This window comes from Penicillium verhagenii (genome assembly GCF_028828195.1).
Source record: "Penicillium verhagenii strain IBT 33310 chromosome Unknown utg000004l_segment0_segment0, whole genome shotgun sequence".
Taxonomy (NCBI): domain Eukaryota; kingdom Fungi; phylum Ascomycota; class Eurotiomycetes; order Eurotiales; family Aspergillaceae; genus Penicillium; species Penicillium verhagenii.
The window spans coordinates 124,633-667,295 of NW_026643168.1; the positions used below are offsets into that span (position 1 = coordinate 124,633).

At 46.9% G+C, this 542,663-nt stretch overlaps 183 protein-coding genes across 183 annotated transcripts in view; 92 read left to right on the forward strand and 91 right to left on the reverse strand.

Annotated features, from left to right (window-relative positions):
• Positions 1–29,105: 29,105 nt before the first annotated feature.
• On the reverse strand, positions 29,106–29,347 carry N7466_002995 (uncharacterized protein; the record flags this gene model as incomplete). Its single annotated transcript, XM_057162392.1, has 2 exons — positions 29,106–29,244; positions 29,295–29,347. The coding sequence occupies 2 exons, from the start codon at positions 29,345–29,347 to the stop codon at positions 29,106–29,108; spliced, it is 192 nt and encodes a 63-aa protein (XP_057023507.1).
• A 5,457-nt stretch (positions 29,348–34,804) lies between these two features.
• N7466_002996 (uncharacterized protein) lies at positions 34,805–35,767 on the forward strand (the record flags this gene model as incomplete). The annotated part of the gene is made up of 3 exons (XM_057162393.1): positions 34,805–34,865; positions 34,974–35,458; positions 35,573–35,767. 3 exons carry the CDS (start codon positions 34,805–34,807, stop codon positions 35,765–35,767), a joined length of 741 nt encoding a protein of 246 aa, XP_057023508.1.
• Positions 35,768–36,095: 328 nt separating this feature from the next.
• Positions 36,096–37,469, forward strand: N7466_002997 (sensor histidine kinase; the record flags this gene model as incomplete). The annotated part of the gene is made up of 3 exons (XM_057162394.1): positions 36,096–36,482; positions 36,513–36,593; positions 36,633–37,469. The coding sequence occupies 3 exons, from the start codon at positions 36,096–36,098 to the stop codon at positions 37,467–37,469; spliced, it is 1,305 nt and encodes a 434-aa protein (XP_057023509.1).
• Positions 37,470–37,603: 134 nt separating this feature from the next.
• On the forward strand, positions 37,604–38,730 carry N7466_002998 (response regulator; the record flags this gene model as incomplete). The annotated part of the gene is made up of 2 exons (XM_057162395.1): positions 37,604–38,372; positions 38,435–38,730. The coding sequence occupies 2 exons, from the start codon at positions 37,604–37,606 to the stop codon at positions 38,728–38,730; spliced, it is 1,065 nt and encodes a 354-aa protein (XP_057023510.1).
• A 1,896-nt stretch (positions 38,731–40,626) lies between these two features.
• N7466_002999 (acyl-CoA thioesterase) lies at positions 40,627–41,647 on the forward strand (the record flags this gene model as incomplete). Its single annotated transcript, XM_057162396.1, has 2 exons — positions 40,627–40,755; positions 40,814–41,647. The coding sequence occupies 2 exons, from the start codon at positions 40,627–40,629 to the stop codon at positions 41,645–41,647; spliced, it is 963 nt and encodes a 320-aa protein (XP_057023511.1).
• A 1,363-nt stretch (positions 41,648–43,010) lies between these two features.
• N7466_003000 (uncharacterized protein) lies at positions 43,011–43,345 on the forward strand (the record flags this gene model as incomplete). The annotated part of the gene is made up of 2 exons (XM_057162397.1): positions 43,011–43,132; positions 43,162–43,345. The coding sequence occupies 2 exons, from the start codon at positions 43,011–43,013 to the stop codon at positions 43,343–43,345; spliced, it is 306 nt and encodes a 101-aa protein (XP_057023512.1).
• Positions 43,346–43,400: 55 nt separating this feature from the next.
• On the forward strand, positions 43,401–45,097 carry N7466_003001 (uncharacterized protein; the record flags this gene model as incomplete). The annotated part of the gene is made up of 5 exons (XM_057162398.1): positions 43,401–43,519; positions 43,574–43,849; positions 43,921–44,280; positions 44,345–44,712; positions 44,787–45,097. The coding sequence occupies 5 exons, from the start codon at positions 43,401–43,403 to the stop codon at positions 45,095–45,097; spliced, it is 1,434 nt and encodes a 477-aa protein (XP_057023513.1).
• A 1,383-nt stretch (positions 45,098–46,480) lies between these two features.
• N7466_003002 (OPT family oligopeptide transporter) lies at positions 46,481–49,057 on the forward strand (the record flags this gene model as incomplete). The annotated part of the gene is made up of 4 exons (XM_057162399.1): positions 46,481–46,739; positions 46,838–48,252; positions 48,323–48,556; positions 48,614–49,057. 4 exons carry the CDS (start codon positions 46,481–46,483, stop codon positions 49,055–49,057), a joined length of 2,352 nt encoding a protein of 783 aa, XP_057023514.1.
• A 799-nt stretch (positions 49,058–49,856) lies between these two features.
• Positions 49,857–53,150, reverse strand: N7466_003003 (putative serine/threonine protein kinase (Kin4); the record flags this gene model as incomplete). The annotated part of the gene is made up of 2 exons (XM_057162400.1): positions 49,857–51,752; positions 51,828–53,150. 2 exons carry the CDS (start codon positions 53,148–53,150, stop codon positions 49,857–49,859), a joined length of 3,219 nt encoding a protein of 1,072 aa, XP_057023515.1.
• A 2,975-nt stretch (positions 53,151–56,125) lies between these two features.
• Positions 56,126–57,699, reverse strand: N7466_003004 (senescence-associated domain-containing protein; the record flags this gene model as incomplete). The annotated part of the gene is made up of 2 exons (XM_057162401.1): positions 56,126–56,979; positions 57,045–57,699. The coding sequence occupies 2 exons, from the start codon at positions 57,697–57,699 to the stop codon at positions 56,126–56,128; spliced, it is 1,509 nt and encodes a 502-aa protein (XP_057023516.1).
• A 442-nt stretch (positions 57,700–58,141) lies between these two features.
• Positions 58,142–58,954, forward strand: N7466_003005 (Ser/Thr protein phosphatase superfamily; the record flags this gene model as incomplete). The annotated part of the gene is made up of 1 exon (XM_057162402.1): positions 58,142–58,954. The coding sequence occupies one exon, from the start codon at positions 58,142–58,144 to the stop codon at positions 58,952–58,954; it is 813 nt and encodes a 270-aa protein (XP_057023517.1).
• Positions 58,955–59,445: 491 nt separating this feature from the next.
• dus3 (tRNA dihydrouridine synthase DUS3) lies at positions 59,446–61,796 on the forward strand (the record flags this gene model as incomplete). Its single annotated transcript, XM_057162403.1, has 3 exons — positions 59,446–59,639; positions 59,698–61,635; positions 61,712–61,796. 3 exons carry the CDS (start codon positions 59,446–59,448, stop codon positions 61,794–61,796), a joined length of 2,217 nt encoding a protein of 738 aa, XP_057023518.1.
• A 965-nt stretch (positions 61,797–62,761) lies between these two features.
• N7466_003007 (Peptidase S10 serine carboxypeptidase) lies at positions 62,762–64,623 on the forward strand (the record flags this gene model as incomplete). Its single annotated transcript, XM_057162404.1, has 4 exons — positions 62,762–62,948; positions 63,053–63,268; positions 63,415–63,651; positions 63,737–64,623. The coding sequence occupies 4 exons, from the start codon at positions 62,762–62,764 to the stop codon at positions 64,621–64,623; spliced, it is 1,527 nt and encodes a 508-aa protein (XP_057023519.1).
• Positions 64,624–64,805: 182 nt separating this feature from the next.
• N7466_003008 (uncharacterized protein) lies at positions 64,806–66,387 on the reverse strand (the record flags this gene model as incomplete). The annotated part of the gene is made up of 3 exons (XM_057162405.1): positions 64,806–65,787; positions 65,847–65,906; positions 65,957–66,387. The coding sequence occupies 3 exons, from the start codon at positions 66,385–66,387 to the stop codon at positions 64,806–64,808; spliced, it is 1,473 nt and encodes a 490-aa protein (XP_057023520.1).
• Positions 66,388–67,213: 826 nt separating this feature from the next.
• Positions 67,214–69,872, forward strand: N7466_003009 (C2H2-type zinc finger protein; the record flags this gene model as incomplete). The annotated part of the gene is made up of 5 exons (XM_057162406.1): positions 67,214–68,170; positions 68,225–68,569; positions 68,626–68,676; positions 68,734–68,855; positions 68,924–69,872. 5 exons carry the CDS (start codon positions 67,214–67,216, stop codon positions 69,870–69,872), a joined length of 2,424 nt encoding a protein of 807 aa, XP_057023521.1.
• Positions 69,873–70,212: 340 nt separating this feature from the next.
• N7466_003010 (putative monooxygenase) lies at positions 70,213–72,461 on the reverse strand (the record flags this gene model as incomplete). The annotated part of the gene is made up of 6 exons (XM_057162407.1): positions 70,213–71,051; positions 71,153–71,295; positions 71,362–71,679; positions 71,735–72,021; positions 72,097–72,176; positions 72,236–72,461. The coding sequence occupies 6 exons, from the start codon at positions 72,459–72,461 to the stop codon at positions 70,213–70,215; spliced, it is 1,893 nt and encodes a 630-aa protein (XP_057023522.1).
• Positions 72,462–72,924: 463 nt separating this feature from the next.
• Positions 72,925–74,225, forward strand: N7466_003011 (VOC family protein; the record flags this gene model as incomplete). The annotated part of the gene is made up of 5 exons (XM_057162408.1): positions 72,925–72,927; positions 72,996–73,179; positions 73,251–73,398; positions 73,459–73,690; positions 73,746–74,225. 5 exons carry the CDS (start codon positions 72,925–72,927, stop codon positions 74,223–74,225), a joined length of 1,047 nt encoding a protein of 348 aa, XP_057023523.1.
• A 653-nt stretch (positions 74,226–74,878) lies between these two features.
• N7466_003012 (fumarylacetoacetate hydrolase family protein) lies at positions 74,879–75,881 on the reverse strand (the record flags this gene model as incomplete). The annotated part of the gene is made up of 3 exons (XM_057162409.1): positions 74,879–75,183; positions 75,242–75,611; positions 75,693–75,881. 3 exons carry the CDS (start codon positions 75,879–75,881, stop codon positions 74,879–74,881), a joined length of 864 nt encoding a protein of 287 aa, XP_057023524.1.
• A 566-nt stretch (positions 75,882–76,447) lies between these two features.
• On the reverse strand, positions 76,448–78,292 carry N7466_003013 (MFS transporter; the record flags this gene model as incomplete). Its single annotated transcript, XM_057162410.1, has 3 exons — positions 76,448–76,700; positions 76,751–77,157; positions 77,219–78,292. The coding sequence occupies 3 exons, from the start codon at positions 78,290–78,292 to the stop codon at positions 76,448–76,450; spliced, it is 1,734 nt and encodes a 577-aa protein (XP_057023525.1).
• A 587-nt stretch (positions 78,293–78,879) lies between these two features.
• N7466_003014 (carbon-nitrogen hydrolase family protein) lies at positions 78,880–79,907 on the forward strand (the record flags this gene model as incomplete). The annotated part of the gene is made up of 2 exons (XM_057162411.1): positions 78,880–78,924; positions 79,011–79,907. The coding sequence occupies 2 exons, from the start codon at positions 78,880–78,882 to the stop codon at positions 79,905–79,907; spliced, it is 942 nt and encodes a 313-aa protein (XP_057023526.1).
• Positions 79,908–80,245: 338 nt separating this feature from the next.
• On the reverse strand, positions 80,246–82,383 carry N7466_003015 (uncharacterized protein; the record flags this gene model as incomplete). The annotated part of the gene is made up of 3 exons (XM_057162412.1): positions 80,246–80,653; positions 80,734–81,141; positions 81,253–82,383. The coding sequence occupies 3 exons, from the start codon at positions 82,381–82,383 to the stop codon at positions 80,246–80,248; spliced, it is 1,947 nt and encodes a 648-aa protein (XP_057023527.1).
• A 513-nt stretch (positions 82,384–82,896) lies between these two features.
• On the reverse strand, positions 82,897–83,538 carry N7466_003016 (putative DNA repair protein Dds20/Mei5; the record flags this gene model as incomplete). The annotated part of the gene is made up of 1 exon (XM_057162413.1): positions 82,897–83,538. One exon carries the CDS (start codon positions 83,536–83,538, stop codon positions 82,897–82,899), a length of 642 nt encoding a protein of 213 aa, XP_057023528.1.
• A 140-nt stretch (positions 83,539–83,678) lies between these two features.
• On the reverse strand, positions 83,679–86,443 carry N7466_003017 (ubiquitin ligase complex subunit HRD3; the record flags this gene model as incomplete). Its single annotated transcript, XM_057162414.1, has 4 exons — positions 83,679–84,094; positions 84,169–86,100; positions 86,163–86,303; positions 86,407–86,443. The coding sequence occupies 4 exons, from the start codon at positions 86,441–86,443 to the stop codon at positions 83,679–83,681; spliced, it is 2,526 nt and encodes an 841-aa protein (XP_057023529.1).
• Positions 86,444–87,327: 884 nt separating this feature from the next.
• N7466_003018 (DNA-directed RNA polymerase II subunit RPB1) lies at positions 87,328–92,890 on the reverse strand (the record flags this gene model as incomplete). The annotated part of the gene is made up of 5 exons (XM_057162415.1): positions 87,328–87,343; positions 87,431–92,265; positions 92,335–92,405; positions 92,513–92,669; positions 92,762–92,890. 5 exons carry the CDS (start codon positions 92,888–92,890, stop codon positions 87,328–87,330), a joined length of 5,208 nt encoding a protein of 1,735 aa, XP_057023530.1.
• Positions 92,891–94,356: 1,466 nt separating this feature from the next.
• On the forward strand, positions 94,357–96,096 carry N7466_003019 (Set1-mediated histone H3-K4 methylation subunit Swd1; the record flags this gene model as incomplete). The annotated part of the gene is made up of 5 exons (XM_057162416.1): positions 94,357–94,426; positions 94,480–94,541; positions 94,648–94,736; positions 94,799–94,939; positions 95,019–96,096. The coding sequence occupies 5 exons, from the start codon at positions 94,357–94,359 to the stop codon at positions 96,094–96,096; spliced, it is 1,440 nt and encodes a 479-aa protein (XP_057023531.1).
• Positions 96,097–97,132: 1,036 nt separating this feature from the next.
• N7466_003020 (class I SAM-dependent methyltransferase) lies at positions 97,133–98,455 on the reverse strand (the record flags this gene model as incomplete). Its single annotated transcript, XM_057162417.1, has 1 exon — positions 97,133–98,455. The coding sequence occupies one exon, from the start codon at positions 98,453–98,455 to the stop codon at positions 97,133–97,135; it is 1,323 nt and encodes a 440-aa protein (XP_057023532.1).
• Positions 98,456–103,056: 4,601 nt separating this feature from the next.
• On the forward strand, positions 103,057–103,851 carry N7466_003021 (uncharacterized protein; the record flags this gene model as incomplete). The annotated part of the gene is made up of 1 exon (XM_057162418.1): positions 103,057–103,851. The coding sequence occupies one exon, from the start codon at positions 103,057–103,059 to the stop codon at positions 103,849–103,851; it is 795 nt and encodes a 264-aa protein (XP_057023533.1).
• Positions 103,852–104,008: 157 nt separating this feature from the next.
• On the reverse strand, positions 104,009–105,487 carry N7466_003022 (tRNA guanylyltransferase; the record flags this gene model as incomplete). Its single annotated transcript, XM_057162419.1, has 7 exons — positions 104,009–104,221; positions 104,282–104,386; positions 104,454–104,542; positions 104,599–104,774; positions 104,858–105,091; positions 105,185–105,274; positions 105,333–105,487. The coding sequence occupies 7 exons, from the start codon at positions 105,485–105,487 to the stop codon at positions 104,009–104,011; spliced, it is 1,062 nt and encodes a 353-aa protein (XP_057023534.1).
• Positions 105,488–105,713: 226 nt separating this feature from the next.
• Positions 105,714–109,197, reverse strand: N7466_003023 (Fibronectin type III domain protein; the record flags this gene model as incomplete). Its single annotated transcript, XM_057162420.1, has 3 exons — positions 105,714–108,730; positions 108,804–108,997; positions 109,082–109,197. The coding sequence occupies 3 exons, from the start codon at positions 109,195–109,197 to the stop codon at positions 105,714–105,716; spliced, it is 3,327 nt and encodes a 1,108-aa protein (XP_057023535.1).
• A 757-nt stretch (positions 109,198–109,954) lies between these two features.
• On the forward strand, positions 109,955–112,392 carry N7466_003024 (putative lipin Smp2; the record flags this gene model as incomplete). Its single annotated transcript, XM_057162421.1, has 3 exons — positions 109,955–110,063; positions 110,149–111,403; positions 111,474–112,392. The coding sequence occupies 3 exons, from the start codon at positions 109,955–109,957 to the stop codon at positions 112,390–112,392; spliced, it is 2,283 nt and encodes a 760-aa protein (XP_057023536.1).
• Positions 112,393–113,135: 743 nt separating this feature from the next.
• Positions 113,136–114,023, forward strand: N7466_003025 (putative transcription initiation factor TFIID, 31kD subunit; the record flags this gene model as incomplete). Its single annotated transcript, XM_057162422.1, has 1 exon — positions 113,136–114,023. One exon carries the CDS (start codon positions 113,136–113,138, stop codon positions 114,021–114,023), a length of 888 nt encoding a protein of 295 aa, XP_057023537.1.
• An 806-nt stretch (positions 114,024–114,829) lies between these two features.
• N7466_003026 (uncharacterized protein) lies at positions 114,830–115,391 on the reverse strand (the record flags this gene model as incomplete). The annotated part of the gene is made up of 2 exons (XM_057162423.1): positions 114,830–115,086; positions 115,235–115,391. Coding segments are annotated over 2 exons (414 nt in total), but the record flags the coding sequence as incomplete, so codon positions are not given.
• Positions 115,392–115,850: 459 nt separating this feature from the next.
• On the forward strand, positions 115,851–116,783 carry N7466_003027 (rRNA-processing protein UTP11; the record flags this gene model as incomplete). Its single annotated transcript, XM_057162424.1, has 2 exons — positions 115,851–115,946; positions 116,001–116,783. The coding sequence occupies 2 exons, from the start codon at positions 115,851–115,853 to the stop codon at positions 116,781–116,783; spliced, it is 879 nt and encodes a 292-aa protein (XP_057023539.1).
• An 830-nt stretch (positions 116,784–117,613) lies between these two features.
• On the forward strand, positions 117,614–118,670 carry N7466_003028 (uncharacterized protein; the record flags this gene model as incomplete). Its single annotated transcript, XM_057162425.1, has 2 exons — positions 117,614–118,283; positions 118,360–118,670. The coding sequence occupies 2 exons, from the start codon at positions 117,614–117,616 to the stop codon at positions 118,668–118,670; spliced, it is 981 nt and encodes a 326-aa protein (XP_057023540.1).
• A 576-nt stretch (positions 118,671–119,246) lies between these two features.
• On the reverse strand, positions 119,247–122,009 carry N7466_003029 (histidine biosynthesis protein HIS4; the record flags this gene model as incomplete). Its single annotated transcript, XM_057162426.1, has 3 exons — positions 119,247–119,449; positions 119,513–121,084; positions 121,160–122,009. 3 exons carry the CDS (start codon positions 122,007–122,009, stop codon positions 119,247–119,249), a joined length of 2,625 nt encoding a protein of 874 aa, XP_057023541.1.
• Positions 122,010–122,440: 431 nt separating this feature from the next.
• On the reverse strand, positions 122,441–123,693 carry N7466_003030 (zinc-binding alcohol dehydrogenase family protein; the record flags this gene model as incomplete). Its single annotated transcript, XM_057162427.1, has 5 exons — positions 122,441–122,623; positions 122,691–123,061; positions 123,110–123,313; positions 123,371–123,505; positions 123,564–123,693. 5 exons carry the CDS (start codon positions 123,691–123,693, stop codon positions 122,441–122,443), a joined length of 1,023 nt encoding a protein of 340 aa, XP_057023542.1.
• Positions 123,694–124,638: 945 nt separating this feature from the next.
• N7466_003031 (glycoside hydrolase family 47 protein) lies at positions 124,639–126,367 on the forward strand (the record flags this gene model as incomplete). The annotated part of the gene is made up of 4 exons (XM_057162428.1): positions 124,639–124,874; positions 124,948–125,995; positions 126,051–126,225; positions 126,282–126,367. 4 exons carry the CDS (start codon positions 124,639–124,641, stop codon positions 126,365–126,367), a joined length of 1,545 nt encoding a protein of 514 aa, XP_057023543.1.
• A 324-nt stretch (positions 126,368–126,691) lies between these two features.
• N7466_003032 (TPR domain protein) lies at positions 126,692–128,440 on the reverse strand (the record flags this gene model as incomplete). Its single annotated transcript, XM_057162429.1, has 1 exon — positions 126,692–128,440. The coding sequence occupies one exon, from the start codon at positions 128,438–128,440 to the stop codon at positions 126,692–126,694; it is 1,749 nt and encodes a 582-aa protein (XP_057023544.1).
• A 459-nt stretch (positions 128,441–128,899) lies between these two features.
• On the forward strand, positions 128,900–129,337 carry N7466_003033 (uncharacterized protein; the record flags this gene model as incomplete). The annotated part of the gene is made up of 2 exons (XM_057162430.1): positions 128,900–129,021; positions 129,076–129,337. The coding sequence occupies 2 exons, from the start codon at positions 128,900–128,902 to the stop codon at positions 129,335–129,337; spliced, it is 384 nt and encodes a 127-aa protein (XP_057023545.1).
• Positions 129,338–129,667: 330 nt separating this feature from the next.
• Positions 129,668–130,141, forward strand: N7466_003034 (uncharacterized protein; the record flags this gene model as incomplete). Its single annotated transcript, XM_057162431.1, has 1 exon — positions 129,668–130,141. The coding sequence occupies one exon, from the start codon at positions 129,668–129,670 to the stop codon at positions 130,139–130,141; it is 474 nt and encodes a 157-aa protein (XP_057023546.1).
• A 158-nt stretch (positions 130,142–130,299) lies between these two features.
• N7466_003035 (superoxide dismutase) lies at positions 130,300–130,956 on the reverse strand (the record flags this gene model as incomplete). The annotated part of the gene is made up of 2 exons (XM_057162432.1): positions 130,300–130,866; positions 130,921–130,956. 2 exons carry the CDS (start codon positions 130,954–130,956, stop codon positions 130,300–130,302), a joined length of 603 nt encoding a protein of 200 aa, XP_057023547.1.
• Positions 130,957–131,625: 669 nt separating this feature from the next.
• N7466_003036 (oxidoreductase, short-chain dehydrogenase/reductase family) lies at positions 131,626–132,531 on the forward strand (the record flags this gene model as incomplete). The annotated part of the gene is made up of 2 exons (XM_057162433.1): positions 131,626–131,741; positions 131,799–132,531. 2 exons carry the CDS (start codon positions 131,626–131,628, stop codon positions 132,529–132,531), a joined length of 849 nt encoding a protein of 282 aa, XP_057023548.1.
• Positions 132,532–132,887: 356 nt separating this feature from the next.
• N7466_003037 (putative general amidase) lies at positions 132,888–134,673 on the reverse strand (the record flags this gene model as incomplete). Its single annotated transcript, XM_057162434.1, has 2 exons — positions 132,888–134,330; positions 134,392–134,673. 2 exons carry the CDS (start codon positions 134,671–134,673, stop codon positions 132,888–132,890), a joined length of 1,725 nt encoding a protein of 574 aa, XP_057023549.1.
• A 1,363-nt stretch (positions 134,674–136,036) lies between these two features.
• N7466_003038 (uncharacterized protein) lies at positions 136,037–138,230 on the forward strand (the record flags this gene model as incomplete). Its single annotated transcript, XM_057162435.1, has 5 exons — positions 136,037–136,103; positions 136,161–136,274; positions 136,337–136,639; positions 136,708–137,600; positions 137,661–138,230. The coding sequence occupies 5 exons, from the start codon at positions 136,037–136,039 to the stop codon at positions 138,228–138,230; spliced, it is 1,947 nt and encodes a 648-aa protein (XP_057023550.1).
• A 450-nt stretch (positions 138,231–138,680) lies between these two features.
• N7466_003039 (ribokinase) lies at positions 138,681–139,703 on the forward strand (the record flags this gene model as incomplete). Its single annotated transcript, XM_057162436.1, has 1 exon — positions 138,681–139,703. One exon carries the CDS (start codon positions 138,681–138,683, stop codon positions 139,701–139,703), a length of 1,023 nt encoding a protein of 340 aa, XP_057023551.1.
• Positions 139,704–139,762: 59 nt separating this feature from the next.
• On the reverse strand, positions 139,763–141,520 carry N7466_003040 (uncharacterized protein; the record flags this gene model as incomplete). Its single annotated transcript, XM_057162437.1, has 3 exons — positions 139,763–140,502; positions 140,555–141,376; positions 141,442–141,520. The coding sequence occupies 3 exons, from the start codon at positions 141,518–141,520 to the stop codon at positions 139,763–139,765; spliced, it is 1,641 nt and encodes a 546-aa protein (XP_057023552.1).
• Positions 141,521–141,911: 391 nt separating this feature from the next.
• N7466_003041 (sugar porter family MFS transporter) lies at positions 141,912–143,669 on the reverse strand (the record flags this gene model as incomplete). Its single annotated transcript, XM_057162438.1, has 2 exons — positions 141,912–142,609; positions 142,685–143,669. 2 exons carry the CDS (start codon positions 143,667–143,669, stop codon positions 141,912–141,914), a joined length of 1,683 nt encoding a protein of 560 aa, XP_057023553.1.
• A 630-nt stretch (positions 143,670–144,299) lies between these two features.
• N7466_003042 (uncharacterized protein) lies at positions 144,300–145,623 on the forward strand (the record flags this gene model as incomplete). The annotated part of the gene is made up of 4 exons (XM_057162439.1): positions 144,300–144,480; positions 144,562–145,070; positions 145,123–145,369; positions 145,439–145,623. 4 exons carry the CDS (start codon positions 144,300–144,302, stop codon positions 145,621–145,623), a joined length of 1,122 nt encoding a protein of 373 aa, XP_057023554.1.
• Positions 145,624–145,880: 257 nt separating this feature from the next.
• Positions 145,881–147,251, reverse strand: N7466_003043 (putative C6 transcription factor; the record flags this gene model as incomplete). Its single annotated transcript, XM_057162440.1, has 1 exon — positions 145,881–147,251. The coding sequence occupies one exon, from the start codon at positions 147,249–147,251 to the stop codon at positions 145,881–145,883; it is 1,371 nt and encodes a 456-aa protein (XP_057023555.1).
• Positions 147,252–147,906: 655 nt separating this feature from the next.
• N7466_003044 (Zn(II)2Cys6 transcription factor) lies at positions 147,907–149,493 on the forward strand (the record flags this gene model as incomplete). The annotated part of the gene is made up of 1 exon (XM_057162441.1): positions 147,907–149,493. One exon carries the CDS (start codon positions 147,907–147,909, stop codon positions 149,491–149,493), a length of 1,587 nt encoding a protein of 528 aa, XP_057023556.1.
• Positions 149,494–149,858: 365 nt separating this feature from the next.
• On the forward strand, positions 149,859–150,435 carry N7466_003045 (MARVEL domain-containing protein; the record flags this gene model as incomplete). Its single annotated transcript, XM_057162442.1, has 2 exons — positions 149,859–149,955; positions 150,014–150,435. 2 exons carry the CDS (start codon positions 149,859–149,861, stop codon positions 150,433–150,435), a joined length of 519 nt encoding a protein of 172 aa, XP_057023557.1.
• Positions 150,436–151,478: 1,043 nt separating this feature from the next.
• N7466_003046 (uncharacterized protein) lies at positions 151,479–151,870 on the forward strand (the record flags this gene model as incomplete). Its single annotated transcript, XM_057162443.1, has 3 exons — positions 151,479–151,565; positions 151,631–151,732; positions 151,826–151,870. 3 exons carry the CDS (start codon positions 151,479–151,481, stop codon positions 151,868–151,870), a joined length of 234 nt encoding a protein of 77 aa, XP_057023558.1.
• Positions 151,871–153,056: 1,186 nt separating this feature from the next.
• Positions 153,057–153,440, reverse strand: N7466_003047 (uncharacterized protein; the record flags this gene model as incomplete). The annotated part of the gene is made up of 1 exon (XM_057162444.1): positions 153,057–153,440. One exon carries the CDS (start codon positions 153,438–153,440, stop codon positions 153,057–153,059), a length of 384 nt encoding a protein of 127 aa, XP_057023559.1.
• Positions 153,441–153,542: 102 nt separating this feature from the next.
• On the reverse strand, positions 153,543–154,421 carry N7466_003048 (uncharacterized protein; the record flags this gene model as incomplete). The annotated part of the gene is made up of 3 exons (XM_057162445.1): positions 153,543–154,112; positions 154,175–154,267; positions 154,395–154,421. 3 exons carry the CDS (start codon positions 154,419–154,421, stop codon positions 153,543–153,545), a joined length of 690 nt encoding a protein of 229 aa, XP_057023560.1.
• A 1,489-nt stretch (positions 154,422–155,910) lies between these two features.
• Positions 155,911–156,709, forward strand: N7466_003049 (uncharacterized protein; the record flags this gene model as incomplete). The annotated part of the gene is made up of 2 exons (XM_057162446.1): positions 155,911–155,984; positions 156,052–156,709. 2 exons carry the CDS (start codon positions 155,911–155,913, stop codon positions 156,707–156,709), a joined length of 732 nt encoding a protein of 243 aa, XP_057023561.1.
• Positions 156,710–156,787: 78 nt separating this feature from the next.
• N7466_003050 (uncharacterized protein) lies at positions 156,788–158,452 on the forward strand (the record flags this gene model as incomplete). Its single annotated transcript, XM_057162447.1, has 1 exon — positions 156,788–158,452. The coding sequence occupies one exon, from the start codon at positions 156,788–156,790 to the stop codon at positions 158,450–158,452; it is 1,665 nt and encodes a 554-aa protein (XP_057023562.1).
• A 2,850-nt stretch (positions 158,453–161,302) lies between these two features.
• On the reverse strand, positions 161,303–161,967 carry N7466_003051 (uncharacterized protein; the record flags this gene model as incomplete). The annotated part of the gene is made up of 3 exons (XM_057162448.1): positions 161,303–161,533; positions 161,609–161,689; positions 161,761–161,967. The coding sequence occupies 3 exons, from the start codon at positions 161,965–161,967 to the stop codon at positions 161,303–161,305; spliced, it is 519 nt and encodes a 172-aa protein (XP_057023563.1).
• Positions 161,968–163,011: 1,044 nt separating this feature from the next.
• Positions 163,012–164,787, reverse strand: btgE (putative cell wall glucanase (Scw11); the record flags this gene model as incomplete). The annotated part of the gene is made up of 1 exon (XM_057162449.1): positions 163,012–164,787. One exon carries the CDS (start codon positions 164,785–164,787, stop codon positions 163,012–163,014), a length of 1,776 nt encoding a protein of 591 aa, XP_057023564.1.
• Positions 164,788–167,123: 2,336 nt separating this feature from the next.
• N7466_003053 (uncharacterized protein) lies at positions 167,124–167,438 on the reverse strand (the record flags this gene model as incomplete). The annotated part of the gene is made up of 2 exons (XM_057162450.1): positions 167,124–167,258; positions 167,343–167,438. The coding sequence occupies 2 exons, from the start codon at positions 167,436–167,438 to the stop codon at positions 167,124–167,126; spliced, it is 231 nt and encodes a 76-aa protein (XP_057023565.1).
• Positions 167,439–168,262: 824 nt separating this feature from the next.
• Positions 168,263–169,996, reverse strand: coaT (acetyl-CoA hydrolase ACH1; the record flags this gene model as incomplete). The annotated part of the gene is made up of 3 exons (XM_057162451.1): positions 168,263–169,456; positions 169,548–169,788; positions 169,854–169,996. The coding sequence occupies 3 exons, from the start codon at positions 169,994–169,996 to the stop codon at positions 168,263–168,265; spliced, it is 1,578 nt and encodes a 525-aa protein (XP_057023566.1).
• A 1,734-nt stretch (positions 169,997–171,730) lies between these two features.
• N7466_003055 (transcriptional regulator SIN3) lies at positions 171,731–177,216 on the reverse strand (the record flags this gene model as incomplete). Its single annotated transcript, XM_057162452.1, has 6 exons — positions 171,731–172,441; positions 172,518–174,623; positions 174,719–175,943; positions 176,022–176,841; positions 176,985–177,049; positions 177,113–177,216. 6 exons carry the CDS (start codon positions 177,214–177,216, stop codon positions 171,731–171,733), a joined length of 5,031 nt encoding a protein of 1,676 aa, XP_057023567.1.
• Positions 177,217–178,528: 1,312 nt separating this feature from the next.
• Positions 178,529–180,391, reverse strand: N7466_003056 (protein phosphatase 2A regulatory subunit CDC55; the record flags this gene model as incomplete). The annotated part of the gene is made up of 5 exons (XM_057162453.1): positions 178,529–178,552; positions 178,615–179,174; positions 179,270–180,100; positions 180,173–180,213; positions 180,348–180,391. The coding sequence occupies 5 exons, from the start codon at positions 180,389–180,391 to the stop codon at positions 178,529–178,531; spliced, it is 1,500 nt and encodes a 499-aa protein (XP_057023568.1).
• A 1,758-nt stretch (positions 180,392–182,149) lies between these two features.
• Positions 182,150–183,403, forward strand: N7466_003057 (uncharacterized protein; the record flags this gene model as incomplete). Its single annotated transcript, XM_057162454.1, has 1 exon — positions 182,150–183,403. One exon carries the CDS (start codon positions 182,150–182,152, stop codon positions 183,401–183,403), a length of 1,254 nt encoding a protein of 417 aa, XP_057023569.1.
• Positions 183,404–183,988: 585 nt separating this feature from the next.
• osm1 (putative fumarate reductase Osm1) lies at positions 183,989–186,005 on the reverse strand (the record flags this gene model as incomplete). The annotated part of the gene is made up of 3 exons (XM_057162455.1): positions 183,989–185,772; positions 185,839–185,907; positions 185,969–186,005. 3 exons carry the CDS (start codon positions 186,003–186,005, stop codon positions 183,989–183,991), a joined length of 1,890 nt encoding a protein of 629 aa, XP_057023570.1.
• A 1,280-nt stretch (positions 186,006–187,285) lies between these two features.
• N7466_003059 (aldehyde dehydrogenase) lies at positions 187,286–189,012 on the reverse strand (the record flags this gene model as incomplete). Its single annotated transcript, XM_057162456.1, has 4 exons — positions 187,286–187,430; positions 187,513–187,967; positions 188,075–188,468; positions 188,564–189,012. The coding sequence occupies 4 exons, from the start codon at positions 189,010–189,012 to the stop codon at positions 187,286–187,288; spliced, it is 1,443 nt and encodes a 480-aa protein (XP_057023571.1).
• Positions 189,013–190,539: 1,527 nt separating this feature from the next.
• On the forward strand, positions 190,540–191,699 carry N7466_003060 (uncharacterized protein; the record flags this gene model as incomplete). Its single annotated transcript, XM_057162457.1, has 2 exons — positions 190,540–190,797; positions 190,896–191,699. 2 exons carry the CDS (start codon positions 190,540–190,542, stop codon positions 191,697–191,699), a joined length of 1,062 nt encoding a protein of 353 aa, XP_057023572.1.
• Positions 191,700–194,010: 2,311 nt separating this feature from the next.
• Positions 194,011–196,680, reverse strand: N7466_003061 (glycoside hydrolase family 78 protein; the record flags this gene model as incomplete). The annotated part of the gene is made up of 1 exon (XM_057162458.1): positions 194,011–196,680. The coding sequence occupies one exon, from the start codon at positions 196,678–196,680 to the stop codon at positions 194,011–194,013; it is 2,670 nt and encodes an 889-aa protein (XP_057023573.1).
• A 1,137-nt stretch (positions 196,681–197,817) lies between these two features.
• On the forward strand, positions 197,818–199,492 carry N7466_003062 (uncharacterized protein; the record flags this gene model as incomplete). The annotated part of the gene is made up of 2 exons (XM_057162459.1): positions 197,818–198,318; positions 198,407–199,492. 2 exons carry the CDS (start codon positions 197,818–197,820, stop codon positions 199,490–199,492), a joined length of 1,587 nt encoding a protein of 528 aa, XP_057023574.1.
• Positions 199,493–199,692: 200 nt separating this feature from the next.
• On the reverse strand, positions 199,693–201,009 carry N7466_003063 (PCI domain-containing protein; the record flags this gene model as incomplete). The annotated part of the gene is made up of 2 exons (XM_057162460.1): positions 199,693–199,722; positions 199,783–201,009. The coding sequence occupies 2 exons, from the start codon at positions 201,007–201,009 to the stop codon at positions 199,693–199,695; spliced, it is 1,257 nt and encodes a 418-aa protein (XP_057023575.1).
• Positions 201,010–201,783: 774 nt separating this feature from the next.
• N7466_003064 (transcription factor IIF subunit TFG2) lies at positions 201,784–203,054 on the forward strand (the record flags this gene model as incomplete). Its single annotated transcript, XM_057162461.1, has 4 exons — positions 201,784–202,041; positions 202,102–202,366; positions 202,432–202,628; positions 202,683–203,054. The coding sequence occupies 4 exons, from the start codon at positions 201,784–201,786 to the stop codon at positions 203,052–203,054; spliced, it is 1,092 nt and encodes a 363-aa protein (XP_057023576.1).
• Positions 203,055–203,858: 804 nt separating this feature from the next.
• N7466_003065 (uncharacterized protein) lies at positions 203,859–205,182 on the forward strand (the record flags this gene model as incomplete). Its single annotated transcript, XM_057162462.1, has 7 exons — positions 203,859–203,957; positions 204,017–204,268; positions 204,323–204,386; positions 204,452–204,537; positions 204,594–204,947; positions 205,015–205,063; positions 205,127–205,182. 7 exons carry the CDS (start codon positions 203,859–203,861, stop codon positions 205,180–205,182), a joined length of 960 nt encoding a protein of 319 aa, XP_057023577.1.
• Positions 205,183–205,765: 583 nt separating this feature from the next.
• N7466_003066 (CCCH zinc finger protein) lies at positions 205,766–207,330 on the forward strand (the record flags this gene model as incomplete). The annotated part of the gene is made up of 5 exons (XM_057162463.1): positions 205,766–205,811; positions 205,866–206,381; positions 206,441–206,552; positions 206,610–206,665; positions 206,759–207,330. The coding sequence occupies 5 exons, from the start codon at positions 205,766–205,768 to the stop codon at positions 207,328–207,330; spliced, it is 1,302 nt and encodes a 433-aa protein (XP_057023578.1).
• Positions 207,331–208,198: 868 nt separating this feature from the next.
• N7466_003067 (uncharacterized protein) lies at positions 208,199–208,981 on the forward strand (the record flags this gene model as incomplete). Its single annotated transcript, XM_057162464.1, has 1 exon — positions 208,199–208,981. One exon carries the CDS (start codon positions 208,199–208,201, stop codon positions 208,979–208,981), a length of 783 nt encoding a protein of 260 aa, XP_057023579.1.
• Positions 208,982–210,719: 1,738 nt separating this feature from the next.
• N7466_003068 (uncharacterized protein) lies at positions 210,720–210,908 on the forward strand (the record flags this gene model as incomplete). Its single annotated transcript, XM_057162465.1, has 1 exon — positions 210,720–210,908. One exon carries the CDS (start codon positions 210,720–210,722, stop codon positions 210,906–210,908), a length of 189 nt encoding a protein of 62 aa, XP_057023580.1.
• Positions 210,909–214,893: 3,985 nt separating this feature from the next.
• On the forward strand, positions 214,894–216,812 carry N7466_003069 (putative bZIP transcription factor; the record flags this gene model as incomplete). The annotated part of the gene is made up of 2 exons (XM_057162466.1): positions 214,894–215,636; positions 215,711–216,812. 2 exons carry the CDS (start codon positions 214,894–214,896, stop codon positions 216,810–216,812), a joined length of 1,845 nt encoding a protein of 614 aa, XP_057023581.1.
• A 1,565-nt stretch (positions 216,813–218,377) lies between these two features.
• N7466_003070 (uncharacterized protein) lies at positions 218,378–219,475 on the forward strand (the record flags this gene model as incomplete). Its single annotated transcript, XM_057162467.1, has 1 exon — positions 218,378–219,475. The coding sequence occupies one exon, from the start codon at positions 218,378–218,380 to the stop codon at positions 219,473–219,475; it is 1,098 nt and encodes a 365-aa protein (XP_057023582.1).
• A 2,628-nt stretch (positions 219,476–222,103) lies between these two features.
• N7466_003071 (uncharacterized protein) lies at positions 222,104–223,927 on the reverse strand (the record flags this gene model as incomplete). The annotated part of the gene is made up of 3 exons (XM_057162468.1): positions 222,104–223,317; positions 223,389–223,495; positions 223,554–223,927. The coding sequence occupies 3 exons, from the start codon at positions 223,925–223,927 to the stop codon at positions 222,104–222,106; spliced, it is 1,695 nt and encodes a 564-aa protein (XP_057023583.1).
• A 2,539-nt stretch (positions 223,928–226,466) lies between these two features.
• N7466_003072 (tetratricopeptide repeat protein) lies at positions 226,467–227,943 on the reverse strand (the record flags this gene model as incomplete). The annotated part of the gene is made up of 6 exons (XM_057162469.1): positions 226,467–226,497; positions 226,560–226,624; positions 226,677–226,983; positions 227,053–227,146; positions 227,208–227,247; positions 227,314–227,943. 6 exons carry the CDS (start codon positions 227,941–227,943, stop codon positions 226,467–226,469), a joined length of 1,167 nt encoding a protein of 388 aa, XP_057023584.1.
• An 871-nt stretch (positions 227,944–228,814) lies between these two features.
• atp4 (F1F0 ATP synthase subunit 4) lies at positions 228,815–229,749 on the reverse strand (the record flags this gene model as incomplete). The annotated part of the gene is made up of 4 exons (XM_057162470.1): positions 228,815–228,837; positions 228,902–229,124; positions 229,202–229,650; positions 229,719–229,749. 4 exons carry the CDS (start codon positions 229,747–229,749, stop codon positions 228,815–228,817), a joined length of 726 nt encoding a protein of 241 aa, XP_057023585.1.
• Positions 229,750–229,996: 247 nt separating this feature from the next.
• Positions 229,997–231,695, forward strand: noc4 (ribosome biosynthesis protein NOC4; the record flags this gene model as incomplete). Its single annotated transcript, XM_057162471.1, has 2 exons — positions 229,997–230,601; positions 230,663–231,695. 2 exons carry the CDS (start codon positions 229,997–229,999, stop codon positions 231,693–231,695), a joined length of 1,638 nt encoding a protein of 545 aa, XP_057023586.1.
• A 1,111-nt stretch (positions 231,696–232,806) lies between these two features.
• Positions 232,807–233,547, forward strand: N7466_003075 (GPI anchored serine-threonine rich family protein; the record flags this gene model as incomplete). The annotated part of the gene is made up of 2 exons (XM_057162472.1): positions 232,807–232,953; positions 233,023–233,547. The coding sequence occupies 2 exons, from the start codon at positions 232,807–232,809 to the stop codon at positions 233,545–233,547; spliced, it is 672 nt and encodes a 223-aa protein (XP_057023587.1).
• A 736-nt stretch (positions 233,548–234,283) lies between these two features.
• Positions 234,284–235,413, forward strand: N7466_003076 (uncharacterized protein; the record flags this gene model as incomplete). Its single annotated transcript, XM_057162473.1, has 2 exons — positions 234,284–234,500; positions 234,578–235,413. The coding sequence occupies 2 exons, from the start codon at positions 234,284–234,286 to the stop codon at positions 235,411–235,413; spliced, it is 1,053 nt and encodes a 350-aa protein (XP_057023588.1).
• Positions 235,414–236,318: 905 nt separating this feature from the next.
• On the forward strand, positions 236,319–239,605 carry N7466_003077 (uncharacterized protein; the record flags this gene model as incomplete). The annotated part of the gene is made up of 2 exons (XM_057162474.1): positions 236,319–236,609; positions 236,666–239,605. The coding sequence occupies 2 exons, from the start codon at positions 236,319–236,321 to the stop codon at positions 239,603–239,605; spliced, it is 3,231 nt and encodes a 1,076-aa protein (XP_057023589.1).
• A 666-nt stretch (positions 239,606–240,271) lies between these two features.
• Positions 240,272–244,557, reverse strand: N7466_003078 (P-loop containing nucleoside triphosphate hydrolase protein; the record flags this gene model as incomplete). The annotated part of the gene is made up of 7 exons (XM_057162475.1): positions 240,272–242,205; positions 242,263–242,425; positions 242,486–243,246; positions 243,319–243,541; positions 243,649–243,888; positions 243,944–244,173; positions 244,245–244,557. 7 exons carry the CDS (start codon positions 244,555–244,557, stop codon positions 240,272–240,274), a joined length of 3,864 nt encoding a protein of 1,287 aa, XP_057023590.1.
• Positions 244,558–246,025: 1,468 nt separating this feature from the next.
• On the reverse strand, positions 246,026–249,430 carry N7466_003079 (MET18/MMS19 family protein; the record flags this gene model as incomplete). The annotated part of the gene is made up of 5 exons (XM_057162476.1): positions 246,026–248,419; positions 248,473–248,661; positions 248,711–248,948; positions 249,004–249,277; positions 249,349–249,430. The coding sequence occupies 5 exons, from the start codon at positions 249,428–249,430 to the stop codon at positions 246,026–246,028; spliced, it is 3,177 nt and encodes a 1,058-aa protein (XP_057023591.1).
• Positions 249,431–249,631: 201 nt separating this feature from the next.
• On the forward strand, positions 249,632–250,365 carry N7466_003080 (uncharacterized protein; the record flags this gene model as incomplete). The annotated part of the gene is made up of 2 exons (XM_057162477.1): positions 249,632–250,207; positions 250,273–250,365. Coding segments are annotated over 2 exons (669 nt in total), but the record flags the coding sequence as incomplete, so codon positions are not given.
• Positions 250,366–250,595: 230 nt separating this feature from the next.
• Positions 250,596–251,630, reverse strand: N7466_003081 (ER membrane complex subunit EMC3; the record flags this gene model as incomplete). The annotated part of the gene is made up of 5 exons (XM_057162478.1): positions 250,596–250,786; positions 250,843–251,004; positions 251,060–251,426; positions 251,490–251,523; positions 251,581–251,630. The coding sequence occupies 5 exons, from the start codon at positions 251,628–251,630 to the stop codon at positions 250,596–250,598; spliced, it is 804 nt and encodes a 267-aa protein (XP_057023593.1).
• A 311-nt stretch (positions 251,631–251,941) lies between these two features.
• Positions 251,942–252,707, forward strand: N7466_003082 (signal peptidase complex subunit 2; the record flags this gene model as incomplete). Its single annotated transcript, XM_057162479.1, has 3 exons — positions 251,942–251,978; positions 252,092–252,390; positions 252,459–252,707. 3 exons carry the CDS (start codon positions 251,942–251,944, stop codon positions 252,705–252,707), a joined length of 585 nt encoding a protein of 194 aa, XP_057023594.1.
• Positions 252,708–253,101: 394 nt separating this feature from the next.
• Positions 253,102–254,452, reverse strand: N7466_003083 (methylenetetrahydrofolate dehydrogenase (NAD(+)); the record flags this gene model as incomplete). Its single annotated transcript, XM_057162480.1, has 4 exons — positions 253,102–253,191; positions 253,264–253,353; positions 253,426–254,059; positions 254,256–254,452. The coding sequence occupies 4 exons, from the start codon at positions 254,450–254,452 to the stop codon at positions 253,102–253,104; spliced, it is 1,011 nt and encodes a 336-aa protein (XP_057023595.1).
• Positions 254,453–255,298: 846 nt separating this feature from the next.
• Positions 255,299–257,644, reverse strand: N7466_003084 (F1F0 ATP synthase subunit alpha; the record flags this gene model as incomplete). The annotated part of the gene is made up of 5 exons (XM_057162481.1): positions 257,395–257,644; positions 257,045–257,214; positions 256,845–256,901; positions 256,654–256,774; positions 255,299–256,549 (listed from the first exon to the last, which is right to left on the reverse strand). The coding sequence occupies exons 1-5, from the start codon at positions 257,464–257,466 to the stop codon at positions 255,299–255,301; spliced, it is 1,671 nt and encodes a 556-aa protein (XP_057023596.1). The 5' UTR covers positions 257,467–257,644.
• A 696-nt stretch (positions 257,645–258,340) lies between these two features.
• On the reverse strand, positions 258,341–259,106 carry N7466_003085 (2-hydroxy-palmitic acid dioxygenase MPO1; the record flags this gene model as incomplete). The annotated part of the gene is made up of 4 exons (XM_057162482.1): positions 258,341–258,805; positions 258,873–258,932; positions 258,994–259,017; positions 259,074–259,106. The coding sequence occupies 4 exons, from the start codon at positions 259,104–259,106 to the stop codon at positions 258,341–258,343; spliced, it is 582 nt and encodes a 193-aa protein (XP_057023597.1).
• Positions 259,107–260,514: 1,408 nt separating this feature from the next.
• N7466_003086 (DNA-directed RNA polymerase II subunit RPB7) lies at positions 260,515–261,241 on the forward strand (the record flags this gene model as incomplete). The annotated part of the gene is made up of 4 exons (XM_057162483.1): positions 260,515–260,763; positions 260,859–260,939; positions 260,993–261,162; positions 261,232–261,241. 4 exons carry the CDS (start codon positions 260,515–260,517, stop codon positions 261,239–261,241), a joined length of 510 nt encoding a protein of 169 aa, XP_057023598.1.
• A 1,109-nt stretch (positions 261,242–262,350) lies between these two features.
• N7466_003087 (uncharacterized protein) lies at positions 262,351–264,448 on the forward strand (the record flags this gene model as incomplete). The annotated part of the gene is made up of 2 exons (XM_057162484.1): positions 262,351–262,662; positions 262,727–264,448. 2 exons carry the CDS (start codon positions 262,351–262,353, stop codon positions 264,446–264,448), a joined length of 2,034 nt encoding a protein of 677 aa, XP_057023599.1.
• A 4,785-nt stretch (positions 264,449–269,233) lies between these two features.
• N7466_003088 (uncharacterized protein) lies at positions 269,234–273,965 on the forward strand (the record flags this gene model as incomplete). Its single annotated transcript, XM_057162485.1, has 7 exons — positions 269,234–269,352; positions 269,429–269,840; positions 269,897–271,651; positions 271,731–271,926; positions 272,731–272,953; positions 272,995–273,348; positions 273,410–273,965. 7 exons carry the CDS (start codon positions 269,234–269,236, stop codon positions 273,963–273,965), a joined length of 3,615 nt encoding a protein of 1,204 aa, XP_057023600.1.
• An 859-nt stretch (positions 273,966–274,824) lies between these two features.
• N7466_003089 (tetratricopeptide repeat protein) lies at positions 274,825–276,881 on the forward strand (the record flags this gene model as incomplete). Its single annotated transcript, XM_057162486.1, has 2 exons — positions 274,825–274,992; positions 275,088–276,881. The coding sequence occupies 2 exons, from the start codon at positions 274,825–274,827 to the stop codon at positions 276,879–276,881; spliced, it is 1,962 nt and encodes a 653-aa protein (XP_057023601.1).
• A 466-nt stretch (positions 276,882–277,347) lies between these two features.
• Positions 277,348–279,447, reverse strand: N7466_003090 (uncharacterized protein; the record flags this gene model as incomplete). Its single annotated transcript, XM_057162487.1, has 6 exons — positions 277,348–277,520; positions 277,572–278,051; positions 278,141–278,418; positions 278,485–278,708; positions 278,802–278,914; positions 279,000–279,447. The coding sequence occupies 6 exons, from the start codon at positions 279,445–279,447 to the stop codon at positions 277,348–277,350; spliced, it is 1,716 nt and encodes a 571-aa protein (XP_057023602.1).
• A 314-nt stretch (positions 279,448–279,761) lies between these two features.
• On the reverse strand, positions 279,762–281,357 carry N7466_003091 (class I SAM-dependent methyltransferase; the record flags this gene model as incomplete). The annotated part of the gene is made up of 3 exons (XM_057162488.1): positions 279,762–279,971; positions 280,022–280,992; positions 281,057–281,357. The coding sequence occupies 3 exons, from the start codon at positions 281,355–281,357 to the stop codon at positions 279,762–279,764; spliced, it is 1,482 nt and encodes a 493-aa protein (XP_057023603.1).
• A 342-nt stretch (positions 281,358–281,699) lies between these two features.
• N7466_003092 (metal-dependent hydrolase family protein) lies at positions 281,700–283,037 on the reverse strand (the record flags this gene model as incomplete). Its single annotated transcript, XM_057162489.1, has 1 exon — positions 281,700–283,037. One exon carries the CDS (start codon positions 283,035–283,037, stop codon positions 281,700–281,702), a length of 1,338 nt encoding a protein of 445 aa, XP_057023604.1.
• A 283-nt stretch (positions 283,038–283,320) lies between these two features.
• On the reverse strand, positions 283,321–284,138 carry N7466_003093 (sugar O-acetyltransferase; the record flags this gene model as incomplete). The annotated part of the gene is made up of 3 exons (XM_057162490.1): positions 283,321–283,434; positions 283,499–283,898; positions 283,978–284,138. 3 exons carry the CDS (start codon positions 284,136–284,138, stop codon positions 283,321–283,323), a joined length of 675 nt encoding a protein of 224 aa, XP_057023605.1.
• Positions 284,139–286,396: 2,258 nt separating this feature from the next.
• N7466_003094 (uncharacterized protein) lies at positions 286,397–287,872 on the forward strand (the record flags this gene model as incomplete). Its single annotated transcript, XM_057162491.1, has 1 exon — positions 286,397–287,872. One exon carries the CDS (start codon positions 286,397–286,399, stop codon positions 287,870–287,872), a length of 1,476 nt encoding a protein of 491 aa, XP_057023606.1.
• A 3,769-nt stretch (positions 287,873–291,641) lies between these two features.
• Positions 291,642–293,108, forward strand: N7466_003095 (putative cysteine synthase; the record flags this gene model as incomplete). The annotated part of the gene is made up of 4 exons (XM_057162492.1): positions 291,642–291,899; positions 291,968–292,027; positions 292,081–292,199; positions 292,259–293,108. The coding sequence occupies 4 exons, from the start codon at positions 291,642–291,644 to the stop codon at positions 293,106–293,108; spliced, it is 1,287 nt and encodes a 428-aa protein (XP_057023607.1).
• Positions 293,109–293,214: 106 nt separating this feature from the next.
• On the reverse strand, positions 293,215–295,245 carry N7466_003096 (Myb-like DNA-binding domain protein; the record flags this gene model as incomplete). Its single annotated transcript, XM_057162493.1, has 1 exon — positions 293,215–295,245. The coding sequence occupies one exon, from the start codon at positions 295,243–295,245 to the stop codon at positions 293,215–293,217; it is 2,031 nt and encodes a 676-aa protein (XP_057023608.1).
• Positions 295,246–295,614: 369 nt separating this feature from the next.
• Positions 295,615–297,256, forward strand: N7466_003097 (beclin 1; the record flags this gene model as incomplete). The annotated part of the gene is made up of 2 exons (XM_057162494.1): positions 295,615–295,699; positions 295,761–297,256. The coding sequence occupies 2 exons, from the start codon at positions 295,615–295,617 to the stop codon at positions 297,254–297,256; spliced, it is 1,581 nt and encodes a 526-aa protein (XP_057023609.1).
• A 3,026-nt stretch (positions 297,257–300,282) lies between these two features.
• On the forward strand, positions 300,283–301,984 carry N7466_003098 (Clr5 domain-containing protein; the record flags this gene model as incomplete). The annotated part of the gene is made up of 5 exons (XM_057162495.1): positions 300,283–300,491; positions 300,632–300,870; positions 300,957–301,076; positions 301,239–301,726; positions 301,832–301,984. 5 exons carry the CDS (start codon positions 300,283–300,285, stop codon positions 301,982–301,984), a joined length of 1,209 nt encoding a protein of 402 aa, XP_057023610.1.
• A 9,367-nt stretch (positions 301,985–311,351) lies between these two features.
• On the reverse strand, positions 311,352–312,909 carry pex13 (peroxin PEX13; the record flags this gene model as incomplete). Its single annotated transcript, XM_057162496.1, has 3 exons — positions 311,352–312,142; positions 312,211–312,726; positions 312,858–312,909. The coding sequence occupies 3 exons, from the start codon at positions 312,907–312,909 to the stop codon at positions 311,352–311,354; spliced, it is 1,359 nt and encodes a 452-aa protein (XP_057023611.1).
• A 675-nt stretch (positions 312,910–313,584) lies between these two features.
• Positions 313,585–315,572, reverse strand: N7466_003100 (ER oxidoreductin; the record flags this gene model as incomplete). Its single annotated transcript, XM_057162497.1, has 3 exons — positions 313,585–313,723; positions 313,782–315,379; positions 315,471–315,572. The coding sequence occupies 3 exons, from the start codon at positions 315,570–315,572 to the stop codon at positions 313,585–313,587; spliced, it is 1,839 nt and encodes a 612-aa protein (XP_057023612.1).
• A 1,031-nt stretch (positions 315,573–316,603) lies between these two features.
• Positions 316,604–317,826, reverse strand: N7466_003101 (intradiol ring-cleavage dioxygenase; the record flags this gene model as incomplete). The annotated part of the gene is made up of 2 exons (XM_057162498.1): positions 316,604–317,233; positions 317,308–317,826. 2 exons carry the CDS (start codon positions 317,824–317,826, stop codon positions 316,604–316,606), a joined length of 1,149 nt encoding a protein of 382 aa, XP_057023613.1.
• Positions 317,827–321,286: 3,460 nt separating this feature from the next.
• Positions 321,287–322,021, forward strand: N7466_003102 (uncharacterized protein; the record flags this gene model as incomplete). Its single annotated transcript, XM_057162499.1, has 1 exon — positions 321,287–322,021. The coding sequence occupies one exon, from the start codon at positions 321,287–321,289 to the stop codon at positions 322,019–322,021; it is 735 nt and encodes a 244-aa protein (XP_057023614.1).
• A 425-nt stretch (positions 322,022–322,446) lies between these two features.
• N7466_003103 (uncharacterized protein) lies at positions 322,447–323,642 on the reverse strand (the record flags this gene model as incomplete). The annotated part of the gene is made up of 4 exons (XM_057162500.1): positions 322,447–322,479; positions 322,551–322,848; positions 322,904–323,005; positions 323,062–323,642. 4 exons carry the CDS (start codon positions 323,640–323,642, stop codon positions 322,447–322,449), a joined length of 1,014 nt encoding a protein of 337 aa, XP_057023615.1.
• A 1,363-nt stretch (positions 323,643–325,005) lies between these two features.
• On the forward strand, positions 325,006–326,128 carry N7466_003104 (uncharacterized protein; the record flags this gene model as incomplete). The annotated part of the gene is made up of 2 exons (XM_057162501.1): positions 325,006–325,072; positions 325,122–326,128. The coding sequence occupies 2 exons, from the start codon at positions 325,006–325,008 to the stop codon at positions 326,126–326,128; spliced, it is 1,074 nt and encodes a 357-aa protein (XP_057023616.1).
• A 4,019-nt stretch (positions 326,129–330,147) lies between these two features.
• On the reverse strand, positions 330,148–331,101 carry N7466_003105 (uncharacterized protein; the record flags this gene model as incomplete). Its single annotated transcript, XM_057162502.1, has 1 exon — positions 330,148–331,101. One exon carries the CDS (start codon positions 331,099–331,101, stop codon positions 330,148–330,150), a length of 954 nt encoding a protein of 317 aa, XP_057023617.1.
• Positions 331,102–331,366: 265 nt separating this feature from the next.
• On the reverse strand, positions 331,367–332,045 carry N7466_003106 (DUF3237 domain-containing protein; the record flags this gene model as incomplete). Its single annotated transcript, XM_057162503.1, has 3 exons — positions 331,367–331,420; positions 331,477–331,547; positions 331,610–332,045. 3 exons carry the CDS (start codon positions 332,043–332,045, stop codon positions 331,367–331,369), a joined length of 561 nt encoding a protein of 186 aa, XP_057023618.1.
• Positions 332,046–333,908: 1,863 nt separating this feature from the next.
• N7466_003107 (uncharacterized protein) lies at positions 333,909–334,774 on the reverse strand (the record flags this gene model as incomplete). The annotated part of the gene is made up of 2 exons (XM_057162504.1): positions 333,909–334,025; positions 334,094–334,774. Coding segments are annotated over 2 exons (798 nt in total), but the record flags the coding sequence as incomplete, so codon positions are not given.
• A 3,133-nt stretch (positions 334,775–337,907) lies between these two features.
• N7466_003108 (neutral amino acid permease) lies at positions 337,908–339,330 on the reverse strand (the record flags this gene model as incomplete). Its single annotated transcript, XM_057162505.1, has 2 exons — positions 337,908–338,135; positions 338,206–339,330. 2 exons carry the CDS (start codon positions 339,328–339,330, stop codon positions 337,908–337,910), a joined length of 1,353 nt encoding a protein of 450 aa, XP_057023620.1.
• Positions 339,331–341,405: 2,075 nt separating this feature from the next.
• On the reverse strand, positions 341,406–341,984 carry N7466_003109 (uncharacterized protein; the record flags this gene model as incomplete). The annotated part of the gene is made up of 1 exon (XM_057162506.1): positions 341,406–341,984. The coding sequence occupies one exon, from the start codon at positions 341,982–341,984 to the stop codon at positions 341,406–341,408; it is 579 nt and encodes a 192-aa protein (XP_057023621.1).
• Positions 341,985–344,952: 2,968 nt separating this feature from the next.
• N7466_003110 (protein kinase) lies at positions 344,953–346,467 on the reverse strand (the record flags this gene model as incomplete). Its single annotated transcript, XM_057162507.1, has 4 exons — positions 344,953–345,366; positions 345,431–345,730; positions 345,865–346,275; positions 346,381–346,467. 4 exons carry the CDS (start codon positions 346,465–346,467, stop codon positions 344,953–344,955), a joined length of 1,212 nt encoding a protein of 403 aa, XP_057023622.1.
• A 294-nt stretch (positions 346,468–346,761) lies between these two features.
• Positions 346,762–348,330, forward strand: N7466_003111 (FAD-dependent oxidoreductase; the record flags this gene model as incomplete). Its single annotated transcript, XM_057162508.1, has 3 exons — positions 346,762–347,239; positions 347,310–347,628; positions 347,709–348,330. 3 exons carry the CDS (start codon positions 346,762–346,764, stop codon positions 348,328–348,330), a joined length of 1,419 nt encoding a protein of 472 aa, XP_057023623.1.
• N7466_003112 (MAGE domain-containing protein) lies at positions 348,272–348,967 on the reverse strand (the record flags this gene model as incomplete). The annotated part of the gene is made up of 1 exon (XM_057162509.1): positions 348,272–348,967. One exon carries the CDS (start codon positions 348,965–348,967, stop codon positions 348,272–348,274), a length of 696 nt encoding a protein of 231 aa, XP_057023624.1.
• Positions 348,968–349,323: 356 nt separating this feature from the next.
• Positions 349,324–351,253, reverse strand: N7466_003113 (acetyltransferase SAS4-like domain-containing protein; the record flags this gene model as incomplete). Its single annotated transcript, XM_057162510.1, has 2 exons — positions 349,324–350,360; positions 350,419–351,253. The coding sequence occupies 2 exons, from the start codon at positions 351,251–351,253 to the stop codon at positions 349,324–349,326; spliced, it is 1,872 nt and encodes a 623-aa protein (XP_057023625.1).
• A 1,053-nt stretch (positions 351,254–352,306) lies between these two features.
• N7466_003114 (dihydrodipicolinate synthase family protein) lies at positions 352,307–353,251 on the forward strand (the record flags this gene model as incomplete). The annotated part of the gene is made up of 1 exon (XM_057162511.1): positions 352,307–353,251. The coding sequence occupies one exon, from the start codon at positions 352,307–352,309 to the stop codon at positions 353,249–353,251; it is 945 nt and encodes a 314-aa protein (XP_057023626.1).
• A 619-nt stretch (positions 353,252–353,870) lies between these two features.
• N7466_003115 (beta-N-acetylhexosaminidase) lies at positions 353,871–355,670 on the forward strand (the record flags this gene model as incomplete). The annotated part of the gene is made up of 1 exon (XM_057162512.1): positions 353,871–355,670. One exon carries the CDS (start codon positions 353,871–353,873, stop codon positions 355,668–355,670), a length of 1,800 nt encoding a protein of 599 aa, XP_057023627.1.
• Positions 355,671–368,803: 13,133 nt separating this feature from the next.
• On the forward strand, positions 368,804–370,828 carry zfpA (uncharacterized protein; the record flags this gene model as incomplete). The annotated part of the gene is made up of 2 exons (XM_057162513.1): positions 368,804–369,287; positions 369,342–370,828. The coding sequence occupies 2 exons, from the start codon at positions 368,804–368,806 to the stop codon at positions 370,826–370,828; spliced, it is 1,971 nt and encodes a 656-aa protein (XP_057023628.1).
• Positions 370,829–371,345: 517 nt separating this feature from the next.
• On the forward strand, positions 371,346–372,579 carry N7466_003117 (uncharacterized protein; the record flags this gene model as incomplete). Its single annotated transcript, XM_057162514.1, has 2 exons — positions 371,346–371,471; positions 371,560–372,579. The coding sequence occupies 2 exons, from the start codon at positions 371,346–371,348 to the stop codon at positions 372,577–372,579; spliced, it is 1,146 nt and encodes a 381-aa protein (XP_057023629.1).
• Positions 372,580–375,453: 2,874 nt separating this feature from the next.
• N7466_003118 (uncharacterized protein) lies at positions 375,454–376,933 on the reverse strand (the record flags this gene model as incomplete). Its single annotated transcript, XM_057162515.1, has 2 exons — positions 375,454–375,672; positions 375,770–376,933. The coding sequence occupies 2 exons, from the start codon at positions 376,931–376,933 to the stop codon at positions 375,454–375,456; spliced, it is 1,383 nt and encodes a 460-aa protein (XP_057023630.1).
• A 3,754-nt stretch (positions 376,934–380,687) lies between these two features.
• Positions 380,688–382,109, reverse strand: N7466_003119 (uncharacterized protein; the record flags this gene model as incomplete). Its single annotated transcript, XM_057162516.1, has 1 exon — positions 380,688–382,109. One exon carries the CDS (start codon positions 382,107–382,109, stop codon positions 380,688–380,690), a length of 1,422 nt encoding a protein of 473 aa, XP_057023631.1.
• A 646-nt stretch (positions 382,110–382,755) lies between these two features.
• N7466_003120 (uncharacterized protein) lies at positions 382,756–383,841 on the reverse strand (the record flags this gene model as incomplete). The annotated part of the gene is made up of 1 exon (XM_057162517.1): positions 382,756–383,841. One exon carries the CDS (start codon positions 383,839–383,841, stop codon positions 382,756–382,758), a length of 1,086 nt encoding a protein of 361 aa, XP_057023632.1.
• Positions 383,842–384,227: 386 nt separating this feature from the next.
• N7466_003121 (putative small nuclear ribonucleoprotein SmG) lies at positions 384,228–384,736 on the forward strand (the record flags this gene model as incomplete). The annotated part of the gene is made up of 3 exons (XM_057162518.1): positions 384,228–384,395; positions 384,548–384,622; positions 384,677–384,736. The coding sequence occupies 3 exons, from the start codon at positions 384,228–384,230 to the stop codon at positions 384,734–384,736; spliced, it is 303 nt and encodes a 100-aa protein (XP_057023633.1).
• A 498-nt stretch (positions 384,737–385,234) lies between these two features.
• On the reverse strand, positions 385,235–389,017 carry N7466_003122 (transcription initiation factor TFIID subunit TAF2; the record flags this gene model as incomplete). Its single annotated transcript, XM_057162519.1, has 1 exon — positions 385,235–389,017. The coding sequence occupies one exon, from the start codon at positions 389,015–389,017 to the stop codon at positions 385,235–385,237; it is 3,783 nt and encodes a 1,260-aa protein (XP_057023634.1).
• A 1,029-nt stretch (positions 389,018–390,046) lies between these two features.
• N7466_003123 (uncharacterized protein) lies at positions 390,047–391,619 on the forward strand (the record flags this gene model as incomplete). Its single annotated transcript, XM_057162520.1, has 6 exons — positions 390,047–390,074; positions 390,139–390,242; positions 390,301–390,426; positions 390,490–390,533; positions 390,588–390,665; positions 390,716–391,619. 6 exons carry the CDS (start codon positions 390,047–390,049, stop codon positions 391,617–391,619), a joined length of 1,284 nt encoding a protein of 427 aa, XP_057023635.1.
• A 308-nt stretch (positions 391,620–391,927) lies between these two features.
• N7466_003124 (metal-dependent hydrolase family protein) lies at positions 391,928–393,290 on the reverse strand (the record flags this gene model as incomplete). The annotated part of the gene is made up of 2 exons (XM_057162521.1): positions 391,928–392,587; positions 392,652–393,290. The coding sequence occupies 2 exons, from the start codon at positions 393,288–393,290 to the stop codon at positions 391,928–391,930; spliced, it is 1,299 nt and encodes a 432-aa protein (XP_057023636.1).
• A 634-nt stretch (positions 393,291–393,924) lies between these two features.
• Positions 393,925–395,577, forward strand: N7466_003125 (uncharacterized protein; the record flags this gene model as incomplete). Its single annotated transcript, XM_057162522.1, has 2 exons — positions 393,925–395,120; positions 395,187–395,577. The coding sequence occupies 2 exons, from the start codon at positions 393,925–393,927 to the stop codon at positions 395,575–395,577; spliced, it is 1,587 nt and encodes a 528-aa protein (XP_057023637.1).
• Positions 395,578–395,729: 152 nt separating this feature from the next.
• Positions 395,730–398,480, reverse strand: N7466_003126 (alpha-L-rhamnosidase; the record flags this gene model as incomplete). Its single annotated transcript, XM_057162523.1, has 1 exon — positions 395,730–398,480. One exon carries the CDS (start codon positions 398,478–398,480, stop codon positions 395,730–395,732), a length of 2,751 nt encoding a protein of 916 aa, XP_057023638.1.
• Positions 398,481–399,460: 980 nt separating this feature from the next.
• On the forward strand, positions 399,461–400,358 carry N7466_003127 (GNAT family N-acetyltransferase; the record flags this gene model as incomplete). Its single annotated transcript, XM_057162524.1, has 3 exons — positions 399,461–399,625; positions 399,833–400,177; positions 400,224–400,358. 3 exons carry the CDS (start codon positions 399,461–399,463, stop codon positions 400,356–400,358), a joined length of 645 nt encoding a protein of 214 aa, XP_057023639.1.
• A 724-nt stretch (positions 400,359–401,082) lies between these two features.
• Positions 401,083–401,991, reverse strand: N7466_003128 (uncharacterized protein; the record flags this gene model as incomplete). The annotated part of the gene is made up of 2 exons (XM_057162525.1): positions 401,083–401,683; positions 401,750–401,991. 2 exons carry the CDS (start codon positions 401,989–401,991, stop codon positions 401,083–401,085), a joined length of 843 nt encoding a protein of 280 aa, XP_057023640.1.
• A 1,713-nt stretch (positions 401,992–403,704) lies between these two features.
• Positions 403,705–404,019, forward strand: N7466_003129 (uncharacterized protein; the record flags this gene model as incomplete). The annotated part of the gene is made up of 1 exon (XM_057162526.1): positions 403,705–404,019. The coding sequence occupies one exon, from the start codon at positions 403,705–403,707 to the stop codon at positions 404,017–404,019; it is 315 nt and encodes a 104-aa protein (XP_057023641.1).
• Positions 404,020–405,544: 1,525 nt separating this feature from the next.
• Positions 405,545–405,809, reverse strand: N7466_003130 (uncharacterized protein; the record flags this gene model as incomplete). The annotated part of the gene is made up of 2 exons (XM_057162527.1): positions 405,545–405,698; positions 405,727–405,809. 2 exons carry the CDS (start codon positions 405,807–405,809, stop codon positions 405,545–405,547), a joined length of 237 nt encoding a protein of 78 aa, XP_057023642.1.
• A 655-nt stretch (positions 405,810–406,464) lies between these two features.
• Positions 406,465–407,633, forward strand: N7466_003131 (5'-methylthioadenosine/S-adenosylhomocysteine nucleosidase family protein; the record flags this gene model as incomplete). Its single annotated transcript, XM_057162528.1, has 2 exons — positions 406,465–407,533; positions 407,596–407,633. The coding sequence occupies 2 exons, from the start codon at positions 406,465–406,467 to the stop codon at positions 407,631–407,633; spliced, it is 1,107 nt and encodes a 368-aa protein (XP_057023643.1).
• A 950-nt stretch (positions 407,634–408,583) lies between these two features.
• On the forward strand, positions 408,584–409,219 carry N7466_003132 (ankyrin repeat-containing protein; the record flags this gene model as incomplete). Its single annotated transcript, XM_057162529.1, has 3 exons — positions 408,584–408,823; positions 408,847–408,903; positions 408,980–409,219. The coding sequence occupies 3 exons, from the start codon at positions 408,584–408,586 to the stop codon at positions 409,217–409,219; spliced, it is 537 nt and encodes a 178-aa protein (XP_057023644.1).
• Positions 409,220–409,527: 308 nt separating this feature from the next.
• Positions 409,528–411,084, forward strand: N7466_003133 (uncharacterized protein; the record flags this gene model as incomplete). Its single annotated transcript, XM_057162530.1, has 2 exons — positions 409,528–409,608; positions 410,194–411,084. 2 exons carry the CDS (start codon positions 409,528–409,530, stop codon positions 411,082–411,084), a joined length of 972 nt encoding a protein of 323 aa, XP_057023645.1.
• Positions 411,085–411,690: 606 nt separating this feature from the next.
• Positions 411,691–412,083, forward strand: N7466_003134 (uncharacterized protein; the record flags this gene model as incomplete). The annotated part of the gene is made up of 1 exon (XM_057162531.1): positions 411,691–412,083. The coding sequence occupies one exon, from the start codon at positions 411,691–411,693 to the stop codon at positions 412,081–412,083; it is 393 nt and encodes a 130-aa protein (XP_057023646.1).
• A 931-nt stretch (positions 412,084–413,014) lies between these two features.
• On the reverse strand, positions 413,015–414,916 carry N7466_003135 (MFS transporter; the record flags this gene model as incomplete). Its single annotated transcript, XM_057162532.1, has 7 exons — positions 413,015–413,581; positions 413,628–413,917; positions 413,977–414,357; positions 414,422–414,481; positions 414,594–414,651; positions 414,720–414,740; positions 414,827–414,916. The coding sequence occupies 7 exons, from the start codon at positions 414,914–414,916 to the stop codon at positions 413,015–413,017; spliced, it is 1,467 nt and encodes a 488-aa protein (XP_057023647.1).
• Positions 414,917–416,177: 1,261 nt separating this feature from the next.
• Positions 416,178–419,002, reverse strand: N7466_003136 (uncharacterized protein; the record flags this gene model as incomplete). The annotated part of the gene is made up of 4 exons (XM_057162533.1): positions 416,178–416,663; positions 416,724–416,805; positions 416,863–418,626; positions 418,689–419,002. 4 exons carry the CDS (start codon positions 419,000–419,002, stop codon positions 416,178–416,180), a joined length of 2,646 nt encoding a protein of 881 aa, XP_057023648.1.
• Positions 419,003–421,256: 2,254 nt separating this feature from the next.
• N7466_003137 (ankyrin repeat domain-containing protein) lies at positions 421,257–423,158 on the forward strand (the record flags this gene model as incomplete). Its single annotated transcript, XM_057162534.1, has 1 exon — positions 421,257–423,158. One exon carries the CDS (start codon positions 421,257–421,259, stop codon positions 423,156–423,158), a length of 1,902 nt encoding a protein of 633 aa, XP_057023649.1.
• Positions 423,159–427,363: 4,205 nt separating this feature from the next.
• Positions 427,364–428,101, reverse strand: N7466_003138 (YukJ family protein; the record flags this gene model as incomplete). The annotated part of the gene is made up of 1 exon (XM_057162535.1): positions 427,364–428,101. One exon carries the CDS (start codon positions 428,099–428,101, stop codon positions 427,364–427,366), a length of 738 nt encoding a protein of 245 aa, XP_057023650.1.
• Positions 428,102–429,465: 1,364 nt separating this feature from the next.
• Positions 429,466–430,537, reverse strand: N7466_003139 (uncharacterized protein; the record flags this gene model as incomplete). Its single annotated transcript, XM_057162536.1, has 6 exons — positions 429,466–429,683; positions 429,739–429,844; positions 429,904–429,983; positions 430,038–430,164; positions 430,236–430,304; positions 430,424–430,537. 6 exons carry the CDS (start codon positions 430,535–430,537, stop codon positions 429,466–429,468), a joined length of 714 nt encoding a protein of 237 aa, XP_057023651.1.
• A 1,596-nt stretch (positions 430,538–432,133) lies between these two features.
• Positions 432,134–434,438, forward strand: N7466_003140 (uncharacterized protein; the record flags this gene model as incomplete). The annotated part of the gene is made up of 13 exons (XM_057162537.1): positions 432,134–432,248; positions 432,312–432,392; positions 432,452–432,502; positions 432,561–432,737; positions 432,796–432,984; positions 433,034–433,221; positions 433,285–433,308; positions 433,368–433,395; positions 433,457–433,669; positions 433,719–433,776; positions 433,832–433,963; positions 434,015–434,199; positions 434,281–434,438. The coding sequence occupies 13 exons, from the start codon at positions 432,134–432,136 to the stop codon at positions 434,436–434,438; spliced, it is 1,599 nt and encodes a 532-aa protein (XP_057023652.1).
• Positions 434,439–438,498: 4,060 nt separating this feature from the next.
• N7466_003141 (uncharacterized protein) lies at positions 438,499–440,557 on the forward strand (the record flags this gene model as incomplete). Its single annotated transcript, XM_057162538.1, has 4 exons — positions 438,499–439,022; positions 439,081–439,975; positions 440,030–440,221; positions 440,297–440,557. 4 exons carry the CDS (start codon positions 438,499–438,501, stop codon positions 440,555–440,557), a joined length of 1,872 nt encoding a protein of 623 aa, XP_057023653.1.
• A 1,149-nt stretch (positions 440,558–441,706) lies between these two features.
• Positions 441,707–442,359, reverse strand: N7466_003142 (FAD-dependent oxidoreductase; the record flags this gene model as incomplete). The annotated part of the gene is made up of 2 exons (XM_057162539.1): positions 441,707–441,911; positions 442,067–442,359. 2 exons carry the CDS (start codon positions 442,357–442,359, stop codon positions 441,707–441,709), a joined length of 498 nt encoding a protein of 165 aa, XP_057023654.1.
• Positions 442,360–442,750: 391 nt separating this feature from the next.
• On the reverse strand, positions 442,751–443,612 carry N7466_003143 (uncharacterized protein; the record flags this gene model as incomplete). Its single annotated transcript, XM_057162540.1, has 2 exons — positions 442,751–443,033; positions 443,095–443,612. The coding sequence occupies 2 exons, from the start codon at positions 443,610–443,612 to the stop codon at positions 442,751–442,753; spliced, it is 801 nt and encodes a 266-aa protein (XP_057023655.1).
• Positions 443,613–444,988: 1,376 nt separating this feature from the next.
• Positions 444,989–447,031, forward strand: N7466_003144 (terpene cyclase/mutase family protein; the record flags this gene model as incomplete). The annotated part of the gene is made up of 1 exon (XM_057162541.1): positions 444,989–447,031. One exon carries the CDS (start codon positions 444,989–444,991, stop codon positions 447,029–447,031), a length of 2,043 nt encoding a protein of 680 aa, XP_057023656.1.
• Positions 447,032–448,689: 1,658 nt separating this feature from the next.
• N7466_003145 (uncharacterized protein) lies at positions 448,690–449,863 on the reverse strand (the record flags this gene model as incomplete). The annotated part of the gene is made up of 4 exons (XM_057162542.1): positions 448,690–448,940; positions 448,998–449,344; positions 449,396–449,628; positions 449,678–449,863. The coding sequence occupies 4 exons, from the start codon at positions 449,861–449,863 to the stop codon at positions 448,690–448,692; spliced, it is 1,017 nt and encodes a 338-aa protein (XP_057023657.1).
• Positions 449,864–451,864: 2,001 nt separating this feature from the next.
• Positions 451,865–452,321, forward strand: N7466_003146 (uncharacterized protein; the record flags this gene model as incomplete). Its single annotated transcript, XM_057162543.1, has 2 exons — positions 451,865–451,952; positions 452,014–452,321. 2 exons carry the CDS (start codon positions 451,865–451,867, stop codon positions 452,319–452,321), a joined length of 396 nt encoding a protein of 131 aa, XP_057023658.1.
• Positions 452,322–455,435: 3,114 nt separating this feature from the next.
• Positions 455,436–456,887, reverse strand: N7466_003147 (putative phosphatidylglycerol specific phospholipase C; the record flags this gene model as incomplete). Its single annotated transcript, XM_057162544.1, has 2 exons — positions 455,436–456,239; positions 456,306–456,887. 2 exons carry the CDS (start codon positions 456,885–456,887, stop codon positions 455,436–455,438), a joined length of 1,386 nt encoding a protein of 461 aa, XP_057023659.1.
• Positions 456,888–459,469: 2,582 nt separating this feature from the next.
• Positions 459,470–461,209, forward strand: ergS (the record flags this gene model as incomplete). Its single annotated transcript, XM_057162545.1, has 1 exon — positions 459,470–461,209. One exon carries the CDS (start codon positions 459,470–459,472, stop codon positions 461,207–461,209), a length of 1,740 nt encoding a protein of 579 aa, XP_057023660.1.
• Positions 461,210–461,805: 596 nt separating this feature from the next.
• Positions 461,806–462,754, reverse strand: N7466_003149 (PX domain-containing protein YPT35; the record flags this gene model as incomplete). Its single annotated transcript, XM_057162546.1, has 5 exons — positions 461,806–461,878; positions 461,956–462,013; positions 462,088–462,182; positions 462,258–462,283; positions 462,362–462,754. 5 exons carry the CDS (start codon positions 462,752–462,754, stop codon positions 461,806–461,808), a joined length of 645 nt encoding a protein of 214 aa, XP_057023661.1.
• Positions 462,755–464,371: 1,617 nt separating this feature from the next.
• Positions 464,372–465,112, forward strand: N7466_003150 (uncharacterized protein; the record flags this gene model as incomplete). The annotated part of the gene is made up of 3 exons (XM_057162547.1): positions 464,372–464,474; positions 464,545–464,636; positions 464,723–465,112. The coding sequence occupies 3 exons, from the start codon at positions 464,372–464,374 to the stop codon at positions 465,110–465,112; spliced, it is 585 nt and encodes a 194-aa protein (XP_057023662.1).
• Positions 465,113–465,353: 241 nt separating this feature from the next.
• Positions 465,354–466,516, reverse strand: N7466_003151 (uncharacterized protein; the record flags this gene model as incomplete). The annotated part of the gene is made up of 5 exons (XM_057162548.1): positions 465,354–465,596; positions 465,646–465,717; positions 465,785–465,882; positions 465,940–466,368; positions 466,423–466,516. The coding sequence occupies 5 exons, from the start codon at positions 466,514–466,516 to the stop codon at positions 465,354–465,356; spliced, it is 936 nt and encodes a 311-aa protein (XP_057023663.1).
• A 726-nt stretch (positions 466,517–467,242) lies between these two features.
• Positions 467,243–468,879, forward strand: N7466_003152 (COP9 signalosome complex subunit 1; the record flags this gene model as incomplete). The annotated part of the gene is made up of 4 exons (XM_057162549.1): positions 467,243–467,369; positions 467,443–467,487; positions 467,552–467,832; positions 467,887–468,879. 4 exons carry the CDS (start codon positions 467,243–467,245, stop codon positions 468,877–468,879), a joined length of 1,446 nt encoding a protein of 481 aa, XP_057023664.1.
• A 938-nt stretch (positions 468,880–469,817) lies between these two features.
• N7466_003153 (class I SAM-dependent methyltransferase) lies at positions 469,818–471,745 on the forward strand (the record flags this gene model as incomplete). The annotated part of the gene is made up of 2 exons (XM_057162550.1): positions 469,818–471,326; positions 471,491–471,745. 2 exons carry the CDS (start codon positions 469,818–469,820, stop codon positions 471,743–471,745), a joined length of 1,764 nt encoding a protein of 587 aa, XP_057023665.1.
• A 482-nt stretch (positions 471,746–472,227) lies between these two features.
• Positions 472,228–473,933, forward strand: N7466_003154 (cytochrome P450; the record flags this gene model as incomplete). The annotated part of the gene is made up of 4 exons (XM_057162551.1): positions 472,228–472,287; positions 472,486–473,348; positions 473,495–473,693; positions 473,760–473,933. 4 exons carry the CDS (start codon positions 472,228–472,230, stop codon positions 473,931–473,933), a joined length of 1,296 nt encoding a protein of 431 aa, XP_057023666.1.
• Positions 473,934–474,474: 541 nt separating this feature from the next.
• N7466_003155 (uncharacterized protein) lies at positions 474,475–474,750 on the reverse strand (the record flags this gene model as incomplete). The annotated part of the gene is made up of 1 exon (XM_057162552.1): positions 474,475–474,750. The coding sequence occupies one exon, from the start codon at positions 474,748–474,750 to the stop codon at positions 474,475–474,477; it is 276 nt and encodes a 91-aa protein (XP_057023667.1).
• Positions 474,751–476,089: 1,339 nt separating this feature from the next.
• N7466_003156 (uncharacterized protein) lies at positions 476,090–476,500 on the reverse strand (the record flags this gene model as incomplete). Its single annotated transcript, XM_057162553.1, has 1 exon — positions 476,090–476,500. The coding sequence occupies one exon, from the start codon at positions 476,498–476,500 to the stop codon at positions 476,090–476,092; it is 411 nt and encodes a 136-aa protein (XP_057023668.1).
• Positions 476,501–477,052: 552 nt separating this feature from the next.
• N7466_003157 (uncharacterized protein) lies at positions 477,053–477,505 on the reverse strand (the record flags this gene model as incomplete). The annotated part of the gene is made up of 1 exon (XM_057162554.1): positions 477,053–477,505. One exon carries the CDS (start codon positions 477,503–477,505, stop codon positions 477,053–477,055), a length of 453 nt encoding a protein of 150 aa, XP_057023669.1.
• A 723-nt stretch (positions 477,506–478,228) lies between these two features.
• Positions 478,229–479,429, reverse strand: N7466_003158 (uncharacterized protein; the record flags this gene model as incomplete). Its single annotated transcript, XM_057162555.1, has 3 exons — positions 478,229–478,533; positions 478,596–478,798; positions 478,882–479,429. The coding sequence occupies 3 exons, from the start codon at positions 479,427–479,429 to the stop codon at positions 478,229–478,231; spliced, it is 1,056 nt and encodes a 351-aa protein (XP_057023670.1).
• Positions 479,430–486,540: 7,111 nt separating this feature from the next.
• On the forward strand, positions 486,541–490,280 carry N7466_003159 (uncharacterized protein; the record flags this gene model as incomplete). The annotated part of the gene is made up of 3 exons (XM_057162556.1): positions 486,541–486,625; positions 486,688–488,071; positions 488,813–490,280. 3 exons carry the CDS (start codon positions 486,541–486,543, stop codon positions 490,278–490,280), a joined length of 2,937 nt encoding a protein of 978 aa, XP_057023671.1.
• Positions 490,281–491,195: 915 nt separating this feature from the next.
• Positions 491,196–492,137, reverse strand: N7466_003160 (putative GPI anchored glycoprotein; the record flags this gene model as incomplete). The annotated part of the gene is made up of 3 exons (XM_057162557.1): positions 491,196–491,655; positions 491,708–491,841; positions 492,018–492,137. The coding sequence occupies 3 exons, from the start codon at positions 492,135–492,137 to the stop codon at positions 491,196–491,198; spliced, it is 714 nt and encodes a 237-aa protein (XP_057023672.1).
• A 1,037-nt stretch (positions 492,138–493,174) lies between these two features.
• On the reverse strand, positions 493,175–494,895 carry N7466_003161 (putative MFS transporter; the record flags this gene model as incomplete). The annotated part of the gene is made up of 2 exons (XM_057162558.1): positions 493,175–494,581; positions 494,644–494,895. 2 exons carry the CDS (start codon positions 494,893–494,895, stop codon positions 493,175–493,177), a joined length of 1,659 nt encoding a protein of 552 aa, XP_057023673.1.
• Positions 494,896–496,546: 1,651 nt separating this feature from the next.
• On the forward strand, positions 496,547–499,140 carry hrdA (E3 ubiquitin-protein ligase HRD1; the record flags this gene model as incomplete). The annotated part of the gene is made up of 3 exons (XM_057162559.1): positions 496,547–496,570; positions 496,624–496,728; positions 496,843–499,140. 3 exons carry the CDS (start codon positions 496,547–496,549, stop codon positions 499,138–499,140), a joined length of 2,427 nt encoding a protein of 808 aa, XP_057023674.1.
• A 751-nt stretch (positions 499,141–499,891) lies between these two features.
• N7466_003163 (putative mitochondrial carrier protein (Rim2)) lies at positions 499,892–501,064 on the reverse strand (the record flags this gene model as incomplete). The annotated part of the gene is made up of 3 exons (XM_057162560.1): positions 499,892–500,101; positions 500,182–500,878; positions 500,949–501,064. The coding sequence occupies 3 exons, from the start codon at positions 501,062–501,064 to the stop codon at positions 499,892–499,894; spliced, it is 1,023 nt and encodes a 340-aa protein (XP_057023675.1).
• Positions 501,065–502,084: 1,020 nt separating this feature from the next.
• N7466_003164 (putative integral membrane protein Pth11-like) lies at positions 502,085–503,475 on the reverse strand (the record flags this gene model as incomplete). The annotated part of the gene is made up of 6 exons (XM_057162561.1): positions 502,085–502,407; positions 502,465–502,535; positions 502,591–502,964; positions 503,017–503,084; positions 503,143–503,179; positions 503,254–503,475. Coding segments are annotated over 6 exons (1,095 nt in total), but the record flags the coding sequence as incomplete, so codon positions are not given.
• Positions 503,476–505,982: 2,507 nt separating this feature from the next.
• N7466_003165 (uncharacterized protein) lies at positions 505,983–508,026 on the forward strand (the record flags this gene model as incomplete). The annotated part of the gene is made up of 2 exons (XM_057162562.1): positions 505,983–507,472; positions 507,531–508,026. 2 exons carry the CDS (start codon positions 505,983–505,985, stop codon positions 508,024–508,026), a joined length of 1,986 nt encoding a protein of 661 aa, XP_057023677.1.
• A 715-nt stretch (positions 508,027–508,741) lies between these two features.
• On the reverse strand, positions 508,742–508,948 carry N7466_003166 (uncharacterized protein; the record flags this gene model as incomplete). Its single annotated transcript, XM_057162563.1, has 1 exon — positions 508,742–508,948. One exon carries the CDS (start codon positions 508,946–508,948, stop codon positions 508,742–508,744), a length of 207 nt encoding a protein of 68 aa, XP_057023678.1.
• A 686-nt stretch (positions 508,949–509,634) lies between these two features.
• On the forward strand, positions 509,635–509,868 carry N7466_003167 (uncharacterized protein; the record flags this gene model as incomplete). Its single annotated transcript, XM_057162564.1, has 1 exon — positions 509,635–509,868. One exon carries the CDS (start codon positions 509,635–509,637, stop codon positions 509,866–509,868), a length of 234 nt encoding a protein of 77 aa, XP_057023679.1.
• Positions 509,869–511,839: 1,971 nt separating this feature from the next.
• N7466_003168 (uncharacterized protein) lies at positions 511,840–512,579 on the forward strand (the record flags this gene model as incomplete). The annotated part of the gene is made up of 2 exons (XM_057162565.1): positions 511,840–512,097; positions 512,166–512,579. The coding sequence occupies 2 exons, from the start codon at positions 511,840–511,842 to the stop codon at positions 512,577–512,579; spliced, it is 672 nt and encodes a 223-aa protein (XP_057023680.1).
• A 3,753-nt stretch (positions 512,580–516,332) lies between these two features.
• Positions 516,333–517,814, reverse strand: N7466_003169 (MFS transporter; the record flags this gene model as incomplete). The annotated part of the gene is made up of 1 exon (XM_057162566.1): positions 516,333–517,814. One exon carries the CDS (start codon positions 517,812–517,814, stop codon positions 516,333–516,335), a length of 1,482 nt encoding a protein of 493 aa, XP_057023681.1.
• A 646-nt stretch (positions 517,815–518,460) lies between these two features.
• On the forward strand, positions 518,461–522,122 carry N7466_003170 (Nonribosomal peptide synthetases (NRPS); the record flags this gene model as incomplete). Its single annotated transcript, XM_057162567.1, has 2 exons — positions 518,461–519,891; positions 519,948–522,122. 2 exons carry the CDS (start codon positions 518,461–518,463, stop codon positions 522,120–522,122), a joined length of 3,606 nt encoding a protein of 1,201 aa, XP_057023682.1.
• A 603-nt stretch (positions 522,123–522,725) lies between these two features.
• N7466_003171 (ribonuclease P subunit p30 family protein) lies at positions 522,726–523,711 on the reverse strand (the record flags this gene model as incomplete). The annotated part of the gene is made up of 2 exons (XM_057162568.1): positions 522,726–523,561; positions 523,636–523,711. 2 exons carry the CDS (start codon positions 523,709–523,711, stop codon positions 522,726–522,728), a joined length of 912 nt encoding a protein of 303 aa, XP_057023683.1.
• A 451-nt stretch (positions 523,712–524,162) lies between these two features.
• N7466_003172 (casein kinase II subunit alpha/alpha') lies at positions 524,163–525,386 on the forward strand (the record flags this gene model as incomplete). Its single annotated transcript, XM_057162569.1, has 4 exons — positions 524,163–524,277; positions 524,397–524,770; positions 524,826–525,245; positions 525,300–525,386. The coding sequence occupies 4 exons, from the start codon at positions 524,163–524,165 to the stop codon at positions 525,384–525,386; spliced, it is 996 nt and encodes a 331-aa protein (XP_057023684.1).
• A 1,250-nt stretch (positions 525,387–526,636) lies between these two features.
• On the forward strand, positions 526,637–530,018 carry N7466_003173 (valine--tRNA ligase; the record flags this gene model as incomplete). The annotated part of the gene is made up of 4 exons (XM_057162570.1): positions 526,637–526,664; positions 526,740–526,832; positions 526,940–528,949; positions 529,012–530,018. The coding sequence occupies 4 exons, from the start codon at positions 526,637–526,639 to the stop codon at positions 530,016–530,018; spliced, it is 3,138 nt and encodes a 1,045-aa protein (XP_057023685.1).
• A 271-nt stretch (positions 530,019–530,289) lies between these two features.
• N7466_003174 (rRNA-binding ribosome biosynthesis protein RPF2) lies at positions 530,290–531,350 on the forward strand (the record flags this gene model as incomplete). Its single annotated transcript, XM_057162571.1, has 2 exons — positions 530,290–530,303; positions 530,360–531,350. 2 exons carry the CDS (start codon positions 530,290–530,292, stop codon positions 531,348–531,350), a joined length of 1,005 nt encoding a protein of 334 aa, XP_057023686.1.
• A 485-nt stretch (positions 531,351–531,835) lies between these two features.
• N7466_003175 (uncharacterized protein) lies at positions 531,836–532,851 on the forward strand (the record flags this gene model as incomplete). The annotated part of the gene is made up of 5 exons (XM_057162572.1): positions 531,836–531,850; positions 531,908–532,135; positions 532,224–532,424; positions 532,497–532,712; positions 532,798–532,851. 5 exons carry the CDS (start codon positions 531,836–531,838, stop codon positions 532,849–532,851), a joined length of 714 nt encoding a protein of 237 aa, XP_057023687.1.
• An 879-nt stretch (positions 532,852–533,730) lies between these two features.
• Positions 533,731–536,848, reverse strand: N7466_003176 (mismatch repair ATPase MSH1; the record flags this gene model as incomplete). The annotated part of the gene is made up of 3 exons (XM_057162573.1): positions 533,731–535,448; positions 535,514–536,435; positions 536,489–536,848. The coding sequence occupies 3 exons, from the start codon at positions 536,846–536,848 to the stop codon at positions 533,731–533,733; spliced, it is 3,000 nt and encodes a 999-aa protein (XP_057023688.1).
• Positions 536,849–538,868: 2,020 nt separating this feature from the next.
• N7466_003177 (ATP-dependent RNA helicase BRR2) overlaps positions 538,869–542,663 on the forward strand; it is a gene marked incomplete at both ends in the record, with an annotated part of 6,681 nt that continues 2,886 nt past the window's right edge. The window contains one exon of the mRNA XM_057162574.1: positions 538,869–542,663. This exon is cut by the window's right edge and continues 2,886 nt beyond it. Within this exon, the coding sequence (XP_057023689.1) occupies positions 538,869–542,663 (3,795 nt within the window).

Genomic DNA, 542,663 nt, shown 5'->3' on the forward strand with positions numbered 1-542,663 from the left:
TACATAGTATATGGTTAACCTTTAAATAGTTTAAATTAGGAGCTATTTAATAATATATTATACTTATACTAAGAGGAGATAATATAGATTCTTTACTAATTATAATATATATTAAGTAGTTACTAGAGAGATTAATACCATAAATATATTTAATATTAAAGTATTTATAGTTTAGAGGTATAAATATATTATTAATTAGTAAGGAAATATATAGCTATATATTTAACAAGAAGATTAAGCTAATCCCTAAACTAATTCTTTATATAGATACTTTAGAATTTATAATAATACTTTAACTTTAATCCTAATTAATATAAGCTATATATTATAATAGTATTTCCTATAATATAAACTTTAGAAAGGTTATTAGCCTATAAAAGAAAATCAATTATATAGATAGGGTTATCCCCTAAGTTAGACAAAAAAGTATATAAGGAGTAACACACTACCTATTTAGTAACTTACCTTCTATCTATTTATTAATATATCCATACTTACTAATAATAGTCTACTTATTAATATATTAACACTATCACCATCCACAGACTAGTTTATCAATACTTATCAACTATTTATTAATACTTATTAACTATTTATTAAAGCTTTTTAATTATTTACTAAGGCTTATCAATACTTATTAACTATTTATTAAAGCTAGGTTAACTATTTACTAAGGCTTACCAACTATTTATTAATACTTATTAACTATTTATTAATACTTATCAACTATTTATTAAAGCTTTTTAACTATTTACTAAGGCTTATTAATACTTATTAACTATTTATTAAAGCTGGGTTAACTATTTATTAAGGCTTATTAACTATTTATTAAGGCTTATTAATACTTATTAACTATTTATTAAAGCTAGGTTAACTATTTATTAATATAGTATTACTACTTATTACTAATAATAGTCTAAATATTAATATAAGGTAGTATTATTAATAGGTATCTTAATTTACTAACCTATAAGAAATAGATATAAATAATATATTTACTTATAATGAGCTACCCCTATATAAAGGTCTTTATCTAGGCAGATAAGCCTGTAAGTGTATACTTATATCCTATAAAATTAGGTTTTGGAAATAATACTTCTATTTATAATAAAATTTATAGTAGTAAGACTTAGGGATTTATTTTTACTCTATAATATCTTAGAGTAGAAATAGGGCCTAAAATACACTCTTATAGTACTACTATTAGCTTTTACTCTAGCCCAGGCCTATATAATATATCTATTAATAGGTATATAGGTCTTAGCTTCTTTAATTATAAAGCAAGAATTAAATACTGATCCTTAGTACCATAAAGAGGTACCTACACTTTACTAGAGTTTCTTAGTTTCATAGCATCTCCCTGCAGAGTCCCTTGGTTTCATAGCTATCCCCTACAGAGTCCCTTAGTTTCATAGCTATCCCCTATAGAGTCCCTTAATATTGTAGCTATCCCCTGTGGAGTCCCTTAGTTTTATAGCTATCCCCTATAGAGTCCCTTAATATTGTAGCTGTCCCCTATAGAGTCCCTTGATATTATAGCTATCCCCTGTAGAGTCCCTTGATATTGTAGCTATCCCCTATGGAGAACTTAGTGATATAGTAGTCTCTTATAAAGAACTTGGTAATATAGCAGTCTCCTGTAGAGAACTTAGTAATATAGTAGTCTCCTATAGAGAACTTGGTTATATAGCAGTCTCCTGTAGAGAACTTATTAATATAGTAGTCTTCTATAAGGATTGTTAATAATATAGACCTATCCTATAAAGTATATTTAATAATGTAGAGCTTATACTATAGAGCTATGGCTATAGAGACCCTTAAGCCTGTAGATAAGAGATGGAGACTATAATATATAGGAGTATAAGGAGGAAAGTCCTAATTTTTTCTAGACTAGAAATATAGCACCATTTATATTAAGTTAGTTATATCTCTCTGTAGAGACTATCTATAAAGATTAATTAGGATAACCACCAGTTTTTAAGGGGTGTTAAAATATTTAGATAGGTGTTAAAAAAGTCTTATAAGAATTTATAGCTAGAAGACACACATCTAAATAATCTATAACCAACCTCATTTTACTAAGAGGGACTATCCCTTAGTTCTACAAAAGGTAACTATTTATTTCTACAGTAGGTTATATTAGTAACTATACCATAACTAGTAAATAAATATTAAATCTAAGAATTTAAATACTACAGTAATTAGATTATATAATATATTAAGTTAAGCCAGATAGGCTACTACAAAGCATTAAAAGAGGGCTTAATATATTAACTATAAATATATAATTATTATACCTATAGTGGTTAAACTAAAGTATATAATATATATATTAAGGAAGGTATACTAAACTTAATAGTATAGAAATACTACCTTATCTTAAGTAAAGTAACTTTTATTTAGATTAGTATTATTATAATATTAATAATTAGTTATTAACTATATAGGAAAACTCTATCTTAAGGGAGAATAAGGTAGGTAAAGGAGAAATTTTATATATACTAATTATAGACCTACTACTCTCTCCTACCTTTTACACTAACTCTATATTAAGGCTGATTATCTATAGTCCACCTTAGTAACTACATAAGCTAAAACTATCCAATTACTTTCTCTACCAAAAGATAAATAAGCCTTAATATAATATATACTATTCTTACTATCTGTTACGGACCCACTTGATCAAAACCTCAGAAAAGAGATGGGAACCAACCGTTCCCAGGAAGCATGAAACAAGCCACGGGACACGTGACCAGTCAAGGCTCACTGAGCCAGGACTGAGCAAGCAGTCGGCAGAACGAGTCAGGACGGGAAGTCCAGTACCTAGGTTGCTCTACGTGATGAACCTCCACTCCCTCCGACTACACCACATTCGGTCACCGCCCAAGCAAAATGAACCCGGTGCGCAGGGAGCCAGTTGGGGCCGCCTCGGCACATTAGCTATTACTCCACTATAACAACATGGCATATTCAACATGATCACATGAGGCGTAACCCTCAGTGATCAGGCACCAACCCACCCTAGCAATGGGATGGGATCTCATCCTAGCGGTAGGATGGGACCCAGGCAACAGATAGGAAGGACTTAGTATATAAAGACAGTCATTACCCACATATACTTAGTTCTTCACGATCAATCCATACATTGTTACTTAGAACCCAACAGTTCATTCACCTATCAGTTTCGTACAAGATAAACCCTACTAGAAAGAGGTATCCTTAGTCTCTAGTCTCTCAACTTAGAAACCAAGTATAGCTTAACTAGGCGACACCCTCTTAGACACAGCCCCCTTTGAGTCTATTCTATAGACCTAAGCCCATATAAGGCCTAACATCAGCTAGTAACAGTACAGTTACGAATCGGTGACTTAAGGATTAAGTGTCTACTTAGTAAGTAGAAGCCCTAACAAACAATACTTACTATAACCATAGAGTATTATATAACACATTAATCATCCTGTCTTTGCGGAATATATATAAAATTAGTAATCAGCATAGCACTAAACAAAGTAGCCAACAACCAAGGAGGATAGCAGACTACAGCATCTGTTACACCACCTACAACAGCAACACCTACCAATAAGCAACTTATAGCAATAGTAAGCTAGCTCCAGGAGCAGCTCATCACCCTAAATAACTACTTAGCACTAGTAGTTAAACCACCAAAGCCTACATTCTTTAAAGGAGCTCGAACTCAGCTTCAAAGCTTCCTAACTCAAATAGAAATACAACTTCACATCATTTACTACTCCGAGGAAGTAGATAAAGTTATTTATACATCCACCTACTTAAGGGGACAAGCATTCAACTAGTTCAAACCTTACATCTGGGAGTTTAACAAGAAACTAATAAAAAAATAGAGTGACACGATAAAGGATATCTTCGGGTCTTATAATAAATTTAAGCAGAAACTCAAACAGACCTTCAGAGACATCAACACAATACATATAGCAGAAAGAAAGCTTAATTAATTATAATAAACTAACTTGGCTAGTAGCTATATAGCAGAATTCTAATAAATTATCTTGTACCTGGATATAGATGATGATACCTATATTTGGCTATTTAAGCGCAGATTAAAGGAAGAAGTTAAAGATGAACTTATGTGAATTGATAGACCTGATAAACTAAGTAAACTTATTAAGGTAGCAATCAAATTCGATAACTAACTCTACAAGAGAGTATAGTAATAGTGAGAGAGTAAATAGTGGAAAAGTAATTCTAGCTAACTGTACCATCCACAGTCAAGAGCCTGCTAATAGTAGCCTAGAGAGTTGTATAGCGACCCCTACAGACCATAACCTATAGAGCTTAATGTAGTAAGACTACTTAATGAAGAATAGAAGTGTTGGAAGGAATAATGCCTATATTTCTTATATAGGAAACTAGGATATATATCATGGGATTGCTAAAGTAAGAGCAATTGCCCATAATAGATTAAAGCTACCCAAGACTGAGGAGCCTATAATATTATTAGCCTTAAAAACAGAGGGAAGGCTTAATAACTCTGTATGATGTAGGAAATAGTAGAAAGATATAATAGCAACAAATTTGCGGAAATTGAGTAGACTAATGATGTGTGTGGAAACACAGCCACAGAAGAACTATAACCCAAGACCTAAGGCTATATAGGATATATATCTATGGATATACAGGTGCTAGTAGCTATAAGTTAACAGACAGACTAACTAGGATCTATAGTAATAGATAGAGCTATAGTACCCTAAAATAATACTTTTAAAGCTTAGAAGGTTGTATAGATATCTATAGAATCTCCTAAGATTAATAATAATACTGTAATAAATAGTGAAGAGAGAGTTAGATAACTCTACTAGGAACTATAAGAGATCTTGAGCTAAGTAAAAGTTAAATAGGATGAGCTTGAGTGCTGGTTTTAGAAATAGCTAAGACTAGTTAATACAGAAGGATTATACCTATGTAGAGATGAGCTATGTGTTTATATAGGGTTTAAAAAATATCTATAATATTGATATATAATAACTAATTATTGCTATGAGAAGGATTGTAAAGAGTATAATTAGAAATGGGTAGTATTAGCCTATGCTAAGCTAGTACCGAAATGGAAGAAACTACCAAACTGGAAACTAGCTTTTTAGTAACTTGTAGTAACTAAGTAGGGAGCACACCTCAAAATCGAAGTAAATATTCTCTTATAACTAGCTAAAGTACTGATTGATTCAGGAGTATATGGAAACTTTATGGACCTATGCTATATATATTGACTATAAGTATAGCTATACCAGAAAATAAGAGTAATACTAATTATAGGGCTTAATGGAGAAAGCCTAGGACCAGGAATAACCTATGAATCTGGGCTATTACCTATGATCATTGGAAACCATCTAGAGTTGATAGAGTTTGATATTATAAATCTAGGAGGATATAATGTGGTACTAGGAATGCTGTGGCTTGAATGCTATAATCTAGTAATCTATTGGGGTACTTGATAGATCGATTTTGTCAACTGTGAATGTAAGATGGTGAACTGATAATGGAGCAATCGACCACTAACAAACTGAGGTACTGGATTGGGAGTGGGAGCCTATGGAAGACTATAGGATGAGAAGCCTGATGTGATCTTTTGACCTAAGGGTGGGGTCTATAAGACTAATGATGTGAGTATTATTAGGGAGTTAGAGTAATGACCTGATATGAGTGATGATGAACTTAAAGAATATGTTATGGTACACTATGAGAAATCCTTTTGTGTAATAGAGGAAGGAGTACTAGAACTGTCTTAGGAATACTAGGAGTTCTAGGATGTGTTTATGATACTACTAATTGGCCAGCTACTAGAATATGGGCTATATGATTATTAGATTCTAATTTAGAAGGGAAAAGAACTAAGATATATGCTAATTTATTAGTTATCTAAGAAGGAATCTTAGGTACTAAGGGAATATATTAACGAGAACCTAGTGAAGGGTTATATTCGATACTCTATATCACCAACAAGATATCTGATCCTGTTCATATTAAAGAAGGGTAATGAGCTGTGCCTTTGTGTGGATTATAGATAACTGAATGAGATTACTATTAAAGACTGATACCTGTTATTGTTGATCCAAGAGATTCAAGATAGAATTCATGGAGTAAAGTGGTTTACTAAATTTGATATTACTAATGTGTATAATTGCTTATATATCAAAGATGGAGATGAGTGGAAAATGGTATTCAGAATAAAGTTCGGATATTATAAATATATGGTTATGCTATTTGGATTGATTAATGCACTAGTATCCTTCTAATAATTTATCTTTAGTGTTTTGGAAGAATACCTTAATATGTTTGTTGTTGTATACTTGGATGATATCCTGGTCTTCTCTAAAATGGAAGAAGAATATATAGGATATGTATAAAAAGTACTAGAAAAGCTTAGAGAAGCTAAAGTGACTCTCAAGCTCAAGAAGTGTGAATTCCATATGTAAGAAACTGGGTTTCTTGGGTATATCATTAGTAATAACAGTTTTAGTATGGAGGAGGAAAAGATTAGGAGTATCTTGGAATAGCCTTAACTCAAAACTATTAAAGAAGTATAATAATTCTTAGGATTATACAACTATTACTAAAGAAGTATAGATGGCTTCGGTAAGATTACAACAGGACTTAACCGGTTAACAAAGAAAGATCAAGTTTAGGAATGGGATAAAGCAGCAGACAAATCATTTAAGGGACTAAAGGAATTATTCCAAGCAAGACCAATCATTCATACCTTCGATCCGGAATTACCTATTACAGTCGAAACAGATACATCAGACTACACAATTAGGGCACAACTCACACAAGAAATCATTACCAACAGGATTAGAGGATCTAAACCAATCACCTTTTGGTCATAAAAGATGATACCAGTAGAACTCAATTATAATGTTCATAATAAAGAACTACTAGCTATAGTGTTAGTATTCAAAGTATAGAGATTATATCTAGAAGGAGTAAAACACCAAGTGTTGGTCAAATCAGACCATATGAACCTAACATTCTTCACCACAACAAAAACGCTCACACAACAACAAGCACACTAGGCCAAGATACTTTTATAATATGATTACAGGATCAAACATTACAAAGGAAGAATAAACAGCCAAGCAAATACATTAAGTAGGAGACCTAACTACTAGATTAGAGTTAAGGACACAATACTAGTAATACTAAAGGTAGATGAAAAAGGAAATCTTGTCTACAATCATTAGATATTTATAGTGATGAGTGAGTTAGAAAATACTACATAGCTCAAACGAATCTAAGAGGTTACCAGAGATAACTAGTGTCTATAGGATATAATCAACAAAGGGAATAATAGAAAGGCAATCCTAGATAAAGGAATCCTACTCATCTATGGATTAGTATATATTCTATAGAGAATATAAGAAGAGATTATTTAGCAGCATCACAACATACTAAGCAGAGGATACCTAGGGGTAGAAAAAACAATCAAGCTAATCACAAGAAACTTTTATATACCTAATGTATACCGAAAAGTCAGGAACTACATTCAGCAATACAACACCTGTTAATGGGATAAGCCCTTACAATACTAACCCTACAAAGGAATACAAAACCTGGAAGTACCAACAAAACCATAGGAATAGATCACAATGGACTTCATCACTAAACTACCAATTTCAGACGGATATAATATGATCATAGTTATTATCAATAGGCTAACCAAATATGCCTACATAATTCCAACAACAGAAACTATTAATACGCAACAAATAGCGAACATCCTAATTAGGAATGTCTTTGTAAACCATAGATCACTAAGAAAGATCATATCCAACCGAGATAAGTTATTCACGTTAAACATATAGCATTCATTTATGGACTAGATTGGAATAGAGCATAGACTCTTAATTGCCTACTATCTATAAACTAATAGCTAAACCAAGCAAACAAACCAGATATTGGAATAATACCTAAGGTACTATATAAATTACCAGTAAGATGACTAGGCAGGATTATTGCTAATCACACAATTTGTGTATAACAATGTAATGTATATAATAACTAAGGAATTATTATTCTTCACAAATTATGGGTATAATCCTGTAATTATCGGAGAACCAATCAGTAATTATGTTGTGGTAGAATTATTATGAATTCTGGCTGTAAACATCAAGTAATTACATGGTTAGATGGTATAAGATATTAACTTCTTCAATCTACGGATGAAAAGTCACTACAACAAAAGCTATAAAGAAGGGCCTATGCTTAAAAAAGGGGAGAGAGTATACCTCCTACAAAGAAATATTAAAACTAAACGACCTAGTGAGAAACTCGACCACCGAAAATTGGGACCTTTCACAATCGAAGAAAGGACGGGACTAGTTAACTACCAAGTACAGTTGCCAGAAAGCATAAAACAAATGTACCCAGTTTTTCACATTTCGCTACTAGAAAAAGTATTAGAGAACATGTTAATCGCTACCAATGTTAAAATCGAAGACACCAGCAAACAGGAATATGAAGTGGAAGAAATCCTAGCAGACCAATAGAAAAACAGTTAGTAATAACTCCTAGTGAAATAGCAAGGGTACCCTACCGAAGAAAATATATAAGAACCAATCAAGAACTTGAGGGGCTACCACTAGCTGGTTTAATAATATTACTAAAAGGCAAAGAGGACCCCTAAGGAACAGCAGCAAAGAAAGAATCGAAATCGACGCCACTCCAGTCTATAGACGTAATCATCTGCGTCAGAGTAGGATCCTCTAATATAGCCGTAAGAAGCTAAACATCCTCAGCACAAGCAAGACCAGAATACTCTCCAATGGCCGGAGCAGTCTTAACTTTACGTTCATTTTCGGAACGATCGGTATTAACACACTCTTTCTTGAGCCAATCCAGTTCATCCTTTTTACGATGCTCGAGTTCTTCTAACTCAGCAATATCTTGATATTTACGCGCGATGAAATCACCTGTATATTCCTTTAATAACTTCTTTTGTTTACACAAACAAGCTAGCTTAGCTAGCATTTCCTACTAAGTAACTAGGATAGCTTCCTCCTTATCTTTAAGTAAAGACTAGGATTTAAGTAATCGTCGCCACTCAGCATCAGTAAAAGCCTCCTTGGGCATTTTGCACTTTACGGAACCACCAGCCTGGTTATAGGCTACACAGTAGTGGGAGCGATCGGATTGAATATAAGATTTGTTTTGAGCGACACAGCGAAGACAAGGAACGAGGGATTCGAAATCCTTATATTCGATTAATTGATGAAGTTTGCGACTAGAAACACCGGAGGGAGATATAATCAGAAAAATATGGGGAGAAGAAAAATCAGAAAAATATTTGAGTACTGTACTTACCTAAGAGGGGTAGCGGTTATTAAGGAATCTTTAAGGACAAAGACCAAGGAAGGAGGGGGTGATGTTACGGACCCACTTAATCAAAACCTCAGAAAAGAGATGGGAACCAACTGTTCCCAGGAAGTATGAAACAAGCCACAGGACACATGACCAGTCAAGGCTTACTGAGCCAGGACTGAGTAAGTAGTCGGCAGAACGAGTCAGGATGGGAAGTCTAGTACCTAGGTTGCTCTATATGATGAACCTCCACTCCCTCCGACTACACCATATTCGGTTACCGCCTAAGTAAAACGAACCCGGTGCGCAGGGAGCTAGTTGGGGCCGCCTTGGTACATTAGCTATTACTCCGCCATAACAATATGGTATATTCAACATGATCACGTAAGGCGTAACCCTCAGTGATCAGGCACCAACCCACCCTAGCAATGGGATGGGATCTTATCCTAGCGGTGGGATGGGACCCAGGCAACAGATAGGAAGGACTTAGTATATAAAGACAGTCATTACCCATATGTACTTAGTTCTTCACGATCAATCCATACATTGTTACTTGGAACCCAACAGTTCATTCACCTATCAGTTTCGTACAAGACAAACCCTACTAGAAAGAGGTATCCTTGGTCTCTAGTCTCTCGACTCAGAAACCAAGTATAGCTTGACTAGGCGACACCCTCTTGGACATAGCCCCCTTTGAGTCTATTCTATAGACCCGAGCCCGTATAAGGCCTAACGTCAGCTGGCAACGGTACGGTTGCGAATCGGCGACTCAAGGATTGAGTGTCTACTTGGTAAGTAGAAGCCCTAACGAACGATACTCACTGTGACCACAGAGTGTTGCGTAACACTATCCTACTTATTAATTCCTAAAGTCTCTCTAATCTAATAGAAGATATTATAAAGAACCTAACTTCTTATAAGCAGACTACTATATACTCCTAGATTAGGTAGCCTAATAAATAGTATTAAGGAAGATATATATAACTAACCTCAGGGCTAAGATTTAAAGAAAAGTAGTACTACTCTAAAAAGGTAATATATTAAGAACTATAATATAGTCCTTTTATAATCTACTATAGAGTAAATATCTAGAGTCTTAACTAAGAGCAAGGTTTAGCCTATATACTAATTCTATCAGACTAGATGATTGAATATATATATATCCTTAAATTACCTATACTATAAATACTATCTAGAATTATATTTTATTCTAGCTAAACTAGCTTATAGAATTAAAATTTATGATAACCTAGAGGGACTACTATAATTAATAATTATAGAGATAATAATAAGAGTAGAAATGGTTATAATAAAGATAGAAGGACTAGATAAGTACCTTAGTAATAATTCCTATTATAATCAGACTATTATAATAGATTTCACATCTCTACTAAATTCCTCTTATATATCTTAGTACTATACTCTATTACTAATAATATATAACCTTCTATAATTCTATAATATTATAGCTAAGGAAATAAGATACCAAACTAGTCTCTAGTATAGAATAGACCTATTCCTTAACCAGCTAGTTCCAACCAACACAATTCACATACCTATTAAGGTTTTAAGGTACTAGCCAATCCAATCATCCCATTTCCAATTCTTATAATAGATACTAATCTTACTTAGGTTAATAACCTTATCTTTAACATTACTAAAGCTCTTAATCAGGAGGGTAACAACTAATTCACTATAATAAGAATATCTTTTAGTATAATTCTTTTACCTTTACAATTAACACTTATAGCAAGATAAAACTAAGGATCTATAAGTACCCTTATAAGGCTTTAGTATTTAGGGCTAGCTCCACCAACCAAGTCAATTCTAACCCACTAAGTAGTAGGCCCTCCTTCTATTCCAATTTAGCAATCCTATAGACATATTTAGGCCCCTATCTTAAGTAATCTTAATTAGTTTAATACCTACTAAGGAATTAAGGGATCTTACCTAATATAAAGAAGCTATAAATATTATTATATATAACTTAAAGTACTAAGAGCTAGTTTCTATATTACCTAGCTAATCAGATACTAGTATAAGATTCCAGAATATATTAATTATTTTCTATATAATATAAGTGTTACGGACCCACTTGATCAAAACCTCAGAAAAGAGATGGGAACCAACCGTTCCCAGGAAGCATGAAACAAGCCACGGGACACGTGACCAGTCAAGGCTCACTGAGCCAGGACTGAGCAAGCAGTCGGCAGAACGAGTCAGGACGGGAAGTCCAGTACCTAGGTTGCTCTACGTGATGAACCTCCACTCCCTCCGACTACACCACATTCGGTCACCGCCCAAGCAAAACGAACCCGGTGCGCAGGGAGCCAGTTGGGGCCGCCTCGGCACATTAGCTATTACTCCGCCATAACAACATGGCATATTCAACATGATCACGTGAGGCGTAACCCTTAGTGATCAGGCACCAACCTACCCTAGCAGTGGGATGGGATCTTATCCTAGCGATGGGATGGGACCTAGGCAACAGATAGGAAGGACTTAGTATATAAAGACAGTCATTACCCACATGTACTTAGTTCTTCACGATCAATCTATATATTATTACTTGGAACCCAACAGTTCATTCACCTATTAGTTTTATATAAGACAAACCCTACTAGAAAGAGGTATCCTTGGTCTTTAGTCTCTCGACTTAGAAACCAAGTATAGCTTAACTAGGTGATACTTACTGTGACCACAGAGCGTTGCGTAATATATTAATCGTCCTGTCTTTGCGGAATATATATGAAATCAGTAATTAGTATGGTGCCGAACGAAGTAGCCAATAACTAAGGAGGATAGTGGACTATAGCGTCTGTTGTACCACCTGCAACAGCAACGCCTACTAATGAGTAACTTATAGTAATAGTGAGCCAGCTCCAGGAGCAGCTCGTCACCCTAAATAACCGCTTAGCACCAGTCAAACCACTAAAGCCTGTATTCTTTGAAGGAGCTCGAACTTAGCTTCGAAGCTTCCTAACTTAAATGGAAATGCAACTTCGCATCATTCGCTACTCCGAGGAAGCAGACAAAGTTATTTATGCATCCACCTACTTAAGGGGACAGGCATTCAACTAGTTCAAACCCTATATCCGGGAGTTCAACAAGAAACCAATAAAAAAATGGAGCGACACGACGAAGGACATCTTCGGGTCTTATAACAAATTCAAGCAGAAACTCGAACAGACCTTCGGAGATATCGACGCGGTACATATAGCAGAAAGAAAGCTTAATCGACTGTAATAAACCGGCTCGGCCAGTAGCTACGTAGCAGAATTCCAATAAATCATCTCGCACCTGGACATAGATAACAACACCTATATTTGGCTATTCAAGCGCGGATTAAAGGAAGAAGTCAAAAACGAACTTATACGAATTGACAGACCCGATGAACTAAGCAAACTCATCAAGGTAGCAATCAAATTCGATAACCGACTCTACGAGAGAGCACAGCAACAGCGAGAGAGCAAACAGTGGAAAAGCAATTCCAGCCGACCGTACCATTCACAGTCAGGAGCCCGCTGATAGCAGCCTAGAGAGTCATACAGCAACCCCTACAGACCACAACCTATAAAGCTCGACACAGCAAGACTACCCGACGAAGAACAGAAGCGTCGGAAGGAACAGCGCCTATATTTCTCATATAGGAAACCAGGACATATATCACGGGATTGCCGAAGCAAGAGCAATCACCCACAACAGATTAGAGCTACCCAAGACCGAGGAGCCTATAACATCACCGGCCTTAAAAACAAAGGGAAGGCTTAATAACTCCGCACAACGCAGGAAATAGTGGAAAGATACGATAGCGACGAATTCGTAGAAATCGAGTGGACTGATGATGTGTGTGGAAACACGGCCGCGGAAGAACCACAACCCGAGACCTAAGGCCGCGTAGGACATACATCTATAGATACACAGGCGCTGGCAGCCGCAAGTCAACAGACGGACCAACCAGGACCCACAGCAACAGACGGAGCTACAGTACCCCAAAGCAACACTTTCAAAGCTTAGAAGGCCGCACAGACGCCTACAGAATCTCCTAAGATCAACAACAATACCGCGACGAACAGCAAAGAGAGAGTTAGACAACTCTACTGGGAACTACGAGAGATCTTAAGCTAAGCAAAAGTCAAACAGGATAAGCTTGAGCGCCGGCTTCAGAAACAGCCGAGACTAGTTAACACAGAAGGATCATGCCCATACAGAGACGAGCTATGCACTTGTATAGGGTTTAAAAAACACCTATAACATCGATATGCAACAACCAACCATTGCTACAAGAAGGATTGCGAAGAGCATAATTGGAAACAGGCAGCATTAGCCTACACTAAGCCAGTACCGAAATGGAAGAAACTACCAAACTGGAAACTAGCTTTTCAGCAACTTACAGCAACCAAGTGGGGAGCACATCTCAAAATCAAAGCAAACATTCTCTTATAATTAGCTAAAGTGCTGATTGATTTAGGAGTATATAGAAACTTCATAGACCCACGCTACGCATATCGACTACAGGTGCAGCTACACCAGAAAACAAGAGCAACACCAATCATAGGGCTTAATGGAGAAAGCCTGGGACTAGGAATGACCCATGAATCTGGGCTATTACCTATAATCATCGGAAACCATCTAGAGTCGATAGAGTTCGACATCACCAATCTAGGAGGATACAATATAGTGCTAGGAATGCCGTGGCTTGAATGCCACAACCTAGCAATCCATTAGGGCACCCGACAGATCGATTTTATCAACTATGAATACAAGACGGCGAACCGACAATAGAGCGGTCAACCATTACCAAATCAAGGCACCGGATCGGGAGCAGGAGCCTATAAAAGACCACAGGACAAGAAGCCTAATATGATCTTTCGACCTAAGGGCAGGGTCCACAAGACCAATAACGCGAGCATCATCAGGGAGTTAGAGCAACGACCAGACATGAGCAATGATGAACTCAAAGAATATGTCATGGTACACCACGAGAAGTCCCTTTACACGACAAAGGAAGGAACACCGGAGCTGCCTCAAGAATACTAGGAGTTCCAAGACATATTCACAGCACCACCAATCGGCTAACTACCAAAGCATAGACCACACAACCATCAGATTCCGATTTAGAAGGGAAAGGAACCAAAACACATACCAATTTACCAGTTATCGGAGAAAGAGTCTCAGGTACTAAGGGAATATATCGATGAGAACCTCGCGAAAGGTTACATTCGGCACTCCACATCACCAGCAGGATACCCGATCCTGTTTGTACCAAAGAAGGGTAATGAACTACACCTTTACGTGGATTACAGGCAATTGAACGAGATTACTATCAAAGACCGACACCCGTTACCATTAATCCAAGAGATTCAAGATCGAATTTATAGAGCAAAGTGGTTTACTAAATTTGATATCACTAATGTGTATAATCGCTTGCGTATTAAAGATGGAGATGAGTGGAAAACGGCATTCAGAACAAAGTTCGGATATTACGAATACATGGTTATGCCATTCGGATTGACCAATGCACCAGCATCCTTCTAACGATTTATCTTCAGCGTTTTGGAAGAATACCTCGACACGTTTGTTGTTGTATACTTGGATGATATCTTGGTCTTCTCCAAAACGGAAGAAGAACATACAGGACATGTACGGAAAGTACTAGAAAAGCTCAGAGAAGCTAAAGTGACTCTTAAGCTCAAGAAGTGTGAATTCTATGTGTAAGAAACCGGGTTTCTTGGGTACATCATCAGCAATAACAGTTTCAGTATGGAGGAGGAAAAGATCAGGAGTATCTTGGAATGGCCTCAACTCAAAACTATTAAAGAAGTACAATAATTCTTGGGACTGTGTAACTATTACCGAAGAAGCATAGACGGCTTCGGTAAGATTGCAGCAGGACTTAACCGGTTAATAAAGAAAGATCAAGTTTGGGAATGGGACGAAGCAGCAGATAAATTATTTAAGGGACTAAAAGAATTGTTCTAAGCAAGACTAATCATTCATGCCTTCGATCCGGAATTATCTATTACAGTCGAAACAGATGCGTTAGACTACGTAATTGGGGCACGACTCATATAAGAAATCATTACTAACGGGATTAGAGGATCTAAACCAATCACCTTTTGGTCACGAAAGATGATACCAGCAGAACTCAATTATGATGTTTATAATAAAGAACTACTAACCATAGTGTCAGCATTCAAAGTATGGAGACCGTATCTAGAAGGAGCAAAATATTAGGTGTTGGTCAAATCGGACCACATGAACCTGACATTCTTCACCACAACAAAAACGCTCATATAACGATAAGTACGCTAGGCCGAGATACTTTCACAATACGATTACAGGATCGAATATTGTGAAGGAAGAACGAACAGCTAAGCGGATATATTGAGCAGGAGACCTGACTACTAGATTGGAGTCAAGGATATAGTACCAGCAATACTGAAGGCAGACAAAAAAGGAAATCTCGTCTACAATCATCAGATACTCGCAGCGATAAGTGAGTTAGAAAACACTATGTGGCTCGAACGAATCCGAGAGGCTACCGGAGATAACTAGCATCTATAGGATATAGTTAACAAAGGGAACAATAGAAAGGCAATCCTAGATGAAGGAATCCTACTCATCTATGGATTAGTATATGTTCCATAGAGAATATAAGAAGAGATTATTTAGTAGCATCACGACGCACCAAGCAGAGGATACCTAGGGGTGGAAAAAACAGTTGAGCTAATCACAAGGAACTTTTATGTACCTAATGTACACCGAAAAGTCAGGAACTACATTCAGCAATGCGACACCTGTCAACGGGATAAGCCCTCACGATACCAACCCTACAGAGGAATGCAAAACCTAGAAGTACCAACGAAACTATAGGAATAGATCACGATGGACTTCATCACCAAACTACCAATTTCAGACGGACACGATATGATTATGGTTATTGTCGACAGGCTAACCAAGTACGCCTATATAATCCCGACAACAGAAACCATTGATGCGCAACAAATGGCGAACATCCTAATTAGGAATGTCTTCGCAAACTATGGCTCGCCAAGAAAGATCACGTCCGATCGAGATAAGTTGTTCACGTCAAACATGTGGCGTTCATTTGCGGACCAGATCGGAATAGAGCACAGACTCTCAACCGCCTACCACCCGCAAACCAACGGCCAAACCGAGCGGACAAACCAGACACTGGAACAATACCTGAGACACTACGTAAATTACCAGCAAGATGACTAGGCAGGATTGTTGCCAATCGCACAATTCGCGTACAACAACGCAATGCACGCAACAACCAAGGAATCACCATTCTTCGCGAATTATGGGTATAATCCCGCAATTATCGGAGAACCAATCGGTGATCATGCTGTGGCGGAATCATCACGAATTCTGGCTACAAACATCAAGCAATTACACGGTCAGATGGCACGAGACCTCGACTTCTTCAATCTACGGATGAAAAGTCACTACGACAAAAACCACAAAGAAGGGCCTACGCTTGAAAAGGGGGAGAGAGTATACCTCCTACAAAGAAACATCAAAACCAAACGACCTAGCGAGAAACTCGACCACCGAAAATTGGGGCCTTTCACGATCGAAGAAAGGACGGGACCAGTTAACTACCGATTACGGTTGCCAGAAAGCATGAAACGAATGCACCCAGTTTTTCACATTTCGCTACTAGAAAAAGCACCAGAGAACACGCCAATCGCTACCAATGTTGAAATCGAGGACGCCAGCGAACAAGAATACGAAGTGGAAGAAATCCTGGCAGACCGATGGAAAAACAGTTAGTAACAACTCCTGGTGAAATGGCAAGGGTACCCTACCGAAGAAAACACATGGGAACCAATTAAGAATTTGAGGGGCTGCCACCGGCTGGTTCAACAATATTACCAGAAGGCGAAGAGGACCCCCGAGGGATGGTAGTAAAGAAAGAATCGAAATCGATGCTGCTCCAGTCCGCAGACGTAATTATCTGCGTCAGAGTAGGATCCTCTGATGTAGCCGCAAGAAGCTGAACATCCTTAGCACAAGCAAGACCAGAATGCTCTCCAACGGCCGGAGTAGTCTTAACTTTATGTTTATTTTCGGAACGATCGGCATCAACACGCTCTTTCTTGAGCCGATCTAGTTTATCCTTTTCACGACGCTCGAGTTCTTCTAACTTAGCGATATCTTGATATTCACGCGCGATGAAATCACCCACACGTTTCTTCAACAACTTCTTTTGTTTACGCAAATGAGCTAGCTTGGCTAGCATTTCCTGCTGAGCGACTAGGATAGCTTCCTCCTTATCTTTAAGTGAAGACTGGGATTTAAGCAATCATCGCCACTCAGCATCGGTAAAAGCCTCCTTAGGCATTTCGCACTTTACGGAACCACCAGCCCAGTTACAAGCTGCACAGCGGTGGGAGTGATCGGATCGAATACAAGATTTATCTTGAGCGACGCAGCAAAGACAAGGAATAAGGGATTCGAAACCCTCACATTCAATTAATTGATGAAGTTTGCGACTAGAAACACCGGAGGGAGATATGATCAGAAAAATATGGGGAGAAGAGAAATCAGAAAAATATTTGAGCACCGTACTTACCTGAGGGGGGTAGCGGTTATTAAGGAATCTTTGAGGACAAAGACTAAGAAAGGAGGGGGTGATGTTATGGACCTACTTGATCAAAACCTCAGAAAAGAGATGGGAACCAACCGTTCCCAGGAAGCATGAAACAAGCTACGGGACACATGATTAGTTAAGGCTCACTGAGCTAGGACTGAGTAAGTAGTCGGCAGAACGAGTCAGGATGGGAAGTCCAGTACCTAGGTTGCTCTATGTGATGAACCTCCACTCCCTCCGACTACACCACATTCGGTCACCGCCCAAGCAAAACGAACCCGGTGCGCAGGGAGCCAGTTGGGGCCGCCTCGGCACATTAGCTATTACTCCGCCATAACAACATGGTATATTCAACATGATCACGTGAGGCGTAACCCTCAGTGATCAGGCACCAACCCACCCTAGCAGTGGGATGGGATCTCATCCTAGCGATGGGATGGGACCCAGGCAACAGATAGGAAGGACTTAGTATATAAAGACAGTCATTACCCACATGTACTTAGTTCTTCACGATCAATCCATACATTGTTACTTGGAACCCAACAGTTCATTCACCTATCAGTTTCGTACAAGACAAACCCTACTAGAAAGAGGTATCCTTGGTCTCTAGTCTCTCGACTCAGAAACCAAGTATAGCTTGACTAGGCGACACTCACTGTGACCACAGAGCGTTGCGTAACAATAAGACCTACCATAAATATAATACCCCCTAGACCATAAGCTATAGTAACTCCTTTTTTATAAGTGATCTATTCTAGGCTAAGATAGATAAAGAGCCTTAACCAGACTTATAAGTTAGCTCTTAAACTTCATCTTTAGGTATATATATTAATACTAATAGCTAACTTAATAATATATACTTATTCTAATATATCCTTTAAGTTCTTTATTAGATTAGATACTAGATAGCTAAGAATAAATTATATATATAACAAAGAACATTCTTCCAGTTCCTAATAGGCCCTAGTTAGTATTACCTAATAGCTTCTATCTTATAGTTATTTATCACAAAAGCTTTTAGCAGAGATATTACTTATACCATAGTTAATTAGCTTAAGCAAATAGAATCTTTAATAATCATAAACTACCAAATTATTTAACTTTTACCCCTACTTAAGTCAACAGAGCATTTTCATCACTATCCTATATACTTAGTCCAAAGTAAGAGAACCAAGAGATTAGATTAACTCAGTATTAGAAGTATTTACAGCATATAAGAGAATAGAATAACCTCTTTAATCTTACTAATCTACTATAGCCTTAGACCACAAGAATAAATACTTAAAGCTTAGCTATAGAGTATAATCTCTTTAGCAGAGTAGCTACTATATAATTAATATACTACTCTATATAATAACTATTAATAAAGCTATTTAACTATAAGTATTATATAAAGAAAATAAAGACTATTATACTCTAATAAGAGATTAATAACCTTATGATCCCTTACTTATATAGTAAATATTAAGGGTATATATCTTCTATATATCTTATTAATATCTATAATATACCTATAGAGGTACTTTTAGGGTATATTATACTTTAAGGATTATTACCTATCCTAAACTATTATAGGGCTATAATAGGATAAAGCTAGTAGTATAAAGATAGTAAGGTTAGATAAATTATATATAAAAATATAGATAAGATATATTATTAATTAATAAATATAAAGATCTAGATATAACTCTATATATATTTATAAGACTATAAATTAGACTAGTAAAAAATAGTATATAGATTTATATAATATTTAACTAACTATACTATTATAGAAATATATTATATTAGTAACTACTAGCTATAAACTTTGCTTCTAAGTATTAGTTATAGTATAGTATATATAATATCCTACTAATACTATTTAGTAAGAATAATTATAATATTTATAGGTAGCTAAGACTATAATATATCTTAGTGCTAGAAGATAAGTTAATATACTTATTAATAGGACTAGGTAAATTTATATTATACAGTAAATATAAAAATAGTACTAGTACTAGTTAGGTATTTTATTATCCTTAACTACCCTCTACTTATATCTAAATAAGTATAGTAGACTCCTTATCTACTAAAATAGTCTTAACCCCTTTTTATAACTATTTCATTAACCTTAGTATATACTTATACTACTTTAATAAGCCATCCACATTACTAGGCTACTTTATAGGGACTAGAATAAACTTATTATATTATAACTAAAAGCTAAGTATATCTAGGATATATTATCAGGTAATTACTAAGAGCCTAACTATAAAATCTAATATATTACTTAATAATAATAAAGATAACCATAATCTATTAATATAAGTACAAATATACTAAGTATATATCCAAAATCAGGATATAATAATAATATATTAAGTATATTAACACAGAAAGGATAGATACTAAAAAGAAGGATAGTAGTAGGATAATCATTAAACCCTATACTAACACATAGTAAGGTAAAAAGTTTTTATATAGATCAGAACTAGATTAGTAATAATTAAAGATATATAAGTAACAATTTAAAAATTTCTAATAGAGAGACAATATAAAAGTTATAGTTCTATATTATACCTAAGTTACCTCTTCCCTAAAAGAGCTAAAATAAGGCTATTCTTATAGAAGATACCCCCTTTCCCTTATAGTACCCTTAAAACTAATCAGGCTTTAGTTAGGCTAGCAATAATATAACTATTTACTACCAATATACCCACCACTTTTCTTTCACTTCCTTAGCATCAATCTATATTTTATATTAATCACAGTTATTAACTATAGTAGCCTTAAGACCTTAGGATAATAATAAGGGCTACATAAACTAACCTTTTTCATTTAGTCAACTAATAGTCTTACTTCTATACCTATTTAATCACCCTACTATATTTATTAGACTTACTAGACTTATAGATAGTATAGGTTTATAACATAAATAGTAAAAAAAGTACTTACTAGATACTTATAGATCAAGTTTATTTATTCTACCTAGAATAAGATAATCCTATTAACTTTAGTCTTTTAATAAAAGTAAACTAAACCTTCTTATTATATCTACCCTCTAGTTTTATAGCTAGAGAATATATATAATTATACTCTAATCAAGTGATTTCTAGCTTCTAATAAGGAATTTTCAAAGGTACTAAGGAGCTTACTAGTTCTAGGGAGCAGGTTTCACTCTCCGAACCATTAATCCACTTTTTATAATTACTTATAGTTTTATTAAAATAATCACTAGAATTCTTCTTATTATACTATATTATTATTAATATAGGAATTTTAGTAGAATTAAATATAATAGCTATTAAAAAGAGGATTATCTAAAAAAGAAAGAGGAGAAAGTACTATCTATTTCTTTTAAACTTATTAGTATATAAAGTCTTAGTAATAGTAGTAAAAATCATAATCTACTATATACTCAACTATAGTACTCCTTATTACTTAGCCCTATTATTGGTTATAATTAATTTTAATAGGCTAGTAAAGTAGAGTAAGCCAGAGTCAATCTATAAATATACTATAGACCTAGTTATTTAGAATACTCTACTATAAGTTTTGATTACCTGGGAAATATCCTTTATAATTTTTAGATTAGTAAAAAGTCTAAAAGATATAATAAATATCTATCTTTTAAATCTATTATATTTATTAGATTATGCTTAGAATATACTAGTAATTTCTTATTCTTACTATAAGAAGGAGGTAGGTAGGGCTTTTAAAAAGGCTAAGTAAGAAAAAATAACTTATATAGTTATTTACCTTATTACTAATTAAACTAGTATTTATAGACCTAAGGTACTTGCTATCTGTTACTCTTATTAGTAGTTTTTGCTTATTAAAGAAAATTTATTATAATAGGGTTACTAAAGTATAAATAGGTATAGCTAAGATAAATTAAGCTTTGAGATTATAATAATAAAAGTATAATTAAAGATATAAAGTATAAAGAATAGGGTCTATTATTCATAGGTCTGATGAATTATAAATTAAGATTATATAGAAGAGGTAACAGAAAAGGGTTATAGGTCTATAAGAATAAAAGATTATTAAGTTAAGAAGTTTTAGAATAATCTAGGCTAATCATATTAAGTCTTTAGCCTATTATGATTCTATAAAACCAGAAAATTTCTACTACTCTGATATGTTTGCTCTATGATCTATATACTATATCTAAGACTGTAGTAATAAAAAATATTAAAGCCTTTATAAATATAATTCTAGCCTATAGAGTTATAGATACTAATAGGATATTATATTATAGCTTTAGTATAGTAAAATATAATTATTAAGCTATTAAGAGGCTTTTTAAGATTTTAAATAGGTATAAGTATCTCTTTGTAGTAGAATATTACTTAGTTAAATTTATGTTAACTCTAGTAAAAAATAATTATAAGGAAACCTCCTTAGTTTTTCTACTTATGAGACTGGATTGTATGATTAAATGATAGATTAAACTAATACTAAAAAGGAGTCTGAGTAGCTATTAAGAGTAGATATATAATTACTTTCTATAAAAGATAATCTAAAATATCTGATCTTCTATGATTAATCTTATATAAGAGGTAGAATTATAAGATTACCTAAAGTAACTTATGTATTTTAAGTCTATTTATTGATAAGATTATTATTATACTATTTAAAAGTTTTATTACTATAAATTTGGGGAATCTATGCTAGATTATATTATTATTCTTGATTGAAAACTTATTAGTGATATAGAAGTCTTGAAATGAAGTCTGCTATATATAAATTTGTGAAACTAAGGGTCTATGTCCTATAGGTGAACCCTATATATGTATATAGCCTCTTAAATAAGGAATGTGTGTTACCTAGGGTAAGTAATTATTTACCTACTTACTATATTAATAAGACCTCTTATATAAGAATATTTTGAGAAGAGGAGGAAATAGATTTTATCTTTAATATTACTATTAGTATAGCTAACTAGGCTCTACTTACTAGCTATCTAGTTATCCTGGGCATATTTACCTCTTTTTAAAGCTCTAATTAGGTAGAATGTACTTTATAAGCTAATAAAGCTAATTAAATAGTATTATATATAATCTAGAATCCTCTATTACTCTCTATTACTTATTATCTTCTTATTAGAGGTCTTATAGCTTTTATATAGCTTTTATATTTTATAAAGCTTAGAAGTAATTATATATAGTTAATTAATAGGCTTTTCACATAAGTTACTATATTACTTATATAATAATTAGGGTATTTAAAATTAATTTATTAATAAGCCAATTTCACTAAATACTACTACTAGGCTATTAATTATAATTATTAATATATATATATCTTAAGGGGGAGATTAGTCTATAATAACTATTATTACTATTATTACTACTAGAACTACTCTTACTGTTTCCCTAGTACTATTATATTTCTATAAGTTTTACCTTCTAAAGAAGATCAAATAAGATAATATAGTCTTTACTTTTATTTTACCTTCTTTAAGACTAAAAAAATAAGTTAAGGGGCTAGTATTAACCTAAGTATAGCTAATAAAGAAGATTAAAAGGAATAAGTAGGGATATTCTCTAAATACTTTTTATATTATTATTTAAAGATCAGAGTAATAAACTACTAAGTAGGAAGATATAGTAGACTATATAGATATAAAGAATTTAGTATAAGATATAATATAATATTCTTACTATACTTTTTATTATAAATACTTATTTTATATTACTCCTTAATACTAGATCTAATTATTTAAAGGGTTACCTAAATAATTAAAGGTATTAGCTAGTTTCTTATCTTATTATAAGCCTTATCTTAGAAATAATATAGATATAGTACTAATAAAGTTATAAATAATATAAGTTAGCCCTTTATAAGCCTTTAAAAAGTAAATAGTAAAAAGAAAATATCTTATACTAAAGCTAGCTAGCCTAATAAGGACTACTTACTAAATCTAAAAAATAACTAAATATTCTTTAACCTTAATTTAAGACTATAGGTAAGGTCTAAAAATTATAGCTTCTATAAGAATTAGGATCTGGTACTAAAAGACTATTAATCCTAGAGAACTAAAAACTATAGTTAGGATATTATATAGTCTCCTATATTTATTAAATATTCTAATACTTTATAAAGGTTAGAAAAATCTTTAACTAAGGAATTACTTAAGACCTTTTCAGTCTAGAAGCTAACTAAATAACTAGAGATATAAAAAGACTAGAGATATAAAAAGTAAGTCCTATTCTAAAACTTAATAAGACCTAACCACCTACTCTTGATTAATTAAGTCTAGCTACTTATAGAATATATATCTAGGATATAGTATTTAATTTTACCTATTAGCTTATATATATTTCTAAGCTTCTCTACTGATTTAGATATATCTGATAAATTCTAGAGCTATACTATAATTATCTGGTCTATAGTTAAGTCTAAGTTAGTATCCTATAAAATACCCTAATATTCTGATTAAGTTAATTTCTAAATTATCTATTATTAGAATATTTTAATATAGTAATAATATAATTAATAGGGCTTCTATTATATATACTAAGAATAATATTACTATACCTAAAAATTCTGATGTTAATATAGAGCTATATTAGAATACTACTACTCTGTCTTTACTATTAATTATTCCTATATTTAACCTACTAACTCTATATATACCTACTATTACTACTATATCCTATACTAAAATATTAGCTATCCCTATAGCTATATATATCATACCTAGTATAATAATAAAAGGATTAGCTAATAAAGTATTCTTTAAAACCTTATAATCTTAGAGACTCTACTTAATTTTTCTTCTTATTAATTATATCTTTCTCTAAGGTTAATAAGAGCTTTTTTTCTGGTATAAGCTATATAGTAGTTTGAATAGACCTAAGTATGCTTAAATAGTAAGAAGTCTGAATAATATAGTGGTAGATATAGAGAATAATAAGAAGATTATAAAGTAAAAGGCCTAGTATTAATAATATCTTAATAAAATGTGGAGTCCTTAGAAAGATAAGGCTTTTTATACTTGATTATTAGTTAGGTATATATTTTATTAATAAATAGAAGATTATAGGGAAGTATATTAATTTTAGAGAAATAGAGATATACTATAAATTATAAGACTTAAGATAATATAAGGCTAGATTTAATCAGGAATAGATTATAAGATTAAGATATACCCTAAGCTATTACCAAAGTAATCTATAAATATTTAATTCCTAACAAACTAAGAGAAAGAGACTAAAGATTAAAATATAGTATAAACTAGTTTAATATATCTAATAGAGAAATTAATACTTATAAGATCTAACTTTATATATTAGTTTTACTCACTTATAAGCCTTATAACTAATAATTTACTTTTAGTTCTAATATATCATAAGCCTCTTATATCTTATTATCTTCCTATAAGTACTATAGAATAAGATATTTAATAACTAATTAGCTATTCTGGATAACTACTTATTATATGATTATTTTAATTAGAATTTTCCTATCCTATTATAAGATATCTACTAGATTAGTGATGTGATTAAGAGTTTATTATAATATAATTAAGAGTCTATTATAATGTACTTACCTAAATACTAAATTCTTTATTAGCTTATAAGAAACTATTAAAAAGATATAAAGTATCTAATAAATTATATAAGGTATATAATAATCTTTCTATATCTAAAATAATAAAATCTTAGTTATTACTTATCTCTAAGGGTACTATAAAGGATTTTTCGGAAGGGACTAAATAGATATCTATATCCTCTGATTCCTAAATTAAAAGCCTATTCTTAGGGTTGGTTATAATAGCTAATAAGATAGTAATCTAGAATAGAAGTACTAGGTTATTAATGCTAAAGGGATAAATAAAATTAATAGATCTTTCTAAAGCTTTATATAACCTAAAATCTATACTAAAAACTTTTAAGAGACCTAGATTTTATAGATTAGAATTATAAGTATAGATTCTAGATTATTTCTATTATTATAATATAATATTATAGTCTCTTATAATATCAAATTTTAAGTAATTATTAAAAGTAAACACCTATTCTTACTATCCTTACCATCCTTACCATCCTTACCATCTTTACCATCCTTACTATCCTCACCATTACTCTTCTTTAAGAAGAATAATATAATTATCTTAGAGATAGGAGGGGATCCTAGTAGAAGTATAAGCTTTATACTTAGATTAGTGAAATTAGTGAAATTATTTCAGCATATTATTATAGCTGACTATCTTATAAAATAGAGAAGCTTATTATCCTATATACACATAAATAGATAATATTTATTATACTTGAATATCATCAGTGCTAGGAATATATATACCATCCTAATATTAGGTTATAATATAAAACTTACTTTTAGAGGAATTTGATTTCTCAGGTATAGTTAACTATATAGGGTAGGTACTCTAGTCATAGAAATAGGCCCTAAGGGTCGAACTTCTTTCCTCTGCTAAAGATTTTATCTTTCCTAACCCTATTATAATAAACAACTACAAATTTAAGCTATTAACCTCTAAACCATAAGATTTGGAACACTTTTAGAAATAATAAAAACTAAAATAACATTATTTAAATAGTAGAAAAAGGTATAAATAGGGTAGTTCTATATATTATAGGATTATATTCTAATACTATAACTCTATCTTATTATATATATATATTAGCTATAATAACTATTCTACCAGTATTATAGGCTAAAAAGGATGCTATAGTAGAAAAAAAAATATAGCTAGAGTTCTACCAGAATTATGATAAAATAAAGGTTCTACTAGTATTAAACCAAAACCATAATAAGGAGCAAGTAGTATTAGTAAAAAAATATAGCCTATAACACAAAACAAGCTATTACCATAAATATATCTAGTTTCTTATACTTAATCATCTTCTATTCCTTAGAGCTTACCATCTTATTTAGATAGTATCTACTATATTAACTTATCTAAGGCATAAATCCTACTAGGATAGGTATTCTTATATTCTTAGGTATTTTAGTTTAGGTAAGGGGTAAGTGATATAATTCCCTATACTATCTTATATTACTAGAGTATTAGAGATCTATCTATATTACTATATATTTTATATGGTAAGAAGTAACTTACCGGAAAAATCAAGTTATAATAAATAATAATAGTACTATACTTATTAAGACCACTTTTAATACTAGAAGGTATAATAGGCTTAATAAATCATATCTATATAGACCCTAGGTATTTTATTAGATCTTCTAATAAGCCATCTTTAATTAGCTATTTTTAATACTAGGTTATATAGGAGATTAGAATATTAATATATAATAACAAACTACCTATATTATATAGGTTGGTTATCACTAGTTCAAAAATACCTAAAAATATTAATATCTATTTATTTATAGCTTATAATCTAATCCCTAGAAAAACTTTACTAAGTATAAGCCTAAGAGATAAGGTATAGATAGGTATATTAGTAGTATTAATAATACTCTAATATTATAGCTTACCTACTTAATAAACTAGGTTAAGATACTTATAGCTTAATAAAGTATAGGGGAGATATCTAGGTATAATATATATTTTTACTTAGTAAGACTATATCTAGTAAAGGAACTTAGATTACTTTATAGGATATATAAGAATAATCTTTATAGACTAGTTATTATACCTTATACTAATAAAATATCCTATACTCAGAGTTAATATAAAAAATAGAAGCTATATTAAAAATCTATAGTAGAATTAAGCTTATAATCTAATAATAGTAATACTATAATAAATCTCTAAGCAAAAAATATCTATATATATAGTTATTCATATTCCTTTATATACTATAGCTATATAATAAAGTAGTTTATTTTTTAGTAAACCTATTCATTAGATAGAAGCTACACACCATAGAGATCCTATTATAGTTAAATATAAATTATTAGTGTATTATTAAAAATATATAACTTCTATAAACTTTTTATCATAAATATTATATATAATTATCTTACTTAATAAAATCTTTTTAAGATACTTTATTTTAATATATTTAGTAATATCCCTATAGGAGGAAAACCTTTAAATATACTTTATAAGGTCTAGGTCTTACTAACCTAAGTAAATAAAATAAAATAATAATCAATAATCCTTTATAGCAAATCAGAGAGTAAGTTTAAGTAGAGTTTCTAGTATATAGACACTATCTATCACTTCACTTCCTTATTAATAACTATTAAGGATCTTAACATTTTCCCCAGATCCTTTTAATCTTTTATTCTATAGTAAATAGTAGCTATCACCCTCTTAGAATTTACAATAAGTAGCTACTAAATCAATAGCTTTAGTTCTCTAAGTTATCTCCTCCTCTATTATTAGGTATAGTAGAGTCAAAAGACTCTTAATTAATCATTACTATAGTATAGGGATATCCATAGAGTACTTTAGCTATTCACTAGAAGACTTAGCTAGCTTAATATCAGATAATTATTACTTAATCTCTAACATAGGCTATTCTTAATTATATTTATTTTAAATCTATAAAAGAAGTATATTCTACATACACTACCTTACTCCTACCAACTCCTAGTTTAGTTTTCTATATATATTATATACAGGTATACCTCTATATTTTAATAGGGGATACTCTAGAGATCAACTAATTTTATTATATCAGTATATTAAGTCAAGAATTTCCTACTATTAATTCACAGAGTAAGATTACTTAGTTATAAGCTCCTACAGGCAGTACAGATTAATTATTTAGCTTATTTAACAAGCAGTATATATAATATCTTCTTCTAGATTAAGGCTATAAATTATAATAGGCAGGTTCTTAGAGATCTTTCTACTAAGATAGAATTTAAGAAATATCTATATATCAGCATAATACATTATAAGGTTACAAAAGGAATTACTAACAGAACCTAGAGCTAGATTAGTCTATAGATCCTATAGGGTTAAACAGTCCAATATACCACTATTATCCAAAACAGTGCCTACCCTATAGTATAAGCTATAAGGGTATATAACTTACCTAATACCTATAATCATACCAATTTTCTTAACCCACAGCTCCAAAATTAAGTAGGGGAGAGGCCTATTAGATAATATACCAATTCTATAAAAAGTCTACTCTAATATCCAAAATACTAGTACATCATCTATCACTAAATTAAGCTATAATCTTAGTTTATTACACTCATCATAAATTTAAAGCTAAGGAAGCTAGCTTATAGAAACCAGAATTTCCTCACCCTTAACATAGTTAAATACACAATCTACAAAGAGTAGACCTAACAAGAAGATATATAGACTAAGCACTAATAAAGGATTAAAGATGATTTTAGGTAGAATATAAGTATTACTAAAAAAGATATTAGAGGAGGATTACAACACAAAACAGAGTAGACTAACACTTCTTTAGCACCCAGCCATTCCTTAGTAAACTTAAAGATAAACTTAATCATAATCTAATATAAACCACCCTACAAATCATAAAAAAGACTAATTTAGATATAATAATATTATAGATTAAGGATAGCTTAGGAATAATTTATCATAAGACTTATAAGCTATAAGAAAAATCCAAGCTTAATACAATAGCAGCTATATCCAAACTTTTTTTTTATTATATTAATAGTAATCTCTACTACTTTTACTAAGTCCTTTATATCTATAGGAGGCTTATCTTATCTTTTAAAAGATAACTTATACTTTTTAGTTAGTTACTAAATAACCTAAGTTTAAAAGTATATTAGTCTTTAAAGAGGGGTAAGATTAAGTAAATAAAGGTAGGAATAAGTATTTATACTTAATATATCTAATAGTTTATCTAATTTCTGATCTTTTTTAATATAGATCTTTTAAAGATTAATTAAAAAACTTTCTAAAAGGTATCTAAAAAGCTTTTATACTTGATTCCCAGAAGCCTTCTTCTATTTTTTCCTTATTATAGATTAAGAGCCTACTCTAGAAAGCTATATAGAATTATAATTAATAAGTATTAATATTCCTTATTAAGATCTTTCTTAATAAAAATATAGAATCTTAGTAATACTTTTATAAGTCTATAATACTCTACTAATTAGGGGAAAATGAAAGATAAAACTTACTATAACCATTTTTCTTTAATATAATTAAGGAGAGTGGTAGTACCCTTATTTTAGTCTTCCTATATATATATTATCTTATTAAAGTTTTAAAGTTGCTAGATATAGGATTCTGCTATCTACTTATTATTTATAAAGAGTAAGCTTATATTACCAGCATTATATACTTAATCTACTTTATCCTTAAGCTTTATTAAATCTATATTAGATCTAGTATCTTCTATACCTTCTCTATTAGAATAGTTACTATTACTAAATAACTTATAGTTTATTTTATAAGATTAGTAGGTTATAATTAGAGAAACTAAGGGTTATAGTAGTAAAAGTAGTAAAAGTAATAGAAGATATGAATATATAGTCTAGGTATTAGTAAAAAAGAAGGTTATTAAAGTAAGAGATTAATTAAATCTTAGTACTATAATCCTAAGATTAACTAAGAAGAAAAAAGAAGTAGATAGGGGAGGAAAATCACTACTATTTTAAATACTATAATTATCAAAAACCTGATTTTCGGTACCTTTAAGGGCTCAGAACTCTATAATATAGGGGTAGTAAGGGGAAGGGGAAGTATAGAGTGGATCATAGGTGTACGCCAAGATACCACTAAGGTTCTAGAAGAAAGTACATGGGTATAAATCCCATCATAAGTGGCAGAACGGTTAGCAGATAGGCGGCTGAAAGCAGCCTCAGAAACGGCCATTTCTAGCCGTCCATTTACCATCATCTAGTTTTAAGAAGTTCTTTATAATTAATTATATATTATTACTTAGAACCTAATAGTTTATTTATTTATTAGTTTTATATAAGATAAACCCCTAACTAGAAGAGGTATCCTTAGTCTCTAGTCTCTTAACTTAGAACCTAAGTATAGCTTAACTAGGTAATACCCTCTTAAATATAGAACCCCTTTAAGTCTATTCTATAGACCTGAGTCTATATAAGGCCTAATATTAACTGGTAATGGTATAGTTGTGAATTGATGACTTAAGGATTGAGTGTCTACTTAGTAAGTAGGAGCCCTAATAAATAATACTTACTATGATCTTAGAGTGTTATATAATAATTATATCCTATATCTATAAGCTACTATTTGTTATATATATTAAGAGGAATTATAAACTTATACTCTTTTTTATACTTATTATATTGTTGATTATATGTTTTAGTTAACTCTATAGTATTATTATAATTAATAAATACTATACTAATAAAGTTAGGAACTGCTGAATTATATATATTAGTTATTACTATAGTAGTAGTTATAGAAGTAGAAGAAGATATAGTATTTAGTGTATTTAAAGCTATATTTAAAGGTGTATTTGATATAGTATTTGGTATATTTAATATATTATAATAAGTAGGGCTAAGATTAATTCTTTTTTTATAAATCTAGATATAATTCTATATCTTTTAATCTTCTAGATAAAGATTAGGATATAGGGCCTAGTATTTATTAGTATTATAATTATTATAGTTATACTTATAATAAGTATATTTATTATTATTATTATACCCTTTCTTATACTGCTTTATATAATAAGTATTATTTAAAATACTTTTTAGTGGTTTATTCTTTTCTTCCCTTAGCTACTTATTTAAGTCTTTAAAAGATATTAAAGTTAAAGTTATATTATATATAGGAATAGAGGAAGAAGATTAACTACTACCCTCTCTTATAGAGACTTAATCCTTTAAATCTATTATATATTTATAAAAGTTATTATATATAAATATCTTAGTAATAAGCTTCTTCTCTTTTATTATATATAGAATAAGATCTTATATATTATCTTATTAGACTTAAAATAAGAGAATTATTATTATATAATATAGTTTAACTCCTATCTTATACTCTTTAAGCCTTATATTTTATATATAATACTTATTAATAAATATAGTTATTATAGGGAAGTCTTCTCTTCTAAGACTTGTATAAGTATTATATTAAATTATCTCTTAGTATATACTAAAGCTATATATTTCTTCTTATATTCCCTTCTAAATCTTATCTATAAAGATAAGAGATTTAGTAGAATAGGCTTAAACTTTATTATAAATCTCTATACTTATATTAATAGTAAGCTACTTACTAATAGTCTTTAATACTTTAAACTAAGTAGATATAATAGTGGTATTCTTATATAATCTTAGAAGATTACTATTAATTAGGCTATCTATCTTATAGTATTTAAGATTAGAAAGTATAATTTACTTCTAGGAGTTATAATCTTTTACTTTTTATAAAGGATTCTTTAAAGGATTAATTATGAGTTTGGTGATTATAAGGCCTATTCCTTGATTGGTTTGAGTCTTGACTGTAATATTCTTCTAGTTATTATCAGTAGTGCTACTGAATGGTTTGTTAATAAGACTCTTAATATCATAATTGACTGAAAAGGCCGTTATAATAAAGACTGGGGGGGGATTTTTAGTACTAAAAGGCTGTGTTGTATTAGGATTGACTCGAGTTTGAGTCTAATGAAGTTGACTTAAGTTTAAGTCTGGGGTTGAGGAGCCTAAATCTGCTAAAAAGCATCAAAACAGGGTTCTGGAAAAGAGAATCTCGCTTAAATTTGCTTAATCTTATCGATTTACAGCGTCAATAAGTAAGAAAAGGAGGGCTCATAACCTCATAGAACACTACAAGGAAGAACAAGAAAGAATGGATATGATTTGATTGTTCGAGGAAGGAGAGAAGGAAGAAGCGAGATGCAGCCTGCAAACTGGAACTACAAAGGGAAGCACTGACAAACATGGTCACGTGGTTCTAACATATGTTCCATTTTCTTACCAAGCCTAAGAAATCTCGAGTAGTCGAACATAGCCTTTCGAAGGCCACACCTCCTGAAGTAAGCTCGGAGATATAGGTATTGTAGTGGGGAAGAGCGAGTAGCGCCTCGTTGTTATTGATTCTTCATCCATAAAAACTCTCAAGTGCTTTATTTGGTCACCTTTAGAATGCTTTGACAATTCAAGCTAGAAGTATGACCCGAATCGGGCCGACTTGTCACCTGTGAGGTTAGCCTTCGCCGTAGCATTTCCCTCCCAAGTCAGACCGTCGGTATTGAATTAATATTTCTCTTCCAGATCCCAGTATTTGTTGAATCCCACTCCGTAGCAGACCTGGTCATAGCTCGGAATCGGTTCCGATTTGTCAAGTGTTAAGCTCTTCTTTAGGGATTCAAGAGCCTCTCGAGTGCTCTTGAGGTGAGCTGCGACTAACGTTCAAGAGTAGGCAACAGTACACATGCCATTCTCACCAAGTTCCCGGGCAGAAATATTCTCAGTAAGGCTATCCAGTCAAATTCTGGTGACTAAACTCAACGTCTCTCTTTTAAATGTTACTGGTGGTACCTCAATTTGAAGTATCAGAATATCAAGGGTAGAGGAATACTATAAGATTTTAAATCCTTCAATGTTTATCTTGCCAATATTATTATTTCTTTTAACACTATTGATTCAAATGTTGTTTAATTTCGAAGGCCTAAATTTTCAGGCGTGGCTAAGAGGCTGGCCTGGCCTCGACACCATATATGACCCTTTATAGCCTTGTATTTCGATGATTAGAAGGCCAGTCTCCTGTTTAGGGTCTAAATTCTTGTAGACCATTGCATCTCGAAGATAAATTGAAGATATAGCACTCCTAAATTCTCGAGCTGGAAAGGTGACGATTTATTAAGAAAATGGTGGTTAGCCTCTTCAATACTAAGTTTGGGGGGAATAGAGGGTTCTTGTGCTAGGGGAATCTTTGCGGTCTGGATGTGACAGGTCGCTGGAGGACGAGGGTAAATGTTGTTTGTTGATTTTGGGGTGAGAAAGCGATGGGCGGTATCGTTTGATGGTGCTGGGGACAGACAGCTGTTGGAGTTGGTTGCGGTTCTTGGTCGGTCGTGGTGGTCGCTTAGGCGCGGGAGTTAGGGTTGGCGCTCAAAAATCCCTATACTGCAGTGGGTGCCGTTGGCGTTGGCTGGGAGTTTTTGTCTGGGTGCTAGCGTTTGTGGTTATTTTCTTGGGTAGTTCGCTGTTTAAGGAAGTATGGGGTTGATTGTCTAAGCGCCGGGGGTGCGTTGATTGTGACTGTAGGCGTGTCGGCGATTTCGGGATGTTATTTCAAGTCCTTGTGGATGACCTGCCGTAGGCAGTTCCTGGATTCTGTAGCTGTGTCTCCTGGACATATACATATTGGAAGCTTTCTAGGCGTTTGAAGGATTAACAAACAAAGCAGCAGGCCAGACCACCGAAACTTGGGTGTGGTTCGTAGTGATAGCCACTTTGGGCCAGCGGAAGCGGGTGACGCCATTGAGCACTTGTCCCTAGAATGACGGGGCTCTGGCCGTGCTGGAAGAGTACTAGGTGGTGGAGATGAGGACTTCCCCGTGGATAGGATGTTGTGGGGTGGGTCGATCGGGTGGGGTGGAGGGGAGGCTTGCGGTTTCGGAGGTGCAAGAGCGGCGGTGCGGGCGGTGAGGCTTTCTGCCTGCTCTGTCCTGCTTCCTTGATTTTTTGTTACTATGTATGTGTATGCGGAAACTACACCCTAGGTCCAATCAATCGCCTCTTACAGACGTGCTTGAAACGCATTTCACGTTTTACTCTCCACAATTCCTTCACTTTGAAACAGGTTATCCCAGGAATAAAATCACATAACAAGGGTAGGGCCAAATACTTTACCGAGAATAGAATGCTATAGCCCGAAGGTAACCTAATCCTTATCGCGTTCCTCTTGTCTTCGCTATACATCACTCGTCCAAGAAATACACTGGGTCTTCCGCATGATATCGCGTCCGGTATCACTGTAGGAGGCCAGGGGAAGCCATGTCAGCTTTGGTTCAACCAGGGAACGTGAATTCTATAAGTAAAGCAGCCCCCGCTACAAGTATATCATCCGCCGATCTAGTTGATTGAGATAAGAGTCGCTTTTGTAGGTACTTGCCACCGTCGATACACCATTTGCTACATTTTAATCACAATACCTCCTCCATAGAGCTGAAGCCCTATTCTTCTCCTGACTCGTCTCTTTCCGCCTTTGCTCAGTTGGGCGCATTGCGACTCGAAGTGCAACGATCCACAATCTCGCTTTTTGGTCGTTATGAGGAGCATATCCTAACCAAAGCAACCAGAACCCTTAGTTTGCGGGATGATAGCGACCACAACATTCAAGATAAGCTTTGGGTGGGGACTTATATAATATCCTATGAACGCAGCCTCTGCGCAGCGATTGTGAGCATCACATCGTCATCCACGAATACCCTCCCCTATTCAGTTATTATAATCCCCGACCTGATACAAAGTGAGCTTTATGAAAATCACCCAGATATCACCGGCTACCCCAATTTTCGCTTTATTGCTTCCGCTCCGATCGTCAGCCCAAAGGGAATCGTGATTGGTGCCTACATCATCCTCGACGATAAACCTCGACACTCCATTGGTCACGATTATCAGAAGTTCCTGATAAATATGGCAGCGACTGTAATGGACTATCTAGTTACAACTCGGTCAAAGACCTAACATCTAAGAAGTGAGCGTATGATTGTTGGACTGGGAAGCTTTTTGGAGGGGAAAGGCAGCTTGTGTAGCTTATAGGTGGGTGCTGAAAACGATGGACGGGATATCGCGCCAGTGGATGGCGTCGAAGGATATATCAACACCCAACAACAGGACAAGCAGCATTCCGAAGAGATGGCCTCAGTAAAAACACAAAGGGATCGTTATAGCAATCTACCTTTTCGCCTAGATCAATCCCATGCCTCGCCGGGACTAAGAGCGAATGATTCTTAAGAGCGACCGAAATCTCTACCGAGATCAACGACCGGAACACCGCGGCTCACGAAGAACTATTTAAGGTCTTATACTCTATCTGGGTCTATACCCTCTGAAAAACATGAAACGAAAAAGCCTAAAATGAATAAAGAGGTAGCTAGAAGTCAAATAGAAGAAACTTTATCGCGTGTGGCCAATATTGTTTGCGAAAGTCTAGAGGTTGAGGGAGCCATCTTTTTTAACGCCAATTTTAGTACTCAAGCGGCACTTGTAACGACCACCACCTCTGATTACGAAAGCAGTCTAGAAGGTTCCTCGAGTGAGGGTGAGTGAATTGAAAACGAAGATGGGGACCACAAGGGCTGAAACTCTTAACTTAATAGCCAAAGAAACTGGCAGAGCAACAGTGAATCTGTGTAAAATCCTAGGATTCGCCACCTCGGACACCTCCAGCGTCAACAATGAAGCTACTAGGGATAGGAATATCACCTTGTCCGAATCCTTTCTTGCTGGCCTACTGCGCCGTTATCCAGGGGGCAAAATCTTTAATTTTGACGCCAACGGATCTATCTCATCCAACGAGACTAGTGACTCTATGTTCAAAAGCTTCAATTCTTGTAAGAAGTATAAAAGAACTCAGAAGTCAGTATTACAACAAGATACTTCAACACTTCTCCAAATAGCTCCTAATACTCGAAGTATTATCTTTTCGCCGGTCTGGGATTCTTATAAGGTAAAATGGTTCGTAGGGTCATTTATATAGACTAGAACTCCTCAACGAGTCTTTACTTTTGACGACGAAATAACATTTTTCACCACATTCGGCAGTAGCCTCATCACAGAAGTATACTGTATTAGTACCCTATTTACAGAGTAAGCCAAGTCCAACCTTCTAGCTGGCCTAAGCCATAAGCTCCGATCTCCTCTTCACGGCATATTTAGCACGGTAGAGCTTTTAAGCGATACAGTAATAGATTCCTTACAACGGGGATTCGTGCATACTATAACATCCTATACAAATACCTTACTCAGATCTATAAACCAGCTTCTCGAATTCTCTAGTATCAATGATTTTAATCAGAAACGTGATATAGCATCATTGCCCTCTCTGGGTCGTCAGAATTTATCAACCAGCCAGTCTGATCCCGAATCTAGCATTCAAGTAGATATCACTGTGGAAGACACTATTAAGGCTATTTTTACAGGGTTCTGCTTCTTCCAAACTTTATATCTTCCCCTACAGAGCGGTTCTGGTACTAATACAATATTACCTCGGTGTATCAATCTCATTCTTAACATCGATAAGGCATCAAGTTGGAACTTTATTACACATCCCAGTGCACTGCATATTATATTAACAAACATCATGGGTAATGCCTTGAAGTATACCCATAAGGGTTATATATCCGTCCAGGTCAAGGCAAACCCCATCATTTCCGACAACAATAGTGTACCTGTGCGCTCTGGAATCACAATTTCTGTTCAAGACACAGGATGCGGCATAGATCCAGAGTTTCTCCGGAACAGTTACTTCACTCCCTTTTCACAGGAAAATAACATACTACCTAGAAATAGTCTCGGTGCTAGCATCACACAAAAGACGATTCAATCTATCCATAGAGATGTTGAAGTTCACTCTCAGAAAGGAATCGCACCCATATTCGAATTTCCCTCACACTCAATCATACGCCTAAGAAGACACCTTTCGAAGGAATTCTAGCACACGCTAGTGATCTTACTCCTACAATAGAGCTAGTGCGTCAGAAATCTATTAGAATACTAGGTTTCGGGACTTCCGACATACATACCTCAACATCTTTTTCTTTGGAAAGAATATATCGCGAGTGGTTTTAGATGGATGTTGTCCTTGTCACCCCGTCGGATTCAAATTTCCCTTACTGTGATTTCTACATCGCGCTTCATGATTACTTGGATATTGGCAATATGGAAATCAAAGCCATCGCACCTGCTCCAGAAGCACGATTCTCCTCTCCTGTCATTATTATATGCTCGTCTCCGAGGTCTGCCCACTCGCTATTTCTAGCAGCTCAACAACGAGGAGATGCAGAGGTGCTAGAGTTTATTTCTCAGCTTTGTGGGCCCAGAAAGCTAGCAAATTCCCTCGAAGTCTGCCTAAAACGCCAGAACCGCCGCATCTCTGGACTCAAGGTCCCAGGAAGCCCGATGGCTTCATCCCTTGATAAACTCAAGAGGCAGATTTCTCCCACTCTCAATACAGGACCTAAAACCTCTTCGGGTCTTTGGAGTACGAGTGCATCAAAGTCAATCAACCAAAGCCAGGGCCAGGGCCACACGGAACCACCTAAGCAAGTCATGTCTCCACTAGCAGATGAAGATTATTTTTCACTTGTATCCCCTGGCATCCCCCCCTCACCGGAAGTAGGCGGTTCACCTGCACATGACAGCAACGCTCAGGTCACACATACGCTGCAGCCACAGGTCCTTTTCACAGTCCTCCTTGTCGATGACAATCACATCAATATATCGTTACTGGTTGCCTTCATGAAAAAGTTAGGGCTTGAATACATCATTGCGCAAAACGGCCAAGAGGCACTCGACAGGTTCAAGGAATCATATTCTAATATTCGCATCATATTGATGGGTAAATCTTGCCCATATTAGACGGAGGACATGATTTAGCAGGTATTGACTGACATACTATAGATATCTCCATGCCGGTCATGGACGGTCTCGAATCCTCACGGCAAATTCGCGCATTTGAAAGGTCTTTGAAATTGCCTGCTCGTGTGCCCATTATTGCCTTGACTGGTGTTGCCCAGGCTGAGCTCCAACGTGACGCAATAGGCTCGGGCATGAACTTGTTCCTAACGAAACCTGTACGATTGGATAAAATTGCGAGTGTTATAGAGGGTCAAACGGGAATCAACATGGCCTCCTTGAAGGCTGGAAGAAAAATGTCGAAGGGCGGTCAATCAAACGGCGACACCAAAGACTCATAATAAGGGAATGGGATGAATTGTACGCAGAAGTTTTTAATTCATTAGCCCATGATTCCGAATCAGCAACAAGTTTCCGGCAAATCAGAGGCCTAATTCGGATATACGACCCGTGACAACGTCCATAGATTTAATCCTTACCTTGCTAGGTAGAGATTTGCTAGCAAGGACTGAATGTTGAGCTGACAGGTCTCGGTAAAAAAACCACTTGAGACCCCATGCGATAAACAGAGTGGAAATAGCGCCTACGCTATAACTAACACATCTTTTCTTCTAAGATGGCCTGTTCATATCGAAAGTATTTGGATTTTATTTCCGAAATTCGAAACTATTCATTAACATGAATGTATTATTGGAGTGCGATCTGAAAAGAAAATCACAAAAAGATGTAGAGCAGCAGCAATTCAAACGCTAGACTACTATTATATAGAATTCATAATACATACCACCCAAAAAAACGTTTGGAAGGGATTATAAGAAGAAATAGAGTAGCAGCAAATCAAACACCAGACTTTATGATGCAAATTTTGAAACGTATCCCCCCCCCTAAAAAAAAAAAAAAAAAAAAAAAAGTAAAAATTACAAAAGGATATGGAGCAGGGGTGAATTGAACGCCGGACCTTTCCTGTGCAAAATTTGAAATATATACTGCCTAAAAAAAGAATTTATAAAAAGATATGGAGCAGCGGCGATTTGAACGTCGGACCTTATCGATGCAAAATTGAAAATATATACTACCTAAAAAAAAGAAAAATTATAAAAAGATATGGAGCAGCGGCGAATTGAACGCCGGACCTTTCCTATGCAACTAAGGGGTCAAAGTTAGTGGGTTGATCAATGTATTTTGAGTAAGGGCAGAGAGACATACAAGGAATGTGATAACCCCTACACTACAGCCCCGTATGGATGAATGATTACCCCAAGATAGAGTTATAATAGTGTCTGACACACAACAGGAATGGACTGGAAATCCTTTTCACCTAGATCACAACCCCATTTTGTTGAATATCTATTCCAGAATAAGTTTATAGCAGGCGAGTTTGGGACTCTAAGCCGAACTTCTCCAAATCGCGCAATTGGAAACACTACCATGACCAAACAGTTTTCAAAAAAGAATTCTGGGCGGGGTCCTCTAAAGACACTAAACATTGACATCAAACATATCCCCTAGCCAATCTCATAGGTTTGCATTTTACTGCCACTTACATGTTCATGCATATAGCAAACTGAGCAGGTGGCGAATAGCCGCGCAGTTGCTCCCGAGGTCTGGGGCGCAAATCTATTGATTGGCAAGCAACATTTCAATGTTTGAACGGCGATCTAGGGGTGGTGCACGGGTAGTGTAACCATACTTCTGATTCAATGTCGATACCTACCTTTCTTGAATATGACTTCTTTTTGAATCTGGCGTTCAGTCTCGACTCGATACAGTGCATGCCAAAATTGAAATGTACCCGTCCCGATACAGCACTGTATAAAATCAATACATACCCGATGCAGTGTATTCTACAGAAAATGCACCACCACAACGGACGACTGTTCAATCGCACACGTGTATTTCTCAAAGGGGAATCTGTGAAAATTTGATTGTCGAGTTTGGACTCCTGGTTGATAATTCCAGTGTTTATGGGGTAGCACCACAGACAGCCACTGAGTCTACCAGTCCTCCCAACGCGGAATGCAAGTCTATAGCCTTGGAATCATGACATAGTTCAATAATTATGCCTGGCTCATATGTATGATGCCAAATTCTTTTTCAAAGTTTTCACACATGTTGTCCAGCTCTAGGGCGTCGTGCCATTCTATTTATACGAGGGATGAGGCCCAGATGAACTTCACTTTTTACGAGCCACGACCAAGGGGAAAAAAATCTTAAGTTCCGACATCCTATTCTTGACAATGAAAATCATTAGCTCTGTTGAGAAACTATTTACTCAGGCACTGGAATCAATTCTCCAATTTGTCAAGACTCTACTTGACATTCTTCTTTTTGTCTTGAGTTTAAAGGTCTTTCCGCTGGCCTGGCATGTAAGTAAAAACCCCCAATCTAACAAATTATCAAGTTGCTTTACTAAATCAAGTCCAGGCGAGAAGTTTCTACTCATATGTCTTTCGAAGCAAATTGAACAACAAGCCTATTCCTCTCACTACACTTAACGTCCCGACTATCTTTCAGCCGACTATATGGACATCAAGTACACCACTTGGCGAGATAGATATCATGGGCCACAAGACCAATTCCACCTACGCTACGGACTTTGATGTGGCCCGAAACTACCACATGTGCTCCCTTTTCCGGGTTGGCTTAAAGAAGTGGGGCGACTTATCTTTCGTCAATACCCAAACACGCGATGCTGGAATTGGGTTATTTTATCCGGCCCTTGCTGGGGTAAACTTTACATTCCACAGGGGCATTCGTCCTCGACAGAAGTATGAAATATGCACTCGTATACTGTCATGGGATGACAAATGGTTGCATCTGATTTCGCACTTTGTGGACAGAGGAAATTGCAAGCCTATCTATATGAGTGACCACAGAAATTCACAGTGTGATCCCGAAATGGATTTGGGAGATTTGGCAGAATCACAATGCGTCAATCAGGGTGAGAACTCCAGATCTGTCGTCTTTGCTACTGCTATGGCGAAGATGGTCTTTAAAAAGGGTCGAAAGACCGTTCCTCCTGCCCAGTTCCTAGTTGATTGTGGCCTTCTTCCTCGCCAGGAACTTGCAGCTAATCGCGAACTCTCACAAATGTCCAAGGAGGACGAGAAGCTTCATGACGATTGTATGACCAAGATTGGAGAGAGCATTGAAAGAACAAGATCAGCGGGCTATCACGTCGCCGAGCGCCTTAATGCCCTGGATGAAGGGTGCTCTTTTTTTCATATGAGCGAGAAAGTCTTCTTTTCTAAGCGTTGAGGAGCGATGACTCTATGTTGTACTCTTTTACCACAGAACTTGAGTGCATAACGCTTTACGATTAGGATTATTTTATTTAGATTGATGGATAACTTCAAACAATTGATTTAATGTGTCTGTGAGAAATGTTTCAGCAATAGGAATTTAGTTAGCATAAATATAAAAGAACCTTGGAAAGGTACTTTGACTCTGCACATGTGTATCACGGTTCCGGCGTAGGAACATCAATTTGAAGCCAGCAACATTTGAAAATATTTGAATTCGACACATTCAGGTTCAAACTTTGAAATTCATTGGAGAGGGGCGTTCTGTAAAACACTTTGCTATGTATCATGAACTCCAAAACATATACATATACTGCATGTGGGAGCTACGAAGCCGGTCGTGATATCTTCTTCCATCTACAACGACCGCTTTTCTTTCCTTGTAAATTGATCCACTGTCGAGGATTATCTTTAATCTTTCGTTTATCGCCCCATGACAAGCTAAGAACGGTAAGTAAGTATACTTAATGTTACTTTATCTATTTACGGAAGAATATATCGATTTCTAGTTCGGTGTGGCAAACGCTGGTGGCCAAAATATTATGCAAGGAGGTACATTTACTCATATGGACCTGAGTCATGAATTCTCGATTTAAAGCGCGGTTTAGTCAACATTGAATGAACATTTTGAAAGATCTTGTTCACTAGTTACACTAAAGCCTCACCAGTGGGTCCTAATAAATGAAACCATTGGAACCGGTCGTTGACTTGTTGGAGAGGAAAAATATTCGCCAATTGCCTAGGTGGCAATAATTATATAGCAAGTACTAAGGATTTAGTTGTGTGCTTGGACATTTTGTTGTCTTGACTCGCCCCTTTAAAGCATGCATGTGTAAGTTTTACCAAGATCGGAATGACAATGGTCTCCATGGATCATGACTCTCGTCCACCTGGACAAAAATTATAGATCGAGAAACTCATGCATCCTGCTACTGTTCATACGATCGTATACTGCAGTGATGTACGATTCACGAATATCCACACTGAAATGCCGGCATATCAAACTGTGGTTACACAACTTCAGAAAGGCGATCATATATCAGGGATTATTCATCAAAATTACTTCAAGATAGCCCAAATTTTCCTAAAACAGTGCCTTGCATGAGATTTTTAGAGATCAAGCTTGTGGCACAGTAACACTGTGTAGGATAATGGTGTTTTTGCGTCACCGTTTTCGAGGCCTCCGATCGAGGCATCCATGCACATCTGTGGTGATGAATTATAATTGAAACTACTTATAAGTAGGTGCAATTTTCAATCTCCAATTTCCAGCAGAACGGATATCTGTTTTGTCAGAAAAAAAACCATCACTTCTCACAATGGACCATGAAAAGTCTGAGATACAGGATGGGGACATTACAGACACAATTTCCTCCGATATCTCTATAGATAATGAGAGCGATCATATCAAAGGATGGCGACTGTATCTCACCATGACCGGGTATGTATAGAATTTTTGCTCCTTCCAAGCTTGAAAGGCTCTGCTGCTCTAAATCTACTAACCAAGTCTAGCCTGCTTACTGGACTATATTTGGTCAATCTTGAGGTGACAATTGTCAGCACAGCACTCATAAGCATTACAAACGATCTCAACGGATTTCAGCAAACTGGTTGGATTGTAACCGCGTTCCTGACGACTTATACCGGTAATTAAAATAAAAAGGCACAACAGAATATCATTCCAGCTGATGAATTTATCGATAGCATTCATGTCTCAATGGACAAAATTGAGCAATATAGCTGGCCGCAAGAGAACTATAATTGCTGCAAATATCATATTTTTGGCCTTCTCGCTTGGGTGTGGTTTGGCTCGAAATATGAATCAGTTGTGAGTTAGAAACGGTACCTAACTTGTCAGCGACCCATTCTGACGCCCTGAAAGGATTATATGTCGATCTCTGCAAGGTGTTGGAGGAGCAGGGGTATACTCAATGGTAATTTTATGCATTTATGGTGAGCAAAAATGGCAAGCTTTTATCAAGTTCATCTCAAGGACAAGCTTACTGAGATTTGTCTTTAAAGAGGTTAGCCCAAAGACAGAGAGACCATTGTACGGTGCCATGGTTGCCACTGTGATTGCACTTGCATCTCTGACTGGGCCCATCTTTGGTGGATTACTGGCTCAGAATTTGGCTTGGAGATGGACCTTTTATATCCAGTAAGTGTTAAATATACCAACCAAATTATATGACCCAAAGACAATGAGTTAACAGTTATGGCATGCTATAGTATTCCACCTGGAGCTTTGGCAGTATTGATGTTGTTGGTTGGACTCCCATCTTCGTTTGGAACTGTCACACCGCAGCCATTGTCTTGTTTACTACCAAGCCTTACATTATTCAAGAAGCTTGATGCTCTAGGCGGCTTTTTGCTTGTCGGTGCTTCTCTTCTATTGGTCACTGTGCTGAACGAGACAACCATAGAGTTTGATTGGTCTTCAAGGACGGCCATTGGGCTTCTCGCTCTTTCGGGTACCCTGTGGATCGCATTTTTTTTATGGGAATGGTATATACCACAATATATGCCGGAGATTGAGCCAATGTTCCCGAGGCGTTTTCTTTATAATAAAGCATGGATGGGAATGTTATTGTGAGACCCTTGAAGCACTTGAGTTTCCCCATTTTGACAATTTTTGACATTATGCATTTCACAGGACCAACTTTCTCTGCGGCTGTCCTTGGAATGTAGTTATTGTCTATCTTGCTCAAAGATTTCAAGTTGTCTCCAACCTTTCGCCACTCGAAGCCGGTGTTCATATCATACCATACTCCGCTGTGGCAACGGTCGCAACGATGCTTGCTTGTCTTGCGAGCCGCAAATTCCGGATACCAGTGGTGTACTTTGCCCTTCTTGGATCAATTCTCCACACTGTTGGAATGGCACTTCTATCAACACTCCCTGAGACAACTACATACCCCAGAGAGGGGTACGGATATGAGGCCATTGCTGGTGCCGGTGTGGGAATCACAATTGGAATTCTGACCTTGGCTGTACCTTTCGTTGTTGAAACAAGAGATCTAGGTAATTGAAAATGTTTCTTCCTTTGAAAATCTCTCCAGACTTCAACTGGACTGACCTTGAATTCAATAAAATAGCAACGGCAACTGGTGCCCTTAACCAGGCTAGATTTTTGGGAGGAGCTCTAGGACTGGCTATTGCGTCCAACATCCTCTATGGAAGACTCGAAAGCCACTTGTCGGATAAATTAACTCCTGAACAGGTGAATGAAGTGCTTCAAAGAGCCGGTGATATGGGGAGTCTACCGGAGAATGTGCAAAAGGCAGCGATTAGTGTCTTTACGGGAAGTTACACACTTCAATTCCAGGCGATGATCGCCTTTTCCTCCGCACAGATCCCCGCATCGTTGCTGCTTTTTAGGCGCGGGGGCCAATATGTTGCTTCTTAGTTGTGCACTGAAGGCTACAAAATTTTCTTGATATCTTTGTTTTACATATAACATTGCATATAGTTGCTTGAAATCAGATTGTGATGGACTTTGCTGTTGAGAAAGGTATTATCGAGATGTCAAAGCGCCTATTCGGCGATTGGTCGGAATTCTAGTAATGCTCTGAGTCGGGGCAATAGAATGCCACATGTGCATGAGGGAAGCCCCCCTGAAACCCTTGGAAGCATGAGATCGAAAGGGGCTGACATATCCCACATCCATTCGATCTTAATACGAACTACTCCGCTCGTACTCCGTATATTATCCCTAATTAAACCAAAATTAAAGCGTTTTTTTTAAGCGGGTCTGGAATTGTTGATGGCTCTCAACGGAGTAAAGAGGCAAATGTTGTTTACTAGTAGATGACATTTTGGCGTAGTCAACTGGTCCCGATCAACATTTGAATGGTACTTACAATCTACGAGGTACATTCCGAGATTAATTTCTAATAAAGTAAAAGATTTTCATTTCAAGGTTACATGCATTCTCACATTCAATGTTCACCTACAAGATCCTGATCACTTGGAACATCACCGGATTTCTGTGGGGGAAGTGGCCAACACCTTCCTGACATGGACATTTTTTTTTTCAGCTTATTTGCCCACAGACCTCCCAACCTCGCGTAAAAGTAAAACATAACTAGGACCAACATGGCAAGTGATTGGGGAATTAAATCAGAAATTGCCGACCATTGAAATTCCAGTGCAAAAAAAACAGTCTGTAACACTGATTGAAAAAGTGGTCATGTGCCCCCCCCCCCTCAGAGGGCCATCTTGGCCATCTTGGCCTTAGTGGGCGGCGCTAACCTCCCTAAACCGGACTAGTCTCGGAGACGCGTCGGCCATCCGTGTTCCAAATGACCCCAATCAGGATAAGATTAGGAATTAGATACTCTCTTGTCATCTCATTGGATCATCTTATCCAGTCAGCAAGAAGGCTTATTGGCGGACATCTCATGCATAGTCCCCGGGGCCATACGAAAAGACAAGCTTTAGTGGATCAGCCAAGACAATGCAATTCGTGCCATCTTAGGGATGGAGGACATTATCCGGAGTACCCCGTGGTCTCCGGCTTTATCTCAGGGATTCCAGGAGATTTCATGACAACTGCGCATTTGCCATTCGTCCGCCCGATAAGGACTTTCGCCCATTCCTTTCTCAATCGCATGGAATATGATCCATAGTGGCGTTGGGACCTTTCCTTCCGGGGTCCTAGCCTGTTTTCTTTGGTTTCTTTTCCTTTTTCTAGCGCCGTTGTGACAACTACTAATAAGTCCATTGCTCCCTTGAACGGCGAACTGGTTCAATTCAAGGCCAAATCCCTATTTGGCTTCACACTCTTGTCATGACAGATTTGAAGGTTAATCGTCTACAAGATGAGCTCTCGTCTCAAGATGACAGCCCGGCCGCTCCTGCGGTAGAAGAGAAAAAGATCCCCGTGGATATTACCGCCGACTCTTCAGTGGATGTGGACAATGGGGAAGAGGAGGAGGATGATGAGAAGATCCATCATCCAGCCAACCAGGATGATATTTTAACACACACCCTTCACGTTAAAGATGATCCAACGTTGAACTGTTTCACATTCCGTACCTGGTTTTTGGGTAAGTCACTCAAGTCACCTCCGATCTTCCCCCTCTTCCCCGCCTACAAACCTCCTTGATTTACTCAGAGCTCTAACTGATTGATGTTTGACTTGAAGGTATCGGTCTCGCGGTTTTTGGTGGCACCATTTCTTCTATTTACTATTTCAAACCCCAAACCGTTGTGGTGTCGACCGTCTTCGTTGCCGTCCTTGCATATCTCCTCGGTGAAGGTTTGTCGATAATTATTCCAAGAAAAGGATTGATTGGGAAGTGGTTCAATCCTCATCCGTTCAACGTCAAGGAGCATCTGGCGATTATCGTCATGGCCAACTCGGCCAGTACCGCCGCCCTCGGTATCGAACTTTTGGCCGTGGAGCGACTTTATTACGATTCCAAACTCAACGGGGCAATGTCGATTTTCCTATTATTCTCCTCCCAGATGCTGGGTTACGGATTTGGTGGATTGATGCGCAAGACATTGGTCTACCCCAAGAGCATGATGTGGCCCCAGAACCTCCCCGTGAATAACATGCTCGAAACTTTGTATCGCCCTCGCTCCGTGACTCGGGGACCTCTCAAGGTCTTCGGCATTGCATTTACCCTCATCTTTCTCTGGGAGATTGTTCCCGAGTGGATCATGCCAATTCTTACGGGAGTGAGCATCTTTTGTCTGGCCAACCAGAAAAGTGCTGTCTTTACTAACGTGTTTGGTGGTGCGAGTGGAAACGAAGGAATGGGACTGTTTTCTCTCTGCCTTGATTGGGATTACATTTCCGGAGGTTACTCTCCACTTTTCTATCCCGTTGACAGTCTAATTAGCCAAGGAGTTGGCGTGATTCTGTGCATCGCAGTGTTTTCTGGTGTTTACTACGGTAACATATGGGATGCACAGAATTTCCCCTTCTTATCCCAAGTTCTTTTCAGTGAAAACTCCACAATGGCAAACCAGCTTCAATGGAACCAAACTTTGGTCATTGGCTCCGACAATCGCATCAACCAAGACGCCTTGGCTACGGTGGGGCTGCCATGGTTTGCGGCCACCTACGTTATCAACATCTTGACCTCCAATATGTGCATATCCGCAGGTATTGTTCATATGTTCCTCTGGAACTGGACCGAAATGAAAACTGTTCTGATGATCTTCCATTGGAAGAATCTCTCACAAAGACTCAACCCTAAGAATTGGAATCTAACCTTCTGGCGAGAAGAAGCGAAGCCTGACCCCGTGGAAGAGCATTATGACCCGCACTACAAGCTGATGCTGAGCTATAAGCCGGTTCCAGACTGGTGGTATATTTGTGTTCTGATACTCTCCGTGGTTGTAGCTCTCATCTGTCTCTACAAAGGAGATTCCACTCTACCATGGTGGGGTTTCTTGGTCTCATGCTTGGTAGCATGGTTGTTTTTGCTGGTTTTTGGCTCCATGCAAGCGACAACTGGCATTGCATTCATCATTCAACCCATCGTCCAATTGATTGGAGGATATATTCAACCTGGAAATCCAGTGGCGAACATGTACTTCACGCTTTTTGTAAGTATTGCGCCAAGGAGTGTTCCATGTGCCTCTAAGCTAATCATCGACTTCTTCCTCTTGTTTCTAGGGCTATAACTCTGTAACACAAGGCTCTCTACTGTGTCAAGATCTCAAGCTCGCTCAATACGGCCATCTAGCACCTCGAGTCACCTTCACTATGCAAATGATTGGTACCTTCATTGGCGCCATTTTCAACTATATCATGATGAACAGCATTGTTACAAATCAACGGGAGATTCTCCTCTCAGTGGAGGGCACCAACATCTGGTCTGGTCAACAGCCACAGCAGTACAACACTTTGGTATGTCGGAAAGTCAGTACAGTACCGAGATTTTTTGGCTAATCGGCGTTCCTATAGTCCGTTGCATGGGGAGGTCTAGCCCACGAGCTGTTCTCAATTGGCTCCCGCTACCAGTGGTGCAGCATCATCATTATCGTTGGCTTCTTTGTGCCACTGCCTTTCTACTTCCTCCACAAGCGGTTCCCATCCCTTGGGCTGAATAACGTGAACACGTCTGTCATGATCTACTATTGCTCGTACCTTTGTGTGGGTATCAACTCGTCCATCATGTCGTTCTTTATCATCGGCTTTGGATCTCAGTGGTACTTGAGACGCTACCACCCCAACATTTTCATCAAGTACAACTACCTGGTATCGGCCGCGTTGGATGGTGGTACCTCGATCATCGTTTTCATCATGTCATTTGCATTGTTCGGGGCGGCTGGAAACTCGGTCTCCTTCCCTACCTATTGGGGTAATAATTCCAACGGGAACTATGACCTGTGCCTCTATACTGATTAAGGGAAATCGGATTGTGTCCCATAGCTATTGGGAATCGAATTGAATCTATCAATGCATTGACCATGTCACTCCATCCTGCCTACTGACCCCAGCCTCGTTGAAGATATTACTACCATATACCTACCACTTTATAAACGAGAGTAAGACCTTAGAGCATCGAACAGCTTCCTACCCGAGAACAATGCTACTAGTATGTATGATTCTGTCAAATACTAGGATAGTACGTAGTGACCTTGGCTAAGCAAAGGTTCAAGGGGGAAGAAGTAGAAAAAAAAAATTAAACTATTATCACAGTTCAATTACCATCTAAGATGACCCTCCGTGGAAAACAGAAGATTAGAATAGAAGAAAAGGCAGACACAAAACAGTATCTGACCAGATCAGGGATGCGATGGAAGCTAAGAAAACCAAAAAGAGATAATGCTCTGAACACAAAAATATTGGTAAGGTCCCACTTTACAGCCAGAGATAATAATGACAGGAGAAGGAAAGGTGAATCACACGAAGAGAAGTAAGAAAAAGAAAAGAAATCGAGAAAACAAAAGACATTAAGGGAAAAACATGGGGGAAAATAAATGTATTCTGACAAAGGAAAAGAAACATGCTAGACAACCAATCAAAAACACCCGGTGGATGAAGAAGACTTTCGCTTCATGCACATACAATAAAGGGGAACAAAAGCAGGGTATCACATGGTTTCCCAAACAACCTCACTGCTCTTTTTTGGAGAGAAAGGGAAAGAAGAAAAAAAAAACAATCAAAATCAAAATCAAAAGTTAAACGGATACAAGAACCATGATTATTGACCTTCACCAGCACGAGACTTGGCTCGACGGCGGAAGAAGTCCATGACCTTCCGAGCTGCACCAGAGCTACCAGAATGATGGGAAAGATCCCGTTCATACTCATAGGCATCGGCAAATTTGCGGTTGTTTTTCTGGAGAACACCCGGGCCTCGTGCAGACCTACCAACCTGCATTGACTGCCGTGGCAAGCTGTCATAGGTGTTGTTGGTGTTGCTGCTGTACTCATCATAGTAGTTGGGTTTGGAGGACCCATATGTGTAGTTGTTCCCAGAGTAATGGTCATCGGAATTTTCGTAGACGTGCTCCGAAGAGACATTGCCAAAAGAGTCCTGAGTTTGATCGAATCGATTGCCGAGCTCAGCGAACTGCTGGTCAATCTGAGCCTCGTAACTCAGAGGATCTGACTCGTTTGGCTTTGACTCGTTGTGAACTTCATCACTAGGTCCCTCACTCACTATACCCATCGCCTCTTGCGTTCCGTAGCTGGTTGCGCGTGGGCGGCTGAGCGTGGGTCCGGTGGTTGGACGTTGCTGTTGTTGACCGCGATTGTCCACTGGGTATGAGGTCTGAGCTGTATCGTCGGGGCTCTGGGCTCGAGCAGATGAGAAGGTTCGGAAGGAGAAGGAAGCTGGGAGGAGAGAAAAGCGACGAGGACGACCCTCTCCCGCTTCGCTCGCCTTGCGAGTATGTGAGTTTTGCATGGATCGGCGAGAATCCATCGACCCACGAGAATCATCACGAGGAAGCGGCTCTTTCATGCTGGTAGGAGGGTACCGTTTGTTGGGTCGCGTCCGAGAAGCAGTGGTTTGAGAGTTACGGTTACCGCCCATAAGAGATGCTGAGCGTCCAAACAACTTCTCGCCGATGCTTGAAACGGTATTAGACCGCTTGTGACCTTTGGCCGGTGGGTCCTGTCTTGGAGTGGGATTGAATGCAGATGGTAATTGTTGGGTGCTGGGACGGCCAATCGATGTGCTCGAGGACTGCGCCGGGTTCTGGGGGAATGCGAACTGCCTGCTCTTTGGCTGCGCCAGACGGCCTTCCGTGTTGGTTGCAGTGACCATGGGGGCCACCGGTTGCCCACGAGAAGGCAGTCGGCCTGTGTTGAACGACGCCATTGAGCCACCAGTTTGAGGCCTGGTAGACGATGGGATCGCAGCCGGAGCCGGTGGCGGTGCAGAGATGTGCGCTCCAGTAGCCACAGGGTAATCGGAGGCGGATCGAGGGAAGTGAGTAGGTAGGGGCTTATCATAGTTGATTGGCGGCTTCCCGACGGGCTTAGTAGGCGCAGGCTTAACTGAGCTCTCCGCAGATACAATTTCGGACTGAACAGGCTCTCGGCTGTGTGACCCGGAAGCCTCGGCTTGGTATTCACCCCCTCTAGTAGTTTGGGACTGGGGAGCCACATATTCAACCTGCACTGTCCTTCGCTTTGCATCTCGAGAGGTCTTGGATTTTTCACTTGGGGAATCCTGGGAGACATCACCTGCGTGGTGGTTTAGACCTCCAACGGCCGGAACATTGCCCTGGCTTGTCTTGGGAGGCTCACGAACAGAGGCACTGCGGGCAAGAGGTGGGGGTTCGTTTTGTGATTCAGTCGGGACGGTTGTATTGGCGATGTCTGCCACATTGGTAGTGCTGCTAGTGATATGTGAGACAATGTGGGCGTACTCACTAAGCCAGCTGTGACGAGCAACTTCAAACAGATCCGCACGCTTGCGAGGGTCAGGGACCAAAATCCGCCGTAAGAGATCACGAGCGTGTGGGGTCACATATTCAGGAAAGGTGAGAGGAGTAGTGACAATGTATTTGTAAAGGAGGTTGATGTTATCACCATCGGGATTTGCTGGGTCGTCATCGAATGGAAGGTAACCGGCCAACATGGCATACTATAAACAGCACACGGGAAGGGTCAGTTCAATTCAAACAAAATCAAGGGATCGCATGAGGGAAGGAAAACATACCAAAATCACACCACAACTCCACACATCGACTTTCCGTCCGGTGTACAGTGAATCACTTACCACCAATTCCGGGGCGGCATAACAAGGACTTCCACAGCTGGTCTGCATAAGATCTCCACGACGCAGCCCATCAGGCCCCAATTTGTCGAGACGCTTTCGCTTGACATACTCCTTGTTGGTCAGATTATATTCAATCTCTTCCTCCAATTGGTCAATCGGATTGAATGTATTGGCAAAACCAAAATCCGTGATGATAATGTTGCGATTCCGATCCAACAGCAGGTTCTCCAGTTTGAGATCACGGTGCACAATGCCCTTCTTGTGTAGATAACCGACACCCGACACTAACTGTGCAAATAACCGACGGGCCGAGTTGTCTTTGAGGTAACGGTGGTTGAGAATATAATCGAACAATTCTCCGCCTGATGCGTACTCCATGATGATTCCAATGTGTCGATCTGTCTCCACCATCTCGTGGAGGCGAACAATGTTGGGATGAGCTAGTTCACGCAAAATCGAGATTTCCCGGTAAATCTTTGGCAGACGAGTAGGGTTACCGCCCAAGGTGTCCCTACGAATGAGCTTAATTGCAACTTGAATGCTGCCATCCCTCTTCCAGCCCAACTTGACCTTGCCAAATTCTCCCTCGCCGAGGGTTTGGCCCAGGATGTAAGAGCCAAAAGTGGTTTCCTTCCGCTTGATGGTATTGCCGTTATCGTAGTCATGGCGACTCCGAGGTCCACGGCCTCCGTCCTCGGTGCTATCGTGTCCGATAGGCAAGGTCATCTCCGCGGAGGCCCCCGGTGATGCGCCCGCTTGTCGCACCTGTTCTCGTTCGTGATCCACGGCGGGGTCGCTCACCAGGACGGCGTTGATGACGGCACTGGGCTCTTTCACCAGACTTGATCCCTCGTCAATGCTCAATTCCGCGGGAGATGCGACTGGAGTTCCTCTGGACCGCCCGGTCTCTCGTGTCGGCTCGGTGGGATCACGTCGAGATCGACTTTTTCCGTTGCGGTCACGGTCACGGTTTTCCTTGCGATCGGATCGGCTTTTCCCCCGCGAGCTATCCTTCTCTCTTGATCCGTTGGGGCTGTGACGGTTGGAGGAGGTCCTCGGCGGAGGAACAGGAGGGTTGCCTAACATGTCGGGATACGGGCGCGCATTCTTTTGAACGGGAGAAGGTGTGTGGGTTGCAGATGGCACATGGGCAGAGATTGGCAGGGCCGGCTGGTGGGAAGTGCTCATAGCCGATAGACGTTGATTCGGACCAGCCTGAATAATGGCTTTGAAGCGCTGATTAGCAAATTTCTGTCTCCCCATCGAGGCATCCGACGTACCTTCTAGTCAGAAAGCGCAAACCAAGAAAAAAGAAAAGAAAAGAAAACGTCGCAACTTTCGGCTTTATGAGCAGATGAAGGCAATGGAGTAGAAATGGTTGCGCTCAAAGCACCACACCCTCCCGAGGGTGATTGGTGTGAAGATGTTGGGGAGTGATTGGGGGCGATCGGTCGCACTCGCTGAGTGTCGACCTTCAGCCTTACAAGCTGTGACTGTTAAGGACATGCGCGTCAGTAACTGGAAATATCCCCACAAGCAATTCCGATCGGCAATCAAGAAGAATGTACAACTTTATTCGGAATAGGGACCTTCGACAGAAGATTCGATGAGAAGAATGGGGGGGTGGGAAAGGGAGGCGGGGGGAAGGAAGGAATGTCAGGCTTGAATCGCGCGCGCCCGAGGGAACAAGAAGCAGTAGTAGCGATAGCACCAAACACCAGATACAAGGCTGCATATGCGATGCGATAGAGTTCAGGTGAAAGAAGACGCGTAAAAATGCACAGAAAATACGAAAGAGAAGGGTATTACCTGCGCAGCAGTCTCAAAAGTCCCCTCTTTTCCGATTCCACGGGGGAAACAGGTCGCACGTTGTTCCAAAAGAAAAAGGCCCGGGGGGGTAGAAACAAAGGAAGTCAATGTCTCAGGCGCGATTGAATTTGACAAGACCTCAAGACCAAAGTTGGATGCTGAACATGATCGAATCCAGGGTAGACAGGGGGCGCGAGGGGAGATTGTAGCGGGAAACACCGGTTCACCCTGAGAGTCGAGGGGGAGGAAAAGGGGGATGGAGAATAACGAAGCTTGGAAGAGAAACAGGGTAGACAGGAACGAATTCAACCCCCGAAAAGAAGAGCGAACAAAAGAAACAGGAAAGGAAAAAGACTACAACGGAGGAGGTTAAAGGAGGGAAGTGAGATTTGGTTTCCAAAGCAGAAAAAGCGGGTCATGAAGAGCGACACGTCTTTTTGGATGACGATGGGATTAAATGTTCAACTTTGCCTAACAAAGAAGTTGCTTATAACAATGAAGAAATTCACAACGGTTGAAAGCTTTGAATAGCTTTTCTACCTTGACGTTTGGATCAATTATCATACTGAGACTGGCATTTCCTACAATAATTCCAAGGTTCTACCGTGAGGCACAAAAAAAAAACATGATCAGTCATGATCAACTGGTCCCCACAATTGATATAAATGCAGATTGTATGTACGGGGAGGATAGATAAAAAAAGAAGGAATACATGCCCCCTTACTTATTCATCTATTTCTTGAAGACTGTTTACTTCGTGCTGATTAACCTATGATTAGAACAAAGGAGAGAGAGCTGGGGCCGGAGCTACTCCGGCAATCAAAACAACCCACGAAGAACGGGAAAAGCCCCATAATGAGAGTAAAAAGAAATAGAAAAAAAAACATATAAAAAAAAAAAACAGAAAAACCCTGGAATCAGAAAGCTGAGAGAGGGTCAAAGCTTTGGCAAAATTCCCGTTTCAAGGGGCCATATAACCGGTTGTTTCGAATGGTAGAAAAGTGGATTCGCTCACTAGCTCACGACGATCGTCATTACACCCCCAGAACCCAGCTCCGATCCATTCAATGTTTGGATCTTTACAACACCAGATCATGATCGACATTTGTATACTTGGGTATGTACGGAGTAGCTGTTGACGATTCAATTGCACAGGGTTGAATCATGTTCGACGGTCCAATATTCCACATGTCCACTCTATCTTGGGTATATCTAGACTTCGGCAGCTTCTAAGCTTACTTTCAAATGTTACGGTAGTCTGATGGAAGGTACCGACTATACGCTCAAGTACTGCTAGACCTGTAGCTTATTGTATATCCCTTGAGGCGAAACTTCCATGAAAGGGGCAACATTGAATATTCAAATGAAAATCGATTTAACCAATTCCGGGAATTCTTTATCTCAAAGAATATAGTCTTACTCAACCATGGTTCATTGCTTAACATTGAAGGTTCCAATGTTTGAGGCTTTTTGGGTAGCGGATCGAGTCCGAACCAAACGCTACATAATTCAAATCTTGTTGTAATTGATTCATTCCAAGTAGTTCTAGCTCAGGTATTACTAGTATTGAATAATACTCTCCCGATTACAATTGACTTGTACCTGAATTTCGGGAGGTCCGCGCGCTAGTTCGATATTGCCTAACTCCACTGCATCCACACGGTAGCGTATTATACCCGTCAAGAGGGGAAGTATTGCGGGTAACGTGGGAAGAGAAACAGATCCAAAGTAGCCGAGGGAAAGTATCAAAGAAGTACTGGACCAATATCTGCATATCACTTTGATGTGGAGTCGTCAATCCCAAACTCGCTAGCCCATAATATCCCTCATTGGCTCTGCGGGGCCAACGGTCAAGCCAACTGTCAAGTGGTGCGTTGGCAATTGGGCTGCTCCGCGCCTCTCATCCAATCGAGCCCCTCCCTTTTCCAGGAAGCGTTAAAAAAAAATTGCGGCCAAGCGGCGGTCTAAAAGAGCGATCATCGACTTCACGGGTTAATATGCATGATTGATTGCCGGAAATTTTTTAATTTTTTTTTCAAACATAAGACATTGGGAAATACTATCGCCCACCATTCATGGATGTCGAAACCTTGTCCAATCATGTCGTGGAAAGACCTATGTACACTAGTATACTATGTATATGGATACTACGGACTGAGTCTTTCAAAAGGAAAAATCGTAATTCCAGCGCTATCACAATATTTACATCGTCGGGGAATTCACCCATCTATCGTGAAAAGATGAGAGATGAAACCATAAACATAGGATACTAGAAAGATTCCAAAATATGCCCCCAGACCACCACAAGGAAGAAAGAAGGAGAAGAAAAAAAGAAAAAAAAAAAAAAAAAAAACGGGAAAATAGCGCTAACTCACAATAAGAAACAAGTGAAAATGAAACCACTACAGAAGTCATGGAACGAATCATTTTTACCGCTTACCCCCGGACATACTCATAGGCGTGCCGCTGAGCGACGTGGTCCCTGAGGCGCCATATGCGGGCGGTGGCGTTGGATTAGTCGATGAGCCAGTCTCGGCAACACGGGCGGGAGGAAGCTCGCCGCCATCACCACCACCCACCATCACCTGCTTCCCGTCGCGCATCCGTCCCACAACCATGCCCTTGGCAACTGATTTCAGGAGCGCCCGCCGACTCACCCCGGTGGCATCAATGTAAACCAAGCCCACATTCTTCACGCCACCGGTCAGGTTGTTTGCTACGTCGCCAGCTTCCGCACCGTACTTGTGACCAATCATCGCACCGGTTGCTGAGGTGCCGGTAAGAAGGATACTCCGCGCACCTTCTTGAATTCCATCGGCCAGCGTGGAGAAGGCGATCATGGACTTGTTAAGCACACCGGGCTTGTAGTCTGGCGGCGGACGACTCTTGTCAAAGCTCTTGGGGTTGGTTTCTTTGCGCGACAGCGATGCGCCGACATTCTGAGCCACCCGCTCGACTTGTCCGACGGTGCGAGCGGAAAGCCCGGCGGCTCCGCTGGATAAGCTACCAATCTTGCGAATACGCGCATGTGTGGCATCCGAGAAAGTCAAGGGCTTTTGATTGGGCTTGGTTTTCTTGGTAAAACTTTCGGCACCACTGGTGATAGCGTTGGCAATGGAAGTGGAGGTCGCAACAATCAGACGAGATGCGGTAGCTGACGTTTGCACAATGGTCGAGTCCTTGTACGCAGGATGTCGAGACATGGCCAAGTACTCTTCTGAGACATTGCTAATACTGACTCGGTTGCCTTCACCCTCACTAGGAAGCTCAATGTTGACCGGTCCTGTTAAAGAATTGACATTAGTTTGAATCAGGAAAACGGGGGGCAGGGGCTTGGTTTCTACTCACTCTTGGATCCTGGTTTCACATCAGGATCTTCAACCACATCATAAGCGTCGCCCAGCTCCCCGACCACACTACCATCCTCCTCGTCTATGAGGACAATTCTCCCATGCGAGGTTCCATTACCAGCACCTTCGGAAGAGATATACCCCTCACCAGGCGCATAGTCAGCGGGATTGTACGCAGCAGTATGACCGAGGGATTTCCCACTCGATTTCTGGGGAGGAGCAGCAGCCCGCTCTAGAAATGCGGTACATTGTGCAAGGATGGTTTCGAAGGTGTCAATGTCGTCCTGGGTCACTTTGTCTGGACCGGACCCGATCCCCGGGAACTGGATTCGTATGAAGGCACCCGGGGCCAAATCCCAACGTGGGATCAAGTAACTATCGGGCAGTTGATGATAAATTTGAGTGGTAGCCGGTAAGGTGAGGTCCAATTCTGGAGGAAGACAAAGGTGAAGATAAAAATCCTCCTCGGGAGTTTCGGTGCCCGCACCGGTTGCGAAGGGTGGCATGGATGGTGAAGATGAGGTGGGGACCATAAGGAGTGAGAGGGTTTGCGGACCGGATGGTGTCAACTCCTGTTCCTCTCCATCTTGGAGGTGAAAGGCACGGATATTCGTGATGCTGTATAGTAATCGAGGATCGTGAATGCCAGCCATGATGACTGAAGTTTCGTTTCGACTCCCAAGTAAATTGTAGGAATGCTTCTTGGAAGTTGGGGGTGAGTCCCACAATTTCAAGGCGCGATAACGCGGATAAGGAGAATGACGTCGTAACTTGTCACTGAATAGACTGCGGGTTGAAGTAAAAGACCAAGATGCAGGGGAGTTTGGAAAATTTGATATAGACCTGATCGATTTAAATGAGGAAAGTTCCAGGTTGAGTAGGCGCCAGCCAAGCCCAGGGAGGGGTCCTTCTTATGAATCCTCCTGGGCGCTTAGATAACAGGTGGATGAGGGTCATTGCACCGCCACACACTCACTACTTGTATGACGGGCACCACCGCGCCACATCCCCACAGAGGTACATCAACTGGACCTTGGCACCAAATTGTTTGGTTCTCCTTTCAAGGTTCTCATTTCAAAACTTCTTTCTTTCCTAATGGCCAGCATGCAGATCGTATCAGATCTCCACCTGGAGAAACCTGCTGCCTATGATATCTTCCAGATTCCACCCCAGGCTCCCTTCTTGGCACTTCTTGGTGACATAGGTGCCGTGACCGACGAGGGCTTCTTCCTTTTTGTTGAACAACAGCTTCGGAATTTCAAAATTGTGTTTCTACTGTTGGGAAATCATGAACCATATCATTCAACTTGGAAGCAAACAAAAGCAAAGATTTGGGAATTCTCGGCCTCTCTGAACCAGCGCCATTCCCAAGATAATTCATCCGGCACCTTTGTCTTTTTAGACCAAACTCGATATGACCTTGCAGCTAACGTGACGATACTGGGATGCACGCTCTTCTCAAAAGTCTCTGAACAACACCGCGACGGTGTGAGCATGGGCCTGAACGACTTTTACTATATCAATGACTGGACTGTCGAGGATCACACCGCTGCTCATGAGGCCGACCTCAAGTGGCTGAATGACCAGGTTGCACTGATCGCAGACCGAGAACCCCATCGAAAGATCATTATTTTCACCCACCATAGTCCTCTGGGTGGTGATTTACGCGCTGCTGACCCACGACATATCCACAGTCCACTGTCGTCGGGATTTGCCACGGATTTGTCCTTGGAGGAGTGCTGGAAGAATGCTCGAGTGTCCTTGTGGGCATACGGTCATACACATTACAATATTGATTTTACCGACAAGGCGACTCAAAAATTGGTCTTGAGTAATCAGCGTGGGTACTATTTTTCTCAATCACAGAGATTCGACGTGGAGAAAGTCGTTCATATAGACAATATATAACGTGCCCATTTCCCCCCAGTGTCGTACATATATCACAACTCCACACCCGCACCTGCATCCATGGATCCTCTGTGTAAAAATTACAACTAAACTTGCGTTCCTTATGTTTCAAACTTATATGTAGCCACTGCAAGCCTGAGCTTGAATATACTGCCTGCACTAACATTTGAACTTACCTAGTCTTCAAGTCTTGTTGTTGGTCAACAGTGCTGGTCGAGCGATATTGCGACCTCAGATTTCAGGCAGCAAATGGTCTATTCAAATGTTTACATAATCGTAAGAACAACCAGTTGACGTTGGCCAATCAACATTTGAACCAGATCGAGTTGCTTTTTGGCAAACAGTGCAAACCTTACCCGCCACTCCGCGGCTCGCGAATTTTTGATTGTAGATCGGAGTACTCCGCAGAACTTTTTTTTTTTTGCAAACTCCAATATTCTGGCTGGACCCACGCAAAAAAATACCAGCCTGAACGTTGCTGGCTCTTAATAATGTCTGGCGTGGATTTGACGGCCCCGACGGCCCCGGAGGCTAACAATGCTGCTCCAGAGGCACATGTTCCTCCGCGTGACCTTGACATCGGTTCCAGCGCTGATGAGCCACCCGCAAAGAAGGCTCGTCTTGAAGGTTCTAATAAGAACAATGGCGATGCACGCGATAGAGGAATTGCGCCTATCAAGGCAGAGTATGTATCTCACTTCCAAAAAGCCAAATGACCGCAAGCCTGATGATATTATGCGAAGATACCGAATTCAATCTCAACCCAAACCCCGGCCCACCGAACCCGAGATTAGCCCCGACGATGCTGCAGAAGCAGCCCCCCACGCCGAACGCGAAGATGACGGCAGAGATAACAAGAAGAACAAAAAGAAGAAGAAGAACACTGGCCAAAATACCAACCGGACCTTCGGCAGCTCAAAGGACGCCAAAGGCCTTTGCGGTTCGAGAATGTTCAGTGCGGAGTTCTCCCCGGAGGAGTGCCAATTTAATGAGAAATGTCGCTTCGAGCACGACTTGCGGGTGTATCTGAAAGAACACAAGCGCGAAGATCTTACGACTTTCAATGGAATCTGCCCGGTATATGAGGCCCTGGGCAAATGCTACTCCGGATGGAAGTGTCGTCTGGTTGGATCGCACTCGCAGGAGAGAGAAACGACGGATGGCCGGAAGGAGCTTATTTTGCTAGAAGACGCGGAACGCATGGCAAAAGCCAAGCCACGTGTGCCATTCTCGACGGACGATGGACTTGTCAATATCATTGCCAACGAGGATAAAATAGCTCTAGCGCGGAAAAAGGAAGTGACCATTCGTGCAAATGCCGTCAATGACTGGCTTCACAAGTCGGGCGAGGAGTTGGAGAAGTATCTACACAGTGGAAAGAAGAAGGCGGGCGAAGAAGATGAAAATGCCGAGGGCGGAGCTGAAGTGACCGACGCGGAAAAGGCCAAAGAGGAGAAAGAGGAACAACGGGCGCAGTTTACAGACCCTCCTTTCTTGCCTTCTGAGAAACGTCGCATCTATTTTGGACCGGAAACCCCCACCCTGGCACCTCTGACGACACAAGGAAACATGCCTTTCCGACGACTTTGCACAGATCTAGGCGCCCAATTCACTTATTCCGAAATGGCCATGAGTATGCCGCTCATCCAAGGCGCAAAGTCCGAGTGGACCTTGATGAAGGCCCACGAATCGGAAATGCTCCCACCAACCATCACGAACGGTAGCAGTGTGGTCCAGGGATACGACAATTCGAAGGATTTCAAATTCGGCGCACAGATTGCTGCGAACAAGCCCTGGCAAGCCGTGAAGGCTACCGAGGTTCTTTCGAAGTTCACCCCCCACTTGCGTGTGATTGACTTGAACTGTGGCTGCCCGATTGACCTTCTATTCCGTGATGGAGCTGGTTCTGCTCTGTTGGAGCACCACTCCAAGTTGGAGAAAATTCTTCGCGGCATGAACATGGTTTCCCAGGAGATCCCTATCACTGTCAAGATTCGTATGGGAGTCAAAGATAATTACCCTACTGCGTTGAAGCTCACCGAGCGTCTTATCATGGGTGGCTACGAATCTAGAATCCTTAACGCGGGTCCTCCAGGTGTTGCGGCCATCACTCTTCATGGACGTAGCAGACAGCAGCGCTATACTAAGGAAGCAGACTGGAGCTACATCGCTGATTGTGCAGCCCTGATCAAGCGCATGAATGAAAAGACCGACATTGTCACCGACACCATCCGTGAACCCGATGCTCGTTTCCAGCCAAACGCCGGAAAGACTTACTTCCTTGGCAACGGTGACTGCTATTCACACACAGACTATGAAAACCACATAAAAAATTCTGGCGTGGATTCAGTCATGGTGGGCCGTGGTGCTCTGATCAAGCCATGGCTGTTCGAAGAAATCCAGACAGGTCAATACCTTGACAAATCTGCATCAGAGCGTCTTTCCTACATTGAAAAGTTTGCAAAGTACGGTCTGGAGGCTTGGGGATCTGATGAGTATGGTATTGGTACTACTCGACGATTCATGTTGGAATGGTTGAGCTTTGCCCATCGCTATGTTCCCATCGGGCTGTTGGAGTACCTCCCCGCTCGCATTAACGACAGACCCCCTGCTTGGCGTGGCCGAAATGAAATGGAGACTCTGATGGGCAGTGACAACTACAAAGACTGGATTAAGATCACGTAAGTCTGTTCTCTATCTTTTGTTTCTCTTTTTCTTTCTCTTTGGATGAATTTTAACTAACTGATTACGTTGCAGCGAGATGTTCCTCGGTCCTGCGCACCCGGACTTCAAGTTTGAGCCTAAGCATAAGTCTAATTCTTATGATCAAGCAGAGGGGTGAGGAAAACCAAGATTTGCCATTAAGTGATGTCTATATACATAGTAGCATACATACATACAGCCTCGATAGAGGGTCATCTAAGACCGAGATCAACGTTCCACAACTACCAGTCCGACCTTGAGAGCAAATTATTGTTCTAACATGGAAATGTAATGTTCAAATGTTCAAAGTGCATAACGTTCAGTAATGGAGGCGAGGTACCAAATAACCTTGGAATCTTCGGACCACTCTCGGCACTGAGTGCTGTTGTTTACATATAAGTTGATTATCAATCTGATCTGATCTGTGGGCCCCGATGGCGCAATTAGGGGGCTAATTTTCGCTGTACAACTTGCACTCCCACCGCGTGCGGGATTGGTCGTTTTCACGTATTATATTCAAAACACACGATAGCTCGGATGGATCTCAATATACGGCATCAAAGTTCATGCTTATGTTTAAACTGCGATCTCGATCAGATTAGAAAAATCAAATTTTCTGCATTAACTTATGCAGGGGGAAATTCAATAATGTGTGTAGCGGAGATTCTAGCGGGAAATGTCTCGGATACAAAGTGGATCGTCAGCTCAGCCACAAGATAGGTGTGCGAAAAGAGAAGAAGAAAAGAAACAAAATCCCCAGCAAAATTGACGCTAAGAACAAAAAGAGCAGAGAATAAAGTATCTTGTCTTTCGGACTCTTTCAGACATCTGGAATTGGATTTGATATGAGGTTGGCTGGTTTGTTGGAACATTTGAAAGGTGGCAGCTCATCGGGGGGGATTTACCGATGGATCGCACTTGAAGATCAGGACTAGTATACATACTAGTACGGTACTATCCGACCTCGGGACTTGAGAGTTGAAATTTGAAGCGATGGAATCCACCAAGTAGTCAATAGGAATCATGCCAAGATCGAATACAAATACCGAGTAGAGTCCCACAAATTTCACTTCACTGGGAAAGAGAAAGGGTAAGCCGGTCCAGATGATTGCACAATACTTCATACAATGGGTGAAGCAAATCCTGCTGATCACATTGTTGGTCAGTTACGGGGAAGCAAATCAATTGAATCGAGGTATTCACCGCCGCTCTCCTAATTACACCCGCAACAATTCATCGTCGGGGCATCTTCACACATCGGACTATCGATTTCTGACCAACAAGACTAAACGTATGTGATGCGCTTGACCACTTCCCTCTTTTCTTTTATTCCCTCCACCTGCGCACGACATCAAACTATTCAAATCTGGGCTAAAATTATTGTCGATCATACAGCTCATCTGGTAGAGAGCCTTCCCAATGTTCATTTTGACCTGGGGGAGATGTATTCGGGCTTCATTCCCATCCGTGACAACTCTTCTCTGTTTTACGTCTTCCAGCCAAAGATCGGAGAGCCAACCGATGATCTCACCATCTGGCTAAGTGGTGGGCCTGGATGCAGTTCAATGCAGGGATTTCTGCAGGAAAATGGACGCTTTACCTGGCTGCCTGGTACCTATGAGCCGGTTGTGAACCAGTATTCATGGGTAAATTTGACGAACATGTTATGGCAAGTCGTTTAATAGAGACATAAGTGCTCTTTTACCCTACCTGAATATAGGTGCTCTTTGAGATTTGAATCACAAACTAACCGTGAGGGCTGAGCAGGGTTGATCAACCTGTGGGGACTGGGTTCTCGACTGGAACACCTACAGCGACCACCGAAGAAGATATTGCCAACTCATTCGTGTATTTCCTCAAAGGCTTCCAGGAGCTGTATGGGATCAAAAACTTCCGAATCTTCATGAGTGGCGAGAGTTATGCGGGCCGTTATGTGCCATATATATCAGCTGCCATGCTTGATCAGAATGATACAGAACACTTTGACATCAGCGGTAAGCCATCAACCCCCCCCCCTGATTTACATCTTCATGCAGGCCTGATATTTGGTCACACGCTAATGACTACTGATATGACTAGGGGCACTCATGTATGATGCATGTATCGGTCAATGGGATTATATCCAAGCCGAGCTTCCAGCATACCCCTTTGTGCAGCAGCATGCTGAGCTGTTCAACTTCAACCAATCCTTCATGAACGACCTAGAAAGCACCTATGAACAATGTGGTTACAAGGACTACTTTGACACATACCTTACCTACCCAGCCTCTGGAATACAACCCCCCAAGTCCATGAACTATTCTGTCTGCGACATATACAACATGATCTACGATGAAGCATATAACCCGAATCCTTGCTGGAGCCCCTACAGGGTAGGACAAATGTGCCCACTACTATGGGATGTCCTGGGCTTTCCCACAGATCTTGCTTATGAACCATCGCAAACAACTTATTTCAATCGCAAGGATGTCAAACGGGCTCTGCATGTCCCCGAGAGTATTGAGTGGGAGCTCTGCAGCACTGAAAGTGTGTTCGTGGGCACTGACCCAGGTCCCGAGCAGCAATACGACGAGTCTCCAAATCCAACCGAGCTTGTGCTGCCTCGTCTGATTGAGGCAACTAGCCGGGTTCTGATCGCCAACGGGGACTGGGACTATTTAATCATCACGAACGGAACCCTATTGGCAATTCAGAATATGACCTGGCATGGAGAACTGGGCTTTAAGAGTCGCCCAACCACGCCAGTTCACATTGAAATGCCCGATCTGCAATGGTCAGCGATATTTGATGCTCAAGAAGGATATGGCGGCTTCGATGGTCCACAAGGGTTGATGGGAGTTCAGCATTATGAACGTGGCTTGATGTTTGCGGAAACTTTCCAAGCGGGTCACCGGCAATCCCAAGATCAAGGTCGAGTATCCTATCGTCACGTTCAGTGGCTGCTAGGAAATGACCACCACCTTTGATTGTGAACTTATTTCACCCAGATGTGCAATATATTCATTCTGAAATAATAATGTTGAAGGTAATATTCATGTATTCATGGGAAACGTTTGATATTCAAGTTCAATGTTGATAAAATTTGCCGTTGTAGAGAACCAAAAAGATCCAGGGAAACAAAAAAGCTCCATGGAAATAATTCAGAGAATCAATCGGCATATGAATGTATGACTGAATGCCTTGTCTGCCTACGGAGGTACTTTCCAAAGAAATAAATTGGCACACCCAGGGCCATCGGTCCAACCGTGAGCCCAAACTGGACCATTGCAGGCGCCAAAAAGCCTCGTCGAGCAGCCATTGGCATAACCCAATAACTCATAGCGAACCCACACGAGTTCTTCACGACTGTGGCAACGACCATAATCTCCCCCGAAATGGGCTTGTAGCAGTCAATAGCATAGGCAATTGCAATAGTAGGAACACCAGTCACGCAGATACCGCTGAATCCATACCCCACAATCAAAATCACAGGCCAGTTCCAGAGCCGATCGTAGCCCACGCCCCCGATCACAATCCCGATTACTGTGAAAATGAAATAAGGTATCAGGGCCGGCAAACGCATTTCGGCTTCGCGGATGCCATTATTGCGCTCTGTAGCCCGCACGGCAATCCAATCCGACAACGGTCCCGCAGTACCAAGACCAATCAGACCTCCGACGACGAAGGCGAAGTTTGCGTATCCCACACTAGATGGCGGGAAATTATATGGAGGTGCACTTAGGACAGGAGATTCGGTAAGGTTCCAGAATAGAAGGATATTTGCCGGGCCAGCCACATTCAACGCTGCCCACAGGATAATCGGAATGAGAAACAGGCGGAATGGTAGAATGATATCTCTTAGAAGAAAACTTTTCCATTCGGCCTCTGGGGCTTGCCAGAGACGGAATTGAGATTTTGAGGGTCGACCTGTGCCAGTAATGTTGGCGCGTTCGATGTATTCAAGTTGCTCGGACTCAACCTCTTGGCTGCTTTCCTTGATATTTTGAACAGAGCATACGTTTGTGCTAAGCTCCAGTTGTCGAGATGCTGGATCTCTGCGAAAACGGGTTTCGGGGAAGCAGAACAGAATAGTGACGAAGTTGAAGCATGTAAGTGCTAAAGAGAGCCAGAAAAAGCTACGCCAGCCATATCTTTGTTATTTACGTTAGCCTGACACTTCAGACGGGCAAAGTGGCGATGAAGATCATACCTTTGCGCAATATTCCCGGAGATAATTGGCCCAATGAATGTACCCAGGGCATATCCCATACTAACAGGACGTTAGAATAATTTCATAACGACGGTAGGTCAAATACTTGCAAGTAAACACCTGTCCAGAGGCCCTTTTCGTGAAGAAAAAGCATGTCACCAATGACCTGCATTAGCAGCGTCTCACTTGTTGCTGTGGCAATCCCATTAACCACACGCGCAGCAAGAATGCTGTTGTATGAGGAACCCAAAGCTTGCCAAATACAAGACGCCATCCCCAGCAAGCAGAACACAAGACTTGTCAAGCGTCGACCGAATATATTCGAGCAGGGAACAATGAGGAAGTTCGAAAAGCCCAAAGCCATGACACATGCGCCAGTCAGCAGACTCAGTTCCGTATCATCGAGGTGAAATTCGGCAGCAAATAAGGGGAACATGGGTCCCATTGAGAGGGCTGATTCCACAGAAACGAACAAGAAGAGGAATTGAACAGTGATGACTAAATCTGAGTTGTTTAGAGAATTCGTGGTTAGCTTTTTCATGGCTGTTTTTTTTTTTTTTTTTCTGGAAATTGGACTCACATTTATGACTTGCACCAGTTCAAGGGGTCTTTTGAATCGTCTGAAGGGCGAGGGATGAGTCTGTCGCGATAAGTATCCATGTACCAACTTGAGATATATCTTATTAAGCTGACTTACTGAATCTCATGATTCAACGTATTTGACAGAGGATGGCCTTTCCCCTCATTCATTCTATCCGTTCCAGGGACAGAATCCATGTTTACTAAGAACCCCAACGGCATATGGTTATGCTCAACAGGAGAGCCTTCGACGTCGGTGGCCATTTCGCGGATAAATAACAGGTCGGTTGGAAAAGAGTAATGTGCGATCAAGTTGAATCAGCATTAGGCGGCCCCAAGACTATTGAGACAGAGTCTGAATTCCCCAAGTAGCGGATTAGTTTGAATACATATAGGTACCCCGGATATCAAATGGGTACCCCGACTTACCCCAGAGTCCCCCCAGAGTCCCCAGACTTCCAAACCCTGAAGATCTAATGGTCCCACCGACATGTTCCAGCAAATCACCGAAAGGAAATCCAGAGCATTTGATTGACGATGTTGATGATTTGACGGGGTTTGGCCCCACGAAATTGCGGGACCTTGTTAATATTTGCGGGACTTGGCGGATACGAGGTTTGGGGAACTCGGAGACTCGGAGAGTCAAAAATCAAACGCCACCGATAGGCAAGAACTTTTTCTAGGGAAGTGTGTCTTTGTCGTGGGACTATCCGAAACAAAAATAGTAATACGCAGCAGGATTTCACCTGCAGCACGGGAAATCCTCAAGTTCCCCGCCACATTGAATCATGACTGAAGGCCGAAGACGACGCCAGCGAATATGTTCTTGGTGTTCCAAGAGTTTTACAAAGGATGAACACCTGGCACGGCATATTAGGACTCACACCAGGGAGAAGCCATTTGTCTGTGCAATCTGTAGGAAAGCATTCAGTCGTCAGTATGTTATCGTTGCAGATACCCATATGAGAAGTTTTGTTACTGATCAATTCTCCAGTGATTCTCTCCTGCGGCATTCAAGATGTCACCAGCCATCGGGTCTCCTTCACACTGGAACCATGTGTCAATCACTCAATGATAATGAGCGAGTCCATGTGTCTACTAACTCAAACGAAAACCATTCAATGGACGTGCATGAGCCCCCCACACCCCCACACCAACTACCTTCTATTGGGCCAAATTACCCCGGGGTTGTTTCTGATTCGCGATCGGCATCATATTCGTTCTCGACCTCAACACACAATCCACCTTCACTCAGTTTGAATGCCGAGGGTCTGGCTCAGACACATCCACAGGGAGGAATTGTTGGATTCCCAACACCGGGCTCCCAGTCTAATCAAACAGGGCCAGATCCATCATTGGACATTTCCAGCCGAGATGGATCGTGGGATTTTGGCAACTTGAATACCGAGATACCAGCATGGTTTGCAGATGATAATTTTGATCTCACTGCTCTCAATTCAGAGATACTGATGTCGACTGCTCAGTGGCTTCCTCCAGGAACCACTAGTCAGTGGAATCATGAGCCCCTACGCAGCGCTTCTCAACCCTTGGAAGAGATTCTCTCATGTAGTGAAGATCTAGTCCAAAAGAGTTGGTTCACCTTCATGGGCACATTGCGAACAGGACATGTCACACCAGAAACGGGTATAGAGCCGATCCAATTGGATGAAGCCTACCGTGAGAGCTTAGCCGTGAAGCTCCAACCCCATGTGCCATTTCTCCCGCTTCCATCGACAGACTTCTTGGTATGTGGAAGTTTACTCTTGATCAACTTTATTCACAGCTAAAAAAGATTTTAGAACCTTTGTGTTCAAATGTATTTCACCAAGTTCCACCGCGTTTTCCCTATTGTCCATGCTCCAACCTTCCGGCCCTCTTCTAAGAGCTCCCTTCTCTTGCTATCCATTTGCTCTATAGGAAGTCTGTTTGTGGGATCCTCACATGCCGCATCTCAAGGGCTCAAAATCTTTGAAACCCTCAACAAGGCAATATTATCATCAGTCGGTCACACTTGTCAATCTTTGTTGATTATTCAGAGGATTAACCTTTTGCAGTGGGAACGGCACTTCTCGAGGCAAGGGCCCGAGACCATTGCGATGATTCAGGCAGCCCTCATAGGACAGACATTTGGACTACTATCGGGGGTGAGAAATTTTGTGAAAAAGCATTCTTTTTATGAACAGAAAGCTGACAGGTGCAGAGACAGAAAGATCTGCTGATTGCAGAGACGTTTCATGGAACATTGGTTGTGGTAGGTTTTATAGATATTTCACCATTGAAACATACTAATTCAATCTATCCTATTCAGTGGGCTAGGAGAGCAACTGCATTGAAATTAAAAAAAGCATCAGACTGTATAAGCTTAAGTGAGTTATTCGACAGTCCAGAGAAAACCTGGAAGAAGTGGATTCAGGCAGAAGAAAAGAATCGGTAAGTAAAATAGCCAGTAGAATAACTAGTAGGGTCCAACTGCTGAAACCCAACTTCACGGTTACTAGACTACTTGCGGGAATTCAGGTTCATGATGTCGAGATCTCGGAATTGTTTCTCACAGATCCATACCTGCGACATTCGCCAGGAAAGCTACCACCGCTATCCGAGGACAACATTTGGGATGCAAAAACAGTGGAAGATTGGAGCCAACAAATCATGAGTGATTTCCCCGTCTCCAACACTCGTACCCATCAAAGTCTTCAGCAGCCCTTAGGAAGATCATCCGCACATGCCAATCTATCTGCTCCAATTCCAATGAAACATGGGTTTCATACATATCTAGAGCTCGAAGGCCTTGCCGCATCAGCCATCGAAACCAAAGATATGCATGATCAAATGCAACGGGCTTCCTTCGAGAATGTCCTAATAGATTTTCACAAATTGCATATCGGCCTTGACAGAGAACAAACGCCAGATTCGTACTGTCTCTCTGTGCTATGGCATTCAATCTTCTTCTCTTTATATGCCAACATAAATCGACTGGAACTTGTGATTGGCAAAGATGGCTTTGCCGAGGCGCAATGCCACGTGGAATACGTCCGTTCATGGGCCACATCCCCAGATGGACAGTGTTGCGCTCTTCACGCCGCGCTTATACTTCGTGAATTAGAGAAAGGGAATATCGGAACAGAGCCCCCAATGCACATCCCCCGAATCATATTCCGGGCAGCGTTAATCTGGTTTTGCTATACTCGTTTTGGAGAAGGAATTGAAGAGTCACGGCAAACCTTTCAATTTCCTGCATTTCAGAAGATAGGCATCAATTGTCAAAAACTTTTATTCGAGGCCAATGGCTTCAAAGTCCAGCGACCGTTAGCTTCCGAGTCAAGCACACTCTCTGGCTTAGTGGATATATTGTCCAGGGCTGGTCATTGGGGGATTTCGCAGTTGATGTCGTCGATTTTGAATTTTCTACTTCCCGATGTTAAAGATGACGAGAGATATGTACGATGATGATCGTGGGAAGCAATTTCCCGTTACTAGCATGGATGTCCTATGATCATGAATGACCTACCTTGGAACCCTGGAAAATTCCCGTGCAAGTTGAAAATAAGTTCACATGCATAAGTCTTGTTTGAAAGTCAAAGAAAATGGAGATGAATCAATATAATTTTGAAACCTTGGAACATTGAGGAGAGAAAAGACAAGGAGGCAAATAATCAATCAATATACATCAATACTACTAGTATGCTACATATCAAGAATTGGGCTTGCAAGGTTGTCAACCTTGCGCGTCCAGGCTTTGAGAAAAAAAGATCAATTTCAACAAACATTTCAACCCCTGGGTGACAGTTTATCCACGCATATATGCGACAGCTTGGTAAACAATTGTATCGAGCTGGGTAATTTCGTCACAGGCGGCGTAGATAAACCGATCAGGTCGAACCAGAACATATTTGTTCGCTTTGAGCGCCCGTCTCAGGCAGAGCGAATCGTAATACTCTGGCTCAGGTCTCCCCAAACACAATGAAGATTCGGCAAATTCTCTGGCAGTAGCCAGGCGATAAATTGAAGAAGCCCCATTGGCAGTTGTAGCCTTTGTGTCGATTCCAACAGTCTCAATGATATAAGTCACCTCAGAGGCATTGATTTCCTCCTTTGAGAACCCCTGGATGGAAGAAATCGCTTTGGAAGCCATGGCAAGTTCGTCTGTACTCTGCAAATAAACAAGTAATTGCAACATACCTTTCTTTCCTTTTCCAAAGATAATATCATCCGAAAAGAATACTTCACTCGATGCGCAAACCGGCGTTAGGTAGATCTGCGGGAGGCAAATACCCCCATTATGGTCAGGGTTGAAAGGTAACCCAGGTGAGTATTGATACTGAACCAGACCCTCTTTTCTGCGACCAAGTCTGAGGTCACGTCTCCAACTGGGAACAAAGTGCATGAAAAAGAGAGACCAATCGCGAATGAATATTTTGATAGGATTACTCTCCGTCACGAACTCGCCATTGCCGATCGTCGAGGCAAGAGAACGTTCGAGTTCTTGTTTCCTCTCAATGTACCACCCCGACAGGACATCCTCGTGATTGCTCGGCTTGTTCGTGTTTTTTTGTCGACAGAGAAGGACAAGACGCCAGGCTAAGGAGACGGCATCACGGAAACCTGATGCGATTCCCTGACCCCCAACTATAATATATTGTGAGTTTTTGTCTACTAAAAAAGACTTTGAGAATGGAGACAGAACATTGTGTGAAGAAACACTGGGAAAAGCAAAGAGAGAAACTGACACGGTGGAAAGACATGTGCTGCATCGCCACACAGAACAACACGACCGTGTGACCATTTATTGCAACTCCGTGCGGAAAAGCGGAAGGGTCTTGATCGAAGAACGTGGATACATTCTTCAGGGAACTGCACGTCCTGTGTTAATCTGTAAGCTGTTAGTATCTGTGCTCTCTGTCCTCTCCTCTTTCTGGTAATAGGGTTTGTAGCTTACCCATATCGACTGCCACTGTGAGTGATATATGGAAAAACGACTTTCTGGATGTTCTCTTTTTTGGACATTTGGTCTCCATCTTCTCCAGCACGAACCACAAACTCAAAGCGCCAAAGCCTGTCGGACGGCAATCCAAACCGACCACATACAGCCGGTCTGTCTGGATTGCAGATAAAACGGAAGTTTTCTGGGAAGAAGAGGTCGTAGACCTGTTGAGGGGTGTACCCCAGTTTCCATAGCGGGAACTCAGGGTGAGTTTTTTCTGTTGGTAGCGAAATTTCCCAATTTAATGCTACCCAAGTCTCATCATAAAAAGATCTTTGAATTGGTCAATATCCACACACTAGGGATCTTAAAATGTTGCATGACTTACTGATGTGCTTGTTCCATGTGAACACCCAAAGGTTCGAGGAAGTTCTTCCTGGTAAAGCCAGTCTTCCCATCGGCACCAACTAGGAAGCGAGACTTCAGATTGCGTGTGTTTCCTTCTGCATCGAGGTAGCGGGAATATACATATTCTCCTTCCTCGCGGATATCTACAATGGTGGAGCTAGTCTTGAGCTGACAGAAGCCTGATGAAGTCATTGCAAACCTAATATGTTTCTCAAGGATTGGTTGTTTGTGGCAGATGAACCCTATGTGGCCAGTGCCGCCTTCAGTCTGTATTAAAAGAAAAACATAAGAATGTGAGCAGTGAAAAGAAAAAAAATGAAAGAAGCTCAATGATATACGAACCGTTCCGTAATCCATCTCCAGAAAGGCTTTCTTGTCAAGGACTTTGTCCGTTCCCCCAAGAAACTTGAATTTACGCATGCCTGATATCTCATTTAGTAATAGGACACAGTACGCAATTCTTCATGGGCAAAATTCTCACATGTCCCAATTTCCGAATAAATCTTATCATATATGCCAATTCCCTGCAACATCCGAATCCCATCCTCATCTAACGCGATACCTCGAGGATCTGTGGTGATTTCAGGCTCTTTTTCAATCACCACGTGTGAGAGCGACATTTGGCCAAGATAGGCAGACAGCATGGCCCCAGTTGGGCCACAGCCAACAATAACGACATCGGTAGTCTCGTACTTGATGTCAGTCATGACACCGTTGGGGAGATTTGAATCTTATGATTGAACAAAGAGAGTTGAAAAATAGCACCAACATAAATTCTGACGGGTGGGTGTCGCATTAAAAGAGTTGATCTAGGGCACTTGGTCCCCCTGTATTAGTCATGGTTTCAGTTTCCTTATGTCGGTGGGAATTTCCGTCTGTCTCCTCATGCCGAATCATGCAACCTTTAATCCGTATCTCCGCATCATCCGCCTCTCCATGGTCTTCCGAAGACTGGGGTAGGTCCCGCTGTGGTGAAGTTGGGGGGGTTGTGGGGAAGAAATATGGGGCTGAGTGAGCGGGACCTTCAATTTTGGTGGGGACGAATGCTTAACACTGCTGCGGGCCTCAGAGTGTAACTCATATCGACGCGTAGGAAAATATAAGGGAATAACATAAATCAATCTGGATTTGACTCTTAACACTGGCTAAATCACAGCAGAACGAACCAACATGGTATGTTTAGCTATACTTGTTTTCTCTTTCTTTTCTTGTCAACTGCATCGTTGACTCTTTTGATTCAGACAATCCAAGCAAACCAAGGCGCCTCTATCGAGGATATCATCGCAATCGGACCCGAGTCGGAAAGTGTACAGAAATGGCGTCAGAGATGCGGCATAGAATCCAGTCTGCAGATTCGCCTAGTCAAATTGGCACACATGCGTTACCAGCACCCCGATCTGAACGAAATCACCATTTTCCTTGAAGGTAAAGCTATTTATGTTTTAGTTCTGCAAGCCAAGTTGATTCATTTCCACTTACATGCTCGATTTCTGTAGATTTTGGTATGACCATTGCAAAGAGAACCGATGATGAAATCTGGTACCGAGGATATGGAGTAGACCCTTACGTCTACTATGCGAAGAAGGGACCTAAGAAGTTCCTCGGTGGGGCCTTTCTGGTAGAATCATACCAGGATCTGGAGAAGTAGGTTACGTGATTAAGATAGTTGAGTGAGAAAAGTCCGCCGCTGATCATTCTCTCTAGGGCCACACAGCTACCAACGGCGGGCGAGATTGAAGAGTTGACGAATGCCCCTGGTGGAGGTCACATGGTGACCTTGACTGATCCTGAAGGATTTGCAATGAATCTGTTCTATGGACAAGCATCTGCCGTTCCCGGTATATATCCTGAAAAGCTCGAAATCAACTTTGAGACCGACAAACCAAGAGTCCGCAGATTTCAGCGATTCAAACCTGGTCCTGCAGCCGTTCATAAGGTGAGCTGATATTCCATCTCTGGATTTGAGAGTTGAAAATAACTGATTATTCCAGCTCGGTCACTACGGCGTCTGTACCACTCAATTTGAAGCCTTGGTTAAATTCTACACCAAAAACTTCAACATCGTTCCAACCGACTTCCTCTATATCGAGGTGGATGGGAAGAAAAAGAATGTCGCCCTATTTGCCCACATCGATCGAGGTAACGAGAATGTTGACCACCATTCATTCTTCATGAGTTCAAATCCTACAACCCATGTGCACCATTGTTCATTTGAGGTTCACGACTTTGACACCCAGAAGCTGGGCCATCAGTGGCTTGCAAAGAAAGATTATAAATCTGTTTGGGGCGTGGGTCGCCATATTCTGGGTAGCCAGATTTTTGACTATTGGTGGGACACTACAGGAAACATGATTGAGCATTACGCCGATGGAGACTTGGTGAATGATCAGACACCGATAGGCTATGGTCCTGCGGGTGATGAGTCTTTGGCTGTTTGGGGGCCCGAGGTGCCATCTTGGTTCTTGAAGTGATCAACTGTGTATTTAGAAGGCTTTTGTCGATACTCATCAGACCTAACAAGAGTTATTGATTCGAATCCGTGGATGTCACTTTCATATTCACACATTCATAAATTTGCATTTTCCTCTTTTATTTTCTGAATTTGAGATTTCGTTCCCAATATTTGCATCTTTTTTTGCTTGCCTAGGTGCTCCTAAAATTGTGGCTACAAACCATTAGACATCAAAGGCTCCTAGCCTACGCGATAGACCATTTGTACGTGACATCTGGAGGTATCAATTTAAATTTACTAATGTTCCACCATTTGAGGGTTCATCCATGTATTCGACCTGTGCACCTACTTAGTGACCCTTGGAAGGCTTTGAAGAAGGTTGGAAAGGGTTGAAGATTTCGTTCCAAGGTGTTATCACAAGTAAAGAATTCTCAACTCATCACGAGGTCCCGACATCGGAGATCAAGTCCAGAAAAGGCCCAGCGAGATCTACATGTATACATTGGGTATATTCCTATGAATGCCCTCGGGGCTCAATTTATGGAGCGATGGGTTTGAAAGTAGGAGGAACAGCCCCGGCGAGAGACCAACAAGTTTGATGAGAAGGTTTCTTTATTCATGTCAACCTGTATAAACTATGCAAAGACTCGAATAAAGAGTACTGTCTAAAGTCTAACAAGTATCATAGCGAACTTTGTTAATGAGAGTGCCAATCTGATCAATTTTCACGGAGATCTCATCGCCATCATTCAGGACCACTCTTGGCTCGCGGAAATATCCAATTCCAGCCGGAGTTCCGGTCAAGAACAGGGTGCCGGCTTCAAGTGTGGTTCCACTAGAGAGATATGAGATTTGCTTCTTGATGTTGAAGATCATGTCCTTGGTATGCCCGTCCTGGACAATGGTGCCATTGTGGATGGCCTGAATTGACAAGGCCTGAGGGTCTTTGATCGCTGATGGGGCTACGAGAACGGGTCCTGTTGATGCGATCCATGTCAGTAACTGGAACCATGAAAGGAGCCATGCAGTGCTTACCAATGGGACAGCTTCCATCCAGACCTTTGGAGAAAGACCATTGTGGAGTTGTCATCTGCAGAACGCGGGCGGACACATCATTGGATGCAGTATAGCCCAACACGTAATCCAAGGCTTCCTCTTCCGGAATGTCTCTGCCAGTCTTGCCAATGATCAAACACAGCTCGGCTTCGTAGTCACTGCTGCCATCCTGGGCACACTTTGGGATATTGATGGCGGCAGGGTAGGGGCCTGCGAGGGCAGTACGGGGTTTGGTGAAGAGAATCGGTGCTTTGGGGATGGGAAGATTGGCTTCTTGTGCGTGGTCCATGTAGTTAAGACCCAGGCACCGGATGTAGCTACATTGCTCAGCCGTCACGGGCGCAAGGAGCTGAAATTGTTCCGTTGTCAGCCAGAAGATCAATGGTTGGACTTCCATTCAACATAACATCAATGGATATCCAGCACATACTTGTTTCACATGCAAGATCTCCTCCGTAACCCGACCATCAAAGATAGTACCTTGGATGAGCTTAACGGCAATCTTCACGCCATCCACACTATCGCGTCCAACATCACGGGTCGTATTGACCAATTGGCCGAGATGAATCTGGTTGTCCTCGACAGCAACGAAACGAACGAGATGAGTCCAGGCAGGCATTTTGAATAATATGAAAGGCTGATTGAATAAGATCGTCAAGGAAGGGGAAAATCGAAGGGGATCGGAGCTTCAAATAGCCCCGATACTTGTGGACACCCGATTGCGGACATGAATCGGAACTCTTGGGGTATGGGAGGAGAGGGGCGTGGCATCGGGAGTCGGGAGTTGTGTGGGGCGTGGCCGCGTGGGGATTGCGGGATTGCGGGACTGTGACATGTTCAAATGTTAGTTTGGAGATGCGGGACGTTATTGGTATTCCTCAAGGCGGACCTCATGAATCAATACTGGGGAACCTTCAAGGAGGGTCAAAGAGAGAAGGGACAAGGAAAATTCAATGTTTCCAAACATCAAGGGTGAGGAAGAAGCAGGAGTCAATGAAAGGCACTGGCATTACTCCGCACGTGCGTACAGTAGATCTCACATGCATTATTACCATAAATCCGACATGCGAACCAGGCTTCCGTAGGTCCCACTTGTAAGTTGTAAACATCAATTTCTGATTCAGATATTTCTAGCGTTTTACTTCAAATTTTGTCTACTTGCATCCATGTATTTTTGATCCAGGTTTAAACACTTGTCTCTTTCTCGATCGGCGCCTGCGGTGGCTGAGCGGTTGGTGCAAACTTGGACTTCTTCCTCAAGGTTGGTCCAAACTTCATGAATGCCAAAGGTATAGGAACCATGATAAGTGCAAGACATCCAAGAAGCGTGCCAGCCCATTGTACACCCAGGTTCTTGAACATCTGCTTCGCAAACAGCGGGAATGTGGCTCCAACGGCGGATCGCATGATAGTGTTAGCAGCGAATACCGAGGCAGCACTGGTAAACACATTAGATCAAAACATGGAATGATAGCCAGGGGAACATACAAAGTGAGGTAAGAATCAATCAGATAGTTGAAGCACTGGAGGAAGATCACAAAGATACCAAACCCAGTAACGACTCCACTGGCCGTCGGGGCCATCCAATGAATGGATTTCGTCCACCCTGTCCAGCCAAACCAGAACAACCCGACGGTAAAGCAGATTCCGCCAAGAATAGAGGGGGGAAGTCTCCATTCAGGAATCGGAACGTCATTATTGTCTTCCAATTTCTTGGCGTACGCCCTCTGGTCATAAAGAATGTATGTGCCGGCCAGGAACTCGCCGATGATCAAGCCTATAAATGGAAGACTGCCAACTCCAAGGCTCATGCCATGGATCTCCTGGAAGACCACTGGGTATGCACCGAGTAGTGCATACATCAAACCGTATACAAAACTCATCCACAATGAGATCTGCAAAGAAAAAAAACGTCAGTCCAGTCGATTTGGAAGAAACAGACGAAGGGACTCTTACAAGAAACACGATTGGCTCAGTAAACAACATGCGGAACGGCCGACTGAAGTTATTCGTAATGAGCTCTCCCCAATCCAATTCAACCTGTTCCTGTCTAGCTCGAATGCCCCAGTTATGAGTCTGTCTGCGCAAAGTGATAGCCTTCTCCACAAGCACAGCAGGCGCATACGTCTCCTTCAAGAAAACGAGGCAAAGGCCCACTGCAAAGAATCCCATGAAACTCGAAATGTACATAGTCCATCTCCAACCAAGATAAGACGAAGTAATAAATCCTCCAACAAAGGGCGAAGCGAACGGACCCACAAACACAGCCATTGCAAATATAGCAATACCCACGCCACGAGTCTTGTTATTCCAAATGTCCGCGTAAACAGCAGGCACAATAGCAATGGGACTCGCAGAAAAAAACCCAGCAAAGAAACGCGTCAGCATAAGGGTCTGCACATCCTTACTTGTGGCCGTTGCTATTGTGAAAATCGAGTACCCAAACATTCCCACGATGATGGGCCATTTTCTTCCGATCAGCTCCGAGGCTGGAGCCCATACTGTTGGACCGCTGGCGAAGCCTAGGACGTAAAGGGTGACGCCTAGAATGGCGACTTCGGTACTGATGTGGAAGTTTTTGGAGACCGCGGTCGCAGCCGAGGAGTAAATAGCACTGGCAAACGATGAGGTAAAGGTTGTATAGGCCAAGATGACAGAGATGGTGATTTTCCTTCCAAGTGACCAGTTTTGCGGGTGCAATGAATCGTTTGAGTCGGTGAACTCAACGACGAATTGTTCTGGGTCGGGAAGCTTAGGTGGGTAGTCTTTTCCTGCACCCATTGGTATCCACTTCTCGCGTGGTGTGATGCCCACGCCGGAGCCTACCGTTGATCGGTGCTGAAGTCGGTACGTGTTAATTCGTTCGAGTTCGACATTGTTGAGATTGGTGGGTCGGCGACTAAGTGTGTCTGGAAGAATAGGCTGGAGCTGTGATGATCGGCGATCCGTACCCGTTGGAACTGTAGCCAAGTTATTGCTACCCTCAGAAGCAGAGCTGTCGAGGGGACTTGGGGAGGTTGAATGCTCCATAATGTTGAGTAATCTACCTGAGGCGTGATGGGAAGGTTATGTCCCATCAGGAAGACGTTTAGTTTTGTTTATAATGTTTTTGCTTGAATGCTTATGATTTTCCCTTTGGGTTTTTCCCTACAGCGTCATGAATCATTACTCACTTTATGTAGCCGCTTGTTCCGAGGAAGCGCGGAACCAAGGAGCGTGTTTCCTCTTAAGGGAACTTGACTTTAAATACTAACAAGTGGTATCGGAGAGTCTTTCTGTTTGAGGATAATTTGAGAATTTAATAGATTTAATATTAAGCGCTTTGATAAATACTACGAATGTTTCATCAGGCAAAGTGTTGCCTTTGTCACATTCAATGTTACTATTATGTACTAGTAGACTTTTATACAACTAGTAGATCCTATTAAGGGACTTTTGTCACTGGCACATGTTGCTGGAAATAAATCCGGGCTCTAGAAATTCACCAATAACAAATCATCAAATCATACTAGTAGGCTCTCTCCGCTATGACCTATTTCACCCCTCCATTTCACGACTTCGAGTTGATTTCTACTAGTATCCATTTTATCCCGGTATTGTGACTTATATCTATCACTATGCCGCCATTTTACAAGATTGCCGTTATACAACTCTATGTCAAAGTAAGATCATATCCTTGCTCTCAAAGATTCGAAACACACGAAACCGCCATATCATCATCGCATGGATCTCATCAACATGTTTTTAGCCCCTCAAGCCCGAGGACAACTTTGTCCGCGCCGTGAACTTCATTCGTGAGGCTGCGGCGCAAGGCTGTCAGTTGGCTGTCCTGCCTGAATTCCATTTGACAAATTGGATTCCGACCGACCCACGTTTTGCTTCCATATGTGAGGGCTGGGAGGTCTATCTGCATCGATATCAGACTGTTGCTAGAGAATGTAACATCTGCATCGTTCCTGGGTCTATCGTTCGACCTATTTCACCATCTTCAGCCGATACCACGGTGTTCAACAAGTTCGACCAGAAGCCCCCGACACCCGTGTTAGAAAACGCAACTTTTTTCATTTCCAACACGGGGGAGATCCTAGGTTCTTATGTAAAAAAGAATCTATGGGGTCCAACCGAACGAGCCTATCTTCGATCTTCTGGCAATAGCCCCCATTGTGTCATACAAACCCCCCTAGGTCCCGTAGGTCTGCTTGTCTGCTGGGACTTAGCTTTCCCTGAGGCATGGCGGGAGCTGACGTCTAACGGTGCCAAAATCATCATCATACCCACTATGTGGACACCAAATGGTGCTTCGGAGGCTGGCCGTCGTCAAAATCCTTCCGCCCCGTCCCTCTTCTTGGATAGTATTCTGACAGCACGCGCCTTCGAAAATACTTGTGCGGTGGTGTTTGCCAATGCTGGCGGACCGCCTGGAAGAAACTATTGCGGCCTATCCCAAATCACCATTCCGTATGCTGGTCCCCTGGTCCGTCTCGGGACTTCAACCGAAGGAATGGCAGTAGCCACCCTGGATATGGGAGTCCTGGAGGAGGCCGAAGAGAATTACGGAATCCGGGCAGATATGGCTGACACTGCTTGGTCGTATAAGCATACACAAAGGGCTGCAGCAAAATATCTTGTTGAAGGAAAGTTGTAGATAATGTGATTGTTGATTGTCCATATATGAATCATGATCAAATTATAGAACATGGCCATTCCTACACCCAGCCTCGAGCTGTGCTTCCAACCAATTTATGAAGAGTCATCTTCATCATAATAATTATGGTACATAAGTTTCGAGTTTAATTTCCAGTTGTCTACGGTAATCTTAACCGTATATAAGTTATTGATGGCTATGTTTCATTTCATTTGAATTAACCAACCACATGTGCAGGACTAGTACTATAGCTACATATCTCGTTATCTTGTCATAAATATTTTATGTACATTATTGACATCCAGAATTCAACCCAGAATTTTGCAAGGAAAAATACCTCACGATACTCCCGTCATAAAGTCGTCTGAAATAGTTTCATAACGTACTGCTCCTCCGTACATCATATCTTCGATCATACCTAAGATGGCCTTGTGTAAATAGCTTTCCTTTAAGCTCTCGAGATGAGCCTCAGTCTCCTCCAGAGTCAAGATTTCCACACGTGGGGCAACCGGGGCAACCGTATCAGAGCTCCATATTATCCTCTGCTGCAAGAATTCAAATACCTTTAAATATGGCAAAGCATCACTCCATTGATCGGTAAAGCAAGTTAAGCTTTTTGTGCAAGCCTCAATTGCCTCGGGGGAATTGTAAGTTCGGCTTTGTTGTAGGTACGAACTGTCCGCTATCGGTCTCGTCGCCCAAATCAGATATAGAAGCATGATACCAGCCCTAAATTGGTACACGAGCTACATATTTGAAGATTAGAAAGATTGAACCCGGCAACGGAAAACAAGAAAAGACATTTGGAAGAACTTGAGATACTCACAGCAGACCAGGTAAAGCACAACACGTGTCCTTCTTCCTGTAAATATCGGTACTTGATACACACTTCCACGACGGCGGCAAAGATCTCTTCTGTTCCTTCATGATCCAAGAAGTTATGCTTGTCCTCCAACAAAATTAAGATGCTGTAGTCATACAGCTTTGCCATCCAACTTGGATGATAGTAGCCACATGAAACATTTGCTGTTCCATATCGAGGAATATCTTGCCTCCATATATCAAGTGCAGACTTGAGGGAATGGCTGAGAGCATCTTTTTGGTCGGAGAATTGCCACCGGGATCTTTCAAGTGATCTTCTAATATTTGCTTGGATTTTTCGCAATCGGAACAGATGACTTAGTGCAGGGTTTGTATTGACAGGGGGTTGAATTATATCTCCCAGGGTACGCATCTAATAAGATCAAGTGTCAGTGGGTCGGTTTTTGGAAATCGATAAGGGAGGGGTGGGTGAAACATGTAAAAGAATTAGATACCAAAATGATTAGAGAAAACAAACACTCACATCATCTTCGACCGCCTTGTATGCATCAGATACTGGTCTATCCCATCCGGATGCAATTATCACATTTAACATGTAGCAAGCAATGAACATGTTCTCTGTCAAAACCTCCCCCGAAGTGGCAGTAACCTCTCCATCGGGACTGGCTCGTGCGTATTTACGAATCTCCGTCATTGCTGCCGTACAGAATGGTACAATTGAAGCCACACTGGTAGCAATCTCATTCGATGATGACGAATGCAACGCGTAAACGACCAGAAGGAGTGAGGCTTGGACTTGTAAGACCATTGATGGATGACCCACAACATGTGGATAATAATTCATCGCAGATGCGTAAAGTTCCTTGGATCGTACAGAATGTGCCGGGTCTCGACGCATGATGCTACACAGTGATGCACCAATAGCATAGACCATGCGCAGGAAAAAGGTCCGCCATTCTTCTCGCCCATCCGTATGATCATCCTTTTGCCATATCTTCCAGGTGTTCTCGTTGAGAAAGGGCCATTCACGGTGGGATATTGAAAAATAGATGTTCGTATAAAGCTCGGTTAGCCACGGAGAATCGTCACCGATCAGTGGGTACACAGGGCTATTATCGAGGCGTAGGAAATTCAGGGTTTCTTCATTCAAGGAGAATGTGTCTGTAAATGAAAGCTGTGAAATAGAAGGAGGCCTGGATATCCGGTCCTGATACTGTGTTGGAGCAAATAATACAAGCGTACTGTCATCCGACATCAAGTCCGGTTTCCAATCCAGTGATTTCTCTTGATCGTTCCATGGCGTGCATAGGTTGACAGGTATATCATCATCCACTGTAACCGAGTCTGTCTGGACACCTACGTCCCGCATTTCGACTTTTGTATCCTTTCCACGAGATCGACTCTCCAGTTCAGCCACTGTCCTCTCCAACTCTTTCAAGTAGGTTAGTGGGACTGTAATATTGTCCCCGGATCGACGAGATCGGGCCGGTAAACACTCTGCGCCTTTACGGCGACATTCGCCACAGGTAGGTTTTGCATGGTCGCATTTCCGTTTCAAACGAAAACAACGAGCGCAAGCGGTGTCTCTTTGTTTCAATGGACGCGACATGCGGGAGTTGGAGAAGGAGAGTGGGGGGGAAGAAGCGGAGAACATTAAAAAGGTCTGATATGTATTGATAAGAAGGTTTCCCGGCTCCACTTGGATTGCATCTCCAGTTACTTATGATAGGCTCGCATCAATAAATTGCAAATTTGGTTTATCTTTCTTTTTAGTCAGGGATGATAAGTTGATTGGAATAGTCTCGTATGAAATGTTGTTGATATCAATGGTGAAGATTCTAATCAAAATAAAAATAAAAGCTATATAATAATCGTAGAGGGGGTATCACAAGGAACTTTGGTGAGCACTCAGAAAGAGTACTAGTAGTTCGTAATTATGCAGAATTTTGGTGAAATGTCAGGCTGTTGTAGAGGGGGAATGGGAGGAAATAGAAATGGTTCTTGGTGTTCGGGTGTTTTCATGCCTATAAGTCCCGAGTCCATTTTCCCGTCATGCAATCATATCCGATCGTTTTGGGCTCGATGTGAAGTGTCTTGAGCATGAATCTCATTGTAAACTCCTGCTGGTGTCTAGTCAGCTCATGTCCATAGATCAACAGTGATTATTTCAACCAAAGCTAACCTCGTCGCGTGTCTCTTCATCTTCTGCACTCGGCTCACTCCTCTGGTCTGGCTCATGTTGAACCTGTGAATCATCCTCATCCCATCGAACGGCATCACGTTTGCTGCGCTCCATCCAAGCTGCCATTCCGCCCATTCGAACCACGCGTTCTTGAGAATTAGCAAATACTTCCTCCGCTGCGTCCTGACCGGCACGACGCCATTTGATTATCAATGCTTCCAGCTCGGTATCTTTATCAGAAGCTTCAATTCGAAGTGCTTGCCGTATCGTGTCGTGGTCAGCCTTGAGGGTGATAATCCGGGATTGAAGCGAGAGTTGCTGCCTTTGTAAGTCTAAAAGCGCTGGGTCGGCTGGAGATCGTATGGGTGTAGTCAGACCAGACCCCGGTATGTTTTTACGGCGAGCCACCGATGATAACCTCGGCGTAGGTGTAGCTTGGTCCAACAGTTGACTGGAGTTGTCTGGGGAGGCTGGTTGAGTTTCATGCTGAGTGGCTGGGTGTGACGTCAAAGGTGTCAAATTGGATGATTCCGTGGGAGGTCTGCGAAGTGGTGATTTGAATGGCTTTGAAAGTGTGGCAGTCGCGTCAAGGCGACGACGCTTACGGGGATTGTGATCATCTGTCATAGTTTGAAAGCTTGAAAAAGTTGTGGATAATTTACGAGAGCAAAAAAAAAATTAACGAAAGAGAAAGAAAAACAAAGAGAGATAAAGTTGCTTATCGATAAGAAGTTGAATTATCGCTAGTAAATGCGGAGTATACACAATCAATGGCCCACACCACCAACTACCCACTGCCTAAATTCAGGGTCTTCAGGCCGCGGGAATAGACCTCGGTCATTTCCTGCATTGCCATTGACATTTGCATTCACATTGCCATTGCCATTCGCTTGGTTCGCAGCATTCTGGTTCTGCCTATTCCGTTGTTGCTGCTGTCGAATATAAACTAGGACAAGCAAAGTTGCCGCTAACCCAACGATGAGGAGACCCTCAAGTATGCTTTCATCAATGTCAAACTCAAGGTCATCATAATAACCGTCATCATGGTCGGATTCTAAACCACGAGTTCCCATGAAGTCTTCATCTTCGGCGTGAGCCTCGTAGAGCTCTTGATAATAGGCAGCTTCATCGTTTTCAATGAACGCGGAGAGCCATTCTTTAAAGGTGCGACGGGGTTTGGCTTCTAATAATGAGGTTAGTGGAAATCACAAATAAAAAAGTAGGGAAAGGGGAAGGCTTGTGCTCTCTCTCTCTCACCTTCATCATCGCGAATGGGATTGATGTCTCCGTTGGTAATGCGGTTCCAATAACCGCGAGCTCGCAGCTTCAGCAGACTAAGTTTTACAGGCAGGTAGGCTTCCTTGTTGGTCTCCAAGGCCAGATCATAGTACCGCTTGGCCATGTGGAAATCTTGCGCCACGGCCACTCCGTTTTCATGCATCCATCCCAGATTCCAATACGCCTGTGCACTGTGGTGAGCATCTGCCGCATTGTGATAGCAAGTAGATGCTTTTTCGGCATCCGAGATAGCACCAGTGCCAGCAAGGTAGTAATCTCCCATTTTGATTAAAGAATCGATATTTGCTTGCTTGGCAGATCGGGTCCAGTAGATTAATGCGAGTGCAGTATTTCGTAGTAAAGAGGACGGAGTTTGGCGAATCCAAGGTAGGATGGTATCCAGAGGAAGCAAGGACCGATGTTCATCAAGGAGATAAGCCACATTAGCTTGAGCATTCTCATATCCCTGCTCGGCGGCCATCATTGTTGAAACCAAAGCAGTCTCCTTGTCACCAGACTCGTAGGCCGCGTTGGATTCTGCAATAGCAGAGTGCATGATTTCTGCCTTTTCAGCAACCATCTTGTAGTATGCAGAAGCCACGCCGCAGTGTCTCTGTCTTCCAATGCCAAAGTTGGCCATCTCGGCGAGGTAGTAATAGGCCTCCATCCAGCCATGTCGGGCTGCGATGTCAAAGTAGCGTGCCGCAGTATTCACGTCGCCTTGGTCTAGAAACAACGCACCCAGTTGCGTTTCGGCAGCCGGGTAGTCCTGCTCCGCTGCCGCTTTGAAGTATTCAGAAGCCTTCCAGGCATCTTGGGGGACACCATAACCGTGAAGATACATCAATCCCAGTTGATACTCGCAGAGATCATCGCCATTCACCAAGCCTCGTTTAAACCAGGCCAGTGCATGGGTAAAATCTTGCTTGACACCTTCTCCACGAAGGTACATCAGACCAATATGCCCTGCCGCTTTAGCGGCCACCTTGTCGAGTCCAGCCGGAGGGTTCTGCACAATAGACCAATCCTTTTTCCAGTATTTTGCGGTGATGACTCTGAAATATCTCATGGCTTTGGTGAAATTGCGAGGCAGGCCACGAGCACCCTCGTAATACATCTTTCCAAGGGAGAAGGTCGCCGACAGTTGGCCCTTACGGGACATGAGATCTAAGAACTCGATAACATCATCCACACTAGACTCTTGAGTGGCTTTGTTGTGGTCCTTGGCGTTGAGGCCGGAACTTGACACACTAGCTCCCTCTCCATATACGCCTCCCTCCTCATCTGCCCAACGATAAGACTCTCTGATCATGGCGTGGCCGCCCGGTGGACCGGACTTCTTGTAGGCCATCGCCTTATCAGCGACTCGCTTGTAATAAGCAACAGCGTGCTCGCAATCTTTGGGGGTTCCAATGCCGGTGTGGTATCGATACGCCAGCGTCATCTCCGACCGTGTATTTCCTCCCTCCGCGGCGAACTCATGGTACATCAACGCCTTTGCTTGATCGCGCTCAACGGCATTACCAATCCCTGTCGCATACATGAATCCAAGCATGGACTGGGCCGTGCTGTTGCCTTCGAGCCATGCCAAGTCACTGTACCACAGGAAAGCTTCGCTGAAGTTGCGCGGATGAGTGAAGTTGCCATAAAAATTCATCTCCGCAAGAAGAAAGATGGCATCTGGGTCCTCATCCTCATCGGCTGCTCCTTTCAGTTCCTCCACAGCTCGTGCAACGGTCGGGTTTATCTTCCGATCGGCCTTTCCAGTGACAGATGGACCATTCATAAACAGTATCCGAAAGGCTTCGCGGCCGTAGTGTAAGGTGTAGCCGAGTAAACCATTAGGCTTATCGGTCTGAGAAACAGCGGGTTCGATCTTTCGAAGAGTATCCCAGGCATCCTGAACTCTTGCTGTGAGAAGAAATGAGGTTTACATTAGCATATGGGGTGAGCTTCATCTACAACCACCTCACGCGACAATAATCCGGGGTGCTGCTCACGGCTGATGGCTCGAGGCTCTGTCTCTGCGGACGCAAATAGAAATTCCGGGTGTTCGGAATCACTGGTAATGGTGCTCGATGAAACATCCGCTAAAGGCGCTTGAGTTGACCCTGCTGCGCATGCGTGTAATAGCACTATTAGGCCGATAGAAAGAGAGAGGTCAGCAATGTAAAAAGGGAACCTTTTAGGAGGAGAAAAAAAAGAGAGGGAACTTACGCAGGGTCGGCAGTAAACCAGGAAAAGGCGACCTCATTATTGCAAGGAAATGTAGAATATGAAGAAGAGTCGCATTGCGACTCTTTAAATTGGGGGGAGGGGAGAGAGCGGTGATGTAGTTCCAACGGGCCACTTGGCTTTGACGGAGCTTGGTTTGACCGATTGCGAATCAGCGCTTATCTGCAACCAACTGTACAATTTAGTACCTTCAAGTTAGTAAAGTGCCATCTGCTACTAGTATGTGTATACCCTGCTAGATTCTACTACTCATCACATTATAACGAATTTAAATGAATTTGAAAAACAACCTTAGAACTCATTAAATTCTTTTTTTATTCAACTCCCCGGGGTCTGTGTACAGCAGGGGCAAGAAAAATTTCAAATCAGATACACAAGTCCGAGTGCGCTCTTCATGCAAGTAAGAGAAATAGAGAGAGAAAAAAGCATTCATCTGACCCTGAGCAAACCAGACGAAAGCCTTGAGAACCCAGCTAAGTAGAGTACCCTTGATAGGGATGCTCAAAGCAAGCAGTCTGAGCATTTCCTCCAGAAGCCATCCAGGGTCACTCCGTCAGAGAACTGAAGTGGAGCAGAAGTCATTCACAATTTCGACGAAAACGCACTGAAGCTTGGAACTAGATCATCTTGAGAAGGGGGTAAAAGGGGGAAGAGGGGGAAAAAATGTAAAAAATAAAATGATGTAAAAGCCAAACGGCTTCGAACGTTGCTAAGAAAACAGATACAGGTTAAAAGGGGGTAAAAAAAAGCCACTGAAGATCGTGAAAAATTGGAAAAACAAAATGACTATCTTTCCCCATGATGTCATATGCGAGATGTTTCTTTTTGTGATTTATTTGAATTGTTTGTTGATACAATGGCACACCACGAGGCCTGGTTGGGCGAACCGTGTCTGTCCAAACTTCACTGGCGCGGAGACCTGATGTTGTGACATGTTAGCCAAGAACAAGAAAATTTCCTTGAATTTGAGGGGAGGTGGGTGGGTAAGGGGGTTGAAATAACGTACGTAGGGCTGTAAGCTGGGGAAGTAGGGCTATAGCCGGGAGAAGTAGGCGACGTCGGCGATCCACCAAAGTTAGGAGACGTAGGTGAATATGACTGAGGACTCGTGGGAGACCAGCCAGGAGATGTGGGAGTGTACTTGGGAGATGTAGGAGATGTGGGTGATAGGTGCCGACCACCACCAAGCGCAGGGCTGGTAGGGCTGTAGCTAGGAGAGGTCGGGCTAAAGGCTGGCGAGGCCGGACTGAAACTCGGAGACGTAGGGCTATAATTTGGAGACGTGGGTGAAAATCCAGGCGAAGTTGGCGAGTATGAAGGCGACGTAGGAGAGGCCTGGCCATAAGCCGGTGACGTCGGAGAGTAAGCAGGAGAAGTCGGGGCGAAAGACGGACTCGTGGCGGGTGAGAATCCAGGAGAAGTCATCGACATACTCATGGCAGGCGACGTGGGAGAATAGCTCGATGTCGGGGAGTATCCGGGGGATGTGGGACTGGTATTGAAGGGACTAGTGGGAGAGTAGGCACCGGGGCTGCGTGCACCAGGGCTGAAACCACCAATTCCATAATCGTTGGGCTTGTATTGGCTGAAGCCACCGGGGGTCTCGGCACCAGGTTGACGAATAGGCGAGAAGCTCGCATCTGGATCGCCATCTGCTAAGTAAGGAGAGCTGGCCATGGGTGATCCAGTGTCGTACTGAGTGGCAGCTCCATCGGGGATGATGGCATCCTTGGCACCGACACCGCCCATAAGTCCAAAGCGAGCATTGTTGGATACAACCGTATTCAGAAGGTTCTGATCCAGGTAAACATCAAACTCACCCGTTCCAGCGGGAGCCATCTGTCCAAGAATCAGGTTCTCTGAAACACCGCGGCAGTCATCAAGCTCTCCGAAGGCAGCGGCCTCCAGAAGAATCTCGACAGTCTCTTCGAAGGAACAGCGCATCAGTGCACCGTTATCGGCACGGTTAATACCGTGACGAGTAACGGGGGTCAGATAACCACGGACAGTCATAACATCAACTAAGAGGGCCAAGTGACGATGATTGACATAGGAACCGTCAAAAGCCAACACCTGAGTCAATTCGCGAAGGAGAGCAGTACGAGCGGCCTCGATACCGAAGACTTCGAAAATCTCAATGAACTGGTTAGAGTAGGTACGCGTAGCATCAACACCGGGGATCGCAAGAACAGGTGCAAGAGCGGAGCCACTGGTCTCAAGAACCCACTCCTTGCAGAGGGGATCTGACTTGCTTGTGAACAAAGTACCATCCTCGAGGACTCGAACAATGGTCTTCTCATTGATGAACGCACGTTCTACGCCGGGAACACCACGCAAGGTCAAAGTATCGAGAAGGTGCTGCTCAAGCTTCTTCAAGGTCACATCGTACTCAACATCGTCATCTTCATCATCCTTGTGATCCTGGATTTGACGGATACGAATGACTTGCTCATCAGCGTTGTTATCACTGAAGATAACAGCAATATCCCGAGGGTACGCCTGCTTGATCTTGGAGGCAACTTCTTGCACAGTAAGACCTTTATCGAGAAGCTTAGGCCGACTGAGAATGATACGCAGAAGCCACTTGGACTGGTGAGCAGGATCCTCGCCGACATCCTCAGGGATGATGAAGTATGACTCGACCATGTCTCGATCGTTCTCAATGACAGTAGATTGGATTTCCGGATCATAGTAAATCTCGGTTGCCTCCGTGACAGATCGCAAGCTGGTGTGCTCGACAACGCTTCGCAGCTGCTTAGCTCCTTCCTTGTTCAAAGTCTGGTGAGATTCCTGGTACACCGTCATGGAAGGAGTCTTGATGTTGGTAGCCACGTTCAGAATTTCCTTGAGACGAGGCACACCGAGAGTGACGTTCTTGGATGAAACACCAGCAAAGTGGAAGGTGTTCAATGTCATCTGAGTGGCAGGCTCACCAATAGACTGAGCTGCAAGAACACCGACCATTTCACCAGGGTTAGCTCCGGCACGAGCGAAACGCATCTCAATGGCACCGATAACGTGCTGGAAGGCCAGCTTGTTGAGAGAGTAGTCGGTAACAAGTCGTCGGAAAGCCAGACGACTGCGCAACTGAGCCTTAAAGAGCAATGTCGCATTATCTTGAGCCTCGCGCGAGATGGGATCATCTCCACGGACAATCAACAGTCGATCCAAAAGGGCCTGGACTTGAGGAATAACCTCAGCAGGGTGCAGATCGCTGATAGTCCCCTCGCGGATGCGGAAGGTAGTTCTCGCCATTTCAAGAATTCTCTGGATGTTTATAGGAAGCTGCATCATTTCTTCGTCTTCCTTCGCAACGGTGCGAAGGAAAGCGCGATCCTTGAGGATTGCCTCCCATTCTTCATCAAAGTACTTCTGAACCTCCATATCACCCGCGATTTCGTTAGCTTGCTCCAAAACGTCAGGGCCAAGAGTACGCTCAGGGTCCATGACATCGACGCGGAAGCGATCACGAAGTTTTTCGTCTGAGCATCGGATGATGTCAACCCTTTGGTTTTCAATGTGCGCGCCATCGAGACCATCTTCTCCGTAGATAAATTGGATGATATCACCCAGGGAATTACGGACGGTGCCGTCATACTTGACCATAACCTCTTCCAAGGCCTTGACTAGCTTACGTTGAATGTAACCGGTCTCGGCAGTCTTGACTGCAGTATCAATCAAACCTTCACGACCAGCCATGGCGTGGAAGAAGAACTCAGTTGGTGTCAAACCACGCAGGTAAGAGTTCTCGACGAAACCACGGGATTCGGGAGAGTAATCATCCTTGGTAAAGTGAGGCAAGGTACGGTACTTGAAACCAAAGGGAATACGTTTGCCTTCCACAGATTGTTGTCCCACAACAGCAGTCATCTGGGAAATGTTGATGGTGGAACCCTTGGAACCTGAACGAGCCATCTGAACAGCATTGTTCAAGTCCTTCAAACTCTGCTCAGTAGCAGCACCAGCTTCATCACGGGCGTTGTTAAGAGCACGAGAAACCTTACTCTCGAACGTCTCACGAACGTTCATACCAGGCAAGGCCTCCAGAGTGTTCTCTGTGGCACTGGCAGTAATCTGCTCGACCTCATTCTTGCGCTCGCGGACAGCCTCCTCAATCTTGTCAATGGTACGGCGATCGGGGATCGTATCACCGATACCGATACTGAAACCGTGATGAAGGAGCCAGTAATTGACAATTCTCTGAGCACCGTTGAAGAAGTGCACGGCCTGGTCACATCCGTACTCATTGAAAATGGTATGGATGACACCACCACCACTGGCTCCAACAGTCTTCTTCGAAAGCATGCCGTACAGCAACTGTCCGCCATGGATCAGCAGACCACCATCATTAAGAGGACTAAATTTCTCGGAGAGTGGCGAGCTATCCTTGTCGATACGGAGAAGGTTGAGACCAGAAGGGAAAGCCATACTGATCATCTGCTTTCCGGTCCAGCGAGGACGAGGCTTGAGGATTGCAGGTGGAGGAATAACACCATCCCATTCAGGAACCCAGAGCATGACGTTCATAACTTGATCCTTGGAAAGGAAGATGTCACGACGACAAAGCTTGTAGATACCACAAAGACTGTCCTGGACAATACCCATAAGAGGTCCATTGCGCTGGGGGGACACAATGTTCTTTGGGACGAGGGCCAGCTCAGAAAGCTCAGCGCGTGCCTCCTCGCTTTGGGGAACGTGCAAGTTCATCTCGTCACCATCGAAATCGGCGTTGTAAGGAGATGTGACGGACAAATTCATTCGGAAAGTTGAGAAGGGCATGACACGAACACGGTGACCCATCATAGATTCCTTGTGAAGGGAGGGTTGACGGTTGAACAAGATAACATCACCGTTGTCCAAGTGGCGTTCGACCTTCCAGCCGTAAAGCAGTTGTTGGGCACCAGCACGCTTGGCATGGCGAAGATCGATACGCTCACCATTGTCTCGAACAATATAACGCGCACCGGGGTGAATATTAGGTCCATTGGAAACCAACGCCTGCAACTTCTCAATGTTGTAAGGAGTTACCACCTCCGGGTAGGTTAAAATCTTAGCTGTCGAAATTGGAACACCAACTTCTTCGAGGGACAAGTTCGGATCACCAGTAATGACGGTACGGGCCGAGAAGTCGACACGCTTTCCCATCAAATTCTGACGCAAACGACCTTCCTTACCCTTGAGACGACTGCGCAGGGCCTTGACAGGTCGGTTTCCTTTCTGCATGGCCTTGGGCTGACCAGCAATGTCGTTGTCCATATATGTAGCGATGTGGTATTGCAGTAGGGACTCGAATTCACGAATGACGTGTTCTGGCGCCCCTTCCTGTTCACAGCGCTGGACATTCTGGTTCGCACGTACGATTTCAGCCAGCTTATAAGTCAAATCGTCCTCGCCACGAGAGCCACTGGTAGCTCCCATCATAACACTGGGACGAACAGTGGGAGGTGGGACGGGAAGAACGGTAAGAATCATCCACTCTGGACGTGCGTAGTCATTACTGAGACCCATAATGCGCACCTCTTCGTGGGAGATGTTTCGGAAGATGTTCAAAGCCATGCCTGGAGTGATAACCTTCTTCTCCGGCTGTGCCATCTCGTCCTCCATCATACTCTTGCTAGGTTTCCATGTACCAACAAGGGTAATTCCTTCTTTCCGAACAGTAGGCTGGGCGTTACCGCATCCACCGTGGAGGCTTTTCTTCTGGCCCTCCTTTTGGTATTCTTCATCATCTGGTGATGGATCAGCCTCACAAATTAACACATCCTTTGAAAGGCGCCAGATGGTGTCGAAACGTCGTTTGGGGTCTCGCATGCGAAGAGCTTCTAAGAATTTGGAATCGGACTGGTCTCAGATGTCAGTAAAAACGATGGCCATATTAAGATTTGCCATCCCAAAAAAGGGATGACTAACCTGATTAGCTTTGATTTTTCCACAGTTGTGGCAGACTGTTTCCAAAAGCTTCTTAATTTTTGTCAAGAAACCTGCGAGGGAAAGAGAAAGAGAACTTGTCAGCAAAGAAAGAAAGAAGAGGAAGACGAAAAAACACGTGTTTTTTCGTTTGTAAAGACGAAAGAGTTGCATGACCTACCGATATGAAAGACAGGTGATGCGAGCTCGATGTGACCGAAATGTCCAGGACACTCTTTCGGGCCTTCCTCGCAAGTCTCGCAGTTGTACTGGCGATCAATCGTACCCAGGCGTGGGTCATTAACACCTTTAGTCCGAGGGCGCTGCCGTTGCTCATCCTATTGGGAAATTCAACAGTTAGAACCTTGGTTTTTTAAATCAAAATAAAACTTTTGTAGTCATGTTTTGATGAGAGATGTGGGCCCATTACCATTGTCTCTGGGTATTCGACGTGAACGACACTCATCCGCTTGATATCCTCAGGCGAAAAGAGACCAAACTGAATCTCCTTCACCGTGCGCAAAGGCGCCTTGGAGAATGGGAAAAAGACGTTAGACATGATGGCGATGGCGAAATGTGTTTTAATGAATAACGATTATCGGAATCGATGGAATCGAATGCGGAGGTGAAGGAAACGAGAGAGAGATCTGCGGGTCGTCAACGCGCAAGAAAAGGTTGAAGAGACCGACTGGACGGATGCTCGAACGTGAAATCCACAGTAAATGAGGATTAAATGAAGGTGGGAGATTGGGGGGGGGAAGGGAGTTTGCAGAGAGAAAAAAAAGCTGGCCGGCTGAGGCCTTTGGCAGCCCTTGCCACGAGGGCGCCGGCGACCTAGAGTCCCCGGAGTCACGAAGCCCGAGAAAGGAGGGAAAGGAGAGGGACGGCGCTGGTGGTCGCGTATCTAGAAGTCGCCTGAAGATATATCGCGATGGACAGCGCGATATTCTTGGATGGGGAGGTGATGACGGGCGTGTCGGGGGAGGTTGAAAGGGAGATGGGTGAAGGTTGCCTCACCCGCTGATGGGGCTCGAGTTTTCCCTGGACTCAACTAGCGCGACCGGTGCTTGGTCTTATGGAGAGTGAAAAGGGAAGGCGGTGGGGCAGAACGGAACGGGGCAGAATCATATGGAGGTTTCATGCTCAGGCAACTTCACTTTGTCGCATCCCTCAAGTCACTTTTAATTTTCCTGTACTTTACTTCAATCTTCTTGGATTGAATTCATAGTCCAGGCTTTTTCATTGAGTAAATATCTCTTGGAAATACTGTTGAGTATTACGTTAGATTTGCAATGTTCGTTGTTGAGCTTGTTTTAACCTTGTATTAAGCATTTGTACTATCTACTACATACTACAGTGGGCCCCATGGGTGAGCCTGGCCCTGTCCAGAGACTTCACATGCACTTTATATACTTGCAGTACATTCTAAAAATTCATTGTCACCAAGAACAAATTCTACTGTATACTAGTAGTAAAGATCGTATCTGGTATTCCATAGATACGAGAATTTGACCAAATTGAATACCCTGGCTTGTTTAGAGATACATACTACCTTTCAAACACAGAACTGTCATATATATGTTTAAATGTTCCAAGCCTGTTAGACATACATCAATCCATACATATGTGCATGTACTTAGATATGTACATCCACACTGCATACTGATCATTTTATAGTGGGGGAGACTAGCCTATGTCTTCCGAAAAGACCACATGCATTCCTACTTAGCCCCAGGCCTGGAATAACATTTTTAATGAATTTCCAAGGTCAACTTAAATTACGTTGTTGTACTTCCAGATGTCAAGATGCGCCCCTGACACCGCCCTTAAAAACTCGGCAGAATAAACATTTGAATATACCAATCGAGCTTATCGCATCCATGTACATATCGTTGTCATACCTCAGTGCTCAGTCTATGCTGAATGTTGAATGCTCGTTCAAAAAGTCTGTACGCTGTTTTCAGGGTTCCTAGGCTGGGAAATAACTCAGTGCTCTGAGAAAACAGCATCGCTGTTTCCGTCGCGATGAATCTTTCGCTCATTGATCCATTTGTCCTGGCCCAGGAATACCCAGATACCCTGACAGAGAAACTCAGTGCGCGATTGCCAGATTACCCCCTTATATACCTTGGTACTGACCTCAAACAGGCAGCGGTCATGCAACCTGTCTTCGTTTCAACCACACCGGCGACTACCTGGCATCAGGTCGAGTTCGTACACCTCACACCTTACACCTTACACCTCACACTTCACACCTCATACCTTACATGAAAATCGGCCTCAGTACTCGATTACTAATGGGAATACATCGAATAGGTGGATGGCTCTGTGGTGATCTTCGATATTGAAACAAACGGTGTTGCTCGCAAGCTCCAAGGCCACACCCGCCAGATCCAATCTCTCAGGTACTTTACCATACCCCGCAAACAATACCTATTCATGCGCAGCTTGCTAATAGTTTGTCTAGCTGGTCGCGATGTGGTCGCTACCTCCTCACCTCATCTCAGGACTGGAAGTGCATCTTGTGGGACTTGGAAGATGGTTCAAGAATAAGGACCGTGCGATTCGAGGCTCCAGTCTACATTGCCGAGCTACACCCGTTCAACCAGTACAAATTCCATCTTTCCATTTTGACTGTTTTCCATGTATTTGCAGATTGCTAACTTTTAATTCTCACCACCACACAGTCTTCTATTTGTGGCTTCGCTTTTTGAAGACCAACCCGTTCTTGTCGATATTTCCCAAAGGACCCCAATCAAGCGCATTCTCCCCTCCGCCCCTCTCCGTCCCAAACCCACTGATAGCGAAGATGTCGACTCGGCAGCGGCAGCAAAGCAAGCTGCGCAAGATTCGAAACACTCCACCTGCGTTACTATATTCTCGGCATTCGGAAACCACATCATATCCGGTACCTCGAAGGGATGGATCAACATCATCACAACCGAAACCTGCAGAACAATCCACTCCTCACGGCTTTGCAACGGAGTTGTGATCCTCCTCCGTCTTGCACGTAATGGACGAGACCTGCTAGTGAACAGCTCGGACCGCGTCATTCGCACCATCATAATGCCAGACCTTTCCCAACTCGGTATCGACCTCGAAGAATCCAACATCAAGCTGAACGTTGAACACAAATTCCAGGATGTGGTTAATCGCCTAAGCTGGAACCATGTGACCTTTTCATCGACAGGCGAATTCGTGACCGCGACAACCTACATGGGCGCAGATATATACGTTTGGGAACGCCGTTACGGATCCATCGTGAAGATTCTCGAGGGTCCCCGAGAGGAACTCGGCGTGGTAGAATGGCACCCCACACGGCCAATGGTGGTAGCCTGTGGTCTGGAGAGCGGGTGCATCTACACATGGTCGATCATCAGTCCTCAGAAATGGTCTGCTTTAGCGCCGGATTTCGGTGAAGTGGAAGAGAACGTGGAATACATGGAGCGTGAAGATGAATTCGACATCCACCCGGCTGAGCAGGTGCATCAGCGCCGACTGGATCTGGAAGATGAAGAGCCCGATGCCGTTACTGCTGACCCGACCAAGGCCATGACGGATGCAGATCATGCGGGAGCTTTCGGTGTCCCTGTTCTTCTGGACGTGTCGGACAGCGAAAGTGGAGAAGATATCGTCGCCGTCGGTCCTGGTATTTTACGCCGACGGACACCCGGTGCAAGCCGCGAAGCAACGGAGGCCGACGTGGAAAAAGAGCCTCGTGCTAATGGTACCTCCCGGAAGACAGGCCGAAACCGCCGGCGCTGATAGGGTATCTTATTATTAAAAATTCATCTGCATGGGAGACGGCGTTTTGAAACATTGAAGGTTAGGGCTGGCATGGCGCTCAGAGTTGAAATTTTCTATTAATACAATAAGTATCTCCAAGGACTAGGTAGCGGCATGGCAGATGTTCGTTGATATCTTGATAGCCATATAGTGTATTTTTTACATGAATTCTTATGATCACCAATACCCATTGAATAACAAAATCCACATCGTACATGGATGCCCAGATGTAGGAAAATTGATACCCAAGTGCCTAGATTACCACAACCCAGCGATTCGAAGCTGATACTAGAAGAAAGTCCATGGAGATTGAAATTCATAGGATTCATATGTCGTGCACTGGAAATAAGAGCTACACGAAGGTATCAAAACAAAGGCCCAAATAAAGGTTCCAAAGAAGATCATGGAGTCGTCTGGTGAGCAAAATCACACCCGGGTATATATTATCACAAGCCGAAGCAAAAGAAAATTCAGCCCCAAACGCCACGGAAGATGCTAAAGGCAGCGTAGAAAGCAAAGTCATCCGCGCCAAAACTCCCACTCCATCAAGGTAGGTGGATCGGGAGCAGGGATATGAAGTCTCTGGTCATAATCCCTCCCACTTGATGGCCAAAATTGTTGCTGATTTTGATTTGATTGGAAGATCTCATCAGGTCAAAAAAGAAGAAGAGAGAAAAAAGGAGTTGGTCATATTCGCCATCAGTCGGCCCTTGGGGGTTTGGGCATAGACAGACGAGGGCGTATCAAAAGGGGAAATTTAATCGTTAAAAAAAAAAAATTGAAGCGGAGGGTCGGGGCAGAGGTACATTGGTATCAGTAAGGCTTTTCTTTAGGCCTCAACAGACTGACCAATATTGCTTCCGTAAATGAGAGGATACTTGCTCCTGGACGATTTTAATCCCGAGATGAAAAAAAAAAAGTGTCCATCCGACCTCATTCAGCGATAAGGGGAAAAGAAGAAAGAAGAAACACGCGAGAACGCTTCAAGGTACCTCCTGGGTACCAGATCATAAAGCTAATTGGCAAGAGGTTTGCGCGCTTGATAAATATGCAAGATGTTGTAACAGTGGATATCCTTGTTGAACGCTTCTGATTTGACATCGGTGGCCATGCGTTTAATCTTCTCAACTGGCCAGCCGTATGCTCGGCTAAAGGTAGCCAAGCTGAGGGCCTCAATGCTCTCAGACATGGCAAGATTGTACCACCGAGCGACCTTGCGCTCATGTTCGTCATTGTGCCAGGGGTTCAGCGGTAGACCGACCATTTGGTGATCAATTTCTGTGAAGCCGGCTTCTTGCAAGTGACGAACGGCTTCGCGGGAGCTATGCGCGATCGGTCGATTCCGGGATTCGCTAGCATGTTTGAGGGCCGAGTACCAATGTCGCAAGGCCAATCCGTTCATTGATCGATCGTCACAGCGAGGCTCAAAGTCAATTTCTACTTGTTCAAACCAGGCACCTGGACGAAGGTGGGCAAAGATCCGCTGGTATAGGTTCGCCCAGCTTTGAACACTTCCGGATCCCATTTGCAGGTGGATCAGATCCCACGAATCCTCTCCCATTGCCCAGGGACCCTCAAAGTCGAATGGCGCGTGAAAATCGCAGTTTTTGGGCCGATTGGTAGGTTGAATAGGTGCTAAATCGGTTCCAACCACGAACGAATTTGGATATTTGTTGGCAACCTCAATACACCAGATACCCGTGCCGCAACCCAAATCCAAGATGCGCGAGTTCGCAGGATGAGGCGCATATATTAAACCATCCGATGCTCGAGCGACAGTCAGGACTTTGTGAAAGATATCAAGGCGATCTTGTTCTTCTTCGTCACAGGGGAGAAAGTACATCCCCTTGTGATAACCATGGTACATGCGGTCGTTCTCGGAGACTGGAGGGTATTTCTCAGGGATTCTGGATGCATGGTTAATGATTGGATTCAATTCTCCACTGCCCAACCTCCCCTCTTCCATGGAAACATACTTGCGATTGTTGATGATCACCGGCGGTGAGGGGCGCGAATCGTGTGATAAGAGCGAGGCATGGGATGCGACCGAGCCATTACTGGTGAAACGACCGACGCGACGGTCCTTGTCCCGATCCCGATTCCGGTCCCGGTCTCTCTCGGACGGATCTCGATCGGTAATAACGTAGATATCCATGGCGGTGGAGGTTTGTCGCGAGCTGGCCCGGTCGCTGGTGGAGACGGACTGAGAATGATAGTACCTGTGGCGACCGGCATCACTGGCCGGGGTGGATTCGGAAGACTTGTAGCGCTTGGCTGGGGGTGGTGAGGCAGCCATTGGAGGCAAATGGCGATACCGTTGTTCGTCTTCTTGAGGCATTTTGGGAGGGATGGTAGGATTTCCAGAGAAGCACGGTCGGGGAAATTAGGAGGGTCGCACAAGTGAACTTCTGTCGGGTAGAATGACGATTGAACAGCAATGAAGACAAGATGAGGATGGACCCAGCCACCAGAAGCATCCAAAGCACTAACTGGGGATTTGATGTGTGTGATGCAGAAGGTCTTGAATGGACTGCACACCAGTATAATCCACACCACAGACACAATCCACACAACACGCAATGAGCAAGGATGGGGATTGTTCCAACCTGAACTCGAAACGAAGGATTGAAAAAGGGAAGTCGACCCCTCTAACAGCTAATGACTAAATGTCATATCACAAGAGTTGAAAAAGGGAAAAAGGGAATCAAACCCAGAGTTGGCTAAGGTTTGGAAGCTCTTCCGTTTGGGTCCCACGGATCCCAAGGTGGGGAAAGAAGGTGATGCGGGATAAAGCACCCGAACCAGGGGATTTTGGGGGGGGGGGGGGTTTTTTAAAGAAAAGAAAAGAGAAAGAGGGTATAAGCCCAAGAAAACAGAAATATCCTCTAAGAATCTTTAATAAGATAAAAGTCCTCCAAAAGAAAGATCAGGGGGCAGAAAAGCAAAGTTTAACCAAAATGACCAAGTAGTAAAGAGTAACTGGTATGATACATAATCAAAATAACGAGAGTTTTACTAAAACGCGATCATTCGCAAATTGATCCTTGTTCATCCAGTTTGTCGGGTTTTTCTGCATTTCAGCTTAATCGGTACGGTAATTGGGATTTTCCATTTTCCATTTGCAATTTGCAATTTTTTTTTTTCAGGATAAATGATTGTCTCCAGTACATATCTCTCATTGTCCTGATTTTTTATTTTATTTTTGTCATTTTTGTTTTCTCTTCTGATTTTTTCCATTTCCCATGATCGACTGTGACTAAAGGAAAAAAGACCCACTGTTGGCGGGCGGGAACGCGGACCGTCTGGAGCCTAACAATCCCCCTTCTGGATCCTAGAGAAGAGGAGGTAAGAAAAAAAAAATGAAATGAGAAGGAAAAACAAGGGAAAAGAAGAGCCAAGTGACAGAGTACCAGAGTATGTATAGCGTCGTAGTAGGCTGTACGGTGTGTACGGTGTGTATGGGGTATGGAGTGTATAGGGAAAATCCCAAGGGAATGGATGAAGCTAAAATCACCATCACGCCTGGGCTCTTATTTGTAAAGCGAAGGCCCTAAGGGTATCTAAATTTCCCCTAAAATGTTCCCCAAAAATACCACCTTCAATTTCCATACTTAATAGTCCCGCGCAATGCCTGTAAATGCCTGTAAATGCCTGTAAATCCCTGCAATCCTACTTAGAACCCCTCACTCCACGTCCAAAGCACCGGGTCCGTGGTTGCCCTTTTTTTCCCATGAGAAAAAAAAGAGGCAAATAGCCTTGGCCTTTGTTCATTAGTGACAAATACTTCAAGGCCCACAGATCGCTAATCTGACTCGAGTTGGTCCCAGCGCAAGCCTCTTACCCCATCCTGAATGACTTCGCTCAACGCTAACCACATCCAACACTTTGCCCCATCCCGTCAACCTGGTTCCCAGATCATCCCCAAATAACCGGAAATGGGTTACGTACTTCTACACAAAGAGAAACATTCCACTGTGCTTTTTGAAAAATAAAAAATAAAATAAAAAAACATTAAAAAAAATTCCCCAATCCTTATAGTAGTAAGTATTTGAAATTGAATAATCCAGATGAAGAAAATGCTGTCCTAACCATGCCACCTCTCTACATATTCCAGGGTTTCCTTTACTCAAATGCGGTGTGTGTACTCCGTACAAAAATACGAGTAGTGGTTCCCCACTTTCCTTTGGGTTTTCGTGTCGATCGTTACCAATTGAAATCATCTCCACGCCCTCAAACACTGTTTTGCTCACTATTATGTAGCTTTGTACTCTGTAGCATCTTCCCTTTTTGGTACCACCCTCTCCTACCAAGTACAAATTCATCTTAATCTTTAAGCATAAAATTCGCAAACTCTAGCAGGAACCCCCCAGAGCTTCTCCATGTACGTCCTTCATGCATATAAAGAGACAGTGCAGAACTCCGGGACTATGGAGAATCATTCACAAGAACATTGAATACATACAAGGTCTGGTAACTAGGTGCTATTGCCCAGGTCAGAGCCCTTATATGTACAGACATGACGGTCGAGGGCCTTAATCAATACTAAAGCGCTCAAGCTTGTATGTACTGGTAGGTACTATTCACATACATACATTTCAATGTTAGATTACTTTGGGGTCAACTATAACTGAACAACTTTCAAATGTTGAAGCTGCCATCTAATTCCCGATATATATGCATCAGAATCAACCTTCAGAAACCTTGAAATGACTGAAGAATACCAGAATACTAGTTCTTTCCTCAAGTGCTCTGGAGTTAAGATCATTCATTTGAATTTCCAGGACGGCCTAGTCGCTCTGTGTTTCACCACCTGCACAGACTTTCACTTAGCCGCTCTTCCAAGATTCAATGTTGCTGATCTAAAGATCAACTTGGGGGCCAAAACAACCTTGGAAGGCACATCTGGGTCCACTCCCCCAATCAACAACCCTGAAAATGGCAGCACTTGTTCACGATTAGCTCTTGAGGCTACAGTATGTGTAGAGGACGGTGGATCGCGTTGCCAAGGTTCGGCAAACTCCTCCTGGACTTTTTCTGTTTCACATTGGACGCAATCCCTGGTCTTCAGCTCCCTTGCAGGGTTTACGGTCAAGCACGCGAACGCGAACGCGAATCACTCGGAATCACTCACCTCTCCACTTTTCGCTTCGCTGCACAAGGTTTGGTTGGATGACCCCGTCGGGATTTGCTCTGTCGATCGCGCTTTTTGCACCCAAGTGGCCAAGCCACTCGTCATTTAAGATCCCTTGAAGAAGGGTGCCAGGGATTGGTTAATCTACGTATCATAAATCTACACATACGGTATGCGGCGTATGCCTGACATTTCATTACTTCTCCCCCCCCCCCCCCCCCCCCAGTTTTAACTATTTATAGTTAGTTCATAATAGTCACCGCTTATGTCAGAATTGATCTATCCCAAAATTCTGCCTTGTCCTGTCCTTTCTTGTTCAAGATCAGCACTGCCATTGACGTATCAGCCTACTTGTCACTCAGCAGGAAATTGATCAACTTGTTCATCACATCTAGCAGGAAGATCTGTCACCTCTCTCTGGAATACTGCGCAGAGAGCTCAGGCCTAAAGTATTTAATATTCTGGTCTCACTTGAGCAAGGAGTTGTCTACAGGCCCTACATGCAAGATTCATTCATTGAACGAGAAAAATTGAACCTTGGAAGTTGCCTCGTCACTTTGAGCGGACAACATTCTATACCTGCTAATATGTACATAACTCCGAGGTTTCACGATGTCTGTATATATCCCAGGTGCCGGTATGGCCCGTCCAGATCATCCCTTTAAAAAAGTTATAAAATTGTAATCACACTACCATCTTCTCCACAAGCAAATTTCCCGACCGATCGACGAGATTGATGTCGCTGTATATGTTCAAAATTGCGATGCCATTGATGGGTACTCTGAGCCAGCGGGGATCTTCAGTGGTAATAAACCAGGAGAAATGCGTATGATAAACCCGTTCCTTCTCATGAATCCCTTGTCGTGAGTTCTGCAAATCCCCCCATTCGTGAGCTTTGTTCCAAGCCCCTGGAGATTTATGTGCACCCCAGGTTGTTGTCGGCTCCGGGGTTGACAACACCCCAGTACATAGACTATACAGGTATATATTCAGGGATCAGCTCGGCGGCCATCGGAGAATTTCTGCACGTTAATGCAAGGATACCAGTGGGTCGTACTTAGGATATAGACGTAGGTAAACACGGTCTGGCCTGGCGGTTGTTTGCTGGTTACTACCTGCTGTGTAGCATTGGGAGCTAGTTTCCTTCCGATGGTAGGTAAGCACGAGGCCATGCCAACAAGGATTTTTTTACTCTCACTTGGCGACGAACCGTCAGCTCTGCTCTTCTACATAGGTTTCAGTAGGCGTTGGTGCTATATTCCCTCTGGAGGTGGGCCCGATTGAGAAACCTCTTCCTAGTGTTTGTTGATGAGCGCTAACCGAAGCCAGCCTCGATCATCTCATGTGCAGACTGGTGATGAAGTCAAATTTCATTCTCACCTTTGAGACATGTGTGGCTTTCAATCACCCAAAATATTCAGTCCGGATGTCGCAACTACGGTTACATTCCCCAATCGACTTCTTCTCATGTTGTACAATGTCCACTCGAGAATGAGACTTTCCCGACTCTGAGTTATGCTATGGTTGCTAATACTTGCTATCGTAAGCATGTCATGTGACTCCTTATCTTCTGAGGCCTTATCGCCCAGGAACCAATTTTTTTATCGGTCTTATCCACCGACTTTTTCCTTCTTACCAAGGGATCCAAATACCCTCGAAGAATTTTTCCCTGACAGTCTATCACAAGGGAAGGAAAGCATCTACGTCTTCTGAATAGATCTGTCTCTATACTTTCGGCCTCTGAGACCGTCTTATCCCGAGCCCACCATATCCACCATATCCACCTCGAAAGAACTCCTCGCTTCATAATGGACGCTGAGGCCTACCTCAAGCGCCACGGCTGGTCCGGTCCCGGCAACCCACTGAACAAGAACGCTCGCCCAGGTCCACACGGTGGTCTGGGCCTTACACGCCCTATTCTCGTCGCGCGAAAGCAGAACAACCACGGTGTTGGAAAGAAAGTGACCAAGGACTCTGCGACGAACCAATGGTGGCTGCGTGGATTCGAAGATGCGCTGAAGAGCGTAGGCGAAGAGAAAACCGAGACATCTGCCTCAACTTCGAACGCGCTCACAAGTGAACTATACCGCTTTTTCGTTCGCGGAGAAGGTCTCGCTGGCACACTTCATGACGACAAATCCTCCAAGTCAAAGTCCTCCAAGTCCAAGCGCAAGCGCGATGACGAAGATGAGGGCGATCGCAAGGCAGCCAAGAAGCAGGAGAAGGCTGCCCGGAAAGAGGAGAAGCTCAAACGACGGAAATTGAAGGAGGAGTCTGAGACTGTCTCTGCCTCGAGTGATTCCGGGGAAGAGAAGCGCAAGGAGAAGGAGAGTAAGGAGGAGCGCCGGGCAAGACGGAAGGAAAAGAAAGAGAAGAAGTTGAAGAAGTCTGCCGAGGAAGACTATCCCACACCGGTGTCGATGGAAGAAGAATCGGATCTGAATGCCACTGAATCTTCAACCCGAACAAAGGATAAGAAGAACAAGGAGAAGAAGGAGCAGAAGAGCAAGACAAGCAAAAATACCAAGGAAAGCGATGAAGACACAGACTCAAAGAAGTCTAAAAAGGAAAAGAAGGAAAAAAAAAGGTCCAGAAGCACCTGATCTTAATACGCATTGGACATAGTATATAGCATAGACTTTACATACGCGTTCACTCGCGATCAAGATACCCATTTTATTTGGCGAAGATGACACAAAGAATAGAAGAAACCCAGATTCTTTCTCCCCCTGCGTCTTCACGATTGACTTTCCATCAATATCAGTTCTGTGGCAACTTGCCTGGTGTCCCGGACAAAATCCACGGCCTTCTCGCCCAGAAATCGTCCTTAATGATGTCAACATGATCGACTACCACCTGTGCCTTGCGACGCAGTTTCTTCAATTTATCCTGCTGTGACCTTGACTGAGTAGCCTCTGGAACTGAAGCCTCATTGTCCGTCGAGGGAGTAGCCTTGGGCTCCACAAGCTCATACTGAATGAAATCTGTTAGAGATTGAACCTTCCATTGGAGCAAACATGATCTTGATCTTACCTGACGGTAGAGCACACTGCCTTTCTTGTACATCTCCCCTTCATTATTGTAGTTGATCCCAAACCGCTTGAAAAGGATCTCGTTTTTGTCCCCAGATACAGTGCCCTGGTATCAAGTCAACAAAAGAATATCTCGCAATGGTGTCAATTCATCGACAAGAACAAAATCGTACCTTGAGCTCTTGTTCCGCATCGGTGTTGCTCATACCACCTTGCAGAACCATAGTCCAGAATGTAGTATTGTAGAGGTTGTTGATATGACCTAAACGTTATATATCAGCAACCTTAATTCACAAAGCTGAACAGAAAGAAACTTACAATCAACCTGCCTCCAACTCATGTAATCCCGTAGAATACGTGAGTTTGGGTAAACGACCGCTCGTCCATCAAAGGATGGGAGGTATGGCGGCGCTAGTGGGGTAGAAGGGAAATATGTGGGCCACAGATAGATATAGTATGCTGTGAAGGTCGAGACGATGGTTGTAACCAATTTCCTGGAACAACGAAATCGATTTATCTATAGTCAACGCAGTGTTCTTAAAGATTAGAAGAGAGGGCATAAATGGCCATTACTTACGCGTTTCGTCGCTCAAAGAGCTGACAACTTGGAGAGAAGACAAAACTGGGATCGTATCGGTCAGAATCGAACATGAACATGAGCAAGAATGGTGGAAAATACCTAAACTCGTCACTGACGCCATAGGCAATACATAGATCGGGAAGATCTTTCATGACCTCGACAGCGGCGGCATTCATGAGATCAAGCGCACGCCGATCATTAGGTTTTTGGAAAGCATAGTGATCCGAGAGCCTACAACGGTTAGATCAAAAGAAAGAATGAGCCATCAGGCAGAGGCCAACTTTAGAAAATTTACAGCTCTCGAGGAACTTTGGGGGAACCTACTTGTGAAAGCCTCTTCCGTCAATGCGAACCACAATCCACGTGCTGGGCAGCAATGGATCGGACTGCTCAAAGTCCTTGACGTACTCGAATCTGTGTTGATTAGCGCAAATAAGGAAGAAAAATACTTTAAAATGATTGGATCTTATACTTGGAGTTTGCCATATCTGGGGGTGAAATATGCAGTGGTGTCGGGGGAGTAGATTTCTCATCGTCATTTTGTGCGCACGATAAGAGCCACCAGTTGACGGGGGGCCGCTTACCCCACCAAACCAAGTTCACATATTGGGTTGCCCTTGCCAACATTGTGGCATCCTCTCGAAGTGTTATCAGTGGTCCCAAGGGGTTTAAGTTACAATAAGAACATCTGGAGGGAAAATTTCGAGAAGAATATTGACTAATAGATTGTGTAAGAAGCGGTCGCTATTGACATGTGTCTCGGTTCAACCGATGCCCGTTGAGGTGTATGTAAAAATGCAGTATCTAAGAAAAAACTAAAACAACAGTGAAGAGACGAAGACTAACCAAGAGATCAGGATGAAGGAATCTCTGGGATTTCTGGGATTTCTTCATCACCGGCCTCACTAGCTAGCTCGCTTGTCTCACTCGCCTTGTCGGATTTTCGCGACTTGCGAGAGAAAAACCCAAGACTACTGCGAGTAGATCGGTCCGCAGATGGCGCGCTAGAGATTGTGCTATCAATACTCTTCGCTAGCTGAGCCTCACTGGCTGCATCTTCATCGATATCTGTTTGTGAAGACTCCCCCTTCTTCGAAAATAATCCAGACCGGTCTTTCCAAGAGCTAAACTTGCTCGAACTACCCTTCCGGGTGATCTTGCGAATAAATGACTCCTTGGATGCGTTGTCCGCGGATGTACCAGATGGCATTCGTTCCAAGGACTCGTATGATTCGCCCGTGAAATGAGAGAATGATCGAGAGGTACGAGGCTCAGAAGGAGACCCGTCGTCGACATGAAGGTCAAAGGGTACATCAGATTCATCTTTATCCTTCTCTCTCTCCCTATCAGATCTTCTGCTTGCAAACATCCCTCTGAATGATGGTGCAGCTGGATTGAGCTTCGGTGTGATAGGTCGATGGGAAGAGGATGGGCGGGTACCAATTGGCGCTTGCAATGGCCGATGATGTCGATCATACGTATCCTCGACAAAATCAGGCTCACCAGTCAATCCCAAAGGAAGATGACCAGAGGACCCATATTGGAATGAGGGTCGGCGAGAAGGTGCCCGTGACCATGTTGAGGGCGACGTCCAATCCAGCCCAAGAGGACTGTTGCGATGGCCCATTTGATCCGTAGACGGCCACCCAAAATGACGGTTATCAGTAGATGGGTGGGGAAGCTGATTCGGATTGTCGAAGGAAAACGTGGATGACGGCCGCGGGGATAGAGAGCCGCGTCGAACGCCACCACCACCACCACCGCTACCACCACCACCACCACTGCCACTGCCACCACCGAGAAGAGAGGACGGGTCAATGGGGTCATGACGTGGGCTGAATTGGTTATATCCAGTGCTCAAGTCGGAATTTCCTCCACGACTGCCAGCACCACCAAACCCAAACTTGCTAGAGGAGAAGATATTTGAAAAGGCAGCTCTCCGCGAAGGCGCATGATCAGACGAGCTGTCCGTAGTGACGCCAGTGGTGTTGCTTCGAGGGAAAAGTGACATTGCATTTGCCCAGTTACCAGTATAGCTCAGTCTTCGACGTCGGGATCCGATTGGATCTAGTTCATCAACATTCCGTGGGAAAGATTGACTTTGTCCAGGTTTCAAAGTACCCAACATAGGTGGTCCATCGGCCAGCGTCTTTCCACGTGGTCGGTGGAATCCAAAGATCCCAGAAAGTCGTCGAGAAGCGCTTTTCGGCGCCTCTTCGGCAGCAGCAGATGACTGTCCTGGTTGGGAACCAGAGTCCTGTCGATGACGGGTCTCCAATGGGCTTGCAAATAAACTGCCAGGCCTACTCCCAGAAGAAACAGGAGAGACAGGACCATGCCCAAACCCATCCAAAGGCATCATGTTAGACAAATCCATATTGGAAAATCGCGTGTGGTGAGAAGGGCGTGGGTATTCGGGTGATGATTCCTCGTCTCCAAGCAGGTCTGATGGCAGCAAGGCATCGGCTCGGGGGCTCATCTGCGGATTACTGAACGTGGCTTCTGCATCAGAGCGCATGATCTCCGGTGGATCAGAGAGACTCGGAAGAGTCATACCATTGTTAATGTTGAAGAAGGTAGATGTTGGAGGGAATGTGGGAGAGTTGGAAGAAGGTGGGAGGGAGTTGTTATTGTTGTTGTTGATCCCGGGGAACGTCGAGTCGATACCTGGGTAATTCAAAGAGGAGGAGAAATTGCTCACTAAAGAGCTGCGATGACGACGGGGCCGAATTGTCGCTGAATTGGACATGTCCAGGTCCAAAGGCGGCAAAGAAAATGGACCAGAGCTGCCAGGACGTTGCGTAGTAAGCCATTTCAACCGCTCCTGGGCTTCTTGATATTGCTGTTGGGCCTGTGCATGGAGATTGACGAGCGTAGCGTATCGAGCGTGGAGCTCGCCTAGCTTCATTTCCCATTGTCGAGCCCGCTCATTATCAATTCGGTCCAGTTCCTTCCCATCCTCGTTATCACCACCCTGAAGACCTTGTCGTTCATCCTCTAATTTCTTGATCCGGCCTCCCTTATCTTGAATTTCTTCATCGATCAATTTCATCTCCGCCTGCTCCTTCGCAATCTTCTTGCGAACTTCTTCGCCTCGAGTCTCACCATCTTCCTCTAATCGGGTCTTGTCTTCTTTGGCCTGTGCAGCATCCGAAGCCATCCGGGCAATCCGTTCTTGCCATCGGACGATATCGTTCTTGCGTTTCTTGCGCTCGGCTTCTTTCTGCTGAAGAAGTCTCATGCGTTTGGATTTCTCGCCCTGCACAGAGCGATTGACACTCTCTAGTTTCGAGACGTGCTTTTTGAGATCTCCACTGACTTCATCCTTCTCCTTGACCCGTTTCTTCAACTCGTCACGATGCTTTTCTAGCTCTCTAAGCATGACAATATGCTCGTCTTCCTCCTCAGTCACTTGTTTTTCCGTGTTTTCATTTTCTTGTTGTAACGCTTTTAATCGATCGGCGAGTTGTTCCAGACTTCCATCGCGATCATTCTTAAACACGCCTTTATGCAATTCATCGTGCCCGTGTGCAAAATCTGCCGATCCAGTGGTTGCGGGGGAAAGTTTGCGCCCGGCGGATGGTCGCTTCCCTGGTAATTGTCCGGCGCTATGTTCGCGGGCCATCACCGGGGCAGATGGAGTTGGTAGGCCGGCCGTGGATCGTGGAATTGATGCTCGAATCGTTGGACCGCCGGTGGGAGCATCTTGTTGGGATCGGGACAAGGGAAGAGATTTCGTTCGGACGTGGAGGATCGCACTTGGGGTCTGAAAATTTGCTGCGCTGACGGATAGAACACAAATGTGATAAATGCTCCCAGGAATGAGATTTAATATTTCCACCGCGGTCTCTGCGCGTTTCGACTCGCCCACTTTGAGTTACATTAGTTTTTGTCTTGTTTCCGCGGAGGCGGGGGGTTTGAGAGTGGAAAATCAAATATTCACCTTTGACATTATTCACTTGAATGATATGTTTATGTATGGAATTGTGAAAATCGGGTTGTTTCCAGGCTAGGCGGATCTCACGAGCTGTGATCTCTTCGAGGGTGACTTCTGGCGGCGGCGGAATATCGAGACCCAATTTCTCCACGAGAAGCTCATTGGGCGTTTGGCATACTTGCCATGCACGATATAAAAGCCTGTATATGTATCAGCAAAACTGTGGCTTGCCAGGGAGAAAAAAAAATCCACCCAAAAAGGACGGAATTGACTTTCTAACTCACCAAATCAGGGCCCATAAAATGGAGACCGCTAGGAAGAGAGCCATCACGCCTCGCACCCTAACTCGGGGAATGACGGTCGGGTAGGCGTCAAAGGCGTTGTACAGTGGCTCATACATCCCAGCGTCAACTACCCATGGACGCGGGGTGAGCCGGAGGAGGAGGGGGGGAGAAGAAGGAGGAGGAAGAGGAATAGAGAAGTTGGAGAATCAGAGGAGGCCTTGATTCTTGATCGACCTTCCCTCCAAAGAGGGAGTGGGACAAGGATTGCACGTGACATGGAGTGTTTAGTCAGGGTCTGCCTAATTAGGGCTAGCGGGATCAGAAGTAGAACGATCGGCCACTAGTCCGGATGAGGATTAGCGTAGATACCTGTGAAAAATGACCAGATTCCATTCGCGCGGTTTGCAGCCTCGGCAACTTTTCCTTTGCCTTGTTGGCCGCTTACTTAAGAATCGGTTGGGCGTTGAATGTTGATGAGCCAACAGGTCTCCGGGGATGACCGGTTAAATCGATTTATTGGGGGAACCTAATAATATCGACTTGGCTTTGATTTCCTTTTTCCTTTCAATACTATTTCTGTTCTGATCTATCATTTTTTGGGGAAAGACGTTGTTGATTTCCCACTCATCAGTGGCGGCGGGTTTCAGATATTCCTTGCATTGTCAGCTGAGTGTCACATGGATGAGCGGGATTCCTCCAATTTCTTGATTCTTACTACTCCTCATCATCCTCCCCTCCGACTGATCTGAAAACCCTCCTCCTCCACTTTAGTTCAGCCATTTCCTTTCATTTTTCACAAAATCATTAGAAAACCTGCTCCTCACTTGTTCATAATAAGGTGTTGGCCGAGGGTGCTTGACCCAACTCGGCAAGATGCAGTACGTCAGAAGCCTTAGCGGTTCGGTGTCGAAGACATGGAATTCGATCAACCCCGCCACCTTGAGCGGAGCTATTGATGTGATTGTCATAGAGCAAGAAGATGGTGAGTTCTTCAAAAAGAAGTCTTGTTGGAAATTGTGTCTTGTCCATGCGGAAGATCTAATGTTGTCTTCTTCTGTTACAAAAAGGAACCCTTGCCTGCTCGCCCTTTCATGTTCGTTTTGGAAAATTCTCGCTTTTGCGCCCATTTGAGAAGAAAGTGGAATTCAAGGTCAATGGAATCAAACAACAATATGCAATGAAGTTAGGAGAAGCAGGTGAAGCTTTTTTTGTATTCGAAACCACCGACGAGATCCCCGCATCACTGCAAACTTCCCCGCTGGTATCACCCGCTACCAGTCCAAAAGTTCCCACCGAAGAGGGCTTTGGGTCATCGCTTCAGGAACCAGAATTTTTGGACCTGGAAAAAAATGATGACGTGGTGTCCGAGGGGGCGAAAACCCCACCCAGCATTCCCATATCACGACAGTCGCGAGCTGCAACCGATCTAGGCACAATGACACCATTGTCGCGGTCTCCAGACGACTCAGATCTAAGCCATGATCCATTCAATACCCATCACCGAAACAAACCTTCTCTCGACCATTCGGTATCCGAGGGTTTATTGTCGACTAGCCTCCCCCGGGCTACAACCGAACAGTTATCTTCTTCTCCAACAGGCTCTTCCGTCGTGCCCCTGGATGAAGATGCCGAACGAGCTCGTTCTCGTAGTCCACCTCCGCTATCTGTAGAAGAAGCGATGTCTCGCGCCATTTCATTGTCGAAGAAACTGACTGGATCTAACATCCAATCGCATGTCACGGAAACAGGCGACCTTATGTTGGATATGACCGGCTACAAAAGCAACGAAGAAGATGCTCTTCGAGCAGAGGTTCTCGCCCGCAAGATTCTTGCAGAGGAATTGGAAGGGAGCTATGATATTGGTGCACTTATTGGAGCCGACGAACATGGAAACCTCTGGATCTATAGTAGTGAAGAGGCAAAAGGAGCCGCCGATCGGAGGGCTGCCATCAATTCCATGCGACCCAACACAGTCCTGAATGATGATGCAATTTCGGACCCAGGATACCACAGTGAGGGTGAGCATCATGTTACATCGGAGCTACCTATTGGCGTTCGCCATCATCGAACCAAGTCAGATGTCCAGCCTGGCTTCCCAACACCCCCTCAAACACCAATGCATGATTCGTTTGCTATTGAAACTACTCGCAACTACGCCAAGACATTGCGGTTGACTAGTGATCAACTTAAGGCCCTTCAATTGAAGCCAGGCGCCAATATCATGTCTTTCAGTGTGAACAAGGCGACATGTACTGCATCAATGTATCTGTGGAACGGAAACACCCCACTTGTGATTTCCGATATCGATGGAACAATTACAAAGTAAGTCACTATGAAAAGAAAACTTGCTGAGAGTCGAGAAACAAAAAAGCTGACCCAAAAACCCTTTCAGGTCCGATGCATTGGGTCATGTTTTGAATATGATTGGACGTGACTGGACTCATACTGGAGTCGCCAAATTGTACACTGAAATCGTGAATAATGGCTATAATATAATGTACCTGACCAGTCGATCCGTTGGTCAGGCTGATAACACACGAGCATACCTTTATGGTGTCAACCAGGACGGATATCGACTTCCCCGAGGCCCTGTTATCTGCAGCCCAGATCGGACAATGGCAGCATTGAGGCGAGAAATTTATCTCCGAAAGCCAGAAGTGTTCAAAATGGCATGCCTTCGAGATATTCTCAATCTATTTTCTGGGAAGGAAAATCCATTCTACGCTGGGTTTGGCAATCGATTGACCGATGCCTTGAGTTATCGAACCGTCAATATTCCGTCCACGCGAATCTTCACCATCAACTCTAATGCCGAGGTTTCCCTGGATCTGCTCAGTCTCAACAAGTACAAGAGCAGCTATGTCACCATGCAAGAGTTGCTTGATCATTTCTTTCCTGCCACTAGCCTTCTCGTTCATTCGGGTGGTGAAGAATACACAGATTTCACCTACTGGCGAGATACACCCCAGAATCTGGATGATTTCTCAACCACTGATAGTGAGGATGAAGATGAGGATGAGGATGAGGAAGCAGGCGATGATGATGATGATGATGAAGATGCAGATGAGGCAGATTATGAGGACGACGAAAGCGATGGCGAGGAATATGAGGAAGGCACTGATCTTGGTGCTAGCTACCTCTCTCAAGGCTCTGTCTTGTCTAACCCCGCCGGATCAATCTTGGAATCCGTGGAAGGGGATCCAAACCCTCTGGACCTTGAAACTGATGCCGAGGAAGATGAGGGTCTGCCTGAAATGATCAAACCTACGGATATCAAAACTCTACCAATTCGTCCCAAGTCTTCATTCTAACAAAAGAGATGACTGTGGATCCATTCATAACCATGACGTTCAACATGTCTCGACACACCCCGACTTACATTTTTTGCGAGTTCTTAATTCAACTAGAACGTGGTGAGAGGATTTTTTTTTCTTAACTTCTTTCTTTCTTTTTTGTTTTGACAAAGAGATACCCTGTTCAACCTTTTTGTTTTGCATGCAGATACTCGGTGTTAGACCTTACATTATCATATACAACTTGTCGCCCGCATTTGCGTTCATGGCGTTTTTGAAACATCTGTTTATAATAACCATGTATAGCACCATAGTTTTCGCATGGGAAAATTGATCTAGCTGAACAGTATTCAATACACATGATCCTATAGAACAGAAAACACAAAGCATTAGATAGATGAAGTAGTAAAAAAAAAAAAAAAGAACAAGAAATGTATCGATGAAGATGAAGTTCGAAGTTTCCTAAACCGGTTAGCGTTCTATCGGAGCTCCAGCGCTCTTTTCGACTTCACCAAGTTCCGACCCGTCACGTCTCTTTTCACTTTCACCTTAAGCCTCCACTTCGTTTAAACCCCCTTCGCGTCTATCTGAACAAAATTACTTTTACTAGTGATGTTATAGATTGTTCATAGGTCATTTACCTAGCCGGCCGCCTGAACCTGTCCTTACTTCAGCTTTGCGACTGGGCTATCTCTTCTTAATCTTCACCCGCGCACGACTCCTCCCCTCTGACCTCATTTGAAACTACAATCTTCACCAATATGGCTTCTCCCAGTCAGGCCCAGGGCTCTGGGCTGACGACTCAGCCTCCTACACCACCTCCCGAATCAGGAGTCAACGGCGCCTCTGCTCCAGCTGCCCCAGCACCCACTTCGCAACCATCCACTGTCCCCGCGACAGCACCGAGCACATCAACAGGAAACCCACCACAAATCCCCGGAACCTCCTTACAAGACAGCGGTAAAACGCGCCGTCCACGTGATGTGCGCTTGGTCCACATGCTTCTCGCATCACTTGGCGTAACAGCATACCAAGATCGCGTACCCCTCCAACTCCTGGACTTTGCCTACCGCTACACTTCAAACGTACTCCAAGATGCTGTGCATCTCGCTACGGAAGGATATGCAGGTGCAGTGGGTGATGCTGCTGGGAACACGGGCAAGAACGCTACCTCCGCGGAGGTAAACGGTGTTTCGCTCCCAGCACTGCGACTGAGCATTGCATCGCGACTACACTACCAATTCCAGACTGGGTTACCGAAGGAATTCCTGATGGATGTTGCGTCGGAAAGGAATCGTATTGCGCTCCCTGGTGTTTCGAGAGGATTTGATGCTGCCACGCCCGGTGGGCCTAATGGAGCACCGGCAGCTGCGGCGAACCAAAGCGTCATGATGGCTGGTATGCGATTGCCACCTGAGCGATTCTGTCTTACAGGAATGGGCTGGAATATGAAAGACGAGTGGGATAGTGAGGGTGAAGAAGAGGAAGAGGAAGAAATTCCAGATGCCCCACCGCAAGGTGCTGGCGAGGAAGGGGAGGACGGAGAGGATGAGGATGAAAATGATGGCAAGATGGAAGATATTTTCGGTGAAGACACTACCATGGGCGAAGCGGGTGATGACGAGGACCAGAAGATGAATGATGTTTAGGTCTCGTTTTACAATTTTTTGTTTTTCTTCTTCTTCTCGTCTGCTTTAGCTATGGTTGGATGGCGTTTCCTGGTGTCTGGAGTCCGTACCATAATTATTTGTGAAACCATTTAGACTAGGAAAATGTCCGGTGGTTTTAAATCAAAAAATATTCTTAAGTAAACACATCACTTTTCTACACCGGCGGTCATAAGATGGAAGGAAAGTAAAGAAGAGATGGATTTCCGGTTAATGAAGACCGCCAAATGCATGTGTATACTGTACATGAAATCAAATGCCATCCAGGTCACCCCATATTCGGGATGACCATGCAAAAAAAAAAAAAAAACGAAGAAGAACAGATGCCCAGCAAAAGTTTTAACGCCTAATTAGAATCCCATTGCGCCACAAGGAGGAGAGAAGACATACAAACTCCACCATCCTAGGTCGGATGTTTTCGGTATTCGGCATCAGGGAGGAAAAAAGTAATCGACAGGATGAAACCTATCGACCCATGGCCAAAGGAAAATCTTCAATCGAACCTTGGAATGATGCATTCGAACCATCAAATCAAGATGATGGGGAAGATCAACGATTCGTTCGCAAAACCTGCTCAAAAGAACGCGCTCATCCAGGACAAGCTTGGTAGATCAATCCAATGCCCCCCAAACGCCAAAACCAATGTACAAACAATATACAACTCACCACGAAAATGTGGTGGTGATGGAAAGAAGAAGAAATGAAACGAGCCCGAGAGAATCTCAAAGGATATAACATACGCTTGTTCGTGTCAGTAAATGATGAAATGGCAATCCAGCCAATCACCTTCCTTGAGCTTTCTCTCGGTTTCGAGCCTCATCTTCACGCATCATGCGAATTACCTCTGCACGTCGTTTCTCCACACGCACAAGTTCTTCTTCCTTTTGACGACGTCGCTCTTCATGTGTTGCGAACCAATCCTCACGTGCGCGATCTTCTTCTTCTGGATTCGCATGAGCAACCATACACGAATTCATAGCCAGGCGCTGTGTGCGGCAAACCCATGTTGCAGTGACAGTTCGGTTGACTGCGCATTCAGCGAAGGCTATTGGTTGATGTTAGTTCTGTCTTGAGTTGAATTATATGCGGTTCTCTCGGAGACGAGCTTGGTGATATATGATCAAACTTTCGCAGAGGACCCAGGAAATATGTTTGATCATAAAGTCGAGGGGGCGGAGGGGAAGGTTACATACCCTTAATCTCGGGGGCACAGTGGCTACGCACGCGCTTGTAGTAGAATGACTTGACTTCTTGTTCTTGAGAGGCAGAGAGGGGAAGAGGGTTGCGGAGGTTATATTTGCGGGGTGCGGTAGCTGCCGCTGGTGTGTCGGAAGTGGATGGTGTAGCCATTGGGATGGAGTAGCTCAATCACGGAGATTGAGGATAATTGGATGTCGATCAGCGTAGAGATGTTGCGTGGTCGGAGTGGATGGAAATATTGAGTAACGGACTCAATGGGTTGATAATTAGCTGCTGGGCAACTAGATTATGATTCCCAAAAGTAATAGAATGGACCGTGTCAAAGGAGACAATAGAGAATTCAAGAGAGGCAAAGATATCTGATCAAGATGAGGTGCAGGGTGTGTTGATGCGGAGCGTGAGAAGCCGAGTCGGGCGGAGAGGGCAGAAAAAAAAAACTTCCGTACAACTTTGAATCCGCATCTTTGCGACCATTACTAGCTTGACTTGTCAGCTATTTGGTTTTTTGACTTTTTGCTTGGACTTTCCAACTTTACATTTTACTCCCCTTTTCAACGCGAACTTGTTTGAGGTTGACTCTATCTCATCCACCCCTCACATCCGCCCAGCATGTCCTCCATGCGCAATGCCGTTCAGCGGCGAAACCACAAGGAGCGTGCCCAGCTTCAGGGCCGCGAGAAGTGGGGTATTCTTGAAAAGCACAAGGCTGGTTATTACTGGAATTAATTCTTATGATTTAATGCTAACTAGGCGGAACAGGATTACTCGCTCCGTGCCAAAGACTACAATGCCAAGCAGGCAAAGCTCAAGCGTCTCGAAGAGAAGGCGCGCGACCGCAACCCCGATGAATTCCACTTTGGTATGATGGGTGATAAAAACCAGACACAAGGCAAACACGGCAGAGGTGGCGTGGGGCGAGCCTCCGCTGCAGGAATGAGCCACGAGGCAATCAAGTTGCTCAAGACTCAGGATCAGGGATATCTCCGAACCGCTGGAGAACGGTTACGTCGACAGATCGAGACTTTGCAGTGTGAAATGCAGCTACAGAAGGGCATGAACGAGGCTTTGGGCATCAAGACCAGAGAGAAGAAAAGGAAAGAGTCAGAGGATGAAGACGACGATGATGATGAATTTGACGGATTTGATGACATGGATGACCTCGTTCTTGATGAACCCGTCAAGCAAAAGTCACGCAAGGTTGTCTTCGCTGATGATCGGGATCAACAAAGAATTCTGAAGGAGGGAAATGAAAAGGTCGAGACTCCGGAGGAAAGCGACGACGAAACGCCTGGCCAGACCAAACTTAACCCCAAGGAGATTGCTGCGAAGCGAAAAGCACTCCTTGAGACTCGCCGGGCCCGCAAACTTCGCAAGCGTGCCGTCGAGGGTCGAGAGACCAGAATCCTAGCGCTGCAGAAGCAGTACCAAGGAATCCAAGAAGCTGAGCGGGAGGTTGAATGGCAGCGGGGCAAGATGAGCAACTCCGTCGGTGGAACCAACAAGAACGGAATCAAGTGGAAGATCCGAGAGCGCAAGCGCTAGTTGACTTTTTTTCCCTGTCAATTTGGCATTTTCATTTATGAGTTGATGACCCGCGGCCACTGTCCTCAAAATTTGGGTTGTTGTTTCATGGGTTTACTATTTTTGCTCTATCTGTATCGATACCAGCATAGAAGGGGAGTTTCAGGCGTATGTATCTATTTTCATGTATAAAGAGATTAAACAGCCAAGCTGGGTCATTCTTCCAATCATTTGCAGTCCATATATGCTCTGCTGGGGTTTATTTTTTCTGTGGCAGTACGTTCTATGAACCATTCATGATCGCAGAATTGATAATCGCTGTTCAAGTGTTGCTTTCTATTTCGCATTTGTCATACAGTGGCTTCTCATAAGTTTCCATCTCTCGGTTTCCACCACCATTTTATCACCGCCTACTAGTAGTATGTACTCTAGTAGCTACTGTACACGAGTAGCTACCGCCTGCTCGCTATGATAGGTAGAATGGAACAATTGGATTTTGCAACGGCAGGCCGCAGAATACTAGGTCTTGGTGCGGCAGAAATAAAGACGTGGAAAATGGAGGGATAGAAACTTATGAGAAGCCACTGTATCCTGCGTGCTTGCTTACCCATTTTGGGCAGCATATCCCTCGATTCGTTCTAATTTTTAGTCTAATTTGATCCACATTCAAGTAATCCTCAATCGCTGATTGGATAACAAGAGAAGTCCCTCGGGAGATATGAAAGGCTGACTAATCGTTATCGCCACCCCTCACTCAGATGGGTTGTACTTTTTCTTCATATAATTTCCCTTCTCCTTCACTACGATTCCCCCCTCCCCCGCCACTCCCCACAACGCTGAAATATCTCACAATGGCTCCTTCATTCGTATCCATTGATACGAACGACTCAGATGTCTTTATGACTCCTGCATCATCGTCAAAGTCGGTCGACGCACCTCGAACCCTCCTCCTTGCTCCCCCCTCCATCGCCACTCAAGAGGATAAATTACGAGCCGTTTTCTCCTCCCACCCCCGCACAACCACAGATCTACAAATGCTCGATCGCCTTTCCGCTGGTGTCGTCACACTACCATCAAACACATACGATCTCGTCCTTATTCTTACCGATTCCGATGGCTCACGCCGCGCCGAGTCTCTCCAGCTACTTACCCGTGATGTATACACCGCACTTGTGCCGTCTATGAAGTCTGGCGGAAAGCTCCAGACAGAAGATAAAGCTCTTGATGCCTCCGAGGCAATGGAGGCGGTTCTGGCCGGTCTCGTGCAGAATGCGACTGGCTTCGAGAAGCCTAATTATGAACAAGCATCCGCTGTGCCATTGAAATTTGGTCTCAGAAAGAAGAAGGCTACACCTGCAGCTGCAGCTCCCGTTCAAGCTCCACCTATTGGATTACAGTTTGGAAATGGATTTGGATTCGATGGCATGGATGGAACCAATAATGACGGGAACGATAATGATGAGTTGATTAATGAGGACTCTCTTCTCAATGAAGAGGATTTAACGAGACCCATTATGCCGCGTATGTTCAGCGCTTCTCTCCATATCTCATCCAATTTCTCTCTCCCAACTATATACTAACATCTTATCTTCTTCAGCCCCAGAGTGCCAGCCTAAGACCGGTCGGAGGAGGAAGGCCTGCAAGGATTGTACTTGCGGTTTGGCCGACCGACTCGAGGCCGAGGATAAGGAGCGTCGCGAGAATGCCGATAAGAGTTTGAATGTCATGAAGTTGAATACAGATGATCTGGCTGAGCTCGACTTTACTGTGGAGGGCAAGCAGACTGGATCCTGCGGAAGCTGTGCTCTTGGTGATGCATTCCGTTGCGCAGGTTGCCCATACTTGGGTCTACCCGCATTCAAGCCCGGACAGGAAGTGCAGATCCTGAATGACGTCGCTCAACTGTGAAATTAACTTATGTTTTTCTTTTTTTGTTCTCATGTGGGCGTGTGGGTTCATGGCCTCCGATGTCGGGGCTCTCTCTTTTTTTTCCTTCCCCTTTTGCGCTTGGTGCCCAAACATAGGCACAATTGATTTTTGCATTGGGTTTATGCCCTACATATGATACCGTGCTAGTTTTTGCTAGCAATAATCAATATAAAAGGTGTTATGATGGTTTCTACAATCTTTACGGAGTACATTCTCATAATTGCCCCTCTTCATCAATGAACTAATGTGGATCCTGACATCATTGCTCGTCCCGCCGCTAGTCTCTACTAGTCTCGCTGAATCGTCCTCTCACCGTCTCTACAATATGAATGACAATGTGAATGGTGAGGTTTGAAATTTGCGAATTAGAGTATGGGAGAGGACTCATAAAATTTGAAAGGCTTTCATAATCATTAATTTGGAAAAAAAAATCCCTCCACAACTAACAGGGGCCTTTTTGGGTTTCGCTATTTTGAAATCATCGCGCATTCCTCATGAAACTGGTAAAAAAGTGAACTATCTTTTGGTAGGCAAAGGAAAATTACAACTGAACCACTATGAGCTCTTCTTCTTCATCATCTGCGCAACGCGAATGCTGACAGCACGCTTGTGGGCATCTAATCCCTCAACAGCCGCGAGAGTTTCGACAGTCTTGGCCAGCGATAGAAGACCCTCAGCAGTCAGGTTGGAGCTGGTGATGTGCTTAAGGAAGGATCCGAGGTTGACACCGGAGTATTGCTTGGCATAGCCGTAGGTAGCTATAGATCGATAGTGTTAGTATTAACTGGGGGTCTTGCAACAGGGAGAAACATTAAACTTACGAAGAGAGTGGTTGACACCGGCGGAGTAGTCACCGACACTTTCGGGAGTCCAAGGCCCAATGAAGACACTACCGGCATTTGAGACCTGCTCAACAAGTTCCTCGGCACCATCAACCTGCAGGATCAAGTGCTCAGGGGCGTAATCGTTGCTCAAGGCCATGGCCTCGTCGATATCCTTGACCACGAAGGTAACGGAGTGCTCCAAGGAGCCACGGACAATGTCCATACGGGGAAGAGCACGAGCCTGGGCATCGACTTCGTTCTCAATAGCAAGCAACTCCTTCTCGTTCAAGTCAACCGCAATGAGAATGACCTGGGAGTCGACACCATGCTCAGCCTGGCTAAGCAAGTCAGATGCCACAAAGGCTGGGTTGGCAGTCTTGTCAGCAATGACAAGGACCTCACTGGGACCAGCGGGCATATCAATGCTGACACCGGCAGAAGTATCATTGGACACAAGCATCTTAGCAGCGGTCACGAATTGGTTACCGGGGCCCAGAATCTTGTCAACCTTGGTGATGCTCTCAGTGCCGTAGGCCATGGCGGCCACAGCCTGAGCACCACCAGCCAAGACAATGCTCTCAGCACCAACCTTGTGAGCAACGTAGACAATCTCCGGGGAGATGCTACCATCGGCACGGGGAGGTGAGGCCAAGACGATTTTTTGGCAACCAGCAACCATAGCGGGAACACCCAGCATCATAGCGGTCGAGGGAAGAACAGCGGTACCACCGGGAATGTAAAGACCAACGCGCTCAATAGGGCGAGAGAAACGAGAGCAGACAACACCGGGCATGGTCTCCATGGTGAGGGCATCATTGCTGCCCTTTTGTGCAGAGTGGAAACGTTCAATGTTGCCAATGGAAATGTCAAGGGCCTCTTGGACATCGGGAGTGAGCTTCATCAGCTCAGGTGCGAATGGGGCGCGAATGACAGGAGATGTCAAAGAGGTGGCCTTCTCGAACTTGTGAGTGTACTTGAGCACACCAGCGTCACCGTTCTCACGAACATCCTGCACGATGGGCTTTACTAGGCCAACAATGGCGTCATTGGACTTCTGGGAAGGACGGTTGAGGAACTCCTTTACCTCGGCAGCGGAGACCTCGGCAGTGATGACACGCTTCATTTCGATGCGAGAGCGGTCCTCAGCGGGGGGAGCTGCAGCAACAGGAGCAGGGGCAGGAGCAGGAGCAGCCTTGGCCTGGGGAGCAACCAAACCAGCCTTCTCAGCCCAAGGTCCCTTGGCATCACCTTTTCTCCGCTTGACCTTTAAGCTCTTGAGATCCAAGTTGCGCTCAATATCTTCAAGGGTCACACCGGCGGCAGTACACTTGGTCAAGGCAAAGTACAGCAGATCGGCAGCCTCAAAGGCAATCTCCTCCTTGGTTTCAGCGCGGCACAATTCCTCCGCTTCCTCCATGATCTTAGCTTCGGCGAGCTTGGGCTCATTGAACAGACGAGCGGTGTAGGAGCCAACAGGGGCATCGGCCTTGCGCTCCAAAAGGGTCTTCTGAAGGCGAGACAGACCAGTGGAAGCGCCAAAGCAAGTCTCAGTACCGAGGTGGCAGAAGCCTGGGAAAAAATGAGTCACCATAAATTTAGCAATCGATATCTTTTTTTTGGCACACCAAGGCGCTGGGTTCTTACCTCGTCCAATCTGCTTCACAACAAAGACTAAGCAGTCAGCATCGCAGTCGTAGCCCATGCGAATCAATTCTTGCACGTCGCCACTCGATTGGCCCTTGTACCACAACCCACGCTTGCGACTCTGGTAGACACCGGTACCGGTGCGCAGAGCCTCCGCGATACTCTCATCACTACTCCAGACAAATCCAAGGCAAGCACCTCTCTCATCAGTAACGGATGTAGCATACAAACCATTTGACTGGTCTGTGACTGCGCGCGAAGCCAGAAGCTTAGCGGCAGAAAGCTGACCCGCCGCATCCCGCTCGACGGTCAACGCCTGGGAGGGAATAATGGCAATGGCACCCTGCTGAGTGACCTGTGTAACCGACTCCTCAGTGAACTTCTCTTGATCCTTGTAAGAAATGTAAAGACGGGGGGAATCGGAGCTGATGTTCAATTTGGTGGCGGCGGTGGTGGCGGCGGCAGACTCGGTACAGACGCTGGCATCGTTACGCTCGGAGGCATTGGCAGAGATCCACTGTTGGAAAGTGTCTAACTGATCGTTGGAGAGGGCATAGACCACCAGTCGTGATGATGGAACAGATTGTTCCTGGGAGAGTGCGGTCAATTGGTCGAGGGTGATGAAGATCTTGGCGGCACCGGCGTTAAGAATATCGACAAGATCACCGGCGGAGGAGATGGCAGTGGCGTCCACGTAGATGTCGAGGTGACGGAAGTTTTCACGCAAGAACTTCTCTGCTTCGGCCAGACCTGAGACCTTCACCAGCACCCGCCCGAAGTAGGCGATCTGCTTGAGTGAAAGTCCCGAGGTGGGGGTAGAGGGGTAGGAGATAAGGAATGGCGTAGCCATTATGGAGGATGTGTGAGATGTAAGAGAGAGAGAGAGAGAGATCAAGGGGGAGAAAAGGAGAAAAAAAGGGAATTTCCAAAGTGAAATCCCCTATGGAGAAGTTGGGAACTTGAAGGTATGACTCTTTTCGTGTGACTCTCTCTGTACTAGTTTTGACTGGTTAAAACAAATTTCCCTCCCCCGCGGGCATCCACCGCCTCCGCTGCCCGCACTCCGATAATTGGCAATTGCAGTATGTAATTGTCAGATATTAGTTTTTTTTTCTCTCTTCTTTTTTTTTTTTCCTTTTCTTCCTCTCAACGAAGTCGATTGATCTAATTTACTTTTCCTTGTTTGTTGGAATTATGCATCCTCCCGAGTCTGAAAGCAATCAACCATGCCTGCAGCCTACAGGGGTGATTCGTGGCTTTCCCATTGGTCCTTGTGACTGCTTATATTTCATAGACAATCTTATAGGCGGAGATAATACCATCACGATACTCTTGGAAACCTTGAGAAACAGATTCCAAGCCATTAAGCACCTTTGTTTGATTGGGCTTGACTGCGCCTTGCTCCAGCCATAAAGGCAATTTGTCAAATAGTTCACTGGCAAGAGTATGGTCTTCTTTTGACGCCTAGAAACGTTTAGCCGGCCCCGTCCAAGAATCGAATCTGCAACGAATAGGTAAAAATCCAACTAACCGGCCAATGGAAATGAGCATAACGGTGATCTTTCAGAAATGCCGTCCACACTAGAACATCCGTGACATGAGTATTCGGGGTGACCTTTTCAGTATTTGCTTTGCCGGGGCGAACAGTGCATAGATTGCCATTACGCTGACCAAATACTTGGGAGGCAAGAGCTGAGGATGTCTCATCTCCGATAGTATCAAAGATATACTGCAGATCTGGAGCGACACTGATAATCTTTTTGATAACCTCGGAGTCACGATAGTCAAAGACATGTTTGGCTCCGCATGACCGGACGAGATCGGCGTTTCGAGGGCTGCAGGTTGTAATAACGTCGAGGCCACAGATAGATGCCAACTGAATGGTATATAGACCCACGCTTGCTGTGGATGGTCAGTAGTCAGATAATGCGAAGGGAGATAGAAACCTACAGCTACCACCCCACACTAGCACACTGGTCTGTTCAGAGCGATCGATGTTTAGGCAACCCTTGGAAAATAATGCCAACCATGCAGTTGTAGCAGCTAGTGGAACAGTGCTAGCTTGATCACTTGGGGTATTGGAGGGCACGCGAAAGCTGATATTCTGGTCGGCGACGGTATATTCACTGTAGCCACCCAATCCAGAAATTTCGCCTGCAATTAATTCTATGTGAGCTGCGTCACTCAACCTGCGTTATTGGAAGGACTCACCTCCCCAGATTAGACCGGCAATCCTATCACCTTTGGCGAGTCGAGTCACTCCGCTACCTAACTCTGTGACTTTTCCAACAAAATCACACCCCAGAACAGCCTCATCTCCAAAGGCATTCCGATCGAAGCTTTGAACTGAAGGTTTATAATTTATAAGGAAAGTCTCAACTAATTTGGGCAGAAGGAAATATACCATCAGTAGGATTCTGAGCCACGTGCGATACCTTGATTTGGACTTGGCCAGGCTGAGGCGTAGGACGGGGAATCTGTTCCAAGGAGTGGTTTCCACCACGAACAAACAGAGTGTTTGATTTGGACTCCATGATCTTTGGATTCAGACTGGGAAATTATAACATAATCCTACTTGAAGCTAGGAAATCCGAGCCTTTTCAAGTTGACCTCCATGGACGAAGCTGACAAATGCATATGTGCCAATGCATATCTTTCCTGATGTAGCCATGCAGCGGGGTTAACGATCGGAAACCCGCCTAAGGACGAGAATTCGTATGTGAATTAGGGAAATCTTGAGCAAATGTGAATTTTAAAGGACATATTGTTCCGTCCTAGAGGTTTCCAGTCTACATTAGACCGAATACTGTAAGCTAAATGCGCCGAGTAGAATGTCATGTTGCACTCGGGTCTTGCCATATGCCAAGAATCAGATATGCAAAGATGCGGGGACTTTTGGATCATTTTGCCAGGTTTCTTTGGTTTGCGAGATCTCCCCGCGCTGTGAAAAACATGGAAATGGGCAAAGGCAAAGTTTACAAGTTCCACCATGGCAAAATAGACGAGGATTGGAATTTGTAAATGCATCGGAATTGTGATCGTGATCGTCCTAGTCTCGGATGCACAGCATTCCTCCGAGACCACAAAGGGGCACAGATTGGAGCCCTTGCTGAAATCCCATCACAAGTGGAACCTTTCCAAAGATCCAGGAATCCAGGAACGGTATAAGTATGATATCAGGGGATTTTGTTAAGGAACCAAAGTCAAATAAAATAATCGAAAAGGAAAAGGGGAAAAGGGGAAAAAGAGTACTAGTAGGCGTGTGACTTCCCCGAAAATCAATTATCACACTTTCCCCACTCCTCATACCTCAACGAATCCACATTACTTTAACTCGCCTTTATCCCATCGCTGGAGGTCCCTCGTTGGCGAAACTTGCACTTGTCTTTTATTCTTAAACCGAAAAAACCCCCCTTTCACTCACCATATATAACCTACTATACACTCTCTTTTGGGTAAACAAACGGGCGTCAACAACCATGCGCCCCATATCGTCATTATCTTTAGTGGCTCTAGGCTTAGTGGGGTCCACCACTGCTTATCCACAGCCATATCAAGATGCCGAGGCTGTCTTGGGCGTTTCCTCTGCCTCCTCAAACCAGGACAAGGCCGATGCTGTCAAGGAGGCCTTTCAACATGCATGGGACGGATACAAAAAATATGCCTTCCCACACGATGAGTTGCATCCGGTGAGTAATGGGTACGGGGACTCCAGGTAAGCATTATGCCATCAGGGGTTTTGTTCAAATTAGAAATCACCGAAAATGAACCGTAATTTTCTTGTTTAGGAACGGATGGGGTGCCTCCGCAGTCGATGCCCTTTCAACTGCCATTGTCATGGGTAACCAGGATGCAGTCACCACGATCTTGGAACATATCGCCGGAATTGATTACAGCAAGACCTCGGACCAGGTCAGCTTATTTGAAACAACCATTCGATACCTAGCTGGCATGCTATCCGGTTATGATTTGTTGACCGGTCCAGCTGCAAATATGGCCACCGATCCAAGTCACGTTGATGCTTTACTCACACAGTCGAAGAATCTGGCCGATATTCTTAAATTCGCTTTTGATACCCCCTCCGGTGTCCCCTACAACGGTATCAACATCACTTCTCAGGGGAATGACGGAGCCACGACCAATGGCCTTGCGGTGACCGGTACCCTTGTGCTGGAATGGACTCGTCTGTCCGACCTGACAGGTGACGACGAATATGCCAAACTCAGCCAGAAGGCCGAGTCCTACCTGTTGAACCCTCAGCCAGCCAGCACAGAACCATTCCCCGGCCTTGTGGGCAGTCACATCAGCATCGCCAATGGTCAATTCACCGATGGCTCAGTTACCTGGAATGGAGGTGACGATTCGTTCTACGAGTACCTGATTAAAATGTACGTGTACGACCCTAAGCGGTTCGAGACGTACAAGGACCGCTGGGTCCTGGCCGCCGAGTCGACCATTAAGCACTTGGCGTCACACCCGGAAGCCCGCCCGGAATTGACGTTCCTGTCTTCGTACAACAACGGCAACTATGATCTCAACTCACAACATTTGAGTTGTTTCGACGGCGGAAGCTTCCTTTTGGGTGGAAGCGTACTGGGCCGTCAGGACTTTATTGACTTTGGTCTTGAGCTGGTTCATGGATGCGAGGCTACTTACAATTCTACTTTAACCCACATTGGTCCGGATTCATGGGGCTGGGACCCTAAACGGGTACCAAGTGACCAGAAGGCATTTTACGAAAAGGCGGGTTTCTACATCAACAGTGGTTACTACGTCCTGCGACCGGAGGTGATTGAAAGTTTCTACTATGCGTACCGTGTGACTGGGAACAGTATAGTAAGTATTTTTTCTGCCCAATCGACACCTGACCACCATTCTGACCTGAATTTAGTATCGCGATTGGGTGTGGAATGCATTTGTGGGAATCAATGCTACTTGCCGCACTGACTCGGGTTTTGCGGCCGTCACCAATGTGAACGCTCCGAATGGTGGTTCCAAGGACAACAACCAGGAAAGCTTCCTGTTTGCCGAAGTCCTGAAGTACTCGTACCTGACTCACGCAGAGGGTAAGTTTACTCGTTTTCCAAGGGGGAAAAGGGCTTTTATGCTGACTTTCAATTAGATGCCGAGTGGCAGACTAAGAAGGGTGATAACAATGCTTTCGTGTTTAACACCGAGGCCCACCCCATGCGTGTGAACCGTACCTAATTCCTGTTATTGTTCCTAGTAAATAGGCATTAAGTATGAGTCTCAATTAGTATATCCACTATGTTGTCTCACTTCTTACACAAGAGAAAATATTCAACTATTTGGTTGTTATAACAGATTGCCGTAATGATAGATCAACCTTGGTCGCGAAAATTAATACAGCCGACAACGAAGTAAAGGGCTTGCAAGGTAAGTGGTGGCAACATGAGTTTACCGAAGAAACCTTCGAACGACCTATTCACTTGGGAATATGTGGAACATGAAAAATGAGAGTGCTCGCGTCAAGACGGCGTCGGATCGGTCGCGAAAACCCCCAGTATGACTCTATGTTATTCTTTCAATGTTTCTAATGCGGCGACTATTGCTACTCACATGCAATCGACAAAAGCATGAAGCTCGAATAGGCACATCAGCCATTGCCAAAGCAAGCCGTAGCTGTGGCTCCAAAATGCGTGCCTCTGCCAATCTATCCAGCTTATTCAAACACTCGTGATACCCGTGAAGAGCCCAGACATTATTCGGATGTCTCAATGCACGAGGCAGCGACTGATCAATTCCAAGATCGGCGGCATAAATATTAGCCGCTTCTTCGACTCGACCTTGTTCGAGAAGTAAAGCTCCCAGAGCATGTCTAGTTGGCTGCATCCAGCCCCAGGGCTCGTCATAAGGAAGATTGTCATCCCTTTCAATAGCAGTCCGGAGACTAGCAAATGCAGCATCGTATTCCCCACAGCGATATAAAATCTCTCCCTCCAGCATGGGAGCAGCAACACCAAGAATATCCACACCGGTATTGTTAAATATAGTCCGAGAAGCAGGGACCAGCTTGACGGCAGATAGAAAGCGCTCCTGCTCCTTTCTCGCCTCGTCAATCCGGTTCGTAGCTGCAAGAGCTACTCCTTTTGCGTAGTGTGTCATGGCGGTGGTCACGCAGTAAAGTGCTTGATTCACGGGAAGCGCCAAGGCAATGATATCATCCCAACGACCGAATCGAACCAGAGGATGTACTCGCATGGCCACGAATCCTTCAAGCCAATCAGCAAGAGGGGGTGATCGTACCTGCAGGAGATCCTCAGTCAGAGAATCGGCTAATTCAGTGGCAGTGGTTAGAGCGATCTTAGACTGGCCGCCCAGCATGGCCGCATACATGCGAAAATGGTAGTCATGCGCACGATAAAGATGGTAAAAATGACCCAGACTCTGGTTAGCCAAGAACTTCTCATCCGCCCGAATCGCAGATGTATTTGATGCGATCGCTCGTCGATAGTCACCGCAGAGAATGTCCAAGTGAGTCGGCATATGTTCCAAGTGACCAGCATCGGGAACGAGGCCTCGCAGGTTATCTGCTACCGGGAGCGCACACTCTGGTGTTGAGGACATCTCCATCAGGTGAATATATAAATGCAAGAGACCAGGATGTTGCAGAGCATCCTCGCGTGCCAATGCACAATCTAGAGCTTGCTTCACTTCAAGTGTCCGGGCACCAGGTGTAGGCTCGCCAGTTTTCAAATCCCATAAGCCCCATGGGGTTAGATTCATTAATGCATCGCAATATAGGGCAATGACATCCAAGTCGTCCGGAAAAATCTGGTAAACAGCTGCCATGGCCTTGGCATATTGGCTGTTCCATTCTGTAAAGTCTTCAACGGGTTCTGTTTGAGGGTATCGCTGCTGTAAAGCCTTGATCAGCGCTTTCTCCACAGGAGATACGGCGTGCTTTGCCGCCTCAATAACCGCGGAATGCGCCCGTGTTGTGGTGGTTGAAAGATCCTCTCCATCAAAGAGCTGCCATGGTTTATTGTAATTTGGACCTAGCGAGAACGCCAAGCCCCAGTATCCCATCGCACAAGTCGGATCTGCTAATATGGATTGTTCAAAACAATGAGCTGACTCCTGGTGGTTGAAGGCAAAGGCCCAGATGAAGCCACGGTTGAACCACGCCTGGGCATCTTGGCTGGTGGTTGTAATGGGCCGGTGGAAGGCACCCAGATCGTAGTATTTTGTAGCAGATGATTTCTTGGTCGGTATTTTTGTTTGATGCCAGACCGTGGCAGCAGAAGCAGATTCGGTCATTGTGGTCGAAGTTGTCAAAAAGATCGTGATGGATGTGCTGCTGCATTGTGGCCCGGCTCCTAGCGGGGCCCCGTAGGTGTGGGGTGAGAACCAATCAGAATGGACACTAGAAGTATACAAGCGTACAGGTTGAACAGAACTCACAGAAGTAGAGAGATCCAAATGAACATTTGGTTTATTAAGGGCTCAGTGTGTAATGGTATACATACTACTAGTACTAGTATGTATATTTTGACAATCGCTCCTTCCTCATGTTCGCTGTTTCTGTTACTGGCTTCAAAACACCCCAAACAGAACAACTTCGAAACACCCAACGTTTTCTTCCATCTACAACTCCTCACCTGAACTTCCACCTATCCTTACCGTGAAACCTACGAACTCATCATTTCCTCCATTCTGTACAACATCCAAAGAACATCACATTATCAAGTTCTATTCTTCGCTCACCGCCGTTTCAACATGTCGTCGAGTCCCCCAATCAACCTTCCCGCCTGGCAAGTGACCATCGGCATCTTTTTGTCGGTCACATTCCTCATTCTGATTGAAAAACTGTTTGGCATTCATGTCAACATCCGATTCAAGTAAGTTCCACTGAATCATCTTTCTTCTTTTCATCGACTGACATTCTATTTTAGTAAAGGCACTGCGATGGCCACCTTCCCTGGCTGGGCGCAAATCCTTGGACCGGGTGAAACCCAAGTCGCTCTCCTTCATCGTTGGATCGACGCACACCGAAACCCAGCTGCCATTCAACAAACTCCATCAGCTCCGACATGCCAGTCCACCCTGACACCCCACACAACTCAGACTGCAGCTCAAAACTCGACGCAAAACACCGCCCAGCACATCGGGTACACCGGTACTTTCAAGTCGAAGCAGCTGATGGTGGATGCATGATTGTTGCGGATTGGTTTTTTTTTTTCTTCCTTCATTTTGTGGTTTGTCTGATTTTCATTTGACGGAAAACGGATGGTACAAGCGAACCAAATTTGCGGAGCAGCGGACGTTGATCCTTGGGCCTCGATCCACTTGACCCACAGCTCAAATGCGCTCATTCCCTCTCATGGAACCTTGTGGGTGTGTTGGTTATAAAAGTACTGCTTTCTCTCGTTAAACTGTTACTCAAAGAATTGAACTTTTTTTTCCCTTGCGCAACTTGCTTCCATATATCTTGTACAGAACTCTTCGGTTTTTCTTTTTTAATCCATCATCCATACAACTGCTACCATGTGCAACGGCGAAAGCAACCGACCTACCTTTGGCGGAACCATTGCGGTCATGTCCTCAGATCGCCTGGAATCCTCACGATCGTCTTCACCAGATTCCATTGCCTCATCCTCTTCCTCCACGCTTTCCATGTCCTCATATTCGCTTTTCTTCCGCAACTCCGATGAACACAACCGCCATACCAAGGCAATCTTTCAAATTGACGATGCACAAACATATCATGCCTTGCGGAGCAGCCGTGAAGTCTACATGCGAGTGGAAAAATACGGGGACCTCTCCAACCGTGAAGCCGTCCCTCTGCATCGGTTTGCCATGGACTTTTCAAAACTTCCACATCGGTTTCAGCCAAATTTCGAGTTCGAGCTGCCCGAGACCCTGGAGCTGGGTGTGTCAGAGAAAGGAGTGATAGGACGACAGCTTTCGATGATGGATGAATGTGGCTGTCTAGCCCTTGGGATTATTGGGTACAATTAAATTGTCGCGGATCAATGTATATGTATGGCGTATGGAGTTTACAAATATTCATAGCGTTGAATTTCCAATAATATTTTCAATTGCATTCATGGCTGGCCTTGACTAAAGATCTCATTTGAGAAACAATCAAAAAATCATCATCCCCGAACTCCGCCTATTCACAGCTTGGTCCGAGCAGTGTAACGGTTCTCCGCCTCCTGCCAGTTAATGATCTCCCAAATAGCCTTCAAGTAGCCTGCCTTGTTATTCAAATATTGAAGGTAAAAAGCGTGCTCCCACATGTCAACTCCGACCAGAGGAACATCACCACCAGCCACCGGGTCCTGATCCTTGGTCGTGACAATCTCCAAAAGCTGACCCCTCGCAATCAGCCAACCCCACCCACTTCCCTGGATTCCGAGCAAGGCAGCCTCAAAGGCATCGGTGAAGGCCTTCTCCGAGCCCCAGCGGGAAAGAATAGCCTCTCGCAGAACGGGTGCCGCGGTCACAATATTGTTAGCCGGAGTGCCGGGGGGAGTGAGGTTTTTCCAAAAGAGAGAGTGGTTGATGTGACCGCCACCGTTGAAGCGGATCTTCTGCTGAAGAGAGATCAAGGCCGAGACATCGTTTGTCTGAGTTGCAGCTGCATGATCCTTCAAAGCGGCGTTGAGGTTTGTGACGTAGGTTGCATGATGTTTATCATGGTGTAAAGTCATGATTTGCTTTGAACTCACAGGCTCCAGAGCCTATGGAGGTTTGTATTAGCTCTGCTTAATAGGTCGGGATTCGGAAGTACTTACATCGTAGTCGTAAGGAAGTGGAGGAAGGACGTGCATCGTGAGAGAACTGCAATGAGACGAAGTATGGATGGAAGATGTAGAGCAAAGGAATATGAGTTGGATTCCAAAGGTCGTGAGAAAGAGAAAGAGAAAGAGCCTGGAGAGGAAGGTGGTTTGTGCTAGTGGCAGACTACCAAGGTAGGTCACGGTGGATTGAGCATATTATTAGCTCCACCTGAACTCGCGTCATTTATCCAAGGTAATATGCACTGTCTTTTTATTTTTCACGAAAGTGCTTACAATCATCATTTCAAGAGTACAGATAGTATTGGATAAGACGCACAAATATATTGAATTCAACCCAGTCTTTATTCAAGAGTGTTGGAAGTAAAGCCCTGGCACGATAAAAAACTATTTGGCAGGAAAAGGTATTTGGAAGCATTTTCTTTTTCATTTAAAGCACGACGGTCTCCGCAACGGTCTTTCATTATTCTCAGTATTTGAACAGTATATAGCACGTTACAGCATTTAAATATGACTGTATATTCTGTAGCTTATGTAGGTTGCAGTGAAATGCTTATTAATCAATTGTTTGCGGGGTCTCCCGAGGCCCTCGGTCAGGGTCCAAGCATTATTACATATAAAACCAGAAACCTCTCCAAAGTTGAACATTCGATCCCTTCGCATATCTCATCTCTTTAAGCTTGTTCTATCCACATCTCAATCATGTCAGCCACCGACCAGGTCCAGTTGGCCGATTTTGGTAACATTTTCTCTCTTCACGGCAAAGTGGCTGTGGTAACGGGAGGATCAAGGGGCCTTGGACTGCACGCCGCCTCTGGGTGAGACCCCCCTTTCCATTCCAGCCTTCAGTTCAATGTTGACTAAACTATTTACAGCCTTTTGCAAGCTGGGTGTTCAAAAGTGTACATCACCAGCAGGAAGAAGCAGGCCTGTGAGGAAGCCGTTGCAGCCCTAAATGCCCTCCCCAATAAGCGTCCCGGCGCCCAGGCAATCAGTATACCTGCCGATAGCGCCTCAATGGCAGAGCTCGACAGATTGGTCACTGAGATCAAGAAGACAACAGACCATGTTGATATCCTGTTCGCAAACGCCGGGGCCACATGGGGAGAGGCCTTTGATACACACAATGAAAAGTCCTTCGAAAAGGTCATGAACTTGAACGTCAAATCTGTGTTCTATACAATTCAAAAGCTCACGCCACTCCTTACGGCAAAGGCAACCATTCAGGATCCATCCAGAGTTGTCGTAACGGCCTCGGTGGCCGGTATCGGTATTGGATCTGTCGGAGGACCAAACGCAACACCCTCATATTCAATCAGTAAAGCAGCGGCAATCCATTTGGCTAAGAACCTAGCAGTTGAGCTTGGCCCCCGGCATATCCTTACCAATGCTATTGCGCCTGGCTTTTATCCAACAAAAATGGCAAATGGGCTTATCGAGTTGAAGGGTGGCACCGAGGAGCTGGAAGCGTATTCACCGAATGGCCGACTTGGAAAGCCTGAGGATATCGCAGGATTGGTCGTCTTTCTGTCATCTCCGGCAGCCAGCCATATAAATGGCGCTGTTATAACAACTGATGGAGGAAGTGTGCTGAAGGGACGGTTGTAACTTGGTAGAGCTATGGTTTGCGCGAGGGCAACGAGGGCATCATTATTACCACTATGTCAAGTAAGAAATTTTATTCATGTACTATTTGCGCCACTGGAGAAAGCAAAAAATGAGACATACTACTATATCCGAATAGATGCGTGTCATTCCAATCTAGATGCTCTAAGTTACTTCATTATCCCTGTGCAGGGACACGTAGCGATTTTGAACCGTCATAAAATCTGCCAGAAGACACAATTGTCCAGTCCTGGCTTGTGCCAATCTGATTGTATTAACAGAAAAAAAGGGTGCTCCTTTTTTTATATAGAACTAGGTACCATGCATGTGATCCACCCTTGTAACCTTTCAAACACTGGCTACAGCCTGGAGTTGACAGTAGTAGGTCGCTTCTGCACTGCATCGTCGACAAGCTCCATCGCCTGGAATAGATCATAGTCTCTCTGCTTCGGGGTAAACACCTGGACACTGAGCGGCGAATCCAAATACACTCGGCGATCAGTCTCATTCCATAATTTGCGATTCGCCTTGTCCCAGCTGCCCAGCTCTGGTGAAGAGAGCTCCACCTCCAAATCTTCCTCAACAAGCTTTCGCGCTGGAATTGTTCCAGCCGGATAATCCAACAACACCATCATTGAGGTGTATCCTACTGCATTATATCGATCTATCTCAGGGACCGGGTGCGGTGCCACTGGACAAATTATTGCATCCACACGTCTTTCGCGGGATGAACTTCCACCTTGAAGCGTCCACATCTCCATCATCTCTTTCTCCAACTGAGAGCGTTGCGCGTGTAGGTCTGCTAGCTGGTTGATAGTCAATGCCTTGCCACGTCCATACCGACCCTGCAACCAGGGGATAAGTGGTTCCCCAGTACTTTCAATGAGATCCATCATTGTTGAATTATCGTCGACACCCATGAGTCTACCAGCTACTGCTTGGCACTTTCTCATCGTAGGAGGTGTCGGTATATCAACAACCTCGACACCAGGCGTCTGACGTAAGACCTGGGCGACTTCATCGATGACACGAGCCACAGGTGGCAAGGGAGTTACCAGTCCGTCCGATTTGAGGATACCAATCGTAAATTTTCGCCGAGTAGTAGGTGCGACCGGTGATAGAGCTTGCTTGTTCCATTGACCTGGAATACAGTCTTCGTCGAAAAGTTCGGCACGAGGCACGATCTCAGCCATGACAGCCCCCAAATCAGCAACTGTTCTGGCAATCGGACCAGCAACTGGCTGAATACTCATCCTCCCCTTACCAGGGATTTGCCCACTTTCCATGCCACCGTATGGAACCCGCCCCTCACTCGGTTTGAATCCAAAAATTCCATTACTCATTGCTGGCACTCGAATACTTCCTCCGATATCGGTCCCGAATCCCACCATGGAACCTCTCATGGCAACGAGTACACCCTCGCCGCCAGAGCTTCCACCTGCAGTCCATTGATAGTTTAGAGGGTTAAGAGTCCGCCCAAATAGGTGGTTACAACTGTCCAGAGTGGCGAGTGTCTGAGGGACGTTTGTCTTGGCCACCACAATTGCACCAAGACTCTCGAGGAGATCGACGAGCGAAGCGTTTGCCGAAGCGGGCTTGAACGCCAATGCAGAGAGACCGATGCTCGAATCTACGCCCTTGATGTTGAATGTATCCTTGACCGAGACCGGAAGGCCATGCAATGGGCCAACGGGGTGACCGGTGCGATCGAGGTAGTCATCGAGATCACGCGCCCGCTTTAATGCAGCATCAAAGAGGGGCTGAGTAAGACATCGTGTAACTTGATGGGCAATTGCAGCTCTCTGAGATATTCTAGTTTAGCGTATTTGATATAAAAAAAAAGATGAGAGAGATCAAATTGACCTTGCAGAATGCCTGAATGACCGCCTCAGTTTTGAATTTGCCTTCTTTCATCGCCAGTACAAGTCCTCGTATATCATAGTTTTCGGTGATATCCAGCTCCTTGGTTGTGAGAAGTCCACAAGTACGAGGAATATCCATTACATTGGTTTTTTCGTAACGTTTCGGTTCAGCGATGGATTCCGCAGGCGTAAGCAGTGGGATTGTAGCTGGGAGCTTCCATGCTGTTGGTATCGCAGCATTCAATTCAGCTTGTTTTTGCTTGGCGATTGCCAGGTAGCTCATGATGATAGTCGAGACAGGTCAGTAGAACCTTAGAAGCTGAAGGAAAGTGTTGTCAATGGAGGAGATGGTGGAAAAGGCGGGGAAGTTGGAACATTCCTAAGGTTTAAACCTCGGTACAATGTACATACTCGATTTGGTCGGTAATCAACAAAAAATCAAAATCAAAAAGATGCCGATGCTTCTTTGAATTACATCACAGGCATCAAGAACATTAGTTGCTTCTTGGTAGGATCGGTGATGCGAGGTTCCCCTCCTTGGGGGTTGGAGCCGACGAGATCCGCCTGAAGCTGGGTTTTGAGGTCAACCCTTTTCACAGGGGCGGGAGTGCGGCGGCCGATAGAGGCCACCCAAGGGTACTTTCCGACCAGCAGAAAGTAAATTACGAGTAGTTCCAAATTCATATTAGTTTTTGAACTCCATTATGTTCAGGCAGGTCAACGCTGCATTATTGTACATTAAATCCTTGAACTCTATGTATCATATATTAGTATTGCTATATTATATTCAATGTTAACTACTTCTCGTTCTGTAGGTAAATTATCACAAGAACTGGCAAGAAAGAGAGGCTGAGATCCTACATAAGTCATATAACATTTGAATCCACTCTCAAGTCTATTCTCAAGTCTATTCTCAAGCCTATTCTCAAGTCTATTCTAAAAGTGACCCGTATTTAGATCAAATCCCTTAAGATATTCCTATATATGATAAATACAATACGGGAAACAGGGCGGTGAAGTTAGAAACTGAAATTGGGATATGACCTAGGGGTGGCCTCTATCGGCCGCCGCAATCGAATCAGGCGAAGCTCTCAGTGTCGATGTTGACCGATCGGTACACCATGGACGCCAGGAGCGCCGTTGAAACAACCATGATCGCCGCGCCAATAGCCGCAAGAGGCTTGCTGTAACATATAAGCCATTCAGAACGTGAAAGACAATCTCATCAAAACCAAACTTTGGTGGGGTCAGGGACTCAGGAGCCGCTCTCAGGGACCAGGGTCCAGACTCCAGGGGAACATGAGCGAGCTCGGCTTCTCAGCCGAATCATAGAAAAAATAAAGCCCGACACCGATGCGCTTTAGCGTAATTGAACTTAATATTCTGACCTATACATAGTAGCTAAATTATGAATCCATGATTCATAAATACTTTAAATTGATCGCAGACTCGACTGGCGCCTAGCAGTTACAATTTTAGCGCGTTGTTGCCTGATTCAATTTGGCTGCTTTATGCCTCAGGCCAACATTACGTGTTACCTTTAAAGAGCTGCTTTGATTCCTTCCGAGGTTTTGAACCTTGTCCATTTTCTCTAATTCATTTGCTCCTATTCATTTTCTTTTCTGCTCGCACTACACACATTACAGATGGCGCCTCGGTCATTCACAACGCTTGTGATCGCCGTCAGTGGAACAATTCCAGGCTTTAAGCAAGGTAAATACTAGCGGCCCCGGCCCCATGGCTGAAATGGATTCTGACACTCAATCTTAGCCGAAATCAAAACACTGGTCGAAGGAAATAGTGCAACATTCGCTAACTCCGTGGACAATACGTGCACTCACTTGATTGCAACTGAGAAAGAGGTCGCGAAAAAGAGTGCCAAATGTGAGTCTCGTAGTACCTTGATCATTCAATTCTCATTGCTGTGTCCTGACACGCCAGCACAGACCAAGCAGCATGCAAGGTAGAAGGATGTCAGGTAGTGTCCGTGGACTGGTTGGTTGAATCTAGCGAAAGAGGAAAAGTTCTCCCTGAGCTGGTTTATCTCCTCGACCAAGAGGAGAAAATACCACCGACCGAAAATGCTGGGGACAAAGGAAAGAAGCGTGCCATGAAGCAAGAAGATGATGCCGAGGCACCAGAATCGAATAAAAAGCAAAAGGAATCTCAGTGTACCAGCTCCAGGACCTTGAACGTTCCTATCGATTATGCTTTTCTTCCCAGTTGTCCTTTCTTGAGGAACCGGCAAGGTAATTCTTAGTCTTGCAAACCCCCCTACTCCAAAATTATTGCTAGACTCACCATACTCCTCCCCCAGGTTCCAAGGTCCACATTGAAGACTCTCTCATATGGGACGCCACACTCAACCAGGCCCACGCAGGCAACAATAATAACAAGTTTTACCGCATCCAGCTGATAGCATCCGAAGACTCGAAAGAGTTCGTTACGTGGTGCAGATGGGGGCGTATTGGGGAGCAAGGCCAGTTTGCTACCCTGGGACACGGGGGTCTGCAGGGGGCCAAGGCCTGCTTCGAGAAGAAATTCAAAGACAAGTCGGGATTAAAATGGGAGAATCGTTTTGATGATCCGAAGAAAGGAAAATATACTTTCATCGAAAGGAGCTATGAAGATGACGAGGAACCCAACAAAACGGTGGACAAAACCGACGCCGATATAAAGGTCAAGGTTGAAAGCACTCTAACCAAGCCGGTACAAAACCTCATGTCATTCATATTCAATCAACAGCACTTTGACTCTGCGATGGCCTCGATGTCTTATGATGCCGCCAAGCTACCACTCGGAAAATTGAGTGACAGAACTCTACGGACGGGCTTTACGACATTGAAGCAACTGGCGAGACTGGCAACCAATCCTGTGCATGATACGGCCTGGCAGACAAGTGTGGATGACTTGAGCAATGTCTACTTCACCACAATACCCCACGTCTTTGGTCGCAATCGCCCGCCCATCCTGAACTCTATCGCACTCATTAAGCGAGAAGTTGAGCTTTTAGACGCGTTAAGCGAGATGGATGTGGGCAATGAGATCATGAAGGATGCTAAGAAGCTTTCGGACATGAATGAATTGGATAGTCAGTTCAGTTCATTAGGGCTCAAAGAAATGACGCCATTGGAACCTGGCCAAGAGTTCACCGAACTTGCTGCATATTTGAACAACTCTCGTGGGCAGACTCATAATTTGAAATACGAAGTGAGTCTCGTCCCTAAGAAAAAAAAGTCTTTCTTTCCATCCAATACTAATCCATTTCAGGTGATCGATATCTTCCGAGTTGAAAGGGATGGTGAAAATGATCGCTTTACGAGCTCCGAGTTCTCAAAGCTGCAAAACAGCGATCGTCGTCTCCTTTGGCATGGAAGTCGTTCCACAAATTTCGGAGGCATTTTATCCCAAGGACTTCGAATCGCCCCGCCAGAAGCCCCCGTGAGCGGCTATATGTTTGGAAAGGGAATATACCTGGCAGACATCAGCAGCAAGTCGGCCAACTACTGCTGTCATCATAGCAGTGGGAATATGGCACTACTTTTGTTGTGCGATGCAGAGTTGGGATCCCCGATGTTGGAGCTGTATCAAAGCGACTATATGGCTGGCGAGATTGCCAAAAAGGAAGGCAAGATCGCCACACTAGGCCAAGGGCGGGCAAAGCCTGGTGGCTGGAAGAAAGCTTCTTGCCTTAATGAGAATTTGGCCAATGTTCTCATGCCCGATACTGTGGCGCCTCAGATTCAAGATCAAACGGCTGGGCTCCAATACAACGAATACATTTGTTATGACGTGGCACAGATCCGGCTGAGATATCTTTTCTACGTCAAGATGGGATAAGCTGGTTTACATTATTATATCCTTGCTTTGGGAGGATAACATTCATGTGTGGATGAATCTTTTAAAAGGGGAAAGTGGCTTTGATTGAAGATATATGTATTTTATAGCTGAATAGCACCCATTAAGACAATATGAGAGGAAATGGAAAGGATTATAATGTTCCAAGTTCCAACTTTGAAGTTCGCCCTCGACGGGAAATTAAGCGCGCTTTTAGGAAAGTGGAGGTTGGCTTCCGTTTGAGGTTAGTGCAATGCGTAGACTATCCCTTTTCAGAAGGATCCGATTCGATCTAACCTATTCGGTCCGCGCATAGGCTATTCATTACAATCTAGTACAATCTACTCTGTACAGATATAAGAAATAGCAACCATTTATATGAACCACAGGGCTCTCATCTGAAATTTATTATTCGTCTTCAATTCATTCTTCTCCTCAAATCAAACCACAAAAATGACCATCAAAACCCCACACATCGCCATCATCGGCTCGCTAAACATCGACTTCGCTACAACAACCACTCAATTCCCCAGCCCCGGAGAAACAGTCACCGCAACATCCTTGACAATAAATGCCGGAGGCAAGGGTGGAAATCAAGCTCTGGCAGCAGGGCGCTCATCCTTCACCACAAAGCAAACCCAAAATGGCCTTGTTCGCCTCATTGGCGCTGTGGGAGCCTCGTGTATGTACTGGCCAGAACTAATGGAGCCAGTCTTCCAAAGTTCCGCCGTAGTGACAAAAGACGTCACTCTGTGCCCCGGGGTCCAGACCGGTGCGGCAAACATCATTGTGGAGGAAAGCGGGGAGAATCGCATTCTCGTTGTTCCGGGCGCAAATCATGCGGATGTGATGAACGTGGAGTGGATTTTGTCGCGTGTGATGCAGACGGAGGTCCCGCAGGTTGTTGTATTGCAGGGAGAGATTCCACGGTCGACTACGTTGGGCCTTTTGGAATATTTCAATGAGCGCGCACAATCCCCGCGGCCGTTTGTGGTTTTCAATCCTGCACCGGTCTTTCCTGACGGCATTCCGCTGGAATTTCTTATGGGGACTGCTGTGCTTATTATGAATGAGACGGAGGCCGTGCAGATGGCTAGTTGTATCGGTAAACAGCCTGTTTCTTCCTTGCACCCGGAGCAGTTTGCGCAGATGTTCCATGAGCTTGCGCGTGTTCAGATCGTTGTTATTACGCTTGGAGCAAAGGGCGTCTATTTCTCTACAAAGAGCGGGAGGGTTGGATTTGTCGACGGGGTGAAAGTTGATGCAGTTAGAGACACTACCGCCGCAGGAGACACCTTCGTTGGCTTCTTTGGCATGTCATTCACGCGATTTGTTGCTAGTCAAGAAGGAGCAGCTTTGGAGGCATTCGATGACAAGATTGAAGAGGTCGTAAAGGTCTGTAATGCCGCAGCAGCAACGTGTGTGCAACGTGAAGGTGCTATGAAAAGCATACCCTTTGCATATGAGCTGGATTAAAAGGGTTGATGTTTGGTATATACTTGAAATGTATCTTTAGAATCAATAAGCATGATTTATCAGTCTTCCACTTCATCATATCTTGCGGTTCTCCATGATGCTTGTAGCGAGTCTATCTCACGCTCCAGATTCATGCCCGTCCTAGCGGTTATTATTCTTAATCGTTCCTGCAATACAGCTTGTTGAGTCTCGTGGGACATATTTTTTCCAATTAATAATAAACTCGCGACAAATACCGGATCCCACTGCTCCGGTGAGTCATTGCAAGCAGCTATCCCTGCAATCGCTTGTGCATGCCAAATATGGGATGTTAAGTTGCGAGGGCCGGGGAGCGATTTTAAAAGCCGTGGTTTATGCGTGAGGAGCAGGAAAGAGATGGTATGGTAAACAACATTGGCGACCAGCGCCATTGGTGTCGTAAAGATCAAGATGATTGGGAAAGCTGAGTTGTGATCCATATCGGCTTCGTCGCCGCGAATATCCACGATTTGTTGCGCCTCAACTGGGCGCTCGTTGTAAAACTTTTGACAATCTGTCCAAAGTGAACTCCACTGCGAGAGGAAGTGAGATTGCCGTAGAGATGGAAAAGCCCGTAATCCTGGAGAGCTTGCTTGCAGGGAGACGGGTTCTTCGTAGATCAGAGCGAGGCAGTGCCCTAAAAGACATAAAGCTTGTTGATAAACTCTGGTGATATTGGACTGGATGATATGTTGGGATGCATGGATCGAAAATCCGTCTTGCACGAATGTCTGGAATGGAATAATGGGAGCTTTATACGAAGCGATTGAAGCTGCTAGATCTAAGACATTGTTAAAAAATGGATTCGTGATATCTGAGTGCATGTGACATACCTAGTTTAAAATAGACCCAGAACAGTGAGTTTCCTAGCTCCTGAACCAAATCCAGTGGCGAGATGAATCCATGTGGATGGTTGGTATGTGGTAAAATTATGTCTCTCCATTGCTGAAGTCCAGATGGAAGGATTTCTTGCAGAAGGAGCAGTGCTGAAGCTGTATGTCTCTCCAATTCCAAGTTATAGTTCAAAGCTTGCTCCTCCCTTCGGAATCGCAGCATATTCACAATATCGTCGCTGTGGGCCGAAGAAAGAAGAGATCTGTGGCCCGCCGATAATGCAAGAATGGCGCACTGCAGGGGTCTGCTTGACCGGGAAAGAAGAAGAACTTGGACTCCAAGGGCACAGTTCGAATCACCAGTGTCCATCCATGGACCGACATGATAACGAAAATGTCGTAACAAATCTGTCTCGTAGCTTGTATTTTCTTTCGTGGGACATTGCACTAGTCGTTGATAACGCAGAGCAAAACCCGAGTGTCCCTCAAAGGTCGGTTCTGTATGGTGGATTGGGCCATGAGGACTAAGGATACCACGTAGTTCAAGGTTTGGCATATCCTGATCTTGGCTCTGGATGTCATCTCCACTGGCATGGTCCAGACTCTCTTGTGGGTTGCTCTGACTTGGCGTAGATTGCTGTATTGGTATTCCTTTGTCGATCGGAGCAGGCGATTCATCGACAAACGTGATCGATGTGTAGCCTGCCCCTGTTTCACTAGCCACCTGCCCAGACCGCGGCGTCATGAAGGCCAAGTCAGATCCATATTTGCAAGTGAATCCTTTGACCTCACAGTTGGCACATCTTGGATTCTGTTCGTCACCTTACAATTGACAATATCAGTAGCAGCTTACATGCAGTCCCAGGGGCCAGTTGATGGTCACTTACATTTTCTACGCCTCTTTCGGCAAGTGAGACAGCCCGTCCTGACTCTCTGTTTATCGGAGGGTGTTGGCTTCCGAGCCATGATTCCCTAATTCACGTATAATCTCATTCTATACTACTAGTAGTCTGTAGGCTACTTCGACTGAAGAAGGGGAAGGGACTCAGTGGCGCTAGTCCCGATGGGGTATATGCCCTCGCTTAAGCTCCGTCCCCCGTGACCCAAACAATCGGCATCTTTACTAAGACTTTACGTTATGCGGGGGAGGAGAGTTTTTCGGACGCCACCCGAACCTACGGAGACATCGGGTTCCAACGAAATCTTCAAGTATTTTTAATCTCAGAATACGTAAAAGAAATAATTAAAAACATAATCAAAAACCATTCAAACTATCATACGTTGCGCTAACATTGAAGGTCGTGACAATCTCTTGTCCGAACATTTGAATAGGAAAATCAACCCGATAGCCAGCAGTTTACAGGCTCTCAATATATTGAGAATCACTCTTTTCCAGGTCGCGTCCAGTGGCACCGCCCATCCGTTCGAGGAAATCAGTCAAACCAACATCCCGGCGTGCCTCACGCATTAGCTCGGCGTCCTGTTCACCCGCGTTACTCCCGAAAACACGATCCATCTCTTCCAGGGAAGTTCCCTTGGTCTCGGGCAAGTAAAACCAAACCCATACGATACCAATTCCCAAAAAGACCGCGAAGAAAATATAAGTGCCCCACTCCCAGCTCGCAAGCATAGGAGGCACGAAGAATGCGATGGCAAAGTTGTTGATCCAGTTACTTGAGGCACCGATAGAGGCTCCTTTGGCGCGGATGGAGAGCGGGAAGATCTCTGACACAAGGGTCCAAGAAACAGGTCCCCAGGTCGCACCAAAGCCTGCGATATAGAGCCAGATAAGAGCCACGGCTGTCCAGCCGGCTGCCTTATGTGCGGGCCAGTCATGCTGGTATTGGGACACGATCACACCGACAATGATCATGCTGCAGAACATCACGATAGAACCACCGAGAAGCATGGGCTTGCGACCGATTTTATCAATGACGAGCATACCAGGGACGGTACTGATGATGAAAACAACACCAGTCACACCAGTTGCTAGAAGAGCAATCGTGCCTCCAGTCAAGCCGAGGCTCTTGAAGATATTGGATGCGTAATAGATGACTGAGGCGATTGGTTAGACTCCGAAAAAAAAAACAGACGGTACACATTAAATGTAAAAAGAAGAAGAGGACTCACTTGCGTCGATACCCGACCACTGCTGGAAGAACATAATAGCCCATCCAAAACCGACACGTTTAACATTGTCCATGCTCCGGAAACAATTGGCATACTGGGCAAGTTCATTCAAGAAGACACTTTTGGTTTCTCGCTCTGCCAGCTTAGGAAAAGCCAATGCGAAGGCACGCTCTTCGAAGCATGCCTCCGACTTGATCTCGAGGTATTCGACTTGGACAAGCTCATGCTCAACCGGCAATTTCCTCATCCAAGCCAGTGTACGCTGGGCTTCCTCGTCTCGACCTTTTTTCACGAGCCATCTAGGCGAAAATGGCATAAACCAGATTCCGCATGCGAGACATACGGCTGGGATTCCCTGAATAATCGATGGCAGTCTCCAGGCGAGGTCGGATTGCGTTGCGCCAGTGCCTCCGATGTTGTTGCTTCCGTATCCAACCCAGAAAGAAATCATGATGCCCAAGATGGTGGCAAATTGATAGAAAGACACGAGCAGGCCACGCATCTCTGGAGCCGCAAGTTCAGCATTATACAGTGGTCCAACTCCACTAAACAGGCCGACTCCTAAACCAGTGAAGAATCGACCAGCGTATAGCAAGGATGGTTTTCCAGCCGTAGCGCCGACGTACAAAAAGGATCCAAAAACAACCCAGAAGCAGGCCAAGAACATGGTATACTTCCTGGAGAAGACCTCACCCAGAATACCGGCTGAGAGTGATCCAAGAATGCCTCCAAGCTGAAGGATCGAGGTGAGCCAGCCGGTAGCTGTAGAAGACTGAACAACGCTTGGGAAATTCTCCACGAATTTCGACATGACTAGGCTTTGACCAAGGACACCTTGTTGATAGCCATATTCAAATCCACCGAGTGATGCGAAGAATGCGATGAAGAGAACTTTAGGATTGGCGGCGATGCTTTGCCACATTGATTTTTTGACGATCTGGACTTGTGGCGTAGTGTCCACATCTTTCATTTGATTTCCCGTCATGTTGGAATTTGAGAACTTGGGTAGAAAAAACAAAAGAAGTCTGGGGAAAAGATGACTTCAAGCCGGGACGACAGCCCTCATATATACAAATTTCTATCAAATCGCGCACCCGAAAAAAGAAAAAGCTAAAATAGTTTTCCCCAGTTTCCAAAAAAAAAAAAAAAAAAAAACATGGAGAACATGGCCGTGGAGTGCTTGGACTGTGGAATGCGGAGAGGCGCTAAGTCTTTTCAAGCAGAATTATAGGCTATGTGCTCCGTTTCGGGAAAGGTGGATCCTTACAGTCAAGTGGCACTTTGGGGTTTTCGGGCCACAGATACCTCTTTGGGATGAAGAGCCTACTATCTCTTTTGCGGTAGATTATCAATCGATCGAAATCCTGGGGCTATGGGGTTGCATATGGGGTTTTAATTATGATCGTCAATTGTGTAGTTCAAGCTCGGAGGATAATCGGTGGCCGTTTGGACCTTGGAAGCTTGTTTTTAAACTTGATATAAATGTTTTTTTGTCAGAACGCAACAGACTGACATCTCCCAGTTATTCCTTCGGTTTTTTTTTTTTTTTTTTTCATCTTGAAAGGCATCCAGTGAGCTATTCAATAAATTAGCTGAACATACTATATTGATCATCATGCATCATCTATCGTTGCCATTGCTCTCCACCTTGCTATTGCTACCTTTTTTGACGAAATCCTCGCGAGCGGAAACAAATAAGCACTATGCAATCATGGATAACGATTGGTCAACAACTGGCTTCGTGCCGTATCTCATCGCCCTAGATGGAGATATTGAGATTCTTGCCCTGGCCTCAGGTAAGTTCCAGCTTCCCAGTATGAGGATAGAAATCCTCTTTTAATTTAGTTTACGCTAACCTTGGAACAAACTTGGGTCAGATACTGCAAACAACTGGCAACCTCAAGGTGCCCTCCATGCTGTCGCAACTCTAGAAGCTGGAAATCTATCTTGCATCCCGGTCTATCCTGGCGCGACGTTCCCGCTTATAAACAACCCACAGCGCTTGAATGCCTGGCAAGAAATCCATGGCAAGCTGCCCTGGCAGGGTGCTTTCGCTCCGGAGAACACAACTGCCGAAGCAGAGGGGAATGATCCTACATCTGGGAACCCGAACCGCATCGTCAAAGCTGCCTTCAAGGAAGGATTTCCAAAGGGAACACCTCAAAACACTACCTCTGCTGCAAACTTCATGGTAGAGATGGTGCATAAGTATCCTGGTCAAGTTAGTATCTATTCGGCTGGAGCCCTGACGAACGTTGCGCTCGCGGTTCGTATGGATGAACGATTTGCAGAACTGGCAAAGGAGTTGGTGATCATGGGTGGATATGTCGACTTGAATCTTTTGATGGCGACAGGCAGTATACTACTAGCTGATCTTCAGTCCGATGTAAGTGCTCAGTCTTCTCAAGATCAAAGTTCTTTTTTGACTTTTTTCACAGATCAATCTCATGATCGACCCTGAAGCGGCAAAGATTGCGTTAACTGCGAATTTTCCAAATATCACTATTGCTGGCAATGTCGCCAATCAGGTCTTCCCTAGCCAAGAGTTTGCGGATGAAGTCTACTCGGTTCCCAACCCTTACAGCAAGCTTTTCTATGATTATTATGATCTTTCTTTCCCGTTTTGGGATGAGACTGCTGCCGCCCTGATGGTAGATCCTGGCATTGCTATTAACAGGACCGAAGGTTAGTGATATTCATTCTATAATGACATTGTGGTGAAGGATAGCGACTGACAAGGATTTTTCTTTTTAGTTTATCTGGATGTTGATATCTCTTACGGAAGTCCGAATTATGGAAACATACACGTCTACCAGAAGGATTTAGCGCCAAGTGGGATTAGGGCCGTGAATTATGTCTTCCAGGTCGATGCAACGAGATTGAAGCAGCGCATCAAGCATGCGCTTCAATATCCGAAGTCTTGTGCCGATCTTGGATAAACGGTGTTCAAGCAACGTGTCAATATGTGTGTTTCAAACGTTGTGAACTTTGAGTCAAGAAATATTTTGGAGAATTGCTTGTTATAGATACAGGTAATGGTGCTTATAAGTGTGAAGTTGTAACATGTCCAGGGAACCCGAGGACCTGCATGTGACTGGAGGATGGGATTCAAATTGCGCAAGTACCTAAGTAGTACAGGCGAGAGAATTAGACATTTGAATCTCAGTTCCATTTTAATAGCTCCGGTCGATCAATATCAGATCGCTGATAATAGCTCGCCGGCTTCATAACCCCAAGCGCGTTCCAAATCCTTTAATCTCCAAAGTGCCCCCCAGCCTGTAGTCTCCTCGACGGTCTTGAACAGCCTTGCCACCTCAACATGCTCACTGTGGTGACTGAGCAGCTTGCCTGCAATATATAACGGCTGAATAGCGTTGATCAAGCTGCCACTGTGAGGATTCGTAAGAGAGATTCCACAAACTCTCCGCGAATGGTAAATAGAAGAGTAAATCGGACTTGACGGTGGAACGACATGCTGCACTGGCCTCATATCGAGCATAATTATACAAGCAGTATGGTACAGCTGGTTAGCTGAGATAGCTGCCCAGTGTGGGAAGAGGATTTCGGGGAAAGTGGAATGATTTTGGCCTATCGTCTTAAGAGGTAACATAGATCGCGGTCTTTTTTCGCGCCAATATTGCAATTCATTCCACAGAGAGGTCCATCGATCTAGGAAAGAACGAGGATCATCGACCACTTCACCCAGCTCAACGTATCGTGTATTTCGACAAGAAAGGTGACATGTTTTGGCACAGAGATAAACTGACCAATTTGCGTGCATATCTGGAGAGACAATGCCTTTCTCACAGAACAGATCCCGAATTATAATATCGCATTCCATGGGGGTAGCTGCTTCAGGCACGGCTGGTACCCATTTCTCCAAGGGTAGGACTGTACTTTCTGTGCCGTTGGAAATCATAGCTCCACATAGCTCCATGCGTGCATAGCACCAGAATACGGCTTGGAGGTGACCACCTGATAGTCCGTTCACATTGAAAGAGTCAAAAAGCGCAGCGCAGCCTTCGACGTGACGCCTCCAATCTCTCGGGGAGACCGACATCAGCTCCATAACGGCCAAAACGACCCCGGTAGCCAAAGCATTTGGGTCTTTGGCCTGGAGAGATGGGCCAAGGAGGCGGATAGACACTTGATAGAGCTCTAGACTCTCATATGCCTTTTCGAGGGAAGCTTTGCGTTCCATTTGACGAGCAGAGAAAGCAAGAATAGCGTATAAGAGGGCAGGGTGTTTATTCGCCAAAACTGGAAGATACACACCAAAAGTTCTTGTCTCATCAAATTTATCGAGGTAAGGCGCGCATTCTGTAATCCAATTTTCAAGATATTGAACAAGATGGATTTTGGGGATGGAGACACGGGTAAAATCTAGGTGAATTGTTCTCGCTGTTTCTGTCGCCCCCAGTGGCTCTGATGGGGGGGATGTGTAGCTGCTTGGGTCGAGACTGTTGAAAAGAACGCTTCTGAGTTCTTCTTGCAGTTCAAGAAACCGCGGATTAACAGCATATTCATCAGCACTAGAGAATGTTCCGGGCGAAAGAAATTCCTCCATGGCAAGATTGGAAAGTTACAACCGAAGTGAGTCGTGACAACTTTGTGTTAACTGGGGGCCTGAGGCAAAACTTCATTAGTCAGTCCGACTCGGGCCTGACGCCGCCTGAGGCGGCTAACGTCCCAAAGAAGTAGGTCCAAGAATCCAAAAGTTTGAAATCTCCCATGGATTGTTAGCACACATATTTGACATAAAAAAAGTGTCAAATCATCAATTTGACACTTGGTTAACGACCCAGACTTTTTTTCGATGTGAGTTATGTACTAGTAGTCATCAATTTTTCTCAATTTTGTTAGTTAACTAACATCTGGGCTTGAGCTTACTAATCAAATGGGGCAAAGGCCTGCGGCCTGCCATCTCTAGCCTCTACTAGTAAGCTTTAGATACTCAACAAATCACAATCAACTTAAACACTTACTAGATCAGCAGCTAGGCTTCATGCACTAGTGCCTTATTCGGACTTGCTATTTTTGATGCTGAAGATGTTGACAAAACCTGCTGCCTAATCTCAGCTAGGATCTTGCTGACTCTTACATCGTACAGCTTCTTTCATTCGTTCTTCTCCCATTCTTTGCTTAAAACACCTTGTCGTCGAGTACCTGATCAGCTCTTTGAGTCTTGAACGACACGCTTGCCTTTTTATGTATCATTCATCATGACCACTGGGCTGGATCTTACGCCGAGGAGATCCCGAGAAAGCACTTCAAAGGTTCGAACTGGATGCAGCACTTGCAAAGCTCGTCGAGTGAAATGCGATGAATTCAAACCTACATGTCGACGCTGCGCTATTGGAGATCGAAAATGCGTGTATAACACCGCACGTCCAGCAGCGCCTCGAATGGTCTTCACGCTATATGTACCTTCTACTCAAATCCAACCGCTCTTCTTCGTAAATGATCGTGGCCTTGACTTCTTCCATCGAAGTCTTGCTCCAAAGTTGGACGGACAATTTGATTCGCAGTTCTGGAGCAAGCTGGTATTGCAAATATCACACTCCGAACCATCAATTCGGCATGCCGTATCAGCCATCAGCATCATTTATCGAGACGTTGAATCGTCTCATCCGGCAAGCTATGTCGCTGCCAATCCGGAAGCTCAAAAAGAATGGAGGACAGCCTTGAGAAGCTTATCAGCTCGAATACAAGCGCACCCCAACTCGACCTTGGTACCTCTTGTCTGCTGCCTTCTGTTCACGTGTATCGAGTTTCTCCGGGGCGCTGATGAATCTTATTTGATTCACGTTCAGAGTGGATTGAACATTCTAGCAGCTATGCGCTATGGCAGCGACGCAGCTCCCGGTCCAAGGGGGTCTAATGTCTCGTCCGATCTTAATATTATCGAAGATCACATTGTTCCGATGTTCTCGCGTCTGAATGTACTCTGTTCTCTCGCTGGCAGACTGAATCCGCCAGTATACACTCCTACAGCTAAAGCAGACTCTCCCCACAAGGACTTTAGTGATTCTCGACAACGGCTCTTTGAAGTCTCGGATAAATGCATCCGATTCATACACGACGCAGTCCCCAAAGCAGCTTTGTTCCAAATCGACGTCCAGGATCTCGTTAAACAGGTCAAACTTCAAACAAGGCTAGACGCATGGCGTGGCCAGTTAGACGAACTATTTGAACGAATGCAGGCTGCCGGTAACCCCGCGAAAGAGGACGCCCTCAACATACTCATGGTACATTATAAAGTCGTATACATATGGCTGCGGGTCTGCATTACAGCCGGGGAATTGGCCACAGATTCTTACCATGCCGACTTCGAAGATCTTGTGCATTACGCGGAACAAATCGCCAAGCCAAGCGTCGGAATGACAACGCCGCAACCGCTTTCTTTTGACATGCAAACCCTGGGGCCTTTGTACTTCACTGCGCTAAAATGTCGCGATCCTATAATACGAAGACGCGCGTTAGAAATGCTGCAATTGGCGCCTCGGCGAGAAGGACTTTGGAATGCACATTACGCATACGTAACTGCGAAACGTGTTATTGAACTGGAAGAAAGGGACCTCAACGGACAAGAATTGCCACATGAGACTTTGAGAGTACATGGTCTTCCCTTGCCTGATGATGATTCTCGGGTCTCTGCCTTGGGGGATATGCCTTTTGACTTTGGGAAGTTTGACCACAGTGTCGTATCTGGCGCAGCTTGTCCTGGCATCCTTAAAGCTGTGTTTCAGACAAAGCCTTGGGGGCTATGGGGAGAGTGGCAGACGATTACGGAGTATATCGAACTATGATTAGACAGCTCTAATTATAGCCAGCGTGTCCATCTTCAATCTCGAAAGGCATGATTTGCCAACTCAGAGACTCAAAGCGCTATAACCTACTATTTCCTGTTCAGCGTTGTGGGAAAATCGACGACAATGGGGTATTCTGATTGGTGAGTTGAACGAGCTCGTATCGGACTAACCAAAAGAGGAAACACTACTAGAGCCACTACAAGAACCAGGTAAGAAACAACTTTATAAAGAACTACCTGGGCCAGATCCTAGATCTTTACAAATTTTCTTCTTCATTCTTCCAGACTTCGTCGTGTGCCTCGATTCTTCCCTTTTTTCTTCATTTTTACTAAACAACATTGGTCAAGAGACCGCTGCACGCCATGGCCATGAATATTGCGACGAATAGAATGTTTCATTTTGCCCTACGAGCGCTACAGCTCACCTTTGCCATCATCATCATGGGAGCAGACGGCTACGGTACGAAGAACTATTATGTCCCCATCCGTCGACCTGTTGAGTCTGACTTTAGTACTAGCCATTCATATATTCAAGGGCCACACTGTCTACGAACACTTTGAGTTTGGCAACTTCTACGATTATATGGGCGTCCCAGATGCGTGGGGCTTCCTAATGTTCTGTGCTGGGTGGACAATTCTGGACGTCATCTTTGTGTGTATTGCTGGAATCGGTCATACATTGATTGGCTACATTAGCATTGCTGCTGAAGTGGTGTCGGTCCTCTCGTGGCTCGCTGGATGGATAGCTATGGCTGTCAACATAGGCAGCAATCAATGTCCAGAGGAAGAGCACGGCTGTGGAGCGCTCGAGGTGGCTACGACCTTTGGAGCTTTGGAATTCTTATTATTCGTGATTACCACGGCCCTTACTGTTCAGCTCATCTTCAAGAACACTCGTCGGCAAGAGTCTTCTACGATCAGCTCCACTCTGTCTAAATAATCAGCGTCTTAGTGCTCTAGTTGGAACCAAAACTTACTATGTGGCGCGTCGTTTGGTGCACATGTGTGGATTTAGGCTCTTGGCATCATTCTTCCCTCGATGGGTTTGCCTGTTTTATTAGAGAATTGATGACTACACTTTACAAAGCGATAAGTCGGATTGGATTCGAACCTTGAAACACCTCGAGAGACTCTTAGATCTTTGCAATGGTTCAACTCTGATGCAGATGAGATTATTCGCCATGTTACTGGTCAATGTATCCCAGATTCCCAGAAGTTAAGTACCTATAGAAATCAAACCAACCCAAGTTCGAATCCGACTTCCAGCAAACGAATTGAAAAAGAATAAGCCATCACCTCATTTACATCGTTCTGAAGGATGCTGCTAGCTAGTCTTGCGCTAGTCACTCGGCTAAATCAGATGCTCCATAATTCGACTCCGCAATGTGAAATAATCAGAATATCGACATACACCAGCCGCTGTCTTATTGGCCGAACCACTCGTAGTATCAGCACCAGCATTGCTCAGTTCCGACCATGATAAAAGTCAACTAATAAATGATCACGATAACCATAAACATGAACCATGAATTCATTCCCGTGTCACGGAGATCAAAAGCATGATATCATCCAGCCCAGAACTGCCCAGCCTCTAATCAAAAACCAACCCACTGATCGACAATACCCCTGTTGATCCTGTCTCACCAACCATGACAGCCACATAAGGATTTTGAAGAATGCGATCATATAAGACTTCGTAGTCCCGGCATTCTTTACTCTGCGCAACTCGAATCAACCAATTTTTCCAAGGTAAGTTCGTATTTAGTAACTTGTGCCTTTCATGTGCGCGTGATAAATCTTGATTCTCTCAACAAACACAATCCGAAATATCAAACCCGCCTATCCCTTGCTCTACTAGTATCCTATTTCACTCGCCACCTCCCTTTTGATAAACCCCTACAATTACAACTGCGCACCGATATCGATAGAGCTATACTAATACCCTCACCTAGAACCACTCCAAATAGAATAAATCCACACATCATGCAACTCTCCCTCTTTATCTTCGGCCTTCTCGCCAACGTCATCTCAGCGGTTCCCACCCCCGAAACACAATCGACATGCTTGAACGTACGAAAAATGCAACCCCAACCCCAAATCTACCACACCCGCAACTAACATCGAATCCTCGATAGGAATTCCAAACCTGCAAAGTTAGCGCACCAATCGGTGACCCCCAAGCCTGCTGCATTTCCAACATGATTTGCCAGGGCAAGCAGCAGAACAGTACCATGGGTGTAAGTGCAAGCCATTCTGCCTCGGCTAGGGATTGACTCCACTGTGGATTAAATCGAGTTAGTTGGACTGTTGTACTGATGAAATGCTCTTAGGTCTGTGTGAAGGAGGACGACACGGCTAAGCTGCTACAGCTGTAGATTATGCATCTGCTCGCGGGTTCAGGAGATGTCTCGGCAAAACATAGACAGGGATGGATGATTCATTCCCTGATTCGAATTCGATCAACGGATTCGAAATGTAATTAGGTTTGATGGGATTTACAACATTTGTGACACATGCTATCCTCATTGTGTCAATATTCAAGTACATTCAAAAAGAATCAATTTAAATCAATTTAGATTGGGGTGAAGACTTGGAAATAGTATAGAATTAAAGGGCCAGGCACATATTACCAATGCATGCATACGTCTACTATTATCTGATCGATTAACACTAAGCACAGATGCCCATCTGGGCACATGGGTAATGAACACTTTGGCACAGCGAAAAAGACCGTGCGATGTGGATCAATGATACACCGCCAGAACATCTTGCATATACCCCTCGCTTCTAGATGCAGGTACTAGGCGCATGGGAGTTTATGCGGTAGGTAGCTCTTATCTGCGTACGTAGCATTCTGCTGGGTGTTTCTGATTGTTTGGCTTCGGAGGAAGAAGAAAAGCTACCTTCGATTCCCACTATTCTATGCCATACAAGAGCCCCCCCCCCCCCCCCCCCCCCCCCCCCCCCCCTTCTTCCACCGGAGAGCCTCGAGTGGAGAGAATCCACCACGATGAGTCTCTGTAAGAGTTCGCTTGCCGGCTCTGCTGAAGCAGTATGGTTGCGCCTAAGTTGGGCCTGTTTCAATTCGGATCAATTGATTGTGGTTTCCTGGATAATTTGTTCGATTTTTAGAGGAATTGGCAGTAGATGGAGCTCTACATTCAATGCCGTTACGGACATCCTCTTGAATGCGCCGGCGATCGTGATGAATATGCTAGCGATTCGGTTGTGTTTGACAGCAGAGTCAGTGGGGAACCAAGCCGTCACACTGTAGAGCATCTGGGGAATGATTAAGGGTGAGTAAAATTTGAAATGTGAATTGAAATTTGAAATTCTTTTGTGATGTCTATTTATTCAAAGTTCAATGGAACTATATACATGATTGTACAAAGCAAAAACACAACAAGTATGAACACCAGATCGCTTTATTCCTATGCTTCATGGGGTTTCCCAGAGTGGTAGATGCGAATGCTGGTTGATGTTGTCTGGGCTGAGCTCGGAGTTGTATGCCAGCGAGGCTAGGCTTGGAGGTGGCCAGCACCGGGCTGGGCTTGCAGGTGGCTAGCGAGGCTGGGCTTGGAGGTGGCCAGCACTGGGCTGGGCTTGATCGAGGCTGGGCTTGGAGGTGGCTAGCACCGGGCTGAAGTCGACTGGTGATGGTCTGTGGAAGACCTCGGAGTTGTATGCCAGCAAGGCTGGGCTTGGATGAAACAGCATGCCCGCGGACAACTGGCTGGCATTGTCGGTCCGGGGGACCTTGAGGCTGCATGCCGACAGGCAAGGTCGGCCTTGGATGAAACAGCATGCCCGCGGAGAACTGGCTGGCATTGTCGGTCCAGGGGACCTTGAGGCTGCATGCCGACAGGCAAGGTCGGCCTTGGATGAAACAGCATGCCCGCGGAGAACTGGCTGGCATTGTCGGTCCAGGGGACCTTGAGGCTGCATGCCGACAGGCGAGGTCGGCCTTAAGAATGATGAAATAATAGAATAATACATACTAATACCATATTATATTTTGATAATAATATAATATGATATCAATATCATTTATTCAATAATCTCATCATCGCCCTCCGGGAGCGGCAAAAGCGGCGGAAAAGAAAAGACGGCGGGAACAGGGCCATCAAGAAGGCCAGGAGCAGCCGGGTAGGCAGCGGTGGGGGGGGCAGGCGCAACAGGGGCAGCGGCGGGAGCGGCAGGCCCAGCGGGGGCGGCAGCAGGGGCGGCAGCAGCGGGAGGAGCGGGAGGGGGAGCGAGGGGGGCAGCGGGAGCAGCAGCAGCGGCAGGGGCAGCGGGGGCGGAGGCGGAGGCGGGGGGAGCAAGGGCAGCGGCACGGGCAGCACGGGCAGCCCGTCGTTCTCTCTGGCCGGGTCGCGGGCGACCACGGCCACGGCCACGAGACGCACCAACACCAACACCACGGGGACCCGAGGGGACGGGCAGCGCAGGGGGACGGGGACCACCACGACCACCACCACGACCACGCACACCACGACCACGCACACCACGACCACGCACACCACGACCACGCACACCACGACCACGCACACCACGACCACGCACACCACGACCACGCACACCACGCAGGCCTCCGCGCCATTGGCTGCGGGAGGCCTGCTATAAGATATATTAGCCTTCATATTCATCAAAATAGGGATAAAGGAATCAGTAGATCTTACCACGTGCGCGTCAAGCACACTACACAAAGTGTTGAGCGCTTGATTGGCCGGGCAGCGTTCAACGGTGTGGCCTCCACCGGGGTGGAGAGGACACTGCATAGAGAGAATTGTTAGTACATATTTTCAATCGAAACGTGGCTTTCATCTGATTTTCATCTGAACTCATCTGATTTCATCTGATTTTCATTAGATTTCATCAAATTTCATCAATTCTACTTACTTCAACGAAGTGGGGAGCGCGAGGCATCTTGACGATGAGCATGGGGAGAAAGAGAAAGGGAAAAAAAAAAAGTGGAAAAGTTTATACATATATGAAAAGTTTGTGGGAAATCCATCAACCTGAGGCTACAAGATCTTTAATAGGAATGATACCCAAAGGGGAAAGAGCACATTTATATACAAAGTAATAGATACTAGGGTTTGTAATATTATAGTGATACCCAAAGGGGAAAGAGCGTTAATATTTCTTAGGGCTACAGAATGTAGGGCAACCTTGGAAGTCTACCAAACCTCATCCAGAGGCATGATTGATAGAATCTATATATGTTACGATCGAAGGCTAAGAACCGATGATATTTCAACTGATATTTTTCTTACTGACTGTAATGACTGAAAGTGGCTGATATAGAGCGGCATATCCATAGGTCAAATTGAGCTTGGCTCCTATAAGGCTTCTCCCTTACTTTTTCTTTCCCTCTTCCCTCTTCCTTCTTTTAAATGTTCTTCCTATTTAATATACTACCCTTTCTTTCGGAATAATTTTTGATATTAACTGCCGTGTCGGGTTTTGAGCCCCCCTTTGTCTTCATCAGAGTCAGACTGACTTTTGCTTATAGCTTTTACTTCCAGGGATTAAGTATACCCTTACCTTATAGGGGAAGACGACAATAGGCCGCAAACACGATCAGTCTACGATTTGGAGAACCCATACGCAGATACGCGTACACAATGAACCTAGGGCGCCCTCTCTGTCTCTCCACACACACAACGGGATGCAACTTACGTGTTGACGCGATTGAGAGAGGCTCTGCTTGGACCACCCAACTTTCCAAATGGTGGGGGACAACGGTGACACTCTTGATGATTCTCTTCCTCTTCTCCTCTCCTTGCAGCACCCCAAAATATCATACTACATATCCTATTGACTGGTTTCCTGTGCTTCCGTCTATTTCTTCGGATTCAAGGCTTTCTTTGGTGGAAAATGATCTCAAGAAGCTCCGCGAGTTTGGAATTACAGGGAATCGACGAATGATCGTCGCATTCTCTCCGGAACTGCCTGTGCTTGGTTCAGAATGTTCCACAAAGAACTCAATTAACTTGACCCTTTCTGAATCCAAGTTCACTTGGAATTCGAAGGTTGGCATCTCTCACTTCGAGCTCTCAGTTCGAGATCACTTTGAGCTTTCAGTTCAAGATCACTTTCAACCCTTTTTCTAATCACAAGTTTTAGACTTGGAACACTTCTCTCACTGAACTCTCACTTTTGATCAAGTTGAGACTTCTCTTACTTCAACGCTCACTTCACTTGCTCAATTTACTTGAGCCTTCTTCAATCGAATCCAAGTTCACTTGAAATTCGAAGGTTGACTTCTCTCACTTCAAGCTCTTAGTTCGTGATCACTCTGAGTTTTCAATTTTAAATCACACTCAACCCCCTTTTCAATCACAAGTTTTAGACTTGTAACACTTTTATATATTATATAAAAATAATAACCACTTCCCCCCTCCCTCCTCTCATGCCTCCTCCCCCATCCCCTCCCCTCTCCCCTGGTGCCTGCAAAGGCACCTTATTCATCCACCAAGCCCCGGCGTCGAGATAAGAAGCAGAGTTCCCATTTAATCTCTTCTTACTTTAATCCGGAATTTGACATTAATAGGACCACTTCCGATGATAGACCTCAACTCAAGAGGGCTCGCCTTAATAAGGCTCATCGTCAAGACCAAAACGACGCCATTGACAGCGCAGTCGAAGGTCAAGAGAAGATGGAACGAGTCAGACAGCCCCTGGGAGTTATTGATGGAAACATCTTTAACCCAGCTGGAAGCAACAACAAGGGCTATGGTGGTATCATACCTGCATCTGAGTCAAAATCATATGATGATGAGGAGAATGAAGGATCTCTTCGTGCCCGACCCTCTAATGATAACGGGATGAACTCAGACGATGATCGACATCAATCCAAGAGGGTTCGCCTTAACAAGGCTCGTCATCGGGACAGGAATGATAAATCATCTGGTGATGTGGAGGACGAAGGATCTCTTCGTGCCGGACCTGATGATAAGGAGGACGAAGGATCTCTTCGTGCCGGACCCTCTGGTGATAACGGGATGAGCTCAGACGATGATATGTCTGAAGTGGAATATTCAGAGGCTGAAGACTCGGAGGATCTCCAGTCTGAAGCCGACGATATCGCCCATCTCCCCGCTGTCAATGATGATCCAAAACAAGAGGATATCAGGGTTTTGGACGAGCGTCGGAGATTGGCCGATATTGCGGAAGCCCACAGGGCTAAGCCTTCACTTGCCGAAACATAAGTAGGCAAGGCCCTCCGAGTTTCAATCAGAATCCTGAAGCAAGCCGCACAGGAGTTTGGCCCCGATCAACATCAAGTCATGACGGGAGCTTTTCGCAGGCATTTGAACCGATATCATGAAGATGAGTTCTATGATGCATTAATCACAGGCTTCACAAAGAATGAAGTGGACTTCTTTGAGTTACCAAATTGGACTCCGGAAGACTTCAATCAACTCCGTCGGGCCGGCAATGTCTCGCAGCAAGGGATTTATGTCGACGCTCAAGCTGATGGAGAGAACAATTGGCAGGGAGGATACTGCGGCTCCTCCAAGAATATACGGAATCGAGACAAAGCACATAGAAATCTGGCGCGGAAAGAAGACTCCAAAGGGTTTTATTACAAAAACCTCCGCAAGTTTGGAACCACAGGGAATCGACGAATGATCGCCGCATTCTCTCCGGAATTGCCAACCCGCTTCAATTATGTTTTGGAAGGCATTATCAGTGCTTGGTTCGGAATGTTCCAGGAGCCATCATCTGGCGACCAATATCACTCACCATCTGCCATGGAATTGATCAAGAGAATCCGCGCGAGTGTGGATCTTGCTCCTGCACCCAAGTGGGTAGGACTGAACAAAGCATGGCAGTTACTCCAAGGCTCGGTTTTCAACCCTCCTTTTACAGGTGCTGTCCCTTGTTCCATGTGTACAAGATTAGCCGAGCCTGGTGAAAGAATTCGCTGGAAGCTGGAGTGGGGTGAGCAGTTCACAAAGAAGAACTGGTTATGCAGGACTTGCTACAGGCGGGAAAAGCTCAAGTTCGAAAAGAACAATACCAGTCATGAGCCAGTTGTTGAGGCTCCTCCTAATTGTTCTTGCTGCAAAATTTTGATAAATACTGGGAACCACCGATGTCGCTGGAACATAAAATGGGGTGACCAGTTTACCAAAGATGACTGGTTATGCAAGCCTTGCTACAGGCGGGAAAAGCGCAAGTTCGAAAAGAGCAAAACCAGTCCTAAGCCAGTCCAGGATACTTATTGTGTTTTCTGCTCAATTTTGGCGAAGCCTGGGGATCGATGTCGCTGGAAGGCAGAATGGGGCAATAAGTTTACCAAAGATGACTGGTTATGTATCAAATGCTGGCAACGAGAACTCATTAAGTTCAAAAAGAGCAAAACCAGTCATAAGCCAGTCCAGGAAGTCCAGGAAGTCCAGGAAGTCCAGGAAGTCCAGGAAGTCCAGGAAGTCCAGGAAGGCCAGGAAGTCCAGGATACTTATGGTGTATGCTGCAAAAATTTGGCGAAGTCTGGAAACCGAGGTCTCTGGAAGGCCGACTGGGGTGACCAGTTCACAGAGGATGACTGGTTATGCAAAGGTTGCTGGCATCGGGAATGGCGCAAGTTCCAAAAGAACAATACCAGTCATGAGATCCAGGATACTTATTGTGTATGCTGCAAAAATTTGGCGAAGTCTGGGAACCGAGGTCTCTGGAAGGCCGACTGGGGTGACCAGTTCACAGAGGATGACTGGTTATGCAACAAATGCTGGCAAAAGGAAAAGCGCAAGTTCGAAAAGAGCAAAACCAGTCATAATCCAGTCCAGGATATTAATTGTGTTTGCTGCAAAAAACTGATAAATACTGGGAACCACCGAGGTCTCTGGAAGGCAAAGTGGGGCAATCAGTATACAGAGGATGACTGGTTATGCCATAGCTGCTGGCAACGGGAACAGCGCAAGTTCCAAAGGAACAATACCAGCTAGAAGAGAGAAGAGAGTGCTCAGGATTGCGACATACAGAGCCTGTTGGTCATTACGCGAAGGTCATAAGCCGAGGTGGTGGGTGGGAAGACTTTCAGCCACGGTCTGGTTGGAGTTGGTCCAGTGGAGTCCAATACACAGAGCCTGTTGGTCATTGCCGAAGGTTATAGCCGAGGTGGTGGGTGGGAAGGCTTTCAGCCACGGTCTGGTCGGAGTTCAGTCCATCAGGCCCGTTGGTCATTACGCGAAGGTTATAGCCGAGGTGGTAGGTGGGAAGACTTTCAGCCACGGTCTGGTTGGAGTTGGTCCAGTGGAGTCCAATACACAGAGCCTGTTGGTCATTGCGCGAAGGTTATAGCCGAGGTGGTGGGTGGGAAGGCTTTCAGCCACGGTCTGGTCGGAGTTCAGTCCATCAGGCCTGTTGGTCATTGCGCGAAGGTTATAGCTGAGGTGGTGGGTGGGAAGGCTTTTAGCCACAGTCTGGTTGGAATTCAGTCCATCAGGATTACGACACAGAGCATATTAGTGATCGCCTGGAGATTTCAGGCTAGGGGAGAGGGGGGAAAGGGGGGCGGTAGCAGTTAGGAGGGAGGGATTTGAAGGTAACCCTACCGTTTTGATTCGATCTGCTTTTTCTATACTAACTCTTTTTATACAGAAAAGACGGTAGAGACAGGAGTTGGAAATGTGTTAGAGAGATTAGGAGGTGTTGGGGTCGCGGAGAATAAACGATGCTGTGTTCAACTTCAGGTAAATGTGAACGTGTTTGAAAGAACTTGGAATATCCAATATTGACCGTGGAAATTCCAAGAGATCTTTGGCAAGTCATCCAGCCCAGATCAGAGGCCACATCTCCGAATCTCTGTCTGCATATAAGAGACAGCGTCGAGTTGTTCCAATCGTGAACCCTGAGCGACCGGATAGGCCAAAAGAAAGAAAGAAAGAAAAAGAAAAAGAAAAAAGAAAAAAAAAAAAAAAAAAAAAAAAAAAAAAAAAAAAAAAAAAAGAAAAAAAGGAAGGAGAAAGGAGAGGGGAGAGGGGAGAAGGAGATGGAGATGGAGGGAACAGCAATTTCCGAGTGACTTTTCAACACACAGGCCACAAACTGGCAAATGGTCATCGACAAATCCTAGAGCCCGGATCAGAGGCCAAATCTCCAGGTCTCTGTCTACAAATAGCAGACATCATCGTGTTGTTCCAATCGTGAACCCCGAGTGACCGGATAGGCCAAAAGAAAGAAAGAAAGAAAAAGAAAAAAAAAAAAAGAAAAAAAAAGCAAAGAAAGAAAGAAAGATGGAGATGAGAGGCAGGAGGCAGGAGGCAGGAGACAGAGACAGAAGATAGGGAGACAAAAGAGAGACAAAAGGACAACTAGGGAGCAGGGATGACGAGCAGGAAATGCTAGAGATGTGGAAGGATGGGAGTGTTGGAGGGCAGGGGAGAGGGAGAAAAAAAAAGAGAGAGTGAGAAGAACAGCCAGGGAGCAGGGAGGACAGGCAGGAGGTGCTGGAGACGTGGGATGAGTTTTTGTGAGATGTGCAGGACAGAGGCGATATCCTCAACTTCATTGAAGGTCAGCCAGGCTTGGCCGCTTGATATCCACAAAGTGAAGTTGGATTGACTAACATATCACAGGGATTCAGAATCAACCATTGAGGTACTAGAAGCCATTTTCCGAGTCAGGTTCCCCGCCAAAAGCAAAGTTTGCACTCGCTTTGCGACCGAGTTCGTTCTTCGCCGAAGTCCACAGAACGTTCTTTGCCGAAGTCCACAGAATGTTCTTCGCCGAAGTCCACAGAATGTTCTTCGCCGAAGTCCACAGAAGAGAATCAGGGTATTCATTGATCCCGGTATCTCTAGTACAGACAAGCTGGAGCACTCTCTTTGTCGAGCTGTTGATATCAATCCACTGCCTAAGGATTGCAAAGCTGCTAAAAAGGTATGTGCATGCATGGTGCTAAGTAATTTTACTGTCGATTGATCAATTACTTGCTCCTTCAATACACAGGCGAGAAATGGAACCTGGCTAACATGGATGTCTCTAGGTTGTCCAAGGAGTGTATGTCAACATCTTTGATTTGATTGACTGGGCTCGGGAGGGACAGGGCGATAGGCCGGTTCGCCGGTTCAAGAATCTTGGGGAGCTGATTGCCTATTCTAGGCGTACGGATAAGATCTATCCCAATCCCAGAAAAGAAGAGAGAAGGGGGCAGCAGAAGCTCCGGGACTTTAAATCTGAGCATTTTTCCTCTAGCAGGGACTTCCCCACGCTGATCGACTAGGCCTCTCCAATGCCAGTTAAGCCACCTCCGACTTCAGCGATGATGTGCTGAAAGTCGAGATTTCAGGTCCGGATCAGGCCCCAGAAGAAGTCAGACCGGATACAACTCAAACCAGTTCCACTTCAGAATATATATTCAGGCGGGCAGTTTCCTCTAGCAGGGATCTTCCCACGCTGATCGACCTCGCGAAGGAAGATATAGGCCTCTCTGATGCCAGTTCAGCTACCACCGACTTGAGTGATGATGTGCTGAAAGTCGAGATTTCAGGTCCGGATTAGGCCCCAGAAGAAGTCAGACCGGATACCACTTGACCCAGTTCCACTTCGGAATAAACTATCAGGGTGGTAAAAACTCTTCTACCTCAAACAAAGATTCGCTACAACGGCAGCATCGCTCATGCCTCCTTCGAACGAAGAAACACTGCTGTTTAAACAGTCTTAGTTCGGTTTGAGGGGAAGTGCACACGATCCTTCAGCTCGGTAGTACTCGTGGAATCAGCAGAGAAAGCCCAAGGGAGTGGACTGGAACTCATGCTCACTAGTTGTGGGATGCATATACAAGAAATCAAGAGTCAGCTGAGTAGATATGGGGTGGGGGCGGGGGCGGCAGCTGCGGCAGGAGCGGCAAGGGCAAGGGCAAGGGCGGCAGCAGCTCGGGCTTCACAGGCAGAAATACCACCACGAGAACCACAGGGACCGGAGGGGAAAGGAGGCAGCGCAGGTTGTCCTCCATGGGGGGGGACCGCCACGGCTACGACCACGGCCACGACCAGGCAAACCACGTACCCCCCCCGCGCTATTGGCTGCGGGAGGCTTGCTATAAGATATTAGCCTTTCATATTCATCGAAATAGGGATAAAGGAATTAGTAGATCTTACCATGTTTGTGTGAAGTACAATACTTAAAGTATTGTATAGGTTGCCTAACAAAGAGTAGCCAGCACCAGGGTATATAGGGCACTAAGAGAGAATTGTTAGTATTTTCATCTGATTTTCATCTGATTTCATCAAATTTCATCAATTCTACTTACTTCAGCGAAGTTGGGAGTGCGAGACATCTTGACTGATGGGTAGCTTCCCTTGTGGAACACGAGATACTCTGATGCGGATTCCCATCCGTAGATTTGGGGTTGGGGTTGCATTTTTCGTACGTTCAAGCATATCGATTGTGTTTCGGGGGTGGGAACCGCTGAGATGACGTTGGCGAGAAGGCCGAAGACAAAGAGGGAGAGTTGCATGATGTGTGGATTTGTTCTGTTCGGGGTGGTTCTAGGTGAGGGTATTAGTATAGCTCTATCGATATCGGTGCCCAGTTGTAATTGTAGGGGTTTATCAAAAGGGAGGTGGCGAGTGAAATAGGATACTAGTAGAGCAAGGGATAGGCGGGTTTGATATTTCGGATTGTGTTTGTTGAGCGAATCAAGATTTATCACGCGCACATGAAAGGCACAAGTTAATATGAACTTACCTTGGAAAAATTGGTTGATTCGAGTTGCGCAGATTAAAGAATGCAGGGACTACGAAGTCTTAGTATATGATCGCATTCTTCTACGGAGGCCGATAACCGCCACTCTACTGCCATAACCCAATTTCAATTTCTAACTTCACCGCCCTGTTTCCCGCCTGTCTTGTATTTATCATTTATAGGAATATCTTAAGGGATTTGATCTAAATACAGGTCACTTTTAGGATAGACTTGGGAATAGATTTGAGAATGGATTGATTATAGAGTTTAAGGATTTAATTTATAATGGAGTTCAAATACAAATATGAATTTGGAATTACTGGTAATTTACTTTCTGCCGGTCGGAAAGTTGAGATTGAGTTATGGCACAGGGGTGGCCTCTATCGGCCGCCGCACCTGGTTCTTGTAGCCAGTGGCTCTAAAAAAAACAGGACCTCACTACAATTCTAAAATAAATCCAACTGAAGGAATCAAAATAATACAATTACGATAGACAGTTCGTAAAGGCATGGAATAAATGACATATACACAACGCAAAAAAGCATCGAAGATGAAAGCAAAAGAGATCAAGGTGGATCGACCAGGGTCAGTAGTAGAGGACATCGAATAAAAAAAGAATTCTACCACGAAACACGTCCAGGATAATAGACACAAATAGAAGTAGAAGAAAAGAAAAAGATCAAATCAGATTTTGCCATATGCAGAATCTAACAGAATCAAGAATGTAAAAAAGGATAAACCTCTCCTGTACAAAACGTTTTGACATCACGGATGATGAACCGTCCGAAAAAAAGGTCTCAGGCATCACGATCAGAGATTATTCGAAGACACTAGCGCAACCCCAGTGATTCTCCACATCAAATTCACCAGGCGCCTTCCAGGCGTCGTCAGCGTAAGAGAAGAAGATGGACTTGGAGCCAATGGCGCTGGCAATTCCCTTGACGGCAGTCTCCTGCTCAGAGACACCGGGAACGGCGGCACCGTTGGCGTCACCAGCGTTGGGCCAGCCAGTCTCGAGGTTGACAACATCCTTACCACAGATGCCCTCAAGGATCTTGTACTCGCTCAGAGCGAAAGCACCGGCCTGGGCGGCAGTGGTCTGGGCGTTGAAGAAGGGGTGGATGTTGGCACCGACAATGTCAACGGGGGAGCAGAGGGTGGAAGAACCATACTCTTGCCAGATGTCAATGGGTTCGGTGGTGGTGACCTGGCCAGTGTAACCGGCAGACTCGAAGCTAGACTTGGAGGAAGTAATGAAGCTGGCAAGCTGAGCGGCAGTGACGTATCCATCGGAGACAGCCTCGTTACCAACAACAATCAACTCAACCATGCTCCACTGAGCCCACTTGGCAATGGCCTCAACCTGCTCCTGGGCACCGGAGGTACCAGTGCTTTCAATGTAGACACCGAGGATGAGGTTCATGCCGAACTCCTTGGCGGCGTTACCGATGAACTCAAGACCGCTGCAGTCAGTAGAGTAGATACGGATGAGATCAAAGCCCTTCTCGGAGATGACCTTGACGTTCTTGGTGACCTCCTCCTGGGTCATGCAGTCACCGCTGTCGGTGTAAGGAGAGAAAGTCATACCGTACTTGCCGGCACCGGTGAGAGTAGAGGTGCTGCTGGCAGTGGCGGCGGCGGTAGTGCTAGAGGTGGCAGCGGCAGCGACGGTGGTGGTAGCGGCGACAGCGGGGGCAGCAGTGGTGGTGGGGACGGCGGCGGCGGTAGCAGAAGCAAGGCCAGTGCTAGTAGCGAAGGGGCAGTAGTAGGTGGTATCGGTCTCAGTGACAGTGATGGTGGTCTCGGGCTGAGTGTAGGTACCGGGGGTGATGGTAGAGGCAGTGGGGTAGACAACGGTGGTGTCGGTGGGAACCACGGTGGTGGTACCGGGGACAACGGTGTAGGTACCAGCAACGGGGCAAGTGTAGGTGGTGTACTCAATGACGCTGGTCACGGTGGTACCGGTGGTCTTGACAGTGGCGTAGGGGCAAGTCACGGTGGTGCCAGTGGAGACAACAGTGGTGACAGCTCCAACGGTGTTGGTACCGCTGGTAAGGGCGGTAGTGGTAGCACCACAGACAGTGGTAGTGTCGGTGACAACAATGGTGGTGGCGGGGATGGTGTAAGTACCAGTGGAGGAGTAGCTGGTGACACCATTGGTGGGCAAGCTCACGTAGACGGTGGAAGTGGCCGGGGTAGGAGTGGCGGAGGTAGTCGGGGCCACAGAGGTGGTAGGAGCCACGGAAGTAGTAGCAGCCACGGAGGGAGTCACGGTCACGGTGCTGGTGAGGGTGCTGGTGGAGTGAATAGTGCTGGTGAGAGTGCTGGTGGATTCCTCAATGGTGGAGGAAGAAGTCTGGGGAATGGGCACCAAGGTGGGCGAGCCGTAGTAAGTGATGACCTTGGTCACGCAGCCACAAGTCTCCTCGGCGGGGTTCAGGGGAGCAACGGTCGAGGCCGAGGGGGAAGCGGAGGCAGGGCCAGGAACGGCGACAGCACGCTTCTGGTGGAGAGCGTCATGACGACGGTGGAGGTTACCGTCAGCCAGGGCAGAGCCCACGATGGCAGCGGCGGCGAAAATAGAGCTCTTCATTTTTTACTGAAAAGAAAAAATGAACGGAGTCTGGCGTGCCAAAGAATGAATGCCCGCTGAACGAGTGAAGCGGTGGTCAGTGATTGATCAAGGAACGTGGAGAGGAAGGAGAAAAAGAGTGGGAAGGCAAGGCCTTTTCTTTTGTTCGGGCTTGTGTGGATGTTAGGGGGGGGGCGAGAGAATAGGGGTTCGTTGGTACGGGGGGTATAGTAAAGTGGGGGATTCAGGCACACTTTGCTGGTGATTGGCCAGGATTTCCACATGAACCCGCAGGGGAAATCAGTTTACAACTTACGGAGTAATGATTGATTTTAAATATTACAGTAGGTATTGTCTCATCTATTTTTTTATTTTTCAATAATACATATTCAGAGCACAAGCCGTTGTCTACAAATAGCTGGAGTTTCTTTCCAATTTTTTTTATGTCTCACTTTGGGGGCCGAGCTTCGATGTCTTAGCGTTTTCCTTATGCCCCGCAGTAAGGGGTCGTAGGGGACCCTGTTTGAGAGCTATTTATTCATGGAGAGATGTGATTCCGAGTAAAGATCTGTAGTCTCATGGAAAAGAAGACTCCCAATTGTTCACAAAGTAGCTCCCATCCATGGATTCCCTCACAAGTTTACAATTGAAAACCGACTGATTAAAAACAGGAAATTCTCTGGGGCCATAATGCATTTTTTCGATCTAATCTTAATCTGGTCAAGTGAAATCAGAGTGGAGTTTCTTATATTGGACCCTGAGCTCTGATTGGCTGATTCCCACTATCTCATTTCCCGCCCTGTCGATCTGCTCGTATTTGGGTTCTCGTATTCCTTGGTACGCTGTACCATGTACCGAGTCTTGTTTTTGTTTACTCCATGCGAAATAATGCAAACAGGAGTCCATGACTCTTGATATACTCCAGACTCCATACTCCAGGAATCAACGCCCAACTGGATCTTTATTTTATCCTTTCAAAGATGCTCCCCAAAGATGCTCCCTCGTACTCGGCATAGATTAGATTTTCGCTTAAAATGGGGGTCCTCTTTCCCTTTCCGCGAACTTCCTAGCTCCATTTCGGCTCCAACTGGATTCTTCTCCATGAACTCGTCAGCTCTTGTGATTGCCGATCATCCGAGGTGCACACAAGCCTGATATTCCAAAATCTCATCCCTCTTTACGGAGAAATCTACACTGGTTACTCTGGTCAGCGTACGCAATGCACGGTCCCGTATCGATGATCATGGCGGGAAGACATGTTGATCCCAATGCTTCGCAAAGGTCTAGATTATAGGTTGTAGTACAACTTATTTAAACAGGGAGAGATTCGGATTAGAATTCAAATTTCCACCCAAAAGTCTGTCTCCTCTCTGCCATCGGCAAATTCGAATCCGGAGGCTGCAAGATTTCGTTATTTTTTCGGGAGGAATCTTTTTCCCTTTTTCAAATGTTCCCCATAATTGTCTCTTCGACTATGGAGTAGGTAGCCGTATATGAGGTAAATTATTTAAACCTTGAAATGAAATTAAATACCAACGAACATTGAAAAAAAAAAAAACACCAATCTCCCGATCGGTGTGTATTTAATTCTCGTTTCTCCACGCTTCGGTCTAGAGTCTCGACCGCTACATCTCCATCGGGCACGCTATACAACGCCAAGCAGTATAGTCGATCTGGGCAACCGGCTGTCGTACGCACAAAATAATGGAGTCGGGCTTTACTAGTCTGGAGGCTTGGCAAGACCCTGTTCTGAGGTTATTCAGGAGATTGCCAAGCTTGGTTTAGTCCAGGGGCTGATAGGTTCAGGGGGGGATTTGGATCTTTCAAATGTTTTGTTTTCTAATTTCATGTGCCGTGAAGCCCTTGCTCAACATGTGGGGAAGATGGACGCGCTTGTCTCGGTGGCATTTCCTTTGTCAGTGTAGGCAGATCCATGTCTTGGCTATTCTAAGATTGCAAAATTAGAATTCTTCTCAAATTTCCCATTCTCAAACCCGCCAAGATGGGAATCTCCTTGGTATTCGTTTTCTACGGGGGCTGAGTTCCATCGATGCTGACTAACATTGAATCGGGTTTACCCGAGGTTATTCTGGATTTGAGGCCTCGAATCTCAGGCTTTCAATTATTGGTTAATCAATAATATGTACTAGAAAACATTGCAATAAATACACTCGTCAAATCAATCATGCACAGCCCTGGTCTACATGTATTGGAATCAATCAGTTGGCGCATGATATGATCCACCAAGAAACCTGTAGTCACATGTGCAAGTCAGCCAAGTCCACTTGTAACCCAAATATATGTATATAAATGCCCCTCCAACATTTGAACGAACACCAAACGAGAACTTGGGAATCTCACCGGCTTAAGAATGATCCAAAGAATCCAGTTTGTTGTGAATTCCCAGACTTTCGTGCAGCCCACCCACTGTCGACATTATATTGCTTAACGTCTTGCAAGCCAGCGAAGAGGCCGCGTCCAGCAGTAGAATGCTATACGGAGAAAGAATTCACGTTAGTCTCATCCAAAACATGCCGTTTGCCAAGACAAAAGAAACACGGCAGTTTAGAACCTACACGATGTTCCTGCTTATTGCGAACCCAGTAATCCGCTCCAAAATCGTTCTGTAAGCGAGCGTGCTCGGAGTCGGTTTTTTGAGGTGAATTGGCCATTCTGTTATTGACCAGAATACCCGGAGTTGAGTTATCAAAGTAGAGTAGAGAGTATTTGGATAGAGTAGAGTAGTGGACTCAGATAGTAGAGAGGAGATGATGTCTGGTAAACAAGAAGTATTACTCGAGGCATCACCAACCACATTATATACCTCCTCCAGCACTCTGGCACCATCATAGTAGCAACTTGTGCATAAGTCCGAAAGAGCCGCACCATCATCAATGGCCTGACACAACGGCCGAACCCGAACCAAAAATTCCAACCCAGTACCAAACTACACAGTTCAACCAGAGCCGTATCAACTGGTCCCTGCAACCACTCACAACTCAGCGATTTGAATTCTCCCGCATGGTTAAAATATCAACCCATTGCACGCGACTATGTGGTGTGATGTGGCGGAAGGAACCGTTCGGAAGCGAAATTCCCGCGATTGGGCTGATACATGATGCGCTTTTTTATCTTTGGTTGGTCAAGTGATTTCGGGTTTGTCAAATGGAATCGTTGGAATAATATGGGATGGTGTTTTGTGGCTGAAGGATTTTTCGTGGCCTGGTGGGCGTTTTGTGTGGCATGATCGGTACTTTCAATAGCTGGGCACAATTTGAACGTCAAGCATTATCCGCGTAAGAAACAACAGTCAAATCAATTAACACCAGTTGACTTCAATATTGATTAACACAATATTTATTGCACAAGCTTGAGTATATTGAATAAAGATTTTTTCAAGTCAAATAATATTTATATTGATATGGTTCAAAACAAAACGCTAATAGGTAAAATTCAAACCCGTCCTAGTCCCAAGCCCAGGTGCCTCGAGAAAAATCTACTCCCAAGAGTCAATCTTCATAGTACCGTTCTCCTGGAGGTTCTGATGCATCTTAAAGGCCTTGAAAAGCATGTGCGGCTCATGACCCATACCCTTGCGCAAGCACTCAAACTCCGCCCGATCCAGATAATCAGTAAGGATGGGGTAGTAATCCGGGTGCGAGCACTTCTTAATAATAACACGAGCACGCTCACGCGGCGAAAGACCACGGACATCAGCAAGACCCTGCTCCGTGACAATGACATCAAGATCATGCTCAGTCTGATCGATATGTGTGGCGAATGGCACGATACAGCTCACACCGGTCGGATCAGTCTTGCTGGGCCGGGTAGACGGGGTATGCATAATGGAGTACTTGGAATTACGCAAGAAATCAGCCGAACCACCGAGTCCGTTCAGCATGCGCGAGCCCATGACACAGGTGGAGTTTGCGTGGGCGTAGATGTCCACTTCGACGGGGGTGTTCATGCCGATACAGCCCAGTCGACGAATGATTTCGGGATTGTTGGAGACTTGCTGCGAGCGGAGGAGGAGCTTGCCAGCGTAGCGATCCCAGTTATCATAGAAACGCTTGAATCCGTCAGGTGAGAAACGGATGGAAGTAGCAGTGGCAAAGTCGAGGTTACCGCTGTCGAAGAGGTCAAGGAAGGAATCTTGCAGGACTTCTGTCCAAACTTTGAGGTTCTTAAAGTCTGCGCCACCCTTTGACAAACCACCAACTACCGCATTGGCAATGTTTCCAATGCCTGATTGAATTGGAAGAAGATTGGGAGGCAAGCGGCCTTTGGAAACTTCATACTTCAAAAACTCAATGAGGTTGGTTGCGATCGCCTGAGAATCCGCATCTTCGGGGGCATTCGGCTGAGTTTGATCAGGATAGTTACTTTCCACAACCGCAACGACCTTCTCAGGGTCAATGGGGATGAATGGAGTTCCAATGCGGTCCTCGGGGGCCATGATCAGATATGGCTTACGGCCAGGAGGCAGATCAGATCCGACGATATCATGCAAACCCTCGAATGAAGGCATGGCGGTGTTAACCTCGATGATGACTTTATCAGCCATCTGAATCAACTCAGGCGAAGCACCAACAGAGGCACCAGGAATAATACCACCACATTCTGTGATGGCTGAGGCTTCAATGACTGCTACATCGATTGAGTTTCTCGGTCTATCTTTTGTATAGAAGCCCTAAAAGAAATTATTAGTAATCGGGAAGCTTATCTCATCCGCGGCGGGATCTCCCTATCCGCGGGATTCGGGAAATCCAAAACAAACGTACATATACCAAGTCACTCGGAAAGCTGGATAAGTGCTTGTCAAAGAATTGGATCTCGCCAGCATTGATACGCTTAGCAATCGGCTTGCCAACTTGATGAGGAGCTCGCCTTGAAACCATATTCAATTCTGCCCAACGATTCTCTGTCTCTGCTCCAGAGGATGCTCCAACAAATAGGCTGTACTTCGTTTGGCCTTGGAGCTTATTCTTCTCGACGTGATCGGCAAGTGCAGTGGGGACCATCCTGTCTTTGGTTAGAGTCAATTCAATCAATTTGGTTGGCTGCATAACTAGTAGTATAGTACGTACTTGGGATACCCAACACCTGTAAAGCCCGACCATCCGATATACGATTCATTGGGGAAGTGATGGATCAAGTCCTCTGCCTTAGCAAGCTTCTTCAGGTAGGACGGCCGCCGAATACGGCTCTTCAAAAGTGCTGAAGCTGACATTATGACGATTGTCAATTGGGAGAGGAGAGTAGCACAACTTTGGAGAAAAGATGGAGGGAGAAAAAAGAAGGAGAAAAGAATGGAAACGAAAAAGGGATCTTAGGACTATTTGAATCCCCACCTGTACGCGGGCAAATGGTTGGAACCAGCGGAGACAAAAGGTCTAGAGTACGTAGGAAGTATATTCACCCGGGATGGATGCTCTCCCCCATATTTCCACCTGGGCATCCCCCGCAGTGCATTGTGGATATCAGCACATTTACCGTAGGATCTAATGAAGGCAAAGCTCCTAGAAAGCTCTACGTTAATTCTATCTGCATGTAGAATCCAATCAAATGCCTCTTTTCCATCTTGATCTTTTCACTTTTTCTCTTCGAAATTCCCCGAATCCGGCTAGAGTCAGTCAGAATGACATCATTAGCCTCCCGGTCAAGATTCGGGAATTATTCGGTGATCTCGGCCCGAAAACTCGCACCTGATGCGTTTGGCCACCCCTGGGCATCCGCTTGACCGAGTAGATCAGTCACCGGTGGATCTTGTTGACTAGTGGGTAAACCGTAGGTCACATGCTCTATATACCAAGGCGTTGAGGCGTCTCTACGAAAAAAAAAAAAAAAAATTCTGACGCTACGCCTGGTCTGCCAATGATTTCTTTCTTCCAATGCCTCATGTCTGATGAAGTCCCGACTCCCACCACTATTTCGTGCCGTGACAACCCCTAAGATTGGAAATTGCAACACTATTCATCTGAAAATACCGCGTAAATATAGATTTTTCACTACGCTGGCAAGAATGCGCTCCTTCTAGCTAACATTCAATTATTTGTGCGATATCTTCCGAAGTTTATTCATATACAATGTTCTCACCCTGGGACGAGGTCCACAGATACTAGGTACATACTGAAGTACATACACTGCTAGTTTAAGGACCAGCTGACCAAGACATCCGTCGTACAAATCCATAAATCCCAGCGCGTACTTCTAGCCATGGAGCTAGATGTAGTCCGTGGTTTAGGTTCCTGGCAGACAGCTAGCTGTATTATGAAGAATTTTGTACGTCGTCACTATTTCGGCCTCTCCAGGCACGTCTATTTCTTTCTCATCCTTGTTCCACTCAAGTTCTATTAAAGCCCAACAAATTTGGCATCACCACAACCAGAACCGTAGTTTTGTCCACACTGCTACTACCGTGTCTTACTCTCCTCAATGTGGCAACTATAGTCTATTTGTGTTACCTTTATGAGTGCATTGCAGATTCTCGGATCTGAATGGATGATCTAATGGGCTTTCTCTGAATACGAGAAGATTCGAAATGATATATGACATTATTCAAATAACATTTCCAAGCTAGAGATCATATCATCGGCGATTCTACTTATTTTTGGAGACTATCTCAGCTGAAACCGAGTCGGAATATCTGCTTCAATTGAACATTGAAAGATTTGATGTCCTGGAACAATTTTTTGGAAACATGAAAGTACGTACTCCATGTCCTTTCGGCTACAAGTAAGAAAAAAGAGAAATCTTGGTGGGAAAACACCACTGTCGTTTTGGTCATTGGGGAAACGATAAAAACAGACCGGTAGAGTAGAAAAGTAGAAAAAGTAGGGTAAAAAGTAAATTTCCTCGTGCGCCGTTTCCTTCTCGCAAGCAGCAAATGCAGCATTACATCTTCCTCCCCATCCACTTCCAAGTCAGCTAATAAAAAAATAAAAACAAATAAACCGATTAACAATTACACCACAGGTTCAGCATCGGCCATCTCAACATCTGCGTTTTCGGTCTTTTCGGCGTTGCTAGGTTCGTCGGCCTCGGTCTTTTCCGTCGGAATTTCGGCCTCGGTGTGCTCCTTCTCCGAGGGAGCCGCAGCACTGGCCTCCTCGGCGGGAGCCGGCGAAACCTTGGCAGTAGGTTCTCCGTCTTCCAGTGTCCCGTTAATCCAGGAGCGGAAGCGCTGATTCGACTCATCGACCTTGTCCTTGCTCAGACCACGTGCCCAGTTGGGGTTGTTGACGAACTTCTCGACGAAGCGATCATGGCGTTTCTCTTTGAGAGTACTCTTCTCCCTGGCCTGGTCTTCTTCGAAGGCCTTTGCGGCCTCGAGATCCTTCATTGATGGTGCGGTAGGGCGCCAGAACCAGTCATGGCTAGGGGGTTGATAAAGAATGGTATAATTGTTGGCGCAGATGCGGATGATCAGGCCGTCATGGTGCTGAAGGCGGCGGTAGAAACGTTCATATTCTTCGTCATCGTCTAGTTTGCCGCGTAGGTTACGCTTCATGAATGGAATACGCATCTCCGAGAAGTGAACGCCTTCGGTTGGGTCACGCATCGAGTAGGCTGTCACATAGTAGGACCAGCGGGCTTCAGAGGACAAGTCGTCATGTTCGAAAGTGGCATCTTCTGTGGTCATCACTTGCACGGTAATGCGGCGATTGGAGGGGAACTGAAACAAAATCATTAGAAGTGTCCTTTGGAAATGCTTACTGGACTGATTTGTGGGGGGGGGGGAGGTAACTCACGTAAGTGACACGGTAGATATCGCCTTCCTTCACCAGCCTCTCAACCTGCTTACGATATTGAATCTCCTGGTGATGGGTAGTCTCCTCCTTTTCGCGCTCCTTGAAGAACAGGTTCGCAATATCCGAGCTGCGGTCGCGGGAATCACCAGTAAAGATGGACGCAACAAACTTGGTAATGGAAGAGAAGATTCTCTCCAGATTGTACAAAAGGTATCCACCTTGCATGTAGAAGCGACGGAGAGTCTCTTCGAGGTGAATCTGATCAATATCACCCCGAATCACCTCTTCGCACATGCGGACAATTTGCTTGTAAAGGTTGGCCTTTGGCTCAACATCGTAGAAGAAATCACTGGGGAATCGATCAATGAGACAAAGCTCATGAGCAGGCTTGGGCAAAAGACCTCGGCGAACTTGTTCGTGGGCACTCTCTTCTTGTTGCTTGATGCGCAACAGACGCGCATAAAGGATCTCATATGTGCGCAAGAAGCAAAGAATGTTCAAGTTGCAGTACATGTGATGCTCGGTCTTCTTGTACTTATCATTTAGAGTGTACTCATGCTCGACATTGAAGTTTCCGTGACCAGGATGCTCCATCCACCTCAGCTCGGCCACGTCAAAGGTATCCTCGGCCTCGGACACAGCTGCAGAAAGAGCGCGTCCAATTTCGGGAGTCGGCTGCTGCTGTTGCTGCTGTTCAGTGCCGGCAACTCCATTCGATTTCTCCTGATTGCTCTTCTCCACACGACGCTCCAAAACCTCACGCAGGAGATCCAGCTTCTGCGTGTTGGGTGCCTTGTGGCTTGCAGCCGACTCCTCTTCTGCGGCAAAATTGTCTTCCAACTCCTCAGGGGGGGTAGCGGCGGTCATGAGTTCATCCATGTAATCATGGAAAGTTTCACGGTCCAGTCCAAAGAAGATGGGAATGAAGTCTTTGACGAAATTGATCAAACGCTGGGGTTCAGCGCCAAAGCCAGAGGTGCTTCGATCAATGTACATGCAGAGCAAGTGTGTGGTGTCTAAGAGGACATCCATATCATCCATCTTCATCTCAGCTTGATAGTTGAGGACCTTGAAGCCAGCCTTACGGCGGTTTTGAGCGTCTTCAAATTTGCCTTGGAGGTCTTGCTGGATGTTCTTCGCAATGAAGAGCTTCTTATCGGTCTGCCGAGTGGCAATGGCCTGGTGGTCAAGACTGCGCCAGTATGCTCGCTGCATCTGCTCACGCCAGACTTTGTCCCACTCACGCTGGCAGGCCTTCCACTCCTCGAGCTTTTGCTTCAAGCGATATAGAACAATAGGAAGTACTTGGCAAGGTCGCTCAAACATGTCATTGATGATCTTCTCACCACGTTGACGGTCGTACACCTTCTTAATGACACGCTGGTAGATAGCCTCACTTTGACCACCAAGACCAGGTGGCAACTTGAAGTTGGCACGTTCACTTTCAGACATGTGCAAGAACTGTTGGCAGATGGGCTCAATGAGTTGAATAGTGCGGGTACAAGCCTCGATGTGGTGATCATAATCGTGACGATCTTCCTCGATGCGGTGAAGAGCATCTTCATAGGTGTTCTTTCGGTGTGCAACAAACCCAGAATCTTCGGACGCCCATGTTGGGTGTGAGGCCCACTCATCGTTCAACACTTCGAAGCAAAGCTGATCACGACCACTGCATGCCTTCTGGCGCTCTCGCTTGGGCAATAGACGGTAGCTGGGACCCAAGGATCGACAGTGAGCAAGATTCACGGTACCAGGCTCTGCCTGTGGCTTGGGGTCGATTGTCTTATCTTCAGGTTCTTCGACATTCATGAAGCGTTTGAACCAACTCATCAGCTCTGCGTTGGAGCCAATGAAGCCTTCCGCACGCTTGACGAGAACGAAACGATCAATGAGATCGTTTGTGTAAAGATTACACAGCTTCAAGAAATCACTGAAGATTTGCTTGTTCGCAATGAACTTCTTGACCCGATCGAAGAAAGCAATCTCTTCTTGACTCGGTGTTGTCAACACAGACGGCGGGAGGGGTTCTGGCAATGCGGGGATCAGGGTGGGAGAAACGTTAGGCATGTCAGCGCCAGAAGGTTTTCCGTGGATGTACTTGGGTCTCTGTAGGATTGTTAATAGGTGAAGCAAACAAAAAAAAGCGCTGAAAAAATATAGGTAAAAAGTAACCAAGATTTAAAAAAAGGGCTAAAACGAACCTTGCTTGCATTGCCAAACTGTGCAGGCTGGCCACGCATCTGAGATTCAGGCAATCTGGCATCAATACCAGAAGGCCCTGATACAGAAGACCCAGCAACACCTGGACCTGCCCCTCTGCGCTTCTTGTTCTCCTTGCCAGAATCCTTGACATTAAAGTTGCCCAGTGGTGGCATATTCTTCATATCACGGTTCGAGGACTGAGAAGGAATGCCCATAGATTCACCGCCACGCATGTTACTGATAGGAATGGACTCCTCGGCAAGACGAGCTGCGGCCTGTTGCTTGGCATGGGCTGCAGACTCTGGCAAAAATTGCTTAAAGTCCTCCAGCAGATCTGGAGCAGTATTGAACAACTGAGTAACCTGTGCGTACACATCTTGAATGGGTTTTGACTCCCGCTGATATGTCTGCAGTATTTCCAAGAACTGTTTATAAATCTCTGGCGCTTGTGAAAAGCGGTTCTTGATCTTGTTCACATAGCTTATGGCATGATTGAATTCCACGGGTCCACGCTTGTTCAAATCAGCATGGCCGCCTTGAAGCATACCGCCAACCCCAGCCAAGTTGCTCATTGGCTGAGTAAGGCTGGCATTTGGACCAGCGCCTGAAACTTGCATCAAACCAGGTCTACCCATACCTGAAGCAGCTGAGGCAGCACCTTGAAGCTGTGCAACTCCACGGTGATCTTGTTGATGCGATAGAGCCGCGGCGGCACCTTGAGCCTCTTGGCTTTGGTAACCATAGTGATGATCGTGGGGAGGACCTTGGCCATCTGGGTACATACTTGGACCACCCAGCATTCGGGATCCGGGAGAGTAAGATCCAGGGACGCCTTGCTGCTGAGCCTGCTGTTGAGTCTGCTGTTGCTGCTGCTGTTGAGCCTGCTGCTGTTGTTGTTGATGCTGCTGGGCCTGCTGCTGCTGCTGCTGCTGTTGAGTTTGTTGCCAACCTGGACGGGACTGATCGTAGTAATCAGGCCGACCGGGCGGGCCAAGGCTACTTGAAGAGACCTGATCATTGATATTCTCCAAAGGACGTCCTGCACGGGGCATACTCAAAGTGTTGGTTCCCGATGGAGTTGTCACTCGAATCGCATCAGGGTTGTCTTCAGTACCACATTCAATACGATATCCGGGAGGGAGGAAGGTATTGAAACCCTGGATCAGTGCAGGATGACCATTGAAAAGGGTGGAGACCCGTTGGATAACTCCGGGAGTGTCAATTCTAAATCAAAACACAAACAATAAGTCAGGCAAAGAACAATCAGACCAAAAAAAAAAGTTATGACGACGGGGAACTCACGCTTGACTCTTGAAGTCTTTCATTATATCCAGAAATCGGTTGTAGACATCGGGCTGGTCCACAAATCGAACTTTGACTTGATCCAGGTAGCTAAGGGCATCCTGCGCGGCGGTAATGGATGTTAGGATCATGTAATTGAGGGGAGGGTTTGTTCCTAGATGTTCCAGTGGAAGACTTGCATTCAAAATAGGTTGCTGGCCTTGTGCGAGAGCAGCAACATTTCCGGGGATCTGTTGAGCTGCTCCATTGTATCCTCCCATCATCGGGGGTCCACCGGGGTGCTGCATGTATGAACGAGGAGTACCTTCGTGCGGCATTTGCGGACCGAAGAGACTGGCGGGACCACCGGAAGCTTGTACACTACCTTGAGGGCCATTGTTCGGGTTTGCGCCTAGATTTGAGAGGAGACCATTGGGACCGTGAATGGAATTCTGGACCTTCGAAGCCACGGGTTGGTGAAGGGGGATGGAACCTGGGTGGCTTTGGACGGGATGATGTTCGCGTTGACGTTCCATCTGCTGACGTTCCATTTGTTCGCGTTCGCGCTGCTCGCGCTCTCGGTGGACCATCTCTTCCTGACGCTGGCGCTCAATGAGATCCCTCTCTCTGGAGTCCCGCTCGCGTTCGCGGTTCAGAGATTGTGGGGACGCATGCTGCATCGCTTGCCCAATTCCAGGCAAAGAGTGACCAGATCCATGGGAAGGACCAGGGCCATGTTGTCCATATGCGGAAGATTGGTGTGGAGCGCCATGGGTTTGGCTTAATTCTGCTAGGCCTGGGAGAGAATGACCGCCAGATTGACCAGCGGGGTGATAAGGTCCTGTATTATGGCGGCGCACAATGGTCAGTCTTATAAGGCTCGCAGCAGGACTCTTTTGAGGGTACGGGGTTTGTTGTCAGGTCTGTAGGGGGGAAGGCGTGTATGAGTGAGCGACGGGGGAGAAGAGAGAAAAAAAAGCTAACCGGCAGGAGGAGGGAGGACAGGTCCGGAGGACTGCGAAGCTGGGCCTTGTTGGGGAGGATTTTGGCTACCAGGTGATAACAAGATATTAGCTTTGTACAATGTTCAACATGCGCCGATTTATACGTACCCAAAAGACCCCAAGGGTCGAGGCTGTTGATTCATCTGATCCATGCCAGGGTGCGACGGAGGCCCACCACCAGAGGAGTGCCAGCTATCGTTCCCAGAGTTCATGATCAGACCATGAACTCCAACACAATAAGTTGAAAAGGTGTCTTGAAAGACTAAACAAAGAATGAGGTTGCGAAGAGGGTAAGGACTTTGGGGGGTGGGTGGAGAGGGCGGTCCCGAGGTGAGCTCCAACTCTGAGAGAGATTGCGTTTCTCCGGTTGTGATTTCGGTAGGGAGAAGAAATCCACGACACTCAGATCGTGGGCATGTCAAAGCATGACCGGCCTGAGAAAGTAAAGCAGTTGAAGATATGAAAGACTTTGTAACAGATGACGAGGTGCCAGGTGGATAAGGGACAGGATTGTGATTGCGCGCGACCGATCGCGGGCTCTCTCCAGTGGAGGGTTTCCTGACCGACTCCCGCTAACCCAATTGCAGTTTAGCTGATGCTGTCACGGGCCGTAGTTCTTCCGGGTAGTCAAAACAGTATTTTATGGGTTATCTGGGGCAATCACCGCTATTGACCGACCTAAATTTATTTCTTTACAGTAATAATACCGTAACTTTCCTCGGAATCTTTCAGGCCGCCTTCGTCATCGCCTGCAATGACCGGCAGAAAAATCCGGAGCAAAACTGTAGCATAAATTGCGTATGCAATGTGTGTGCAGTCATAAAAGGGGTAGGGTGAAACAGGAGCAAAGTCGAACAAGAGTAAACATGGGTTGCATCGAGGATAGATATTTAATAGAGGGTTAAGAATTCGCAAATAATAGAAGCTTCTGGGCTCAGCATACAGCAGGAAACTTCCAGCACTTGAGGGCTCTTATCCTACGGCAACGTTGTGATGTAGGGCATTATTCAAAACTCATCCCGAACATTTGAAATCTTCATCTTGTCCGCTGTAGGCTTGCCTGTACAGTTGATATATTGCAAGACTCGGAACTAAGGCTTACCTATTTACACTCCTACATCATGGATTTATTGATTGCCCTAAAAAGGCTTAACATTCTCTATCTTGAAGCTCCTCCAAACAACACCTCAAGGTACCTAATAAGAAACTGCATACAACCCAGATGAGGGCGAAAAAAAAGGCTCGACGGAAACAGAAAACAGAGAACCAAGGGCGTTGTAGAGTCGGGTATGTTGATTCCAGTAAAAGGTGTGAACGGATTCGAGATTATGGAACCTGTGGCTTGCTGCTATGGGCCATGATTTTGTTCATTTTGTTGTGTCCTCCCTTTTTTTTTCTTTCTTTCGTCCCCCTTCCCTTTGTCAGTTCATCAAGATTTCTACCCCAGCTAACCCAACCCCTTTCCTCAAGATGCGCTCCTGTTCTGCGGAAGAGAAATGTTTATGATCCTGGTGCTGAAAGCAGTTACAGTGCGGAAAAGACGAAAAGCTAGAGGAAGTTAACAAAAAAAATTCTCCGAAACTGCCATAGGTGGAAGTGTGTGAACTCACATTGTTTGTGGCGGCAATCGCAATACTATCCTCGAAGGGGTGCCAGCTCATGTGCAGGATCTTCTTGTTAAAGTCGATCTGGTCGGCATCGGTTTCCTTCTTCATACGGCTACCAGGACCAGCAGGGCTTCCTGATCGCGATCCAGCCTTCTTTCCACCCTTGTTCATTGGTGTGGGGACGCCAACCTTCTTCGCCTTGAAGGCTGACTTGTCTGCCTGGAGGACAATCTCCGTATCCTTCTGCTCCTCTGTAGGATATATCATGAAGTTATTGTTATAACTGCCGGTCATCACATTCTCTGCGTCGCCCGAAAATACCACCTCGAACTTGTCGAAGATGCTATCGTTTTCGTAGGTATCGCAGAGACGTGGTCGCAGGTGCTCGTGAATAGGGATGGTCTTGACAGGTTGACGTTCCATGTTGACATCCCAAATCTTCACAGTCAAGTAGTCCCTCGACACGATGTACCGGCCGTCATGTGAAAAGCGAACGTCGGAAATAGAAGATATGATCTCGGAGAAGAAAGAACGCGAAGAAGCATCCTCTTCTTGTTCGAACACTATCAAGAAAAAAAGATAAGCCGAGTCAGTAAAATCCGAACAAAAAAAGCCTTTTCTCTAGAAAAAGACAGGAGTATAGGGTAAAACAACATACGCTTAGAATGTTCATCACAAAGGGCCCGCTGCCGCATATCGGCAAGCTTAATGGTACCCTTCGAACTAGCATACATGAACCAGTTACAGCTCACAGGGTGGAATTCGGCCGCTGTAATGACTTCGGTCAATTCTTCCATGTTTGCTGGTTTGATATCAACAATGTTGAAGCTTTGATCCTGGATGTTCAAGTTCCACAAATTAACCCGAAGGTCGTCACTGCTGATAAAAGTTTCGCCATCACTGTTCACGGAGATGCTATTAATATGGTATGCATGAGCATTAGCATATGTTCTCCGAGGAACCGCTGCCACAACGGTATCATGGTGTGTCAAGCGGGGTAGCTTCAATGCAGAGGCATGCTTGAAAGTACCCCGGGGAGCTCGAGGCAAACCACCCGTTGGGGCAGGGGGAGTCATCTCATTGGATAGATTGTTCTCAGCGACCACTTTCAACGACTTGTCAAACACCTTCCATAGCTTTATGGTCTTGTCGTTGGTCGAAAGAAGGAAGTGTGAAGCATTCTGACGCCGACACCATTTAATCTTGTTGATTTTCTCTTCAATCTCTAACGATTTGAGGTAATCAAATTCTGGCTCGTGCGATTGGAACTCGGTGTGGAACTTATACTCGCAGGTTTTTTTCTGTTCAGAAAGGAATTTTTTTTTAGCATGAGAAATAGGCCCGCCCGAGGGGGTGGAAAACAGGGATTCGCGCGCAAAGCCGGAACTCACCGTTTCGTTTCGTTCGAACAGAACTACTCGTCCTCCCTTGTCTCCTGTAGCCAAATAGTTTCCAGTATGATCAAATTCGACGGTCGAGATAATGTCGGCTGTTTGAGGGGGAAATGGAAGATATCAGTCAGCCAATGAGCTCCGGTGACTCAACGCAGGCGCAACGGTACCTTCTGTGATATCCTCTACATCACCTTTATCACCAAAGCATCTATTAACGATATGTCAGCCATTGTACCCGAGTCCTGAAGGGGGAAGAGTGATGAGATAAAGTCTCCGCCGGGTGACAGGCCCGGTGAATATATTTCTCTTCATTGGAGAAAGCGGGGAGGGGAGGAGACTCACTGTGTGAACTTCCAGGTTGGTGTTCCTGGATCTCTGTCTACCATCTTTTCGTTCTAGGATGTCCCTTGATGGTTGATCTGGACAAGGGTTCGGGATGCAGGCACGGGTTGGGCGAAGAGAAAAAGCAAGCCAAACGGTTAGGCTTCCGATAGCTTCTATTGTGAATGCAAATGGATCGGTGGATTCGGAATGATCTCGCCGACAAGGCGGAACCGGTCGGACAAATTAGTATCGCAAGTATCGAGGGACAGCGAGCGAAGAGAGTGGCGAAGCTCCACGCTTAACGTGCGGGCGAGGGGCCGATGACGAAGTGTGCGGAAAGAGGGGGAATGTGAATCTGATCGGGAATACGGTCAAAGGCGGGAAAGACCGTGTATCACCTCGCCAAGTTTTTGGGGGGGGATTAAGACAGGCGTGGAGGTTGCGGGATGTGTAGGAGGAAGAGAGTTGAATGGTTTTGGAGGGGGAACGATCCGCTTGTGTTATGGACCCGCAGAGCTTGAGAGGGGATCATTGAAGATCTGAACAAGCCTTAATGTTCGAGAATTGGGGATAAAAATCCAGTATATCATAGAATAAAGTGGTCCATTCAAAACCTTTTGCTTCCTTCTTTCCTTCTTTCCTTTGATTATTTTTTATTATTTTTCTAGATTAAATGAAAGGAGAATAAAACACGGAGGAGAGAGAAGAAAAAAAAGAGGGGAGCGGTGGTGGCAGCTCTTCTCCCACCGCTACAACCGGATTTTGTCTGGGGAATTTTATATGGCTTAAAAGATTGGCTCTACGTCTAACGCGCATTTCAATTTTGTCTCAATATCTGCAAGAATCGACCAGTTCACTCGAAACTGAAGGAGAGAGAGAAAAAAGAGAGAGAAGTGCTCATTTTCTCTCTTGCTTGAGTATCCGATACCAAATGCTGACATCAACACTATTCAGTGACTGTAACATTGCCCGAAGCAGGCACGGATCACTGGGCAAAGAAATCGGGCGCAAATTTTGACAATACCAATCAATTGCTCCGGTGGTCAGATCTGGCTGCAAATCTATAGGGCTTACATTTGAAAATGCTTTCCTGGAAGCTGCAGAGTGTCCCTGTCCCGCCTCTGTCGTCATTCTCAAGTGCTGTCGGGCCAGAGTATGGAAAGCTCGTATATAATACGCCTACAATCTGGGTACTGCCTAGAAACGTAGTTCTGTATTTAAGTATTACTAGTATATAGTAGCTATCTATCCCAAGAAGCAAGACCACGGGTACATTGTTTGATATATCATTACATATCCGGATCAACTGGAGACTTCCAACGGACCAGTTGACATCTGGAGCCTGATATATATAACCGTGCATCGACATACATACACAAACATCAAATACCAACATTGAGCACCAGAAACATCAACATTGAACATTTGAATGATTTTCAGCCAGACATCTTGTCTGCTTACACATAATTGAAAATACGTAGGTAGCAGGAATAAAAAATTGGCATCTTGAAATATTTGAAATCCATCTACCCAAACCACCGGGCAGGTGGGCATCAAAAGCCGCTATTTCACATGCCCAGGTGCTTCCCTTCCTACTTTGTCCGCCCGAGGGCTGCGATTCCCCGAGTTGGAACCTGGCAATTCCGTTCATCCACATCCAGTAATTCACCTTAAAATGTCCCAAACCCCATTGAATTTGAATACACTCTTTTGGAATATTGAACATACCTACTACCTACTACATGGTAACTAATCTGGCAAAACCCACCATTCCCCCCGATTGACCTGACCCCTCCTCCTCAAACACCCCCTCAGCCACCATGTCCGACGCGGGCGTACCCCGCATGTTCTCCGAAACGACTAACAACACCAACACAAATACCACACAACCAAACACAGGCACAGACCCAAATTCCACAGCCAAACCCCCACAAACAAATACCCAGCCCTCCCTAGCGCGCCGTATCCAAACCTCCGCCAAAGACGCCGCTCGCACCTTCGTCCCCCAAGGCCCATCCAGCAACGCCGCCCAAACCCTCTCCAACGCAACAAATGCAAAAACCGGTCCATCCTCATCCCACGCAAGCGCAGGGTCCTCAGCGCAGGAAATACTGGGATCTACAAGTAGACCGGGGCCCAGCGAACGCGCTCGCGGCGAAGCATTTCGCGCAAGCGGAGTCGGACCAGATACAAATACCAGCTTACGGGCACAGGGCGGCTTCGAGCTTCCCGCCCTAAGCGCAGAGGAGTTCGAACGCGGAGCTGGCTCTGAACACGAACACGAACACGGATATGGACACGGACAAGAGCCCGGGATCGAGAACTCGTTCTCCTCAGCTGGACCCGGTTCTCGCGATAGTCGCGAGGATCTGCAGTCCTCGACGGGCAACTGGAAGGGCAAGCGGCGGGCTTGGGATCCGGTGCAGGTGGAGTATACGAGCGCGTGGGAGCGCGCTCAAGCGGATACAAACGCACATTCGACCACGCATGCAAATATGAATATGAATGCAGCGGACGGCGCAGCGGTGGTATCGCTTCTATCCGACACGTCCTTTGACGCGAACTTCGGGGGTGCATATGGAGACGAGGACGCGTATGGCGCGGGTGTAGATCTAGATCCGCATGCCGCGCCTCCGCCTCTAACGGCTGGTGAGATCCAGATGCTGGAATCTTTTCGACGGGAGATCGCGCGGGAAGAGGGGGGCGTCGAGGGTGTAGCGAAATCGGCACAGCTTTCGTCTTTCAGTCTGGTGCCTGATATCGATGCATTTCTTCAGGAGAATGATCCGGCGGCGTATGCACGGACAGCTGCTGTACCGAGCACCGAGCATACAAGGTCGAAGGGATACGCGTCGACGCCTTTGCGGGACGCTGTGCTCTCGAAGCTTCCGGGTGCGGAAGACTGGGTTGGTGTGCATGAGCGGTATCATGATGAGGTTTGGGGGTATCTGAGGCCTGCGTTGGAGGCTGCTAAAGTGGAGATTGAGGAGAAGGAGACGGCGGGGGATAATGGTGATCGGGATGGACCTGCTGTTCAGCGACTTAAGATGATTTTGAGGCATATGAAGGCTTGAGAATTATGGTAGATTTGTCATAGTAAGAGAGTGTTTATGTAGATTATCTAGAGCTCACTGCGCAGGGCTAAAGTTTGTATCTTGAATATATAGACGTACGAGTCAAATACAACCAGTTGACTTGAAGAACAATTCAATTGTAGTCGTGTAGCGCGCGTTGGTCTAGGCCATTTGACGGGTCCTGTTAATTTTCCGGTAGGTATCGAAATGAGTGGGTGAGGTGTTAGGTATACTACTGGTAGATTCAAATAATACAAGTAATGCATTACTTACCTTCTCCAGGGCTTTTTATGCATATTACTCATACTCTTCTACAAACAAAACAGAACCAAACTGATATAAACCAATCTAATAAGTAGATTCCAATATAAAATGGTATGTTACACGAAGACCATTGAAGACTCAGCAACATCAGAGTCCAGACCTAGTAAAGTGGACCAGATGGACCGATCATGAAGGCATGACATGGAATAAAAAGCAAGGACGCAAGCAAAAAGAACCAACAAGATAAAGAACAAGGGTATGTGAGTCGTGGCAGTCGGAAAAGGAAGAGGGTAGTAAGTTTTCCATCAAGGCAAAAAAAATCTACAGCTCCAGGCTAGGCTTTTGGCCCTTGATACGACCGATAACAGTCTGGGCGGCGTACTTGGGGATGACCTCATCGTCGTGAAGCATAGCAAACTCCTCAGTAGCGTCACGACCCATGAAGTTGTACAAAGCATTGGCACCACCGGGGTGCTCATCAAGCCAGTTAGTCACATCAAGGACGATGCCCTTGACAGCGATCCACAGATCGTCTTTCTTGTTGTGCTTTGCGACTTCCTCCATGGTGTACTCCTTCTCTGGGATCTGGAAGTTGGCAGGGTCGGGCTTGGCGGCCTTGGCTTCCTCGGCGGGAGCAGCAGCGGTGGAAGCAGCAGCAGCAGCAGGGGCAGCAGCCAGGGTGGGAAGGTTGCCACCGGCGGCGGCAGCGCCCCACTCGACGGAGATCTTGCCGGGAGTGGAGGGATCGATGTGAAGGGAGATCTGGCCAAGACGCTGGCTGGCAGAGGAAGAGCCACCGTTGCTGATGAGCTGCTTGAAGAGGTGCTGGCTGGCAGAGTCACCGGCAACACGACCGTAGACGACACAGCCCAGCAGGGAGGAACCACCGAGACGGTTGGCACCGTGGACACCACCGGCCAACTCACCACAAGCGTAGAGACCCTCGAAAGGCTTCTGCTCGGAGTTGAGGACCTGGGCGTGTTCGTTGATCTCGATACCACCCATGGTGAAGTGGAGAACGGGCTCCATCAAAGCGACGTGGAATTCGTCGTCGACGTTGAAGGGCATGTTGTGGAAGAACTTCTTGTTCCAGGGGTCCTTCTTCTTGCCATCGGCGATGAGGTTGTACTCGTCAAAAGTCTTTTGGAGGCCAGCCTCACCACAGCCAATCTCCTTGGCCAACTCCTTGCCGGTCATCTTCTTCATCAAGCCACGGCCAGAGTAGTGACGAGTGTGGAAGTCAAGGACCTTGGAAGCCTTACTGTTGAGCACCAGACGAATGGGCCACTTGCCCTTCTCCTTCTCGATCCACATTTGACCGGAGACGTAATCACGGTGACCCAACTCGTCAGAGAAGCGTTGACCATCGGAGTTGAGCAAAAGACCACCCTCACCACGGAGGGCCTCGGCGGCCAAGAACTTGAACTTGGCACCGGGATCCTTGGGATCCACGAGACCAGTGGGGTGGACCTGGACCTTGTCCATATCAATACCGTTGGCACCAATGGCCATCAACATCTTCTGACCATCACCAGTAGCGTGAGTGCCGTTGGTAGAGGAGAGACCATAAGTATCGGGACGGTGCTTCTGGAGCAGGGAAGTCTCGCTGAAATCAGCAGCGTAACCACCGGTGGCCAAGATGACGATACCATCGACGGATTTTTCCTCACCACCGGTAGTGTAGGTGACACCGGTAACGTGGTTACCAGACTTGTTAACCTTGGTGACGTGGGCCTTCTTCACGATCTGAACACGACCGGGCTCGGCCTCGGCAAGCTCCTCAAGACGCTGCATGAGGGCGTATGTGATGGCCATACCGGGGAACTTGGCATCGTGACCACGGTGAGTACGGGGGTGTGTGTGACCGCCCAATCGAGAAACAAGAGTGAGGTCAAGGTTGAAGACATCCTGCAACCACTCGACGGCAGCGGCGGACTTGTAGGTAAGGACCTTGATGAGGTCGGGGCGGGCCTTGTCACGGGCGGACTTGAGGGTGTCTTCGTAGAATTGCTTGACACTGTCTTGAATACCGAGGTCGGTCTGGGTGCGGGTAAGCGCACCGTTAATGCCGGAAGTAGCCTTGGTAGAGTTGCCACCGAAGAAGGCTGGAAAACGTGGCAATGGTCAGCGTGAGATCGCTTTCAACTCGGAAAAGGACTAATCGATCGTACCTTGCTTATCCAAAACGAGGACGTTGCCACCGTTTAAGTAGACTGTGTGAGCAGCACTGAGGCCAGACACTGGAATGAGGTCAGCGAAAAAGGGATCTCCGCGAAAAGTGTGGGGAAGGGACCAACTTACGACCACCGCCGACCACAATGACTGAAGGGGCTGCCATGTTGGAAGTGATGTGTGGAGAAAGGGGGAGAGGAAAATAAAAAAAAGCGAAGATGAGGGGAAAGAAAAAAGAGAGCGAAAGAGGAATGATAAAATGGTTTTAAAGGGAGCAGAGGGAGCAAATGCCGACAAGAGAGCTATTCCTATCGGCCGAGGTAAAAGCGTGGGGAAAAAGAATGGGGACTTTTTGGATGGGGTCGTGTGGATACCGGGCACTGAGTAATTCAAGTACGCTGAGTTGTTAATATTTCTCTGGGGAACCCGTAGAAAAGTTATGTCTACGACAGTAAAATCCGGGGGAAAGCTGGAAAGAAAATATTTGTCACATGCATATGATTGTCATTCTTGTTTCTAGAGTTGTAGCTTGGGCATTTTCACATGTTCGTGTTCGTCATTGGTTTCGCATGTCTTATGATCAAAGATCAAGAGGGAACATCTAGACTAAACTTCTCTACGGAACACGGTGGATACTGATCTAATTCATGGAGATAGGAGAATAGCTTCATACTCTTTTCCCTATAGTTTCCTCATTCGCTCCATCGCATCGGAAATCTTGAAAGCTCTCATTGTTCCGAGGCTGAGCCTCGGAACAAAGGGACGTGAGCAAAGAGGCCGAGTATGTGGTCCGAGGAGATCGCATGACGATCAGACCATCCGACGCAGCTTAGTGCTTAGATCAAACCATATAAATCAAAAACAAAGGAAGAAAATACAGTAAAGAACGTTGAAATGTAGAATATAAAAAAATACATCTACAGATTGTTCTAAATTTGATACCATAACTCTTACCCCGAACCCAAGAACAGGATAGCGGAATGCGGTAATAGCAATCGCCGCTGAAGTATGACCCGACGGTGATTGGTGGAAGTTCCGCTAAATCCGGGGTTGAAATCACCTGAGAATTACTATTTGTGGGTCGCCATGACATCACCTCTTGATCGGGACTGAAAGTTCAATTGCCGACGGAATTCAATTGTCGACGCTAAACCGGCCCTGAAGTATCTAAAAAAAATGCATAAATGGAGCCCATCGCCAGTCCTTGCGCGTCTAGATGGCAAAATTTTACGAGCGATCCATACGGTGTACCGCTCGGGGGCTGTTGGACCGAGTCTTCTCGGGCTAATGCTCGCCCGAGAACGACCCGATCATTAAGCAGTCGTGTAAATCGGCGAGAGTCCCGAGATCGGGATATTGATGCGCGAATACAGGGTGGACACTAGATCTGAAGAAATTGAATAGGGCAAGGCTTGGTTCCTGGAATTAAAATAGATCCATATGTTTTTAGTCCATCCAAGTGACGCTCTTCGTCACCAAAAACTCATTCAACCCTTCCTCAGCGTTGAATCGACCCCATCCGCTATTCTTAACTCCACCATGCGGTAAAACAGGCTCATCGTGAATCGTCATGCTGTTAATATGCACAGCTCTGGAGAGTGGAAACCAAAATCAGTCAAATCCGCAACATGCAAGGCACATTGGGGTAGTCAAAATAAGAAATCCAAACTTACCCGGATTGGATCCGCTTAGCCATCGCCAATCCCTTGCGTAGATCCTCTGTAAACACCGATGCCGACAGTCCGTACCCGCTCCCATTAGCCAGTCGGATGGCCTCGTTCTCATCTTCAAAAACCATGCACGCTGCCACCGACGCAAACGACTCTTCTTGCCACAGCGACATATCTTCTTTCACTCCACCCAGGATTGAGGGGGCCATGCGAACACCAGAGTCCGAGGGAATATGTGTCTCAGCAGATCCAGAAATAAAGTGCGCACCAGCTGTTACTGCACTGGAAATCAAAGCCTCGACGCGAGCCTTGGATGCCGTATTCACAAGCGTCGGCGGAAGAGAGTCCGCATCTGCGCCCGCACCAGTAGCCAAAGCCGTTTTTAACGCGTCGATAAAAGCAGCTGCAATCGAGGCGTGAATCAATATCCGATCAGTGGCCATACAAATCTGACCCGACTACACCAGAAAAAGAGAGAAGACCAGTTAGATTCCAAAGCCGCAAACTTCCCAGCAAACACCCAAAGGGGAGGGAAAGGGGAGGAACAAAGAACAAGAAAACTCACATTGAGAAAAGCGCCAGCAAGCACACCACCCACAGCAATGCTGATATCAGCATCAGCACAGACAATTGAGCTATTCTTTCCACCCAGCTCCATTAAGCAAGGCTTCAGATTCTGCCCACAGGCGCGTGCAATCCTCCTCCCCACAGCCGTACTCCCAGTGAAATTGACCTTGCGCACAGCCGGATGCTCAATCATGGTGTTGACCACCTCAGCCGCATCCTGCGGGGGACAAGAGATTATATTCAAACATCCAGCGGGGAGACCTGCATCCTCAAAGGCGCGGCCAATGGCCCAGTAACAGCGCGGTGTGAGTTCGGAGGACTTGAGGACCGTGGTATTTCCAGCTGCTAGCGCGCATGCAGCGGAGCGAATACCGAAGACGTAAGGGGCGTTCCTGATGAATCTTAGCATTGTCTCTTGACCCGCATATAGCTCGCAGCAAGTTGTTCAGCCCGACTAGAAAGTAGGGCTGCACCCGTGTATACTCACCACGGCACAATCCCCAGAATAACACCCATTGCTTCCTTGAACACGATCGCACTTTGTCCCTCCGTCTCCACCACAGGCACACTCCCACAGATGGAGGTGATGCGACCGGCCACCTCGCGTAGCATCCGAATGGCGAGTGGGATCACGAACCCCTCTGAAGTGCCAACGTCGGCTCCCATTTCCGTGCGCATGTATTCGGCATTGATTTTGATGCGCTGCTCTAGCAGATCGGCCGTCTTGAGTAGGATATCACGTCTTGCGGTGGGTTTTGTTGTTGACCATTTTGGGAAGGCGGCGTCTGCAGCTTCGACGGCGCGGGTGGCATCTTGCGGGGTAGCAGCTGCGGCGGTCCAGCAGGGTTTGTTGGTGTAGGGGCTGATTACTTCGAAGGTTGTTGGAGAGAATGAAGCTTTGCCGTTTATTAGGAGGGGGACTGAGAATTCGTTCATTTTGTGTTGTGTTTGGGTTGTTTTTTTTTGTTCTGGGGAAGGAGTTGTTGGTGGAAGAGGGATCCAAGCTTAGCTACGGAGTACGATTTACTGATTATTCTGGTCAAGACTGAGACTTGGCCCCACTCTTACATGTGAACTGTAATGGGAGGTTGTGTTGGAGATGGAATTGGAATTGGAGTAGTTGATCGTTTCCTGGAATTGCAAAAGAGAAATCCTGATTGTCCGATTCCACTAACTAGTCGCTACTTAACCGAAAATGGACTGGACCGGACCCATACGAAGCTTTATTGTACGACATTCCAACTGCGATGAGCCCCCTTCTCCTACTAGTACTATAGAGAGGCTGTGATATCTTCAAGGGAATGTCAAAGCCGACATGACATACTACGCAATCCAGTCAATTGACTCTGGTGGCGTTTTAATAATAGATTCAACCAGGGATCGATTCGGGTGAAGAGTTTTTGACAAGCCCCACTATCGGGATCCATACTCACTGCACCTCATTTATTCGAAGCAGACTCCACTAGAATTCTGTACGAGTCACAAAAATTAGATTGTTGGAATCAGTCATCTATTGCTTATATACGGAGCACATTGGCTGTTATGGAGAAAAAGGCAACTGAAATGTAGGTGACGTGCATGGTTTGGTATTCCAACAAGCTTCCATGCATTGGATCGTGCATATTGTGCATATCGCGCCAAGCTCGATAGTTTTGACTTGAACACGGGTTGAGATGGACTATTGATGATCTGCGTGGCAGATCAGTTCAACCGATGCGAAGGAGCTGGAGATGTATAGTGACCAATGCCACTTACATAGACTGAGAACATACAGTAACGCAAGATTTCGGCACCTTATCCACATGGCAACAACCACATATCAATCGGAAAATATCAAAATCTGACTTTGCTTTTCACCCGTTTTATCCCTTTGACAAACATCCGTACCTCCCGAGGTTCTCTTCGCAAATCCATTGGAATTATCATGATTATATCAGATGGCGATCGTAGCGCATTCCTTCCCGATCTGAAGGACCCACACGCCACATTATGGATCCCCTGAACGGGGTCTACACAAGATTCAAGAAAACAGAAGAAAACATGTGTCACTCCAACTCCAGACCGCTGCAGCCTTCCCTTTGTGGTTATGATAGACAGCGCTAACTCGGCGAACCAGAGAATCTTTCTCGCATACACACGCCAGAGCTTAATCATTTTACAATGGAATTCGCGCACTGCTTTTTGCGTCTATTTGTACTGTACGCACAATCTGCCTATGATCGCCCAGGGGCCATGGGGTCAATCTAATTCGCCCGTTTTCCAGGGTTTCTCAATTGGCTTGATCTTGTGTGACCTTATATTTGTGGAGGGGTGTCAGACGTTGTTTTCTTCCCCAGGAGACAGACATTCTTTTTTTTTTTTTTCGATCTCCCCTCCACCCAGCTCTTTCTTTCAATCTTTGGTGTTTTTTGTTGTTTTTTTCTTATTTTTCCTCTATATTTTGAGAGTTAGCTCTTCTTCATCATGGGTGCTAGTGCGAGAGGTCTACAGATGATCGAGATCGTTTCGGTCTTGGTAGCTCTATGTTTTGTTTGTGTGGTATTGCGCGTGGTGGCGCGGTTACGTCGCAGAGTTGGCTTCGGTGTCGATGATTATCTTAGCATCGTGTCCATGGTGCTGATGCTGGCCATGCTAGTGGAGTTGATTTTATGGTGTACAATAGGTGGGAACGGTGCACATGTCAAAACACTAGACGAGGAGACAATCGAAAACTACTACAAGGTATGCTTTTTCTATACATTAGTATCCATATCCCTCAACATTGGAATATTGGAACCTTGGAAAAGGCCTGAATAAAGTGTCTAACATAACCTGCACAGATCTTCCTCGCCAACCAATTCACATACTTCGTCCTCTGCCCCTCAATCAAAATCTCCATCATCTGCTTCTATCGCCGCGTCTTCACAACACCCAGATTCCAACAATATACCTTTGCCCTCAACTGCCTCATCGCCGCCTGGGGCACCGGAATCTTCCTCGCCTGTGCCGGCCAATGCCAACCCTTGAACGCGTATTGGAACAAATCCATAGCCGGCCACTGCTTCAACGCCAACCTCTTCTTCATCGTCAACCAAGCCTTCAACGTCCTAATGGACTTTGTCATCCTCGTCCTCCCCGTGCCAATGATCTGGAACCTCCACCGGGCATGGCAAGATAAGCTCGCCTTGAACGGTGTCTTTGCCATCGGCGCATTCGTCTGCTTCGCAAGCATATACCGGATTGTCGTCCTATTCTGGATCAGCCCCGTGGACCCGACTTACACGGTCTACCAGGCTACCCTGTGGACACACATTGAGCCCTCTGTCGGGTTGATCTGCTCCTGTCTCCCCATCGTGCGAGGACTGTTCCCTGCATTCAAGTTGAAGAACCGATCCAATCGCAGCACAGCGCCTTACTATATTAATACGGATATTACCAATTCGCATGCTTTGTCCAAGGCCAGTCCTCTCTCTCCTGACCCGGAGTACTTGAAGATGCAGTCGGCTATTTATGCTGGGGGCCAGGAAACGAATATGAAGAGAAATTGGCTAGGGGATGAACTTGGGATCCAAGTCCAGACCGATATTGCTATTACCCCTGATAATGATTCGACTACTGCTTTGAACTTGCCATCGCATAGCTGATCTGAGCTGCTTTTGTTATGCTGATATGACTTGATGACCTTTCAATCCTTTCTATGATAGTGGTTATGAAAGCCTGGTTGGCTTTGACCGTTTCCATGGCATTTGGTGCCTGTGTACTGGTGTTCTCTTGGAAATCCTGCTCGCAGTCCAAGCAATGGAAGGATTCAAACGTTTCCTCCCATTAACCATATCATGCTGTCATTCCAAAATTTCTTTATGTTTCTGTGGCTTTGCCGCTGATTCCACCATTCTTGTATACTGGCACAACCTATACTTCCTTTTCTTATATATCGAGCTTGCAACACAAAGATTGATGATACCCTGCCGTTTGCATGATATTTTCCATGGAGGCCGTGACTCCTCAATTCCATGTGCACTTGTATTGAAGCTCAAACCGGTCCTCGCAACGCCCTCTCTTTTAAATAGCAACTTGAATTGATTTATACGCCTTTAGATGGAAGAATTATGAGCATCGAAACAAACCGTATATCTTTTCTGCTCCGGGCCTCCTGATCATCACAGAGAACATCTGGCTTCCCACTCCACCAAGTTCTGTGTAATTCAGTTCCACTTCTTCAACCATCACCCACCCCCTGAGTTCGAGACAGACCTTGGAGGAGTGAAAGTATTTGTGCAAGCCGAATAGGACGTGCCGGACAAGGGAGAGACCTAGAAGAGAAAAAAACGAGTACCTCCGTCAGCAAATTGCTGGTGAGTTCTTCCACTCATCATGACGATATAAAGGGGGCAAGTGAGTAAGGGGACGTTGACCCTAACTAAAAATATAAAAAAAAAACGCGTGCGGGTCAAGAGGTCCCGAACCTGAAGGGCAAGCAGCCTGGACTTTACCGTCCAGCTGAAGCGGCAACACCAACGATCCAGTGGAGGGTTTTGGGCAATCGCTAGAGTTCTCACCTGAAGATTGTGAAGAGAAGAACAAAAGTCGTAAAAGTAGGCAGATCACCTAGGATCCAACCTGGTTAAGCAGCATTGGGGCCTTGTTCCATTGTCAGATATGCCTGGAAAACAATTCGTGTATCTTGATTCTAAGAGAGATCAGGTAAATTACCCTGGCCCTGTGATTCTGGGATCGTTGTGCAACCATAAAGTTAGTTAGCCCTTGTTGTTTTCTGATGTTGATAAGTTCCAGACTTACCAATGTGTTCCTACATAGGAAGGCAGCTGTCCATCTCCCACTTCGGATCCATCTAGCCCCGCAAGTAACATAAGGTAAAAAGGACATGCCTTATAAGAGAGACCTAGAAAGAAAAAAAACGAGTACCTCCGTCAGCAAATTGCTGCTGAGTTCTTCCACTCATCCTGACGATATAAAGGGGGTAGATGAGTATGGGAGCGTTGACCCTAACTAAAAAATATAAAAAGGAAGCGCGTGCGGGTCAAGAGGCCCCGGATCGAAGGGCAAGCAACCTGGACTTTACCGTCCAGCTGAAGCGGCAACACCAACGATCCAGTGGAGGGTTTTGGGGAAATCGCTAGAGTTCTCACCTGAAGAAGAGACAAGCATAATCAGAGATACCATAGGAGTAGGAGATGTCGAATAAGAGAGACCTATAAAGAAACATGTACCTCCGTCAGCAAATTGCTGGTGAGTTCTTCCACTCATCCTGACGATGTAAAGGGGGGAGGTGAGTACGGAGGCGTTGACCCTAACTAAGAATAAGGACGAACGCGTGCGGGTCAAGATGCCTCGGACCTGAAGGGCAAGCAGCCTGGACTTTACCGTCCAGCTGAAGCGGCAACACCAACGATCCTGTGGAGGATTTTGGGGAAATCGCTAGAGTTCTCACCTTAAGATTTTCAAAGAGATAGACAAAAGTCGCGTGGCATGAGAGGCAGAGGCATCCTGGAATCAATAGGATGGAAGGAGGAAAATAAAAAAAGAAGAAAGAAGGAAGGGGGACGAAGGGAAGGAAGGATGGAGGAGGATGGAAGAGAAGAAGAAGAAGAAAAAATAATGATAAGAAGTTGAAGTTGAAGTTGAAGAGTAAGACTGAATTGTGGGGAAGAGGAGAAAAAAGAAGAGGAAGATTGGGAAGGGAAGAGCAAAGTATTTATACCAAAAATCTGGGAGAGCGCGAGGTACTACTTTCCCTAATTGGGAAAAGGGAGACATGTCAATCGACGAAGTCATTGTTTCCATTGACGGAGGTAACTTTCTCCTGTTTCATACTGGCACCCCTCTCCTCCGACACCCAAACCGAATACAAAGGCAAACACTCTTGATTCCCAATCTATACTAGTAGCATTAAATCCAAAAACAGGAAAAATCCCCAAAGTTACTAGTACGAGCTTAGACAAAGGAGTCCTCCGGATGAAACATGGGAGGAACCAGCGCCTTTGGCGGCCATCCAACTCGGGTATCAAACGGCGTCGAAAAGGAGTATTGTCCAGATCCAACCGAAATCTCCTCTTTCGGCTCACCAGGGAGCACGATTCTCGCTTTCGAATTCGGCGGCACGATAACCTCCAACTTAAAACACTGATCCACAATCACCCACCTGCACTCCAACCGGCCATAAGCAGTTTCATAAGCAGCTTCGGCAGAGGCGACTGTACCCCCCGGAATAGGCTTAACAAGGACCTCTTTCCAACCGGGCTCCAGTGGACTAATACCTGCCAAAGTGCTATGTAACCAATTAACAATAGACCCAAGTGCATAGTGATTGAAGCTCGTCATTTCTCCAGGATTGATACTCCCATCAGCACGCATACTATCCCAACGCTCCCAGATTGTTGTGGCACCCATCGTAATAGGATACATCCAAGATGGGCAAGACTTTTCTTGGAGCATCCTATACGCCAGCTGCGGATATCCGGCCTTCGTGAGCGCATGAGTGATGATAGGAGTACCAGCAAAACCAGTCGAGACTTGGAAGCTGGATTTCCGCACTGATCGGGCGAGACGGGATCCTGCAGTAGTGATCTGAGTAGGATCATCAAGAAGGTCGAATACAATAACGAGTGCGAGGGCTGTCTGGGTATCACCGACTAGTAGACCATTGGGAGAGACGTATTTATCCTGGAAACGGGATTTAAGTGTATGGTAGTCTGCCTCGTAGCGTGCTGCGTCGGACTTTTCATCGATGGTCTCACTAATATATGCAAGAGTGCGTGTCACATGAACAAGATATGCGTCTGCGACGAGCGTCCCGTCTGTGCGTGAGTTACCTGGGTTTTCGGGCGGTGCGGTGGGATCGAGCCAATCTCCGAGCTGGAACAGGGTTTCTTCCCACAGACTATCCGGGCCGCGAAGGACACCTTTGTCGAGCCATGCCTTCATGCTAGGGTATTGACGGCGGAGAATTTCGGTATCTCCATAGCTTTTGTAGAGAGTCCATGGAAGGAGGACAGTGACGTCGTCCCAGATGGCTTGTGGGAATGTCGGCCACAAGGCTTCGGGGATGACATTCGGGATGACGAAAGGCGGAATGCCGTGGTCGTGAGCCAATTGTTCTGCTGAAAGATCTTTGAGCCAGTCGCCGAGCATACCGCCCGTGTTATATAGGAAGCTGGCAGAAGGTGCAAAGACTTGAATGTCACCTGTCCAGCCAAGGCGCTCATCTCGTTGCGGGCAGTCAGTGGGGAGGCTCAGAAAATTTCCGCGCATCGACCAGGTGGCGTTTTCATGAAGTTTATTGATCATATCATGTGAGCAATTAAACCATCCAGTCCGGTGAAGATCGGTGTGCATGACCTCGGCAACGAGGTTGTCAAGAGTAGGGGTCCAGCCATCGATTTGGACGTATCGAAAACCGTGGAAGGTGAATCGGGGTGCCCAGTCGTGGATTTCGCGACCAGCAGAGATGATGGTATCCTTACACTTGGCAATGCGAAGCGGACGTATACCCAGTTCTTGGTTCTCAAGAACCTCGGCGTGGACAAGTGTTACGGCTTGGTCAGTTGGAACGAGAGAAGGAATTCGTACTCGACCAACAAGGTTCTGACCGAAATCGACGATTGTCTTTCCAGATGGTGTTTTGATAATCTCTACGGGCTTCAGAGTTTCTGTAACCCTTACCGGGGGCGCATTGGGCGCGACAAGTTCTGTCTTTGGGAAGTCGGTCTCGCGCACATGATCCCAGGAAGTCTCGTGGTTGAACGGCAAGTCATTCCATCCTTCTTGTTCTTCACGAGCATCATACATTTCTCCATCGTAAATCTCGCTGGTGATGAGGGCCGATGCGTGACATTTCCACGACGCATCGGAGATGATGGACATCTTTTCCTGTTCATAATTGATCTCCAGTTGGGCAATTAAAGCCATTTCGTCGCCGTAGATAAAGCGTTGGCCACCAAGAAATCCCAAGCGAGTGGCATACCATCCTTCGGCAAGTTCGACTGCAATGACATTCTCTTCATTGACTTGCAGCAATGGTGCTACGTCGAAACACTCGTAGTTAAGCCGATGATGGTAACTAGTCCATCCCGGTGCCATGAAATGATCCCCAACTGAGACACCGTTTATATAAGCCTGAAACACACCCAGAACGGTTATATAAAGACGGGCGTCTTGCAACACGGATGACGAGAGCTTAAATGTCTTCCGGAATCGGAGTGGCCTTAAAGGCCCCTCGGGCTGCTTAGTAGGACTGGTAATTGCGTGTGCAATCCAATCTTGAGGCGCTAGCAGACCACACTCAACCGTTGTCCAGTTCGACCATTCTGTTGGCTCGTTGCTAGGACCACCATGCGATCGTACCCGAACCTGGACTGATTCGCGAGACAGGAGAGGTTGGCTGGGCCAGGGCACGAGTACAGAGTGTGATGCTTCGACGCGATAAGACTCGGGACTTGAATTGTGGCGCTTGATGTCGATTTCGTATGCTTTCTGTTCCCAGTTAGGAATTGTAGTTTTGGAGGCTCCAAACTTCCACGAGATGCGGGGGCTGGGGATCCCGATGCCTAGTCCTGTGGCATGTTGTTCAAAGGACACTGATGTGATTGTTGGATGCGTGGACATATTGACGACGATATGAATGAGCAACCTTGGGAGGAAGTAAGTTTCAGTTCTTTCATGGTCATTGTTCAGGTATAATGTTCGGGATAAAAGATGCCGAAGCACTTGCCCCGCATCCGAAATGCGAAGTTTACCCGAATCAGACACAGAAAATAATCAAGGGGTTTCAAGTCACTCTGTTTGAATACGGGCGACTCTGACTGAGATTCTTATTATGGAAAATAAGGTCTCAAAATCAGCCACAGTAGCCGACAGGCTATAAAGAGAGTATAGAGTCTACTAGTAGACAGTGGATGTTTGCGTAATAATAGGCGAATAGCAAATACAGCAATCCCAGACACTGTAGACTCCAGTATTGATACTGTATCTTCTTTCGAAGTATTCATGTATGCGACAGTCTAGCACAAATAGTTATCAGATCCTATACTATCTGAAATCTACTACTCCGTACAATTGTGCTTGAAGTCTAGAATTATTTCTTTTTCGGTGACATCACTGCATTTGATAGATGCCACCAGAAGATGAACGGTGGTTAAAATTTCCTTGACTACGGGAGAACTTCGGATAATAATCAAGGCAATAACCCTTGACCATCCGCTTTACCGGATTAACCCCCATCTACCCCCATCCCCGGATTACCCCAGATTTGGCTGTGCAGCACTTGTGGGGATGATTGTCGCAATGGAGGTGTTGATCTATATCATCTTTGTAAGTAGACATCCATGAATGGAGTACTTGATTTTCGAATACTTGTTTTCATAACGGAAATCCTCGGGATGTTTCTAACAGGGGGTATACGTAGTCAGGGGGAAGGTTTTCAGCTTAAAAAAAACTTTTTTTTGCTTTGTATCTTCCTTCCCCTCAAATCTTCAAATCCCGATCCTGTTTGCCCACCTCCGCATTTTTCGGGTTCTTCTAGCCGCTGGACTAGCCTCTTGCAAGAATGCACACATGGTGCCACGCAAATCTCTTGGTTCATCTGTTTATGCCGATGGCGAACCCTGAAAATCAAAGATAAATAAACGCCTCCATACCCCTCGAGGAATTGAACATCCCTGCAGTTAGCGAGCCCAGCTTATCCCATCCCATTTTATCTCAGCAGGGTCATTCTTTCTATACAGACCCACAAGATCGTCCACGATGGAGAAACCTACTACCGAATTCATCGAGCATACGGATACCCAGCAACTCAGTCACATAGCCAACCAGGAGGAGCACGAACTGAGCAAATGGCAAAGCGTCAAGAAATACCCATGGCCTTTTCTATGGTGTATATATGCGGTCTGGTGTATTTTACTCGTCTCGTTCGAGAACCAGGCCTCTTCCAACGTTACCAGCATCCCGGCGTTTCGCAAGGATTTTGGCACCTACTATGAAGGAAGTTATGTGCTAGAAGCAAAATGGCAATCGGCCTTTAGTGGTGCCCCCGTTGCATCTGCTGTCATTGGAGCCCTTTGCTCGGGCCAGATTGCTGATACTATCGGCCGAAGAATCACAATCGGAATTGCGCTTTTGATCTCTGTTGCGGGTATCACGATGGAGTTTGTCGCAACCACCAACGAGATGTTCTTTGGTGGCAAGTTTTTGAACGGATTTGCACTAGGCGCATTGGCGTCTGTTCCAGTAACTTATGTTGGCGAAGTGAGTTTACCTTTCAGGCTCACATGCTCACATCCCCCCCCCCTCTCTCTTCTATTCTCGTTTTGGTCCTAAACACCGCCTTATTTAGATCGCCCCTCTCGCTCTCCGTGGTACGCTCACCTGTCTCACGGCCCTAGCATACGTTATTGGCCCCCTCGTCGTAGCCCTGATTACCAACACAACGGGCAACTACAGCAGCCGCTGGGCCTACCGTGCAGTCTTTGCAGCCCAATATGGCTTCGCGGCAATCGCCATCGCCTTGATTGCCTTCATGCCCGAGTCCCCCTGGTGGCTTGTTTCACAAAACCACGAAGAAAAGGCAGAACACTCGCTCCGTAGACTGGGCTTCAGCGAATCGGAGCGCCGAAAGAGAATCGCAACGATTAAAACGACACTGGAAGAAGTCCGCGCCGAAACAGAGGGCGCTACATACCTCGAATGCTTCCGACGCTCGAATCTTCGTCGAACAATCATCTCCATCGCGCCGCTGAGTATCCAGGCTTTCTCGGGCGTCGTGTTTGCTGCTGGATACTCAACATATTATATGGAGTTGGCTGGCTACAGTACTCAGATGAGCTTCAGACTTCAGATCGCGCAGCAGATACTCTCTCTTACCGGCAATATAATGTCGTACTTTGTTATTGATCGGCTCGGGCGTCGGAACCTCATGTTCTACGGCCTTGCCGTGTTGACTGTCATCCTCATGTTGACTGGCGGTCTTGCGGTCGTCGCGTCACAGACCGACAACCCTAATGCCCCGGGTGCGGTGAAAGGGACAGTCGCAATGATTCTCATTTATTGCTGGTGGTATAACATGACCATCGGAGCGGCAGGATATACGATCCTGACAGAAGTTTCGACGTCACGCCTGCGGATTAAGACGATTGCTATTGGTCTTGCATTGCAGAATGCGCTGTACACCATGTGGTCGTTTGTGCTGCCGTACCTTTTCAATCCCAATGAGGCCAACCTGGGTGCAAAGGTGACCTTTATTTTTGGTGGCTTGAGTGTGATTTGCTTGGTCTATCTGTGGGTTTTCCAACCTGAGACTGCTGGTCGGACTTACGGGGAGTTGGATGAGATGTTCACGAAGAAGGTGCCTACTAGGGCATTCAAAAATTATAAGACTGATGCTGAGATTACTGCTCACAATGATACCAAGAGTGATGTTTAATGGACCCTGGATAAGCGGTATTTTCGAAGGACTGTATAGCAGATATATCATATAGCATTGCAATGTTTAAATCTACTGAACTTAAAGGATTTTGAAGGAAGCTATCGCGGGGTATTCTAAGCCCGGCTAGAATAAAATAAAGCAAAGACATGTAGTAGACATCAATTCGTAGAAAAATTCATCAGATAGCCAGAGAACTATCAGTGTGCCATTTGACCGGCAGCAAACTCCTAGTACATGGTTAGCAAAAGGAACACGAGACAAGTTTCAATGCAAAATTAACAACATACCGGGAATTGTTCAGAAATACGACTTGCAACCTTTTCCACATCTGCGGCAAGCTTTTCCACCCCGGCATCCCATTGGCGAATACTCTTGCGAAAAGCAGGATCATGACTGTCCCCCGTTTCAAACGAAATAATACCATCTATCTGATCAATGCGACCACGTAGACGCCCTTGCTCAACCATGCGGGCAGCATACATCTCTGCCTTCTCACCGGCCGAGAATTCACCAGAGCCTTGAAGCCCCAAGATAGACGCCAGAGCATCAGCCGTGATATTTTCATAGAGCTTACTTGCCGCAACAAGATTATGTTCGATAACCGCCTTATCAAGAACGGTGGTCCCATCCGCAGTGACAGCAAGTTGATGAGGCGCCAGTTTTTTCGCAAAAGCAACAACCTCCTCCGGGGTGAGGAGACGATCGAGGAACATTTTCTCCAAAATCGAAAACTCCTCCACGGAAGAAGCTCGATCATCCTTGTACAGCCGAGAAAGCGTAGTCCAGCGTTGTGGACCCGCTGGTGCTAAAACTGCACACCGGATAGCAGCCGATAGCGCTGTGAGTCGGTCTTCCTCATCCACACCCTCAACTAAGCTGACATTAAAGTATTCCTGCGAGGCATCCAAAAAGCGACGACGCGCATCAAGAATACGGGCCTGTGAAAGTTGGAAATACAGCTTGGCATCATGGTCCTGGATCTTGCTGGGCAAATTCTTGATACGGTTCAAGAATGTTTCTGCACTGGTTGTATCTTCATCTTCGAGGTAGTAGCGCACGATCCTGATCCAGAGCTTTGCCTTGTCTTCATCGGAGACCAAACGCTGCGAGCTATCGATAGTGATTCCTTGCAGTGCTCGTGCTGCGGATGTGTATTCCTCTTGCGACTCATAAGCTTTGGCTAAAATTTCGCGAATTTGTGAGTCCTGCTCTTCAACGGATGTGGCGCGGGATTGGAGGAGCGTGACAGCGTGCTGCCCGACTTTGATTTTGATTTCGGGATCGAACTTGTGGAGGACAGTAATAAAGGAATCGAGGAGGGGGCGGGCAGCAACTATGCTTATGGCTTCGCTGAGAATTGAATCGAGGTAGTAGACCAAGTCTTGCGCGAGCTCGTCACCAGATGAGCTGGTTACGATATCATCGAGTAGGGTGTTGTATTCTTGGAGCTTTGTGGATTGGTGGGGTGTTGATTCGATCGCGGCCAGCGCGGTTGTGACCCTTTGCGATGCCATTTCGACAGAAAAGAAGTCAATCAGGGGAAGCTGAAATAAAGGATTTCTCAGTGACTTCCAAGTACAAGCGTGATGTTGTAGAAGTTGTGGACATGAAGGTTGGGGATCGAGACGCAAGCAAGCTTATCGATAACAAAGGCGGAGAAGGTAGAAGTTTAGACCGAAGATCCGCAGCTTAGACGTTTCCATGGAGAGGTGGTCCAGTGGATAAATCAAACAATGAAGTCACTTTTCCACTGTCATTAATCTAAACGAAATCGTACCAGAACCCTTGATGTGTCTTCCCTTAATCATAGTAGTGTATACTATCCGACAGCTAAATTTGGCACGGCAGGGTTGAAAGCTCTACGTTAAGAGTTGAGACCTTTTGTGACTCGTGAGTCATGACTAGTATGGAATGACTAAATTAAAGTTGACAAGAAACAATTCAAAATATTCTGTTGCCTGCGATCTATTCAATAAAAGAAAACACCAGCTTCTTGGACGCATGCCTATTGTGAGGGTTTAGTTTTGCTTACATGCTGGTAGGTTCTCGAGTCTCGGAGCTACTCCATAGGCCGCGGTGAAGTCATCCACTGCTTTCACCGCCTTGGCCAGTTGGTCTTAGCAGCTACGCTGAGTGGCGCCTCACTCGATCTTTGCTCTCCAAATTTCATCAAGACAGTATCACGACCACCCCCTCCTGTTCTTCCCTCCCTTGAGCAAAGTCGCGTACTCTTAGTCTACACCCATCCTCGATTTCGATCTCTCCTCTTCCAAACCCCGCACTTCATCATGGCGCAGGTCAAACAAGACCCGGATGCCATGTACATCAAACCTGACCCCGATAACAAGGATCTGGTCCTCGGCGATATTGACGATGAAGACCTCTACGAAGATGCAGGTGATCTGGACTTTGTAGCAGCTAACCAGCATGTGTGGTTATCCCGACTTCCTCGGCAGCTTTGGGAAAACTGGGCGCAAATCGATGATGACGAAGAAATTGAGATTGGCACAATGAGGATAGAGGGGGACCCATCAGACCTGAAGCGGGTATGTGCGACAAATCAGTGGTTTTCATGTGTCTGTTTGCTAACAATGTTTTCGTTGCAGGTCAGCTTGCGACTCCATGAACGACCAGATAATAAACACATCCCCAAAGACTACACCCTCCAACGCCAAACCGTCACAACCACAAACGCCTCGCACATGACACAAAATACCTACGTCTTTACAGAGAAGGATGTACCCGGTGCTGAAAATCGCATGGCTTCGTTCGGAGAGACCCGATCTGCCTTGTACGAGGCGATGAAGCGCGAAGCTAAGAGGAGGGAGGCAGGCAAGAAATGGGAGCCTTATGTGCGGAAGACAATCCCAAGTATGCATTGCATTGAAACTGTTGGAGGTATCCCTACTTACAATTTGGGGGTTTCCCCCCTTTAGAACAAACTGCGCTTATCGGACGAGTCAGTGAGGAATTTAACTGTCTACCCGTGGAAAACGAAGAATTCCGCAAGATTTCAGAGACCCGGGCTCTGGAGGCTTTGAAGCCAAAGACGGGAGTAAAGTTTGTGGAGAAGATTCCGGCACATCTCCTCCAGGCGCGCCATGCTCTGCCTGTGGACAAAGGCACTTTTGTGGTATGTACTCATCCGCTCCCGCTACCTTATCACAACATACTTACACCATTGCAGCAAGCCACGAAGCCTATCAAGTCCAAGTCACAGGAGAACAAGACTACGCGTATCGCACAAAACGAGCTGTTGGACAAGATCTTCCAATGCTTCCGCCAATACCAATACTGGCCGTTTAGATCTCTCAAGCATCAGCTGCAACAGCCTGAAGCTTATCTCAAGCAAACTTTGGAACTGGTGGCACATCTGATCAAGTCCGGAGATCATTCTATGACATGGCAATTGAAACCGGAGGCACAAGAAGCCAACTACGCTCAACAAGCATTGTCATTCGACGACGCCAAGGCTGAATTGGCTCCCGAGCCTGAAAATTATGATGATGGCTCGGAAGAAGACCAAACTGCTTCTGGCGTTGATGAAATGCAATTCTAACACATTGAACTAACTTAGAGATGTCCACCTCCACAACATTTCATTTTGCATATATTGCAACCTTGACTTTGGGAGTGAACTAGCAATAATACACATCCATGGATGATCATTCCAACTTCCAAGGTTCCAATTTTTTAAATTTTGATTTTGCCTAAGCACCATATACTTTTTTCAGTCCATGGCTCTTCTCCTTTCCAGTGTTAATTTAACTTCAGACTTTTAAAGACGTGGATAGGATAGGCCTCCTCCTGTGGAGTACATGCCTGTCCAGTATGAGTAGATAGTATACCTACTGAGGGTCAAGTTCAATCGATAAGATGGTTCAAGTTTGTCAACATGATCGGTGAAGGAGAACATGTCCTCAAGGCTCGAGGGATACGAATGAGGTGATTATGCTTCGCCGAGCGGATTTGCTCAGTTTCCAAGCCTCCAAGCCGTCTGGGTTCTTCATACTGTGATTACATCAATAGAGCAAGCCACCTTAAGCAGTCGCCAGCTGACAGCCGAGGGGCGAGATACATTCTACTGTGGAGACATGACACGTGCATTGAGTTAGAACTTAGCAGCTTCGCTTCACAGCCATTTTAACCTCGCTAATTATTTCCAATGCATACAAACTGGTAGGTCTTATAACTACAATTCAATGTTCATACGCGTACTCCGTGCGGATTTTACACTATCTACTATATATAGGTATTGCCTAGTGGGTTCTAGCAGAGAAAAATGAAATAAATTAGTATCCCCCACGCATCATTTCTTCTTCTATCCTTCCCCCCACATCAAAACCTACTTTTTCTTATCTAGATGTCAGCTGGCATCATGTATGACGATGAAATCTCTACTTACGAGGCTGACATGCAGAGCGTGACGAGCTATACCTCTGAGTTTGGGCAAACCGCACAAGTTGAGAAACTCCATCAATTTCACGTTCAGAGTACCCCAGACGTCAGCTCTAACCTTAGAAGAAGACTCAGAAACCGCTCAACTTCCCATTCCTTTCAAAAGAGGAGAATGAGAAACTTACGCTCGAAATTGCCAAGCTTCTGTCCTCCGATCACGGTAAACCCATCATGCGGGCCGTGGCTCAAAGGATTAACAAGGATATCAAGACTATCAGCCAGATGTTCCTCACGATGTTGAGGCGCCTGAAGAATTTGGACGATAAACGCTACAGCAGCGTAAGGTTTCACGAAAGATTTGAGGGTGTACACAAGGTAAGAATGCTTTGAATGTCGAAACGCATGAATAAAACCAACCATTTCGAGCAGGACTTCAACACCACAATTGACAATAGTCGAATAATTGCCCAGAATATTGGTACCTATGCAGAGGGTAAATCTAACAGCTGACTACTCTTACACCAAGACCTATGCTAATCCGACTACCTTGCCGTGCAGACTTTGAGGACCTGATTCGGCCACTTTATGAAGATACCAGCATTTCTGTAGACCAGAAGAAAGAGCTGATCCAGGCCTATATTAATGTAAGAACAAACTTGACGCGACGGTCAACCCTGAGTACTAACTTTCGACTGTGCAGCGAGCAGAGCAACAAGCGGAGAAATCTAAGAAGGAGAAAGATGAGTTTGAGAAGCTTCTGGCCAGGTTCAACATTCTGGTTGACGACTTCAACAACTTTACTAAAGATGACCAGATCATCCTCGAGGTCGAGATAGCTCACCGAAAGGACATGGGAGCAAAGAAGGCAGAGATCAACGGCTATAACGACAGGCTAGCCGATATGAAAAAAGCTCGAGAGGAATTGATCAAGATGGGCGAAGACAACTTCTTGCTGATGCAAAAGAGCCTCTACTCCATAATCATGATCTGGGATTCTGCGAAGAGTGACGCCACCGAGATTGTGGATATGCTCAGTAAGGCAATAAAAATAGCCGTAAGTTGACATAGCTTCCCTGGAATTCTCTTATGTGACACATGGCTTACCCATAACCCGTTGATAGAATGTCCCATTGGGATTGAGAATTTTGCTCAAAAACCCCGTCAGTACTTGTAGGTTTCCACCTCTGCCCCTTTATCAACAACCCGGACTCTACTAGTATCTAACGGACTTAGTCAAATTGGTTGCACTCTACTTTCGCGGATACGCCACTGGCAGCACCAGGGAGTAAGAAGACATGTAATCATTGCTAGGTTGTAGAATAACATCGGCTTGGTTCCAACTTGAATTTTTTTTATTTCATCCGTTGGGTACTCTAATAAAGTGAGCTGTTGTAAAGATATGGAAGGTACGAGTAGGTTGCCATCGCTAAGTTACCTTGAACCAGTTACCTTGAACCCTCCGGAGCGAGTAGGTGTAACAAAAAAACAAAAAAAGGGGGTAGGGACGAGGCGGGATCGAACCACCGACTTCTTGATTTGCAATCAAACAATCTACCGCTGATTTATCGCCCCTGTATTGGAAATGTTGAACAAATAGATAACATGATAAATCAAGTGTTGAAGCATTGACCAAGGCGATTTCTATTGTGGTTCAAGTTGTTGGTACGTGCCGCCAAGGAGTCACATGACCCCACCGCGCCACCGGCGTTAAGGTTTGGATCGCGACTCGTCATTCGCATCTCCCCAAGAGCTAACTTCTCTCACTTGCAAATTAGTCTCAGGCTATCTTCTGTAACCCGGAGAAACCTGATTTCTCTTTCTTCCAACTAACCACTCTCACATAACATATCACAGCTTTTTAACCAGCCTATCATGACAGAAAATGAGGATCTGTTGAATAAGATTGGTCGGCTTGCAGGTAAGGAAAGCGCTCAAGATACTACCAGAGAAGCAGTCATCTCATATGTTTTAGGTCAAATCAATCGACACAAAAACCAAGCGACCCAGCCCCAGTCCGCTCATCAGTCACAACATGTCAGTCGCCACGTGCCTTCTCATCAAGGATGGGCGCCGTATTCTCGAGGAAGAGGCCGACCTGCAGCTCCGCACCGACACCGCACACTGGTTTTGAATAATGGAGGGGCTGGATCAACCGCCAGTTCCAACTCTTCTCCTGGCCCCTCAAGCGATCACGATGGCGAGACGCGCGCTTCGACCACCTCGAATGGATGGGTTTCCAAGAATGACCGTCATATGCAGCTTATCAACTCCGCCGTCTACGACAAGGAGAAACAGGCCAGAGCCAAGGCTATGGAGGAAACCCGGAAATTCAAAGAACAGCGACGCGCCGACCGTGAACAATCCAAGGTTTTGCGGTATGCTCAAGGTCCTGCAGGTGCATCTGTCTCCACTGCTTCGCAGCAGATTCTTGTCAACGATGTTCCTTTCAAGGTTGTGCGCGGAGGTAGCAAGTTGATTCGTGTTTCGAGTATGTACTCTTTTTTCCGGCCCTTTTGTTGCTGTCAGGAACTGGCTCACCTTTTTTAGACGATCCGAATACCGCCAATACCACACCGAAGCGTGTCACCGTCGCTGGTGTGACTTTTGTCCGAAGCAAGAACGGCAACCTGCACCGCCTTGGTGCTGTTGCCTCGAAGAAGTCTGTCTAATCTCTAGTATCTGTTAATCCCTTTCCATGCTGACATACCATCTACAGACAACCAGGCGCCGCTAAAAAGCGGGACGAACTCTGCAAAAGATTCACAACGACCGGTATTTTGTTTTCCGGCGGATCACTTAGCCACCGCTACTTCGTCTTATTATCTGATTTTTAGGAAACTAACACACTCACTTTTCAAACCCTAGGCACATGCTATAAAGGCCCCGCTTGTCTTTTCACCCACGATCCAAGCAAAGTTGCCATCTGCAAAGACTTCCTCCAGACAGGCAAGTGTAGTGCAGGTACTAGTTGTGATCTTTCTCATGAGCCTTCACCCCATCGCTCCCCTACATGTGTTCACTTTATGAAGGGACGATGCTCCAATGATGAGTGTCGCTATACTCACGTCCGCACAACACCCGGTGCTCCCGTCTGTCGCGAATTTGCGACTCTAGGTTACTGCGAGAAAGGTGCCCAATGCGAAGAACGTCATGTGCACGAGTGCCCTGACTACGCAAACTCTGGCGTCTGCCACAAGAAGCGGTGCCAGTTGCCACATGTTGACCGTGCTGGTCAAATCCGGAAGGCTGCCGCCGCTGCAGCTAGTAAAGCCGAGGCTGGAGAAGATGAGTCTGATCAGTCTAGTGAAGAGGAGGATTACGATGCGATTGATTCGGATGACGTGGACTCGGATGAGTTTGACGACACGTCTGAACAATTGATCGCAGGTGAGGACACTGGTGAGATAATCCAGCAGCAAGATTATGTTCGCTTCTGAAAGCAGACTTGAACATTGTTCATAGGAGATAGCTATTTTCGGCGGAAACCCGTAACAATTGAGCGTATTTGACTTGGTTGTTTCTTGTTTCTTGTTTGTTTATATTCATGTGGTTCTGTCTACATCAGATTGATACCCTTGAATAGGTTGAGAGTTACAGCATTGCTGAGAAAGAATTGAGTACTATGATGCACATGTGAAATCTTTTTGGATACTACTTGAGTAATATAGACTGAATATCCATCCCTACTGCATCTTTCTATTGATCCGGTCCAGGAGAACTTAGCGGGGGCAATTGGACGGTCGTGCGTCTTTCCTGGTACTCCGGGGAGGCCGCTACGGCTGGGGGCGTAAAACACCCCTCAACTTGTTAAACACTCTTCGCCACTCCGGGGGGGTTGGGCCGGCCGGGTGGTCATGCTTGCATGGTCGCTTGGACGTCCCAGTAAGCTTATTATCTGGTTGATTCTGCCAGTAGTCATATGCTTGTCTCAAAGATTAAGCCATGCATGTCTAAGTATAAGCAACTTGTACTGTGAAACTGCGAATGGCTCATTGAATCAGTTATCGTTTATTTGATAGTCAAGCCCTTATGAACCCTCTTTCGGTCCCGGAGCATCTTATACTATTCTACCTGTACTTGGTCACGGTTGAATCACGCTTGGATCGCGGTAGAGCCAGATTAGAGCCACGGTAAGATCATAGTGGTCACTTTAAACCTTCTATAGTTTGGCTCCTTGTACTTTAAATTCTTACCCCTTTCCCCTCCGCTATCATAAACTTCCTTCTCTCTACTTCCCTCCATCCCTCAAGCATTCTCTTCCACTGTCCATAGGAATCACTACCTTTATTTACGTTGACAATCAAAATGTTTCCCTCAACCCCAGATCTCTCGTCCCAAGCTTCCTCACAGCTGCTCAGTCCTCCTCCGTCTCCAAGAACACGCCGCCGCATCCTTAAAAACTCCGGAGATGTAGACGGCAAAATCAGTCTGGAACGTTACAACCTTGCAAGCGATCCGTATCGCAGCACCAGTCTGCGGGACCCTCCTCCATACCCACTCTGCATCACTCCTTCTGATGAGTTAGCCGATACCATACGGCCATTCGCCCCCGAGATCTACCAGATACTTCGGGACCATAACTTCCCATCCTCAACATCTGTTGAGTATTCCACCTTCTCAAAGCCTGGTCATCCAGGATGGGAGCTGGAAAAATTCATCCTCCGAGTGGTGGTGGAAGAAAATCACCACAGTCAAGTTCAATTTGGGCCTACGAAAGATGAGGTCATGAAACTGCTGGAAGACAAGGGACTAACGGAGATTCAAGTCGAAATCATCAATCCGGACCTCCACTATACTCCCTCCTGGTTTTACGTGGGCAAGGATGCCCCTCTTGTGCGCGCATTTGAGCGTGCAAGAGGTGATATCATCATACTGTTACAACATGAAATCCCACAACGATGGCGGGTAGTCTCCCCTTTTAACGTCGGTAACGTTCAAAGCAAATCAGAGTCTGCTATTGTCGTGCTGGTCGACCCACTTACTGAGGCAAACTGGTCTCGTATTCGCAAGGGCATCAAGTCCCTGGTTGATGGTGTGGACACCGATTTTGATGTTGAATTTCTACCCGGGGAGCTCCGCTTTCTCTAACCAGTCTTTACGTCCGGTGAAGAATCCTTTCGCCATTAGCATGGATGATGTGGCTGAGTCTATGAAGCTGTAGCTCGGATCCTCGGTCTCTTTGTCCCTCCCGCAGTAGTTTCGTGGCTTTGACATGATGGTTATTTTGCTTTTAGTATTTAGTGTTAGCTCTACATCCTTGACTCGGAACCCGAATGATACTTAATATGTCAATTGCTCATACATGTACCCGTCCCTTTCCTTTATTTAGCAATTTCCTTTGAAAGATGGTATATAAATTTCTTGATCATATGTCTGGATGGTTATAGTACCCGGACTGGCACTTTTTAGCAGTTCGAAGTGGGTCTTTTGGCAGATCTAAACTCCTGCTCACTTAAAATGACGGATGTTACAAATTTATATCTCGATGGTCATTTTGCCCTCCGTATATGGCGGCCGACATCTGGATAGAGCACCAGTGCGGCGGCCGATAGAGGCCACCCAAGGGTCACATTCCAATTTCAACTTTCCGACCAGCAGAAAGTAAATTACGAGTACTAATTCCAACATGAGCGCTATAACCAAAGCGACTTAAGTGACGGAGGTTCTTCCCATTACTCGAGGCACAGTGGGCATTCCCGGTCACGGGGACATTCACACCGAACCCGGTCGAAGGATCGCTTCAGGGATAGGGATATCGGTTACTTCGATTCGAACGACGACAAACCCTTCATGGAGATCCAGGACAAGGCACGTGTCTATCGCAATGTCGACTCGTTTATCAATTCTGTCAATCTAATCCCAAGAGGGCCCTTGGATATATCGAAAAACCTCTACCTAGAGATGTATAATTTACAGACCTCTGACAAATGTTTTCCTGGCTGTTTCAAATGAGTTACTTGAGACATCAGTTACTACTAGTAGTTAGCCTCTAACATTGAAGGCTGGCGCTCCTAGTATATAGTGAAGTTAGCAATAATGCGTATCAAACAGATAATGGCTGTAAGCTTTATCTTGAGAAAATGATAGGCCAGCCTGTATCAAATCTTAGCACCCCGGTCCCCCGGACCCCGGGCGTCGAGCGCTTCCAAGATCCTTATTGGCCAAAAGTCCGAAATGCTCTTTGGTCTAAACTTGTCTTAGGAGATAACGTCAAGATTGTAGTGACATTTTCAGAGGTCGTATTAAAAAGATTGTAGATGAGAGCGAACTTTGTGAATGAGCATCTATGACTACTGACAAATTTCTCCATCCTTTCCAGCAAGTTTATTCAATGTTCCCTAAACTTCTGTCTTGCGCCTTCGAAACTCCATCTGAGTATGTAGGAACTTGGACCATGACCCTTCATTCGTTGAAATTGGCCCTGACAGACAAATTTCCAAACCAGAACTCAAGCAGTAAGCATTTGTATTCCCGCCGGGCACAAGGCTTCGCCAACAAGAATTCCACGTTTGGGAAGTAGGATGCTCTGTCGTCACTCAGACAACGCTTGCCCTGAAGGAGTTGGCGTGGAAGTGCAATATCTCCAGTTCCGCCGCCCCAGATTGATCTCTCATCATCTTGGTTATTCGATATGTTTTCTCGTGGGCAAGGTGAGGGTCTCGACGACGATTTAGCGTCCAGTAGATGGACCTTGGCACTTCCGATACTAGATAGAGGAGTGGGCTTTCTTCCTTTTGTTAGTTCCCCATTGAATAGTGCATCATTCATCGGGTCAGCTCGACGGTCCGTCGGAGGGGGTTGCTATTTGTTGGGGCAAACCATCGTGATGTCCTTAACGGGGCCAGCCATGCGCACTGACCAGAGAATACTGGCCATCCTCGTAATTGTGTTGGATGTTGGTGTTGTGGGCGCGAGTGATTCGATCTGCGGCAACGCCAACGGTTGTTTGTTGAATGGAATCATCAAGGAGAAGGAGAGAGGACAACGTAGTCTCAAAAAATTCTGTGAGAATTGAATGAAATCAAATAGCGCTTTGTGTCAAGAAAAAACTACACATCGCCGCTTTTGGCTTCACGGTAGATTTTTGATTCGTCTAGATGTCTATGGCCATTGCGGTTTCTTCGAGAAGAGGGCTCCCTGGTGTTAGTAGAAGAAAGAATGGAATGATAAAAGGTACGAATTCAGAGGTAAAAGAGATAGAGAGCAGGAGAAACCACCATTGAAGAAAGACGGTGTGTCTCTATGCGTTGGCACCAGTAGGCAGTGCTAGTAGTTGGTACTACCAGGCACCACTTCCCCTCCAGGAAGTAACGATAATGCACTTGCCTGAGATTACTCTACCGTGATATAATTAGTAATGTCTCTTTAGGGGACTCTCGCAATAGAGTTACAGTTTCTAACGCCAAAAGCTCAGCTTTCGTGACCCAAGACCTGCCCATCCTATACGAAAATCACGAGCTACGGATGCAGATGTGTCTGTTTTGCCGGTTTATACTGGGAAACCTTGAGCTTCGGCCTTCTTGTTACTTGCTCGGCTCCAATAGGCCTTCCTCCCTGAATCTCCTCTTCTCATCTCTTCTCCTCGCAAGTGAGGCTGGCTTTGGAGTACACCGCTTGAAGAAGTTGAAGCACATGATACATGCGATTGGCGATTGGTGTAAGCGAACGCAAGGCTGAATAATAGGGGAAATCGATGTGATTTCCGGGGAGGTTCTCGGGGATATTTCATTTACATGGCCAGGGTTACCCAAGTAGAAATGACGAATAGACTGTTAGGTAGAAATCTAAGGATGCAATCTAGGCAGAGATGGTATAGTGAGGATGATTATACCCACAGCGAGCTCGGGTCCGCTTCCAAGGTTTATCGTGCACATGTGAGGCTTAGAGCCCAGACCGATTTTGAAGTTTCTCGTGGGGTTGCATGACTTAGTCTCGAGTAGCATATGACCATTTGAAATAATTCATAAAATTTTCATAGGAAGAAGGGCATTCCCATGTGGACAAATCAAAGCAGAAAGATAGAGGAAAGCCCGAGTGTGATAATGCGTATAGACCTAAGGCTTTGGGTATACTACACGGTGGAAACAGGTGTATTTGGCTCAAATATTGGCAGATGTTTTATAGTCATCGTATTGATAAAAGCACTGCTCAATGAGGCTGTGTATGGACTTTGACTTATTCCCTTATGTGGATTTATGCTCTGAACAGATAAACGTTTTAACTTTGAAGAAAGAACATTAGACTCGAATGATAGAGACAGTAAAAGGCCATCTTGGAATATCCGGTCAGATCCTACATGGCAAAGCACTATGTCTATCTGAATCGATCAACATCTCTGACCGTATACATGGATGGCCTCAGGAAACAAGCCTCTTGACCTGAAATCTTCAAGAAATGACTCATTCACCTAGAACTCGGAGATTATCAATCCTTACTAGTAGTATCAAGTAATCGATCAACTAGACAAAGAATGAACGGTGTAGCACATATCGCTACATCATCTCTCATGCAAACATGATATTCTACGATTACTTGATCATAACTTCAAGACCGTGACTAGTGGTCGAAGTGGAAACATTCCCTCGAATAGGAACACACCCGTCAGCTCCTACCAATCCAACTACCAATCCTCCGCCCCCAGGCTCTAGGCTCCATCTCATGTGCCCAATGCTCAGAATGCAGAACGAAGATCAGGCAGGGAGAGCACACCGACCAAAGTGAGGCTACTGTCAAACCGGGCTTGGCTGGATAGCGTTTCAGGGATGTTGGGCAACGACGATACTCACCGCGTGGCTGGCTCCACGGTTTCTCCTCTTAATAGTGGGCTGGCTATTTGACGGGTTTTTGTGGATCTATGGAACCTATCGATCTACCAAGCGTGCAGGCATTTCCTGGTAGATCATGATATGAGTCATTCCAGGCGGATTCTCGAATTCAAGGTGTACTACTAGTAGATTGTTAGTAGTTAAGCAGATACAGTACGTCCTATAGTAACTCTACTGTGCAAAACACCATGAACTACATTATGAACAAGGACATTGATAGAAAGAATCAAAATCTCACTTACAGTCTCCTCATCATGAACCAAAACCACTCAGAAGGCGCTGAAATGTCCAAGCACCATCACGAGAAATCGAGGTCATGACTTTTGTGTCCAGGCTCCATTTTCATTTCTCTTATTTCTCTTATTTCCCTTATTTCCCCCACTCTCTGATAATTTAGGTGTCATACCCTTACTAAGGCGGGAACCAAGTGGTCATCTCGATCTACGATTGGATAGACATGACTTTCACACCGCCAGATTCAAATCGACCGGGTCCCTCTTCGCACGGGGTCGCCGTTTCCGAGGACCTATCACGGAACCCTGGTCTGATGCCGCGTCCTATAGCCAGACAGGCTCAGGGGTTCCCGATGCAGCCCAGTGGGCTCGACCTTCCAGTAGGATACTATCAGAAGACAGGCACCGGGGGAATTCTGCGCTCGGGGCGGGTAGAGTTAACGTATTCCGTACGCCGCATAAAACATCAACACCGGGGAGATGGGGGGCCATTGTTCCACATCGAGAAGATCAAAGAGTAATGGGGGGAAAAAATCAAGCGGGCAAAAGACGGCAAAAAAAACAAAAAAAGTTACCATAAAAGAAGAAAAAAACGAGGAAAATCCAAACGATCACTGGTTCGCATTAATTGCCATGCTGAAACGGAAAGAATTTAGCCATGGCAGCCATGAGCAAATAGTAAAACGAGTTGCTTGTTTTGAAGACCATTTTTGGGTTGTCTTGAGTCCATCACGATGGCATCATCGTGTGGTTATCTCTTGTTTTCTTCTTCTTTCTGTTCTTGTACACTTTCTCCCCTCCTTCCTCAGGCAAGTGTGGATGGTGACCCCGAACACCAAAAGGGTTACAGGGATTTTGGTTTGGGCGTTATGGCCAGAAGGTGCCGTCAGATTGGCCTGGGGAGCTGAAGGGCGTCATCTGGAGGGGACGAGTGATCAGTGCAGAACATCCGTGCATCGTGCATCCGCCCTGCTTTCCCGAGGTGTGCACGGGATAAAATGAACCATGGAACATGGAACATGGGAATGGAGTTGGTGGATCCTTTTTTTTCTACGGGCCGGACCCGTTGAACCAGTGATTCAGTGAAATGTATACCCACCAGAGATTTTTCTATCAACTGTGTACTACACAGTACATCTTTTGGAACGAGATCACAGTCACACTAAGAAAGAAATGATTGGAGAGGAGAGAATGTTGAATCTCGGGCAGCACAGACTTGTCTCAGCGGGCCGACAAGGGTGATCGATAGGCTATCGTCTATCGATAAGCAACGTTCCCCGCTAAAACGTGACAGTGACTCTAGAGTCTACAATGTAAAGGACTAAAGGTTCAACATTTACTTGACTTGAACTTGACAAAATCTTAATGCCCGATCAGGTCGAAGAATCTAAAAAGGGAAAAAATACAATAAACAGAATGGGTTGGAAAAAAAAAAAGTAAAGGGGAAAAATAAATAAATATGTAAATAGTATATGCGCTGCACGTCTGCCCAAGATGATGCGAAGCAGCCAATGACGGAAGAAGAGGCACGATTCTTAGTCTCCGCGCAGACCGCTCATCGTACTGTCTACTTTGACTCATTATCGTTCTTCTATACAGAACTTAAGTATCAGTGACTCGTGAAGGCCATTCGAGGTCAACCGCCCATATACTTTGCTCCGTCTTTCCCAATTCTCCATTTGCATATACTTCAAGATCATCTCGACCTTATTCTGCATTTTCCCGATTCCCACGAGTTTTATCTGTTCCCATTTTTCATCCCTCTATAACCTCCTTTTATTCGTGGTTTCTTTTTTTTCCTCCTTGAGAAATCATTTTTTTAAAAACCAGAACAGAAAAAAACACTCTTATTGCCCCGCCCCGCCCCTCTTTTTCCTTCCCTTATCGCTCACAACCACTCACACACACTATATCCACACCCTTACACACCGCCTCTTCCGCGATGGCACGGTATTCTCAGTTCGACTTCTACCAACAAAATCCATCACCATTAGATGTCACTCAGTCAGAAGAGGAGGAGATGAACGTGTTAGACGACAAGATTCTCGACTCAACCTCACCCGGTCTCTCTGATCCCCGGCGTGCCTCATACGACACCGAGGCCGCCTACTCACATCGGAATTCCGTCTGGTCCAACTACTCAGCTGGCTCCGATCAGTCTCGTCCAAACTCGCATCTGGCTCAGGCCGTTTTGGATTCGGGCGTTCCCTTTATCTCCGTCGAAGGGGCCCACTATGCGCAACCATGGTCTCTCTCCAGGAACGCTTCCGGTTCATGTACGCCAACCGCCTACGACCAGTATCCTTCAGAGGCCGAGAGCACTTCTGCGCCCTTCCAGGGAGGCGCGGTAGGTCCGGTCGGATCCATCCCCATGGGTGCGGTTTCATATCGTGGTGCCATGGGTTTCCAGCCGACGGGTGGGGTCGCCATGTCCCCGCAGTCTAGCCAAGGTTGGATGCCGGCGCCTATGGATTTGTCCGATGCTCTTCCATCCAAAAGCTTATATCGCAACGGATCACCGTTGACTATCAGACGAGATGGAATCCGCAAGAAGAACGCTCGCTTTGAGATCCCTGCCGAACGGACTTTGAGTAATATCGACCATCTGATCAATCAGTCAACAAATGACGATGAGATCAAAGAGCTCAAGCAGCAGAAGCGGTTACTCCGGAATCGTCAAGCAGCGTAAGTTGGGTTCGAAATATGGAGAACACTGGTTTGTTCTGTCGTTGCTGACTTTACTTTTCTTTGCCAAATAGATTGGACTCACGCCAACGCAAGAAACTCCATACTGAGAAGTTGGAGGAAGAAAAGAAGCAATATTCTCATGCGATGACCCAAATGGAGGAGGCTGTCGCCAGGCTTCAAAAGCGAGAGGCGGAACTGATGCGCGAACAGGCCGACTGGATGGCCCAACAGCAACAGATCACCCAATACCTCGAAAGCTTGCACATTGAGAAGGATGAGATGATCCGTGTCCACACTTTGGAGACTGCCGAGCTTCGAAAGAAGAACAACATTTTGATGGAGACGGTTGAGAAGTTTGAGCGTGGCGTCAAACCCGGCATGGAACCCCATGCTGGCGAGTTCGGATTTGAGACCATGTCGATGGATGATCATCCATGGGACGAATTCTCAATGGCAAACGGACTCTCTATGCAAGACCAAATGCCTGCTTCTGCTCCACCCCCATCGCATGCCCTCACCCAGGTCAACGAGAGAGCAGAGAAGCCCTCGAACACGGATCATCCATTCAGCTGGAATGCATTCTACATGTGTCTGCTCTTCGGTGCATACATCGCTTCAAACAACACCGTGCTACCCGGCCGGAGCCTTCCGCAGCTGTCGGAGGAGTACCGCGCCGAGTCGGCCAATGTACTTAAAGCAGTGCTAGCCTCCTCCCCGTCGGATGTTGCCCACCCCACCAACGCAGTAGCTGCAGCTGCTAGCGCATTGCCCAGCGCAGCCACCATGACCGACATTGACATGACCCAAATGGGACCTGCCATGGGTGGGCCTTCTGCTTTAGACGAACTGCACGATACGCTGGTCATCCCAACTGAGGATCAAGAGCGCGCACAGGTCTTCGCTATGAATGTTGATCAGTATAATTCACTGACAACCTTTGACGAGAACAATGGCTTCAAACCTCAGCCACCGTCGAACCTTCAACAAGCACTGGCGGCGATGCGCCACAACGCGGCTCAGCATTCTCGGATGCATGATGCCACTTCCAATGTATACACTAGGTCACTGATGTGGGAGCAAGTTCCACAGAAGGTGATTCACGATTTCCGTCGTATGGTTCAGGAGTTTGGGGCCGCCCCGGTCAAGCAGGAGATGGGCTTCCAGTCCGTTTGACTAGGGGGTTCCACTCTGACCAAGACCTCTAGCTGAAGCTAGGTCATTACGACGGAAATCACAATGCCGGCAACGGTTTCTCCACTGCGCGCCTTGATAGACCACGCAATTTCCCTGTAATGATTCCTTGTTTCTATTCTTTCCTTTCTTCCACCACCATTTTTACCTTTCTACCTTCCTTCTTCTTTCTGTCATATTTTTGGTTCTATTTGTTTATTGCCGTGATGATCTGTTAGCGAATTTTTTTCTGGAGCGAATTTTGTGTTCTTTTTATGGGAGGAGGGAGGATTCTATTATTATCAAATCATACGGGGAATGATGTACATGGGATGTGGGATTTTGATTACTGGATGCGACACGAGCTATGAAGATCCACTGAAGGTTGTTTGCTTTGATTTTTTTTTCCAGCGTTGGTATAAGCGGAGACAGCATTCGGGATGGGTTGTTTCCTTTTTTTTATGTTTGAATTACGGATTATGGATTATCTTCTTTGTCAATGTTTCCCTCTACGGAGTATCTCCGGGAGGTTTGATGCCTTTTGTTTTCTCCCAAGGTTGACTTGGCTTTTTTTTCCCCTGTTCGAGCGTTTAACTAAACCCTGGATTGGCGGCGACGCCCTGGATGACTTGTTACGACTGATACGATGCAATCGGAAACGATTTCCGACCTTTATGATGACATGGATTTTTAATTGGGTCGCATGGCGCGGTTATGCCCGATCTCTTTACGGCTGGGGCTTCTGATCTGGTTTCCACCACTGAACTACTGCCTATTGTTTCTATATCAAATGCCATTCTTTCAGTGATTATTACTTACCATTTTCTCTTCTGCCATTTTTTTATTTTTAAGGAAAACTTAATTGCTATACTTACTATACTCTCTAGGCTTTTTCTTTCGGTCATGATCACGAAAAAGAATCGTCATCCTGTTGTTCTGTCCACTTTATCGTTAGCCGAAGGACCTTGGGAGCAAGTCACCTCGTGGCAACGCCCAATCACTCCCCCTGGAATTTTCCGATTTCTGGTCCACTGCGAGGCACTGGAGTCACACTCGGACCTGATTCCATGGGCTTTCCAAGATTCCAAGACGTTTGGTGGGTTCGATATCTCTTTATTCTGGGTCTAGGTCGTGTTGCGGGTGCATGGTTATACTGCGTCACAACGGAACACCCCCCATATTGTCCACCACAACCCTTTCAGGATCAATTTTTAACACATATCAGATAATTTATTACACTTTTCAAATCTTACTAGATCCATAGTGCCGACCTAACTCAACCAACCCATCTTGGTGGAGGGGGCCAAAACTCGCGGCCAGGGTTCTCGCAACTCCCAAGGTACTCAAGAACAGCGGAGACGCCGATTTTGAGAGATTTTCACATTTTTCGCATTTATAAAATGGCAGGGAAGATCCTACCTTTTCTAGACCAGCACAAATCTCCCTTCATTCTTTTCATCTCTTTTTGAGTTCTTCTCAGCCCTTCCAGATTGATTCGACATCAATTGTCGAATTCATATCAATCGCACTGGAAGTAGTAGCCGGTTTCTATAGCCCGCAACGCCAAAATGGTCTTCGACCCTCACAATGTCGACCTCACAACCGCCGACCCAACAGAAGTAGTCTGCTACCTCGATCTCACAACAAATGATTACAACGGCCAGCTCGGCGCGCGTATCTCCGCCATCTTCGTCATCGGCATCGTCTCCTCAATCGCAACATTCTTCCCCGTCGTTGCTCAACGGGCTCCCCGCCTCCGCATTCCGCTCTATGTCTACCTCTTCGCCAAGTACTTCGGTGCAGGCGTCATCATCGCAACAGCTTTCATCCATCTTCTCGATCCCGCATACTCGGAGATCGGCTCCGACAGCTGCGTGGGCATGACAGGCCACTGGGCAGACTACTCCTGGTGCCCGGCAATTGTCCTAACCAGTCTCATGCTCATTTTCCTGATGGACTTCGGCGCAGAGCGCTACGTCGAGAAGAAATACGGGCTCTGCCGCGATGACCCGGAACCTATCATGACCTCTGGCGTGCAGATTCAAAATGAAACAGAGCTTTCGCACTCGCACTCGCACCCACATCGCCACTCTATCGAGCGTCCAGGTTCGCAGGATAAGCAGATGAAAGAGCTCGAGTCGCAATCCACTGATTCAGAGACCGGTGCCATCGAGCGCTCCTTCAGACAGCAGATCGCCGCCTTCCTGATCCTGGAATTCGGTGTCATCTTCCACTCCGTTATCATTGGCTTGAACCTTGGCGTCACAGGCTCGGAGTTCGCAACCCTATACCCCGTCCTCGTCTTCCACCAGTCCTTTGAAGGTCTAGGTATTGGTGCCAGAATGTCTTCCATTCCCTTCAAAAAGGGTAGTTGGTTGCCCTGGGCCCTGTGCTCAGCTTACGGTCTCACAACGCCCATCTCCATCGCGATTGGTCTGGGCGTACGGACAACCTACAACTCTGGCTCGTTCACTGCGAACGTCGTCTCTGGTGTTCTCGATTCTGTCTCGGCCGGTATTCTCATCTACACTGGTCTTGTTGAGTTGCTTGCTCGGGACTTTTTGTTTGATCCTCACCGTACCCAGGATGATAAGCGCCTTGCTTTCATGGTTTGCTCTTTGTTCCTTGGTGCAGGTATTATGGCTTTGCTCGGAAAGTGGGCATAAGTCAGCTGCTTTTCCTAGTTTTGATTTGTTTGTCTTTGCTTGTTCGGAGAGTGACAGAGGTGATATACCCCGGTGTGTTCGATGTCATACCATTTCTTGTTGGATAGATGGATAGATTGGTAGATCTGATTGGATCTTGATGGATTTGAATATGGTGAAAATAATCAGAGAATGATATTGAGTTTGAGTTTTATTCTTGTGCAACGGTTGTAATTAGGGCTCGAGATAACATACGTATTATCCGAAATTAAGCTAGGGCCATTATTCTTACCCTGATGGCCTTGGCTTTATAATTGGCCCATATAATAACACTATAAAATAAGATCGTCGCCTAAAAATTGCTGCCTATGTATAATAACCAGATATTTACTCTTTATCAAGGTGTTACATACGCTGTGGGAAACAGTGGCTGCATGGTCTACTAAGAATCCTACATACTAGTTTGCAGTCGCCCCCCCCCCCCCCGCCTGCATCACAGGTGGCCTATGCACCTTTCTGATCATTACACCCCCAATAATCTTTTTTTTCGTTGACATGATAGATTTGAGCTCCAAATACCTTGAAGGTAGATTCATGCAAATTTCAGGAGTTTAAAATTATTTTTGGTATGGTGGTCAAGCAATTTCTTCAAAATGGTGCAAAAGGGATGAACAAAAACGATTATCGCTTTTTTTTTGCGCCTTGCTCAATATAACAGTTGATAGGCAAAATCTTCATACTTCAATAACACCAGCACCTTTGACTATTTTTGATTTACAAAATTAACACATGGTAGAAATACTCTAATCTTGAATTCCTGGAAGTTTCAGTTAATTTAAATCAATATTGGTGGTGGAAACAGGAGTTGAAAATACAGTTCATTTTTTACTAGCAAAACATTTCCCCCTACAAATGCTGTTGAAAACCTTCATCATGAGTTTACTCCACCAATACTTGATATTTTTCTTTAAAATCAAGTATCTTATTTTCTAATAACCTAGGGAGTATACTGTATGAATTTGAGCTATTCAGATATCTTTATGAAGTTGTGGTGAAGTAATTCATGAAAAATGGTAAAAAATGGGGTGACCAAAAAGATTATCGCTTTTTTTCGCGCCTTACTCTATATAACAGTTGATAGGTAAAATCTCTATACTTTGATCACACTACCACCTTTGGTTATTTTTGATTAATAAAATTAATATGTGGTAGGAATTCTCTAATCTTGAGTTCCTGAAAGTTTCAGTCAATTGAAGTTAGTATTGGTGGTGGGAAAAGGGATTGAAAAGATAGTTCATTTTTAACTAGTAAAACATTACCCCCTACAAATGCTGCTGAAAACCTTTATCATGACTTTACTCCACCAATACTTGATATTTCTTTTCAAAATCATGTATGCTATTTTCTAATAGGCTAGAGAGTATGCTGTGTAAATTTGAGCTATTTAGATATCTTTGTGAAGTTGTTGTGAAGAAATTAATGAAAAATGGTGTAAAATGGTATGACCAAAAAGAATTATCGCTTTTTGCTGCGCCTTGCTCTATATAACACTTGGTAGTCAAAATCCCTATACTTCGATAAAGCCACCAACTTTGACTATTCTCATCTTATATAATTAATATGTGGTAGAAATCATCTACTCTTGACTCCCCGAAAGTATCAGTTCATTTGAATCAGGAATGGTGGAGGATAAATGAATTTAAAAAGACTGTCTAGTTATAGCTGGCAAAACATTCTCTACTAATACATACCATCCAGCACAAGAACACCCTTCAGTAATACCACTATTATAGAGTATTTCTATCATCCAGGCCTAAAAGCTTTATATCCTTCACAGTCTTATTACATATCTGTGAGAGCAGTAGCTAGCTAAAATCGTAAATGGTGATGTATATGAATACATACTATACATTTCCCCTACATACTTCACAGCGAGCCACTCTTTCAAGTTTACCTAAGGATCATCTTTTCTGAATGGCTTGAATCTTGGTATATTGTCTATATAGTAGAGTAGTTGATTCAAAATTTAACGTTTATACTTCACTAAAGTCTATATTTACCTAGTGAGTAGTAAAATTGGTGTTACCCCCGGCAACTCACCGCTTGATTATTTACCTGCTAAAAATAACGCATGCTCCCTTATATCTAATCCCAAACCCTGATTTTGGTCGTCGTTCGAGAGACTAATACTGTAATACCTATGATAATATAGAAAGTAGATAAACTTGCTATTGCCTTACTAACTGATTGCTTTATTGTTTACCTGCCTGAAATAATATGTGCTCCCTTACTACTAGTAAGTAGTAAAACTTATTGTTGCCGCGGCAACCGATGACCGCTTGACTGTTTACCTATATAAAATAACGCGCGCTCCCTTATATCCAATATCAAACCTGTGTTTTGGTCGTCGTTCAAGAGACCCACGATATCCACAATACTATGCGTAAGAAGCCTAATTGCACTTGAGGCATTAAAAACATGAACACGCACCCGGGCATGAACTTGGCAATGTATATGCTTGGAAGGAGACTGATAAGAAAAAGTAATATTTATTTATTAAATCCTAGTAAAAGGCTATTTAGTTGTCGTACCAAAGACAAAGAATTACCCAGTCACCCGAGGTCTATCCCATCAATCTTGGAATCTCATCTAGTAGACAGGCAGCTTGTACGCATTGAGATCGTATGTGAAAGCATTCACCGAGTCCTGATCATAGACACACTGGAAAGTCTTAGCATTGTTAGTCCACAAAGGACGCAATGGCCAGCGGCACATAGTAGCCTCAATCTCAGCGGAACCAGCCAAGGTAGCCGGAGGGGTTCCCTTCTCAACCCACTCGATAACCGTCTGGAGAGTGGTCTGGGGCCAAGGAGCGTTGGGCTCGTATTCATTAGTGGAGCAGTGTCCGACACCGGGGATGAGGAAGAGACGGTAGAAGTCATCGACGGCGGCAGCACCCTCGCGGTATCCCTTCTCGGGGAACATGATCGAGCGCACAGAGTCCCAGTAGCGGACCGATGAGGCGGTGGGGATGGAGTAATCCTGTTCACCGTGGACGTGGAGGACCTTGCCGCCGGCGGCTTGGAAATCGGTGAGATCGGGGTACGTGGTTTGGAGGATATCGCCGTATTTGGCCTGCGACAGGATCATCCACTCCTTCAATGTGTCGTAGGTAACGCCCTCCAGGCTATCGATGTTCTCGGCATCCTTGATGAAATCGATGAACTGCGCGATCCAGATACCGCCCAGACCGCTGATATCGAGCTCGTAGCTATCAGTCTCGGAGTTGTACTCGGTCTGCAAATCGGTGAAGGTAGAACCGGGCTGGTAGCTGAAGTAGACGCGCTTGCCGTCAGAGTCATACAGGCCCTTCCAGTAGGTCTTGACAAGTTCGATGGCCTTGGCAGAGACGGTGCCCGATGAAGCGGGGGTGCTAGAGCCGTAGCCGGAGGAAGCGGCGCAGGTGTAGGATGCTCCCTCGATCTTGTCCCAGTTCAGGTGAGCAAGGCAAAGATCGGACCGAGCGACGACTCCGTCGGTCTTGCCGTCGAGGGGATCACAGCTTTCAATGGTCATGTTCATGATCTTCTCGAGCTCGCAGTTGGAGGGGAAGTAGTTCAGGTTCTTCTGCATGACGTTGCCGCTCAGGTGGTTGGTTTGCTGCTGGGCCCAGCGGAAAGCAGGAGCACCGGCGACGACACCGTCGAACTGGTCTGGGAATCGCTGAACCTGACTCCATCCTTCACGACCTCCCTCAGAGCATCCCTGGTAGTAGGAGTAGATCTTGTCTTTAGAAGCCACGTCGTAGATGTTGCGGGTCAGCTCCTTGCCGAAGGTGGCGAGTTCGTTGTGTGCTTGGTAGCCTATCGCAAATCCAATTGTTAGCCTGGTTCAGAAGAGAGAGATGTGTATGTGAAGCATTTGCCGATCTTACCCCACATGTAAGTCGCCTGCCAGTTGATAGTTCCATTAGCCAGCAGAGCAGCCGAGCTGAATTGAGTATCAAAGCTTCCAAATCCTCCATCAGTCAGGCCACCGACACTGTTAATCCTATTAGCAAGAGCTCGAGAACACATAGCAAATCATGTAGACGACGTACCCTCCAGCAATCAAAGCGGTAGGAATGGAAGAGCTTCCAGAGTTGATAGCCCAACCACCACCACCAGTGGAGACATAACGGTTCTCGAACTTGGCCGGCTCAGGCAGCCAGTACTGCACATGAACTACATCTCCATCAATGCCATCGTGAGAGTAGGCAAAAGTCAAATTGCAGTAGTTGAAGGTATCAGTAGGGTAGAAAATAGAGGTGGCGGTGAAATTGGTCACAACGCTGGTCGAAACGGAAGACGAGTCAATTGTGATTCCATCAATGGCACCGATGGGCAATGCTGCCTTCGCATAGGCATCAGTACAGATTGAGTCCAGAGTCTTCGCAGAAACTGCAGTTGCCAGGGCAATGGCCGAATAACGCATATTGGATTGTTAGTGTAGTTTGCTGCTGAGGAATTGAGGCAAGAGACCTGCCTTTCATAGTATTTATACTAAACATTTTTTTTTTCATTCTTATCTAAATCATCTGTAGCTAACCCCTGGGATGAATCCGGGGTAAACCCCGGAGTTTGCGTTGAGGGTTAAATATTGTACCGGTCCCCACACTAAACTGGTCTGGAGTGTGGGGAGAACCGGGTCAAGGGGACTTTGATCCTCTGTTTTGAACAACTTTGACTGGATTTCCTCCTATTTTGGTTACCCTAAGCTTCTTTGCTAGGTTTAGCGTCGAATATAGTGTAAAATGGAAGGCTTGTTGCTTTGATTCTGCTGTGCTGCTGCGTCATCTTTCCCCCGCAAATGTCCACGGATGTCCACTTTGTCCACTTTGCCCTCTCCCATTTCCCTTGGATATAGACTCCGTACCAACTCGCAGTACCAAAAAGACCTACTAAAGGTCTGGTGTAGCGAGATGACCCCCGCAGACTTGGGATCGTTGAGTGGATCTTCCGAATGTCCCGGCGTCGCTATGTATGCTCTCCATTGAATTGTTGGGATTATCACGGGAGGTCACTAGCCCCAATGTAGGACGAAGATCTTCATTTTATCATGCATATTGCATTTGTTACACACATCGAATAAAAAACCCACTGCAAGTCCAGTTGCCCCGTGTTTTTCCCTTCCAGCTTTTTAGTGTTTGAATATCGCATATGCCAAAATTGTGTGGGATTCGGCATTCTGGGGTACCCCAGATTACATGGTGTGGACTGTGGAGGGTATAGAAACCCCCACAACATTCCAACGGGGGGAAATTACGAATACGAATGCTAAATCTCCATTTCCCCAGCTCAACGTCTGAAATTGCCACAAAATAAATAAGCCGAAGTTCATCTTACATGGATAATTCCCCGAACAAGGTTTTCCCCCGGTCTTCCTGCAGAGCTTGTCTCCACAGCATAATATCCCGCCCTGATCATCGGGCCCGATTACTCCATTCAGACGTGATATGACCGCTCAGACGTGCGGGGATCACCAACCCCGTTTTCTCATGAGCTCGCTAGGTTGAGCATATACCCGCAAGCTTTACACCAGCTTCGGTTTTCTCGAGCTACAGCAAGTAGTTTTTCGTGAATCCATTTGTGATGCTTACATGGGATTAGATTGGTCACAAGAAGTAACTCATTCCAAGGTTCGCGAATATATTATGTACTTAGGTCAATGCAAGGTCAAGAATAGCCGTGGGTGGCTTCTCGCGCTTCAGATTTGGAGGCATGAAGTCAATTCGAGTCCCCAATGACAAAATCTGGAAGCTTTTGAGCTTTCTCTGGGGCTGGTATACTGGTGTTCTCCTTTGCGACTTAAGAGACGGCATTTGACGCAACTTTAAAGTGACATATTTGTCTACCACTTCGCCGGGTTACGCCTCTGCAAGGCTATATGAAATGAGTTACATCTCAGACATCAGTATCAGCTGGACAAGCACTTATTTATACCTGGTCCGCTTGTTTCAATGTTGTCTTGGGTTCCTGCATCATGTGGTGAAAGCCAAACTACTGCTTATGCAGCTAAGAATAATCAAGATGAATACACCTTCTCTTCAATGCTTTTCAAGTATCACCAATGATTAAGTGCTTGCACAAGCGTTCAAATAGAAGTTGACAGCTATGTCGATCAGAGATCAACATTCAATGATCCACTGGGTGTCCGGCTGTTAGATCGTCTATCCCCTTCCAAAGCCTATTTCAACCTGTGGCTGTTTTGGAGCCTTCCAAGTCCTCCGTAGTCACGCCCTCTGGCAGAAACTCGTAATGATAGCTGAGCAATGGCATTGAGCAGTTGTTTAACGGAAGAAAGGGACATCAAGAATGGAAGAGGACAATCCTTTGAAGCACTGCTGACATGCACGGTGGGCAAGAATGTGTACCCCAGGGAATGACGACATCAATTGCAGTGCTGAAGCAAGGGTCAATGCTAACCCTCCTCCCTGCCAAACAAGCCAGCTCTCACTAGCCTATTGATCCTTTGCACTCGAACCTTTGAATCTTGATCGTCTTGGACACCTCACATGTGCAGCATACTTGCTTTATTTCAACTGTTCGGTATACTGTAGTTCTCTTAGTCGGGCCTTAGAGCTGGCTGGTCTTTAGTTGTTCTGTTGGGTTTGAGTTTGACCCCTGTCTCGTCAGCTCCTTAATCAAGCATAGCGCACCTGTCATACATTCCCTACGGAGATTCGGGCCGAATCGAGGTTTTGCCTCGGTATGCTTACTCTCCCCTAATCGACTGCATAGAGTAATGCCCGTGTTTGCCGCGAGAGATACACAGCATCTTGTCACCTTCCCAGGTTCACGCGAGTAGAATCATTTTCGAATTCTTGTATTGACAGATATGTACATGCCACGTTAATATCATCCATAGAATCGTTATACATAAGATAAATGCGATAGATCAAGAAACTCATCAGTCATGCAGGTAGTAAGTGGTAGCACATGGCGAAATTAAGATCAAAATCGCAGTAATCCCTTTATTTCGGGTTGTATTTCTCTTTCCAGATCCTGTCAAGTACGTTAGCACATCCATATGTAGATAGTCCACGTTTATCAATCTCATCGCATACCATGAGTTACCCACAGTGGGACAACCACTCTCCTCGGCCAGTCGGTAATACTTGGCCGCCTTGAACTGTAATCACACATTAGTATGAAGCCAACAAATCAAAAGACAGATGACATACCTTCTCCTTCTTCCCACCAAATCCCTCAAGATAACACCAAGCAACCTCATTCATAGCATCGGTATCACCAAGGTTCGCTGCAGTTTCATAGTATTGCCTTGCAGCAGCGGGATCTTTCGCTACACCCCAGCCGTTGCGGAAGCAGTTTGCCAGCTCAAAAATAGCAAGCACGAGCTCTCCTTTGGCGGCTCCACCTTTTTTAATACCGGCACGTAGAGCCTCGGCTTCGATGGCTGCTGAGTTTGATGCTGCGGCGGAGAGGTAGGTTACGGCTTGCGCTTCGTCTTTGGTGCAACCCCAGCCGTGTCTAGAATGTAATATATATAGATGAGCGAGGGTCGTGTAAGGGGTTTATCGGGATGGCGAGTATACGTACCGAAGCGCAAGTCCGTATAGAACTTGACTGAGAGGATTATTTGCACCATTGGGATTCGCAAGTTGACCAAACATCTGGGTGGATCGTTCTAGGTCTATGGTGAATGTTCGTTAGCTAACATCCATAAAAGAGACGTGGAATAGCCATAAACTCACCACCTGATTCATGTAGTCGGATCGCTTCCTGGATATTGGTCTAAAGAAACACAGAACAGGTTAGCAGCACATTCCAAACTCCCAGCCAAAAGAAATATATACATACATCATCCTGCAACTCTCCAGCCCGACTCCGGCTGGAACTCCTAGATCGCCCACCCCACTGCCCCGAGAGATCCATTTCAGACTGCAACGGCGACCCAAGTCCCCCAAATTGCGGATGATGCTGCGCAAGCACAGTAGCCCTCTTCTCCCACGCCGCCTCCCGCTCCTGCTTATCCCCGCCCACATCATCTGCAATCTGCGGCAAATCTTGTGGAATATTCACCGACGAGTCGCGCGAATCGCTGCGACTGCGCCGGGAATCGCGGTGCAGCAGATTTGATAGTCGGCGCTCAGGGTGGGGTGGAGAGGGACTCGAGAGCGACTCTGAGCGGGAGGCCCGGTTGCGGGTGAAGAGTTGGAAACTGCGGCGGGATGTGCTGGTAGAGGCGCGGGGGGAGTCGAGGGAGTCTGTGTGGGATCTGATGCTGGTTGGCGAGAATGGAGGGTCGTCTGCGTGGGTCGGCGGCGATATGACTTCTTCGCCAAAAGTGTCTGAGCGGAGGAAGGTGAATTCGGGAGGTGACGGGGAAGCGGGGATGGTTCTTATGGGTGGTGGCGGAGGTGCTCGAGGGGAGGATGTGTTAGTTGTGAGGTCCTCGCGTTTGTGGAGGATATTGCGGATGGAAGGCATGGTGGTTGTATGCTGGAAGCTCTATGGTGTGTTGATCTGCGATATGCGATGCAATGCGGAGTTTGCGGGGAGGAGGGGCTGGGGGAGAGTCTCAAGTAGTAGAATGGAACTTGAAGACAGAGGCAAATAGTGTTGAGATACGGAAAATAATCTTCAATTTTCAACATTTGAAGTCTGCTTCAAAAGACAGAACAACTCCAGCGCGTAAGAATAGAAATAGAAACATAGTGGCTGTGTCCCTGCAAACGGCCCAGGGCGTTCCTTGGGTCTGGTCGGCGGCTAACCCACACAAAGGACAATATATACGAGACGCTCGCGAGTTGCCCGAATGTCCACATGTATTTGAATCTTGAGATTTTTTTAAAGAGAGCTTAGTATGATTTATGCAGAAGTTAGAAATAAGACTACTAGTAGATTTATCTGATAGAGATCAGTTCCACATGTGGCTGTCGTCCCTGCATTTTAGCGGGTCTGATGTCAACCCGCGTTAGGAGCCAAGTACATGAACAATGCCACATCACGGTTCTGGTTATGACGTGGTCAACATCAGTTGATGCATGAAAGACGAGAGAAAAATTCAAAGGGATATTTTCCACCATAAAGACAGGAATATAAGCCCATTCGACCTTGACTATTCCCGTGGTCATCGGACTTTGATTCCGAGCTGCAACATACAACATTCAAATACGAGATATACGAGGGAGACTCAACTAAATGAATCGTAAATACAAGGAGCAGAATTTAGCCCCCGTTCATAAACTCCAGATTGAGTGACAGAAAAAATGGTATTGCAATTCTAACTCAGCAGATGCAAATAGCCGCTATAGTTTTGTACACATGGCAACTGCAGGCGGACCTATCGTTGTCCAATTTAAGCCTTGGTAGTCATGATGCCTGGATGAATATTAGTAACTTTTGGGGGTAAACAATTGAAGAGAAAAGGGCAAAGAAAACTCACGCTCAACATCAGCAACGCTCTGCTGAAGGATCTGCTGCAGAACCTTGGGGTTCTCAAGCTCCTTCTGGATCTTGCCGATGATAGAGTCGGCAAGCTCACGCTGCTGGCGCTGCTTAACCTGGTTCTCGTAGCGAACCCAAGAGTCCAAGACCTGCTTGGCCTCAGCGGCCAGAGCAGTGCGCTGCTCGAGCTCGTAAGCCTGGGCCTCAAGCTGAGCGGTCTCCTACACAAAAAAGTCAATATCCAATCCCATATTTTGTTTTTATAATAACATCGCCCTTGAAGTAGGGAAACACCCACCTTGGAAACAGCGAACAGAGCCTTGGTGACATCAACAACACCGGACATCTCCTGGACGTTGTCAATGCGGGTCTGGACAGCGCTGGTGTGGTCGGCACGGGCAGCGTTGAGGATGTCCTTGTGCTTCTGGACCTGACCCTCAGCCCACTCGCGGTAAGCGGGACCACCGTACTTGGCAACGGCAGTGAAGACGGAAAGCAGACAGAAGGCGGCAACGGTCTCCTCGTTCATCACGTAAAGCTCGTTGCTAATGGCGGCAATGGACAGACCGGCGGCGGCGGACAGAACGGCAGTCTTGGAGACGAGAGAGTTTCCGGGAACAGCGTTCAGGATCGACTGAGCCTTCTTGGAGGGGTCCTCAACGGGGACGTTGGAGGCCGCGCGGATCGCAGTGATGACAGGGACGACAGGAGCGCGGATGGAAACGGTCGGCCGCAGCCGGGCGGCGCCTGGTGAACGGTGCGAGTCAGTACCTAAAAGAATCGAATTGGACGAGGAAGAGTCAGTTGACACGTACCAATGGCGCTCTTAGCGAGACGGGCAGCCATTGTTGCAGATGATTTAAAGATCCTTAACAGGGTGGGTGAACGGAGAGGAGGTTTGAGGTCGGGACGGGTAGGACGGGCTTGCAAACGCTAATCCCTTTTCGGAGTTAGACGGTGCGCGCGGAAAAACCCGCTTCCGAGATCCCAAAATTCCATACATTTTTTTGCTCCGCGATCACGCCAGTGATAAAATAGAAAGAGAAGACGTCAAGTGGATCTTTCGACTACGGCCGAATTAAAACATAACACCATGCCCGCCGCAGTCGACGCTTCCAAGAAGCGCAAAAGCAGCAAAAATGCTGGCGCCCCCTCCAAGCGCCGTGCTGTCGCAGAGGACGACTTCGCCGAGACCCTGTCTACAATCGAGAAGCTCGAAAACGAGATTGCGGAATCACGAAAGCACTACAACAACATTGCCACTTTGATTTCTATGCTCAATGTTGAAAAATCAGCCAAGAACCCTGACCTTGCCGTCGCCGTGTCTCTATGCCGAGTATTCAGTCGATTGATGGCAGCTGGAACTTTTGCCGAGTCGAGCCATGCGGCCGAGAACGAGAAGATCGTTGCGGCCTGGTTGAAGGAGAGATCCCTGGAATACCAGCGAGCGCTAGTGGCAATCATGCGCGAAGCTGATTCCACATCCCAAATCACAGCTCTGACACTGAGCATGCGCCTCATTAAAGAGCGCATTACACACATCCCCGGAGCCGAGAATATCGTCTGGTCTACAAATTTCAGAGATATCTTGGAGGCTGTGGTTGGAGGCCGGGACAACCAAGATTTGCAGACAGAGTTGATCACCAAGTTCCTGAAGGAATTTGAAGACGTGAGATATTACGCCTTCTGGCAAATTTCGTATGTACCTGTCATTTCCCTCTCACATCGAGTGGTCTTGCTAATCGTGAGTGTTATATAGTGAATACGCCGCTACCCGACGAAGCTCCGAAGTCCTCGATTCCCTTGTTACCATGCTTGTTGCCTGTGACGACGTGCCCAACCAAGATCACAAATTCAAGAAGTTCTTCACACCCCCCGGGAAGAACAAGAAGCTCATCTCGGCGACCTCCCACAAAAAGCGCGCACAGGAGGCATGGTTGGCTATTCTTCGTAACAACCTGTCAGAAGCGCAGCGAAAGAATCTCCTCCGCAATATGGTGCACCACATCGAGCCCTGGTTCAACCGACCTGAGCTGCTCATGGACTTCCTGACAGACTCCTACAATGCCGGTGGTGCAACCTCGCTCCTCGCCCTCTCTGGTCTTTTCTACCTCATCCAAGAGAAGAATCTGGACTACCCACAATTCTACACCAAACTCTATTCCCTCCTCGATGCGGATCTGCTGCACTCCAAGCATCGATCACGATTCTTCCGACTCCTAAACACTTTCCTCGCCTCGACCCATCTTCCCGCTGCCTTGATGGCTAGTTTCATCAAGAAGCTGGCTCGCCTGGCCCTTAATGCCCCTCCTTCGGCCATTGTGGTCATCGTTCCTTTCATGTACAATATTTTCAAGAGCCACCCCACATGTAGCTACATGATGCACCGCGTGGTGAACGACCAGAATATTGCAGCCGAAATTGAGGCAAAGGGCCTGGACGATCCATTTGATCCCACTGAGAGTGATCCGATTCGCACTGGTGCCATCGACAGCAGTCTTTGGGAGATTGAGACCCTCCAGTCTCACTACCACCCCAACGTTGCGTCCATCGCGAACATCATCTCCGAGCAGTTCACCAAGCAGCACTATAACCTGGAGGATTTCCTGGACCACACCTACCAAGGTATGGTGACACAAGAGTTGGGAACCGGAGAGAGACCATTGAAGAAGACCCCCGTGGTGGAATACCAAATTCCCAAGCGTATCTTTACCGATCGTCTTCTCGAGGAGGATGGTGGTGTCGACTCTGGCGCTGGAGCCTTCATGCGTGGCCTGTGGGAGTTTTCCTGAATGTAACCTTTTTAGCATATAACCATTGGCCGGCGTTGGGAGGGACAAAATTTGCGGGTTCCCATGCAAGATTTCAGTCTTGCTAAAAAAAAAGATAAATGTTTTATATCTCAATGTTCATAGAGTCACGCGACCAATATACAAACCGAGTTTAATATGAAAAAAAAAAAAAAAAAAAAAAGGAAACCCCGCCAGCTCTTTCTTAGGAATTCTATGTGTTGGAGACAATTAACGCATTTGTATACTCTGCACCCTCAGGTTTGACGGCTGCCCTTGCAGATTAAAAGATCGACGGGGCTGCCATCTCCAGATTTGGACACTAACCTTGGAAGATCAACCGTCTATACGAGAAGCTTATTCGCCCCCTTGGTATGGGATTGAAGCTTGAGGTTTCAAAGAGAAATGTTTCCAAAGCCTTGGAATACTTTGCTCGACGCTATGAATTACGGCAACGGGTGATCGGAAGCCCTACGCCTTGGTTGTCAACAAATAATTCTTCGGGAAGGGATAACATTCTTGAATCGTCCGGACACCAACCATGGTCTGTGCATTGTTTATTCTGGATCTAAACAGTCAAGGATCGCTTGAGAGGTATGGCCAAAACAGTTCAACTCATGGTGTGTTGTAGCAGGTAGTTCATTCGTATCTGGTACCTATCACTGATCTTTTGGACAGGACGGTTGTAGTAAAGCTTCATCATCCGTGGATCCAACAAGCACTGATGGGAAGTTAGACTGACGATCACTTCTTTCCATCACGTTAAAACTACTTGTGGGGAATTCCATGCGTCTACTGGAGGAATACTCCAGCCAACCAGATCGACATGCTTGTCTAACAAGATCATGATGGTCTTTAAACCACCCCAGGAATGCGACATTCTCCTAGGGCGCGGGTATCAACAATCGAATACCAGCACACTGGACTCAAGCCTGCTTCGTGAGGGCTGGGACTTTCTCCAGTAGAATAAGAACCTTTGAGCGCCACCGGCGTTCAGGCTTTTCATTCGAATATTCAACCTTCTTCGTCGACAATCATTATACGACATTAATTCGTCAACACTTTCCTTAAAATATATTTATTTTTCTAATCGACCTTCGCTATAATCGCTGTAATGCATTTCACCACTATCCTGGCTGTGTCAGCTTCAATCTTTACCCTTGGTCTTGCCGTCGATCCCCTTTCCTTCACCAGCTGGCCAGCAGACATCGCAGCAGGCAAGCCCGTCACTCTGACATGGACCGGTGCCGCTACTAACGAGGTAGGATGATCATTGTTTCTCTGTCTTTGTGAAGCTCCCTTGTGCTCAGTATCTGACTTATTGTTTCAGCCTGTTGTTCTCACCCTCCGAAAGGGTACCTCCGGAAACCTGCAGGACGTGGAGGTTATTACCGACCAGGGCAAGGATGGCACTTTCACCTGGACCCCTGGTGCCAACATCAAGGAGGGCGAGACCTATGCTTTCCAGGTTACCCAAGATGATCAGAGAAACTACTCTGCTTTGTTGACGGCCGCCGCCCCTGCCAACCCAATGCCCGCCGATGCGGCTCAGACCGGTCCTACCTCGGGAATCACTGCCGCCCCTACCACTGGAGCCACAAGCCAGGCTACCGATGCCTCGGGGACCAGCAGCAAGGCCTTGATCAGCTCATCCTTCTCCGGCACTCCTTCTAGCACCCCCTCCGCCAAGCCTTCTACTTCCATCTCCGCTGAGGCCCCCTTCGCCACTGATGATAATGTTTTGAATGGAAAGGATGCATCCGAGACCGGTAGTGTTCAAAGCTCTGCATCTGTCTCCCGATACTCTGTCGGGGTAGCAGCCAGTGCTTTGGCTATGTTCTTCTATATGTTCTAAATTGATACTCTTTTCTTTTTTTGATTTTGGGTTATGATCCTGTCTGGGTTTGTCGATGCAATGTCACTCGTTTCATATCTCCAAGTTTGGACTGGGGCTACCTTCCTGTATATACATCCCAATACCCCCCTTGGTATCAACTCAAAATGTTGATAGGCGGCTTGTTTGGTCATTGTGGAGGTAATTGAATTCATTTAGTTTCTGGTCTCCCTACTATTTCTTCTTTTTATGCAACATATCAATGTAACATGCTCTATGATCTCATTGTGTTGACATGTACCTTCCGGCGGTCAGAGCTTGACAGGTGATTCGCTCCGGGTTCAGCACTCACTTTCTCTTCTATTTCCCCATTGTCTGATTGGAGTATTGACTTTGTCTTGTTTCCTCTTTTTTTTGCTTTATTTTCTTTGTTTCTCCCCTGTCCTGATCCTTTGGCACTATTGATTTCGGAATCTCCACTTCGCGCGCGAACGACCCACTTTAGAATGTGCCGTTCCAGACTCGATGATCAGACGACATAAAAACACCACCCATCTCGCAAATCTCACATCTAATAATACTGGTATGTCTGACACCCTATACACCATATTTTTAACATTTCAATTGCAATTGCCATTTCTGTTTTTGGAGGGGAAGAGCGGCCCCCCCCCTCGCATTGTGCATGAAATCGGATCTGTAATGCAGACACGCACATTTCACGTCTCCCGATCCTCCGCGCCCCCAAACGTCATCCAGTATGGCTCACCTGGGGCGCGTTTTGCGACGGCTTGAGTCCTTTCGAAAGCTCGATAACATCCATACTGACGACTCCTCCACCACGACAGAAGCGCCACAGGTCAATCTCCCACATGTGGACACACAGCTAAACATGCACCAATGCAACGGCTTTTTTGAAGACGAGTCTGGCGATGGGCTGATGGGGGGTGACAATGCTATTGACAATGGTCTAACAGGTTTGTTTTGGTCCCGTACAACCAACCGAGCACGAGCCGGAAGCTTCACATTCTGACGTTCCTCGGCCTTCGAACAGCAGACTTGAACAATTTCTCATCGCAGACCTCCAACGCCCCCGAAAGCCCAAATCTCAACCTCGCCGAAGCCCCCACAGAATGGTCCGCCGTCGGCCATGCCGCAACCGGCAAATCCGGACGCGTTATCCACAACCTCCAAGAAGAGATCGCGCGCCTCACCCGCGAATGCAGCTTATACCGCTCTCGCTCGGAGGAAACACAACGCTCCAACGAAGCGCTCAAAATCCAAGCCCAGAACATGAACGAGAGGTTACGAAACTTAGAACAAGTCAACGAGACAAACTTAAATTCCATTGCCCGGAAGGATCGGAAAATCGAAGAACTTCGCGCCGAGCATGCTGGCGAAAGGAGTAAGCGCCAGGACGCCGAAGAAGACGCCAGCAGAACAAATGATACCATGCGCGAAGAGCGGGAAAATCATCATCGAGAGCAGGCGCGTATGCAGGAGATAGCCAAGTACCATGAGACACAGTATGATGTTTTATCCAGCATGACAAAGCGCGAGAAAATCGAGCTCAACCGTCGGGTAAAGGCGCTATGGGGTGAGTTGCAGTTGATGGCAGAGGCTCAGAAATCACAAGCAGAGTGTGCGGAGCGATTGGACGTCATTGCCGACCAAAAGAATCGGGAGGTGGAGGCATTGAAGGAGGTACATGAGAAATTATTGGAGAACCATACGGACTACAAGAAGACGAAGGATGAAGAGCTGCGTGGGACAATTGAGCGAGCCCATGCCAATAATGCCATGATTGATGCCGCTATTTTGAAATTGAAGGAGACCGAAGCCGAGATGAAGTGGGCTATTCAGTTGAACAAGAATCAAGTTCAAGATTAATGTAGGACTGCTCCCTCGATCCTCGATTATCCTTGACTTTGCTGATGACGATATAGCAAGACCCAGAAGCTCTTTCTCACCTCCCACTCTGCCATTTCAGATTCCTCGCTTATCGCACCTCCTTCACATCGGGTTATTTACAGCCCATTCTGCATCGTCCATCCTTATTTTGACTATGGTGCATGGCGCATGGCGTTTCCGGGTAGCACAGATACCCAATGGCAGCTTTCTGTTAACCTAGATATTGTTAGATCTCATGTATGATGACCGCTATGACGACGGGGACTTTTACACTTCTTATTACATTTTCTAACGTCTTCCAAGGCATGTTACACCTTTTTTTTGGCGTTTTGTTATTTATGTTCGATGCAATCAAGGAGAAATATTACGTCAAAACTTGACAATACGGACCTTTTCAAGCTCCTTGCTCACATGAGGAATCGAAGAAGAGCCATCTGCGAGATTCACGTCACTTTGTAAACGTTTGTTCAATCACTCGTTCGGCTTAAAAGCTTCGATTCACCTTCATTATTAATCTATCAATCTTGGCATCATCAACATTCAAACTCCTGCTAGCATTGCCTCTATCAGACTTCTCTTATTTTCGCATGCCGTGAGTTTTGAATTTCCTCCCTCTTCTTCGTCGCCACTCACATGAAATGAGAGTTCATGCTTGCATTGAGTATTACTGATGCGCGACTTCACCAGATCATCTTCAACCAGGTGCCTTAATCCCAGTATTGAGAGTACAACCACGCTATCAAAATCGTCTGTCAATAAGTTTTTTATATCGGGAATGTCTAATTTCCTCAACTTTCTCAAGCTAACTTAATACTGTACTAGTAGATTCGCCTTCTAACTCACTCCCCCGCCTTCCTGCCGACGAAACCCCAGGCCTTGCCAGGATGTCAACCATAGCTTATCCTACGCCCCGTCACCATGCGACTGGCGAGAACAGAAATAGCATGGAGAAGAGAGACATTCGACCTACTGTTCGGCAATGGGCTCCCAAGGGGGGGCTCATGGGATATTTCACACATGATCGTTTTGGGCTTCTCCCTTTTGTGCCCCGTGGCACGGATACAGAGGTCCGTATCGAGAAAAAAGATGGTATGGCTCATATCCTGCTAGAAAGTGCCACCGAATCAAACATTTCGGAGGCTATCAAAAAGCTTGATCGAGTCGCTTTCATCATGGTAAGCCCGACTCTAACCCTATTCATGTGACGGTCTGCTTTTAGCTAACTTGATAGAACTTTACCGATGCACCATATTCTGAAACCGTGGTTCTCGCTCCTGGTACTAGGTCATTGGCATACAAGATCCAGGAATTCTCAACCCTTAACGCGCTCGCCAGCCAAAGAGTTCTTTTTGATAAAAACATCTCGGTTGAAGACTTCTTGCGGATGCAGGCACCAGCTGCATATCACTATTCTGAAACCACCAGGACATGGTGCTTGCTTGAACGACTGATCAATCCACCATGTTTGAGGTCAGCCAAGGACGAACATGAAACCACTCGTGATTGGGAAGACTTTTACTTCCCAGAGAGAGGAACTCACATTCTTGATGCTGCCTCTTCACATGCTCAGTCGACTCCCACGGGTGATGTTAGTCCAATTGAGTATCCTTGCTCGCCTGGCGAAAAGGCGAGCGATGTGACTCAATTGAGACAGGAGTCAAAGATCCCACCACCTGAAGAGGCATGTGCACCTTTTGCACCTAAAGGTTCCTCATCAGCCAGCTTCGACAAAACTTTGGAAAAGGTAGCGTCGTCGATCGCACGACTCGGCAAGAAGCCTACCGGAGTTAAGAGACGGGTACCATTTTCATCTGCTAGAGATGAGCACCGAAAGGTTTCCAGTCCAGAGCCCCAGTTGTCTGTATCTGCTCTTGAAGCTCGGTCACCTTCAACTGCCTGCCCTGGGCAGTCGGGGTCTAGTCCAATCCAACTTCCCTCTCTGAGTTGGCGTGCTGCCAAGATCCTCGGTATTGGAGATGTCAAATATAACCCCTTGTCTCAAGTTGAACGCCCCAAGATGCCGACGAAAACGGCTTCAGAAAAGCAAAGTCTCAAGTATAGTCCGTTGCTCAAGTTGCCCCTTAGCCCGACAGCGGTGGTGTTTACTAGTAAGACTTTTGAAGACCACGTTGAATCTCCTGTGCAGGAACCGAAATCGCCTCTTCGGCCGACAGCTCTAACGTTCACTCCAAGCCCCAAATCTGAAAACCGGTCTGCTCGCTCGGTCACCTCGGTAGTTGTGAAAAATTCGGATATGCAGATTGTCTCTCTTGCTGACTTGCTGAAGGCGGAAAAGCCAACCCTATCGAAAGTCCCTTGCTCTCCAGTAAAGACGGCCTCTCCCACCCCGGTAAAGACGCCCTCTCCCGCCTCGGGCAAGAAGTCTTCTCACACCCCAGTAAAGACGGTCACTCCGCGACCAGTTGAACAACCTTTGATTGATTTTTCAGATTTCCCACCGATTTTGCCTGCCTCGCCTCTGCAGAAGGGGGAACCTCTCAAAGAAGTCGATTTGAACACCCTTGGGCCTCAGGTCCACATTCTAAAGTTGAGTAACGGCAAATCAATTGCAGGTCACCTTGAAGAAGGCCAAGCTAAGTCTCCTACCTTCAATTCTGCTCCCCTATGTGAGGAACTGGGTATGTCAAAGGAACGCGTTGCGGAAATTCCTCGGACCCCTGTTCTCCATTTCACGATGAGACAACAGGCCTCGAGAAATCCCATCAAACATGAATATACCGAGTCTCGGGCTGCGGTCAAAGCCAGGCGCGATGCTGCTATCATGAAGGCGTGGGGCGAGGGACCAAGCTTGAAAGCTCCGGATTTTCTTGTTGAAAGCTCTAAGCCAGGCCCCTCCGCCCAATCGCAGGCCATTTCCAAAACGGCCCAAAAGAAGCAGCAACTAGTTGTCGAGCACAAAGAGAAAATAGGGTATCTGTTCCATGCCGTCGAGCCATTTCTAGATGCTGCCACTTGGTTCCCTGGTGCGCTTAGTCTGGAAATTTCCTTTGGATTTTTCCTAATTTATCATAACCCCCATGCCGCAGAACTGAATCGCATGACTGCCGAGGATTTGAAGGTCTACTTTGATCCACATGCCGGACTTTCACCCCCAACTTGCCAGTTTTTCGATAAGGTATCAACGTCACCTGCAGATGTGGATTATATCATCAACCTCAAGGACGGTGACCGTAATCTTTTCGCGAGAATTGCCAAGGAGAAAGCCTTCCAGTACGAGTTCCACTGCAGTATAGGCCAGGAGGAGTTTCTGGTTGTCATTGACCAAAACGGGTCTCTTATCACCACGCCTGGAGACCCAGTGCCTCTCGGCTCAGTCCACCTCAACATCCCTGGCCACATATACGATGCATCTCTCACCCTCTACGGCACCCCTACACAAACGAAAAAAGAAAGTGAACAGGCCAGACAAGCCGCGGAAGCTATTGCCCAGAGCCTCTTCGTTGAACCCGACCTCACCCATATACATATGATGCTGAAGAAGCCAAAGGATGTCAAAATAAGAAAGATATTCATGCGACGCTCGTCGTATCACCGGGTACTCGGACAGGAAATCGAAATCAAATCCGGCAACGACGGCCCAGATCTTTTCCTGCATATCAAGGAGACTCAGGACCTCATCTTCTCTATGAATGATAACGATGATGTCGTCACAGCTCATTGCGGCCCTTTGGCGGAGATGGTCAAGGAACACAGGCAGTGGTGGTGTATCTCCATCGCGTCTCCCATCATAAATGCGGTGCTCGCCCGAAACGCGAAAGTTGAGCCGGGAGATCAGATGGCATATTGGAAGCCAACGACTCTCTTTGGCTCTGATTCTGAGCACCTAAAGCCGAATGCGTTCCCTGATGATGTGCCCGATCTCATGACATTCCCCACCGAATCCGAGATTGCCGACGAAGCCTTGATCTCTTTGATCGGGGGTGCGGGACTAGGCGCTCTTGTCGGTCTAGCAGAGGTTATAGTCAAAAAAATCGATGCTGTCGGTGCAAATAATAATGGCCCAGCTGGGGACATTCGTCATCATGCCAATCCAGACGGCGGTCCATCCAATAAAAATAAAAACTCAAGTTCTGCTGGAGATGAAGCTACCTCAGATACCAGGATGGCTCTTGTGGTTGCCGGGAGAGCCCCTGGTACAGTGAAGTGGTAAGCTGGTGGAAAGGAGCATGCTCTCTGGAACTTGGTGCCACTCTCGGCTTTCTCGATAATTTCCCAGTTCCCATTGTTCTTTGCTCAGTTCCCTTTCAGGATAGTTCCTCCCGCTGCGATTTCAAGGTGTTTCTATGACTGAGAACAAAAAAAAAAAAAAAAAAAAAAAGGAACTGCTTTTCCCTGAATTTGCTTGGTATCTTTCGATCTGGCATCTTTGGTGCGCACACAGCCTTGAATTTCCAGTCCTGCATTTGCCTCAAGTGGTAGGAGAGGAGATTAATCCCAGGATATCCTTGTGCTCTTGGTTTGCGGCTTCTATTCATTCATGATGCCTGTCAGCTTAAGCTTACTACTAGTATGCTTAAAATATCTTAGTATCAGCTTTACTTTCGACCAATGTTTGCCATCGCTTTACGATTTCTGCAATCGGCCGATATTTGTCACAGAGATATCAGTTTTGATTCATTTACCCATGTATTCTTAGCCCAAAAGAAAAGAAAAAAAAAGCACCAAGTTTTGACTAGGTGCCTTCAAACCCTTGTTTTTCCGTTCTTGTCCACAGTAAAATAGCTTTGACCTCGTACTGTAGCTCATACTATGAACGAGGGTGAAAAGTGTCCAAGCGATGTGTACTAGTATAATTGATTGAAAGTAAATCCATGGATCAGTCGACGATGTGCCCTTGATCCATCATAACAACAGTGTCTGTATCCGGAACGCCTTCCTGCCGATGTACTATCATGATCACAGTATATCCCTGAAATTCTTGGCGGATAACCTCTTGTATAAGCAAATGCGTCTTCGTATCAACATTACTGGTTGCCTCATCAAGCAAAACAACCTTTCCACGCGAAGATCGCAGCAACAGAGCACGCGCAAGTGAAAGGAGCTGCAATTGGCCGTGAGACAAAGGCCATTCTTTCATTGACACATCAAGACAGAGACTTGGTGTGAGCCCGATGTTGGAAGCTTTGGAATCGAGCTCGAATCGCAAATGGACCTTCTCCAGGGCAGTACATATCTCGTCGCTAGAGGCTATTCCTAGTGGATCGAGATTGTCCCGGATAGAGTCGTTCGGGAGAATAAATGGATCTTGCGGAATGGTGATCAGACGGGAACGAAGAATTTCTCGTGATATACGCGTTGTATCGATATTGTCAATCGTAATCGAGCCCTCGGAGAGATCGAGCAGACGTAAAATACTGAGGAGTAGCGAGGATTTGCCACTGCCTGTTCGTCCGCAGATGCGAATCGTACGACCTGGCATTATATCCAGAGAGACATGATCGAGAGCATTTGTCATAGTAGAGGGGTCCTCCTGGGTGTCATACCGGGCAACAATGTTCTTCATGTGGACTACCCCTTCTGATGGCCATGATGCGGGTAGTAAGTGCTCCTCCGTCGATGTTGGCTCGGACTCAGGAATGACGGACGCCGTAAAGCTCTGGATTCGCGATACCACCCCGAGAGAAGCATCGAAGTTTGCCCATGACTTGACTGTTATCAGGAGAACACCGTTGACTGCCAGTAGCACGTTCATGATAATGCCGACCTCTCCAGGCGTGACATCTGTGCGGATGACGATGAGGACTGCATTGATGAGAGCCATAGTAGCTACGATCAAATCCAGCACCAGGGTGAGCCACTGTTCAACTGCGAGAAGTGTGTAGGATGGCTTTTGTGCGGTATCTAGGGCGTTCATATTATCCAGTGCATAGGCTTCGCTCCAGCCAAAAGCACGAATTGTGGTTATTCCATGGACGGTCTCCAGGAAGTTATTGCTGGGCAAAGAATTCGCTCCCATGGCCAGCCACTGAAGCTGACGACTGGTGTATAAGTAAATCTTCTGGATGACGTAGACGGAGAGAAGCAGAACTGGAAGTGTGAGCAACATGAATGTTTGGGCCATGTAGAGCAGAATGATCTGAGCTAGCAATTTGAACGCCTGGCTGCCTAGCGCGGCAACTTGGCTAGGGAGACGACGATCAATCTGCTTCATGTCTTGGCTGAATCTTGAAAGTGTGGTACCGATGTCGGTGGTTGTAATGAAGGACAGTGGGGCACCCATGACAGTTTTCAGCAATTGACTATGTAGAGAGCGACCGGATGTGGGAACAATCAGTAATGAAACTGTACTGATTCCGGTCAGAGATAACCAGTGACCGATAGCGAAAACGAGATATAGCGAGAGGTAGAACCATGTTCGTTGCGCTGCGTTCTCATCGGCTGTCCACCAACGAAGCCAATTCTGGATGATCATGGCAAAGGTTGCGGAAGATATCATGATGAAGAAAACAACCATTAATCTAAACTTTCCAATCGCTTGGGCATAGTGCTGGTAGACAGCACTATCTCCAACTTTTCGAACCTCATCCATTGATCTCTGAGGTGATGAAGTGCCAGAGACCGGAGCAGCACCTTCTGCGTTTCTACTCGTCTCGAATTGCTCGTCAATGATGCAGATATCTTCAGGAGTCTGTGCACTCATGAGCGCTCTTGTTGAGAATTCGTACTGCTCTGTTGAGAACTGGTACTGTTCGGAAATGGAGCCATCGACACCCAAGGTGATAATCCGATCGAATAGTTTCAAAAACTGGGCTAGAAGAGACATAGATGTCAGAAAGGTTATACATCCAACGTGGATTGACCACTCACTTTGATGTGTGATAAGAATAACTGTCTTATTTCTTTGGCGGAGGAGTCCAATTGGGCCAAATAGTCTTTGTATGATGCGTTCCGTTGTCCGTGAATCAAGAGCACTCAGCACGTCATCCAAAATCAAGACATCGAGCCGGGAATAAATGGCCCTCGCCAGCGCCTTGAATTTTTATCAGTCAATGATGCGAAAGATGAGACTGTATTTGGAGTCGGAACATACCACGCGTTGCTTCTGACCTCCCGAAATGGAACTTCCTCCATTTCCAACTAGAGTCTTGTCACCATTTGGCAGTTTTGCAAGATCATATTCGAGATCACAGGCATATAGAACCCGTCGGTACCAATCTTCATCAGTAACAGTGGATCCAGGAGGGCCAGCAATAATATCTCGGACGGTGCCATTCCGTAACCAAGGGGTTTGAGCACAAAAGGCTATGTTCCTTGACGAAGTTGAAACACTTCCGCTGTTAAGCGGTAGTTCACCGAGAATAGCTCTTGCAAGAGTCGTTTTTCCTGACCCTACCACGCCGACAACCGCAACTAGCGACCCGGTCTCGATTTTCAAGTCAATCTGGTTCAAGACTGATCGGCCTTCATCGTGATATCGGAGTGTCGCGCTCTCAAGTACGATCGCATGATCGTCATTAGAGCCCACAGATCTCACGCTGATGTTTTGGCTGTCCTTTTGGACACTACTCGACGGCGATGGGAGTATATCTTGGTTCTCAACGTAGGATGAAAGGCGCTTATCTTCATGCTCTGGTTCGAGTAAATACTTCTGTATCCGGTCAAGCCCAGCAATGGCTGCGATGAAATCCGGGAGACCGAACAAGATTGAGTTTGCTGGTAGCGTTACCATCTGAATCAAAGCGAACGAAGTAAACACGCGATCTGTGTCGAGGGGGGCACCACCGGTCCATTTGGCGGATATGGTGTAGATTCCGAGGGTAATTGCGGGACCAACAACATTCAAGAAGCTGGCTGTTTCATTATCATGGCCGTTAGTCCCTCAATCAAGCATACCCAAATGAGATTCTTAGATTATTATCTTACCACATCCAGCCAGAAGAACGTCGAGCCAGTACGTTGCAAGGCCCGCTGATAGTTCATTGTCTCGCGCTTCCTCGGCCTTAGCTTCCATCTCTCGGATAAATCCCATCATCTTTATGCTTTTAATGTTTTCTAGGATTGTCTTGATCAGGCCAATTCTTGTCTGGGTTGCATCACTCCAGGTTCTTTGCGTGCCCACAAAATTTTTGGAAACGTATTTTCCGCACTGCGAAGTGACTGCACATACATCAGTTGGTATGAAGTCATGGATGACTTTCAAGCGAGATGGTACGATGACTTACAAGATAATAGGATCACTGGAACTATGCTAACCCAGCCGAGCTTAGAGGTAAGTAGATACAGCCCCAAGGCAAATGCTAGTATGGAAGACCAAAGCGTATGTAACCATCCCATGGCCATTGGAACATCTTCGGCGTCATTTCCCATGAGTGTGATAGCAGAATGGTCATCATTCTTGGACCTCAGGGCTTTTTCATGGATAATAGAGATCAATGATCCCTTTGCTGCGACAACAACTCTGCGCTTTGCAGAATCTCTCCTGCCATTCAAAATCTATCTTTGAAGTTAGAAAAATAAATATTGAGAGATTATCAAGAAATGCACTGACTGCCAAGCCAAAGTAAACTGTGACAACTGCAAGAACCAACTTGAGTGCCTGGATCTGGCGATGATCATCAGCCGGAGGATTGGTGACGAAGCGAATCAATTGGGAAATCAAAACTGGTTGCGCATAACGAAGAGCAATGGCAGATATCATGTATGGAATGACTCGTAAATTGTCCCAGATGGTACATTGCATTAACGACCATGCAAGAGAGTATCGCTTCTCAGGTTTGGCTTCAAGTAGAACGTTAGGAAAGTCTTGGTTTGCGAAGATAAAATGTCCTGATAAATCCTGGTCTACTTACATCGACCCTCCCAGCACGTCTTCATTCTCTCCCGCAACACGTCCGAAGAGATACCAGTTGGAATGGAAGGAATGGTATCAAGCGTGAGAAGCTCAGAGTATCCCTTTCTTAGTAAAGGATTGACCCACCAGTAGAATGATTGACTGAAAACACTTTCTGTTTCCTCGAGCGATAAGTGTTGCCATGGTTCACGAAGAATCGAGCGCTTGCTTTGTAGCTCCAAGATCAGAATCGATGTTTTCGCAATGATCAAAGATACGTTCACAGTAGATATTTGGCACTGAGAGGCATTTGACAGGTGCAGGAGGACCATTTGTATCAAATCGAAGCAGACTGAAGTAGCCAAGACTATATTGAGCGAGTCAAAAGGAGCAACCGATCGGCCATGGCTCAAAATGGATAGATATGGGATGATCAACGAGCCTACAAAGGCAATAATGGCTGAGGCAAGGTATCCTGGATGAGATCGAGCTTTAAGTTCGACTATCAGATTAGCTAATTGCAAAAATAGCAAAATCGATGCTAGTGTCTGTCGCTAAAGTTAAAAATCCGGGTCTTCCATAGTAACTTCAATGTTTCTCTGGACAAAACTGACAAGTTTTCCCAATCCTCTATACCCCTGAGTGGCCTTGATAGCTTCCCTCCGCAAACGAAGGTATGTCCATGGTGCAAGAAGAATGAATATACTGATTGGTCCAATAGCGAAAAGAAGCTGCCATAGAGTATCGCCGCCATTTCCCAGTTTGTACTCTGAGCTCCGCTGCCAAGGAGAGCAGAGCCTCTCTTCCCCCAAATGGGAATGTGAGGCTGAGAGCGACGACATGGCAGTTCTGGCCGTAAGGAAGAAAACCCGTGAGGCTTAAATCTAGGAAGCAGGGATGTGTGGGTATTTAAAAATCAATGATGTTGATTAACATTGAAACCCAGGAGCTTGTTATCTTTCAACATTTGAAGTCTAGCGGCGAATTTTGACAAGCTAGCAGGGGTCCGCGTGTGCATCCGGAGATTCAACCTATGCTCGCTACTACATCAAGGGATTTCGAAACATCCAGAATTTCGTTTTGGATGAGCCTGGCCTTTGGGGTGGTCAAGTTGGGTGGTTTCTATGGCCAGTCCGGCGAAGCAGAGGCCATGCCGGGTTTTACTCCCTCCATGAGATAGGTCACAGAGCTACGGAATAGCTTCTGTCGAGTTAGACAATCCAGGCGACAAGCCACCGATAAGCACTAGGCTTAGCTAACAGCTAGCTGGAACCTGCTCGACAAGCACAACCAATATTCTTGCTAGAAATTGTCTCCTGTGGCGATGTTATGTGGGGGTTTGGCCGTAGCGCTTCTTTTTGATCAGGGGGGTTCAGTTGAACACGCAATCAACAATCAATCAGCGAGCCGGGATGAACACCCTTGGATTAAGAGTCGAAACTTATCCCTGCATTTCCGGAGTCCCCGGAGCTCCGATGCGCCCCCGCTTTGGGAGGCAATTGGAATTTGGGGGCTACTCCGGACCTGATAACAAGCACTGGATTTCAAAATGTTACAATTTACCAAGACCATAGCAGGGACTGGATTAATACCTCTCTTGAATACTAACTTTATAAACTTAGTACTTGAGATTGTTATACATTCAGTACTCGAGATGAGAACGGCAACAATAACCTTGGAAACAGTCAAAATGAACAGCACACAAGCTTTTGTATTCTAGTTTAAATGCAACCCAAGAACAATATGTACTAAGACTAAACACCTGTACTTCTAATAGACATCATCACGTCAATCATACCTTCAATCATCCTCTTCCGGTGCATCGTCCACACCCCGGAACCAAGCGCTGCTTGCATCAACAGCCGCCTTCCGCACATCACGCTTGGGGTCATCCAAGACAGCCCGCAAAGAGCGCAAGACCTGTGCCTTTTCAGGAAGCAGCGGGGAGATGGCAGCCGGGATCCGAGAATTGGGAGCCGACTCGGCAGACGTCTGCCTTGTGGCAAGTAGGTAAAGGCACTTCAGCGCATCAGCCCGGAGACGGGGAGGGTTCACGACACCAGGACCTGGTCTGGCTACTGTTGTCTTGAGGAGTCTCTGGACGAGACTGTGAACGTGGCCGCACTTATCAATGGTGGCAACACCGTTATCGCGGATGATAACTGCGAGAGTGTCAAGAGTTGCGGCGCGGACAGCGACAGAATCGGAGGTTTGGAGGTCGAGAGATTGGAGGAGAAGTGGGAGTAAGGTGGGAAGTTCTGGCATAACGAGGTCTGTGGAGATCGTGGAGAGGATACCAGCCAGGGCGGTTAAATGGGCTGGTTTGATGTGGTCTAATGATTTGGTGGTAGAGGAATCGTCATTACCAGCGATGTTGGCATCGCGGATACGCGACGAGATCAACGGGATGACGGTAGTAAAGACACGTTGCTTGGAAAGCAGGCGAATTGTAGCACCGTTGGTTGCGGAAAGGACATCGTCATCGCCTAGGAGAATAGAAAACCCGCGAGCAGTAGAATGGCTAGTTTGCTGGTCGGGGGAGGAAAGGAGACCCATCAGTGAGGTCAAGATATGGGTAGTGGATGGGCTGAGGCGAAGAACGAGAGCCTTGGATAACCAAAAGACGGTGCGGATGGTAGCAGAACTGAAGAACTGGCCCTCTGGTGAGACAAGAGAATCAAAAAGCTTTTCAGCGATTTTCAAGTCCTGTTTAGAGAGGAACTTGTTGACAAGCAGTGCCAGGTGATGCAAGAATGCAAGGTGAGTGGCAGGTTCTGTGTTTTCGGATACAGATCGCTTGACTAAATCTGAAAGCAGGCCTGACATATCAGGAGTTGTATTAGGAATGAGGCTCACACAGTCCTTTGATAGGCCTGCAAGGAGATATGTTGAAATAATAATGGTACGTTCTTGATCAGCATTTGCGCCATCGGAGAAAGGTACCGGTACAAACCCTCCAGTTGTAAAGAGACTGTACACATTTTGAGCGGCCTGCTCTTGCTTTTGAACCGAGACGGCTCGGACAAGTAGATTGCAAAGTCGACCAAGGATATCAAGGATTGTAGGATCATTGAGAAGGCGGTTCTTGCCCTGTCCTGAAGCTGACTCTGCAACACTCTGACAAAGACCCACGACAATCTTGTCAAAGTACAAGTCCACGTTTGGATCAGCATCCATCTGTCTCTGCTGCATGACGTAAAGCAGAGTCACAAGAATAGCTCTAGGGTAAGCTGCTGATCCGGGCTGTTCTCTTTGGAGTAGAATGGTAAGCTTGCTGAAGAGACGTCGGAACAGGGTTTCGAAGATGTCTCTCTCTATGCTGATTTGGGCGAGGGTATCCAAGGTCGACAAGTAAGTTACGTTCGAGCCATCATCCTCATCGGGAAGCGTTGCCACAAATGCAGGGAAAGTGATATCCATGATCAGTCGAGGCTTGTGCTTGGAGATCTCAGCCAGTGCTGCAATGGCTTCTTTTTTGAGGTCATCTCGGGCAGCGGATTCCTCAGTCAAGAGGATTTCATCCAGGTATTGCACGAATAATCCAATTTCGTTATCCTGGAAGAAATCACGCAAGGTCGAGAGCCGCAAAAATCCCTTCAATGCAGTAACGCGGAAAGACACCTCATCCTTGGCAGAGCCCATAAGTGCCTGTCCCAAGACATCTGAGAATTGATCCTTGAACTCAACCAAGGGGTTCTCCTGTGTAATCTCGCCTCCACGGGTTGTCCATTGTCCAAAGACCTGGATCGCAGACTGAAACAAGATAGCCAGTGTCTCAAGGAGAGCCCGCTGCTTGACAATTCCATCTGCCTCTTGGTAGATAGTGAATAAGGGAGCAACGACTGTCCGAATAATTATCGTGAAGGCTAGGACAGATGACGTCGATAGCGAGCCGAGAATCTGTTGCGCAGGCTTTGCCTGCTTCTGTTGAGGCTCTTGCAGTTGATCCTTGCACTCCTGAATGATAGGGCGGAGATATTGCACAAGGGGTAGATCTGGTGTAACCTTGGTGACACCTTCAGAGAGTCGCTTTGCGATTCCGGAAAGGGCCTCCAGAGATGACTCTGATAAAAATTCCTCTTGAGCATTAAGAATCTCAAACTTGAGAACTTCCCAGATGGTGATGGAGTATCGAGATACGGTGTCTGGGTCGTATGAATGAATACACGCAATCAAAGCGTTCAAAGCATCCTTCTATATGGATATCAGCAATTGCATCCAGGGCGTCATAAAGATAGTATGCATACCTTAACGTTCGGCGATGTGGAGTCAAGTTTCTCCAGCAAAGAAGGAATAGCATGCGGAGCAAAGTGTCTCGAGGCCGAGATACAATCCTGTAGACGGCCTTTCAAGTCTTGTGCGGTAATTCCATATGGATCATTCGGTGGAGGTCGGAAGGTGATCGGGAAGTAGTTGTATACCGAGTCAAACAGGAGCTAGCAGAGTCAGTTAGTGCATTACGATGACGGCCTACAACATCCTTACCTCAGCATGATTCGTAATATCCCATTCCACCATGACGACCTTCAGAATAGAGAAGACCATCATCAGGTTACGCGGGTCCTTCTCTCCAGTCATGAGATCCACAATTCCCATGAGAGAATCATCACCCATTTCACGCAACGCCGCCCGGTGTCCCGACATCAATTCGTTCAGCAACTGATACACCTGAAACCGTTGTGTTTGGGAGCGAGACTGGAGGTCCTGGAAATTGGCGAACAGGCTATGATAGCATTAGTATAACCATCGAACACAAAGTTGAGCATAATTCTACTCACGCCTGGGCAGTCTCAACCGCCAATTCCTTGTTAAACCGCTCCAATCCTTGCAATCTATCCAGACCCGCGACGGCACCACCATCTTCAATTCGATCACCAAAGAACGTTGTCAGGACTTGGATCTGTTGTCTCGTTAGGAAGCGGGGAGGCAATGCCTTGATCACCGCGGTGAGGAAGGAAATTGCCTTTCCACGCAAGATTGGGTCTTCGTCGTTGATATATTCGCCAAGCTGTCGGACAATATCAATCAAAGTAGTCTTCTTGTTCTCGACATCTACATTTCCCGCTCAGTTAGATTTAGATCACTAATGCGAGTGCGGGGTGGGATGATTGGACAAGATTTACCTTGGGCCACGGATTCGGCGATGCTCTTAGCTTCATCTTTGTCGTTGTCGACGACCAGCATGAAGGTCTGCAAAGCCGACATGATGTTAAATGGAGCGGCCACACCACAAATCAGTCAAATATACGAACAATAGCAGGGGCGCACCTTCCCCCTCCGGTGACGGCGACTGCCATTTTCTGTCTTATCGATAACAATCACGTGATATACTTTGCCTTATCTATCACGTGCGCCCTTGCGTCATGGGCTGAAATGGTATTGCATCTTGTACATCCCACTTCCAGGTCAGCCAAGATGAGACACTCCACTCAAATTACATCTCTTTTGCTGCTTTGGACTGCTCTTAGCACTTCAGCTGTTGTTTTAGGACTTTCCATACCCAACACTCTCCGAAAATCCCCACTGGGCCTATCACAAAATCAGCATCCTATAATGGATAAATACATCCCAGAAATCATCAAACCGCAGCCTGCTGGTCCTGGCGGTGATGCAGATTCACCTGTGATATCTGATGTTCTCCCCAAAACTAAGGGAATCAACATCTTTGCTCAGCTTACCCGTGACTTTGATCCTATCTCCTCCCGTTTGAATGATGCCTCAAAGAATATCACCGTGCTAGCACCTCGGAATAGTGCTGTCCAAGCCTTGCCACGGAAGCCGTGGGAGGATCCAGAAGACTATGCGAAATTTGGTGATGTGAATGCTTATGAGGGGCAGGATGGCCAAGACCGGGCGAGGAGCAATCTGGAGCGATTTGTCAAAGCCCATCTTATTCCTGTTAGCCCATGGAACGAAGGAGAGGAAGTAGAAAGTTTAGGGGGAGAGAAGCTGAAGTGGACCAAGGAAGGAGATAAGATATTCGTGAGTTTCTAGTCTTCTCTGGTATTATATCGTGGATGCTTTGATTGCTGACTATCATACACCAGATTCAACCCGGGAATGTCGAGGTGGACAGCATCGCGGAGAGAGTCGCCAATGGCGAAGTCTGGGTGCTGAACAATGTGATCAACTACCGTTGATTTCCACAATATAATGAGATTATGAGACAGTTGGTACAATTTTAATGATAACGGAACTACCAAGAGCATGCCAGCTTAGGCTCCATCAAGATACCTACAACACATCGTTCGTAAAATTTCCCTTGGTAGATCTTTTTAAAGCGTGCAAACATGATTTATTCAGAGCCAACTGCCCTTTTGTGTATATACCGTACATGTACACCAACCGTAGATATTCCATCTAAATCAATTTAATTCACCTCGGGGGCAAAGTTCCGCAGAACTCGCTCCTCCACTCCAGTCAAAATGGAGAAGTGCTCCATCACCTCCAGGTTCTCGGCCTCGTTCAAGAACAACTTGTCGGAGTCCTGACCAGGCTGCATCGGGTTCATCATAGCAGCAGGGTTGGCCATACCCATCTGTTGGGCCATCTGGTTGGCAGCTAGAATAAATCATTAGTATTGATCTCAATTTCAGGAGGAATTCGGCGTCACTTACAGTTATCACTGCCCAAGATGAATCCAAAGACAGATTGAAGACCCATCAGGTTGAGGAAGTACCATGACAGACTGGACACCCATTGCACATCCAGGTCACGAGTCATCACACCAGACTGGAGCATCGACTTGAAGCGAATAGTCAAGGGGAAAGGCAATTTCACTGTCCAATATCATCAGTAATGCCTAAGTTTCCAGATCCTCATGTCAACACCTACAGATCACAAATCCAGAAAAGAACGCATTGATCCAGCTCATAATCAGCGTCTGGGGAATCATCATCATCATATTTCCCTTCAGCATTCCCATCATCTGTTCCATGCCTGCCGGATCGGTCATCGGGTTGGCAGGAGGCTGGCCCCGGTTGTTGGGGTCCTTCAGGAACGAGCCGTTGCGGAAGCCGTTGATCAGGTAGCTCTTGCGCATCTCGAAGGATTCACGGTCCAGCACGGAGCAAGCGTTGTTGCGGAGGTTGACACCACGGATGAGGGCATGACGCTCGCGCGCTGCAGCGAGGGTGGCAGGAGGTTTCGGGGGCGTATTCATCAGGACGGTAGCGTAGTGGCGGAGAATTCCGGTAAGGATCTATTCATTTCAATAGATTAGAATAAGAAGTGATAATTCGGCTGGTTGACGGTTTCAAATTACCATGACCACTGAAATCGGGAACAAAATCCAATAACTATTCAGATAACAGGTTAGCTTGGGTGTCTCCATGTCCATTGGAATGACTTCTCACAAAAGCGCCGGGTCCCGAAGGATAGTCTGCTCAGCTCCTTGAATGGCCATGACGAACGGAGTCAAAAGACCAGAGCAATCAGGTTGGAAATGGTGTAAAAAATGACTGCCAGCGAGGTGGCGGGTGGATTTGCTGGTGTGGGGGAGATGAAGGGGATGTTGGACCGAAGTGGTTGAGGTTCGCGGCGGCGGCTACTATTGGCCCGCGCGAGCTCCAGCTCTCTCCAACCCGCAACTGTGTCCTTGTGATAAACATTGTTCGTCAGCAACCACAAAACAACTTGATAGCAGTGTATTTGTGATCTAAACATTGAGCAGCTACGATTGCCCTATCCGCGACCCTCTCTCTCTGGACCACAGCCATGGCGACTACCAAGGTGCCTATTTACTCGACCAACGGTTCGTCTCCCCAGATCTACCTACCCCAACTTAAGTGCTACTGGGTCCTCTTTGGCTTCAGATATGACCTATCCGCCCTTATTTTTCCTGAGCTAAAACATATCTATGTCTAGATCTCAAAGCTGCTATCGATGAGGCCGTAGTCCCCTACTTGACCAACCTCCCGGCGCCCTACACCTTCACCCAAGACCACAGCAAGACCAACACACGCTTCGCACTAGGGTACAGTGCCGTCGCGATCGCGGCGTTCACATTCTATGTTGACCGCAAGCTAGGCTGGGAGGCCGCTAAATCGACATGGGTCTTGGCCGCCGTTATTGGGTACTTCATACTCAACTCAGCCCTCACATACTGGATTCTCTACGTTGAGAGTGGGGAGGTATTTCGCGGAAAGCGAAAGACTGGGGAGACGGTAAGTTAAAGCGCACATGAGCATTATTTGCCCTTTTACTATCTGCTTGGAACTAACGCATTCAATAGATATCTTTCTCCTCTTCAGTGGTTAAACACTCCGTCTCTTACAAATTGCACATCCAATACAAGTCTCCTACTGGCAAGGTCCTACAGGACAAGCACCTCGAAGCTCCATTTACCTCATGGTTTTCGGCAGATGGCGTGTTCCACCCGGAGGCGTACCGACGCTGGTTGGCAAGTGAGGTTGATGTACTCAGACTTGCAGCGAAGGCAAAGGAGAATGAGAAGAAGAACTCCGGTGATTCCGGACGCTAAAGCTTGCGCAAATTCCACTTTCAAAAACTTACTAAGAGCAATGCTTCATGTCTGGCTTACAATGTTCACGGCTTGTCCTCGGGGTTCCTGCCATGGGATTTGTTGAGCATGGTCTACTATGCTTGATATGTCCAAGATGGTGTCAGACGTTATGATCAGTATTTGATACCTGAATCCCTTGGTTTGTTGAATTTGGCATCTGTTTTTTATCAAATTTCGGGATATCGCAAACACTACATCAAAAAGAAATGCCTAATCTCCAAAATGCAGTCCAACAGGAACATCCATATATTCATACGGCTAAAGCTAAAATAAAACACAAATCTATATCAACCATTTTCAACATATATCCAATAATCATCCATCAATTTTGGGGTCAATTCAATTGCCATTGCTATGAAGTAGACTCAGCCTCGAGAGTGCCAGGGCGCTCTGTGGCAGCGGCAGGCTTGACGTCGTCCGCCCGCTTGTTCTGGATAAGTCTCTGTGGCAAAGATTAATAACCATTTTCTGCAAATTTCCACGAGCCTCAATAGATTGAGAAGTTAAAACTTACCAGCAAATTGCGCATTAGGACAACAATGGTCACCTTGCCAATGGAGGGGACGTAGAGGGAGGCCTTCTCCTTGACTTCAGGGCCGAAGTTCTATAGAAAATCACATTAGTCAAATCGGAACTTCTGTTGCGAATAACATTTAAGACAGAAAGGGTAACTAACCTTCTCGCTGGAGAAGTTGACACAAACAGCACCTTCGCGGAGCAAGCTGGTGTCAAACTTATACTTGTCACTCGGCACACCGGTGATAACAACATCACACAGAGGCACGACATCCTTCAAGGTAGCACCCTCAAGGTCCACAACCTCGTGTCTGTGCTTCTGCAATCCCTCGCCACGAGTGAACTTTTGCACACCAGTGATATCAACACTGTAAACACAAGCTCCGTCATTGGCCAACAGGGCGGCAAGTGGACGTCCCACAACTTCAGATCGGTTCACAACGCAGATAGTGTGGCCGAAAAGTCTGTTTCCATAAGGAAGAATGGTGTTGTAGATGTTCAAGTACTCGAGGATCTTAATGTTGGCCAAGGGAGTGCAAGGAAGAATGCACTTCTGGCGCTTGGTCTCTGGGTCCAAGAAGCGGATGTTCTGGTACATGTTGAAGATGTAGCGGTGGCTAAGACCCTCAACATCTTTGGAGATATCCACAATCTGCTGCAGGTATTGGTCCTGACGGTTGTTGAAGATGGGGTAGTAGACGATGATACCGTCGACGTTGTCGTCGGTGTTGGCAGCGAGGATGTGTTCTTCGATGTCGTCACGGGTGACTTCGCGCATGGAGTACTTGAATCCACTGTATTGAGTTCAGTATTGATCTGATCTTCATTTTCGTACTTGGCGTTGTTTTTTTTTTTTTGGGAAGTAGTATGATTCGACTCATCTCTCTGCGCGACGAGGGGCAAGTATGAATCATACCCGTGAACCCCACCAACAAATCGAAGCCACGAAAAACGCCACAGAAAAGAAAGGCACCATGGAATTGAACTCACTTCTCCTCGCAGGTCTTCTGAGTCATTTGCGCATACATCAGCGCAGCGGGGTCATTGTTGGCTAGGAATCCGACCAGGTGCGGCGGCTTCTCCAGAGTCTTGACACCTTCCTGGACCTCGGTGATCAAGCGATTGGCCACATGCTTGGAAAGCATAACCTTGCACGAGGCAGGCGCAGAGGTGGTAGGGGCAGACATGATGAAAATCAATGCTCTAGATAACAGAAATTAGGATATATAGAACTTTACGCGGGGGGGAACTTTGAAGGAAAAAGATTGTTCGCTTATCGATAAGAAATCGGCTCCCGTTTTCGGTCGTACTTGCCGAGATCGCTCGCGCCGGGAGTTGGATTTTAGCCTAAGAGGCTTAGTAGATGATTATGAAGAATGTGTATGGCCAATGGATCGAGCGTGAGAGTGGGGATCACATTGGTGGGATTGCATTAATTTCCTTGAGAAGGAATAGTTGGCACAAGTGGACTCTGCTATACTAGGGTGCGTTGCCCAGGTGAACAGGTGCCACAGATCTGCTACCCGGATTCGGTCTGTTATAAAAGATGAGGTTTACTACAGCTTACAGTGGAAGAAAGTAGACATTACAAGTTTAAACCACAAAGTAAGGAAACAAAAGAAAATGAATTGCGGTCCAACATGGAAGAGACACATGGAGACCAGACGGAAGTTAATTTGGTATCCTCCCATCACGCGCCCCCCAATGCGCGAAAAAATCTAAACGTACAGGATATAATCACATTTTGGAAGGTCAATGATCAGACTGTTCCAGTCAGTCCGAGCATCTCACTAAAAACGAAACGTGATTCCTACCCCAGAACAGTAGAGCCAGTAGAGACAGATTGAAACGGTCTTACATCGCTACATCCAGGGCTTGAAACCGAAATTCGCCCGTGGGACTTCAAGGACCGAGAGGAACAGAACGAAATTATGGCCTCAAAATTGTACAAGCTATCTTGTCTATACACATAGAAAGAGTCAGGAAAACAGAACGATCACCATGGACCCCTCAAAGTTGTTTTCTTAGCTCACCTATGCGTTGAAAGACTTGTTGAAGGCACCAATGACCTCCTTGAGCTTAGCCTCAAGCTCCTTGGAGACCTGGCCCTCCTTCTCAATAGCCTGCTGGATCTCGGGGTAGTTGCTCTTAAGGTGGGCAAGGATGTCCTTCTCCCAAGGAAGAATCTTGGCAACGGGGATGGAGTCAAGGAAACCGTTGACACCGGCGAAGATAAGGGGAACCATATCAGCGACGGCCATGGGGGAGTACTGCTTCTGCTTGAGCAACTCAGTGAGACGCTCACCACGGGCAAGGGTCTGCTTGGTGGAGGCATCCAGATCGGAACCGAACTGGGCGAAGGCAGCGACCTCACGGTACTGAGCCAAGAAAAGCTTCAGGGAACCGGCGACCTGCTTCATGGCCTTGACCTGGGCAGCGGAACCGACACGAGAGACGGAAAGACCGACGTTAATGGCGGGACGGATACCCTTGTAGAACAGCTCAGCCTCCAAGAAGATCTGGCCGTCAGTGATGGAAATGACGTTGGTGGGAATGTAAGCGGAGACATCACCACCCTGGGTCTCAATGATGGGAAGGGCAGTCAAGGAACCAGCACCGTGGGTCTTGTTCATCTTGGCGGCACGCTCGAGGAGACGAGAGTGCAAGTAGAAAACGTCACCGGGGTAGGCCTCACGTCCTGGGGGACGACGCAGAAGCAGGGACATCTGACGGTAGGCAACGGCCTGCTTGGACAGATCGTCGTAGATGATGACAGCGTGGCGGCCGTTGTCACGGAACCACTCACCCATAGCACAACCAGTGAAGGGGGCAATGTACTGCAGGGGGGCGGCCTCGGAAGCGGTGGCAGCAACAACAACGGAGTACTTCATGGCGTCGTTCTCCTCAAGGGTCTTGACGAGCTGAGCGACGGTGGAACGCTTCTGACCGACGGCAACGTAGATACAGTAGAGCTTCTCAGACTCGGAACCGGTAGCGTTCCAACGCTTCTGGTTGAGCATAGTGTCGAGAGCGACGGCAGTCTTACCGGTCTGACGATCACCAATGATCAACTCACGCTGACCACGGCCAATGGGGACCATGGAGTCGACACACTTCATACCAGTCTGAACGGGCTCGTTGACGGACTGGCGGGGAAGAATACCGGGGGCCTTAAGCTGAGCACGGCGCTTCTCAGTGGCGTTGATGGGACCCTTGCCGTCAATGGGGTTACCAAGAGCATCGACGACACGGCCGAGCAGCTCAGGACCAGCGGGAACTTCGACCTGGGAAGGTGATGATGTTAGGGGGGAAATTTTGATGATTTGAAACAGGCCTGGATGTCCAATATCAAGGTTGGATAGCCCCAGGGAAGGGGAAGATAACTTACAATCTCACCGGTACGCTTGACAGTCTCACCCTCCTTGACGAGACGGTCGGAACCGAAAAGCACGACACCGACCTGGCCGGCCTCGAGGTTCATGCACATACCCTTAACACCGGAGGCGAACCTAGATTACCCGTTAATTTTCCAAACTTGATAATGCCAAGACTTTTTCGGATAACAGGGGGTTCACATACTCAACCAGCTCCTCAGCCTGGACGTTGGTCATACCGTGAACACGGGCGATACCATCACTATTTAATATTTAGTCAGTTTCTGAATCGATTCGAGTTGTTTTGGTGGTAGGCGTGGGCGCGTTTGGCGAAGTTGTATCCGTTGACCGAATTTTTTTTTCTCCCTCACGACCCTTTACCCGCCCCGGGCGGAATTGACGTACCCGACCGACAGAACGCGACCAGTCTCAGCGAGACCAGCCTCCTCCTGAACACCACGGATGCGCTGCTCGAGGATGGAAGAAACCTCGGTGGGGGAAGCCTTAGCCTCAGAGGCGTAAGAGCGGACCTGCTTGGAAGCACCGGCAATGGGACCGGGGACAGCCGCGCGAACCTATAACATGGCGAAAACTTTGTTAATGACGAGCTCGGGGGATGCTAAAGTGATCGATGTGTCTTCAATGGATGGGCGCAGGGGAGGATATGGATCCGAGGCTCCATCGAGCTCGAATTCGAGATGGAAAAGGTCGGACAAGGCGATGGACGAGGATGGCCAGTGACGGGGTGGACTCACCGAGGCGATGCGGCCAGTGGCCTGAACGGCCGCAACCGAGCGGCTGGACTGCCGCAGAGCGTTCCTGAACATTATGAAAAGGGTTCAGAGGGTATGAGGATAAATTCTCTGAGAGGGAGGATGTAATTGGGGAGAGGAGTTCGGAGAGGAGAGAAGAGGTTGTGGACGGGTGGGAAGGGAGAGCTTTCTCGGGAGGATTGGATTCTCAGGTCTCGCGCTAAACCGTTTTAAGGGGCCAAGTCCCTCCGATGTGGCCCTAGTGTACCTCCACGCTGTTCTTTCCGCTGAAACGATGTCTTTATTGTGAACTATAGCTTCCCATTTTTTTACTTTTAATTCCAAAAGATTCAATATTTCCTCCCCTTTCATACGACTCTAAATTTTCCCATGAAAAATCGTCCATTAGTGGTACTGTGGGAGTGCTCCGAGAACGGGCCAGCCGCTTTCCGTTTTTTTCTCTTCGGGTCGCCGGAATCCTTGGTCAGGTGTGTGGCTTAGGTAATGGGTTTCGTCACGGCAACCGGTTAGTAAATAGTATGGAGTGCTATAGTAAACAGAATATATACTATACACAGTTCATCTCCATTGTTACTGGAAATGTACATATGCACTCAGACTATCCTTTTCATAGTCCCATCGAATTATATCTACCAGCGAGGTGGGGGGGAATCCTAGTAACATCCCCTCTTCCATTCGAGGCAATGTCATCAAGCCCCTTCCAGAGGTTCCGAATGACATCAATCTTCCCCAACATTCCATTTACAAGCAAGCACATAACATATCTCCAGCTACACATATCATCGGACTTTGTGCAATCTGTAGTCTACGATGACATCTCCTTCCAAAGTTATTTGCATGCTTTCCCAATCAATAACCGTCCCGAAGCCAACCAACCATTCATACCCGACTCCTTCTCGAGCAAGCCATAGATATATTGATTGATATCTCACTTGGCATCCTTGCCTTTCTTCTGCTCTTTCTCCTTGCGGAACTTTTCAATCTCCGTTTCCACACTCTTGTCCATCCGCTGCTTCAGCTCTCGCCGGTATCCGAAGAAAAACAGAATCTCCATCCAGACAAACAGTGGCGCCAGCAACAGTGCCTGGACCAAGTTGTCCAACAACGCAGGAGCCCGTCCCTCGAACTTACCGTGTCCCACAAACTGTGCCACCCATGATACGACGTGAATTCCGACCGCGTAATAGTTCACAATCACCCCGTAGGTTCCGAGAAGATAGTTGCCGCATGCCGCGGAGCCGATCACCAGCGGTGCAATCAAGCCACCTGCGACCGGTTCGAGAAGGACATAAAATATCGAGTAAATGAATGCGGCGATAGTACCGAGATTCGGAGGGAGGTATTCGACGCTCAGGACATCGGGGACACTGAATAGCGGTGGACTGTTGCAGCCCTATTGAGATCAAGGGTATTGTGTTAGTTCGTATTCATCGCGTTGAATAATGGAAGGGAAGGCGTACCAGAGCAATTCCAGTGAACAGCAGAATCGGCACGCAGGTAATGTGAATGGCCACATTCACCTAGAGATAAATATTAAGTCCACCACATCCATTTTGTGTCAGAAAGTAAGGAAACCCATACCGGGTTGCTGTGGTAAGCTCCATACTAAGAAAGTCGGTCAGTACTATGGTAAATGAGAATTCGAACCCATATGGACTCACAAAGAGCAACTGCTTCTCCAAGTTCAGCGCCATTCTGGTGTGGTCGCCAGGTTGCTCGAGGGTGGGGGTGCTGGGAACAAAATGTTGGGGAAGCTCTATCATCAATTAAACGTAGACTCTGAGTGGTGCCATGTGCTTGAGCCGAGGATGCCCAGGGGGTGCCCCCAACCTGAACATCCTTGTTGTTTCTGTACGGTATGGTTCAGGTAAATTGCCGGCAGGAGTGGTAACTTTACGTATTATTCTGAAAACATTATCGTTCAATGCTTAATACTACTCAATGAATAGTTTTTAAACGAAGCTTGGCCTTACATTGGACGTTCCAGAATGATCAAGATCTCTCCAGTGTGATTGACAGTTTAATACTCTCAATTGAGTGGGTATTGCGGTTGTCACCTTCCAGTGTTCTACAGTAGTACTCTCGATACCAAAATCAATAGATATCAGCAGTTTCAAAAGTTTGTATTTAAATAGTGCAACTGAGCTCTTTCTGTATTGAAAACCTCCGTTGACATCATTGCTATCTGCTGTAGACGTTTCCAGAGGTCCAAATGTGGTTTTCACTTCATAGGTCTGTTCCGGGGCCTGGTCAACGGCTCCCGGGTAACAGTCCTACCCTTAATGCTTCACAAAGGCCTCGCATAAACCCTTTCACAAGACCTTGTCGTTGAATCCTTCAAATACTTTGCTTGTCAAGCCGCACTCAAATGTTGAAGAGTTTCATCTGCTATCAAGCTTTAAAAACTGACTTTTTCAACCCTTGTCGCCTGTTTTCTGGCTACCAGCTGCATTCAAATGCTTAAATATATACTAAGTTATACGAGGTCAGTTTTGAGGTTTCCGAGGGCAAGATTGCACATGTGAATTCTCCAGCCTAGACTGATCCTTTCTTAGAAAAATGATACGACTCCAAGATAACTGAAAAAACCGAATTCTTTTTCAATATTACAAAATCAAAAAACCAGAATATGAATGAGTGGTGTGTTGGATTTGCAGTGAACTACAAAATGCAACAGGTCACGTGGACGAACTCCGGCTTGGACCTGGACCTGGACCTGCCCGCAGTGAATCCGGAGTCAATCGTCAGCAGCCTCAGCGTGCCTGCAGTATTGCGATCTGCCTTTTTATCCCGGGCGGACTCAGTACCTGCTCCATTAATATCGGCACTCACATATCTCCGGTGTGATATTCGACCCCACTTCCGCCCTCAGGTCGTGATAGCAGCAGACTCGGTGACTTGCAGCCTGAATTGAAAGCATCGCATTGCGTCGCGTCCCGTCACAACGCTCTTTCACCTCGCCCCAAGGATCCATCGGAGACGTTTAATTCGACCCACCGATCAGCTTGCCATAAGCAGACTCTTACATCAGCAACCTCGGAGCCTCGAGCTATTCGCCCACTGTGACCACGGATTGAGATCGCTTCATCGTCCTTCGCAATCATGTTCTTTCTCAAAGAAGAGGCCAAGGTCATCACCTTGCATCCATCTTATTTTGGTCCTAACATGCGCGAGTATCTGATCACTCGACTCAACGAGGAGGAGGAAGGTCGGTGTACGGGAGACCACTTTGTGATCTGTGTGATGGATATGGTCGATATTGGCGAAGGACGGGTCATGCCGTCCAGCGGTCATGCTGAATACACAATCAAGTATCGCGCAATTATCTGGAAGCCATTCCGTGGAGAAACTGTACGTGCGCAAAGTTGAGACCTAGCACCGTGGAGATTCGAGTCTATCTCTGGATTTACGATTTCAAACCTTCTTGCTGACATGACGACCATTAGGTCGACGCAATTGTCACCTCCGTTAAGCCCACCGGCATTTTCACACTAGCTGGTCCTTTGTCTGTCTTCATTGCGCGAAAAGTATGGACCTTGTACCACGTCTGGAAAACGACCACCACTGACTTGCATCTCAGAATATTCCTTCCGATATTAAGTGGGAGCCAAACACCGTTCCACCACAATACACCGACCACGCAGATCAAGTAATTGAAAAGGGTACCAGTTTGCGACTGAAGATTCTCGGTGTGAAGCCAGATGTGGCAGCGATCAATGCCATTGGCACCATCAAGGAGGATTATCTTGGGTAAGTGGATGATTGGCTTGACTTTTTTGCTTGGATGATTCGAAATGCTTATACCTCTCTCTTTGACAGACCCCTGTAATGAGTTAAACGAGCCGCACCACATACCCACTACCTACCCACGTTCCCATTTAACATCATCCTTATCCTTAAGATGGTTTTTTTTTCGTCCTTCACACAGCGAGGCAGTTGAATTGCACAAGCCCACAACCCCGAAACCAACAAAGAGAGACCAGGCAGTGACGTGCTTTAGAATGTTCACATACATTTTTGCAACTATGCCCATTTCCTGCATGTCTTTGCATGTCTTTACATGTAGCCTGGGATTCGATCTGGAGAGTGAAAGGCCCCATTTTTAAACCCCCCCAAAAAACAACTTTAAAAAGACCGCGTGCTTTTGCAGTGTGGCATCTGCAGGCACCAGCTGAAGTAAGATTATCCCTCTCTCCACTTGTCTTCAGCTGAGCCGATGAACGGATTTGTCCACAGGCCCGAAGGAAGCTTTTAGAAACTACTACATTTGTGACAATTGGCAAAAAGAAATGCCAAGATATGTACAATATTGAAGAATTTGAAGAGACCAAATGCACTTCATTCCCATACTTGAATACCGTTGAACTCTATCTGAGTTGCCGGAGAGACGCGCTTCCTCTTAAACCGTGGCTCCAACTGGCTCCAAATGGGTCCTTCCCGGGGCCAAAGATGAAACACTGGCGTGTTCAACCGTGCGCGTTTGTTTTATTTACCTTTGAACTACACAAGAACTGGTGGAACTAAACTGCATTGGAGAACTTTCTCCAAATCTAGATTCAGGTACCAGGTACCAGTCCCCAGTATAGCACTTTCTATAGTTCCTCTTGGTACTCTGTACACTATACTTGTCCTGGTAACTTCAAAAGTTGGTACCCGCATCTTCTAGCCGGACGCGTACCAAGTCTTGTAGATGGAAAACAATCTCTATTTTGGCCTGGTGGATCTGTGTCCCTTGCAGAGTTAATTCTTCCTTCAATTCTCAGATGTTAGTCTCGGCCTTTCACGAAACAACGTAATTTCCCCTCGGCTGGTCTCAATTTCCCCCCCCTTATACCTTCCCCATCATTCTTTAGGTACACTCTCCTTTAAAACAAACTGCCTTTCCCTTGCTTCGCAAAAAAAAAGAAAACCCATCTGGGGTAAAAGCATCGGTTGACCATGAGTTATTTTCACACTGAGTATCGCAAGTTCCTGGCGAACCCTAGGTCCGCCAAGGTCGCTGCCAATCTCACGTTGATCTATGTCCCTTCAACTACTAGATTCGACGGCAGTGATGCGGTACTGACCCATCTGACGAAACAAACCGCCATTGTCAAGAAGAACGCTGAGAACATCATCAATGCCATTGAAGCTTCGGACTCGTTGGTGTTGGATGTCGAGACAACACTGGAATTCCTGGAGGGTGGCGGGGCCTATCTCCCCTCGTTGAGCGATAATTTCCTGGCCGACCGCGTCGTGACCATCCCCACGGTAGGCTATCCCCCCGATATATGTATCCATCGGCTTGCAGCATTGCTAATGCAGCTTCCTGCAGCTCCACATCGTCCGGTGGAACGCCGAAAACGAGATCCAGCAGGTGCGCATCTACTGGGATCAGGGCTCGCTCTTGAAGGAGGTAGAAATTATCGGCGCGCGTAGTCGTGCCTGGCCCATTCGCTCTGGCCAGGAGCAGACCCGTTTGCTGAGATCCGCTGCGAATGCGCAATCCGCTCCCCCACCCACCGCTCAATTCCAGAATTCCCAAAAGGAGCTTCCTGCGCGACCGGGTTCCCCTGGAAAACGCCACATTAGAGACCCTTACGGCGCTGGCTCCCTCACCGACCTCCTCTCGCCCAATAAGACCGCAGCAGAGCATGAACAGAGAGAATATGTTCCCCGACCGGCCTCCCCTGGCAAGAAACACGCTAAGGATCCGTACGCGACCGGGTCCTTAACCGAACTATTGTCGCCTAGCAAAGCCGCCCCCGCTCCGATCAACCCCTATGCACCTTCAGCTTCGAGACCTCCCCCCCGCGACCTTTCCGATATTTTCATCGACGAAGAAGCTCCCAGTACACCTTCAAAGCCCGAGAGAATCATTGCCCCCAAGGGTGCTGCCAGATACCACGAGAACGACATGGAATACAACTTGGATCAAGACCGGGCTGCATACAAGTCTAACCCCAAGCGCTTCAATCACTTTGAGCTTGGTGCCGATGATGCCGATTTGGAGGTGAACGCGAGAAAGACTGCAGCCAAGAGCGGCGCTGGTGAAACCGAGGACAGCAGCAATCTATACAACTTGGACCAAAGCCGAGCTGCATACAAGTCTAATCCCAAGCGGTTTAACCACTTCGAGATTGGTGACGACAGTGCTGATGCGGAGGTGGCCCAGAAAGTACCTGCAGCCAAGAGCGGTGCTGGTCAAACCCAGCAGGACAGCAATCAATACAACTTGGACCAAAGCCGTGCTGCATACAAGTCTAATCCCAAGCGGTTTAACCACTTCGAGATTGGTGACGACAGTGCTGATGCGGAGGTGGCCCAGAAAGTACCTGCAGCCAAGACCGGTGCTGGTCAAACCCAGCAGGACAGCAATCAATACAACTTGGACCAAAGCCGTGCTGCATACAAGTCTAATCCCAAGCGGTTTAACCACTTCGAGATTGGTGACGACAGTGCTGATGCGGAGGTGGCCCAGAAAGTGCCTGCAGCCAAGACCGGTGCTGGTCAATCCCAGGAGAACCGAACTACTCAAGAAAACATTGATCCTTCCCGTGCCCCATGCCAAGTCCACAAGGGGCGATTCGATCACTTCGAGATCGGTGATCAAGCCACCCCTCAGAAGCCCGGTGCTAAGAAGCCCCCTGTTGAACATGTGAACAAGCCTCGTCGTGACGCGGATGTGCACTTCGACATCAATGAGCACAGCGAAGAGGAAGGAGGTCGTATCATCAGCTCCTTCGGAGGCCGAGGCCAGGGTCTGTACAAGAACACCCTATTCAGCGGCCAAGACGAGGAGAGCTCGGCGCCCTTGTCGCAGTTGGCCAACAACACCAACCGACAGAAGAACTCCGACGTCCACTGGACAATGAGCGGACTCTCCCCTGCTCCCAAGTCCGACGTTGAACATGCTCCCGAGAACCACGACAAGGCTGTGAAGATGATGGAGTCTTCATGGGATAACTATGACGAATCTCCTGAACCTGTTCGCACTGCGACAGCATTGAAGAACCCTACCCGTCACAACCAGCCGTCGTGGACCTTTGGCCAGTAATCAATTACCCACGCGCCGATGACGATCCGGGGCTATTGGCTTAACGAACTCTGGTCTGCTGCAGACTGCACGAGGCCAACGTCCATGTCTCCTTTCAATGCAGTTGTATGACCAAATACGGCCGATTATTTCAATCACGAACTATGTGTACCGATACCCACCAAAACAAGCAAAAAAAAAGAACCGAGGCCAAGAGGACCGCATGCTCGCTAGCGTCTCCTGCCCTTCTGGAAGTAGGAGTAGCAGCTACATGTGTTTTGTTGGATATGGAGATTCACATCCTGGCCTTGACACCCACCTTGTCTTTTATCTCTTCCTTTCTTCTCCTCTTATTTCTCTCCCCCAGGTTTCACCTCGGGCGTGTTCATCTTCCGGTTTCTCTTACTTTCTGTATATCTTGCTTTTTGTTTCATTTTTCTATTGTACAAGATTACCACTATGCGCGGGAGGTTTCGCTAATATTCCAATTGCCAAATTGACCATGATTACTTGGCTGTATTTGTTAGCTAAAGAAACAGCTGTTCTAGGTCAAGCTTCAATCACGGGTATGATCTGGCCAGCCGTCTTCTTCCAATCCAATGGCTTTTTTTTCTTCAAAAAATCATCCAACCAGTAATAACGATCTTGCCTGGCTGTTGAGCAGCGGAGATCACCACGTCTGTACTCGTTTCGCAATCCCAGCGCCAAAGTCCTTATTGTTACTATAGTTCATATTATTTGTACCAAACGAATCAAGAGACTGCCGAGCCTCATTATGCTTGGTATGTTGCTCCGCTTCCTGCCCTTCTGCCCCCTCCACTGACCCGACAGACAGCGAGCTAACCGAACCCGCATCATGCATCGATTGTTCGCCAAGGCCCATCTCTGTTGATGGGTCTTGTCCTTTATTCTGAAGTCAAAGTTAGACAACAGCTTCATCGTAGACCTCAATCTGCACTTCTGTCTCAAGACAAGATGGAATGATTCTTACCAGCAAAGCTCGAATCCGTTGAGATATACTCTCGGGAACAAAGTTTTCCACCTCCCTAAGTAAGTCTTCACATTCCTGTAATCTATGCGATAGACTGCTGATTTGTCTAAGTGAGAGTTCAGTCGTCGCCCATACTGTTGCGGAGGGCCAAGCCAAGACCAGGAGACCAGGAGACCAGGAGACCAGGAGACCAGGAGACCAGGAGCCAATCTATACTAGTACCCAGCAAACGAGACTCTGCAAGGCTTACCGTTTCGTTCTCTCTCGAAAGGGCAGAGGATATACGCAATTGACATGCAATTCATGACATTGCTTGCAGACAGGACCGTCTCCACTGCATTTTGTCTTCCGTATGCGACATGATTCACAAGCGCGAGAAACTCGGCCGGGGGTCCTAGCCGCAACGGAGGCCCGATGTCGAGGGATTGCGACTTTGGGCTTCTCGGTGGGTCTGAGCTGCTTTAATGGGATCGTCGGCTTGGAGGGTCTCGGAACCAGGTGGCAAGCTTCTTTCAATTGGTGTGGTATGTTAGAGCCCTTGGAAGACATTGAGGATTGATGTCTTTCGAAAGCTTCACGATTGAAGATATCTCGGTAATTGTATGATTTGTCGAGTTCACTGGGTATACTAGTATGGATAGGTAATCAAATTTTTAGACGAGTTGATATTATTGCAGCCGGGGTATAATGTTAAGAACAGAGGTGATTGAGTCTGTACAGCTAGAGATGCTGATTCGAGAAATGCCAAGGAAGCAGGAAACGGGGAATGTAGCGCTTCGTCACACGTGCATTGGCAAACAAAGGAAGTGTATCAGGTTTCCATGACTTAATCTGCTTAATGCTTAGAGTTCATGTAATTAATGTAAGTTTACCAGATTTGGTAAAGAAGGTTGACTTCATAGGTGGTTGGGTTGGACTCCGGAGATAACAGGTTTTGCGCATAATGGGCTGTGTAATCAGGGAAACGTCATGAACAAAAATACTAGTTGTTTCTCGGAGGAGGGGAAAAAAAAGCTTTATGTAAAATTCCAGTCTGGTTCAATTAATTCATGGATTCTTTTAATTTGTGAAATGTTTGGGGGGCTGGCTCAGGAACAAATATCAATGGCTGCTTTAAGTGGTGGAAGAATCAAGATTGGCGCTAAGTGACGACTCGTATAGTCGAGTGGAGATTGATAAGATGTTATCGATTTCTCCAGGCTAAGTTATCGAAAGTAGTCATTCATGAAGTCAAGAGTAAAGTGACTCTAGGGCTTTATCTCAGCACAGGCTAGGATCATCTCAATCTTCAAATATGATTGGGAACTGTCGATTACACCGTCAGACCCAAAGTTTGGGCTCCAGTACTGTTAACAGCTGCATGGGCAAAATTTCTACCCAGTACTATGCAAGCCTGCTGCCATGTGTGCAAGCTTTCTACTTTGTTAGTCTGCGACAGAAATTTTGTCCATCCATTGGCTCACGCGATTTTTCCAGGTGGTGTTGCTGACGTCGGCCAGTGGCGAACCTGTACTTGGGTCAGGATCGGTGACCCCTTCCACCTCCGCATTTGACCCGGCAGTATCGTCGCATCCTGGTATTCAAGTATCATCATATAAGGACTCGCAGGATGGCCATTCTTCGTGGTTTGCCAATACCCATCGAAAAACGATGCATTCTGTGTTGGAGAGACAGGAATAGCCACCCTAGAGAAGCACGAATTGCCCGGCAAAACGGCAGATGCTAGCCCTGATTCCAGTAGTAGTTTTTCGAGAACAGGATGCAGTAAAGGTACACTTAAAAGCTTGTAGGCAATGCCAGACGGACTAAGGTGCCAAGAACACATCATCGTTCCTTTCAGTGGGAACCGCCTTCTATCCCTCCCTGGCTTGGAATTGATATAGCCATCCACCATCAAGTAGGGTTGAACCTCTTGACCTCGTCTACACCCACGGAATCGAACATCAGAGGAGTTGCCGATGAGCTATTCAAAAAAGTTTGGCTTCTTCCAGATGTCTTCCAGTTCTTGTATCAACGAACGAGCGGACGGAAAAATTTGCAAGATCAAACAAGCGAGAGGATATAAATGTAGGTCGAGGAATTTTGGTTGGCTGTTTCTGTCGTTCACCATCGATGCAAGGCGTCCCCAGAAACTTGACAGAATTCTGTGTATCCAACTAGGGACATTTTCGAGGATGCCTAATAGAAAGGAATTTCGTGGTGGATTCAAAGGAAGAGACGATAGTAATGACCAGGTGTTGAGTGTGAATAGAAGGAGCCCTGAAAGCAGATCCAGCATCCAGAGGATTTGTTTCTCATAAACTCTGGCTTCGGAATTCGTAGCAACATCTTCAGTAATCTTGAAAGCTGGTACCAATAGCTCCAAGCTTGGGCTGTCGCCATGTTCAACTGCAAATGAGTAGGCCGAATCTGCCCATAATCTAAGAGGACATTTGAGGCATTTGAGAATGCATACTGGGAAGCATGACGTAAGGTAATGTAGAAAGGTCCCGTGGACGTGATTCAGTAGTACTTATGCAAGCGCCCCCAAGCCTCAAGGTATACTAGAAGAACGGGTAAATATTCGACCGATGGCATGACCGCGCTAAACTAAAAGCTGATCACACAGGTGGATTCGGGACATATAGCTCATCTTGTATGCGAGTTTGAACAGCAAGATCGGTCCCATTATCATATGGTGTTAATAGTGCCTAGGTCATAAAAAATCGCTTTGCTCTCCCATTGGTCCTTTAAAGGCGCAGGCAATATGCGTTATGCAAGCTTCAGATGCTTTGCGATACTCAACGTCATATAGTATTTCGAATGTAGCTCCAGATTCCAGAGTCTAGACTGGGATTCTGAGATGACTCACAGAGAGCAAGTGGAATGGGCCAATCATAATGCAGGAAAGGCGGCCAGGATCCTCGAAACGTCGATTGATAGGCGGTGGTAGGAGGGGCTGCATACGAGGATTGGAAGAGAAAGGACCCGACAACAGATATGTGAAACTATTTGAAGTTAGCTTGGAAAAAAAAATTAATTTAGACAAAAGAATAAATAAAAAAGAAAGAAGAAAAGCAGAAAAGCAGAAGGGAGAAAGCTTGTATATCAACACGTGAAGGGAAAACTTAGGCATCCATTCCTCTGAGATCATCATGGCGATAAGACCCCAGAAACGGAGATAACTCTGCGACCGATTAATCATCTTTTCTTTGGGACTTGCTAAACTCTCTACTTCTCTATTTCTCTGTTTTCTCCTTTTCACAGGATATTCCTCAAGGGAATATAATTTTTCTTGCGCTATCCCAATCAACCCGATATCGCTTTTCTCTCAGCCTTGTTGGCCCCCCGCCCCTCAGATCCTGCCCGAGCCAGATTCTCGTCACTACACACCTCTCTCCATAATACCTGGAGCTTTAGACGCCCCCATTTAACCCAGCCGATTCAAAATTCAGTATCCTTGCGATAAAAAAACACGGACCGGTCTTTTGCGCCTCCATTTGATTAGCTTCGGCCGCCTTTGCGCGCATTTCCAGCCCACCAACAGGTTCACCCCATCAGTGGCGCGACACCGCGCAGTCGCAAAAGTCAGGGGTCAGAAAGGGTGCTTTAAATTGCCCCACCAAGCTTATCGACCTCATAAGGATTGCGCACAGCTTTGAAAAATCCATCCGAACCAAACCTACGACGAGGGCTGCACAGTCTATACCTTCAGAGGGAAGACCATCGCAGCAGCTGTCATTGGCGTCCACCAGCAAAAGACCATCTCGCGAGATAACGACCTGAAATCTTGAATATACCCCACCACCCGAATCATACAAATCCAAAAGCGCAACATGTCACCCACGCCGCCCTCCACAACCCCATCGAGCGGAAGCGCTCATTCACCCGACTTTAGAATCATCCGCAAACGTAATCGAGTCCCGCTCTCATGTGCTCCTTGCCGCCACAGGAAGTATGTAGCCATGGATAACTTATATTGACCCTTTCATCCAAACAAAACATCCGGCTAATCGATCTTTTACTTCTAGGTTAAAATGCAATCGATCCAACCCGTGCGAAAATTGTGTTAAACGGGGGGATGCGCATTCCTGTTCATACGCCCAAGTGAGCGCCCGGAAGAAGAATGTACAGCAGCAGACGGCACCGACTTCGCCAGATGATATGCAAAATCGCATTGATCGGCTTGAGGGCCTCGTTTTGTCGTTGATGACGAATGGTGCACAATCTGCCGGGCCCACGGCTGCTATGGCCACGATCTCTGGAGATAGTAGTGCGGGGTCCGCGGGGCTCTCCCATGAGCTAGACCTTGATGAGGATCTTCCCGAAGGTGCAGAGGAGAGCGATACGGAGCAAGTGACGAAATCCTTTGGTGTGATGAAAATGGACAATAACAAGTCCTACTACATCAGTGATGCACACTGGGCTTCTGTATTAAACGATGTAAGTCTTACTCGGGCCTTTGATATCATTTTCTTTTCTAAATTTCTTTTTCATAGATCACCGAGGTACGGAATTTCTTCGCGACACATAAAAAACAATTTGAAGAGCAGGCAGAAAAGATCAAGGTAGCTCGTCCAGAGACTGGTGTCCCTGAGTCAACGCTACTGTTCGGGTCTATGAAGCCTCTTACTCGGCCAGAGATTATGGCTTCTTTGCCCTCAAAATACATGACCGATCTTCTTGTTGCTCGTTACTTCAACAGCTATGATCCTGCTACACATATCCTTCATGGACCAACATTCCAAGCACAATACAACAAACATTGGGAGGACCCATCTCGAACTGAAATGGTATGGATTGGTATGCTATTTGCCATGATGAGACTGGCTATGCTTTCATATCACCGAGAAGGCGATGAGGCTCCTGAGTTTAGAGGCAAGGCCTTGGATATGGCCAACTCCTTCCGTAACTCGGTTGCAGAATGTCTGACTTTGGCTGACTACACAAAACCGCACCGATATTTGATTGAGTGCCTAGTTTTCCATTTGCATGGTGACTTCTCGCAAACCCGAGAAGCAGATGTGTCCGTGTGGGTTTTGACGGGCGTGATTGCACGTCTGGCGATGCGAATGGGATTCCACCGAGACTCGAAACCATTCCCCAACATAACACCGTTCCAAGGCGAGATGCGACGCCGGGTTTGGTCCTTTGTTCGCGTAGCAGATGTATTGTTTTCGTTCCAAGTTGGCATGCCAAGCATGCTCCGGGCTGCCGACAGCGACACAGCTCTTCCGCTGAACCTGTATGATGATGACTTTGACGAAGACTGCAAAGAGCTACCACAACCTCGCCAGCTGAGCGAGCCAACATCCATTTCGTATCTGATAACCAAAGCTCGTCTTGTTTACGCTTTTGGTCGCGTCAACGAGCATGCTTCGTCTATTTCCAATGCCTCTTACGATAAAACCATGGAGCTTGATGCCGATCTTCGGCACGCCAGAGATTTGATTCCTGACCACCTGCGTATCCGTCCGATAGAAGACTGCCAACTGGATCCGGTGCAACTGATCATGTCTCGCTACTCAATGAATATGGTATATCACAAGGCGCAAACTGTGCTGCATAGACCATACCTCGTGCGGGCGCGGGAAAACCCCCGTTTCACCTATTCTCGACGAACATGTATTGACTCAGCCATGGAAATGCTCGGAGTTCAGTCTATCCTTCACACAGAAACGCGGAGTGGACGTTTACGCGGCCGCTCAAACCTAGTAACATCGCTCAGCTCCGCAGACTTCCTCTTAGCTGCGTCAATTGTCAGTCTTGATCTACATCAAGGTTATACACTCCAAGCGGCAGGCCGACCATCTGGCGACACATATACTTGGGGCCATGAGCGACGGGACGAGATGACCGCAGCAATCCAACGTTCGAAAGAGATATGGGACGAGGTGCGTGATGAGAGCATGGAAGCCTTCAAAGCCAGTAGCATACTTGGCGTGATGCTTGGAAAGCTGCACAGCAATATCCCGGGGGTTGAGAACAGTACCGGAAGTAGCATGTTCGAGCCACAAGATGAGAAGCAGAACGCTGCCATGACACTAGGCCTGCTGAGTAGCGGGATGAGCCCAATGAACACGGGCATGTCTCCATTTTCAGATCCAGCCATGAGAATGACTGACTCTCCAATGCCTACAGGCGTGGGCATGGGCGCGGGCGCGGGCGCCTCAGCTGAAATACTGGGTGGACCCCTTTCACCTTTCAGCAGCATGTTCGGCCAGATGCCGGACATGCAGGCCAACCTTGATTGGGTAAGTTCCTTGAGATCTCGGGACCTACTGATGTTTCGCACGTATTATTCGTATTCCAGTTGCTAACGTCTTGCTGCAGGAGGCTTGGGATACATACATCCAAAACCCCAACTTTGGGGCATCAAATCAATTTTGGCCCATGATGGACCCCTCAGGCCAGACAGTGCAACCCGCTGGACTGACACAGCCTCAGATACCCAGTTCACTTGGAACATCACGAGCACAAAACGGAATGCCGACTACGCAGAACGAGATGGGTGCCGGGCGAGTACCGAGTATGTTCTCACCGCCGAATAGCGAGAGCAACGGCTCATCTGCAACGGTATTCACACCTATGTCCCAGCCAAATAGTTCTGGCCGCAGCCAAGGATCGATTTGATTGATTCGATGAGACCGTTTACGTCCAAATTCACCTTGAATTTATTTTGATCTCCTCTCTTGCTACTTACCTTGTTGATACCATTTTTTGATTATTCGGTGTCTGAGAACGGGATGGGACTACAGGCTGGCTCTTTTCTTGTTTTACTCTTGATACCGTGGGAATGTCCTTGAATAGGAGGAATAGTTATGAAAAGTATTTTGTAAGTACTATAATCTCTCGCTGGCCATACTGAGAATGTTACGAGGCAGGTCTTTGATTCCTCTCTACTATTTGGATACTGTAAAATTGGTATTTTATTACTTGTACACACTTTACTATTCTCATACCAATCGATGTCATCTTATGTAGTGTAGTAATAGTGTAATTCTATGCTTTGCTTCGTCTGGGGTCTGGAGCGTATTGTAATTTCCATCCACCAGTTAGCTTGGTTTGCGATTCTTATCAGCACGTGATTATTTCGCTCCCCGATTCCCGAAACTTTTCCATGCGATCACTCCGCGCGGATCTCCGACTCCAGAAACCAAACTTGATCTGACTGGCTGTCTTCGTCCTCGAGATTTCGGACACTGAACTGAAAATTTCAAAATGTACGACTCACCTACACCTTAGGCACCTTGCCTCTCTACCCCAAGGCCTGCATAATACGCGTCGACTTCGAAATCGACCTCAAGACAATAACTAACATGATAAATACCAGGCATTCACTGCGTCGAGCCTCGTCACGGCTTTGTTCTCCCTCAGTGTCATCATCTCGACCAAGATGCGAAATCTCCCTCCGATCTCACCCTGATGTCTTCGCATCTCACCACTTATATCTTTCCGCTCATGTGCGCTGGAACTCTACAAATGAAAACCAGCAACCATCCGACCTGCCAGAAAAAGATGCACCAAGACCTCGAAGGGGAGGAGGGCTTCTCAAAGTCTCCCAGAGATATCGTTCAGAACTTCAGTCTGTACCCAGTTACAAATACATACCCAAATCCAAGACCCAGACGAACGAAGAAGAAGCCTCAGCAGAGAATGCCATCGACTACGACGATTTGTATGCGAGGTCAAAAGCCGCGGATCAGGAAGTTCAACAAGGCGAAGGGAAAAGGGTATCGCGCTACAAGGGCCTCGATGATTGGGCCGAAAAATCACTGGCCAAGACCCCATACCAACGGCTCAAGTCTGAGTTCAACCCCCCGAGCGAGATGGTCTACGTCGGAAATCTGTTCTTCGATCTTACGGCAGAAGATTTGAGAGCGCATTTTGAGCAGGCTGGTACCGTGCTGAGTGCGACTGTTGTATTCGACCAACGGGGAGTAAGCAAAGGGTAAGCAATTGCTGCAGTATACAAAAGTTGTTCCCGGCACCTAACACAAAAACTTCCCCAGATTCGGCTATGTCCAATTCGAGAACCTTGAAGATTCACACAAAGCCATCAACAACGATGAACTGAGCCTTCTTGGTGGCCGTCTCCTCGTTCGACACTACGCCCGCGGCAACCCACCAGTGAAGGAATCCGAAAACCCGCCCACCAACACACTCTTCGTCGGTGGTCTTCCCTACGAACTCACAGACCGTGATCTGCAAGACTTATTTGAAGACGTGCATGAGGTTCTCGATATCCGGATTCCAGTGGACCGGCGCTCGGGTGTCCCGCGTGGCTTTGCGCACGTGGAGTTTGAGAATATTCAAACTGCCATGTGGGGCAAGGAAGTGCTGGCACGCAAGGCTCCGTATGGTCGGAAGTTGAAGGTCGAGTTTACAAACCGTTTGAGGGTGGGGATGATGCACGCGGAACGATTGCCTGCTTTGTGGGCTGAGAGAGGCGTCGGAAATTACAGGGCCGAACGCGAGAAGGAGGATTCTTTGGCAAGTGTAGCTCATGAAATGAAGCTTGAAAGGCAGCGGAGTGCCCGGAATGACCGGACCAACACTGAGCACTAGTGTGATGGTCGGATTTGTACTATAGTCAACTGTATATAATACCCTTCTTTGTATATTGGATTATCCTTGACCCCTTTACATCTGCTCTGCCTTAGCTGGCGAATTCCTCTCCCATTATGTAGCTGCACATTTGTGTATCCATGAATTATGGACAGGGCATGGCCAACACTCGAGAGGATCGTGTTTGAGTGCCTCTTTCGGTTTCGGATTACAAAGCCTTGTATCTCGGATCTTTAAATTGAACCGGTAAGCCAGCCGAGATCCGACACAACGCCCGAGCGCCTACATGTAGCTACTAGTATTTGCACAGTACTTATTATTTGGATTATCAAGTCGGCAGAGATGATTGGACTTGAGATTTGATGTTAAGATCGTAAGTTTTGAATTCAATATAATCTTGGTGTAAATGTTCATGTTTAACTCCATCGCCGAGGCTGGAAGGAGTGCGGCAGATTTGTATACTTGTTCTCATTTGTTGAGGTTTGATCTATGTCAAAGAATGTAGCACACATTGAAATAGTAGTCTGATTATTCAAGCCCAATATCCGTCTGCATCTGCAACAAAATAGTACCTCATTTATTAACTCTCGTCTTGCATAGATGCATAGATGCATAGTTCAAATGAAAATACTCCACGTGACCCACGGGGAACCTCGGCTGACGGAAAGGGTCTTAGCGTCTTTGGATGGCTGAGCGATCAACCCCACGCCATTATCCGGGGCATTGCTTCTCCTCCATTCTCCCTGTTCTCGAGTACTTGGTGTGCACAGCTTATAGCACCGGAAGTTTACTTTACTTTCTTTTTATATAATTTCTACCTTTGCATTGTCTCTAAAATCCTCCCACACACCTCAACATCATGTCGTTCCTCGGTGGCGCGGAATGCTCTACGGCGGGAAACCCTCTCTCACAGTTCACCAAGCATGTTCAAGATGACAAGTCTCTACAGCGTGACCGGTTGGTAGGCCGGGGACCAGGCATGCAAGAAAGCATGCGATCCCACGGTATGATGGGCGGACAAGACCAGGTGCGTGTGTAAAACAACCGCCGTTTCCCCGAAATTCCCATATCCTCCGATAACCAGTCAAACTAACTTACTTCTCCTCCCGGGGAACTCAACAGATGAATGAATTCATGCAACAACCCGGACAACAATTAAATGGACCCTCGCCCCAACCATTCGCCATGGAGCAGATGCGCCGTGAGCTGGAGAACTTTCAGACTGCCTCACCCCGCACGGGGTCCCCCGGTTGGGCGGCCGAGTTCGATCCCGGCGAGCAGGCCCGTATGGAGTCAGCTTTTCCTAGTGCCCAGAACAATGCGCCTGGTTTTGCGCCGGCGGAGTTTGCCCGGTTCCAACAACAGAATCGGATGGGCATGCCGCAGAATTCTAGCCCCGCTACCACGGCGACCCCGCCCATGATGTCGGGATACCAGCGGCCGATGGGGGGTATGAGCAGCATGTATGGTGGTATGGGTGGTATGGGGATGATGCGACCTATGGGTGGTATGGGTGGACCAATGATGCAGCAACAGCCTATGGAAGGTACCGCTCAAGATAAGGGCAAGGGACGGATGGTCGAGCTAGACGACCAGAACTGGGAGGCCCAGTTTGCCGAGATGGAGACTGCGGGTAACGTGGAGCAGACGGACGAGGAAGCCAATGCAGCCATGGAGGCAGAGTTGAATGAGCTGGACAGGTCAGTCCCCACCAATGATGCCTTTGAGTCCGTGTGGGAGCGAGTTCAGGCTGAGACGGCGACAAACAGAAAACTGGCCGAAGAAAACGATTTCGAGGTCACTGATAGTGTGCATGTTGGTGATTTGGGCGACTGGGAGGGCTTTGATAGTCTGAACACACGTTTCCGCGACCCTCAGCTCGGTGATTACATGTTCGAGCAAGACAATGTGTACCAGTCGGTGAATAACCCATTCGAGGAAGGTGTGAAGATTATGCAAGAGGGTGGCAACCTGTCTTTGGCAGCACTCGCTTTCGAGGCTGCGGTCCAGAAGGACCCCCAGCACGTGCAAGCCTGGACAATGCTGGGTTCGGCACAAGCTCAAAATGAGAAGGAGCTACCCGCGATCCGGGCTCTGGAACAGGCACTCAAGATTGACCCCGCTAACTTGGATGCCCTGATGGGCCTGGCTGTCTCGTACACTAACGAGGGCTACGACTCTACCGCATACCGTACACTTGAGCGCTGGTTGTCCAACAAATACCCGTCGATCATCAACCCGAATGAGGTCTCCGGCGACTCAGACCTCGGCTTCACAGACCGTCAACTCTTGCACGAGCGTGTTACCGAGCTTTTCATTCAAGCAGCCCAACTCTCCCCCTCCGGTGCACAGATGGACCCAGACGTCCAAGTCGGTCTGGGTGTGCTATTCTACTGTGCCGAGGAATACGAAAAAGCCGTCGACTGCTTCTCTGCCGCCCTAGCTTCAACCGAATCCGGAAGCACCAACCAGCGCGAGCAACTTCACCTACTCTGGAACCGTCTCGGCGCTACACTAGCCAACTCCGGCCGCTCTGAAGAAGCCATCGAGGCTTATGAGCAAGCACTTAACATCAACCCCAACTTCGTGCGCGCCCGCTACAACCTTGGTGTCTCCTGCATTAATATCGGCTGTTACCCGGAAGCCGCACAGCACCTCCTGGGCGCCCTTTCCATGCACCGCGTGGTTGAACAAGAGGGCCGCGAGCGTGCCCGCGAAATTATCGGTGGCGGCGGTGCTCCGGATGGTCTGGATGATGAACGACTTGAGCGCATGCTGCACATTAGCCAGAACCAGAGCACCAATCTGTACGACACATTGCGTCGTGTCTTCAGTCAGATGGGTCGTCGGGATCTGGCTGACCAGGTTGTCGCCGGTATGGATGTGAATGTTTTCCGCAAAGAGTTTGAATTCTAGTTTTATTCCCCCCTTCAGATGGATCATGTGAATGACTTGACTATCTATGGGCTGTTTTTTTTCTTCTTGCTTATTCTTGGAAATGCAATCGCCGGCAGGGCCTGGCTACATTTTTTTTTGTATTTGATGGTTATACTATATGATGTACATGATGAGGAGATCGAATCTCTTGAATAGATAATGTCATGGCCAATATTTGCGGAGGCCGATAGCCCTCACCCCAACGACACTTCCCAATTTCAACTTTCAGACCGGCAGGAAGTAAAGTACGAGTAATTCCAAATTCGTATTTGTTTTACTTATATTACTTCTATCAAGTAAATCGTTATACCAACTGACAAGAAAAAGAGGCAGAGATCCAGATTCCAGATTCCAGCTTCCAGCTTCCAGAGATAGGCGCATGCAGAGCATGCGCCCCGGATAGCTTGTATGGTGTATACTATACTAGTAGTATGCACTTTAGAAATCAATGATAGGGATGGAATGGAGTCGGATTCATCAAGCCATCCACCACCTTCGCTGCAGCAATTGCCTTCTCTTCACCAAACCTCCCACCAACAATCTGCAGACAGATAGGCATCCCATGCACAAGCTCAATATCATCTACCGAAGCCAGATTAGCAAATCCCAAATCCGCACCTGAACGCAATGATCATCAATCATAAACGAAAAGGAAAGAGAAACACTCACACTGCTCATAATTGAACTGATCATGAAGATTCAGATTCCTGCCTTGGATATAATCCTCCCACTCCAAATTTCTCCCTCCACCCACAGAATCAAGCTCCCGATCCGCCTTTCCAACCGGCACCGTAACAGAAGCATAGTTGAATAGATTCCACACGCCCGTATACCCAACCCACTGCCTACTTTTCACCCACGTTTTAGGCCTATACCCAACCCACGGAATAACAGGCATGAGAAGCGCATCGACACCGGCACCAAGCCACTGTTTCAGCATGGCAGTGGAAAGAGCGTATTTCTCTCGTTCCAATTGCTCGCGCTCTTCAATATCTAACGTTTCATTCTCCTTGCCGACAAGCATGCCCTCGATCAAGGGTTCGTCAATCAGTTTGCATAGCTCGCGGCAGTGGGCGCCGCCTTCGCCGCGGATGGCCTTGTACCACAATTGAGTTGCGGGTTCGTGGAGAGATGTATCCCATTCAATTACTAGCCACTTTGTATTAGCGATGGATTGTTCGAAATGTTGGGCTCACGCTTTGAGGAACCGCTGCGGTTTATATGGATATATGGCATACCTTCGTGTCCGGCGGCGCGTAATGTCTGTATCGTCTCATTCATTGCGCGAGTAACAGGTGGCTGAGGTTTAACGACTCCATCATCTACAACGAAGCCGATCCTCAGTTTCCGGTTCGTGGGCGGAGTGGCGAGCTCCGTTCGCCATGGAATGGGGATTGCAGATGGATCGAGATCCCACGGATTCGAGGCCAAGAGGCTCTGCATGAAGTACTCCGTCGTGGCTAGGGAAGAAGCCATTGGGCCTGCGACGGGCGGAACGAGATAATGCTGGTGCAGGCTGTGAAGCATGAGTTAACAACGTGGTTCGTTCCCTTATATGTTATGCGTTCATGATGGAACTCACAATGAGCAATCCCATGGTACCCGTCCTGTTGTCGGGAAAATAGAATAGAGCCCCTGCAGTGCAGAAGGAACTCTGATCGAGCCCCCGATGTCCGTGCCAATACCTAGGATACTACCTCCGCAACCGATCAGCGCGCCTTCGCCGCCGGAACTACCGCCGGAGATCAGGTTGTGATTGAATGCGTTGGTGGATTGTCCGAATACGTTATTGTAGGAATCGGCCATCTATCAAGAATGGTGATCAGAGTAAAAATGCGATTGAAAACTTGACCATCGCTGATGAAAAACGTATAAAGAAAGAAGTGGACATATACTTACCATCAGCGACTGGGGGATATTAGTCTTGACATACATAATAGCGCCCATCGACTCGAGCAGCCGTACAATGTCGCACGAGGACTTTGCAGGTTTATTGACAAGACCGATCCAACCTGCAGAAAGTAAACAGAGCAAAGTTAGCCGAATGATACAAGCATCAAATAACCCCTGGACTGAACAATAATTCCAACTCCATACCAACGGTTGTATCAAGTCCCTCAATCTCAAACCGATCCTTAATCGACACCGGAATCCCATGCAACGGCCCAACAACCTCACCAGTATTCAAAAGATACTCATCCAACTCCCGGGCCCGTGCCAGCGCTCTTTCAAAGCAAATTTCTGTCAGACATTTCGTCAGTTGCTGCGCTATGGCGGCGCGTTTACAGAACGCAGTCGTAAGCTGAAGACTAGTCACACGACGCGACGCAATAGCAGAGACCAGGTCCTGGATATCGGTGGTGTCTGTCCATGCTAGCTCTTCTGGTGAGAGTATACCACATGATCGGATAGCATCGAGGGTCGATAGAGGTGGATCGGATTGGATCGAAGCTGGGAGTTGCCATTCTGTTGGGATTAGCGCTTTTTGGGCGGCGCGTTTCTTGAGGACTATTGGTTTCCAGTGGGGAGTTTGGGAGTCGGACATGATTTGAATGAATTGTCTAGGAGTTGATAGAGCCTCAGAGTGGTAGTACCGTAGTAGATTGGTTAGAGAAGTATTGAAATGAATGTCCCACCGGCTAATTATCAATGCTTTGCTTCTGATGCGGGGAAGTGATTTGACCATACGCTATCTAAAGCTCTTTACTGGCCCCTCAATGGTACCCAATGATAACTCTGATGTTTTCTGCAAATCTATCATCCTATAAGGACGACCAAGTTTCTTTTAATGAATAGATCCATATTATTGATATCTGGACGTTTCTCCAATGTAAATAGTGTACAATAAGTCCTGTGTGTCTACACAGTCATCAGCATGCTAGCATTCTTGTACCAGCTCAGAAGCGGGTTCTCGCCATTCCGAGTCTCCGTGTCCTCAATGTAAGCCCAGCGTTCCATGAAGTCTTCATGGCTCATCACCTGGGTCAACTTGCCGGTCACGGCACGGTACATATCTTCGACAACGTTAAAGTCAGTAGGGAAGAAGATATCAAAGTATCCTTGGTGAACCTATATTTCTCATTAGCCAATATCCAAAGCAGGATATTGATTGGACTTACAAAAGGCGTCGTCACCGGTACTGTCTGCCGCTGATATCTCGTCTGAACAACTGGGGCGTTCAATCCAGGCACAGCATCCGGCAAGGAACTGAAATCACTCGCCACGAGACGGTGAGCAGGGAAGTACTGGTTAAGCACATCAAAGAACTGCATGAGACGAGTCGGGATGTACTCGGGGAGAGAATGGCTTTTGCGGAAGGGCGCCGTAGACCGGAGACCACGGAGGACGCGAGGGCCAAGGGGACTGGGGAAAGGGCGTCGGGCAGCAGCCTGGCGCACGCGAAGGAAGCGTGCTGCAACTGGATCTAATTGAGTGTTGTAAAACTCGTGGAACTCGCCGTTGCCATCGATAAGCACGCCGCCTTGTTGGGGCATCTCGGTAGCGCAATCATAACGGATGGTGTCATGACCGAAATTGTCGAAAACTTCAAGACCAAGGAAGAAACATGGCGAGTGTACGTATGTGTCCCAATCGAAGATTGACTTGTTGATAATCTCGACGCGGTCTCGGTGTCCTCGGGAATCGAGAGCATCTGTCAAATTCTTGAATTGGAGATCGGCTAGTGCGGGCGAAATTTCGATAATCTTGAACTTGGTGCGCTGGTACACTTCATAATCGGTATCACGAATGAAATCCAGGATGTTCATCATCATTGTACCGTTACCGGCACCCATCTCGTAGATGATCAGGTCGTGGTAAGGGTATAGGGTGAGCTTGTAGTTCGAAACAAGGTATCTGGCAATTGTCTCGCCATAATACGGCTTGAAAAGTTCTGTCGGAGTATGCCAAAGCTGACGCGCAATGTCAGGCTTGATTTCATCGAGCCGGTTCTCGAATTCCGTGTACCGCTCACCCACAAGTCCATGGAAAGCTGGTCCATCATCGATATTGTTGAAGTCGAATGGCTCGCCCGGTGTGAAAATAGTCGCATGCTTCGAGAAATATCCATAGTACGGGTTATAAAGACTGTCTACAGGTATCTCGTCAGCATTTGGGTCATCTCCATTAAACTTGCCGGGAGCTCTGAAACTTACCGTCAATGAACTCGCGTGTCAACATTTTCACCTGCCGCGGCCGCTCTCGCCGGTTGCGCAGCTCCTTGGCGGTGACTGTTGGATATGTCTTGTATTCTTCATCGATGTTCTTGTTTATGTCTGCTCGTTTTAGCCAAAGCATGCTAGCATCTTGCGGCTTGCGTTTGACATTGGGATTGCGCCGGGTGAGGAACGAGCGAGTTTGTCCTCTCGATAATGCGATGGGTGACTGTCGCAGGGATTGACATGCTGGATGCCTGAATAGCTGGCGAAGCAGCTGGTTGAGGACGGGGGTGTCCATGATGCGTGACGGGCTGGAGGTCCGTTTTGCGGAGAAAGCAGCACAAGTCGGATTTGGTGATGCTGGATTATGGCCTCAGGCACCAAGGCACGTGCCCAAATAGGAAATTTTAAAAAAGTATACTACTAACTTCGCAAGAGAAAGAAATGCTGAAATGAACTTTTTTTTTTTTTTTTTTTTCGCCTAATGACCTAAAACGCCGCAAAGTTTATAGAAGTTGTCTGAAATCCCCACAATATCAAAGCAGTTATTGCCTCAAGTGCTTGATTTGATCATCAATATGCGCCCGTGCCCAGATTGATACATGTAATCATTTGCATAGTATATATCTTGCATGTGCATTTAAAGAGATTGAACATGGCAAGGGTCATACAGAGGATCAACAGACAGCCAACTTGACTTCTTGGAAACAATGCGCCCATCCTTGAGTATCGCCACCAAGTTATCCTGAATGTGATCCAAAACCGTAATATCCTCGAGGGGATTGGACTCCAGAATGATCATATCCGCAATGCTCCCTTTCTTGATGCATCCAAGCTGACCCTCCATCCCCAGATACTTAGCAGCGTTAACAGTGGCAGACTGCAGAATCTCCTTCGCACTCAAGATCTTCGACCGAATTGAGAATTCCTGATTTTGGAGAACATGCAGACCAGCCAACAAGTCAGAGCCGTAGCAAATCGTAGCCCCAGCCTTGCTCAAAATCGACAACGCGTCCAGTCCACTTGCCAACACCTGTCGGTTTTTAATCTGACCAGCATCATCAAGAAACTTATCAAATGGGGGCTGCGACATGCCGTGATACGTGACCAAAGTTGGGGTAAACACAACGCCCAATCCGACACAATAAGCCGCAGTCTCTGCATCAATGAAATTGCCATGCTCAATACCCCTCACCCCATTGTCAACAGCATGGCGAATAGCCTCTACACTATACGCATGCGCGGTGACATAAGTTTTCGACTGCTTAGCAGTAGTCGTAATGGCACGAATTTCCTCTGCCGTGAACTGGACCATGTCAAGGGCATCTGAAGGCGACGCAACACCACCGCCCGACATGATCTTGATAAAGTCGGCGCCCTGCCGAAGCTCATCACGAGCGGCATTAAGGCACTCTGGAACGCCATTGCACACGCGCGACAGGTTGACCGAGTGTCCACCGCAACATTTGATCTCGTCGCCTTCGTAATTTGCGCGCTTGTCGCCGTGGCCTCCGGTTTGCGAGAGTGCTTTGCCGGCTATGAAGAGTCTGGGACCCATGACGAGTCCTTCTGTGATGGCTTCGCGAAGAGCAAAGTCGGCACCACCGGTATCACGGGCAGTGGTGAATCCTCGGAGGAGCATCTCGCGTGCGACGAATGCTGTGCGATAGGCGATAGTGTTGGGGCTTGCGGAGAACATATCCTTGAGCGAAGGCGAGCCAGGTGTTGCCGTGAGATGGACATGGCAGTCAATCAGGCCGGGACAGATGTATTGACCCCCCAGGTCCACGGTGTTTGCTTCAGGATTTGGTGTGGTTATATCGCCGGTTGTTACGCTAACAATGCGGCCATTCTTGATATGTACGGTAGAATTTGGGATGATCTCGCCAGCTTCAGCATCAACAACGTTTGCGTTATAGAATATGATTTCTGGGGCTGCTGTTCGAGGCAGCCATGGTTTGCTAGCGCGGTTACTCATGTTGTTGAGATGTAACGTTTTGTTATGAAATGCGTAGGGGTGAGAATTGCGACAATTAGTCGGAGATTCGAAATCAGCTTTGATAAATTGAAGAATCACAACTTTGGCCGAGCGGGGAAGTTTTCCAAGAGATAGCGCCGTGAGGGGTTCGGCCCATCACAATTTACTGATATGCCAAATGATATCGGCTGCTCTTGGGGCATCGACAGAAAAATTGCTTAAGCACTACAAAATAATAGATAATCTCGCCTATAATATTCAAACTCAAACTGATTCTGTTGCTCTACTTTCCTCCATCAACGCCCGAATTTCCTTTGAATTCTGGATCCATTTCAGACTCAATCTTTCGAATTATTCTGGCAGGATTCCCGGCAACGAAGTGGAAGGGAGGAACATCCTGATTGAAGTGTAAGCAAAGTACCTATTCGGGTGGATATTTACCCAGTAGAAAAACGACTCACCTTTGTCACAACAGAAGATGCGCCCACTGTGCTTCCCCGTCCAACCGTAACTCCACCCAAGATAGTAGCCCCAGCTCCAATCCAGACATCGTCCTCAATATGAATTTCCTTTCCTGCCTCTGGGCCCTTGAGTCCGCGACGCTTGGCAGGATCCATGGGGTGAAGAGCGCCGTATAACCCGACATTTGGGCCAAAGAGAACATTTTCACCAACAGTGATGAGGCACGTGTCGAGGACCAAGAGGTTGAAATTCAAGAAGGATTGCTTTCCGACTTTGAAGTTGAGCCCGTGATCAATGGAGATAGGGCCATCGACGTAAGGGTCTGTCTCGTCAAACAGAGCCTCGTCCGCCTTTGCATCCTGAAGCTCCTCGGGGAGTGGCCGAGTATCTTCGATGATGCTGATAGAAAGCGTTAGCTCAGGGTAGACTGATCCCCAGCTCGGAACATTGAAATGAGCTAGCCGACACGGTCACTCACTTCCGCCAAAGTTGAACCTTTTGGCGACGGGAGCCATATGTCGCCGCATTGAACGCCTCGCAGGCTTTCCTACAGCGGATTCTGTTTTCTTGGAGAATATCACATCCTGCATGGTACCACTCTCCGCGGAGCATTTTATCCCATTCTGGTGACGATGTCATTTTCTTGATCTCGTAACTTTCAGCGATTTAAATAATCCAGAAGGCTTTATATGTTATTATGAGAGTGGAAGTTAAATAGCAAAGGAAACATCTACTTATCTTGATTAGAAAATCAAGTAGCGGTGTGATTCAAGTGCGAATAATACAATTTGGGACGTGGGTTGGCCAGGTGAACAGAAAAAGATCATACGTGTAGTGCTCTGGGAGTCTGGGATATCTTCGGAGAATCTGAAGTACAAAGTTTCTTCTCACAGGACTGTTTACAGCATTGGGTCTTGGATAATTAAGTACATTTACGAATGAAAGTATCCACTAGACTAGGTAAAGCTCAATGCCAAATCTCTCAAGATCCATTTGAGGACTCTTCTCAACCCCGCATCGTGAAACGTCTGAAAATGGCAGGTGGGGCACAATGTAGAGGCGTTGATTGAGTGGAATCTGTGGGGTATGCCGTACTCAGATCCGGCTTTCAATGTTCATGTTGTACATGGCGTACGGAGTGGTTCGGGACTGTTTATCTTCTGATTTAAAAAGGACCGAGTAACTCCCAAGGTCCCTCACCGTCAAGTTTCTTCAATTAGCAAAGACGCTCGGCTCTCTGTAGACTATAGTCTATGACCAAAAACACATGTGCATGAAATCTTTCGTCAATCGTATGTACAAGCGACTCGCCCACTTCGGGTTATACCTCCACGTCAGGATCTGAGTCTAATTGCACTGCACCAAAGTAGTGAAAAGAGGGAGTCGTATATCAAATATACCCAACAAGCTTTAAGAGCGGCAAGTCTGCGAGCGATGCAGGTGGCTGGGGTAACGTCAAAGGAATCACCGAGAAAGTCCCATATATAAGAGATCTAGGAGTGGATGTTGCATAACTGAGCCCAAGTAGTTAAAGCTAAGCTGTCTGACAAAAATTACTGATTTTATAATTTAGTCTACAAATTCCCGCAAGTAAACATAGGCTATGACATCGCTGATTACAATTCCATCGATTCATACACGGGATTCACAAAAATGTTCTCTCCAAATACAATACGATGGCTATGGGCGAGATGCCATCTATGTATCCCCGACATCGATGAAATCATCAAAACCATCGAATCTACATCCAATGAGCTGACCATGATACTCATCTTCGATCACGTGGAACTTGACTATATAAAAACGAAAGGAGACTCGAAATAGCCTGCGCCCATAGAAACTGACAGAACTGAAAAATCTCGTCTCAGGGTGGCAGACGAAAATGAAAGCGCGTTGTCTCGTAGGATCCGAGCAATTGGAAGAAGCGCGAGCAATATTACAGAAGAAAGGGAGGGATAATGCCCGTACGCCGATGCAGTGGAGCGATGAGCCGAATGCCGGATTCACTGTTCCGGGTGCGGTGGCCGATAGCCCTCCAACGACACATTCCAAATTCAATTTCTAACCTCACCGCCCTGTTTCCCGTATTGTATTTATCACAAACAGGAATATGATCATTTAGAATAGACTTGAGAACAGACTTGAGAATAGACTTGAGAATAGACTTGAGAAGGGACTAGACTTGAGAAGGGACTTAAGAAGGGACTTGTACTGTTCCGGGTGTAAAGAGCTTTTCCAGGGCTCAATGTGACAAATCAACATTTGAACGACCCACAGTACCCACAGGGGCACAACTAACAACGTTCAGCCCTGAGCCGACACCCGGTAAATAATTCAATAATACTAGATCAAAGCAGGCTAGTTCGCCGCTACCAGTTTTACGCGAACCAGACTGTCTCAGAATGGGGTCCTGAGCCCAAGTCTTTAGTGAACAATCCCGAACGAAATCTCCTGGTCAATCGTTCAAAGACTTCAAGTGCTATAGGTGATTGATGTCTTAGTACGTACATTTGACGGAGATATACTACTACTAGTATGTACTGCATCCCGAGTCGGTTGCCCATAACGACTAGCGCCACCTCGGGTAGGGCCGCTAGAGTCCATGGGGCTCTACCCCCGCAACTCGATGTCCAGGGTTCAAGCACTTTTGGACGGACACTAGCAAAGTCGTATTGACTAGTATCGAATGACCACAACCCATTGAGTCCCCTTTTAATTTTAGACTGACATGACCTAGAAATTTTTCCAGATCCTACTTTTTCCCATGTCCCTTTCACGGATACGGATACGGGCCTTGTCATAAGCTCCCTCATCTTTCCTTGATTTCTGTCACGAATCTCATAATTTCCATTCAAAGCCTTTTCGATTCTTGCGGACTCTCAACACGCGCGCTCGTCATGGTTTTCAAGCCATTATTATTGGGCGCCTGTATAGCGTGGACTGGGGCGAGGGCATTGTCACTCCACCAGCGCGATGTACCTGCTGTTGTCAAACTCCCGATTCAACGCGGAAGCGACAAACCAAATCGATTGGCAAAAAGGGCAGATGTTGTCTCCAACTCCTTCGGAGTAGCGGTATGTCTTTTTTTCTTTACTCATATTTCCGACGATCAGGGACTGAGAGTTTTGCAGGATCCCGGACTCCTTCCCATGTACTATTTTGACCTCGACATTGGTACTCCACCCCAAACGATTCAAGTTGGGCTGGATACAAGTAGTGGCTATCTCGCAGTTACGGCCACTAATTCATCATGGTGCAAAACCTCAAACTGTTCGAGTTCTATTTTCGATGTCGGTGCCTCTTCAACGTACCAGTTTGTAAACGATGATTTCAACCACACATATGCCGGGGGTGGATTGTACGGTAATGAAGTTTTCATTGGAGACTTTGGGAGCGATGATGTGGTCATAGATGATATCTCACTATCAGCCATGGACCTAGCAGTGAATTATGCCGACTCCACCGGCCATGTTCTTGGCCTGGGGTATATTCCGGGAAAGGAATCGGATGCGCCTGCAACGATTCTTCAGGCGTTGATCGACGGTGGTCATATCAAGTCAGCTGCATATAGTCTATGGGTGGATGATTCGACGGATGAGGGGACAGAAGGAACTATCCTTTTTGGTGGTGTGAATACGGCCAAGTATACCGGTGAACTGCATACTATGTCTATCCCGGCATTGGATGGGGTACACTACCTCCCGGTGGTGCTGGTGACGGAGGTTACTCTTCAAAATGGGACCTCGAGGAGTCAAACATCTGATCTACCTGCTTATATGGCGTTGGATTCACTGAGCACGAAGACATTCCTCCCGAATAAGATCGTTGAGGGAATATATCAAGACTTGGACGTTTTATGGGATGACACAGTAGTGCCAACAATCGACTGCGCCATGAGTCAGAGCAATTACAATATAACGTTCACTTTCATCGACTTCAGCATCAGCAGCCCGCTCAGTGATTTCATCGGCAAGGGAGATGGTGATACATGTGAGTTCGATATTATCCCAAGTTTCGGCGAGACGTTAGTGCTAGCAGACAACTTCCTGCGCAATGCCTATGTGGTCTACGATCTATCGAACAACGAAATATCTATGGCTCCGAGGAATCTCGAAGAAAGCGAGGATCAAATCCTGGAGATTGGCAGTGGAACCACGTCCATCTCCGGCGTCTTTGAATCAACAACTGCAGTGGCGACAGTTCCGACTGCTGTTGTAAGCCCATCGCAGGTTCTGAATTTCCCTGCTAAATCCACCACGAGCGCTTCGACTGCTACTTCAACTAGCAGCAAGGGATTGGCAGCTGCTCCCACCGCCAACCCCAACAACATTATGGCTGGAATTGTCGGGGCGGGGCTTTTGATGGTTCTATAGAACATTGAATTGTTCAAATGTTAGCTTCGATCAATTATAATTTAGAATCTGTACGTAATAGAACCCTTGATACAAATTTCATGGAAATTTTGTAAACTGGTAGTCAATGTTTAAGGTTTATCGTTATTCTCATAGATTATCAAAACGATTTTCTAGACCACCACGACTGCCGCAGGTCAAAAAGGTTGTCACTGGTCACATTCTGAGTGTCGAGCGTTAGCGGCTGATCCGCCAAGAGGGCGACAGTGAATCTATTCGCATGTTAGACCGCATTGATCACGGCGTGGAAGTGAACTGCGCGAAAGTTCTTGTGCAGTGAGAAAATCGGCTTGCCTGTCTTTAGCGAATTTGGCGATCACGTCTTGGGTGACAGGACAAGCGCTAGAGAAGAGGTAATGAAGTTGGTGACTTGTATCAAGACTCAAGAGTCAAGACTCAAGACCCATTACACCGGCAAGACGAGCTGCGATTCCATCGAGATCCTTCATTGACTCAGCCGTGAAGTTGTAGCCTGTGATAGCCTTCAAGTGGGTTCCGGCGAGTACTCTTTTCGGCACCATATGGTGCCTGCTTGGCTGCCATTGGAACTGCTGGTGAAGGGTTGTTCTTGGGACTCCGAGAGCACTAGATGTTCAGGTGAGGTTATGGCGGCCGATAACCGCCACCCTACTGCCATAACCTAATTTCAACTTTCCGACCAGCAGAAACATTGAAGTAAATTACAAGTAATTCCAAATTCATATTTGTTTTCGAACTCCATTATATACAGCGCTGCATTATATACGGAATCCTCAAACTCCATTATACATTAAATCCTTAAACTCTATAATCAATCCATTCTCTAGTCCCTTCTCAAGTCTATTCTCAAGTCTATTCTCAAGTCTATTCTAAAAGTGACCTGTATTTAGATCAAATCCCTTACTAAGATATTCCTATATATGTATAAATAATAAATACAAGATAGGTAGGAAACAGGGCAGTGAAGTTAGAAATTGCATGTGAAATTAGGTTATGGCAGTAGAGTGATTTTAAAGAATGCGATCATATAAGACTTCATAGTCCCGGCATTCTTTACTCTACGCAACTCGAATCAACCAATTTTTCCAAGGTAAGTTCGTATTAACTTGTGCCTTTCATGTGCGCGTGATAAATCTTGATTCTCTCAACAAACACAATCTGAAATATCAAATCCGCCTATCCCCTACTCTATCCTATTTCACTCGCCACCTCCCTTTTGATAAACCCCTACAATTACAACTAGGCAGAGCTATACTAATACCCTTACCTAGAACCACTCCGAACAGAACAAATCCACACATCATGCAACTTTCCCTCTTTATCTTTGGCCTTCTCGCCAACGTCATCTCAGCGGTACCCCCGAAACACAATCGACATGCTTGAACATACGAAAAATGCAACCCCAACCCCAAATCTACGGATGGGAATCCGCATCAGAGTATCTCGTGTTCCACAAGGGAAGCTACCCATCAGTCAAGATGTCCCGCTTCCACAACTTCGCTGAAGTAAGTAGAATTGATGAAATTTGATGAAATCTAATGAAAATCAGATGAAATCAGATGAAATCAGATGAGTTCAGATGAAAATCAGATGAAAGCCACGTTTCGATTGAAAATATGTACTAACAATTCTCTCTATGCAGTGTCCCCTCCATCCCGGAGCAGGCCATTCTGTGGAACAATGCCCGATGAGCAGGATGCTCAACATCCTTGAGATACACACAGTAAGATCTACTGATTCCTTTATCCCTATTTTGATGAATATAAAAGGCTAATATATCTTATAGCAGGCCTCCTGCAGCCAATGGCGCAGAGGCCTGTGTGGTGTCCCTGGCCATGGTCGTAGTGGTCGTGGCGGTGGTCCCCGTCCCCCTACACTACCCATCCCCTCAGGTCCCCGTGGTGTTAGTGCCTCTTGTGGTCGTGGGCCTCGTGGCCGTCCCCGGCCAGGTCAGATGCAGAGGAGGGCTACCCATACTACCCATACCACTACCCTTACTCCCCCCGCCTCCGCCTCCGCCCCCACTACCCCTACCGCCACTACTACTACCTCCCTGCTCCTCCCGCTCCTCCCACTCCTCCTACTACACCTATCACTACTACCACACCTATCACTACCTCTACTCCTACTACCACTACTGCTACCTCCGCTCCTACCTCTACTACTACTACTCCTACTACCCCCCCTACCCCTCTTATCCCCCCTATCTTCTCTTTCTTACCACTTTTACCCCTACCAAAAGAAGGGGATAAGATAATAGATTAAACAATATTAATATTATATCATCATTAAAATATAATATAATATTATTATTATTCTTAAGGCCAACCTCACCTATCAGCATACAGCCTCAAGGTCCCCTAGACCAACAATACCAGTCAGTTCTCCACAGGCATACTATTTCATCCAAGCCCAGCCTTACTACCATACAACTCCGAGGTCTTCCACAGACCATCACCAATCAACTTCAGCCCAGTACTAGCCACCTCCAAGCCCAGCCTTACTAGCCACCTTCAAGCCCAGCCTCACTAGCCACCTCCAAGCCCAACCTCACTCAAGCCCAGCCCAGTACTAACCACCTCCAAGCCCAGCCTTACTAACATACAACTCCAAGGTCTTCCACAGACCATCACCAATTAACTTCAGCCCAGCCACCTCCAAGCCTAGCCTAGTGCTAGCCACCTCCAAGCCCAGCCTTACTAACATATAACTCTAAGATCTTCCACAGACCATCACCAGTCAACTTCAGCCTAATACTAGCCACCTTCAAGCCCAGCCTCACTAGCCACCTCCAAGCCTAGCCTCACTAGCCACCTCCAAGCCCAGCCTAGTACTAGCCACCTCTAAGCCCAGCCTCACTAGCCACCTACAAGCCCAGCCCGGTGCTGGCCACCTCCAAGCCCAGCCTCACTAATATACAACTCCGAGCTCAGCCTAGACAACATCAACCAGCATTCGCATCTACCACTCTAGGAAACCCCATAAAGCATAGGAATAAAGCGATCTGGTGTTCATACTTATTGTGTTTTTGCTTTGTACAATCATGTATATAGTTCCATTGAACTTTGAATAAATAGACATCACAAAAGAATTTCAAATTTCAATTCACATTTCAAATTTTACTCACCCTTAATCATTCCCCAGATGCTCTACAGTGTGTGACGGCTTGGTTCCCCACTGACTCTGCTGTCAAACACATCAACAATCGCCTGCTACAGTATTGGCTCGAGAAGGCGAGCCAGGTCATGGTGATTGACCCTGACATCAATCCCTTTTCTTTTGAAATCCTTAAATACTTCGAAACTTCCCGATCTCTCATATACACAGTCCAAAGTCTAAGCGTGGCGCACGAGAATTTCTATTGCAGAGATCGCAAATCTTAGTTCTGTGCTGATGTCTATGTATCTGTCTTTGTATCTCCATTCTATGCCCATCTGGGCATGTGAGGGCAATCGAGTCACTTCTGTCATGTAAAATTGCTATTTTTTTCAGAGTGTACTTCAATGTCTTCAAGATGTCATCTTGAATAAGACACCAGTTGACTGCTCCACACATGGCAGAACAGCCAGGCGGTATGACCAAGGGTGACTGCTGATAGGCGGACAGACCGTACCACAGAACGCTGATTGGCGTCCAGACTCAACTGACCGAGATGGTCCGAGCGTCCTATCACGGCATCTCCAAATTCATAAAATCACCAACCTCAAACTAAAGATATCTTAAGAGAACCAACAACCAAAAAAGAGCAACAATGCCAGAGCGCTCTGCTGTGTATATCGGCACAGCATTCGTCGCTGGTGTCTGCCTGACCATCGTATGCAAAGACATACTTGATTCTCGTCGGCGCGAGAAACCAGAAACTGCAACAGCACGATCAGATGAGCTTGTTGCTCGTCCAGGACCTCCCGCCATAGTAGAAGGTATCGAAGGATGTATTGGGAACACACCTCTTTTCCGGATCAAATCCCTGTCGGATGCGACGGGATGTGAAATCTTGGCTAAGGCGGAAGTATGCAAGCCCGCGGCGAATTTGATATAACAATTAACGATACTCATTCTGACTATGGTATTCTACAGTTCTTGAATGGTGCTGGGCAAAGCTCAAAAGACCGGGTTGCATTAAGTATGATTGAATTGGTATGAATCTTTAACATTCAACTACTTAACGTACCTATACTGATTCCAGACAGGCAGAAGAACAGGGTATCTTAACACCTTATTCCGGCGACACAATCTATGAAGGAACATCAGGGTCAACCGGTATCTCATTAGCATCTCTAGCCCGAGCCAAGGGATACCTAGCGCACATGTAAAGCCACCAGAGCCTCCAACCAAAAGTTTCCAAAAAAAAGCTAACAGAAAAACCAGCTGCATGCCCTCAGACCAGGCAATCGAAAAGTCAAATCTGCTATTGAAGCTAGGCGCAATCGTCGACCGCGTGCCCCCAGCACCGATCGTCGAAAAAGAAAACTTCGTCAACCGCGCCAGAGCACTAGCAACAGCCCACACGGCCTCAGCCACCGTGCCCATCTCCGACACAGAGGGCGAGCAGGTCGAACCATCAGAACGCATGGCGCGCGGGCGCGGCTTCTTCGCAGACCAGTTCGAGAACGAAGCGAACTGGCGCGCCCACTACGGCGGCAGTGGACCCGAGATCTACGCGCAGTGCAACGGGCGGATCGACGCCTTTGTAGCGGGCGCCGGAACAGGCGGGACTATCTCTGGCGTGGCGCGGTACCTGAAGCCGCTTTTGCCGAATATCACGGTTGTGTTGGCCGATCCGCAGGGGAGCGGGCTGTACAATCGGGTGCGGTATGGGGTGATGTTTGACGTGAAGGAGCGGGAGGGGACCCGTCGACGACGTCAGGTGGATACGATTGTTGAGGGTATTGGGATTAATCGGGTTACTGCCAACTTTGAGGTTGGCAAGGAGCTTGTTGATGATGCGGTTCGGGTGACGGATGCGCAGGCGCTGGCGATGGCTAGGTGGCTTGTTGAGAAAGATGGGATTTTTATCGGGAGCAGCAGTGCTGTTAATTGCTTTGCGGCTGTGAAGACGGCGCAGAAGATGGGGCCTGGTCATCGCATTGTCACTATGCTGTCGGATTCGGGGTCACGGCATCTATCTCGATTCTGGGCTAAGGCTGGTGATGTTGGTGGAGCTGTTGATACGACACTGGCTGATGTTTTGAATGCACGGGATGAAGATTTTCAATAAATTTATTGATACAATATAGTACAAGGTATGATTGACATGAATAGTAGTCAATTACTTGGAACATTATGTAATGACTTTCTTGACCGAGTCCACAGGTCATTATGAATCAGGGCAGCCTTTTGAAATCCAAACGCTTGATGGGGGACGCTCTGTTCGGCGTTCTTGATCCTTGTCTGCTGGCTGCTGGACTATCAAAGTAGATGGCAGACAGCTTGGAAGGCGATGATACATGACTCATGCTGCCCATATTGTCATCTTCGTCATCATCGTCAAGGAGGTCCTCGAATACAATTGGACCTTTGCTTTCGACAGTAGGGTCAGTATCAAAGGCTCTGCGGGAAAATATCCCAGCTCCTGGATTGCTCTCAATAGAGGAGACAGATAGCTTGGAGGGCGATGGTGATTTTCTGATGTTGTCGGTTGTGTCGTCATCGTCATCTAGTAGGTCAAATACCATTGGACCTTTGTTTGCGAGAATAGTGTCGGCCTCAGAAGCCTCCCTGGAAAATGTCTCAAAAGACGCGGGGGTATAGCGCTCAATGGAAGCAACAATCTGCTCTCGATAATCTACTGCCTGCGCATCCTTATTGGCCTCTTGTCTCTGTTCAGATTCCTGGTCATGCGCTCGGCCCACATGGCCATGCCATACCTCATCTCCAACCCAGAGCCGGAGCAACTCAAACTCAATTTCCGTTTTGGTGCGAGTTGGCATTTTACTCGTAATATCCAGCCATGTGAGACCGGGCTCCTCTTTGAGACATTCCAAAGTTTCAAGCTCGGATTGGGTCCAAGAAGCAGAGAGTGGAGGGGGATTTGCGCGGCGTTCTGTCCAATGAAATAGATTCCATTGATAAATCTGAGGCTGTGTTCGATGTGGTAAACAGGCGTGAATCTGATTCCATTTTCTTTTTTGGACGTGCCTCATGCGAACGATTAGCTTGGCATCGTCAGGCGTCAGACCTCGATTTGATTTGTTGACAGGTGTCTCCGATGGCGTGGTAGAGAAAACGTGGGAATGAGAATGTGCATTTGAATCGTATGGTAAATCAGAGGCGTCAAATGCCACATGGTTTTCCAAATCTTGTTTCGCGTGGCCTCGAAGTTTATTATTCTGCTCAGCTGCAGTAGCCGATTGGTCCGACTGGGATTGGCGAGGCGGGAGTTGTGCATCGGGAGCACGTAGGCGAGCTGTACGAGACGATGGCTGCTGCAGGTGTTTCCCGCGAATATTCTTCGCCACATGTTTCGAGATGGAAGGCGAAGGTTGGAATTCCTGAAGCGGGTCGTCTGATTCATCTCCATCTGGCGTGGCTGCAAATGACCAGTCGTGCGCCACAGGGCTGGAATGATACTTTCGTTTCGCCCGGAGCCGGCTTTCGCTCGGCGTTGATTTGGGTTTAACTTCTGTACGTGGGCGCCCTCGTCTAGGCACACTCCATAATGATCCAGAACCTGGTGGAGATGCTTCCCTTTCGAGATGTGGAAGTTTCGGGACCCCTTTCCGCCTTGTTTCGGCCGTGGGCGTGGAGAAGAGAGTGGGCAACTCGGGCGCTTGCCAAACAGGGTCTGCTGGCCGGTCATTATCGAATGGGTCTGGAGCCTGTGAAGATTGAACAACAGAATTGTTGACTATGTCATCGCCAGACTGATGATGATGACGCTGATGATGCGTTGTTGCAGTCCATGAAGGTTTGGCGGGCTCCGGATCGGCTCCGCTAGTGCCTAATGGTTCACCTTGGGAATAACTTCCCCTAGGCGATTCTTGGCCCTCGTCTATCTCATCCCCGTCTGTATCCCCCTCCTGTGACAAATCATTCTCGTAGAGCCACGTCTGCGCGCCTTCGTCTCCATTGTCGCCCCCTTCGTGCATGCTCGATAGGTGGCCATTATCGACCACAATCTTCCCAGTTTCTAGATCAATCTCATCGCCTATTTCCGTAAAGTCCTTGCCGTATTTGGAAAATATTCCCTCAAAGATTGATTTCAGTCGCATGTCATTTTGGGCGCGCGCTGCCTGTAGGTCCCACTCTTCTGTCACTTCCTCTTCCTCTGGTATGTCCGGTGGCAAAGAGAGTCGTTGGCGTTTCGCGGGTCGCTCCATGATGTCGGTCGCCAATGGAGGCTTATTATCGTACATCGGACTTAAAGTCGTTGCGGCGCAGAGGAACGCGAGCGAGTGCGCGTAAGTCGACGCGGTCGGATCTCATACACGGGATCAACCTTCAAGGGACATGGCTTTTGTTTTGTTTTTTTTCCGTATGAGATTGGATTCGTGGATGTGGTCGTGGTCTTCGTTATCAGACAGTAGAAAGGAAGGATTATATTGAGAGTAAAGAAAGAAAAAATACTATTGAGCGAGCAGCTGCACTGCGGAGTCGCGAAAGTTCAAAAAAAACAAACGGACAAAACGAGAACATGACGTTCCAAGGTTCCCGCTGCCGCTCCCAACTTGAACCTCTCCCCACATTCAATCTCCCCAAGAATGAACTAATCCCCACCACACACTATGTATTGCCAGAAGTGCCGAACGGCATTAAAGCTGGATGGCTCACTTGAGGCGCTCAACCCAGCTGCCTTTGAGCTACTTGCCAGTAAGCTTTACCTATGTTTCCAGGCGAAGCTATGCGTTGATCCTAACCAAGCTCCGAACAGACTCCACAGGCCGAACACTATCGGACCATGGCGCTGCGTCATCCGCAAATCGAACCTCCTACCCTTCAGAACGACGGGAACTTTACGATCGTACCTCAAAGCATGCTACGCCACCGGTTTACAGAAGGTCCATTCCTGGGCCACGGTCGGGAAGCCAGAGTAATCCTCCGGCGTTGCCTCGCGGTGATAGCGGCAACATGTCATTCGTGATGCTTACGGAATCACAATTTGTACCGCCGGCTGTTGAGACCCTACCAAGTCGCCCCAAGGGCAAAAGTACCGGAAAAAGCCAAGATCATACTCTAGAGGAAGGGGGGTCCTTTTCCAGCCAAGTGGAACGAGCCACTCGTCTCTTTGAGATTGTGTCAGCACGCTCGGATATTGATCATCCGATATGTGTGGAGTGTACGGATATGCTGGTGGAGGGGCTACAGAAACGTCTAGCTGGGGCTACAAAGGAGCGCGACGCCTATATTTCGTTCCTTCGCAGCTTGAATGCCTCAGTCCCGAGCGCGGACGAATTAGCGTCCGCCGAGGCATCCTTGAAAGAAAGTCTCGAAGCGGAGAAAGCGGCCTTTGTGGAACTGGAGGAGCTGGAACGAGAAAAGTCTCAGCTGGACAAAGAGATTGCAGGACTCGAGGAAGAATCCCAGCAACTAGATGCTGACGAAGAAAGATTTTGGCGAGCCCGCAACGGCTTTGCCTTGACACTGGCGGAGTTTCAAACCGAACGGGATGCTTTGAATATGCGCTACGACCATGACTCGCAGCAGCTAGAGAGATTACAACGGACAAATGTCTACAATGACGCATTTTGCATCGGGCATGATGGGTATTTTGGGACCATCAATGGCCTGCGTCTAGGCCGTCTAGCCAACCCCTCGGTTGAGTGGCCCGAGATCAACGCCGCCTGGGGCCAGACCTGTCTACTTCTGTCGACAATTGCAGAGCGGCTTGGGTTTCAATTTCAAGGTTATCGGTTGAAGCCGCTGGGGTCCACCTCTCAGATCGACAAGATTGAGTATCCCGTGCATCCAACCGGGCCAAATGCCACTGATCGAGTTGCGCCCAAAACTACCCAACTGGACCTTTTTTCGTCTGGAGATCTTCCTCTTAATCTCCCTTGGCTGCATCGACGCTTTGACGCAGGTATGGTGGCGTTCCTCGAGTGTTTGCGCCAGTTGGGGCAGTTCGTCGAATCGACTCCCGCCCCAGTAACATCGCCTCGTCGCGGGCAGACTAGCGCCACCGCCCCCGGGCTTCGACTACCCTATGAGATTCAAAAAGATCGTATTGGGGATGCCAGCATTAAGCTTGGATTTAATCAGAATGACGAAACTTGGACTCGCGCCTGTAAATACACTTTGACGTGCTGCAAGTTCCTGCTAGCGCATGCGAGCAACGTTGCCAGCGCAGGATCGAACAACTCCGCTGTCGCGGCTGCAGCCGTGGCAGCTGCTGAGACTCGACTAAACCCCGCCAAGAGTCGACCCTGAACGAGGCTGGAACTTTAGATTACAGGGATCATGCTGTGAGAAATTTCACGCAGCCTCACTTTGGTTTTTTTTGGGGGGGAAGGGGGGGGGGGGATTATTTTTCCTTTTTCCCCTTTTTTCCCCTTCCTCTCTTTCCCCCCTTTCTTTCATAGGCGACTTGTCATGGGGATGCACGATCCCCCTCCGATGCCACAAATCCCGAATCCCGACTTGCGCCCCCTGTGAAGTGGTACTTTTGATAAGCGTGGGTGCGTGCCCTCGTACCGCATGTACATTCATCAACCGTTGAAGTTTTATTGGTTCCTCCGATCGATCAACAAGGCTGGAATCATCAGTGGCCTGTCATCCGCCGGTTGGACACAGCCGCCCCCCCTCCTAGGCCACAAGGGGTAACTCGTGGACCGGAAAAATCCTTCCATTCCCATCTGGCCTGGACTCGACGTACTTGACTGGGGAAGGGGGAATAAGACCAACTCTTCCGATACGCTCTAAGGTTCCTATGGTCTGGCCCTTTTGCAAGTGAATCACTTTTTTATTACTCGGTCTGCGCGCTACATCCTAGTACCTGCAGGCGATCCGAGCCGGTGAACGGTGGTCCGTGGGGCCTATGGCGATGAGCACGGTACAAATCTCCGTCCATTTCGGCGCGCAATGTGGACCCCTGCTCCACGCGGGAAATGCTCCTTATGCCGTTTTCTGCCATTTCAGCAGGCCTAGTGTTTCACGCAAAGCCGTCATCGTAAGCTTGAGAGCGAAAAAGGAAAAAGAATCAAGAAAGATCCCCTCTCTGCTTAAAATAAAGAACCCCCCCCCTCAAAAGACCCAAGAAGAAAAACAACAACACACCCATATCCACATACACGACTGCGGCCCCGCGGCCCCGCATTTTAGCACCAAACCCATCGATCCATACCCATTCGAGCCCTAGTCCCCGGAGCATGCACGGTGTAGGGACGGTGCCCGATTATGTCTTTTCCTTCCCCCCCCCTCTCCTCATACTTTGGTACTTCCGGCTCATTCTTGCCACCAAAAGTGGAAGGAGTCGAAAGTACGAGAAGAGGATGTCCCGTACCTTTTTCTTTGTGGCTCGGGAACTAGGAGCATCCTTCCCGAGCACTGAGCGCGTCGATCACTGCAGCGATGCCTTGCCACCTAAGCCCATCCGTGCGTTCTAGGCGTTGGGATTTGGGCTAGTGCAGGATTGCTCGAGGTACTTTGACCCTCTATCGTGAATCCACCCGGAGGATCATCTTATGTACCTTGTACACGCGAGCGTTACAGAATATACCTCAACCTAGCTTAGCACATTAGCTTGGAAATGTTTAGCAGGGGGAGCTTCCGGGAATTTTTGATTGCCCAGGTGGATTTTTTTTTAGGATTTTTGTTTTTTTTTGGGGGAAGACAATTTGCTTTTCTTTTTAGACTAGGATAAGATTAGATTTTCTTTGACATTTGACATTTCACATTTCCAGAAATTTGGGGATTTTTTAATTCTCTTTTTCTCTTTTTCTCTTTTTCTCTTTTTTCTCTTTTTTCTCTTTATGAATTTTCTTTGAATTGTTGCAGCTGAAGGACCGAATCCCCGACCCACGAGTTTCGGCCGGAAAAGATAGGGACCAAAGCGCAGAATGTATTCGGTACTGAATACTTCGGGGAGCATATACGGGGAACATAGGGGAGATTTTTGACATATATTCTTTTTTCTTTTTTTTTTTTTTTTATATTACTGCTTTTCCCTTTTTTTATTTATGGCGATCTACCTGTCGCATGTCCCCTTGATTGATTTGACATTCTGGGGATGACACTTGTCTCAACGGCCATACGTAGGCATGTTCTAACGGCTACGCCCCCACCCTTGCGTCCGGGACACGAGGGATGTAGTGAACAACTGCCGAGTGAATTATGGATATACAGAATAAAACATTGTAGGAAATACTTCAATGAAACCTAAACTAGCTGAATATTTGCATTTGAAAAAAGTGGCTTGTCACAGAACCATGACGGTGGAAATCTTAGTGTTATGAGCTGAAAAGACAAAGCTGTCAAAGGGAGTGTTTCGGGCCGCTCCCGGGACCATTGATACGTATGGATACACCCATGGTCTGAGATCGAGATATACTAGGATATACTAGTAGAGATGGTATTTTTGATTTTATGAGTAAAATCATCGAAAGTCGTTCAAAGCAATGTACAAAATTAAATAATCTTTACATGATTATATGATCATCGAGATTCAATTTGACGTAAACTTCGTAGCAGCCAATAGGAAGTGGCAATAGTAAGCCGCAACTCTCAATAAAAAAGGCAGCGGAAAATGCATCTAATTTGCGGCCAGTGCACTGCATGTAATAGTTCGGTTAGGCTGTACAGTAGTCCCGAGTCAAAGGTACGCGATTTGCCCAGCTCCACAATAGACAATTCTTTGTTACCCATTTTCTGATTACTCCATGTCTTTTTCTTCTGGCTTGTTTTTTTTCTTTTTTCTTTGGGCTGGATCGCTTACAGCTTACCTACTATATACACTATTTGATTTCATTTGGAACACGGAGATCATCTCCCAATAGGATGATTGGGTGTAGCTATTGGCCGTTGACGATCAGTGTCAGCCAGGATGGATCCCCATAGCTTGCAGTGGTCAACCTGATTTGGCCGGGGAAGCAGGGGGTCGTGCGTCCGCTGCGGCGCGCCGCAAAGAGAAAGAGATTCCTTGGCCCTGATCTGAGAAGTTGCCTGGTGATCGCATTCTTCTATATTCATTTTTTTTTTTTTTTCCCCTTCACTTTTCTTTTTGAATCTTTAATTCTTTTAATTCTTTTTTTTTTTTTTTTTTTAAAAAAAAAAGAAACTAAAAATTTCCCCTTTTCTCTCTTCTCCATACCAAAAACTACATTATATTGGCTCCTTCTTCTCTCCTACCTTTTTTACTTACTTTCTTTTTCCCCCTCTCTTTTCTCTTTTCTCTCTTAACATAAAACAAACAAATTTATCATTGTCATATACCGGCATGAGAGCACGGAACACTCACTATGGACCGTTTCCCTCCCCCGTCAATGATGATGTCCCCTCAATCCCCCAGTACAACGCCAACCGGACCACCTAACGGTCCTTTCCGGCCCCGCCGATCCGAAGACTGGCACGTTTACCGCGAAACCATCGAACAACTGTACCGCAGTGACCAGCTTAAATTGCGAGATGTCAAACGCATCATGGAAAGGGAACATAACTTTGCTGCCTCGTATCACACCACTTTTCTTCTATTCTGACTTTCTTTTGAATTGCCTCTCCATGTATTTTTCTTTTTTCTCTTACCTTCAAGTTTATTAAACCAAACCTCGTTCTGCCATAACACCCTCCTAACCATCTACACCTATTCAGAGAAAAACAATACAAAGATCGACTCGCTGCCTGGAATATCCGAAAGAATATTAAAGCCGCAGAGGTGCAGGTCATGATTCGCAAAAAGCAAAAGCGTGCCGCCCGGGGCAAGCAAACCGCCTTTCGACGAGCAGGTCAAGATGTTGACCCTAAACGACTTACTCGATTCGTCCGTCGCTATGGGACCCAGTGGGAAAAGAATCCAGATAAAGACGCCGACCTACAGAGTCCTGAACCGAGTATGTTTTTTTCCTCTTGCTAATTTTGGCCCTCTCTTGCCGAAGAAGGTAATCAGTAACAGCCATACTTATGCTACTAGCAACAGAAACTCCGTCCGATATGTCTTGCTACACACCCGAGCCAGAAGAGGGAGCAGCCACTCCCATCTCACCACCGGATGTACAATCTCCCACGAGGGAGACTCCACCTTATCCCATGAACTACGGTACAGCCCCCATCCTGACATCTGATATCAGAAACCAGATACCAAGTATCAGGAATCACCCCAAATATCAGATATACAATATCATATCAGAAAGCAAAGAAACAAGGCTTTTTGAAAAAGAAAAATTTACCCCAAATCAAAGACATCACTAACCTCTTCCAGACCCCACAAACTTGGCAACCATGCCCGACCTCGTCATAGCCAGCGACGACGAACCATACGCAATGAACATGCACCATCAACACCAACATCAACACCAACAACGCCACTCCCACTCACATCCCAACCCCCCTCGCCGTGTATATCACCCCTCAGAACTCACCCACCCCCAACCCCACCCCTCCCACCACCCATCCGTGCACTCAATGCTCCACTCCCCAATCACCCACGACCCGCACGCCCACCACCACCACTCCCAATCCCAGGCCCACCACCAACACCAACACCAACACCACCAACACCACAATCACCACGGCCACATCCTCAACCCAATCCACCCCGTCCACCCACCCGTAACCGCCATCCCCTCAATAGCCATCCCAGCACCCATCTCATCACTCCCGCCCTCCATCTCCTCCCCCGCGCCAACCCCAACCCCCATCTCCATCCCCGTCTCACTCTCCACCCCAGTCACCGCCATGCCCGTCTCCGTGCCCTCAATGCCAGTCTCCGTGCCTGTCTCTGCGCCACATCAGCAGCAACAGCAACAGCCGCAGACGATGGGGCATAGAGACGATCTCGATGCTCCGGGCGAGATCGTGCCGGGCTACGACGGGTGGAGATTGGATGTGTTCCAGAACCGTCTGGAGGGCTTGCAGTATGAGTTGGACCGGTCGATGTCCAAGTGGGCGCGCGAGCAGGATCCTAACCAGGAGATTCCGGGGCACCACGAGGGTCTTGGGCAGTGAATTACATTCGATATGGTAACTGGTTTCCGTGTCTTTGTCTTGTCACTGGTTATTTTGGGCGGGTGGGTGGTTGGTTGGATTGGGTTCGGGGTTGTTTGGTTCGGAGCCGAGGATGTTCTTTCTTTTCTTTTCTTTTCCGATCTTGATTTTGATTTGATTCTTTGGCGATCCCTTACATGTACATGATTCATCCCCTACATCTGGAGCGTACTACGATTCGTTCTTGATTTTTTTCTTCATCGTCTGTTTCTATGGTTTTATGCTCTTTCTTCCCATTTCCCCTTTCATCCCCTCTTCTCAACAGTATGCAGCATCAGACAGGATCAAGGAAAAATTTCATAGCAGGGGCGTTTAGGGGGTTGGTTCTTTCTTCTTTACTTGACTTGACTTCCATTTGATGACTTAGATCTGGATGAATGTGGGCTGAGTGTGGGTGTGGGTGTACGTTTTCTGTTCCATCTCATTCTCCGCTGTATCTGCTATCTTTGTCTATATTGATACCTACTATCCGCTCTTAATTCATCATATTGTTAGGTAGGGCCTGATTATAGATGGGGCTTGATATGGACTTTTGTCAACTTGTTCAATATTGGGCTCTGGCTGATGTTAGAACTTTTGACGTTCGAGTTAGTATCGACCGGGCAGATCGTATTGATCTCACTCGAGTCGTATGGATACAGTAATAGTCATACGTTTCGCAACCGCACGGGTGTCACCTCAGGCTACGGATACTCCGTATTACTGTTTAATCGTCCGGCTTCCGAGGCCTGCTCATTGGTACGAACGCCAGACTACATTGGGAAATTTCCCGGTTCTGTCAGAGGTCTGTATTCTCTTTGAAATCAAGACCTACAGTGGTGTTTGTAGGAATATGAAGCCTGTTTTCTGCGGAAACAAACCGGTACTCTGTTTCGAGAAAAATTGTTTCTTTAGATGTGCATATCTTGAAATCCTCAAAGTAGCCATACCAAGACAGGTGTTAATGTGTCAATTCTTCCGGGGTTTCAAAGCACGCGCTCATCTACTGTATGCTGCCACAGAGCTACACAAGGCACCGCCCTGGACTTCAATTAGAAATGTCAAATCTGTTTTCAAGCTAGCATAAATCCTGCTTGAATCCCGCTTCAAATCTTTTGAGTCAAAATATATGGTAGTCTACTCTGCACCATGGCTTTGTTGCACTTACTGGCATTCTAAGAGCACCGCAATAGACTCTTGAATTATGCAGCTTTGCGAAAGGAGAATTTGCGCGGTTGAACTTGTCGACAATTTAAATACAAAACAATGAAACAACATGAAAAGAGACCGCACGAAGGCTTAAACACGTGCATGTGTGCTCGGAATCAATGACTCGAGGCCTATCGATTGATGTATCTTCCAATAGCAGAAGAGGATGACACGCCTGCGATGACCGCCAAGTCTGGAAAACTCGATGGGAGGTCTTCGTGGAGCTGATTGAGGTTTGAATCTCCTCTTCAGGATCCGTGGCCGATGAAATGAGATGAACAATGAGGGGAACAATGAGCCAAGGGCAATTATCATCCATTTATCGAAACAATATCCGGAATTGATAGTAGTCGGATGGCCAGGACCTAGTCTTTGCTCTCGACGCCGGACACATTCTGCCATCAATGACAAAGCAGCTTTGTGTTGACCGGATGACCAAAATGTGTGAGCCAGGTTGTCCATAATGATCAGCGTATGAGGATGATCGACGCCGAACTTTATCTCGCAACTCTCTAACAACTGTCTCTCAAGCTGCTCTGCCTCTTCTAGCCGGCCTTGGTCGTAATAAACTGCTGCCAGACTTGCTATAGTGTGTAGCATGTTGGGATGGTCGGTATCCAGCTTCCTCTTATAAGCCTCTGCCACCTGTATTAAAAGCTGCTCTGCCTCTTTTGGCCGGCCTTGAGCTCTATATGTTGATGCTAGATTGCTCATGCCAATCAGCGTATCAGGATGATCGATACCGAGCTTCGTCTTATAAGCCTCTGTCATCTGTATCAAAAGCTGCTCTGCCTCTTTTGGCCGGCCTTGAGCTTTATATGTTGATGCTAGATTGCTCATGCCAATCAGCGTATCAGGATGATCGATATCGAGCTTTGTCTTATGGGCCTCTGCCACCTGTATAAAAAGCTGCTCTGCCTCTTCTAGCCGGCCTTGATCTTTATATATTGATGCTAGATTGCCCATACCAATCAGCGTATTAGGATGATCAACGCCGAGCTTCGTCTTATGAGCCTCTACCACCTGTCTCTGAAGCTGCTCTGCCTCTTCTAGCCAATCCTGCTCCCGATATATCGAAGCCAGATTACCCATTCTCACCGGAATGTCAGAATGATCGACAGTGAGCTTTGTATTGTAAGCCTCCATCACCTGTATCATAAGCTCCTCTGCCTCTTCTTGCCGGCCTTGGTATCGATATATCATAGCTAGATGAAACATACTATCCAGCGTTTCAGGATGGTTAGCACTAAGCTTCATCTTGCGAGTTTCAACCACCTGTATCAAAAGTTGTTCTGCCTTATCTAGGCGGCCGAGGTCTGAATATATGGCTGCTAAGAGTGAGGAACTATTCATCGTATGTGCATCTTCTGCGCCAAGAATACTTATTCGATATTTTCTTGATAAAATCGCCATTTCTTCCGAATCGAAGAAATTGCCAGATTCCCGAGCATAGCATGCCCCTCTGTGTAATAATGCAGCCAAGTCCAGTAGACGGTTTTTGGACTTTGGTTGATATGATATCGCGGACTTGACGTGCGGAAAAAGTGGCCGACATATCTCCCAATCCTCGTAATATCCAGTTGGAAATGCATGGTTTAAATTGGAAATGAAAAGTTCCTTCCACTTCTCGTCTTGACCAACACTTTTCAGCCACGTGCGAACTGTGAGCTGCACAAGTCGATGCATCGCGAACACCATGTTATCTTTGGTACCGATGGCTGTAATGAGGGAGTAGTCTCGGAGAGTTGCAATATCACTTTCAAAACTGTCCTCAAGGTCATATTCAGATTCAGAGTCTGTAGTATCCTCTTCACTGGAGCTTGTATAAATCTCCTCTCTCTCTTCTTCACTCGGGCGTATTGTGGCATCCTTAGAAGAAGTAAAGCTATTTTCGGAAGAGCCTGAGTCTTCTTCTATGACCTGCTCTCGTAAAAGGCTTTCTGGAATTGCCTGCCAATTGAAGAAGCTCATCAAAGAAAGCAAATCCGCAGCAGACTGTTGTGTAGCCCGGATATGGTCGAACGAAATTTGCCAGGTCAGGGAAATGGAGTTCTTGGCTTCCCGGTCTCGCTGGGCGTGGAGGCCTTCGTGGTCCAAAAGCTTTTTGGCGTGTCGATCACTTTGTCGGAGTTTCCCTAGATATGTTGCTACAGAGCAACGGATCGAATGGTGAACAATGTAGCTAGCCGCTTGAACGATCGCGAGTGGCATGTATTCAAGTTCTTCCACCAATTGAGCCACCTTTTTTGTGTCGTGTGCAGTTTCTGAATCCAGTTTGTTTTGCAGGAGATCGACTGCCTCAGCGGCGATCATCGGTTGAACATCAATCAAATTCTCTTGGCCAGCGATCTCTAGCGCAACTTTTTTATTGCGGCTTGTAACAATGATTGAACCATTAAAAACCTCGAGAAGGCAGCCTAGCGGGGTCTGTGTTGAAGCATAGCGTGCGCTTGGGTGGGTAGCCGGTGGTTTGCGAAGCAGTTCGTCATCATCAACATTGTCTAGAACAAGAATCCATTCACCGATGTTGTCATCCTGTAGCCAGTTCCTGAAGAGCTGGAAGATATCGGCATCATGGTTCTGACGCCCAGGGATCCTGGCGCGGTTAGCAAGATCCCGAAGACTCTCCTCGCAGCGTGCTGCAGTACTACAGTGAACCCAGAAGATCCAAGTATGAGCCGACAGCTTCCGGACCCGGTGGCAGTATTCTATAACAAGTCCAGTCTTGCTGTTGTCAGGTCAGCGTTAGACGCATCTCTCGTTGTGAATTTTGGGTTGCTTACCCCACACCACCGAGACCCACGAGAACTATCCGAGATCCCGGAACCGAGGATTTATCCCGAATACGATCGAGGAGTGCATCGCGTCCGACGAAGTTTGGATCAGGAGGAAATGGAACCGTTGAAAACGGTTGGGGGCGGGGTTCCGACTGTTCTAGGAGGGGAAGTCGCTGTTAGTTCGAACTTCGACTTTGACCTCTTGCAGGATTTGGGAAACACACGCGCAGTAAAATAGTTGTGCATAGGCGCATGGTTGCTCCCCATCTGGAGGCCTGAATTTTGACCGGAAATTGAAATGGAAGCCATGGTAACAGGAGATACCGACGTAGCTGGGGAAATGGACAGGGAAAAAATTCTGCGTCCTAGTGAAAGATTATTCTCCTCGTTGTCGCCCATCAGGTGATGAGAGCGCTAATCTTGCATGAGTTTAGGCTGTTCAGCCCCAGCGGTAGTCCTGTCTGCGTTTCATATCTCTCCCGTCATCAGGCTCTTAGCCACTGGTTCCTTTTCGACATTATCTACTTGACTATATTCAGGTCTCTTGGAGATTGTCTAATACTCTCAGTTTTTCAGTGAATTTATGAGGCGGTATCAAATAGGCTGCATTGTAATCGAATTGTCTCTGTTTTAGCCCCCAAAACTTGCACATGTGAATGCTCCACACTATCAATCTCCGGTTAGCTCTGAAATATCAGTCACTCCACTATGTAGTATTTTCGTGGGTTTTATGAAACGTAGAGCCGTGTAATAATTCAAATGTTTATAGATGCAGATGCAAAGGTCCTCTTCGAAGGTTTCCATTTGCTTTGTACCTCCAATATCTCTTCAAGATACGTTTCTTGCTATCAAGTTACCTAAATTGTCTACTTACAGTACATACTAGTCACGGATACACGGATAAATATATATCTAGGGTGAAATTTGAAAGTGTTTCCCCAATTCTTTTTTCCCTGCGAAAAATAGCAAAACTCGCCCTCTTTAAACCCACATGTGCAATATTTTAACAACTTTATGTGTGAAAGATAATTTTTAAATGCCTTCAGCTCTAAGATTAGAAGAAGTGGTCGGAGACTGATCTTTATAGTAAGCAATTTGATTAGATGCTTCCGTTCCGAAAGTATCAGCCCTGGAAAATGGACATGATATTTTTCGGGATTTTAACTATGCATGTGGGGATGCGGCTCGTTTGCTAACAAATTCGAACAATTTTTCTCATCCTCAACTTTCAAGTCGTGCCAGCTGGCAACTCTACCAGCAAAAATCATACCAGAATTTCTGATTGTAGGAAGGAATTATTTATTAATTATTTATATGTGTGGCATAATCAGAAAAAAGAGTTGATGTAAAAATGTATGGAGATATTGAATATCAAAGTTGCTGAGTTTTTACCTTTTTTTGCGGGGAAAAAAAGTGGGGAAACACTTTTGTCACCCCACGTACATTACTAGTATTCGTCGATATCTGGCCGTGCCTCTGAATGTTTGAATGTCGAAGACATTAGATCAGATTCCCGGATACTATGATTTGAAAAACCTGCGCAGGCATTTACCCCAAACCTTGAATTATACCTACTGCCTAGCTAAATAAACCCTTGGAACTATGGATGTGTTGATGAATGTGTAATCAATACGAGATGGACTTGAAAGCATCATTATTGCATGTATACCAAGTAAGAGAAATGTACATCTTCGTTGCAAACTATGTCTAATAGGTGGCAGGCATAATTGGGGATTGAATTAGGGGGAGTAGCTTCACTCGCCTGAGCTGATGCTGGGAGACCTCAAAGCAGGGTGATCCTGAACCTTCAATGTGACAGGTAGTAGATCATGGTAGTGCTACATGGTAGAGGAGCTCTGTGATCCTACGCGCCCCTAATTAAGCGAAGTAAGCGCGTCTGATCTTGATCCTGGGGGCTGATTGGTCGATCAGGTTAGTATGGGAGACTCTGATCCTGCGAGCGTATAGGTCCTTAAGCGAGATCAAGCGAGCGTGATCTGGATCCACGCGTCGTGATCTTGATCCTCGCGTGCCATTGGCCTGATCAAATATAACCTTGGGATCGTTTTGATTCTGACGCGCGATTGGTCGATCCTAAGCGAGGTGGTTGATCTGGGGGACGCGTCCAGGGCCAGACCTGAGGTATAAATACCCCGGTTTTTCCCCCTCCTCTCCCTCTTTTCTTTTTTTCCCCTTCTCCAAGTCTCATCACTCTCAAGTCTCTTCTTTATACTTTCATTCATCTTCATCATACTTCATCATCCTTCATCATCCTTCATCTCATATTACATCTTCTATCTTCCTCCAAACAATCTTTGATGACAATCATGTCCATGCCTCATCCACTTTACATTTTTCCACAAGTTCTTCATCCATTCCCTTCTTCTATTCGTTGATGCTAACTGCCTTCAAGGTTTTTGAATGTTCATTATCATTGACACCTTGCTCACCTTGAACATCTCACATCTACTCGTCATCGTTCGACATGACCTTCATTTGCATGTTTGCATTCTACTTGCTCTCATTTCTCGTCACTGACTCTATCTCAAGATAGCTACATGCTTATTATCACTCATGCCTTGGCCCATTTGACCAACATCTTAACAAGTCTGAAGACTTTGATCAACAAACACTCTGGTCATCAAATCGTCTCGGCCAGGTTGCCTTCCGACATTCTCTCGACAGCTTCAAGCTCGAGAAAGCAAACACTTGACACTCGAAGAAGAATCAAATGACAACAAGACATTGAAAAACAAAAGTTGTCTCGAAACACAAGACCTCACTCAAGGAAGCGCCGGTTCAAGCTGCACGTCTTTATTCACGTCTTCAGAATGGTGTGCCCACATCTTGTTTCCCTTTCTCTCCTTGACTGCTCATGCTCATATGCCTTTCGCAGTTCTCTGGATACAAAACACCATTCGCATGTTGACGAAGACAGACCAACCAACAAACATCACTCTGGTCTCTCGTCTCCAAAGCAAAAAGCAAAAAGCAAAAAGAAACAACAACAACAACGAACAACGACAACAGACACATGGCATCAAACGACTGAGGAGGATGAAACTTGGGGAACAGACAGATCTTGCTGGGTTGATTTTGGAGACTGCTGTGGGCTTGCTCATGCTACGGCATGAAGGACGTGGTTGATTTCTTGTCAGATTTTTGTTTACTTTCCTTCTACATTTTGTTGTTCGTGACTCCTATACTCTTCACCTTTGTTGACTGTGTTTTGTGTCAGTGGTTCTGCTTGCTCTCATTCCTTGGAACATCATGACAGGCAATTTCCTTTGTGCGACCACCAGGTCTCATGGACACTGGATAGGAACTGCATCGGATTTGGTTGTCACCGGCAGCTGATCCATCTTTGGCATGAGTGCTGGACCTCTTCCGAGAGTAAGGCTTCCAGGTCAAAGATTGGAGTGACACCCTATCCTTCTCGGCATGAGTGCCGGACCTCTTCCGAGAGTATGGTTTCCAGGTCGATGTTGGATTAACTTCGTGCACCGCTCAACCCTTGACTTGATCTTCCATGAGCGCCGTGGACCACGGAGTTGCGTTGACGGATTATCAATTGTCGGGCTCTGAGTACAATGTGTTTCGTTGTTTTTGGGGGCCATTATATGATGGGAAGAGTGTGGGTTCAAGTGGTTCTGTTGGCTCGATTCATCGGTTCGCGAACAATCTCTCATTTCTCATTGTTCGTACTGCAGTCTACTCTCGTTCAAGTCATTTTACAGAGAATCAAAGACCGCATTGAAAACACCAAACCACATCTCAAGTTTCCACAGTAGATTCTAACAAGGTCGGTTGCCGATGCCATTCCTTCAACTCCTCCAGAGTTGGAACGTAGCCTGATATGCCATGGATGCAGCGCCGGTTGAACTTGTCTTTTCTTCTAACCCATCCTAAACCTTGGAAAGCGCAACTGTGTCGTGAAGTCCCAATTCCCAAGGTCGAAAACTTGAAGCACACACGTTCACGCAAGACACTACCTAGTACTTCATTTCCCCCAATCCACCCAAGGACAAATTCCACCAAACTCACCCACTCACACGAATTCCCCCAAACCCGCGAAACCCACTCCCCGAACCCTCCTGCATATTGACCATTGACAACACGAGAAGCCTCCCAGGCACGGCACTACACTACACTACACTACACTACACTACACTACACTACACTACACTACACTCACACAACCAGCTCCACCTCAGTTCCAACCCATCCACCCCGATCCCAATCCGCATCCAAACCATTCGTACTACAGCTAACAATCCCTCGAACACAGCCTCGAACCCGAACCCACCGCAGGGCCCACAACCGCCGCACGTTGAAACGAAAGACCCGCCTCAGGCTCACTTCACAGTGGACCCAACCCCACGATAAACGATAGATGGTGCATGATGTACGTCGTATGATGTATGTATCTCATGCCGGAGGCGAACGTGCGCTGCAAGCCGCAGTCGCAGCAGCAGCAGCAGAATGACGCATCGGCTGCCTTGCAGCGCAGATGGACGCATGCAACTTTTTCAGGAAGGATGTGCATGGATTGGTGCGTTGGTATGGCATGTACTTGCTATTTTGCGTTGCGTTGCGTTGCGTTGCGTCATATGCAGCGGGTTTAGTGGGTGGGTAACGGGTTGGGGGCCGAGCTCTTAAGAGGAAGCGGATTTACTACTGTGGTAGGTTGCTGGAATGCGGAGGTTTCTTTTGCTGGCTTACTGTTCATGATTTTCTTGGTTATCGTAAGAAGTGGAGGGGATGAATCTGATTGTTTTTAAAATCTACTGAGCTAGGACGATTCTTCCAGGGTTCGTAATAAGTTGGAGTGATACCGGTGAATTTACGTTTGCGGGGATTCTCTTCCGCAGTGACTTACAGTTTGAGTTTACAGAGGGGCTTATGACTTCATTCGAAGCACGATTCAATGTTTGTTCAGATAGCATCAAGTAAATTGGAAAATGGAAGAGCTCCATTAATGCATTTCGCCAGTAAGATACAGAGAATCCCAGGAAGTACCGTCGCTAAACCAGGCCTATTCCAGAACAAAAAAAGAAAGAAACCAAGGTAAGAAGAAAAAGCGGAAAGACCAAAGCGACCCGACCTCAATAAAAACAGGAGGTGAAGAAAAATTGAATATTTACGGTGCGTAGATGAGGTGCCACTGTCTGCTCATATAGAGCCAGGTTGATGCTCATTCGGGTTGTGGGGAATATATGTGAATCATAGATGAAGGGGCGGTTGGATGCTTTTGACGCTGGCCCGTAAACACAGAAACAGAAGCGAAGCAGAAAATAAGATAGCCGCTGTCGTCACAAAAGAAGCTCTAGTACGCCCGGAACTCCAGGCAAAGTCTATATTTCTCAAGGTAAGAGATTGGTGCCCGTCTGGAAGTTCTTAACCGGGATATCGCCCATCTTGGTATTTAGCTGGGGTGGCTGGTCGAAAGCGGGCTTGGAGATGGCCGAGAGGCTTTGTGTTCGACCGGCGGTGGCGCTATCTGTGTTTGAGAGGGTGGCAATCTCAGCGCCAGAAGTAATGGCTGCTTGAGAGGGTCGTCGCTGGATGGTTTCCAGGTATGGGCCGGGGAGGTAACCGACACGTCCGTCACGAGCACGGCAGCGCCACCATTCGGAGGCATTGCCTGTTGGGTCTGACTTGCTGAGGACAGCAACAATGTCGCCCTTTGCTACGGCGAGATCGATGCCGTTGCTCTCTTGTGTCTCGGGGGTGTAGTCGTAAAGGACGCGGCAGAAGTCCAACTTGGTTGGGTCGAGCGAGGCGGACTGCTCGCCATTGGGGCCAAGTAGCTGCGCCCGGCGCTTCGCCTCTGCCTCCTGGGAGCGGGCGAGAGCCTTGATTAGCTTGCTCATGAGGTAGGGAAGACCGAAGACGGCAACGAGGAACATGAAGAAAGGCTTCTTGGAAGGCTTGGCAGGGGCCGGTGAGCCGTCGGGAAGAGTAGCGGGTGCGGATCGCCCGCCCATGAACGCGGCAAAGGCTGCGGGAGTTAGAGAAGTGGCATCTGCTGGAGGAGGTCGGCCGGTGATTTTGGCGATCAATGTGCGGAACCAGCGAATAAGTGTGAAGATCCCCAGTGCTGAGCCGAGGGTGTTTCGCAATGTTCCAAACTGCTCTGCGACAGAGACCATTGCTGTGGGAACAAAGTTAGAATATTGTCATCCCATTTGAGTCCACAAAAGATTGAAAATGATGTCTTACCGAAAAAGGAACTGTGTGTGGCCATGTAAGTGCTTTCCAACATCTGGGCAAAGCCCCCGAATGCTCCAACGATGCTTTCAATCATCTGGAACGTGGCCTGTGTGCTCTGACTAAAGGAGTTTGTCAAGCTGTTGGGGTCATTCGGGTCCTGCCCGGGCATGCCTCCATACATGCCCCCCATCCCACCCATGCCGCCGCCGTACATGCCTCCCATACCACCGTAGCCGCCATAGCCTCCACCGTACATGGAGCCCATGGAGCCGAAGCGCGAGTATGGTGATGAGTAGGCACCCATGCCACCAAGCCCGCCATAGGGGCTGGCACCTAAGCGGGACGCGCCATAGGGCGAGTAGGCATTCGCGTTATTATTCACAACGGAGTTGAGTGCGCTGGGGCGGGAGGGTAGGTCGGGGGCGGTGGAGGTGGTTGCGGGGTTGCCCGCAGAGGGGGTGGTAGTAGCCATGGCGGTTGAAGCAACAGGACTACCGGCGGTGGGCACAGAAGATAAAGCGTTACCTGTACATTATTAATACGGGTTACTCGAGAAGTTACGATGGGAACGCGATCGAGATTGCCTCCACAAAGCCTCGGTTCACCGCTTTGGAGGCCGTTGGTCCCGAGTTCTGGGGAAAGGGAGAGAAACTCACCAGTAGCAGCACCGGCTCTTTCCCACGGTTTTGGTGGCGACACCGACGCCATAATAGTTGACAATCTAGCGCATCGGGTCAAGAAGATGGGGGGAATGAAACTGGGGGTGGAGCGCGATGATGGGGAAAGGGAGTGGGAGAAAGGCAAAGTTCCAGGTCGCATGTGGCCGGGAGTGGAGAAGCCGAGGATGTCGGCGATTGCCGAATGTGTCTTCGATCAACAGTATAAGTAATCAAGTCGCCACAATTTTCTGAGAGAAATGTGAGACTAAAACCAGGTCCAATACCTTGTACCTTTGTTCAATCTCCTGTCAATTTAATTGATCGATTTTCTTTCCAAAACATGGTACAAAAGCTTTGCGGGGTGAAAATCTCTGTGGTGGCAAATTCATCGCAAGTACCGGTGACTCTTATCACAGTACCCGAAATGGGTATGCAGTTCCGAGGCAAAACTACAGTCAAAACATCAAAATTTATCGAGTCAAGAAAAAAGTTCATAGAAATTTATACTTCTGTCATTTATCACAAACAGAGTTCCGATAGCTGCCAGACATCATTTGCAAGAACTCTAGTATAGCCGAAAAAGCCAATATAAATGCAGTGAAGAACACTGATGCAAGTATCCATTCCCAAAAAAATCACAAATAAGACCAGTCTTTTCTCAAACGCCAGATACAATGGTCGCTATATACAACAAATGAGTATGCTAACAAAAAAAAGATGTCGATCAGAGTTCCTCATGTTTCACAGAGCGACGCATGGGGTCGTCTGAACCAGGGGCCTTGATCTTCCATTGACGAGGAGGAACAGGCAGACCCAGCCAGAAAGCCCATAGTCGGTTGGCCTCTGAGCTTAAAATTCCATAACTGTTGATATAGGTTAGTAATCTTGTCATGACTTTATATTGAAAAGAGGAGCACTTACCAAGTCCAAGGGATTCCGATCCAACTCTTCAAGACATACATGGTCGTGTCGCGAAGAATTGTCCACTCGGAGACGAGGTCATCGTAGGCGGTGGGCTTCTCAGGGCGAGGTGGATACTCCCAAGGCTTGCGTCCCTCAATCTTCTGACCTCCTTGGTACCATTCACTGTCATCATCATCCTCATAGTACAAATTACCAGCACCATCGTGGAACACACGTCTGGGCTGCTTCTCATCCGGCTTGACCTCGGCTTGCTTAGGAGCGAGAGGGGCGTAATGGTGCAGGGGAAACGCGTGCTCCTGGCCTGCTTCATAGGCTTCGTGGAAGCTGCGCGCGGCAGCAAGACTGTGAGAAATACGGCCGAGGGTGTTGATCAAGGAGACCAGCTCGGTGCGGCGCAGAGGCGGGTTCTCACCGTTCTTGGTCTCGTCATACTCGAAGAGAACCTTTAATGCGGTTCCGTATCCGTTGACTTGGAGCTTACCCCAAAGACGGCACTTGTCGCAGCCCACGCAGTCCATCAGGCGGCTGACGTTGCGGAAGCGGTTTCGGAAATCGTCTTTCAGGCCGTGGGCAATGGGATCTTGGAACATGAGCTCCTCGTCAAAGATACGAGGTGGGCGCGCAAGAATCTCCGCAAGCTGGTTGACTCGCTGCTTGGTATCGAAATCCTGGACGGGATCGCTGGTACAGAAAGTGTAGCTCTGCAGGTGCTTGCGGAGCTTGGCCACGGCGCGGGATACCAGGGCGTAATTGAAGTACATGTTGGAAACACGTTCGGGGTGGTCATGCAAGCGCTCCTTGTAGCACTGCATATTGGGTTGCCACTGTCCAGTCGTCTGGTTCAAGTAATCCCAGCAAAGATGAGTCGAGATCGAAGCGTGCATACCACTGATAAGACGGTGGAAGACACGCTTCTCCAGACATTCGTTATCTAACGGCAAACCTTCCAAGCGCTGCGACTCCTGCAATAACACGCTGCGGAAATCAGATGCGGCTTGAAGTCCGCCCATTGGCACGCTGACGGCCTGCTCCTCCAGCTCCTCTTCGGTAGACTTCACGAAACAATTCTCGCGGTAGATGGCGTCCCATACTTGGTGTGCACCAGGTCCGGAGTATCCCGTGAATCGTTCAGGGTTGTCCACAAGACTCACGTAGTCGCCCTTACCCGCTGAGCCCTCGTCCTCGGGGACACAGTAGTCTCGGTCGTCACATTCATCATCATATTCGACCACACAACTTTCCCCAACACCCTCGCCGAGCATTCCCTGGAGGGGTCGTTCCGGACGTTCCGCTTGTACCTTTCGAGGTGGGTGATGGGCTTTGGGTCCCTCCAGCTTGCTCAGCTCCTCCGAGCGCCAGGTGAGGGGAATGTCCTCCTCGGAATCAATAGTATTCACAGCGCACGCAATATTTCCACACATGCTATCGGCATCGGACCAGAACGGGCATTCTTTGTTAAACAAGTTCAATCGGTAATATGAGAAGAAATCGGTTTCGGTAGTAATGCTTTGAAGGAGGGTGTAAACTTCGTCGTTCAATTTGTTGATGGTGCCATATGAGACACACGCGTCTGTAACCATAGCAGAAGGGTCGAACTAGTGATCACGAGAGAGTCAGCAATTGAAGTCCAACAACGGGGGGTTTTTTCTGTATGTCTCGCCTGCCGGGCTTCCGAGAATGACTTACAGCGCATTTCGCGGTATCAAGATCTTGCGAGGCATGACTAGTATCTGCCAGACTCGCCAAGGCGAAGACCGCGGTGTAAAACAGCTTCGCGGCGGAAGGCATGTTGGCGACCATGAGTTGGGGAAATTAGAGAGAGTTGTATGAAGAAAACAGAACGCGGAGTGGAGTCCGGCGACGCTGTATACGCAATGTGGCGCAAAACGAAAATCTCCCCAACGGTATGCGAAATCGAGTCACAGGTGTGTCGCGCAGGTCGGATAGTAATCACAGACTTCGATTCATGTCCCGGAAGGAATGTTGGCTTATAAAGAAACAAAGTTCAAAAAGGAAGTGGACAATCTGGCCCTTCGCCGCAGTGGCGGATTCCTTTATCACCGGCCCGATCGCCGCCAAGACGTGGTCTGATGCACGCTGATTGGCTGGAGCCTTGTAAACCCCAACTTATCAATTGATATAAATAGTTTGGTTGATCAATCAATGGCTTCATGTCGTATGACTGGGGAAACGGTTGAGTATGAGATGTTGGGGAGATCACTTCTACCTACGTTTATGCTGCACATGTGTTGTTGCACCGAATACATGTATGTTTTGGAATAGGACAGTCGTACAACCCACGGTCAAATCATGTTAGATTTGTGGCTGATTGTGGCTGCCAGGAATATATCCATGGATGTAGCGATACTTAAATCTTATTTTCGAGCAACCAAGATCAGCCTACTAAACGGAAGAGGAAATGTTTAAAAGAAGAGAAAATACCAAATATTAAAAAAAGCAGAAAACAGAAGAGGTATCGCCTGAATAAGCTTCGGCAAGACTCAAAGAAGAGTAAAAGAAGGTTCAAACCGAAAAGTGAAAGATAAGAGGTTTCTGACTTGCCCGAAGGAGGAAAGTAAAAGTGGCCGAAAGGAAGCCTGTAAAAGTCTTTCATATACGCAGCATCACTGAGTCTGACATCCATATACAGTCAGATAACTTTAAATACATGCAAGAAACAAAAAAGGAGCCAAGTTTGCAGTCAGGCATAAGTCGCTGGGTCAATATTTATCACAAAAGAATGGACAACAAAAGGCTGGGATATCCAAAAGAAGGTTGACTAGATAAGATCACAGAAGCAGACAAATTCAACCAAGCTTCTAGTGACCTCCTGCCCCCCCGGCTCCGCCAGCGTTGCCTGAACCACCAGAGCCAGAGCCAGAGCCCGAACCAGAGCCGGAGCCGGAGCTGGAGCCGGAACCAGAGCCAGAACTCGAAGAGCTACTCACAGCTTCACCACCAGAAGAGGTATACTCAAAGCTGTAGGTCGGAGTATACTCTGCCGTCGTGTCGACCGCAATAGTGACCCAACCAAAGATGCCATCAGACACGTCATCACCAATATAAACATACTCGAACACAGGGTCCGAGGTGCTATCCTCCGTCTCGACGAGAAACACCCGATCCTCGGCATTTGTAGTTATTTCAATTGTATTGGTGCTGTAAGGGGAAGTAGCCTCGACAATGGAAATCAAGCTCTGGTCCCAGAACAGCTGGCCAATATGGGGGACTGTACCACCGGTCAGGGTACCGTTGGAGAGGATTGTGGCATTCAGATGCAGAACCACGTGGTGGTGGGTAGCACGGCCGGAATAGTGGCCGGGGAAAATGGACTCGAACGTCGCGACTCCATCCGAGTCGGTCGCCTGGACACCGCGGAGGAAGGTCTTGTTTAGGTTGCCAGTGTCTGCGGTGTTGCCGTTGCCGGAGGAAACAACACCGGAGTATACCTAAGATGAGGAGTAGTCAGTGAGTTTGACATGCAAGTAATTAGATGGAAGGTTGCGGTGTTGACAAAACATACTCCAGTCGAGTTGCAGTTCCAGATGTCCCAGTAGGCCCCCTCGATAGGATCACAGGTGCTGACGTCCAGGAACTGAGCTTCAATAACGATCGGAATTCCCTCTTCGTCATCGCGCACATCCTCTCGGATCAATTCGCCCAGCACATAGAAGGGACCGACTTCACCCTCGGGGTTGAGCACGCATGTCCCACTATCAGAGAAGACCGTGCTATCATCACTGTCAACTGTGATGTCCGATCCTGTGTACAAGTGAGACGTATCAAGGATGGTGGTGGTGTCCCGCCTGGACTTCAGCTGACGGCGGTACTTGTCCACAGTGGCTCTGCGGCGAGCTTCGGCACGGGAATTGAGACCAGAGAGCTCGCGCTTTTCTGCGCAACTGGCCAAGTCCCGGCGAACTCGCTGCTTGAATTGCTGAACGCCCAGGTCACGATGTTCCAGCTCGTTGTGGCCAGGGTGGGCGAGAGTGACCGTGGCTAGGCCAACAGTCGCGAGGAAAACCGCAGATTTCAACTTCATCGTGGAGGAAAATAGCAATAGTTGTTATAAAGAGGAGACCTGTTTGTTTGAAAGATGAGAGTCAATATTGCTGTCGTGATGAAGGTAATTGCAGCGTCCGAATCGGCCCTTTTATAACTTTCCTTCTCACCATACAACACTTTCTCCAGAAATGTTTTCTTTCTCATTCGTGGCTTTTCAAATATGAATCCCCCCGCGTTGAAACAGGTCTGTCGACAGAATCGTAGACATTGTGCCACGGGATCAACAAACAACACTGCCAAAAATTACAAAGTGGTGCTCTCAAACTGCCCTGGAAAAAGTGAGTTGCGTATGTCTTCTCTTGGCTACTCTATATTACGTGCCATTCTAGCTGCTTTCGAACTTCTTACAGGGGACGGAGATGAATTTTGGAAAAGGAGCAATAGACTTCACCACGGTAGATCCAAGCCACCAGTATGTGCACGGAACAAGCTCCGAATTTACAGTGGCAACTATTCAGCGAATGTGATGAATATTCCACCCGTCATAGAAGAATTCTTTTTTTTTGAGTGATATAAGGCTAACTGAAGAAATTAGTTCCAGCCACTGACTCCCTGCCACCATTATGCACTTCCTATAGCCTTAAATGGTTATACATAAGTCTGTTGTGACCTAGAGCGTAGTATAGTATAGAAAGCCCCGCTTGCCAAGGTTTCAAAGTCTAGTGCTGGTCAAGTTTGTCCAGGAGCAATCGGTTGGTTTTGGATACTCATTATGCACAAGGTGCACATGCATAAATGAATATGTCGAGAGTGGATGAACATCGATTGATAAATTTGTACAGTTGAAAGCACTTGTGGGAACATGCCTTAGACACCATACACACACCAATCATCCGACAAAGCTACCAGCGATGGTGAAGTTGAGAAGTGCTCAATATCAGCACCAATATTGACTCGGCGCTAAGAAACACGCGTTCATTCATGTCAGTTTCTCAATGTGATAGAAAGCGCCAAGAAATGGAGTAATTAAGCGGAATTATACTATCTTGGCTTGGCCGATCATCCCCCACATTATAGACCAATCCCGTTGGCAAGGTTCGTAACGTTCGTGTGTCAGATGGTCGGCACATGTGCAGGAATGCCACGCAAAAAGTTTGGCTTAAGACCACAAAAAAAATCTCGCGTGCGGACCTCGGGGCGAAAAACCCTCCAAAAACCGCGCGCAGCCTTACAACCGTTTCGACCGCGTGCCACCATTCTCCACTCCCGCTGTGGTAATATCAGAGCGCGGTGTGGTAAGAAGTAGCAACATTCGCTTTTTTGCCCTTTCCTCTTCTTTGCTCGAATTATACTTCCACGATTCATGGGGACGCGTCAGCCTCCCCCGGTCCAAATGCGCCAAGAGCCTGAAGAAACGCCATTGACGGATTCGTACTCCGTGCCAAGGATATCGGCAAATCATCTCATGTTGATTTCCAAGTGCGAAGGCCGGAGAGGTTTGTTTTTTGGTCCCGCCCCTTCCCCTCCTCCGGCTCCCATTCTTGGCGCGGAGACTTCGAAACGACTACTAGTATATGTGAATTCTGGTGTATCGAAATCTGACAAATAGTGTATTATTGAAGAGAAATTCATGCGCAACGGAGCCTATACATCATGCTGTGCAAATAGCGTCAATTTGAAGCAAAATCATATATGACTAGTAATCTAAAGAGCTCGTCATCAGTAAGCGGTTGACTTTCAAATATAAAAAAGCATTAATAATAGATAATTTAAGCAAGATTAAGTATAATAACCTGAATGTATTAAGCACCTCCACGGAGATAGAGGTGAAAAAAATTCAGGTACTTAGGGGGTACTTAGAGAATATGTCCAAATCGGGTTAGAGGGAGTATATGAGTAATTTGGGGAGTACGTGTAGCAATTACCGATTTCTCGTAGCTGTGTAAAAGATAATTAATCTGTAGTAGTGTCACAGTGTGAATGAATGCACTATTTTAATTGGTTGTTAGTGGTAAATAACGGGACGGTCCGAGGGGGTTACGCTATTGGGACTAGCGTGGAGAATAAATGGATAAAAAGGTCAATTTGGATTAATCAAGGACGTCGTGGTGCAGCGGTTAGCACATCCACTTCCTACTCTGTTTGCAATGCACTGCTAGACAGTCTTTTATTATTACTACATATGCGCAAGACTAGGAAGTGGAAGAGGTCGGTTCGACTCCCACCGACGTCGTTTTTTTTTTCTTTTCTCTTTATCTTTCTGCCTCCATCCTTCTCCTTCCCTCCCCCTCTTCTCTGTATAGATTCCCTTTCCATCCAGACTCGAAGATCGATTAAGACCCAAGAATTGCCCACCATGTCCACAGGTCTTCCTATAGGATACTGTTCCATGATTCCGTATATTGCTGCCAATTCTAGGTGTTCATCCGAGATGGACGAATTTGAATTTGGTTCTATTCTTTTTTCTGAGCACCTAGTGTCAGTGTACCAATTCTTGACCTTGTAGCAGCTAGGTGTAAGATAATTATAGATATCTTGAGGACTCCTGAAGTATGCCTCAATCGGAAGCGTCTAGAAGGAGAAAATTTGAGTGTTTTGGAACATTGAAGCAGTAGATTATCTACAAGATGTTCAACCTGCAAGCTTAGAACTACATAGTGCCCTGTGGTTCTCTCGCTGTGCACGCTGCCACATGTGCCGTCAGCGAATCTGGACGTGCATAAATATTGAAGCTTTTGCTCAAACATCAATTTCATCAAGCATCTCATACGACCGATCCTTAGTCTCCGGGAACTCGAAGCACATACACGACAACAAGACTGATCAAGTTGGTAGCCAAGAATATCCAGCCCATCTTCAAATGGTTCGGCCATATGACCTGCACTTTCACTCCATCTTTGTGTAGACAACTCGTTCTCTCTGTCTCTTCTTGCTCTTCCTTCCTTGCAGCACCCAATACCACAGCATTGCGTTCTCGCCCTCGTTCCTTGTTCGTAGACTCGTTCTTCGTTCTTTCAGGTTATGAGCGCTCGTGCCAGTCAATTCAATCTAACCCGTTGATTGACTCTCCCGTTCCTTCGTTTACGCAGTTTCACCAGCGTTTCCTGTAACGCACCCGGCTTTTCAGCGTTCCTGCATCGCTCACCCCTTGTTCGCTGGTCTCTCAGATTGCACCTCTTCGTTCGCTGGTCTTTCAGATTGCACCTCTTCGTTCGCTGGTCTCTTAGATCGCACCCCACATCGGAAGAATCAGTTTCTTTCATCGAAGCTCAGCAACAGCTTCCACCAGCGACATATCCTACAGGTCATCACGGTACATCACTGTCGCCTCGTGAACAATCGCACTCGCCGGAAGCCGGAACCTTCACAAACCGCGCATTGAAATAACGGTTCTTTCTCGGGCAACCGCGATCCATCATCCTCACCCCACGACAAGTCACTGTCACCAAAGCCTCCACAGTCGGAGCATCCCTTCTCATCCTTTCTAGCCATCCACCATGTCTAGCTTCGTTCCTGCTGGACGTATTGACGCTTTGTCGCTTGCGAACAACGTTAAGAAGCTTAAGACCGAAGCTGATTGGCGCAAATGGAAGGAAGATTTTGAGATTTTATTGGGAACTTACGACCTGAAGTGCTGGCGGATCTTCAAAGGTCTTATGAAAAAGCCAGATGGACCCAGTAGGGAGCGAATCTACAACATTCCCGTCATGAATGCGTTTCTTGTTTCGTTCTACAATAATAATGTGACGGACGTTCCTGATGACGCCCTTGGCAAATTACAGAAGTGCCTATCTGAATGGTACCAGATCAATCTCACGGGATGCATGCTTCTTAATGCGACAATCTCGCCTGAGGCTGCCACCATGATCTCAAACGTTCATGACCTCCGTGAGGCGTACCTCATCCTTGAGAAGGCTTATTATCACACGTCCTATCCAAGTACAGTGCTTATATGGGAAAAGGCCGTCCATCTTCGCTACAAGAAGAAAGACACGGCACAGGGTCATTTACAACGATTCCAGACTGCGATACAGGATCTACTTGCTGTTTACCCCAACATTGTTAACAACATTACTGTGTTCCATATGTTCATCTCGAGCATACGGTTGCATCCTGGTATGGAGCGGTTTACCGCAAACCTCACTGTTGACACAAAGAACATCACAGACGCCGTACTCGCCGACGTCTACTCACGTTTCCTGTTGAATGATAAGATGTTATCACCAGGTTAAGGATTACTCGATTCTCAGAGAGTAGAAACAGATCGGGGTTCTATTAACTCCGTGGCGCTAGGGATTCCATGGGCTGATGGTGCATGTGGAAATAAGTGAGCGATTCTGAGATCATTCAAGGCTTCGAAAGTTGAGAAAAATATCCATCCATTGAGCAAAACTAGATTAAATTGCATTGAAAACTGTTTCATAACACTAACAGTACATTAAAAACAACACGCTGTATACTTGGCTTTCCTCTTGTCTGTCAGTTCTCTCATCTTGCCATTTCATGGTATGAGGAAGCTCCAAGTATTTGGAATTCGTGTACAGTAGCGACTACAGCGCAAGCAAGCATCCAAGAGAGAAGTTCCCAACCAACCGATCTCTACAATTGACTCCACCGGCTTTCCGCGACCCGTTCGCAGCCCCCACATGTAAAGACACTAGACTCGTGAGAGTCCAGCTACCTGATCGTACTAAAAAGACGAGAAAGACATGTCGTTAGCTCGAGATTTCTAACCAATGGAAGGACCGGGACAAAACTTACACCTTCAACCCAGAATCCATGCGGGCCCAAGTATTTCTTGGAGAAGGCATTATATTCATGCCAATTGAAAGGCCGCGGCTCACAGAGCTTGACACCATGAGACCAGTATGTGACAAGGCCCTTAGATGTGCCGCCACACTGCAGCCTTCCCGCTCTGTACTCGACAAGAACGGCGTAGATATTGGCAAGCTGATTGTTTACGTCGCTCTCCCATATCCAGTCACGCAGTTCCTTCAGTTGATTGACGCGTTGAATGACGTCCCAACTCAACAGAGGAGATTCTCCAGCGCGTGCGATCCTATTTAGACATTAGCATCGGTAATATCCTAGTTTCTTGGCAAAGTTGTACTCACTTGCGCTTGGATTCCAACTCGTGCATTCGTTCTTCGAACAACCCGGGCATAATGTTATCAGCGATGCGCTCCAGACACCTGTCGATGTGGCTATCAATGTCACTACAAGTGTTGTTAGTTATTGATAATCGACCAAACAGTACCTTAGCTAGACTTACTCGTCTTTCAGATCGGGTTCCAAAGAGCTCCAATCTGCTGGCAGCTTCTTCCAGTCCGTCAAAGGACTCGAGCCATTGTGTTTCCACCTCGGGTTTCTTGGCCCCACTTCCTCCGTGGTTTCTTCGTCAACATCAACCACGTATGACCTATCGAGGTCCAGTTCTTCAACTTTGATGAGGAGATGTGGAAGCAAAGGGCGGCGTTTCACTGTTTTGGTTGGAGGGAGTGTCTTGACTGTTTCCTTGACGGTCATCTCTTCGGTCGCAATTTCTTCGACCTCCTCATTCACCTCCTCTTTGGCATTGTTCTTCTTCTTGTTGGATGTCTTCTTCTTGGTGTCTTTCTTAGTATTCGACTTTTCCTTGGACTTTGAAGCCGCTTTTTCCTTGGTAGTCGATTTCTTTTTCTTCGAGGGAATTTCATTAGAGGCTTCCAACTTGCGCTTCTTGTCAGCTGTCCCGCGGTCTGCAGTTTTCCGCTGCTTCGAATTTTCAGCGGGAGATTCAGTGGAAATCATTCTGGTTCGACGGGATGCCCGGCCTGACGCCTCGTCGGGGCTCTCCACTGGGACGAGCGGCATCGTGGTTGGATGAGAGAAAAAGGTGAGGTAATGTGAAAATGAAGGTCCTTGTGGAGAAATTGAAAAGGTCTGAGTTTGGGCATCAACTCCAACTTATTAAAGCCCAGGGACCGTCTTGGTGCAGGAAAGAAAAAATTCGGAAATTTCCAAGGCTGGGAAAAGATGTCCCAGCAACCATACCAACATTGAACAGGAACAGGAACAAAGAAGGAGTGCTTACTCTGGCTCTCTTCAATTCTTTGTTTGAGCTGCTCTTTCCCTTCCCAATCGCATCGACTTTTCTTTGATGATTCTCTCGTCTGCTACCTCTACGCACTTTAGCGAAATCGACACTGATGAAAGAAAATTTCAAAGAAATAGATTTTGGCGCTTGGAACAAAAAAGAATCATTTAATTTTTTCAATTTATTATGGAGAACCAGACGAGCCAAAATTAGAATATCGAGATTCGATATTTATTGATATTTGTTGATACTTACACTGGGTTTTGGCATAACGGAAGATTCATGCGAGTGCAAAGATGTTCTATCCAGGCTAAAAATAGATCCAGTTGAGCTTTTATTGTTGTGTTCCTCGCCATGACTGTGTTATTAACTGCCAAATTTCTCCAGGGAGTTGGAAAACCAAGACATTCATGAATCTGGACAGAGACCATCAAGTTATCTATGGGCTTCTCGTTTAAATAGATTATTCCAACTAGAGAACAATATAAATCATGTAGATGAGGAGTGCTATTGATCTAGGGATGTTAACCTTGAAAGTCACCTGTTCAACGTCCTTCTAACCTTTATTAGTATATTCAATACCATCAATTGATCGATTATCTATGAGATCAGCTTCAATAACTAGCTAGTAAATGAGCATCCCCAAGCCCCTGTGGTGATCAGCTTGTAAGTCGCATTTGAAGGGTTAATCACCAGCTAGTAAGACGTGTTGATCATCTCCAGTCTTGACTCTTCATTACTATTCATACTGGAAGCAACCGCACTCATCCGTTATACTTAATTCTGCATCAATCGAGAATGCGACAAAAAACCCTCCACTTGGGAGAACCGTCGCTCGACCAAGCATATTTCTTCCTTCCCAATCTCTCCAGATGATACAGTACGTCCCGTAATTTGTAAATGGTGCAACTGCCTACACTATTTAAGTGATTATTTAGCCCCACTGCCAAGAGACACTAGTCTATATTTGGAGTTTTCCCGAAAATTCCATGGGTATTTCTGCGTACATGAGTTACATGGTAGTTTCAAGCAGGTATTAGCTTGTAAACTCAATACATGTGACACCTCGATGCCCCTCGTCTCAATCGGCTTTCCTCCCAAGGCACACTTGACAATTGATCACAAGCGGTCCAACCAAAGATGGATACAGATTATGACTTGGAATATCTCGCGGCCTCAAGGCACAATTCTAGGGCCTCTCTTTTAGGTTGATCATTTGCAGATTCGTGCTAGAGACAACAGCTGACAAGCTCTAGAAGATTCAAAGCCGAGAGACACCCATTCCGGTTTTCTTGCCTTACCATATGAGCTTCGAAACAAGATAATCAAATACATCATCGGCTCTACGTACTCTACTCACGAGCTCGAGGCATGGCAAAAGCTTCAATACACTGGTTATCGCACAGGTTGGGAGGTCAAGCCGGAGGACTTCACTATCAGTTCTACCGGTCTCAAATGCCATTCGATAACATCCTTCAATATTGCTCTTGTGAATAAACAACTTCGACAAGAGGCGCTCAGGATCATCTTTCGGAATGCGACTGTCTGTATTCATGTCCACATCCCCAGATACGGACCATTCAGCACGATCCCAAGCGACATATCCAAGACCTATCGTACTCTCCGCGAGTATTCAATGCTACTGGAACTGGCACGCAATATTACCTTGATCGTTGATCCACAGCCTGTGTATAGCCAGACGCTATCACATAAAGTAGGCTCAGCCTTGAACACAATATTTGGGTACGATAGAAGTGTACTTTGGGGTCTGCTGTCAATGTTATGTATTGCTATCCCAATGGCCGGTATCGCTCAACTCGCTGCACGGGTTTCCGCTATTGCGCCTTTTCAAGGAAAACGACACACTGATCTTCAAGGCCTTGTTGATCTTCTCGTGCAGGTGCCCGGAAGCAGCACACATATGAAGACCATTGTCTATCTGGAGCACTTGCATCCACAAGATCTTGAAATTGTCCTCGGTTTATTGAACTTGCGACGTGGTCCCAAGACGCTGGAGGAAGTTTGGGCTTCCTGGTCTGGGTATGATATGGGTCTACAGTCTATAAAAGAGGAATATGAAAAACACTATAGGGGTTTAGTGATGTTTGCTGTGGAGCAGGCTGGGTGCACGGAGGTTCTCAGTATGCCTGCAGAATTTGAGGTTGATGAGACCGACGAGGGGGATGTTCGTGGCACTCAGTACATAGGGAGGAGCCGAAGAACCTGGACAGAGAACAACAATCTTGAGATAATTCTAGAGTGACAACTAAAATAGAACTAATCTAGTTCTAGGACCTCTTTAACACTTATAATTACGACTGTCCGTCTTCTCACGACTGGGGATCGTGCTAGGCTTCCCCTTACCAAAAGCCGAACAAATTGCCGGATTCATTTATTTGTTTCGGTGATACATTACTGTACTCGAATACTAGCAATTCAGCGGTGTCAACGAGGCAGCCGTGAAACCATATTCCATTTAAATGAGCGTAAGCGGCTAGGAACATCGAGTATGTACTACGACTACGACATTCGTATGCGCTGTTGGAGACTTTTCAGGTCGTAGATTACGGAAGATGTATTAGCGATATTAGTGGTTTTTAGATTGCTCTCGACCATATCACAAATCAAAAACCGCTTCGATGGGGATAAGTTAGGAGCCATTACTTGCAGGTCGGGTGCCGAGTAAGCCCACCAGACCGACTTGGAAATAGGAGCAGGTAAGTGACAGATCGCCAGATTCTAGAGGGAACTCCCAAGATACAGTTACGAGACGAGGCACCGTATTTTAATGAAAATAAATCACGGTATCGAGACTGGTACAGGAATATTGATATTCCGGGACTCTTCCTAATATAGTCTAGTGTGCATTAGTAGTGGGGCTAAATAATCACTTAAAGAGTGTAGGCGGTTGCACCAGTTTCGGGACGTTCATCTTCCCGGCTGGACACTTGCCAGTGGGAATACCATTCTGCGAGTATTTGGAATTCTCAACTATCAACATCTGTTCTCCCCCCGCCATATTTTATCCTGCTTCATCGCTTTAGCTAGGCACTTTGGCAAGCGTGATTCAACTGTTGATTCCATCAAGACTTGAACTCGACTTCCATATCCTTTCGTTGATCCTACATGGATCCTCACTCCTTCCTCTCCCAACGTGAGGTGAATTTCAATGTTCCGTGAATGAATTCGTATACCCTCTCTTTGCCATTCTCCCGTGGGATGTTATTACTGGAGCCTGCTACCACGGAGTTTTCGACTAGCAACATCTTTATAGCGTCCGCTGCTTGTCTTCCGTCCATATCTCTCCTCGCTGCCCGAGATTGAATGCATTATCACCAGAACCTTCCACGAGTGATTTCTGGACTATAAAAGAATTTCTTGCCTCTTCCACATTTCTTCCTTCTTCATCTCCCTTCTCCAGCCAGCATCGAATTGTTCATTTCTGGGGCCTACCACCATCGATTGTTCAACTATTAACACCTTTCTTCCGTCCATATCTCTCTTCCCCGGACGACACCATCATTGTGTGAGATTGAATACATCGACAATGGAACCTTCCTCAGGTGAATTTTCGACTGAAACAAGCTTCTTCTAGCGTTTTTCTTCTTCGTCACCTTCAATCCCCACCTTGGGCGACATTGAATTATTTGTTGCTGGAACCTTCTGCAAGCAAATCCTCGACCATAAAAGCACTTTTTACTCCCTCCATCTTTCTTCCGTCTTCATCTACCCTTCCCTCTCTGGATACAATTCAATGCTCGTGGCTGGAACCTCCTATGGGCGAATCTTTGACTATAAAAGCCCATTTTGCCTCCCTGGACTTCTTCCTTTCTTCATCTTCCCCCCGGTCCATAAACCCGATCCAGGTCCCTATAACCCCTTGAGTCAGACTGAAGGAACCCCCCGCAGAGAAACTCTTGACCTCGACTATGAAAGCCTATTTCACATCGCTCGATTTTCTTCATCACACTCTCTCGTTACGCGAGATCACTGGAACATTCTGTGAGCAGAACTTCGACTATAAAACCCAATTTCGTCCTGTTCAACTTTCTTCCTCCTTCATCTACCCTTTTATGTTTCGGTAAGATTGAATTTTTCTTGCTCGAACTTTCCGCGAGCGGATCATTGAGAGGTATAAAATCCGGTTTGTCGTCTTTAGCGATCTTCCTTCCTCATCACTCCTCTACACACTGGCCAAAATCACTAGGACATTCTGCGGGTAAATCTTCGACTAAAATTCCGATTTTTCGTCTTCCACATTCTTCCTTCCTCATCGCCTCTGCACGATAGGTGATATTACTGGAACGTTCCGCAGGCAAATTCTTGGCTTTAAATACGATTTGTCGTCTTCAACGATCTTCCTTTCTCATCACCCCTCTGCACGACAGTTGATATTACTGGAACGTTCCGCGAGCAAATCGTCGGCTATAAATCCGATTTTGTCGCCTCAAACTTTCTTCCTTCTTCATCACCCCTCTGCACGACAATTGATATTACTGGAACGTTCCGCAGGCAAATTCTTGACTTCAAATCCGATTTGTCGTCTTCAATGATCTTCCTTTCTCATCACCCCTCTGCACAATAGGTGATTTTACTGGAAGGTTCCGCGAGCAAATTGTCGGCTATAAATCCGATTTTGTCGCCTTCAACTTTCTTCCTTCTTCATCACCCCTCTGTACGACAGTTGATGCTACTGGAACGCTCCGCGGGCAAATCCTTGACCATGAATTCCGATTTGTCGCCTTTAACTTTCTTCCTTCTTCATCTCCCCTCTTCTGCATGCGTGAGATTGAAGAAATCTTCTGCAGGAAATTCTTCGAGTTCGAGCATAAAATCCCATTTTGACGACTCCGCCTTGCTTCGATTTTCATCTCACATCGCCTCCCCGGATGAGATGGGACTTTTCCGAAAGCAAATCCTGAATTCAAAAGTTTGTCCCTCCTCTGACAAAATTTCCTCAACTCGATCAAATACACAATGCGACAAGACATGGGTCGCCGCTTTCACCCGAAACAGTCTACTCATAATTTGTGAGCTCTGGCACTAAAAAAAGAGCCAAAAATGGGTAAAAGGCACACCTGCGCTCAACATATACCAGCGGGTAATACATCCTAAAAAGATGGCCAAAAAAATGGAAAACAAAAATTGAAAGAAAAATCAAAAAAAATGAGGAAAAACGAGAGAAAACGAGAACAATGAGAAAAACGAGAAAAACGAGAAAAACGTGAAAAACGTGAAAAACGAGAAAAACGAGAAAAACGTGAAAAACGTGAAAAACGTGAAAAACGTGAAAAACGTGAAAAGCGAGAAACTCCGCATTTAGCTGTTGAGGAGCTTCTGTGCATACGAACCGTGCAGCAGATCCTCTGTGATGCTGGGAGGGGGGCGGGGGGGTCGCAATGTGATGAAAATCTAAGCCTCTGTTGCTGCTGCGGTGGAAGAGCATCCAAAGTCAGGTGCTCTTCCACTCGGAGGGCAAGAGATGGGGTATACAATTCTAAGCCTCCGTTGCTGCTGGGGGAGTGCTATGTGACGAGAATCTAAGCCTCCGCTGGTGGTGGTGCAGCGATATGGTATGAGACTATACGCCTCTGTTGGTGGTTGAGAAGTGATACGGTATGAGACTCTACGCCGTTCGAGAGTCAATGCTGCAAGAGATTGCGGTGCTCTTCCACTCAGCGGGCAAGAGTCTTGCAAGGTTCGCAATTCTAAGCCTTGGTTACTGACGGGTGGTGGAAGAGCTCAGAGAGTCTCTGCTGCTTGAAATCCACCTTAGTCAAGCTTTACGATACCCGCTACGCTTGACATCGAGTCTGGGCACCCGTGGGCGAATGCTTGGGGTTAAGCATCGAGGTCCGCATGCATGCTTTGGGTTGGGATGCTATTGATGCATTTCTCGATCAACTTCTACTGAAAAAGCCGTCCCGCTATTCCTCTTAGAATACGACACCGAAGGGGAAAGCAATTTAAGGGGGGATCATCAAACCGAAGCATGAGCTTTTGTCCGTTTAAAATGCTAGACTGGTGTGACGAGTCTTGAACTCCCATATGAAATTCGGAGCGCCATGATAGTGACGACGAAAATGAACTGGTGTCGATGGGGTACTACAAGTTCAACCCGTGCAACACCATGGCCGACTATCCGTGGAGCAATTCATGACCAACATTCAATGTTTTCTCCCAAATACATACATTTTAAATCTAAACTCCTCTAATCCTAAACATTCAAAGCCCCTTCCTAAACAAGTAGAACTACTACTATAAACCATACCCCCAAACCTTCTAAAACAACCTCTCCCCATTCACCAAATCCCTCCCCCGAACCATCTCCTTAAGCCTCTCCTCCTTCCCATGCACCAAATCAGTCCCCGCCTGCTCCAACACATCCGCATCCACAATATCCTCTAACCCAAGACACCTCGCCGCAAAAGTAAAAATCTTCCGCTCAACCAACGCCGCATTCCCCGTAAGCCCATGATCGTCCCCAGGAAACAGCCTAATACGCCTATCGCCCTTCTCCCCATACTGATGAAACAGCGTCTCCGAGCACGACGGCGAAAGCACACTATCTGCCTCCCCATGCAGCAGCAGGAGCGGCCGCGGACTCAGCGCCCTGACGGCCTCCGTCCCGGCGATCTGGGACGCGATGGCAACGACGCCGAGCACGCGCTCGGGCTCTTGCGCCGCGACGCTGAAGCACGGGCTCCCGCCGAAGGACCAGCCGACTACCAGGAACTTTTGGGCGCCGTACTGCGCGTGCAGGTGGTCGAGGGCTGCGCGGATGTCGGCGGTGCAGGTGGTTGTTTCGGAGGGCGTGCGGTAGTCCAGGCGGATGCAGGGGATTGAGAGGAGGAGGGCGATCTTGTCGGCGAGGGAGGGGTAGATTCCTGCGTGCGGTTGGCTGTTAGTGGGTCTGTGTAGGTTGGTTTCGAAGGAGGTTGGGGGTAGGGTAGGGTTGGAGGGTTGGTGTATGTTACCTGCTGGTCCGGAGACACCTCCGCCGGCGCCGGAGACGAGGACGACGGCGCTGGTCCGTTTGTCGGATTTGTTGTAGCTTTGAACTTCGTAGATGATTGGGGGCTCGTGGATGATTGACGGGGCGAAGGAGTCTTGTGGGTCGCAGACTTTGATGTTTACTTTGTTGGCTATGCAGAGCTTTGGCGTTGAGGGGTCGATTTGGGGGGCGTGCATGGGTCCGATGTTTGAGAGGGTGTGAGGGGGATGTTGTTGGGACATTTTGGATATAGATTAAATGTAGATTGTATGATATTTTGATTGGCAACAATGATTTGTTTTAATTGAAATGCTTAAGGGTAGTAGTAGCTTGGTCTGTATGTAAATTGATGATAGAAGGGCTATATCTCAGGATGAGATCAACTTGACGACAGAGGCAAACCCATGGCTTCGGTAACCTTCGCATGGCACCGATGAAGCGGGTTATATTTGATCATCTTTGGGTATACCAGAACTATGTGCGCTCTTGCCATTATTCCCACATCGATCACGGATATGTAGTCCCATTAACAAACGTGGTGGAGTTCCACTCATTCGCCATCTAACATTCCCATCAGCAATCAGACCTTCAACGAAGAACACATCCAATCCACTTACATGCCAAGCATCGATACGCAAAGTCGAAACGCCCTCCGCAGTGTCGCCGACATTTTGCAAAATTCCAAAAGCTATAAGAGTCACCGTGTCAGATCACAGATTATAGACACCCAAATCCCAAAAAAAAACATACCAACAACATTATTCAACCAATAGTACTCCTTACTCCCTGTCGCAATATTGATCCTCAAATGCAGATTGCCATCGGGCTGCTCAGCTCCCGAGGTTTGCAGGTATAGATAAGCCCCATCATGGGTCTGCAGATTATATCTGGTGTTCGCGGAGAAAATGCCCGTCTGCGGATCGGCGGTTCCCCAGTCCGCGCCGAGATCGAGGATCTTTCCTTTCAAGCGGGGTCCGGTGAAGTTGCCGCCAATGATAGGGATTGCAGCTTGGATTCCGGCGGGAGTTTGGAATTCATAGACTGAAGGGGCGCAAATGACGTAGGCTGTATAGAGAAAAGAGAGTTCTGGAGTTGAGGGGAGCGAAGGCGATGATTCTTTTGCGAGGACGGTGCTGGTGAAGGGGAGGATGGCTAGGAGGGTTTTGAGGGGTTTGGTGAAATGCATGGTGAGTTATTCTGAGGCTTAAGGATACTAGTAGTTATAATGGATTCTTGGTTGATTTGATGTTGATTTGAACTGTAGATGCGAATTGGAAGCACTTGATATTCCAATACCTGCACCACAAAGCTGACCTATTTATCCTCCAGATGTCGACTTGTATATGCCGAAACTCACACCCGGGTCCAGCCCTGATCGACATCTGGCGAAACTAGATGCAAAAGGCACCTATAAGAACCCCGCATTCTGGCACTGGGGAAGTTTACCCGAGTTGAAGAAAGTCCCGTTGTAGATTAGTGTATCACGTCGCCGAGGTTCAGCCGTACCCCACATTCCCCCGCGTTAACATCTGAAATCTTCTTTCTCCGGTGGGCGAGGACTCGTGGAATGGTAAATATTGTATAGGGCTGAAGATGAAATTCCAGTGCCAAAATAAACAAGTAGTTGGATGATGACTTCGAATTGTGCAACCGGATATTAATATTCAAATGTTCAGAATGTTGGCAAAATATCAATGAGTAGAAATATTCTGCATAAATAGGAATCTGATCCATCAATCAATACGCTACGTATACCACACATGCAGCTTCAATTGCAGAGTGGTATATGTAACTAATACATTCTCTAGAGTCTATTAGTAGGCTCAGATAGTTTGAATGGCCGACACTGCTTTTCATACTTCTCATGCTTTAGTGCTTTAATGCTTTAATGCTTTAATGCTTTAATGCTTTAATGCTTTAATGCTTTAATGCTTTAATGCTTTAATGCTTTAATGCTTTAATGCTTTAATGCTTTAATGCTTTTCACGCTTTCATTAATCCAAAGTTTAACCTCGCTCTTTGCCACGCAATTTGCCGGTAATGACACCGCCTTTTTACATGATTAAAGAGGCAGCGCGCGCTCCCGAACGCCAAGACCGCTCACGATTGGCCAATTGCCCCTCTCCCTAACGAAATTTGCGTGCACCTAGTAATTTACTAGTGCCCACCATAATCCTGATTCCGAAGTATCAAGATCTTAGTAACTACTGATGTCTCCCACCATCACTTTTCACACCATCACACGTCCCATTTACTCTAAAATAATTGATTTGAGCTTTTCATAGCCATATCTGGCCCTCCACAAAGTTCTGGCTAATTTCAGTGGCTTGTGGTTGTGTGGTTATTAATTCAAAATAGTCAATTATACGCATAACTGCGCCTTCTTAATTATGCTTAGCCCTTATGAGTTTCCAGATCTCTGACCGACGAGATCAAAAACGGCGAAGCACCACCAGCATTTGGAGTTTCATTCTACAGAACACATGTGATACTCTCCTTGGCTTGATGATGAATCTGTGGGTGTACCAGCGTTTCGATTTGATTGTGATGCCGGAGAAAGTTATTTCAATTTTGATGTGTTGCCAGGAGCTGCGACCGAGAGATATTATTTATTGCAAGGCTATAATGGACATCTACGGTGTCTACTAGATGTGCGAGAGCATCAACCCCACCACTATTTCTTTTAATAGTTACCAAGATCAAGTTACGTGAAAGCTCAATTTTGAGAACAAAATCCCATTGAATGTGCCTGTGTCCCGTATATAGGGTCATAATACAAAAGGGACATAATACAAAATTGCCATCCCAAACACCACAACACCAGATAAAACCAAACCAGCCAAACCCAACCAAGAGACAAATTTTGCAAGTCCACATTCTGACAAAAGACTCCAATCCATACAAAAAAAAATAAACAAGCCAAGTATCCACTGACATGAAGGAATATAAAGAGAAAAAACACAAGAGCAGCCGACACCCCAAATCATATAAACAGGAAACAGGGTATATCATAATTCATAGAAAGAAAAAAAACACAACCCCATCAAACCGAGTGCTTCCGATTCTTCTTCCGTCGCAAACTGAGCTTCTTCTTCAACTGCATAAACGGATTGGTGAGAGGCCGATTATAAAACGGGTCATCCTTGAAGTCCTCGTCCGTGAATTTCTGCCCAAGTTAGTCGCCGCAAACCACAGCCGAAGACAAAAGGGGAAAAGAAAAAAAGCCAAACTCACCTTCCCAGGAAGTCGCATGAAATTCCCATACTCATTCATCATGTTCGAGCCCTCCTCATACATATAAGACTGACCATTCGGATCCGTCGTTCCAGGCGGGAAGAACGCCGTCCCATCCAACGGCCGGTGTCCGCGCAGCGAATCCATAATCTTATCTTTTGGCGTAGCCCGGAGAGCCTCCTCGTTCGACTCGCGCACAGCGTCAAGCGGGCTATGTTGGCCGCGATTGCGCTCGGGACGGACAGCGTCATATGGACCTTCGTGGTGGTAAGAGTAGATTGTGATATCGTCCAATTCGTCAATGATGTCGGGGTTCACAAACATGGAGTTCCGTGAGTAGCGGCCCGAGCGGCTGCGGCGCGGGATAGTTGTGTTGGTATTGATGTTGAGCGAGGTTGAGCGTTGGTGGCGCTTTGGCTGCTCGACCGGGTGGTGCTCTGGACCAGTCCACCAGACGGAGGGGACGGAACGAGCCGGCGAGCTTGAAGTCGTTGAGCGAGGCTGTGAGTATGTGGGTGCCGGGGACATGTATCTGGCGTATGGGTTGTTGGAGGTTGTATTGCTGGCGTTGCTGACGCTGCTTGCTCTGCTTGAGGAGCGGGAGAGGGCAGGCGTGGGTTGGTTGTATGGGTGATGTGGGTGGTGGAGGGAGGCCATTGGGAGGCAGTCGACTGCGGCCATTTTGTGCATGCGATCTTTACGATGCAGGGTAAGTGTATTTGTTTGTTGGGTACCTACTAGGTACTGATGGGGTTTTGTAGTGGGAGCAGATATATCGGATGACTCGAGAGGGTCACGCGGTTGATGTATACGGATGACCTTTTGATGCGGGTGGGGCTAGAGTATGCACAGTAGATCGATAGAAAGCGGGGGTGTGAAGTATTTAAGAGGGAGAGTGGGAGGTCGCCGCGGATTTAAACGGGATCAAGTAGGCCCAGGTACAGATGTAAAAAGGTTTAATAGTTCACGAGGAAAGCGTCGGACCGCGGAAACCTCGACTCTGACGTGACGACTTGCGTATGTCAGGGCCCAGGATCGCCGCGGAAGCCGATTATAAGATTCGGCGCTAGAAAATCTATGGATGCGAAAAAGTGAACTAAACTGAATTAATGAAATATTTCCCAAAATCGAAATTAACAGAACTAAACGTGAATCGGCAGAGACAGTTATTGCCCCACTAAGATAGTACTCGAATAGGTTTAGTACCAGTTTCCACAGACCATTTTCTATTGGATTTTCCCCAGAACACTTGAATCCCATGATATCATTCGGAGGCAAATTGATCTTTTGTAATATTATATCATAGTATCAGGGCAGAGTTCGAACCAGGAAATCACTTGCACATGTAGTTAATCTAAAAACCCACGTAACTCATGTCATATCTTGACTGATTCAAGAGATAAAAATAAAAAAAAAGACTCGATTTCTGCCTGAGGGATCTGTCGCGAGACCCTTGCACAATGTGCTTAGTCACCCTTTGGGCCTTGACTCACAGTTGCATCGAACCAACCTACGACTTCCGAGTCTTCCATCAGATGACGCAGGTTCCTCAATAATCCCGCAGAACTTCTTCATTCCTGTAAAGACTCCTCGTTCCAAAGGAGGTGATGACCCGTGCACCTGGGCACTATCGATTAAGCATAACCACTAGCGAAACGGTGCCGAAATCTACAAGACTGGTATGTGCGTGTCGATCTTGTCCTCAATGCCCAATGCCGAATGCCCAATACAATACTCCAATTACCAATTACCATTTATCATTTACAAAAAAGAACCCAAAATCCTCCAAACCCACGTACAAACATTCACAGTTGAGGCTGGGAATCACTCGGACCAGATCCAAGACCGAAATACAGCCCTTGCATGTCTTCGTCCATGGTTAACAGTAGAAGTTTGGAAGGGGGCTTAGATTGAGTTCCGCCCTTGAGATGCGAGATTCGTGGGACTTCAGGAATCAGTACTACACTCTACTACACTCTTCACTGGGTCGAGGCCGGTCGGTGCCCAAGGGATGTTCCAGTCCCTTTCACCCAATCAGAGCCATTTCCTGATTCTGACTCAGCATGGGCAACTTTTTTGACTTTTTCACTTGGGGTTTTCAGGTTCAAGTCACATTGGATTGCATGTCCCTGAATACTAGAGTCTAAGTCTATGAGAGGTGTTGACTACAGTTTGATTTGAACTCAGTACCTGACTACGCGGTACTCTCCTTCTCCGCGATATCCGTGGTGGAGATGCAAAGTGGAGTTCATGACGGAATTGCCGGGTTTATGACGGCAGTAGATGGGAAATTTCCATTGATGAAGATGATGAAATTGACGAAAATCTCTTGTAGATCACAAGGATGTAGTCTGTTGATTATTCCGAGTTACTTGGCACCTCTCTCTGCTCTATTCTAAGTAAAATACTTCCAGGGTTTCACACAGGCAACGGCTGGGGCATCCAGGATTATGAAGATCTCCATGTGCAATGATGTCTTGAAAGCGACTGCATGTACAGCAATATGCACGGTCCTGCAATCAAAAAGATCAGTGCGAAAAAACGAATGATCAAATGGCTATTCTTGTCATAGTTTTCTTGTAATCAACAGTGGAAGAAACTTCTATACTACCTGACGTAGGCATCTCAACCCGGTCACTGCTCCAATGACTCATCAACCTGCAAGGCCCAAAGCACCGTCTCCAATCATTTCACTAGTTCAAATATGCGATCCATGGATATTCTTCACTATAGAAAAAACGACACAAGCTACCAGAATGATACTCACTAACCAACAAAATGGCTAATCCAGGCTCCCGGGAAAGTTTTGTATCGGTCTTCCACCTTTATTCCAGCTGTAGGGGCTACTAGTCTCCTGCTTCGCTACCTAAATGGAAATGTCTCAAGCAAAACTCTCTACTAATACCCGGACTTCCAGAAAGTCCTGCCAACACTGGATCAATAATAGATTGATGTAAATGTGAGCCTACTCAAAATAAGCAAGGAGCCCAGCCAATGCGTCCTATGCGCGATCCCCGTGCGTCGCACATAACCACGCACCTCGGATCGACTCTACATCTGATACTCCCCATGCACGCGATTCTATTGATAATCATGCTGACGTGGAAAGCAAGACATTCCTCGTGGCCTCGTGTACAACATACTAAACCACATTGGATTCAATTGAGCGCAACGCAAGGAAGAAGATGTGATGCGTGCGGGGCTGTGGCGATCTGCGGGAAGGAAAAACGTTGTCGCCTTGTCAACACGATGGAGAGAGAAGATTCCGACCTCACCGCTTATACAGGCTGTAGACTATTTTCGCTTGAGTTTACGCGTTCTCTCGCTTTGCTTTGATTGCCGTTTTCCCGTGTTTAAATTTGTCGCTGCTGGATGCGTGGCCGCGTAAGCTTTAGCCTTTGGGGAATCTTGGTACTGAACAGGCACCAGGAACGAGAATCTGGGAATCTGCGACGGTTGCTTTGTCGCTGGTTTTTCCCCTGGATTATGAACCGCGGCGCGTCACGTTCGTTGCGTACCTACTAGTGGTAATCAGTCTTTCTTTATCGGTTCAAACGGGAGTAGAGTGATAGCAGTGATAGCAGTGATGACCTCGGGGAATGCAATGCTTTCTATGTATCGTATCAATATTATACAAATATAGTGTACAGTAATGCAACTTTCGAGCGCAAGATGAAGTTGTTCAACAGCGCTGCTGGAAATCCAAATTCCAACTCAATAAATCAGGAGCTCAATGTGCTCATGCAAATGCCATGCAAATATTTCATAACCAAAAACGCCGTTTTTCCAATATTATATATCCAAATCACATTTCTCAGGCGTTATTCGCACAGGAGAAGCTGGCAGTGCTCTGGTTGTCATGGATAGCCTTGCCAGAGACCCAGAGACCCATACCGCATAGTGCAAAGGCAATAGCGATGATGGCCAGGTTGATCATGGTCAGGGCGATCTTCTTGGGAGACGAGAAGTACACGCCCTTGTTCATGAAGAGCCACATGATAGACGGGAAACCGAAAGAGAACCAGCTAGCAAAGAGAGCAGTCTAAGTTAAGGGTTAGCGGTGAATTCAGATCATACATGGACGTGTCTTCGGAAAAAAAAAAAAAACTTACAATCAAGCTCAGTAAGTCACTGAAAACAGGGATCGCGGATGCGATGATCCAGGCCAGAACCCACATGCCCAGGGCAATACCGATCCAGGAGCTGATGGCGAGCGTATCACGCTTGTGCATGCGGTCGGTGCCGCGGAAGATGCGCACGTACACGTACTTGAATGCGACGTGGCCATTGATGACACCTGCGATGACAATGGTCGGCAAGGCGATACCGTAGGCGATCTTGGAGATGAGGGGCGAGGCAGAGCCCAGGGCTGGTGAGGTGACTCCATCTCCGGCGTAGCGGTAGATGACGACGGCGGCGATGAGGTACAGGGACACATCAATGCCCTGGAGCAGGCAGAGGGACTTGGTGAAGTCGCGTGGGTTGCGCAGCTCGGCCATGAGACCGAAGAAGGCACCGTGACTGCAGAATGCGAAGACGATGTTGGTCACTGCTGTGAAGCCGTGGTAGAGGTTTGTGTTTGCGATGGCGACGACGGTGGCGTCGGGCTTCTCGATTCCCAGGGCGATCATGGTGATGAGCACGGCTGTTAGGATACTGGCGAAGGAGACGAGGGATAGCCATGACATCTTCTCGAGGGTGCGGGGGAGAGAGCAGACGAAGGAGATGATCATGCCCACGACTCCGAAGACGATGGTGCATGTGCCGTGGTTGGTGATTGTGTTCATGGCAACGGTGAAGGTCAACAAGTGACTGGCCATGATGAAAATGAAGAAGATGATCCAGCAAGCACCGACGAATTCGCGGCCGAACTTGCCTCCAATGACCTCGCCGGCGTCGGCCATGGTGGTGATCGACGGAAACCGCAACTTCATCTGACCCATGATGTATCCAGTGTAGGTTGTGATAACACCCAAGCCGAGCAGCACGATGATAGAGGGCACAAGACCCATGGTCGCAACAGCAGCAGGGAGAGAAAGAACACCCAGCGACACTGTCTCGGCAACCATGAGCAGACCACACTGCCACCACCTCAAGACCTTGTATTTGACCTCGGCCGAATCCTCATTTCCAAAAGCATCCTGTTCGTATGGCGGCGTGATATCCTGCTTCTCATCCGCCTCCAAGCCAACCTGATCAAAGTCCAGCTCCTTCTGTGGGATATCCGAAGCACCCATTTTGAATGTTTTGTGCGAGGTATAAGTATCAACCAAAAGCTTGATAGCAAGCTATAAGACGTGTCGCGACGCAATCAAACACCGAAACGGTAAATAAACGAAACTGCGAAGCTATGCAAGGTCAACGAAAAGGATCCAAGCAAGCGCAACAGCTTCCAAAGCAAAGATGATATGTAGAAAAGGTAAGAAAGAAAAAAAAGATCCTTGAGTCAAAAGTTCTGGATAAAGTCTCGGGATTCCAGAACCGGAGCGGCTTGCCGGAGTGGGTTTTGATCTCGGGCCGTTTCAACGAATCGCGGCGCCGAGACGTAATGAAAACCATAGAAAAAAGTTTGGTTTCCCCAGTTTTTCCAAGCCTTACAGATCCATTTAAGCAGAAAAAGAAAGAATCTGCGCCGGCATCGGCGTGGCCAATGCAGGCGCAGCCCAAGGTTGTTTTTTCCCCTGCTATTTTGTGCATTTTTGTGTAGAGGATCGGAATTCGAAATGCTTGAGTTTTTCCACGTGGCGACTAGCTTGGTTCTGGCGCCGCTTACAAATTACTAGCTCGTAAATCCCTGCAGAAATTTTAAAACCTTATTGTGGGAATGTCGATTTGCGCTTCGTCGTACTGCCACATTCTCTCTATGGTGATGGTCGCTAAAGTGGCATGGGCATGTGAGGAAAATATGCCCAACCACTTCTTTTTCCCCCTTTAACGCCATTGAGCTCCAATTTTGTGTCAATGGAAACATCTTTGCGATTCTTAGACCAAAGATTCTATCGGTCTGCCATGGTCCATCCATGCTTGTATAGTCCGTCAGTCCCACTCGGCAATGCCAAGCCGTCAGATGATTTATCCACATAGCAGACTCCATTCGTCAAATTCTATATGCGGTATGCCCTGGTAGCGAAATACAAAAATAAATTAGCGAACAAGAATTACGATAAGATTATCCATTCCAAAGATGTGCCTATTCATGTCAATCCAACATCTTGACAAACATGAACCGTGGCCATATAATGAGGGGGTGGTCCAAAGTTCTCATAACTTCCATTGATTAGGTCTCTACTATACATTGACATAACAGAAACGGATATACAGAAATTTGACGGTACACAACCTCTGGAGGCTTTGGAAAACAACAATAAGAACCGATGGATTTGATGTAGCATACTTTCCATTGTGGAAGATTGTAATGCTATCGAGATAACATTAAATTAATATTGTCACTGTTCTGCCCCATCACTTGAACTGACCGTTCGAGAATCGAAACAGCGATTTTCGAACATCCGAGCACCGCGTTTATAGGAGCTAAGCGGCATTATGCCATCAATGGATACGTTCACTCTCCTTGGTCCTAGCTCGTATGCTTCGGTGGCTTACGGCAATGGGACGCTTGGCTTGTGGGTGTATTCGCATCCCAACGCGCCCCCACTCCTGAAGAACTGTAAAGCTGGGTTAACAAGTTTCAATCGTAAGAAAGATAGACTACTTCGCTTACCTTCTCAATTATTTGTGCCCTACTCGGCGTCTCAAGGCTCAATGAGGTGGAAGCAGGTAATTGCGGCCGCGATCCATTGACCTTCGATCGGAGTTTTCAGTTCAATAAACCCTCCAAGTAATCCGGATGAGCTTCATGACAATTAATCGATCAGCTCCTGATCACCCCGCAACACAGAGCTCAAGTAACATACATTTTACCCGAAACTCAATAGAGCCCTTTGCACCATCGGAGATAGTTCCGGAGCAGGGCTGCCTGCTCTCAGATGGTGGTCCTTCGCGTTCCGCACCTCGTTCACAAAACGAGTAAACTGTGTGTAATGATTTTCTTGAAATCGGATACGCTCTTTCTTCAATCGGGTGATGAAGGAAAGAAAGAAAGGCTTTCATCTTCTGATAAACTTATGGTCGTCCGTTTTCACTTGTATCTCCAAAATGGTCCATAATTGACGCAGGCCGGGATGCTTCCTGTCTGCGGCTAACAATTTGCGTGGCGAAGATTAACCACAAGAAGACGGAGAAGAGAAACAAAGTCGGACGGACAGAGCAATTTGGATAATGAGGTCCGACATCAGCCACACACAGCAACATCCTAACCGCTCAGCTTCCTAATAGCCTCATCCAAGGTCGCAGCGACGCCGACCAAGGCTGACTTTCCGGCTGCGCCCGCTGGTAATGACGTGATAACCACACGAAGACCGTCTCTAGCTTCCACGAGGTCTTTGGTGTAATCCGCGATGGTGCCGTCGGCGATGGTTGACGGAACCGAATTACCGCGGCCCTGTGGCTGCCCGCTGGCGCTCGCCTCGTCCGACTGCAGAAATGATCGACCGGAAGACGGAACCGAAGTATCGCGGCCCTGCGCTTGCCCGCTGGTGCTCGTATCGTCCGACTGTATGATTGATAGACCGGAAGACGCCTTCCGCTTCTTCGAGACAGTCAGCCACATAATATCCGTCAAACCATTTCTAACCGAGTCGACGATCATGTCAAACACCTTGCCTTGCGCAAGCTTGCCATTATCACGCACGTCAAAGGCCACATCATCAATAGCGGCCTTGACTACTTCGAGGTTTCCGACGTCGAACAGACTGGGAGAGGGAATTGACGTTTCTCCGAAGGCAAGAATGTGTCCGCACGCCTCAGCCACAGCGGAAGCCGGCGCGTGCATCAGTCCGATGTTAACTTGATGCCGGGCGGATCGAACGTCGACGCCGACAAGGTATCCGGCCGATTCAACCCATTTCCCACAGAGCACGTAAACCCCCTTCAGTACGGGGAACCAGTGGTGACCTTTCCAGAGAACTATAGGCGCCGGAGACAGCGGAACTCGCCCTTCTGCGTGGAAGGCACCAGATGGGGGGCAAGTAGTGCAGACCGAGGTTCAGCCATGTTGGGATTTAGAGCAACCAGGTTTAACACCGGAGTTGAGTCAATGCTAAGCTTCGACCACGGATGGTAGGCCTCATCCCCCGAGTAGTTCCTTTTGACATCAGTCGTTGTTGGTCGGGGAGTTGGGGAGGCAGAGACGGCATTGCTCTGACAAGGCCAAGAAAACGACGGAAGCCATAGTTATCCCGGAGCTGAGGTCATCTAAAAGAAGGGAATCAATCACGACAATCATTGAAGTAGTTGTCATGTAATATATCACCCACCTGTCAAATCCCCATGGCGGTCTGCATACGCCATATAGTGAGGCCCAGCCGCCCTAAGCATCTGTGGCTTTTCAAAATCGGCCCACAGCGTGATAAAGCAGTGCTCTCGTCTTCAAGAAACGTAGACTTCACTCAGCCGAAATAGCCAGAGCAACTAAGCTATGACAGTCCACCTGCCCCAAGTCTTTAGTTGTCAGCATTTGGAATGGCTGGGCAGCGGGGGTACAGAGGTGACGCTCACATTTTTCCAACCGGATTAGACTCGGGGCTCTTATAATGTAGCTCGTGACTTGAGCGATGGCCTCACAAACCTCCCCCGGCAGTTCATAGAGGGGAAGTCGGCAAACCTATATTTGTTAGTCTCCAAAATTCAATGTGGCACTTGTTTTTATAGGACTTTGCTTACCGGCCAGGGTGTGTGAGGGAGTGAAGGTGAGATAACTTGAAAGTTGCAAGGTTGATTGAGAAGAAAGTGAAAGGAGAAAAGAAATAGAAGTGAAAAGAGAAGTATTTATAATCGAAGAATATGAGGGCTGGTACTGTCAACAACTTGAACATATTCAATATCAGTGAAAATGTTCATCTAGTGGCTTGTGAGCCGAGAATATTGAATATGATAATTCAATATTGATTGATGAACACTCTCACTCTCTTCTTCTTCTTCGCCAAGCATCGTTTTCCCGTCAGGTGTTTTGAATATGGTTGAAAATTGCGAGACCCCATAATCGCTTCCCATATCTCCAGCAAACCTCATATTTCAAGTGCTGGATACGGGTTTGCGCCTAATATGAACTTGAAATGTGTAACAATAAGTAGTCAGATGCTGAGGCAAGGAATCATCTTGATATCCTCACGTCATGGCATTCTGGACGAGGAAGTCCTTTTCGCAGTCATCTTCCAGTCTGTCCATATGGAGTGCAGATGCAGATATATATCAGAGGCAGGTGGAGGGTATAACAGATAGTCAACCACTTTGACCGCCGTAGGCAGTTCGAGACTCAGTCAGCTATATTTGCCACAGGCACAGATGGACATCAAATAAAAGCTCGTTGGCAAAAGCCCTCTGGCATTCTTGGTGAATGCTGCGGCCCTTTCAGTTTTGTCTCTTCAGTCGGGGAAGATTTTCTCTTGTGGGTACACTTGATGATATTTACCCCGTTGCAAGACATAGACATGATTGTATAGAGCATCAAATGGCATATCTGGTAGCCCAAAGCCCATGAAGTGAGTCACAAGATAGTGCTGATCTGTCGAAGAATGGATACGAAGGCCTGTGTCTGTTGATAAAGAAGATCCGTTAGCATAGATTTTGACTAAAAAAATCGCCCAACTAACAGGTGCTGAGCCCACAACAAGGTACTCTCGATAGTCTCACTGAAGATTCATGGCTCACAGGGAGGGAGGTGGCAAGCTGGAGGATGGTTCTTGGGTGTTGTAAACTGAGCCTAAGAGCTTCTAAATCCAGTCAATTCCTGACAAGATCAGGCTCATGTGCTCCAACTTTCAACCATATATTCTCACTCTCCTTCAGCCTATTACATCGCCGATTGGCTTTTCACACTTACCCTATAATGCAATCAGGCATTAGGAACTTCTGGTAATAAGTGCATGGAAAGGTTCCTTGCACAGAGAGTCAACAGTGTAAAATGTAGAAGAGTGATGATAGAGAAAATTAAATCAAAGTGACTCAAATTAACTTGATATGATTACTGACTAGAGGGAAGGAAGACGCGTGAACGGGTTTCCTATTTGGGAAAAGTCAGTTTCTCGCGTTTAATAAAAACGACCCTCCTTCTCTTTCTCCTTCTTCTCTTCTTCTTCCTTTTCCTCATCAGTGCTACGTCTGCCCGGCGAGCCAATTTTTTTATCCTCTCACGGTCTTCGCAGGCTGTGTTCCCGGGCATCTGGGGATTTTCTTTGGAAACCAAGCTTGTCAGCCCTCCCTCGTGTCGGCTGGCTAGTTTCTCTCAACGAAGTCGTGTGACAGCATTAACATCGAGTATTTTCTATTTGATTTTCCTTAATGGCTGTCCGCGCACCATCCTGTTTGCCCTCGGGCGAGTACAGTACTTTTTTGATTCAAGTTTGTCAGTCCTCCTTCGTGTTGGCTGGCTCTCTTCGGTTCGCGAAATTGACAGTGCTCTGTTGTTTTTCTTGGTTTTCTTGAGAGCGTCAATGCAAAAACTCCCATTTGCCCGCAAACTCTTATTTGCCTTTGGGTGAGGTTTGGAATTTTTTGATTCAAAATTGTCAGTCCTCCTTTTGGCTTGATTGGCTACCTCTTCATGCCTTCGGGCAGTTGAACACCCTGACTGGCGATTTCAGGGGCCAGTAGGAAAATAGAGCTTTTTCTATCACCGCCTAACAACCGCCCTCTCAAAACATATAGGTTTTGTAAACGGCGGACCTGTGGATTACTGGATCTAATTAACTCCTAGGGATATTATTCCTACCGTATACACCCGAGGTCCCTATAGCATCTACTCAAAACGGCCTCATAAGCCATTCATCTGGTATAATCTCGTTTGACGTGGCTTTCACTTCCGGATCCCAGGTCAAGACTTTCCGTATAAAACACAAAAACTGGTCTTTCTCCTCTCCCGGTGGGATTGTTGTGACAAAGTCCTCGAGTGAGGTTTTTGGTACTGGTACTTCGGAGACCCAACTCCCTGTAATAGCTTTGAGTAAGAATAGGCGTTGAATGAGGAGGTGGTGGGTTGGGTGAGCCTTACCCTGTGCATCAAAGTAGGTTGTAAAAAGCGGGCTGTTCTGAATATAAATCAGAGGAGGGGGGCCAAGATATCCGATATATTGTGCTAAAGCCAATGGAATTACATACTGGCCATGAACATGGTCAATCGGGTCGAAGAGGTTTTTTCCCTCCAAAAGTTCGAGGGTCTGTATCATCTAGTTAATAGTTTGCTTACTTATAGCCGACGATTGTGTGCTCAACTCAACTCACCATAACGCCAATTGACCATATATCAGCTGGAAATCCCCATGGTAGATGCAAGAGCACTTCGGGAGCGCGGTAGAGATCAGACATCCACCAGTCTTGATTCAAGCATCCTTCGACCAGTCGCATTTGACCATAGTCTGTAAGAATAGGGTGGCTGGAGAGTGCTAACATGGCAGGTATAGATTTGTAGACAACTATCGGCATAGCCCCAATGGCGGAGGTTATCGGCAAACTTGGATCCTGGGATTCCTGGTCCTCAATATCTTGCAGGCTAGTGTCGTCATCAATCTCCATTAAGACATTCTGGGGTGAAATATCTATTTCTCCGTAAGTAGATACTTAAGATGTATATAAGTAGACTTACCAGTATGGGCAACACCACATGTTGCATGTAGCCGGTTCACAGAGATGAATAGGCGGTGTATCAAGGATTTCACTAAAGCCTTAGGGATCATGGCATTAGGAAATGCCTCCTGTAATGTACGGACACTGTTGCCTTGAGGCTTATATGCAATGCAGTGATGACGACCAGCGAGACTTTCTGTTTCAAATATATCACGCGCAAGCCTGGTAAAGTCAAGCCCAGGATGATCCTTATCAGCGAACTGTTTCAAACGCTGGAGCATGTTGATTTCGTTGAGAACGGGAGAAGGCTCGGTATTATTGTTGTCAATCCGCACAGAAATTTTCAGCGAAGCATATTCATTCGCCCTATATTTCAAGTTAGTAACAGGCGCTGTTATCAAAACAATTCTAGTGGGATAAGACCTTTCATCCCACGCAAGCCAAACAGTCGAGTAGGCACCATAGCCAAGCTTCGCAATTATCCGATATCGATCATTAAAAACCTGGCCAATTTCGACAGGGTATTAATATTTTCCATGATAGAATGGGAGGGTCTGCTCTTCGATTGCTTGACTGTGTGCTGCCATCGTGTGAGTCAGTCGATGGACGAGGGGAGGTGGTTGAAAACAACGTGATCGGACAATGGAAGAGAGCAGGGACGACAATGTTATGAGGCGCATCCGTAGGCCGGCCATATTTTTACCTTTGAGACAGTCTTTGCTCATCACGGCTTCAGGTTGCTGGGGTGGTTGAAGTTCTGGCTGGCTACACGTGACTCTATCAAATACTAGTACTAACCAAACATTCCGCTTCAACTTGATATTCTCTCCGTTGGGCCCTTGCGTGGGGCTTCCTCCCAACCTATCAGCGCTGATCATCCCCGGATTAGTGGATCACGATTCACGATTCACAGATCGGAATCTTCAGAATCGACCCCACCAGCGACGCCGCCTCCAATTCTTGAACAACCAACTACAAACCCAATCTCCATGAAGATCACCATCGTCGGCGCCGGAATAGCAGGCCTCTCTCTCGCCATTGCGCTCAAGAAATCAAAAACGACCCATCACGTCAGTATAGTCGAATCAGAAAAACACCTCGCAGAGCTAGGTGCCGGAGTCCAACTTACCCCACAAGCAGTCAAGTACCTTTTCCAATGGGGTCTCAAAGAAGATCTACTTAACGAATGCATCAAGCCTGAGAAAATTCTCTTCAAAGACTGGAAAGATAGCAGGCTCATTGGTGCGCTGGACATGACTAGCTTCGAGGAGGAGTACGGGGCGCCTTATATCGTCATTCATCGCGCTACGCTGCTTGCTATATTATACCGGCACGCCATTAGCGCTGGGGTAGTCATTTACTTTGTTCACGAGGTGACGGATTACCGTGTTTTTGAAGACACGCCAGATATTGAAATAGACGGGGGCCGCAATTATCTTGATTCATCGCTGGTCATTGCCGCTGACGGTATCATTGTCTTCTTTCCTGATTTTCCGTACCTCCTTATGATAAATTGCAATGCTAATGCGCAATTCAGGCATAAACTCTTTCGCCCGATCACAGCTTCTAGGCGCCGATGATCCTGGTACAAAGCCTACCGGCTGGGCTGCGCTAAGAATGATGGCTGAGGTATCAAAGATCAAAGCCAATCCTGTCACAGCCAATCTCGTGGATCTAAGCACCCACAACTCGAACTTCTGGGTTGCCCCTGACAGGTCGTGCATGGTGTATTTGATCAAGGATGCATCAATGCTAAATATCGTTCTATCTCATCGGGATGACGTCGACATGAAAGATTGCACATACGAAGAGCACAAGAAGGTCATTTATGATCTATTTGGGGACTTCGATTTGCCGTGAGAACACTTTCCATCCGAATATGAACTTGAGCATGAATCCAATCTAGAATCAATAACTAACTCCAATCCCAATCCAGCGTAAAAACACTTCTCGATCTCGCCCTCCCCAAAATAACAAACTACCCCGTCCACGCCGTCCCTCCACTCCCAACCTGGTCCAACCCATCCGGCACCTTTGCTCTCGTCGGCGACGCCGCACACGCAATGGCCTTCTACATGTCCATGGGTGTCAGCCTCGCAATCGAAGACGCAATATCCCTCTCAACAGCCCTAGACCTCGCTTACACTAACACAAACACAAACACCCACTCACTCAACGCCAAAGCCCAAAAGCACGCACTCGACGTCTTCGAACATGTCCGCAAGCGCAGAGTAGCAGCAGTCCAAAGCGCCAGTCTACAAGCCGGTAATTCCTACCATGTCTCCGAGGGAAAGGAGCGAAAAGCACTGTACGAGTTGATCAGCCGGTGTAACGAGTCGGTGGAACTGGAACTTGAATCGGAGTCTGAGATTTGCGGCATGTCAGGCGAGGAGAAGCGGATACCTTGCCAGGGCTCGGGGGAGGTCGGTGGTCTTGCTAATCAGCATATTAGAGATTGGTGTTATGGGTATGATGCCATTGGGGAAATAGAAGCATACTTTATGGACTCGGAGGCGGAGAACGGAAAACCTCCTCTACCAGCCCGTCCACGCCCTTAGATCCGACTTCGATTCTGCCCCGAGGCCCGACCATGTACAGGACGACGTCTTCATTTTCGTCGACCTCCCGCGTGCGGACGAGGTAGCGATCTCTGCACAGTCGATTGATGAGCTTATCTGTTCTGTCGATGGGCGTATGCACGTCGGCTTTTGCGCGTTTAAGGTAACGCATGAGTTTGTCTTCGTTTAGCGAGGGCCCGTTCAACGTGATGACGGCAATAATGAAAGTGTAGAGCCCCGTGTATATGGCTTCTTCGTTGGCCGAGGGGGCTTTGGTGGGGATCAGGATAGATGGGGTGCGGTACTTGGGTGGTAGGGTGGTAGATAGGATCCAGGACTTCCTGGTTGAGTGTTTCTTGATTTTTTGGGTGGCTCTCCGCTGGGAAGTGGTTATGTCTTGTTTTGGAGGGAGCTCCGTCATTTCCATTCCAAATACATCCATCAGTTTGAGCTGTGCGTGTTGGAAAACGGTCTTGAACATGCGTCTTTCCTGGTGGACGAGGACTTTTGAAGTGATATCTTCGCGTTTGATCGGGAGGCGCTTGTGTTCTTTTGCGAGAGCAAGGTTTACCATCTTCTTGACCAGAGAGTCTATACTGGTCGATGTGTGCGCACTATTGGCCCTGATATCAACCATTTCGACGTCGATTTCTGTTGTTTGGATTAGTGCTAAGTTAGAGAACCTGCTCGAGTACTTTATAGAGGGAGTGATTCGAGTATGGCAAACAGCAAACAGCAAACAACAAGCAGCAAATATAGTCAGCAAATCTCATGAATTATTAAAAATGCTAAGAGACTTTGTCAGGTGCAGACTTTAACACAATGGTCCGTCCATCCCACTATACAAGATCCAACGCCATCAAGACCGACCAATAATAAACCCTTGGAGGACACCATGTCCCCAACGCCGCAATGCTATCGTACAGAAATCATACATAGGGAAATGTGGAAACACAAAAGCCAAGCGAACCAGAAACCGATTATACAGCCCGCTCACCCATGGCTGCGCCGTTTCAGTAAACGCCGCTGCCTCTGCGAAGCTTGCATAGCCTCCTCAGTAAGCAGTTCCTCAGGCGGTTGAAACTCCCACTCCGTCACATCGGGGATGGGTTGACCAAAAGCCATAACCTGGTCAGTGCCCTCCTCCCGGCAATGCCCAGGTATTGCAGAAAGGGCCGCTGCGCGTTCGTCGGGATCAGAAAAGAAAGATGTAAAGGGTTTATCGTCAGGCGGGGGAAGAAAGAAAGGGACCGGATCGGCAGGTGGAGAAGAAAAGGCAATGGGGTCGTGTGCTTTTGGGCGCTTGGCAGCGCTTTTTTCTGTGGGATGGGATTGTTCATCATCATCCGGGCCAGCCTTGGGCTTGACGGATTTGCGGATTTTAGCCGCTGAGTCGGACGCGGAGCGCGCTTCCTGATGTAACTGTCGCGCGGCCCAGGCATCCACATCATTGGGGTCGGGTGTACTAGGTGGAATGCACGGAGAAAGGGAACTTTCCTCTGCTTCTTCGATGGGGAGTGAACGCTTCTGTGGGCGTCTGGCTTCGGCCTCGTCGACGAGGTGAGATGATTTCTCTCTAGCGAGCTTGCGCCTTCTTTCCTCGTCTTTCCAGACTTGGAATTTGTTGAGCAGGGCGACTAGCTCTGCGATGAGGATCTGGCGTTTAGGCTCGTAGAGTTTCTTTTCACTTTCGTGGACGCCTGGTAAGCCCATTAGACGTAGCCAGTCTTGGCCGCGCAATTCCTCAAGTAGGCGGTCTACTTGTTGTTTTTCGTGCTGTGCGCGATCGCGCTCAATGTTGCGCAGTTGTTTTTCCTGTCGTTCGAATCGGCGATGTGCACGGAAATATAATTCTTCGTTGAGGGGGTCATCCTCGGGGGGTGGTGAGGAAACTGAGAGCGAGATGACCTCGCAATTGTGTAGCTGCTTTAGAGGGTTACCGAAAGGCGTGGGATCTGGTGTAGTGGAGAGTGGCAATGGCTCGGAGAGGTCGTCTATTAATGTGACAATTGTGGCGGCTGTCAGAGTCTCTGCTTTATGGGTAGTCAGTAGATAGATCGTTATCTTGGACAGGGTTTGATATCCTACCAGGCTTTGATTGATCGAGACTGATTATCTGCTCATAGTTATAGAAGTATTGAGCGAGCTCGCTCTTACGAGAACCGGTGTCTGCTGAGCGCAAAGACCGCCTCTCTGTTCCTGTCGACACGGGCGCAGGCTCATTCTCCAGAAGGTCAAGGTCACTCCTACGCTTCTGATGTGACCGGGGCTCCGCAACCGCACTTTTTACTGGTAATTTTTCCGGTTCATCTTGTTCCTTCTCTTCTTTGATTGTGTCGGTGGGCGGCTCCGTAAGAATGGGGTCTGGATCATTCTTTCGGGTGCTACGAGTGGTCGCAGGGGACTTTAGGAATTTGCTCTGAGCTTCCGACGCGTGAGCAGATGCTCTAGATCGGGGTCTGATAGTGGTACTGATTGTGGGAGCCGGCGAAATTGTATCCAATGGGTCGGGAGATTCGCGGTCATCGTGCAGATGATGGATCGCAGAGGGGGTATTGCGATCGGGTACGCGAGGCGACGCGACAGAGCCATTGCCATTTGCATGGAAGCGGGCGGGGGTCTTCAATTGACTCAGGGAGTTGATAGAGTCTGGGGAGGCGGACGAGTGCTGGCGAGCGCGTCTCGTCGCCGTGCGCGGGCGCGTGGCGCTCAAGGGAGGATTTGCGGAACGAACTTTCCCGACCGGGTGAGTGTCCTGGGTTGTGGTTGTGTCGAGGCAATCTGGAGAGCTCCTGCGACGGCGCAGGCCGTACTCCTCCAAAGTTCGCTGCTTCTTCATAGGCGGAGGGCGACCATCATTCCCCGAGCGGTCTTCGGGGTTCCGTCGCACTGAACGGAGAGACGGCCGCGACAGGAGGCCCATCGCGGACAACTGGGGGAGGGGTGGGAGGGGTTTCTCAATCTCGAGTCATAGTGTGGTCACCAAATAGGTGATTCGGAGGGAAGCCCTCTTGACGAGTCGCCTGGCCTGTTTCTTCTTCTCGAGATTGGGAGTTCGGGAGCCCTGGAGGATCGTCGGAATGAAGTTGGGATCGCGCTGGTTGAGGGCGTGATGTGAGGAAGAGGTTCTCTTGGCAGCAACCAGATCTCTATACAAAATTGAGACAGAGTGGGCACCATGAACCTGGATGCTTTGACTATGGGAATGTGTCAATATTAATTCTACATTCATTTGTCTAATGATGAGGTTTCTAATACGCTTTTTTTTAATTTGCAATGAAGATTTATTGGCAAAGGAGATTTTCGAAGAGGCAGCAATGTTAGTGCACATCTATATATATGCTCCATGCTCCGGCTTTCAAGTACATCAAGATGGACGACAAAACCTCAAGCTTGCAATAAATGTCCCCTTTCTATTTCTCCCCAGTGTCGTCAATACTTGATTATTTTCGAATTTAGGGCATCTTCATGTACGTCAGACTCGGCGAAAATTGAGGATTAACTCTGGAATTTCCGAACCCCCACGGCGTTGTAAAGGTGGGGGAAAACCCCCTCAATCGACGCCGTGAGACATGAGGGAGGCAATCTCCGAACATTGTAAGGAAAGATTTTAATACAGTTCGCAATCCTATTTCCAGGCCAATCTCCAGTTCGTCGGAAAACCCATGAAAATCCGCCTGTGAAGCAAGTGAGTCCAATCAAGAGCGGTTAAAACCCCGCATTTCAATGTGAAGAGCGTGGGGGAAAGAAGACTCCGCAGAATTGGGGAACGACGTGGGGGTTCAAGATCAGAAATGAGAATTTGGTTATTTAGCTGTTCCCATTGCCCACTTTAAATGCCAGGTTAGTCTTTTCCAGTGATAAAAGTGGAGGTGAGTGGTAATCCTGATTGTCTCTTTGGTTGGAAAACCCCGAGAAATTGACTTGTTGAAAAAGAAACGGGTATTAGTCTCTTTTTTTTCTTTCGCAACACATCATGACAGCCAACGGTTCTATTAAGCGAAACCCCCTCTCCAAGGGAGTCTATGTGCCCACGGTCGCATTCTTCAAGCCAGATGAAGAGTTAGACCTGGAGACCACCGAGAAACACGCCGCATACTTGGCCCGCAGTGGTGTGACTGGTCTAGTCACCCAGGGAAGTAATGGCGAAGCGGTACACTTGGACCGTGAGGAGCGCAAAGCCATCACAGCCGCCACACGTCGCGCCGTGGATGCTGCAGGTTATCCATCACTGCCTGTAATTGCTGGATGTGGTGCCGCCTCCACTCGAGAGACTATTCAACTTTGCAAGGATTCCGGTGAGGCCGGTGCCGACGCTGTACTGGTCCTACCTCCCAGTTACTACAAGGCCCTCGTAAGCAACGAGGCCCTGCACGCACATTTCCAAGCCGTGGCCGATGCATCGCCCATTCCCGTTCTCATTTATAACTTCCCCGGTGCCTCTTCTGGACTGGATTTGTCCTCGGACGACATCCTCGCACTGTCCACGCACCCCAACATCATCGGGTGCAAGCTCACCTGCGGTAACACGGGCAAGCTGACTCGAGTCGCTGCCTCGTCCAAGCCAGAGTTTTTGACGTTTGGTGGATCGGCTGATTTCACTCTTCAGACGTTGATCGCTGGTGGTGACGGTATCATTGGCGGGGTCGCCAACCTCATCCCTCGATCCAGTGTGCGCGTGATGGAGCTGTACCGCAGTGGGAAGGTTGAAGAGGCGCAAAAGCTGCAGGCTATTGTTGCGCGTGCGGACTGGGGTGCCATTCATGGCGGATTTGTCGCTGTGAAGAGTGCTTTGCAATCATACCGTGGATATGGTGGACTGCCCCGTCGTCCTTGTGTGGTGCCGTCCCAGAAGGCCATTGCGGCCATTCATGAAGAGTTCCGAGAGGGGATGGAGACTGAGAAGGCACTAGAAGGTTGAACGTAATTTTATTTTAGATAATGTGACTCTCTTTACCCCGCTGTTTATCATGACTAGACTAGTTGAAAAGTACTAGTAGTATCTGTTATAAGGCATAACACCCCACACCAGAAGATAAGGCTTTTCTGTTTCCTGTAGACATAGGGGAAGAAATGTGACTGTGGCATTCCTTTGTCGCTTGGGCCATATTCTTAAAAAAAAACATAGAACAACTTTGAAGTAGTTATTGCGATCAGATCTCTGCTTGACTAATGTTTAAAAGGTCCAATCTCTCTTGCATTAGCCATTGAGGTCCATGTGGAGAAAACGACCCCGATGTAGTATGTGGAGGTCGCACTTGACTTGTTTATCAATAAACACCAGTCAACAGTCAACGCCAAAGAAATGTAACGTTCTATAGAAACATTCAAGGGATTGTGGATACAGTGATAGATAGCTCGACCTTGATTAATTATCCTCATTTGTTTTTCATGCACGAGGCACATACCAGGAGGTGATCCGCGTTTGATCGGCATGTTTGTGCTCCAACTTGAACTTCCAGCATAAATAACTCTCCCCGGTCGCTTTTCAATTCTAGACTCATTCTTTCTTTTCAATTCCTCAATCGCCAAACTTCGCCATGAAGTTCTCCGTGGTGCTGGGTCTATTGGGCGCCTTGACCGCGACCGTCTCGGCCGTCAAGGTGAATCCACTTCCCGCGCCCCGCAACATCACCTGGGGCTCGTCGGGTCCAATTCCCGTTCAGGAGCTCTCCCTGCGTACCACCGACGCCCACGGCCACACTCACGACATCATCAATCAAGCCTGGGAACGCGCTTGGCTCTCCATCACCACGCTCCAATGGGTCCCCGCCGCCACCGAAGCTCCGATCTCCGTCTTTCAGCCATTCCCGACCGGCGCAGGCTTGACCAAGCGCAGTAGCGCCGCAAACCCAATCAAGTCCATTCAACTTACCCTGATCGACGGTGATGCCGATCTGCAGCATGGAGTCGACGAGTCCTATACACTGGAGGTGACGGCGTCGTCGGGCAGTATCAAGATCCACGCGCAGACAGTCTGGGGTGCTCTGCACGCGTTCACCACGCTGCAGCAGCTTATCATCTCAAACGGCAAGGGTGGTCTGATCATTGAGGAGCCGGTTAGCATCACCGACGCACCGTTGTATCCCTACCGTGGTGTCATGATCGACACTGGTCGCAACTTCATTTCCTTGCCCAAGATCTTCGAGCAGCTCGACGGCATGTCTTTGTCGAAGCTCAACGTGCTTCACTGGCACTTGGACGATTCCCAGTCGTGGCCTGTGCACATGGAATCTTACCCCGAGATGGTCAATGACGCATACTCGCCTCGCGAGACTTTCTCCGCCGCTGATATCCGTAGCGTGATTGCTTATGCTCGTGCCCGTGGTGTACGTGTCATTCCCGAGGTTGATATGCCCGGTCACTCCGCTTCCGGCTGGCAGCAGGTAGACCCGAGTATTGTGGCCTGCGCACACTCCTGGTGGTCGAACGATGATTGGACATATCACACTGCCGTCGAGCCAAATCCCGGTCAATTGGATATCATCAACAACAAGACCTACGAGGTCGTGGCCAATGTCTACAACGAACTGTCTAGCATCTTCACGGACGATTGGTTCCACGTCGGCGCCGATGAGCTCCAGCCCGGCTGCTACAACTTCAGCACATACGTCACCGAGTGGTTCTTGGAGGACTCATCACGCACATACAACGACCTGGCTCAGTACTGGGTTGACCATGCCGTGCCCATCTTCCGTGCCGCCGGTGCCCACCGCCGCCTCATGATGTGGGAGGACATCACCCTGTCGACCGAAGCAGCCCACGACGTCGCCGACGACATCGTCATGCAAACCTGGAATAACGGCCTAACCAATATCCAGAACCTCACAGCCCGCGGCTACGACGTTGTCGTCTCCTCCTCCGACTTCCTCTACCTGGACTGCGGCCACGGCGGCGCCCTAGGCAACGACCCCCGTTACGACATCATGTCCAACCCCGACGGCAGCGTGAACTTCAACTACGGCGGCAACGGCGGGTCCTGGTGCGCCCCCTACAAGACCTGGCAGCGCATCTACGACTACGACTTCACCACCAACCTCACCGCGACACAGGCAAAGCACATTCTCGGCGCCGAGGCTCCCCTCTGGTCTGAGCAGGTCGACGACGTAACCATCTCCCAGCTCATGTGGCCCCGTGCCGCTGCTCTCGCCGAGCTCGTGTGGTCTGGTAATCGCGATGCACAGGGTAACAAGCGGACCACGCTCCTCACGCAGCGCCTGCTGAATTTCCGCGAATACCTTGTTGCGAATGGGGTGATGGCTACTGCTTTGATGCCTAAGTACTGTATGCAGCACCCGCATGCTTGCGACCTTTACTACGACCAAAGCGTTATCACCTGATTGGTGGGAATAGGAATGGAATCAGATCGATCCTAAGTCTCCTTTGGTTGTACATACTCAACTCTTTACCATCATTAACACGGATACCCAATAAAACTATTAATTCCGGAAAGCGCCCTTGTTTTCGTGTCGGACGACTTATAGCTACCAGTACCTACAACTGCCCTTTAACATCAACGGACCGAATGCACTCCTCACGTCACAGACCATGTACTCTTGTAGCCACAGAATACCCACCCCTTCATTCCACCCACCAACCCTCCAAGATCCAAATCTACACTTCCACCTCCCGACTCCAGCACACTCCCAACTTGGACACCCTAAGCGATCGTACCACCAAAGATCACGCGGCGCAGGCATCTCACAGACCCCCCGTGTTTCAGAATCGGTCCGGCCAGTCCAGTCTGCTCATCCATCTTACCAGCACGCGGTGTCGTGCAACACTCTGAAGCAGACAGAATCGAGGGCTTTTGCTCGGGCTTGCCGGCTGTGTTGTAAGGCTCGTTACTTCTATTACCATGTGTTACGATAAGATCTCGTGCAGTATGTACATGCCAGTCTACTAGTACATTTACATCTCTATGTGCGAGTTTTGGGACTTCCGAGGTGAATCAGCGCCGGTGTCTGGAGCTTGCTATGAGCCAGATGCTCTTATGTATATTAGAACTTGAAAGCTAATTTATTCAGCACAAAGTTCACTGTGAAAATTCCCAGTGGGCTTCCAAAGACTGGTTGTGGCTATTTTTTGACATTCTCACAGTCCATCTCACGTTCACGGGTTCTTTCTCTTGTTACACGATTATTTCAAAGCCAACGTGGCTAGGTATCTAATCAAATATTCTATCCAGATGATCTTAGATGTATTTCTATGTACAAATAAACAACTCCAGGGCTTAATATTGGAAGATGTGTTGTCTGATCCGATTCTCCAAGATTATTTCAGTTTATAGGTATCACAGCCCTCGAGGTCTGGTACCTATTCTCTATAGTATGTAGTAGACACATACATAGTCATTATTTACCAAGTACATCCATGGATGAACAAGATTACCATGTCGAACCTTGCTGAGCATACATAAAGTTGAGTTCGCAGAACCTAATTCATGAATGTTAAAATTCCATTTCTTGGTTTCCCCTCGGCATCCCCGGTCGTACATCTGCAGGGAATCTCATCGGTCATGATCGGGTACCACATAAATCTGTTCGCCGGTGGATCTGATCTTGCTCTGCGTGGTTCCAAGGGTCAATGTTGGGGTTGGACACGAGGTAGACAGGGTTTGTGGAACGTACTACCTAACATTATAGCCACTTATCTGGTTCTGGTTGGCTGATGGGTGTGTATATGGGCGTTTAGCATCAGAAATCAAACGTTGAGGTCTGGTAACTTTGGTAAATATTTGATGGTTTGAATTTATATATGGCTTTTTATGGCACATGGTATTAGGTGAGTGGGAGTGAGATAATGGGGATAGTTGGTTCTCTAATGAACGAGTTGAGATTCAGAGAAATGAAGATTCCATTCTATTAACCGTGGTTGATGATGAAGACTTGTGTGGCTACTGTAGTATGTTCCAAGTAGCGTGTATGACATTGAGGTTTAATCCGTAATGTTTAAATAATTGAAAAATTACTATGCACTTGATGAGAACCCATATTGTAAGGTTGAGTGTTTCATCACGTTTCGTTTCGTCTTAGGTTTTCCTATTGGGGACTCTTTTCGCCGCTTATTATATCCATACTCGGACTGAAGGGATTACGTCGATGGGGTGTATTGTATTCCACGGGGTACATTGAACCTTGAAAGATTCGTGTAACGACCTATCTAGGACAACTCAGAATATCCAATCTAGGTCAACGTTATGTGATTATTATCAATCAAGGAACCTCCAGCAGCTGCAGGTGGAACCAAAGTATTGGTTACACAAATTCTACCCCTGGACGTAGGGCCAAAGCGTGCACAGAGTCTGATCCTCGGAGCAGTTACGACTGGATAAAGGCAATATCGGTCTGATCATGTTCACGAGACCTTGAAATTCCAACTTGGAAGGTTGAAGTGAATCAGGGAAAACTTGGAAACTGATGTGATTTGTCTCCAACCCGAAAAGGATTTCTATGTGATATAGTATTTTACAGATCAACAACAAACCAACCTTGGAATGTCATATTCCAACCCCGGCAGGTTGGAAGATACAGTATTTCAAAGTTCACAATTTACTACCAGCTCAGTATACAAATGTTTGTATTGATTAAAACCAAATTGAGTTTGACACTGAACACGTCAACCATGGAACAACTGGATCAACTGACAAGTTAAACTTTCGATTCCCGAAGTCGTTCCATGGTTCCCCTTTACTATACAAACAATCCAAACCTTCGAGGTTGGCAGCATCGTACAATCTGACAAAGCAGATATGAAAGGTATCCCTTGCTCCCAGGGCATCTGCAGGACACCGTGAATGCAAATGTCGACGCCCATTTAAATCACGAGGTCTCCAACCCAAGCATGCACCTCGTATAACGTCAAACGATAAGCACCTAATCATCATGATCCCCGAATCCACTGATCAACCAAGGGATCAAGGAGTCTACGCAGACTGACGATACTATACAGCACAAGATATGTAAAAGCAAACGCAAAGACAACTTGGAAAAGACGAACCTGATCTCCGGACTCTCCGGATCCATAAATTTACCCGACAGGGCAAAGATCTGACCCTGCAGAAACCTGAACCACCCGCAGACAAACACACCAGATCAGCAAGCTATAGAACCTAAAGCAGACGCAACAGAAAAGAGAGAGCCAGTTACAAGCGTCCGAAGCGAGGGACTGTCATTCACGCGCGAATCCTGTGGATTCGATTCGCGAGAGAGCTTGGTAGAGTTTATGTATGATTTGCTGTTCATAAAGATAAATGTGCATATACGGTCGAACATTGCAGGTACGATGTCAGTATGTGTTCAATGGGACCTCGAAAGGAGAAATGCCAATGCAGGGGCCTTGACCGTCCAATTCGCCCGGCAGTTGCATCATGATTTTCAAGATTTTCATTTCCACACTTAGCGTTTCCTTTACGATGTACTCTATTTTACTTTACTTTTTGATTTAATTTTTACCCTTTAAGCGACGCTGGCAACACGGCACACACTGTGCACATGCGGACTAGTCAGTGCCCACGGAGTACTCAAGTGCTCCAAGTAGGAACGCAGATGTGGATCTGAATTTATCTGAAATTCTCCAAATCCCAACACCCAGCACAGCGGAGTTGCGTTTCCGAGACAAAATGCCTCCTCACAAAAAAAAAAAAAAACAGAACAAACCCACCAAAGCTAGCGCCCAGTTACATAGGAAAAGAAGAGCTGTCGTGGCGCCCACTATGACGTCCACGCTTCCAGGCAAGATCTACATAAAACTCTGCAAGTGGAGCAGAAGAGAAAAAAAAGTGAAGGAATTTTTCGCTCTTTTCGCGTGGATCGGGACACCGCCTCAGTGGGTGGATCGTGATCAATTCGGATCGTGGACAGGATTTACGATGTCATCTCGGGGACGACGATGGGGAATTCTGACAGGTCGAATCGTGTCGTGGTGTGGGTTCTGGCTGTGGAGACGGAGGTTTCCTGTTACTGTGCCACACTCCTCTCTCTGTACATACTTCGTACGGAGTATGTATTCAGTACAGAGGATGTATGCCGTCATAGACACGCGTACGGTCTCCGCAAGGAGTATCAAATGCACACGAATACAGATTTCACATTCGGATCGGATGTGATGAGTAGATTAACAGAGCGCACTGTTGATTTAATCGATTTCAATTTTGTATGTAATTCTTGGAGAACATGCATTTTTGCTGTTTTTCTTTGCTTTTCTTTTCTTTGTTCTATTGCGATGCACGGGGACGAGAAATTCCCGAGCCCGTGCGGTAGAGCGTGGCATTTTATTTGAGCGGAGAAATGATGCCGTGAAATGATGTATCGAACATGAAGTGATTCGGGGGGAAATCGTGAGCTATCGAGTTTTTGTTTTCGGTCGTGTCGATCATTGGCGCTTATGCAATCTGCTTCCCGAGATTCCCGCTGCAGCGACAGCCGTGGGTTAGATAGACGGGTTATGTTTGGTTCAAGTGGCTATTTGGCTTTGGCTTTGATCTGGACAAAGTACAAAGTGTATAGTGTAAAAGGTACAGCATGTAATCCGTACTCCGTAGATCTTGAGTATTCTAGTCACTATACTACTGTGCACTTCCCGTTTGGAATCTCGTTTCGTTTCGTCTCGTTTCGCTCTGTTTTCATCTGGCTTGTAACTTGCGCTGCTGTGCGTGGCCGCACAAGCCACACGCCTGACTCAGGAACTCTGATTGATCCAAGCTTCCAGATGTCGCTTAAGCGCTATGACTCCGGGGTTCGCTCGGGGACCATCGGTAACCATGAGTACCCGTATACTCCATTCCCCTTACTCCGCATGGGGATCAAGAATCTCGAACTCGTGCCACGACTGTGTAACACGTCCAGGACATTCCTCTTCGATCGCAGTTACACCTTACACATTTCTTGCGCCAAGAAATCCACCAAAAACACACTATTGCCCCGTAAAATTAGCCAAAAAACATTGTCGGTGTTAAATTCAAGCGAGACGATTTGTTCTGGTTTGTTCTGCTGTACTTCGTACTCCTCCATTAATCCGATCGCGTCACCTCAATCGAAAGCTAGAACTGGTGCCCGATGTCATGACGGAGCTAAAATAGATTAACTCTTGTAGCGAGCGGCCCGTCTAGGACTAGATCGTAGGACGTACCTAGACATAGCTACCTACACGAACCTCAGGATCGACCTAGTCTTTCCAAGGTTCGTATTATGCATGGATCTCCGTGCATATAGTGTACGGATACGTACATGTCAATGCCCATCTCGAAGTACGAGTAAATTGATGTACATCTATATCCAGTACACGAGTCATGGCCCGAACCATTTAGGAAGGAGGTGAATAAATCGAAGTGCCGATTTCCTGCCGATCATATGTCACTACGTGGAAAGTACATATCCACAGACATCTGGACTCCAAGTCCAGATGTCAGTTCGCTTCAACAGGAAGCGATATGCAGCATTCCCCCTCCTTTACGCCTCCCACCTTATCTTGCATCAATAGTGTACGAAGGTGGAGACGTGATTGGACACCTTCGCTCGTGGATGTCTTAGGGTTCGTCTTAACACCCGGGTTGAGTGGACAGGGTAAACTCAGGCACCCGTCACCACCAATACCCGGAACCGCTCGTACAAAAGCAAACATGTGTTCGGCTCGGATCTGGAGGCGTTGAATCCGCATGTGAATGCCACAGAGCACCTGGGCGCATGTAAGGATGCAGCACACGGAATGCAGATACGTGCAAGATATGTATGCACTCCGTACAGAATACGGGGTAGAGAGAAGATAGGCAGGGGGTGTGAAAAGAGGCAAAAGTGGCCGGGTATCGATACGGTATCTACATCTTTAATCTTTCCAATCTGGATAGCACCAGATTGATCTACAGTACCTTTGCACGCCGAGGATCTTCCAAGATTTTTTTTGGAATTCTGGATTTTGCCTTCCAAACTTTCATCGATCGCTGTCGCTATCACCCTCCCCGCCATGCCATGCCATGCGTGACTTCGTCACAGGAAAGTGAGGGGAAAGAAGGGAGAAGATCTGGGATACTAGGTACAGACTATTGAAATTGTGCGACCTGGATTTCCAGGTTTTGGGGACACGGAAAATACCATACCAGAATACTCTATTAAAATACTCCACAGGGGAAACCTTGGACACTACACTTTCCGGACCACATGGCCCATGGGTTCCCGTGGGCTCGAATGGATCGGACCGCCGCGACCCACGGTATCCCGCCAAATTGCAAGATACACTGTTAGGGTGATTTAATCGGCCAATTTTGTCCGTGAACAGATTGAGTACGTGTGCATTTATGCAGGGGGTTAAGGATTCAAAAATTTTTGGTTGGGTGTTGTTGGGACCATGTGACTAGACCATAGATGAATACGGAAGGAGACAGGGATGTCATCATGTGGCTACAGGATTCGGGTTGGGTTCAGGGGCATAAACCGCGATTCGACACTACCCGACCACCACGCCCCTTAACCGCTTACAACCTACATTGTACTTTCATAGCGCTAGTAGGGAATCTTCATGCTAAAAAATATAACATTATCCATCCATGGCCCAAAAACACAAAGAAATCAGGAAATTTGAAGGGCGGATCCTGATCAATCCAATCCAAGTCAAATCAATTCAATCAAATCAATCCCGCTCCCGACAGACCGGAACAGCAGACAGCGCTAAACCCGCACTGACTGCCAATTGATCTGTTTGTGTTTATTCCTTTGATCTAGCCACACCCGTAAACCTTCAACAATATCGGAAGCGAAAATGTGAGACATGGGGAATTGAAAAGAAAGGCATTCGCCTATCTCATACATAAACGGTTAGCCCGAGAGAAAGAGGAAAAACAAAAACAAAAACGATCCGTGGACAGCGACCGTAAAATGTCGCCAAGGAACCTTAGAGGGAAGCCGCTTATCGATTGATCGTGTATGGTTTTGGTTTCCAGGGTCTAATCAATATATCCCGTCGCCTTGGCTTTGGCGTTGGGCTTGGCTCTGGCCTTGTTCAGGGGGGATGCGGCCGATACAGGCGTGGCCGCATATACAATGATCACCTCAGGGTAAGTCTAGACTTTATCCATGGGGACATAGCTGTGGATTCGGTAGATCCATGCACTATGCTGATGCGCCGAATAAACCTCGTGGGCATATACCCTTTTACCCGGTCGACAATCCAGATACTCCTATCTTCAAATCTTTGCACTGATACTTATCTCTACTCCGGTAACTTACTGCCGATTTGAGTTATGTGATCGTTGACTCCGAAATTTTAAGCCGGGTTTAAATAGAGTGCGCTGATTCAAGTTCCGAGGTCCGTACATACAGACCATACTGCGCACATAACAACCTTAGGACATCTGGATGATTTTCGGGGTATTTCCGATCAATGGGGCCAGAGACGTAGGGAGAGTGGAGTGCGAGAGTGGATTTCCTTCCAAACTTTGACATGACAAGTGACCCTTCAAATTGATGTTTTGGACCCATTGATTTAAGGGGTGGATATGACTTGAGGACGGGGCTCCTCATTATTTGGGCTATTTTAGGGTGTACATATACGGATTTTATTGATTGGATATGTATGAACCTTCCAAGGCTTGAAATGATTAAGTACGTAGGTTTAATGTGTGAAAATTGATATTCGGTCCCTCCACTGTATGGATGTATATATCACCGTATACTAGAGTGCGCTATACGAAGAAGGGGAAGTGCATCAGTTTTGGAATAGGAAAGCATTGGCCACAAGGATCCGAGATAAATTAGACTCGCCTCTCGAAACAGCCACGCCCAGGCATTTGCGTACTTCTGTGAATGAATGGTGCCACACGACCGAGAACATTTGAAGCAAAAAAAAAAAAAGGTGACGTGCATTTGTCAGATGGAGGCTCAATCCTACAGTAAGATCTGACCCAAGGGCCAAGTCCGATAATATATTAATTCGCTGCTGACCGGGGTACTTCCAGCATCCATTTAGGTAGGTACTTAGCCTTATGCGTTGTAGGTCAACAGTTGACGCTTGCTTACTGCGTACTAGCCATATATTTCGGCTGTAGGTTAATCTACTTGGGTACATCCTGTCAGATCTCAACTTGGAACCCGACTGCCACGAGACATGCGCAAAACCAGGTTTTGAAGAGTCTGGATGGGGATTTGATTCGGCCGAAGGAAAAACTATAATTTGATCCATGAGAATTGCAAAATATAATATCCAAAATGTAAAAATGTAAATTGCCGGATATGTACGCGAGATACGAAAAGGGAAAATACTTAGAAAACGATCAAATCAAGCAGCAGATCCTTCGAGAATTAGGATTAAAATGCTGCTTACAGGTACTCCGTACAGGACATGCCGCCTCCTTGCATGGGTGTGCACCACATGGCTTTATTGGAACTTGAAACAGACGCAGGAGACAAGTTTCATACATGGCATTCGCTGTGGTGTATCCCAAAACAGGCAAAGCAGCCAGCATGAGGGAATAATATCCATGGATGACAATTCTAGAAACAAGCACTTCCGTCATGCAGGGAGGAGCCCAGAAGGCCAATCTTAGAGATTTACAAAGTAGATTACAGAGTGCAATGTAATAAACACTGGTATATTAGTAGTGTGCCAGCAAGTCGGGACCAATTAATATCAATCGTAGATGCACTAAACCCAAGATGGGGAGTAACTCGGCACGGATATAAGCATCCACGAGAACATCAAACTCCGAACACATGGTTTGATGTCAAATCTGGAATTACTCGCCATGTGCACTGAAGAAACACAAAACAACCTTGGAAAAACCCTCCCAAGAAACCACGACCTAGAAAGTCTAGTATTGGTATGTTTACGTCCTACCTTGAAAGTTAGAACCGGGGTTGTTCTTGCCAGGATCCCCAGACTTCGCATGGTACGGGGGCGCCGATCGCTTACATTTTATTTTCCCGCACGAACCGACCATGCATGCCGTTTCTGTTTTTAGAATTTTAGAATTATATAATGGGGAGACAGGGGATACCCTCCAATAAGCGCGGATACCATACGGTAGGGCTCAGAGGAAGGTTAGTTGGGGCTTGTTGGAAAGTTCGACGACAGGCCCGAAACAGTGGTTATGTTGCACTTTGCTTTGGAGACGGGTCTTGCTTTGCTTTTTTTGACTTTATTTTTGGTGAGCGACCGATAAATTTAGCTTGGATGGACTGGACGTTGTAGTACAGTACAGCATACAAGCATAGCCAGTGACGAATTGATGTCAGTGTGTAGGTAGGCGCTGGCCCCCGATATATTCTTAGACACGATTCCATGCAGGAATTGAGGTTCTGGAAGGGAAGTGCAATCATGTTCCGTTTCACGTGGTCTAGTCGAGATGTTGGATCTGGAGGTTGTGGGGATTGGGGCCGCGACCGCGGATAGGATGGATTTGTTTTGGCCCTTGCATCAAGAAAAGCAGCGGGAAAACGTGGACATGACCAGAACGAAGACAAAGACGGAACAGGAAGCGATGCGGATAAAATCAAATCAAATGCGAAAAGGAAATAAACGAAAACGAAATGCACGGAGGAGGTGGACATGGTTCGCGAGAACGAGGGCAGTAGACGTGATCAATAATCCAAAAATCAGCATAGCGCCGTTGACAATTTGTCATTCCAGATCAGCCACGTATGTTTGTCAAAGATTGTGGGATAACTCAAACTGATCTTCACATGGACCTTAAGGGGACCCGAGCTTTCTCTCCATGTGGGCCCCCTTCTCCATCAAATCCAAGGCCTGCAAAATGTGGCTTCGGAGTCGCCGTTGTTCCCCCAAAACAAAAATCCCAACGGCAATTTGCTATACAAAGTCCTTTGTGGAACATCTGGACCATTTGAAATAACATGACAACAAATTTCCCGGTCCACGGGGAGGGCTTGGTATCGGCTAGATGGGACAAGTTCATTCGACAAGTTTATTCATCCTTTTTAAAGATTTCTCCTCATGGAGCCTCTTGCGGACTAGTTGGGAGAGGATTTTGGGGGCCAGAAGCGAGCACTTCACCACACATAGGAGTACGGAGTACGTATTCGTAGTATCCGGAGTAAGTACCCGGACTACATGTACACTTGGACGTCCTAAGTGGATAGGATTGGATGTCTGGAGATGACCCCATCACACGTGGGTTGAGGGAACGAAGATCCCTGTTCTTGGATTTGACTGGTTACTGAATCGATCAGCCCTGTGTTTCAGGGTGGGACATTGTTGACATCTTAATCGTCAACGGCCTGAACCTCTTACCGGCCCCGGAAAGAAATGCCACCTGGCGATCATTATAGTTTTTTGTTGTTCTTTTTTTTTTTTTTTCTCTCTGACTTGACCATTCGCATTGACGCAATGCCTACATCGTAATTTTAATCCGTGGAGACGAATAGGGTTGTTTAGACGGAGTTAGAGTTGCTGCATCTCGTAGGGCGGGGAGGCCCGTGAGAGTCGGTGACACCGTTGACATGTTGGCATATTACTAGTCATTTTCCAAAGTCCCCTACTCCGGATAGTAGTGCTTTAACCTAGAATGGAAGGACTGGGGGAAAAAGATCGGGGAAGAGGGTGATTTGTCCGTTTGGACCATGAGATCATAATCATAATTTCCATAAAATCCCACTTAATTCCCATGTGGTTTTTATGCTAAGAATTCACTAAGAATTAACGCCGGAATCGCCGATAGATGGGGTCACTGCGCCTCACTCGGATCATGCAGTGGTCCATGATTGGGTACTCTGGGGGACAAGGCTAGTGCCAAACTAGAAGAGACTAAACACAACTAAATAACACTAGGACAAGACCGAACTGTGGCTCATGACAGGGTTGTGGCTTGCTTCGTATTGGCTTGGGTCGGCCACTCCGTTCCTGCCGCTAACGTAGGGCTTGGATCAACTCTGGGTCAAGCTCCCCCAATTAATTTACTTTCTGGGACTTCGTTTGCTGTCAAAAAATAAAATAAAAGAAAAACAAGAGAGAGGGCTTGGCTGAAAAAGATGAAGATCAAATAATCTGCGGAACCACCGAAACTAGATTATTCCTTCGCTTCTTCCCCTTATCTCATCTTACTCCACTGTATTTTTTTTTTCTTTCCAGACCCAAATGGAACAATTTCCCAGCTGTCATGGTGGAGAGAAATTTAGAGTAGGGAGTATGACCTCAACTATTTTCGGTGAACCCGAACATGGTGCCATTATTGATTTCCATAATAAATTCCATTTAATAGAGGGGAAGAGAAAAAAAAAGAAAAAGAAAATACACACCCCCAACACAACCAAGACACATCGCACATATAACCCTGGTCAAAACCAGGCCAGATTCCAATGAACCTACTATGCGGCTCTTCCACTCAGAGGCCAGCACACTCAAGTTAACATGGTCAGTGATCGTCAACCACCAAGTCCAAGCGGGCTTAGCGTGGCCCCAAGACGAGTCACTCGCGAACCCACCAAGGCCCGACCGTCGTCGGAAGCCATCTGGGCTCTCGATTGGGACGAGCAGTTCGGGGTCTCATTTCACATTTCATTTGCTGTCATCCAATCAAGCCCCACAACGCGCCATGCACGTCTGCCAAAAGGGCGGTTCTTGTGGGGAAAGATGGGCCCGTCAAAGATCGGCAACCCGAACCTCTGGGAAAATTACTCCGTATCAGATTTACATACTATACATAAAGTACCTGTCGCTCCTGCTCTCCCTGTCCCCTTTGCACCCCGGTTTGGGTTTGCTCGCTCTCTAAAACCCCCTTTTTTTTACTTTCTTTGTTTCCCCCCTGCCAGGTTGACGGATCCAACCTATCGGGATATGTAGAAAGCTCGTATAGCCAGGTCTGGAACATTTCAAACAACGGGCAAAAACGTATATATGCCTGGTTTCTGGATCTGCAGCGCACATGTGCAAGGATCTACTCGAATCACCTTCTTCATACCGCCCATGCAGAAAACAGACATCTGGAGTACAGAGAGAAGAGTCGATGGATGATATCTGTACTGCGTAACGGACACAGTAACTTCGTATCTCATGACAAATCTAGATCCGATGGCTCGGAACTTGTACACAAAACCCACGGACCTATCCACCGATGCCATCATGCCAATGCCTGGAAATTAGGGAAATTAGAAAATCAATCAAATCAGTATTAATACAGGGAAATATGGGGCGCCCTTCCCGTGTGACGATCGACTTGACAGGACGGTCTCCATAGGGCTATTGGCATGGACTTCCAAGGTTCCATCCATGGATCAGGCCGATCACTACGCTAATCTGTAGCCAAATCTAGGACAAAATGCCATGCCGAACATCTCCTTGTCCCCAGTGGATTTCCATTCTCCAGTCTCCATTGTGATATTGATTTTCCCGACAAAAGAAAAGAAAAGAAAAAAAAAACGACGTATCCGAAGCGGCATTGACTTCCGTCCGCAATATTGACTTATGTATATTACTGCAGAACGTCAAGATGTCACGGAGAAGCCCGCGACCCGTGTGGACGGGAACGGATGAACCTTGTTACTTGTAAGGCGGAACAAAACACAAACAGACAATGAGGATTGGATGTTGAATATTCAAGAGATTCAGATATGCGTAGGGCTGTTAGAATTAATGCAGGACTGGACGCCTGACAGGGAGGCTGAGTATGCGTCGAATGAAGAAATGACGAGAGTTAGGAGTTCTCCGAACCGGAATTTGAATACGGGAGTTTTCCATCTGCTCACCAAGCAATTTTATCATGGGGGTCCCGGGCGCTAAGCATAGCCCCCATGTTCAAAGTTGTGTGTACTGGTACTGTCAGTGTCGGTATTTTTTGCTGAATTGAAATGCTGCATTTTGTGATTTTTAATCATTTCTTTTTTTTATTATTTTCTTTTTTTGGATTTGGATTTTTTGGATTTTATTTTACATTTTTACATTTTCCATTTTACTGTACATTTTAAACAATTTGATTTTTGGCAATTTTTAGCATTTCTTTTTTATTTTCCCTCTTTTTTGAAACTAGATTCTGCAACTATAAACTAATTGTAGCGCGCAACAATGCTCCTATAATACTCCTCTTCTTTCCCCCCTTCCTCACACAATACTGCTTCCCATTCGCTTTCCCTACCTTGACGTTGACCTTGTCATATCTTATCTTACGGATTGTATATAAGACCTTGCTTCTCCCTTTCTTTTTTCTTCTGCCAACCTGAATGATTCCATCTTCATCGCATACCAGGTGCCCTATTACCCGGGTGTCAATCACTGCACGTTGCCTTGTATAATCTTTCCGAGGTTCGCACGTTGGGTTGACGGGCCGCAATCCGAACCTTATCCCTTGGTATGTTAACCCGGGGGGAAAAGCAGTGTACACAAAAGAGACAAGAAAAAAAAAAAAAAGAAAAGCTAACCAAAAGAATTGTACACAGATATATATTCTTGCGTCTTTTCCTCAATCATCTTGATCAAAGGAATGTCCCTTGCGGAACATTCGGACTTTGTGTTATTCCCGAATCGTCGATCCAAAATGCTCGCCTTTGAAGCTCCCAGATCAAAACAGCCATACTTCCAGCCCATGATGGATCCCAATTTGGACATGTACTCATACTCCATGGATGGCATGCAACAGTATGCCCAAAACATTGATTACTCCCAATCATATTTCGACGCTCCTCTCTATGCCGAAACAGAGATGATGCAAAAATACTCCGAGTTCCCTTCTATGCCCGCCACACCTCCATCCATCGCAACATCTCATGCCACAGAACAACAGATCCCCACAGGTTCCGCAGCATCTGGACCTTCCATTGCTAGTGCAGCTTCGTCTGCTACTGGATCTCCATACTCAGGACCCGCTTCCGTGTTTCAAGATAATAACTGGCTGAACACCAACCATGGACTCGGACTGCCGGCGGCCGTGATGCATGATATCTTCCCCAATGAATACATGGGAGGCAATCCAGCTGACATGGATGGATATTATCGGGAGAAATTACCCGACCACTCTGTCGGTAGGTTCTGAAGCAAATTCCATCCCGCGCCATTTTTTTTGTTTCTCCACCTAGACTCGGTTCAACTGACCTCAAACGCTGCAGATCCATCTCTATTGATTCAATCCTTGCCCGGCAATACCCTTATGCCTACAATCTCATATCCCGATCAAAACAGCACCTACTCCACCGTTCCTCAGAATTATCTTCCCTGCTCCCCGGCGACATCACCCGTCCCATACAGCGACAATGTGGAGCAACATTCACCAGGGCTCCACTCAGTTCCGCACCCATCCCCCCTGATGATGAACTCAGGTTTCCACTCCCGGCCCGCGTCGGTGTACGACCGCCGTTCCTCAATCTCTTCCATTCAGTCTCGTCGCTCTCAACAAAGCCCTGCCTTGAGCAGCATCGAAGGTGACGACATCAAGGAAAAAGGACAATGCCCACACCCAGAATGTGGTCGCATCTTCAAGGACTTGAAGGCCCACATGCTCACTCACCAATCCGAGCGGCCGGAAAAATGTCCCATTACCAACTGTGAATACCACACTAAGGGCTTTGCCCGCAAATACGATAAGAACCGCCACACTTTGACCCACTACAAGGGCACAATGGTTTGCGGCTTTTGTCCTGGATCCGGCTCTTCCGCTGAGAAGAGCTTCAACCGTGCCGATGTCTTCAAGCGCCACCTGACCTCCCTTCACGGTGTGGAACAGACCGCACCAAACTGCCGCAAGCGCAGCCCGTCTACCTCCACCAAGAAGGGTACCAATTACAGCAGCGATGCGACTGGCAAGTGCTCCACTTGCTCTGCAACATTCAGCAACGCCCAGGACTTCTACGAGCATCTGGATGACTGTGTGCTGCGGGTTGTGCAGCAGGAGGAGCCCTCAGAGGCAATTAACCAACACCATCTTGCGGATATTTCTTCCGACGAGGACGTGAAGAAGACGATGGAGAAGCACCAGTTGCTGGACACCACGGCTGGATCCGTGGAGCAATACGACGACGAAGATTCCCACGACGATAACGACTCTTATGACCTCGCCAATTGGCGCGCCACCGGCCGCGCTTCAAAATCCAAGGCCTCCTCCCGCGCCATCATTGGCAACGGCAACGCCATCACAAAACACTCCTCTTCCTCCACTGCTCCCGGTAAAGCGCCCCGCGCCGTGGTGACTCGTCGCCGCAACAACCGCGGGAATTACCCCCAATCCTGGGGATGCCCCAGCAGCAACATGAAGAGCAAGAAGCGGGTTCTCTGTGTCTTCAACGGACAGCGTCGTCTATGGAAGGACGAGATGCTGCTGAACAACGAATTCGAGGTCCGCATGCCACTTCCAGGCGGTGCGGGCGACGGTACAAACCGCCAAGCCTACGTGACTGACCTGGATGTGGAGACTCTTAAGCGTGCTGAGGGTGTTCTCAGCGCTACTGATGAGGAGCGTGGACCCTGGCTCGATGGCCCATCCACCCATCTCATGGGCCAACCTGCGAGACTTATCCCCGATATGTTCCAACACGACGATGAGCTATCATTCAACGACCTCATGGGTTGAACGTGTTGCTGAAACTTCCTTGATATTTTGAGCGTTGCGTTGCCCATGGCATTGTTTCTTCTTTTTCTTCTTTTCTTTTCTTGTCTTTTTCCTTTGTCTTGTTTCCATATTGCAGCGAGAATTGGCGTCCCGTCTGAGGCTTTACGGATATTGATACCTTGGGCGCGATTCGATGTTGGTACGATTTTTCTATGTCACTTCTACTTAGCAAGCCTTTTGGTCACACCTATAACCCCGACCCTGCTGGCTCGGGTGACATGTCGGAGGGTGTTTGGCACAGGAAATATTTCATTTTAATGGATATGAACAAAAGGATTCCACTCTACAATCAAACAATCTTCCTACTTTATTCTACTCTACTATTCTAGAGAAGCTTCACAGTCCAGTATTCTACCATAGTTGTTTATTTGTTGGGGTTCGCGGGCGGTACCGCCTTCCGCCAGATCTCCCCACGCAATCTCCCCGCGCCATCTCCTCACGATCGATCCACCCACGTTCAATCTCACATCACACAACCATGCAACTCGGTCTCTCGGAAAGTCTGTCGGCGCTGGTCGCCCGCCGCTTCGTGGCCGCCAAAGAAGGCAACCATCTCGTCTTCTCGCATACACATCTATCAATTGTCACAGCTGCAGGGATCCCCGTAAGTCACGTACCCTGCCGAGCTCGTAACCGTACTCGTCGTCATCGTCATAACTCCGGGACAATGGTTAACACGAAAAATTCCCCAGTACCAAGTACGCTACTGCCCGGCGCTGGCGAAGAAACCCACAAACCTCAAACCCGAGCCACCCAAAGGCCCCAAACCCGATCCATTCGAGAACCCATCGCCAGAGCTCCTGCTCGCCCAATTTCCTGCGGAGAAACCCTCGCATGCCCTCGTGCTCAACAAATTCCCCGTCATCCCAAACCACTTCATCCTGACCACAACAGAATGGCGAGAACAAACAGACCTGCTGGAAAAAGTCGACCTGGAAGCCACTTACGAATGTCTACGCTCGTGGGGAACCGACAATACCAACATCACCACCAAGCCAAACGGCACCGGCACCGATAAACCCCGCCTTTTCGCCTTCTTCAACTCCGGCGAAGACAGTGGCGCAAGCCAACCACACCGCCACCTCCAATTCCTACCCGTCGAAGCAATGCGCTCATCCGGCGCAGAAGGCTGGGACCCTCTTATCGAACTCCTAGCCGCCCAAAACCAATCCAGACCAGAGTCTACACCGCGAAGATCCTCAGCTACATCTACCAGTGTATCGAAGAGTACATCCAACGCCACAATCGCATCGCCCGCATTCCAATACCACGCCCACCTCCCATTCGCCCACTACGCCCTCCCGCTCCCCGCAAACCCATCCTCAGAAACCCTGCACGCAATCTACCTATCGCTCTACCGCGCCGCAGCACTGGGAACAATGAATCGTGATCCGACGAAGGAGAAGATCGAGCTCCCATCGCATGGTCCCGCGGCTATTAGCTACAACTTCGCCATGACGCTGGATACCATGATGATCGCGCCGAGGAGCTCGGAGACCGCGAATGTTCCTGTTGATTTGGAAGCGGCGGCGGACACGGCTGATCCGGGTGTTGTTTCGTTGAACGGCACGATTCTGGCTGGTACGCTTATGGTCAAGGCGGAGGCGGAGTGGGATGCTCTGCGGTTTAAGCCGGATAATTTGATCCATGCTTTGCAGGCCGTGGGATATAAGAGGGTTGATTCTCATCGGTCTGGGGGATCTTTGCTTTGAGCTTGAGTATACTAGTAGCTTTGATAAATAGCATTATGTACATGATTTTTTCTTCTCTTCAGGTGCCATTTATTTTTCGCATGTCAGAATAAGATGTAGATGACGCAAGTCAACAGCGAAGGACCAAACACCTATACTTCATCAAGAGATTATCATCTATCACAAAAAAGCTACTATCATATATCTATTATCCACGCAGACTCGTCTACGACCTCTATCAGTCCGCCACACACTCCACTCCACTCCACTCAAGCTCGCACCCCTTTTATTAATGAGTGATACACAAAAGCCAAGCAAATGGCGAAAAAGGTGACTGGAATTTTCCGATCTCTATTCTTACCGTTTCCCGAGCACTGAAGATCCTGTCCCGACACGCAACAATTCAAGAGCCTCATCTGGGCCACTACCACAACCTCCAAGTTTAAGTCGACTCTGGAGCTTCCTGCCCGCGGTGTAGATTGGCGTCGAGCCGATCGTCTCCGATCCCTTTTCAAGGCCGATGCTCGCGCCTGTGTTGTCCAACGCTTTGCAATCCAACCCGCCCTTCCCTGTTCTTGCTGTAGGGCCATGCACGGCCCGTTCCGAGCCTGTCGCGTTGGTGTCCTCCTGATTCTTCCCTTCTCTTCCCTGGCTCTTTCATGTACCAGCTGCCAGTTTGGCAGCAAGGGTCCGAAGTCGCTTTTGATTCTCCGGCCGTTTCTCCTCTTGCGGGCGTCAATCCTGAAACGGCTGCCCAAAACATCTCCCTTCTCACTCAATCTGCCCTGAATGTTCAAAAAACTGTTCAGACTGCTTCGAATGGAGTCAATTTGAGTCAAAATCCCCAAGCTCCTCAACCTTACAAATCTTTACCTCGGAACCTTGTCACTCTGACTCCGAATCTCTCGGCTCAGAACGCACCATTTCCGTAGTGACGCGGAGAACGATGATGAATAGACTCAGGGATATTGTGTATAATGTGCAATATAAGTATGAATACTATTCCAAGTTGACCGACGCTCTATTTGGCCACGAGGTCGTGGAATATAGGCTGGAATCATGGAAATCTGGAAAGGGTTGAGAAGACCTGGAAGCTGTGGGGCTGAAGAAGAAAGAAAGTTACCTCTGGTAAAAAATTATATCCATACCCGCAGCTCTCAAGCTGGAGGGCTACTCCACGGCTTCAAATGTTTGCTCAAGATATTCAAATGTTTGAGCGGTTGGGTATATGTATTCGAATGGCTACTACGTACATTCACAGATATATGGGAGATTCAAAGGATAAAAGTACGAATTTCTTTTTTTTGGAATTAAGTGAACAGAAAAATCTTGGGTACCTGTCCCCATATCTCGCCTTGGTTTCAGCTCGAGTCGAGTCAGTGTCCACTCTTCCGAATGGAATTTCAATTGTCACCCATATCTTTGTGTCATCTGGGGACCGCTGATTGCTCAGTCTTATGACGATTTCAAAATGCGAAGATTGTAAGGACGATTGAGAGATGCGACGATTGTAAAGAAGCTCGGTATATGCGACGATTACAAAGATAATTCGAAGGCGCATGCTAATGCGCAAAGACGATCGGAAGACGCATGGTAGGAGGCGAAGACGATTGGAACACGTATCGAATGTGCAAAGACAACTGAAGCCCCCACGTACTCTTGTCCGCAAAGGAAGTCGAGAGACGCAGACGAATGCGCAAAGACCCGTGTAGGATATGAAAGGACGAAAGGTAATGCAAGCCAATGTTTCCCAGCCAACCCAAGCTCTGTCTGTCTTCGGAATTCCAAGGCTCGAATAGCCTTGGAATTAAACTTTTACCCGGTCCCAAAGTTGAAGGGAATCGAAGTGTTGGAGAGATCCTAGGGTTGAGGAAAATTGGAATAAGAATAGGTGGGTGGAGGAGGAAAGAAAGAAAGAAAGTTGCCTTGAGACAAATCGCGCTATTTATACCCATAGGTTAGAGGTTTCTCTAGCACTTTCTCAGTCTAATGTCTTTGAGCACTATCTGTACTCAAAGGCCTACTACATTCCAACATTGAATTAATTGACTGATGCTGTTTAAAGTCGAAAAACGGAGAGCAATGACTGTAAAGTCTAGTAGCTTCCCTTGGGGAATGTGGACGTGCTATGGTAAGGTAATTAAATTACTCTACATGGACTGCATAAAAAAATCCAGAAACCATCTCCTACTTCTGTGCTGTGAGGCGCCTTGCTACCAGTTTGTCCTTGCCCCGACTTGTAGGTTCGCGAGATGCTACTTCGATTGGGTGTATGTGGCCCTTCTTGTTACGATCGCAGGGCACCGTGCCTGCTTGTTGACAAAAGAGATTCGTAATGCGTATGCTCCATTGCCTCCTCTGTGGGGGAGGAGATCCCAACATTCAAGGCTCGCTGGTAGGACGTTCAAAGGACGATAGCGCAAAAACCACATTTTGGAACCAACCCAAGAAGAATGAACTAGAAACCCAGTCCCGATGTCTCACCTGAACTCAGCCCACTCTGACTCGATTCGGTGCTCTCTCCAGAGCTCTTTCGGAAGAACTTCAATCTCTACTATATCTAGTAAACTTATGGATATTTCAATAATGAATCTCTTGAATTGGTAGCTACCAGTCCAGCTGAAGTAGCATTTTAACAACATAAATCGCCAGACTCAAACCCAGGAAACCCTCATCCGGTAAACTCCCAAGCCCAGACACAGCAACTCCAATTAAAATACACCAAGATAAATTCCACCATAACCCCGAAAACCAGAAAAATCTGTCCCCATTATTCGAAGTCGAAACCAACAAGCACCATGTGCACCTGCCCCACCTCGGCGATAGAAATTAACAGTGGAAAGTGCAAAGAAAGATAAGAATAAAACAAAAGCCCACCGAGAAACACAATGAAGCTCACATCGCAACACCAAATATCTCGCACCACTTCTTCTTGCACGTCGCATTTCCAAACTGATAACTGCCCCCATTCGCCCAGATATACTGGGCGACCTTCTTCCAAGGCACCTTCGGCGGTCCGCCGTTCTGGCCCTGATCATGACTTCCATCCGCGTCATCACCGGCCTCGCGGGAATCGTCCCTGTAGACAGAGACAGCCTCGACGAGGAGGTCGATCTGCGTAGATGGTCAGTACGAAGTAACAAAGAGACAAAAAGTGGAAGAGTGAAGTGGAAGAAAAGAGTGAAGTGGAAGAAAGTGAAATAAAACTTACATCCATGCGCAACCACTTCGGTTTCCGAACCCGTTGCTCCTTCACCTTAGTGAGAGCGCGATACCGGCCTCGAAGCGTCGACTCCGCCTCCTTGAAGTTGCCCGTTTCCTTGATTGCCTTGTACGTCAGCCCGGCGCGTCTGCCTTCGACTAGCAAGCGGTCCCGGGTGTCGCTGTAGTGGAGCGTTGCCTGTAGCTGGCGCGGGCTCGTATTTTGAATCATGGGCGGGGAGTCGGGGTGGCAGAGAGATTGCGGTGTGTGTTGCTGGAGAGGAATTTGGTGGTGAGCATGCTTGGAGCCAGGTCCTAAGCGCTGGTTTGAGGGGTTGATCTGTTCGGGGTGTGGTGTGATGGGGCTGAAGGTGCTTGGGATTAATGCTGGCGTGGTCCTGTGAACTTGCTCTTGGTGGAGCGGGAGTGCCTGCATAGGCGGCGGGATATGTGGCTCTCCATACATGGCTGAAGTCTGAGCTGACTGGAAGTACATCATTGGCTGCTTGGGGAGTATGGGTGCTGGTTGAGAGATCTTGTAGCCCTGGCTAATGGGATGATCGATTGGCCGTTGCCATAATGTAGAGGAGTCTGGAAAGGCTGGGGAAGGCTGCGTCCAGTTTTCTTCGAGCGTGGGCCAAGTCCATTGGGTAGAGGGTTCTTGGAGGCGTAGGTCAAGGTGAATGGAAGGTTCGTGAAACGAGATATTCGCCTCGTTGGCCATGGGCATGAATGGGATTTGAGTCTGAGACACAGACGCAGATGTGGTCTGAGTCTGGAACTGACTCGCAGGCTGGGTCTGCAAAGCATAGTAGGACCCGGTTTCCCAAGTGTGAGGCTTATTCTTTTGCACATCCACAAACTCATATGACGATGAAAGCGAGGGGGTGTTTTCGTGTTCTGAGAATGACAGATCCGGCGCAACCCAGTCCATATCATTCATTGGTATTGAGTTCATGGTCATGGGAGGCGCAGGGAATGGGAAGTAGGAGGTATTGGAAGAGCCATATGACGACTCAGCGTAAACACTCCCATCACTCGAGCCCGTATACTCCATTGCCGGTGAGACAGTCGCACTTGAGGTTTTTGTAGAGCGATAGGGCTTGAAATCGTATGGTCTGGTAGGATATTGGACGAAACGGTCTGAGGTGGGCTGGTCCATTGGAAAATCCATTTGAGACATGTCGCGCGGAGGCGAGAACTTTTGAGAAGGGCTGAAAGAAGGGGAGAGGCGATGAAAGGAAGATTGTAAGTCTGAGTTGGAGGAGTCCAAATAACTTGAGGGGCTGTCCCGGGGAAAGGAATTGATAGCCTTAAGAGACGCAGAGCGATCAGAGGTAAATCGCGGACAGCACGTTATTCGCTCAGAGCCCCACGGCCCCTCGTTTCGTGCGGACGCAACTATTGCTTTTACCATGGCGAGAAGATAATTCTGACGCGCGTGATATTCACCGCAATTGGATTGAATTAGGAGGTTGTACACGGGTTGTCACTGTGTGTAGATTACCGTGGACTTTGTATTCTTTGCAATGCGCAACGGCTTGACGGGTGGCAACTGCAGGAGAATATCAGGCTCTGAATGTATGGAGAGGTTTCACCTGCATCTTTTATATCTTACCTCGCTTTTATATGACTTTAGCTTCAAGAGTTCTAGAGCCCTGTTAAGATGCAGCACTTAGAGTGAACAGGGTATATACGATCTATATCTATATATAGATAAGTATACCTGTAGCTAGCTACTAGTGGCATATACTAGTATCTTTCAGATTGAGTCAAGAATAATCTCAAGTGCTGATCGGTGTGATCAAGATGGCGGGTAAACCGTTGGATGCAATGCGGTCTCAGATCTCACGGAAAGCGGATGATAAGGATAGGATGCAACTCGGTGAAGTGGTCAAGGTGAAGGGAATTATCATAAATAAAAGATTCAATTAGAATTCAGAGATTAGAGGAGGATAGAAAATAAAAGTAGTGTCTCTCCACAACGAATGTAATAAAAGGCAATATAAACCCCCCAACGTGATGTTGGTATATTATTATACATAAGCAACATTGCCCTGATATTAGAACGTCGGCCCTAATGACCTTGAAAAGGCGTTGGATAGGGGGAAGATAGACGTTGAGCATAATTCCCGAAATGAGACCGTTAACCCTAGTCGGACTAGAAATCGGGACTTTAAACTACGACGATCCACTTGCCGCTCGTTTCAGATCTTTCTTTGTATGTCTTAAGTGCTCGCGAGACTAGATTTGGGCAGGAAGAAAGTGAGACACCGTTAGGATGGAGTCTTAGCTTTATTGTACCAAAGCACAGAATCAGACGTAAAGAGTATCAAGTGAGAAACAACCTGAAACCAAAACATTGAGATATTTCTTGCATGAACCCTAATGTTAAACTGATCTCCGGGCTGTTTCGTCGAATATACATAGTATCCATACCCAATTCCAAGTACATCTCATATCTCATCCTGAACCAACGCAACCCCCGTACTTTCTTTCCTTTTTCCCTGTTGCACCCTAGTAATGCCCCTCAAGGGGGCCGAATCATTTAAGAAACATCACCCAAAAACAAAAACAAAAAAACCAACAGCCCTAAACCAGGTCAACCCAAGCATTCCCGACCCCCGTAAAATTCCCATCTCCACATATCCTGCCAACTACCTCCACACCCCCCATCTTAAATCATGCTTGGCGTGGCCCATTTACAAATGTTCCATCCTGGACGGATAGCCACATAGGGCTAGCTGGGGTGGGATGCTCAATCATCCGCACCAATGAGAAAAGCAAGCTGGGCCAACAGTTGGAGCGGAAAAAGCAAATCTAGACTTATTTTTGTGGATTTACGTCTATTTTGGCTCGACGGTTGGTTTTAGGGGGTCTCTCCTCTTGGGCGTGGAGTGATGTATCGAACATGTTAAGTCCGGGGATGCGATCTGCCGAGGACATGGATATTTGCAGGATTACTGCCCGATCGACAGCAGGGTTGGAATTTGGGGGATTTTTTTTTTTTTTTTTTCTTTTCTATTTCAAAAAAAAAAAAAAAAAGTCCCTGCAATAGGAGCTCGTCTAGTGGCGTTCAGCGCTTTCTTCCCTGAACATTGAAGCTTGGAAAGATATCTAGTCAGCAAAACAGTCTATAATTCCAAATTATATAGAGCGTGACAACAAGTAGTCCTCGGAGTGGAAGTAGAACATTAAAAGAAGCTTGGATCACTCAGCAGTAGTTAAACTTGAATAAACTATCACTAAATACCCAATCCCCACTTCAACCCCCAGTCCAACACATCCTCAGCTCAATTGCAAAGAAGCTTCTATGTAATTCCTTTTTATTTTCCCTTTTTCCCTTTTTCCCTTTTTTTTAAAATTCTACGATGGGATGGGCTGGGTGGCGTTGAAACCGGCAAGAGCGACATCCATAGTAAACCCGCCTGCATAAAAATGCGAACGAGCAAAGGGTGTGCCCATGGTTCGATCCACTCGGAACCCCTTCCGCTACCATCCGCTGCCAGTCATATTGGAAGTATACATGTCGGTCTTTGTTGGTGATGCTGTTGGTGTTTATGTTTATGTTTTTGTCTTGCCGCGGAGATCCTTTCCAACCTCCAATTATCTCAGTACACCTGGACCTTTCGGCCGGGGGTGGGTGGGGATTGGATTGGATCTTCGGGCGTTGGACTGCATATGCATGTTATTTTCCAAGGTTGGCTCTTTGTGAGTCTAGATTGCTTTTTCGCTAGCTGTTTTGGCCTCGGGGATATTTCTCAATATGCGGCGATGTCGGGGGATGATCGACGTTGGCTTGTTGGTGATTTCATTTAATATGTCTATTTATGAGGAGATTCGTTAGGATAGATGTTATTTTTATAGATGTTGCAAGGTTTTATTTGGAAATGTTCCTAGCTCAAAGGGTATCAAAGAATATTGATGCATGGAGACAGCACTTGAGTGAACATGTGGAAATTGGAGCATAGGAATATCAACATTGAAGTGCAGAACATTTGAACCTTGGAAAAGGCTCAGGTCCCCCACTAAGTCGACGTACTTACTAGACGTCCATTATGATCTTTTCGGACTTGCAAGAAACAACTATCATTCTAGAATTGACTTGAAGAACCAGTATGAGCCAATTGCCAGAAATTAGATCCGGAACAGAAAATAATCTTATTCGCGAGACAACCCGGACATCTCAACGGCCAGACCTGCGATGAATCGAGGCGGATCATGGATCTGCATGGCTTGCTGCAGATCATCCCATAACGGTGTCCCCCAGGACATGTAGGTATGCGCTGTCGCGGATATTGCGCTAATTTCACTCAACGAGCAGGCTCCACGCCGTCGCCATGTCTCTGATTATTCGAACGGTTGCTAAAGGTCTCGGGGGGAGCTTGGGATTTAGTGGCAAAATCATCCGTATGACTGCCCACGCGTAAGCTATGAGCTGCATCGAAAGACGGTGTTTAATCCAGGTAGCCAGCTCGTGGACTTACGACGATGCTTTGAGAGTTAGAACTTGTAAACTTTGTTCTATTTAAGGCACTTGAGCTAGTAGCTGAAAAGTGAATGAGGCGATTTTTTGAAACCTGGTGAATGGGTATCCATGCAGAACATAGCACGCATTGCTGCCCGGCTAGACAAGTCATGCTTCTCATGCTCCTCCCCGATGATACTGAAAGAGCCGCATCCGAGTGCCAATTTCGTCAACCACCGCCCACATCACCGAGAATGAGCCTCTTCTCCACCTACTGACAGTGAAGCATGTCGGTCAGGACCCATAGCGGACCCCCGATGATCCGCAATGCTCGGGGTCAGAGTGCAACGTTTTCCTTCTCCGTTGTTTTCCTGTTTCCGTCGGCCGGCTGCGTCCCTCCGGTATGCTAGACCGTCCAAAAGTCGGTCAACCAAAAGAACTGTTACCAATTAGATTTTTCCTATTTGGCATACGAACTGAGAAGAGATAACTGACCAGTCAACAGTGGTAGCGTGAAAGCGTACAGGATGATTGGCGAGGTCATGAAGGAATAGGCTAGCGGGAAGTGGCTGGCGAATGACACAAGACCCGCTAGAGAAATTGCAAGTAATGCTCTTACTACCATAGATATGACGAGGTGCAGCCGACGTTCGTGCCGACGGGAGAGCATGGCGAACGCGCTGAAAAGACCCATTGAGAGACTGGCTCCAGCAAAAAAGTAAATATACACAAAGGCCAAGAGTTTCATATACATCTGAAGAAGTTGATGGCTATCAAGGAGGCCAATGTCGACTTTGACTGGGGGCGTAATGTCCATGCTCGAGAACAAGGCCGCAGTAACATTTCCCATCAAATCACTGAAGATATGCTGATTGTGGAATGCACTGACTGTTCCAGGCACGGGACAAAGCGGCTGCGTTGAAAGATCATCTAGCAGACTAGAGATTGCCACCCACTCTTGCGTGGCACCACGGCTAAATGGAATCTCCATATCCGCAATAGTACTTCGAATGAGTGCGATCGCTTTTTCTTTACTTGGACGCGTCTCCTCACACACATAGAGAAATGTTTGTGCAAGATACTTTAACTTCAACGTGACATCCAAAGTCAAGGCCAGGATTTGGGAGCCTTCAAGCAGTAGGATAAGAGCCACGTGGAAGGGGAAATGTAGCTGCGCCCAGATCTGCTGAGCGACCTTTCCAAGTCGACGCCCCGGGGAGAGATCGAAATAAACCTGCCATAGTAAATACTGTATGAGGTGCGCGGTTAGCATTCCACAATCCTGCAATCGGAATTCACGGGGATCTGAGCATACGACGTTGGTAGTCACTCCCAGGATATGAACAAACGACCATTTAGTCCACCCACCCGGCCGAACCGTCTTGTTGACAATTCGAGTCACCGCGATGACCCCCTCACCAATGATGATCAATGTGAGAAGGCCCATGCGGACATTGAGGTAGGTGTCCTGAAAGCCAATCTCTGGAAAAGCACAAGACACGCCCATTACCGTCCACATTTCAACGCCAAAAAGGACGAACCAAACGGTCCAAATTCTCGGGGGGATGTGATGGCCTCGGCTAAAGGCGAAGAACATCTGCAGAAGGTTAGGGAAACCCGTTGAAAGGTAACGTTTTTGGTGAAAGTGAAGGCTTACCGCAAGGTAGAAAATCGTCGTAGTCCAAAACATTATAGCGGTATATGCAATGCCCTTGGATGTAGCTTTCATCGGTTGATACATAAACGCAAGGGTGATGGTGTATTGTGTTGCCAACAGCATTCGACTCCCCGCAAGCATCAAACTTAACGATTGAAATGCCCAGAGATTCTCATCACGAACGCGGGTGGTAAAGCGAGTCCCAGCGGATGCAAAACCGATCATGGCGGCAAGTTGTAGGGCTTTGCAAGTTCGTTCGAAGACCGAGTCTTGGGCAAATCGTATATCGAACAAGGTGACCTGTAGCCATGTGAACCAAATCACCCCAAGAAATCCCACGTAGGACCCCAGGGCTGAATAGTTAGCATTTCTGTGTATTTGACCGGGATCAAGCCCTCAGGAGCATACCGTTCACATTGTTGATTTCATGTGTCGCAGTGAAAGTCGACAAATTCGCCACAAAAAATAGGTCAAAGAAAAGTTCGATGGAAGTTGTGTCTGATCGACGGTAAAGACGAGGTTTCGCTTCAGTCTTGTTGATGGGGCTGACAAACCACGACAGTGGACCATTGCGTACGCTGCTTCACGTTAGTAGAAAAGTTCAACGCGCAAATGGTTTACCTGCTCAGGTATCCATGGATATATACTGACGGGTGATCTGCCGGAAGTGTACTACGGGGAACTTGGCGAAATATGAAAAACAAGTGAGGTGGAGGCATGATGAAAATATATTGTGTATAGAAGAACCTTGAAAATCGGAACTCGGGGTATCAAAAGAATCAACTCCATATTTGAAAAGTGTGATGATGTTGTCAAAAACAAAACGGAAGGAACGACGGTTCACGTCGGAAGGTATGGAGAAGGAAAGAACTCATAACATGGATTCATCGGAGCTGGAATTTGATGGCAACGGCGCTCCGATGCTTTCCAGACCTCGTGACTTCTCCAGTGCGCCTGCTGATGTATCTCCGTTCGTAACTTGATCGCCACCGGCTTCCTTCTTCAGTCGTTCATAGTTATCTCCTGCCTCTTTAATCATGCCCTGGATTTCTACCTCGCGAAGGGCGATATCAGCCTTTTCTACTCGCAGGTCCTCCATACGACGAATCATCTGTGTCTTGGCGTTTTCCATTCCTGCCAGAGCAGTACGCATTCGGTCGAAACTGTTGGCCAGTTTAGGCAAAGATGTCATCTTGGGAGGCGTGCGGGGTCGGTCGGTATCTTGCTTATGTCCCATCGCGGCCTTGGTCTGCGTAGCTTCATAGGCGGCCTTTTCTTCGACATCCGAGTCTTCCTCATCAGAAGGTCTTTCGGCGTCATCGATGAGTTCGCGCATGGCTTCACGCTGCTTGCGCTTTTGCTCCCGTTCCGCGTTCTTTCCAAGTGAAATCTTTCCATCTTCCACATATTCCTCGAATCCTTCGGCAAAGTCTTCATCGTCTCGTACAAGCCGTGTGTCTTTCGAGTTTTCTGCTGTCCTTTCACCCCGTGCGATAGCGTCCCAGTCATCGTCGCTAATAGCACCATCGTCAAGCGCCATAAAGTCCTCCTCTGTAGAATTGGCGGTGTGCTCCAGGGCCAAACGGGCCCTCCGGGCTTTCTTTTCCCGAATCTCAGCGGCACTGGGGATGGCGGCTTGGCCAGATACGGTCATCACCTCGCCGAACTTGGCGGCCACATCGACCGTCCTGTCTTGCTCGTTATCGGTGGTGCTCTTCGGCGTCGAAGGGGTCGAGTCGCGTAGTTCTTTGAGGTAATCATTGCTATAGCTGGGCCGATCTTGATCACGGCCAAAGCGCTCGGAGAGAGTTTCTGCGGCGCCTGAAGGAAGTTGGTTGCGCTGAGTGGCGCTGCGCTCAACAGCCTTTCGGCCTAGACCATGTCTTTTTGGAATAACAACTTCGGAAGGTTCATCTTCTTCATCAGCCATAGATGTTCCACCGGGGGCAAAGGACATGCGCAATTTCGACTTTGGTTTCGACTTAGTTGGCCGCTTAACAACGGGCTCTGTATGCAAGCCTATCAGTTGGACAATTCCCCACAGCTAATATAGTAATGTCACATACCTTGCGTGGATCCCCCATCTTCCTCCTCATCATCCCCACCAATCTTCCGTGGTTTCCTTCTGTTTGAAAAAGCGGAGCTCATATTTGGCGCGATTGTGATGTTAGTGCGGCGTGCAGGAAGAGGTGCGCCGTGCCGCGAGCTCATGAGCTCTTATTTCTCTTATCGCTTATCCGGGTCGCGGATCAACCTCTCTCCGGCCACCGATACCACAGCACCGCGAGATGGGTTCCACTCGAATCTTGTCAAACCAGCAATCCGATTACCAGCTTGCCCAATATGCCTCAAGCTCAGCCGGAATTGAAGAAGGTGTGTGATCATTCCGTCGCTCTCTGCTTACCACACGTCTTTCCCCCACTCACAATTACCGCGCAGTATATGGAGAAGCGGGTCTTCTGCCAGTTGAACGGCAACCGCAAAGTTATTGGTATCCTTCGAGGCTACGATGTACGTCCAATCCTCCCCTCTTCGAATCAAACACCCCAGTGCAGCTTGTCCGATCATTTAGAGCTAGGATATCCTTCTCCGCTCGTGAAAGATCAGCCATCTGCCAAACAGCCATCTTCCGAAAGAACCACCACTCACCCATTCCTTTCTAGGTGTTCATGAACATTGTCCTCGATGAAGCTTTTGAAGAGAAGGCCGGCGGTGAGAAGGTCGCCATTGGAATGATTGTATGTTGTTTGGATGATTTATCCTATTTTACCAAGCCAGACTAACAGCAGTAGGTCATCCGCGGTAACTCGGTCGTCATGATTGAGGCCCTTGAACGGATTAACGACAAATAAGCGCACCACGCACAATCGATGACATTTTCTCGAGGGAGATAAGCGCGCGGCTTTGACCGTAGCTGGGGATGATCATAATGGCACAGGGAGTTTATCGGTCGGTTGCTCATCCAGGGACCATCAAAACCATGTTTTTTTTTTCTGCTTCTACTACTTCTGCTTGTTTACTACGGAATATTCTTTGATAACCTGAACAAATACCACCCTGGGTTACAGCGGAATTTTACAAGATAAAAGGACAGGTGCTGCGTTCGAGCTCTCATCCATATGCTGCAACCTTGGAAGCAATCTACAGGGACAGGAAAGATTGCGTAGGCAAAAAAATAATATGGAATATGGTATTATCGATGAAGGTACTAATTGACATTTTCGCGCCTGAGACCATGCTTGTTTTTCCTCCCCCTGAATGATCGAGCCCTTGTTGCAAGAAGAAAAAAAGTAAGAATTCAATGAAGATCGTAAAAAATACATGGTATTGAAGGGCAGGGGTCAGGGGTTTCATTTTGGTTTTTGTCCGAACTTCAGCTTCAGCTTCAATGGGCCTCCAGTGGATGGGGTGCCCGGGGTCGAAGAGCCGGGAGTTCTGGTTCCCGAAGTAGCGGAGGATGGTAGGGGAATGTGAAGCTTCGGGAGGGTCGCAGAGGATGGGGTGCTAGGAGTTGAACCGGTCTTGTTTTGTTTGAAAGTGATGCGAGGAGCAGGCGGCGGCATGCCTGGTTCATCACGCTTACGCTTGGGAACGACAGGGGCGACAGGGGCGACAGGGGCGTCTCTTGATGGTACCAGGCTGGTACGAACATTTTCTGACCGGAAGAACCGCACCTTGCCAAAACCAACTTTCTCGACCTTCCAGTAGCGAGGGTATCGGAGTTTGGCGTGTTTGGATGTAATAGGTTCAAACATGACATGGCAAAGGTCTGCGACATCGGCCATCTCATCAATTCCAATCAGCCATGAGTTGCACGCAGCCCAAATGTATTCCTTCAATGACGCATCATGATAGAGTTCCCGTTTGAGGGCCTCGATTGCACCAGGAACAGTTTGACGACGCGCCAAGTCAGCCTGTCGAACCTCGGTGGATGACTCTTGCTCAATGATCAAGCCATCGCTCTGGTTAGTCTCAGGTTGCGGCGCGCGTCCAAATGCAATCATGGCCAGTGTCCGGCCAAACGCCCGGAGGCAATTGCGACGGACATAGGGAGATGAGTCACTGGTCATAGTGTAAATGATCCAGCGAAGCAGATCTGGACTCTGAGAAATGTCCAAATCAACCAGGCAATCGAATGCTTGCAGACGAAGAAGATCATAAGTCCCAGCCCGTGTGTATGGAATGAAACGCATCAGGTCCGTATCCAAAATTTTGGCCTGCATCATGTGCATTTGACAGTGCAAGGCGGCTCGTGAGTAGAGATTTTGGTAAGAGCTTGACCACTCATCCATTCGTCGGTACCGATCAATTTCAGCAATGGTGTCCTTCTCTAGCTGTTCTTCGGCCTGAGCTTCCAGGACACGCTCCATATTGAAATTAGCCAACTCATCTTCCTGTCGAGACTCATTTCGGCCCAGGAGAGCATGACAAAGTGAGCGCATCAGCGACGCCACGTAATAATTGTCAGAGTACGCATTGTTTGAGTTGTCGTTGAATTTCAATTTGTCAAACAGGAAGCGCTTGACCCGCATAGGGGTTTTACCGCTGTTGTCGCGCACCTTTGAGATTGCCTCTGGGATTTCTTTTTGAAGAATGTAAGCTGCGATGTCAGAGAAGTCATTTGATTTGGTCATGGGAGACCCCGGGAAGCAGAACAATTCCTGGAAGATCTTTTCCAGATGGAACAATCCAATCCAATCGACTTCATCCTTGGCGTGCTTGACCATTGCCCGCACTGCGGTCACTCGAATTCCGTGAAAGTAACGACTGTCCATGATGGTTCGAGCAAAGATGCTGGAAATCAAGCTATTTTCACGCTGAGCAATCATCGCTTGGAGGGCTTCTAGTTGAGCAACGACGTCTCGGTCTTGCTGGAGTTGTGACAGGTACATGTACCCTGGCATATTCAGTTGGAGCTTGCAAATCCATTCGAAATCCGCATCCATCCGGATCCATTCGTAAGACTCTTGGCCCATTCTTTCTTCGTCTTCCTTAGTCCAGTCAGACATGCGCCAGTCTTGTACCTCTTCTTCTGTTTGGAGAACATCTCCGAGACAGTACAAGAGAACTTCTTCTTGGGCCTCTGGGTCGCCGTTTGCAACAGCACGTTCTCGTTGCTTTTTGTTCCGCTTGAGCCGCTTGTACTTGGTGTTGTATGGGATTTCAAACTTTGTGAGTCCCTCCTTAATCTCCACGATATGTTCATATGGTGTACCATCGGCCTCGTGGATTCGGAGTGTCATGGAACCGGTGAAGACAGGTTGAAGGGCACCAGCCCAGACGTGGCGAACTTCTTCCTTAACATCTCGCAGGAACGCATCCTTGTCAAGGTCGCGTACTGTTGGCTGCTCACTTTGCACTTGTCTGATCATCATTTCAACCACAAGCTTCTTCTTGTTAAAGCGCTGCGTGGCCACGAAGCGCGGACAACCGGCGCCGTAAACCCATTGTTGGAAAAAGACATCGAGTTTCGCATGACCCAATCGCTCACACATTTTTTGGAATAGGGATGAGGTAATGGCCCTATTGGGAATATCTCCCATGCGGGAATTGAGGAAAATCCGATTGATGATTCGAGACATCGTGGCTTTTCCGCTTGCCTTGGTCAGACGACGATCCAAAATGAACAGAACCAGGGGTGCTTTGAGAGCAATGAATCGTGATTCAGATGGATCAATTTTGAGAAAGTTTCCCATGTCATAAATCGAAGGACGTTCCCAGTCTAGCTCGCAAATTTGATCGGAGGTTTGTTTCAGACGAAATCGGTATTCGTTGTTGCCGCAAAGCTTCTTCATGAATGTATCGGTGATGTACCACGCAATGCCAACTGTGACCCAAGTATCCGCCGGCTCGTTGGGGATGATATTAATTCCAGTCCACTGACACGCCAAAGCGTGAACCAACGCCCGAGTAGAGTCATACATAGGATCAATGATCTCCGCCGGGAAAAGAAGGTGGCTGCTGCAAATTGACAGGCAAGCTGTGGGCAATGTCTCCGGGTTGACGTCGTCGACAAAACAAATCTTGTAGCTCGAGAACGGATAAGCGCCATATTGCATAGAGAGGAAATCAATGGCCTGTGCCATAGGAAAACTGGTGTTTTGTACATCATCTGCTTTGCCCGGTAAACAGAATGCGTGCAACGGGATAGCATTTTGACCAAGTTGTTCATCTTGATCACTTTCACGGAAGTCCGCAAGATTGACATATTCAAAGGGACCAACAGCAAAACCAAGTTGTCGAGCAGACAGAGGAGCGTAACATCCAAATGATACTGTTTTCCGGCTGGCATCCTTTGGGTCCACAATGTCATCCGTCAACTCGCCGGAGCACACCACCGACATGTCAAGCCCTTCGTCATCTGCAGAGATTTGTCGAGTTTGCGTTTTTGATCGAGAACCGGAAGCATCACGGGTCTTGGGATCGAAGAGGTCTCCCAACGTTGAGGGGCAGGAGATCGAGATGTCCCAGGTGCAACGTGAGGCTGTATCATCCATGCAAGGGAACAAAGGGCATCCAACTCCAGAATCTAGCGAGTTCGTAGTGTATGCATGGGGATAGCGCCGGTCGCCGCTATCTACTCCAACAAATTGCAATCCATCGCGCACACGTTCCGTTACGAATTCAATATTCAAAGTCAGGGCCTTGAATCGTGGAAGACTAGCCTCTGTTGTCCGACCTCCCACGGGCCCATCCGCATCATCCCCAGCACCCTGCAGGGCAATTTGTTCTTGCGCCTCTGCAGAGAATGGGTCCAACTCTTCGATTCTCACGGTTTTCGGAATGGATAACTTCAACTCGGGTTGACGGGGGGTTTTGAGAAGGTAATCAAGCTTCGGCGTTAATCGTTGGTAGTATTGCGCTCCGTAGAGCTGAATATGGTCGTAAGGGTCAGCATATTCCCAAGTCGGGACCCCTTTGCCGTTCACACTGATGCGTTTGATTTCGCCCTGGCGAAAGTTCAAGCATATATCCTTCAAGTCATTTCGTTGCGGGTGGATGGTAATTTCAGTACTGCCTCTCAAGCTCTTGCTGATGAAGTCGATCTCGAGCTCGACCTTTTGATGCGCGACGGTAAATTCGAGACCCGGTGCTGGAGCGCCGCCAGCGTGCATTTCGACGACGCCCGGCATCGCGAAATATCCTCAATAATTAAAAGCAAACGGTGGTAAGCGCGGCGGGCGCTTTAGGATTTATCAACCCGTCATACCCAGTAGGGTTTTAACGGGAGACCATCACAAGCAATGAGAGAAGCTTGCTGAAGGTAGAGGGGGAAGGTTGAAGCAAAAGTGAGATTGCGCGCGACTGAATGAGACGGTTCTGCGTAGGTAGCTTGGTAAATGGATGGGGTGGAGGTCAAGATTGGGAGATAAATGAGCGAGGAGAAAGCGATCGAATGGTTGAAATAATTATTGATAATTTTAGAAGGAATGAGGGCGAGAGATGGAAGGTAAAGAGGTTGAAACAAAGAAATGAAGCAACAGCAGAGACCGAGTTGACTTTGGTGAAGTGGATCGTCGCGTTCCAATGATGCGGAGGTTTGCACGTGATATGCTAATAGGCCCGGAGGACCTACGTAAATTGCACACTAGATTCACAACAAGTGCTCCGGTCCTAGTGAATTACCTCCCTATCTAAAGTACTGAGTAGGTACTTATGTCAAGTACTGCGTATCTACTTACTTAAAGTACTGTATAGGTACTTATCTCCAGTACTGAAGATACTAGTAGGTACCTTACCTAGTTGGAAGTATGGTAGTTATTCACTAGAATAGACTTTACGTGGCTGCCTGTTTAGATTCAAATAAGATGCAACAATAGATCACCTGAGCTATTAGTGAATACTGTGCAGGACAATAACTTTTCCAAATTTGGAAGCTGGTATGAAGAAGTTTCATATGGACCCTCCGGTCCCAGTAGACTCCCGTACAGCACGTGATCCCCGACAGAAAATCCCTTAAGTGAGACATTCTCAGGACCCTTATTTCCCTTGGCTATTTTTGGGTCCGCCAGTTCAATTTGGTGCTTTGACCTAAGGCTCTTTAATCTCATTTTGACTTTTTGCCCCTGCAACCTTGTCTTTCGGCCAAAAAAAAGGGTGCGATATATAACAAGTTCTCCCGCTGCCTGAACGTGCACGCGACGCGGCTCTCAGTTTCCAAGATGGACGTCATTCATCGCATGGTCCAAGGTTGGTTCAATCATACCCAACTGATCCAGGGGTCGAGTACTCACCAATTTTTGATTTACTATAGAGACCCAAGATTCCCTTTCCGACGATGCGCTCCTCCCCCTTAAGTCCTACAAGTACTCCAGTGTCGACAAGTCTCCTATTTCCAATTATATTCTTCGACACTACGTATGAACTCCGAATACGGCAAAATGGAACGAGGGCAAATGGCTGATTGGGATAACAGTGGAATGCTTTCGTTGAACTTCTCCCCATGTGGATGGCCCCCAACATGGTGACCCTGCTCGGGTTCGTCTGGATTGTGGTCAACGTCTTCTTGATTGTGTTCTTCATGCCTGATCTATTGGGACCGGTATGTAGTATGGAGGGAGATAGCCGTGCATGAGCGATTACTAACTTTTTTTTTTTTGCATAGGCTCCTGCATGGTTGTACTTCAGCTTCGCCCTCGGCATGTGGATGTTAGTAATGGTTTCCTCCAAACCACCTTTCCTTCTCAACTGACAATGTCGCAGGTACTCTACCTTAGATAATGTGGATGGTAAACAGGCCCGGAGAACGGGAACTTCCAGCGGGCTGGGAGAATTGTTTGAGTTCGTACCGTCCCTGAGCTAGCCGTGGATGAGTTGCTGACGAACCCTAGTCATGGAATTGACTCCTTGAACTGTACTCTTGCTAGTCTGTTGGAGACTGCTGCCATGGGATTCGGTGCTTCGCAGCTTGGTGCCTACACCGCACTTGTTCCCTGTCTGGCGATGTACTTTTCAACCTGGGAAACCTTCCACACTCACACCCTATACCTCGGCTATTTCAATGGCCCAACTGAGGGTCTCCTCATTGCCATCAGCATTATGATTGCGTCTGGTATTTGGGGACCGGGCATCTGGGCCCAGCCGATCACCGATCTGATCAACATCCCCCAGATCTTCGGTAACAACTCCGTGAAGGATTTGTGGGTGCCGATCCTGGTTGGTGGATTCCTCCTGGGCCACCTCCCAGGCTGCGTTATGAACGTGTATGCCGCACGCAAGAAGCAGGGCTTGCCCTTCACCCCCCTCCTCAAGGAGTGGGTGCCTATGATTTTGTTCACTTTGTGCAACGTTGCATGGCTCTTCTCCCCTTACTCCCACCTGCTTACCGACAACCACCTTGTTCTATACTGCTGGGTTATTTCTTTCGTCTTCGGCCGTATGACCACCATGATCATCCTGGCCCACCTGCTGCGTCAGCCCTTCCCCTTCTGGACTGTTCTGCAGGCTCCCCTGATCGGCGGTGCCGTGTTGGCGAACTTGCCTCGTCTCGGACTCCCGATGGTGAGCGCATGGGTGGAGGTCTGGTACCTGCGCCTATACTTGCTGTTTGCCTTTGTTATTTACATGCACTGGGCCGTCCTGGTCATCAACCGCATTACCACTTTCCTCGGAATCAACTGCCTGACCATCCGCAAGGACCGCTCCGCGGCTCGGGACAGAGTGTACCGTGACTTTGGTGAGGCCAGCCTCGGCGCTTCCAGCAATACTGAAGGTGATGCCTTCAAGAACCACTGAATTTTGTGAGGAGCTGTTACATTTCCCTTCGCATTTTCATATAATGAAACATTAGGCTCGTCCTTTCAAAAGGAAGCCACACTTTGCATGTCGCCTCGATGAACTCGTCCACGCATTGTTTCTTGCCTTGTCTATACGCCCCATATATGTTGTAATTAAAACAAAACTCATACTGCCTCGATGTTTTATCTGGCATGTCATGACCTTGGAATGGTCACATTCGCAGCGTCTTCTCTCTGCACCCATGTACTTATGCAAACCAAATGTTAACTATTATTGATTATTTTAGAACTGGATATTCCACCTCTTTACACTTCAGCTGTCAACTTCTCCCAGCGGGAAGTCATAACTCTTCCTTCCTTGATAACACTGAGAATGCTTTCATCCGCCCGGTCCAAAACCGTAATGTCCTCCAAAGGATTAGCATTAAGAATCAACATATCAGCAGTGAATCCCTCCCGAATCTGACCCAACTGGTCTTCCTGCATAAGCAGACGCGCAGCATTGATAGTGGCACTGCGCAAGATCTGAATAGGCGTAAGAACCTTGCTACGAACAGAGAACTCCTTGCTCTGCGCAAAGTGCATCGGACCCAGAAGATCAGTACCGAAGCAGACCGTGACTCCGACATCCACAGCCATCTTCATAGCGCGCAATCCCTTCTCCAGGACCTCGTCGTTCTTGGCCGCGCTTTCAGCAGGCAAGAAGTTCATCTGCTTGGACATGACGTGCGCAATCAGAGTAGGTGTCAGGAATGTGCCCTTCTCAGCCATCAACTTGGCCGTTTCCAGGTCAATCAGGTTGCCGTGCTCGATTCCGCGCACGCCGAGGTTGATCGCTTGTTGGATGGCCTGGGGTGTGTAGCTGTGACTTGTCACGTAAGTACCGGCATTCTTGGCAACAGTGACAATAGCCTTGATCTCCTCGTCGGAGAACTGGACATGGTCGATGCGGTCGGTAGGGCTTGCCTGTACGCAGATGAACCGTTAGAACGCCTCCCCAGTGCCATATCCAAATCCAAGACCAACTTACCACGCCACCACCACCCATAATCTTAATAAAATCAGCTCCCTGGCGCAGCTCCTCACGCGCATACTTATAGCATTCAGCAGGCCCATCAACAATTCGACTAATGCCCGAAATAGTACCACCACAGCACAACTCCTCAGAATGGGGTCCACGCATATCTCCATGTCCGCCCGTCTGCGAGAGCGCAAATCCAGCAATGAACATACGCGGGCCGGGAAGCACACCCTCCTCCACGGCCTCTTTCATAGCCAGACTCGCACCGCCGCAGTCCCGGATGGAAGTGAATCCGCGCTGCACCATCGTCTTCAGGACGTGGGGCTGACGGACAAGACTCATGCGCTCGGTCATGTCCTTGTAGGCGCGGAGATCGGCCTCGCCGGGCACGACGGCGATGTGGACGTGGCAATCGATCAAACCTGGGCACAGGTATTTGCCGGTCAGGTCGATGACGGTCTCTTCTGCGGTGGGCTCGGGGGCCTCGGAGGGGGTTGTGTTGATTTGGGTGATTTTGCCGTTGGCGATTCGGACGGTTGCGTTGGGGATCAGGGCGCCCTCGACTGGGTCGATGATTGTGGCATTTGTGAAGACGAAGGTCTTGTGCGCTTGGCGCTTCCACGGCTTGATGATGCGGGAGATATCCATTTTGTTTGTTTTATAAGATGAAGGTGAATTCAATGCGAGAATGTGTAGTAAATTCGAACTTAATCAATTGAACGTATTTGCGGAGCGCGCTGACTATTTATTGTCAAACAGACCAGATAATTGCCCAACTGCCCCAGTTTTCGACCTCGGCAAAAACCAAGCGCGGATTCTATTAAAATCTCGCCAAAAACCCGCGAAGTATGGCAAGAGCGACTGTGAGCGAGTGATAAAGCGTTGAGAAATGTGGAGATACGAGCGGATTAGAGTAGAGTTTCGCCTTCCACGCTGATTGGTTGTGTCGGCAAGTGCTGCGTTGCGATTGGCTGCATCGGCATCTCTTCTATAAAACCGTCAACTTTCTCTCCGCGTTCTTAGCGAAGTCACTAGCATTATCAACATGAAATCGAATCTGAGCAATTAGTGCCAATGGTGGCGATATTTTCCCCAGTCAAAGTCGCTGATTGGGGAAATTGTCCACGCGTATTTTACCCCAACATATAGCAGTTTGCATATCTTGATAAGAACCCCAGGTACATATAGAGACAGACCCTTTCTCGAACATCTCCCGGTCTGGATTTTTAGTATATAGTATCAAGTCAAAACACTCTTGATTTCTATAGAGAAAGTCTCTATAATGTCCTCACCACCTCCATCGGCTGGGCCACAAGCCTTCGAAACAGAGAAGCAAGATGTCACGACATCCATAATCCCGATCCAAGACCAAGGACCAACCTCCCTCCTATCCGAAATCCGCAAATACCCCAAGATCTCCGCCTACGCCATCGGCCTAGCACTCGCCTTCCTTTTAACAGGCTACGACACCGTCATCCTCGGCACAATCACCGCAGTCCCCTACTTCAAGTACCAATTCGGCGAGCTCTACGGCTCCGCCTACATTATCCCCTCAGCATGGCTATCCGTCTGGAGCGCAATCCAGCCCATCGGCGCCATGATCGGCGCCGCAGCTGCAGGCTGGTTCCAGGACCGCGCAGGAAGACGCTGGTCCCTCGGGCTGAGCTGCGTGATCTGCGCCATCGGGATCGCCATCGCCTTCTGCTCGAACCTGCCTGCGGCAATGGCGTCCAGACGGGGCACGTTCCTCGTTGGCCGATTCATTCAGGGTCTGGGCGTTGGCGGCTCGATGGCCGGTGCGCAGACGTATCTGTCCGAGACTGTGCCTGTTTCTCTGCGCGGTTCGGCGATGGCGCTGAGCCCGACTTTCATGCTGCTTGGTGAGCTGATTGGGGCGCTGGTTATCTGGGGTTGTGAGCATAGGACTACGAGCACGGCGTTCCTGATTCCTTTTGGCACCCAGTGGATTACTGCTGTCTTGCCTTTCTTGGTGGCTGTTTTCATGCCTGAGAGCCCGTCTTATTTGTTGCGGAAGCAGGAGTATGAGAAGGCGTCTAAGGCGATGACGGCGCTGCACACCGACCGCGTGGATACTGTGCCGATGCTGGAACAGATGCGGTTGTCTGTTATTCACGAAGAGCAGGTTTCGGCTGAGCTGTCGTATATCGACTGTTTCACCGGCACTAATCGACGACGTACGATGATTACTGCGTTCGCGTTCATGGTTCCTAGTTTGTTTGGTGTTCCTCTCCTGTCGAGTGCGAGTTACTTCATGCAGACGGTGGGTATGTCGGCCAGTCTCAGCATTGTCGTTCTCATCATTGGTATTGTCTTGGGTCTTCTCGCCAATGCCGTCGGTGTTTGGCTGATGAGTCGCTTCGGTCGGCGTCCCCTCATGCTTGGTACCCTGGCCGCCAGCGCAGTCATCTACTTGAGTATGGGAATTGCAGGCTGCTGGTCTGGACATATTGTGGTCTGGTTAGTCACTTACTCCCCTGGATTGCGAAAACAAAACAAAGCCATGATTTACTAACCTTCCTCTAGGTACACTGCCGTTTCCTTGATTGTTGTTGTCATTGTGTGTGGCATGGGTGCTTGGCCCGCATCTTACGCGATCTCTGGAGAGGCCTCCTCGCTTCGCCTTCGTGCCATGACCCAAGGTATTGGTGTCTTGTGCTACATGTTGTCCAATGTTGTCCTCAGCTTGATTCTCCCTTATATTTACAATACCGATGAAGGAGACCTGAAAGGCAAGACTGGCTTTGTATACGCTGGGCTGTGCCTCATCGCTTGTGCTGCGACATGGGCTATCGTGCCGGAGATGAAAGGCCGCTCAGCGCTGGAGATCGATGCCATGTTCGAGGCCGGCTTGCCTTGCAGACAGTTTGAAAGCTGGTCCAATGATGGAGGATCTATTGATGGCGAGAAGGTATAATAGTTGCCATTCTTATTTTTGGCCAGATTAATGTATTTGAGAACTAGTATAATTTGATAATTGAACAACGCACTTGAACAGTTTCGGACAACTGGAAAAAATTCTAATATTATTCTATCAAACCCAAGGCTTTAATATGCACAAACATCTTCTCATAGCTTAATATCAACAGTGTACGAACCATGGCCAACAAGGAAATGAGTCCCCCCCTCAACCCGATGAGCCGATCCCTCGCGTTTCACCTCATAGGACTTCGCAGGAGGGATCCTTACTAGAGCCTCTGTTCCAAAAGGAACATCAAAACTCAGAGCCACGCTATCCCCACTCCTCCGGAAATCAATCTCGATCAACCCATATGGACAATCAACAGTTCCGCTCACATGGTCAAACTCCGCCTCATAAGGCGGATCAATCTCAAACAAGCGATAAGCATTATCGATCGGCTTCAAGCCAAGCACAGAATTATAAAACCACTCATAGATCGTACCAAGCATATCATGGCACTTGCTCCGGCACGCATCCTGCCAGAACTCCAAGAGGGTCGTCTCGCCGCGGCGCAGGAAGCGCATGTATGAGGGATGTTCCTCTTGGCGAGCCATCTGGAGCACCAGATCAGGGCGCTTCGCGTCCGCGAGGGTATTAAACAGGTAACGGAGTCCGATCTCACCGGCGCGGATTTTCCCGTCGGCGACATCATCCAGGAACGCGGCCATGACGTCCTTCTTGTGCTCTTCCGGGACCAGTCCGATTTGGAGAGCCATTGCCTGGGCGATGGCTGTGCGGTCACGCTGGGGGAAGTTGTCAAGGGAGGTATAGTATGCGTAAGGGCGCGAGGGATCGTCCGTGACGAGGAGATGCTGGTTGTAGACGTCGTAGATGCGCTGGGCCCATTTGTTGAATTTGTCTGCCTCGTCGGATTTTCCGAGCTCGCGAGCCATCATTTCGACGCATTTGAGACACTGGAAGTAGATGGCGGTCTCGATGTTGGCTTGGTGGTTGCCGAAGGCGATGTCGCGGCCCCAGTCTCCCAGGCCGTGCTCGATCAGTCCGCCCTTGCGCTCTTTCGTGCGCATGTACTCCATGTAGCGTACGGCGGCTGGGTAGACCTTTGCGATGACATGTGTGGAGCCGTAAAAGCGGAGGAGGATGTCGGGGAGAAGACACAGAGCACAGCCCCAGGTGATGGTGTCGTGGAGGGGGCCACACATGTACCGGATCTCTGGGGCCATGGTCGGGACAAGGCCACTAGGCTCTTGTGCGTCAAGAATGTCGTCGAGGATCTTGGTGTATAGTGATTCCATATCACGGGTGTATTGTGTTGCGGGAGCAAGCAGATGTGTCACCTCGAGCCAGCCGAATTTCTCAATCTGCGGGCAGTCGGTGTGGTAGCTGAACAGATTGCTGCTGAATGTCCAGTGGAGAGCGTTAAGGAGAGAGTTGACGTCCTCTTTATCTGTTTTCATAGTACCGAGCTTCCTTGCAGCGGAGGAGATATGACGACCAACAACAGAATGAACGAGCGGAAGATCGTCACCTTGGTTCAATGATACACCTTCCACTTGAATATAACGTGCACTTGTGAAGCTGAAGTCAGGCTCCCATATCTCTGGCTCGCCAGTGCCCGCCAGATATATTCTGGAGAAAACTCCTGTTTCAAATTCTTTGAACAGAGGATCTGGCATCAAGACCATCCCCTCTTCATCCACAGTTTCTGAGTATCGAACAATGACCTCAGATCCAGCGGAACCCTCGACCACAACTTGGACCATCGTTGAAGCATTTTGTCCCAAATCATAGCAGACAGTTCCCGGACGAGGGCTATATGTTTTGACAGGCTCGAACGTTTCGTGTAAGATCACAGGTGGCTGTGATTGGTAGAAGATCTGACCTCGCGGTCCAGTCAGTGGCTTAGCCGGGCTCCACGCACTAGCATCAAATCCAGCAGAGTCCCAGCCATTCGGATAAAGTCGTCGATCATGATTCTCCGAAGCGTAGATGTTGGCAAGGGTCGTAGCACTTTTCCGGACAGACCACGTCGGATCCGAGATGAGAGTATCATGATTACCATCCTCATAGAAAAGATGCAGTTCACAGAAGAAGCAGAGCTCATTGCCGTACCGGACATACGTATTATCTTCATACATGGGCCAGAAGAATCTATCATCTCCTCCCTTGTCACCAGCATAGAATCCGTTACCCACATGGGCACCGAGGATATTTTCTCCGGCCTTAATGCGGTCCGTGACATCGTAAGAGGTAAATTGGATACGGCGATGGTAGTTGGTCCAGCCAGGGTCCAATCGGTGGTTCGAGGTCGGTTGGCCGTTCATAGTCATATTGAAATGACCCAAACCAGAGGCAAAGAGAATGGCGCGGGTGGGAGATCGTTGGAGCTCGAATGACTTGCGGAGGTAAATCGGCTTATCGCCCCCATCGCCAATCCAAACGGCCTTCCAGCGATTCGCCTCGTCCTCGAACCATGTTCGAAAGATCAGACTCGAATGCGGCATGTATGTCTGGTTCATGCTATAGGGAGGCAGAAGTCGAGAGCGTGGATAACCAGTGAAGAAGTTCTGAACGGGACTGTGGTGGGCATCATTGCTCTGTGTCCACATAGTCACTCGCCAGTAGTAGCTGCAAGTCGACTTGAAGCCATCGTCGGGCTTGCAGATGATGTTCCTCTGATCCGCTCCTTCCACGCGCCCTGAGTCCCATTCGAGTTTGGAAACGTCCAGATTGTCATCTTCAAAAATGGTGGGGTTGGTGCTCAGCACCACGCGATAGGCAGTTTGTTCGGCATTTGGCTCATCTGTTTTAATGGTCCAAAAAAAGCGTATTTCATCGCTATCAATTCCGAGCACCTCGTCAAACCCGTGGATTCCGCAGCGAACAAAATCCAGCATGATGGCAAACTGGATTCACAATTGAAGGATATGAACCGTGAGAAGAAAAGAAAGCTCAATTGAACAATTCTGGGGTTTGGAGTCGATTAACAATAGGGTCGGAAAAGCCGTTGTGGGGTAGTTCGGGGTCCTTCAACCCGAAGATGGGCCGATCTCGGCAGCCTTTCACAATCGATGCCGGGTCATGCTTATGGACCCAAGGAACGTTGTCGGGTGCGATTTCTAAAGATATTCCGAGTTAAAAAAAGAGGTTGATCTATTCCCGTGGAGTCAACTGGTACTCGACGCGGCCAAAAATATTTGAATGCCGAGAGAGGAACGCGCCCGAATTTTTGCCGCGTTCACCGAAAAAGAATTCCCCGCGTTCTGGAAGTCTCCACTTCCAAAAATTTATGACATTTTGCTCTGTCAGAGCACGTCGATCTATATGTTCAGTTGATCTGATTAAAGTTGAATGGTTAGCTTTCCTATCTTTCACTAGAGGGCGAAATTTGTAGAGCTATGTTCCAAGCACGCATTCTTAGACGTTCCAAAATTGAATGTGAGTTATTGATGACTTGACAGGTTCGTGTTGTTGATCGAATATATACACCCACCTAGTTGGCGTACATTCAATGTGCCAGTCCTGACATTTCAAAATCAATTTCACGGGCGAACAGGTCTATTGAATCAAGTCGGTCGGTACCTGGGCAAAAATCAATAATTTTATATTTCCTTAAATTAGAGGGTCAGTTTGTGTTATTTGAAAGGTTTTTCCAAACCAAGTGAAAACTTAGAACTTACAAGGTGTTTGTGTGTCCTGCTGCGATCTTTCGCCAGCAAAAAAAGTGTCAAGTGAGCTTTCTTCGGCTGGACGCTCTCACGGAGGGAGCTAGGTGTGTGGCGTGCTAGCGCCAGGTAATTCCTCACTTTAATAAATCTCTTTCACAAATTTATTTTTATCTTCTTCAACCTTCCTTCAACCTTTGCCTGAGTGAAAGATGATGCCCAAAGCCAAGGTCGTCTTGATTCCCTGGGACCCAGATTCTGGTGCCCATCGCAAAGCCCTTGTCAAGCAGCGCGAGGAATGCAGCTGGCACCAGGAAAGAGTGGAGAAGGAGTGGAGAGAAGCGCAGGCTAAAGGGGAAAAGTGCATTTACTGGATTGTGAGTATGATAGAAGCTGCGAGTTGGCGTTTCCAGACAAGTTGAAGTATCTTTTCTATCAATATGATTGCTAACCTTTTTCAAACCAAGATTTTCTCTGCTGAAAATTCGTACATCTCTGAGCATATGATGGCGTATCTTAGTTCAAAGGCAGACAGCAATCTAAGCCGAAATTTACAGGAGGTAATGTTAACGTGAAATTTACAGAAAAATCCACTCCTACGTGACACTGCTCAGTCCATCAATGCCATTCCCCGCAAGCCATCGCACAAAGCTTTTGTCCCAGTTGGACATATATCACTGGATGCGCAGAATCCAGAAGCGAAGCATATTGATCTAAAAAGTGCATTGACTGGCGCTTTCTGGATCAAGAGCTTCTACGTCAGCCGCGCTATTCAAAGCCAAGGTGTGGGCCGTGCTGCGATGGATGAAGTGGAGAAGATGGCAACTCGAGCGCCGTTGAATGGACAGACCCTGATACTGGATACTATCCAAAGGGACGACGCTCTCCGAGAAGAATTTGCCATTGCGACCACTGGAAGCATTCCAAAGGTAAGATGCTGTCTTTTTATCTATGGAGGTGGCTAACACACCGAAGGTCCCGAATCAAGATTGGTATGCTAGACGAGGATACCACGTTATTCAAACTGTGCAGAACTACTACAAGATCACGGACCGAAATGGTAGATTCTGGGACACAAAGACTGTGTTTATGCGAAAGGATATTTCCTGATGGCCGTGATCCTGCGACTGATGATAGCGGACCCGAATGAATGGTTGGAATTGATTGCAAGTATTTTTCTCATTTCTTTGTGCGTTCCGAATATATCCCAGGGCCTAAGTACTTAAAGTCTGAATGACACCGGGGCATATGTTCGTTAAATGGGGAATATTACCTACTTGTACAATCAATCAAAAGCCCACGTTTCATAAAATGACCTCCACGCATATCAAATCGAGACTGGTATTTCCAAAATCCTAAACTCAGTCAATGTTGTAACTTGTGACTTACATGGGGTTCTAAAAGTCTGTCCCCCAGGTGCCACTTTTTCTCCCCCACCTTTGTTTATAATGGCGCGCTACATCCCAACTCTAAGTGAATTCGGTCAAATTATCGCTGAAAATCGAAGCAAAAACAATGAATTATCTGAATCTATACGTTCTGCTATAATATCGATGTGCGTGGCCGGTAAATCACAGACCGCTGTGGCCGCTGCGTTTAACGTTTCCCGAAGGACTATATTTAATACTCTACAACACTTCTATCAATAAAATAACTTAGCTTTAAGATAAAGAACTAGTCGCCCTTTAAAATATAAAACATGGGGGAAAAATTTGAACCCTTTCTTTTCGAATTTGAGAAGAACTGGATACCTCTGAAATGCACAGTGACTAAGGCGTGTGTAGATCATTTATACCGATACATAGCACCATCAAGTAATGTCTGTGGTGATATTTTAAAGAATCCAATCAGACATATCAACGTAATTGGATGACGGGCCAACTCGAGCAAGATTCCAGCCAATGTATAGACGATTTTTCCAAACACTGCCTTCATCTGAGGGCTCCCAGTACTCCCAGTCAACCAAGTAGCTGTCATCAAGGGAGTCAAAAATGGTGCATATCAAGGGAGCTCGCTTAATATAATGATAAGTGGGAGCGTACCATTTATTGCCTTCTTTATCCCAAATCAAATTACGTATCCCCTTGTCTGTATGGCGAAGCCCACACCGAACTGTCTCTAGCCACGATGCCTTAAACGCACGTCTTAGACTATCTCGTTCGTGAAGGGGCATCTGCCCACTGAAGTATGAAGCCTCTGGAGCACAACCTGGTAGTTTCGCCATCAAAATATAGAGTTTGTAGCCTCCTGGGACCATTTCCTCAGATGACTGTTGGTCTATTTTATGGGAAAGTAGAGTAGGGGTGCTGGAACAGCCGGCCTTTGTCAAACGGGATAACGCTTCAATTTCCCAAAAAAATTTATCAGGAATATCTGGGGTAGCCTGCCTAGCGCGAGCTTCGGGCTTCTTTACTGTGGTTCTCCACCATGGAATTCTGTTGGTGAATTTTGTTATTCATTGCAAAGATAAGTAGACCGTCAGTAAACCGAAAAGACCTTACTGCAGCCGAATTTTGATGACAGCAGTAGGCGGCCCATCTCCCGAAATCTTTGAGCACGTATATAGCCCACGTGCCTCGGAGTTGAGGCCCAACTCCTCGCAATCTCGTTGAGATTCTTGATATGCATGTTCTCCTATTTTGGTTTGTAGCTTCCATATTGATCCGGAGGGGAAAGATACCTCCAAACCAATATATTCGGCATCATCGAACCAGATGTCGCAGTCGCCTTGTTCGCGTCTCATCATGAAATACTAAGCACTCCAGAGGTGCTCCCTGAGCAGACCAGAAAAGTGGGCCAGCCCGTATCACGTGGCTCAATGATGACTCAGCCTCCGTAAAAAGGGCGCCAAAAACGGCGTAGCCATTTTCAGCGCCCAATTTACCATCAACTAGCATTGGGGTGTAATAACTGCTCTTCTCCCATCTACTAGTGTGTAAGATCACAGACTTTAGCCGAGGGTAGTCGCCCGTAGTGGTGTGAGAATGACTTGAAAAACTTGGAACATCGAAAAAATAAAGCGAATGACAAGTTGGATCATGTATGAGACTATAGAAAATATGTTTCGCTTTAGGCCTTGGAAATATTCCTCATCGCCTAGGCATCTTCTTAGTTTCACATCCAAGAAACACTGATTTACATCCATAGATCCATAGGGTCATCAGAAGTTAAGAACATCTTGAAGCACGGTTAATGCAATTCGCAAACAACCAAGCAGAATTGAATTTTTTCATTGAGTGTTGGAAATTGATTATCATATTAGTGCACCCCGCCAACCAATAAATCGTATAAATAATTTGTTTCTGCAGCCGAGACCAACGAACAATTACCACGACCTCTCTGCCTGGGACTGCATTCTCACTTCATGATACCCGGTACTACATTATCAGAGAAACAAGACGGCGATAAGCAGTGCTATCTAGAAGGATGGCCTTCTTTTGCGTTGCCCACAACAAAATAATTGCAAATCACTTTGGCGCACTTGTGCACCTCATGGACCACCACGGTGTTCCGATTTCTGCAATTGTTATGGAGGATACTACCAATAAAACCATCCAGTGGTAATGTGATGCATGTTTACCACGTCAAAGGAAGGTTGGCAATTCGAACATGTGGAAGCATCTCTTAGCATATCACCACCCAGCCAACTACCCGGCTACGAGAGAGTCATGGACCCCTTTCACAGTACAAACTCAAGAACCTCTTACCTAAATTTGCACAGACAAGTGGACCAATCTGGGGGGTGATGGAATTTTGAAGAGAGTTATGCTAGAAATGCAAAGTACATTCACATAAAATGCTATTTTATCCATCTTTTTCATTATTTCTCCCGAGGTCTATACTACAGTTAAGAAGGTAGTAAGATTTTTACTATACTTTATGACTATCAAGTACACTCCAATCCTACGAGCTACTAGCTACGAAGTCCACCTAGGTAACATTTGAAGCATACTAGTAGTATATTACTATCATGGGCTAAAGTCATAAAGATAAGGCCCGAGGCCGGGGGGATCGAATGCTTACGTGTCGACGCGCCTGTTTCCTTTTTTTGTTCTGCATTCTCGTTCTTTGTCTTCCTTCTTGTTTCTTCAATTTTTTCTCATTCGTAGTTATCCCGTTAAGTCAAATCCTTGCTCGGTAAACGAACTGTCTCGCAACACCGATGTCTCTGATAGTCCATTATACCCTCCAGGCCGCATTGAAATCGTTCATTCAATATTGTAATTTGAAGATTACATCAGGACTCAATATCAATAAATCTTAATTGATAAGTATAAATAATTCGTTTCTGTAGCTCTCAAGGTTGCTTCAACTTTCATCTACCTCCATTCCACCCGAGACTGGCGAATACTTGTTACAAACTCTCTGACTGTGACTAGATTCTCACCAACTTGAAATACCTCAGCATTGAACTACCAAAGGAAGAAGACAAGAACCAAAACTTCTCTTAGCAAAAATGTCTTTCCAACTCCATTGCCGCGACCACGACTTAACATTTGGAGATCACTCTAGCGCACTCAAGCACCTCATGAAAGAGCAGCACGACGGAGGACACGATGGTCGTATTCATGCAGCTCGAACGATGCTGAGTGCTAAAGAACCCTTATGGTGGATCTGCAATAACTGTGATCCCAGCCAGTGGGAGTATGGTGCTTGGAAAATGTGGCAGCATCTCCAGGAATGCCACCAAGAGATCGTCGAATGTTTCAGCATGCCTGACTCAGAAGGAGGTTCTACTCAAGCCGAGTATGTCCAGAGTTCTGGACCCTGAACTGGGAAGAGACCTAACTAGCATTTCAGTTTCCTAAAAATGCAGAATACATTGAAATGAATTAAATCAAGTTGTGGTATTGGTAGGAAAAGTTTTGAAATTAAAAATCGGAAAGACAATGAGCTATATAGTGAAAAGAGCGAGACATGTTGTAGACATCTGCAGGGACTGAGATTACAGTGGACAGTGTGACAAGGCAAGCAAAAAACAATGTATTTGTTCTAGGTCCGAAAAGCAAGGAAAACAAAGACAGAGAGGGAAAGAGAAGAGAAAGAAACATGGAGAAAGCCAGCCCTTAAGTACCCCGTACGTTAAGGTTGGCGAGAACTAAACCTAAAACCCAACCCTAACCTTCTCAACCGAACAAAGAGAACTCCCGAGAAAACCTTAAGGAAACCCTTAAGCGAAACTGTCAACTCGTGACTGACAATGTCACGATGTGTGACAGACAGCACTTGAGTGTGAACTACTTACTACTGGTAGTAAGGACCTTCAGTGTTAACCCCGGCCCTCCAGATGGCTCTCAAGTGCTAGGTGACAGGTCCTTAATTTTCCAGGCAACATTAACTTCATTCCAAGGTTCATTTAATGTTAGAAATTGAATATGTATGATATCAGCACATTCCCTGAAGAAATATTGCTTGATACGTACAGAATATAAATAGATTACTTCTGTACGTTCCAAAATTGCTTCAGTGCCTTCATCCGCCTACATCCCACCCGAGAATCCAAGACCAACAATCACCTCAAGTGTCGCAAAGCCTGTGTTTTTGACAAAACTCCAGCTCACCCACAATACCTCAGCATTGAAGAAAGAAGACCCTTGGACGATTATCAGCTCTGCTCTCTGCAAAAATGTCAAACAGTGGCATTTGTCTACTCCACCCGGGTGAACAATTTGCATCTCCGTGTGGCATACTCTTGCACCTCATGCGGTGCCACAAAGCGCCGATTTTTCCCATTTTTCTGAGTCGAGTGTTGGGTAAGATCGACGAATTCATCCAGTGGCATTGCGATTGGTGTGATCCCCGCTATAAGGAGATGGGCAGTATGAACATGTGTCAGCATCTCTGGGAATGTCACTTCAATTCTGCGGTGATTCAAGTAGCGTCCTTCTTAGATTTGCAGGAGCAACTGAGCAAAGAGAGCTGAATGAAGTGTGAAAAGAGCTCTTCTGGATGGTATGTACGAGTGATTCAAAAAAGTCAGCTCTGAAAAGACGATACTAGGAACAAATGCAAGATAAAAAATAGATTTGTAGAGAATCTGAGTGATTAAGGTGTAATCGTATCAGGGATGTGATTGGCTATGGCGTGAATGCCCCGATTGGCTGCAGAGCGAGTAATAAAAGGAAGGAATAAAGGCAGGGAATCTTGTCTCTATCCCGACCTCACCACGAACAGCGTCTGCAGTAAATATTTTCAGATCTAATAATCTTACCATTGAGCCATAGTAATTATTAGTTAATCAAGAGTCAAGACCATTTCGGGCGGTGTGGATGTCTTCCTTCTTTCAAGCCTGTTTGTTACATTGCCTTCGGCCCTTTGCTGCCCAGTGCCGACCGTACACTTCGCGACGTGTCCACAATGGCCTCACGTTCCGACTCCCAGAGTTCATCTCGTTCGATGCAATTTTCTGGACCCAAAAACGCGTCGAGCACTTCAATCCGCCGATCATTACTCTAAGACAAAGGGGCTTCTGACCCACCGAACTTGACTGATCTGAAGCTCGCGGGCGGCTACCTGCAGCTTCGACGAAAAGAAGCCAACCGTCAAGACCTGCTTGCACATTTTTACTCTTGTTCAGCTGTGATTTCTCTGAGAAGATGCAGAGGCAGGTTTCATCTTCGAACAACCGGTAGCGAGGGAAATTTGATGCAGGCACAGTCACTGGTCAGTGGTCAATGGCTGCAACTTGCATGGCGATCGCCGATCAGTCGGCGATTCGCTTGAACGTGGCAAGAAATCCGCCCGGTCGCCGTGATTGGATACTAGCTCTTCAATGAAACATCTTGAGGCTACAATTGAGTTTGCCGGCAATGTTGCTCTTCAACGGGACCGCTGCGGGCAATGGGAATGCTTAACCGCTGGCCCCGCCAGAGGGGGAAAAGACCATGAACTGAAGTCTAGGCCGCACTACCCGCCGATGAAGCACTGGCTGCATTCGAGGCCCCACATTTCTAGCCAAAGCTGCAGAACACTACTCCATATTCAGTGGACTGATGCGTGAGGCTGGTTTGTATTCGCGCTGAGTCTATTTTAGTCCATTTTTAATGAAAGTGGTGATTGAACAGCATATAATTGCATTACGCTCCCATCATTACCGTACACCATCCATCATTTCCGAACATCCACGCCTCTTTGAGCAATGCACACCCGATCTTGACGTTTCGTCGAGAATATAAAACCACAAGCGAAGTTACTGAAGACGAAAAAAGACTCCAACATGGCGAGCAAAAGAAGACAATTCACCTACACGGACTACACGATGGGATGGATCTGCGCCTTACCGAATGAACAGACTGCAGCAAGAGCTATGTTGTCAGAAATTCATCCCTCGCTGCCGAACAAAGAAAATGATCTTAACTATTATACGTTTGGATCTGTTGCTGGCCATAATGTGGCCATTACATGTCTCCCGGGAGGCGATTATGGCCTGGTGCCCGCGTCGCAGGCCGCAGCACACATGACCGGCAGTTTTCCAAACATCAAAGTTGGCTTGATGGTTGGAATAGGCGGTGGAATTCCTTCCACAAAGGTCCAGCTGGGTGACGTTGTGGTCAGTGAACCCATTGGCGGGTATCCGGCGGTTGTTCAATACAACCGGAGCGGGACCAATCCTGATGGGTTTGAGAGGACAGGAAGTTTAAACAGACCGCCAATCGCGCTTTTGACCGCAGTCAAATCACTCAAATCTGATCATGACTTGAATGGGAGCCGGATATCGGAATTTATTGGCGAGGCCGAGGAAGTGCATCCAAGACTGAGACGCTCCGGCTACACCGGTTCTGAATCCTTGGAAGATCCATTATATTCGGCCCGCCGAGAGATCCAGGGTAAATGGAAGGGAATGGTCCTTGTTATTTGTGCGGTCTTTATGGACACTTTCTGGTATATATTAGGTGTGAAGTCGTGTGCACCGGCAGCGAAACCGGTCAACCGGGGAAAGGTTCCGGTTTCTCGCGGATCAAAAAGGGCTTCTGGTGAGGTGCATATCCACTACGGCCTTGTGGCGTCTGCCAATACTGTGATGAAAGATGCTGTAGCCCGTGACAAGTTGAATGATCGATTTAACGGGCGTGTCTTGTGTCTTGAAACGGAGGCAGCTGGACTCATGAATCATTTCCCTTGCATCGTCGTTCGGGGAATCTGTGACTATGCAGATTCTGGGAAGGACAAGACATGGCAAAACTACGCCGCCATGGTAGCAGCGGCGTATACAAAGGAACTACTTCATCATATACAGCCAGGTCATATCGGCATCGCAGCTCCGGTACAAGGTACTACACAGAATGGTATGTTATCTCCAAGAAAAGACATATCATACCCGAAACGTCTATCTGACTAAATTATACAGGTCTTGAAGCTCCGGGCACCATTCATATCGACATCTAAAACTTACACATCACAATGGATCGTGGAAATGACCTGGATATTCTCAGCTGGCTCACAAGGATTGATTATGGTCCCCGACATAGTAATGTTTTACGAAAGGCCCAGAAGGGCACCGGCCAGTGGCTCTTGAAGTCACAAGAGTATGGAAAATTCGTACGATCTAAGGGTCAGACATTATTCTGCCCCGGGGAGGTGTTGGGAAAACGGTTCTAACAGCAACCATCATTGAGGATCTTATCGCAAGATTTCCGCACAACGAATCGACCAGGATTCTGTCTATATGCTGCAAATCAACCCAAAAGGAGGAGCTAACAGTCGACAATTTGATTGCAGCTTTGATAAAACAGTTGAGTCAGGGACGACCAAGTTTACCACCGAGCTTAACAGCGCTTTACAACGCCCATCAAGTTCGACGAACACGCCCGTCAACAAACGAACTTTTGAGAACGCTTCGTTCGGTCGCATCGCTATACACAAGAATTTCTGTTGTGGTCGATGGCTTAGATGAGTGCCCACAGTCTAATGGCCGTCGATCTAAATTTTTGTCACACATTTCCAACCTGCAAGACGAACTCTCAATGAACTTCTTCGCCACATCGCGACACATCCCGGAAGTGGAAGAAAACTTCGAGTGCTGTATCTGGAAGCGAGTGATAACCCCACAAGAGGATATTCTCAGATTTCTTCATGCCGAGATGCATATGCCTCATATGCCAAAGGTGACAAAGGGACCCGGAGTTTCAGAAAGAGATCAGCTCCCAGATTGTTTATCTATCTGATGGAATGTGAGAAAATCCCATCCAATGCTCGCTGTTTTAACCTGACTAACGCTCTACGAAAGATTCCTGTTTGCACAACTCCTTATTAATTCCTTGTTTGGCTCAACAACGCAACGAGAAATTCGAAATGCCCTCAAGGATATACCAAGAGGAGCTGATGGATATGACACCATGTACAATGAGGCTATGAAGAGAATAGAACATCAACCGTCTATATCTCGGCTTCGAGCCAGAAAGGCCCTCGCGTGGTTGACCTTTGCCACAAGACCATTGTCTATCACCGAGATGGAGCATGCATTAGCGCTGGAAGGCGGTGATCCCCATGCTTATGAGAATAAAATCACAACCTGTGATGAGATTCTATCTGTCTGCGCTGGTCTTGCCACCGTCGACAAGAAAACAATGTCATTCGTTTGTTCCACTATACGGCCCAGGAGTACCTCGAAAGAACACAAAGCCAATGGCTAATGGAAGACGACGAGAGCAACTACGTAAGATACGATGAAAATCCTTCCACGTACGCAATTGGAATCACGCTGACATGCATGTTATTATTTGCATTCAAAGGGGGCTCAATCAAGATTTATTCCAGCCAGAGGCGCTCCACCTGCCCATGGCTCCAATGCTGCATCTCCAGCCATGCCAGTAACGGGGAGGGAGCAAAGAAGTCGCTCTAGGTTGTTGCTAGCCAATCAGGCCGAGACGGAGGGCCGAGAAAATGATTGGGCTCATACGGTAGTGGCCAGGGGTGTCAACGCGGGAATGACACGAACCTCTACAGATGCGAAAAATAAAACACACCGGTGAGGCCCTTGCATTGACTGCTGAAGGGTGTAAGAAGCAAAGTTGGCTTGTTGTGCATAAAATACCATTGTGGTTTGGCCTTCTCCTCTTGGGGCTCCAGAGAACGTCTGTAACCACGCTGGTTGGGGTTGCAGCTCTACTTAGTAGTTTGACAGAACAGATACTTCTCAACTCATCCATTCCAATATCACTTCATCCTGATAAATATCACATGTACTGATCACGGTCAAACTATTCACATCGAACAAATGAAGCCCTTCTGAAAAATCCTTGAGAGGAAGGGTTTTTATTTTGATTCCCAGGCCGCGGCCATGGTATCGGATAGCGCCCAGGCCTTTGAATTCGTGCCGTATAGTGAGAACATCCAAAATAATATGACAGGTAAAAAGCTGGTTTCCATAAGTGAAGGTGTTGACAATGATCCGTGAAACGATCAAAATTTGATGAGTCTGGACCTTTGACCATCTCTCAGTGGCTGAATGATAGGCGAGATGGAAGCCAATGGTATGCTTTGTGGGTTGCAATCTCCTTGACTGTCTTATTCGGGCTGGTGCAAAGTGTTGAGGGGGCTTTACAGGTCTATCAGTGTTAGGAGAAGTGAACCATATGACCCATTCTGGGCATATGGTCCGCTCCTGAGCATGTTCCAGCGCGTGTGGGTTTTGTGTGTGTTAGTTTTGTGTGAGAGGGTTAGGGTTGGTAGTTAGTCCAGGGAAGTGAGAGCTTCTCTCTCCTTCCTTCCTTCCTTCCTTCCTTCCTTTCCCCTCTCCACGCCGCTCGGTAGAAGAATACCATCATATTTGTTTCTTCTCCTCTTTCTCTCTTTCTCTCCTCCTCATTGCCATTCGTTTCTCCCAGATCCTCACTAAGGTTCTGACACCTAGGCCGTTTCCACAAGCACTTTGGCGACGTGCTAAACTCTGTCTTCACCTCACACTCAACCGGAATACGCTTTGCAGATTTCAAAATGTCTACAGTCTACCTTCAGTGGCACACCTGATGTGATCCTGAAGGACAACAATCACCAAGTGAAGGTCGCTGGAGAGCTCAAAGTACCATGGATTGCGGATCACTGGCTAGAAGACAAATACAACGACGTCGACCAGCTAAGGATAATACTTGCTCAGCCGATCAAGTATATGCAAAGGCTAGGGTGTGTGTATGGATTTATGAGCAACTACAAAGAGATAATTTTTCTCAGACAGCTAGTGGATAGCCAAGGGGCATGGAGGATCGAATATTCTCCCGTAGTCCGGTCGTCTGACACTTACGACAGACACCGGACGAATCCCCATGCTGTCTCCGCTAGGCAATGTTTCTTTTATGTAGGGTGGGAGAACTTGAAAGTGTTCTTGAGCACATGCAAATTCCAATGGGCAAATTTGGGTCTCAACAATGAGGACCTGAATGAAGCTCGGGTTGCGAGTGTGATCACAGGATGCTCCGGAGTTGCTCGGGAGTACATTGACCAGCTTCCGGTGGAGACTGCTAATTCATTCAACGCCCTGTCTACTGCGCTAAAGGAACGGTTCCCTTATACTCCTCGGACGGTTGATGTACGAACCGACCTGCATGCGATGATGGCTCTAAAGCAGGGTAGAAAGGCGCTGAAGGAATATGAGGACGAGGGGCTGCGACTCCGTTCTCTAATCTCGGAACAACTTCTTCCTCTCCTACAGAAGCAATGGTTAGAGAGGCTGAATGACCAATCGGTGGCCAAAGGTGTTGAGGGAGCATTCAACCTAAGCACCCAGATTACCGGCAAGCCGGCAACATTCGAGCAGATCATTAAGGCTGTGCGGGACACAGTTGGAGAGACTGAAGTATATCCAGATGTCATGCTCACTTGTCCGAAACGGATCGCTTGACAGCTGCGATTACAGCTGGTCTCGACAAATTGACTGCGATGAACAAGCCTGGACCAGTCCCAAAACATGCTCAACCGACTTCAAACGGAACCGGATACGGATCATCGAACCCGAATCAGGGTGGATATACTCCACGTTGAATCATGACTGACCACCGCCACTGTATAAGTAACGCAGCCACAGCAGATGTGGCGTTACCCAACACGAATCCCCACTTCCCCAGACTCGATAAGAGCTCCTTATCGGATTCGCATTCAGCCTCTCCCATCGCCTATAATACCTCAAAATCCCAATCAATAGAACCCCATAAAAATATATATATGACAACAAAATATTACTCACAAAAGGAAAAGATAAACCAAGGCAAAATACCAACACCAACTCACCCGAGCATTCGCCTTACCCCGCATCCCAAATCCAAGATCCCAGTTCCTTCCATGACATCAGTTTAAATACTACAAGAAAACCCCTGCCCAAATGCCAGATTCCACCTCGTTCACCACCACACCATCTCCCCTTCTACGCTACCCATTTCCATATCCACCTCACCTACTATTACACTACACCACCCAGTACATTCGAGTACATATAAACCAGTTGACCATCATGCCCCCACGAACAATCTACCTAATAACCTCCCGCCCAAACCCCACCCACCGCTCTCACTTCGCCATCTTCATCCCAACACCGCACCACCAAACCGGCACCCTGATCCACGCAACCGGCGCCCCAAAAGCAGGCTACACCCTCGAGTTCAAACGCAACCACTGCCCCGCCGCCGACACGCAAGAAAAATACACCGTCTTCCCCATCGGCGAGATAGACTCGGACAAAATCGTCGACAGCCCGGCAGGCGATAGCGCCAAGCGCAGCGATTGCGTGCCGCGTGGTGCGGTCGAGGACGCAGCGGCGAGGGTCGCGATGCCGGGGATTAGTGAGAACTTTTTGGCGCCGGTCACTGATGTGGGTGTTTTCGTTCCTGTTGCTATTTTGGGTTGAAGAGCACAAAATGATAGGACATCTGCTAATGTGGGTTCGTCGGGCTGGTAGAGTAGTAATAGGCGGTGTCAAGAGTGGACTATGGAGTTTGTGAGGTGTTTGGTTGCGGAGGGGTTGATTGGGTCGGAGGCTATTCGGGCTGTGCAGTGTAGACGGGATCCGGCGGGGCATGGGGTTGGGTTGAAGGCTGTTCAGGCGTGTTATTGATATTCTTGGTGTTGTATGGTTTATCTATGGAGTTTGGAGTCTTGGTGTTTTTGGTACAGTTTTAAAGGTTTATTTTGCATGGCGTCTACTACATAGTACAAATATTGGCGTATTCAAATGTCAGAATTGGGCAGAGCGAAGTACGGGTTTTGGGCAATGTTCAGTTATCTAAGATGTAGATGATGACGCCCGTGGATTCGCGCTATAATTATTCGAGTGCATAAATATTGTGTGAGGAGGGGAAGATAAATTGAGCCCCGCGATCGAACGAAAGGGAATAGTCGGTACTTTGGCTCTTCATATCAAACCACGGCCCAGAATCTGAACAAGAAATGATCAGCGAGAAGCAAGAGAAAGCAGGGCATGATTATAGAATTGAACCCCTCCATTTTTTGCATGTATTTCTTAAATCATTGCTATACAGTGAGCTTCTCACATGACCCAGCATTCTTTTCACCCTCGAAGTAGCAGGCTGCCCAGTCTCAGCCACCAAATCGTATATGTACGCGGCCCGATATCTGATTTGTCAAAATCAAGCGTAACACTTGCACACCGTGTACCGTACAGCGCAGCGCGAGCACGGTCCACGGGTTCACGAGCGCGCCACAAGCTATTTCGTAACATCATTATTCCAAACGTGCCCAACACCATGCATTTTAAAGTCCCTGTGAGAGAGCCACGAACCCGTAGCTTCGTCGGTACCATCTGCTTCGACCCGTGATATCTAAACAGTCGCATCACCAGTCTCAGCCCCAGCCTCGACGAGCTTCCGCGGGCCGCTAAAAATGCCAAAGGGGAGAGCAGTAACGGCAGATACGATGCCAAGGATGAGCGTCATCATGCCCCAGCCCGCATTGACAAGAATGGCACCCGCAACCAGTGGGCCGAGAAGCTGGCCTGCCGCGAACGACATATTGAACAGTGCGTACGCCTGGGCAACGGGGCTCTTCTCGCCAAACACGCCGGGGAACTCAGCCTCGTAATCCGAGATCACCTGGGACACCTCTGTCATGGCGACGATCTCGATTGTGACGATTGTGAAGCCTAAGATAAGGAGCAGGAGGACGAGGAGGACGATGTGGGCTGTTGAGTTTTCGGTGATGAAACGGAGCGCGATCCAGGTGCAGGAGGAGACTGCGAATGCGATGGCGCCTAGGGTGCGGACGCCTACTGAGTCGATTAGATGGCCGATTTGGACGGCGGCGAAGCTGGGCACCGTTATGGCGAAGAAGATGAAGCCGGCGCCTTGGGCTGTCCAGGCGAATGTGTCCATGACGAAGAGGGGCAGGGACTGGGATGTGTTAGTTTGGAATGGGAGATATGGTGCGCATACGTACGGTTTCTAGGGCGGAAAGTGTGAGGGCCACGGATGTAGTCGCCACCAACGCAAGTGGTAGACGGGGGGTGATCAGAAGACGCAATACGGTAGCAGGCTTGTCTGCCTTTTTACCGGATTGCTCTGCGGGTCGTGGTGATTGCAACAGCGGAGCTTCGGTCTCGCTCTCATACTCCCTCACAGGAACCCGGGCGGGACTCCGAGCATCGTTCCCACTAAAGGTATCATATCGACCATTCTGATAATCCGAGCCAGCGCGCAATTCAGGCTTCGGTTTCCGATGCTCCCTTTCTGTGCAAAATATCAGCAAAACTCGTAGATGTTAACAGAAAGAGCGGGAAGGTCCATACTCGGCACCTCGATCATCGCAAACCGCAACACAACATCCACCACAATCAAAACCACCGGAATAACATAGCACCCATAATACCCAAACGTATCATACACATACCCACTGATCATCGGACCAAGTAGAAATCCCCACGTCAACCCGATCGTCGTCGTTCCCAGCGCCGCACTGATCCGCTCCGACGGCACATTATCAGCGACGATCGCAAGGCCGACGACCCACACGGCCGCAGCCGAGAAGCCCTGCAAAGTGCGCGCGACGACCAGGATCGCAAATGTGCGCGCCCATGCAAATAGCGCCGTGGATGTGCCGAGAGCAACCAGTCCGAGGACGAAGGGGATTTTCCGCGACGAGCATCTATCAGCTAGGTAGCCGAATATTGCTGGTGCTTGTTAGCTGGAGCTTGTGCTGGCAGGTCAAAGCTCAAAGCTCAAAGCAACACTTACGGGATCCGGCGAGAAGTGTGCCGCCGTATACGGCGAGTAATATTGAGACGAGGTATTGTGCTGTGGAGGGTTAGAGTCTTGTTTTGCATGTGGATGCGGCGTGTTGCATGGTGCGTCGCATTCCGGGACCATGTGGAAGCCTGGAAGGTAAGGGAGGGAAGGGAATGCATACCATCTTCCGGACGGGCGCCTACGCGGTCAATCAAGGCGACTGGGATGACAGGAACGATCTGGAAAGATCAGTCGCACGAAACAGAGCTACAATGGCTAAGAATAGAGTAGAAGACATGTCACTCACGACGCCATAAATAAAAGAATCCTATACACATAGTTAGCGACCGTACGGAGCGTACCCCACCCATCCCGGCGGGCGAAAAAAAAAAAGAAAGAACGCCAAATACTAACGGTAAAAATAGCAATGGACACAGTCAAGACGAGAAAAGTCTCTGACGAGCGTAATTGAAAAAGCCACGGCTTCTGCTCTGGTTTCCTCATTTCGTGATTTGGATTGGAGGTGGTTGAGGGAGATGAAGTTGGGGCATTTGGGGGAGAGGGTCCTTGCATGAGCGTGAACCATGGTAAGTTGGCCATGGATGATCTGCAAGCACGGGCACTTGGTTAGCATTAGATCCAGATTCCAGACCAGCTTCCAGTCTAGACTCTAGGTACATTTTACCCTGCTGGGTGGATCGTCATTTCTGGCCGTGTTACGCGATGTGTCGAATAGCTGGTCACTGAGCTCAGATCGTTGTTCCGGCTGCAAGTTTTATTCGTGCTGACATTAGTACGTGCGTGGTGGCGTGCTTCGTTGCCGTGTTATGCATGGCTAGCAGCATGTTGTCATCGTGGCTAGATGGGAAATTCTCATTGGGAGGAAAAATAGAGCAGAGTAATTGGGAAACGTAATGGATTTGGTTTTTTCTTCCAAGGTAGCTGATTCTTATTCTTCAAGCTTGAATTTGAATTTTAATTGAGCCAATTCTTCCACCCAATGCAATTGCCAAGTCTACTAAGTCATGTAAGTACCTACTACCAAGTATGGCGGCCGATAGAGGCCAAAGGTCACATCCCAATTTCAATTTCTCACTTCACCGCCCTGTTTCCCGTATTGTATTTATCACATATAGGAATATCTTTAGGGATTTGATCTAAATAGGGGTCACTTTTAGAAGAGACTTGAGATTAGACTTAAGAATGGATTATATGACTAGGATCTCTGCCTCTCTTTTCTTGCTAGTTGTTGTGATAATTTACTCAGAGACAGAGAAGTGATATAATATAACTAGCACTATATGTAATAGAGTTCAAGGATTCAAGGTATAATGCAGCGCTGAATATAATCATGTGGAGTTCAAAAACAAATATGAATTTGGATTGAATTACTCGTGATTTACTTTCTGCCGGTCGGAAAGTTGATGTGACCCTTGGGTGGCCTCTATCGGCCGCCGCAGTACAAAGTACTAATTACAGAAAAAAAGAAGAAAAGAGGACCAAAAAATCATAGTAAAGCAGAACGAACCCGGATATCCCCTGCGCCATGCTGATCGGAGAAGTCATGATTTCCATAACATCCGTAAATGCAAACGCAAAACGCGACGAAAAAGAACAAAATCAAACCAAAGATGAGAAAAGAGAAAAAGAGAAAAAGAGGGGAAAGTGAACCAAACATCTCGGCGCATAAGCCCAAATGCGCCCACAAAAGACTCGAAAGTAAAAGAAAAGTGACGAAATTCCCTCAGCACCGCCAAGTCCACACTCACGGCGAATATTCATACCGCCTCCAATTATCACTAACCCACCACTGCGCCGCCCTAGCAGCCTCATGCACCCAATGCACGGCCTCAGCTCCATGCCTCAACGCAACAGCCGATTTCAGCGCCTCAAGATCAAACGATTTAATCGGTTTCTTCTCATGCGGATCGGAGCCCAGCTCCGTGAACCGCCATTCGACCTCCGGAACGAGCGGGACAATGAGTCTGTACGGCATGGCGGCGGAGCGCATGGCGACCATCGAGCCGCCCGTGTTCATGACTGTGAACTGCCAGTTGCGGGTGTGCTCGGTTGAGTCGATGATGGGGCGGATGAGGGATTGGCCTTCGTAGAGGGGGAGGAGGGATTTGATGGCCTGTGCGCTTTGCGGGGAGAGGGAGGCGGATTCTTGGAGGAGGTCCAGGATTGTGGGGAGTATTTGGATGGATGTCACTGAGGAGTTGATTTGGATTGGGGGGAGGTTGGGGTTGGACTGGGGTTTTAGTTAGGATTGGAGCTTGGTTTTGCGGATGTGGTTGTGCGGGTAACTTACGATGACTAGTGGGACGTGGAAGTTGGCGACGTGCGGGTTGTCGTAGGGGGTGATGCTGTTGTCTTCGAGAAGGGAGAGGCCGCTAAGAAGATAAGGTTAGATTCGAGATTTGGGTGTACCGAGGTGGATATATGCTTACTGGTCGCCTGTCATGATGACGAGGGTCTCGTTGGCAACGCCTGTCTCCTCGAGAATATCGAGCACGGTACCGAACCATTTATCGTTGATGCCGATGGTGTTGAGGTATTTGTTGACATCGTCGTTATTTCCACCCCAAGACGAGCTGATGAGCTCGGTATAGTTCTTGCCAGGCGTGTCCCACGGGTGGTGAGTCAGTCCAGTCAAATGCTCAAGGAAAAGGCGTTCGTGATTTTCTTCTGCATGGTTAATCGCATCACGGAAGTAGCCTGCCAGGTCGTGATCGGGATATCCCCAGAAATTGAACTTCTCGCCGTGGAATGAAGTGTCGTTTGCGTGTTCCTTGTCAATCGACTCGACGGTGATAATATTCTCGGGCTTGAATCCCAACGCAGGAGTAAGACGGTCCTGGTGGTCGTAGGAATCGGTGATCGACTGCATGAACCGTGGTCGCCAGGGCCAGTTGGTGAAATCGGCGCTGGCGCTATCGTTTGTGCTGGCGCTGAGAACGTCAAGAACATGTGGCATGCAGGGCTGGTAGATGTGGTGTTCGTATTCGTGGTTGAAGTCCATTACAAGTGGCGACAGACCGCACGTCGTTCCTTCGATACTCTTCAAAGTGAATGTTCCGGCGGTGTATGAGTTAGTAGCATAGATACCGCCGTAAGGTGTCACAGTTCCATTCTTGTGGAATCCAGACTCTGTGCCGGTAAGACGCTCCGCAGTATGAGTGAGGTTATTTAAGCGTCTCTGAACATCCGCTGGGACCTGCCTATCCTTGTACGAGTCCAAAATGCGGTCGTGGAAATAGGAACCATTTCGCAGCGGGAAAACATCAAACCGAGTGCTCTCCATCTTGAATACGAGCACGTGCTTGATCTTTAAGTGATTGCCTTTGAGGACCTCACGGAGAGGCTCCAGCACGTCCAGGTCCAAGTTAGAGATATGAAGAGGATCCTCAGTCGAATTGTAATGCTTGTGCTCGAATTCTCCGTTCGTGGACATCTCCCAATCTCTGAAGCCGGGCCAGTTGCCCTCCGGGAACCAGTCGAACTTTGGCGGGGTGGTCAGAGCCGTCAGCTTGCCATCCAGTTCGCGCTCCCCGGTGATGCCGGCCAATTTTGTCTGCGAGTCGACTCCGCTGAATGGAGATAGGAAGATGGTTTGAGAGAGGAATCCATATGACTCATCGGATGGACGGAAGCATCGCAAAATGAGAACGAAAAGAGTGGCAGCAACGACAAGTGCCATTTTGATGAGCTGCACATGGTTTGGACGCCCCGTATGCGCAGGCTGCCCATCGTCAAGTTGACTCGGTTGATCCAAAAGCGGAGCCGAATTCGACGCGATCTTGTCCTCTTCGTCGTAATCGCTCAGCGCCACGGGCTCATAGACCTTCATGTTGGCGAAAATATCTCTGCCGCGAGCAGTGCGACTCAAAACACGCTCTACCACAGGCTGGTATCGAATCAACAATGAGTCGACTGCCGGCTTGGCAACCTCGGCAGTAGGTTTCCACGCTGCCATGGCGACTCGACTCCAGATACCCACCAAAGTCTCCATGCCGTTATATGGATATGGCGAAGCGAAAACAGCCGCAACGAGGAGTAATCCTTCGACGATAACGAGACCGGTGAGACCCGTTAGCAGGGTGTTGATGGCAGCTGGATCGGCGTTGAAGGAGCCTGCCTGGCGCCAATGGATCTCTGCGCCGGTAAGGACATAGAAGGAGGTATTTGCGGCCGCCATGACGGAGAGGATCAGACTAAAGTAACACGCGGTTAGCCATGCCCTGTCGATACGTCTTATGCGACAGCTTCGACTTACCTAGTGCACACGACCACCAGTCCCGCCGCGATGCGCGCAATCAAAGATTGGAAATTCTGCGTCAAGGCATATCCAGCCAACAGAAAGAAGAAATCCTGGAGAAAGAACGTGGATCCCCACAGAATCAACTGGGAGAGCGGGACCGAGTCCCAATGAGCGTATATGTGAAGAAGCTTTGCGCAGACGACCGTCAAGAAAAGGAACGTAAACCAGAACTTCCGCGCGATATCCCAATTCAAAGTGCTCTTGATGGCGCGGGCGGGGAGTGCACAGCAGACGAAGCTGAGGCAAGCTGAGGCCCGTCCCGCGAGCATGATGAGCGTTATCGTCGATCACTCGGTGGTGGAGCTGGTGGTAAGGTGAGTTGGAAGTCTTGACAGACTCCAGGTCGTGCAGGAGAGCAAAAAGGCGAATTTTATGCAAGCATTAGAATACGAGGCGGAATGATACGGACATCGAAGTTGATGACGGAATCGCAAAAGATTTAAAACGAAAGTCGCAGAGGAGCCGGCGAGAAGGTAAGTAATAAATAGAATATGGGGAAAAAGGCACACCAATCGCATGGCTCCGGGTTGGGTCCAGGGAATGGAATTTGCTCTGTGGAGCATCAGACCCATTCCATGCTGGAAGGTTTTATCCAAGCCTTGTAGGTCATGCGGTGTCTTTCCTAAACGAGCATCTGAGGGTCCATAAGGGTCCATCTGCAATATGAATTTTGGGGATTTTTAGTGAATTATTGTTACCTAATGGGACATAAGCAATGTATTTGATTGGTCTCTTGACTCCGTAAAACGATGGTCGGAAACGCCCAGTCTCCGTTCCGTTGGTCCTTCTCCACATGGTCTCACTTTTCTCTCTTCAAAACGCCGTAACGTGGCTATGGTAAGACTCATGTTCCTGTTGTTCTTGGCTATTTCCTTTGTTGTCTCGAAGGATTGAGATGGAAGCTTGGCAATTCACAGCTCGTAACTCTTCGATCAGGGTCCAATGGCATCAATCATCCTGCAGGGCAAAGCCTTGTGTGCTCCTTAGGGTAGAGCTTGTGGTCCATGCCCAGGACAACGCACAAACCCCTTTCGAGCTGTCATTCAACCGAGCCTTCCGGGTGAATTGTGCCCCCATCAACCTCTGGCAAGCAGTCAAGTTTTCTCGGTGATTCAACCAAATGCGAATGAGCCCTGCAGCTCTAGTGTGACCTATCGTCAATAGTCCAGTTCCCATTCGAATCCCCCCAAAGCCCAAATCTCAGGCACGAGGCCACCTACCGTAACGGGATTTAGGCTCACAGGTAAGAAAGGCTTGGCCTTTTCGAATTTTTCGAATTTTCCATTTGTTCCTTTTTGTCGCATGTGGGTCTTAAGGTCTTCGATTTGATCGAATCATCGGCTATCCCCGATACCCGGAATTTGGCCAAGTCATAAAGTCAGAAATAGACGAGTGTGATGGCAAGGCTCTCTGACTTGCAAAGGTCCAAGCGGTAATTATAGCCGGGCGCACACCGTTCCCACTTTTCCCCTCCTTTGTTGATTCCTCTCTGAGCAGAGATTTCATGAGGCTGAATGGAAGATTCCGAAATTGCAATTTCAAATTCAGTGGGGGTATTGGATTTGGTGGAGCGAGTGGATACGAGGAACTTCAATGATGAAATTCAGGGAAAACAAAAATAACTTCCTGCTTACACATACATCCGGAATCCGAAGTGTAGTTAACTATTAGTGGCAACTCTCATAGGGCTTCATGCTGGAACAATGATCGAGATGAACCGGACAAGCGAGAGATCACTGATAAATTGTCTCGGCGCCGTTGAAGTTTGTTTGCTAACGCTGGGCATAAGCCCCCTTTTCGCCCCCTGGAAGTTTAGTCCTTGACAACCTACGTTGTCGACAGATTCCTCGGGTCTTACTCCGCATTTCTGACCTCGTGTTGAGGAAATGAAATATCTCACTCGCGCACTTGCCCGATTAGTTTAGATTCAGGGTCTTTGTGAGGCTGAATGTTAATATATGAGCTGCGGGGTGCATAAATGACGCGATCGGCTATGAACAATCATTAATAATGCAGAGAGCGCAAGGCTCGGACTTGATCTCAACTGGGCCCTGGCATTTGCTGCCTCGGCTGCAACCTCGCGAGTTTATGGGGCAACTGGACTGACAATCTCTACTCTACACCCACTTGGTCTGAAGGCATCTGGTAACCCGTCCCGACACGCCCTCTCGCCCTCTACCGCCACGCACCAGTCAGACCCCGCTCTTTCTCCGCAAGCCCTGGCAAGGTCTGTTCCTGATGCTGCCACCATGCGATCTATGATGCGCTAGTTTCTATACTGGAATACTACTACACGCCATTATACATAGTCCCGACTGATTATTACCGTGATCCAAAATATACACACGCCGCAAGGACAGTCAATAGAGGCACTGCCAGAAATTAGCCCCCACCACACTATACCCAATATGACAAGAGGCGGGCCATGTTGTGTAATCTGTTCACAACATCCCGCCAAGCTCTCGTCTTGCTCATTACAGCTCTACAAATTAAAACCCGATCCTCAGCAATGAGTCAATAACCATGATGAGAACAAATTTACCTCTCGAGATTTGGATCCATATCGCCACGTATCTAGAGCCCGACGCATGCTACCGGCTGATTCAAGCCTTTGAAGGTCTTTCTCTAGTTCTTCCGCACAAGGATCTAATAAAGAAGGCAAGAAATACTGCTGGAGACACAATTGTGCACTTAGCAGCACGCAGAGGCGATGTAAAATTGATACAGAATTTACTAGCCAGAAGCGTGAACATCCACGTGCGGAACAAGCGCGGGGTCACGCCTTTAGCTGAGGCTGCACTTCGAGGGCATCAAGCCGTCGTGGAGCTACTTATTTCCGCGGGGGCAAAGATCGATGAGCCGGATAGTCGTGGATTCTTTCCTCTACATGCTGCGGCCTACCGTGGCTCAGATGCGGTTGTCCAAGTCCTCATTGATGCGGGTGCAAATGTTTTACAGTCCATTCCTTTCCACCGCACCGCACTACATATGGCGATAAGGACTGGCCATCTTTCGACAGTGTCAATGCTTCTGAACAAAATGAAGTCGCACCCAGATATGGCGGATATACATGTATACAGCGGTGTTCTGGATCTAGCAGCGGAGTACGGCCACACGCATGTCTTTCATAAGCTCGTTGAGGCTGGCTTTGAGTTTACAGCGAATACCCTGAGACTTGCCGCCTCGTTGGGTCGAGCAAAGATAGCCAGGATTCTTCTTTCTCTATCATCATTTCCGATGCAACTACGACATGAGGTGTTAATAAAATCCGCCATGCTTGGCTACCATTCTGTGGTGAAAGTGCTGATGGGGTCTGACTTTGATATCTCGCATAGCAACATCGTTCTGTCTGACACGGTGGGCTCTTCAGGTAGTCTCAAGGTACTTCGACTTCTTGAGCATGCGGGATTCAACTTGGAATGGGGCACAATACTATACTTTGCTGCTAAGGGAGGCCACGCCGCAATGGTTGCATATGTCGCTGGTTCGAAACGAGTGGACCACCGTAATTACACATCAGCGCTCTATAATTCCGCTACTGCAGGGCATCATGCCGTGGTGAAAGTTCTTCTTGAGTCCGGGGCTAAGTTGGACGAAGATGAAAAAAGAAGCGCCCTTGCATCTGCTTGCGAGAAAGGTTCTCTAGCCATTCATGATTTACTTGTTGAACCTGGGGATCGATTCAACATTCAGGCGCTCTATCCCGCAGTCTGTGCCGGAGATTCTGAGAGGACTGCTGCTATCCTGAATCGCAAAATAGATACGTCCACACTTGACCGGCCTACCAATATTAGGTTGCAGCGCTGTTTGAAAAAGGCAGCTGAAAATGGCAATACTGTGATAGTAAAGCTATTACTAAATGCGGGAATAGCGCCAGATTACGCTTATAGTCATGCGCGCTGGGGATATTGGGCCCGGTCTGCACTCGAGTGGGCAGCCAGAGGGGGCCACTTGGAGGTAGTGGATGTTCTCGTAAAGGCTGGAGCTGATCTCGCACGCGAAAACCGTTTAAACTTCCGCAACTCGTCGACATTTGGTCAAAAGGGGTATACCGCCTTGTATGTCGCTGCTGGAGCCGGACATGTGGCTGTGACAAAATACCTCATTTCTTGCGGGGCGTGCGTTTCCTTCCAAGGAGAAGAAGGCCATACAGCATTGCATCAAGTGGCAAGGGTTGGTCATATTGCAATAGTGAAGCTCCTCATAAAGGCGGGTGCCGATCTCTCTATTCAAGCACGCTGCGGGGCGACCCCTCTCTATTATGCTGCACTGTATAATCGCGTTGAGATTGTTGAGTTGCTTCTGAATGCTGGTTCTGATCCGTCTATTCTAGACCTACAAGGAAGATCTGCTCTTAGCCGGGCATCCGAGTTCGGCCATACTGAGGTGGTTTCACTCCTCACTGCAGCCCACAATGGGCACTAGATCGCTGAACCACTACTCGAGCGGGGACCTGCTAATGCCATACTCGCAATCATACCATCTAAGCCGCATTCAAAAGATAGCAGAAGAGACTCGCTATGAAAGGTGGCTGGGTACTAAGTATGTTACCGTCTTTCAACCCATCTGATTTTCACCAAGCCTGCCTTGAGCTTTATACCAAAAAAAGTGGCAAATCGATCTCATGCGACTGGTTTAAACCGATTTGCCAAATACAAAGTAGCGTCCTGTTCATAACTCTCATTTGGCCCACCATCAAGAAAAGACTTCACCGCATGGAGCCAACTCGAGACACAACCCCGCAAGTGACGATCTTGTCGGGATGTACCAGAAAAGTTAGGACACTGGGGCCAAACTCAAACTGGCTTCCCCATTGCTGCCTGATAGACTGACTTTTCGACTCCTATTTTTACCTGATTTCGTACCCCAATGCTGTCATCCATGCAACGTTTCAATGCTTGATTATACAGTGGGCTTTGCATAAATTTTACAAGCTTGGAAGGGGAAAAGGCGTGGAAATAGCACTTCAGGAGGTTGAGTTGAAAGTAATCCAAGGAATACTACTGGTAACTATACATGAGCTGTGGCATTTGAAGGCTTAAAAAGACAAAATGCAAAACAAAACAAAACTCTGGGATGGCGAATGTGCCCCCCTCCGAACATTAAAAGACGATTGCCGCCCTCGGCAATCCCCACAGCAAAGCAATCTTCATTAGATATGCAAGTCCACAGCACAGCAATTTTCAGTAGACATACATCATAAAAGAAATTCCGATGATAGCAAGAGTCATGAAACGAACTTCGACGGCAGTAAAACTCAGACAAAATAAATTCCGACGGCCGCCAAAAATAGAAGCGAAACACTAACTCATCGACTTTCGGATGGCCTCATCCAGCGTGGCTGCAATTCCGATGATGAAAACCTCAAGACCAGAACTTCCCGTCTTTTAGCATTGCTGACATTTACGATCGAAGCCGCAATTCCTGGTGTGGGGATTAATACATAAAGACGTGAAAGGGAATAAAATTCACAAGAAGGGGGAGTGGCCCCCGTCATTCCCGTATCTTGCTCATGGTAACAACATCTGTTCTCATGTCAGCAGTGCAAATGAAACAGTCCACTGGAATTACACACAACTAGAGCTCGACGATGTTGCTGCCGGTTGTCATTGCATCGTCCAAAGGGTTGTTCGCACCACGGTGACGGTATCGACCCCCTCCGCCCCCCCCCCCCCCGACTATGAAATCGGTACGCATACCATCTCAAAATGACATATAATTTCCACATGCAGTCTTCCCCTCACGGTTCCTAGACGACAATAGCTCCATGTTCTCAGCTGACTGCAAAACACTTGAGACCCGAGGCTTGAACAAGGAACTGGTTTCCGCTTCCTTCTGGCCAATATATAAGTGCATATTGCTGGGGGAGTACACATGCATCACAAAATACAGGATTACGCTTCGCTGATCCTGAGAAACCGGGCTGTCCAGCTTCCCGATTGTATCCTCCTCAAACCAATCCGTGAGCGGGTTCAATAGTTGACAGATGTGAGAATCTGCATCTCAAAGCATACCGTAAGCCGATGAAGTAGGCTATGGGTAAAATGCATGATGAGGGATTGAGCCTCGTATAGCTTGGCGATGTATTCCGCTATCAAATCCCAGGGATTGAACACCAGGGTCGAAAATAGTGAAAACATGGGCTAACAGAGTCATTACATACCAGAATAAGGGAGCTGAGATCAGGATTGCCACCAAATTTTGGGGGCCGGGAATAGCCCGGAAATGGGGCTTGTAATGGGGCTGGAACAATAACCCCGGAAAAGCAACCTGGAAATGGGCCCGGAAATGGGGCCAAGGTAAAGGTCTCTTAGAATTTCCAGTTGCTTCGACATTGACGAGTCAATAAGCATAAGAAAACGTTGTCTTCCGAGAGCCACAATGGCCCTTGGACTACACGACATTGAGGCTCCCATGGTATAGAAGCTTCAGTCGTCTTTTCTAGCCCATGTCTGCTTTGAATTATCTGTCTTGCTTCTTTTGTTGCAACTTCCTTAGTATATGGAAGTATACATGGCCAGTGGATGCAGAACCCCGGTGGCGGCCACATCTTGCGAGAGGCTAAACGTACAGCTCGATCACGATGACAATGAGCCCAATCCGCAACATTGGTTGGTAGGCCAGTTGGATTCTGGCAAGGTAGAACAGGGTAGGACGTAATCAGTTGATGACCTGTAACCCATTATTAGTGTCGAATTATATATAATAAGAAATTGAATTGGAAACTCACATCTCCTTGTGAAAGAAGATTTTGTAGTGGAAACCTCATTAATGTAATGGTCATCCTTCTTCGCCGGAATTTTCGGGGGCTTCCTTTTCGAGATGCTTGTTTGTTGCACTGAAGTGTCTGACACGGCATTCCGTTGAACTGGCCAAAATCGTGGGCTAAATATCTCATCACCTTGCCATGCTGTCGTGCTTGAATGGCTGGTTGCACATAGAAGCCCAGAATATGATACATTCGGACGAACTTGACTGTGTGTTGTATCAGAGCTTGGTTTTCCATCCCCGCATGCAAGGCTTCATGCAATGATCTTGAACAAGTCCCTGCAAACTTCAAGGCCATCTGGTTTACGCGTGAGTATCTTGAAATATTTATAAACAGGGCAAAACCTACCTGGCGAGGTGAAATGTAAGTTCCGGAAAGTGATGGGCATTTTCTTGGCGTGAACCAAAGAGCCAGTTCATAGCTTGGCAAGTTCTGAATCCAAGGACTTTTGCTTGACATGGTGATTGGGTGTTCTACTAAGCGCTCAGTCGATCCCCTGAATTCTGCAAACTCCGGATCCGATTCGTTTTTTCTGAGTAGCGATGTTATCGAGGATTCCCATTTTTTCAGTCCAGCCAATAGATTTGTTCCATGAGGATAAACTTTGAAAATGAGTTGTTAGCTTTGGATCTGTGGACTTCCGGTACGGGAATACGACAAGGTAATCTTGAACTCACCCCTTGAAACTCGCCATTTTCATTCCTTCTTGGGCAAGAGGAGTGAATTCGTGTGTTCGTAAACTTTGCCACGAAGCCAGGCCCCTTACGACCCATCTCCACCAGTACCCGGTCGATAGCCATGATGATTGTAGATGAAGCAAATCCTGATATTCTTGGACCACGCAAACGACATATTATCGTGATTGTTGTTGCAATGGTCGCACCAACTGGGAGTTGGGTAATCCGGGACGATCAATATCGTACCAGTCATTGCAAAGTCGTCAGTAACGAGAATAAGAGCTGACATTTCAACAAGGAATGTGATTCGCCACTCCTCGAAGCATCGCTTCTGTTGCACATGTGTATGGGTCCCGCTCCCGTAAAATCATCTCATTCAATGAGACAACCGATTTCGGTAGGTAAAAATGCTTGCTGAAACATGAGTCGTGGTAAAGATAAAGGGCGTTGATCGGGGATTGATTGAGAGTTTGCGGATGCTGAGATTTTTGATCGGATGATAGTAGAGCCGGAGGTGAGTATAGAAAAGGGAGGATGAAAGAGGAGGGTGGAGAGGATAATGAGAAGGATGATGGAGAGGGCAAAGTTTGAAGACCGCAGCTCGAATGATGAATCAGATACGCATGTATGAGGAAGCTCCAAGAGTAAGGAACAAATCAGAGGGAAAGTAAAAAGAGAAGAAGTGATGAAAGGAAAGAAGACGAGGAAAGTCCTGGGCTCCAATCAATTAAGCGTCATGAGCAAAGTGATAGTCGCGGACGGGAAGTATAAGTGAGCACTGGAAGAACAACGGTACAACATGGGCAAAAGTGAGAGGAGTGGATCTCGATTATCGAGAAGGAAAGTGGACGTAGACATTGAGGAAACGCATACATAGTCAGTATTCGTGATGCAAGTGGATTGACAAATTACGGAAGTCAAATAGTCTACTTCCGAGTTGGATAGGATATATCGGGTACAAACTTGTAATTAGAGTGAACTAACCACCAGGTACTCTTGATAGAAAAATCTAGGTAATTGCGAGATGTCTCAATAAAGTAAAGAAAGCTATGGTTCAAAGTATCTTAAGAAAAGGCTGATGTTCAGCCTGTGAATTGGTCGAGAGACCGTCCCTTGCAACACAGATTCGGTGCCCTTGAATTCTCAACGAGTGAAACATATTATATTGGATCACTATGAGCGGCCTAGCTTTCATTCCAGGTGTCTGATGATGATAGAGGATGTCCGGAGGATTCGTCGGTCTCCACAGCTTGTGATGTGAAGCCAATGAACACAGCAACCCATCGATCCTCACGAGGCCGATGAAACAAAATGAACCCATCTTGAAATACACCATCATCATGCTCCCATAGCCCAATATTTCCTTGATTCATATGCAAATTATGAATACCTTTGTAATCCACAAACCGCGCCCCAAATAGATATATATTCGCACTCTGGTTAATTGCTTCCTCGATTTCGGGCTCCAAAATACCAGCGATGTCATTTTTCTCATCGGCATTGGCAAGTGGTAAGATGCGACCGGTACTCAGACCAAACGGCTCAGTTCGCAGATAGTCCGTCCGTAACCCAGCCGGGCCTGGCGATGTCTCTGCCAGCTGATGAAAACCCAATGGCAGATCTTTCAGGCCATCGATAATAGATTGATCTTTGAAATCCCGGTCCACCCAGCAGACCACCTGGGACTCGGGTTTGTCTCCCGATTTGATGTTGACTACTGCTCGGATAAGGCCGACGATTTCCTTATTCCTTTGGCTGGGCTTATGGGATCTGTGGCGAGCGTGATACCTTGCATGGTGCGTTGTGTTGCCTTTGTCATCGAAGTACAGCAAGAGATGCGGATTCTTTGACCCATCCTCGCGGCTTTCGACGACGTAGTGTACGGCGTTTGCCTTCCACACGCCGTAGTCATGTACCGGCATATTATTTGTTGACGCAAAATAGTGTGTCGGGATGGAAGTTTGTACAGGAGCGACCTTGATCGGTTGCCTTGCTCCGGAATCGTGACTGGTCCGACGCCGAGTATAATACCTAGAGCGTGGTGTAGGTTGTTGTTGCTGGCGCTGGTCGTTAAATGCTTACTGGCCTACCCAGTGGCAAATAATTACTCATGCCCGAGATCAATTCTGCCGTCTGATTGGTTGACATAGGATGGAAGCCAAGCGGCTCTGGGTATCTGTCAACCAGCACTAGGTCAGCACTCATTGAACTCGAATGCGTAGTTGGAATTTGTAAATCACTTGCGAATGATGTTGAGGCGTAAAACCCGACTTCGTTGTTAAGCGGCGTAGTCATGACCGGGACCTGACCCAAAGTTTGTCAACCCTCGAGGCTTATTGACAAGGCCTATCATTCCAATCAGAGGACACGGCTGGTATTTTGTTCAATGGATTTGTAAGCTCTTCATTTCGTAAACAGAAATCGTAGAATCGCGCGACTTCGTAGTGCATGTGGGGAATAAACTCCGTTCAGAGTGCCCGGCTAGCACCCAGGTGAATACACAACTCAAGAGCGCCGCGCGGAGTTAACCATTTAGGTTTAGGTAGTAGTATCTCTACGGTCTAGTAGCAGTGGATGTATCCAACCTTGAATTCTACATACAATGTACTTGATACACTTGATACTTGGAATGGTTAGTATACACTTAGTTCCCATGACGAGTACTCAAGATGGCTGTCTACTCAGTACGCATTACTCGGTGGCTACTTTCATCTCTTACCTTCGAAGTTCGAACGACCTTTCTATGACGAAAAGAGCCGCGGGCACCCGAGGACTAAAGGGGAGAAATACCTTCCAGACAGTTGGCTATCATAGCAGAGGTTTGTTGCCTCTTGAAGATCCCCTTTTGCGACGTCGGGTTCGCATGCGTGGCGGCTTTCAAGGATTTTTGGCTTATAATATCGAAATTGTTAGCGAGAAGCATCCATTCAGCGTCTTTGCCCGTAAGAAAAACAGAGCTTAACACTTTTGTTGACTGAGTACATATACTTCAACCAGCTCTTTGACACATCTTTGCGTGGTTCCGCCCTACGCCCTGTCGCAGGTGATCAAAGAGTCAAAGCCTTACCGATCACTTCTTCGGCCTCGAGTTCCCTAAAAGCTATTCATAAGTGGGGTATTAGTGATATGCAGTGCCCAGGCATTCTAAGCAAAAACTGACAAAAAGCGTCATCTGAGGACGAGATTGAACAAAAAGAAAAAACACAATCGGGCATTGAATGCCGAGAAACTAAAACTGCACCATATCTCCTCCACGAGCCTCCACGAAACTCCACGAACCCAGGAACTAATTGCCGCGGGTGGCCTTGTCCTTAGCGGCCTTAGCGGCCTTGGCTCTCTCCCTGGCGGCCTTGGCCTTTTCCTTGATGGCATTGGCCTTTTCCTTGCCGGCTTCAGCTTTGGCGGCCTTGATGGCAACGGCCTGGGCGGGATCGGCGAACTCCAGACTTTCGGTGACGTCGAAAGTCTTTAACCACCCGCAACGCTGCACGTCTTCGCAGCAAGCTGATAACTTGTTAGAGAACAACCAAGCAATCAGTAAGCAAGGAGTAAGACGCACCATGTGTCCGTCCGCCGCCAGGAGCGGCCTTCTCGCAGTAGATGCAAGGAATGCTGATGCCAGGGTTGATGGCGTGAAGCTTGTCCGCGACCTTGATCTTCGAGATCTTTGAAAGTCAGAGTTAGTTGGAAGCACTTTATGAGCTGTTGAGGGAATGGTACATACCAGGCCATTGGTGAGAAGTGGGACCTTCGGCTTCTCCGCCGCGTTCATTCTGGCATTGTCGACCAGCTCTTCATACCAGTCTGACCAATTAGTACGTGGCTGCTAGTCATTGTACAGATTGCCAGGAAACATACCATGGCGGTTTCCCGCAGCAGGGGTCATTTTGGCAAAAATAGAGCCATCATGCCCGTAGTAGCTAGCGGGGAGTTCGCAGTGGTTTTTCAGATGCACCTTAAGGTGCTGGAAGGTGTATCGAGTAGTCTGCGATTTAGCAATAGGTCAGCAAGCATTCAAAACCACACGACTCCGTAAAGATTCCTCGTGCTACTAACCTTGTCGGTACAATCCGGCCATCGGCAGAAGGCCTCGCTACCATTCAGAATGATCTGGCCCTCGTCATTCTTTGGGATTAGTAGAACGCAGTTAGCTTCGGACCAATGCCTTTGATTCCAAAAGACACACAATGATATTCGATGAGGGAAATCGAGCGTCAGGGAGTGGAAGTAAACAACAAACTTACCCGATCATAATCTTCGTAATCCAGCTGCCCAAGTTCTCCCAAACACAGGTACTCCTTGTACTTGACAGAGTCCTGCAAGTACGGAGCGATCTTGTAAAAGGGTTTGCTGGGCATTTTGGATCGAGTGGAGCTTTCGGGTAGAAACGGCTAGTGAGGGGAAGAGACGGGTAGGATCGGTTAGAGACGGTTAGAGACGGAAAAGTGGAGGAGAGAGAAAGAAGATCCTCAAAAGCTTAGACTACTAGTACGGTAGTACCCCATTTTCTCACTTCGTTACTACATACAAACAACTCTATACACTGCCCAAGATAGAAACAAACTTCATACATCTAGTCTATAGCATTGGTTCTAATAAAGAAATCCTACACCACAGGACACTTGGGTGGTTAGTATATGCGGCGTGCCGTGTGCCTGTAGTAGGTTTACATCAACTACACGGCATGATTTCTACACATTCCCACCTTAGGTTGTTAATCTTATTCCAACATCTTTGAAAAGCAGTGCTATTCACCCTTCTTACTATACTCACAGTCGTGGCCCCAATAGCTTCTTTGAGACCAACACACAAGGCCTAGAGCCCCCTCCTTGTTCTTACGAATAACTTTTTTTACAACTACTTAGGTCCTCAACAGCACAGAAAACTAAAGGTCCAGGAGACCCTAGTTCTACCGAACAGTGCCGCATTCCAGCATCACAGAGATCTATGAGATCCTCCCGCCACAAATTCATATGCAGTTCAATACAGGCCGTGAGGACTGGGTGGTTGCAGCTTCAAATTTACCATGCCGGTAACCGGATGGTTACTACGCATGAACTTCGGCAACCGACTGTACTAGGAGCCTCGAAGAAAGGCTACAGTCCAGGGCTACACCGAAAGAATGGTTATATACGCCTGAGTCTGTCAAAGATAAGCACACTACATGACTTCAGGGACCAAACCCTGCTATTTTGTCCGATCAGTGCTGACTTCTAAGTTCCATTGTTGTTCACAGACTAGGGCACGCGCACGGACCAGGGCGGAAAGAAGCAGCAGAACAACAGGAGAGAAGTCGAGACTCGACTGGCAATACGGGATATTGAAAACTACTTCCTGGGCATAATAAATTCAATTTTCATTCATCTTCCAAGGTTGATTGCTCGTGCATGCATGGGCGTTGAACTTCGCAGTCTTGATCTAGAGATCGTACTCGAAGTTCAAACAGTGTTTACTGGAACCTCGACAACAGCCCACCTTGCGACCCACTATCTACTCCACTCTATATAATTGGAGGCTGGAGCTGAAGTCAACAGGATGCAGCCTTGGAACGTGGCAAGACCCTCAATTCAATCCACCAGACATATTCGAACGCTCGAATACATGCTCACAACGAGGGACTCGCACTACTCAAATAGAACGTCCACTTATCGCCACCTCCACACTTCCACTCGGGGAATAACATTGATCACCGGTAGAAATGCATCCACATAGATGCATCCCGGCGCTATGATTCGTCCCCGCTCAGCCCCTCACCGGCTATCAGTCCGGCGAAACCGGCGAAATCCCCAGAATCCCCGGCGTGCAGCGATAAGGCTGCACGACCATGAATAAAACAGGAGCTATGCCATGTGCGCATTGGAAAAGGTCTTGCGACCGGGTCGAATCGAAAGTTTCCCTGTTCTGCCCACATCCTTGCATCTGTCAACCACGCGGAACGCCCCTTTACACGCAATATGGGTATACCCGATGTCGGATCCACGGTTCCAAAGCCGGGATCGTCTGAGACCAGCCAGAGTGTGGAAGTGTTGAAGGTTCGCGATGAGGATGAGTTGCGCTTGGCGCAGATGGGTATGTTCTGCGATCGGATCGATAAAGATGGCTTTGATCCTGACTGGGACTGACCAAAAAAAGGACATAAGCAAGAATTGAAGCGACATTTCTCGGTATGGAGCTTAATTGGCCTAGCTGCCAATTGTACAATTTCATGGACAGGTTTGTTCGAATGCCGTATATAGGTATTTGGCCGACGTGTTTTCTGATTCCAACTCCAGGTCTTGGTTTGGGCTTAATCACCGCATTGAACTCCGGTGGCCCTGGCGCCCGTAAGCCCCGACTGAACCAAATCACCTCGCAGCACACTTGCAAAGCTAATTTCCTTAGTGATTTACGGCTTCATTCTCGTCTTCATCCTGCAGTCATTTGTCGGCGCCTCTCTAGCAGAATTCGTCTCCGCATACCCGACCGAAGGGGGAATGTATCACTGGATCGCGGCCATCGCCCCTAAAAGATATAACAGTCTACTGAGCTTTGCGACGGGGTGGTGCACAGTCTTTGGATGTGAGCTATACTTCTTGTTGGAAGAACTTAGCCGGGGGGATGCTGACCATGCTATTAGGGATTTTCACCACCGCATCAACGAATCTTATCTACGGCTCAACGGTCATGGGGTTAATTGCGCTATACCACGATGATTTGGTAGTCAAGCCCTGGATGACCTTCGTTGCATACCAAATCTTGAATATTATTACATCTGGCATCGTCATGTTTGGCAATCGTTTTATCCCAGCGATCAACAAATTCTCCCGTTAGTGTTCATAAATCAACCAAAGGTGCCTTCCTGACTCTGGTATTAGTGCTTTATCTACAATTGGCATGGTTTATCACTATGGTCACAGTGGCCGCCGCCGCACCCGCACACAACGACAGCAAATTTGTATTTGCTACGTGGATGAACAAGACAGGATGGGATAACAACGTGATGTGTTTTATAACCGGCTTGGTGAACCCATTATACGCATTGGGTGGGCTTGATGGAATATCCGTGAGTTGCCTTCATTGTCGCGAATTACCATAGTCGCGAGACTAACAACATTCAATAATATAGCACATTACCGAAGAAATGCCTAATGTGAGCCCCCGAGCCTCGTTGCAATTTTCTGTCCTTGGATGCTAATGATATATGTACAGCCCGGGAGAAACGCCCCTCTGGGTCTTGGTAAGCTTCCAGAATCCTCTTCGACGGCCTATGTACTCTGGAAGATGCTAACCTATACCAGCGATCACCCTCTCAATTGCATTTGTTACAGGAATCTCATACTTGCTCAGCTTGATGTTCTCCGTTCAGAACTACGATTCACTGGCCGATACGAGGACGGGTCTCCCACTGGCTGAGATCTTCCAGCAAGCAACTTCCACCAAGGGTGGTGCATTTGGCCTCGTTTTCATGGTCTGGGTTGCGCTAGGACCATGTGTGATCGGCTCCCAATTGAGTGAGAATTCCGCTTCGATACGATGATCTTTATTTCTAACAAATTCCAGGCACTGGACGTGTATTTTGGGCATTCTCTCGCGATAATGGCCTTCCCCTTTCTCACATGTGAGTGATCTATCATGAAAGTCTGTTATTATTATGGTATCCTAACTTCATCTAGCTGGGCACGCGTCCATCCCAAGCTTGGATCACCTTTCAACGCACAGCTCTGCGTCGGAGTTATCATCGCGTTACTGGGCTGCATTTATCTGGGATCCAGCACCGCATTCAACTCGATGATGAGCTCTGCAGTGTAAGCGATGACGACAAATGTGACCATGTACATGTGCTAACACTTTCCTAGGACGATCAACAACCTCGCATATGTCGTTCCGATTCTGACGAACGTATTGCTGCGCCGACGCACAATGCACCGCGGACCGTTCGCGATGGGTCAATTCCTGGGGATGACGGTCAACATCATTTCGGTGCTATGGCTAGTCTTTGCGATTATCTTCTTCTCCTTCCCTTTCGAAATGCCCGCTACCGGTGAGTACTCTACACTAGTAGCATAGATCGAAATAAACTTGGCTGAATGTGTTCTTTTTGCTAACTCAGACGCTATCCTAGTTGCCAATATGAATTATACATGTGTGGTTGTTGGCGGATTCTTGATCATTGAACTCGGGTGGTGGCTTATTGCGGGAAAGAAATATTCACAGACGGTACAGAGGGCCCGAGAAGAGCATGATACGGCTATGTTTGTTGAAGGACAGCCAAAGGCTTGATCCACGCATGGTCTCAAATGATATTCTGCTATATAAATATGCAATCCAATCCACATGTACAGCCCGGGTGTCCTGTCATTAAATTGAAAAATTTAAAATCAAAATGACGCTCCAAGTGTTACGGCGAGAGGAATGGAACAGTGGATGTGTATGATGATTGCTCCTAGGGTTCTGAGAAACAGGAGGCCAGCACCTCTTCTAGAGGGGTGCCCGGGGCGGTCATCTGAAAAGCTAGCTAACTCATACTAACAGTGAAAGACCCACCAACAGGTAGAACAAATCCTCAAGACCAGGCTGGCCAATGAAACGAGGACGGGAAAACGGGAACGATAGAGACAGTATCAATTACATGTGGGGTTCAAATGTAGTCGCCTACATACCACTCCTCCTGAAAACCAACCCGGGAGTCCATAACCAAAACATGTCTATCGCATCACCACCCCCTTTCTTTTCATCTTGGCCCCATTCCTAATTACGTCCCGGCTTTCAGCTCCATGCACTGCCACCTTGAGTTTACGAGAAGCTGTTGGAATCACATGACCATGCAGCTTCCACCGGATGTTTCCGGTTTCTCCTGGTTCTGCCGTCCCTCACCGCATGGTGTTCTTCCTTTATAGATAGCAGGCTCGTCTCTCTTCTTCCTAGCTTAGAACACAATCAAGATCATATTCATTCCACTGCTTGTTTCCTTCGCTTCTTCTGTTAGAAGCCGCTCAATCCGACGCCCCTTCTAAAATGGCAGCTACAATAATAGCAGCTATGCAGTCGCAGGATGTCTAAGATAAGGCCTCCGCAGTAGCATAGTGTGAAGTGCAACCAAACTTACCACTTTCTACCTAAGCTATAGAAGCGTAGCTTACTACGACGCTATCTATATTTACTCCTACGAGTGTATCTCACCCGCCTCTAATAATATGTAGTGGCCATCCTAACGAACATTAAATACAGTTAGCATAAGCCAAGTGATAATATGAGTTTAATAGTCAAAAAGTACAGGTAATTCCGATTCCGCTCTGGCGACCCGTGAGATCGCAAATACCCATGCTCCCACCTAGGGATACTCTCAGCATAACAATATGCCATTAAGTGCGGACCGCTACTCGTGGCTAAGATCCCAGGGAATAAAAGTAGTGAATAAATCATTGGTAAATTAGGCGTATGTTGTTTGAATGGAAGCGTAAATTACGCGTAACATTTTAAGGGGGAGAGAGAAAAGGCCACCCACGTAATTGGGAGGAAATTCATATTATAATATTGATTGAAAAGAAAGCGCGTTCATGACGAGGAAATTCAAATTTTGTATCTAGGGGGGGTCTTCGCTATTCGAAAATTTTAGTATACTAGTAATTAAATTGAAAAGGAGTTTGCTGGATGCCGCACATATGTCTAGACATGCCTTAAGACACAATACATGTAACGTCATAATTTGCCCCTGTACAGTATGCAGCATATTGTAACAAACTAGATCTGAGCTCATATTAAGCAGAGCCCTACAGGCGAAGATCTCTTGCTTAGCCTGATCACCATAGTACGAGATCTGCGTTCTGCGACCTCCTCGCTGCCCCTTTCCCTGCCGCATCCTTCCTCTAAATCTACCGGCTCACCAAGCCTTCAAATATTGCTTTTGTCACGAAAGACAGCAGTCTTTTCTGTTCATAGAAATAAGAACCATGAGTACACATGGTCTTCGAGCTAGATAGCAAAAGAGATCTTAATAGAAATCTCGGAATGGTTTCAGCCAGACGACTCACTTAAAAGGGTAGGGGCCGGAAGCCACCCCGAAGGCTCAGTGCGGGTATCTATTCACTATCGAGATTGTACATGTATGAATATCAATTTATCGATGTCATACACTAGACGTGACTGACACCGTATGATTGCATCAAGTGGACAACAACCAGCAGAGGGGAATTCCCCACTACACAGCTGGGATTTTCCAGACTCGATATGTAAATTTGAAGGCTCGTGAATTACGGAAAAAGAAACGGGCCGTCAATCCCCTTCTCAGGTCTTTGCACGACTTACACAGGGACTCATGACCTAGAAAGCTAGAATCGACCGATTCGCAGCGGTGATTATTCACCGCCCTTGGCTGCCTGATAATCACAACGCTCCCAACGACTAACTATACTTGTATTCATTTCGGGAAGCGTGCTGCGCATATAAGACAGCTACGCATTCCGAAACACACATGGGCATAGTAAACGCGAGAAACCGGAGCTTTAAATATCAACAAGGTGAATATATTGATTGATAGCATGATTTACCTTGTATAGCAAGACTTTTCATATAATCAATTTCTTTAATGAAGCCTGGCATGAGGAAACGATATATATCTTCAAATTTTCTAACATTGGAATCGCCTTGATATATTCTCATGTCAAGTTTCCCTTTGAGATCAATATTTTCTGCCAATGTTACATATGTATGATCGTTCTCCACTGCTATCAACAAACAATGAAATACAAAATGACATGTGGTGTTGAAGATATCAGGTAGTATTGGTGTTCTAGCTACTCAGCTGGGTGCAGCTCGATAAACCAATAAGCTACAGTATTAATCTACATCTAAGCGGGTGGGCCATATAAGTAAATGGGCTAACATCTCTGGCAATGATCGATCTGCGCTATATTTAATGTTGGGAAAAAGACTACGTCGTCCACCAAAATGCGGTGAAATCTACGATAAATACGGTACCTCATTCATGCCGACTCACTATGTGATCTGCAACTTTTCTCAAGCAAGGAGTTTGCATTGACGTGCTGAAGGGAAGGAGAAATCAAAAACAATATATGCCGGAAATTGTGGATCTTTTCCCGCGGATGCGCCACAAAGCCGCCGGGATTTGAAAAGCTTGGCCGTGCAAGGACCTCTTAATAACCCTCCCTAGCTCCAAACGATATTGTAGTATTCAAGTAGGTCATGGCGCAGATTCTTAATGATAACAGGCCCCACCGGTCCACGAGCCCTGTACTTTGCAACCCGTTAGCGCACGCCAGGTACCGCCTTGTGTAGTCCAGTTGGCATGCGCGAGGAATGTGTCTTCCGTTCTAGCCCACTTCCCCAGAACACACGCTATTTCTGCTTTTCGAAAGTCACATTTTATACGCGAATGCCGTACAATGACCCATTTATGACCATTTATAATAATGTGCTTCCCTATCTCACCTTCTAATCGATTTATGTTATTATCCTTTCGCAAGGTGATTACCTACTAGTACCTAAAAAGCTTCCCTCTCTACTTTTGCTAAGGTTCTTTCGGTGAATGAATTAAAAAACCAATGCCGCAGGTCTACAAGCATTCCCCAGCATAAGGCTTCGCCAGCTAGCCCGATCCGCCATTGAAGGATGTCTAGATGCAATACGAACACGGGTTGGGAATGTGAGATGTGTTTTAAATAGATTCCGCCATAATAAAAATTGTCGCTGGTTTTCAATAGATCTTCGCTGTTCCTTTTCAGGGAACTTTCCTCTGTTTTTGCAAGCAGGACCTTGGGCATTCTATTAAGGATTGCCCCCAGGGTTGCATAGGCACTGTCAGGCTTGGTTTGTTAGCACAGCCACCCGCGTAATAAGGGACGTGAATTGGTGTAATCATTTATAATAGCCTATGCCACATCATCGACCCTTTAAACCACCCACGTTATTCTTTAAAATTTTGCACTCACTGACAGTGGCTACATGTGGCGCATGACATGGCTTAAGATTGTTCGCCCATATATTCTTTCCATCACATCAGGAAAATTGGCGTTGGGTGGGGACTTCACATCTCTCAGATGTGCTAATTTATATTATTATTCGTTGTCCAAACAAGACTGATAGTTGAGCGCACGGAGTACCATTCCATGTTTTACCCAAATCCTCTCCATGATGCTAGTGAGACACTATACAGCCACACGTGGAGGAAAAAGGTATGTGATATCAATATCGAGAAGTTCCAGGGGTGAATATTAAGAAGACACTGAAGATTTGAATATAAGTGTCAAATACGTCAAGTCTACCTTTTATTTGGGGAAACCTTTTTGACTCTTATCACTATTGTGAAACTGAACTCCCCACAATGCACTGCAAAACGCCCAAGGATAACGTGTCGCTATATATGCCGAAGAAGCGAGACCAGCGCGGCGCAATAAGCCGCATTGTCTCAAAGTCGCGAAGAGATTTCGCTGGTGCAGGTCTCTTGCTTGATAATGCGAGAGTTCAGCACCCGAATGTTCCGTTTGTTGAGCAAACGAAAGCTTCTAAAGTGTCTTTGAGTGCTATCAATGGCATAATTAGAAGAGGAGACGGCCCTGAGTTGCTACCCTTCATAGATCGCAGTCGTGTGAACTTGAAGAATTGGCGGCATCAGAGTACTCTCAGCTTATTCGATCAATGTGAGTTGACCAAAATCAAGTGTCGCCGCAGATATTGGAGACGCAAAGCTTTCCAAGCTTCCTATTACACTATCCTCGCTGTGGCCTGCTATCTTCTCCTTGTGGGGTTTCCTTTATGGGAAGGGAGCCTGGTATGGCTCTACAGTACCACTCAGAAAAAATCATTAGTAACAGGAGGGTGGGCGATTTTCATTGGAATATCTACTTTGTCTGGCTACCCTATCTGGTTAGATATAGAAGACACAAAAACTGACAAACAAGCCTAGATTCTCTGCTGGTCCTCTACTCATAAAATTTGAAAGCCATAATACGCCAATCCACGTTGAAACAAAGGGCTCAAACTCCGCGGTGCATGAGACAGCTCTTCTTGTGCCTTGCCACAACTCAGAATCAGTGATAGGCAAAACCATCAAGGCGGCCTTGAGGGTCTTTCCCTCGTCTCATATCTTTGCCATTGCCAATGGAGACTATTTGGTCCCATCAGACAAGACAAAAGACATTTGTGATCAGCATGGCGTCAATTTCGTCTGGTGTCCCGTCGGGTCCAAAGCGGCTGCTCTCTTTGTAGGCTGCCATGCTGCCCGAAAGTTCCGATATGTGTTCCTCATTGATGATGATTGCCTCATCCCCCCCGATCTTCCAATAGTGGCCTCGAGGCTCACTGGGAGAGCCAAATGTATTGGGTACACGATAACCTCAGTCGATGCTTGTGGGTCAATTGGTTCTTACTGTCAACAGGCACAAGACCTAGAATACAAGCTTTCTGGATTACAAAGAACACTGGCAGGTCGGCTTGGTAGCTCCATGTTCCCCCACGGAGCTGTATCCTTATGGGACCGACGATTCCTCAAAAAAACGTTTAAACACCATCCGGGATTTTCTATCAGCGAAGACTGGTTCCAGGGAAACAGTTGCCGAGCTCTTGGGGGCAGTATAGAGATGTGCAGTGCGGTGTTCATTGCGACAAGCACTCCATCAGCTCTATTCAGATTACATCACCAACAACGAGGCGGCTTTGGGGAGACCACTGTTTTTCAACAAAGATTCTCAAGATGGAACTTCTTGTTTGCGATTGAATTATGGTCCAATGTCAAATACGTACTTCTGTCCTGGAAAATGGGATGGCGGGACCTGACCACCAAACTTTTCGTGACCAACCAGGTATGCTATCTCTCATGACCAAGGGTACATCGAAACTAATAGATACAATAATAGATATTCGAGACTTTCCTCAATCTCGCCATGCCATTCGTATTGCCTATTTCGTTCTGGTCTCAGCCTTGGCATTGTTGCGCACTTAGTGCGTTGACGATCATCTTGCATTTGATGATTGTGGTCATTTTCAATGCTTACCACCTAAGAGCAAAAGGCGCTATGATACAGTGGAGAGTGGTTTTTAGCTACTATGTGAGTCTACTCTGTTGAAATATACTAAGCCATATAAGAATTATGTGAGACGAGTCAGTTAATATCCGTCTACAGATTCCATTCAAGTTATTTCTCCTCCTGACGAATGCTGCCAGCTTCTACTGGGCCATCTTTAAATATGGCATATACTTTTCGCATCTCCATCCAAAGCTGCCTCAGAATCACAAGGCTGTCACTACTATCATGAAGCTTGAGCGGATGGAGGACTTGAAGCAGGGCATTGATTGCAGCGGTGGCTATTCTAGTCCATCAACGCAGAGGATTCCTTGTACAACCCGAGCTAGTGGGATGATGGATTCAAGCAACTATTGTTAGAATGTGATCTTACTATCCTATAGGCATCAAATCAATAGGGGATAATAGAACGGCAGTTCAGGCTTTGACCGGGGTGTATATTCAGTTTCTACACTTGAATGTATCAGGTTGCCAACCGAAGACATGCGCATATTATTACCGTTCATGTCTGGACCAATTTGATGCTGTGACTTTGTAGTGTTGTGGGATTTTCTATCGCGCCTAGGCTGCACAGGTCTGATACCATAGGAGAAGGATCAGGACCAGGAGCGAAAATGCCACCGCAAATGTTGGCCGTCTGGAAGTACTTGTTTTCTTATCTTTGGGCTGTATCCACCTATTTCCTGATCGCTGCGGCAACGGGACAAACCGCAGAAACACTGCATTCTCCAGAATGTCCATTGCTCTTTCGGTCGCATAAGATCCGGAATAAGGCACAAAGTACCTCAATAAGATCTTCCAAAAAATATTCTCCCGTGTTTGGAGCCTTACAACGATTTGCGAAGCCTTATATATCTCAGACATCCGTGCAAACTGCATCGCATTGAACTTGCATAAAATACCGTCGACCTGTCGGTTAGAGGGCCTGTGTGAATGTTGACACGATCCCAGTAACTGGACAAGAGCATTGGTAAGGGAGGCAGCGTCCTCTATGGAGCAATTCGCGCCTTGGGCAAGATTTGGCGTCATCTAATAAGTCAGAAATCGGGAAAGAAGTGGTCCAAAGCCTCGGAAATTCCAACATACCTTGTGCATGCTATCGCCGATGCAGACTATACGACCATAGTGCCATGTCTGAAATATGTTCTCCTCTAGTGAAGTCATGGAAAAAACCTCTCGGTTCTTCCATAGTTTTGCAAACCGAGTGTTATTCCACACATACATGTCTGTCAGTTGCTCACATCGTGAGGCAGCATCTGCAGAAGTGAAACGCGGTGCGTTGCCATATTGAAACGTCTTGTCCAATTTGAGCACTATAAACCAGGATATCCTTCCTTCCGATCCAGGGGCTACAATGAAAGATATTCCATTGTAGACGCTCAGATGCAGGTTGCCAATTTGAAGTCCCGGAATTGCGGTCGAGATACCGAAAATACAGGCATAGCTTACCGTCATGCCTGGGTCGACGTGGTTGTTTGGTCAGTCACAGTAAAAAAAGTCAGAAATTAATTATTTGACTATTCGACGCTCACCTGTCTTCTCGTCCCTAGTAATCACGCCAGGCTGCACCCGTTCAGCAACATCCCACATCAAGGTGCGAACTTGGCTGTGAACGCCGTCTGCGCCAACAAGGAGGTCACCCTGGTATGAGTGCCCACTCTGCGTATATACTATCACACCCTCACTTCCTTGGTGATCAACATTGACAACATTTCTGTTCACGTATATGTTTGATTTATCAGGGTAGAGATCATAAAGAAGGCGGAGGAGCAGTCGTCGCTGCAAGAATGCCATTGGGAACCCGAAGCTAGTGAATGCCATCCAATGAGCATAGATCCCTCTCTCATTAAGCAATTTGTGCTGACTTACGCTTCACGCATGGTCTTGGGATAAGGTGAGCTGAATTGAAAACCATCTGGGAATCGAACGTGGGCGACACGTGTTGGCTCTATCAGCGTCCCTAAGGTATCAAAAATCCCTATCTGCTGTAAAATCCGTCCTCCATTGGGCATGATTGCAACCGAGGCTCCTTCATTCGCAGCAATCTCGGAACGTTTCTCGAGGACTATGCTGTCAATTCCCGCTTTATGGAGACAATGTGCCAGTGAAAGGCCTGAAATTGAGCCTCCGACAATTATCACTTTGAATTTGGGACCGTCCATATCGTCGGAAAAGTTCCATAAGTAGCAAATTTCAACGATAACAATGATGAAGTGCACATGTGAGTTCATTCAAGAATCTTTCAGTCTTTTAAAGAGTACGTGAGAAATGTAAAGTTGATTAAAATGACCCACTCCTTGTCACTAGTCCTAAAATGTAACTCCTAGGATGTCACGCTGCGATCCATAGCTGGGCAGCCCCAAAAATCTTATCCTGTTCAGAACAGAATCCAACTGATGACCTCAAGTTGATACCGCTTTCGGCGTCATCGGTGATTCAAAACCTTGGAATTTCCCTCCACGTGCGCAATGTACTCTCTACATTACTTGTAAAGCGAGACGTCTTGTATTAGACTAGATGAAAGCGGTGTTTGTGTCTGAATCATGTATACATTTAATCCACTCGTGAGCGTGAAATCCCAGTCGACGTCCCGGCGCTCATTATCCCATTGCCAGTTGATTCTGCAGTTTTTTTATTTCGCAATGCAGTTTCATCAAAGCGAGCCTCCGATCGACGAATGGACCATAAGAGGATCCCATATGAGCCGTCCAATAGAAAAAACATCACTCCCCCCCACCATCCGAGCGGACTATGCCAAACCACATCTGTATATCCATACCGATACCGTAGAATCTCATGAGGTAATGCAAGAACAGTACCGATGAATCGACTGAACCTGTGAAAAAACCAATCAGTCTGAATACGAGAATTACAGCTGTCCACAGCTATGGACTTACCAGATGAATAAGGATGTTCCGCGCGTACTCCCTCGCACAATGAGCTGGCATACCCCACCAGCACTGAGAAGCAGCTGGCAGAACCAGGAGCTCCAGGCCGCCCCAGCGCTTTTTCCAACGTGGGCGACTAGGGTCAGATGTGCAGACATCCAAACCCCTATAGTGACGACAAATATCCAAGAGATGTTGCGCTCTACCAATGGCGCGTGCGACCACTCGTTTGGAGCAAATTTCATAGCCGCGTAAATAACAATCAAGTTGAGAGTCAACCAGCCCGCGAAGATACAAGGCCAAAGCGGTATGTCTGGAGGGAATATCACACCATAAACAAATTCGCAGGCGATGTTGCAACAGAGCGGCATCAGAGCCATACCGTAGGTGCGGTCTTGAAACGATTTGCGTATCGTTGCAATGTAATTGACTAGCCAGCCGACACACATTCCGATACTGAGGATTGTGAGGGACAACGGACTACCGCCCATCCCGTAATTATGATCAAGAGAGTCCGATGTAGACATACTGCGAAATTGGTAGAGAGCTTGCTCCGGAACTGGAGGTATCATTTATAATGCGATACTCAGCAAGGGCATCGGGGACACAACCTCCAGTTACAAGAAGATGACCACTATACCTTGCAATTCGGGGTCGGAACTGCACAAATTCATGTTGTATCGTCACACTCAAACCAGGTTTGGAGAAAGCCCCAAAGTCCCACCACTACCGGCAGTTTCATAGAGCCCAGAACGTTCAAAGACTATACTAGACTTCCTAGATGAAGAAATCCAGGCGACAAATCTCACATCGTCTATGTAACCCTGAAGCAAAGACTGACACCTTGATCCTTGTGGCCAATTAAAACAAATTGTGTTTAGTTTGGAGAAATATTTGGCCCAATAAGTTCTGATAGTTTCTGGAATCTCCTTTTTACTCATTCGGAATTTTCCGTCCTAGGATGCGCGCCGCAGAAGCTGCTGCGGAGGGAAGTCTCGTAGAATACCATGCATTCGTGACTTCTCATCAACATTAAATGACAGATACCGCACCTGGTGCTGTGACTTGAAACCTCCATCTATGAGTGAGGAAAGTTATTCAGTGGTCTTCCTAGCCACCAAGCTAGTGTCCCATATCAGTCTATTACAATAATTTGGATACTAGACGAGCAATGAACTCGGTCACCTCTTTAAGCACAAAAGTCGCAGTTTCATCATTAGTATTTACGAGGTGTCTTGGTCATGACTTGTTTGAACACTTGAATAGTCTTGAAGCTTGATCGTGCGTGTCTCTTGGCATTCAAAAACCACAATTTCCTGTCGATACTAGTCTGAACCTGAGCCAAGGGAGGGTAGCATACATATTATGCAACATCTTTTGGAATTTTAATTGGCATCTAAACGGAAACAGCGCACCATCGGAGTCAAATATGTCATGATTTAGGAATTGTGATATAGCCTGAGGTGACACATTCCGGTATGGGGACAAGGAGCCGGAACCCATCTTTGATATCACATTCCTCTGCTCCTCAGAGCTTGGCCTGGGAAATACAGGCCCCCACTAACTCAAGCCTGAAAGCAGAACATACTAAGGGTCATCAAGCTTGGGACGGAGTATGAGGTCCATGGCTTGCTTTAATCAACGTGTGAATATTACTTGGCTGATCTATATCCGTTGGAAGGGCAATTATCCAACCAAGTCTTTGACTTGAAAAACCGAGCTCCTGAAAATCTTTAAAGTCTGTCTCGAGTAAACACTCCTTCGTGAATTTCCAATTCTTTCTTAAGAAATGTTACAGACAAACCAGACCACGACACAAAGCACCACACTACTTGGAAGCCATGAGTGTGACAGCTTACCCGTCAGAGTGAATCATTCACTCTCTCTTGCAGCCCATTACAGCATGGAGCAAATGAAGCCGGACGGACATTGGTGTGGAGAAGTCAAGACAAATGCAACTACTACTGCAGAATATGTTCTTCTGTACCAGGCTCTAGGACGAGACCTTCTTAGCGACCGAGAAGCGATCATCTCCTGGCTGCTCTCTGTGCAAGCAGCAGATGGTTCTTGGAGCATCGCTCCGGAATATCCAGGGGACATCTCAACTACGGTGGAGGCTTACCTTGCTTTGAAGCTGCTGGGTTTCCCAGAGGAAAGCCGCCAGTTGAAAATGTGTCGCGATTTTGTCATCTCAGCTGGAGGGGTCGCCAAAGTTCGCATATTTACCCGCATCTACCTCGCCATGTTCGGCCTGTTTCCCTGGACCGCAGTACCAGAACTGCCCCCTGAGTTGATCCTCGTACCATCGAGGCTACCGATAAGCATTTACCAATGGTCTGCCTGGGCACGGGCAACGATTGTACCGCTTCTCGTCATATCTCATCATCGCCCTATCTATGCGCTGCCGAATGGGAGGTCTGAATCCAACGTATATCTTGACGAATTATGGTGCAACCCAGCCAGCAAGAACGTTCCATACACCACTGGCTTTTTGATGTCGTGGAAATGTGATGCCATCGCTTTTGCGTTCAAATTGGTTGACTTTTCTTTGCATCGCTTGAACGGCCTCAGAACTTTCAATCCTGTCCGCCAGTATTCTCTTCGAAGGTGCATTGATTGGATCCTCGACCACCAAGAGGAAGCGGGAGATATCGGTGATATAATGCCTTCGCTGCATGGTGCTATGTTCGCCCTTAATCTAGAAGGCTACGGGTTGGATTCAGACCCTATCCGTCGAGGACTGGAAGCCATTGAACGTTATTCGTGGCGCGACCGCCTAGGAAAACGGATCCAAACTACAGTCTCCGCCTTCTGGGATACTAGTTTGATGATCATTGGCCTTACTGATGCGGGAATACCACAGAATAATCCTATTCTATCAAGATCCGTGTCATGGGCTCGTGGTCGACAGATTCTCGACAGACATGGTGACTGGGCGCTATACAACCCCAACCTTGAGCCTGGAGGCTTCTGCTTTGGATACTTCAACACCTGGTACCCCGATGTGGACGACACATCGGCGGCCGTTGTGTCAATGATTAGACACGACACTCAATCCTTATGTTCGTCCCATGTCTTACGCGCATTGAAATGGCTTCTTGGAATGCAGAACAAAGACGGGGGCTGGGGAGCATTTGATCGAGACAATACAAATTTGTTTCTGAACAAGATACCTTTCAGCGACATGGATGCTCTATGTGATCCGTCTACTCCTGATGTTACCGGCCATGTCCTTGAGGCATTCGGGCTCTTCTTGTCAACCAGTCGGAAGCACAACATACAGGCCGGTGAAAGCCAGCTGATAGACCATCTAACAGCGGCTTCCCAAAGAGCGATTGATTACCTTTCTAGTATGCAGGAACCATCAGGTGCCTGGTATGGACGCTGGGGTTGCAATTATCTATACGGAACAAGTGCTTCTCTTTGTGCCCTTCAATACTTCATCGGTAATACCGAGAATAACGCCTGGTCTGGGGGGGACGACAGCATCCTTGACGATGTCAAGAATGCAACAACATGGCTGGAGGCCACTCAGAACCAGGATGGTGGCTGGGGTGAGACATTACACTCGTATGAAGATCCTCTTCGAGCCGGCTCGGGTCCATCAACCGCATCACAAACAGCTTGGGCGCTTATGGGTCTTCTCCCTTACTCATCGCCATCGAAAAGAACCATCTTAGAGGGGGTGGATTATCTGCTGAGAACACAGAAGGAGGCAAGTCCCCATGGGGCGACGTGGCAAGAGGATCATTTTACTGGGACTGGATTTCCGAGCCACTTTTATATGGGGTACTCGTTTTACCCACATTATTTTCCGTTGATGGCGCTCGGCAGGTTTGCATATGCACTAGGACTGCATCCGCTGAGATCATTTGAATCATCTCCACGTATTCATGTTTCTGAGGGCAAGTTGGGCGATCAGCGTCCCACGATCCACCACGCCTAGTCTGGAAACCTAGGGTATTGAATATGTTAATATTATTAATAATTATATTTATAAAAGACATAATTATCTTAATAATATTATTCAAATTATTAATAATACTTAAAGCTTTATCAAGTATTTTATTTAGAGTCAAAGGTTTTATTAATATTATTCAAATGTTAGAAGTTATATTTATTATAGAGAATCTAGATTTTATTAGATACATGATAATATGAATCCTAGATCTACCCTTAGGGGGTAGCTATAAGAGTAAGAGAACTTAAGTATATAAGAATAGTTATTACTACTTATATTTAGTTCTTTATGATTAATTTATATATTACTACTTAGAACCTACTAGTTTACCTATTAATTCCGTATAAGATAAACCCTAACTAGAAGAGGTATCCTTAGTCTCTAGTCTCTTCACTTAGATCCTAAGTATAGCTTAACTAGGCGACACCCTCTTAGACATAGTCCCTCCGAGTCTATTCTATAGAGACCCGAGCCTGTGTAAGGCCTAACGTTAACTGGTGACGGTATGGTTGCGAATCGACGACTCGAGGAACGAGTAATCACTAGGTAAGAAGAGCCCTAATAAGTGTTACTTACTGTGACCACAGAGCGTTGCGTAATAGCATTGAACTAACAGTTGTAGATAGCCTTTCGTGTACGGATTAAGTAATTATAACTAACTCCTCTATTTGCCAGGGAATCTATTTACCAGGGAAGAATGAAAACTCTTATCGTGACTGGGCGGCTTTTTCTAATATCTTTGAATAAAATGGTAAGATGCGCTTATTGAGATTGTCACATAAGATAGTCGCGTCCTCGCAATTTTCCATGAATGCAAGTTGTTCCTGGTATATGTACTTGATATTATTCTATAGCAGCATCTATCGGATAATTATATTAGCCAGATGATTGTATTTGGACAACTCTGTTTTTTTCCAGACAATCATCATATTTGAGGATGATCTCCTTGAAAAACTGTAAGTTTTGTATCTCTATATATGTTGCCAAGTATTTACCAGAATGCAGTAGCTCTGGGATTGAATAAGAAAATGACAATAAGTAATGGCACAGGTCAGATAGCAAGAGCCCTCGTAATGCATAAAATCTAGAGTGAAAAGATTGGAACTGGACTTTATGGAAACAAAATCCAAGGCAAAAAAACTTTCCTCAGCCTTCAATAGACAAATGACAGCATTTCATATCGTCTTTGCGAAGATGGTCCACGAGCACAAGTAGTAATTCTGTAGGGAGGATATTGATACAGGCAGGGTGACGTTCTAGGCTCTTCATTGTTGTTCATGTAGGGAAGTAGGCAGGAATGTACTATAAGGCTACGGCGCGAAGCGTACAAACGAGGTACAGGTGTTCCCAAACCCACAACCTAGTATTGGTTCTCGGTTTTATGTGTTTGAGGCTCGCAGTTTGTTTTTTATTATTTACTGGCTCTTTCCTTCGCACCTCGCATATTATCTGATACTGTTATTCATTTGCCATATCTTATTCGCCATCCACTCTGTTCTACTCATTATAGCGCAAGTCTTGTCGGTACTTCCATGGCTGGTATGGTTGTAAAATGATGATAGGCGCCAGTTGACAGACTCGAGGCCGCTGCAGACTACTGAATCGGTTTCTTTGTCGATCTGTGCGAATTCCCGTTCGTTTAACTACGAATTAAATCTCCAAATCGATTCTAAAAACTCCCGAACTGTTCTAGGCTTGAAGCCAGGGAATAAGTTCCCAATTCGCCCTTCTGTTGGTAGCTGGAAGCCTTTCCTGAGGTACATCTGATACCCGAATACGCTATAGTCTAGAAGTTCCTTTGGCTCAATGCCACTCCCCCTTGGAATCTTCAGTATAGGTATTGCGCCTTTGTCGATATCCTCACGCTTCAAATATACGACATCAAAATTTTGACCTAATAGGACATGCCGATTAGTATAAATTGTAAATCTTGTGGGAAAAGGTTACATACCGCGGACTTCCTCTGCTACCTTGAGGACTTCACTTAACGTAGTATCTTCACCGTTGCAGAAGCTAAACTCGGACCATTCTTCCGCTTCTAATAGCTTGGCAACCAAGGTTGCGGCGTCATAGCTATAAATCATGGTCAAAGGGCTATTGCCATCCCCGGGGAGGTGGGCTTCTCGATTGAGGACGTCGATGACAATGTTCATCGGAGTAATGTTTGATTGAGCATATGGCATCCCCAAGAAATCCATAAAAACGCCACACACAGGGCGAGTATAGGTTAAGCCGCTGCTCTTAAGAAGATCTGCGGCCTTCAGGAACCAGTCAACCCCGGGATCAATGTCCCTTCTCCTGCTAGAGCGTAAGCAGTGGCTTCAAAATGACTAGACAGGGCTGTCAAACTCTTCAGATGTAAAATATCCGAATTCGCTCGTCATGAATCTTTTTACCGTACTTGCGCGGTCGGCCGCTTGAATCAAATTGAGCTGCGCTTCGGAGCAGTCTTCTCCCAACATTCCAATCGCACAGATCACCGTAAGTACTTCGTTACGCTCTAGATGTTGCACTAGTGATGGGCCGTCATCGTAGTCAACCTGCACATATTGCACATTGTCGAATGGGGACTCGAAGTGTTCCTTTCTAAGCTGTCAATGGATGGTCTCTTACATTTAGTATGGAGCGTACCCGCCGTGTCAGAGCAATCACGCGAAGTTTGTTCTCTTTCCGGATTTGTTCCACCAGAGTCCTCCCCACGGCCCCAGTAGCGCCGGCTACTGCAACTGTTGCGATCATGGTGGGATGCTGAAAGAGGCTGACAAGCTTCACGTTCGCCTGCTGCGGAGCTCCCGGATTTGTCGGCATATTGATCATGTAATATAGAATAGTCATGCGATACTTACTCAGCACACTCACATAGTTATGCTGAGAGATAGGAGAGAAGACAGTCAGTTACACATTCGGGATACCCCAATGATCAATGATCTACCGCCCTGATTACGTGTCCCAAAAATTACCTCTGCGGTGAGGGAATTTCACCTGCAAAGAAACTGCACCCACGAAGAAATATGTAGCTTTGATAGCACATATAGCCTGGGCAGTCGATTGTAAGCCACTACTCACTAGACTGAGTACAAATATATTTCTGGGCTAGTAGTCACTTCTACCCCAGCGAGGGGTTGGGGGTAAGTGATATCATCCACTAATCCATCTACCTACTATATGCTAACTTTCTAAGCCAGAATGGCGGTGCGCGCATGACGAATGGAATGTCACGAGGTTTTGATAGCGAAGCCAGGACGTAAAGACATGGATAGCTGTAGACGCGGGCAACACAAAGCTTGAAGACCAGAGTCGCGAATTACCAATGATCAGAATTTGTTTGATTCGCGCTCCTCGTAGACGCCAACGAGTTTGGGACACTCACTGTGCTGTCAACTGAAATGGGGGACAGGGGATGCGCCTTAACAGTTCGTGACCAAAATTCCTTTTCGTCCAGCTTATAGAGGCATTCATGAGTCCTCGGATCCACTTTCCGCGGTGAGTCGCAATATTCCTTGGCTGTGCGGCGCACGCGGGGGCGGCCCCGCTTAATGTGGGCAGTGATGTGAATGTACACGGTACACCTGGATTCCCTTCCGCCTCTGGATATCATCCTCCAGCGACCAGGCTCTTCTAGCAGTGATAGTGATCCAAAATCTATCTGGACCCTCTCGTATTTCACAAAATCGCACTATTGGATCCAAAAAGATCTATCTTTAATCACATCTTCACTGATAAAAAGGGGGATGAAGATAACATATGATATGTCTATAAAGATAGTCCACCACAATATTTTTTCTGGGATCGCTGTAGCCAATTGGAGGCTGTTCATAAGAACAAGGTAAGAACAAGGCCAGAAAATGCGAGATAAAAAATATATTTAATGCCCAGAAACGCATCTTTGGGGTCCGAGAAGGAGGTGAAGATGATGTGGTTGTTGAGGATGAAGAATAAGATAGAAGCGAATATAGATCTTTACCAGAATGTTACAGTACTAGTGGGGCAGGCTCTACCACGATGCCAAAAGACAAAAATGTTGAATCTTGAGAGATTCAACATGCCTGCCACTACATTTAGATGGTATCCTGCAACACAGAGGTCCGTCAAAAGTGGCTATTGAGCCCGCTTTGCCTACTCTGCCCTTGGTTGGCAGCGGGTGACATATTCTGGCTGTGGGAAAAAAGGTAATACTTATGCTAATGCCCTATGTGTGCTGAACAGCTAAGTTTATGTTATTTCTGGGGTTTTAATACCTGCTAAAATTTAATGATTTCTCTAATCCTGGTGGGGTCGCTCGGGCAGTCGTGGTGCACGTTTATGAAGGAGTAGGAAATTACATAACGAACTTTCTCATCAACCTCAGATGGTGTATTACTCAGCTGGGGACTTTCAATAACTAACTACCTGAGCAGCAAAGGACAGACGGTTAAATAATTGGGGACGGACCCCATTGGTCGGTAGATTACGCCCGATTCACGTGATTAGAATGTTCCGCAAAGTTTACAAATTTTAATGCTACTTCCTATATTCAAGGGTTTGATCATGGGTTTCTTGATATAAGTTTATAAATCTAGAGAAATGAAAGAACCAAGGTGGCCTTGGGTGTACATGGATATCATTTGCGGGACAGCTACATATCGGTCATTTCTATGGTTCAACAATTGTATATGACGTAGGTTCGTCATGATTTCCATATGGATTTACTGACGTCACCAAGAGGCAATCAGCGAACAAAATGCGCAGAGACACATGCAGACATATAATTCCGCTCGGTAAACGAGCGAATTTCTTCCAGTCCTGATTAAATTTGACGACCAGGCACCACACTCCACTATGTCTGATCAGTCGAGCAACAGCGGACCTCGTCAGTCCAAGCTTGATAGTGAATTTGACCCTCGAAACGAAAACCGCGGAGGCACAGGTAGGTTTTTGCCTGCTTCAGTTGGTGTATACACTCACCAGACCTAAATAAATCCTCACAGATAACCAAAATGGTCCAGACGTCCATTTAGGATATGTACCCAAGTATGGCAAAGGAGGTCTCTACAAGCACGGAATTACCGACAGACTGGACCCCAAAGTATATTCAGACCAGGATCATAGTCATCGCGAGAAAGTTGCTGCCAGCACCCCCTTCATGCCCCAGGCTGGAAAACCCGCAGGAACTCACAAAAATATGGCGGATAATCCCGACCAGAGTTTTGAAGTATATCCGAATAATTCTCGCCACGAGAACGTCGCTGCGAGCACCCCTTTTATGCCCCAGGCCGGAAAGCCCACTGGCAATTGATCGCTCCGATGTAGGGAGCAGACTGAATTGTGGCATCAGCCAACATCATCTCTCTATCATCATTGCTAAGACTTCTTTCAGATGGACCGATTCTCTGCAGCAATATAAGTTCTTGTTTCGTTGTGTTTTTTCTCGGCATGCAGTTTGTCCATATTTGATTAAATCAGAATGTGTCGTCATTACATTAATACAGTGGAAGCTCTATATGACCTTGTAGGACCAAATCCATCTTTCTTTATGGGACAGTGGAGATGTTTCGACTACGCTTGGTCAGTGTTGACCGCACGTTTCGTGCGCCAATGGAGCTGGCCAGACCTATGGATCTTGCAAATCATGCTGCATGCCCATACATCACTTGGCTTGACACATTGGTATGTATACCCTTGACGTATAGAACCTCAGCGACTGAAAAACACTGTCTGGAGGATAATTGGAATTACTGTGAGATCCAGACATACTTCTCCGTACGCTTAGAGGTGACCTAAGAGTGAGATGCACAGGATTGACCAGCCTTAAGTCTGAACTGAGGAGGTAATTATTTACGACGGGAGGATGTGAGACCTCGCGAACTGCATCGTCCTCCGGAGCCACCCACATTCAATGCTCCTCCAGCTGTGAGCCGTTCTTGCTCTAGACTCAAATACCCATATCCAATAGCCCCTTCCCCTATGACTATGATCGCACACAAGATCTGCATATGGGAGCGGTTGATTTGCTCAAAAGACAGATTTCTTTGGCTTTCGCTTCTTGATGCTAAAGGCGCGCAAATTTCCATCACTAAAATAAGGCACGTCATTACAGAGACATGCTTATTGTAAAGGATAGCATTTCAACTACCGAGGTCATCGTTAGTTAAGAAAACGTGACCATCCACTTCTCTTTCGTTGAAGTCTAGGCACCTGGTTTTTGTAGGCTTCGATGTGCTGAAATCTCCTGGCTGCGAAATATTTCCCGATTATTGACTTTGGCGTCGACATATCTAAACATTATCAGCAGCAATTCCTGCGGAGTGGATTTAGGCGAAGAGATTGGCTCAATTACTTATTATACCTTTTCATAAAGTCATATGGTGCTGGTGTTGCTGTATCAAAAGATCTGAGTGACTTTCCCATGCTGCTTTGTAAACGACATCTGCTCTGATCGGGTGCTTACTGATGAGATCCTCTCGGCTTCGGCCGAGTAAATGATCAATAAAAAACTACTTCGTATTTTAGAGGCAGTGGCCAGCCTTCTTTGTGTTTGAATTGAGAGTTCTGCTCTCGACACGCATTCTTATGGCGTTCACTGACCCCACTCGGAGATTTATTGTTTACATCCTCAACGATTGGCCGCTTTTGGATATCCTGTTTCTCTCTTACGATTTCCCTTTTGTATGATGATGGTGGTTTGGCAAAGATTGATCTGGCAACCGAACATTCTCGAAAGGATGATGTAGATGAGGATATTGAGAGCTCTCTTGCATGGTCTCTTCGGCTAAGCAAAATATGGGTCATTGCATGGGGTTCTGTTCTCGTGTCCTAGGGCTATTATAGATGCCTGAGAGTATCAGTATCTCTCAACTTGATTCATTCAGACGAACGGTTGTGATGTGAAGTTGGGGAAGAAAGCTCACCAAAGTATGTTTCATGGCGTCACCATAGATCACACCTTGTGTTAATTGGCAGTAGTGTACCAAAAGCTTTAATAGACTGAGCGAAACAAAATCGTTTTGTTCTTCTTACGAGTGGCTACTTTTGTTCGAAAAATTTTGCGATTGATATTTTTGCAATTCATTGGATTTGGAATATGCTGTTCGTCGCTTGGGGCCAGGATTATGTGAAGGAAATCTGTGAGTAAAATACTTCCATCGTGTTTGAGTTGCTTCGATGGGTTTAATTGTTACTTAAGAAGCAAGGAGTGAGGCTATTTGCAACGGGAACAGAAAATTGGACCTCAAGTCAACTTAAATCTTCGTATAGAGAAGCAGTGTTCAGGACTTGTTTCTAGGGATCTACACCACCCTCACACACAATCTTCCTATTGCTAATGCTACGTCACTATCATGTCTATTGGGCGGATCGTTGAGAGTGAACGGTATTTATATTTGGCTTAAATTCTTGAACCTGTAGGCGACCCCGCCGTCCCCGGTTTTTGAAAGGCGGTGGCTAGCGTCGATTCTATTCTGGGGAAAGTTTTCACGCCCAATGGTGTGACTGACCAGGCTTCCTCCACTGGAATTATTAATTAGCATAATTGGCAAGCGACCCGCCAAGATACAAAGCCGCCCGCTCCGATATGTAATGAACATACGATTAATCACAACTTCATATCTCAATTACCACAGAAGAGATTTCGTCAGCAATTCAGGTTTAGGGATCTAGACAGAATGCTAAGCAGCTAGTGCATTCTTGAAAACTTTATATGACTTGCAACGTAGAGACGAATGTTCAGTGTTTCAATGCATGAAACATTTTATGAAAATATTTTCCAACATTATAATGGATAGATCAAAATTCATACGCATTATCATTTGTCCCGAACACAATATATACCGCAGTTTCGCAGCTGACACAATCATTTCTTGACCACGTGTGTCTTGTAAGTTCTCGCGCGATGACTCTTTTCTTAACGATATGTATGGGGGATTTGCCCGACCTCGAAAAGGATGAGGGGTGTCCACTTCCAGTGAAACAGATTCCAAGACAAAAGACAAACCAGTACGGGTCCGTGTATGTGTTTTCCAGGATGGAGTTCCGGTAGCTGAGAAATTGTGTGGGTTGGTTGGAATCAGTTGTGCAAGTCTTCTATGTAGCGCTCCTTTTCTATCCTATCAAGTTTTTGTAAAAATGGTTGGGAACGCATTTAAAATATCTCAAAGTGCCTTTTGTGATTCAGGAGCATTATTCAAAGTCACTTTTCAAGTCTTTTCACGCGTATATGTTTAATGTACGCCTCATCTACACTAGGGAGAGACCTCGAGAAGCGATTGAATCTTCAAGGATTGTTTGTATCCAGCACAATTAATTTCATAAAGTAACATACATCATCTGGGATCGTATACACAAATTATTTACTATCCGTATCTTCAGCCAATTAGACACCATCTGACTACTGCAGGTACAGCACTAAGCAACCTTAAACAGCATCGGCAAAGGTGTGGGGGTTAGTCAAGGTGGCAGGGGAGGAACGAATGCTAGGACCAATCAAGTGGTCGAAAGCAGGAGACTGAGCAACACGGGGAGTGAAATCCTCGATATCCCACAGGTATCCGAGGGTCTTGAGGACGGAGGTAGCGCTGTAAGACTCAGACTTGCCAGTAACGGGGTTGGTACCGTTGTTCTCGACGTAGCCCTTGGGAGCGTAGGGGGAGATCAACCAAGTGGGCATACGTCCACCCAGACGGTCGAAGTTGAGGGTGTAGTTCTGGCCGTTGGAGGCGGTCTCGGTGTAGGTCTTGTTGTCGGGGCGGACGGCAAGGGGGGGAGCGACGTGGTCGAAGAATCCACCCGTCTCGTCGAAGGTGAGCACAATGAGGGTCTTGTCCCACTGGGGACCGGTGCGGACGGCATCGTACACCTGCTTCACGAGGACCTGGCCGAACGAAACGTTGCCGGAGGGGTGCATGGAGTTGGTGTTGGCGTCACAGCAGGAGGGGTTGATGTAGGAGAGCTGGGGGAGCAGACCCAGGTAAGCGTCCTGGTAGAAGTTCTCCAGGGGAACGACGTTGGACTCGGCGTTCTGGGCGGTCCAGTTGTAGAAGAGGGCATCGGGCAGGAAGTCGCCGTTGGTGCCGTCGTAGTTGTGCCACGAGATACCCTTCTTAGTGGCCTCCTCGAAGATACCGTTGATCTCGATTGCGGAGGTCAAGAAGCTGTCGTCGTTCTCACCGTGGCCGTCGGAGGTACCGGAAAGGGCACACAGACGGTTGGGGTTGGTGGGCTAAAGAAGACGGTTAGTATATTTGTGGAGGGTTATCTCGGTTTTTGTTTTCGGGTTTCAACTTACACCGGGCACGCAAGAGTGCCAGTAGTTGAAGGTGGTGAACTCATCAACCAAGTCCAGGAGGGTGGGGACCTCGTCCTCGGAGTAGTATCCGAGAACCTCGTCAGTGGCGCGCTGGGCAGAGATGGCAGGGTAAACAGCCATCTGGCGCTCGACGAATCCCTTGAGGTCGGGCTTCAAGGTACCATTGGCAATGGCCTCGTTGTCCGGGGTGAAAGTGCCGTACATCTCAAAGTTGACACCGGTCACGGAGTGATCGGGATCGTGGAGAACGGAGTCGTAATCCTTGTACTGACTGTACCACTTCTTGCTGTTGGTCTCGTTGACCAGCTGGGGGTTGTAGAAGGGACCGCTGTTGACGACGTTGTCCAGGCCATCCTTGTGGATACCACCGAGGATGTTGTCGAAAGCGCGGTTCTCCAGCAGGATCCAAACAACGTTCTCAATCTTGTCCTTGAGGTTGGCAATGGACTCCTTGGAGCCCGACTTGTATCCCCAGGGCTCCTGAGCGCTGCTGCTCTTGGCGACAGCACCGAGGGCGGCACCCGAAAGGCCGAGGAGAGGGATGACAGTAGTTGCCTTCATGATTGAACAGGGACCTGCAAGGTAGAAGAAGGGGACTTGAGCTGATGAACGAAAATCATTTCCTCAGGACGAACGGCACGATTGGATTTTATACCTGTGGCCGGCAGGAATGCCGTAGAGCATCAGACGCGTCTAGCTCGGTCATCCTCCAAGATGTGGTTAGTACGCTCATTTTACCCAAGGCAAATGGTGGATGCCAATGCTCTTCACATGTCCCAGTGATCGATCATCATAGGTCGCGGAGATTTAGCAAGGCGCCCCGCCAGAAAAACTGGGCAATTGGTGGGTCATGTTGGCTCGCTTATGATATCCGCGGCCTGGATATTATGATTGCTGAGTGGTAATTATCCTTGCGCAGATTCGTGGGTTGAAGATGGCGGAGCTTAGCATTCTTGTCCCTGGGGGATTGTGGATGGATAGTGGATCCCACGGATATCCTCCCGCCCCATGAACCAATCATGTCAGTCCTATTTGCTCGGCACGGACTTGAGCCGAAGCTACCATTGGCCAATCATTGTTCTTCTTGCGCCCATGCTTTCCCCCCACGTGCTGGACTATAATCTATGTTGCTGATTATTTCCTGATTCAATTCCACCCAAGCCATAGCGGAGATAACCGATGCACGTTGTGTTCTTAGATGCATTCCAAAAACTTCCAGATCGTGGGTTCTAGCTTGTACAAGGATGTAATCAACAAAGGACAGTTGATGAAGAGGTAGCCGGTAAACCCAATCTTGTTTGTTTATCTACTACCTTGTTCTGCCCTTCTTTAGCAATCCCCCTGCAGACGGAACGTGGGACTAATCATAAGCTTGTCAGCCTATCAAAAGAGATGCCGAAAAGTGGGGGCGATCATATCATTGTGAAAGAAGCATACAGAAGCACCCTCGATTAAGCATTGGCGTGAGAACATTCATCCATGTCGGTCCGGACCGACCGAGCGTTTTCCCTAAAAGTGAGCGGCACATACTGGCAACTGGGCTGAGCAGCACAATGCAAAATGACAGGTCACGGGTACAGATTCATCATCACGTGCAGATATGCTCGAACACCCACACTGAGGGAAGGAGCAGCACAGGAGTATGCATAATTCTCGGACATTAATAGTGCCATGACTAGTAGCGATGGTCTCCAGTCACCTGCATACCTGCAGCTAAATTAGTGTTCCCAATACGTAGTAGTACTAGCAATATACTATGGAACACTAGCTGCAAATCCTAGGGGGGGAGTTCATGATAGCCTCATAGGGCTGAAAGCATTCGCCCAGACTGTGTTATTACCTGGGTATTTGACTGAATAAATACTTTTGTTCAAGAACTCTGATGAGACCTCGGTCCGAGAAAGGCACCGGGGCATGTGCAGAGTCAAGTTGGCTTGAAAGCTAAAGCCCCGTAATACACTTTGTAGCTGCATTCGGGCACCAATAACGGTAAGCTCGTGTCAAGTCTGCTTCTGCCTGGCCAAAAGAAATTATTACGGCATACGAGTCTAATGATACATGTCACGTCCAATGTCGGGTATGCCGGACAATATGGTAATACTGACGGGCTACACTAGGCAGCAACCAAAAACGTTACCAAACAATTCAGAATCGTCTCACTGTGTACCACTTCAGGTTAGTCTAAGGCCAGCAATGTGGTATCAAGTCAGACGACAAGGCTGCCACATATCGGTGCATATAACCAGTCAAAGCAAGAGGTTCTCCATAATTTAAACGCTTGGAGTTCGGAGAATCTTGAAACTGAGAAGAAAAGACCCTGAAAATGCATAAGCTTGCCAAGCGACCCACTTTAATGCTTGGTTTGAACGTTATTTTGCAACCTCAAGTACCAATGCCGTCATTCCTTTTGGCATCTCAGGCACCAGCATTTCTGGTTGGTTTGTCTCTCTTCACTGTCATTTTCCTATTTCAGTAAACACTCTGTCTTCCGTTCAGATTTGACGTATTTTACCAATCTTTCTTACCTTACCGTACCTCCATCTCTACGCCACATTTTCTTTCTTCTCCTTCCATACTCTTTCTAAATGAGGTATATTTGGATCTGACTGCTTGGTTTCCTTGGTTCAGCCCCACCCCAACCCTGTCTTTAATGTAGATCGTAACTTCTACCAATGAGTGGTTTGTTTCTTCATATCGCCGAAACCCGCATGGGGCTCATCTTCACCGTGTCAGCCACCGGATCTATATTGGGCTCCGTTGGCATGCAGCGTAGAGAAGAAAATAGAACACTAAAAAAAGAAAAATCAAGAGGCCAATTGAATGATCTATTGTCGCGATAGGGAATAAAAAAAGAAGCACCCAGCATAAACTCCATGGAACTTCGGTGATTGGATTTGGGTCTAGACCTGGAACCTTCATAAGTACCGTAGGACATAACAAACGTAGAAGTAGAAGGCTCGAGGAGGTGTCATGTCGTGTAAACCCTGCGCTTGCCTTTTTTCTGTGCGCTTTACTTTTTTTCTCCCTGGTCAACCACATTCAATCCTCACTTTTCTTCCTTTGTCAAGAAACTTTCTTCGATCTTAGAATCTCGGTCCACTCCTTCTCCTCGTTTATCATCTCTAATTCCATTTTTCATTGCTATGTCCCTCTCATCCTCGTTCCCCGACGGGCCTGTACCAGTACCACCCATTACTATCACCACGTCGAGTTGGCAGCCCTCCAACGTCACCACCGTTCCGGATTCCAAACTACTCACCCCAGTATCCTCACTCCAAGAGAAGAAGAAACGGACTCGACGCGCTCCCAAGCCCAAGCAACTGAAGCAAGCCAAGCAGGCCAAGCAAACCGCTCTGCTGACCGAGTTAGGCGATGCATTGGTTGATCAGCTCTACATTCCCAGCCTCAATGATCGTTTAGAGGCTACCAATGTATTGGTTAATCATCTCCGCACAAGTCTCAGCACAGCACCTATTTCTGATGGTAGCTCCATCACCAGCAGCAGTCGCACATTGACTACAGTCGAATCCCACGTTCAGAATTCTCCTCTCAGGAACCCAAGCATTTCGTATGGCGGCGATACGGCAGGTGCCTCACTTTCTCTCTCTTCCACCGCGGTCGCATGCCCGGAACAAAATACCGAATCGATCAACGCGAACCAAAACCGAAAAGAGGGCGATGTCTTCAGCTTAGATGATTTCTCCACAATGACCGCAATCCAGCGTCTGACAGAACAATATGGTCGCGTGGCACACATGGGAATATTGGACCACAGCTACCGGTTTTTCGTGAACAAAGCACGGACAGCAGCACTATCATTTAAGGTTCAAAACCGGGTGGTGATCGTAGGTGGAGACCCTCTTTGCGACCCAGACCCCATCGCCATCAGGGAATTGTTGGACGAATTTGCCGAATACAGGAAACGCCATCATTGGGGCATTGCTTTCATGGGAGCAAGCGAATCCTTTGTGAGAGATTACGTCGAAGCTCAACCCGCAAAATGGACAAGCATCCGCTTCGGCACCGAGCGCGTGCTAAACCCCCAGACAAACGAGGTTCTTCTCGAGCGAAGCGGGAAGCGCATCGCAGTCCAAAACCGCCAGTTACTCAACCCGCAAAAAGGAGGGGTAACCCTAGGTCTCTATGTGCCAGCCATGCACGGGACAGACACCCAGCTCCAATCAGAGCTAGTCGCCATTTATGACGCTTGGCGCGCCGAGCGCAACCACTCAACAGGGCCTCAAGCATTCATCACAGTATACGACCCATTTGCACTTCCGAACCTGATGACATTCGTACACAGCCGCGGCTCAGACGGCCAGATCAACGGCTTCGCCGCTCTGCGCCGTCTGGGCTGCAACGGGTACCATATCGACCCCTGCATCGCTGCACCGGGCAGTCCAAAGGGAATAACCGACCTTCTAATCGTCGCGGCCATGGCCCTGCTCAATCGCGCCGACATCTCATACCTTGGTTTCGGCTTCGAGCCTTCCCGCACCCTGCTGCCGGACGACGTCCGCGGCATGCGCAGCCCAATAGCTAACATCACGCGTGACCTGTACGGCCACACCTTCACGCGATTGCCCATCCACGGCAAGAAGGCGTATCACGATAAATTCCGGCCCGATGCCGCGCAGGACTCGCCGCTATACCTTGTTTTTCCGGACGGAATGCCCGGCCCCAGACACTTGCTGGCTATGATGCACATGGCTAATATCAGCTTGCGGAAAATGCTATGGACTGACCTGCGCAGTTTGCTGCGCGAGCGCAAGTCGAAGAACTCGAAATCACCGGCCCCGTCCGAGGATTCAACGGCTGCTGTAGATGAGAAGGAGGGCCCCACCTCTGTCGTTACGGTTCTTAAGTTCGGTTCGTCCCTATGATGGGTCCTATGGTACGCTTTTATCTGCCAATAGTATTGCTGGAAGTCTTCCGGGCGGGCCGCCGGGGCCATCAAGCCCGCTATTGCTGTATCATAATAGTTGAAAGTTTTATCGTTGTATCATAGCGCAGGTCGTTTTTTCTTTTTCTTTTTCTTTTTGTTATGAAGGGACTCCTTGTAAGCAAGGTCTTTAATATATCGGACCTCACGATCGTCGCAGTCGCAGCTCTTGTCTTTTCATTCAGGTCACACTTTCCACAGCCGACTAATTCTACTCGCAAGATGTCTCTTATGTCGAAGTTCGTTAATCCACAGCACAGCCATAGCAACCATGTCTTGCTTTGCTGTTCCGTGCTACACTATCTCCAGTCCCACATGCTCTATCTACTATATATGGAAGACTTTGACGAAACAATTTCAAGTGTTATGAAATCCATTCTCAAATGTAATGTGCAATGTTCATATGCAGGAGTTCGGACTCCAAACTCCAAAGTAAAGACGGTGCGCTCGAAATCATGATAGTACACAGATTTGACGTTGTTTTGTCCATATTGGAACCAAGATTATCCGCAAGGTGGTGAGAGTGAAAAAGAGACATTATGACATCCGACCGAAAAGGAAATCTTTAACGATTGGCGAGCTCGAGAACTCCGGATTCAAGAGCACACAGCTGCAATGAGACGATCAGTTCAGTTAGCTCAGTCTCGGTATCAAAAAAGGGAGTCGCTCTTCAGGCATACTACTCACTTGAGAAAATATTCAAGACCAACGCGCCGCTGTTCAAGGAACTTCGGCCGGAATTTATCTATATCACCATGCACATTAGCCACGCGTCCCGTCGTCCAGCCCATAAATCCAATTCAAGCGACAACAACATACAGAATACACTCTTCGGCGGCAGCGCAGGAAGCGCATTCTTCGCATGCGGGAAAGAAGACACGAGGCGGTTGCGCAGATCGTCAAACTCGGAGTACCTATCAAAACCAACCAGTGAGCGTCAGCAACGATCGCCTAGCGCAAGCAACGCAATCAAAAAGAACAAAACACACCGCATACGAACAACCATCGGCCCTCCCTGGTCCAAACCAACAAAATTAGCACAAAAGCCCAGTATGTTCCTTGCTTCGCGCTCCACGCTCCAAATACAACTCACATCCAGCGTCTGAATCCTACAATTCCACACCACGTATGCGCCCACGCCCGTCTTCCCCTGCACAACAACATGGTCCTCGATCAAGACGCTCTGCGCCCACAACCCACGACTGGTCTCGCACTCCGGATCAGCCGTGTGGTCTTCCAGCGTGATCAGCGCGGAGCGCGCAAGAGAGCTCTGCGAGGCGCGGGACGCATTACGCTCGTGCCGCTGCCAGTATGGCGGGACGACGGCCGAGAGGGGGCGCGATGAGGGGGTTTGTTTGGGGGAGAGGGGCGGCGAGGGCGAGGGGGAGGGCGCGGGGATATCTGTGGCGAGGATGGGGGTGGGATCGGGATCTGTGTGGGGGAGGGGGGACTGCGCCGGACCGGCCTCCTCAGGAGCTGACTCCATCCATTAGATGGTGGTGTGGTTGTGTTGGTGGGTTGTGCTGCTGCATTGTGGTTAGCTTGGTGTTGTTCAATGTTGGTTGTTTTGCTCTGTTGGCGGTTTGTGGAGATGTAGGTGTGGAGGTTGATGTGATAGATGCAGTGGTCGGACCGCCCTTTCCTTTCCCCCCCTACCCCCCATGCGGGGAGAGTTGATACATGGAAAACGGGGGTAGCTGCCAGGGCGGATCCGGGGGATAAGGGGTGAGAATAGGGGGAGCTGGATCACTGCGCTGTCGCGGTGTGGGTAAGGGACTTTTGTGAGAGACTTACCTTGAACGGACCGAGTCCAAGCAAGAGTTATTTAGCGGGTGGAAAGTTTAATGAGGTTCCGGATTGTCTGCTGTTGCTTGTCTTGCGGGGAGGTTATGTAAGCGGGGTTTAGCCCGGATTGGGTTGGTGAAGAATGTCCATGGATTGTTTACAATATTTGAACATGAGTTTTGCATATAGGACTTCGTATTGATGCCTATGTTTCTACAGTATAGTGCTCTGCTTCTTGCAATATCTTAATTACTTCTAAATTCATGCATCGATCTTACTCAAGGGTTACCTGTCAGGGATAAACTAATAAACAGGATTATTGCGCTAATCCTGACCAGGTAAGGCGTTGGACGATCATCTGGACTCCTCGACTGAGACACCATCCCATTTTCGTGTTCATTTTCGCGATTGTTGCAGTGAGACCTGAGGCAGCCCCAATGAAAATGCCCAGGTGATAAGTATGGTACTCAGTTTTAGTCCGGGGGTACTTTTTCCTCAACATCAATTGAAGGGACGGCGGGGAATAATCCTATGTCAGTGATATATACATGTGAGCGGGTAGCTGAGGATGGAGGCTCATCAATTTTCAAAAATATGTGTCTTTGCCCCCAGGTACTCATAGTTTCTCAGAGCTGTTTTAAAAACGACCTCGAGACTGATTGGCAACTATAAAAGCATTTCGGGTTATTACAGATGCATCTTTCAATCTCGGCTATAGAAAGTAGATCTCCCCATTAGTGACGATCCCATGCGGCTGACAGGAAAATGCAGTATCACCTTCTACAGTCTAGGAAGGCAGATACCGGGTGCTTTGGGCCCTAGATTGGGTACTTGGATTCCTGGAGATCCAATACAGATTTCATCAAACGAGGGCGTGTGATCCGACAGGGTTCCAAGGTTGTGGTTTTCAATGTTACTTTGACTCCTTCAAGGGTTTATTCTATTTACCAGTGTCCAGGTGGCTTTGTTGTTTCCCAGCCATTCATTTCGATACCTTGAAAGGGTACAAACATTCAACTTGAAGCTACAATATATGACATACTTCATCCCCCAATGTCACTTATTCAATTTATTACCTTGAAGCTCAAGAGTTCAACATAGCCATCCCAACTTTGCATTCATCAAACGTGAGTTCTAGAACGTCGATGGGGCAAACGGACTCTTCCCCCTTCATTCCATCCACCCCAAGGCTATTTTTACCTTCTGGGGTGCAAATTCCCGACGTTCTTTGCTAAATCCTGCGTTGAAATCAGTTCCCAACTTCCTCCATATCCTTCCAACCTGAATATTCCGCCGACGCTATCCTTATCGCACCAATATGTTGTCAACTCTTGCCGTTCTGCTAGCCTCGGCCGCCACCATGGTTAGCGGCCAGTACACACCCACGATCGACCCAAACTCAGTGCCCCTACCCGAGCGTGGTAAGTATCAGCATCAAACAGACAATCACCCGAAACGCTCCAACTCTAACACCAGACAACCATGTCGCAGAAAACTGGTGCAATTCCCAAATATACTCCTGCCCAATCCTCTGTTTACAAGTGGCCAATTCGACCGGAGCCCTGGTCAACAACTGCTCGCCGGTGAGTCCAGCATACCAGATCAAACGCTAAACAAGTGATTCTCAAGTACTATCCAAGATGAATCTTCTGACTGTTTCTTGATATAGAAAACCCTCGAATACGAATGCGAATGCAGCAACGGTGTCTCCCCCAACGCTACCGAGTTCTCACAGACAATGTCATACTATATTTGCACCGAAGCCAACAACCAGTGTGTTGCAAAGTGTGCTGATGCTATCTGCCAGGAGGATTGTCGCTCTGATCACCCCTGTGGTGCTCAGAACCCCATCCGCGTGAACGTTACTACTACTGCTACGGCTACGGCTACAGCTAAGCCTTCTGCGAAGGCTGCTACGACTAATACCACGTCGACTGCTACAAGTACCTCCACAGCAACGGGCGGTGCGCCCAGGTTGCTAGCTGTGGATATGGGAAATGTTTATGGGCTTTGCCTGCTCGTTGGTAGCATTGTTGCGGGATTTGCTGCCCTGGTCTAAATATTGACCGGCCACATCCCGATTGAGAGATGATTGACAGGAGTTCTTGCGCTTCTTCCCTTAATCCAGTTTTGCATTAAGCGTTCTTTTGATGATGGTTTCTTGTTTTTCAATAGTCAGCATGCTCGATGCCTGATGCTTTATCTACTTCAATATTTGTATTAATCTGTGACATCTCGAATTATATTCATTCTTAATTACTAGCATTCACAGATATTCTTTCCTTCTTTCTTATAAAAGCCTATATTTTGGCCCGGAGCACTGTGCTGTCCATCCTCTGCCCTTCATCATCTTGCTCTGCAACTTCCAGGACAGGAAATTCAGCTGGCATGATTCGACGCGGCGTAGATCCGGGTATAATCGAGTATTTAGAAAAGTCCGTAACTCCGCACTTGCGAAGGAAATCTTCATCTGTATCCAACAGCCCATTCACGGTGCTGACTGGAGCGCGCAGCATTTCCACAATTGCATTAGAGAAAATGGTCTAGAAATTGTTAGTCGAGAATCTGCATTTGAATACCAAAGTAACGTACTGGTTTTCTAAGGTCTTTCTTGTATGACTTATCGGAGGCTTTGTTGTGCTCGGTTGCAGCTGATTCAATGGACTGCGTTTGTCAGTCATACACAATCTCTTTATTACCGTTCGGCATGCTCAATACTATTAGTACATACCGATGCTGGCCAGATGCTCGTAATAGCCATCTCTGTCCGACCCTGTCGCACAAAGTCCATAGCTAGGCCTTTGACCAGAACACTCATTCCAACCTTGCCTGATGTTACAATTTTAGCCAAAATCCATCGCATCGAAAACCGGTGACTCAACTTACCCATTGCATAGGCAGTCTTGCCGCGGAAGAACCTCGAGTAAATCGGAGGAGAAACCACCACGATCCTTCCTTTCCACCCGTTCTTCTCAAAATGGGGCAATGTGGCCTGCACAGTCGCATATAGACCTTCTGGATTGATCTGCTGCATCAACCGGAAGCGCTTTAGAGGTGTGTTCTCCACAGAAGACCACCAGATGGCTCCAGAGTTATACACCAAAACGTCCAGTTTGCCAAACAAACGGACAGTCTCGTCAACGGCATGTTGGATTTCTGAAGCATCGCGAACATCCACTGCGATGGCTGCGGCGCGGCCTCCTGCTTCCAGAATCTCGCGTTCTACCGTGTTGATGGTAGATTGCGAAGAATTGGGATCTGGTGGGAATGGTGAAGTCTTGCTGGCATCTGAAGTTGTTTTAGCTGCCAGCATTACTAGATTGCATTGTTAGTTTCGGGGTTCAGCTGGTGGGTAGGTCATGGTCGCACCTGCGTAGCCGGCTTTTGATAAATCTATAGCCACCTGGCGGCCGATGCCGCGGGATGCACCCATGACGAGGGCAACGGATTGCTGATTAGGCATTTTGCTTCTTATGATTCTTGTTTGATTGGGTGTTTTTGGCAATAAGAGTTGAAGGGTAAAGGGGCATATGTTAGGTTTATAGGGAGATCTTAAATACGCGACAATGGACCGAGTTCGCGTAATCAATAAATTAAAAGTTCTTGGAGCTGTCGGTATTCGGCATCAAGGCTATAAGTAAGGTTGGAGGTTGCTCTGAACTCCGATGATTTTGTGATTACTCACAGTCCCGAGGCTCTGCGGAGTTCCGAGGTTAAGGTATCCGTATTTGGCAGAGGGATTAGCAAAGCAAATTATCTGTATTGATTGCCATATAGGAAAATGACTGATATTGAGGGTTGGCCTAGATTTGACCCTTGTTTCCTAAATTGAAATGTTGGTTAAAAATAGCAATGTATTGTATGACGTTATTGATCCCCTACTCTGACAGTCTGACTTACCAAGTACGCTTGCTCTGTGGGGTCAGAAGGCGGTCTACAATGCGGTAACATTATGTCAGTCAGAAACCAGTCAACAGCTCCACGAGCAATGACCAAACGCGACCTCTTTTATCAGCATCTTCAAGAACCATTTTCATCCCTTCAGCTTTGTACCGAAGCTTCATATCAATTCTGCAAGGTCTTATACTATTATCTTGCACTTATTCTGTTCTTTTGCCTCTCGAATCCCTTCAGACACCGCCAGCAATCTTCGAGGGCCAGTGGATGTCTCAGCGGCACCACAGCCAACATGGATCTCAGACCGCCTGTTGCCTTTCCGGTTAAGCGGGCAAGCTTCTCCGCTTCAAATGACGCATATGGAACCTCAGCTAGCGCGGTGGCCGACGAGCCAGTCGCCCCTCGAGACAAAGTTCATGGTACGCGGAGCCTCCCGCGGGGTATACCGATAAGAGCTCTGGGGTGTGGATGCTGACAAGTGGCTTTTGACAGAGATCCCTAAATTCGACCTTGAGCAATACATTGAGAACTACACCGGTTAGTAATGCCTATATCGACAATACTATGTCCATGTACGGTATAGTCTAACCTGTGAACCCAGGACGCACCCGTTTCAACCGCCTTTATTTCATCGGAACTACATCCACCGTGCTCGCAGCTGACGCACTGAGACTCGCTATCGCTGAAGCCAAATCTGGCAAAGATGTCAAGCTTTATGAAAAGGCAGTTCGTGCTTTCGCAGAGGTCGCTCCAGGTGAAGAAGGTGCTTTTCTGGACTCGGTGTGGCTCCAGAACCTTCAAAAGAGCGTGAAAGCCCATACGGATCGATTGGAACATGAACTTCGTGGATACAAGAACAATTTGATTAAGGAAAGCATTCGCGTAAGTGCATAGTGTTCTCTTTCTCTGGGTGAGCTCGCTTACTGATTATAATAGATGGGCAATGAGGATCTGGGTAACCACTACTATGAGACGGGTGACCTATGGGAAGCGGCCAAGTCGTACACTCGCATGCGTGACTATTGCACCACCCCCAATCACATCGAGTCAATGCTATTCAAGCTCATGGCCGTCTCTATCGAGCGCTTCGACTGGGTTGGTGTGGAAGCCCAGGTGCACCGGCTGCAAAACAACCACACCATGCCTGATGTACTGATGGAAACTCAGCCGAAGGTGGCAGTCTCACTTGCTTTGGCTCAAATGAAGCAAGGGTCGTACCTTGACGCTGCTAAGACTTTTATGAATGTGCCCTCTACCCCGGGAGACGAAACCTACAATGATGTGATCAGTGCCAATGATGTAGCCGTCTATGGTGGTCTCTGTGCTCTGGCCTCTATGGACCGCAATGAACTGCAGGCCCGCGTCCTTGATAATAGCACTTTCCGTCCTTTCCTTGAGCTTGAACCTCACATCCGTCGTGCCGTCGTGTTTTTCTGCAACAGCAAATTCCGCCCTTGCATTGAAATTCTAGAGGCCTACCGTGCGGACTATCTTCTTGATTTTCACCTTCGGTCCCACGTCTCCGAGCTTTACAAAATGATCCGCAACAAGTCCATCCACCAGTATCTTGTCCCTTTCAGCAAGGCTAGCTTGGACTCCATGGCTGCCGTGTTCTCTCCGGCTGAGGTCGGCCAACGAATTGGGCTTAGCTCTCCCTTCCTCCAGGAACTTATTAAGCTCATCCAAGATGATGTTCTCGATCTACGTATCGACCTTGAGCATGGATTTCTGATCAGAAACAAGCACGATTTGCGAGCAGAGATGCAGGCTGAGGCTTTGGAAAATCTCGCTACTTTTAACCAAGAGCTTCACTGGCGCATGCTGGCGAGATCCGTGATCGATGCCGGCTTACAAGTGAGGTCTGCTCCTGAACCACCCCGGCGGCGGGTCTTGGAGCATTCCCGCTTCCCTCGCCCTGGCTCGGGTTAAATCCCAATGGTTCATAATAATCCCAATCCTCTTTCCGGGAAGAATAGCAGCGTTTATGAAAGAATTGGCGCGTAAATGAGAAACGAGATAGCAATACCCTCAATATGGAGATTTGAAACTAAAGGAAGTAGGTCGTCTGAGGACCTCTCGATCAAGCGATGAAATGCAAAATGGCTCATTGATTTTTTTCTCCCATTTTCCCCACAATAATTCCAGAGGCGCCACGGCAACGGAGTAGATTCCAAATTCGCTGATTTCCATGGGGCGCAAGTACCAGCTGGGTGGTGGAGGAAAGTTGGTGTCAGCATGAAAACAAAGAATCGAACTTCCAATAGCGCCACATTCAATCTGTAGTCTTCCCATCCTTGTCACTACCCCCCTGTCAATCCAGGCATTTCCTTTTGAACAATACCTTGAATTATTCAATTTGTCATTCATGATATTCAAACAGCCAGAAAATTTGATACTTTGTTGGTTTTTTCTCCCAGAAGCGCACGATTTCTGGCATAAAGTGGATTAGGGCCAACGGCGGATCGATGCAGGTTGGCAAACCCCCAGTCCATTTTCCATCAATGATTTCATTTCTCTCGGATCAACCAGTCTCTCGGTACTCGCTCAGTCCAAATGGCTGATCGCTACCAACGCGATGGGATACAAGGTCGGGGCTTTTTGCCCTTCTGTCCTACATTCCCGACCATCCCCCCGATTCCGCCGCAGTTTTAATGACTGATTGACGCAGACCAAGTGGCTTACTGAGTCCTACCTTTCTCCTAAACTCAAACCCTCAGTGGCCAGAGTAATCTTGACGTTGTACGACGTCAGGCTCGTTCGCTATCTGATTGTTCAATTGAGAAACCTTGCTGTGGGACAGAATGACTCGATTTGCTGGCCATGAATATGCTCGCGCGTTGGTTTCTGCCGGGCATCTCGATTCAGAGATGGAATCTGATCATGATAATTTCTATCTCTCAGATACTTCAGAGTCTGACATGGATATGCCTCTGCACTCTTCCCCCATGGCTCAGTCTCCCTTGAGTGTTGCATCTCCTGGGAATGGTAGGATGGAGTCACCTCTGAATTTTGAGGCCCCAGAGTCCCAGCATTTGGAGAACGCTTCTTTCGAGCCTGAGTCTGAGTCCGATGAAGCTCATTTATCCCCGTCACCTTTGACTTTCCAGCCGCTACTGATGGTAGAAACACCAGGTGTCGGCGACACGGATGGTTCAGGGTTACAGTTGTCTCTTGATACATTTTCGGCATTCGAGACTGGCTCTTTCTATGAGGAGACTGGCTTACCAGCTCTTCCGTCGTTCCCTTCTGATCCAGATCCAGATTTCCAACCTATCGGCGAGAATGAAACAGGTCATATACTGGCGCTATCGCCTCAACTTGCCTCTATACCCGAAGAAACCGGATGTGGTGCGACACAAATTTCATCGTTCCTACAGTTGACCCCAGTCTCCACAAGCACACATTCATGGCTCTCACAGGTCGAGCATGGTGAGGATGAAGGCAGTATGTTATCAGTCCCGACGGAGCAAGTTTCTGGTCCAACAATCTCGATCTCGGGTGAAGCCAGTGGTTCCCACCCACTATCGTCACCTCGAATTCTGTCGGCAGTCCCATCGTCCGGGTCTTTACTGTCTGGGTCCGAGTCTCAGCCAACTACACCGGAGGTGGAAGTGGAAACAGACGACTCTGAGAATATATCTGATGAAGCATCCACGCATGAAGGGGGAAGCTCCGTGTTCGACGATGAATATTTCTCCGACACGTCCAGTCACACGGCCTCCCTACTTTCAGACGTGAAAGACTACTCATACGAGAACGGCCGACGGTACCACTCCTACCGCGAAGGCCATTACGTTCTGCCGAACGACGATCAAGAACAAGACCGCCAGGATCTACTTCACCACGTTCGCAATCTCGTTCTCAGCGGGGCCCTCTTCCGTGCCCCAATCAACCAAAACCTCCAACGTGCCCTGGACATAGGAACCGGCACAGGCATCTGGGCCATCGATTTCGCCGACAGCTACCCCAGCGCCGAGGTCATGGGCACCGACCTCAGCCCGATCCAGCCATCCTGGGTGCCCCCAAACCTTCGGTTCCACGTCGACGACGCCGAGTCGCCCTGGCTGTTCAGCGCCAACCGGCCCTTTGACTTCATCCACGCCCGCGATCTCGGCGGGGCCATCGCCGACTGGCCGCGGTTGTTGCTTCAGGCCCACGAGCATTTGCGACCAGGTGGTTGGGTCGAATTGCAGGAGTTTGAGGTTACGTTGAGGTCGGATGACGACTCCATGCCTCTGGCGCCGATGTTGTGCGAATTCCTCGGCCGGCTGCATGAGGCTAGTGAGGCGTTCCACCGGCCTATGAATATCGCTGAGGGACACGGGCAGCGGTTGGTGGAGGCTGGTTTCGAAGATGTCAGGGATGAGGTGTACAAGGTACGACCTATTCAAATACCCGAGTCCTCTTTTCGAGGGTTTTTTTTTAATCGCGAGATTTAATATCGTTTGTCGTTTGATCCTTGACACAAGATGCATTCCCAGCTATACTTTTATGGCATTTTTGACTTTAGTATGATATGCACTGACTGGTTTATTAATAGGTCCCGTCTAGCGAGTGGCCTACGGATCCCATACAAAAGCAAATTGGCCGATACAATCTGTGTTCCCTGTTGATGGCCGTGGAATCCTACTCGCTGGCACTGTTTACGCGTGTCTTGGGATGGTCCAATCTGCAAACTCAGGTCTTCCTGGCTGGTGTGCGTAGAGACCTGAAAAATCCTGACGTCCACACCTATTGCAATCTGCATATCGTATACGGTCAGAAGCCGGAACATGCTTATCATACCTCCGGTTAGCTGTGTGGAGAATCGGACTGCTGAAAGGGGGATAATTCGGGGATGTAGATTAATGATGGTCAGTTTAGCAATATCCAGGAGTTTCTTTTTTTTTTCGTTCTTGTCTTTTCATGAATCGCATCTCAATCCACGAATTCCATAAGAGGCAAGAGGGAATATGCACAAAAAAAAGCACAAAGAGCACAAATGGCGAAGCTAAGCAGAAAACAGAGCAAACACCGCGCCGTATCACACTTTTGGCGCAAGCCTTCTTTGTTTGGCAATGGAAGGTCCCGTCCCCCTCTTTCCTCGTACTTGACCCTTCTTATTTTCTTACTTCTTGGTGCAACTTCGGCTTCATACTTCAATAAATCCTTTTACAGGGAAATCCCAACCATCTTAATTCCCGAAGGACTGGATGTTACCTGAAAAGAGTAAATAACCAGAACGTCGGAATCTCCAAGACCCTGAGATTCATCCGCCACCCTCAATCGCTGTTCACCATGCTTTTGAGCTGGACACCATCCAGTATCCTATTCTGGGTCGTGTCTGCAGGGTGTCTGGTAAGTTACATGTCCCCGTACGCCGTCAGGGTGCAATCTGCAGGACCCTACAAAATCACTCAGCTCGTCCAATCCCAATCCCCATTTCGATTTCATTCTATACTAAGCACCCTCCAATCTGCTTTGTTCCATACGCGTTCCATTCCCTCGGGCTCAGCTGACATGACACCAACTAACACTCTGGTCCCGGAATTCTAGGTCCTTTGCTGGCTCGCCAAGTCGATCATATATGAGCTCTACTTCTCGCCGCTAAGCCGATTCCCAGGCCCGCGGTCCTGGATCGTTTCCCGCATTCCACTGCAGCTGTCTGTCTTGCGAGGCTACAACCATCTAGATATCACCGCCTTACATGATCGTTATGGCCCAGTGGTACGCATCGGCCCTACGGAACTGGCTTTCAACACTGCGCGGGCTTTCAGAGATATATACGGCGATCGGCCTGGTGGGTGTTTCCCCAAGGACCGAAGCCACTACGTTCCACCGGCGAATGGGGTCGATAATCTCGTATGCGCGATAGATCACGGTGTCCATGCTCGGCAGCGACGACTCTTGGCCCATGCGTTCTCGGATCGCGCCCTCCGGGACCAGGAGGGATTGATTACGGGGTACGTGGATACTTTGATTAGCAAGTTGCGGGATGAGGTGGGTGACAACATCAATTCGCTGGTTGATATCAAGGAATGGATGAACTTTACAACCTTTGATATTACTGGCGATTTGATGTTTGGTGAATCCTTCGGTTGTCTCAAGGATAGCCAGTTGCACCCGTGGATCCAGTTGATATTTAGCTCCATCAAAGCTATCTCCATCACTGGCGTCGTGCAACAGTTCTCTCTCTTGAAAATTATGCTTGCGGCCCTGATTCCAGCCGAGGTTAAGCGCAAAGCAAGAGCACACTTCGATCTGAGCGCGATGAAGGTCGATCGTCGCTTGGATGCTAGTACCTCCCGACCGGATTTTATGTCGGCTATCTTGCAGAATGGACTAAGTGAGGACAAGGGGCAGTATAAAGATGGCGAAAAGATTATGAGTCGGGCCGAGATTCATGCCAATGCGTTCATGTAAGCCCCTTTTCACCCTTCATGATAATTCTCCAAACAAACAACACACTGACATGATACACGAACCAGCCTCATCATCGCTGGAAGCGAAACATCCGCAACCCTTCTATCCGGCTGCATCTACTACCTATCCACCCACCCACCAGCCATGCAACAACTCATCGCCGAGATTCGATCCGCCTTCGCCAAAGACACAGACATCACCTTCCGTACCGCCGCCGGCTAACATACCTGGGCGCCGTGATCGAGGAATCCCTCCGCATGTACCCACCCTTCGTGACAAGCCTTTCCCGCATCGTTCCCGCAGGCGGATCAACGGTCGACAGCCAGTACATACCGGAAGGGGTGCGTTTACGTTACTCGTTTCAAAATTCCAAACCCTATGGTTTCACTAACATCTGAATCTAAAAGACAACGGTCGCATGCCACCACTACGCATCTTACCACTCCGCGTCGAACTTCACATTCCCGCACGACTTCCTTCCCGAGCGCTGGCTTGACGAGACCGGACGCTTCGCGGAGGATAAGAAGGATGTGTTGCAGCCATTTAGTCTGGGGCCACGGAACTGCCTTGGAAAAAAGTAAGCTGGTTACTCATACTTGATCGTGCTGGATTATATTATTAACCTTATACTCAGTCTGGCATACTGCGAGATCCGGATTATTCTCTGCAAACTCCTATTCCACTTCGACCTAACGCTGAGTCCTGAAAGTGCCAATTGGACAAATCAGCAGGTCCATTTCTTATGGGATAAGCCTAGGCTCATGGTTACGCTGAGCCCTCGGCTGTCGGATGAGGGCAAGGGCGATGATGAAAATGAGCAGAGCTAACCGAACGACATCTTTTACTTGGGTCTTTGACTATTATATTTGTTTCTTGGGCGACAATCTTCCCCTAACAGATATTTGACTTATATCGTATCTCTTTTGGCAATCGGGTTTGATTTATTATTTGACATGATTTTGCAGGTGGTTGCGTATCTTACGGCGTTGGTGTCGATTATTTGTACCTGGCCTATATAACTGAATTCGAATTGCTTCGGACACCAAAGCTATGACAATGAATCTCTTAAATAAAAAAGTGCACAATTTCCCTCCGGTCGATGTTTCCATTTCAGTATCTGCATCAAGCACATAGCCCATACTGGATATCATCAGGCAAATCGTCTATTTGCAGCCGCTTGTCATCCCCGAGTCCCTTTCGTACAAAATTCGTCCCAGCAGACCACGCAGACACACATCTATCAATGATGCCGGCATTTGCCATCTTCGGAAGGTCAGGTGTCTGCCATGACAGTTCTTCTCCGGCGAACAATTGGACCTTTGCTGCAATCAATTCGCGCAGGAACTCGGTATCTTGGGCATTGGATGCACGATCAACTTTGTAGGGCGCATTTCTCATGTCTCACATCCTCTGCAAAGAGGGCATCCAGGTACACAGCTCTTTGTGGAGATCGTTTGCATCTCGCTGTAACTCAGTGACACTGTGTAGCCCCAAGTGTCTAAATTCTCTCAACTCTCCATGTTTCTTCTCTTCCGAAGCCTCGGGAATTGGCAGCAGGGGTTTTCGGCCTCATCCCCTGCCAGAACCTCCTCCGCACCATCCACATCCACCCCTCTCAGACCCCCGGTCTCCCCCAGCAACTCTGCTGCCAGCCGGTATACGACAATTGTAAGGGCTCGAGCCTGCTTAACAGGCAGAACGGGGTTGGAAGACGGTAAGGGCAGCCCGGTCCCCAGGGGTCAGGACCTTAATCTGGGCCTCTAACTTGGCGCAGAAGGTAGACTGCCAAGGCAGGGGCTATCTGTAAGGAGTCTTCGGCGCTTTTTTGTAGATCTGCATGTGGGTTGATGCTTTTCGATGGAAGGGTCTTATCAACCCAGATATCCAGGTGTCTTTTGGAAAGGCTTGGAAGAGTTGTCAACGTTGAAAAGAAATGATTGGTGGTCATAGAGCAGTTCAGTGGTATGTATAATATAAATTTATAAATAGAGTAAAAAGCGAAACCTTTGTTCCATATAAATAGTAAAGGTTCAGGAAACCCTTCACAGAGTTTGTATATTTATAATTTTTATAAAGATGATGAGGAAGGAAGAAGGGAAAAGATCGAAATATTCAATTTATAGTCGCGGAGCGTGAATGATGAATCATCATGATAAGGGTGATATTCTTTCAAAACATGTCTAGAAGGAGCGGTAAAGCCTTAACTCCCATTAACCTCCCAAGGGCTTTCATAGCCTCTGTGGGTTTTAACTGTGAGAGTTGCCCATCTATGTAGTAATAAGAGATAAAATATTGATGATCTCGTACAGATCCGTGTGTAGAGCTCAGTGATTCCAAGGAGGTCGGAAAATTGGTAGGAACGTAGGTAGCCCCCATGTGGGGAGCGGAGGGCGAGTAGCCGGTGCAGAATGGAACGTGGGAGATGAAGCTCGGGTGGCGGCTTCTGACTACTGTAGAGACTGCTACTTCCTATTGGACTTGCGTAGAGAAATTAACTTGCGAGCCAAAAGCTTTGCTCACCAGGAATAAAATAGTACTAATATAAATCGTATGTTGACCCTCCAGAGTACAATGTAAGTCTCCATGCAAGTTCAAGTCAGACCTGATACCTCGTAAGAAATATAGAAACACGACACATAGACGCAAGGCACGCATGACACGCATGACACACATGACACACAACATTGAAGGCACACAGGACACAGCTGTAGTTTGCCATCAAAAAGTGGTGGCTGACCTACTCGTCTGCAGCCTCAATCACTAGCTTAAGGTCTCTTTTCACCCGTTCCATCAGCTTCTCTAGGCGCTTGGAGTTCCTCACAGCAAGATCGATGAGGTCTGAAGTTTCACGTACTGCATCTTCAACCCTGGTCATCAGAGCTTTTTCACCTTTAGAGCCTGGAGTTGCGGTCTCGGCGTTCATAGCTTCGATCAGGTGGTATTCTTTGGTGTGAGCATCTTGGATATGTTTGACGTTGAATCGATAGAATCGCCACTCCATCGTGCTTTGCAGATTCTGGATACTATCTTCCAATGCCTTCACGTTTTGCCGCCGCTTTTCGAGTTTCTGTTCAACCGAGGGATCGGGAAGTGACACCGGGGTTTTGCGGCGCTTGGGTGGAGGATCGGTATTGTCCAACGAAGACATTGTATCGAGATTGCGAGATGGTATGTATGGAAGTAGTTCAAAAATGGAAGTAGTTCGAACCCGCTTTCGAAAAGGTGGATCAAAGATGTGAGTCAAGTGATCAGTATCAGCAGTATAAAGGGGGCTGATTGGTGGTCAGAGAGATCGGTGATGAGAGAGAAGATGAGAAAGGAAGAAGAGAGAAGATGAAAAAATTCAATTTATACCCCAGGGATTTCAAAATGGAGGAAATTTCAAAGCTCTACTACTAGAAGTATTCCTCAATCAATCGATAGTCCTAGAATCTAGGCGGCTGAAAATCCTACTGGCGTAGCATCTATATGAAAAATAACATTTGTAGTATGTGTCTCTTTCCACCTTCTAACACATCCTATATGCAAGACCATCTAGAGTACAATATACTCTCCTTGTAATTTCAAGTCAGAGATAATGCATAGAAAAATATAGAAAATATAGAAACATGGGACACACACAAGCCACAAACAATACACACAAAACACACAACACACACAAGCCACAGTTGTTTCTTGCCAGCATGAAATGCTGGTCAGCCTACTCATCTGTAGCTGCATCCACAGCCGCCAACACTAGTTTAATGTTTTTCCCCACCTGTTCCAGCTGCTTCTCTAGGTTCTTGATATGGAACAAGCCATCGTCGATGTTACATGAAGTTTCGCTCACCGCATCCTGAACCACAGGCATGAGGAACTTCGCAGCGTCAGACTTCGGATTTGCGGGCGGATTTGCGTGCGGATTTGTCTCGGTTATCATTTTGCTCGTAGCCTCGACCAGCCAGTGTTCTTTTTCATGGGAATCTTTGATATCTTGAATGCAGTCTACAATGAATCTGCTCTTCATGTCTCGCTCCAGAATTGAGACACTGTCTTCCAGTGCCTTCAATTTCTTCCGCAGGTCCTCGAGTTTTGCTTGGTCGGAGGGATCGGAGAGTGACAGCGGGGTTTTGGGGCGCTTGGGCGCAGGGTCAATGAGTTTCAACGAAGGCATCGTGTTGAACGTTCGTGAGGTTTTGGAAGTATTTCGAAAATCGGTTCGAAAGTTTGGATCGGAGATGAGAAATAACGGATCAGTATCAGCACGAGGTAGAATTGGAGCTGATAAATTGTCAGAGGAGATCAGTAGTGGTAGAGAAGATGAGGAAGGAAGAAGAGAAGAGATGAAAAAGTTCAATTTATACCCCAGGATTTCAAAACGGGGGAAATTTCAAAGCTCTACTACTAGAAGTATCCCTCAATCAATTGATAGTCCTGGACTCTAGGCGGCTAAAAATCCTATTGGCGTAGCATCTATATAAGAAATAATATTTGTAGTATGGTCTCTTTCCACCATCGAACACATCCTGCATGCACGACCATCCAGATGTCAATTATTCTTACATCATCTCCCCTCCGATGGAATTTTGAATTATTGCCCAATGCCTATATTAGGGCTAACAAGTCAATATAATGACATCATTACTAGATACCATCGAGGGTACCTTGTATCTCAAGTGAATCGCATTACATTTCTATCATGGAAGGTAGAATTCCAAAACGCATGCTCATTCCCAAAGTTATAAATCACAAATTCAATTTTTGACTGATCGATCTAATCTTATCTCTATGCAATCTGAGAGTTCAATTCCCAATCTCCATGCGGCCTGCCCAGGTGAATCTATGGATCTATCTTCTATCCTCTATGTTCTATATTCTTCATCTTCGTCCAAACTATCTACTCGCTACCAGTATCCATGCTCGTGCTTCCCGCTGAGCCCGAAGGGCTAGGCGCGCCCGAAGGGCCACTACTCGCAGAGCGAGGAGCCTTGGGGGTACCAGAAGACTCACTACCAGTATCCATGCTAGCGCTTCCCGCCGAGCGCGAAGGGCTAGGCGCGCCTGAAGAATTACCACCCGCAGAGGGAGAAGCCTTGTTAGTACCCGAGGATCCAGTACCGGTATCCATGCTAGCGCTTCCCTTGGAGCTAGAAGTGGCAGAAGTAGAAGTATATTCGGTTTCCGAGCCATCGCAAATAACACCTAGAGAATGAATGTTAGTAGTGTCCCAGAAGCAAGGGGAAGAGCATAAAGGAACAACTTACGATCGCCTCTATATTCGATTTCTTGGATCTCGTGGTGTCGATCCGTGTATGCAGAATTCCAGGCGGCGTAGGGTGTCTTGGCGTAGCGGGCCTCGTCCTTCTCGGGGCCGTAGTTGGCGTTGAAGGCGCCGAAGATCTGTTGGCGGTTGTCAGCTGTGATGTTTAGCAAGCCTTTCTCATTGAGGCGGAATGTTAGTTGGGATCTGTTGGTAGAAACAATGGTTAGTGTGAGATTCGGCATGTAGTAGGACAGAATGGGGGAAAGAAGGGGAAAGAAAGAACTTACACAAAATCTCGGCATCCAACGGCGTCGCCATCAGTGTTGAATCCGCAAGGAAGCATCTGCTTGTCAATGAGGACCTGGAGAAAATCATTAGCCTTCATATCAGGGTAGGCAGCATTGAGCGGAACTTCGACAGTCTTCACAGCAAGTCTATGCGCGGCGTGAGTGAAAGTCTTGATTTCAAGGTCAGAAACGACATATCGCTTGAACCAAACTCCGCCGATATTTCGAACCGAAAGGTCGATCATAAGTCCTAAAGTGTTAGCAGGTGCATCGCGAGTATCCTCCTTCAGCGGGTGCTTGAAAAAGAGTTTGGCAACAGCATGGTTTGAGCGTTTACCATTTGCATCAAGCTGATAGCTCTCCTGGAGCTCGGTGTCTAGGAATTCAATGATGTATTTGCAGATTTCTTGCTGCAGGAGGGATTCGGGGACATCGCTTGTCTGCTTGAAGTAGAAGGACTGGCTTGGCATGTGGGCCTGTCGCTTGGTATTTTCGTTCTCTTTAGGAGAGCCCTCGCGCTTCTCGCCGGCCTCAGTAGTGGTGGACATGTTGATGTATATAGGGTTTGGTTCTAGTTAGTCAAAATGTTCCAATGGATGGAACGGGATGTTATAGATGAAGGGTGTTCTGGAATCTGTAGATGTGGTGTTGATGATGGAGGTTATAGTCGAGGACATCGAGGTCTTTAAGTAGTTCGTCTTCATGGTGCTGGCTTGTCAAGATCAAAGAAGCGTTGACAAGGGTCTACAATTGTATTCCTACAATTAGATTGATGGGACAATGCATCAAAGGCCTTTTGTATGGAATTTGGAAAGAAAGAAGTGACAATGGATAATGGATGTTCAATACTTGATATGACCACATATGGATCCAGAAACCACCATTGGCTTTGTGCACATTGTGTATAAATAATGCTTTTCTCCGTTGAAGGTACGATAGTGAAACATCGTTTGGACTTTCAAGGGAAGTCTCGAGTAAGGTACTGCGTAATGCCATGTCTTCTTAGATAGACCTATTTCGACAACACCCAGGAGTAGCACAATAGGAACAAAGACTTAACGCAGATCTGGGGATTTCCCATGGGACACTCTACTACAGTACCTAGGACAAAGACGCAAAACGTGAATAAAAATAGCAGCACTTTGGCGCAATATCAAAAACTAGATAGAAATATGGTACAGTACTAATATACGAAATCAGATTTACCTCTACACTCTTAGACTTTCATTCCCCAGTCTAATTTTAGCCATACCCCAGGAACCCCGAGGCTGTAACACTGGGTGGGTCACTGTTATAATACCGTAATTTGCTTGGAATTTAATAGAATCTTTCATGCGAAGAAACCAGTCACCAGGCAAAGGGGTTGATCGAGATTCGAGACAATCTGACAAGATCTCTTCCCCCCACCCCCTTCCTCCTCCATCTTCATTTTCCTTTCATCTTGGCCTCTCCGCCGTACGCAGCCTTCGCTCACACTTCTTTGACATCAAATAGAGGGCTGAATTGTCTACTTAGAGAACTGATCCTGGTAGGCAAAGTTGCTTCTTCTTCCTGTGGACACAGTACTATGATTCACTGCGACTTTCATTGGTCTCTTACGACTTGGTTCCCGGATATCAAGCTCGAAGTACGCCAACCTTTTTTGGGTCACTGCTGCAGAATCTCGGCAGAAATTTCATCGTTATAGTAGCGTAAGAACAACTATTGTGGCGATTGCCCGTTCTTGTTGCTCTGACCCACTTTCCTGAACTTGCCTTCACCAAGCATCCCTTATTGATATCAATTATCTATTCCACATTCGTTCCATCAGGCATTCATCATATTCCATCTCTACCGTACCGAGCCCGTTTCACTGTGTATTTCGCGAATTAGGTATGAAAAGAAAGCTTTAGGAACTTCTACATGGATTAATCCAAGGTTAAATCAATAATTGGATGTATACTCTTATTTGGTTCCACATCACAAAAAAGAATGTTTCGCCTGCTCTTCAACACAAGGAAATTCCCCTCCAAGGGCAAGAGATAGAAACCCTCAGTTTCTACCTTCTGCGAAAGAGAACACGTGAAAGTACTGCTTGCTTAAATCGAAGACCAGTCGTGGATTCCGGTATTGAATGAGTGGAATTTATGACGGGTTTTTTGTCCTTCCGTGTTCCAAATATTCCTTTCGCAAGCTTCGTAGATGAAGAAGGCTCGACCACTCGACGCCACTCGTTGAGAGTAGATTTTGAGGAAAGTGTGCCTGGATGGTCAGGACCTAGTCGTTGGCTTCGGCGTTGAACACACTCATCCATCATCTCTAGGGCAGATCTTTCCCGGCCCATGGACTGCAAAGTCAATGCAAGATTGTGCATACTCATCAGAGTATCAGGATGCTCTGGCCCAATCACCCGCTTATGGGTCTCCATCACCTGTATCTGCAGTTCTTCTGCCTCCTTCCATCGTCCTTGATGAAAGAAGGTCGAGGCCAGATTATGCATACTGGTCAGAGTATAAGGATGCTCTGGCCCAGTCACCCGCTTATAGGTCTCCATCATCTGTATCTGCAGTTCTTCTGCCTCCTTCCATCGTCCTTGATTTGAGAAGATTGAGGCTAGAGTATTTATACTCGTCAGAGTGTCAGGATGCTCTGGCCCAGTCACCTGCTTATGGGTCTCCATCACCTGTATCTGTAGTTCTTCTGCCTTCTTCCATCGTCCTTGATGAAAGAAGGTCGAGGCTAGACTACCTATACTCATCAGAGTATAAGGATGCTCTGGCCCAGTCACCCGCTTATGGGTCTCCATCACCTGTATCTGTAGTTCTTCTGCGTCCTTCCATCGTCCTTGACTTAAGAAGGTTAATGCAAGATTATGCATACTCATTAGAGTGTAAGGATGCTCTGGCCCAGTCACCCGCTTAAGGGTCTCCATCACCTGTATCTGCAGTTCTTCTGCCTCCTTCCATCGTCCTTGATTTGAGAAGATTGAGGCTAGAGTATTTATACTCGTCAGAGTGTCAGGATGCTCTGGCCCAATCACCTGCTTATAGGTCTCTGTTACCTGTATCTGTAGTTCTTCTGCCTCCTTCCATCGTCCTTGATTTAAGAAGGTCGAGGCTAGACAACTTATACTTAATAGAGTGTGAGGATGCTCTGGCCCAGTCACCCGCTTATAGGTCTCCATCATCTGTATCTGCAGTTCTTCTGCCTCCTTCCATCGTCCTTGATTTGAGAAGATTGAGGCTAGAGTATTTATACTCGTCAGAGTGTCAGGATGCTCTGGCCCAGTCACCTGCTTATGGGTCTCCATCACCTGTATCTGTAGTTCTTCTGCCTTCTTCCATCGTCCTTGATGAAAGAAGGTCGAGGCTAGACTACCTATACTCATCAGAGTATAAGGATGCTCTGGCCCAGTCACCCGCTTATGGGTCTCCATCACCTGTATCTGCAGTTCTTCTGCCTCCTTCCATCGTCCTTGATGAAAGAAGGTCGAGGCCAGATTATGCATACTGGTCAGAGTATAAGGATGCTCTGGCCCAGTCACCCGCTTATAGGTCTCCATCATCTGTATCTGCAGTTCTTCTGCCTCCTTCCATCGTCCTTGATTTGAGAAGATTAAGGCCAGAGTATGTATACTGTTCAGAGTATTAGGATGCTCTGGCCCAATCACCTGCTTATAGGTCTCTGTTACCTGTATCTGTAGTTCTTCTGCCTCCTTCCATCGTCCTTGATTTAAGAAGGTCGAGGCTAGACTACCTATACTCATCAGAGTATAAGGATGCTCTGGCCCAGTCACCCGCTTATGGGTCTCCATCACCTGTATCTGTAGTTCTTCTGCGTCCTTCCATCGTCCTTGACTTAAGAAGGTTAATGCAAGATTATGCATACTCATTAGAGTGTAAGGATGCTCTGGCCCAGTCACCCGCTTAAGGGTCTCCATCACCTGTATCTGTAGTTCTTCTGCATCCTTCCATCGTCCTTGATTTAAGAAGGTCAATGCAAGATTATGCATACTTGTCAGAGTGTGAGGATGCTCTGGCCCAATCACCCGCTTATGGGTCTCCATCACCTGTATCTGGAGCACTTCGGCCTTCTTCCATTGTCCACCAAGCTCATAGGCCTCCGCGAGAATACTGGAGCTGGAAAGTGTCTCCTCACTTTCCGGTCCTAAGATGTATCTTCTTACATCAGTCGCGTTCTTTGCCATTCTCTCGCTATTGATGAAATCCCCTCTTGTCCCTGCAAAGGACGCAGCTTTATGAAGCAATGAAGCCCATTTCTTGAGCGAGGCTTCTGTACATGGTCGCTGCGCGACTGCGCACTGCACATGAGCGAATAGTACTTGGCACTCAGTCCAATTCTCGAATACTCCTTTGGGGAAGTTGTTGTCAAGCCGCTGAATAAAGTCTTCTTTCCAGCTCTCAAGCTCAAGAGTGTGAGTTTTAAGCCATTCCTGAATCGCGAGTTGGACTAGTCGGTGCATCCCGAAGCTTCTGCCACCTGTATTGGTAGTTATCATTGAGTAGCCTCTCAGGATGGATATGTCGTCTTCGAACTTCAACTCAATCTCGTTCTGTAGGCCTGCACTCTCTCTATCACCATTATCACCCATATCACCCTCATCACTCTTATTGTTCGGATGATGGCCAAAGGCATCTTTTGTCTCTGTTTTATATTGGAGCAAGGTATCAGGTATCCCTTGTCTATCAAAAAAGCTCATCAGAGATAACAAATCACTGGCTGATGATCTCTTTTTTCGAATATAGTCAAATGATATTTGCCATGTGGCGAAGACGGCGTTCTTGGCTTCAGTATCTCTGCGGAGATACCCATCCTTATAATTAAGGAGAGTGGACTTCTGCTGATCGCTTTTCTGAAACATCTCTAGGTACTGCCTGACCGACTGTCGTGGCGCCCTCTGCCTGATATATGCCGCTGCTTGCACAATTGCAAGAGGCATGAACTCCAATGCCGTGGAAAGCTGTATCATATCCTCTTTCTTAGCTTGCTCTCCAAGCTTTTTCTCAAAGAGCAATATTGCATGGCTTGCATCCATCACCCCAACGTGAAGAATATCATGATGTTCCACGATTCTTGATACCACATCTGTACTTCGACTTGTAATGATGATAGATCCATTCAAGCTCCCAGAGAAATATGACCAGATTGATCTCCCTGATTTATCACTCTGACCGCTCCCAAGACTGTCTGGGCTGACCGAGGAACTTGCGTGGAGGAATCCATCATCGTCAAGATTATCAAGAATGAGAACCCATCGCCCCATCTTCGTATCATTCAACCAGCTATATAGCAGTTGGAATATATCTGCTTTAGGATTCTGCCGACCGGGTATCTTGACTCGGTCAGCAATATCCTGGCAACTCTGCTCAAAACGAGTTGGATTGCTCGCATGAATCCAGAAAACCCAGATTGTGGGCGATTCATCTCGAATTCGGTAGCAATACTCAATAGCTAGTTGCGATTTGCTTATAAGCTGTCAGCGATAGAAACTCTGCTGGCCGTTAAAACTCACCCCACGCCACCTAGACCAGTCAGCGCTATCCGAGCACCTGGGGCAGACCCTTTTTCTTGTATCTGATCGAGGAGGTTTCGCCGATCGACGAAGTCGGGGTCGCGACGGAACGGGATGATCAATAAAGGGGCCGGTGGAGTTTCCGGTCGTTCTAGGCAAGCAGCGGTTATCACTCAACGTAGCCTGGTTAACAAGGGGCCTCGTGAAACTTACCCGCGGCAAGATGGATCGATCCGTTATTGACCCCGACCTGGCACCCCGAGTTGCTGTTCCCAAATGTCACATTCATAATCAATACGTTAGACACTCGTTGATGGGGATTTTGGGCAAAACAAAGATTTGATCCCCCTCAGCCCCATTATCAGGTGATTCAGGAATCAGGTGTTCCCGGCGCTAAACTTTGCCAAGTGTACAATTCTATATTTAGAGCCACCTGCAGCTAGTCCAAATTGCGGCCAGTAAGCAAACTCGATATTGACGGCGAATGGAAAGCGTTTTCTTGTGGTAGCGGGATTGATAAGATGGTTACTATCCGCGCATATTGCATACACATATAACAAGCTTGAAACCCTCGCAATGTTCGCTCGGGCGCTTGCTTCCAGGCATGGTTAGGAATCTTTCATACTCGGATTTAAGATATAAGATCAATATAAGGAAGCGCAAGAATTAACACCAAAGTGGTGCATGCGGCCAACTATACCCACCACTAAAGATTCAAGCATATCCTATACCTTTCATTAGCAGAACGCAGCCCCCGCCGCTTCAATTATCCTAACATTTGAAAAGTGCAGAATGAATAGGGGAAGTGCATAATTCAAACTACGCCAAATGAAAATCTCATATAAATGCGACCGTAGGAAGCGCTGAAAAGCGTAGAAAACTAAAGAAGCGAGTGCTGGCTGAACTCTGAGATTTGATGGGGTATGTGCAGAATCTGAGCATAATTCTGCCACCTGCTCTTGATGAATCCTTGAACTCCATTACATGCAGCGCTGAGTTGTACGCTGGATCCTTGCAGTTCCTTATATCTTGAATCCTTGAACTCCACATGTATTATTTATAGCGCTGCGTTAGGCCGCGGGCCAGAGGGCCGGAGGCCGCATTGTACGTTGGATTGTATGCTGTGCTGTACGCTGAATCGCTGAATTGCTGCGCTTCTTATATCTTAAATCCTTGACCTCTATCATAGTATGCAGCGCTACATCATACATAACATTTGAACGCTGCGCTATATGCTGAATCGCTACGCTTCTGATATCTTGAATCCTTAACCTCCATTATATATAGCGCTGCATTATACACTGCCCTGTATGCTGAATCGCTGCGCTTCTTATATCTTAAACCCTCAATTGAACTCCATTATGTTAAGCGATGTATTGTACACTGCGCTGTACGCTGAATCGCTGCGCTTCTTCAAATGTTATATCTTGAATCCTTGACCTCCATTATATGCAGCGCTACATTGTATGCTGCGCTGTACGCTGAATCGCTGCATGTGCGCTTCTCATATCTTGAATCCGTGACCTCCATTATATGCAGCGCTACATTGTATGCTGCGCTGTACGCTGAATCGCTGCGCTTCTCATATCTTGAATCCTTGAGCTCCATTATATTAAGCGTTGCGTTGTACGTGCAGCCAGAATGCAAGGCAAGTGTATAATGTACCTCAATAATCATTTACAGGTGAAGAATCCTGTTGTTCAACTTGAGAGGAGGAGGGGTGGAGTACTAGTACCCTATCCGGTCAGCGTGTTTCAAACTAGGGCCCGGGAGTTCAAGTCGAAGAGTGTGGAGGTAAATCTGATTTCGAATATTACTGTAGAGAAAAAACATCTTTCGGTTGGTCTGTAACTTTCCTGAAAGTCCAACACGACTGACTGCTTTGAGTTTGCCCAAATCTTATGAGCGCTTCCTTCTGTGAGGGCCATAGGAAAGCGACATGGCGTACCTGAATAATCAAGTTATGGGGTAAAGTGATCAACCATTTTTCATTTATCGACAGTAACGCAAGGTATTGATTTTGATGATAAAATTCTCCTGTTTTCAAGTGGATCGATCACCTGAGGGCGGGGTAAGTTGGGATCTGACAGATCTAAACTCCCAACTTGGAAAGTACTAGTCTCCAAACCACCCAACAGACATCACTTATGGCGACAACTGTTTCCTACGCCGGCGTCAACCACGCCTTTCAAGCAGGAGTGATTAACGGCAATATTGAGAGTTTGACGATCGGTAAGTGAGTTGGCTATCTCCAGAGTCCAGACAGATCTCAACTCAACCGTCGATCCCACTAGGACAAGCGGAATCATTGGATCAAGAATGCCTACGCGCTCTGCGAACGACCGACCCTCGCCACGACAAAGAGCGCATTAAAGATGCCAAGGGCGGCCTACTCAAAGATTGCTATCGATGGATTCTTGATAATGAGGCATTCAAACAATGGCAACAAAGCCAGTGCGATAGTCACCGTCTCCTCTGGATCAGAGGTAATCCTGGTAAAGGCAAGACGATGCTTCTGTGTGGAATTATTGAAGAATTGACGTACATCTATGGAGATGACACGATCATCTCATTTTTCTTCTGTCAAGCTACCGACAATCGGATTAATAGCGCAACATCCGTGCTACGTGGGTTGATATATCTGCTTGTTGAGAAGAACCCGTCGCTTCGCTCACACCTGCGGTCCCAGTACGAGAAAGCTGGTAGGGCCCTCTTCGAGGACGTCAATGCATGGAATGCTTTGGTTACAATCTTTACCAGTATCCTCGAGGACTTGTCTTTGAAAGCTACTACTTACATTGTGATTGATGCACTGGACGAGTGCACGAGCGGTCTCGACTTGCTCCTTAAGTTGATCGTCCAGATGTCTGCCACCCATCCACAAATCAAATGGCTTGTATCCAGCCGAAACTATGCCAATATCATCAAGCGCTTGAATTCTACTACCCAGATAGCTCTACTACTTGAGCTTAACGAGGAATCTGTGTCCGAGGCCGTGAAGTTCTTTATTGAGTATAGGGTGAACACAATTGCTGTTGTGGAAGAATATAGCCCCAAAACGTGCAATATTGTCAAAGAGCACTTGCTGTCAAATTCGCAGGGTACTTTTCTGTGGGTGGCCTTGGTCTGTAAAGAGCTTGAAGACACAGAATGGTGGCAAGCCGAAGATGTTGTTCGAACGTTCCCTCCTGGGCTTAGTGCCCTCTACCGCCAAATGCTCGATCAGGTTTACAAAACACGAAGTGCACAAATTTGCAAACGGATTTTGAGTATAATATGCTCAGTTTACCGCCCTATCACTCTAAGCGAGCTAGGCGCGCTTATTCAAGGGCGCATCGATAGCCTTGATATTGATGCCGTCGTACTTCGTCAGCTTATCGGCCACTGTGGGTCATTCATAATATTACGCGAACAAAGGGTCCACTTTATTCATCAGTCTGCAAAAGATTTCCTGACTCAGAAGGCATCTAGTGAGATACTTCCCAAGGGCACTGAAAGCGAACATCACGCGATCTTCTCACAGTGTCTAATTGTTCTTATGAAAACGCTTCGACGTGATATCTTCAATCTCGGACTGCCAGGAATTCCTATAGAGGATATCAACATTCCCAGCCCAAATCCATTGGCACCCGTCGAGTACGCATGTATCTACTGGGTGGATCATCTCTACGCGGGCAGGTGCAACACAAAATCCAGACCAAGCCTGAAGGATGGGGACATACTGCATCTGGATATATTTCTGCAACAGAAACTCCTCCACTGGCTTGAGGCTCTGAGCATTTTAAAGAGTGTTTCAGACGGTATACATGTTATAAAAAGACTGGAAACTTTGATTCAGGTAAGTAATCAAGATAGTACCAACATTGAATTCGCTTCTAACAAGAGGTCCGCTTCTGATCAATAGGAAGAGAGTGAGTCTAATGGACTCCTACAGCGAGCTCGGGACGCTACTAGATTTATTCAATACCACAGGATAGGGATTGAAAGCAGCCCACTACAGGTTTACTGCTCACCACTCATCTTTTCCCCATCAAAAAGCCTTACTAGGGTGGCTTTCGAAAAAGAAAGGCCGAATTGGATGTCAAATCATCCTATAGTCGGAGATGACTGGAGCGCCTGCCTTCAGACTCTCGAGTCACATAGTGAATGTGTCACGTCGATTGCCTGGTCGCCAGGTGGAAGCGGAAGCCGACTTGCGTCAGGGTCAAATGATACCACAGTCCGGGTCTGGGATCCTATCACGGGCCAGAATACATCTACTCTCGAGGGACATAGTAGATGGGTTACATCGATAACCTGGTCGCCAGATGGAAGTCGACTTATATCAGGGTCAGATGATACCACAGTCTGTATCTGGGATCCTATCACCAGTCATAATATATCTACTCTTAAGGGGCATAGTAACTTGACATCACCTAGGTTAATTGCCTGGTCACCGGATGGAAGCCGACTCGCATCAGGGTCGGCTGATACCACAGTCCGGGTCTGGGATCCTATCACGGGCCAGAATACATCTACTCTCGAGGGACATAGTAGATGGGTTACATCGATAACCTGGTCGCCAGATGGAAGTCGACTTATATCAGGGTCAGATGATACCACAGTCTGTATCTGGGATCCTATCACCAGTCATAATATATCTACTCTTAAGGGGCATAGTAACTTGACATCACCTAGGTTAATTGCCTGGTCACCGGATGGAAGCCGACTCGCATCAGGGTCGGCTGATACCACAGTCCGGGTCTGGGATCCTATCACGGGCCAGAATACATCTACTTTTAAGGGACATAGTAGATGGGTTACATCGATAACCTGGTCGCCAGATGGAAGTCGACTTGTATCAGGGTCAGATGATACCACAGTGCAGATCTGGAATCCTATCACTGGCCAGAATATATCTACTCTTGAGGGGCATACTGACTCAGTTATATCAATTGCCTGGTCGCCAGATGGAAGCCAACTCGCATCAGGGTCAGACGATACCACAGTCAGGATCTGGGATCCTATGACTAGTCAGAATATATCTACCTTCAAGGGGCATAGTGATTCAGTCATGTCGATTGCCTGGTCACCAGATGGAAGTCAACTCGCATCAGGGTCATTTGATGACACAGTCAGGATCTGGGATCCTATGACTAACCAGAATATATCTACCCTCAAGGGGCATAGTGATTCAGTCATGTCGATTGCCTGGTCGCCAGATGGAAGCCGACTTGCGTCAGGATCAGATGATAATATAGTTCATGTCTGGGATCCTATCACTGGGCAGCATACATCCACCCTTAGGGGGCATCGTGGATGTGTTATGTTGATTACTTGGTCGCCAGACGGAAACCGGCTTGCAGCAGGGTCGGACGATGCCACAGTTCGGATCTGGGATCCTAGCACTGGCCAGAATACCACTCTCGCCGGGCATACTGACTCAATTACATCGATTGCCTGGTCGCCAGATGGAAGCCGACTTGCGTCAGCGGCGGGTGATGGTACAGTCCGCATCTGGAATTCCATCACCAGCCAATGTATATCAGGTCTTTTTACCGGCCACATCAGCTTCCTTGAATTTGATACAGCTGATCCGGGCAATAAATATATCAAGTCCAACGTCGGTATACTTGAAGTCGGTATATTTGACCAAAGGTCAATGGTACTTTTAACTCGTACTTCCAGCAATTCCGTTCAACCCTTCAATCAAACTCGATACGGTCTAAGCCGTGACTGTTCTTGGGTGACATATAACGGTCTTCACCTCTTGTGGCTGCCTTCTGAATACCGTCCCATCGATACCCTTCGGTTTGCAGTACACGGCACTACAGTAGCCATCGCCTGCTCATCAGGCCGTGTTATTTTTCTTGAATTTTCAACATTATGTCCTATCCCAAGCTTGTGATCGGTGTTATATGACGGTGCAGCACCGCAGTCAGAAGCTAATGTTTTTGTTCTTGCACATGGATACATGGTCTGGGTAATTCTGTGAATCGGAGTCTGCTTCATAGCAAGCTTGTATTTAAACATTGTTAATCACAAGTGTTTCTACTTCGAGTCGAGTACTCTGTACTCCATACCGTCGGTCACATTTTCTTAGATAGATCTATTCCGACAAGTCCCACAAATAGAACAAAAGGGACAAAGACCTTACGCAGATCTAGGGATTTGCCACAGGACAATCTACAACAGTACCCACAATGGTGGACATTTGCCATTTTATGATACCTTTAGGATACGGTATCCTTAAAGTATCTTCAAGGATACAGAAAGAATGTTGGATACGGTTGTTAAGTCAAACTTTTTATGACACCGTATCATGTTTGATACAGAAATTATGGTATCAACATACTCAAAATTGAGTTTCATAAGGGTTTCATAGCCAAGGACATGGTATCAGATGAGTATCATAAGGTATCATAAAATGGCAAATGTCCACCATTGCAGAACAAAGATGCAAAACATGAGTAAAAATATCAGCACTTTAGCGCAATATCAAAAAGTAAATTAGATTATAGTAGAACCAAATAACATCAAGCCCAACCTCAGAAGCAGCGAAAGAAATGCAATCGTATAAAAAAGGTATCAATCATTATATCAAGAAAGGAATTAGATGTACATTAATATGTATGTTCACAGGGCAGTTCACAACAAGATGACATCCACAGAAGCAACGTCACAACCCCTCAGATTAATCACAAGGATCCTGCCGGCCCATCCCAGCCAAACACGCGCCACCGGCAAACGAGTCCAAGAACCAAAAACAGGCCCGCGTCTCGACAGAGCCAAGAAAAGAAAGAACAATAAAAATAAAGAAACTCTACACAAGCGCGTAAACAAGCGCAAGCGCACCACCGAGGAACCAGCCGTTACGCGCAACCGAAGCGGCACCGGCCGTCACGGGGGTGACCGATGGAGCAGGGGTAGTCGCGGCAGCGGGGGCAGTCACGGCGGGGGCGGTGGTAGCTGCGCCGGAGACAAGGGGGGTAGAGGTGATCAGACGGGTGGAGGACTTGGAGGGCGACTTCTTGGGGGAAGAGACCGGGGACGAGGTGGAGGTGACCAGGGTTGAGGTTGAGGAGTGGGTGGGGGTTGGGGTTGAGGTGGGAGTGGGGGTGGGGGTTGGTGTGGGAGTGCTGGTTGAGCAGGGGCCGGTGACGGTCACGGCCATCCAGTTGATGTTGCTGGCGGCGAGGGTCTGCTGGACGGTCACGGTGCCTTCTTGGGCGGAGCAGGAGGCGTAGGTGGTGCCGGCGACGTTGCAAGAGAGGGAGGCGGTGCTGGGGTTGTTGTAAGTATGGGTTTTTGATGTTTGTTGATATGTTGACTTACTTTGCGCCGTTGGTGTTGATCAGCTGGGCGGAGCTGGGGGCGGAGATGGCGGTCATGCCGGTTCCGGGGATACCGCAGGCTGAGGAAGCAACGCTGGTAGGGCAGGTGACCAGGTAGGTGGTCGCATCGCCATCCTAGTGCGCGAGTTAGTATAGTTCGGATTGTTTGTTGACATTGTTGTGATAGTGTGATGTTATTGTTGCGCTGACCAACCATATATGACAGCGCAATCGCAAACAACAGAACAGCACAGAACACTTGATGGAAACATGGAAGATGTCAATTTATATTCGGATTAGAGTCTCCTTACCTGACCCAAAATACCAGCCTGCAGGTCATGGCCCTGGAAGCCAGGCAGCAAAAGGTTGGCAGTGCTACCTGCAGCGGCAGCAGTAGCGCCAGTCAAGAGAGCGACAGTGTAGAAACGCATCGTGTATTAAAGAGAGACTGGATTTGAGTTCTTGTATTAAAAAAACTCCCAAATAAAGATTCGCGTAACACGGTACTTCAAGAATTAAAGAGCGACTGAAGATTTAACGAAAGACTGGATAGAAGCGAAAAAAGAACGTGAGGGTCAAACCCGAGATGAAGCGGAAGCAGAAGTCGAAGAGATGCAGAACAACCGCACTGGGGCAATACGCTCATTATGAAAAGGGACGGCTACTAGCCAAGGCTAAGGGAAAGGCACTAACTGGGACCAAACCTGCATATGGGGGTTTTTTACGGGGCCAGAATGATGGAAGTGGGCTGTGATAGGCTGTTCAAGGGCGTTGTATAAGGAACTAGAGTAAATTTGGATCAGGAACCCGTGTCAGGAACCGGACTTAGGCCAGGGGTTCGAGATCAAAGGGGAAATGAAAGAAAGTGAGAAAGTGAGAAAGAGGGTTCGTGCTCCATTTATCAACGCCACTAAACTATAGTAGGATTAGAGTCTGCAATCTTCCCTGGTCCAAGCTGATCTTTCTCTTTATGCGGAAGGTTGTTGTGTCGCTCCTTATCAGAAGATGAACGCGTTTTTTTGGCGGTGATCAGTGTGATCTACGGAATCTATGGAAAAGGAAAAAAAAATTATTGAGATTTGAAAAGCCAGATGGCAATCCATCTGTGACATTCTTATTGTTTTTGCCCTTTTTCCTCGCAGACCCTGACAGACCCCTTTTCTCCCTTGTGGGGGAAAACGCCTCGAGCGGGTCGCGTACATTAGCGCAGGTGAGATCATCGCAATTTACATTACGCGCCCACGTTCCCGTTGTTTATGGAGAAAGGATGGGTCTCCATAGGAAAAATATAAGCGAAAAATTGACATTGACCAATTTTAAAATTGCACTCAAATGCCACTAGTAGATCTAGCATGTCTTGTCATATAAGAGATCGGGTAATGTACCTGATACATTGAGCTGAAGGTGGATACAGCGAGAATTTGAATTTGGTTGAAGGTTCGGGAAAAATCAGTTCATGAATCGAATCTTACACAGACACTTCCACCACCGGGACAACTTGATTCAATATCCCAGCAAGGATTCCTACTACCAGCAACATCCCATTGAACGCAGCCATAATATAGAAGGGAGCACCCGTTGACACCTGGTCGAATAACGTTCCTCCCAACTTAGTGAGCAGCAAGATTCCTGCCCCACCATACAGCGAATACACCCCAGCAATCGACCCCTTCAAGTGCGACAAGTGCTCCAACCGCCGATTGACCGATCCCGCGAGAAGAGGCCGGTCCTCACTCGATTCACGGTCATCAGCATCAGCATCGAGCACACCCTCATCGTCATAAATCTTACGCATCGCATCATCATCCAGACTAACTCGCAAAATCCCATTACTGAGAACAGCAAGACTGCACACGATAGCACCGATCTGGCTCAGGCCAATCAGGCCCATCACGAGGAAGACCACCGCGCTGCCATCAGGGCCCTGGAATTGCGGGTTGGGAATCTGCGCAAACCAGATGTACCCAATCACACCAAAGAAGGCGGCTACCAGCAGTGGGACATTATACCGGCGTGACTTGTCGGTCAGGAACCCGAAGGCTGGTGCCGCGCACAGTGCAACCAACTGGGAGACCCCCGTCAATATCGATGCAAGGATGTATGCGCGCGGGCACGCGCGTTTGATGTCACCAAGCCCGGACCCGCGGACTGGATCATGTTCGTCGCAAAGACCCGAGACACGGAAGTAATGGTTCACCGCTAGAGGGATGAACAGGGAGATGCCCACTGATGATGCCCGAGCCACAAACCCGCCCACGTAACCCAGTCCAATGCTGCGGTTTCGGAATCCCAGAAGCATTGCTGTGGTCAATTGCTTCCAGTAAGGTAGGGTGGCAGGTTGGTCATCTTTTTGTGAATGGCATGTCCGCAAAGCGGACCATCCTTTTCCTTCTTCGCCGGGTAGTTGGCGTAGGCCAAGAAAACTGACCACGCTGATGATGAGAGCCACGACGGCTACAAGGTAGTAACTGCGTTGGATAGCCTCGGTAGGTGACAGTCCGACTTTTTCAAATCGGGCTGGGAGGGGAAGGAAGACTCCAAGGGAGACGAGAGCTCCACAGCCTGCGAAGAGCCCAACGAAACCTGACAGCCGAGCTGAGGGTGAAGCACTGGCTGTTGGTTCGGAATTACCATTCTGGAGTCTGCGTACCCGTTCAGGGGTGATTGTCAATTCTGACGAGACTGAAGCCCTGTATGCCTGATTGCGAAAGGCCTTTCCCGTCACAGTGGGTAAAACGGCTGTGACCATGGTTGATACGGCCGAACCGCCGAGGCTGAAAAGTAGCCGACCAAGGAGAAGCTGGGGATAAACATTCTTGGCCTGTACGAAGAGAACTAATGCCAAAGCAATAATTGCGTAGCCAATAGTGCAAACCTATCTTTCGTTTAGTAATCTGTAGCTTCAAGGAGATCTAGATATAAGCGGACACGACTTACATGACGTACGCCGATCCGGTCCGAGAGTACTCCCCAAAGGGGGCAAGCAGCCAGAGCAAGCAATTCATCAGCAAATCCCAAAGTCCCCACCGCATCACCCTCTCCATCATGGAGTCCGATCAGATCCGTTACCACGAAGGAAACAGACGAATTGATGAATACCAAAAAAGCGATTGAGAAGGGGCAGACCGCTAACAGGTAGGTGAGGGTCTGCCCCCTTGAGGCTGTGAACAATGCCGGAGCTGAAGCCATCACCGGTGACAGCGCATTGCCTTGAGGGAATTCTGGAGAAGAAAGGAAGATGAAGAATGATCGGCGAGTATTCTCAGCTTGTGTCGCCTGGGGGTGGGGTGTCACGTGCGATCAGATAAACAGGGATACGGGGATCACGATGAAGTAGATCAATGACGGGCTGGTTTTTTGGGTCACTTGGTTCGACAATTCAAGGTGCAGAATGATTGAGTCTATGTAGATATCTTCTTTTGTCAGTCCTCTGTTGCAAAAGTGCTTCTCAATTACCACGGCAAAGTGTAAAGGAGAAATCCAGTTTATTGAATGTTTTGATTGCCACTCGGGATGCATCTGATCCGGGGCCCCACCGGCCCGCGGCACCTTATCAATTATCACATCGTCAAGAACCACTTGGAATTCTTGCCCAAGTAAAAAGCAGTTATAGATATCCCTGCATTCAACCTTTGAAGTTTACATACTACGTTTTTAATACTTGGAACAACTATATACTCAATACTCGAGATAAGCACTGTACTCACTACTCAATGCCTATTTCCATCTCTTACTTTGTGGCACCCGAGTACATAAGAAAGGTTGATTTGGAAGGAATTCAACGTTTCTAAGATTTTCAATGTTAACTTCAAATTGGATCGGGGCAACGACATTGATTCAAATAGATTTGGGAATGAATGTGAAATAGCCCGTGGTACCTCGCGTACCAACATTGAAGTTCAACATTGAAATGTTATCGATCATCATTGCCCAGGGACCACTTTACCAGTACCCATTTGAAGATGTGGCCCTACGATTTTTGCTGTATCACAGGAATCATGAGATGGAACATTGGAAGCTCATAATCAATGGCAAAGAGTTATTTCTTATGTAAACTCTGCCCAGCCATAGCTACTCACTGGCAGGAGTTTTTATTATTTCAATGTACAAATATTCACATAGGATGTGTATATATACCATATTTCTTTTTGAATCCATAAGGTATCAGAACTAAGGCTGGATTATATACTAGTTACAAAGACATGGGTAGATGGAGAATGATGTTTCAATGTTAGAATAGTAGAGAGCAAATACCTCTTGAGAACACTTTCGTCTGCCAAATACTGCAGGATTCAAAGTTGACAAGGGAATAAGGGGTGTCATCACAGTGCAATCGGTATGGCACTTGCCTGGTTCCTGGGACTAAAGGGTGGCAATGGTCAGCAAGAATTTTGGCTATCTATACCTCGTAGTCTCTGATAGACGAATACGATGCATTCATTCAAAGCCATAGTAAATACTAAGCTTCCTGGGAGCAACTGTGATAGGGTAATTGTTTTCTTAGAGCCCAAGAGTAATTGAGTTGGGGCGAGTGGTTCCTAAGTATTAGAAATTGAAGTCCGGGCATGGGATTCTCTTCAGGATTTGGGCAAGAGGACCACATTTTCCATGTCTTCTAGTACGTAGCTGAGGAGCCTGCGTGAGTCGGAGTGACTGCGTGACCGTCTACCCCAACTTAAAGCTGCAAGGCACGTGCGGGATAGCTCGGCTGACGTAAGATGCGGAGGCGTGCTCTTCTGGAAAGCTGTCCAGATCACAGTATACTCCTGTGTCGATACTCCAAGTTCTTCCCCTCTCTTTTCCCTCTGATGATCCTCAATCTAAATATCAGTCGTTCGTCATGAGACTGGCCGCGTATGCTGGGGTAAATAATCCTCTCTTATTCCTACGAGCGACCCTTTGCTGATCCTCATCTAGGCCTCGGTGGTCCTAGCCACCGGTGTATTCTTGAAAGCGCTGCATCAGAGATCGAACTTCTACGCCGCTTGCGTGTATCTCTCACAAAGCAGTGCCAATCTTATGGTAAGTTGGATGGTACGATCGGGTCTATCCCTGGCTGTGGACTCGCGAGACCTGCCCACTTTCCCCGCGTCTTGAACTCACGACTAATCATGCGCTCGGCGCGGCCCTCTACAGATCCTCACGAATCTATGCCTTATTATTACTGCCTTTGTTTTATTCTGGCTCCAGCGACTCCTTTACGGTCCCTTGCGCCCCATCGAAACCGAACAACTATATGAACGGGCATGGTTTGCCATCACGGAGACATGTCTAGCAATGACCATCTTCCGGGGTGAGCTTGGAGGTTGGTTCTTGGTCATGTTTATCTCTCTGTTGGTTGGAAAGGTCTGGGGCTGGATTGGAGAAGGACGTGTCGAATATCTGGAGCAACAACCCCCCGCGAACCCGCGACTCTTCCACATCCGACTGGCATTCTCGATGGTATTGACGGTCCTCTTCAATGCCTCGATGCTAAGATACTGCGTTCACACCGTATACCACCAAGCTCGACCGGACATGATGGTAATGTTCGGTTTCGAATTTGCCATTTTGACCATTCTCTCGACTTCTACTGCCGCTCGTTATGGTATTGCGTTGACGGAGATCTACATAACTCGCCAGCAGGTGAAGGTGAAGATGGATGAACGCCGAGCGGAGATTCGGGAAGCTCGTTTGGAGGCCATACGTGCCAATGCACGAGCTGGAGAGACCTCTCCTCCCGCCAACCTACCTGACGAGAATGACATAAATGAGTTGGAGATAGACGTCCCAGGCTGGGAAGAGAAAGGCCGATGGGTCTTCTACCTCGATCTCTTGACAGACTTTGTTAAACTCGTTGTCTACCTGATCTTCTTCGCAATCCTCCTCACCTTCTACGGCTTGCCCATCCATATTCTGCGTGATGTCGTTGTTACCATCCGTTCTTTCGGTCGTCGAATCATGGACTTCCTTCGATACCGCAATGCGACTCGAGACATGCACCAGCGATACCCGGATGCAACACCAGAGGAAATCGGAAGAGAGGATGTTTGCATCATTTGCCGAGAGGACATGGTTCCCGCACAGCCAGCTGCAGCAGGAGAAAATGGACAGCCTGCAGCCAACACCCAGAGTGTGCCTGATCGCTTGCGCCCAAAGAAGCTGCCTTGTGGTCATATTCTTCATTTCGCATGTCTCCGGAGCTGGCTGGAACGGCAACAAAACTGCCCAACCTGTCGCCGACCAGTGGTTGGGCCGGGCGCGCAGGGTGTGGGTGGCAATGCTGGCAATGGTGCCATTGCCCAACAGAATGGTGCTGGTGGAATCCAAGCACCTGGACAACAGGGTGGCCAAGGAGACGGATTAGCGAGAGGCCGTGTCTACCAGTTCGGTCCCTTCAGGATTGGATTCGGCGCTGGACGCGGTGACGTTATGCAGAACCTGCAGAACCTGGAGAACCAGATGAACCACGGCAACGCACCCCAGCAGGTTGCTGGCAATGGCAACCAGCAAGGAGCCCGCCAGATGGGGCTTGGCTTTGGATTTGATCATGGGGCACAACCGGGCCTCCCGGGCGTCCCTCAGAACCATCCCATGGCAGGTTCTTCAAATTTGACTACCATAAATGCTCAATTACAACATATCGAGCAACAGATCGCTCAAGAGATCATTTCTTTGCGTGCTGCTACAGAGCAGCTCCGCCATGTGCGCGCTCTTCAAATGGAGCTGGATCGACTGCGCAATAACGAAAACAATATTCCTGCAGCTACCAGTACCACATCGCCGCTTCCAGGCACTTCCAATATCCAAGTTCGACAGCAGGTTTCTTCGAGCATGGGCACAGTGCCTTTGAATGCTGGGGATGCTCGTCTACCAGAGGGATTGACCCTCCCAGCTGGTTGGACTCTCACCCCTCTTCAGCCTATCAATCCCAATGTTTCAAGCCCGCTGAGAGGAAGTCCGACATCCCGATTGCCGACTTTCACACCGGGGGTTCCTACACCACACATTCCCGGTGCTTCACCATGGACTCACTCCCATTTCAATAGAACTACATTCCCAACGCCAACACCAACAGTCCCTGCGACAACCGGCGGTGATCAAAATGCCGATAGCGAAGCACCACCTGCTGCTGCCGCCCCCATCTCGGCTGAAAACATCAAGCCCGCCGGCGAATCAAAGCAGTCACTGCCTAGCTGGGGCTCGTCCAGTGGCTGGTCAGAGAACGTCCCAGCAGACTCACTGTCTCAAGAGTGGACCGATGTACAACGCGACCACATAACCGACGCAGCTTCCTCCACAGCGGCCACATGCGGCGGTGATACAGAGACCGAGACAGATGCCGCAGAGAAGACATCGACAGTTGAAAGAACACCCGAAACTGACACCGACTCTGCATCAAAAGGCAAGGCCCGAGCAGCCACAGTCGAGGAAGCAGACGAGGAAGCGTCTTGAAAATAGACGGAACTAAGAAATATGTTTATTGTTGACTACAACCAAACGAATGCCTCTGTGTACCTTTTCTAGGCTTGCTTTTTCTCGGTCTTTTACTTTGGTTTCTTTCCCCCTTGATCGCATCCCCCCTTTTGGATCAGCTTTGCATGGCGTTTTATCGAGCACAAAATCATACCCGGCTTTCAGTCTTTTCTTATATCGTGATGGGTTTCAGGCCGGCTCTTCCGGTTTGAATACTTGAATCATTTCCCAATCAGCCTATGTGTTAGACATGTTTCCATAATGAATTAGTAGATACTAGGTACTGCACAAATTGAAAATTAAATCTAGCCTCCTTCGATCGGTTGCCAAAGTGTAAGGTTGTTCGACACCCGTGGAAGTTGAAAATTTTTCATTAGACCAATTCCCTATCCCGAGGTCTCTGTTACGAGAACTCCAACCAGTCTCAGAACACTCGAACGTCGTATGTTGCACATGTGGTGGGAAACAATTGCTCGTAAAGTTTTCCAATGATCAACAATGTATTTTTTGGCATGACACAGGTCAATAGTTAATATGATACAAGTCCCAAGACAGGAGATTCTATTCACAGTCCCCAAAAAAACATCCATCCCCCAACGCCTAATAGAATACATGCAGATTAAAGTCACGGGCTGCCCCGTCTAGCAAGGCTAGCAAAAACCAGGGATGATAGTATACAGTGTGGCGCCTAGCGACCACAGACAAGAACAAGAGCACAACAATTCATGATCTATGAGGTTCCCACGAATCGCAAGACAAACTCATAGACTCCGAGCGTAATGATCGCCGAGGGGATCGAGCGCGCCATATGCGGCATCAAACCACCATACAAACCCGCCATTCCCTCTTCCTTAGCAATCAAGCTAAAGCACTGCAGCAAGCCAGTGTATTTCGGCACGCCGTTCTCAAGCGGTGCCTGGCGAAGTCTCGTGCGAATAACCTGTAAGAAAAAGATAAACACGTCAATTAAAATCCCAGGAACATCTGAGCAGATAGCGTAAGCTTAGCGTCTCAACATACCTCGTGCGGGTACGCAATCAGGGCCGCGGCAAACTTGGCCGAGCCCGCAGCTCCGGTGGTACTAATCCAGCTAGTGATTTCCTTCTGCGCGGCCGTGTCCTTTCCATCCGGTGAGCCGAGCGACTTGGCCATCATGGTCTTCAAGCGCTCGTACAGGACCAGATGCAATGCCGTCTCGACAGAGCCCAGGTAGCTAGCGCTCAGGCCCTTGTACAAGCCGCGAACGCCTTCGTGGCGAAGAACCTGCTGCACGCAGTCGAGACTGTTGCGGTAGCGACGGGCGCCGGTGGTGGTCTGGGCGCGATCGAGTTGCAATCGTGTCTTGACGAGCCAGATGGGGTTGGTAGCGGTAGCAGTAGCAATGCCAGCGGAGATGGCGGCCTGGGCGTGGATGAGAGTAGAGTCTTCGCCGAGGCCGAGAACCTGGGCGCCGATGCGCTTGCAGTTTCCGTAGACGTAGAATTTAATGGCGGTGGCTGGGACGACGCCGGCAAGACTTGGGCCTAGGCCGCGGAAGAAGGCGCGCCATCCTTCGGCTTTGTAGATGTTGCCGATGATGCGGAGGGTTTTGTGGTTTGTTTTGGGGGGGATGATGGCGCCGGGGGTTTGAGAGACGGGTTGGTAGAAGTCGGATTGGAGACGTGTTCGGAGAACGTCGAGGGGGGATGTGACGATTGCGGTTGCGAAGCCTCCGCTCCTGTTGGGGAAGTTTTTGTCAGGGGGTTGTGATGATGATTTTGCGGACAGATCTCGGAGACAAAACTTACGCGCCGGCTATGAGGTGTGTCCAGGGATCATGGGACTTTTTGGGGGCTGTTTGGGAGGTCCGGAGTTGGACGCTCTCCTCAGCAGGTTGACCGTGAATCTTGGGGCTTTGCTGCATCGTAACAGCACATTCTTAGCTGGATTGGAAAAAGTTGGAGATTGGCAAATTTCCGTAAAGGAAGCACCGGGTCCGCAAGTTTTCACGTGGTCACGTGAGATAACCAATGCCTAGTCGCTGATAGGCGCTGTCGCCACTGGAAAAGGACTAGACTCGGACAAATCGGACTTATCCAAGGACCCAGGGTTTGTCGCTCGATCTATTCGTGTTTTAAAAGCATATGTAGTATGAATGTTTTAACGGTTCGATCTACATGTTACACGGCGCACGCATATTTCGAAGACGTGATAAGAATAGCCCCTCGAACCTGTTACTCGACAAGCACTCTCCTCTCTTCCAGATGTCCTCTCATGGCATGGTTGTCGGTGCAAGCGTCATCCTCAAAATATATATGTGCAAGTGCATGAAGCATACCAACCTCGAATTGCCTTTCCTGCATCGCCACCAAGCATCAATAGATAATCATAGCATGATCCGACAAAACAAGTATCAATTTTTTTTTTTTTTCTTTTAAGGTGCAGATGCTAGAGCTCACATTCCCGCTTGTTCACTTTCTCGCCATGAGCTGTAGCCTTCTTTGTCCAAAAGCAGTGTTGGAAGGCTCTCGATTCGTTAAAAGATGGCGCAGGACGTTTGTTATTCAGGTATTTTGCGGGAAGTGATCAATTGAGATTTAATCAAGGACTTTGAGGTGTAGTAGGAGAGGAGAGGTTCAAAGGTTGATTGACGAGTGAACTGTAGAAAAGAGAAAAGATATCGGTTGGTAGAAAGACCCTCGGAAGATTAGAAGGAACAAAAGGAGATTATAAATTATCCAAGTATTAAAAAGTACATATTTGAATGATATAGAGCAGAAGTGAACTAGCTACTAGAAGTGTATACGCGACCCGTGGACTCAATCCACCTCTCACAAGCACGAGTTCAAGGTCATACCAGACATTCCTTTCCTCCCTAATATTTCATTCAACATGTTTTCCATCAACGCACGCAAAACGCTCAGTCTTGAAAAAGTCCGAAGACTCATTTCTCACAGTCCATGTACTTGCTGTATCGATGTATCTCAATGCCCTGGGTACCCTCGTCCGACACATGAGCGTTAAAGACCGGCTTGGAAATATTATGGTCCCCAGACGAGCTGGTTGTGTTCATAGTGATAGTTGTGGCCGTTTCGTTCGTGGTGTTCGAATTGAGATGAGCCTTGCTGGACGCACGTGAAGAACGGAGCTGACTCCAGAATCCGCGGGCACTGAATCTAAACAGTGGCCTGAGATTGGGGAGACAGGCGCCCACGATGGCAACGGCGCCCTCGAGACAGGTCCACATGGCGACGGGGGCTTGGTTGACTGCGGAAATGTAAGGGGCTGATTCTCGGAAAAAGCAAAGAGTGTGTGGATGCTTACATGTAATATCAGGGCCTTGCGTGGTTAGTTTGATCATGACCCACAGGCGAACGACGTCGAATATTAGAGTTCTTGAGGCTTTGTTAGAGACTCCACTTGGATTTAATATGGGGAAATGAAACTCACAAGCCACCAATGAGAAAAACGCCGGAGAGGAGAATCTTCTGGGTTTTCGGAATCGGCAAAGAAAGCACCAACTTGATGGGCATGACGAGAATAATCAGATCCGAGAAGATGTTAGGGATCTGCATGGCGTAGTTGAAGTTGGCTGTGTTGATGCATCTCCCGTCGATTGATCTATCCCAGAAGCTGTTGATTGGAATACAGTTCAGTGTCGCTGCAACCATGATGCTAACACACCAAAGCACAACAAACGATGCCATTATGTTGACCGCAATAGTCATGGGCTTGACCGTGAACAGTCGCTTGTATAGAGCCAGAATAGACAACTTGGTGAACGCGACGCATGTTGTGTACATAAATGGGTTTGCCCATCCAATCTGAGCCTTCAATCAGGTCTGTATTCTTGTACGCGGAGGAGTGGAGCCGTACCTTGAAGTAAACAATGAGGTTTTTTTCCGGGACCATGTCTATGTGAGATCCCATGCCGTTGAAGAGGACTAGGTATTTCCTCTATTAGCGCGACGACTCCACCACGGGTAATTCCAAATCACTCACGGATCGTGACTCCGATGGAGCATGCATATTTGAAAAACTACATAGAAACGGCCGATTAGTCTTGCGCTAATGTGCAACGGCCCCACAAAACGTCAAGTCCTGACTCCTCACCAGCGCAATAAGAATCAAGTAATCATCCAGAAACAATTTGCAACCGCTCAGTTTCCTGGCCCAAATTCGCAGGGCGACAGCAACGGTGGGGCATAAGAAGGCAAATACGAGTGAGATCTTGACTGATCGTCTTAATGCTTCGTTGGGGTGCTCAAAGTCACCGTACAGGCCCGATGATGTGGAATTGGAAGACATCGCAGGCGACCAAGTGGATTCACGAGGCTTGAAGGCGTGGCGGAAGGAACAGAGAGAAAGTTTGATGATTTGGAATCACGCATGAATCGTGGAAGTGGCCGTTATTATAGCAAGAGTGGATTTTTGGGCCAGAGGAATGGCAGATAGGGCTGTCTGTCTCCTTCATCCTGGTCCATCGAGATATGTCATATCGATCAAAGTCTTCTGCATGATCGGAACACATCGAAAAAGTGTCAGAGCGGACTTGCCACCAATCATGCAGAGGCATATGCATGGGGTTTGGGGCATATCTCGCCCAGAGGATGTTTTGACGTCAATAAAAGTCGTGAAAATTTGATAGTATGCGGTTTGATCTCAAGGGAGGTGGGTCAACATTGCCGATCTTCTGCTTGTCATGCCCCGGGAATCATGGCTCGAAATCCATGGCCGGGATTTAGCTGTCTCACAATGGGGGGATGTAAGAAGCTTTTCCTGATATGTCATCCCTTGGTGTTGGACATATCAGATTGCCTCGACGTATTCAGAAGTTAAGGTCTTTTTTCTTGCCACGTATTTTCCTTTTATCTTTTTGAAGATGATGTACTGCATTGAATCATGTTGCTTTGATTGCTTACATTTTGCCACAGAAAATAAGCAATGTTAAAAAGCAAAAGCAATTTTAATCCGTCTGATGTTTCAAGCGCATTCCCTCAAGAGAGGTTTGAGTCCTTTGACTAAGCCAAAAGTTTACCTTAAAAGTCAACTGGCAACAACGTTTCGATAGACCTCAGTAAGGGAGGCCAATTATTCGGAGGTGATTCATGAAAATTCGGATGCGGGGTATTTCCGAGTTTGTTTATATTGCAAATGTTCAAATGTTGATATATCACAACTGTGGATTGACATTCATAACAATTGCCACTTTGGGCGCCACGGCAGTGAAGAATGTTCCTAGTGGGGCCTGGAAAAGTGATGGGTATCAAAATCAGTTCACATGCAAACCAGATCTCGTATCTAGATTGTGTAACCCAGAGTATTTGGAGCATCTAGATTCTATCAATTAGGGCTCGGGTACAAGAGAAAAAAAATCACAGCCAATGTAATCTCATATTTGAGCTCCGTATCTTCACGCCAATCACGATATAGCAAAACACCAGACGCTCAAACAAGTCAGTTTCAATGCAAGTTGCTTCCAGAGTGCACGGAACTAGTATTGGAAGCTGACCTGCAAGTATAAGGAGTTTGAGTTCTTCAGTTTCCTTACTACGCATGTATTGACATGATATTATTCTGATTGATCAGCCAATACTTAAATCCGTGCATTGTGGAAGGCTTAAGCCATTCCCCGACCTTTGTCTTTTTGTTTATGGACTGTCTTGCATGCACATCTGCACATCTGCACATATTATTGTGATCAACATCCTGTACCTACTACCAGATATTCTTCAGCAAGTCTTCCAATGGGCAGAATAATTGGACTTTTAACGAATTGATCTGAAATTGATATACTAAAATCGCGCGTTGCAGTACAACCTTAAATCACATCAATATGACTCCACAAAAGCCTGATATTCAATGTTGAGGAATTCCAGATGTCTTGAACTTCTGAGGCTGAATTGTTCCAAGGTCGGTTCACTTGATTTGGCTCGATGTTGTCGCATTCTGTACTCTGTATAATATTTGTAGTCGTAAGACTACCTATACCTGGATTGAGAGTCTGTATCATCTCAGCTTGGAATCTGTATTCGCACGCCATCTCATCGGATACAAACCCGACCGGCCTCTTCGTATTGATAGACGTATATCTACCGGAATGGGTCTTTGGCTGGAAAGCAAGACTCGAATTTCTCTGGAATCATAGCTGATTGCGCAAGGCGCATGGTCGTTCTCAATGCCCAGCGTAGAAAGACCGGAGAAAGACCGGAGGAGAGAAGGGCATCTCAGGACAGCGTCGCGGCAACATATAACTATCGAGAGTAGAGTACCGAGTAGAGTACCGCCAGAAGAAAGGTCGCTGAGACGGGACCCGCTGATGTAACATAGCCCCCGCCGTGATTGGTTGAAAATGCTGAAAAGCTTGGCGCTTACTGAATCTTTTCGAACCCACACAGGTTTGCATTGTCTGTCCCTTCTCCAAACCACGCAAACACCCCGGCTCGAGTCAAGCTTCATAGTTCATCTGTCGCGAGTACACGATTAGCCCATTGCAACTTTCCACAACTTACTCACCCCCTACCTGGGGTGAAGACCTGGTAAGAAACCCCTCTCATGCCGACTTGTGACATCCTGGGTTCCTTTGTGAACGTGTGTGCTGAGTATTGCTCATATCAAGCTGTTTTTTGTCTGTCCACGGTCCCACCATCACTCCCAAGCTTGCTTTTTGACAATTGCGCACGTACCCGGAAACGACAAAGGCCCCCCTTACGATTTCCTAAAAGTCTGTAACCTTCGGACGTGCGTCTCACAACTTTCAAATTCTGCCGACATTTAGCAGGCTTTGAGAACGTGATTGGCACGTTGACAGCTTTGTATCACGCTTTGCGCCAACGACAACCATGTCTTCAAACTCGAATCAACACGCTCCGGTCATTGACCACACCTCTCAGGCAGCTTCGAATGCCCATTTGGATCCAAACAATGGCTATCCGGCAAGTGATAACCAGCTTGCTGGCTTAGTGGAGGCTGCGACCGCGGCGGCGGACCAAGACCAGGACCTCTCACACTGGGCTGCTGCTGCTGCCACTGCAGTCAGCCACCAACACTTGGATGGCTATGGCACTGAGATGCATCTTGCTGAGGATGGGTTCGGCGATGCAAACTTCGGTGCTGCCATGGGAAGTGGAAGACACTTGAGAGTCCCCAACGACCATTCCCAGAGCCCCGGGCTCTCTCGTACCGTGTCGAAGAAAAGAAAGCGGAATGATGATAATCTCGATCCTGCGTTAGCTGCGGCTGGAATTTCCGAGAATCAGCAGCATGCGCAAACATCCCATCAAGCATCACTTGGATTCCCCGGTGATAATATGGACATTCGGTCTGCGCCGCCACAATCTTTGAATGAAGCTCGTGCAGTAGGTGTGCACTCGGCCGCCGCGCTCTTCCGTCAGCCGTCGACTAATAAGAAGTACACTCGTCCTCCAATGTCGAAGTTGTTTGCTTCGCTTGAGTTGTCCCCGGAAAATTTCCTGCATCTGCAAGCTGCGGCAAAGGGATACATGCTCAATGATGAGCACCCAGAGCGGCGGGATTGTGTAGGGCAGCGAGGCAAAGGGGATACTGAAATGGTCAAGTTACGTCTGTGGAATTGCGTCAGACACTTTCTCGAAGCTGAGGGCAATGGAGATCGGTTCTTTGGAGAGAATGTCGTAAATGAAGGCATGGGTCCACGAACCTACATATGGCCTCGTGACCAGCAGAAAATTATCTCTCTGGTGATACCATTGTTGCGAAGAATGGTAACAAACGAAAGGCAAAGACAATACGCAATTGAAACACGAAAAGTGGGGGGCTCAGATGACCGCCGCCGGCGTCAAACTAATGAGGGTTTGCAAGAACTGAATGAAGAAGTGAATGGTGCCACCTATTCGCCAGATCAGTCAGCTCAAGTGCGCGAGAACAATCGCACTAGTGACCTAGAACGTAACATTCAGTCCGCTCCTCCTCCAACTCACTCTAACAACTCCCTCGCCCTCAATCCTTCTGACAACTCTCTCAACCCTTCCAACTTCATCAATATCGGCCTTCCTCAACTCCTTGAGGATAACTTTCTTTTTGATTACGACGAATTCGTTAAATCTTACGATACGATGAATGCGTTTGGCGAATTGTCGAGGCTTTTCGGTCTGTCTGGGCTTCAGGAGTCCGAATTCCGTGGAATCGTCGCCGCCGTGGATAACCATCACATGGCTATCCATGGAGGCCCTGGCCAGGTTTGCCCACCTGCCTGTGAGGCCGCCAATGTGCAGCGAATCGTCGAAGCGCCGTCAACAGCCGCTTTTAACTGGAATTATGGCGGCACCCAAGCCGGCCCCGCGCGCACCAAGTTGTAAGTTCATAACATTATTGACACGCGGCTAGATACAAGTAACTAATCACTTCAACAGCGCAACCTTCATCACCGAAAGTGTTTCGCAAGTCAGGAACGATATTGTGGAACACCGTGAATCGACGGACCTCCACCGCAACATCACCCAGCAGTCCGGGAGAGGGCTAAACATAGTCCCGGCGACGGACCCCTCGAACCAGCTGATCGTCCGCCTGAACGTCATTCGGGAGGGGAGACGCGTTCTTCCTCCCTTTGACGTTCAGGCGGACATGCTGTCCAGCGTGAACTCGGTAAAGGGCGTCATCGCCAACCGGTATATGCTACAGATTCTGGACCTGAGTTTTGGTCAGTTCAACGCTGATCACGACGTTGCGGACTCAGCGCTCGAGCGAGCGACTGCGGCCTGGACTTTGAAAGCCTTGTTGCCAGACGGTCTTGTCGAGATTGACAATAACGAGGACTGGCTAATTGCCATCGACTCCATCCAGGAGACTGACTGGATGGACAACAAGCTTAAAGTCCTGGTGGATATTGGTCCTTACATCGAACGGTAGATGAAAGCACCTGGCCTTGCTCTTGGGAATTGGATTTATCCTATGTCCCTCTCTCGACTCCTCGCATTTTATCTTATGCATTTATCATTTCTATCGATATCCAAGGTTACCAAGCTGCCATTATCATCACAGCCTTCTTTACTGGCATAGGCCTTGTCCTATGTCCCTATCTCCACTTGTCTCTTTACTCTTTACTCTTTTCTCTTTTCTCTTTTCTCTTTTCTCTTTTCTCTTTTCTCTTTTCTCTTTTCTCTTTTCTCTTTTCTCTTTTCTCTTTTCTCTTTTCTCTTTTCTCTTTTCTCTTTTCTCTTTTCTCTTTTCTCTTTTCTCTTTTCTCTTTTCTCTTTTCTCTTTTCTCTTTTCTCTTTTCTCTTTTCTCTTTCATCTTTTATCTTTTATCTTTCATCTCAGTTGATTTGTCTGTTTTATCGATATCCAGGGTTCGCAGGTTTGACTTCGTGACCGTTCTGAGCGGGTTTATCTTTTATTTGTTACCTCATACCCATTTGCGTTGTTGTTCCTGCTTTCATTCCCATCCATGGGATCAAAAATAGAAAAACCAAAAAAATTCTATCTTAACGCTCTGTTTATCTTGTAAAATGAATCTATACTACACCATAGCTAGCTTCTTAGGCGGCTCCTAGACTACCAAAGTTTACATAAAGTCATGAATTCAAGTTACACCACATATATTATCCAAACATAGAGTATAATACTAGCTAGGGTTCGAATCCGGGTGCACCCTCAAGTGCTCAATGATTCGCTGCACATTCGCGGCCTCACGGGAAGGTGGACAAACTTGGCCAGGGCCTCCATGGATAGCCATGTGATGGTTGTCCACGGCGGCGACAATGCCACGGAATTCGGACTCCTGAAGCCCAGACAGACCGAAAAGCCTCGACAATTCGCCAAACGCATTCATCGTATCGTAAGATTTAACGAACTCGTCGTAATCAAAAAGAAAGTTATCTCGTGAAAATCTTAGCATGTCCCAGCCGTTCTAGGATATCGTCGATCAAAGTAGCGGGTAGTCATCCTTCTTGGTCAATGCATTGAGTTTACGGTAATCCACACAAAATCGTAGACCTTCACTGGGCTTGGCGGCCATCAGAATTGGTCATGTAAGGGGGGCTGTGCTATGCGCGATGAACCCTTTCGCAAGGTTCTCCACAATATATTCCTGTGCAGTCTTCAGTTCCTCGTGAAACATCTTGTACACATGTGCAGTGGACAAGAGGCGGGTCTGAATTTCCCATGTGTGAGCTCAATCTGAAAGTCATCCTTTCCTTGCCGTGGCCCTTAGGTAATGTCTCCGAGCCCTTTTTCGAGAACACATCCTAGAAGTCCAGATACTCCGGTGGAAGTTGGGCGAGAAGCTCCTGCTTCTCACATACCTTTGGCTTCTTCGCAGTTTTTTTCGATCATCGCATCGATTTCTGCAAGACAAGTCCAAAATATATCGTCCTGTTCATCCGCCATCAATCGGCGGAGACCTGTAGCTCCGATCATTGCACAAGTCGCCCACTCATCAGTCCTACGTCTTCATTCCGCATCAGCAGTAAACAGGAGTATAAAACCACCACTCTGATAGTTCCCAATCTGGAAGCCATGCCTGATCATCCAGGCCGCAGTCAACTGTACTCCCTCGAGCGCTGTGACGGGGACTCATTGAGTAACATAAAGCTGATCAAAACTCAGATCCAGGATCTGCAGGCTGTACCGGTTGGCGATGAGGTCCTTGACCGAGTTAACAGTGGACACCATATCCGCCCGAATGTCAACGGGAGGAAGAACGCGTCTACCCTCCCGAATAACATTCAGGCGAACGATCACTTGGTTTGATGCATCAGTCGCCGAGACAATTTGAAGACAGAGTTGAGTACTCCCCCTGGCTGCTGGGTGATGTTTCGCTGACCGAGCCCCAGGCCAGGACCAAGCGCATGCGCAAGACTCAGTTCAATAGAAGAAGCCCCCTGCGTCTCTCGATACGGTCTGGTCATTGAGAAGTAGACTTGCGAGAACCGACACAGTCTCTAGCCCTGACCGTCACCCTCAAAGCAGCAGAGATGTCGATTCTCTATGCTCAACTTCGCAAGCTTCGAGAAGATAGTGGGGATCTCACTCGACACACAGCATGACAAGACTTGTGTTGACCAATACCGCTCTAGCCGAGCTCGATCCTTCTTTGGCCGGGAGATAAACCGGAGATATTATCCGGATTTATCGTCTTCCTCTGAGTTTCGCTTGTGGCGCTTCAGAAGAAGGTGCCAGGGAATCTATCAGCGTGGCTCTCTCCTGCGGTTGACTGAACACCAAGCGGCCTGACTCAGCGTCCCGTCTTTCCAGGGAGCTGAGTGATGTGAAAGGCTAAGGACCCTCTTGTGGGGCTTCAGGATTGAGTATACGCCGATGCAGACTCCTCAGCTTTAAGTTTGCCTGTCGCTTGGTGGAAGATCGCTTGATGGAAGAGTGCATCCTGTAGGATTCATGAAGAGGTCAGCGTCAACCCTATAGGTAGACTTCGGGGCTTGGAAATCTCGAACTGAGCTCACTTGGTTGCAGCAAAGGTGAAGCTGCTTTAAGAGCAGGCGTCTGCTCTTGAGAAGTATGTCAGGGCTAATAATAAATGTGCATCTTGGTGGGAAAGGTGTGTTGATGATGAGGACTTGCTTCTTGAACCACTTTCACTTCAATATGGCATGGTTGTGGAAGGTCACTTCTAAAGCAGATATAAATAACATTTGAAAGGAAGACCCTTGGATATTTTGAGCCAAGTCTGACATCATCGATCAGTGAATACCTGACAGCCATGGAAGGCGATGGAGTTGTGGAAGATTCCATGCTGGATGTATAGAGAGTTTATTGTGAAGGGTGGGTACTAGTATGATAATAATACATACAGGTTTGAAGTATACAGTGAATGTTACGAGTAGTAAATTTTATATCATTGAATTTATGTCGTATAAGGAACTTTCCGGTATGCTATTTTGTGTGTGCTAGTACTTGAAAGACGTTTACGATCTACAGGGTGAGTTTTACATGCTAGCAAAAATTACGTGCTGAAAAAAGTACTAAATAGGGCTACGAGAGCCACGTGCCGCGGCAGCCCACGAACCAGTACTACGTACAAAAGCTACGGCCGTACGTGCGCCACTATCAAGTGTTAGAGAGGAGTCGGGTGACCCCCTCTAGATACCAATATCCAGTGCTTGCTTCCTCCATTTTGCCTTCCTCTTCTCTCCATTCCCCGGAGAGGGATTGTCCACAGTGCCAATACATTTACTTCTCTCTCACTTAACTTTTCCTTCCCTCTTTCCTCTTCATCGCCAATACTACGACTTTACTCACGTATATATCCTATCTTTTCATCGATCACACGAGCCACGCATGTTTTTTGACTGGCAGGTGAAAAATGAGGATATGAAAGACCACAAAGACGATGGGTTGCATCGGGATTCGGAAGCACAATACGTGATGCTCCGTTCTTTCATGAAAAAACAAATATCTCCGGCGGTGTTGTACCTGCAAGCGAATTCATTTGGACTTACGGCTAATACACTCCAGACCGCAGATGGTATCCTGATCTACTCGGGTTGAGCGGCAACGATACCTGGCACTCATATTTTCCATCGGCTCGGTCAATGATGTGTCGGAATCGGATAACCAGTGGCCGGAGCATGTTCGGTGGCTCGCCGACTGCAGGAACAGGCCATGTCAGTCGATAGCAAATGATATACGAATTCTTTACGAGGAATGAGGCAGCCAATTCGACAAACTCGTGGCGGAACTCACAAGTGTGAAGCGAATCTCCCAATGACCGAGGACGAGGCTAGCTTTAACACCACTGGAATAGTGTTGCTTAAAACACTATCTCATCTACTTGGTGTGAGGCGCCTTGAATGGGTACACAATCAAGCTCAAATTGGTTGCCCGGTTGTGAATGTATTCGACGCTTACACTGATGGGGTGTTGCGCTCTAGACAAGGAGGCAATGTATTTGCCATTTTCAAGGTCAAAAAACGAACACATGCGAATGATCTAGCAGCAATTATGGATTCAGGAAACCTGCCTGTTCGCGGAGTGGCATATGAAGGACTCGGCGGCTAAGAAGGTGGCCTGCTTTAACGGTCACTACCAAGCTTGCCGAGACCAGTGGCCTGCGAGGCCGCGTCCTTCGAGACTCCATTGAGACCGGGTCGCTTGCCTATGCACTGCGCACGTTCGTGACTGAGTACTCCACCGCTTGGAAGTTAGCCAAAATCCGTTTGACTGCGAACCCTTCCGCTGCATTGCTAGCTCATGAAATCCTGTGCACGCAGAACATTCCGAACGTACGCTTCACGCCGGTCCTGCAGAGCGTCCTTATCGAGCCGAGCACGTTCTTCCCGACTGAACACGAAACGCCTTGGATTTACTTGGGCCTCGGTTTCAACGAGGAGTCGGTGAAAGACGATGAGGTCGACGGCGACGAGATCGTTGGCGGCGATGAGTGGACGAATCCGTGGAATGATCATATGGATTGCAATTGTTACCACAGCTATGGATTGTTATGAGCGCATTTCTAACATGTGTTTTTATTTTATGTGTTCCTTGCTTTTTGTTCTTTCACTCTCGTCGAGGACGACGGAGTCTTTGCTGCGGGGACTGTTGCGTGACCTTCCACTAGGGCAAGGCACGTGATGTAGGAGACGGGGTTAGATCCCCGCCCGTAGCCAGGAATAGATAGGAATGCATCCCCCTATTCCGAGTGATCACAACAACCGGGAGTTTACTAATAGGTTAATTTTCATCAAGAACAGTATGATCACTACACTACACTTCTAAATAGACTACTACATATAAAATACAATCCATCATCTGCCTTTTCACGAACTCGGGGTCATGCGTGCTTGAATGGTAAACCCCGCTAGGTGAATAGCCTTTAACCAGTCACAGTATACCGAGAAAAATATCGCTCCGCAGCCAGTCGCTTGTCTTGGTCCAGGATATAGACGGTACTGATTGTCGTTCAGGGCATCTTCAAATATTTCCGACTCTTAGCTCCTTCGTGGCCGAGTTTGGAGCTCTCCGATAGCTGTCATATGTACCATGCCTTGCAATGCCTTAAATTTGAAGGCCGACTATTTTTTTTCTGAGCGATACTGAAGGGTCTGCATGTAGACTGTTCCCCACTAACCCCGGGTGTCTCCTGTTAACTTGTGCCTGATGCACCCCTGGATGCGATTAGGTATATCAGCGCCTGTCGCCATGAGCTTATGTGCAGTTGACCCCGTTGGGACGTCGTACGTAGTAAACTGGAAATTGATGCAATATGTTGATAGTCTCGATTTTTCTAAGGTATATCTCACATGCAGTGATTGAATTCGGTACCACCAGTCATGGTCTGTCGGTCATTTGTTTGACCCCTGAGTCCTGACCGACCACCTATTGATGCCATTATAATAACTTATGCGGTACCATCTGCCCCTCTTCACAAGATTACCAATGCCCTCGATGGCGCATGGCATGGAAATCCCAAAGCCAGGTATAGAAAATGAAACTGCTGTTAAGCAAATAACTACGAAATAATCAAACAATCGCCTAGCGTAGCGACTGCATTAGCCGGAGAAATGACGTCTCAGTCCCGTGAAGTCGAGCCTTTGCTGCGGCATCCGGCATTTCATCGATGCTCTGCTGTAATTCATCGTATGCGTCCATGGGATCGCCCTAGTAGGCCAAAACTTCTGAAGCAGAAACTCCTGAAGCCAGGAGGGTAGAAATTTGTCCTTCAGCTGATTTAAATGCTGAAAGGCCGGTCATTTACGCCTGCTCGACCAATCTTTCCAGCCATTGAATGGCATGCCGGCAATGCCATGTGAGCGTCATCGGTAAGCGAACTCTTCACTCACCATTTTTCTTTTTTGATGCACAGACATCATTTTGTTTTGGGAGAATTTGGTGTATTCTGATGTTTCAGAGCTTTAGGTTGCACCGGCTGGAATTCCGGAGCAGAGGAGCAAAGGGGAACAGCAATAGTTAGTAAACATTGCTGGTGGTTTCCAACTGCCCTGATCGATTAGAAACCGAAGATCCCAATACATATGCCCGGGCACAAGGCCATAACCTTTGATCCGGTTCCCAACCTTGCAAGTTCGTCTTCCTCTCACTGGGGGCTTTGGGGGATCACAGACGTCGTCAACTCATCGTAGGCAAATGGAGATTCCCTCGATAGCTGTGGTACCATTCAAAAGACACCAGAAAGGCATCTCTAGGTTTGTTGTTTTGGCCTATAAGCTCCCAATTGCCACATTGATGCCACACTATACGGCCCCTTTGTATTTCGGGCCCCTGCATTATGGTCATGCGATGAAGTTAACACTTCGCGGACACCGTCAAGCTCATCATGGAGAGACATAACCCAAATGGACTCATCAGGATAGTTCCAGATTCTCTTCATGGGTCCACTTGATTTACTGGGGTCTTTGCCAGTTTGATCATGCTTTCTCTCTCCCCAGCCCTGATGGCGCTTCAACGATTCTTTTGCGTTTCCTGGCTCCTGTTCATGCATTGCTTGTTCTCTTTTTCTAGGCTGGGAAGAGTTTCATGAATGATGTTCGTAGCTTTCAAAAATTTTGGCTTCTTTGTACATTGTATTGTGTACGAGGCCAGATCCTGATAGACCCTTTGGTCCAGCTCACGAGCATGGGCCTTTTTCAAGATCATTCATGCCTCCTCTGGGGGGATTCTCTTCTGAGATAGTGTGTTGTTTCTCATCCTTGGTATGAGGTGTTGTGACTCATCTTTTGGATGGTGTATGGTTTTCCATCTTTGGTATGTTGACGAGTTCATTTCGGAGCTGACGTTGCGTGACTCTGCAACACCCATGGTCATGTCGGTTGAAAGTTCCAGTTTGGTCTTCTTCTTGTTGCGATTTGATCTTCATCCAACCAAGACAGGTTTCCCAGCTTGCAGTCTTGTAATCTGCTCATCCCAGAGCCTATTCTCATCATCATCATCATCCTCCAGATACGGCATCTTGACTTCAATGAAGATTGAAGGAGTAGGTTGTGAGTTTGATCATGTCGCGACTGGTTGTCGAGAGATTTGTACAGGTAATCAAAAAGGTGGAAAGATGGAAAGGTGGAAAGGTGGAAAGGTGGAAAGGTGGAAAGGTGGAAAGGTGGAAAGGTGGAAAGGTGGAAAGGTGGAAAGGTGGAAAGGTGGAAAGGTGGAAAGGTGGAAAGGTGGAAAGGTGGAAAGGTGGAAAGGTGGAAAGGTGGAAAGGTGGAAAGGTGGAAAGGTGGAAAGGTGGAAAGGTGGAAAGGTGGAAAGGTGGAGAAGTTGAGGTGAAGGCGAATCCGAACTGATCAATCCTTGTTAACTTGAATGTCATGACTTCCACTGTTATAGTCACTTTTTCCCCTCTGTCCTTACCTCTTGTACCCATCTCTTCCATCACATAGGCTTTGTCCCCTATTACTTGCAGTGAAGACAACATAAGAATGCCTCTCCGCACCCCCCTCCCCCTCCTCTGAGGGCTGCGTGAATATTTCCAGCATCCCTTCCTCTGTTGGCTCTCAGTCGATCTTCTTTCTGGCAAGACTGCTCTGTGTAATCTGTCGATGTGGATTTTGAAATGATAGCCGCAATGGTGGGTCCCCGCGGGCATAGATAGGGTATGTTGCCGTGGATCCTGACAAAATCGACGCCCCACGGGCCACCTGCCTTAAGCTGATAAGTTAAGGAGATGGGGAAATTTGCAGCGTGAATGAAGCTCAAAGTCAGCCCGCATATTGAAGAACTGTTAGGAAGGAGACTATTCTATTTCCAGCAAGAAAATACATACAGAGCACGAGAGCGATTGCCCAATAAAGTCAGTGGGCTTCAATATTGCCAAGATCGACGCCCCACCTGTTTGATAAGTTGAGCACTAGTCTCTCTCCAAGTCCCACTCTGAGGGAGGCACTATTTTTCGAGAGCCCCGCTTAGTACACTGTACAACCAATAGATCTACTGCTAAGAACTACTAGCTTCAAATGTCAAAACTCAGGGTTGAAATGAAGACTCTTCCCGGTTGCAAGGTATCCAGTCCTCACTACCTGCTAGTAGTAAGGGTAGGCAAGGTAGCCCTGCTCAGAGGTATATTGGACCCTGGTCAAATTTACAACAGCTTTCAAGATTAAACAACATTGAATCCATACATAAATCATCTCGAGGTTCATAAATTCCAAGCAGGCCGATGCGCTATCACAGTACATGTACTGCCACGGAACCATATTTCTTCCTCATCGTCTAATTTACCGTTAATTCACAAGGTTCCATCTATTTTATTTATGCTCCTTTCTCATACGAGCTCCAAATCTCCATAACAAAGCCAGAGCTGGAATACCCAGCCCAATGCTTATAAATCCCATCACACTATTACCCCAGCCATATCCAATAGCCGTGTAAAGATTTGCTCCAAACAGGGGAAACAAAGCACCAAATAACGATTGCACGAACGATACTGCAGCCATTGCAGATGCCGAATTAGACCCATGGATATCTATCACGTACATGTGCACATTGATCAGACCCATCATAAACCCGGCGTAGTAGATAGCACCACCGATATCAGGCATGGTCCAGTGTAACCTGGCTTCTGCAGACCACCCATACCAAAACAAGCCAATCGGAGCGAGTACAGCTCCTAATAGCATGGTGGGTAGGCGGAAATCCGGAGACCCTTTCCCGCCATTGCGGGCCGAGAGCGCCTTGTATATGCGGTCATTGGCGTAAGAACATATTTGCGCCCCTACTATAGCCCCGACTCCGAGGACGATGTAGTGTAGGCTTCCTATGGAGGTACTTTGGCCGTATCGCTTTCTCCAGAGGGTTGGGAATGTTGTGTCGACGATGTATGAAACGCCACTTAGGAATCCCATATATAAAGCCAAGGCTTGGACCAGTGCCTGAGTGCATAATAGATATAAGGGCCGAGTGATAGATCCTTTCAAAACCTCATAAACAGATGGTCTGTCCTGGGGTATATCGACTTTCTGCCCGCGTGCTTCGTAAAGATGTTTTAGTCTCCGCCCAAGAACAATTGGCTTGTGAGTCTCATGGAGAACGAAGAAGGCGGCAACCTGGATCACCGCATCCCAGATTGAGATCGCCCAGAAGATCCATCGCCATGTCGTATGCTGCGTCACAAACCCTCCGACAATGGGTCCTATGACGGGTGACAGAACAGGCAATACGCTGTAGAGCGCTGCAGCCGATCCCATATTTCCTGGATGATAGCAATCACCCAGCACACCGGCTCCAACACTTGCCGTTGTGGAGCTGCCTAGGCCGGCTAGAAAGCGGAATGCTAGCAGCTGGGGTGTTGAAGTTGCGAATCCACACACGGTATTGAAGAGCAGGAACCATAGATTGCTGAGCTGTGCGACCCATACGCGCCCGTATACTTCGGACAATGGAGCTAGGCAAAGTGGGCCGATAGCGTAGCCCAGAACGAAGATCGATAATGTGAATTGAAGCTCTGGTGTGGAGCTAATATTGAGATCGTGAGCGATGGCGGGCAGTGCGGGTGCTGTCATCGTAGAAGCTAATGGTGATATGCTTGCGAGGAATGACACCATGAAGACCACGGAGGTTTTCTTTGTGGGAGGCCAATTCTGAGGGTTTGCTGGGTCTTGATCACCATCCCAGGTGGCATGGCGTACTAATTGAAGGTCATCGTTGTCGTCTGACTTTGTTCTTTCTGAACTCTTTCTCATGCATTCCGCTGTGCTTGATGTGGCTTTCTCAGGATCATCGCGCGCCATTATCGGCAAATTTTTCCAGTGGAAAATATGGACAAGAGAGAAGAAATCAAAATACTTTGGGAGACGGAACACATGCCATTGTCTGACTGTCGTGTAAAACTTCGCAGAAATAAGTCACCGGTCCCTGAGTCCTAATTGACCCGCTATGTTGACTATCTTTTTAGCCCCATATTTCAGTTGAAATTGGGTTTTTGTGGAGAATGGAGATCGATGAATCCATGATAGTGGATCGCGATCATCGACTTTGGATTCTTTAATCCACTAGTGTCCTCGTACATCGTAGCTGGCTTCAAATCGCGACTTTAATGTCCCTCGTGTAAGTGGGAACTGCGGGCTCAATATGTAATATATTGTAAAATATTCGCTTCAGAGTAAGCACTTGAGAGTTTATTGACTCCATATTTGTCCTTAGTGTACGGAGTAGGTGAGGGCTTGTCCCTCAAGTGCTGGAAGATTTGGACAGTAATGAAACGAAAACGAAGATATGAAAAGGGGCTAAATAAGGAAAACAAGGTGGGCTACTTGAATTCTAAGGATGTGACAGGCCTGGGAGTTTTGAAAAACCAAGTGGGGGTGATATAAATGTCCATCATGATCTCAATCTCACATAAATCTCCGAATCATTAACATTATTTGAAGTCGAAAAATGGGTTCAATTTTAGAGCCACCAGCACAATTGGCCGAAGCATGGGACCTTACCCAACAAGCACCGACAAAGAACATAAGCTCTCTTCTTTGCGAGGTGGCTGAAAAGTTCCCAGACCAGACCGCATTGGTGTGTCTTCAACAAGCTGCATCGAAGTCTGGAACCTCTCCGCTCTCCTGGACTTTCGATCAATTGAACAAAGAAAGTCTCAGGCTTGCGAGCCATCTTTCGTCAAGGGGAGTCAAGCCCGGCGACTATGTTGTGGTGATTCTCCACAACGAATTCGAATGGGCGCTATTGTTCTGGGCCACGGCCCATTTACGCTGCCAGCTCGTTGCTCTGGATTCTCGTGCTTTTGCCTCTAAAGAAGATGCCCGTTATCTCCTTGCGAAGACACCAGCAAGTGTTATTGTTACTTCCAACGCAACGCTCGCATCCATCGCCGAAGAAGCTCTTTCATATCATGCTTTGAAACCAGTCGTTCGCTGCATCGCCGGTCGACCCGATCATGCAACCCTTATCTCTGGGTGGGAGGTGCTGGATGATATGATGCAGTCAGCTACGAATGACTTTCTCCCCGATCCTTTAGGAAACCCAGAGGAATCAGCTATCGTCTTCTTCACAAGTGGCACAACCGGTTCCCCAAAGGCATGCCCGCAAACCTCTGTGAATATTGTCTCGGCTGGTCTTGGTTTCGCGAAGAGACTAAAGTTAAATTCGAGCCACACTGTTTGTCAACATTTACCCAGCTTTCACGTCTTCAGCATGGGCGTGACACTCGGGGCTTGGTTGGTTGGTGGGAGTATCTTGTTCCCAAGCCCAACCTTTGATCCAACCAGCAGCATATTGGCTATTGAACAGGCAGAGAATGTGATTCTCCCTTGTGTGCCGTTGATGCTCAAAGCTATTGTAAATGTCAAACACACTTCAAACCAATTCAACTCCCTTGACTCTGTTATCCTAGGTGGTGCACCAATTTTCCCAGAGGCTTTGAAGATGAGCAACTCGCTGGGAGCCCGAAGGATCGTTGCAGGATTTGGAATGACAGAAGGTGTCATCACACTAATTAATGATATGGAAGCGAGTCAGGCACGACCATCGGCTCGTGGTGAAGTTTCCATTGGGACTGTTGCCTCAGGCTCTTGTGTTCGTATTTGTGAACCGGGTACTCGCCGGGTACTGCAACGCGGAGAAATTGGCGAGCTTCACCAGGGTGGACTGCCAGTGTTCAGTGGCTATCTCGGTCTTCAGGATGACTCGGCATATCACGAAGACGGAGTCAATTTCTTAGCCACTGGCGACCAAGCGTACATGGATGACCTAGGTAGCATCTATATTATGGGCAGGTATAAGGACATCATCATTCGCGGTGGGGAGAACATTTCACCTGCCAAGATCGAGAATTGGTTGCAAGAAAAGAAAGGAATTTTGGTAAGCCTCCGTCCATTCGCAGTTCGTGACCCTTCGCTTACCCACTGGTGATAAAGGTTCAAGTGATCGGAGTGCCTGACGATCTGGCCGGAGAGGTCCCCATTGCTATTGTCCAAAATTTGAAAGCAGCCAATACTTCACTTGAAGAGCTACACACGGCAATTGTTTCGGAGCTAGGTGCTGGCTTTGCCCCATCTATGCTTTTGGATCTCGAGGGCGACCTTGGACAAGAAAGATTCCCGGCCACAGCTTCAGGGAAGATTCAAAAATCGATAATTCGGCAATGGGCTTTGGATTATATGAGAAATTTGAAGCCTGCTGAACTGAGCACCGGGCATGATAACATCGAGTCTCAATTGGCGGTATTCTGGGCCACTCTTTCTGGTCGCAGGGCAGCCTCTATCCAACATGACGTGTCTGTCCATACTTTCGCTGATAGCATGATGCTTATTCAATTTTGCTCCCTAGTGTCCGAGAAACTGCGAAAAAAGATCACTGTGAGAGAGATCTTTGACAGAAACACAATCAGCTGTCAGGCAGAACTTCTTAGAGAAAGGCCGGAGATCAGAAATACCCCCACCACTCAAAGCACATATTCCAAAACAGCCCGATTCCCGATCTTGGAATCTTCTCAAATCGGTCAATCTCGGCTGTCATCTATCGAAGCGCAAAGTTCAGCGCAATTGGCTGATATGGGCATGAAGTGGAAAGATGTCGAAGATGTTCTTCCCATGACTGATTCTATGACATGGATGGCTCGTGGAGCCCGGCCAAATGCCTGGAATCACCGACACTCTGTCGTCGTCAAGTCAATGACTGGAGCTGAGTTGCGGCCCATACTACGACAATGGCTTGCACGCCATCCTCTCCTCCGCTCGACGGTCGCGTCTGACGGATCTGAAGTCGACTTCCACGTGGTTATGGCTGCCACAGAGACATGGTTCCAAAATCAAATTCTTGATGGAGAGATGATGGACTGTGCCGAGGATCTAATGACCCACAAACTAAATGATCGCGAATGGGATTTTGTTTCCCCCAAAGGACCCATGGCCAAAGCCACTATTTTCCCGATCAAAGATTCTTCGGATATTGGCGTGGTATTTCATTTCCACCATGGCATTTTTGACGGGCTGATTCTCAACCGATGGTATCTCGATTTGGAATATCTCTTGGATGGGCAAGTACCGCCTATCAACTTCTGCCCTTACCGAGACTTTTCAGGTGCATTTTATCTCAATCGAGATAGTGCATTTGCGCAGGAGGCTGTTGACTTTCACGTCCGGCGCTTGCGGGGTCTGAGCTCTAGCAAGGAAAAGATATGGCCTGTTCAAATAGCCCCAAGATGGCTCAAGGGTAATGACTGGGACTGGAAGCATGTCACAGGTGAGATGGGAGCGCCTGGAGAGCGAGTCATACTCGACGGCGACAAGGCAATCGGTACTATGGGAATGGCTCGAACGATCCCTGTGCCGAACATGCGGAAGCTGCGAGAGGAATTCTCCATTGCACCCCCAATTATCGCCAAAGCCGCGTGTGCTCTCTTCAACTTACATACCATGGGCTGTGACGAAGCTGTCTTTGTCAGTGTTGAATCCGGTCGCTCGTGGCCATTCACAGAGAACGAAAGCGACAGCACCAGCTCCAATCCGCTGACCATCGACGGTCCCACCATGAATGAAACTATTAATCGCATCCGGATCGCCCCTGGAGAGACTGTGCACCAGTTCCTGAATCGCCTTCAGGAGGATCAACTCTTGATTGACATGTATTCACACGCCCCGGTGGCATCCATCCTTGATCGCCTTGTCACATCAGACGTCATCTTAGAAGGCGCCGGTAAAGGTCAGCTTAGTGATGGCCAGGCAGATGCTCAGACGGCGTTGAATACATATCCACGCCAGCTCTTTGATTGGCTTCCAGCTGTTCGACCAGTTGAACAAGAGCACGCTATTGCAAACAAAATGCGACGTCTCGAAGTCCTCAGTCGTACTGACCTTGGAGTTGTCTGGTTTCCCTCTTTGATTGACGACAATGTTTTATATCTTGACGTCTCCTGGGATGATGCACAGCTCCGGTCTAGTGAGATGTATAAAGCGATGTCGGATTTCATGTACGCGATAGCGTGGTTTTCAGAGCCATCTAATCTTAACCGCCCCGTTATGGAGTGTGAGTTTGAGATACCTGGATGCGAGATCACTGACCTTGAACCGTGGGGGATTCGTCGTCGATAAATGTGGATAGCATATGCCCACATGTGCAGGTGATAGCATCGAACTAATGTTTGGAAAGAGATAAGAGGACACACATGCATTGGTATGGCTGCAATTCACTCTTTAAGCATATGGATATAAAACAGAATAGGTAGAATATATAAATTTTGCACATATTACTCCCGACCTAATCACGCTTCAATGTTGGCAAGAAGTATTGGCTAAAATATTGCTGGGTATGTATGTCTGTGGGGTTGTGGCCTCCAAGCTGGTGAGCGACATGTGTATATCCACCAGAGACTCACAAATAAGGATAACCATTCGTCTCCATCTAGATCACTGAGCAATTTGTGGGTAGGTGACAGAGGAAAAAGACCTTCAGTTTAGGTTTTCCTTGATGCGACCAACGATCATCAAACCTCGGTGACTAGTGTCGGCCAAGGATTAGATGGAGTTAAACTCATATTGAGATTACCAGCACACTTTTGTGACGCTGGTGGAGTGCTTGTGTGTAGCCGCAAGAAGAGTGATGCTGGCCGACGGCTGGGAGGAATGGGCGTCAAACGGCAATCGCTTCTACCAGCCCAGTTTAAATAGATAAACAGAGGAAGGAAGTGAGAGTATTCAGCTAGCATCTGCCCCCAGAGATTCTAAGCGAACCTTTTTCGCTCGTCGTTTCATTTCCCGTTTAGATAGCTTTTCGGCTTCCTCGGCAACGGCTTCGGAGCCAATAGATGCCTTTCTCTTCAAGTTATCAGTGCTCTGACCAGATGAATTCGACGGCTCGGTTGTTTTTTGGTTGGATCCGGTGTTTTCTGGATTGGCTTTCTCCCCGCCATGGACAATATCCACGATACCGCGCCAGCTGCTTCGCTTCAACTTGGCGAGAGCAACAACCTTCCGTGTTTCTTCGCAGATCGCTTCCTTGCCGCGCTCTTGTGACAGACCCCAGACGCATGTTAAGTTGATCACATCCCACGGAGCTCGCAAGTTCAGTGCCCTCCGCGCCTCACTTGACACAATAACACCACGGCCGCGTGTGGCGCGAATCAAGGCCATAGCATTCCCAATAAGATTTCGGCGAGCATCCGCACCACTCCCTGTGACTCCTGGACCGTAGCAGATCTCCAGGCGAACACCACGTGACACCGCAGCGGACAGCATTTTGAATTTGAAGTGGTATGGAAGGCGCACCGAGAGATCAAGCGAGATCACGTCGCATTCCAGGTTGGTGCAGGCATTGAGTAGTGCTTTTTCGTTCATAGGTCGAAGTGCGACCAAATCGTATGCTTGAGTCAAGTTATTTAGTCGCTGATTCTGGGCGGGGTCCGAAAGAGTCAAGTTCAGGCGGGTCAATAGCTGGAGAGATTTAGGTGGGTTCGGTGGAAGAGGCGGCGGTGTGAGGTTGTTGGGGGGTTTGCCGGTGATTGTTTGAGACAAAGCGATGGTAGTGTAACCAACTTGAGAGTCAGGTCAGTACCTCATGTGGTCTAGAGCTATTCATGTGCTAATTAGGGCTGGAAGAATGACTTACGTTCAGCCAGGAAATTCAGGGTGTGGGGCACCTCTGGGTCATCCGGGCTATATGGGACGTTGAGATCATAAAACATGATGTCGGCAACTCTTTGGACAATAAAAAGCCAGTAGAAGCCACCAGGGTTCAAAGCTCTTTAGATTTGTTGCCGCAAAGAAATCCACTGTAAGGTCACGGAACTGTCCGAAACGGGAAACTTGAAAATCAAACCGGAGGAACTTTGATCCGGGAAGAAAGCACACAATCTAACCGCTTCCAGACTGCTCTCCACACAGCAATCCCGTGACAAGGCGTAACAAGAGATCTCCCTCTTATAATATCTCCCCCTCTATTCCCCATTGCTTTCAGGACCGATCGATCGAACGGCTACGTTCGGGCTGGTTAGTTGCTGGGCCTTCTGTATCTCTCATCTGTGCACCTCTCGATATCCCGAATCTTCACCCCCTCGCCCGGTCGCGACCCCCGCCTAAAACCCCGCCGTATCTTATTTCGATTGTGGGCGTATTCGGAAGTCATCTGCGGTCATCATGGCGCGCGTTTACGCCGATGTCAACGAGCATATGCCTCGATCCTACTGGGACTATGACAGTGTCAACATCTCCTGGGGTGTGCTGGAAAACTACGAAATTGTTCGCAAGATTGGTACGATGAATCTGATTGGAGCCATCCCAACCCCGGAGAATGGCGGCATCACCTGCGCCGCCCAACTCGCGGATGCGGGGATCCTCTGACTGACCACCTGCTGACCATATCTTTTTTAGGCCGAGGAAAATACTCCGAGGTATTCGAGGGTATCAACGTTGTCAACTATCAGAAATGCGTTATCAAGGTTCTTAAGCCTGTCAAGAAGAAGAAGATTAAGCGAGAGATCAAGATCCTTCAGAATCTCGCTGGTGGCCCCAACGTTGTCGCATTGCTGGATGTCGTCCGCGATAACCAGAGCAAGACTCCTAGCCTTGTATTCGAAGCCGTCAACAACACCGATTTCCGAACACTCTACCCTCGCTTTACCGACTATGATGTGCGCTTCTACGTCAACGAGCTTTTAAAGGCGCTTGATTTCTGCCACAGCAAGGGTATTATGCACCGCGATGTGAAGCCTCACAACGTCATGATTGATCACGAAAAGCGCAAGGTTCGTCTTTCCATGTCATATCAGGCAACATCATCATATGCTGACCATTCTCTAGCTGCGTCTGATCGATTGGGGTCTTGCAGAGTTCTACCACAAGGGAACCGAGTACAACGTCCGTGTGGCCTCACGCTATTTCAAGGGCCCCGAACTGCTGGTCGATTTCCAAGAGTATGACTACTCTCTGGACATGTGGTCACTGGGTGCCATGTTTGCCTCGATGATCTTCCGCAAGGAGCCTTTCTTCCACGGTAACAGCAACTCGGATCAATTGGTCAAGATTGCCAAGGTTCTCGGAACCGAGGAGCTCTTTGAGTACTTGGACAAGTACGACATCGAACTTGACCCGCAGTACGATGAAATTCTGTCACGTTTCCCCCGGAAGCCCTGGCACTCGTTTGTGACCGCTGAGAACCAGCGGTTTGTCAGTGACGAGGCGATCGACTTCCTTGATAAGCTCCTGCGCTACGATCACGCAGTATGTAAAGCTCTATCTCAACTTTGAATAACATCTGCTAACCCTCAATGATAGGAACGTCTGACCGCCCAAGAAGCTATGGACCACCCATACTTTGAGCCCGTCCGCGCGGCTGCTCGCAACAACGCATCCCAATCCTGATTTCCCTGATCTCCGATCTCCCATGGTGCAATGATGATGGCCTATCTGTCTTCTGCCAGCACTTACTCATGTTCATCCCTTATCCCTCACTCCATATCCGCCTTTACACTGCCATCAGAATAAGCACCTGACCTTATGGATCCCCTCCTTTTATCTGAGTTTGAACCACACCGCTACGTCGGTGCACGATCGAGAAAACGGAAGGAGAACTATTTTGACGCAGCCACCTGGCTATGTCTTCACTGGGCCTTTTCCCCCTCCTGGATGAAGAGTGGCTGCAATGGGTGACCTAACTCCCGAATGGAGACGACGCTGATGACAAGACATGACCTCTAATCTTCTTGGGCCCATCAAGCCTACATAGTCTCGGTTCTGCGGGCGTATTAGTGAGCGCAATAAATCAATCAGTTGACGTCTTAGAGCAGGAATGGCTTCTCTTTCACACTTCCCCTAATTGTATAGCGCTGCCTTTCCTTGTTGCGATATTCCTCTTCTTGCCCTCGCCATTCATCCGGTGTTTTGATTTTTGTTGATTTTGTTCAATCCTTCCCTTCGTATTTGCTGTTGATCTTGAACTCGCAATTCACTTTTTTGCCTTAATGCACAAATTCACATGGAGTGATGGGGTTAGAGTGTATTTATGTTGCTGATCGCGTTCACGAGGGACTTGAAGAGACAAATGCAATTTAAATTTCGAAAAGCATGCACGACAACGTACTAGTAAAACACGAATATTGAAGAGGTACCTGGGTATTTGAAGAATAAAATAAACCAACGTTTCAAGTGCAAAATAGTTATTGGATAGCTAGTAGTTATCAGTCCATACTACTGACTAACCTAGTACTGCTACTATGTACTAAACACCTATAGATCGGATCGCTCGTTGGCACCAGCGCCATCACGTGAGAGCGTGCTCCTAATCTCAATTTCCAAGAGACAACAAGAACGTGAATGATTAGGAAGGATTATGCGACAACAAAAAATTTCCTCAACTAATTGAATCAATGTTGGATTGTTGTGTTTCTGTCATACTCATTGAGTCATAGTCCTGCACGTCTCGGGGTCTCCACCGATCCTCAGTTGAGCCCCGCCTTCTCATTCGTTGCCTCTGCGTGGGAAATTTAATTTGCCCGCATTTCGCACAACCACCCCTCCATCTTGTCCTCAACTCTCCCAAGATACTTATCCGGCGATTCGTGGCGCGATCGGCGCCTTGGAGATTCCCTCCGCAATATCGATCATTTTCTAGGATGGCTCAAAACTCTGCCCAAATCCCCAGTGCGTCTTCCCCCACTACTCGAAAGAGACCGACCTGACTCATCCTGGTTGCATCACTAACACCTTCCTTAATAGCTGGGGAGTCCAATGCCCCCGCCGCTCAGCAACCCCAGGCTGAGGGCGCCCAAGATGCCTCTGCTGTTCCTAAGGTGAAGACCGAGAAGGAGCGTATGTCAACCCCACGAACTCTTCGATCGAGCTTTACTGCCTTCCGATATCCCTACATACAAAACGATGATACTGGATTTCCAGCTGACATTCCAATGACTCATTAGTTGAGCGTGAGCGTAAGAAGGCCGAGAAGGCGAAGAAGTTTGCTGAGAAGCAGGCCAAGGTCTCCAGCAAGCCCGCCGCCGCTCCCAAGGCCGACAAGAAGGCCGTCAAGGTTGAGAAGGACAAGACCGCAGACGCCTACGACCCCATAGCTATTGAGACCGGCCGACTCGATTGGTGGGAAGAGCAAGACCTCTTCAAGCCTGAATGGGGCCCCGATGGCAAAGTTAAGCCCGAGGGCTCCTTCGTTATCCCCATTCCTCCCCCGAACGTTACCGGCTCCTTGCACATGGGTCACGCCTTGACCAACGCTTTGCAAGATACCATGATTCGCTGGCAGCGTATGAAGGGTAAGACTACCCTGTGGCTTCCTGGAATGGACCACGCTGGTATCTCAACTCAGAGCGTCGTTGAAAAGATGCTCTGGAAGAAGGAGAAGAAGACTCGTCACGACTTGGGACGTGAGGCCATGGTCAACTTGATCTGGGACTGGAAGGATCAATACCACGCGAACATTAAGAACGCCCTCCGCCGTGTTGGTGGTTCTTTTGATTGGTCTCGTGAGGCCTTCACCATGGATGAGAACCTGTCCGCTGCTGTGACTGAGACCTTCGTTCGTCTCCACGAGGAAGGTATCATTTACCGTGCTAACCGTCTGGTCAACTGGTGTGTGGCCTTGAACACCTCGCTTTCTAACCTTGAGGTGGAGAACAAGGATCTTGAGGGCCGAACCCTCTTGGATGTGCCTGGTTACGATAAGAAGGTTGAGTTTGGTGTCCTGACTCACTTCTGCTATGAGATCGATGGCAGCACAGAGCGTATTGAGATCGCCACTACTCGTCCTGAGACCATGGTTGGTGACACTGGTATTGCTGTCCACCCTACTGACAAGCGCTACGGACACCTGATTGGCAAGAACGCGCGCCACCCCTTCATCGACCGTTTGCTCCCTATCGTCGCCGATGACAGTGTCGACCCCGAATTCGGTACCGGTGCCGTGAAGATTACCCCCGCTCACGATTTCAACGATTTCAACCGTGGAAAGCAGCACAAGCTTGAATTCATCTCCGTCATGAACGACGACGGTACTTTCAACAAGCACGGTGGACCTTTCGCCGGCATGAAGCGTTTCGATGCCCGTTATGCCGTCATCAACGCGCTGAAGGAGAAGGGCTTGTACGTGAAGTGGGAGCACAACCCCATGAAGGTGCCCCGCTGCGCCAAGTCGAACGATGTCATCGAGCCTATTCTTAAGCCCCAGTGGTGGATGGCCATGGAGACCCTTGTTGGGCCCGCTGTCGATGCTGTGAAGAATGGAGACATTATCATCCGCCCTGAGAGTGCCGAGAAGAGCTATTTCCGCTGGATGAACAACTTGAACGATTGGTGTCTGTCCCGTCAGCTTTGGTGGGGTCACCAAGCCCCTGCCTACTTTGTCAAGGTCGAGGGCGAGCAGGGCGATGACAGTGATGGCAACCTCTGGGTGACTGGTCGCACCGAGGAGGACGCTCGCAAGAAGGCTGAGGCCAAGTTCCCCGGAAAGAAGTTCGAGCTTGTGCGTGATCCTGATGTCTTGGACACCTGGTTCTCCTCTGGTCTGTGGCCCTTCTCGACTTTGGGATGGCCCCGCAAGACTCACGACTTCGAGAACTTGTACCCCACCTCGGTTCTGGAAACCGGTTGGGATATTCTGTTCTTCTGGGTCGCACGTATGATCATGCTCGGTATCAAGATGACTGGCCAGATTCCTTTCAAAGAGGTCTACTGCCATTCCTTGATTCGTGACTCTGAGGGCCGCAAGATGTCCAAGTCTCTCGGTAACGTCATTGATCCTCTGGATGTTATGGAAGGTATTCAATTGCAAACTCTTCACGACAAGCTGTTGCTGGGTAACATGCCTGATAAGGAGATCGCCACTGCTACCAAGTACCAGAAGAAGGCTTTCCCCAAGGGTATTCCCGAGTGTGGTGCTGATGCCCTGCGCTTTGCCCTTGTTTCCTACACCACTGGAGGTAAGTAATGATTTTTGCGATCTCGATTGTAATGAAGTCAACTACTAATGTACGATCTTTAGGTGGTGATATCGCTTTCGATGTCCAGGTCATTCACGGATACCGTCGCTTCTGTAACAAGATCTACCAGGCTACCAAGTTCGTCCTTGGTAAGTTGGGCGACGACTTCAAGCCCCAGCCTAAAGTCACAAAGACTGGCAACGAGTCTCTCTCCGAGCGCTGGATTCTTCACAAGCTTAACTTGGCTGCTAAGGAGGTCAACGAGGCCTTGGAGAACCGTGAATTCTCTAGCGCTGCCAACATCATCTACCAATACTGGTACGGCCAGCTCTGCGATGTGTTCATCGAGAACTCCAAGTACCTCTTGGCTGAGGATGCCTCCGCCGAGACACAGGAGTCCGCCAAGCAGACTCTCTACACTGCACTGGAGGGAGCCCTGACATTGATCCACCCCATCATGCCCTTCGTGACAGAGCACCTGTGGCAGCGTTTGCCCCGCCGCCCTGAAGACAAGACCATCTCCATCATGCGGGCTAAGTACCCCGAGTACCAAGCCGAGTTTGAAGACTCAGCCGCCGAAGCTGCCTACGAGCTCATCTTGAACAGCTCGAAGGTTATCCGCTCGATCTTGGCTCAGTACGATGTCAAGACCAAGGGCGATGTCATCATCCAGACCTACGATGCCACAAGCCAGCAGACTGTCTCGGAGCAGATCACCACTATCAAGTCATTGGGTGGTAAGACCCTGGGCGAGCTGTCTCACCTTGGTCCCGACAACAAGACCCCACCGGCTGGGTGTGTCGTGGCTGCCGTTGGTGCTGAGGCTGCTGTCTACCTGCGTGTGACCAAGGAGGTTGCTTTGGAGCAGGAGGAGAAGGCCAAGGCCGCCCTCGACAGAGCCCGCGAGACCGTGCGCCGATCTCAGACCATTATGGCCGCCCCCACCTGGAAGGACAAGGTCAAGGTCGAGGTGCGCGAACAGGAGGAGAAGCGACTCCGTGATGCCGAGAGTGAGGCTGCTCACTTGGAGGAGCAGATCAAGGAGTTCGAGAAGCTTCGTCTTGAGTAAGCTGTCTTTTCGGTCTATACAGATAAAAGTATAACACATGAATGAATATCTATCTCTATTTTCAATATAATCGTCAACATCATTTTTATCAAATTTCAAGTTTAAAAATAGGTTTGGAGTTCCTAGTTATTATTAGTAGTGTTGCGTTTTGATATCGATTCTTTTGAGTGGACCGTGGATCCTTATCGATAAGAGTGCCAAGCCTTTCCCCCAAAACTTTTCTGCGTTTTTTACTCCGAGTCCTCTTCAAGCAAAACCACAGCCCACCATCATGTTGCGTGAAGTGTACGTCTGCGAAAGTCATCAAATGAACGACTTATAACTAACCCTTTTTCTTCCAGTAAAGCAAAGAACCCGCGCACTGCGCGTATCCTCAAGGCGCGCGAGCCTCAACTCATTGAGAACCCCAAGAAGACCCTCCTGCTGCACGGCACCAAATGTCCTCAGGCACTTGACACCGTCCTCAAGACATTTAACTCCCTGACAAAGCCCAACTCCGTGCTTTTCCACAAGAAGAATGCCAATGTCCACCCCTTTGAAAACACCGAGAGCCTCGAGTTCATGGCCAACAAGAACGAGTGCGGTCTGGTGATCTACGGAAGCAGCAACAAGAAGCGCCCCAACTGTCTTACACTTGCCCGAATTTTCAGCTCACAACTACTGGACTTGTGCGAGTTGATTCTGCTCCCTGCAACAGAGGCGGGTGATATCCCTCCTATCAATGAGCTGGTCATGCACGTCGGCTCAGGATTGCGCCCAATGATGCTCTTCGCAGGAAGCCCCTGGGAAGACCCGACCTCCTCCGCACACGTTATGCTCAAGAGCTTCTTCCTGGATATGTTCAAGGGTGAGGAGACCGACCGTATCGATGTTGAGGGTCTGCAGTACGTTTTGATGGTTGCCGCCGAGGAGCCACGGGACGGTCTGTCCCCCATCGTCCACCTGCGGTGGTACAAGGTCGTTACTAAGCGCAGTGGTCACAAGCTGCCGCGTGTGGAGCTGGAGGAGATTGGTCCCAAGTTCGATTTCAAGATTGGCCGTACACGCCCCGCCCCTGCGGATCTCATGAAGGAGGCCATGAAGCAAGGCAAGCGCCCCAACGAAGAGGCACGCACCAAGAAGAACATTGTTACCGATGCTGTCGGTGACAAGATTGGTCGTGTTCACTTGGCCAAGCAAGATCTGGGCGGTCTCCAGACTCGCAAGATGAAGGGTCTGAAGCGCCGAGCCGGCATGGAGTCGGATGATGATGAGGATGAGGAGGATCTGGAAATGATGGATGTCGATGAGATCCTGGAGGAGGAGAGCCACAAGCGGGCTCGTAAAGACTAGACTCGATCTACTTGCATGTTGTAACTTCTTGTCAAGGCGTTCTCTTTGGGCCGGTTTAGGGTTTGTGTTTTTTTCGACTGCAAATTCTGCGGGATATCATGTACCGGCATGGAAAAGTATGTTCTACATTTGACTGTGACCAACAATTACAGCCATCCATTTTATTCTTGTTCCTAGAATTAGAATATCTCACAAATCACTTTCAAATTCAAATGTTTATATAAAAATTGATAATAGACAGCACTCGAGTACGAAGATCAAATCTGCCACGTGACCATGACGTCGGCCTTTTCGGCATCGTCTCACATGCCGAGGCCCTTTTCCCTCGCGCTGGTCCGACTCAAGTGCCGTCCTCCTCTCCCCCTCCACATTTCTCCTTTATTCTTCCACTAATGACCCTCAGCAACCTCCAGACTCATCGCCGTGGTGAAATCAACGAGTAGTCTCCTTCGTCCCCGTTTGACCCCCCGAGGTCCTGCGACGCCATGGATACGCTCTTAGTGAGTACCTACATTGTCCCGCCAAAGCACATGCAGATCTACAATACTAACAGATAGTCCTCCAAGACCCAACTGGACGCCCTCGTCCTCAAACCCGAGCTCCAGCCACTATTATCCCTAATCAAAGGTGCCCGCAATGGTATCGTCTACGGATCGAAAGTGCGGTTTCCGCATGCGCTGGTGTACGTGACCCCGGAGCTCTTGGACCGAGCAGATACTATGGAAGCACCTAAAACTAACATTTGCATGTATGATCAGCATGATATTTTTGTTCCGATCAGGGTCGTAAGTAACTCCGCCGTCACAATACCTTCTCCGTTTACGAGCCAAGTTTCACCGGCTAACGTATTCCGCCCATAGATTCCGGGAAAAGGTCAAGCTTGTCTTCAACGCAACACGCCAACATGCGCGAAACCTTTCTACCTTCGCGATCATATATAAATTGTCGATGATCCTTCTCCGGAACATCAACCCCTCTGGCTCCGGCAAGGAGGGCCGGTATGACAGCTTCTTTTCAGGCTTGCTGGGAGGATATGCGGTCTTCGGACGACAGCGAGGAAGCATCAGCCAGCAGGTATGGAGACAGGACATCATCCAGCGTTGATATGAATACAACTTTCCGTTTTCGAAACTAACACTACTTCAGATCGTTATCTACGTCTTCGCTCGCGTAATGCTGTCCCTTGCCAAAATCGCCGTTCAGCCCAACATGCACCCGCTCTCCCCTCTCCTCACCCCCGAATCCCGAGCCAAGATTTACGACCATGCCTGGCCCGCATTTGCCAGTTTCACCTGGGCCTTTGTTATGTACATTTTCCGCTGGTACCCTGAGACTCTTGCGTCCAGCTTGCGGAGTAGCATGGTTTACATGTATGTCCTCCCCTTCAGCTTGCACTATCCTTGCCATTTGGCGGTTCTGTACGGTGCTAATATACATGAAACCATAGTTATTCGGACTCCGATCATTGGGACTCATTGCGAACCCTGTTCATCCACAATAAATGAACTGCCAATGCTCCATAGAGCACGGTGGTTGGCTACTGGTTGAGAGCGCATGCTACTGAGATCATGCCTTTTACCTATTTCTCTTCATTATTATTTTTTATTCTTATCCAACTGGTTTTGGATAGCGATCGGCGCATAGAATGGAGTTTTGTTTATTTTTGAATATAGGATGATGCGCATGCACTGTTGTTCTGAGGTTCTTCCTCGTCTAAATCGTCTTCTCAGTCTTATCTACGTGAAATGAACTTTTGTATTTTGGTTAGGAATATCTTTGCATAGATAATTTCAAGGTTCAAAGACTATTTCTTCGAAGATTAGAACATTATGGGCAGATACATAGTAGGTACTAGTAGGTGTTGATTGTGTATTAATTGATGTATCATGTGTGCATGTGAATAGAACAACATTCAAATGTTGAACGGGGCGGGATGTGGAAATATACATCCAGATGGCCACTGCAATTAGTGGACATCCGATCAATTCCAAGCCCGAGGTTCCAAACATTGATTGAAAAACATCAATTGATACTATGTAGGAACTTAGACGCGTCTTATAAGGTGGGTACACACCTCATGTGGGCGCTAATTAACAAATGGATCAACCTTAGCAAATGTTACTATCTGTCGCATTCAAATTGCAACATTTGAAGGTTTCACCTACCTGGGCAGTAATGCACGGAATAATCGAGGCATCCCGAGGTATTTCGGTTCAATGTTCATCAAACTCTTCAATCTTGGAAATTTCTGTATGTACATACTAGTATAGATTACAAATTTGCAGCCGGACGAATGTCGCACCAGGGGCTTTTTATATGTATAAGTATTAGTTGTATGTATCTAGATATCCATATTGATGATCTACAAAAAAAATTGGTCTCATTGTGTACTGGGGCGTGGTGGAGGGATCTCATTCCTTAATGCTTCGCGCACACTCGTTGCCAACTCGATCGTCGCACGAGGAAGGCCAGCCAGTTGAGCGACCTTTAACGCGTGCGATTCGCGATTGACACCTTTATGAAGGCGATGAACAAATGAGAAGGAACCGGAACTTGTCTCTTTAATATCGGTGCAGTAACGTTCCAGGTGTTCAAAATCCTGCGTCATGTCTGCCAGGCCGTGGAAATGTGTGGCGAAGAGTGTACGAGACCGATTGTGATAGTGCAAGTGGTGAAGACATGCAAAACTGACAGCCGTCCCGTCCTCGGGTGTAGTGCCTCGGCCTACTTCGTCCATGATAACAAAGGACCGGGGGGTAGCCTGCTTCAGGATGGAAGCAGTCTCGAGCATTTCCACCATGAAGGTCGATTGATCACGGAAGAGATCGTCTGCTGCTCCAATGCGACTGAAAATCTGGTCAACGATTCCGATTTCGGCGTATGCTGCTGGCACGTACGAGCCCACCTGGGCGAGGATGGTGATCAAAGCATTCTGGCGCAAAAAGGTACTTTTACCGGCCATGTTTGGGCCAGTGATGAGCCAGATTCTTTCTTGCTCGCCAAGGAAGCAATCGTTGCTCACGAAAGATCTGCCCTTCTCCTCGAGTCCGAGTTTGACAGTTGGATGCCTTCCGCCAACGATCTTGTGTGAGGTTCCATTGTTCAGGATAGGCCGAACCATTTGCTGTTCTTGAGCAAGCGTGGCAAAAGAACAGGCGACATCTAACTCATCCATGACAGCTGCATTGCGGCGGATTTTGACAAGGTTCAGAATAACCTCGCGGCGTAGACGCTCAAATATCGATTGTTCTTCTTGTCGAATTCGTACGGTGACGCGGTCCATTTTGTTTCCCAGTTCTGACCACGCAGGAAGATAAAATGACCGCGTAGATTTGGTTGACGAGACATTTCGAGTGACGCCCAATTCCTCTAGAGATACCTGCGAGATTTTGGCCCCTTTAACGTGACAGATGTGGCCCAGTCCAGGAGTCCACTTCAAATTAAGGGCTGAGGATCCGACATATTCGCGAAGTCGCTTGATTAACGCGACTTTGTCATCCAACAAACCCTCCAGCTCCGTATGAAGTGCATTTAACCCCTTACTCGCATTGCGTCTCATAATCCATGTTTCCATCAAACCAACCTCTGGCTCGGGTGCCATCTTGTCGCTTTTCTTGGCTCTGACCTTTTTGGGAAGTGACTCTAGGTCAGTCGGAGTACCTTCGTTGATGGTGACTTCTTGTGCCAAGCTAGCTACTTCAGCAGCAGTGCTATCCTGTATACGCTGTTGTTGGAGGAGGCCCTCCTCGTCAATAGCAGCGAGGATTTTGTCAGCAAGCGCACTGGGTCCTTCAAGATAAAGGCGTGAGATCATTGATTTAAGACTGGTTTTCGCATCCAAAGCAGTTTCGGGAGATAATGATCGCTCATAGTCGGAAAGCACTTGTTTGACTCCCTTGGAGGCCTCGACGGCCCGGGACAGGCAGATCAAATCATCCGGGTCTCCCTTGCCCATCGCAAATTTCTGCACCAGCCGTTGTGAGTCATAGCTGCGCTTTAGCAATTGTACTACGCTATCCCGAAGATCCTCGCTTTCGATGAAAATTGAAACGAGGTCTAGCCTTTCGTTGATGGCCTGAAGTGACGTAGATGGAGAAGCTTCAAAGAGTGGATGTATTAGCAACCGGAAAAACAAGCCAGTAAGCACTGGTACGAGAACCTACTAAGTCGATCGCGCAGAAGACGAGCACCACTCTTGGTAGAAGTTCTGCGTACAGCGTGAAGCAAACTTCCCTTCCCAAAACCATCTCGCGCAGTCTCGAGCATTTCTAGTCCTCTCAGGCTATTGCGATCAATACTCATCGACTCATCCAGGTGCCTCCGACGCGGAGGCTGGAGCTTGAGATTTGATCCTTGCAGCTGCACCCGAATATATTCTAACAAACAATACCCCGCAGCTACTTCTTCCGGCGTGAAGTCGGCATGCGTTTCCTCTGGGATTGGAGATTCAAGCATGGAGCCCCATTCCGACATAGGTGCGAATGTTTCCGGGTATCGAAAGAATGTGACAAGACGATGCTCATTTCCGACTAGCTGCTGCAGCTCTTGCCCGATAATATCTTGAACATTCTGATCAACAAGTATCTCGCGAGCTCCTATCCTAGCAATAGCGGACGGTAGTGTTTGTGCCGTTGTCAGTTGAGTAAAAAAGTCCCCCGTTGATAGGTCCAACCACGACAAGCCTACGCGTTGCGGCACGGAGGACAATATATGCTGCGAGGACTGAGGATCGACATGCTGTTCCGATTGGGATTCCAGGGCTGGGATATCTAGGTATATGGCCAACAAGAAGTTGTTTTCGGAGGGATCGATGAACTTTTCATCAATCAAGGTGCCTGGTGTGACAATCCTGGCCACTTTCCGATCAAACAATAAGCCTCCGGATCGAGCTTTGCCTTCCGCCTCGTGGGCAAACTCCTCACTGATAGCAACATATTTGTTAAGATCCTGGACAAGAATTTTCAGGAAACGGTCTAATTGAAAGAAGGGGAACCCAGCCATAGGGACGGGCCCCGCGGTGGTTTTCTTTGATGCTAGCTTCAGACTAAGCAACGGGGCGAACTCTTCAGCTTGCTCAAAATAAAGCTATCCAGAATTGTCAGCAAAATTGAGATTGCAGGAAGTCGACAGGAAGCTACCTCGTAAAAGCCCCCGACCCTGGTCAGAATCACACAATTCTTGAACTTTTGCATGTTGTTACGGTGTCCTTGAACCACAGTCGGGTACCGGGGCGCATCATCAACTCCATCATCATACGCGTCCAACTTGATGACACCTTGTGGAAGATCTTGCAGCTTGACAGTAGCTTGGGTTTTGGCGCCTCTTCGAGTTGCAGCCCGCGTCGCGTTGATCCATATGCGTGGTTGTACAGTAGGACGACGCGTTCGATCAACAAGGCATTGGTAGGCTTGCACCCGATGAATATGTACTGGATGTACTGCTGGGTGAGAAGATGTCAATGGGGCCAATCGTAGGATTGGGCGCCCAATTGTGCCCATTCTTACGGCATAGGGTTGAAAAGAAGATTGATAGCAGAAAGGAGATTTAAGCCGCAAGTAATTTTATTTTAGAACATCTTAGTTGCTATACTTCAAGTTGGAATAAATTGAAAGATGAATTGATGTTCGATATCACATGACCCATTTCTCTTAATTTATTTCTCCTGAAACACTAAACAGTATTACTAATCAAAACCGGCAACTGTCCAATGTCCATCTTTAATCTGTTCAACGCGAGCTCTTTCTTGCCTCAGCTACTCTTTAGCGACGGGACATTAATAGTATTACTATCTGGCTTGGTTATTCACTTGGATTCTGGATACTAGTTTTTTCACCATTTCAACGTACCTCTTTCCTCAATTCATGTTACCAAAACTTCAGAGCTCAAGTGATACCTAATAACTACTACTAGTTATAAATATACTGGCAACTCAGTACATATGTATGTTCGGTTTTGCCATTTCGGTTGATACAATATGCAGAAAATCCTCGCCCCGAAGAAGTGGTTAGGAGGACAAACGACCATATCAGACAGAGTCCTACCTGGTATCCCCGTCAGGAGCTTATGTATCGGAGATTGTGCTAGCACTTGAGACATCAAGAGGCGGGTGTTGCAGCCGGTGATGCGGATGCTGTGAACCAGTTGACATTGTGGATATTCATCTCACCTTGAAATGGGAGCCGGCTACTGTAAAGTTGCGTGTTGATACCAGCTGTGAAGAATTTTGAGGGTTTAAGATCTCCTATCATCTAACTGAAAAGGAAGCTTTGGTGAGACGGGTAATGGCCTACTTAAGGCAAGGTATCTCGTCTCTGCTCGTCTTGCTGACACCCTGTTCCTTTATTCCACATGCAGGATTTGAAAAGATGTTTTATTGAGGAGGGTTCGGAGGGTACTGAGTAAAGGGTGGTCTACGGGTATGTGAAATTGTGTTAATATAGAACATTTGAATGTTTATACTAAGCACTAACCAATGGTTGGATGGATCAATGGACGTGGTGTGAGGATCTAGACTGTATTAATTGCCGAGCCACTTCGATACATAAGTCTAGTATGATATGATGCCAGGCGCCTGTTAGGGCTTGTTCTTCGAGTTAACCTTGGAAAACGATACCATCCACGGATTCAAACGTAGGTTGGGCTACAGTTATCGGATCAGGATTAGTACTGTACCAACTGTCCCTCTAGATCAAGCATATAATCCTCATTGTGGAACAACGAAAATGAACCAGCCGGATATGATCATCTCGTAGTATGACAATGGAAATAGTTGGAAGTCCTAAAAAAATGACAGAAAACTAGTAGTAAGTAGTAGAATGTAAGTAGTCAACAGTATCTAGCTTGGAGGTGACGGTTGATGGCTAGTACGTTTGTATGGGGGCCTACTAGGTAGGATTGGAGTACCAATGCAGATACTATACCAAGTTTCATACGGAATATACACCTCAAGTTTGACACACCTTCCTATGTTGACACCATTTGAGTACCTAGTAGTACGTACATGTAACATGATCAAGTACACACCCCTCCAGACAAGCCTCTACCTTGGTATATGAGGGAATGAAAGCAGTTCTCAGTCTCTGAAATTTGCTCGAGTCTCAGGCTTGTGCCGTGATGAGCTCCTGGAATTTGTATGGCGATAGCAATGCTTTTTAAGAGAAAATATCATACAAGATAGAGGGAGCATCAGCAAGAAAACCGCCGCGAGCGGCAGAACTTGGAAGCTCCCCTCTCCTCCGCCTTCGCCACCGAAATCTTCCCGAGCTGCTTCTCCTTGGCTTTGAACTGAACACTAAACCCTGGCCTCCATTTCTCCATCCTATACAAGTCATCCCACTTGCGGCCGGAGAATGAGCCAGGTTTGTGAGACCGTTTGAATTTTCTCAATTCCTCCTTTTCAACGCGCTGCGTGGACACCTACCTTGTGGATCGGCGCATTCAACCCGATCAAGTCGCGCGACTCACTCATTTCTTTTCTTCTTCTAATTTACCCAACCACACCCCTCCCCCACCACCAAGATGGCGGACCAAAATATTTCTCAGTATAAGTATTCGGCGATGTCCAACCTGGTTCTCCAGGCGGACCGTCGTTTTATCAGCCGAACCACCGATGAGGCTACCGGAGACCCCGAGTCTCTTGCAGGCCGCATTGGAATCCGAGAGATGGGCTCCCGCATAGCACGCGACGATGCACCCAAGTCGAAAAAGAAGGCCGGTCCGAACGAAATCGAACGGGGTGCGATTCACGAGGGTGAAGACGTTTTGTCTCGCGAACAGAAGAAGCGCGGACGTGGCCAGCCAGCACAATTACGAGGCCAAGGAATTCTCTCCGCCGCCGATGCCCTCATCGAAGGTTTAAAATATCGCCCTCGAACACCTGCGACTCGAGCAACTTACGACCTTATTCTCACAATTACCGGAAGCAACCTTGGCGATGTACCCCACGAGGTCGTTCGAAGTGCCGCCGATGCCGTTTTGGAATACCTCAAGGATGAAGATCTGAAAGATTTCGACAAGAAGAAGGAAATTGATGATCTGATGGGTAGTACTATGAACCCGAAAGAGTTCAATGAGCTTGTGAACCTTGGTAAGAAAATTACGGATTACGAGGCACAAGACGAGGACGAGGACATGGACGGTGGCTTCGACGATGCAGGTTCGGAACTCGATGAACGCCAGGGTGTTGCTGTTGTCTTCGACGAAGAAGACGAAGACGAAGAGCGCATAGGCACCGTTGACGAAATCCGAGACGAGGACAGCGATGAGGACGAAGCAGACGACCAAGAACCAGCCGATATCGACCAATCAGCCGCCCAAGAGCCGGATAACGAGGATGAAATGGTCATTGATGGTGGTCTTGACGGTGATAATAAGGCTGGAGATAAAGCTGGGCTGAATGTTTCGGCTCGCGAGATCGACGCCTACTGGCTGCAACGACAGATCGGTGCTTTATACGAAGACGCCCATACTCAACAAGAGAAAACACAACAAGCTTTGGAGGTTCTTGGCGGTCAGGCAGAGGATGGATCCGAAAAACCGCTACGTGACGTTGAAAACGATTTGATGGAGCTTTTCGACTACGAGCATGCGGAAGTTGTCGCAAAATTGGTAACAAATCGTGACAAAGTCGTCTGGGCTACTCGTTGGAGACAAGTTGCCGAAGATGCCGATGCGCGAAATCTTGTTGAAAGCCAGATGGTTGAGGCTGGACACCGGGGTATCTTGGATGAAATCCGCGGAAAGACTGCTCGTGATGACCTCCTTGATCGCCCAGAGAAAAAGATGAAGCTGGATCTGATGGACGTCGATATTCCTTCAGCACCAACAGACGATGAGAAGAAGCCAGCGACTGAAGGTGGTTTGATCGGCGGTCTGCAACCCAAGAAGCTTATCAACCTCGAGAACCTCGTTTTCCACCAGGGTAATCATCTGATGACCAACCCAAATGTCAAGCTTCCCCAGGGCTCAACAAAGCGTACTTTCAAGGGTTACGAGGAGATCCATGTCCCGCCGCCCAAAGCTAAGCGGGAAGCCGGAGAGAAGAACATCCCTACCACAGAGTTGCCTGATTGGGCTCGCGTTGGATTTGGAAGTTCCAAAGAGCTGAACCGGATCCAGACCAAGTGTTACCCTTCAGCATTCCACGACGACGGCAATCTCCTCGTCTGTGCTCCCACAGGTTCCGGAAAAACCAACGTTGCTATGCTGACTATCCTGCGGGAAATCGGTAAGCATCGCAATCCGGAAACTGGAGAGATTATGCTGGACGACTTCAAGGTCATCTATATCTCCCCTCTCAAGGCCCTGGTGCAGGAGCAAGTTGGAAACCTTGGCAAGCGTCTCGAGCCATATGGCATCCGAGTGTCTGAGCTAACTGGTGATCGCCAGCTCACCAAGCAGCAAATTGCCGACACCCAGATCATTGTTACCACCCCGGAAAAGTACGATGTTATCACAAGAAAGGCATCCGAAACTAGCTACACCAATCTGGTGCGTCTTATTGTCATTGACGAGATTCACCTTCTCCACGATGATCGTGGTCCCGTCCTTGAAAGCATTGTCAGTCGCACAATTCGCCGTGTCGAACAGACTGGTGATCCTGTGCGAATTGTTGGTCTCAGTGCCACCCTTCCCAACTACCGTGACGTTGGAAGTTTCCTGCGCGCGGATCCTGAGAAGGGAGTCTTCCATTTCGATGGCTCATACCGTCCTTGCCCTCTCAAGCAGGAGTTCATCGGTGTCACAGACAAGAAAGCCATTAAGCAGCTCAAGACCATGAATGACATTTGCTATAATAAGGTTCTGGAGCAAGTTGGTCAACGCCGAAACCAGATGCTTATCTTCGTCCACTCACGAAAGGAGACCGCGAAAACGGCCAAGTATATCCGCGACAAGGCGATCGAGATGGAAACGATTGGACAGATCCTTCGCAGTGATGCTGCTAGCCGTGCCATTTTGGCCGAGGAGGCAGAGTCTATTGATGATGCTTCCCTCAAGGACCTTCTTCCTTATGGTCTGGGTATTCACCACGCTGGTTTGAGTCTTGCGGATCGTGATTCCGTCCAGGCACTTTTTGCCGATGGTAGTATTCAGGTTCTTGTGTGTACTGCCACCCTGGCTTGGGGTGTCAACCTCCCTGCGCACACAGTCATTATTAAGGGAACCCAAGTCTACTCTCCCGAGAAGGGTAGCTGGGTCGAGCTGAGCCCTCAGGATGTTCTGCAGATGCTTGGACGTGCTGGTCGACCTCAATATGACACATTCGGAGAGGGTATCATTATCACTACTCAAGCTGAGATACAATACTACCTCTCTCTTCTGAACCAACAATTGCCAATTGAATCTCAACTCGTCAGCAAGCTTGCAGACAACTTGAACGCTGAAATCGTTCTTGGCAATGTTCGCAATCGCGATGAAGGTGTGGAATGGCTAGGCTACACCTATCTTTATGTTCGCATGCTTCGTTCGCCAGGATTGTACAGTGTCGGTACGGATTACGAGAATGATGACTCGTTGGAACAGAAGCGGGTTGATCTTATTCACTCTGCTGCTGCCGTTCTTGAGAAAGCTGGATTGGTCAAGTATGAGAAAAAGACAGGACGACTCCAGGCAACCGAGCTTGGTCGGATTTCATCTCATTACTACATTGGCCACAACTCCATGCTCACCTATTCTCAACATCTTCAGCCTTCCATCACTACCATCGAGTTGTTCCGCATTTTCGCCCTTAGTGACGAGTTCAAGTATATCCCCGTCCGCCAAGATGAGAAATTGGAGCTAGGCAAGCTCTTGGGCCGAGTACCGGTCCCTGTCAAGGAAACCATCGACGAGCCTCACGCGAAGATTAACGTTTTGCTTCAAGCCTATATCTCTCGCCTCAAGTTGGACGGTTTGGCGCTGATGGCCGACATGGTCTACGTCACACAGTCTGCTGGTCGTATTATCCGGGCCATTTTCGAGATTTGCTTGAAAAAGGGATGGACATCTGTGGCCAAGACTGCGCTCGATCTCTGCAAGATGGCCGAGAAGCGTATGTGGCCCACAATGTCCCCTCTGCGCCAGTTCCCTACATGCCCCAGAGATATTCTGCAGAAGGCTGAGCGTATCGACGTGCCGTGGTCCAGCTACTTTGACTTGGACCCCCCGCGCATGGGTGAACTTCTCGGTATGCCCAAGGCTGGACGTGTTGTGTGTGATCTTGTCTCCAAGTTTCCTCGACTTGAAGTTCAGGCTCAAGTCCAACCAATCACTCGTTCCTTGCTGCGTGTTGAGTTGACCCTTTCTCCCAACTTTGTCTGGGATGATGCTGTGCAC